Source organism: Equus przewalskii, chromosome 8 (assembly GCF_037783145.1).
Source record: "Equus przewalskii isolate Varuska chromosome 8, EquPr2, whole genome shotgun sequence".
NCBI classification, from domain to species: Eukaryota; Metazoa; Chordata; class Mammalia; order Perissodactyla; family Equidae; genus Equus; species Equus przewalskii.
Window position 1 is genome coordinate 64,790,280 of NC_091838.1, and position 576,716 is coordinate 65,366,995.

Below are 576,716 nucleotides of genomic sequence, written 5' to 3' on the forward strand. Positions count from 1 at the left end.
CAGATAACCCACAGCTGTTCCCTATTAGTTACGGCGTATGATTCCACGTGTAGAAAGCAGGACAGATGAGGAAAGCTTGCAACAAGGTTAGTCAGGATGGCTGACCCAGAATCACCGGAGAAAACTCCTCTTAAGTGACCGGGGTATGTCATTAGTTACTTCATACCTTTATGTCTCAGATTTCTTAGTCTTCTAACAAGTGAGTAGAGAGAAGGATATTCTGTATGTTTTAGTGTTTGGCCCTTGGAAATGCATAATCTAATACCGTGTCACTCAGAAGACTCTCGAAGTTTGTTATAATTGGTGAAGTAGAAACCACTGTGGGTCCTAATCCATTCACATCATTCTTGAGTTGTGCAAATACTCTTGGCTTTGGTTTTACTTGGTGATCTAAATTTGTTTATTAAGCTACAGGAAGGTTTCATTAAGTTCAGAATGTGTCATCACTTGGGCCCAGTACATCAGACTTTTATTGAGTGAAATGTTCAAAATAAAAGGTGTAACAGATTCAGGACTTTTGCGTTTATGATACATTGCCTGGTAATAAAAGCTGATTTTGAATTGCATTTTTCTTGACTTATCTATTTTGGCAGGAATATAGTTGTATCTTAATTTATAGTTTATACTATTTCTGAAAGTAAAAAGCATCATTTCATAAAAAAAGACATTACCCTTCAGAATTTTCATCACTTTTGTTAGAAACTCTCAGTTTCTCTTGGGAATAATCATTTTAGGATAGTGTTTTGTATTGAGAAGGACTGTATGGGACAAATCTCTCTCCCTTTCTTTTCTTCCTCCTCTGCCCTACCCCATCCTTCCATCACTAATCTTGCTGTGTACCAGAAACTGTTTTAGTTCTGAGGATAAAACCGTGAACAAGAGAGATGTGGGCTTGTCCTCATGGAGCTTCCTCTCTAGTGCTGGAGAAAGAAAGGAAATAAATGAACAAAGAAGCAAAATTAATTTCAAATTGTGATGAAGATCGTGAAAGGCACAGGAAAAGTGCTGAGACAGGAGTCTGAAGACGGTGTGCAGGAGCATCTGTGTCAACTGGCTGGATAGAGAAGGCTTCTCTGAGGGGCTGATGTTTAAGTTGAGACATGAAGACGAGAAAAGGCGTGCGAGGAAAATTCAAGCCCAGATCTTGTCAAGTACAAAGGTCATTTATCAGGAAGGTGCTTGTCATGTTCAAGGAACTAAAAGAAGGCCAGTATGGCAGGAGAGTGAAGGGAAGAGTGAACAACAGAAGGATGGAGACCAGAACAAATTAGGCTGTGTGTACCAAGACAGTGATTTAGATTTTATTTTAAACTCCGTGAGAAGCAATTGAGGGGTTGCAGCAGAGGAGTGATATGATCTGGTGTATGCTTTAAGTTAGTGAAGGGAAAATTGCTCTTCCATTGAGCCATGTTGCTGAACTTCTCTTCTGAAGCCGTCACTGAGCAGTTACTCTAGTCCAGGCCTACTCCAAGGCTTTAATGTTGTACCAGTTAGGTAGGGCTAGGCTATGTTGTGACAACAATAATCCCTAATGTCTCAAGCGCTTAACACAATATACATGTATTTCTTGCTCACACAAGAGAGCAGGGCAGTTGTCCTCCACGTCTTCGCTCGATGTTCCACACTGCTTCTCTCTTGGACACTTCCATATCAACGTGTACTTCCGTGATTGTCATGGGAACAGAAGAGAGGATGTGGAGGAATCATCTCCCCCAGCTTCCTTCAGAAGGACTCACATTTCATTGGTGTGAGAATATCCCATGAGACCATTTAACTTCACAGGGGTAGAAAAGTGCAATCTTCCCGTTTGCTAGGAAGCAGAAGAGAACCAGAAGGTTGATGAGAAGGAATAAAAGCTACCATTTATGGTTTAACTCATTTGATCATCACAGCAACCTGAGAGCTATTTCTCTATTATCCTAATTGTCCTCGGGAGGAGACAGAAGCACAGAAAAGTTAAGTTCCTTGCCCAAGGACACAATGCTAGACCTCAAACCTGGTATTTGGCTCAAGGCATCTACTCTTAAACTCTAGGCTAGTCTGCCTCACATATTGGTGATTCTTAAATGTTAATGGCAAAAATGGGTAGAGATAGGCCTTATTAAGTACAGATAAATGGATTCTGAGGAATTCCCCGAAGATTCTCTTTCAGTCGTCTGGGCTGGGAATTCTTTTTTTTTTTTTCCACCAAGTGATCAATGGACTGCAGCTTGAGGAACACTATTTTGAGATCATTCTCATTGCACAGTGGAGAATGAGTTGTAGGGGATCATGGTGAATGAGAAAATATTAGTTACACCATTGTAATAGTCTAGTGGCGGAGGATGGAACTAAGCTAGTGGATTGACAGGACTTGTTAATTAACTAGAAGAGGAGATGAGAAGAGGAACATATCCAGGATAACCCAGGTGTCTGGCGTAAGCAACCACATTTATCTTTCTGAGAATTACAGCTTTGGGGCAGGGAGGTGTAAGAGTTCAGTTGAGGAGATAACTGGGTGTAAGGTGTTAAATAGGTGAGTTGGAGCTTGGGAGAGTCATCAGGGCCAGAGGTATAAATTTAGGAGTTGTCCGCATGTAGGTAGTATTTAAAGGCTAGAGGAATGAATGAGATCATCTGGAGAGCCTCCCACTTTCTTTTATCCCTCTTTCACTTTTGTTTCCACAAATTCTCCAACCTGGTTTTCCCTATTTTATTTTGAAATGTGTCTCTCAGCCAACTATTGCCCAAACTACAGCCACAATGAACGAGTTGCAAAAACCTTGATGCGTGCTCTCTCATGTTTCTCTCTGTTTGATGTACTTTTTCTTCCACTTGGAAAACCCTTCTTCTCTGCTCCACCCCCATTTTAAGGACCCACTTATATTCATACTCAACCTTCAGAACTCAGTTTAGGCTCCTCTTCCTGTGTGAAGCTTCCCCTGAACGTCACCACAACCACCTGGACAACCTTGACAACCATGACACTGTTTTCTAGTTAGTTCTTTAACCTCTGTGCCCCCATATTACTTGTGTACCTTCTTTAAGAAGTCTCAGACTGTCCATAGTGTGCTTATCACTTGACAGCTGCTCAATAAATGTTTGCAGAATCATCTCATCATAGCACAGTTCATTTATAATCTGAGTCAGATCACAAACTCTGTCTACAGTGGGCAGAGTCTCCTCTAGACATAAAAGAGAACATTTGGGAGACGGGAATAATGCGTAGGAACGAATGATCAGCTTCTATAAAAGCTTGCAAATTCAGATCTATTAAGTATTTCAGAATTTGAGGAAGAGGTATTTAAATCTTGTCTTCCTTTAAATTTATTCATTCTTGTGTTCTGTATTCGTCCATCTCTCTATGCATGCATCCATCCATCTATTAAACTTTTACTGACTGTCTGTCTTGGGTTCAGCCATGTCCTGGGGTGCTGGAGAAGAAAAGATGAATTCACTGGCATAGGAGCTTCCTAACTTCCTGCTCTAAATTGAAGCTGCTAAGGTAAATTAGGCCAGATTGTGGAAAATCTATCCAGTGCAAAAATGTTCAGATTTCTGCCTGAAGGCAATAGGAAGTCAGTGAGTGTCTTTAAGCAGATAAGTAACCTGATTGGGCTTATTACTTGGAGGCACAATTTTGATACAATGTACAAGAGAGACTGGTGTGGGGAAAAATCAAGGAAGGAAAAGGACATTTAATGGAGATTTCCCACGTATTAGGTTCTGTTCTGGATACTTCATATTAAGATGATTTTCATAAATTAAGGTAAATGTTCCCTTCTTTATGAATGATCAAACATGGAAGGTAAGTAACATGTCCAAGGCTACACGCATACACAGAAGAGGCAAAGAAGGATTCTCACTCTCACTGGTTTCTGCCCATAGCTCAGGAACACTTCCCTATAAGACTGTGCTGCCTTTTGCAATAGTTCAACATGAGGGCCCGGACCACAGCAGTGCAGTGAGGAAAGAGGAGGAGCCAGCTTTGAGAACTGATGAGGAAGTACAATGGGCAGAACCTGATGACTGATGGGTTTTGAGGTTTTTTGCTTTTTCTAGAGTAAATGTGGTATTAGCAGCAGATAGGGAATTAAGAAGGACAAGACTGGGTGGGATGATTTTGGGTGACTAATTTAAGCTATGACAGCTAGGCAGGACTTATTCTCTTTGGGCTTGGCCCCAAGAAGAAGGGCTCTTGAAATGTAAAATGGAGGTTTTCAAGTTATGAACCAAATATTTGGTTTTAAAAAAATCGTGACTTTTCATTCTGATTTGATGTCGCATTGGAAACAATGATATAAAGGGTTCATTTGTGCTAGGCAAGCTCAGAGTTCAGAGAATTCCTTTGCCGCAAAGTCTAGTTATTGCAGACTCTTTAGAATAACTTTATCAGTAACAAAAATTAGCTACATGAATAACGTGCAATAGTTTTACATTATGTATCATACTGAATGATTGGATAAGAAATTTGGCTGACAAGATATGCACATCTCTTATTACATGCAAAAAGCAAGTTGCAGAACAGTAAGTACCACATTTATCTATTATTCTGTTCATCTATCCATAGTGAAAAATTGGGATGAATAAACTCCAGATAATTAACGCTGGTCGCCTCCTAGGTATTGTGGGCAACTTTTGCTTTTAAAAATAAAGTGTTGGGGGCCGGCCCGGTGGCGCAGCGGTTAAGTTCGCACGTTCCGCTTCTCGCCAGCCCGGAGTTCACCAGTTCAGATCCCTGGTGCGGAGATGGCACCGCTTGGCACACCATGCTGTGGTAGGCGTCCTATGTATAAAGTAGAGGAAGATGGGCACGGATGTTAGCTCAGGGCCAGTCTTCCTCAGCAAAAAGAGGAGGATTGGCAGTTGTTAGCTCAGGGCTAATCTTCCTCAAAAAAAGAAAATAAATAAAAAAATTAAAGTGTTAATTTCTCTTATGTTAATTTTTAACATTTCTATGTTTGAAAAACTATTTTGCAACAAGTATGTGCTCTCAGAAGCTTAGTACTTTACAGGAAAATCACAAAAGACTTCATAGTAAAGTTCTATTTTACAAAATCATCTACAGTTATTACCTTTTTAATATATCATCATAATTAATAACATGGAATGAGTGAAGCAAAATGAGTCACTGATGTTTAGAAAGATGGTAGGCAATGATTATTTTAAAAGCAGAATAACAAGGGCAGTAGGCTAAATGCATTCCCAGGACTGGTGGAATGATTCGCCTGTTTTGGTAGCATTTTTAAATGCATAAATGTTAGTAATGATATTTTTCTTTGTATCTTTCTAAGTAATAAAAAACATAGGCTGGCATGAGTAATCATATTTTGCTGTTTGTATGTTTCTAGACTGTCTAATTGCACTTTATCATATTGATTAAAAAATATCCATGACCAATGTAGTGAAATTCAACTTTATTAATCTAACTTAAGTTTCATAATGAAATCCAGAGAAGTAAAAATTTATTGTACTTGAATAAGGTAAATGAAATTCATTTTAGATCATTCACAAAGAATTTTTCATGGTAACAAAGCAAAACTCAGCGAGACAGAAAAGAGAAACATAATTACTGAAGACATTTACCTCCATTTTTCACTGTCCTGTCCCAAATTCATTGAATCTTGATAAAACTGTATTCCTGTTATGCCCTAACATCATACCACAAAATCGTTAACCAGCTCAGCTTTCACTATGAGAAATCCTTATTGTTTGAATGTGTTATCGAATAGATGTATTGAAGAGAATTTGATTATTAGAAAATTCATGTTTTCACTTTACCTGTTCTTTCTCAAGTATATGCTTATATTATGCCCGTGAACTGGCAAGTTTGGAGGCTGAAAGGATTGAACTTCACAAATAAGAGTTCTTTTTACAAACATTCCAGTTATCAGATTTGGACAACACAAGTAGAAGCCTTGTTAAACTCAATCTCCGTTGTCACTGGCTGCCTGCTCATGTTCTTGGAGTGTTGCCAACAGGTTCTATCTCTGATTCCATTCTCAAGGGTGAGCATGTTTTATCAAACCAGGAAAGAGCCACAACTCTAGCAACTGTGAGCAACAGAAAAGCTAGAAAAATGGATAGAATTCAAAAGCCGATTGTGCGGGCAGCAATGACAGCCTACCTACCTTCTACAGCTTTGGAGAAGTTTACTTTTCTTCTCTTGAACTATCTACCAGTCTGTATCTGGAGTGCTTTCTGAAGGAATTGGATCTATACCTGCCTGGCCAAATAGAGCTGTCAAGGATGGGGTGTGATCCAAGCGACTATTAACCCAGTAGCCTGTTTTCCCAGCATCTTGGCCGTGTGGAAATAGACTAACGGTTTCTGCTGTCATACTTGTAGACAGCTGAACAATGACATTTATGGTTACCAGGAAGATTGTGTCTTGGCCAACATTCTAAAACTTCACATTTACTCATTTTTTGATTTTTTTTTGCCGAGCAAAGCAGAAACTGACTGCAGGAAAATCAGGTGTGTTTAGAAGCAATTGCCTGCTTTGTTACTCATTAGGGACTTACATTAGCTTGGAGTAGATGTCGATGCATTCTTTCCTTAACTGATTAAAGTCTGGATTTCTCATCTCCCTAACTCTGGTATTACCAAAGAGACACTCCTGTCCAGTGCACAGATAATTTCATATTGACTGCTGTGTTAGAGACTGGCTTGTTTCAGCCAAACTATATTCTCTTCTTGAGTGTAAATTAGATTCTCATTTTCAGACTTCCTCAGTATGGCTACATGTCGTGTTCTCAACCAATGAAATATGTATGTGACTTCTGGGTCAAGGGAGTTAAGAAGCATGCGTATTTTGTCTACCTGCTTCTTTCTCATTTGCTACCTGAACGCAGAAGACTCCAAGGTCTTACAGGAGGGACATGAGGTGGAAGGTGTTTGGGTACCAGAATGACTCTGTGGAAGGCCAGAGACTGATCACATTTACATTGTATTGTTATATGAATGAGAAATAAACTTTTATTGAGTAACAGCCCAGAAACGTGTGTGTGTATCATATTATTAGCATTACTGTACCAAATATAGCTGCCGTCACTCATGCAACAGACATTTATTATAGACTATGGCTCTACTATCTGCCAGGCACCTTTTTAGAGGTTTCCAAGAGCCAGACACTGTGCTACATGATGGGGATACACAAGAGAAGAGACACATTTTCTGCTCCCAAGAAGCTCAACTCATCAATGGAGAGATAAGCAATTATAACACAATAAGGGAATGGCTATAATGGACATATGTACAGGGAACAGAAATAGCAAGGGAGAAGAAATACTTAAGAATGTCTCGAAAGAACTGAGATGTGTGAGACACGGTGGAAATAGGGAGATAGAGGGTAACCGGAGAGAGTTATAACTGGAGCCGTTAGGGAATTACCAATGTTTAAGAGGGACTGGAATGTAAAGTGCAACATTAGGAGTGGATGGAGATGAGGGTGGAGAGGTGGGATTACAAAAATCTGAGAGTGTCTTACAGGCCTTGCTGAAGCGTGTGGAGTTTAGGCCGGGTGATGGAGAATTACCAAAGTGTTTTGGTTTGGGTGATATGAAGAGAACTCTATGTTAGAAGTATCTCCTAGCTTCAATGTGATGTTGTTCTAGAGCATATGTTAGCTTGCGTTCTTTTGGAAGTAGAACATGGAACAAGATTTTGGTGCATATATTTTGTTTGGGATGTGATTCAAAGAAACAGCAGTGAGAGAGCAGAGCAAATGAGACAGGGAACAAGGAAAAGTCAATATAAAGATGCATAATTAGGGTTGCTGCTGTAGGCAGTGGGGATTCACTTCCTCCTTGACCTCTGAGAATGCTTCTTAATTGTCCCCTAGAGGATGGGAAACTGAAACTTTTCTCCTCTGACTCCTGTCTCCCACTGGTTAAGCCTTGCCCTTCAGGGTGTTAACTTCTAACCTCCAGGGCTGTCTTTGCATGAGAGTACTCTGAGACAGAGAGTAGAAGTTCCTTGAATATGAAATAGGACACTGCCAGCAGAGTTGAGTCTGAACTCTCAGAATGGTCCACTATAACTCTGGCTAAAGTCATAGGCGAGCAGAAGGGATCTGTAACAAGAAGGTGGAAATGTGAGTCCGAGAGACTAATTAGGAGACTTGGAATGCCCAAGTTATCATGAACATTTGACTTATGGGAATGTGTTTATGGAACAACAGCTGGATATCCCTGGTATGTTTTAGGCACTTGGAATTCATTAGCAAGCACGACACACAAAAATCTCTATCTCACTGAGTTTGTATTCTAGTGGGAATGACAAAATAAACAATAAACCTAAGTAAGTAAAAAAGATGGCACTTACAAAGATGTATTATGGGAAAATAAAGGTAAGAGGATTGGGAGAGCTGGGGGTAAGAAGGAGAGGGCTACCGTTTTAAATAAGGTGGTCAGGGTAGCCTTTAACAGTAATGACATTTGAGCAAAAACTGGAAGGAGCTGAGGGAGTAATTACTGCCCAGGAGGCTATATCTGGATGCACAGACCCTGTGAAAGGAAGGCACTTGGGGTGTTCCAGGAAAGCAAGGAGCTAGCATGGCCAAGCAGAAGGCGAACTGTAGGAGATGAGCTTAGAGAGGTGACTGGGGGCCAGAAAATGTATTAGCCTGTGGATCATTGTATAAATGTTGGCTTTTACTCAGATAAATGAAAAGTGCGGAGGTCATTTGAGACGTTCAAGAAAGCAATTTTGGTGGACTGGTGAGGGCAAAAGCTTGAGAGAATTGAAAAGAAAAAGGGAAGCTGAAAATGGAGATGGCAAATATATCCTACTCTTTGGGTGACTCTTGCTGAAAAGGGACCAAGAAATAGGGAGGTGGCTGATGAGAGAAATGGGGTGAAGAAAAAAAATTTTTCTTACTCCCTTAGGAGGTCTCCATAGGTTTGTTTCCTTTTCTTCTTTATTTCACCCTCTTGGGATGAGATGAGTGCCCAAAGGATTGGTTAAAGGATGAAAGTGGGTCCACCTGGAGTCATCCTTGAGTCCTCTCTTTCTTTCCCACTCTATCAATCTGTCAAAAATCCTACTGGCTCTACCTTAAAAACATAGAATACAATCTCTTCTCTCCATTGCATTTTGGGTAAAGTATATATAAAAAATATCCACTCCACCCTGCCCCTCCATCACCTCCATGGGAGCAGAATACCTCCCAAGCCCTTGACTTGACCTTACATTGGCCTACATGGGATGTTAGTGCGCATATCGCAGGCAGAGGTTTGCAATCTCCTTGCATAGTTAGGCTTGCTCTCTTGTGTTTCTGCCTTTCACCATGAGAACATACCTCAGGTAACCACTGGACAAGGACTGCCAGAGACGTGTGGAACAGACCTGGACCCATAACAAAACACACCTTTATCGTTCTCACCACTTCGGAAATTCCAAGGCTTATGGGAACTCTGAGGCAGAAACAGGGACAAAGACCAAATATACATATATTTCTTCTTATAAATCACAATAGCACACCATGATAGCAGGCCACTTTTATTCACGTATGTATCTCAAGCACCTAGAATTGTTCCTGGAACATAAATATTGGTTGAATGACTGAATGAGAGATAGCAGCTGACCCCTAGTTAATATAGATTGGAGAGTTGGGTGATTAATCACTGCTTCCAAAGCTTAGACTTCTAGATCCAATTTTCTGAAGAATACACATATTCATATTTCTCCATAATTTACTGGCTCTGCATATACATGGTGCTGGTAACAGTGCATAAAAATAAAATAACTGGGCAATACTTTTCTATCGAGTTATAAAAATATTTTATTTGGACTTTGTGAATTTGCCAAAAAGTAAAAGACACATGCTTTATACTCAGAATTTCCTCTAAATATTAAAACAGTTCTTGGTTTTGTGATTGCTAAAGAAGATGCCAGATGGTATCATAATTTCAAAGTGTTGATTCTAAACAATTTAATGCAGGTTGACAAGTTGGAGCTCCATATCATCAACCTATAAAGCACAGGTGTCCACTAGAAAGGGAGCGGTCTTCTAGCTGCCGCTGTTTCCAAGGTTTTAATAGGTATTAACTTTGGAATTGAAAAGTAAGGGCAGTAAGAGCGAAGTTAAGCCTTGAAATAAAGATTTGTTTGAAATCAAAGAGGTTTTCGTGGACCAAGTGGCACTGATACAAATGTGTGTCTCCTTCAGAGGTCCTGTTTATGCCATCTTCATGTGGAAAATGTGTCCTCAACCTTCCTGGCAGCCAGCCTAATAAAAATTGGCCCTCAGGTGGAGTGACCGTCTGTTTTACGGGTAGCCAATCTCAGATTTACATTCTTCTAAGGCAAAGCCCCGAGCAGTAGTGATGCTGCAAAACTACTCAACTCTCTTATTTTAGATTTTTGGGCAGAGAGAGAGAAGTACCGTTTCTCTGCAAGAGCCTTATTTAAGTTGAAATGGAGCCTTAACGTCTGTTTTGGAAAGATCGTACCTTCTTAAATAGGGTCCTTTCCAATTCAAACTCAGCATTGTAGAGCTTGGCAGCAGCGTCCCTCCTGGGGCTTCTAGGCTTTGCAGCCTCAGGACTTGCTACCTGTTCCATGCAGGAATTTTCAGCCAGGAGAGACCCGGACATTTAGTGTTGTTCTTGGCTGAATGTGGAACTAACCCCCTTTTCCAGGAGAAGGTAGGAAAACAAGTTTGTCAACTGCAGCATAGAAACAAGATGGGGCACGGGCACAGTGACAGTGTCTAGATCTGGCTTGGAGGGAATTAGCAATAAAGGAGAGGAAGGAACTACAGTAAGAATCTGATAACTGCAACTTACATGCTTTTAAAAAAAAATTCCTTCATCTAGGTTAAACCTTAAAAGTAAAACAAAATTCTGCTCTTTAATCACTTGTAAAGATGGCAGTATTGATTCATTACCACAACCCTAGCCTCTGGGCCAACGTGTGACTCAGTTTGTCTAAACCAAGAGATATTATTTATCAATCTCACCAATCATAGTTCTTAGTATTCACTTTATAAATTTAGAGTAGGAATTAGGATAAGAAAGGAAAGGATGGCAGCCTGGGCAAAGAATCGTGGTAAAGACCTGCTTTAGAATTATCTTGGCCCGCCTGCTAGGTCCTGATTGAACGCTGGAGATAACCCATGCCTGGAGATGAGGACATGCTTGGCAACAGTATCACATTGACCACTCAGGAGGCCTCACAGCGAGGTGCTCCCTACTGCCACCTAGGCTTGATAAGGGGATGGCACCAGAATTTTTGGTACAATAAATCTCAGGTGGCCACTTCTACTGGGGTTGTGGGAGCGTGACCTCTTAGGACCCTGGAAGAAGAGTCATCTGGCAGGAGGATGTGCTAAACCAGCAACTACAGTGAGGACAGCCGTCCGTCCTATAAAGTGGCAGATGCCTTCCAGCAATCCCCGGGGGATGGAATTTTGTACTCCGAAAGTAACGGGGCTTAGGAGAAAAATGGAGTTGGGGCAGAACACTCAAAACTTGCACAGTCTTGTAAGTGATACAAGAAAACTACCATAATTTTAAACATCCCAATAAAGACATTATAGTAAACATAGAATGTTATTTTGACAAGATATGAAGTTTGCTTGGTGGAGATGTTTATAGTGAAGGGTTGTGGTTTTGAACTCTGGAGAACAGGTGAAAGGATTATAGTTTTCGATAAAATGGGACAGCAGAGGCAGATGGCCGCTTATTGTGCTGTTTGTGTTCCTCTGAACTGGCTTGAAACAGAAATCCCACTTTTCTTGTTTTGTTAATTGCCCCCTCTCATAAAGAGGCTGTTTGTAATGGCCCCAAATGAGATCAGACGACGCGAAGTGCTCTCATGCCTCATGAGGTTTGCAGTTAGCTTCAGGCCCACTGCAAATAAGCACTTTTCAGCCTTCAGTTCCCTAGAAAGCAGGTGATTATTGGGAAGTTAATATTAAGCTCTGTTTCTCTTGTTTTCAGCGTTGTCTCCTATGTTGACCAATGTGATTACTTTGGCCGACTGGCTATTGCAGTGTCACATTTTCTCTTGTTTCGAAACTTCGCAATACTGAAGGCTTTTCCTTTTTCCTACTTATAATCAGGACACTTACTCATGTTTTACTGAGAAAGTCCACAAAGTTGGAATACAGTAGGCAATGCATTGGGTAAAATGGGGTAAGAGAGAGAAGGTGTTTTGTATATTCTTCCATCGGTCATTATGCTCAGCTGGATGGTGTTTTTCACATTTACCTGGTGTTACCTGTTAAAAGATAAATTGAGGCATATTAAAAATTTTAAGAGTTTGAGCAAAAATCGATTCAAATTGGGCAGGATCCAATCTACCAGATAAAAAGGAGCTTCAAGGAGCTGTACGAAATGAAAGACTTATAGGCAGAAGGGAGCAGGAACAAGGAAGCTATGCTAGGTAAAACAAAGAAAGGCTAGTTATTGCAGTTACTTTCCTTTAGGGGAAAGCAGATAATTTATTAGGTAGCTAGGTAATGTATCAGGCAGATTACCTAACTAGTGCTGATCTGGCGATTCCTATTTGACTGGTTGAAGATTCCATTTCTGGGAGAGTTGAAGCCACAGTTAAGTCTTGGTTTGGTGACATGGGACATACCCAATAGTGTAACACAGTCACCTGGTGAAAAATTGCATATGAACAAACAGGATTTTGGTTTTGGTGACTTGATTTATTATTTATCTGCACTAATGTGCACCTTACAGACACAGCAACAGAAGATATTTATTAATCTTTGTCTTCCCATACGATTATTGGAATGATTACAACTCTTTTTCTGTAAGAACTCTTATTTTTTTAAAGTTCTGCTACTTCTATTCATTTTACTTCAGTAGGAGCTGGGATTCTAGCGGTCCAGCTTGTCTTCCTCCTTCAGATTACTGAGTCCCATACAGAGAGCTGTGATTTTTATTTGGCTACTTGTGGTTGTGTTCTTTCAGGATATGGACGGGTCAGGCTGTTACACTCTCAAGCAACAGCAAATGGGTGGGCGGTGCTTCTGAAGGCTGCTTGGCTGGTGCAAAAGCCCCTCTGCTCTGGTTCTGTCTGAATGCAAAATAGAGTGAGCTCCCAGCTGTGAAGAGCACTTCAGTCCCCCAGAATAGCCCCACTGTAGGTCTACACAGCCCATTAAATCTGCAGGATCAGACTGCCCTTCTCCCACCAACCGGGCTCTCACACAGCGAGTCAGAGTGAGGCGGATGGTGATTGGTCTTAACAAATATTTAATATGATGACGACTGGGTTCAACATTCTCATAGAGCATGTTACTCTGATCTCACCTCTTCAAATCCCGCAGTTTTGTTGGTGAAAAGAGCTTTCTTCAGTGAGCCTTTCATCAACAAACAAACGTTGGTTCTAGGTGCTTAGGGTACAGCAGACAAAAATTCCTCCCTCTTAAAGCTGCTGGCTCAGGAGCTCCGGGCTTATTTCATGTTGTCTCACACCTAAGATTATCACATCACAAGTAAGGGGTGGAGCTTCTTTTTGGTCCACGAGTTGAAGATGTTACTGCCACTTCGTTGTGAATGGTAGCTGTTCATCTCTATCAGGTTATGAGCCAACTACCTGGACTCAGATCCTGATTTTACCACTCAGAAGTTCTGTGATCTTGGCCAACTTACTTATTGTTGCCTCAGTGTGCCCAGTTTTCTTTCTTCTTTTTTCACTGAGGAAGATTCACCCTGAGCTAACGTCTGTGCCAATCTTCCTCTGTTTTTTATGTGAGTTGCTGCCATAGCATGGCCACTGATGAGTGCTGTAGGGCTGCACCCAGGATCTGAACCTGGGCTGCCGAAGCAGAGCGTGCTGAACTTAACCACTAGGCCATGCGGCTGGTCCCTCAGTGTGCCCATTTTTCAATGAGGAGGATAACATTATGTACATTTTAGGGTTTATGTATGAATTAAATGAATTAATCTATATAAAGCTGTTGTGTTTGGCACATTAGCAGGTGCTTCCTAGCAATGCTTTCTATTTAATGCTAGTTACTTTTTTCCCTTAAACACACTTACATCCTGGGTCACACATTGTTACATCAGCGCCTCTGACACCCAGGTACACTTATTTACAAGTCTCTCTCAGCTCCCTTCTAGCCTGCAATAGACTGTATGTTTTTTGGTGGGGTCTGTGTTGGGGGAAGACATGTGTGATTTGTTCCCCCGATGCCTGGCACTGTGCCTGGCAGAGAGCAGGCACTCAATACATGTTTGCTGTATGAATGGCAAAAGTGGTTGCAAACTCACTCCTAGGCTGGCTAGGGCAAGAAAAAAAAAACAAACTCCCATAAAAATGTCCAAATACAGTAGCTCAGTATCTTAATCTCTAGAGTAGAGATTTTGCTAGGGATATTATTCCAGCAGGCCAATCTAAGTGGCCAGCACAGAATTAATAGAAGCCAATAAGAGAGATATGGAGAGACAGAGTAGAGGTCTGCAAACAGCATCACAGGCAGGGCAGTGAGATTGCTAAGGTAGTAGATAGGCATTATTTTGTTATTTTTGTGTCATGGAAACCAAAGAGGCTATATGGAAAAAGACGGCAGCAGTAGGTAAATACCTCACGCCAAACCTTACCCTACTCGGCTGGAGGGATGAACTCAGATGAATGGCAGGTTAGATAAAATAGACACTGAAAGGAAAAGTGAAGGTGGGGCTTGTTTTCCCAGGTGGCAAGAAGAGTGATCCAGAACTTGAGGAAATCTGCACGAACTGGCCCTTGTTGGCAACTCTCACTGCAATGCTACCTAGGGTTTGTTTTTTCATTAAATGCAAAATTGAATAGTTAACCAAGTCAGCAATTTTATTCTTATCATCATTTATAATACTCAAATCAGATTATACAATAAAATAATTCTATAAAATAATGTATTTTATTGCAATTTCCTATGGGAGGAATATCCTTTCCTGACCTTTCTCCACAAATGGTCAGCACTCATAACAACTTCCTGGTCAATATGTAACACTTGGTTCATTCTGCCCTGGAGGTTAGGAGAAATTCACCAGGAAAAAGTTTCAATCACCTCACTGTTATTTTCTGCAACTTTCATTCTTCTATAGCCGATAATCTTCAGGTCTGAAAGACAAAAATCAACATTTATTTCTTCATGAATCATTATTTCATTTTTTCCTGTCTGATGAAGGAAGATTATTTTTCCAATTTAATATGAAAGCAACTGTTTATTGAGAAATATCTACAAACACTATATCTAAAATTTTGGTTAAAACCACTAAAGCCAAATCATTACAAAGCAGAATGGCTCAGTGACAATTCCCAAGTTCTTTTGAGAGACTAAATATAGGCCATCTTGTACCTATGCGTGAATGTATTTAGTAACTTAAAAAATTTGAATCCAATTTCTATTTTAGAGCATTTTTTCCTAAAGTCCTTTTCAAAGAAAGGATTACTGTGATCTGTAAAATCGATGAGATGGATTTACCTAATAAAGGCAAATTTTGAATGAGTAATTTCTCTATTTTATCATATGCTAAATTTAATTTTCATTATGATACACATACAAAATAAATGTATAAACATCAGCTTGTTGATATTTTAATTATATACATATTACTGGTCTTTTCCTCATTTATATATTTATAGGATTAATCAGACCTGAAAGTTGCTTCCAGTAGTAAATTAAAACAAAGAACATTTTCAGGGAAATGTTAAATCATAACAAGGGAGAAAAAGAAGAATAGGAAATTACAAAATGCAAACAATTTTAAAGTGTCCTGTCATCTTCTACATGGTCTATTTGTAGGCGTGGAGCTCAAATGGAATTTTCAGAAGGAAGTTAGTAATAAGTAGCTAAATAGTTTTTTTTGAAATAGTTATAAAAATATTCAATAGTTTGAGTTCCTATAAAAAAAAAAAAACTCTGCCCTGAAACAATTCATCTAGTCCCCTTCTACATTTACATCTTGTTTTCTTAGACAAAATGCTCACAAGATATCAGATAGCCCAGCTATGAAGGCCAGCAGTCTAGCGGCTGAGTAAATGAGCTACAGTACAATTTAAAGTTGTTATTTAACTCTGAGGAACAGAGGCGCTCATCTGGGAAAACAGCCAAATATGCTTCACCATATCAGCCATCCTATAAAAACAAGAAGAGAAACTGCAGAATTTTGTCACTGTTTTCGAAATCTCTTTCCAAATGTAAAAACTGCATCCAAAGTCTGGGAGATGAAAGTTTGATGTGATAACTAAAAGCAGCTCCAAAGTGTATTCTTTTAATCTCTGGTATGTGAGAATACAACCAAAGCAGTTCCCCGGCAAGAGACACTAGTACGTTTTAAGAAACAATTTACTCTCCTGTCCAGCTGGTTCATATAATTCCAAAATGGTGGTGGCGATGCCACTGGAAAGAAATCTTCTAAGCCAAAGTCCTAACAAGAAATCTCGGCAAGTCCACTCAATAAATTAAATGTGCTTAGTCACCGTCCACTTGTTTCCACACCAAAGGTTACAAGGAGATGAGAAAAGCACCCTTTAATGGAATTTAGAAATAAAATTGGAAATATGTATGAAGCATGTAATCTGTCATGTAAGCAGAGGCCTGAAGGCCATGCAGGACTAACAGAGCCCAAATTTGTTTGAAGACTTTTCGCAGGAGCTGAGGAGGATGGAGATGAGGGCTCAGTTAGGGCCGTAGCAATGATGAGGGAGAAGAAGGGTCAGGTTCAGGATTTAGGAAGCAGAAAGGGAACATGTTTGGTGGGGAGAGGGGAGGAAGAGAGAAAGAGGGAAGGGCCAGGGAGATGACGGAGCAAGGAGCTACTGGAAAATGACAATCCAAGGACTTGAAGAACTCAGTGTAGGACAGTGCTATTTAATTTTTCAGGATAGGGAATAGAGGCAGAAGAACAGATTCTGAAGGAAAGAATCTTGGTTTTGAATATGATAAAATCTGGACATGGCAGGCAGCTAGTAATTAGGATTTGGAGTTTAGGAGAAATGAGGCAAAGGTGGTCTCTAACATAGATTCTTTCTTTTCCATCCCATTTCCACATATCAAGTGGCCCTGCTTAAAAATCTTCAATAGCCCTCCACTGCTTTGTCAAAATTCAAACACCTTGGAATTCAATATATAACCCTCCATAACATGGCCCCAGCTAACCTTTCTGAGTCATTCTTTCTACACCCTATCCCTCTACATTCTAGCCCCACCACACTACTTGCTATGGCCCAGATAAAAACTTGCACACCTCTGGACTTGGGGACCTGAGATTTTCTTTGCTTGGAATATCTCTGTTCTTTTCTCTGCCCAAGGGACTTGATTCATCCTTCCAAATTCACCTCAAAAATCACATCCCTGGGGAGCCCTCCACAACTCTTTCTTTCTAACGTAGACAGGGCTCCTTTCTCTAAGATTGCCAGAGAACTTCATGCATACTCCTATTACAGTGTTTCTGAAATTATGCTTGCCCTTACTTATGTAAATGGATTGTTACTTATGTAATAACATGTGCTGAGTGCCTATTAGATAGCACGAAGTGTACTAACTACTTCACATGCATTATCTCATTTTATGCTTATTTGTAAGAAAGACACCCTATCAACTCCATTTTACAGTTGACAAAACTGAGGCTCAGAGGAGCTGAGTAACTTGTCTAAGGATACACAGCTAGGAAATTGATAGTAGGGATCTAGGGCGGACTTCTGACTGCAGTGCTTGCAAGCACCCTTTTACTCTACATGACTCCTATTAGGCTGTCAGTTCCTTTGAAGGCAGGGTCCCAATATAATTGATTTCATGCTTCCAGTAATTAGCACTGTGCCCAGCATGTAGTGGATGCTTGTAAGATATCTGTCATTAGAGTACAGTGACTGCCTTGAAAATGACACACTGTTTGCAAACTCATCCCTTCCTTTTGCTATTGACAAGTAATCAGGATCTTTTGCAGATGGTTAATTAGCTTCCAAAGGGAGAAAACAGTACCCTGGCCAACGGCCTAGATACTTTAGATGTTGGCATAGCTAGAAACATCAAATCATACTGGAGACAATTAACCATATTACAGGGCTTCGGAGATACCCTTAAGGGGAAAAGTAAGTTTTTTACACTAAATGTGGTGATATTTCTCTCTCCACATACAAACCAAAGCTGGCACACATACACACATTTGTATTCTTACTTCCTTCTACTAAAAGAACGAAATCCAAGTTAACATAAGAAAGAGGAGGGGAGGACTATTTACCTGAGTGCTTCTCAAACTTCTGTGGGCATACAAATTACCTGGGCTCTTGGGAAAACACAGATTCTGATTCAGTTGGTCTGTGGAGGGGCTCATGATTCTGCATTTCTAACAAGCTCCTGTGTGAAGCAGTGCTGGTCTATGGACCACACGATGACTAGCAAGGGTTCACCTCAGACCTCAGACAGAGTGACTGAGAAGACAGGAGATGACTATTTGAAGATGTTGAAGAAGCCAGAGGCATCTTCAGTAAGAAATTTCTAAAACTACGCTGTGCCTAACAGAAGGTAACATACTTCCTCCTTAGCTAGAAATGATTCCATTTGATCTGCAATATCCTTCCTGGCTCTTTACCCACCAGAGGACTTTATTAACATGCAGTTTTATGCTTTTCTGATAGAATAATAACTAATTTTTAATTAAGATAATGTGTACTGGATACTGATATTCTTTTGGTATCTATTATCAAAGAAAGATTAAGTTGTAGTTCATGTAGCTTTAGCAAGTGAGTAAATGTCACTGTATTTAGGTTCTTTAAAAGTTGCTAATCCACATATGGCAACACTATATTAATCAGAATTGAATTGTCGGATTATGTTGCTTACATATCTATCCTATCCTATATTTAGATCTACCTAATCTCCTTACTAGATTAAAGAATTTTTAAAAGCAAGAAACCTGGCTTCTAGCATATTTTTTATACTACGGATGCTTAATGTTGTTTGAAACCTTAATGACTTTAATGAAACGGCTTAATCTTTTGTCAGAGGAATAATGGGTGAATTTATAGTCTATATTTGCCTTAGTTTTTCACTTTTCATTGCAAATAATCATGAAGTTTTAAAATACAAGATAACATCATATAAAGTTAATATATTTCTAAATAATAACAGCATTCTAGAATAATCTCAGGAAACTTCTGAAGAGACATTTCAAATGCTGTTACAGAAAGCTAATATCTATTTTTTTTTTTCAATAAAGATTGGCCCTGAGCTAACATCTGTTGCTAATCTTCTTTTTTTTTCTTCTCCAAAGCCCCCCAGGACACAGCTGTACATCCTAGGTGTAGGTCCTTCTAGTTCTGCCATGTGGGATGCTGCCCCAGCATAGCTTGATGCGTGGTGTGTAGGTCTGTGCCCAGGATTCGAACCAGCAAACCCTGGGCTGCTGAAGAGGAGCATGTGAACTTACCCACTTGGCCACAGGGCTGGCCCTGAAAGCTAGTATCTATTAATTTTTGTGTTTTTTCCATAGAAATTTACTCTTTGACAGAAACAGAAATATAGTTATAGTTTAACAAAATTACCATGATCTTTTCTTTATATTTGTAACACAAAGTATCCAAAATTGGATATATCAGAGTTATACTAAACCACAGACTGTTAACAAAAATTTGTATTTTAGCTTTGGTTATTAAGCAAGCTTTAAATAAACAGCAAACACCAAAATATGAATTTATCACACTTCATCAATTAAAAGTCAATTCCTCCTTCAGTGGAATAAAATTTCACTCATCCATTCAACAACGATTATTGAGTGTCAGGTTCAACTGTGGGCACAGGGAACACAGCAGTGAGCAAGATAAAGTCCTGTCTTTAGAGAGTGCATTTTCTAATAGGGGGAGACCACACAGACACACATACATTTTGACCTCTGAAGTGGAAGCTAAAAGTTTTAAGCTTTCATATCTGTGCTCAGGGTATACTTGGGAGATTAATGAATCTTCGAAGAATGAACCAACAGAAGACTTTCTCTAATTCATTTTCTAAATTGTCCTAAACTTTCATACCCACTAATTTAGATATTTTATTTTTCCTTCTTCTCTCCAAAGACCCCCAGTACATAGTTGTATATTTTAGTTGTGGGTCCTTCTAGTTGTGGCATGTGGGACGCTGCCTCAGCATAGCTTGATGAGCGGTGCCATGTCCGCGCCCAGGATCCGAACCGGCAAAACCCTGGGCTGCCGAAGCGGAGAGCGCGAACTTAACCACTCAGACACGGGGCGGCCCCCTTTCATAGCTATTAAATGTTCTATAGCAGTAATTCATTTTGCACTTAATACTTGTCAACAGCAGAAAACTGCTTTAAACAATATAACTTTAAAAAATAATATCACTTTTTTGAATTAGGAAACAGAACGTACAAAAAGGCCTATCTGAGCTATAGAATGTATTCTATGGTGCTTGTGATTGCTCAAAAACAGTTAAAATCACACCATATTTTACGTAATTCTCAATTTTCTATGGCAAATCCTTTATCATAGATGCCCCTATGCAAAATGCTGTCTGCCACACATTAAATGAAATAAGTACGTCTCAAAAATGCAGAGGCTCAAATCAGAACACAGAAATGATAGGGGCCAATAGCTTTACATTATCTTGAAAACGGGGACATTTCTATAAAAAAAATTTATCTTTTGACCTCAGGAAAAACCTTTTGGGAGATTTCAGTTTTTATTGTGAAACAGTTGGAAAAATCCATTTGGTCTATGAATAAAATGAAATATAAACCTATAAAACACATGGTTTATGTCACAGTTCAATTAGAGACACTTAATATTATTTGTCCCATTAATATAATTTATTTTCCGAGGGAAAAATGCTTCAAATGTCAGTTGTAAATCCATGAAATTGGGTATAACTTAAGTGCAATAAATCTCAAAAATATTTTATTCTCCCTTAGGTCTTATGTCTTTTTACTCCCAAATAATATTTCTCAGTAGAATGCCTACTCCAACCAAACATTTAAAAGACAAGAATAAAATTTGGATGGTGGAGTAACCTTAAGAACAATAAAATGGTCAGTTTGATTGAGTTTTAAGTCATTTCTATTATATGGGTGGAATTATTTAGAATAAACCATTCCAGGGAATCTGGTGACATCACATATTCCTAGAACTAAAGATGTTAGCTGTACAGGAATAGGGAGGCAGAGTAACAGTGCCTTTATACTCATTTCTCTAGGCACTGTACCGCCAGTTGGATCAGAAAAAGTTCACCAGTGCTTTTTTAAAAAACTAAACTCACAAGATTGTTACAAATTTTTAAAAATCAAATTATTAATTGTTTCTTCACTTAAAATGAACAGGAATGGGGCTGGCCCTGTGGCCAAGTGGTTAAGTTCATGTGCTCTGCTGAGGCAGCCCAGGGTTTCGTCAGTTCGGATCCTGGGTACGGACATGGCACCACGCATCAAGCCACACTGAGGCAGCATCCAACTAGAAGGACCCACAACTAAAAAATATACAACTATGTACCGGGGGGCTTTGGGGAGAAAAAGAAAAAAAAAAATGAACAGGAATATTTTGTTACATTCAATTATCACTTATAAGTCATAAATTCTATCAGCTAGGACTGAAAATGACTTGGTTTTTATTGTTTAAATAGAGATTGCTTTTTATTTTAATAACCAGTCCTAATCTGTTCATACCCAAAAGAATGGTTTAGAACAGTTTAGATGCCTAATTTGAGCAAAATTCAGCCCTGGAAATCCTGAGGTCTATGGTTTAAGCCAATGCTGAGCTGGTTGAAATGATGGGAAAGTTGGAAAGTAACCTTGCTCCCCAAGTCGAGTTAATAACTTCTGACTGTGAAGAGCAGCAAATTAAGTTAAATCTTGTAGGAAAATGCCACATGACTAGATGAGCAGAAAATTATGGAAAATCTTGAAGATGTCCAGATCCCAGCTCCTCATGGGTTTTGAAAAGGTAAAAATCCTTCTCTACTGTCTTTATTTAAGTCTCTGATCTGAAGCACATTTTATAAAGGCATCGGTAAAAAGTTTCTTCTGGGTATTAATTTAACTGTAGATTAAAATCTGTAGCTTTTTAGGATTAGTAGCTTTTGTATCAGAGGGCATGCACTGAACTTAAATCCTTGCTCTCTTCTAGAACTACAGACTGGACAGATGCTCAGCAAGTCCCTTTTCTAGTAGTAACGTTCCCAGCATCTGGAAGCCTGTTTTCTTTTTACAGAGCTGCATGGATTACCTATTAAACTCCCTAAACCTAATCCTACTTTCAGGAAAGACAATTCCAGGGCCAGTCCCGGTTGTCCTCACACCTCTTCCTCGCTTTCATCCTTGCCACCTCTCTCCTGCAGGCATACTCTGTAAAGAGGGTTAAATACCAGGAACATGAGTTTTCATTATCAACATCTGTTTTCAAGCATTTACTGATGGTGAAACTTTCCACACTTAGTTTCTCTACAAAGGTGAGGGTTTTTCTTAAAATAAAGCATTACATATTTAACGAGTGAGGAATAAAAAATACACTTCTTTTTTGGTTTTATTTCATCACTTTGTGGCTAACGTGAAGCAATTCAAGTAGGAAATTTCCACATACCTATTTTCCCTAAAGGTCTCCTACAGAATTTTGTAAAAACGAAAATAAAAAGTTTAAAATGATCCAAGGTTTATTTTTACTCTACAAATTAGAAAATTTCCATTACAGTGACAGCATTATAATTTCCATGATTATTGTGGTTTTGTAATGTGCTGGCAAAACTGCAATGACTACGGAAATAATTATTGATAATATTAAAACAGGATGACCATTTGAAAGCTACAATCTCAGGTAAGTGAATTGTGAAGAAAGCATGTTGTTTTTTCTTTGAGAAATGAATTCTAAGAGCATCCTCTACTATCACCACTTGCACATGGCAAACATGTATCTACTTTGACACGTATGGGCAATATGTTTCATATGAGAAAATTGCTTTTAGTTATAAAAGAAATTTACAGTTTTCTCATAAATATTAGTTTCTTTCCTCGTCTACCACTGTTTTTAAAATGAGTAAACAATGAGCATAAGAAAATCTAAAGTATGCTGAAATTAGACCTGAGAGAATATAACTTTTGTAAGTGATTTAAAATAATTTAAATGAAATCACAACAATGGTAGCTTTTAATTAAGATTAAAACCATCTTGTCAAATCACTACTGGGTTCAAAGCTTAGTCTGACAATTGTTACTGTTGCTCAAAAGCTTTTTGTCTCTAATAGAAAAGCTAATAAACTCACATTTAACCAAAAGCTAATAATAGGTCCAATTACAATATGTACATTTTTATACTATAAAAATATTTTAAGTTTTATTGCTAGGGAAACAAAAACCAAAGCAAGCTATTTTTGTGTCTATTTATTTATGGTGCAATGCAGGTACATCTGTCTCAGTCAAGTCTCTGCAGATTCACCATCAGATCTCTTGAACAAATTCCAATTACTACATTCCAAAGGAAGATTATATTGCTGACTTAGCTATTTTGGGTGGAACAAAAGTATATTCTAAGCAGGTTCCTTCTCCAAAAGGAGAAAAAAAGTTTTTTCTCATGAAAGCAGATTACCAGTAACGAGAAATCCCATTTTAAATGGATTGCATTGCATGGTGTGACAAATATTTTAATTCTAATGCATATAATATTTAATACTAGAACTTTATTAAATGGCAAACAAAAGAAATGGCAGAGTCCATTAAAGTAGTCACTAGCCACATGAGACTACCGAAATTTAAAATCAAAATTACATAAAATTAAAAATTTGGTTCCTCAGTCACACTGGCCAAAGTGTAAGTATTCGAGAGCCACAGGTGGCCAGGAGCTACTATATTAGCACAGATATAGAGCTTTTTCATCATTTTGGAAAGTTCTATTAGCCTTGAACTAAAAGATCATCGATTTCTTAGACAAGTTTTTGGTTAATCCAAAAATGCATATTTTTTCCTGATCACATGCATGCCATGGTAATAAAAAGTAACTGGACTTAATGTCAGTTCTAATCTGCAGAAGAATGAAATGTTGAATGATTAATGTTAAATGACTAGTATACATATACCATGATATACCCTCAAAGGGTAATGTCTAAGTGTATACCCATATTATTATTTTGGGAACACAAGTTAACATATGTTGTGTGGCTACTTTTGAGAAAGATCAAAACTTTAATACAGCATAAAGAAGAGCCCGGTATTTAACGCATATTCTTGCCACAGGGAAATTTGGAAGGAAGAGTATGAGCAGGAAAATCGATTCCCAGAGTAGTAACTCAAAAATGCATCAAGTAGCTCTAAGTTTCTTTAAAAGTCTCCTTAAAAATATTACAGAAAAGCCCTTTCTAATTCCATTAATATAATAAAGGCACTCTGTCACCTTCTAATTTGTTTTAAATGAACCAAGAATCACTTAGTAACATGAGCACTTTGATCAATACTCTTCGACTATAATAACACTAAATATAATCTGTTGTGAATGGTTATTATATTACTATACTACCTGGTTTTACTGATTTAGAACACACTTCAGAATATTCATGATATATAACTCCAAATGCATAATATATGTTTGGTCACATCTCTGATTAAAGAGCACTTTTGGTATTTCTAGTTAAAAAAAGTATCATAACCGTCTTGGTTACGAATATAAATTCATTTATGATGGTGTTTCTATAAGACAATCAGATATAACATACTTAGATTTATAGAACTTCATACAGTACGGTAATCTAACAAAACTGCAAAGACTACTTAAAATACTTTTTTAGGATATAACTTTCTAAAGCAGAACATTTGAGAACTAGATATGACTCAAGTACATTTACTTAAGATGCTACAAGAGGCACTCCAGCAGAGTCGTTAGGGCCACGATGCAGGAGCTAGTCACCTTAGGCCTGAATCCCTAATCCATCACTTACAATTGTCTGATCTTAGGCAACTTACTTTATCTTTCTATGCCTACATTTTATTATTTATAAAAAAATGGGGATAAAAATTGTACTAACTCATCAAAGCAAAGTATTCTGGAATATTGCACCTACTCAGAAAGGAGTGCAGTAAAATGGAAGCCTGCTAAATAAAAGGAGTGGGAGCACTTTTCACACTCATTCTCCTTAAAAAAAAAATTGTACTCACTTACTGGATTGCTGCCAGGATTAAATAGGTTAATACCATAGAAAGCACATAAGAAACCCTTTATTAGTGCTTGCTATTTTTTTTATTGCTAGTAATGTAGGGGGACAATAAACATGCATATAAATAAATGAGATTACTCTGGATAGTGATAAATGGTGTGAAAAAACCGAAAAGGAGTTCCAGTTTTACCAGAATGGTGTAAATCCCTTATAACCCATCTCACCCACTAATTATAACCATAAACTCTGAACTAAATTCAAAAGCCAAACCAAAACAAACAACTATCCAAGGGTTCTGAAAAGTAAAAACACAGATGGATTATGGAAGGGAATTAAAACTTGGAAAAGCAACCAGCATGGGGATGCGTTCTGCATTTTCTTTTTCCTCTTATGGCTTTGCCCTGAGGGTGGAAAATAACATATTACATATGAGGGAACAAAGATACCAGTGTCCACAGATTTCTCATCAGAAATTAAGGAGGCCAGAAGAAAGTAAACAACATCTTTAAAGAGGTGAAAGAAAAGCACTGGCAACCCAGAATTCTATATCCAGTGCAAATATCTTTTAGGAATGAAGGAAAAAATACAGACATTTTCAGATGAAGGAAAACTAACAGAATTTGTCACCAGCAGAACTGTTGTCTATGCTATGTGCAAAGTCTATACTATGTGAATTCCTAGTAAAGATTAGATTCCAGGGTGGTAAATCTAAGCTAATAAATGGTTTCCATTAATTAGGGGTTAACTTCAATTTGTGGCAAATTCCACATCTCTTTTAAGGAACTTTTAAAAATGTTTACATCTTCCTAGAAAAACATTCTGTATTTATATGGGTTCAGATTTAACGAGAAGTTCTATGTAGTTTAAGTAGGAAAAAGCACGTTTGACGTGTCTTGAATAAATGACCATGTAAATCTCTACGAACAAGTTAAATTAAAATTACTTTACTTTTCCTAAAATTTAAAATTTATAAAGTACAGAAGCCTCATCTCTTAGATGCCAAAGGGTAAAAATTGTAACTATCATGCATGTAAAACAAATTTTAAAACATTTTATTTTTACAAACTACTGATTTATCTAAATAAACCACTATATAATCTGGATAAAAAATGAATTTAAATAAAAAGAATTTAAAATAGACTCTGGTTTTGACAAGAAGGCAAGCTATTAAACAGACATCTAAAAAGGAGCCAAAGAAAGGAGACAATCACCTCATGCTTTACTTAGTTGTTAGAATCAAATCAGGTCACATAATATATGGTTTCTGGTCTATGATTTATGTCACTGTCAAGCAATCAACACTGGAACACAAGGGAATGATGGAAATGCACTTCCTTATTTCAGAGGGAAATACTTATCATGAGAATGTGTCCTGGTAACTAGCTGATAAAAATACCAGATACAATAAAATCAATTTTTTAGTCTTTCACATATATTTTATTAATCAGTCATTTGCTATCAAGTGAAAAGCAGCCAGATAATTCAGATGATACACTGAACAGAAACAAAAATAATAAAATGTTTTTAAGGCTAGTCAATTTCATTGATTCTAACATCAAAAATTAGTATTAAATTGGAGCATTTTACTACCTTCACTTCGTATCTTCTAGAGATTCCTCCCTAACTTCATTTGTAAAAGTTGTTAAAAGGATATTCTATTTCTTTATTTGTTCACTCAATGAATATTTGCTGAGTGCCTACTTATACTTAATGAGCCAGGCACTGTGCTCAGCGCTAAACAAGATAATATACAGTTCCCTCAGGGAGTTTAGTTAATGGAAAGACATTAAACAGATAATCACACAAATATTTAATTACATTAGAATAAATACAGTAAATGAAAAGGAAAGTGTACACTGAGACCCTATAATGGAAGCCTAACCAGTTCAAGGAGTACAGGAAGGACTTCTAGAGGAAGTTACATTTAAATGCTTCATCATCTGTATATCCCAGGCATTTATCAAAAGGCGTAGCACATAGTATAAACTCAATAAAAGTGTGTGAAAGTGAATTAAATAATTGCTTTAATGGTAATTTCTCCAAAGTGTGCCTCAGTGCCTATTACAGTATTTTGCATAGTAGAGGTAGCTAATATGTATTTGTTGAATAAACAAATTAATGAAGTAGTTTGCTTCTGTGAAAAGAACTCAGCTTTGGAAGCAGACACAGTTAGGTTCAAATGCAGGCTGTACTACAAACCAGCTGACCCCTGGCACACTCTTAAAGATAGGAATATTTACGTTATAGGCCCATGGAGAGATTTAGATACAATGCACGTAAACCACCTAAGCAGAGTGCAGGACAATTGGAAAGAGCTCACTAAATGATCACTAATAATATTATTTTGCTCATCATTTGTAGAATTAACAAAGGAGAACCTTGACACAAGTCAGCAAAGTCAAAAAGATTTAAACAGACTGCCCTAAAGACTTTTCTTGTGTGGAAAGAGTTTGATGATACACATATACGCATGAGGAGAGAGTCAAGTAATAGATTCCTGCACATAAGCCAGACTTGGGCTTAGATTTTCATGAACCTATCTGGCCAGAGTCAATAAAGAGATAGGATTTTCAAAGTACAGAGGGTAATATCTACGGGAAGATTAGCTGTCTTGTGTAGATCAAGCAATGAGGATGTGTGGGTTCTCTCTAGACTTACTGTGTAAATTCTGCATACACTTCTGAGGCTCTATCATGTGAAATACTGTTCTGTTCACTGGAGATGCAATGATGAGCAAGATGGAGCCCTTGCTTTTCAGGAGCTAAATGTGGAAGTGACAGAATTACACAGCAGGAACTATAGCAGAAGATGGTTGAGCACTTAGTCTGGTCTTGATATTTAGGCAAGACTTCTTAAAGGAGAAGATATCTCAACTAAAGTCTTAAGAATGAGTTACACCATATGATGAGGTGAACACATATTGTTTTATGAATAAGTAATAGCAGAAAAGGCAAGGAAGAGTTAAATTGCATAAAACGGGTACTGATCTTAAACAGCCTGCTATCACTACAACAGTGGAGTGGAGTGGGAAGAATTTACGCTGAAGAGATAGAGAGGAGCCAGGTCACGAAGCCTGGAAACAATTAGATGGGAGATAGTGCGTCAAATCTAAGCAGCCTTCCGGACTGCAGGTAGAGGAAACTGCATAGGGGAGAGCAAAAAGTGTTTTTTACTGTGTTTTTCTTTTTGGATCAAGATTATCTGTAAGTACCCAGAATTAATGACTTTTCATTAGATGATATTCTTTACTGTGTTTTAGGTAATAACAATTCATTTACCATTCCAAGAGACTACAGTCAATCCAAGTCACGTCATCCCAAACACAGTATCTGACAATTACAGGCACCCAGGAACACCCTTGCACTCACCCAGCACACTCTTAGGACTTCGAGACTTTGGGTTCTAACACCTACATCTAGAGTTTATTTGCAGGTAGAAGCTGCAAAGAGTATCAAAGGGAGTAAAGAAAAGTTCACTCTTCCTACCCTCAAGGATCTTGTCATTTGGTTAAGGAAACAGGAGATACTAAACTCAGCTTGAAAAACAGAGAACTAACTACAAAGACAGGAAAGAGAAAAGAAAGACTTACGGAGACCACACTCTTGGGAAAGCCTCTATTTCTTCTTGTGTGTACTCATCGAGACGTCTGGGTACTTTCCGAGGTTGAGGAAGCTCTTCCACTAAATTCTTAAGAATATCTTCTGGTATGTCCTACATTAATAAAAATTTAGGCTTAATTTTATTAAAACGTATTCCATAGTAATACTTAGTAATAAAAGATAACAAAGGAATATTTACAGGATTAGGAAAACAATATAATCTTTAAGTTAAAACTTTGTGAAAATCCCTGAAGAGTACATTAAATCAATGATATAAGTAATCTCATTATAATAATACACTCTATATTTTAATCTTGACAAACATATTTCTCATGATATATTAGACATCTTCAATTTTGACAACTATTGAGTCAGTAAGTTTTATCTATTTTTTCCACATACCGTTCAATTTATTGCCCTCCCTTCAACTATAAAGAAGGTACTGCCTTGGGTCATTCTCATAATTTTTCATCTGATGCGTGTACGTATGCACTGGGTCTATTACTTCCAGTGCCACAACCTTTCAACCCATACTCCATATTGTTGCCAGAAAAAACTCACGAAAATGAAAATCTGCTGGATCTTTGAGTCATTTAGCCAACATTTATTGAACTCCTTCTATGAAGCAGAAATTGTGCTAGGTGCTGAGTATATGTAAAAAAATAAAAATAAAAAGATCATAGCTTCTAAAGGCTTGCAATTTTTAAAACATTACTCCTGAAACCAGGTCCTCACTTCTAGCCCACCTCTCCAACTTCACTTCACTCGCACACCCATGGCTTCTGAGTTATCAGCCTCCTTGCCTTTCATACATTGGTCTACACTCAAATCCTAGTGTCTTTATTAATGGTATTCCCTCTGCCCAGAACAGCTTTCCCCTGGTTATATATCCAAATGTTTAGAAAAATGAAAGAAAAAGTAAAATGCAAAAAAGTCTGAATTTGGGTAATGAAAAGCAAACTAAAGAGTAAAACATATATTTGAGAGATATTTTGAAAGGAGGAGGAACAGGAATTGAACTAAATAAAGGGCATGATAAAATGAAGAGTAAGAGTAACCAAAAGAATTAATATTTATATTGTGCTCATGATACAGAAACAAGGGAAAGGGAATTAACTGTATTGTGAGTCTGGATGATAACTTTAGAGACTCTACTGAACTAATGGTAAGATATCAATACGGAAGTGTCCTATGGGCATTTCTACAGGGACAGTAAATATATTTCCCTCTTTTCATTATAGTGTGTTCCCAGAAACTTAAAAAAAACCCCATTATTATTCAGTAAATTACAGTTCTCTACAGAGAGCATATTATAGTTGAGAATCAAATACCTGGGCAAGGACATGGCATGAAATAAACCATTGTTTTGACTAATCAATGTCTTAAGAATACAACAATTTATTCAAATTTATAAAATTTATAAATTTATTAAAATTTAAAATACAATTTTAAAGTAGCTTTAAAGAATTACAGAGCTCTAATGCGTTATTGTAGGCGTGTTCTAAAACCTATTATGGCAAAATTTTTTTTTTCAGTTTTTTTTTTATTGAGTTATTGATAGGTTACAATCTTGTGAAATTTCAATTGTACATTAATGTTTGTCAGTCATGTTGTAGGTGCACCACTTCACCCTTTGTGCCCATCCCCCACCCCACCTTTTCCCTGGTATCCACTAAACTGTTCTTGGTCCATAGTTTTAAATTCCTCATATGAGTGGAGTCATACACAGATTATCTTTCTCTCGCTGGCTTATTTCACTTAACATAATTCTCTCAAGGTCCATCCATGTTATTGCAAATGGAATGATTTTGTTCTGTTTTGCAGCTGAGTAGTATTCCATTGTATATATGTACCACATCTTCTTTATCCATTCGTCTGTTGATGGGCACTTAGGTTGCTTCCACGTCTTGGCTATTGTAAACAGTGCTGCAATAAACATTGGGGTGCACAGGACTTTTGGGATTGCTGACTTCAGGCTCTTTGGATAAATACCCAGTAGTGGGATGGCTGGATCGTATGGTAGTTCTATTTTTAGTTTTTTGAGGAATCTCCATACTGTTTTCCATAGTGGCTGCACCAGTTTGCATTCCCACCAGCAGTGTATGAGGGTTCCTTTTTCTCCGCAACCTCTCCAACATTTGTTGCTATTAGTTTTAGATATTTTTGTCATTCTAATGGGTGTAAGGTGATATCTTAGTGTAGTTTTGATTTGCATTTCCCTGATGATCAGCGATGATGAGCATCTTTTCATGTGCCTATTGGCCATCAGTATATCTTCTTTGGAGAAATGTCTGTTCATGTCTCCAGCCCATTTTTTGATTGGGTTGTTTGATGTTTTGTGATTGAGTTGCGAGAGTTCTTTATATATTAAGGATATTAAGCCTTTGTCAGATATATGACTTGCAAATATTTTTTCCCAGTTAGTGGGTTGTTTTTTTGTTTCAATTATTATGGCAAAATTTTAATAAAATCTTTTAAAATTTAAGTTCACATTTTAAAATTATGGTTCGGAAAAGCTGAGTCACTATCAACATATACAAAACATAATCAATACTACTGACAATGTGTTTCTTGACTGAAAAGCATTTTAAAAATATTTAGTATCCCTTCCTCAGCATATTCAAATCTGTAAGTATAATTATGCAGAATCAGAACAAGCAGAGGATGCCTGGACATATGAAATATTAAGTGACTTATTTTTCACTTCCTGAAGGAGCCTACCTGCCAGTTTGATATTTATAAAAATTTATAAATACGTCACACTTCTTTGGGAAGCCATTAAAAAATCTCTACCTTATTTGCAAAGACAATTTCCAAAGTTGTCAAGTGCTCACTCAGCATAGAAGGTGTGGAGCATATGGGCTCTTAGTAAATGTTTGCTGAATTGATAGAATTTTGACGGAAATGAGCTTACCAAATTTCCCCAGTATTAGAAGAATTCACTGAAAGAATGAATAAAATCAATGCAAAATGAGGAATGAAAGTTGTTGATTAGGCATTACACATGGAACCAGGAAGGGGGGAGTGCAGCCTTTAATCTGCACGCAGAGAAGATAACCCAGAAACGCTGACTGAATGTGCTCATGGAGATTTAAGAGTCCCTTGCACAGAGGGGGTGGTTAAGCTGAGAGGGGAGCAGGAAAAAGAGTAAGAGGAGAAAAGAGAAACACAGAGGCGAGGTGATCATTTAGTTTATTACTACTTTTTTGTATTTTTTGAAGAAATTTCAAATCTACAGAAAAGTTGTGAAAATACAGCGAACACTCAGCTACCCTTCACCTAAATGCACCAATTGTTAAAATACGACACTTGCTTTCTTTTTATCTATCCACAAACACATGTACACAAACACTTTCATTTTGGCTGAACCATTGGAGAGTAATTTGCAAATATTTCACCCCTAAAAATTTCAGCAAATATCTCCTAAATATAAAGATTGTCTCCTATGTAACCTCATTACAAATTCATGTTCAGGAAAATTAACATTGATGAAATACTTTTTATCTAATATACAGTGTATATTGAAATTTCCAAAACTGGCCTAATAATAATCTTTTATCTATGTTTTTTTTCCAATGCAAGATCCAGTCAAGGATGACAAACTGCATTTAGTTATTATATTGTTTTTATGTTGTTTAACATGCATAATGTTCTTAAGTCAAGTCTCCTTTAATCTGAAGAGCTCCCTTGCTCTTCCTGTCTTTCAGGAAATTAACATTTTTTAAGAGTCCAGCCCAGTTATGTTGCAGAATGTCCTTTTATTTGGATTTACAGTATTGTTTCCTCATGAGTAGATGCAGGTTAAATATTTTTGGCAGGACACTATATAGATTATGTTGGGTCTTCAGTGCTTCACTCATCTCAGGAGAGACACGATGTCAGTTTGTTCTATATTGATGACACATTTGATCTCTTGGTTATCGTTGGTGTCTACCAGATATCTTTAATATAAAAGTATCTTTTCCTTTTTCGAATAGTGAAACTCTGTGAATATCCTGTTCCACATATTCTTTTACATGACTATAGAATATCCTGATAATGGTCACTCTTCTAATTTAGTATTATTTCTATATTTTTTTCAATGACATTTTTCCCTAAAGAAGAGCTTTTCCTTTTCCAGAAAGAAGAAGGGAAATTATAACAAGTTAAAAATCATTTTTAGACTATCACCATGGGCTCAAAGATTTTTGTTTCCTATTCAATGTAATATATTATTAATAACATTCATTTTGTGGCTCACACAATCCCATATTTGGTCAGTGGGCACCAACTCCAGCTGCCTCATATGTTCTCTTGATATTTCTCCATTGGGTTTTGAGCACTGCCTTACCTTCTGTTACTTATTATTTTACTATTTGCATGTGTATACTCTGTAATAACTTTGCTCTTTCTCTGCTCCAGACTTAGAACCAACCATTTCTCCAAGGAGAACTAGGTTCTTTTTAACAGGGAACAGCATTTAGAAAACAAGATCTGGACGCTTATACTTACTTCTACTGGTGCTGTTATTTTATTTTTTAAATATGTAAAATCTTAATGTGAAAAAAAGTTAAAGTAAAAAAACAAATAATCTAAAAGGTATTCTCCAAAAAATTGCATTCTCTTCCGTATTCCTTCCACCTCTTTATGCCCATGCTCCAGTAAGTAGCCAACTTCACTTTCTCATTTATTCTTCCTGTGTTTCTTTATGCAAAAAGCAGATATAGTACATATGTGTGTACAAACATACATATGAATATATGTATACAAAAGGTAGTATGCTATCTATATTCTTTTTCACCTTGCTTCTCTTCACTTCACAATATATCCTGGAAAGAATTACTTGTGAAGTCATAAAAATATTTGTCATTCTTTTTTTATAATTGCATACTACCAAACTGAATGGATATAACATAGTTTATCCGATTTCCTATAAATAAGCATTTATTTATTTATTTTACTATTATAAATAATGTAGAAACAATAATCATGTGTATCTTCAGAGTAAACTGCTACAAACGAGATTGCTGGATCAAGCACAAATCTCCTTATGTATATCTTTTGTTAAATGCTACCTAATTCCCAGATTCCTTATGGGTTGCACCATTTTGTACTCCGACCAGCAATGTGTAAGTGTCTGTTTCCCAAAGGCTTTTACAGTAAAATGTGTTGTCAAGCTTTTGAATATAACAATCTATTTTTGGGGAATGGGCTCATTTTTTTTATAGTCTGAAATTATTTAAGGAATTTACTGTTCAACTGAACTACCATAAATACTTAAACCATCCACATTCAAACCTCACTATCTTATAACTAGGATAAACAATATCATTATTTTTCACATCTTTTAGAAATTACGGTTTCTAAAAAACAGTGACAGTACAATCAGGAACAGGAATTTTAAAACTCTTGAGATTTCATGAAGGTCATTTATTCTTAGATGCTGTACTTCTGTACTTGTTAACTCAGAGGTAAAGTGAACAGTGGAAGTTATTCTACTCATTCATGAAAACCAATGGTAATAAATTAACCATTTTGATAAAAGCATGAATAATTTACTCATGCATTGTTTAAGCTAACAATAGAGCACAGAAGTAGCTTGAATAGTTGGTATAATTTGATATTCTGGAATGAATTTCTACACTATTCCTCTGGTAGGAACTACAAGAACAATCATAACCATGGTAATGACAGCAACTAGCACTTAGTGTGCCAGACCCTGTCTAAGCACTCTACAAATGTTATCTCATTTAACTCTTACAACAATCTTTAAAGGAGGCACTATTATTACACCCATTTCACAGATGAGAAATAGAGATACTAAGTTAACTAGCCACGGCCATGAAGTCAGTATATGGTGGGCCATGGATTCTAATCCAAACAGTGTGATTCCAGAGCCTGCACTCAACTATTTTATTATAGAACCTCTAGTGTTGCAATATATTATACTAAAGAGAAAAGCAAGTACTTAAAACAGTGTAACAGTAATAAAAATGTTTATACTTTTTTCCAAGTACTTTTTAGCTAAATAATTTTAAGTAAGAACAAGCAATCTAAAATTCAATCATGGGAAATAATTACCAACCAAACCTAAGTTAGTAATCCATGATTCATAGAAGTCTTGCTACTGGTCACATACAAAGTAAACTAAATTCATACTTTTGTATAGTTGATGAAATCATCAGTGAGTACCCTCGATTTAACAAAACCTCTGATCACAGTTCCTAGTTCAAAAAAAGCAGTTATTAAAATGAGAAAACAGAATTCATAGACTTTTAATTTTTAATCCAATGATGGCTCACTTTATGATTTAAAATAAGAGCAACTGCTATTAAGATGTGTTCACTATAAAATACAAAAAATATTTCAGAAGTTGACATAAAATTATTGAAAATAAGTCTATGGCAACTATTTTAAAAGGAGAGAAAGATTTTAATTGAAAATCTACGAAGAGCATCATGACCAATGACCGCTGACTTACCTCATCTGGGAAAAGATGCAACCTCTGCATCATAGTTCTTCTGTGAAGGTTTTTTGGCAGCATGCCATAAATAGCCAGTTTTACAATCTGAAAAACATATAAGTTAGATTCAATGAGAAAAATATGACTTGGGATGTAAAGAAGGCAAACATAATTAGAGATGGTGATGAAAACAAGGGGGTTAAAATTCAACATGAATATGAAAGGAAAGAAACAGACCTAAGTAGGTATGTGACAGCAAGAGAAAAGGAACTTTCATTATTTTGTATATTACTATTTTCTTCAGGTTCTATTTGTTTAATTTATTTTTATTTAGAAAAAGGACAAAAGGAAGCAATTAAAAATAATCTATGTATGTACCAATTTTAGCCAGAATAGGAAGAAATTTTCTAAGCTTACACAAGAACTTACATAAGGGGCTCAAATAATCTCTCACATCCTGGGAGCTTAGAGCAGAATGTAGGAAGGCTTTCGTCCTGTTTCCTCCAGGTGGGAGAGCAGGAGGTTTGCAATTCATAAACTAAGCCTGACCATATAGTTATGAGACTGACTCCATAAGTCACGAGCTATAACAATGGTAATGATTAACATTCACTGAAAACTTGCAATGTGTACAGTGGTTAGTGCACCACATTGTTGTCTTGTTTACGATGCTGAGTCTCATTTCACAGACGAGGAAACATTTAGTGAGGTTAAAGAACTCCCCCAGTTTCATGTATCTAATAAGCAGTGGTGCTGGAATTCAAACCAGGCAGTCTTACTCCCAGAAAAGACACATGGTACATGCAGTCACAGCTATAATGTATTTTTCTTCATAACTTAATGAGAAGACAAAGTCCCTTCTCTCTACCGTACCCATTCCCAGGATGGCAAACGAACCTTTCCATGATTTACTTTTCCCCTTTATCGTCATTGTCGATCTGAATGTGATTTTATGTATGTTTTGTCAAGAGAAGGCCACAGAGTGTCACCCTGTGTTTCATAATCTCCTAGGAGCCTCCTGGTATATAGTGTATACAAATATACTGCAAGCTCTTCATAAAACTACTGATGGAGACATCTGGAGTATGACATCGATATTTATCATCTGTACTCACATTTCAAGGATATAATATGACATGTTTTAAAGTTAAACCCACCAAAACAACGCATGTTAGAACAGGGTTGCACTACAAGAGAATTTCCTATTCCTTTTATTTTCTCATCAAATCAGACTAAAAAACCTTACTATTTACAAAAGCTAATGGCATCCCATGTATATTTTCCATCCATTTTCTGGGTTAGTGCTTCTAATATCTGATGTTCTAGAGACTTTATTTCAATATAGATCTATGTTGTAAAATGAAAATCAATTAAAAATTCAGTTCCTCAGTCACACAAGCCACATTTCAAGTGGTCAACTGCCACATGTGGCTAGTGGTTACCATATTTGACAGCACAGACATAGAACATTTTCATCATGGCAGACATTTTCATTTCTGACAGCACTGATATAGATATCAGTCTTTAAAATTTTTAACGTTTTAAAAGTCTTATGTAGAAACTGACAATGTTAAGACTACTCAGCATCTTTTCTGAATAAGCAAGTCATTATATCCTCTGAATATCATCCTAATAACAATTTTACTGGATTAGAAGGGCTGCATGGCATTTGGTTTTCGTGTTCTTCAAAAATTTAGTTGCTGGGGGGCTGGTCCCGTGGCTGAGTGGTTAAGTTTGCGTGCTCCGCTTTGGCGGCCCAGTGTTTAGCTGGTTCGAATCCTGGGCTCGGACATGGCACCACTTGTCAGGACCCGCTGAGGTGGCGTCCCACATGCCACAAATAGAAGGACTCACCACTAAAAATACACAACTATGTTCCTGGGGGGCTTTGGGAGAAAAAGGAAAAATAAAATCTTAAAAAAGAAAAATTTAGTTGCATTTACTTGAATTAAAAAATTGGTATTTTAAAAATTTCCCTATTAAAAAAGGCAAACATAATACAAAATTAGGGGAAGCTGGAAAACGTGGGGCTGGCCCCATGGCCAAGTGGTTAAGTTCGTGAGCTCCTCTTCACCAGCCCAGAGTTTCGCCAGTTCAGATCCTGGGCGCAGAGCTTGCACCACTCATCAGGTGATCCTCAGGTGCCGTCCCACATGCCACAACTAGAAGGACCTGCAACTAGAATATACAACTACGTACTGGGAGGCCTTGGGGAGAAGAAGAAGAAGAAGAAGAAGAAAAAAAGATTGGTAACAGATATTAGCTCAGGTGCTAATCTTTAAAAAAAAAATGTGACAAGGTTACCAGCTGAGGGGAGAGAAAAAGACAGACCTACAAACATATGTACCGTCCCCCAAAAAATGTGACCCCACATACACATGCAATCAAGTAATTCTAGCTGTAAAGACTTAAGTATAAATTCTAAGGATTCAGAAAGAGAAAGACAGAACAAGTTTAGGTTAATAAATATTAAAGACCTTCCTCATATAATCTGTAACCCAGGGAACGCGCCATTTGTTTCACACAAAATAACTTTATTAACTATAGGAAGGGGGAGAAAACATAAGAAAGGAACCACGTTAGAAGAAAATATAAGAACACAGAACCTCTTAAAGAAACTAATATATATGGTAGAGGAATAAAGGATCCAAGGAAAGGGCTGAATCAACATATTTGAGTTTAGAATTAACGATCTTCTATATAATCATAAAATATTTTTAAATACATAACCTACTAATAACTATTTAAATGTATTAATTAATGTATTTTAAAATAATATTCCAAGACTGTGCTAACAATCAGAAGGAAGCATTATGAAACAAATTCTCTTACAAGTCACATACACAAAGTACTGATTAGCAAATTGTCTGCTGTCAGAAGACCTACTGTTCCAGACAGTGTTTGAATTGGAAGTAAAATAACTGACCTCTTCCCCCCCCTTTTTTTTTTCCTTGAGGAAGATTGGCCCTGAGCTAACATCTGTGCCCATCTTCCTCTATTTTATTCATGGGACGCCTGCCACAGCATAGCTTGATAAACAGTGCTAGGTCTGTGCCCAGGATCCAAAAAAGCAAACCCTGGGCAGCCGAAGTGGCCCACGTGTACTTAACTGCTACACCACCAGGCCAGCCCCTGACCTCTTCCCTAGAAAGCCATTCTTTTTCAGAATACAAAGTCAAAATTAAGACTTTAAAAAAAAATTAAGATTTTTTAATGAGGTAATAATTCACATGGATTTAACTCTGAAATATTTTCCAAGCCTTCATCAAACATTTTGTAATGCATCTCAATCTTCATTCATAAAAAATAATTTGAAACAATTTCTACAAATGTTACCCACTGCCAAATGCTTAACATCAAAAAGTTGGACTATACTGCCTCCTGGTGTGTACAGTGAGCATACCTGAATAAAATAGACGGTAATTTTAAAAACATTTAAAAATACTTATAAAATATTAAAACTGTAATTTGTTGTTACAGTTATGGTGTATATTATCAACAGCCCTTAAAACTTTTTAATACCATCTTATACAATCCATATTAATAGTCAAAGTAGGATACTTTATTTGAACTGTAATAGTCTAAAATCACATGAGTTATGAAACGGAACACTAAATATTTCTTAAGAAGCAATCTTTGAGCATGTTTCTGTAAAATAGATATGAATGATAAAGCTTAAAAATAAACAGCAAAGCATGAAACTTCTAAATGTTATGTGAGGCTTTATTACAATGAAATATGCCCCTCTCCCACCCCTTTACCAAGAAAATTTTAGGCAATACTACACCAAATGGTTGCATATTGACAATGGATATTTATTTTTATTCACCATTTTAGGAAAATAAAAAAGAATGTCTTCACAGTCTATCATTTTTCTCACTTATGAACGCATTAAAGTAAAAAGCTAAAATAGTTCCTGATGGGGAAAATGCTATCCATCCTATGAGCTTAGTTCAAAGAGCTAAGGAAGGAAAAGTGTGAAATAGCAAAGGATACTTTGCTTTTACAATACTGAGGACTAATATTTGAACTAGAAACTTCTTCCAGTACATAACTCAAATGATAAAGTAATAAACATTTAGTGAAGTTAATAATATTGTTTTTGACAATCTTTCCTAAAGCATGGAACCAAGTGAAGGCCAGAAACAGGAGAAAGAACTACAAGAAAAGCGAGTCCTAGGGCTGGCATTTGCCCTGATGGCATCAGCTTAGTGTAGGGGTTAAGTTTTAAAGGATACGACTTTGGGGTCAGGAAATAGGACTGAAGACTCCTTCATAAACCTAGATTTTTAACAGAAAGGCAACATCCAGGATATAGAGTGGAGAAATAAAAAAAAATAAAAGTCCTTCCTGACAGGTAACTGCTAACTATGAGCCTGACCTCACATAGCAGTGAGGCCCCAAATCCAGAAGTCTAAAGTATAGCACCTGCTAGAAGCTAGGAGAATCTTTTTGAAGAAATTCATTTTTAACATAGGTCTCAAAGAATTTCCAGAGACGAAGTTCCAAAGTACATGAGCTTACCACGTATCCTGGGCAGAAACAATAAATTGCACTCACGAAGACCACAAATATTAGAGAATTTCCTTGTAGTTCTATATTAAAACATAGTTTTAATTATGTTTAATATGCGTAAAGAATTATGACAGGGAACAGCAATATGACAAAGGAACAGAAAGACTATTAAAACTGATGAGCAAATTTCAAAAAGAAACAAGCAGTAAAACTGTAAGAAAATAAAAAAATATAATAATTGAAATTAGAACTCAATAAAAGGGTTAATCAGATTAGACACAGGTAAAAAGATCGAGAACTAGATCACACATGTAAAGAAATTATCGACAATGCAGTACAGAGACAGGGAAATATAAAATATGAAAGAAAGGTATGGAATCATGTACAATAAAATGAGACACCTTACTTTTAAGTATAATCAGATTTCCAAAGGGAAAGAACAGAGAATAAAGGGAGCCAATATTAGAAGACATAAGAGATGACAAATTTTCAGGACTGAAGATACCAATCCTCAACAAAACAAATAACAAGACTCAAAAAGAAACATATGAAGCCAAAGCCAAAGAAAAGATCTTAAAAGTATCCAGAAAGAAAAGACAGGATGTTTAAAGAAACAAATTGACATATGATCTACGAACAGCAATAATGGAAGCTAAAATGTGTGGGAATAATAGCTTCAAAAAGCTGAGAGAAAAAAATGGTTATCCTAGAATTGCATATAGTATAAGCAAAACTCTTTCAAGGATGAAGGCAAACGGGCTGGCCCTGTGGCCGAGTGGTTAAATTCACACGCTCCGCTTTGGCGGCCCAGGGTTTTGCCAATTCAGATCCCAGGCACGAAGATGGCACCACTCATCAGACCATGCTGAGGCAGCATCTTACAGAGCACAACCAAAAGGACCACAACTACAATATACAACTATGTCCTGGGGGGGCTCTGGGGAGAAGAAGAAGAAGAAAAAAAGAAAGATTGGCAACAGATGTTAGCTCAGGTGCCAATCTTTAAAAAAAAAAAAGAATGAAGGCAAAAATAAAGACAGTTTCAGGCAAAAAAAAGAAGAGTTCACTATTAAAAGAATGTCACTATAAGAATGTCAACAAGAAGTACTTCAAGGAGAAGGAAAGCGATCCCAGAAGGAAGGCTGAGTTACAAGAAAGGATTGTAGGCAAAGAAAATCATAAAAAATCAGTAACTGTATAAAACAATAACAAGAATGTTGAATGGAAGGGTTTTAAAAAATCTTGAACAGAGAAACCATATGGACTGGGAGGGAGAGTGGGTGTTAAAAATCTTCTAAGAGTTTTGATTTGATTTAGAGGAAAGTAAAGACACTGATTATTCTCAGACTTCTGATAAACAAATTCAATCAATCCAAAAGAAGGCAAGAAAGAAGGGGAGAAAAAAGAAAAGAAAATCTAGCTCAGTAACATTTAAACTATAAAATGATATATTAGGCAAACACTATCAAAAGAAGGTTGATATAGCTATAATGATATTAAAAAAAATAGACCTCAAATTAAAAGGCATTATTGGAGATAAAGAGCATGAGTACATACTCTGATCAATTCTTTAGTAAGATTATCATCCCAAACTTAATTCATCTGACACTAAATCTTCAAAACATACAAAGCAACAACAGAAAGAACTACAAGGAAAAATTAATAATCCACAATTGAGATTTTAACATAACTCTTCCAGGTAATCAATAAATCAAGTGGACAAAAAAAGTCAATAAGATTATAAGATTGGAACAACATACTTAGCATATTTGATATAATGGATATATAAAAATACATACATACACATATGCACACCTATATCCATTTCTCTTTCCAACACATTTTCAGCAAATACATCATAGTCTAGGTGATCATGCAGGTGTCAAGAAATTAAAAGGAAAGGCAACAAAATTTTTTGACTAAATGCAAAACATTCTAAATAATAATTAGAAAGTATATAGAATTGAATGATGATAATACTTATCAAAACCTGTGTGATAGTGTTAAAGTGAAGAGTTTATAGCCTTAAATGCTAGCTACATTAGAAGAGAAGATTGAAAAAACAGTGTCTGAACTAGTCTTCCCACAGATGATGATGAATAAAAAATACAACAGACTTACTGCCACTGGATCCTTCTGGTGAAGCTGAGCAGCTGTTACCTGTTTAAATCCACCTGGGTAGCTGTTAACAGAAGCAAAGACATTAAACCTGGGAGTCAGCTATAGCACAGTACTCTTAAAACGAACATTCTTTTATAATACAAAAACTATTTTTATGAGGAAATTATACTTGTTTCTGAAAACTATGCCTTTCATTAGTGTCTTAAAAATTAAGTAGTAACCTATACTGTTGTAAACTATGCTAGTCTCTTAAGTGGTCAACTATCATTTCATAAAAAGGTACACATCTTGGAAAAGTTCTTGGCATAACTATATTTCTATCAGAATTTAAAGTTATTCATCATTCATTTGTTCATTTATTATAGGGTAGGTGATCACTATTTGAATTAAGAAAGAAAAAGAAATGAGCCAAAATGTTTCACATTCCCTGCCAAATGAGACAAAGTGTCTGTATGAGCTGGGGGTCAGGTCCAGGAAAAGTACCGGGAGACCACTTGGTTCTGAAGTCGAGTTCATACTCTAAACAGGTCGTGATGCTGTTTCCTATTAACAGTTGGTAAAAGACCACTGAGAATCACATGTTGGTGCTAAGTAATGAAATATTTCAATTGTGTTCAGATCAAAATTCTATATAAAATGGACAAACTGGAGATTAAAAAAAAACCTGGGGATAGTACCAGAGGCAGCTTAGTAATTTGGACGCACCACATCTAGGTCTGGAATTTGGGTTTTGTGTGTGGCTATCAGTATAATATTAGGCAACTTATCTTAGCTCTTTATATACGAGTTTACTCATACAAGAAATATGACATCTGCCCATCTACCTCTCAAGATTTTTATGAGTCAAATGAGAAAATGTTTGTGAAAGTGCTTAAGAAATTTAAAACAAAAACAATATTTAGATGTAAGGTTTTAAACACACTGAATGGATAAATAAAGCCTAAATGATTTTCGAGGAAGACGAGAAGAAAATGTAGTCAGTAGACTCTGTAAGGAAAGTTTAAGATGACCTAAATGTGATTCCTTTCCTAAGTGTCTTTCAACAAGACTTGAAAACATTTTAAAGATGATTTAAAGAACCATATTTTAGGAATAAAAGTTAAGGAAACAAATTTAGAAGTTTGCTGAGAAAAATGGATAATTTTCAAAATGATATTCTTTTATTTATTTCACGGAATTTCGGCTTCAAAAAAAAAATACCTGTCTAGACTTCTATTCCTGTATCCTTTCTTTCTATGGAAAAAAAAAATCCTTTACACCTTCTGCACTAAAGATTACCTTTCTATTTTTAACACTGGGATGACAAGTTCTAAAGCATAATACCATTCACATTGTATTTAGGAGTCTGCACTTTATCCTGAAGGATTTGGAGAACTACCGTAAATTCTGAGTAGAGGAATGACTTGAGTAACACCATACTCAGCTGATTTTTACTGGCAAAAAAGTTAACTACATTTCTTTGCCAGTATGGGGCAGCCTGAATGGAGTAGAAGAAAATTTGTTTTAAATGTTAGCAAAGATTTTTTCAATTCAAATTAACTTAGTAAACACTTACTGAATGCCTATAATGCTGGGGATATACAGATAAATAAAACAGGATCCTCTGCTCAAGAAAAATGATTAGTTGAATTCTATTGAGACATCTAATAGTAAGCTATATCTCTAACTCATGCCAATACATTTTAGATGACCAAAGAGTTAGATGTCAAAGTTCAAGGTGCACACATATCCATCAACAGGGAATGTTTATGAAATATGTAGACAAGAAAGGATTTCCTGAGACTTGAAAACATAGGATAAATTACAAAGGAAAAGAGAGACTTAATCACATAAAAGTTAAATAACTGTACAGCAAAGGACATCAAAAATAAAATTTATAAAAAGTAAAAAATAGAGTAGTTGATTAATATTCTTAAAAGATAAAATGTTCAGAGAAAGTGATAAGAAAACCATGGAGACCTTCATATAATGTAAACAAATGTAAACAATTAAATGCCCATCAAAATAGCAGAGTGTTATCATTACTGAATTATGTTTAATGATAATACTGTGTCTGCACAATTTTATAATAACAGACATTTTTATGCACTGCTACTGAAACAGTAAACTGATGTTTGGGAAAAACCTATCAAAAGACCTAAAAATGATCATCCCTTTGATCCTGAAAGTCATTACATTTCTAAAGTTTTATTTTAAATAATTCTATATTTCGAAAAAGCTTAACACATAAAGATGTTTATAAAAGCCAATGCTTTGTATAAAAGCCAAAATTTTAATTTCAAAAACTAGAGCAATGATTAAGTATGGTAAATCCTGTCCTGCACCACTACCTTGTGACTAAAAATAAAACATAAAATGGCTGAGAGTCTTAAATAAAACGAAAAAGAATGCAAATTTGTATATATATTATGATGTTGAGTCATAGGACGGAAGGTGAATTTTAGTTCCTTCTTTAAACTTTTCTATATTTTCTAAAATTAGCATGATTTAAAACTTTTACAACTAGAAAGCTAAATTTTAAATACATAATTGTAATAAAGTGTTATGAGCCTAATAAAAGTAGCATGTCCAAGGTGTAAGTGAAGAGTCAACAGAAACAGAGAAACAAAAAGCAATTAACCCTATGGGGGTGCAGGAAATAGGGAAGATATCCCAGAAGAGGTGACATCTGAGCCAGGTTTTAATAAACAAACAGGAGAGTTCTCAAAAACATTCCTGTCAATGAGAACAACACATGCAAATGCAAGAAGGTAAGAAATAGCAATATGTTAGCTAAAATGAAGGATTATGAAGCAGTAGTGGTAACGGGGTACCAATAATTTGCAAAGAAGTTTGGATTTCCCCTATAGGTGAGTGAGCTACTGAGGGGTACACTACCAGCTGGTGGGTACGTTGCACTAGCTGTTCACTACCGGCTGTGCTATTATTTTCCTCCACTTGCAGTAACACTAGAGATATTATTGCTATAGGAATTACCATAGCATTTTGTGTCAATACTTCCCTTTATGCTTTTATCACATTATGTTATCCTGACTTTTCATGTTTCTTTCCCAATTACCTCCACGTTTTACAGAACTCAGTTTATATGTAGAGATTTGCCAATAGTAGAAATTACAAAAGATGGATGTGAATTTACTCTTGTGAAGTCAAATAAGGATTTCATGAATGTGTTTAAGGGGAGGAATGGGCAAAGGCTGGCTGAAGGAAGCAAAAAAGTTATTCCAAGCACTTAAGACCTCCCTGGGCAAGAGATGAAAAGAAACAGATGGGAACATCAAAGTCTGCTTGTCTAAAATGAAGGTGCAATTGGAAATAAAACAATTTTGATCAAGAATGAAAGATCAATATTCTCACCACATCTTGCATGACAGTGTGGAAGGTATGCTTAATTAAATTTGTACCTGACCTGAAGATGAGGGGTTAACTAACGCATTATATGACACAATCAAGATCTCAAAAGATCTTAAAAGGCTGGAGATAAAACTTAACATGAGGTTAACTTAAGATATTGCAGTTGGATGAAAATGCAACTAAAACATACAGGAAGGAGACAGGGTTGAACAGCATATTGTTTGACAAAGACTTAGGAGTTTCAGCTGATAGTGAACTTAGTGTACCACATAGCGATATGGCCTTGAAGAAAAGTTCTGTTGCAATAGAAGCTGCATAATTAAAAGATGGAGGAAGACTCAGCTATACTAGGAAACCATCAGAACACAGTCAGACGACTGTGTTTAGTTAAAAAAGATACTGACAAGCAATGACTTTCTCTAGAGAAGAGTGACCAAGATACAATGGGCATATCTGAAGTGAAGCCACATAAAGAACTCTGAGGGCACTAGAGATGTTTGACCAAGGGAAAAGACAAATCAGGGGGCACTTGCTGATCACTGTCTCTACATTATCCGAAGGATGTCATGTGGAAGAGATATAATCATTTAACACTGTCCCAACAGGGAAAACTAAGACCAACATGACAGCTAGAGAAAAACATTATGACGCAACAGCATAAAGAACTTTCTAAAACTGAGATCATTTCAAAGGTGGTATGAACGTGCTGCACTGTGAGCTATGAGATTGCTATTTTCAGATATAGGCATAGAGGAATATTGTGGAGATTTTAGGTATTTTGCAAACATGGGATTTTGCTCACCACTTGTTAAACATCTCATGTACTTTCAGATGTTCAGGACGGTTCTGGATAGAGAGTAAGATGAGTTATACGAAGCAGAAAGAAAGAAGTGAGAAGATTGACTAAAAAATGAGAACAAGCTTGATCAGAGAGGTTATGTAAAGTTTCCAGGAAAAACAAATATTGTCAGTTAATAACTAGTATTTGGTATAGTTTTTTGGTTTTTTGATTGAGTAAATTGTATACGTAGCATGAGTAAAATTAGTATTTTCTTTGGGCTGTCCCAGTGGCGTAGTGGTTAATTTTGGTGTACTCTGCTTTGGTGGTCTGGGTTTGCAGCCCTGGTTCCTGGGTGCAGACCTACACCACTCATCAAGCCATGCTGTGGCAGTGACCCACATACAAAATAGAGGAAGATAGGCATAGATGTTAGCACAGGGCCACTCTTCCTTGAGTGAAAAAAGGAAGATTGGCAACAGTTGTTAGCTCAGGGCCAACCTTCCTCACCGGAAAAAAAAAAGGAAAGAAAGAACTATTTCCTTAAATGTCAAATTTTGAAAATACCTTTTTCTTTTAAATAAGATGAATAGTATTAAAGTATCAATAAATTAAAGTAATACATTTCAACTGCCTATCTTCCTTGACAATTCATTCTTACCCAGTATGTGAGGAGTACACTTTTTGTTCCCATTTGTTTCCAGAAAATGCAATGTGCCTTGTGTTCATTATGACAACATGATCCCCACAGTCACCTAGATTTAAAAAGAAAAAAAAAGAAAAAAGATTTCATATGAAAAATAATGACTTTAAGACAAAGTGTTCTTGGTTACTTATAAAGCTTATCGAAGTCTAAACAACACATTAAAAAATATAAAGCAAGTCACACTGCAACATCAAAATCCTTGAGCAGGTTTCTGTTACTCTTTTATATAACATCTAAGTATAGCAAGAGTTGGCTGGCCATTTGGAAAATCTCAACACTGACAGGTAAAAGAGAATTTAACAAAGATGCCAATAACAACAATACATCTTTAAAGGCAAACTACTGTTACTTCTATTATCTCTTCCCATTAATAATTACACTTCACTAAAAATGTTTATATTAAGTACCTTTAAATATCTAATACAAATTTTCTCATAAACAGAAGAGAAAATGAAAACAATATGCAATAGATATAAAAAAGTATGTTTTACCAATAGGTAAATTGAAAACAAATGTAAAACATCACGAATTATTATTCTTCTTCTCAAACTTAGAGAACAATGGAGTACTATGATCTTATGCTTAAGTACTAACCCAAGGTTTTTTCCAACCACATTTAACTAGTTAAGTTTAAACTGCCACTCTCAACTATGACTACACATATATAAAACAGGACAAATGACTTGAAAATCAAAATATGTGTACTGGACAAATTTTCCAGTGAACAGTACTCTTAAGTTTGGCTGTTCATCTAAACAAAATTAAAAAGTCAACGTGTAAGTTTTCACGAGTCACTATACATGACAAAATCAAATAATCAGATACATTTATTAAATGCTTACTGTACTAACAGAAAAAGTTCAAAAGACTGTAGAAGTTTATTTATTTGAGAAAAACCACCACTGAAAAAATAAGAAGTATAAGGCCAGTATATGAAAACTAGGATTACATTATAAGATTCTATGCAGAGCTTGGAACCTGAATGACAGAATTTTCAGAGAGAAGTTCATAGTCTCTCCAGGACAAGCAGAAAGGAAAGAGAATAAAGCAGGTGGGTTTTCTTCACTAGAGTGAAAGGAAATCCAGAGGTGTGAAGGAAAGACCTGAGGAGCTTGCTGTTAGTGGGGTGAAAAGGATAGTTTGACAATATTTGGCAAATTAAATGATTAAAGTTCCTAAAAGTGACAGAGGGTTGGATACTAAGGCAGCTGGGCAAATAAACCAGAAGAACAGGTAAAGAGGGTGAGAAGATATCTATACAGTCTCAAAGAATGCTTAAATGACTTAAGTTTTCATCCACACACTTACAGCTGAAGCAGCTAAGACCTCTTAAGACTAAGTGATTTGCCAAAGCTCACACACCAACTTATTTAACACCCTGTTCAGGCTCTTTCCATGACATCTATCTGGAGGAAAAATGGAATCTTTAATTTTCCACTGAAGCTGAATTTATTTTTTAAATGTTATTTAAGCTTTAAATATGCAAAAAGCAGGTTGAGCCACTCAAAACACACTGTAGAGATCAAAAAGGATCTTTCAAGAGACATTAGAAAGGATAGCACAAATCAGGTGAAAATCATGTTCTTTCAGCTCTAAGGTATGCATGAACATCTAATCTGGGAAAAATTATTCCCCCTTAATAATTTATGTCAAATTTCTATTAAACACATTCTTAGAACCACTTCTCTACTAACTCTAAATAAAACAAAGCAGCAATTAAATATTTGTTTTAACTGCATTACATATTAAAACAAATGCCAATATTATTGTTAAAGGCCAAAATCCAGGATATAATGCAATCATTTCTGTCTAAATAGATACATTTCATTAAAAAATTTTAATTAGAAAGTTTTACATTTTATAAAATGCAGCAAAAGTACATAATTGGAGCTCTATTGTCTGATCAAGAGATACTGGAAGAGAAATTAATATCTTTAAAATTAGAAAAAATTAAAGTTCAAGGGCCAGCCCAGTGGCACAGCAGTTAAGTTCACATGTTCTGCTTCAGTGGCCCAGGGTTTGTCGGTTTGGATCCCAGGTGCGGACCTATGCATTGCTTGGCAAGCTATGCTGTCACAGGCATTCCACATATAAAGCAGAGGAAGATAGGCCTGGATGTTAGCTCAGGGCCAGTCTTCCTCAACAAAAAGAGGAGGATTGGCGGCAGATGTTAGCTCAGGGCTAATCTTCCTCAAAAAAATGAAAATAAAAATAAAGTTCAGTAAGCAATTTTTGGAAATAAGAATTGTGAGTTTATTCACGAAAATTCCCACCTTAGATTTCTGAATTTATCTGACTCCTTTTTATAATATTAGGTGCTAAATCAAATGGCCAAATAAAATTCAAACTAATTCAATCAAATATTAGGTGCTAAATCAAATGGCCAAATAAAATTCAAACTAATTCAATCAAAGTGGAAACTCAAAAGTGTTATGTCAGGGAATCTAAGTTCTCATCATGGGTTACACTATCAGGGCCACTTCTCAGTCCTGCGGCCTCAGTGCTCTGGTCCTTCTCTGCTCTGAGCCAGAACTAACTCACATTTTCCCTTGAAAATTGCCTGGGAGGAAGGCAAGTAACATTTATTCAACATCTTCCACACGCAAGGTACTAAGCTAGGCATTTCATATTTACTTTCTAACACTTAAAGCCTCATGGGCATCTTATTAAGTTGGCTTTATCTACCTCTTGCCTCTCACCTCTTTTATTTTTTAATGAGAAAACTGAATCACAAATTAAACAACTCAGCTAAGAGTATGTAACTAATCAGTAGGAAAGTTAAGCTTCAAATCCAATTCTAATGACTTCAAAGACAAATCTTATCCCTTTCCCTACAACCAGGGCGGAAATAAGCGGTGGGTGGAATGTCATATGGAGACAATGATATCACTCACTAATCCATCGTGCACTCTTTTCTGCTAGGTTCTGTGGAAAACTCAGAAATCCTCCTCAAGATATTGTTCCTACATTATATTTGCCACTTTTGTAATTCACCATGTACCAGCTCCTTAGGCAGGTGTTCAAGGAGACTTACAGTATAGGCTCAGATTTTCTAGCCTTATTTACCGGTTCTTTCCCACACCGCTGTATGTACCAGGTAGGCCATACTACTTGCTATACTTGCTATTCCCTGAAGCATTATCCCATTATTCCTATTCCTCTCCTTCTCTCTCCCTCTCTCTCTCTCTCTCTCTCACACACACACACACACACACACACACACACGGCATGCCTACACACGTCCTCCAATCTTTTGTCTTTGTTCCTTCCACTAGAAATGCCCTCCTAATTTATCTCCACTTGTTAAATTTTATCCAAGTTTAACATAAATATCAAGTTCCAACATAAATATCAGTCCTTTTTCCATAGTCTTTCCTAATACCAACTTCCTTTAATTCTGTAAAGATGCCTGAATCTCTCTTATGATCTGATTTAACTCTCTCTGTCCTATCCTTTGCGTGATTTTATTCCCTCCAGCTAGATTATAAGCTACCTGTTGAAGGCTCTTAATTGTAGATCACTTATGTGAGAGAGGTACCAGTCATGATAAATGTTTAAAAAAATCCCTCGTGGTCACTTTGATGTAAATAGGGCTTGTTCTATCATTTCTGCCTCCCACTCAATTCCTTTCTTAGGTTTCACGGGAGAAGCTTCTAGTTCTTATCTTAGAAATCAGACCATTCAAACTTGTCTGAGCTAGCCAGACCTCATGCAAGTGTAGATTCAGATGGAGAGATCTCTTAAGATTGGTAGGAGTCTTGGGTTCTTCCAAAAATCTGCTTTATATAAAATCTCCTATATATAAAATCACCTTTTCCATTAATTAAATAATCCACTCATTACTTACCATGTACATACTAATGCCAGGTACTGTTCTTGATGCTGAGAATATAGCAATGAGTGAAACTGAAGTCCCTGTTTGTAATGAATCTTACTTTCTAGTGGAGGGAACTAGACAATAAACAAATACAAAACTAACAATATGCAAGAAGCTGATAAGATAGGGGGATACAGAGTAATGGGGTGGAGGTATTATTAATTGGTACAGGTTTTTGTGTTAACTTTCATTTCTCTTGATAAATGTCCACGAGTGTAATCGATGTGCTGTATGGTAAGCTCATGTTTGGTTTTTATAAAACTGCCATACTCTTTTCCAGGCTGGCTATACTGTTTTACACTCACACCAGCAATGTATGAGTAACCCAGTTTTGCTGCATCCTTACCAGCGTTTGCTGTTGCCACTATTTTTTTTTTTTAATACTTTGAGATGTATTTTTTTTTTTAAGATTTTATTTTTTTCCTTTTTCTCCCCAAAGCCCCCCAGTACATAGTAGTATATTCTTCGTTGTGGGTTCTTCTAGTTGTGGCATGTGGGACACTGCCTCAGCATGGTTTGATGAGCAGTGCCATGTCCGCACCCAGGATTCGAACCAACGAAACACTGGGCCACCTGCAGCGGAGCGCGCGAACTTAACCACTCGGCCACGGGGCCAGCCCCTGTTGCCACTATTTTTCATTTTAGCTATTCGAATACATGTGTAATGATATTTCCTTGTGGTTTTAATCTGCATTTCCCTAATGGCTAATGATGGTGAACATTATTTTATGTTTCATCTGGTCATGGATTTTGCCCATTTTCTAATTAGATCATTTTTTTTTTTTACTGTTGAGTTTTCAGAGTTTTTATGAGACTGACACACTCCCAACTATGCCGAGAGGGTGGGTTGCTGAGTTTTGAGAGTTTTTAATATATTATAAATATTAGTCCTTTGTTGGCTATGTGGCTTGCAAATATTCTCTTCCAGTCTGTAGCTTGTCTTTTTATCTCCTTCAGAGTCAAATTCCTCCTTATAAGCGCTTTGCTTTAGCTCAGTGGTTTTTAAACTGCATCTGATAGAATCTCAGGGACCTAAGAAGGTAACTCAAAGGGGCAAGGATCTAGGGTCTTCTCCCTCCTCCAACCAGTGCAGCACTGCTTTTATATATTGGGTCTCCATAGGAAATACAGTTTGAGAAATGTTTGAAAAACAGCTATTGCAATATAGTGATACACAACAAAGTTTGGTTTTTGCCTTTATGTTTGTATCTAGCCTTGAAGGACAAATGTTCAAATGCCTACCTCAACATTATTTTTGGCATCCCTGAACTTGTACACAGCCAATATAAGGGATGATCATGTAGGTTACACAAAATCTACTGAGTGTAAAGATGCTGTAATAGGAAAGATGTCGTAAAGACGCTTTGATAGGAACAAGCCATGTTGTTTAAATTTATTGATAATATCTAAATATTCACTTCTAAAGAGGTAAATATTATACATATAACCTAGAGCAAAAATATCCTTCAGTGCTTTGTACAATGATATTCCAGGAATGAGGTGAAGAATAAATGTACAATTAAGATCACAAAATTAAAATGATGCAATTGTTAACATCTGAAATAGACTGACACTTAACTGAAGAGTAAAAAGAGAAAAACACGTTAGCTAGGTAGCTTTAAGAAGAGCATCCTAAACTTTTTTTTCTAAGAAGTCCTTAAAAGATTTAAATAAATAATACAAGGCAGAACACTAGAGATTAGACATAATCTAATATGAACCTTTGAGATCTGTGTGCAACTTTTATTTTATTTCAGTCCATGTAGACCAGGAGCATTTTAAGAAAATTTAATAGTAACTTTAGATAATGCTAAAGAAAGGTTTCCCTCTGCTTCTTTTAAACACTCATATAGTCCTCCTCAACTAACTAATCTGTGGCCAGTTAAACACTCATATAGTCCTCCTCAACTAACTAATCTGTGGCCAGTTAAACACTCATACAGTCCTCCTCAACTAACTAATCTGTGGCCAGTGAAAAGAGTGGAGTCCTCATGAAGAATAAATCATAATCCAAAAATCACCATGTGCCCTTTCTTTTTATTTATCAGTGAAAAAGAAACATGTTCAAAAAGCTCCCAAGTCCCAAACTCAGGAGAGTAGGTCTAATTAGAAGGAGGAGGGGATACCAATGAAGTAGTTCAAATATCATGTATGTTACATATCTGAATAACGTATATGACATTTGAATTACTTTATAGGTCCACTGGATTTTGTGAAGTGTTGTGGGAAACCGACTTTCCATTTATAAGGCTATTTTTTACAGAAAATGTGGTCTAGGTAAAGATGGAAATGATGTGGAACTAGGAAAAGAATTCCCTGTTTCTTCTACAAAATTTGAGGGAAATGGAATTACAAGTAGTCACCTAATTTCTTCTTAAAGTATAGCGCATACCAGTCCATTGAATGAAAGTTCTGCTTCCTTACAAGCAGTCATTACTGCAAAAGTATTCTGTAAGTACTGATGAATGAACATTCTGCTAGAACACCAGAGAGCTTTTGTGGCTGCCTGTCAGGTCATCCTTTTCTAGTAATGAAGAAGAGCTTTTCTATGAAATTAGAAATTTACTTTTTAAAGACCGAATTGCATTGGTTTCACTGTATTATAAAATATAACTTAAATCAGCAAAGCTTCATGTCCACAAGATGTCACTAGAACCAAAACTTAAATTGCAAGCAATTTTCAATTTAAAAATATGTTGTGTTTTAAGTTTTTTCTAACATTTATTGGTTTAATTAGCATTTATTAAGTACGTATGATGTGCTCACAATCACTGTAAACATGTTTATTTCAAAACTGACATACAAGTTCCCAGAAAAATAACATTACAAATCATGGTCATACATCCAGGAATGGCTATAAAAGTTAACATTTAGGTGTGATAATGGCATTTTGGTTATATAGGCAAATATTCTTAGGAGACATATGCTGAAGTATTTAGTGGGAGATATATTTATTAAGATATATTTATTAAGTATTTAGTGGGAGATATTCATAATGATATCTGCAACTTATTTTCAAATGATTTGAGCAAAAAATTATATGGTAAAATGTTAACAACTGTGTAATCTAGGTAGAAGATATAAAGAAATTCACTGTTCTAGTCTTTGAGCTTTTCTAAAAATGTGAAAACTTTCATAACAAAAGTTAGAAAAAAGTATAGGACAAACAACCTCGTGGAAAAATGGGCAAAAGACATGCCCAGACATTTCACAGAATAAGAAATTATAAAAGGCCAATAAAACAAATGAAAAGATACTTAGTTCCATTTGTAATCAGGAAAATGCAAACTAAAACCACAAAGAGAGAGCATTTTATATCTACCAGAGTAGGCAAAATTAAAAAGAATGAAAATATCAATGTTACTAAAGATGAGGAATAATGAAAACTCTTACGTGCTGCTGGCAGGAGAGGACTTTCACATGAAGACTAACTAGCTTCCCACGCACCTTTGAACCCAGTAATTCCTGTCCTATAGACAGACCTCGGAGACACTCTTCCAAATGCTCACCAGGAAAAAGGTACAAGAACATTGACAGCAATGTTGTTTGTAATGGCAAAAAAACTGGAAACAATTCAAATGCTTAGTGTATGGGTATTCATTTCATTATCATCATTATTGTGAATTTACTTTAAAATGTTAGCTGTAGTAATATAGATAGATACATACAGCTCTATCTGTATATCTTTGTATATTTCGTATTTAAAAATAAAAAGTTAAAACTGTGATCAACTGCAATAAATCCTGACAGGTCAAGCAAGATGAAGAGTAAGGACTGACACCTGGATCTTGCAGGGTGGACTGAAGCGCCTAGGTAAGTGACGTCAATCAAAACTACCTATAATAAGCAGAAGTATTTTAGCAATAAAACAACTTTTTTGTTTTGTTTTGGAAAAGGATACCGAAAAGCAAATCTATTAATTCAAAACAGTGAAAAGTAAACTTTCCATGCCTAGCTAGCTCTATATATCTTTCTGAGGGAAAAGGTTTCTAGAAGAGAGGGCAAGCTTATTTGCTCATTTTCAAAAGTTCTCTATTCAAATGTACTTTGCCACATGAAGAGGCATGTATAAGAGTAAACATTTAATTTATAGTCCAAATCAGCATATTTCTCAGAGTGAAAGAAAGGGCCACTGATAATTTTGCTGGGGCAATGGCGTAAAATGGGGTTGTCACAGGCAAACTGGTCTGTATGGTTTCCTTATGAATAAGCCAAATTCACTTTAGCATCCTAGTAGGTTTTTACCATGAATGGAATAAAGAATTCTCAGGAATAAAGAGGTCCTTAAAAACAGCACAAACTTCTTCAAGATTCTATCCTAGCATGAAAACTGTGGTTACTAATGACAGGTCTAAAATGCTACTCACTCAGTTGATGGTACACAGGTTTATGCAATCCTTGAAGTTTAATTGATGCCATAGCAGCAAGTTTCCCAGGAGGCTGCATTTTCCCATCTAAGAGATACCAAACTCGAGCAAAAGTAGCCCATTGCTTGAAAAAAAGAAGAGGAAATAAAGAAAATTCTAATTAAAATGAAAATATTTGAGTTTATTATTATATACCATCACATGCAGTCTACAGTTAATGTCAGTAATCTTTGAAAAAAGATCCTACCACTAAATAATGTTTTTATTTCTATTTCTGAAAAAGGGGGATCTTTTCTCAGTATTCTGCAGATTAACACAGTAGTTTTTCCTGCCTGCTTTTCTACTAACAATATGGATTATGTTTTATTAAAAACAGTCCAAAGACATATATCCCTTTATATTATGATTTATACTTTTCATATCACATAGAATAATATCTGGAGGGGTAATGAGAAGCTCTTATGAAAGCTGAAGTTGTTTATGAAGGTCTTCAAAAATATTTTGAGATTAGTAGAAACACTACATTAAAAGATGTGTGGCCAATTAAGAACTAAAGACTATTCAGTAGTTTAATTCTAATGGAGAGTTAAATATGAGTGCAGCTGGAAGAGCATAAATGGATGATGTTGAAAAAGCTTAACATTTAAAAAACTGCCTCACATGGACATCTTTAGGCTGCCTCAGGCACAGACCACCATCTTTGCAGTGCCCATCAGCGCCTTCAAATTCTAAGAAAATTACAGCCCAGGAAGACCTCAACTAGATGCTTTCCCTTTGCATATACACAAGCAACGAAACAATGCTGGAAAAAAATACAACTAGGCTAGCTGGTTTTTAATTATCACAAACCTCAAATCAGCTTATAAAATTGCTTACCAATTCTGTTTTATTCCTGTTATTTTTCTAGTATCTACCTCGTTCCCCTTGCACACCTTTTGTCAGATTTACCCCTATTCAAATATTTTGATGCCACTGTAAACGGTATTGTATTTTTAATTTCCAATTGTTTGTTGCTACTGCATAGAAATACACTTCATTTTTGTATATTGGTCTTGTATCTTGCAACCTTGCTAAATTTATCAATTCTGGTAGCTCTTTGTAGATTCCTTCTGATTTTTTAGAGATGATCATGTCCTTTGTAAACAAAGACAGCTTCTAGCCCATATCCTTTCCCTACCACTCTCAGCTTATGAACTGGTAAAAAAATTCAAACTGTGGCAACTATACAGGACAACCTTGTTTCTTCAATGAACTGCAAGGAAAAAGCTAGGAATAGGAATTGGAAGCTATTTATTGAGAGAGAATTATAAAACATAGCAACTTACTGCATTTTGGATCCTAATCCAAAGGAACAAACTGTAAAAATATTATGTATTTATATTATATATGAGAAAATTGGAAATTTGAACACATACTGGATACTTGATAATATTAAGGAATTGCAGTTAATTTTTCTTTCAGCTTTGATAAATGGTATTGATATTTTTTTTTTTAAATCCTTACCTTATGGAGATTCCTCAAAAAATTGGAAAAAAACCATACGACCCAGCTATTTCACTACTGGGTATCTATCCAAAGAGCTTGAAGTCAGCAATTCCAAAAGTCCCATGCACCCCAATGTTCACTGCAGCATTATTTACAATAGCCAAGACGTGGAAGCAACCTAAGTGCCCGTCAACAGATGATTGGATAAAGAAGATGTGGTGTATAAACATATATATATACATATGTGTGCGTGTACATATATATACACGCACACACAATGGAATACTACTCAGCCGAAAAAAAGAGCAAAATCGTCCCATTTGCAACAACATGGATGGACCTTGAGGGAATTATGTTAAGTGAAATAAGCCAGATAGAGGACAATCTCTCTATGACTCCACTCATATGAGGAATTTAAAATAGAAGACAATCTCTCTATGACTCCACTCATATGAGGAATTTAAAAATGTAGACAAAAAGAACAGATTAGTGGCTACCAGGGGAAAGGTGGGGTGGGGGGTGGGCACAAAGGGTGAAGGGGTGCACCTACAACAAGACTGACAAACAATAATGTACACCTGAAATTTCACAAGATTGTAACCTATCATTAACTCAATAAAAATTAAAAAAAAAAATCCTTACCTTGCAGAGAACATACTGAAATATCTACTGATGAAATATTAATCTGAGATTTTACCTCAAATTCATAAGGAAAGAAGAGAATGAGGGTACAGATGAAATGATAGTGGCTATGAGCTTTTTGAAACTGGGCAATATCTACTTTTATATGTGATTGAAATTCTCCATAATAAAGTTAAAGAAAAAAGAAACTCTTGACCTCACTTCCCTACCAGGTACTGACTCATTTACTTTTTCTTCTTTGTAGCTAAACTCTTCCAAAGAGTTTGCTCCAATTTGAGTTTACTCAAACTTTTTACTCCAATTTGTCTCCCCTCATTCTCTCTTTTTTTTTTTTAAAGATTTTATTTTTTCCTTTTTCTCCCCAAAGCCCCCCGGTACATAGTTGTATATTCTTCGTTGTGGGTCCTTCTAGCTGTGGCATGTGGGACGCTGCCTCAGCGTGAGCAGTGTCATGTCCGCGCCCAGGATTCGAACCAACGAAACACTGGGCCGCCTGCAGCGGAGCGCGCGAACTTAACCACTCGGCCACGGGGCCAGCCCCTCCCCTCATTCTCTCTTCAACCTACTCCAACCTGGCTTTTGCCTTCCCGCACCCAACATCATCACTCTACTGCCTGTCAAGGTTACCATGACCTTCATGTTACTAAATCCATTGGTCAATTTGAAGTCTTCGACACAGCTGATCGTTCCCCTCTCCTGGGTATTCTTTCTTCACTTGATTTCCAGGACACCACCTTCTGTTGGTTTTTCCCCCACCTTTGCTGGTTCTCCCCTTATCTCTTGCCTCTGAAATGTTGTAATGTCCCAGAACTCGGGATTTGGTCCTGTTCTCTTCTCTTTACTCATTTCCTCAAAGACTTCATCCAGACCCATAACTTTAAATGCCATTTGTATGTTTAAGATTTCCTAATTTACATCTTCAACCTGGACCTCTTTACTAAAACTCTACACTTGTATCCAACTGCCCACTGGGCATCTGCACTACAGTGTTTCTTAAACCATACGTAGCAAAATACTAGTTTTTCTCCAATCAATTGCAGACCGATACTTTGATAGAAAAAAAAGTGGTTAAAAAAATTAAAATACTGCACAATATCAAATTGCTATAGAAGTTTTTAAATGGTTAACTTTACTTCCTTTATTTACCTCATCAGGGACAAGTACTAGTCCAAAGAAGGAATTACACCAGGAGCAGGACTGGGCTAAGAGGCATCTCAGACCAACACATCCAAAACTGAACTCTTGCTCTTTCACCAGAAACCTGCTTCAATCTCAGCCTTGCCTATCTCAGTTGATGGCACACGCTTCAAGTTGTGGAGACAAAAAACCTGGGAGTAATCCTTCTTTCTTCTTTTCCTGTCAGCCCACATTCAATCTTTTAAGAAATCCTATTGGCTCCACCTTCAACAAACCTGACCACGTTCCAACACGACACTGTTACTAGCCTAGTTCGTGCCTCCATCATCTCTAGCCTGGATTACTGCAAGAACTTCCAAATGGATTCTTTGCCTCTATCTTCCACCGATCCCCATCTCTGAGCTAGTCTGTCCTCGATTCAGCAGCCAGAGTGCTCCTTTTAACATCTGAGTGAGATCATGTTGCTCCTTGGCTCAAAAACCTTCAGTAGGTCCTCAATTTACTCAGTAAAAATCAAATTCTTACAATGGTCTACAATGCCGTATGTGACTCATCTTATTACCTTTCTGACCTTCTCTCCTAACACTCCTTCCGGGAAAAAACAAAAAACACATGAAACAAAACACATGAAAAGGGCTGACTGAAAAGAGGAGAGGACGGCTACCAGTGAACGAGAGCAAGCGGTGGCCAGAATCACTATCCTCGTTTGTGCTTTCCCAAGGCACTTCCTGGCCCAAAGACTCGGCTCCTGCCATCTCAGCTTCACTCAACCCGCCGGAGCCATTGAACTCCTTCTGTCAGTGTAATGAATCCCATCAAGTCACAGGAGGCCAAGCTCACCTGGGGCGCCCTGGAGAAACTCGACATGTTTCCCCACTAGCGCGACAGTCTTTGGTCCAGGATCCCAGGCCAGTCCCGCAGCATCACTGGTCCGGCGGGAAACACATAAAGCCAAGCATGACAGTTCCTAGGTCAGCCGGCTGTTCGTCTGCTTCGCCGCTTTTCTTGGGTCCCCTCCAATCTTCCCACTGTAGCAGTTTCGTCATGAAAGGACAGACTAATGCAGTTATTGAGAGAATAATTCCCGAAAATAACCCGCTTGCTGGGATAGCTGCGGGGAACCAACCGAGAACCCACAATTTCCAGCCGACCCAAGTAAAAGGGAACCGGAAGTGCATAAGCAGCGCGCGGCTGTTTCGATGTGGAAGCTGAGACCTGAAACAGAGGCTCGGCTCCGGGGAGATGGATCGGTACCTGCTCCTTGTGATCTGGGGTGAAGGAAAACTCCCGTCGGTAGCGAGTGAGGAGGCGGAGCATGGGCCAGGGGCGTCTTCCATTGAGGGTACCGAGAAGCAGCCGGGTAAGCCCTGGGCTGAGAAAGCGCGGGAACAGCTTGCAGAGAGGGGAGGAAATTTGAGTTTGTGATCAAGTTCTGCTGGGCAGAGACCTACATCGAGTTATCCTAGGAAGCTGGACTGTATCTGGGATCGACTAATAAAGGCTGAAAAATATCATAATTTTCTTGGAAAAATAGAGATAAATTTGTGGATGTAAGATTCCAGCGCTCAGAAGTTCTTGGCAAAGTGAAAATTTAACTGAATAGATTCTCTGTGCCTTATTAATGGAATTTCTTCTCTTTGGAAATATATGCATTCAATGGGCATTTCTGCCTCCTGTGTTCCAAATGCAGATAATACAGAAAGGAGCACTATGGCAAAGGATATTACCCTCCTAGAGTTTACATCCTAATCGGAGGAGACATCCCCTCATAAATTAAGTTAAAAAAACAAGTGACAAATTTAAAACAATTTTAACGGTTTGAGATTACATTGCTTTTTGGTGCTCCTGTCTGTGTTACATTTTGTTTGTTTTGATAGAGCAGGCATTTTGAAGAGGAAGTGTGTGCTTGTGTATAGAGTATTGTGACAGGGTTTCCCTTCTCAGTTTGAAATTATTCTTTTGGGGGAAATTTGGATTTGTGTTAACTGACAGGCATGTGCAAACAGTGAGCTTTTCCTATTTCTCTGCTTGCTTTAAGATTTGTTATTTCAAAACTTGAACAGAGCATAGTTCTTTTATGTACAACATATTCTTGAGAATCTCCTATGGTGAAATTGGAATTTCACTAGATTACGTAACTCTTGAGGGCATTGAGTTAGTCTTTCTTTTTCAGACTTAACTGCAGCAAATGTTTATGACCTCCTGAAAAGAAGCATTAGTGCTTCCATTAATCCGGAAGATAGTACTTTCCCTGGTAAGTATATTATAAACCCCTCTTTTCTCTGGCACGCCATTTGTGTTGGAACTGAACTTAATTTGTTCACTTAGGAATACAAGAAATACTTGTTGACTGTGTGTAAGTCACTGGGCTAGGGAGGTAATTAAGGAAATACAAAACCGGAAAAGACACTGTCCCTCTCTTCCTGATGCTTGAATGTCATAAAATTATGAAAATTATTTTAGGTTCTCTGCTTGAGTTTTGTTCCTGTTATGAGATTTTCTTGCCCATCTTTAGCTCCATATAAAATAGGGTACTGTGGCATTATAAGAAGGATTTCTAATGTTGTCCTGAGTACAGATACATTATTAATGCTCTTACACCCGTTTCCTTACCATTTTTTTTCATCCTTACCTCTTACTGATTCTTTGAAAAGCACTTCATAATTGTTAAATACAGTGGTCTTCTCTCCATTCTTATCTTAACTTTTTCAAAGTATTTGACTTTTTTGACCACCCCTTCCTTTATAAAAATCTTTTTTCCTTGGGTCTCTATTGGCATATACAAATCCATTTACTTACTTCTTTGATAGTTATCTTCTCTTTTACTTCTTGGCTTCTATCTGAGTGCCTTTCACAGGCGCAGAAAATGAAGATACCAAAACAGACCAAGGCCTCAAAGCTGAAGGTTTCTGCACATAGCAGGGAGAGTATGCTTGTTTTCCTAACTTTGTAGTTCTCATGACTGCACAGTCTCTTCCTTTCCCTTTTCTTTCATTAGAGAACCTCTTGTCTCTGGGGTTTCAACTATCACCTTTGGGAAGTGATTTCTAATATGTACATACTGCCCCATCCTGTTTGCCAAGTCCCAGTAGTACTCATTAATTTTTTAAGTTGGTGTAATTTATGTCAGTACTACTATTACTGCAAGAAAGATTTTCCTTCATTTCTGCCTTAAATGTGTATGTAAAAAAGCTGTTGGCAGTATTCTAGAGGTTCTCATGATAACTTTCACTTTACATTTGGGTAGATAGAAGTTTCTTCTTCTTTTTTTTTTTATTGAGAATCTCTCTCTCTCTCTCTGTATGTGTGTGTGTGTGTATATATATATATATATATATATATACACATTTTTTTTTCAGGAAAAGTTTCACCCTAAGCTGACGTCTATTGCCACTCTTCCTCCTTTTTCTTCCTTTTGTCCCACAAAAGCCGCAGTACATAGTTGTGTATAGTTGTAAATTTTTCTAGTTATGTGTGAGCTGCCACTACAACATGGCTACTGACAGACTAGTGGTGTGATTCCATGCTCAGGAACTGAACCCAGGCCACTGAAGTGGAGCACGCAGAACTTTAACCAGTAGGCCACCAGGGCTGGCTTGATAGAAGTTTATAGGCAGTCCTTGTTTGTATGGTAATGGGGGACCCTATAAATGTGCAAGCTGAAGCCATGCAAAGCCATCCTTAATATAACAATCAATGGGGAAAATTACAAATGTTCCATGAGATTTTTTTTGTCGAAACATTAAAAATTCTTACTATTGGTTATAAATGTAGAGGAAAGGAAAAACATAGAACTAATATTTATTTCATATGCTGTAGTTTAAAACTTCAGAAACGTTGAGAATTAGTGTTGCATTTTTTTATGAAAAGCTATCAAGTAGTTTGAACAGTGCTGGCTACCTTCTCATCACCATATAACTTATGATACAGAGTGAGCATCTTTTCTGTGTTTTGGTGAATTGTTATACTCCTAAGTTTGTATTAGCCTCCGATGTTTTATCCTTTCCAATTTTAATGTTGTGAAATGTCTCTGAGTTCCTTTAATGCAAAGGTTTTTGCCAGCATCATTTTCTCTGGGACGTCGTCATCCTTTTTGTCACACTGTTTTTGTTACAGCAGCTATTTCTAGAATCCATTTGTAAGCTTGAGTATCACTTTCAGTGTTATTACTTATTGGTTTTTTTTGCTGTGCTGCGTCTTTTTCTTTTTTCTTTTGCCAATTCCTTCTTCCTATTATTCATTTTGGAATATCACATGGATTTATCACTAGGAGACAAGGAGGCAACAGGATTAAATCTTTTGCCGTCTATATGAACTGAATGACAGATGTGCAGTGACCACTCAGCAACAAACTTTGAAAATAGTAATGTGGTTGGTCATTGATCCTGATACACATCTTCTATTTATGTAGTGATTTGTGATCTGAGAAGCTAGCAGTGAAGTTTTACTTTATGTTCATTAATAAACCACAGTAACTGGGATTTGAACCCTGTTTGGGGGGAACTGGTATTATTTAAACCATGGTAATTGAAATCTGTGCAGATCGGAACCATGCAAAGAAAAAACTGTCTGTATTGAGTTTCCTACCATGCTGGGATTGTTGCTTTCAATAACATGGCAAGTCTGAGGAACTGGAAATGCAATGTGATTGTAAATGAGATAAGGCTGGAGAGGTGTAGGCATAGCTATGTAGAGGACTTTGTAAATCGTCAGAGTGTTTGGATTTTTTCCTAATGGTAATTAGCAGCTATTGAAGGCTTTAGTGAAGGAAGAGACATGATCAGGTCTGTGCTATGGAAGTATTCTGGCTATGGTATGGTAGACAGATTAGAAGAAAGTAAGGGGGCTGCTGCAGAAGACCAGCTAAGCAATGAGAGTGGCAGCCAGGCTGGAGGAAGGTGGATAGATCTGAAGGAAATTATGGAGGTAGCACCCATCTGACTTAGTGTTGGATTGGTATGATTTAGGAGAAGGGAAGAGTGAGGAAGGAATCAAGGATGATGTTTGATTTCTGGCTTGGGTAGTAGTATAGATGGTGGCATTTAGTGAGATAAGAGAATTAGATTTTGAGAGAATATGACATGTTCAATTTATAACTTGTTTAGTTGCCTGTAAGATGTCAAAGTGAAAATGTTTTGTAAAAGTTGGATATATGTGTCTGGAACTCTAAAGACAGGGTAAGGCTGGAGATAAATATTACAGAGTCATCAATATATAGACATCAGTTCAAGCCATGAGAGAGGATGGGAGTGCTTGTGGATAGCAGAAAATCTCGAGCTGAATCCCAGTATGTATTTAAAGGAACTGAACCCCAGTTTTTAAAGGAACGAGAAGGAGCAGCCTGAAAGATAGATTGCACAGAAGCCAAGTGTTTTAAGGAGAAAGTAGTCAACCGTGTCCTCTTTGATTCCTTTCTTACCCTTATGTTGAGAGGTCAGGTAACAACAGAACTAAAAAGAGTCTGTTAGATTCAGTAACATGTTAGTTATGGGTGACTTTGGTGAGTGGAGTTATAGTGGCATATTGGAGACAAAAAACAGATTGAAATAGATTTGGAGGGAAGTACAAGAGGTGACGAAATGGAAACAGTCAAGTGTAGACAGCGCTTTCAGAAAGTTTATCCTTGAAGAATAAAGAAAGAGATATAGTATCTGGAAAAGGGAGGTGAATTTAAAGGAGATCTTCTTTTGTTTTTTTAATGACTTGAGAAATACTTGTGCAAATTTAAATGCCAATAGGAAGGAACTGACAGTGGAGGAGAGATTGAAGATGCAAGAAAGGTAGTATAATGAGTGGCCTGGGGTCCTGGCAGAAGTCTGAGGGATAACCTTGTTGGAAGGGCAGTGCCTCTTATGTGTTAACAGGAAGGAATGAGGAAAGACTTAATGGGAATGCAAGTACGTCATATGTTTGCTGACAGGAAGTTATGGAAGTTATTATCTAATAGTTTCTATTTTCTTAAGAAGTAGGAGATAAAGTCTTTTGCTGAGATTGTTGTCAGATAGTTGTAATAGGCTCTTAGCATCTTACCCAGGTTCCATGAGTTAAGCCTCAATTACCACATTTCTCCTTCCCCCTCCTTTGAATCCAGTTTCTAGCCATAGCTCTAGATTCTTCATGGTTCTTCTGACACACGCCCTGGGGTGACCTTAATTTCATAGCCCCGTAGTATTACTATCTCCAAGAAGAGCATCTTCCTTAACTTTTGGTTATAGTTACTCTTTAACCCCTCTCTGTCTAGCCAGGTTGAACAAGACCTTCCTGATCTTTGAAGAGGGAGTCATTTTCCCAAAAATGACTTGCATGGTTTTGTGTGACTCAGTGGTAATTGAATGGGTGTATTTTTCAATATCTTTAACGTAAGTTTTAGTGTTTGAAATAATGATTAAAATAGATTTTGAATTGTGACTAAAACAAAGTATTCATTGCAAGTGAATAATTTTGCTCTTTGGGCAGAGATTTTAAAAAGATCCATGTAATATATCTGTATGTATATAGATAGATAGATACAGGTGGGCCCCTACTTACACAGTGGGTTGACTTATGATGTGATTTTTCAGCCTAACAATGCTATTCCCTAACCACGATAGCATTCAGTAGAAACCTTACTTGGAATTTTGAATTGTGACCTTTTCCCCGGCGAAGGGCTAACTATATGCAGCAGATACTCTCTTGTGGTGCTGAGCAGCGGCAGTGAGGCTTCCAGTCAGCCCCACAACCAGGAGGGTAAACAACTGATATATTTACAGCCATTCTGTACCCACACAACCATTCCATTTTTCACTTTCAGTACAGTATTCGATAAATTACGTGAGATATTTGATGCTTTATTATAAAATAGCATTTGTGTTAGATGGTTTTCCCAAGCATTTGCTAATAATATGAGTGTTCTGAGCACGTTTAAGGTAGGCTAGGCAAAGCTATGATGGTCAGTCGGTTAACTATATTAAATGCATTTTTAACTCACAATATTTTCAACTGATGATGGGTTTGTTGGGACATATCCCCATAGTAAGTGAAGGAAAATCTGTGTAGGTGTATATAGAAGATACATATATATATCTCTCTCTATATATCACTTGGAGAACTATGTAATATATATCAAAATTATGTAATTGTCTATATATGCTATAACATTTGCTTATTTGTGGTATGCCTTTCTTCTAATAAGCATGATTTTGTTTTCAAGCTTGTTCGGTGGGCGGTATACCTGGTTCCAAGAAGTGGTTCTTTGCAGTGCAGGCAATATATGGATTTTATCAGGTAATGGAAGTAAAAAAAATAGTCATTGGTAAATGTCTTTGTTAATACAAAAAATTTCATGAACCCATTATTTAATGCAATCTTTTGATATGTTAGTTTTGTAGTTCTGACTGGGAAGAGATACATTTTGGTACGGAAAAAGATGAAATTGAAGATGTTCTTCAAACAAATATTGAAGAATGTTTGAGTGCTGTTGACTGTTTTGAGGAAGAAGATAGTAATAGCAGGGAATCATTATCCTTGGCTGAGTATGCTTATATGCTTTTTATGATATCTTTAAAATATGTAACATTAGATAGTATTTTAGCCATGAGTATGAAGATTCGATATTTTAGCAGCTATAGTAAGGGAATTTTAGTTAATTGAAATTTTCAAATCTTCATTTGGGAAGACATTAGGCAATTTGGGCCTTTTATTGAGTAAAATTCTTTAAAATGCAAAAATTTGTATCTGAAAATGAGTAGCCTCTTAAGCTTATGTAATTGCAAGAATCATAAAAAGTGATAATTAATATGTCGCTTTCTTAAAGATAAATTCTGCCTGATATTATACTTGAAGAGCTTGAATAGCAACTTTATTTAAGGTTGGTAACTGGCATTCAAACCAAATCATCATGTTCATTTTGCTATTTGAGGCTGAGATAGATGATTTCTTCACTTTATATGCATCTTCAGCATTTCAGTTACCTTTAAAATCCATAAGGAATTTTTGAGGATGATATAGATGATTGAGTTCACTTTTAGGTTTTTTGAATTGTGGTACAAAATATAAGTTGATCCAAGTGATAGAAGTGATGATAAATTTTTTCCATTCATGAAATATTCCATCTCTGACTCATAATTAATACCCTTCACCTTAGTCTTCCATAATACTTCATTATAAAAAACCACTTTTATTGTAGTATTCACATATTATAATTCACATATTTCTATAAATTGCTGCAGACTTTAAAAATTTCGTATTTCTATTTTCCGATCCTGTTTGTTTGTACTGATTAGTGAAGGGAGGCATTGTAGAACTGTGGGAAGGGCATTGAACCAGGGGTTAGTGAGGGTGGTCTCTGGTCGAATGCCTGGGCCAGTCCCTTGACTTCTCTGGTCCTTTGTTTTCTCATCTGGAAAGTGTTGAGATCCTTTCAGAGGATCTTTAAGGTACCTTTACCATTCCTTCTGTTTTCCCACCACTGTTAAAAGATGATGAGTGTAAAAGTAAATATTTCTAGTAAGTGATCTAATAATTGTTTCCACAAGAGGGAGCTTGAAAACTATACTTTACCATAAGATGCCTTGTCTTTTAGACAATGGTGGGTTTATAATAGGATGTAAGTACCTTTATGCTATATAATAAACTATTTTGAGAAAAAAATTTCATCTTAGGGATAAAATTAATAGGTTTTGAAGAATTGGAGGAGGGCATCATATTTTCCAGTCAGGGCTGTTATATGCCATCCAGAGAAAACCAATATCCTTCTTTATTAAACACTTCGCAACACCTTACTTTTAGGATTCAGAAAAATGTTTGTTCTATTAGTTATAATTTACATTTAATATACTAGATGTAATTTAGGGAGTTTTTTTTCCTTTTTTTCTTATTTGTTTGTTTTTGGGTGTTGTTCAGAACTTGGACTCAGGTTTGAATCCTAGCTTCTACACCTCCTATTTATGTGACTTTAGGCAATTTATTTAAATTAAAGGTAACAGTAGTAGTATAGTAATGCTTCATTGAATTGTCATGAGGATCAAATGAGATAGTGCCTCTAACATACTTAACAGTGTCTGGGACATGGATCCATTTAATTACTGTTACCTGTTATGATTGTATGTAATATGTATATGTGGTTTTTTTTCTAAGTTTCCCTTTTATTTTAGTCTATATGAAGAATCTGCGGAAAATTTGCATCAGTTATCAGACAAACTTCCTGCTCCTGGTAATAATTTATGACTGCTTTCAATAATTAGTATCTTGCTTTACACCTTCTATGAATGAGTAATAAGTTCAGTCTCTGTGCTAGTGTTCTCACTTCTAATTTTGAAATTCAAAATGAAAAATAATTTCTTAATTGAAGTTGAGACAAAACGTACTGCACTAATTTAATAAAGTACATTGCCAAGACATTATGGTTCTCTTAATTGTTTTCATTTAGTGAGACAAAGATTAGAACTTAGAAAATTAAGTACCTATCTCTGTGTCCTTATTTAGTTATTACTGAAGAAGAATCTTCGCACTGTATACCTTTGTTTTATAGAGTATGTTCTATAGAACACTAGTCCCATGAATAACTCCTGGAAAAAGAAGTTCTTTAACCTGCATAATTTGGATAACATTCTTTTATTGGTGTGAAGTCACTATTCTCATTATCAAATAGAAAGTTGTGCGGTAAAAGAAGCACTTAGCAATCTTTTTACTGAACCCACTTTTTTTCCAATAGTGGAAAGCATATTTTATGAAATAGTGCGTTATACTGTTCTTAAAACTGTTTTTTGTCTTAAACTAATCTTTGTGTTACTCAGGCAGCTTGCATCAAAAGCTTGGTACAATTCGACATCCACAAATATTTTTGAAGAACTTTCTTTTCTGAATATTTTTAATATTGATGGTCATTTATTAAGCAGATGTTTATTGTGTTTAGTGTATGTCATGCATTGTAGTAGGAGCTGAGTATACAGTGATGAGTAAAACATATGTGGTTACCATAAAGGACTTCATACCTCACAGTTTAATCCTTATATTCAAGATCATATTTTGGTGTAAAAGGTCCCATGTGGAAAATAACTGAATACGTTGGTAAATAAACATCAATTTTTTAAATGAAATGTGTGAAATTCAAAATATGCATTGAAATACACAGTTGTTGTTTTGGCAAATTAGAGTACTTTCATTATCAAATTTTTATCTGGCTTCTGTTTTATTTTGATTTTTATGGTCCTTCAGTAAATTTATAATTTTATAAAATTAAAAAAGATTTAAAGTTTCATGAAGTTATCTTTCTTTTTCAGGAACCAATGATGTCAGTATAATTGAATTTTCTGAGTTTTATTGTCCTTTAAAAAGAGAAGTAATTTATTTAAATATTACAGTTTTATGCTAATTCACTCCCTTTTGTATAACAAAATTAAATATAGAAAAATGTAATGAAATTGCACAGGTTTTTTTTTTCCTCTGTTCAGTATAACAATAGCATTGATGATCTCAGGAGCAATGTGTATAATTAACCACTGGTGCATAATTGGCAAGTAATTATAATATAGTTCATTGTTTTCTGGCATATGCTAGCTATTTCAAGATAATATGGCTTTAAATCAAATGATGAACATTTAAAATTTTTAAACTTCTAAAGATGTGTATTGTTTTGAAGAATTTCAGTAATTAAAGTTGAAATCCTCCTTGATCTTCTAAATAAACATAAAATTCAATTGTTCCAGGTACTATTTTGAGATAAGTCAGATCTAACATTTTTAAAAAATTACAAAAATTCCTTTTTCTCTTTCTAGGTAGAGCAATAATAGATATACTACTGTTGCCGTCTGACAAAGATCCTCCTAAATTAAAAGACTGTTTACCTACTGTAGGAGCATTAAAACATTTAAAGGAATGGTATTCAGCAAAAATTACTATAGCAGGAAATCGTTGTGAAATGTAAGTTTCTTTATTCATATTTGATTACTGTCTGTGTTGTCTGTTTTTACAACATGCTACCCTGCTTTTAATAGACTTAGCATTTGAATATTTTATTTAATGTGATAAGATAGTTTTATGTCATAATGTGATTGGAGATTTAACTATTGAGAAGAATCTAGATTTTTCTTATTTCATACCTTGTATTTCTGATATGTTTAAGATTTTAGTAGATATTATCAATGCTGTTTTATAACTCTTATTGAGCATTAATTCTCCAAACACACTGTGCTTTTAAACATGCTTGTCTTGTCCATTGAACACCATGAATACCATGGATACATAGATAACACTGGATTTGTAATGTCATATTTGTTTTTTGTTTTATGTACCAATATAGAAATAAATATATACTGTTGTGTTTTATGACACTTTAATAAGGATCAATTTTCTATTATAGTTTGATCCTTAAATAAGTATTCAAATGGGATTTATTAACTTCATGAGTTTTTTCGTTTAACAAGTGTTTAGGGAGCACTAACAGCAATAGATGCTGGTAAGTTAAGAAAGTGAGATTTGAGCCAGCCCTGATAGCCTACTGGTTAAAGGTTAGAACGCCCCGCTTCAGCAGCCCAGGTTTGGTGCCCGGGTTCACTTCCCAGGCATGGAAGCACACCACTTGGCTGTTGGTAGCTGTGCTGTGGTGGCGGCACATAGAAGAACTAGAAGAACCTGCAACTAGAATATACAGCTGTGTACTGCGGCTTTGGGGAGGGATAAAAGAAGGAAGATCGACAACAGATGTTAGCTCAGGGTGAATCTTTCCCAGCAAAAAAAAAAAAAAAAAGACTATATCTATCTTGAAAAACCAAAAAAAAAGAAAGTGAGATTTGATCTTTTTTATTGAAATGAGGAAAAAACGGGAATGCCAAGTCATGATAGTCTGTGATAAGTACTATTATGGAATTCTATGCAAAAGTGTATGGGAACAATTTACGAGAGTTTTCCTTTTTAAGATAAGGAACTTGCATTGAGTCTGTGTGTGTGTGTGTGTGTGTGTAACTGACACATTTAAGCCAATAAATAGTTAAGAGGAAAACCTATTTCTTCATCTGTAGTATTAAAAGCAATTACTCTTAATCCTTGGGAATGTTGGGATGAAATGAACGTGTGATAGCATCTCAGAGGCTGACTTAATGGGTGTTCTGTAATATTTTAAAAAGTAGATAAAAGCAGTGATATAAACTTTGCTTTTTTCCCTGTTTGTCTTGTAGTTAACTGTAATCATTAAATCTAAGTAAAATATAAAACCCTATATTTAGTTATCATAATCTTTTATTTACAGAAATTGTCAGAAAATTGCAGAATACCTTTCTGCTAATGTTGTATCTTTAGAAGATGTCAGAAACGCTATTGACTCAAAAGAATTATGGAGGGGAAAGATTCAGATATGGGAAAGAAAGGTAAGTGGATTTCTCAATTATCATAGCTTGCAAAGCAGGCCTTTCGACTTCATTTACAACACAGATAGTTTATCTTTTTATTTTTTTTATTAAGATTATGATAGTTAACAACCTTGTGAAATTACAGTTGTACATTATTATTAGTCATGTTGTAGGTACACCACTTCACCCTTAGTGCCCTCCCCCCACCCCCCCCTTTCCCCTGGTAACCACCAATCAGTTCTCATTGTCTATATGTTAATTACCACCTATGAGTGGAGTCATACAGAGTTCGTCTTTTTCTGTCTGGCTTATTTCACTCGACATAATACCCTCAAGGTCTATCCATGTTGTTGTGAATGGGACGACTTTGTCCTTTTTTATGGATGAGTAGTATTCCATTGTATATACACACACACCATATCTTCTTTATCCAATCCTCAGTTGCTGGGCACTTAGGTTGGTTCCATGACTTGGCTATTGTGAATAATGCTGCGATGAACATAGGGGTGCATGGGACTTTTGGAATTGCTGATTTCAGGTTCTTAGGATAGATACCCAGTAGTAGGATGGCTGGGTCATAAGGTATTTCTATTTTTAACTTTTTGAGAAATCTCCATACTGTTTTCCATAGTGGCTGCACCAGTTTGCATTCCCACCAACAGTGTATGAGGGTTCCTTTTTCTCCACAACCTCTCCAACATTTGTCACTCTTGGTTTTGGATATTTTTGCCTTTCTAACAGGTGTAAGGTGATATCTTAGTGTAGTTTTGATTTGCATTTCCCTGATGATTAGTGATGATGAGCATCTTTTCATGTGTCTATTTGCCATCTGTATATCTTCTTTGGAGAAATGTCTGTTCATGTCCCCTGCCCATTTTTTGATTGGGTTGTTTGATTTTTTGTTGTTGAGCTGTGTGAGTTCTTTATATAGTATGGAGATTAACCCTTTGTCGGATAAATAACTTTTAAATATTTTTTCCCAATTAGTGGGCTGTTTTTCTGTTTCAATCCTGTTTTCCATTGCCTTGAAGAAGCTCTTTAGTCTGATGAAATCCCATTTGTTTATTCTTTCTATTGTTTCCCTCGTCTGAGGGGTTATGGTGTCCAAAAAGATTCTTTTGAAACTGATGTCAAAGAGTGTACTGCCTATATTCTCTTCTAGAAGACTTATTGTTTCAGGCCTAATCTTTAGGTCTTTGATCCATTTTGAGTTTATTTTAGTGAATGGTGAAAAAGAGTGGTCAATTTTCATTCTTTTACATGTGGATGTCCAGTTTTCCCAGCACCATTTGTTGAAGAGACTTTCTTTTCTCCATTGTATGCCCTCAGCTCCTTTGTCGAAGATTAGCTGTCCACAACACAGATAGTTTAAATGAATCTTAATGAAATGTACCTTCTAAAGGTGTTCTAGAATAGCACTATCTAAAGAGAACTTTCTGTGATAATGGAAATACTCTATCTCTATGTTAATGCAGTAGCCCACTAGCTTCATATTGCTGCTGAGCAGTTTATATGTGACAACTTCAATGCGAGAACTGAATTTTTAACTTTATTTTAATTAATTTAAATTTAAATAGTCACTGTGATTCTGTTTTGCACACTGCAGTTCTAGAATGTAATATTCTTTAAAAACATAGAATTTGACATTAGTTATGTTTGTGTTGTTTATCCAAGCTGCTTTGTTTTATTGCATGTGTAAGCTGCTTAGAATGTATTCTGTTACCTGTAATACCACCTAGGTGATCTCTGCCCTCTACTAACCAGTTCTTTGATTTTAAACAATTTTTTTTACCCTTACTAGACCCCAGATTTCTCAGCTACAAGATGAGAATACTAGCTTAGTTGGACCCTTCTAATTTTAAATTTCTATGGGGTTCCAGGTCTATTTGGCATCTTTTATTATGAATGAATATGTTTGGTGGTTTTTATAAGTTGTGTCCATGTTGAAATAAGTCTTCCTAATATTTTATGTATTTGTGTGTTTACATATTTTTGTACATAGACAAAACTAAGTTTTTTAATATTTGTTCAGGGTGACATGGGAGCATGAGTAGGCCTTTGAGTTCCTATAAATGTTTATTGCACTAATTACTAGATCTTTTTCCCCTTTTTCAAGTCACCCTTAATAGTGGTTTAATTAAACCTATAAGACGACAACAGTAATTCTTGTGGCTGGGTCCTTCTTGTTGGTTTGAATGCTGTCTTTCTTATCTTGGGAAGGTAAAGTCTGCAGGTAAACCCTCTCTATGAGTGGTTTTAATGTACACAAACCATGTAGGCACCTGGAAGAGTGCAGGATACGATTAGCTAGGAGAATAGCTTTTGCATGTATTTTCTGAAACTGCGTATTTACAGACAGATAAATAATGGCAGAGTTCTTTTCATATGATTCTTTTGTTCTTTTATGAATAGGAAATTAAATGTCCATATCGCCATAGGATGCATTTAAAATTTGAAATCACTTCTTTGGGGGGGAATAGCTCTTAGTCTAGAGGCATTGTAGTGATTAAGGACGTAGATTCTAGAGTTCAATTGTCTGCCTTCAAATCCCAACTCTGTTTCTTGCTAGTTTTGTGTGACATGTTGGATGATTAGCCTCCTGTTGCCAAGTTGTCTTCATCTGTAAGACAGGGATAATAATAGTTCCCACCTCATAGATTCTTATGAGGATGAAATTTTTTAAAGCACAGAGTCACTTCTCAATAAGTGTTAGCTATCATTGTCGTTACCATTACGATTATTAGCACCCCTACTATTACTACTTCTGCAGGAATTGATCTTTTTCAGTAACTTATGTTGAAAGCAAACCGTGTGTGAAGCGCTGTCGTAAGGATCTAGTGGTGAATAAGACATACAGGTTCTGTTTTTGCAGAACTTTCAGACTGATAGGAAACCAGATAGAAGTATATGTAAAGGAGGTTGTTTGGTTCTGTGGTTGCATAGAATGTGCTTAATATACTTTTGTGAGCTGGTGAAGGGTCAAGGAGAGCTTTTCATGAAAAATCCATGTGTAAGTTGACATAAGAAGGATGTGTCCATGTATGGAAGAACCACTCTCTGAGCTGAAGAAACGAAAATAAATTTACATATGGTTTTCCTCTCAACTTTTACGTTGCGATAAGATGTGTTAATCTTTGTCACTTTATTCATGATGTCTGTAACTGCGTTCTCTTGGTTTCTTTTCAGTTTGGATGTGAAATTAGTTTTCCTGAGTTTTGTTTAAAGGGAGTCACACCTAAACATTTTAGTACATCTAATTTAAATACTTGCTTTCTTGCCAAAAAGATGATATCATCAAAGGATAAGAATATTTTGCCAAAGGTAATCTATGTTTAATTTATTTTGCAACTATCCATTCATGCATTTTTTTGTTCCTATAAGATATGTTTGAATTCTAAATTAACATTACTAACATATGTGCTTAAGCGTGCTCACTTGCGTAACTTTTATTATAATTATAATTAAGTGCTTAAATTATACTGTAGTAGCACCATTAAATGTTGGCAAAATGATCACTGTTTTAGAATTTTTAAAAAATGGAATGATCCTAACCTTAGATCAGCATAGGCCTGAAACTACCTTTTGTTTGGACTTGCCTGTGTGACCTTTCTAAGACTCAGTTTGGAGAGAGTTTGATACAGTGGAAAGAGAACAGGCTTTGATGTTAGGTCAGCCTGCATTTGAAAGCTGACTTTGTTACCAATGAGATAGCATAACTTTGTGTAGATGATTAACTTATTTGTGAAATGGAGGCAATAATAACAGACTTATCTTACAAAGTTATTATGAGGGTTAAATGAGGTAAGAGATTAGGATCCGACGTAGGCTATAGTACTTGACATGCTTCATTTACAGTTTAAGAAATCTTAGTTCTTGTCCCATATCTCCATAGTTTTCTTCTTAAAATGCAAGTAATTATAAAGTATAATAATTAAAAAGGGGTGATTGCTTTTTTTCCACAATGGAAAAATAACATAAGAAGAGGTATTTACATAGAAGAACTTTAAAAACTCACTTTTAAAGACCCAATTCAAGAATTATGCGAAACATAATGGTCATAAAGTTACAAGGATGTCAGATTGGTGGGTAATATTTTCTGATCAAAGGATAGTACAAAAAATGTCATATTTCTGATGTGAACACATTTCCCAATAGTTGTTCAGAATTGCTTACTTTAAGTAACTTACCGTGGCCATCTTTCACAGGAATATTAAGTTCATTTCTAAAGATTACAATCATAAGATTGATGACCTCAACTTCTCTTCTTTGGTAGCATACCATTCTTTTGGTAGTACACCATGAATAATGTATCTAATTTTTGCTGCTATTGAAGAGAATCTTAGGGTACAACCTCTTCAATAAATGCAAGTCTCTGTGTCTCTATATATACACACACATAATTACATACACATATACATACTATATAAACACACACTGACATACACATATCGTATATGGTGAAATTACTCAGCTTTCTGCAAGTTTAAAACTTTGCATAGTTTCCTCATGATGCATTCGCTTTCCTTTGCCCTTCTTATGAAGCACTCTAGTCCCAACTCGAAATACCTGCCCTTCACTACCTCACTCTCAGTTTAGTTTTAGGCTCTCCCCAAAGAAGTACTGCAATTTTGTTTCCCTAAGTTGGGCTTTCTTTGTTAATTAGCACTCTTGACTTCATTAGTTCTCTCTTTAATTTCTTCAATATTTCCTCCAAGGAGTTTTCTTTTTTTTTAATCTCAGCGTACCACTCAACCTAAGTTCATCCTGGAGTGTCTTTTCTTTCTTTTTCAGTCTTGCAGACCCTCTTAATTCGGTTCTTCAATGTCCTAGCCTCTGGGGTCATCTGTCTGTCTTGCTGCAGATAAATAGGAAAAGTTGAGAACTCTTGTCTTCTGTTGCTTGCTTCCTTCTATACTCATTTTCTCCCTGGTGGCTCTTTCCGCTTACTAAGAAAGCTCCATGTCTGTCCTCTACTCTGACAGATAGAATTGAAACAGAGGAAATTCTTGTCTGCTATAGAACGTTAAATGTTTGCCTTGTATAATGTGTAAATACCTGCTTTTAAAGATCCAGTTTAAAGTTTTGAACCCTAGAAGTTTTGAACTAATTTGTTCACTTTCATTTTATTTATAGTATTTAAAGTATTACCTAATTTTAATTTCTTTTTTAGGTTTTCCATTATTATGGCCCTGCTTTAGAATTTGTGCAGATGATCAAATTATCAGATCTACCCTCCTGCTATATGACAGATATTGAATTTGAGTTGTATCCTTTCGTTTACATGTTCCTTTTAGATTACATTTTCTGTGTCAGGTAGAATATTTCCTGGTACTACTCCACATTTAGGTATTTGACTATGCTGTTTTTAAAAAAGAAAAAATAATATTCTCTGTCCTTTTCATTGCCATTGTTTTAAGAGAAGTTCTACAATTTGCAAAAAAAAAAACCTCTTTCAAGAAGTATTATATTTATGCTTCTAGAAGAAGCAGAAGACTTCTGATATTGCTACTCGTTGAATATGGAGGAGGGAGGGAGAAATGTTAGGAGTCTGTGGAGAACAGGTTACAGTATATAAACTGAGTAATTTATGTGCCTCTGAAATGTTCAGATGTTTCTCTTGTCCTCAGCAGGATGGATACATAAGTGCCAGGCCACTGTATCTTATTATATGTTTTAAGTAAATATGAATGCTATCACATATATCTGCAAATATTCAACATATTTTAAACTCTCTTTTAAGAAAATGTATCTAAGAATTTTTAGAAATACACCTAAGAACAGAACATTTTGTATATAAGGAAATAGTTGTTGGCTGGAAATGGAACACGAGCATAGTGTTGTTGAATTTTTGTTCAGAAGCTATGATTTTATAAATCTCTTGTTCTGATAGTTTATAATAATACTATTCACAGTAGCACTATTGTTGGTATATTTTCAGAATTAGGAAAATAATTATTCTTAAGGAAAGGAGTAATTGTGAATTCCTACGGTTAAAATTTTTCATAAATGGATTTAAGCACCTTGTGAATTGGAGAATCAAACTAATTTTAGGAAGTAGAATTGTTTCACACTTACCATTCTGTCCCTTCTTTAACTCCTTAATACAGAGCGTTGACGAAAAATAACACCAGACAGAATTCCATGTTGCTGTTCGAGCAGATTTCTTCTCTGTGTGGCAAGGTATAGATAGTATTTTTTTTAACTTAACATTAACATTTTTTTTTAACTTAGCATTAATGTTTTTTTAACTTAACATTTAAGGATGTGAGAAAAAAGGGAATGTCGTTTGTTAATCTGTTTTTGCATGATGATTTGGTTTCTTTAATATAATTTTGGCCCTAATTCATTTTAAGATACTTTGGACTTTTCATAATAACTCCAAAGTCCTCTGCAGACATGAAGTGATATTTTGTTTTTAGAAGAGATTTTCAAAAATAAGCTTCATGATCGGTAATTGCTTTAAAGTTTCAAAACTTTAGAACACAGTAGATTTTGTTAACCTACTCCTTCAACATGTGGTTTCAGTTCTGTGAGAAGATTTTTATATGCTTGCATTGTCTTTTTCATGGTAGGACAGGTGGGTGGAAGTGAGAAAAATCTCTAAAGCTTCACTGAATTATCATTTGTAAGTTTTCAGTTTTTCTTTCTTAATTCTGATGATGTTTACGAGAATTGTAGCTATTTCAGTAGTTACGTATATATATACACATACATACATGTATATAATGATGAGATAAAACTGGTATATTTAAAATAGTTTTTTAACTACAACATAGCAAATTTTAAGTGGAATCACCTATCCAAAGTCAAGTACAGTTTTAATAGGAAAAACTAAAAGTGTGCTTTTCTTTCTAGATATTTGTTCAACTGCTATGTTTCTATGAAAACAATTTTTAGTGTACAAGATATTCATTGGCAATATTTACATAACATTTTCTTAGTGTTTAACAACAAATACACTATTATCAAATAATCCTGCAGGGAGAAAAATGATTATTATAATTATAGTTTCCCCATGACACTATAATCAAATCTTGGTTATTCTTCCCTTAGAAACTTAACAAAATAAGGGAAGTACCATTTTGGTGTTAAGATGCTTGGCTATATGGTAGCTTAAGATTTTGACTTTCAAACTTTTTCCCCCATGAAATTAATATTTTGAATATATAAAGAGTATGCTTATTTCTATATGTTAATTAAGAATACATAAGCAAAAAATAATAAATAGCCAAAGTGTTTATTTGATGAAATAGCCTTTGAAGGAATAGCCTGAAGTATATTAGCCTGTGTTTTTATCCTCTAAAGAATACGTAGTATGCTAAATTTTAAAATTTATCTTTTATTATCCAACATGTATCCTACTATGTGCCAGGCACTGTACTAGATAGTAGAGACCCAGTGATGAATTGTACAGATGAAGACTCCATCTTCCTGGAACTTACAGTTTGGTGTGAAAAGTAGAAAATAAATAGTAAGAACTATGAAGAAAATAAGCAGACTAAGATAGAGTAATAGGGTGGAGGACGTGCTTTAAACAGATTGATAAGATCATGCATCTCTACAGAAAGATGCACTGAGAAGTTCTGTGAGGTAGTATAATAATAATTTTTAAGAAGCAGTAACAATAAAAAGTAACTGTTCCAATTTTAACCCAAGTAGCTAAGCAGTTCTCTGTGTAACCCTATCTAGTCACCTAATCTTTTGGGAAATGAGAATATCCTTTGTCATTAATCATCTCACCTATATTATCAAATAAGGGAGGGAAGGGATATGGTAATGGTAGAAAGTCTCATGTCCAAGAGCATGTACTTCAGAGGACTTGAGTTTCAGCCCTAGCCCTGCTACTCGTGGCTTACAGCTTTTTAAATTGTAAACTGGAAATCATAATCCCTGTTTTACTTATTTCAAATTTCAATGAGTTGTAATGAAAATCGAATTGGAGTGTATTTTATAAACTGTAAAGTATGATATAAATGATGGTTTGATGGTTGCTAACTATTTTTATGTCTTTGAAGTTTATGTGGCCCAAACGATAGACACATGTGAAACATTTTCCTGAAATTGATAAAGCTCTAGATATCCTCTAGATATTTTGAAGAGATGATGAACTTTTTAGGAATTGGTTTTATAGATCATGTTTCAAGTCAAAATCAGACATATACCTATAATTTGTTTAGCATAGATATAAAGTAATCCTTAATCCATCCATCTAGTTAGTGAAGACGGGCAACACTAATCCTTGAAGCAAGCTAAACTATTGATTTCTATTGATATCATGTTTTCAATTATTTTGTTTTAAATTTGTTGTATTGTCATTTTTATTGCTTCTTGGACAATGACTGTAAAATACTAAAATATGCTTTATCAGTAAGGGACACACAAATGGAACTATATATATGTTTCCACTTTAATGTGGCAAAAGGATAATTTTTGGAAACAGGCATTATATAATTTAGCTAATATGTCACTAAATGTGAAGCAGTTTATTTTTTTACATTGGATCATAATTAGTCTTTCACACTTAAAAAAATAGTTTTGAATTGCACGCTCATTTCTTGAAATAATTCTAGAGCTTTATAACTTGGTTTTCATTTATTTATTCAACAATTTGTCTTCGGTTTTTTTTTTTTTTCGGACTGCCTGCTGTGTGCCATGTGCTCATTTCAGGTACCGGAGAGAATAAAGTGGACAAGGCCCCTCCTCGAGATGCTTTCATAGTGCTGAAATTCTAGTGATTTATGTGATCCTGAAACTACTTCTGAGCTTAAAAAAAAGTTTGATTAGCTCCAGAATAAAAATAAAAGCCTTTTAGAGTAAAGCTTATTTTATTAGATTAGAAAAAGACAAGTTAGAATTGTTAGGGAATCATGATATCTATTAATCATAGGGCCAGGAAATATTTTTTTTTTGAAGAGGAGAACTTGCAGGGTTAGAAATGTGATTGCCATAGTGCCTGCCTGTTCAGGGCGGGCAGGTTTGCCAACTGAAAAGATGGAGTCAAAGATTTGAAACTCAGTTTTGAAATGTTATTTGGCTTTTAAATTCTGGAGATGGAATGTTAACCTAAAAGGATGGTCCTCAAATCTGTCAGTATGTCTAATGATTAGTGTATGAGTGAGAATGAGTTATCAAATCCAAGTTTGTTAGGAATGCAGTGTAAGCAATTGATGTATATTTATTTTGTAGGCGAATTATAGCTTTTGGGATTTAGAAATATTTATTTTTGTACTTATAGCAAATGTTTAACCAAAAATAGGCTGTTTTGAAAATGTGACCATTTCCTTGGCTGATGGGTCAGGAGACATTTATATCAGGCTGTAAGTTACGCATTGAACTGCGTTTGGCAGTTCTAAATTGTTAAGCTGTAACTATAACTGTAACAAGCGTGTAATTGTTCAGCTATAACTGGGCCCTGATCTGTCATACTCATGTTATAACTTTGTCTACCATTTGGGCCAGATGGTTTTGTCATGCATTTTGGGCTATGAAGTCTTATTTATGCAAGGATGAAAAGCTAGGATTTAGTGTTTAGAAAATTAAACATGTATCTATTATACTTAATGATTATTTACCATTGCTACATGTTTTTATTTTTAATGTCTAAAGCTTGACTATGTAAAATACATCTACCTTAAAATATAAAAGTTATGTCTATAATAATAAAGAAAAATAAGCCTATATAATTTCACCTTCATTTTGCTCCTAATATACTTATTTTTATATCTGATATGAATGCATAAGTAAAAATAATAAATAGCAATTAAACTAGCACATTAAAGTATTAATTAACATACTAAGTTATATCTCTTAAATCACATATCTCTTGTAACCCATCCATCTACATAGGACAGTTAAAAGTGATTTTGCATTAGATTGAGATCTGTGGCAAATGCCCTGCCTAAATTTCCCCCTCATTTTTTTTTAAAAAGGTATTTATTGAGATGTGCTGATTGGTGTAGCTTAAACAACAACATTTCTGAAATAACAGGCAAATTACAGCTATTAGAGTTGCAGTTTGTTTTATTCAGTGCTTAATCAAACTGAGAATTTACCTAAATATATTATGGTGGTGTTTGGGGAACAAACATTTAATAAGCATCTGTATGCCCAGTCGTGGGAATACAAAGAAGAATAAGTTGAGTGTGTTCATAAATCAGTCAGAAGCTGCTGTATGCTTTCTTGTGTATAATTCATGGTTTCTCTGCATTTGATACTTATTAGCATTAAATCTGTGATTTCTAGGAACAAAATGTTTGAAATTGCCTTCAGATGTATTCTAATTTTGAAGCCAGAACAATAATCCACCCAGTCAAAAGGTTATAAAATTATGGCTAAATATGACAAATAATCTTTTGATGATAGAATTCCCGGCCTCTTATTAGGTTGCAGATATACAAAGAAATTATACCCACAACCTGAACTTGAAGCAGATATCGTGAATAACAAGGTTTTCAGAGATATATAACTCAGTGGAAAAGGGATGCCTGTAGTTTTGAATCCCTTTCTCTGTTTTTGTCCGTTTTTTGGTGCTTTTTTTTTTTGTTAGCAGAGGTGGGCCTTTTTTTTTTTTTTTTTTTTATAGTGGAGTTGTTGGGAGAGAGCATTACTAAATACATGTGATATACGTGAAATGAGTGGAAAATTGCCAGATGACACTATTTAAGGATTAATCCCAGTGTGCAGTCACTAAAAATGTGTTGTTTTATCCAGGTTGGTGCTCTTTTTGTATTGCCATGTACCATTAGTAACGTACTTATTCCACCTCCCAACCAACTCAGTTCAAGAAAATGGAAGGAATATATAGCTAAAAAGCCTAAGATGATCAGCGGTAAGTAGTAAATGTTTAAGTTGTTTTAATGGTGTGACGTAGATAATGTATTTATCAAATTTGAAATGGGGACAACATTTCTTTATGAGAAAATAATATTTATTATTACTTATTAAAAAGGACCCACATCATTTTAACATTTTTTTATCATCTCTAACAACCTACTATCACATAAAGTATATACAATCTTATTTATTCAAAAAGTATCAGTGACCTAAAGGCAGAACTTTTGGTTAATTAGATAGCTAATTATATTGAGCATGGGTTTCTTAGAGACATTTGAGGAATAAAATTTGTGAAAATAAAGTGGTTAATTTATTATATGGTACATTAAAAAAACAAACTTATGATTATAATTTTCTAAAGAAATTAATGGAACTTATTTAGCAGCTTCATTGTATGCTATGCAAGTGTTCTAAGTACTTTAGAAATACTGATTCATTTAATTTTTATGATAACCCTATAATCATATTTTTATACCCATTGAATAGATGAAGAAGTTGGGGCTTGCAGAATTTACGGTGCTATTAACTGGCAGAATCTTGGTTCAAATCCTGGCCCTGCCAGTTAATAGCTCTGTAACTTCCTAAGGATGTGAACCCAGGTGCTGTGTTCTTACCCCCTGCAATGTATTGCCTCCCTTATAATCTGTTACATTCAGGATGTTGTTATAGAAATGAAATCCTAATTTCTGTTATAAAATCAGATTATTTAGATCCTGCCCCAGTGGCCTAGTGTTTAAGTTCAGTGTGCTGCTTATTGGCGGCCCAGGTTCGGTCCCTGGGCATGGACCTATACCACTCATCTGTGGGTGGCCATTCTATGGTGGCAGCTCACATACAAAAAGAGGAAGATTGGCAACAGATGTTAGCTCTGGGCGAATCTTCCTCAGGGAAAAAAAAAATCAGATTATTTAGATCCAAACTCTTGGGGCTGGCCTAGTGCCGCAGCATTGAAGTTTGCACGTTCCGCTTCGGTGGCCTGGGGTTTGCCGGTTCAAATCCTGGGTGCGGACATACACACCGCTTGTCAAGCCATGCTGTGGCAGGCGTCCCACATATAACATAAAAAAATAAATCCAAACTCATTTCATGAGGTAATTGTAGCTCAAAATGTTAAAATTACCTGCCCAAAGTTACATAGCCAAAGTGTGCTATTTCATACTTTTTTTTTTTTCAATTGGGCAATTATTTGTTTAATTATTTTTGAGCTTATAGTTAGGTTCTGTGACCTATGATATGATGGGACTAAGAATTGGATCTGAAACATATCTACCCGGATCGTTCTAGAAGAAATCTCTAGAAATACTCCAGGGCAGTAGAATTCTGAAGGAAACAATTTTAAAATTAGCAGTTTACACAGTACTATACAGGAAATAGATGAGAGACTGAAATCTATTTTAGCAAATGTTGAATTCAAAAAGCAGGTGATATGTCCGTGGAAATTTAAATCTAGCGTTTGAAATTTAGATCTGTTCTCTCTAGAGAGTGGTCAGGGCTGGAGGTTTAGATTTAGATTTTACCAGCTGTTTTGTTTATTTTGTAACAAACCACCCTAAAACTAAGTGGCTTTAAAGTGGCACTTTATTTGCTCATAGTTCTGCAATTTGAGCTGGGTTCAGCTGGGTGGTTCTCTGCCAGTCTCCCCTGTGGTCACTGATGTCGCTGCATTGAGCTGGTGGACTCTTGGGAGGTTGGGCTCTGCAGGGATGCAGGGACAGCTGTCTGTCTCTCTCCACTAGTCTCAGAGGCTTCTCCTTGCCACACGGTTTCTTTATATGATCTCTGTAGCAGGTCAGCTGGAATTTTTACACAGTGGCTCATGACTCCAAGACGTACAAAAGTTGAAGCTGCCAGGACCTTTTAAGGCTTAGTCTCAAAACTGGCCCAGTGTCACTTCTACTGTATTCTGTTGTTTAAAGCTACTCACAAGAATGACCCAAATTCAAGAGGGAGGTGACAATACAAGGATGTAAATACCGGAAAGCCACCGAAGTAAATACAGCCGTGGCTGTATACAGGTAATAGTTGAAGGTTTAGGAGTAGTTGGAGAAACCATGTAGACAGTATGACTAGAGAAGAGAGCTAAGGAGAAGGTCTTTAGAAATACCTGAATTTAAGATAAAAGTGGAGGAAAAGTCAGGAAATGAGATCTAATAAATGGTAAATGGTTGGAAGACCCTGGAGGGTTATAATCCTTAACATCAAAATCAGAATGAAAAGATAGAGAGTATTGGTGCAAGGTGTCAGAAATAAAGGGGAATCAAACTGGCTCCTTCCATTTGAGGAAGTAGATGCATGGTCCTTTTCTTTGTGAAATTTATAGTCAAGTGAGGAAGGCAATTTGAAAAATCATTATAAATCTAATCTGTTAAGCTGACAGTGTGAAGATGAAGTGGAGGATACTTCCAGAGTGTATGACCTAACAGCCTTAAGAGTCAGGAGGGCTTCCTGGAGGAAGAGACATTGTTAATATAGCTTATTGCACTGTACTGGTACATGAGGAAGCGCAACTTTAACCCTTTTCATCTCACAGGGGATAAGTGTCTACCTGGTGATTTTGGCAAATGCTAAAACAAAATCAGAAATAGATTTGCTGGGTGGCAATAGAGTCAGTTGCACTTATACTACATGAAATCATGGGATATTATTTATCCATTTCTCAACATGACCTATGTTTAAGACTTGTGAATATGAATTGAATATTAACATTTTCTAACTAAACCTGAGTATATTCTGGACAGCCCATTATTTATTTTTCCTCTTGTAACTTTTTCCAAAGTAATTTTTTGATTTAGAATTTACTCTTAACTTGGGTGGGTTTCTTTTTTTTGGTGATTTTCATTGCAACTTTAAGAAAATACTTCACCGTGTGGCTTGATTAGATTTTTTTAAATTATCACCTCTTGAAATTTGAGGATTAATGTTGGTAACTTCTGAATAATAATAAGACACATATCACATGACAATCTTCGAAGCCAGATTGTTGATTACTGATTAGGCTGTATCATTAAGAGCTGATTAAACTGACACTTTACAGTATTTTTTTTTTATCTTAGAAGTAGAAACAATCAAGTTGGACAGTTGATTATTAAGTTCTCTTCTACCCGTAACCCTTTCTGTAGTGGCAATTCTTTATTTGTCCCGTTGGCAGAACTTTTGTAAAAAAGAGTAGCCAAGTTTTAGTTAGTGTAAAAGTTTTTTTTTTTTTTTTTTAAAGATTGGCACCTTGGCTAACAACTGTTGCCAATCTTCTTTTTTTTTTTTTTTTTCTGCTTTATCTCCCCAAACCCCCCACCCTGTACCTAGTTGTATATCTTAGTTGCAGGTTCTTCTAGTTGTGGGATGTGGGACGCCACTTCAACGTGGACTGACGAGCGGTGCCATGTCCGCTCCCAGGATCTGAACCCTGGGCCGCCGCAGCGGAGCGCGCAAACTTAACCACTCGGCCACGGAGCCGGCCCCAGTGTAAAAGTTTTAATAGCTCTTTTTTTTTTCTGTGTGTGTGTGTGTGTGTGTGTGAGCAAGTAACCAGTTATTTAATAAGAAGTATTTCTAGAGAGACAAAAAAGAAAATAAGGTTAATGGTGGGAGCAAATCATAAACCAGTTTCTGAGCCCAGGCAGCAGCCAGTCAAAAAGATTCTTAGCTGTCAGAGTCAAAGGATTTTTTGCAGTTTCAAGTGTCTCTGATGATGTCATCGGGTGTTTAGGTATCCTTCTGTGTGGCTTACACAGCAGCAGACGTGAGTCTCTCTTACATTTGTGTCTAGTCTTCCGGCTTCAGTTTGCAAGGCTTCAGGAAGAAGGCAGGTTCAGTTCTCAGTGATTCCAGGTAGGATTGCTGGAATCCCTGTAAACAAGGTACCAGACCAATATTTCCAAGTAGCTTTATTCCAGAAAGTCTTATTCCTCAAAAGCTGTCATCATATCTGAGCCTGTATGTTTCTCTCAAATATGACATTCCAGTCAAAGCCTCGGTAATATAACCAACGTTTCTAAATGTGTCAGTTCTGGAGTCTGGGAAGTCCAAGATCAGGATGCCAGAAGAGTCAGATGAGGGCTCCCTTCCGGGTTGCAGGCTTCTCCTTGTTTCCTCACATGGTGGAGGGGCTAATAGCTCTTACATAGGAAGACTTCATATCCCATTCATAACGCCACTACCACTCGCCTCTCTCGCTATGCCAGGTAAGATATCAACTATCAGATCAGCCTCCTAAATCAAAACTCTGTTCCCTATAACCGACTGAATCATGCCCAGCTGTTCTCTGCTGTTGCCCTGCGTGCCCCTGTCCTCCAAACTAACTTTGTACTGGTTCCTAACACTATTCCCTGATTTTATTCCGTTATGATCTTGTTAGTCAGTCAGTCAGTCATACTTTTCATTCATGTTTTTGAAGGTTGAGTAGCTACTGTGTAGTAGTGATGAGCAAGACAGACTTGGCTCCTCCTCTCCTGGAATTTATACCATAACATAGAAAATAGGTATTGAGAAGTAACTCTAAGTCTTATTATGATATTCTATTCAGTAACAAGCAACTGAAAGCAATCCCTAAGAGATGTTATGTGAAAAAAGCAAGGTGTGCAAAGGTGATTATGCTACCATTTCTGGTAAAAACAACACCTCAGGGTGTGTGTAGGTAAGTATTTATACACATTTGTTTGTATATGCATTAAATATTCAGTTTTTCAACAGAGTTTTTGTTGGGCACCTACAATATACTAGGCACTGTTCTACATGCTGGACCAGCAGTAAATGGAACAAAGTCCTCCTTGGGGAACTTCCATGACAGTGGAGCTAACAGGTTTGGTTCTCCCCCAAACAGCCATATAGCTGTGTCTCTCGATTTGAGGGGGAGCTTTTACTCCCAAGTCTTGTTCTCACTCAGGACCTAATTTGCCATCCCACCTAAATTGTGACTAGACACTTCTCATGACGTTATATCCGTCTTCCCAGCTTTATTAGTACTTATCACTATCTAGTATACCAATGTATATCTGTTTCTCACTACAAGTGAGAAGAGACAAGATGAAATTTTTTACTTTTATTCACTGGTTTATTCTCAATGCCTGAAACAGTGCCTGGCGTCTAATAAGTACTCAAAAATATTTGTTAAATAACAAGTTCCAGATAGTAATAACTGCTCTCTGGGAAAGTGAAAAAAGACTGTCCATGCAGTTTGAACCAAAATTCATGCCCTGGTTTTTACCAGTTCCTTAGATTTAGAATATTATCCCTTGATGAAATAAAATACTACACGTGTTAGTTTGAACCATATGGTATTGCTGTATGTGTATATCAAAAATTGTTAAATATTGGCAATTTCATTTAGTTTGACCTAAAATAGAAGAACAATACCCCATTTGAAGTATGCTTAAATTAAGAGTAGCAAGAGAATGATTTTTAAAACTGACTTTCAGTGAAATACCCAGAAAGTATTTTGATACTGGGAAAAACACAAAAGAACTATATGAATGAATGCAATTAACTAAACTCTATTACATTTCTGAAGAAAGGCTTCTATATTTAAAACTTGTATTGGAAAGCCAGTTGTATAATGAAAAGTGCCTGCCTCACCATATGGTCACAGAGAAGTTTTATGAGATTTTCAAAAAACTGGATGTTGATCATTGCCTAACCTTAAGTTACAAATGAAAAAGCTAAGGTACAGAGAAATCAAGAAACTTCTCTAATGATGTCACAGGGTTAAATCAGAATTTTTACTCAAGTCTGAATGCATCTGTCTACAGGCATCCATGATAATTTTACGATCCAGAGTTCTACTGTTGCCTCATTTTTTTTTTAATTGTAATTCTTTTGAAAGGAAAGATTTTAAAGGTACTCTTGGAAAAAAAAAATCTGTCTTATTTTTTTGTTGCCAGATAATTCTTCTAATAATAGTATTTTTAAAAGGACTAGACTAATAAGGACTGATGAAATGTTTTGACTTGATGAAGCATGATCTGCCTTCTTCATACTCAAATCAGTTTAATAAAAGTGTTTTGAAATAGTGAGCTGGAACTAATAAGGTTAAAATGATGCAGCATAACTGATCTATAAATAATTTCCATCTTGAGAAAAGGTAAAGGACTCTGATAAAGATTTTGAAACAGATTTCAGTGGCAGAGACAAAGTATTCTTTCAGTCAGCAAATGTTTATTGTGTGCCTACTGTGTTCAGGGCGTTATTTGGGGTGCTAGGAATTTGGTGGTGAACACTCAACCACTTTTACTGTACTGACTTGTGTTGAGCACATCTCTCAACATACTCGTTCTCTTCAAGCACGTGTGGAACATTCTTCACAATAGACCATGTTAGGCCATTCGGTGAGGCTCAATAAATTTAAAAGGATAGGAATAGTACACAGTATGTTCTCCAATTACAGTGGAATTCAATTAGAAATCAACAACAGAAAGAAATCCAAGAAGTACTTTAAATATAATTAAGTGTCAGACTTCTAAATAACCCATAGGTCGAAGAAGAAATCAAAGGAGAAATTACAAAGTAGTTTTAACTGAATGAAACAAAAACAAAGCATCAAATTTATGGAAAGACCCTACAGCAGTACTAAGAAGATCTTAAATGTTTATCTTAGAATGGAAGAAAGATCTAAAATTGATAGTCTAAACATGAACCTCAAGAAGCTAGAAGAATAAATTCAAGTTGAGTAGAAGGAAGGAAATTAGACTAGAAATCAATGAATAAAATACTGAGGACTATATCTAACAAAAGAAGTGCAAAACATTACTGAGTGTCATTAAAGAAGATATAAGTAAATGGAGAGATACACCATGTTCATAGATTGGAAAACTCAGTATTATTAAGATGGCTTTTGGGGCTGGCCCAGTGGCACAGCTGTTAAGTTCACACATTCTGCTTCTTGGCAGCCGGGGGTTCGCCGATTCAGATCCCGGGCATGGACATGGCACCACTTGGCAAAAGCCATGCTGTGGTAGGCGTCCCACATATAAAGCAGAGGAAGATGGGCACGGATTGTAGTTCAGGGCCAGGCTTCCTCAGCAAAAAGAGGAGGATTGGCAGCAGTTAGTTCAGGGCTAATCTTCCTCAAAAAAAAAAAAAAAGATGGCTCTTCTCTCTAAATTGACCTATAGATTCAATCTGATCTCTAACAAAATTTCAGGAAGACTTTTCATAGAAATTGACAAGCTGATACTGAATTTATATGAAATTGCAAAGGACCCAGGACAGCCAAAACAATTTTTAAATGGAAGAACTTTTGAGAACTTACACTACCTGATTCACAACTTAACTATAAAACCACAGTAATTAAGAGCGTATGTTATAGGACTAAGAATACACATTTGTCAGTGGAACAGAATAGAGACAAAGATGCCAATGGGAAGAGGATAGTCTCTTTAACACAGTTCTGGAAGAGTTGTATATCTGTATGTAAAAATTATGTTTTTTGAACTTTTAAAGATTTTATTTTTTTCTTTTTCTCCCCAAAGCCCTCTGGTACATAGTTGTATATTCTTCGTTGTCGGTCCTTCCAGTAGTGGCATGTGGGATGCCGCCTCAACGTGGCTCAATGAGCGGTGCCATGTCCTCGCCCAGGATTTGAACCGACAAAACATTGGGCAGCCTGCAGTGGAGTGCGAGAACTTAACCACTCGGCTATGGGGCCGGCCCCTGTTTTTTAAACTTTTATATAAAAATTAACTCAAAATGGATCATATGCTTATATGTAAGCACTAAAACTACAAAAACTCTGTAAGAAAACATACACCAAAAGGACAATCTGAAAATTAAAAAAAAAATTCACTAAAATTAAAAATGTCCACTTTTTGAAAAACACTATAAGAAAAATTTTTTATAGGCTCCTGACTAAGAGAAAATAGTTCCAATCATATATCTGACAGATATACAAAAAATTCTTACAACTCAGTAATAAGGAGGCAACGCAATAAGTGGGTAAGAGACTTGAATAGACATTTCACTCAAGATACATAAATAACTAATAAAGCACGTGAAAGATGCTCAACAGCATTAGTCTTTTGGGAAAGGCAAATTAAAACCACAATGCAGTTCTGTAATACACTCACTAGAATGGCTGTTATTTAAAACAGTGACTATCAAATGCTGTTGAGGATGTGGAGAAACTGCAAATTTCGCACATTTTTTTCTTTATTTTTGAGGAAGATTAGTCCTGAGCTAACATCCGCCACCACTCCTCTTCTTTTTGCTGAGGAAGATTGACTCTGAGCTAACACCTGTGCCCATTTTCCTCTACTTTATATGTGGGACACCTGCCTCAGCATGGCTTGATAAGTGGTGCCTAGGTCTGTGCCCGGGATCTGAACCAGTGAACCCTGGGCTGCCAAAGTGGAGCATGCGAACTTAACTGTTACGCCACTGGGCCAGCCCCGGATCTCACACATTGTTGATGGGGCTGTGAAATGGGACAGATACAATGGAAAACAGTTTGTCAGTTAAACTTACACTTAACTATACAACTCAGTATTTCCTTTCCTACGTATTTATCCAGGAGAAATGAGAACATATGTTCACACAAACTCTCGCACACAACTGTTTATAAAAGCAGTATTCATAATAGCTAAGAATTGGAAACTATGTGAATATCCATCAACTGGTGAATAAACTGTTTGTCCATACAGTGTAATACTCCTCCACAGTAAAAAGGCATGAAAATGATGGGTGTACCTAAATATGCTAAGTTGATGAAGTCAGGCTTAAAAGACTATTTACATGGTTTTATTGATACGAAATTTCTATAAAAGGCAAAAGGACCAGAAAGCAGATTAATGGTTGCCTGAGGCATGAGTAGGAGGGGAGATTGACTGCAAAGAGATAATGGAAATTTTCCAAAACTGGATTATAGTGATTGATGCACAATTGTATAATTTCCTTAAAGTAATCAGACTTAGACTTTGATGTATGTTGGTACATGTTACTGCACAAAATTGGGGTTCTCTTGCCAAATGCGCATAAAAAACCAATTATTATGGCATCAGCTTTTGGGAAAAGATATGTAGCTTTATTTTTTGAGATTGGTCTGCAAGGAGACAGGGGGCATGTGCCATCAGAGCTGTCTCCCTGATTCAGGATTTGGGGCCCAATTTATGGGATGGAGGGTGGGTCGATCTGAAGTGTGGAGATAGATGACTGGAGGTAGGGAGGTGTGAGGTAATTGACGACCTGCACAAGCGCAGTCGAGCTTCAGGGCTCTTCATAGGACGCATGTTCACAAGATGGCAGCGTTACCATGATCCGAGGGTGGAGTTTTGAGCTCCGTGATGTCCAAAAGGTCACTTATCAAGCATTTGTACAGGCCCAGTTGATGGGTTGGAGGTCTCAACCAGCCTGAACTGGACAAGGGGTCTCAGTTCCTGAAAGACAACTCTTAATTACTCTATTGATAAAATGGGGTCAGTTGAACTGGTCCTGCAGGGCCTGTGGTTTCATACACATGTAGATAGTTACGTAAGTTATATCTCATTAAAACTTCTTTTGTAAGAATCAGCTGATGGCCCTTGGACCTAAATGCAGAATTTTGTTTCTCCCCCTAGTTCAGTGATTCTTCACACCAGCTCACATTAGAATCCTCTTGATAGTTAAAAAAAGGAAAGAAAGGAAGTCAGTCAAGCTGGGCCCGACCTGAGAACAATTAAATCCAAACCTGTGGGGAGGAAACTGGGGCATCAGTAGTTTGTAAAAGCAGCAAGTGTTTCAAATGTGCATCCGGGACTGAGACCCTCTGCCTTAGGTGTGCTCCCTTCACCCTGAGCTCGAGAGCCACTGGTACTGACAAGAGTCCTTCAGATGCTTTGAGGCAGAAGAAGGATTAAGAAGCACTATTTGAGGCCTTGAATTCCTTGGCTAGAAAACCAGGATGATAATACTTGCCTAGTGTATCTCAAAAACTTGTTTGAATCACAGTTGGTAATGAATGTAAACACTGCAGTAGCTTTTTGTTATTCTGTCCCATCATAAATACTTTGTATGTCTGTGGAACAATAAAGAGATCGTTGTTGTTCGTGATAAGGAGTAAGATCTTGAAATATCTTCTGAGTAGCTTCTCTATTCATGGTAGCTTTCAAATTGTGTGTTTTACTTATGTTCTAACAAGGAAATGTGTACAGTTTATGATCCTAATATTATTTGTTTGATATAGTTATGGTGGAACTTATAAATCCTGCACTTTTGGAATCTTCACAGTACAAGGCTTCATACACATGTTCAACTGTGTAGAGGTGTCATTTCTGAAACAATTTTAGATTCTTTCAAGAGTTGAACCAGGGCATTTTCTTGTACAGTCTTAGTGGCAGCTGAGTTTTCCGCTAAATTGTTCAAAGCTTGTTCTGATGAATAAGATGGGGGATCAAGCTAGGCAATACATTTTTTGGAAATGCTTTATGACTATAAAGCAATGAGATTGATTTTGTTTTTCTTGTGATTCCCCAGCTGACCCTAAGGACCATTTCAAAATTTGAGTCTAGAATTGTTTGAACAATGATTATCGTTGTTGGAAAATGTGTAGTCTTCTAAAAGGACTACGTTGGAGACTGGATTCTATTTTGTTTTTAGCATTTTTAACATGATTATCAAAATAATTGGCTATATTATTTTGTCATTTCTTAAGGAATATATAGAGTGCTTGTCAATAAGTCAGAATATTCACTTACCTAGAATATCCTGTTCCCCTAATCATGCTGGGATATTTTTCATTGTATCATGTGGAATATTGTTTCCCCTTTGTATTAACATGATTTTGTTTTTGTACTGTTGAACTGTTTAAAAAAGGGGGGCATGGTTGTTACAGGGTTTTAAGAACCACTGAGAAGCTTATTGATATAAAATATGACTTGATTTTTACTGTACTAGAATTTTGTTTGCTAATGAAACTAATAATGATAAGTCTCTTCATTATAGTTTATATGTTATTTGTAAAATTTGGTACAACTAAAGGGCGCTTGTAGTTTCTTCTTCTCCCATTTTACCTGTAGAGTAGATCCAAAATAGATGTTTGTTTCTGGTGGAGAGGGGGCATGTAAGCCAATCAATCTCTTATAAGTTGATAGTATAAAAATAACAGGTGAAAACAGAGAGAAATTTTCTGTTGTAATCATTTTCCCTTATTTCTTTAAGAACTATGAGAATTGAATAACTATGCTAATTGTAAATCTGTTATTCTCTGTGGTACTTATGTAAAAGTTATTTAATAAGTCTTCAATGAACACCTGCCACATCTGGAACAAGGTTTTTTTAAATGACTGCGTAGTCCTTATGGTTAGGGAAGTTCTTTAAAATGAATATTTTTCTTTAGAGGACAATAAGGTGGTTGTAATTCCAGGCCTTAGTGATTGAAGTGCTAATAACGGGGATGGCATTTAAAGTCAGTGTGGAGAGGACCTCATGGGTTGAGGACACACACAGAACTTGAATTGCCCAAGTGCTAAATTGGCCAATGAATTAAGGTCACTGTGACTCTTGGCCCACCTGAGTTTCAAATGCAACTGGTAACAACAAATATTTTTCCTTTCTAATAACTTTTATTTAAATTCTTTTTGTAAGACTAATATTTTTGAGCAGGATTAACGTCTCCATTACAAACTAACGGCAAAAATTCTCTTTTGAACTTCATGGTTGTTTTGGGGAATAGGGTTAACCCACAGTATGTTCATATTGGGAAAGTAGACTGTTGTAATGAAATTACAGTAGGGTGTTTTCTTAGCACATATATATATACACACACACCACATATATATACCCAACATGTATACATCTATATTATGTACATATATATCACAAATGCTAAGAACTGTTTTTGTGAGCAGAACCTTACATTCCTAAGATAATTTTAAATTGTGGAAACTCGGCTTTATTGAGATATAATTTATATACCATACAATTCAGCCATTTAAAGTATAAAATTCTATGGTTTTTAGTCTATTTGCGGGATGGATTATGCAGCCACCACCACAGTCAATTTTAGGACATTTTCATCTCCCCCAAAAGCAACTCCATACCCATTAGCAGTAACTTCCCATTCCCATCACCTGCTCCTCTCCCCCAGCCCTTAATCTGTTTCTCTCTGTATAGATTTGCCTGTTCTGGACATTTTATCCAAGTGTAATCATACAATATGAAGACTTTAATGACTGGCTTCTTTCACGTACAGCATACTGTTCTCAAGGCTCATCAGTGTTGTAGTGTGTACCAGTACTTCATCCCTTTTTATTGCTGAATAATATTCCGTCATTTGGATATACCACATTTTATTTATTCTCACATCAGTTGATGGACGTTTGAGCTCTTGACACTTTTCAGCTATTATAAATAATGCTGCTATGAATATTTGTGTATATGTTTTTGTGTGAACATATGTTTAAGATTATTTTGGATATAAACCTAGGAGTGAAATTGCTGGGTCATGTGTTAACTATATGTTTAACTTTTTGAGGAATTACCAAACTATTTTCTAAAGTGGCTGTACCATTTATATTCCCACCAGCCATCTGTGAGAGTTCTAGTTTCTCTGTATCCTCATCAACACTTGTTATTGTCTGTATTTTTGATTATACCCATCCAAGGCGTGTGACGTACTATCTCTTTGTGGTTTCAATTACACAAACCCGTTAGCTAATGATATTGAGCATCTTCCCATGTGCTTATTGCCCATTCGTATTTATCTTTGGAGGAATGTCTATCACCAGATCCTTTATCCAGTTATTAATTGAGTTGTCTTTTTATTAGGAGTTGTAGAAGTTATATATGTATATTATAGATACAAATCCCTTATAAGATAGATGATTTACAAAATTTTCCCCTATTCTATGAGTTGACTTTTTAAAAAAATTGGTAACATTTATTAAGCAATTAGAATACATCAGGTAACGATCTAAGTAATCACTTTCTGTGCAGTGTCTCACCTTTAATCCTCACAGCAGCCTTGTCATATGGATAATTAAAAAAAAAAATAGTTAACTTTATTTTTTAAGTTTTAGGTACACAGCAAAATTGAGTGGAAAGTACAGAGTTTCCATATAGCCCATGTCCCCACACACCTATAACCTCCCCCATTATCAACATCCCACACCAGAATGGTACATTTCTTACAGGTGATGAACCTGCATTGACACATCATTAGCACCCAAAGTCCCTAGGGGGTTGACTTTTCATTATCTTGATGGTGTACTTTGAAGCACAAGTGTTCTTAATTTTGATGAAATCCAATTTTCTATTTTTTTCTTTTGTTGATTGTGTTTTGGGTCTCATATTTAACAAACCATTGTCTAATCCAAGGTCATGAAGATTTATGCCTTTGTTTTCTTGTAAGAGTTTTAAAGTCTTAGCTCTTACATTTACATCTATGATCCATTTTGGATCAATTTTTGTATATACTGTGAGGTAGAGGGGTAAGGGGCCAACTTCATTCTTTTGCGTATGGATATTCAGTTGTTCCAAGACCATTTGTTGAAAAGATTATTCTTTCTCCATCGAATCGTCTTGGCATTTTTGTTGGAAACCATTTGACTGTAAGTGTGAGAGTATATTTCTGGACTCTCCATTCTGTTTTTATTAATCTGTATGTCTGTCCTTATACTGATTGGTTACTGTAGCTCTCTTGGTTACTGTAGCTTTGTGGTAAATTTTCAAACTGGGAAGTATGAATCCTCTTTCACTCCGTTGCCCTCACCACACCCTCACGTTCTTCTCATTTCCCTATCCTCCCAGAATGATCATACAGCAATTTTAGATTAATAGTCATTGTTTTAATTATTATGATTGTGTAATCACCATTCACAGGTGAGCCATGTAACATATCTTATTTTCCTTTCCTGTACAATATTTTGTTTTACCTAGAGTTAATGATTCTTTTTTTTAATATTCAATCATAAAGCCTCCCCCCAGTTGTGAAACTCCTTTTGCTACATTCAAGCACAGTAAGTATTCTATCAATCATATATATGTAGGAAATCCCTTCCAGATCTTTAAGGTCTGTCTAATCCAGATTGGTTGGTTTTATTCTCTGATTTGTTCCATAGGTTTTGAGTCTGAGACTATCTTTTCATCTTTTGCTGTTTTTTATTGGTTCCTTGGATCCTTTAATCTTCCAGTTTCTTCATTTACTCCCCCATTTTGGTGGAGCACATTCTCTAAAATCTTCCTGTGAAAGGGTGCGTAGGAGGAAAATTTTTGTGACTCTCTATACCTACCAATGTTTTTATTCTATCCTCTCACTTTACTATAGCATTCCAGGTTGGGCAACATTTTTCTAGCAGAATTTTGAAGGCCTTGCTCCATGGTCTTTCAGCTTTCAGTGCTGTTTAAAATTCTAGTGCCATTCTCATTCTTGATTTTTATAAGAAACCCAGATTTTCCCTGGAATTTTGCGGAATCCACTTGTTGTTCCTAGTCTTCTGAATTTTCGTTATCATGCACCTTGGTGGGACTATTTTTATTCTTGTATTGTATTCAGCATGCCTGGACGCTTGTCTCTTTTATTGGGGAAAATGTTCTTTTAATTATTTTCTTGGTAATTTCCTTCTTTCTACTTTTTTATGTTCTCTCCTTTGTTTCTTCTGTTTGGGTATTGTTCCTCTTGGTTTGTCTGTCTCTATCCCTCCCTTCCTCTTCTATTGTCCATTTCTTTGTCTTTTTATGCTACTTTCTGACAGATTCACTGAACTTTATCTTCTAACCTTTTAGTTGAAATATGTATCTCTGCTTTATTAATTTTAATTTCCTTGAGTTGTTTCTCATTTAATGTTCTTTTCTTATAATTTCCTGTTCTTATTTAATGCATGCAATATCTTCTCTTCTTGGAGGATTTTAGTGATCTGATTTGTTTCTGTGATTTCTTTTAACTGCATATTCTTTGTTTTTCTACAAGGCCCTTTTCTTGTTTGTTTATTTTGGCATCTAGTTTTCATATCAGAGCCTTTCCTTGAGGTCCCATAATGTTTGTCTGCCTGCTCACATTTAGGAGAGAGTACCAGAAAGCTGATTGGAAGATTTGCGTGCATAGTGGAGCGTGTTGACTGTGATCTTCATTTTAAGGTGATCTCAATGGGACATTAGGTGACCCCAGTGTGAGATCTTTCAGTCTTACCTGCAGGAATGACCACATTTCCAAAAGAAGGCTAATTTCTGCTATCTGGCTTCCAAAATTCTGGAAGTTATGTAGGCGAAGAAGGGTAAAGGGCCTCAATATGCAATATACAAGCATTCCTTTAACCCACTGATAACCAGCTCCAACCCTAAGCTCTGTCTTATATCTCCCAGGACAGAGACACCTTGTTTTGCTTTCTCCAGAGAATGAACTACTAGTCTTCTGGGCTGGGGAAAGGACAATCGTTTGTCTGAAGAGAATAAGGAGGGGTCAGGAAGCCACACTGCTTCTCAAACAGACTTCCAACCTGTTTTCCTATTTCACCTTCATTTTGCTTCCAATGCCTTCTGGGGCCACCATCCCAGTGTCTCTCGTTGGGGGTTGTAGTGTAAATTACATTTCTTCTAAGCTTTCTCTACTGTTTTTCTCAGCTTCTTTAGCAGTTGAGAGACCAAGGTCTGTTACCAATTGTTCATCTACTTTCCTGCTTTCAAAATTTAGTTGTGGTTGTCTCTTCTCTCAGATGTTGGTCCTTGTGCATTTATGCTATTTTTAAAATCTCTTTATTCTCATTTTGTGGAATTTCAGGAGACAGTGAAAATAAATGCTTATGTCCAATTCAACATCTTCAACACAAAGGACTCTGCTTCTGTTTTTAGTTTCAAAGGCTTCACAGTTTTTCTTCAGCCTTCACTATAACCCGCACTTCATTTGTTTTTGAAATATGCTAGAAGCTGTCTTAACTGACCTTCATGTAACTGGCATGCCAGATTAATGAATGCTCTCCATTTCCTCTGTAAAATACATATGGAGGCCCACTGCAAAAAGCTACTCTTAAGTAGATCTCTACGCTTCTGCTCCCAGTAGTTGAGTTGTGTGTGCTTGCTGGGGTCAGTTTATTCCACTTTAAAGAAATAGAAGCTGGAAATTGTAGTTGATACATTATGGGTGCGGTTATATAAGAAAGATATCCTGAAACTCCAGTGAGCAACATCAAAAGTTAATGAATGAATACACATAGTTTTAATTTAAAGGTAAAACTCAACATTAAAGTAAAATGTTTATGCTTTGTAAGTATCATTTTTGTTATGATTCTCTGCTTTAGCAGCTTTCTCAGTTAAATGAACAACTACTAGCCCCAAATGTATTGGGTAACAGCTTGTCTTAAAATAACATAGAAATGTCATTATATCCTATGCGTCAAATGTATGATTCTGCCATGTTGCATGCTGAATTTTCACCTACTTGAGATAATCGTTTTTGTTTAGTTCCAGATGTTGAAGTGAAAGGAGAGCATTCTAGCTATTATCTCTTGTTACAAGGTAATGGCAATAGAAAATGTAAAGCCACACTGATTCACTCAGCCAACCAGATCAATGGCTCATTTGCACTCAATTTAATTCATGGAAAGATGAAATCAAAAACAGAAGAAATCAAATTGAGTAAGTGTTAACTTTACGTAGAAGATATTTTTACGTTTATTTGTATATGTAGTTAACTTTCCAGTTTTTAATGAATTTATTTTCCCCAAACTCCATTTTACTTTCAGTAAATTTACCTTTTATTTTATGTGTTTTGGGTTTTGTTTTTGTTTTTTTCTGCATGCCCTGAGCTAACATCTATTGCAATCTTCCTCTTTTTTGCTGAGGAAGATTCGCCCTGAGCTAGCATCTGTTGCCAATCTTCCTCTTTTTCTATGTGAGCCGCTGCGACAGCATGGCCACTGGCAGGAGTGGTGTAGGTGCACTCCCAGGAACCAATCCTGGGCTGCTAAAGTGGAGCATGCCAAACTTAACCACTAGGCCACTGGGGCTGGCCCTACATTTTATTTTAAACATAACATATTTAAACAATTTAGAGTGTAGAGAATGAATCCCTTTTGCATTATACCTAGTAAAATTTGGTAGGTCAGCCTTCAATTCCAAATAGGAATTTTTAGTATTTTCCAGTTTGAACATATATTATTTTTCTATAATTTATTTCTCACTTTCATTTACTTTCTCTCAAGCATCTTATTCTATTTTATTGCTTATCTTTTCTTTTATCTCCAAGCTCTGTGTTTTAGTTATTTATCATTGTGTGATAAACCACTGCAAATTCAGCTTAAAAACGACTGACTGTTTATTATTATGTCTCATAGTCCTGTGGGTTGCCTGGGCTTAGCTGCATGTTTCTATTTTGAAGTCCCACATACAACTGCAGTCACACAGCTGGGGCTCCAGTCATTTGAAGACTTAACAGGACTTAGTGTTTAGAAGATGGCCTCTTCACCCACATGTTTGGCTCCTGGGTTAGGATAGCTGGAACAGATGAGAGCTGTCTTTCTCTTCACGTGCCCTTTTTTCATGGCCAACTTGGGCTTCTTCACAACATCATAATCTCAGGGTAGTCTGATTTCTTATATGGTCACTAGCATCTCTTAGACCATTTGTTCTAAGAAGCCTCAAGGTTTTCTGTGACCTAGCCTAGAAGTCATTCATATCACTTTCACCGTACCTTATTGATTTCATAGGGTCTGGGTTTATCATGTAAGGACTACATAACGGGTGAATAGCAGGAGGTGTGGTTCACTGGGAGGCCATCTTTAGAGACTAGCTACCGTTCTCCATCTGTATCTTGTGTAGGAGTTTCAATAGCTCAGCCTGAGAAGAAAATGCGATGGAGGGAAGTCTACTCTGCTACCTAAATTCCTTCAATTTTAGAAGCAGGTCAATGTTTAAAATGCAAAATAATTTAGTATGGTTATTTCCTGCAGCTTAATTATTATTTATTTTGAAATATGGAAGATCAAGAAATGAATAATTGACTTTAAAAAAAATTATATAATAACATTTCCTAGGAACTGAATTTTAATTGTTGTCATAAAACATCTTTAATATTGACTTTTTTCTGTTTCTCAGGCTTTCCTTTTGACTTCTCGTCACTTCCACATTTTTCTGGGGAGCAACTTATACAGAGAGAGAAACAGTTAGCTAATGCTCAAGCTTTGGCTTTGAAAGAATGTCTGAGTAAGTAACAATTTGTACATTTCATTCTACTGTAAGAATGTTGACTTGTTCAGACATAATGCATGGTTATTTTCACACTTTTTAAACATGTTGTCTTTTGGGTATGATACTCATTTGTAGAACTATTCTCGATAGAGGTGATAAAGAGTAAAAAAGGTCTGCAACTTTTTTTCCATCAGGGAGAATATTCTTATTTATTTGTGCATTGCTGTTGACCTTTTAGAAAAATACTTCTCCAGGAAAATGTTGTATTTCGTTGTTTTTAATTGTATGCTAGAAAAGATACCTAGGTTTTATTCTGGCTAATATTCTTTATAAAATTTCTCCTTACATACTTTTAGCTGTAACAGGAGGATAGAAACTGCAAATAGAAGAAAATGCAAGTCCAGAGAAATTAATATGTTAACTTGAGCATTGATTCTTAGGTTAAAACATGACCATCAATAATAACTAAGTACATTTCACATACTGCATGAAGTTGGCATTAAGGATTTTTCCTTATTCTAGAAATGAACACTTTTTCAAGGATTGTAATTTAGAATTTTTCCTCTTTTACTATATATTAACTTGGTTATCAGTCTTAAAATTTTTTTAATAAATAGCTATTCATTAGTACCTAATACGAACTTATTTTAAGCTAATTTGTATAGAATTTCTAAGAAATTGATTCAGATTGAGGTCTCATTAGTTGCATAGAGAAAAAATATTAGAATTAAGTAGATACGTTATAAAATAAAAGCTATCATTCTTTAAAAGCATTTTAAAAATATCTTGAATTCAGTACCTGTTTTCTTCAATGGAAAATAATTTTAAAATACTAGGTTTCAATTATTCATGTAAGAAGTACCTACTTTTTCAGTTATGGAAAGGCAGAGTAATTGTGTTGTGTTGAACTCCTCCCACCATTGATTTTTCTTTTCTTTTTTGAGGAAGATTACCCCTGAGTTAACATCTGCTGCCAATCCTCTTTTTGCTGAGGAAGACTGGCCCTGAGCTAACATATGCGCCCATCTTCCTCTACTTTATATGTGGGACGCCTACCACAGCATGGCTTGACAAGCAGTGCATAGGTCTGCACCCAGGATCCAAACTGGTGAACCCTGGGCCGCCAAAGCGGAAAGTGCAAACTTAACTGCTGTGCCACTGGGCTGGCCCCATGATTTCTTTTTTTAACTAGGAAAATGATATTAGCTCAAGAAAAATATAATTAAAAAGGCAAATCATTTTCAACGAAAAATAGTACATGTTAACACCAAGAAAAATAAATACTGAAATACTGGTATTTTTGTGGGTGGAAAACCTGTGTTTCAAACATCAATCAGCAGTATTATTCACTTCTTGACTTTGTTCTGTCCCTGCTAAACCCTTCTGCAGGCCCCGATTCTTTGCCATAAGCTTCCTGCAGCACTTTATAACTCAGTTCTTTCAACACCTCCCCTCTCTTTCATCTTCACCTCTTTCTTACCCTTCCGACCAGAAAAACTGTCAGAGTGGAAGAACAGGCAGCTCTCTGAAGCTGGTGCCTCTCTCCTTTGGGTGAAAAGAGTTGACCCCGGTAGGGCCATCCCTCCTGCTTGGTTAGGCAGGGAAATACTGACAGCTATAACTACGTTGCTGCTTACAGGTGTGACTGGAAGCTCTACTTGGGGATGGGGAGATGGAAGTGCTAAATAAACGCTGAAAAGCAAGAAGCACCAGCAGCTGAGCTGTAACACAGGCAGCAGCTGGAAGGATGCCACAGCACTGGGCAACCAGCAAGGGCAAGCAGCGGGCCGGAGGCTGAAGGAAGCCTTAGGACTAGTAGCTCTAGGCGTCTCCATGAAATGGCCAATTTGCAGTTTGAAGCATTAAATCTTGATTAAAATTAATGTTCCGGTTAATCCATTTATGCTGGAGATACTTGCTGAACCAGTCTCTTCTCTACCCGGAAAGTTAAATCTGGATTAAAAATTGGGGGATAAAGATGCATCTGTTCAGAATCCCTGTATCTCAAAAGACAGAGGAAAAGACAGCAAAATGAAGTTTCCAGTGTAAGAATGTCTGTGTCCAATTCAGTGATTTTTCAAAGAAGTGAAATATGAATATGAAAGTATTTAAATTGATTGTGGTTAATTTATACATGATGAAAATTAAATAATGTAATGGGAACAGCTTTCTTTGGGAAAAAATAAACAATTCAGTATCAATACAAGGATTATAGTTTTTGCTGAAAAACAAAGTTGTTCAAAAAATATTTTTTTCAAAATTACCAACAAGACATGGAGTAAACTTATTTTTATTTCACCACTATTTCTCTGACTAGTACTGAATAAGAGCAACTGGAAGAGTTTGCATGAGAATGTACTCACATTATTGAGGCACTTTGTTTTTAAAAATAACAAAAATCAAGTAAAATTTCTGCTAGGGTTTAATTTTTTTAAATAATTTATTTTCATTAATTTTATTTATTTTTTAAAATTATATCGAATACTATTGTATTAGAATGATGTTTAAATTTTATAATTTATATTTTATTTGATTTTTTTGGAATTTATAACTTTTTGTATTTGGAAATACTAAATATCTTGCTTCACTGATTTTTAAAGAAAATGTTTAAGAATGCTGAACAGGGGGCTGGCCTGGTGGTGCGGCAGTTAAGTTCACACGTTCCACTTTGGTGGCCCCGGGGTTCGCCAGTTTGGATCCTGGGTGCGAACATGGCACTGCTTGGCAAGCCATGCTGTGGCAGCTGTCCCTCATATAAGGTAGAGGAAGATGGGCACGGATGTTAGCTCAGGGCCAGTCTTCCTCAGCAAAAAGAGGAGATTGGTAGCAGATGTTAACTCGGGGCTAATCTTCCTCAAAAAAAAAAGAATGCTGAACAATTTTTAAGTAAAAGACTGTTCAGTATGATGCAAAACAAACACCAAAACAGCAGTATTGTCATTTTGCTCCAGTATTCTGGTCACTACTCTGAGTTCCCTCATCTTTTTTTAAATTTATAGAACCCAGTAGAAAACTGATTGATGCTCAATCTGCTGATACTTTTAGATACCCTACTCTATATTTTTCTTTAAGAAATCCTTAGTTATTACTAGGTTTTTTAGGAATAGTATTCTTTTGCTGATTCATTTTTAGACTTTAGTCCAATGTTTTTCTCTCAAATCTTTAGCTGCCACTTGTGTGCAGATTCATTTGTGTAGATTATTTTTCACCTAAGTGAATTATCTTGCTCATAACCCTAGTAAACTTCCTGTTTTCTCTATTTCTCAGTTATCAAGGTCAATAGGAACTCCTACCCTGCTCTCCAAATTGCCCAATGTTGTAATATAATTGACAGTTTTAATAAGCTTAGGTCAGGTTTATGATTTAAGTATATTTTTAATGTTAATAAAAATGTAGAGCTAATTTCTGAAGCACACTATTTATTGTGCATCTTTCAGATGAAAGCAAACCGTTGATAACTCTTCGTTTTAGAATAGCTCCCAGCAGACTGTACAGCTTCATTGCTTTTTATTTTCTCACCAAGATGTAGTCAAAGCAGCACATATTACAACTCTTACTTTACCATTACGAATGTTCTTGACTGCAAAAACTGTGTGTCACTTATCTTGGATCAGAACTGGAACGACCCTACCAATATCCACACTGGGGAGGTGGGATTTTCCAGAGGCGTGTATCGTAAATCTGGTGTTCTACAGTATACCTCGAGACTGGCTACTTCCTTCTCAGCCTCCTCCCTTGCATTATTTATGTCCCAACCTCAGGTGGTGTCATATAAGGTGCTTTAATCCTCTGTGTCTGAGGGCACAGCACAGTGCTTTGCAGGCAGCACATACTCAGTAAATGTCTGTTGAATTGAATTCTCTGAATTTAGAGTTTACTATTTTATTATGGAAGAAAATGTTATTGGTCAAGAAGTATTTTAAAAATGAAATATTTTTATTCAAGTAATACATGGGTATAATTTAAAAATCCAAATGGTACTAAAAAAGTTAAAATGGAGAACAGCAGTACCCTACTCTCTCCTCCCCATCTTTCAGTCTCTGTCTATAGGCAGCTATCCTCAGCTCTCCCAGCTGATTTTCCTGACATTTTCTCCACTTTTCTAAATAATATGTGTACACTGCTATTTCTTGATTTACCAGTTTCAGACATTATCTTGACATCTAACTACAGAAGATAAAGACTTTGCTTACCTCATCTTTACTTACCCTTTCCACCCTTTAGAGGGAAGTCATGAATTTTGGTTATCAATGGTAGTTTTAACATTATTATAACTATGTAAATAGGTTTACTGCTGAGTCGTAAAGTATATATTGACCAACTCTCCTTTCCTGTGTAAGCTTTGTTTGTCTTATGCTTGATAATCACCTATTTTAAGTTTGCCCACGCTTCTTTACAGGCAAAATATTGTCATGATTTTCCAAAGGCTCCAACATTTCTGCCACACACCTATCGTTAAATTCATCGTGTGTTCAGACACAGCAGTTCCTTTTTATTTCTTTTAATTTTTTTCCAGTGGTTCATAGTTTGCTCTATAATGGACGAGTTGCTTATTAAACCCGCTGACATCTTAGAAACTTTTCTTCCTTCTTCCCTTGCTTTGGAATGTCCTTTTCTGTAGACCCCTCAACCCCCTCTTTCTTGGATTACTCCCGTGTTTGGTTGGAGCGTATTTTTCAGTAGCTTCTTGAGTAAAAGTTCATGGGGCATAAATTTTTTGAGCTCTTGAATATCTGAAAATATCTTTGCTTGATTGATAATTCATACAGAACTCTAGGTTGAAAATCATTTACCCCCAGAATCTTGAAGACATTGTTTCATTGTCTTCTCTATTGCTATACTCCTGTTGAGAAATCGAATACTATTCTTAGTCTTTGCAGTGATCTATTTTTGATTTATTTGTTTTTAGTCTCTCTCTGGAAACTTTATCTCAAGAAGCTTTATCTCTGGAAGCTTTACTCTGAATCAGAGTGTGTGTATATCCTTCCCTTCCCCACCCCACAAAATTTCTTGATCTGTGTACTTGATGGGCCATTGCCATAGAAGATTCACATCCTTAAGTCTGAAAATTTTTCTTATCTCTAATAATTTCCTTTCTCCCATTTTCTCTTTTCTCTCTTTCTAGAGCTCTTATTATGTTATGGCTTTCATGGACAGAATGCCTAATTTTCTTTCCTATTTCTATATTGTTATCTTTTTATTCCAGTTTCTGCAGGCTATCTTGCATTTTACTGTAAGCTCTCATATGGAATTTTAAGTTTGAGCTCTTGTGCTTAGTCTTTTCTTGCTCATTGATTATTCCTTTATCAAAGCATCCTGTTCTTGTTGACGGGTATAGTACCTTCTCTTATTTCTTTGAGAATATTAATTATAGCGAGCTTTCCTTGCAGTGTTTTGTTTCTGCTGAGCTCCTTTTTCTCTTTGTTTACTTTGGTCCCTCTTGTTCATCTTGAACTTTTTTAAAATTGAGCCCTAATAAATAGTACTCCTTTCGCCTCCCGGAGTTGGAACTAATTGAGAAATAAACCTAAGAAACGCACAGATGGAGTTTAAATTACTATGTCCAGGAGAGTTTTCTGAAAATACACCCAGAATTGAATCTACCCCCTGAATGACTATCAGAGCCAGACAACTACAGATCAGCCCTGAGGGTGAAAGGGCCCTTTCCACATTACAGAGGGCATGCATCCTGAGGACGTGCTAACTCAGACGACAGTCGGAGAGCAAGGGTCTGATCAGAGCATGCCTAGCTTCTTCTGCAGATTGGCAGTGAGTAATGGGAGGGAGAGGGGAGCTGGAAGTGTTACTGAGTAACAGTCCTTAGGTGTATAAACATAAGACCATGGAAACGCAGAGTCGCCTTCTCCGCAACACCTTTCCTTAAATGTCTGGTCATTCTTTCTCCCTGTCCTGTTTTAAATTGGAAGTTTTATATGCCTCACTCTGATATAATATCTGGCAGTCTGCTCTGTAGAGTGATGGAGTGACAATTCAACATTTTGGTTGTGAGCTCCTACCCCTACCTCCACTTCAATATCAGTATTGTGCTCTTTTCTCTGGGGAGTTCAGTTTTTCAAAAGGAGAATCCTTGAATCTTTGCAGTCGGGCTTTTGTAGCTGCTAACTTTCTGGCTACAGGGCTGGGAGTCCAGCCTCTCAGTATGTAGATTCTTATTTAATCCCTTAGTTTTAGCCCCCGCATCAATGCTACCTTTCATTGTACCTGCATCCATAGTCGGAGACTCCTCTTCAGTTTCTACCCAAAAGATGAGAGCAGAGTGTGTGAGAGCTGGAGGGAGGGGTGGGGCCCTTTAGTTCTCACTGCTCTCCCCCTAAACATCCACTCATCCCGTCCTGGTTTAGCCCAGGACGCCACCATTTGCCTAAACCTCACGGAGTGCCTCTGAGCGCCCACGTTGACCCTCTGTTCTGCCGGCTCAGTTACCACTCCGCCAGCATCTTCCAAAATTTGTTGAAAACTGTCATTATTTATTGTTTTTTCTTTTGTGGTTCTTTCCTATTCCCATGCTGTGATTCTAGTTTTGGGGAAGGAGAAGAAATAGGTGGAAGTGACCAAGCTACTATATTTAACTGAAAGTCTTAGAGGTTTGATTTTCACATAAACACCAACAGAAGGCCACTCTTCATGCTCTGCAATATATTTCAGAAAACTTTTGTAAACTTGCCTTTACCCTTTATCACTTTTGGTGTTAACAAATGACTCTATTTCTGTTTATCTCGTGTAACTGGAAATTCTACTATTACCTACAAATGGATTGAAAATGAAACCAGGCCTACACAGGCATGATGATTTAATGGAGAAGTTCACTTGTTTTACTTTTGAAAATATTTCCCATAAAAGAGTGGTAGATGTGCTCTAGAGAGGCTTTAAAATAGCAGTCACACGGTTAATCATACTAATTTGTTGTCTTACAGAAAGGAAAAAGTTGGCAACACAGCCCGAAGTAGTTTCTGTTGATGAACTCAAAAGTTTATTACTACTCACAAGGGAACGCTTTTTAGATCATTTTGATGCTATTACTCCTAAAACAGTTCTAATAAAGACAGACAACATTAAAACCTCGAATGTGTTAAATGGTAAGTTTTTTGTTAATTATTACTTATTTGTGTGTGTGTGTGGCATTTATGACAGTTCTTTATTATTAAAACCAATAGAATGTAGTGATCAAATCAAGTTGTATCTTATAAATTTAAATAGTGATGTGTATATATTTGTTTATACAAGTGTGTATGTATATATGATGAGCTGTATTTCTCATCATTTAAACATTAAAAACTTTTTGATAGCTTCATTAAGCATGTTTGGTATAATTGTTTTTGAACAGAGGGAGAAGCATTTTAAGGTGATCCCTCTTAGCTGCTTTTATTAATCTGCTGGAATGGGTGCATTTCCATTAAGTTATGTTTTCATAAGTTGAGAAAAGTAGAACCTACACAATAAATTTAATATAGTTAAAACTACATCTAATGAGATGCTCCACATTTGCTGTTCATTATATAAGAACGGTCACCAAACTTCTCTGAAGAAGCAGGAAATCATTTCTATATTAACTTGCATTTCTTTCTGTTTTTGTGATGAATTTGAATAGTGTGAAGCTTTTCAGGATCTAACGAGAAAGCATTTTATGATTGTCTGGCATTTTAAATGTACAGGATGGTTTTTTGTTTTTATTCTGTGAGAATCATTTTTATTCCATAGGTTAATAAGAAAGTGACCAATGAATGTTTGTTCAGTACCTTTTCTCTGTTTGACACCATAAAGGTACAAAAGAAGTAAAATTTTGGTCCTTGGCTTTCAGTAGGCTTCTAATCTATTTGGAAAGCAAAATACAAGCACAGCATATCGTGCCATGTTCAAAAACCCAGGCTCTGGAGCTAGACTGCCAGGTTCAAATCTCAGTTTTGTCACTTGCTGGCTGAATGTCTTTGGGCAAGTTCCATGCATCTACTTCCTCATGTTTAAAATGGGGGTAATATTACCCACTTACTAGGGTTATTTTGAGGATTAAATGAGTTGATGCATGTAAAACACTTAGAACATAATAAATGCTAAAAGATTGTTAGCTGCCATTTGCATTATCATTATCATCATTGTTTACATATTAGTACCAAAGTTAAATAGCAGTGCAGAATAATCTGAAAGATGTTGGAGAAAGTATAAGGTTACTTGTGAATGGAGGCTGTGTTCGATAAGTGAGAGAGCATAACTTCTTTGTTACAGCATGGGCTCTGGAGCAAGACTAACAAGGGTGAATCCCAGCTCTGCAGCTTGCTTGCTGTGTGACCTTGGGCAAGTTTTCTAACCTCTCTGAGCCTCGGGTTTTTTCATCTTTAAATTAGGGATGGCATAGATTGTTATGAGGATTAAATGAATTATTTGTAAATTGTTTAGAAAGTTGCCTGGTATGAAGTAAGTGCTATATATTTGTTGGTTAAGTAAATAAATATGAATTTAAAGGAGAGGAATCTAATTAAGGTGGAATAATCACAGAATCCTTTCTTTAGGTGCCAAGGGGCTTGATGTAGGTTTTAAGAGATGTATAGGGTCTACGTCGAGAGGAGAAGATAGGATTCTCCAGGTAGAGCAAGCAGCATACCCAGAGTCAAGGAGGTGAAAAAGGGCAAACTGAGATCCAGAGAGAGGTTGGCTGACTGGGAGGATTTGTGTAGGAGGTAACAACTGAAAGGTAGGAAGGGCTGAAATAATTGCAAGGGTTGTTATATCAGTTTATGGAAACGTATCTTACAGTTACCAGCACAAAGTCGAGTTCTAGGACATTGTTAACACACTTAACTACAGGAGTGCTCACCTTAAAATAAATCAGGTTATGTCGCTCCTTGGCTCAAACCTTTTTGATTGCTTCCCATTGTACATAGAATGCCTTGTCCTTAACATGGCTTGTAAAGACCCTAAGTGATATCTGGTCTTGTGCTTATTCTGGCGTCCTCTAGTGTCACCTCACTGTTCCCTTGTTACCTCAGAGTCTTTCCGTTCCTTGAACGTGACACATTCCTTTCCACCTCAGGAACTTTACTCATGCTGTGTCCTCTTTCTGGAATACTTTTCTCCCAGTCTTTACCTGGTTAACTGGTAGTCATTCTTCAGATCTTGATTTAAACAGCACTTTCTCGAAAAGGCTTTCTCAATCCTTCCCAAGTTTAAATTGATTCCTGTTGTACTCGTTCCCTATAGTTTTTCTTCAAGTTATTTCTCACAGTTTAAATTATGTACTGTGTATGTAATTATCTGTTAACTATTTGTCTTCTCTCTCAGCCATGTGTTCTCTGAAGGTAAGGGGTATGCCTGTTTGCTGTATCTGGCTCATAGGAGTAGGTCCCCTCAAAATAATTGTTAAACAAATGAAAGAAACCCTGAAGATTTGCAGAACCTGAACTGAAATCGACAGGTTGTACATTTGAACATGACACCTAAGAATGAAGTTGTGCTTTTTAACATCCTTTGTAGCTTTTGTTTGAGTAAATACATCTACAACTACATGCAAATTACATAGCAGAAGAAGCGGGAAGGTCAATCACGTTTCATATTCTGACCCATTATTTGCAACCATGCACATTAGGAGTTATTAACAATCATTAGAATTATTGATCTAGTTATTTTTTTATAAAACCTCTAGCATATGTAACAGATGAAAGTCAGTATGGAGAAAATGTCTTGATCTAATCATTTTATTTACTCTTTGCCACAAAATTGCTAAAGACTTTCACAATGCCAAGTGTGATACCTGAATTCATAATACAATAACTGTCTCCTTTACCTGGACCATGGGGCACATAAACACACTGCATGAAGGAGTTTTCTAGGTAATTCTGTAAGATCACAATTTTAGTATTTCAAACATTTTAATAAGAATCTTCTAGTGTGTGTTTATAATTCTTGCTTTATTAAACAGAATATACCAATTATAATATAACCTTTTCTTTGTGATTTATTCATATTTAGGTATGTGAGGCTATAATGACCTACATTCATTAATCACATATTGTCATCTGCAATATTTTCCTTTTGTTTGCCCTGATTTATGATTTTTTTGGGCAGTTTTGAGTCCCTACTTCCCTGTTGTATTGCTTCCATTTCTTTGTTTCTCTTATAAAGTAAAATGCTTTCTTCTCTAAAAAAAGCAGTGTTCTTCATTTCTCAGAGGCCCTTTTTGTGCTTTTGGTTGTCAGCATGGCCCAGTGTCTTGACTGCCACATAAATAAAATATTGTGTTTATTTTACTGTAAGAATAATATTATAGGGCCTGCCCCGTGGCCGAGTGGTTAAGCGCGCGTGCTCTGCTTTGGCGGCCCAGGGTTTCACGGATTCGGATCCTAGGCGAGGACATGGCACCACTCATCAGGCCATGCTGAGGCAGCGTACCACATGCCACCACTAGAAGGACCCACAACTACAGTACACAACTATGTACTGGGGGCTTTGGGGAGAAGAAGGAAAAGTAAATAAATAAATAAATATATTAAAGAGAGACATGGTACATATGAGTGTTTGTCCATCCATTCCTTAATGTTTAGCTGATGTCAGTTATATTTATGCGAGTTTCATTGTCAAAGTTAATAATTACATTGTAATATTTAAGAACTATTCATGTTTACTTTTATTTAATGTGGCTTGTATTCTTTGGTGAACTTATGATGCAACTGTTCAGAACTGCTAATGAATTTTTTCTTTATACTTCTCGTGGAAAGCCATGTCAACATTAAAGAGCAGATTATTTCATTATAAAGCTCATTACATTTTGTCAGTGTTTCATCACCCTTATTAAGAAGTGGGGAGTGGTATATTTGGAAGACGTTTGGTGGGGGCAATCCAATGTTGGCATTAAAAATATTTTAAAATATTCAAGGCTAAATATTTTAATAAGTAAAGAGAAAATAACTTGCAGTTGACTTCTATTTTCATTTATGTTTAATTTTTGTTGTTGTTGTTTAAAAATCCCTTTATCAAATCATCATCATTTTGTAAGACCCTAACGTATAAATGGGCATTTTTGTCAGGGCTGATGGTTAGTCAAACAGCTAACTTTTAATAATTTTCATTCAGTTTATTCAACAGTGTGTAATAGTTCAAAACAATTTTAAAAACCAGATAGTTTTGGACTCCAGAAAAGTCGTACTGTTAGTAATTTTGCCTGTACTAAAACAGTTTGGATGTACTCATAATTTATAATGAAAATGGAAGCTATCCCTTCATATTTTTGTTGAGAACCAGCGTTATCAACAATCTCAATGTTAGTTTGTTACAGCATACTAGCTAGAAAGATAGTTAAACCCTTACATATAAGATTTATTAGTAGCAAAATAACACTTAATGTTAGTCATTTACTTGAAGATGTGTATGTTAAGGCATCTTACATTAATAGATAATGTAATTATTTCTAAAGTAACCTTTACCTGAGAACCATCATAAGTTATTTATTGTATTATTATGCTTTTGAGAATGAGGCAATCTCTTTTAAAGACAGGAATTTTTCTGGATGTCGTGGTAATTCCTGTTTGTATTAGGAAAATCACATAGTATAGCCAATATATTCTCCACACAGTTGCCTCCTAACTTCACAAAAAATAGCAGTTATGCTTTTATTCTGCATGAGTCCTCACAGTGCTAATTCATTTTCAAAATTCTAGCTCATAACTTTTATTATGAGGTGATAGTAAAATAAATAAAGGTTAACATGGATTTTTTTTCCTTTTCAAAAAATTTTTCTGTGACATTTTGCACACTTAAGGCCATCAGAGATATTCTTAATAAATGCCTGAGGTAAGTTATTGTACATTTAATCCACCATGCCTTTATCTTTATACATACATGTGCACGTATGCACACACTACATGTGTATATTTGTAATAGTGAAATTCAGTATGTTAATACTTTTTGATACTTATATGTGTTTCTTTCTCTTTAGACGTCAGTCCAGTAGAACCTGTTTCTTCAAGTCTAGTGGAAACCAATCCTCTGGAATGGCCAGAAAGGCATGTTCTTCAAAATTTGGAAACTTTTGAAAAAGCTAAACAAAAAATGAGGTAATATTTAAATAGCTCAGTATTTTTAAATGAACTTTTTTTCTTAATTCTTACATTGCGTTTATGAGATGTTAGTAGTTTATAGTTTTATGTAAAAGAAATGTATGCTGGCTGTAAATAGACAGCTAGATAGAGCGTTATGAAGCAGCACGTTGATGAAACGCTCTTCTTCCCCTTCTTCTTGTACTTTCCAGGTTTGCATAATTACAGTTAATATTTGAGTGGATGGCTTTGGAGACCATCTTCCATAGATATATGCAAGTATATGAATATCTAAGAAAAATTTATAAACCATACAGGAACACACAAAAATGAAGTAATAGTACTCTTCTCCTCCGAGCCACTTTAAACTGTTCCTGCTTTACATTCTTATATGTTTGGATAGTACCTATTAATTAACCTGAGGAGGCAGAGCTTTTTGTTTGTTTTGTTTTTGTTTTTTTGATTCAGTACATAGTAAGCGCTCAGTCCATAATTGTTGAATGATGGAATGAAGGAAGAATTTAGCTCTCTCACATTGCCCTCCTCCCAAACATTGCAAATCATGTTTTTATTTTTAGCTCTTCTATTGATTACATTTATGACTTACTATAATATTTTGTTTATATAGCAGCAGATATTTATTGAGCACCAGCTATGTCTCAGACTCTCCTCTTAAATCTTACCTTTTAAGGGGAGAGACAGTCAACAGAAAACAAGTAACCAGACAAGTAACTATAATAAGTTACTCTATGTGTAAATGAATGAAACAAGCAACCGGACTGAGGGAGGATAATTTTATTTGTTGAGGGGGCAGAAGTGGTGGTAACTTAGATGAGGTAGATGGTCAGGGATGCTTTCTGAGGTTACATTTGAGCTGAGACCTAATGGACAAGTGAGTGAAGTACGTTTAGTTACACAGGGCCTTATAGTTCATCATACAGATTTTGGATTTTATTGTTAGTGCATTGGTAAGCTTTTGAAGGATTATATGCAAAAGAGTGATGTGTGGCCGGCCCCGTGGCCGAGTGGTTAAGTTTGCGCACTCTACTTCAGCTGCCCAGGGTTTTGTCGGTTCGGATCCTGGGCATGGACATGGCATCACTCATCGGGCCATGCTGAGGCGGCGTGCCACGTGGCACAACTAGAAGGATCCACAACTAGAATACACAACTATGTACTGGGGGACTTTGGGGAGAAGAAGGAAAAATAATAAATTAAAAAAAAAGTGATGTGATCTGATTTTTCAAAGTTAGTTTTGCTCTTTTGTGACACACAGATTGCAAGAGGAAGATACTAGGAATAGAGCGATCAGTTAGGTACTCTTTTCTGTAGGCTACGTGAGGGAGAACTTTGATTTCAATGAGAGTAGTAGTAGAGAACAAATTTGGGGTATATTTTTGTGGTAAACTGGAAAAAACTCCCTGTGATGGTTTGGACGTGGAGGACAGGGAAAGAGGCATTCAAGATAATTTAGATTTCTGGCTTGAACAACAGGGTAAGTGGTATTCTCATTTATGGGATGGGGAAGTCTGGTAGGAAGTTGGGGTATGAATAGCTTTGGGGGGAAAATCAAGCGTTCTGCTTTAGGAATTTAAGTTTGATCTATGGATTATGCAAGTGGACATATCAAGTAGACTGGAGGAGAAATCTGAAAGTCAATATGGAGTTATCATCAAAAGGGGTTTTTAAATACATACGAGTGTATGAGATCTCTTGGTTAGACCATGTAGAGAAAAGAAATGGTTTAAGACTACCCGCTGAGGATCTCTAACATTTATAGGTTAGGAGGAACATTTATAGGTCAGGAGGAAGGAGATAATCAAGAAAGAAGGTTGAGAAAAGGACATGTTACCCACCAAAGAACTTCAGTTTCTTGCCCATCAATTTTATTGTATTTTTTTCTCCATTTTATTTATTTATTTTTTTAATTTTTGTTTTTATAGCAGTAAGATTGGATTATAACATTATGTAACTTTCAGACATACATGATAACATATTTCAAATTCTGTGTAGATTACATCATATTCACCATCCAAAGACTGATTATGATCCATCACCACATACATGTGCCTAATCATGTGCCTAATCACCCCTTTTGCCCTCCTTCCTCCCCCTTCCCTTCTGGTAGCCATCAATCCAATCTCTGTTGCTATGCGTTTGTTTGTTGCTTTTATCTTTTACTTATGAATGAGATCATATGGTATTTGCCTTTCTCCCTCTGACTTATTTCACTTAGCATAATTCCCTCAAGGTCTCTCCATGTTATCACAAATGGCTGGATTTCCTCATTTCTTATGGTTGAATAGTGTTCCGTTGTGTACATATACCACATCTTCTTTATATATTTGTCCCTTGATGGGCACCTAGGTTGCTTCCAAGTCTTAGCTATTGTGAATAATGCTGCGATGAACATAGGGGTGCATGTATCTTTGTGCATTTGTGTTTTCAAGTCCTTTGGATAAATACCCAGCAGTGGGGTAGCTGGATCATATGGTAGATCTAGTCTTAATTTTCTGAGGACACTTCATACTGCTTTCCATAGTGGCTGCACCAGTTTGCACTCCCACCAGCAGTGTATGAGAGTTCCCTTCTCCCCACATCCTCTCTAACGCTTGTGGTTTCCTGTCTTGTTAATTTATCGTCATTCTGACTGGAGTGAGGTGATATCTCATTGTAGTTTTGATTTGAATTTCCCTGATAGCTAATGATGTTGAACATGTTTTCATGTACTGTTGACCAGCCGTAGATCTTTGGAGAAATCTCTGTTCAGATCTTTTGCCCATTTTGTAACTGGGTTGTTGGTTTATTTGTTGTTGAGGTGTATGAGTTCTTTGTATATTTTGGATATTAACCCCTTATCTGATATATGGTTTGCAAATATCTTCTCCCAATTGTTAGGTTGTCTTTCCCTTGTGTTGATGGTTTCCTTTGCTGTGCAGAAGCTTTTTAGTTTGATGTAGTCCCATTTGTTTATTTTTTCTTTTGTTTCCCTTCCCCAGTCAGACATGGTACTTGAAAATATGCTGCTAAAACCGATGTCAAAAAGCATGCTGCTTATGTTTTCTTCCAGAAGTTTCGTGGTTTCAGGTCTTCCATTCAAGCCTTTAATCCGTGTTGAGTTGATTTTTGTGCATGGTATAAGATGATGGTCTGCTTTCATTCTTTTACATGTGGCTGTCCAGTTTTTCCAACACCATTTATTGAAGACTCACCTTTCTCCATTGTCTGCTCTTGGATTCCCTGTTGAAAATCAGCTGTCTATATATGTGTGAGTTTATTTCTGGACTCTCGATTCTGTTCCATTGTTCTATTTGTCTTTTTTTGTGCCAGTACCATGCTGTTTTGGTTACTATAGCTTTGTAGCATATTTTGAAATCAGGGAGTGTGATACCTCCAGCTTTGTTCTTTTTCCTCAGGATTCTTTTGGCTATTCAGGGTCTTTTGTTGTTAGATATAAATTTTAAGATTCTTTGTTTAATTTCTGTGAAAAATGTTGGAATTTTGATAGGGATTGCATTGAATCTATCAATTGCTTTAGGAAGTATGAACATTTTAACTAGGTTAATTCTTCCAATCCAAGAGCACAGGATATCTTTCTGTTTCTTTGTGTCTTCTTCAATGTCTCTGAACAACATTGTATAGTTTTCGGTTTACAGATCTTTCACCTGTTTGGTTAAGTTTATTCCTAGATATTTTATTCTTTTTGTTGCAATTATAAATGTGATTGTATTTTTAATTTCTCTTTCTGCTACTTCGTTGCTAGTGTATAGAAATGCACCGATTTTTGCATATTGATTTTGTATCCTGTGACTTGACTGTATTCATTTATTATTTCTAAAATTTTTTAGTGGATTCTGTAGGGTTTTCTGTATATAAAATCATGTTGTCTGCAAATAGTGACAGTTTCACTTCTTTTCCAATTTGACTCCCTTTATTTTTCTTTTTCTTGCCTGATTGCTCTGGCTAGGACTTCCAATACTATGTTAAATAAGAGTAGTAAGAGTGGGCATCCTTGTCTGGTTCCTGTTGTTATAGGGATAGCTCTCAGTTTTTCTCCGTTGAGAATGATATTTGTGGTGGCTTTGTCATATATGGCCTTTATTATGTTGAGGTATTTTCCTTCTATACCCATTTTATTTAGCGTTTTTATCATAAATGGATGCTGTGTCTTGTCAGATACTTTCTCTGCGTCTCTGGAGATGATCATGAGATTTTTATTCCTCATTTTGTTAATAATGTGGTGTATCACATTGATCAATCTGTGGATATTGAACCATCCCTGCATCCCTGGAATAAAACCCACTTGATCATGATGTATGATCTTTTTAATATATTGTTGTATTCGATTTGCTAGTATTTTGTTGAGGATTTTTGCATCAATGTTTATCAGTGATATTGGCCTGTAATTTTCTTTTTTTGTGTTGTCCTCATCTGGTTTTGGTATCAGGATAATGTTGGCTTCGTAAAATGAGTTAGGAAGCCTCCCATCCTCTTAAATTTTTTGGAAGAGTTTGAGGATAGGTATTAAGTCTTCTTTGAATATTTGGTAGAATTCACCAGGGAAGCCATCTGGTCCTGGACTTTCATGTTTTAGGAGGTTTTTTATTACTGTTTCGATCTCCTTGCTGGTGATTTGTCTATTCAGATTCTCTACTTCTTCTTGATCCTGTTTTGGAAGGTTGTATGATCCTAAGAATTTATCCATTTCTTCTAGATTATCCAATTTGTTGGCATATAGCTTTTCATAATATTCTCTTATTATCTTTTGTATTTCTGAGGTGTCTGTTGTAATTTCTCCTCTTTCATTTCTGATTTTATTTGTTTGAGCCTTCTCTCTTTTGTTCTTGGTGAGTCTAGCTAAAGGTTTGTGAATTTTGTTTATCTTTTCGAAGAACCAGCTCTTGGTTTCATTAATTTTTTCTATTTTGTTTTTAGTCTGTATTTCGTTGATTTCTGCTCTGATTTTTATTATTTCCTTCCTTCTGCTGATTTTGGGCTGTGTTTGTTCTTCTTTTTCCAGTACCTTTAGGTGCACTGTTATATTGTTTATTTGGGATTTTTCTTGTTTGTTATGATAGGCCTCAATTGCTATAAACTTTCTTAGAACCACTTTTGCTGTATCCCATAGATTTTGGCATGTTGTATTTTCATTTTCATTTGTCTAGGTATTTTTTGATTTCTCCTTTGATTTCTTCATTGACCCAATCGTTGTTCAGTAGCATTTTGTTTAATCTCCACATTTTTGTGGCTTTTCTGATTTTCTTCCTGTAATTGATTTCTATTTTCATACCTTTATGGTCAGAAAAGATGCTTGGTATTATTTCGATCTTCTTAAATTTACTGAGAGTTGTTTTGTGGCCTAATATGTGATCAGTCCTGGAGGATGTTCCATATGCATTTGAAAAGAATGTGTATTCTGTGGTTTTTGGATGGAATGTTCTATATATGTCTACTAAGTCCATCTGGTTTAATGTGTTGTTTAAGGCCAGTGTTTCCTTATTGATCTTCTGTTTGGATGATCTATCCATTGGTGTAAGTGGAGTGTTGAAGTCCCCTAGTATTGTGTTACTGTCTACCTCTCCTTTTATATCTGATAATAGTTGCTTTATATATTTAGGTCCTCCTATGTTGGGTGCATAGATATTTACAAGTGTTAATCCTCTTGTTGGATTGTTCCCTTTGTCATTATGTGGTTCCCTTCTTTGTCTGTTGTTACAGTTTTTGTTTTAAAGTCTACTTTGTCTGATGTAAGTATTGCTACCCCTGCTTTCTTTTCTTTGCCTTTTGCGTGGAACATCTCTTTCCATCCTTTCACTTTCAGTTTGTCAGTGTCCTTAGTTCTGAAGAGTGTCTCTTGTATGCTGCATATATATGGGTCTTGTTCTTTTATCCAATTGGCCACCCTATGCCTTTTGATTAGAGCATTTAGTCCATTGACATTTAATGTAGCTATTGATAAAAATGTATTTATTGCCGTTTTGTTACTGTTTTTCTCTGGATGTTTTAGTAGTTCTTCCCTGTTCCTTTCTTCTCGTGCTGTCTTCCCTTGTAGTTTGATGGCTTTCTTTAGGAAGATGCTTGATTTCTTTCCTCTGACTTATTTGTTTACTCATTATAGGTTTCTGGTTTGTGATTACCATGAGGTTTCTATATAATAGTCTACATATATAGCAATCTGTATTGAGTTGATATTCTCTTTAGCTTGACCTCTTTCTAATAGCTCTACTCTTTTACTCCCCTCCTTCCACATTTTATGTTTTTGAAATCATATCTAATCTCTTGTTTTGTGTGTGTCTATCCATTATCCTGTTCTCATTGTAATAGGTAATTTTAGTACTTTTGTCTTTTGACCTATATATGATCTTCATAGGTGGTTGATCTGCTGCGTTTACTGTATTTTTGCCTTTGTCAGTGATTTTATTGCCTGGTTTTTTGGGGGGTTTTTTTTGATAATTTTCTTATCCCTATTTGTGGTCTTCTCTTTCCCACTTAAATAAGTCCCTTCAGCATTTCTTGTAGAACTGATTTCTTGTGATAAACTCCTTTATTTTATTTTATTTTATTTTTCTTCTCTGGGAAACTCTTTATCTCTCCTTTCATTCTGAATGATAACTTTGCTGGATAGCGTATTCTTGGATGGAGGTTTTCTCTTTTCAGTACTTTAAACATTTCATGCCACCCTCTTCTAGCCTGTAGAGTTTCGGCTGAGAAGTCCACCGATAGCCTCATGGGCTTACCTTTGCATGTCACTTATTGCCTTTCTCTTGCCACTTTTAGGATTCTCTGTCTTTAATTTTGGACATTTTAATTGCAGTGTGTCTTGGTATGGGCCTTTTTGGGTTCATCTTGTTTAGTGCTCTCTGTGCGTCCTGTATGTTGATGTCTGTTTCCTTCCTTAGGTTAGGAAAATTTTCAGCTATTATTTCTTCAAATAGATTCTCTGCCCCTTTGTCTTTCTCTTCTCTTTCTGGAACACCTATAATACAGATGCTAGTGTCCTTGATATTGTCTCAGAGTTCCCTTAGACTGTTCTCATTCTGTCTACTTCTTTTTTCTTTTATCTGTTCAGCTTGGGTGATTTCCTCTAGTCTTTCTTGTAGCTCACTGATCTGTTCTTCTGTATTGTCTACTCGGCTATTGAGTCCCTCTAGTGAATTTTTCATTTCCAATATTGTATTCTTCATTTCTGATTCGTTCTTTTTTATATTTTCCAATTTTTTGTTGACATTCTCACTGTGTTCATCTAGTCTTCTCCCAATATCAGTGAGCATCCTTAAGAGGTTTTGTTTGAACTCTTTGTCAGGTAGGTTGCTTATTTCTGTTTCATTTAGTTCTCTTTCTGTGGTTTTGTCCTGTTCCCTTACTTGGAATGTATTCCTTTGTCTCCTCATTATGCCTTGTCCTCTGTGCTTAGATCTATGTATTATGTCAGTCAGCTATGTCTCCTGATCTTGGAGAAGTGGCCTTATGTAAGAGATGCCTTTTGAGGCTCAGCAGTGTGCTTCCCTCTCATCACCAGTCCAAATGATCCAGGAGTGACCCCTTTTGTGGGCTACTTGTGTCCTTCTGCTGTGGCACAGTTGCTCTTCCTGCAGGTATCCAGGGAGTCTAGTCTTTTCCTTACTGGCTGGCTGTTTATAAATTGGGTCTGGGGAGCCCCAGCACTATTGGCTACAAGGTCTGATAGCACACTTCTGTTTCAGTTTTGCTGTTAATTGAGTATGTAGCCAGTGTAGCTGGTTGCTAGGCTCAGGGGCTTATAAAGTTGCTGTAGGCCTCAGGCCTGCAAGGCTGTTGTCAGCTCTCTTAGGATTGCTGCTGAGTGACGCTGGCTCTAGGCACCGGAGCACCCAATTGTTTCAAGCTTTAGAAGGTAGTCAGTCCTCTTTGTGGGTGATTGTGAAGCACAGGTTTTCTGCCGCTGATAAGCCCCACCCCCCCACAGGTCCACACACACTGTCAACACAGCCCTGGTCCATGCACACTTCCTGATCGCCTGGAATGTACGCAGTTACCCCACTGCAGAGGACCCCCACCTCTCCACCAATGTGCCCCACAGTTCACCTGGTCCTCACACAGGACCTGCTCCACAGAGCTGGACACACTCGCCTGCCTGTTGAGGATCAAGGCACCCAGTCTATGCAGGCTAACAAGTAGCCTGATTTCCCATCAATTTTAGACGATATCCTTTAACTTCCTGTTGTGAAAGATGAGGAAATTAACACCCCTATTTCTCTTTACTTTTTGTCCCTCTACCTCTGAACCTTATGTTATTTGCACTAGACAATTATTTTTCTTCTTGAAGTCATTTTTCTTGCACCTGTCTTGACTTCCTACTCTAATTTGGACTGACCCTTTCTACCTGCACAACTGTTATCCTGGTATTTCTTTTGATCACATTTCTTGCTTGGGTCTGTATTTTCTTGGATCTTAATCTTAATAAGAAGCCTGTTGCCACTATTTTTGTTCCTTAGTAGATATTTTATTCTGTCTCTGGAACTTTTAGAACTTTCTGTTTTCCTTGATGTTCTGAAATTACATGAGGTCATCATGGTGTGAGATGTTTTGGTCTCAAGACTTATCTTTTTTTCGGCTCTGGGAAATATTCTACTATTGTTTCTCGACAATATTCTTCCTTCCAGTTTCTTTTTTTCTTTCTTCTCTCTGAAATATCTGTTTTAACTAATGTTAAACATCCTGGATTGATTTTTCATTCAAATTTTATTTTTCTCTCAATAATCCATCTTTTCATCTTTTCTGTTCTGGGATATTTCCTTGACATTTGCTCTCATTTTTTCTGTTTAATTTTTTGGTAGTCATATTTTAAATTACTAATAATTCTTTTTCTGTTGTCTACCCTATTATTTCAAAGCAACCTGTTCTTCTTATGTTAATAAGAATTGAGACGATACGATAAGGGTGTTAAATGGAATTTTCTTTTAACTGTTTTTGTCTGTTCTTTGAGTGATCTCATTATCTTTTGAGTCTGTTTTATTTGTTCCTCTGATGTTTTTCTCGTATGTGTAGTTTTTCTCCAGCATCCAGTGGCCCTTGATTGTTCATAGCTAAGAGTTTAGTACTAGGCTTCTTTATACAGGTAGTCAGAATGTTTTCTCTCTATATGTGTAGTCCTGTTCCCCACCTGCTCTCGCCTGAATTAATGTTGGGAGCGGGGAGATACAGGTAGAGCCTGCCTGACTGGCTGCACTTTAGGGCATCTGGGAGTATCAGAAGGCAGGCAGCCTTCACCCAACACTGAAATAAGGAGGCTTTCTTCTGGGGGCATCACCACTGACACTGAGACAGGCACATAGTTTTGGGTCTTCAGAGAGCAGATTCTGTTTTTAACCTGGAGATAAAAGCCGGAGGGTTAGTGGGGTGTGGGAGGGTGGTGCTTGAACAGCTGTTCTGGTAGTGTTCTTAATTCTGATTTCTGCCCATTGCCACTCTCCAGACTCTGTGTAGAGTCTCCCTGGGGCTTTTTAGGGTGCAAAGAAGATGGATTCTACCTCCTTTGTAGGTTTCTCCCTAGTTCTCATTGAGGCACTTGCGTTAGCTTATCCCTTTTTGAAATTCATTGAATTCTTTGATCCACCATTTTCCTTCTTCCTTTTCTCAAACCTGTTATGAATTTAGTGTCCAGTGCTTCAACATTGTGATTTCAGTTTGAGTAGGAAGGTTAATATGTATCTTTAGTTCACCATCTGGAACAAGAAGCTTGTTTGTCATTTAAGTCTGGATCAAATAGCACCTTTCCCTTAAGCCTTGTGTAAATGCTACAGCTCAATTTTACCTTCCTTCTTTAAACACCCAAGGACTATGTTATTACTTCTTTCCTGAAACTTATTTTATTATACCTTTTCTACCTCATTCTAAGTTGATATATTTATCTCCTTTTACTCTTCTCAACTGCTTTCTCTTACTTCAAGTTACACATATGCACCAAATTATGAGCAGTGATTATGAGTCTATAAATTATCATCAGTGAACTGTTTTCAGTGCCTCACATTGATATTTACAGAGTAAATGCTCCATAAATACTTGTGGACACTTTAAGATATAGGGAGATACTATCAAATTGTTGGTTGCGGACAAAAGTTATGTTGCATATTTTCAGAAATTGTTTTGTGTTAAAACAGATTTCACTGGAGAATAAAAGACCGTTGCGTAATGAAATTCAGGAGTCATAGAATTTGGTTTGAGAGAAACCCAGTCACTCGTTGTGTGACTTTGTTGCCTCATCTTTAAGATGGGGATAACAATCCCAGTTCTACTTCAAAGTTGTGAAAATTTAATGAGATAATCCATGAGAAAACACTCTGTAAGTTTGAAAACACTGAAAAAAATAAAGTGGTGTTATTTTAGTTTTTGACCTAAGACATATCTTGGTAGCGTAATTTATCACTAGCTGGGCTTTTAAGTTGCTTTGATATCCTGTGTCCAGGGTTCTGTAAAGATGCAAATGATACATTTCCCCATTGCATCCAGCCTGTAAAATGACTGAGTAATATTAAGAAAGCTTTGTGAGTCACCATTAGAGAACAGCTGTATAGAAATTAAATTAAACTCATCGTGTAGTTCCTGCCCTCCTGAAGTATAAAGTTCAAAGAAAATATTTGAGTATTTTCTTGTTTGCCTTTTTTTATTAGATTTATAACTTCAACTTAAAAATAAAGGGAACAGGAAGGGGAAAGGGGCACTGTCAGTATGTTATTGATCCTTAATGTATAGAAATAAAATAAGTCTAAAACCATAATGTCAACATTTTAATCGTAATTTTCAGTAAAACTGCCTGATTTGAGTAGTAAAATAATCAGGAAATAGTTGAATTAATATAAAGTCAGGGATTTAATTTTCTATGCAGCTATTGAAAGATTTCATTTATACTTGGATGAAAGAGCAATGGCATGATCCGTGACTCAGTGCTCAGTGAAAGCTTTAGCATTCTCTGAAACTCTTTTCCTTTTTCTAGTTTTTAAAACTTTTGGCAAGCTTTTTGAGTTTATAGAATGATATAGAGTAGAAATAGTATCTAATTCAGAGTCAGGCTAGTTATGACTCTGTCGTTTTAAACAGCACGTCGCCCTGGGTCTGTATTGCAAACTATTGTGTGTTAGTATCTCTATCTGAAAAATAGGAATAATGATTGTTTTTTAGGCTTGGTATGCCAATTTTCACTTTACAAAGTACTTACTTTCATATGTTAATGTCATTTTGAGATAAGACCTATTCTGTCCTTTTCAAGGAAATTTGTAAGGATTAAGAATATATTGTATATAAGGTAGTTTGAAAAGTATAAAGTCCTGCATATATTTCAGGTATAATAATGATTCAGTGCTTATTCATAATGTCATAAGCATGCCTAGAAGAGACTTGGGGGGTATTTCTGATTACTGTCTCATTTCATGGTTGTGCTTCAAGTAATCTTTCAAGTTCATAGAAAATTGGAACGTTCAATCTCTGCCCTCAAAATTTACAGTATTGTGGGGTTTCAGAACATACCAGAGAGTTTAGATTTAAATTTTATAGAATTGGTAACTTCACATTACTAAATAATCATGCCATCATTTATAAAGAATGTAATTGGTTTATTTTAGTTAAGTAGTACCGTTCACGTGATAACTGCAAGTTTCACTGTGACTTACAGATTTTTAAAAATATGCTTTTATACTAAATGATTGGCAAAGATTTTACTTTATTTTCTGTCCTAAATGTGTATTTCAATTTTTTGTGTGTATTTTTCTGGTTTCTGCTCATATCAGCTTTTCCAGTATGCTAAATTTGAATCCACTTTTAATAAATCTACATAACATTATTTTCCCAGAACTGGTTCATTACCTCATTCGTCTGAACAGTTGCTGGGCCACAAAGAGGGTCCACGGGATTCGATCACATTGTTGGATGCTAAAGAATTGCTGAAATTCTTTACCTCAGATGGATTACCAATTGGAGATCTTCAACCTTTACAGATTCAAAAGGGGTATGTTATATCCACTTATAATTTCCAATTAATTTTTTTAAAAATCATTGTTTTGTTTGTTTTTGGTTTTCTTTTTTTTTTTTGAGGAAGATTAGCCCTGAGCTAACATCTGCCGCCAATCTCCCTCATTTTTTTTGCTGAGGAAGACTGGCCCTGAGCTAACATCTGTGCCCATCTTCCTCCAGTCTATATACTTGGGACGCCTACCATAGCATGGCTTGACAAGCAGTACCATGTCCACACCTGGAATCCAAACCAGCAAACCCTGGAGCTCCGAAGCAGAATGTGCAAATTTAACCACTGCACCACTGGGCCGGCCCCTAGAAATTATGTTTAAAACACATTGCATCTCGTTTCCCCAGTTAATTGGTGCTCTATGCCACTTATGCAAAATTCACAACTTTAATCCCAATGTTTATCAGTTGGCGTTAGTCCTCACATTTCACCTTGCCAAATGTCCTACTGTTTTGTGGTAGTGAATCTAAGGAAAACAGGAATAATAAAAGCAGCCTTAGCATATTCCCTAGAGAAGTCCATAGCTTCTACCTTGTATACAAAGGTCAAGACTTTTTAAGAAAAAATTGTAATCTGACTTGCAAACTTTTTTTTTAAATACTGTTTTCTGTGTTACTGTCCAGTTTAGATTTTGTCACTACTTGTCGTGACATTGTCAGTCATGCCTAGTAGTAGCAAAAAGCTCAGCCTTTCACCTGCAGAGAATGGGAAAGTGAAATCAAAGTGCTTTTGAAACTGTGACATTACCAAGTGCGAACTCCATGTCTACACAAGTAATTTGCAACTAATTTGACTTGCAAGACAACTTCCATTGAGTTAACTAGTTAATCAATTCTGGGTGTTGCTGAAGTTGACTGACTGACAGGTAAAATTGTAACATCAAATACTTGTGAGATTTGAATAATAACCCACTACCCCAATCTTTTTCATTGTTAATCTATTCTTTTGAAAACCTTCCAGAGGACATTAAAAACTGTAGATCATTTGGATCACTTTTACAGAGCTTGTTTTGGCAAATATTGATTTTAAAGGTCAATTTTGGAAAGGATTTATTTGAGGGTAGTTAAATCTCCAAAATTACGATAGAGCATTTTGCCTTCATGTTCAAGTTCCCTAGAGAGAGAGATAGGGAGCACCTTTGAAAACTTGAGGATCTTAATAACTCTGGGTCTTAATGACTTAATGATCTTAATGACATTAAAAACTGTAATTTGGGGATAATTTTCCTTTTCTCTTAGCTTTGGGAGATTGATACCCTTTTTTGTGGGGATCAAGAAAGTGAAGAAAGTGAAGACGTATGTGCACGTTTTCATCTGTTTAGTTTTGGATTATTATCCTTCCCAGCATGAACTGGCAGAGTCAGATGAATTTGCCGAAACTGAATTATGTAGGTTTTACTCCATTTGACCAGAACATCTTTCTAGATGCAGTGTTGTAGGGGAGACATATTTAGTTCTTTCTGTATTTTGTAGATGTTATATTTGGGAAAGTTTGATATAATTCCTTGAAGTTAGTAAAGAACTGCATCGTTATCAAATATATCTTCTATTAACATTAAAGTTAAAGGATGAACTTTCATGGCAATGAATCAAGAACCTGTGGACTCTTATTAAATATCTACCTATGCAAGGGGCCATCTGAAAGGCTAAATTAAATTAAACACAGCGCAGGGGTGACACTTATGTATCTACCAAAGAAATATGAAACATTGACAAAACACATATTTATTAAAATGTTTCTTTTAGAAAGAACAATGTGTATGTAAATTAAACAAAAATAGATAAGGTTGCTGAGAGGGATTGAAATAAGAAATGGAAGACAAGATGGTAAAGGAAAGAAATGAAGTGCTACGTGCCTGAAGAGTTCTATATTACAAAATTACACACTTTAATAGTCAGTCATCACTATACTGGGGTTATTGCAATTTATTAGTGTTACTTTTTGTGGAACACTTTAAGTGGATGCATTAGAATATAAATTCTGTTTTCTAGGACTCACTATTTAGCATATCTTATATTTTAATGTCATAATTTCAAATGCTGATCATAGTACCCTAGATAATTTCAGTGGCAAATTTCATTACTAATGCCATAGGGGAAAAATGTGATAGGAAATTTATTCTTGGTACTCTACTATCTGCTTGCCTTTCTCTGTATGTTTTCCAAGTCTTCTGAATTCAAGCCTCTGGTATTTCATTCTGCCTGTTAACTATGAGAGACTACTGTTGCGTAATGCTCCCTGTCCCATCTGACCTATTCTGAGCTTCAGGAACATGATCCAGTACATTAGGACAGAGCCTCCCGACTCAGGCAGAGGAGGATGCCTATTGAAATAACCAGGAGAGCTTAATCTAATGGCTGTGACCTTCTTCCTGAAATTTCGCCATAGCCTTGCAGGTCTGGGTGTGGAAGGAGCTGAACATGAATATTTTATGTAAGCTCACTGTATGATTAGTTCTGACATACCTGCTGCTTGAAAACCTGCCTCAGGAGAACCGAAGTCTGCAGTCAGTCTCTAGACCCTCTAATATTCAAAAGGTTGCTGACTCTAACATCGGTGTCAAGGTGACCACATTCCTGGGTAAAGAAAGATCTGGGGCCCCATGTGTTATAGTAGGGAGTAAATACTTCTCTCATTACCAAAGATTTGAGTTGACTTGAATTATTCCCCCACAAAAAAGAATTTAACTAAGTGCATAAACATTAGTTCACTAAAGCAAGAAAAGAAAAATCCTTCAAGAATAATGCTGCTTCTTGAATTTCCATTACAAATAATATTCTGTTCTTGATTTATCCATTCCTAGAATAGTTTTGTGAAATAAGTAGCATCATAACTTCAGAAACTTGAGGCACAGGAAATGTAAGTGATGAAACCCACAGGCCTGACCCTGCTTGATTTCTTCCTTACGCTTTCTGGTGTAACTTAATTTTTATCCCATTAGGATTCAGTTATCAAGGAGGAAGTCAGGTTTCTTTCTTTAGACACTTTCTTGAACTTTCTCTTTGTCACTAAATAAACTTTAAATACAAAGGAAAACCTTTTTCTTTTCAGGGAAAAGACTTTTGTTCTAACACCAGAACTCAGTCCTCGGAAACTTCGGGTGTTACCTTTTGAAAAAGCCTCAGTATGTCATTATCATGGAATTGAGTAAGTTTTCTGTTTACACTATATTCTTCTGCATGTTGTTGACATAGCTTATCTTATGTAAATGTGAAGAGTGACTATATAATAAAATGATGTAAATTGAGATCCTGAGCCAAAGAGAAAGTTTGTCAAAAAACCCTCAAAAAACAAAGCAGCATATAAACAAACAATTTATGTTCTATTGGGACAAAAAAGTTTTTTGATGATTAATCAGTTTTACAGCATTTAAACCTCCTATTATTAATTTCTAGATATTTTAATCAAAATTATTTTGGTCCCTACATTATATGTATTTATACTACTGGTCACATTAATATTCCCTGGTCACTAATTACATTGTAATTGCTCAGAAACTATTTGATGAAATGTGTTCCTATTTGTAACATATTAATTATGTGTACATTTTTACAGAATTTTAATTGACTGGTTTAAATAAAATTTCAAAGAATTCTCTTGCTTAAAGGTATCAGCAGGTTCTAAGGTCACATGCACGTCTACCATTTTTAGGAACACAAGAAATGAAATGCTATGGATGATATACTTTACAGTACATTTTTAGGACATCCATGATTCCTTTGGGAAAACGTTTCCCATTCTTAAAGCAAAACATTATTTTATATTGATTTTCCGTAAATCAAAAGGGGAAAGTACTTGATTTTCCTTAATCTTTAAGGAATAACTTTATCAGTGAAGAACAGACACATTCTACTTTGATTGGCTTGTAAACTGAATCTTTATTGTACACATACTTTAAAAATACTTTACTGACAGTTTTTCACTCAGGCTAAAGATACAAAAGACTGTGAGACAACTCTTTCTGCCCTTAAGGAGCATGCGTATACAGTCAGTCCTCCATATCCACAGGTTCCACATCCGTGGATTCAACCAACTGTGGATGGACAGGCCTGTGGTGGTTGTGTCTGTACTGCATATGTACAGACTTTTTTTTCTTGCCATTATTCCCTAAACAATACAATGTAATAATTATTTACATTGTACTAGGTATTGTGAGTAATCCAGAGAGGATTTAACCTTTAGGGGAGGATGTGTGCGGGTTATATGCAAATACTATGCTGTTTCATGTAAGGGACTTGAGCATCCTCCGGTTTTAGTATCTGCAGGGGTCCTGGGACCAATCCCCTACAAATACCACCAAGGTTCAACTTTACTCTAATAGAGGAGAAAGAAAGAAACACCTGATTTTAGCAGAGAATAAATAGTGTTGGAATGCAGATAATGCTGCTCAGTGAAAGGAGCAAATAAACTCTAGGAACAATTTGAGAGAATTTCAAGGAGGACATCTGAACTAAGTCTGAAAGAATGAATAGGAGTTTTCTTGGCGAAAAAGGGAATATCTGGAGGAGGAATGAGGTACAGAGGTACAGATTCTAAGAACGGGAAATAGCATTTTTGCTTTTGAATAAGACCAATAAGTAGATTGTACTATAATGAGACCAAATCATGAAGTCGTGAAGATCATTGTTGACATGGCAGGGAGATTGATCTTTATTTTTGAGGCAGTAAAATCTTTTATTCTTTAAGCGTGAAATTATATGCTTGGCTTTGCACCATTCAAAACATCTCATTGTCTTTGGATAAATTGAGTGGAAATGTTTCAAGGAAGAGATGTTGAAGGACTGAAATATTTTGAAGATGGTGAAAATAGGAAGGAGAATACAAACTTAACAGCTATCTAAAGAGCTTGAGAAACCAATTAGATGTTGGGGATGAGAAAGAGGAGATAAGAATTTCTTTAGCTTAGGCACATTGGGTGGCTGGTAGTACACTTGAGAAAATACGGAAGGACACCCAACAAGTCATTGTAGGAATGCTTAGGTTCCTTGCTATGTTTAAATAAAATTTATTTCATTTAAAGAATATTTATGTAAAGTTTGACACTAGAGGTAAAATATTCAGTTATTTTATTTTCAAGCATCAAAATTAAACTCCATTAAAGTCAGGTGCAAGAAAATCACTTTTCTTTTAAACCATTGTTCTTATGTTCTAGCCAATGAATTAAAATAAGGAATACTAAAGAGTTTGAAAGAACTATATGTATTGAAAATGAGACCAAAGAAATTTTTGTTTGTTTGTTTTGCAGAAAAGAGACCTGAAAGACTATTAGAAGTAGTAGGAGAATTTGTAAAGTGGTCAGTGATAAAATATCTACAAAAAGCATAGTTTTCCTCTAAACCAGCCATTTCCAATTTTAAACACAAGGAGAGACTAGCATTCAAACTAGCAAATAAAACCATAAATATTAGAAATAATGTTAGCAAGAAATATAGAATGGAAAAACTTGCAAATGTTTATAACATCTGATTAATTTAGCTTAATGAAAAAATGAGTGATGTACAGTGAGAGTTATTATGCAGGGGTATTTTTCACAGTGTTATTTAAAATAAAAAACAGGGAAATAATGTCAACTTTAGGGTCTTGGTTAAATAAATTATAGTACATCCATAAAATAAAATTCTGTGCTGCTACCAGAATGGCTAAAATTAAAGACTAATAAATATTAGCAAGTATATGGAACAGTCAGAACTCTTGTGCCTTGCTAGTGGGAGTATAAAATCATATATCTACTTCAGAAAAAGATCTAGCAGGTTCTTATAAAACTAAACATACTCAGACCCTACGGCTCAGCAATTCCAGTACTAGGTATTGGCCAAGGAGAAATGAAAACCTAATCACAAAAAGACTTGTACGAGAACGTACAGAGCAGTTTTATTCATAAACAGCCCCAAACTGGAAACAACCTAGGTGTGTACATCAATAGGAGAACAATGAATAAGCTGGTCTGTGTATACAAAGCAATACTACTCAGCGATAACAAGGAACAACATACTGATATAACAATTTCTGTCTGTCTGAGTGGGAAATAAACAGTTGAAATAAGAATTTGAGGACTTTAAAATGAGCAGATAGGAACGACAGCATCCAATAAGGAGTCAATTCTGAAAAAAGTCCTGTATGAAATGGTAATTTAAATCTAAGTGGTTCAGAAAAGAATTTTAAATTATTTTGTTAACAACAGGCAACTCAGAGATAACTACTGAATCATAAAAAGATAAATGCCACTTGTTCAAGCTTTTCATTTCTGATATTTGAGGAAAGAATTCCTTTTGAGAGGATTATTGTGTTGACTTTACCATCAAAAAGTTAGATATGTTTCCCAAATAGCTTTGAATTTAGCTAAACCTTTTATTTAAACTATTCGTATTTTTAGCTATATACCCTTTTGTGCAATGATCACAAATTTTATTTTTCATTTGTACTAAATTTTCCTTAATCAAATTTAAGTGGGAGCTTTTTTTTCTAGTATATAAAAATTTGATTAATGGGATGTATTTTTCTGTTTTCTCCCCTCTTTTTGATTTTATTAAAGAGCTAGGGGCTGGCCCGGTGGCACAGTGGTTAAGTGAGCATGTTCTGCTTCTCGGTGGCCCGGGGTTCGCCGGTTCGAATCCCGAGTGCAGACGTGGCACCGCTTGGCATGCCATGCTGTAGTAGACGTCACATGTATCAAGTAGAGGAGGATGGGCATGGATGTTCGCTCAGGGCCAGTCTTCCTCAGCAAAAAGAGGAGGACTGGCAGTAGTTAGCTCAGAGTTAATCTTCCTCAAAAAAAAAAAAAAACCCAAAAAAAACCCCTAGAAATTAAACATTACAGAAAAGGTTATAATAAAAACCAACAATTCGTTTTCTTACTATTTCCTCCCTCCAATTGTGGTTTTTAGAAAAAAGTGTTTTATTTGTGTGATTTTAATTTCTCTGGTGGTCACCCCTCTTGTTCTAAAGGATATCCTTCTATTAATATGTATTAATAAATCTATATAAAATATTATTGAATCTCCTCTATGAAATATGAGAACTTGGTTCCCCTTCTTCACTCTTTGAGTTTCCTACTGTTTATTTGCATGTTTTCAAATCATATATCTACCTTCTATTTCTTATTCCACCAGCTATAAAGCAATATCGCCCTCATTTTGTTTGATAAGAGTTTTAGGGCCCTCCTCATCAGTTAGAATAATGGCATTTTAAGGTATTTTGCATATAACTTAAATCTGAAAAGTGAAACCAGTAGACAGTATTTATATTATTATGATCAACGATAGTGTATTCTACTGAGAAAATGTACTAATATTAACATTTTCTTTGCTACATGGCCAAAATATTGACCCCATGAAACATGTGTTTTTCTCCTCGTCAGCCCTGCAAACTCATTGAAGCACTGATTTGAATGAAATAAGCTATAATTCCTTTTAACTCATGACTGAAGTATCTATCATAGAACCATATTTTTTATTATTTTTCCCAAAATGATGTTGTTTTGGTCATTCTGAGTCTCATCTCCATACTTTTTTGTTCTGTTGCTTTCAGTTTACTTTAGACCAATTTTAGTGTTACATATAAATTTATAGAATTTGTAAAGGATATGTTCTTCATGATCATTTATCAAAACATTAAATTGAGTTATTTGAGCACTATTTCTTGCTGGGCCTAAATCTACACAGAAGTTAATTTATTCTTTTATACCCATACGCTGTTACGAGATTCTGATTCATTATAAAGAAATAGTTCTCTTCTCCTGTACTACCTACCTACCCCTGTAAACAGGTAAACAGATGTGGCGGTGACTCAGTTTTCTTTGCTGTGAATTTATGCTCGTTAACCTGGGGGCACTGAGACTGAACTAAGGAAGTTGTAGGAGGTGCGCACGGTGAACCCAGAAGCATGCTTTTTGTCAAGAAGATTTGGATGCATAGTGTGGGCGCCTCTTTATGTTAAACATAGATTGTGGAGTAGAAACAAAATTCAAGTGAAGTTTTAAGGTAAATATGAAACTGCAAGGAGAGTTCCCTCTTCCTGTGTTGCTGGAAGCCTTTAGAATCCATGAGCAATTCCTCTACTCTGCCATAAGGAATATTTGGAAAAAATAGATAAACTACTCAAGTGCAAATCAATGTTTCTTAAGGCAAAGTGAAATATATTTCACCAGGTTGGTTGTTTTTTCACTTATCTATCATATCCTGGAGTATAAGATACCATTGATCGCAAGATGCACTGTTTCTTTAACAACAAATTGAATTCTGCTGTCAAACTGTGCAAATTGGTCAGTCACACCAGCCTCTTGTTACTTTGAGATTTCTTTCATCTATTCCAAGAGATTTGGCAGTTTCTCCTGCCTTCATTGGCGTTACTTGGTGTGTGATAGGCAATATCTTGCCTATTTTGTATTTACAAAACAGAAATAGCTTCATCTTCTTATAGATATTTCTTTTCTTTGGATGCATAAAGCATTTGATTATCGTTTTGCAAGAAAATATGGCCCTGTAGTCGTTCATCCAACAATGAATATTTACTTCACTAACGTCAAATGTACACCCTGCTGCTCTGTTTCTGTTCCTTTATTTGTAAAGTAACTTCTGGTTTCAATTCCAAATCATAGTATAATCATTTTGAAGACATTTTAAATGGCAGTTAAAGCCAACATGCACAGTGCACATAATTCAGTTGAAGGGATGACATTATGAACAGCTGTGATCAGGAGGTGCTAAAACTAGAAGGAAAAAATCTGCATCTTAGAATCAAAATCTTAGAGTAGAAAAAAATCTTCATTTGGAGTCAAAATATACATCTTTTCTCTCAAAAATTTCCTGTAGGCTAATCAGGCATTACATTGCATCTTGCCTAGGACCTTTCTTAACATTCATAGTTCTGAATTTTACTCTAGGTTCTATCAGTTGCCCGGGGTAGAAATAGGACTCATCAGTAATCCTTAAAGTTGCTGCTAATTTTTAATGAAATGTACTTTATTAAACAACAGACTAGGGAAAGAATATTAGACAGAGAATTGAGAGACGTAGGTTCGAGTCTCTCTTCTGCCACCAGTTAGCATTCTGATTCTGGAACTCAGTTTTCTCCCCTGTTAAATTAAACTGTTAGGTTAGATCAGAGATCTTTTCAGTCCTAGCTATGCTTTAGCATTGCATGGACAGCTTTCAAAAAAGTGTCTGGACTGAGTACCACCCCACACCAATTAAATCAGAAACTCTGGGCATGTAGACCAGGTGTAGTGTTTCATAAAATCTCTTCAGATAATTCTAATGTTCAGGCATGGCTTGCTCCCTGAGTAAGATGATGCTCACACCTTACGTAAGAGATAGTATCTAAACTGGTTAAAGTCAAGCTCTGAAGTCACCAGTCTGGATCTAAATCCTTGCTATGCTACGTATTATCAGCATGCTATAACATTCACTGTGGTAGAAAATAAACCTACTGATGATGATGATGGTGATGATGATGAGGATCATGATGATATTTTACTTGCATGTTGCAGGCGCTGGTTCTAAGTGGTTATATGTACCCGTTCAAGAAATCCTCACAGTAGCTCTTTGACACAACTGCTATAAATCTCATTTTGCAGATGAAGCAACAGAAGCTTAGATAAAGTTAAGTTATTGGGACAAGTTCACACAGCTGATCAGTGATGGAGCAGATTTAAATCCCAGGAGTCTGGCTCCCTGGTCTGTACTGTTAGAAATCAAATGTGTACGTGTCACCCGGGAAGGAGGAAGCTCTTAAAACCTCCGTAGGCAATCAGATGTTAGAGGAATGATACGGCCCCTGGGAGTTGAACTAACAGCTTATGGACCCAAAGGTCTGATTTTAGGGAGCATCTTAGAATTTTACAAGTGAAGAGGACAGATAACAGAGAAGGGGTTTAATTTTTATAGTCCTGCCATCACGTATGTGAAACCATTTGTGTTTCCTTGATGCAGCTGTAGAAGGGGAGAAAGTGAAGAGTTTTTTAAGGTCACACATCTCATAGGTAGTTTTCCTGATATGCTCATTTGTTGTGCTTAACAACATGGGGTTTCCTTAAGTCCAGAAACATTCACTGAGTTAACATCTCATTGACTCCTCAAATCAGATTTACCTAGAAACAGATGCACAGAGCCAGCCGAAGTGTTTGAAGGAAAGCCTGTCAATCAGTCAATAAGATGGGAAGTGAGTTTCAAAGAGAAAATTCAAAATGTTCTAAGCTGTGTTTGGTGAGCCAGTTTAGGACACCCTTATGCCCTTTTAATCTTTGTGTTGAAAATAAACTTGCCCTTTCTAACAGAAATCAGCATTTCATGTTGTTACATATCAACCATGCCGAGGAGTCAGAGGTTGGTAGAGATTTAAAAAGTATTAAAACAGCAACTATATTATTTTGAAAATAAGGCAGAGGATTAACTTAATCTGTTGCCCAGAAACAGTCAAAGAGGAATCAGATTGTACTTTGAATTTTTTAATCTTTGGCCATGTCATCCAGCAAGCTAGAAAAAACTGAACTTGTGAGGGATGTCAGTCATTCACTCAATCTTCCAACAATTATTAGGAAGTTAAGTAAGAACTTTTTAAGTAAATGTTTTGCTCTTTCCTAATTGGCAGGGGAAAGCCCATTGCTGTTGTGGAGGCTTTGATTTTAATGATCTTTCTCTTGTTTAGATATTGCTTGGATGACCGAAAAGCCTTAGAAAGAGATGGGGGATTTTCTGAACTGCAGTCTCGTCTTATTCGTTATGAAACGCAAACTACCTGCACCAGGGAGAGTGTTCCAGTACCTACCGTGCTGAGCCCCCTCCCCTCGCCTGCGGTTTTGTCAGAGCCTGGAAGCGTCCCTGATGGAGAAACTCTACAAAGTGAACTCCGGACCGAAGCATCCCGGTTGAAAAGGAGATCAAAAGATCTGAATTGCCTTTATCCCAAAAAAAGGTGACATATGAGGCGCATAAACATAGTATCTTGACAAAAAGTGCTTTAGTCCCTAGGGTAATTTTTTTTCATATTAGTCTTTCATGTTTTTAAGTTGCTTTCTGCACAGATTTTAGATTAATTCCTTCATACCAGGATTTTGTTTTTATTGTGAACGGTTGATTATGCTTTTAAGTCGTAAAAAGAAATGATTTAGAAAAAACACCCTGTTTCTTGCTTCATATGCTAATATACAGTCCATTAGCACAATGGCTTGTAAATTTTTAAGCCATGGAACACTGGAGACCTTACCCAGTGGATGAAGCAGGTGAGCTGCTGCGGGAGTTTGGGACGGCAGTTCTGTTGGCTCTTCCTTCCCTCTCGCTGCTTTCTACCTGCCTTGGCCCCTTAAACGAGGGGTTCTGCAAGGCACCATTTTGAAACCACTCGTTTCATATAAAATACAGTTTTAAAGCCTACATAATAATAGGCTATATGAAACTTTTCTGGATTCCTTTTTTTTCACTAGCTAAATAAAATGCCCAAATACTTAAATAGAAATTAGAACTTTATGAAATAAACACTCTAATTTCTATTAAATTTATGTATTTTTAGAGCCTTCGTCAAATTTAGGTCTTTGGCGTCTAAAGCAAGCCTTAAATTCTTATGGGATTTAAACCTTTCAAAAAGTATGAAATATGTTAAAGTGAAACTTTCAGATCTCTTTCTAAATAATTAAAAATATTAGAATACTATGTCCCTGATATGGAATGGCCAAATTATTTTCATGAGGACTTTACAAATTCACGATACTTTTTGCACCTGATAAAGCTAAAAAGAAAATCCGTTCACATTTAGGATACTGTATTTTGTAACATTATTTCTTATTTCTGACTTGAGACTGATAAAAAGATATGTGTTCCAGAAAAGAAAGTGCACTGTGGCTTGTGGGCTAGCAGAATAGAAGGATATCAGCCCCTATCTTGTAAAAGGAAATGTAAACATTTTAGAAGGATTGAAACAGGAGCCAACTTTATAGTTTTATTGGTATTTAACACTGTTACTTAGTTTGCACAGGCAGGTGCTTAGGTGCGATAAGTACAGGTTTCTTCATCAAAATTGTCTTGAGTGTAAGTATTTAACAGATGAATATTGACTCTATAAAGAACACCGCCTGGCGTGCCAGAGCTGACTTACGTGAGACATGGTGAATTGAGGGGGCAGGCAACAGTAACACTGCTCGTTGCTTTGCCGATGAGCTGAAATTCTGGTTTGTTGCTCATTGCCTTCTGTGTTTAAGTCACTCGTTTGAAGAATTCAGAGAGCGACTGCATAATACGGTGTCATTTGCTTATTTAAGGCAGTAGTAGCAAGACATTTTGGTTGCTTTTCTTGGGTTTATATGTCAGTGGATAGAGTTGTAACATTTAGGACAGAAAATGGGCCTCACTGTTGATTCACTTACTCTCTGTTTCGGATATTTTTCCCCACAATAGACTTGTGAAATCTGAAAGTTCAGATTCTCTTCTTTCTCAGACGAGTGGCATTTCTAATCATCACCATCGTGCAGTGACATCCAGAAAGCCGCGGGCAGAGAGATCAATATCTATGACTTGTCCATCTGTTCCAGTTCTTGGCAGTGAAACTCCAAAAATCACCACAAAGGCCAGTTCAGGTCAAAAAAAGGTGCATGAATCAAAAACATTAAGACAAACTAAGGAATCAAGATCACAGAAACATACACGGGTAAAGACTTATTTCCTATCTCTCTTAGTTCTACATGGGAAGAAATTCCTTTATTTGATGTATTATAAAATGTGTGTCTAAAAATTTTATAAATGAAACGAAGTGGTATCTGTAATTTACTTTAAAATAACCCAGTACCAGAAGGATAATAGGAAAGCAGGCAGAGGTATAAATGAACCAAAATTAGCCACAAATTGATCCTAGTTGAAGCTGGTTGATAGATATATCAAGATAGGGATTTGTTATAAAATTTCTCTCTAATTTTTGTTGTTTGAAATTTTCCATAACAAAATGAAATATGTATATATCCCTGCTGTGTGTAACTTGTACATTCAGATTTCAATGCAGAACTCATGATTTGAATTCCTCTTAAGATACTCCAGTCATTTCTTGCTAACAGATACTATCCTGTGACACATGTGACCCTGTAAGTGTTACAGATCTCTTCTCAATTGTTTTGTCTTAATGAGCTTATCTGTCTTTAATGTTGCTACATGATTGTGTAATTCACAAAATTGAACTCTAAAGCTGCAATAATATGTTTGTACCTTTTCCAAAAAATATTAGTCATATGTTATGTTCTATTCAAGATATTGAAAGAAGTAGTTACTGAAACCCTGAAGAAGCACAGTATTACTGAGGCTCATGAATGTTTCACCGCCTGCAGCCAGCGTCTCTTTGAGATCTCCAAGTTCTATCTAAAGGTACAGTGTCTTCTCTACGAATGGCAAAAGTGAGGTCATGTGCTAATGCTCCTGTTTGACACAAAATAATGTTTAGTGAGTATTCTTATACTGATAGCTTAGAACTTGTTGCCAGATTTTTTTTAAATAGAGACAAATTGAAGCTAAAATGTTTTATATTTTATTCATTTGATTTTAGTCCTCATATATAGAAAACTATATTTTTACTGGTATCTTCAGTATTTCTCTAACAGGTTTTTGACTTAAGTTGATAATAAACTTCAAAACATGTTTAATTACTAATTTTAGTATAGAGTGAAAAGGATGCTGGACTGCCTATCAAAACACTCAGTTTCTGATTTTGGATCCATTATCAGCTAGTTGTAAAACATTGGACAGAACAGCCTATCATGTGACAGTTTTCTAAAACTTAGATGATGTTAGATTATCTCCAGCCGTAAGAGTTTCTGACTTGAATCACAATTATATGTGGGTTTCTGGTTAAAATTAGAGAATGACCACATGCATTCAGTTCCCCTCCTTTCTAAAATCTCTCAAGAAAGACAGTATTAACGTACAAAAACCAAGAAAAGAGGAAAGAAAAATAATGTAGAAATGTACATTGTTGAACAAGAAAAAGCACATGGAAGTTACAACCTAAATGCCTGCCTAGTGGAATACCGGTGAGAAGCAAACCAATTAAACTCTCTGAGGTGCTCAGGATTGGGAGACACCAGCTGTCATGGAAAGCAGGGGCAAGGTGCCAGGTGGAAAATAAAGACCTACACAGTGAACTGGGGAACCCTCAACTTGCTCTGCATGTCTCTCCTTCTCCCACAATGTTAACTACAAGTATATTACACATAATTCTTTCCTCCCACCTCTCTGACAGTGCAGGAAATAGTCTCTGGAGAAAAAAGAATTGGAAGCCACAGTGAAAAGGCCAACTGGCCCCCTTATCACCCTACCTTGTAATGCCACCAGTGAACAGCCTGTGCACAGACAGAGCTTCGAATAAGATTTTTAGTATCCGATTTTTAAATGTGACTGGACAGCCAACGATTAGCAGACTTTTGAGAAAAGCTTCTAACACAAGAGACACCAAAACATAAGGGAATGAAGGAACTCTGAAGGAGTAGAAGCCTGAAGAAAACTTATAAAAACTAGAATTCTCTCAAGATAATTGCATGCTTAAAACTAGAACAGAACGCTGTTTCCAAAAAATGTGTAGAACATGAAAGCTCCTTGAAATTAGAAATATGATAAAAGTCAATCAAAAATTAAATGCATGATAAGAATATATGGGAGGATTAATCCAGAAGATCCAATATGCTGAAAGTAGGAGTTTGAAAAATGGAGACTAGAGGAGAGAAAATTGTCAGAAACGTTAACAGAAAATTTTCGAGAACTGATGGACACAAGCCTTCTGCTGGAAGGACACACAGCTTGTCCCGCCTGCCGAATGGACAGTTCTATAGCAAGCCACGTCACTGTGGAATTTCACACCGCCTGGGATAGAGAGAATGTTTCCTAAAAGCTTCCCAGGAGCTTTACGTATAAAGAATCAAGAATCAGAGTGGCAGTGGACTTCTCCATGGTAAGTAACAGTGTACACTAGAAGACAGCAGAAAAGTATCTTCAGCTTCTGAGGGAAAGGGATTTACCTAGTGCTTTATACCCAGGCTAGAATTCAATCAGGTGTGAGGATTCCATCAAGATCCTTTCAGGCATGGAAGGGCTAAAGAAATTTGTCATTCATGTACCCTTTTGAAGAATTTGCAAGAAGATGAAGTTCAGCAGGACAAGGGACGAAATCAAGAAATAAAACAAAAGCGAACCTAGACTGGGGAAGACAGGTCCTAACAGGACCAGGCCTGGGGAGCAATTGGACCAAATTGGCGCAGGCAGTGGGAGAAGGATCTCCAGGTTAAAATACAATAAAAAAAAAACCCACAGGGGCCAGCCCGGTGGCGCAGTGGTTAAGTTCGCACGTTCTGCTTCTGCAGCCCAGGGTTTGCCGGTTTGGATCCTAGTGTGGAGCTGCGCACTGCTTGTCACATTGTCGCAGGCGTCCCACATGGAAAGTAGAGGAAGATGGGCAGGAATGTTAGCTCAGGGCCAGTCTTCCTCAGCAAAAAGAGGAGGATTGGTGGCAGATGTTAGCTCAGGGCTAATCTTCCTCAAAAAAACAAAAAACAAAAAAAAACAGAAGTGAGAGTTTATCCAGTATATCTGAGTCTTTGAAAAAACCTTGTTGTGCATTTAATCAATCTTTTACAGCATTTGTGAGGTAGGGGAGACCCAGAATTATATACGTGGAAAACTTAAACCAAACATTAGATGAAAGAGAAATCATAGCTATAAAACCTTAGCTCAGGATTGAACTATATGTACCTAGATATGATAAGACAAACAGTGACTCTTTACTAATCAAAAAATGGAGTGCAACTGTTGTTGAGAGAAGGAAAAGGAGGTGGAAGGATTCAGAGACCTGAATCCACAACGGTTATAACTGATAACACGAGTCAGTCTCAAATTGTCAAATCACAAAGTAACAGTATAAGCATATTATCTAGAAACATGAAGGTATAAATAAGAGAAACAGCTAAAAGCATTGAAAGTGGCTGCCTCAATGGAGTGTAATGTGGAGGTGCAGCAAAGGACTGCTTTTTAAAAAAAAATACATTTAGATTATTTTTTTTTTTTGCTTTGTAGTCTAATTCGATATATTCATTAATTTTTCAAAAGTCAGAAATTTCTGTTTCCTTTCCTGTGTCATTCTCTCTTTGTGGTGGAGTGAAATAGCCAAAAAGAAGACAGGGGAAAAAAGATAGTTTATCTGAAAAATAAATGCAGACTGTACATTCATTTCGTGAGTCATGAAGCGTGAGTAGAGACTCATAGGCAAGGATGGGCTTAGATTTGTCACTGCTCTTGGGAACATGAGATTAGTGTGACATGGATTTATGGATATTCGTATGAATTTTGGTTAGAGTATTTTGATATTTCAGGATGGGGCTAAATTATAATCTGTTACTTTGGGTTTTTGTGGTATTTCCCAAATCACATTGATACTTTTTATAGAATGATCTCAGATAATCTCAAGTTTGTTTAATAATGACTTGTTCTTTGTAATTTCATGCACAGATTTTGAAATGCTGTATTTTATGTTTAGGATCTTAAAACTTCAAGGGGTCTATTTGAAGAAATGAAGAAAACAGCAAACAATAATGTTGTACAGGTAAATAAATTATCCCCAAGAAACTGCATTCCATTACATTGCTATTCTATTTCAGGGTAGGTAAGATGCTGTTAAATATGTAGTAGGAACACTCTTTAAAATACTTCATATTAGACTTATGCAAGCAGAGTATTTAGTGATGTTTAATAGTTTGCTCTGTTAACAAGAGTTTCTAAAATTATTTTACGAAAGAAAAATTAAAAAATAAATAACCCAAAGAGCTAGAAAAATTAGTCCATTTTGATCAGTGGTTTTCAAAGTTTGGTTTAATTTTTTTGTAGCGACCCATTGAATACATTTTCAAATAAAGGTGAGAAAGTAGAAAACAATCTTCTTTTTGTGCAGTGAGAATAATTATTGTACTCTGCAGTGAAAGTCCAGCAAAACAGGCTCTTCAGTTAAAAAATAAAATGCCTTTTTTAAGGTAAAATATGTTTTAAGATTTTGACATGTATTTTTTATTTTAAATTTTCTACCACACTCTGTTGAAGTTTTAACAGTATTTTTTATCACTTGTGTTTTCAATAGAAATGTACCATAATCATATTTTTTCTCCCCTTAGGTAATTGAATGGGAATTAGAAAAGACAAGCAAGAAATAACACAGAATGATTCTCTTTGGACGATTATGAATTGGGCGGAGCTTTTAATCACTACTTCCTTAATTATAAAAAAGTATCAATTTTAATCAAAGAATAGATATTATGTCTCTAAAGAATTTCATATATATCCTATATTTATATACGTAGTTTTGAGGATTCTCAGTTATGGTATTTTTAATTGTATACTTATTTTATTATTTCATTATATTTTAATTTTTAAAGTTAATATTTTTATATATGTGTTTAAAATTTTACTCTTGGTTATTTAATTATTCCAATAAATAGAAAATACATTTCTTTACTTCATGGTAAATCTCTTTATTTTCACTGAGTCCTGAGTAAGACATTGCCAATACTTTTCTCATGTGTTCCAACAGCATAATTCATTGGACAGCTCCTGACTTAGAAAATATTGGCAAAAAAAATTCACACAGGTAGCCATCTTCCCTTACCGCTGCCCTAGATCCACCACTGTTGGAGCTATTAATGTTTATTTGGGATCAAAAATGAAGAAAGGGCAGAATTGTGAGAATAAAGCATAGTGAAGATAACATACAGACTCCCAGAAAAAAATATCTTTTCCCATGGTAGAAAATCTGGAAAATACAGAAAATTCAAGAAAAGTGAAAAAAATTCCAACATTGCCACCACTATTAATATTTTTTAAATATATATGTAATTAGTTTTCAAGTATTTTCAAAATTGAGGTCATATGTGTATATATGTGTGTTTATACATGTGTATTAATTTATAGCCTACTTTTCATTTAACAATGTGTCATGAATTTTATATCATATATCATTACTTATAACTGCTTAATACAAATGAATCACAATTTGTTTAACAATCCCCATTGTTAGACATATAGGTTCAGTTTTTTCCCTATTATAAAAAAAACCTTTAATGAATCTTCCTAGTACATCAATGATTATTTCCTTAGTATAACTTTTTAGGAGTGAAATTTGTGGGTCTTAATCTTTTTGGTGGTATTTCCAAATTGCCTTTCTGAGATATCAGTTTACACACCCCCCAGCAGAGTCTCTCTTTCCTTTTCTAGTAACTGAAAATAATAAGGGTGAACATTTTTTTTTAATATGTTGTCTACTCTTTGTCCATTTTTATTTTGGATAGTTTTACTTTTTCCTACTGGTTTGTAAGGGTTCTTATATATTAAGGATATTAGCCCTTTGTTATTTTGTTTATGGTGTGTTCTGAAACTTTTAGTTTCTTTTTTGGGGAAGATTAGCCCTGAGCTAACATCTGCTGCCAATCCTCCTCTTTTTGCTGAGGAAGACTGGCCCTGAGCGCACAACCATGCCCATCTTCCTCTACTTTATATGTGGGACGCCCACCACAGCATGGCTTGACAAGCAGTGCATCTGGGATCCGAACCGGTGAACCCCAGGCAGCCAAAGCGGAACATGGGAACTTAACCGGTGCACCACCAGGCCAGCCCCTGAAATTTTTAGTTTTTATACAGTCAAATCTAGCATCTTTTTCTTTTTTTGTAAGGAAGATTGGCCCTGTGCTAACATCTGTTGCCAATCTTCTTCTTTTTGCTTGAGGAAGATTGTCTGCTAAGCTAACATCTGTGCCAATCTTCCTCTATTTTATGTGGGTTGCTACCACTGCGTGCCTTGATGAGTAGTGCTGGCTCCACACCCAGGATCTGAACCTGCGAACCCCAGGCCACCAAAGTGGAGGGTGTGAACTTAACCACTGCACCACTGGGCTGGCCCCTAGCGTCTTTTTCTTTATAATTTCTTCCATTTAAAGAAATTTGCTTAATGCATATGCTTGTTTTGCCTATCCAATAAAAGGCTTTCTATACCTTAAAGTCAAAGCTAATGTTTTCAGAGAGTGTTTTTAGGGTTTCATGAGCCGTTGATTTGAAATGGCCCCTTTTTGCCTGAACTTTTCACTATCCGAAGATATTTGGAGGGAGCCAATATTTAAAGACTCCATTAGTCAGCAAACATTGTCTTCTAAAATGCTAGACTAACAGGCTATTTTTAGTGTACAGTCATTCAGTCAGACTAATAAGCATTTGTAAGGCGGATGGGACTAGTTGGTTTTAAAGGACAAAGGGTTAAATCAGATGATTTGAAAACATGTACCTGGGAACGGAGTAATAATCATTGGAAAGAAAAACTCAAAGGCTCCATTTCCTCTTCTAAAAGTGGAGAAAGTAGTGCTGACGTCACAGGGTTCATGTAAGGATGATAATAATAGCTAACATTTGTTGAATGCTAACTACGAGCCAGGCATTACACTAAGCATTTATGAGCTTGCTATCTCCTAACAACTATCTGAGGCAGAGATTTCCCATCTTACAGATAAGAACTTGAAGCCCAGCAGGATTAAGTGTTGTGTTAGATCTGGGGTCACTTAGCTCAGAAGTTACAGAGCCAGAATGGGAATTTGTATTTGCTGAACCACACGGCATGTCTAATCGTAGAAGCTCGGCAAGTGTTGGCTTATTCATCTCTTTTGTTTTTATTCCTTTCTTCCAAGACCCCAGTTTTCTACTATACTTAATAATATTATAGATTAAAATGAGTTTGAAGATAACTTGTAAACCTGATACCATTTATAATATTTCTTTAAGTGGATGTGTTCAGAGTTTCAAGGAGATGGATAAAATTTGTAATGCTGTTTGAAATGTAGCATACATAAATTATATGTCAATTAACCTGACCAAAAGCGAAAGCAAGAGCATAAACAAAAAATGTGAATGGATCACTGATCAAAAGGACATAAAATAACCAAATAATTTTGAAAAAACGAACAAAGTTGGAGGACATTACTTTATTTCAGGATTTACCAAAAAAGGTATAGTAATCAAGACAATTTGATATTGGAATAAGTATATAGATCAATGGAAGAGAATAAAAGCTCAGAGTTATACCCACACACTAAACATTCCATTGAGGAAAGAAAGGTCTTTTCAAGAAATGGAGCTTGAGCAAGTGGGTATCCATCCATACGGAAAAATAAATGAACCTCAACCATGACCTCACACCATGTGCAAATATTAACTTGATATGAATCATAATCCTAGATTTAAAATAAAACTTCTAGAAGAAAACATAGAAAAATCTTCATCATCCTTGGAATAAAACAGCGATTTCTTAGGACCCGAAAGCATAAACGATAAATTTAAAAAATAATAAATTGTACTTCAAAATTAAAACGTACTACTTTTGGAAAGACAAATTAAGAAAATGTAAGCCTTAAGTTGGGAAAAATTATTTGCAGTACATGTATCTGACAAAAGACTTTTATTTAGAAAATATAAAGAACTCTTACAGCTTAATAATAAGGCATAACCCAGATTTTTCTTAATAGGCAAAGGATTTGAAAAACATTTCACAAAAGAAGACATAGGAATGGCAATAAACACATGCAAAGATGCTCAGCATCATCAGTCATCAAGGGAATGCAAATTAAAACTATAAAGAGATGCCACTAAACACCCACTAGAGTGGATAAAATTTTAAAACTGACAATGCCATGTCTTGGTAACTATTTGGAGCATTTGGAAATCTCCTGCATTGCTGGTGGGAATGGAAGATGCTGTAATCACTTTGGAAGACATTTGACTATTTCTTATATAATTAAGTTTATACTTAACTATATGACTCAGCCCTTCCACTATTTACTCAAGATAAATTAAAACATATGTCTATCTAAAGAGTTGAACCTAAATCCTCATACCATCTTAATTCTCCATAGCACCACACTGGAAACAACCCAATGTCCATCAGCAAGCGAATGGATAAACAAATTATAAAATATCCGATGGTGGAATAATACTCATCAAGATAAAGGAACAGATTAAAATATGCAGCAACATGGATGACCCTCAAAACATTATGCCAGAAATATGAAAAGCTAGAAAAGGCAAATACAGAGTCACAGAAAGCAAAAAATGGTTTCCTGGGGCCAGATGTTGGAGTGACTGGGAAGTGGCACAGGAAATTTTTATCGTGATGTAAATGTTCCATATCCTGGTGATGTGGTTACACTGGATATACATTTATCAAAACTCATCAAACTGTATACTTAAAACTATTGCATGCTGTATAACATGGACACTAGAGCCTTCTCTGAGACATTTGGCTCAAGAAAATCACTCTGCCTTGATTTCCTTTTTAAATTTTATTGTCCTATCAAAGTCCCTTTGTTCATATGCCCAGATAATTAGGAGAGAAACCCCAGATCCAATCTACTTGATTGATTTTTTTTTTTTTTTTTTTGGAGGGAGATTAGTGCTGAGCTAACGTCTGCTGCCAATCCTCCTCTTCTTCCTGAGGAAGACTGGCCCTGAGCTAACATCATGCCCATCTTCCTCTACTTTATACGTGGGACGCCTGCCACAGCATGGCTTGCCAAGCTGTGCCATGTCCACACCCAGGATACAAACTGGCCAACCCCGGGCCGCCAAAGTGGATCATGCCCACTTAACCGCTGCGCCACCGGGCCGGCCCCATGATTAAATTTTTGTATTCTCTGTTGTATTAGGTTGAACCATATGAAGCTACCAATAGCCAACCATTTTCACCCTCAAGTCAGTTTCAAAGAAACTTACTTAAAGTTTTCACGTTGTTGTGGACTCTTCATCCCTAGTTCCCAGCCACTTTCATCACCAAGTTTGGCTTCCAGGAGTGTGGTGCATTTACTGCAGCTTTGCTTGCCACGTGAGGCTAGTGAGTCTTAGGAGTGTGAGTGGGTGTCGGGGGTGAGGTGGAGCTGTGTGGAGAGAGGCAAGGGAGCCCAGATATTTACTTGCCAAGGAAACACAGAAACTCCAATTCATTTGTGTTTGGGAGGTTTTGTTTTGTTGTAATTACATCCCCAAAGTGGACCAATAATCATGGCTTGGAAAGCTTTTTCAGTCAATTTGATTGATCAAAGAAATTGCTTCCTAAATTTTTAGATGCCTTAGTGGGATTCCAAAGCTTGTCTCTACATTGTCTACAGCAGAGCCTGCACTCCGTCAGGGTGAGAGGTTTTGGCTGGAGCCTTCCTCAGTAGGGCTGCCTGAGAAGGGAAGTTGCAAGCTTTCCCTATCCCTCCACGCCTTCCATATGCAGATTCTACTTTCACTTGACCTCCATGCTGTGCTCAGACTTCATGCCTTTTGTGAACTATCCATAAAAAGTGTATCAAAGTAAAAAGTGGTTACAGATATTTCAAATAAATCTAAAGCATGGGGCCGGCCCAGTGGCATAGTGGTTAAGTTCATGTGCTCTGCTTCGGCAGCCCAGGGTTTCGAACCCCGGGTGCAGACCTACACACCGATCATCTAGCCATGCTGTGGTGGTGTCCCACATGCAAAATAGCGGAAGACTGGCACAGATGTTAGCTCAGTGACATCAGGCAATCTCCCTCAGGCAAAAAGGAGGAAGATTGGCAACATGTTAGCTCAAGGCCAATCTTCCTCACCAAAAAAATAAATAAGTAAAAATCTGAAAGCAGGCACAAAGGAGAGACCTAAAGGGCCCAAAAATTTGAGGTCAATTTTTGACCCTGTGAGGGCATTGAGCAAGCAACTTCTGGCAAATACCTCTTGGTATAAGATAAAACTTATGAAAGAAGAGGCAGGCTGGGTTGAAATACAGCTGCACAGACTTTGGGGCTATTCCAGGAGAACCCAGCTGACCAGTTGCTCTGCCTTTCTGTAGGGTAAGCACGAGAGGGACCTTAAAGGTATATGAGAGGGAGAATACATCTGAGCTTAGACGTTGGCTATTCTGGGGAGTTATTTACGAGTGCCGGGAATAATTCTGAAAGCTCCCACTCTTTCGAATGAGGCCTTCTTTCTTGGGAAAGAGTGAGCCAGAAGGCCCATAAGCTCAGCTGTGTTACGTCATGATGGTACATTTTGCAAGATTGTTGCCTGCGTAACCTGGAAAGGAGAAGTTGTATCTAATGAGCTGATGAACCTAGTTAAGGTTATTGCCAGGCAGAAAGGTAAAAGTGTCAGGGGGCCACTTATTTGTTTATGTAGCTAAATATGATAAGGTACAAGAAAAGATAGATGAACGAAAGAAGGAATTGTTCAGTTTTCTAGCAGCATTTAGCGGAGATACTGAGATCTTAGGACATTCTGGATCAGAAAATAAAATGGTTTCCCACTTCCAGTCTCTCCAATCAGAAGATTCTCAAAAGTAAGAAATAGCCTCAGGAAAAAGATCAAACCAAAGGTATGGCTATATGATCCGTTATTCAGACCTTAGCCATATTTAAAGTTAATGGTTTAAAAGTAGACCCACTCAGCTAGACAAAGGGCTTTTAAGAATCTTAAGGGTGTTGTCCCACAGCACTCTGACACCCAAAGTAGAGAGAGACCTGTCCTGAAAAGAACTGTGGGTGTGGCTTTCACCTAATGGACTGGACTATAACTTGATACACAGAAAGCCCAGAAAGTATATTTTCAATTAAGATGTAATTCACATACCATAAAATTCACCCTTTAAAGTGTGTAATTCAGTGGGTTTTAGTATATCCACAAAGTTGTGCAATCATAATCACTGTCCACTTCCAGAACATTTTTAACACCCCAAACAGAAATCCCCAATCTACTAGCCGTCATCTCCTCTTCTCCCTTCCCTCAGCCCCTGGCAACCACTAAGCTACTTTCTATCTCTATGGATTTGCCTATTCTGGACATTTTATATAAATGGACTCATACAATATATGGCCTTTTGTGTTTGGCTTCTTTTACTTAGCCTGAGGTTTTCAAGATTCATCCATGTTGTAGCATGTATCGGTATTTCATTCCTTTTTATAGCTGAATGTATGAATCTGCCTCATTTTGTTTATCCATTCATCAGTTGATGGACATTTGGGCTGCTTCCACTTTTTGGCTCTTATGAATAATGCTGCTCTGGACATTGTGTACAAGTTTTCACATAGATGTATGTTTTCGGTTACCTTGGGTATATGCCTAGGAGTGCAATTCCTAGACTATATGGTAATTCCATGTTTAACTTTTTTTTTTTTTAAAGATTTTATTTTTTTCCTTTTTCTCCCCAAAACCCCCCGGTACATAGTTGTGTATTCTTCGTTGTGGGTTCTTCTAGTTGTGGCATGTGGGACGCTGCCTCAGCGTGGTCTGACGAGCAGTGCCATGTCCGCGCCCAGGATTTGAACCAACGAAACACTGGGCCGCCTGCAGCGGAGCGCGCGAACTTAACCACTCGGCCACGGGGCCAGCCCCCCATGTTTAACTTTTTGAGAAAATCATAGACTGTTTTCCAAAGCAACTGCATCATTTGACATTTCTACCAGCAATGTGTTAGGGTTCCAATTTCTCAACATTCTTGCCAACACTTGGTATTATTTATCTTTTTGACAAATGATATGAAGTGTGAAGTGGTATCTTATTGTGGTTTTGATTTGCTTTTCCCTGATAACTAATGATGTTGAGCATCTTTTCACGTGCTTATTGGCCATTACATATCTTCTTTGGAGAAATGTCCACTCAAATCCTTTGACGCTTTTAAAATTTTATTTGTCTTTTTATTGTTGAGTTGTAAGAGTTCTTTATATCTTCTGGATTCTAGTCCCTTATCTGATATGTGATTTGCAAATGTTTTCTCCAAATTGTGTGAGTTGTCTTTTCATTTTGTAGTTTTATGTCTTACATTTAGGTCCATGATCCATTTTGAGTTAATTTTTTTATATGGGGTGAAGAAGAGATCCATCTTCACTCTTTTGCATATAGGTATCCAATTGCCCCAGCCCTCTTTGTTGAAAAGACTATTCTTTCTCCATTGAATTTTCTTGGCAACAGTAAGTCCATAAAATTTTAAGGAATTTGTATCAAAATGAAGAGGCCTCTGAGCCACCAAATTTCAATAGGCAGGAGGCAAGAGGAGACTATTCAGTTGCAAACATGGACTATTTCTTATGGAAAAGAAAGACTATAGGAAGTCAGAACCAAGAGCCCACAGAGCAGATCCAAGCATAATGGAGGAGGGTACCACTCCAAGGTAGCAGAAATGAACCCTGATTCACATTTCCTGCTCTAGAAATGGATAGCTGGTGACATGTGCCCAACTGGATTTCAGAATTACTGTGGACTAATGACTCATCCTTTAATGAAAGGAAGTATCTATTGCAGTTATCTTGTCCCTGCCTCACCATCGTATGTTGGATCTATAGATGGCAGTTAAGTTAGATTTTTTAGGTCACATATTCTAGATTTTAAAATGTCACACCCTAAGTGTCTCAACCATATCTGAATCAGATGAAGATCACGAAATAATGGACTTTAGCCCATATTGGGAAGAAATGAGCACATTCTGCATGTAGAAGGAATGAAAATTACTGTGGCCGGATAGTGGCATGTAGTAGGTTAAATATGGCCTCCAAGGTTTGAGCTCTTCCTGTGAAGAGATAGAGTCTATTTCCTTAGTGCTTGCATCTGGACTGGCAATGTGGCTGCTTTGACCAGTAGAATATGGTATAAATGACATGGTGTGAGATACAGCCTAGGCCTCAAGGACCTTGCAGCTTCTGGTTTGCTTTTGTAGCACTGTGCCCTGAATGGAAGGGAGCCACATAAGGGAACTGGGCTAGCCTACCAGACGACGAGAGGCCATAAGGAAGAGAACTGAGGTGCCCCGTCTAACGCCAGCTGCAAGGCAGTGAGTGAGGCATCTTGGCCTTTCCGGTCCAACAGAAAGCTCCAGCTAAACACAGCCACATGAATGAGCCCCGGCAAAACCAGCAAGGAACTGCCCAGCCAACCCACAGAACAGTGAGAAATAGCACATGGCTTGTTCTAAGCCACTAGGTTGTGAGGTGGTTTGTTTTGCATGAACATTAAGTTCCATTCACATCAAAGAATTCATTGAGAGGGCAAGAGCAAGAAGGAAAGTTGCAAAAAACTTCATTTATTAACGCCTCAGTTTGAAGGCCCTACTTGAAGAAAAACAGAAATAGCTTCCTTTTGGACTGGCTTTGCCTCTCTCGTGAGACCCAGAAAACTTGCAAAGGAAGCAGTTGCTTCACCCCTTGTGCAGGTGAGAATTACAAAACAGAGAAACTGCAATTAGTGAGGCGTTAGTGAGGGTCTTTCCTGGACATTGCCTTTGAGCTCTTGGGAGGAAGTAGGTCTTATTCATCCAAAGAATTACAGTTGAAAGTTACTGAAAATACAACCGGCTTTGTTTCTTGAGAAGAACACTTGAGAAGAACAGAGTTTTCTTTCAACATTCCCAGACCCTGGTCCAAGCCAAGGCAGAATCGCAGCCCTCCGGCCCAGCGCGAGAGCCAGACGGGCTCCTCCTCTGAGACTGGAGTAGAGGCCGTGTCCACGGAGTGCCTTTTCCTCAGTGGGTGGGCTGATTGTGTATCAGTTCGCACTCCTGTCTCTTGTTCCTATTGGGCATTCTTATTTTTCTCCATCCTCCACCTCTGTCCTCCTCGTCTTGCTGGGACACTGTCTGAGCAGTGTTCTCAGTATCAAGTCTTATACTCTTCCAAGAAAAGGCTTTATGTCCAAGGAAAAAGATGAATAGAGGATAAAAGGCCAAGATAGAGGTCCAGCAGCCAAGAGGAGAGGTGCGGGGAGGCAGCATTTCCAGGCAAGCAATTAGTTGGCTTTAAGTGGCAGCAAAAGGTCAAGCAGAGCTGGCTGTGGTGCCTAAGGTTGTGTAAGTGCTCAGAGTCTAGAGACCAGATGATGGCATTGAGGGAAGCTGAGCAGATCCACAGGATGAGCCCAGTACATTAATATAACCTACATGCCCTCAGGACTTTTAACTGATATCCCCTAACTGTAAGATAAAGAAGTAATGATAATGAAATAGTATGCATTTCAATATGGAGATGCTGGGATACAACACACTAAAAGACAAAAGAAGTAGTCAAATATTTGACTTTGACCTCTATTCAGCATGAATGAGGCACATATAAAAGTAGTCAGGTGTTTTCTGTTGGTGACTCAAGTACCATATACACACTTGCTACCAGTGACTTGTTTTTATAAAATATGTTATAAAATGCCCTGAGCAAAACAAAAACACAATCTTTCTTCCATATACATGGTAGTCACCTAGAAAATTGAGAATACATTGAATCAGTCAAAAAAATATTTACATATGTAAAATATAGCCAGGGTCTAGGCTCAAGATAATTACAAATCTTTTTCACCTACATCAATAACTCAGAGGACACAACAATTGTGTGGGCAATGGTTCCATCGGATGTGGGGACTGTCATCACATTGCAGGAAGTCTATCAGCTCTGGCTCTTGTGCAGTAAATACCGATAGCACCCCTCCCACCATCATTGTGACAAGCAAACAACACTAGCACAGATTGCCAAAATGCCCTGCCAGTGCCACTCTTCTTGAGAACCACTTTTTAAAAAACAAATGGAATACATATATGTATCAATATCTATATCTGCATCTTGCATAACTTGCATTTAGAAATTTTGTCCATATTAGCACTTATAAATGAACATTCTTTGTAACAGTTTTAGAATATTCTAATGCATCAGTGTGCCAGGATTCATTTAGCTTTTGATGGTCACATTGATATTTTCAGCTTCTTGTTACAAACAATACTGCAAAGGTGATCCTTACACACCAGTCTTTGTGCACTTGCACAATTATATCTCTAGGATATAATTCTAGGATACAATTGACCTATGAGTTAAAAGGTACATGCATTTTTAAATGTTTTTTTATTTTTTATTTTTATCTATCTATCTATCTATTTTGCTGAGGAAGACTCACCTTGAGCTGACATCTGTGCCAATCTTCCTCTATTTTATACGTGGGTCACTGCCACAGCATGGCTTGTCAAGCGGTGCCATGTCTGCACCCGGGATCAGAACCAGTGAACCCCGGGCTGCTGAAGCAGAATGTGTGCACTTAACCACTGTGCCACCAGGCCGGCCCCCGATGTACATTCATTTTTATATGAATATACTATGTTGCTATATTACTAGCAAATCATATACCCTAAGATACTAAAGTAGTATTGCTAAAATTATAAATAAACTTTGGGCATAATATGCTTGCTGACCTCTAAAGCCTTTTCCAAACTGAGATTCTACAGTTCTAAATGTAATCTCAATACTACTAAATTTTCAAGTAGTAAGAAAGACTTCTCAACCCTGGCCTGTTACATTTTTTACACGCAATTTAAAGAGAAACCAGGTTCTAGTACTACAGAGAATCAGAGTATTCGAAGCTTGGGGTGCAAGTCTAATCCCATGAAAACTTGGTTAAAAATGAGATCCCTAAGCCCCAGGTGAAGACCCATCCTGAAACTATACACAGAAAAAATGCAAAAAAAAATTTGCTAGTGGCATCCACTTTACCCATTAGCACCTTCCGAGGCCAATCTTGGAGGGAGAGAATAGCAGGATGTGTCTGCACACTCCCACAGCCCTCTGCAGCTAACATGAAACCACCAACCAGTCCACCTTATTTGGAGGTGAATATTTATTTAATTCATATATAAATTTTACATGATATCCATGGTGCTATAAACATAGGCACATTTTTTTTTTTAACTCAAGGTACATTCAAAAATTACTCTCTCACCCCAGCCTGCTCCAAGCCCTTCAAGATAGACTATATCTAATATTTGTAAAACAACGGCCCAAAAGGCCATGATCATTAATTTTAGGAGAATCCTTCTGACCGTTAAGACCATTCCTTCTGACTTCAGCCAAGCAGGGTCAACAAGCTTTTGGACAAAGGAGCATATGTTTTTTAGCATTTTAATTCCATCAATTGATAGAATTAATTAAATGCCTCTGCCTTGGCATTTTTTAATAGGTTTATGGTTTCGTTTCTCCTACTTAGTTCAGGTCAGAAAAAACTTGATATCTATATTCCTACTGGCTTTCTTCAAATCCCTATGGGATGGTTTAAAGATAGGTCACCACACCAAAGGGTTCAGCTAACCACATCTACTAACAAATGGGCAGCTTCCCACTAAGTACAAATTAAAACATTATTCATTTGTATTGGTTTGCCCCTAAAGGCACAAACATTGTGAATTTAATAATTCATCCATTCAAATAAGAAGTCAATCGAACACAGAGTGAATTAGACCAAAACAAATTCCCTAAAATGACTGAGTTGATTCATTGGCTGTACCCAGGCATGATCCAGACATATGAGTTTTGTCATTCACAACATTCATAACACACATCAAGACAAGAGTAAAATCTACAGTGTAAAGTCATTGTAACTTGTTGAATTCACAATGAGGAAAAATGAGTATTTGAAATTGATTCATCATAGCCACTCTGATACGATGCACTTTAACTTGGAGGCAAAAAAAAGATTCATATACACGATTCTCTTAGTAAAATTTTCTATTTCTTGCTAATAACACCTTTTAATTCAGAAAATGCATTAATTTTATTCAAATACATTTTTTTCTAAAATATAAATATTTAAATTAAAATTTTATAAATGCAGAGAATGTAGTTTCTGTTGACTCCCCACCCAGATATTAATCAGTCCAAAACTTAAGTGATGAAGAAATAATATTTGTAATTACGATCATTTTAGTTTGTCTATAAATATATATGATCTTTGCAACTTAATTATGAGTAATTAACTCATACTTCATGTAGTACTGAGCACCTTAGATTACATATTGTTGAATTAAACTATTGGCATTAATACATGTATTTTAATATGTTATTTACAATACACAAGTATAATTCTCTTGTATAACAACATTCCAGTGATTTTTGAAAATACATAATGAAAGAGTGCAGTATAATTTACAAATGCATCAAAGCTTTCCTCCAATATTCAGGCTGGGACTCACTCTTGAGCATTTTAAAACAGGAAACAAAACAAAACAAGAAGCCAATATCCTAAAGCTGTGCTTTCCACTGTGTTTAGTCTTGTTTTGTTTTAAAACACTAGCTTCCCAAGATGCTCCAGTAGAAAGGAGTTCTGGAGGTAAGCGCAAGGAATGGCACAGGGGACCCCCCCAGAAGAACCACAATGTGCATTAAAGCGAGGAGACCTGTAATCATGAAATCTGTTGAACATTTCTTAACTCAGTATTTCACAAACATTTTTGATTACCAAACCTCTTATTTTCCCCACCACAAAACACCTCTCAGTCAATGGCCTTTGGAACTAGCATTCCATGATACCTATTATGGGGCAACACTGATCTAAAATAAAACTCTGCAACTCAATAAACGCATACGTCTCAGTGAGCAAAATCACATTCCTTTAAAACAGTTTCACCTTTTAAAGCTCTTTGCATAGGTATTTGCTAAAATATGATTCTGAGAAAACACACAAATCTAACCCAGAACGTTTGTCTATGTAAACTACAGGGGAAAGAAAGATTACAAATGCTTACAGAAATTCTAGAACTAATTTTCAAGGTTTGAGGAAAGTGACTCCAAAATAATAGGTGTATTTTTAGTGAATTCATTTTGAAAGACAAAAACAAAAGCATTAAATCAGTAATACGCTATATGGTGTCTGAAAATATTCTTGTAGAAAAATATCAGGTCATTATATCATTTCCTTGGAATTCCGAAAGAGCATTGGATGCTATCAATACATCTGATTATAATGCTGGGTGTATGCATAAACCCCAGCATCGTTCAGAATTATATGAAGCTGCTCTATTACTGGTTCGAAAATGCATGCATACAAGCACAGGCAGAAATAAGAGTCAATAAATTGCTCAGCACTTCCACTGAAAACCACAAAACAGGGATAATTATTTAACCCCACATGAGTTGTTATATCTATATATATAGCAAATGACAATCTTTTAAAAAATATCCATAATTTGCTTCCTATAAATAAAGCTATCAGTCTTGGTTCTAAGATAGCAGACCTTGGTGTGAATGCAGCCCCAGAATTAATCATCTTCCACGCACAGCACTCTTGAGCAAAGCTTTGCAATTTAAGCAGTCTACTTCGGCTCAGATTCCACCAGCTTACAGCTCAGATCAGTATCTGATGCTTTATTTAATTCTCGCCCAGCATAGGCTAATGAGAACACTTCAGAATCTTCCTACATCGCTGAAAGATAATTCATTAAGAAAAGGTAAAGCTGCTTCATACTTAAATAAAAGGTGGGTTTCCATTTGAAGTACTTTCCTTTCCTTACCAGCTAAAGTCAACTCAATTAGAAGTAGGAAATAAGTCACAATAAAACAAAGGATCATTGTTCCTGGGGGGGGCGGAAAGAGGGGAAAACGCCCATTTCTCATCTCTTCATCCCTTGCTTACCTGGGTGAACCAGTTGCCTAGAACCTGGTATGATTAAGATCTGCACACGCTGTTCTAATTTCATGTCCTTGATTGTCATTATTTAAAAGTTATGCTGTGTATTTCCAATTTCCCTCACTTCTTTACCCTTTGACTGTTCTAAAAAGACAGTTTTATTCCGATGTTCCTTGCGGTGTTTTCTCAGGGTACCCCCTTGTAATTGATGAAATTGACAGAGCAGTCTGGGATAGTTACACGGGACCCTTGGGTTGTAAAGCTGACTGTGGCATGCTGGTGCACTGATGTCTCATGTTACCCTTTCTGGTGGCACTACAGCCTTCCTTTTCTCAAAGGCAAGTCGCCCCTCTGTTCAGGCCACCAAGCCCAGTCTTGTAATCTTAGCTGACAGGAAGGAATGAATGATGAAAACAATTGGCTTGGGGCAGGAATGAAGGTCCAGTTGCTGAAATTGAAAAAGAAGAGAGCATGAGAGATTTTTAAATTAATGCTTGATACAGAATAGCGATTTACACATCAAAAGGATCTGTGTACTTCCTGCTTTTAAGTGTTAACTGGAGCAATTATGTTTTTAAATCCTTGCCCCCCCCCCACCCCACGAGATAAAAAAATCTCTTTGAACTTACTCCTTACATCTCATATATCTCTTTTCTGAAATAGGTTCTGTGAAATTTATATATACCAATAGCATAAATACTGAGGTTGCCTTTCTTGACTGTCTAAACCATTTACTTTTGGTATCACAATAGTGATATTATTTATGTTGGGTTAGGGACAGTGTGAAGCAGTACAGAATTTCACATCTGATGACCAGGTTTGAGTCCTGGTTCTAACAGGTTTTAGATGTGTAATCTTGGACAAGTTACTTAACATTTTTTTCAGTCTTACCTAACTCACGGGGTAATTAGAGTATTAAATGAGATACTGTTTGTGAAAATTCCTTATAAATTCTAAAACGCAGAACCCGTGCTGCTAAGCAGCTGTGTCCTCACTGTCCTACTCTGGACTGTAGTGAGCACGTACATCTCGTGTCTGTTAAGGTCTCTCCTCAAGTCTTCTCCTTGTTGTGTTCCTACAGAGCCAACACGTGGTCAGAGCATAAGAGTCAGGCTGAGTTTTTATCCCCTGACCTAATTCAGGAGAACTGAGGGAGTTGTTCTCAATCTCATCTGCTGTCCCCAGTTCTGCTCTGATGATGCCACCGTTGAGGAGTAACAACCTGAACGCATAATAATAGTATCTAGCGAAGTTAAGATTTTACGTGTCATGCACCAGGCCCTGTGCTAAATATTTTCCACACACTATCTTATTTCATTCTCACAAAATCCTTATGCGATAGCTATTGTTATTATCTCTATGTTTTATACGGGGGACTAAGATGTGGAGAAGTTATAAAGCTTTCTGAGATCATCGATCTTACAGTAAAGACAAAGTGTGGACTCAAATGCATGTCTAATGCCAGAGTCAAGGCTTAACCACAATATTTTGTTTCACTAACACAGAATGCAACTTTTGAGAGTCACCTAAGGATTACCTACTTTGGTCCCTGTATTTTATGGATGAGAAAGACTCAGATCCAAAGAAATAAAAGGACTTGCCCAAGACAATTGGTGCGGTAGTTAAAAGACTCAGAAAGAGAACTTGGGTCTCTTGACCTTCAATTTAATCCATTTCCTACAACTCACCTCTGCTCCCCTCCCCCACACCGGAAAGGCCTGGAACCTGCCTCTTGGGGTTGCTTAGCTACATCCTGGGGGAGCTGGATCTGAACTTGAGCTTATCAGCTTAATGTACTGGCAGCAAGAAGTCAGTTCTTCCTGGATCTTTCAAGTCAGGTCATAACTACAGGCAGAAAGCCTGAAGTTTAAAAGTAAGTGATTTTCCTCATGGGCAAAAATAGCCTTAAATTTTTCAGTCAAGGATAAAACAGGAGACTGCTCCTTGTCCTTTCCCACTTTGCTAGGGTGTAGTCACCTTCAGGAAAAAGTACATGGCTGGGTGATTGATAGAGCAGCCACTGAACTGCAAATATTCTCAGTAAAATGGATTTTCAAATCACTTATTTCCAAACTGGGGCTTCAGGCTAAACTTACTGATTGAAACACACAAATCAACAACAACAACAACAATAACAACAACAACATCCCATAAAATTCTGCAGATCCATTTCTTTTTTGAGGAAGATTAGCCCTGAGCTAACTGCTGCCAATCCTCCTCTTTTTGCTGAGGAAGACTGGCCCTGAGCTAACATCCATGCCCATCTTCCTCTACTTCCTATGTGGGATGCCTACCACAGCATGGCGTGCCAAGCGGTGCCATGTCCATACCCGGGATCCGAACTGGTGAACCCCAGGCTGCTGAAGCAGAACATGCACACTTAACAGCTGCACCACCCGGTCGGCCCCTGCAGATCCATTTTAAAGGTTACAAAAATGACTAGCTGGAAATTGTTTTCAGGAAGTGAGTTCAGATCAACTGTCAGCCACAGGACATGGATGTCGCCATGTCATCAGTCAACTCCTATTAGGTAACTTGAATGGTTTTCAGAGCACTGTCAATATAATCCCACAGGAGAAATGACTGAAATAACTGTGGAGAGATGGGGGTGGGGGGAGCAGGGATTGTGGAAGGCCTGTAGCGGAATTAAAATTACTGGATTTTTAAAACTGAGATCTATCTCTGCATTTTACATATTCCCCATCCCTGTTATCAAGGGGAAGTCAATAAATATTTGCCGATTAACCGGGTGACTAGGGAGGACCTATGTTATTACAAAATCAAGTTCCTCTTGAACGTCTACATTCTTCAGGTTGAATGAGATGCTATGTCTTCCTGAGAAATGCCCAGAACTATGCTTGTTAGAAGGTGGAAGAACATGCTGACAAATAGAAATGGCAAGCAATAGGATATATTGGAGTATATGAGGAAGCCATTTGGTATAAACCTAATTCGGCCTGACTTTGTTTTTTCCAAAAGGGCCTGACTGTGGCCATTGAGCATGCATTGTATATCTGCTTAGACATTTTGAGATAAAGGTGCAACTTCCCTCCGCCTCCCAACATTGGCATCTCCTTAAGGATTAAGCATCTTTCCTTAGGCTGGGAACTGATTGCAGCACTCATCTGTGACCACCCAGCTCAAGGCAACCGACCTGCCACCCTGCTGTGTTCATGAGACAGCAGACCTATCTGCTTTTCCATCAATTGCTGTGCCGACAGAGCAGCCTCGTGACTATTGTAAAAGGGACATTTCAATCATATGTGAAACATCCTCTTTGAGGGTATATAACCACCCTGTATACCCCCACTTCTTTGGAGTGCTCTGTTCTTTTGTGGAAAGACTCTCCCGGGTTATAATCCTCACATTTTAGCTCAGAATAAACTCGCCCAAATTTTCATTTATAGATTGGTTATGGATTATCTTCATTGACAACGCGATTCTTACCCTTCTGTAGAACCGAAGTAATGCACTTTTTCATTACAGAAGGCAGTAACGATCACAGGAAATCATGAATTTAAACACATGGGCTATTTGCATTGACAGAAGATGTTACCTTAAGTGACAAATTTGCTAATTTTTTTTGACGTTAGCCCAAAGCTGCTGGGCCTTTCTCTGGCCTTCTCTCCACTTGGGCAGAGCTGACCAGGTTCTCTTTGTTTCCCCTGCTGTCCTTTCTACTCTGCCATCATCCGGCACCTCCCCTCTTCCTGCTGCCTATGTGCTCTGCTCCTGAGACCTCCCAGGTGGCCTGGAGGGAGAGTTTTACACCCCTGCCTCCCTGACACCTAGCACAACGCCAAGGTTGGATTAGATGCTTGACACTTTTAAAAAAATCAATGGTACATTGTGAAGCCAGTGGGACCCTATTTAAGAAGAATTTAATGCTGGCTTTGTAAAGAAGTATTTCCTTTGACTCAAATATTTATGTGAGACTCCAGTAGAAAATGAGACCAAAGTAAAGAACGGTGAAAGAATTGGATCTTCTCACTGTTTTTTAAGAATCAAATAAGATATGAACCTGCAAATACTTTAACAGTCAAATGCTAAATAAATATAAGGCAGCGTTATGTTTGCAAGCCATACAGGTGTGTCGCATAAGGTAATATATGAGATTACACCATCTGAAGAAAAGCGCACTTACGAACTCTCCATCTTTGCCTCCAAAATCCAAATACAGCATCCTGATTCCATCATCTGAAGACATTTTCAGCTTTTCATAAGGAGACTGTATGATTGTCTTGGGAAAGGCACCCTCCTGTGGCTCAGTGGTAAGAGAAAATCCATTCTCATAATGTATGGTCAAACGGCACTCCTGGTTTTTGTAGGTGCAAGCTGAAAGAGACAGACAGACAGACAGACAGACAGGATGAACAACAGAAGTCAATCCATTGTCCCAGGCACTTAACTTTCAAGTCTCCCCAGTCCCAGAAGCCAGGCACAAATCACCTTCTAAAGTGGAAAATTAGTAATTGTTTATGAAAATATTGTCCATTGACTTTGATATTGTAATTTAACTTGCCCCATGAAACTAAGGGGAATAAATGGAAAGAAGTTCCTTTTGCTGGGATTTACTGAATTTTATATGTGCTCCAGCCCTCATCTGACCATCTGACAACACATTATGTAGTTAGGGTACTTGTCTTCCAATGGCCTTGTGCCACTAAGCTTGGAAAAAAACTGACATTTGATTTAGAGTAAGCTACCTCTGGATCATCATCTCACACACACACACACACACACACACACACACAATCAAGGCCATGTCTACCGCTTGGTAACATTACCAACGTTAACAAATATAACACACCTAAGAAGTCAGGAGGAAGTAGCTCAAAAATTATCTAATTTTTAATTTTAAAAAAGTCGAATAAAGCTCATTTTATAAATAGAAAGGTGTGCTTTTTAAATTTCCCTGATGATCTGATAACCTTGGGTCCTGGAAAGGCTGCTGTTGCAGAGCGACATCAGATGTGGCCCCTCCCATGAAGAATGCTGCTTCCTCCCTCTGCCCAGTGTGGCATCTAGGAATCTCCAGTGGTGTCCCCGTGGTGCCCTCTGATCCAAAGGTACAAATGAAAACCTCTTGATCAGGTCAGGGGCCAGCTTTTATCTACGGTTCCCAGTGCATTTAGGAAAAGAGACCAGAGCTTTAAGCTTATGAGCTGGACAGGGGACTGCTGCCAGAATCCAAGTTCCCATTTAGGAAGACTTGTGAACGTTTAAAACCCTGGATCAAAAAGTTCTGAAAAAGGTTATTCCGTATCAGATTGGATTTTTTGCCTCACAAAACACCACGTTTAACAGACTCTGGCAAGTAAATTGCCTCAGGCCTTCATATGCATCTGAAAACTCTTTAGGGAAACCAGGCCATTTTCTTTGCTGGGGACAGGTTCTGAGGAGAAGAGTAAGGGCACTACTGATTACTCTGTACCATCCTTAGCTCAGCTCAGCTCTATAAACCAAACTTAATTTCACCTTTCCACAAACTTCTGAAGCACGATCATAGCTTAATATTATAGGAGAAAAAAGCAAAGCTCAAAGAGATGCACATGTCACAACCCAGGTGGTTTAGATTTCAAAATTCACGTTCTTTCTACCATGTGCCATGTATCTTTCTCATACTCTGGTACTAAGGATATGGAGGGACGGAGGGAGGGACCTTGGCAAGAGTCTCTCAGAGTCAAACAGTGGGGTGGGGGAGGCCTTTAGAGTTGGGGGAAGAAACAGGGGTCTCTATCTGCTCATAGAATGAGGTTGCTTTTAATTGAAGCTCTGGTTAAAACATACACCCCTTCCTTGAGTCTTTCTGGGCAGAGCCCTTTGTTAAATCTTCAGTTCTCCTCTTAGAAGGGCCCTAGACTTCTACCCTTCCAGTCCAAGGATGACCAAGGACAGTGGCATAGACGTAGTTATGGCTTCCCATCTTAAATCCTTGTTTTTGACACACTTCACCTCTACTGCAGAATAGGTGGGCGAATGGGCTCTAAACATTTTTTTTCCTTCCTCCATATTTGAATTTTAAAGCTATGCCATCAGATATTGTGAATTAACCGATCGCAATTACTTTTAATTCTAGTTGACCTCAAATGGTATTCGTGGCCTTTAATATAATGGAATCGGTTATCTGAAGATGTTCTCAGTCTACACAGGATAAACCGAACACATTATCAAGTTAATTGAAGCTCTGATTAAAACATAAGCCCTTTCCCCAACTCTCTGGAGGCATCTTTTAATTTGTAACTGAGTTGCACCTTTGGTCATCTCCATAATTTCTTTTCTCCCACCACCCATCTAGCTTAGTTCATACAATTCTTTGTTACTCTCCTGTGGCTGGACTATCCAGAGCTTCATTATTTTCCTGTTGAAGTAGAATTCAGTTTATTGAGAGAGAAAGATTTTACAAAATTTGTGGAATGTAAACTAAACCAAATCCTTTTGGCCATCTCCATTCTATCCTAGAACACTCTTGAATTTGCTGTAAAGAGTCTGTTCTTCTCTGATATTACACATATAACTTCATTAAATTTAGGTTTTTGGGTGGCTTGGGCCTTTTCTAACTCAGGCTCGAAACTCCAGTTCTTGTTGTCATACAGAATAGGCATCAAAAATAAAAGCTTCAGTGATACTCCAAAAAGTTTTTCAACAATGATGGAAAATACCTGGGGGCACTGATTAATTTCAGGATAATTTTAAAAAGACATTGGGAATCTTGGAGATACTGCAGCAGAATGCTACAAAACATCTAGTCTTTCATATTTGCCTGAGTAGGGGGAATGCGGAGAAACCCTCACTACACATTGATGTCTGTCCCATCTTTTAGAATATTCCTGGGGGCCTGAGGAAGTTGCAGCCCAGTGTAGTACTGCTTGCAGAGTGGTCCATGGACCAGCAGCATCAGCACCACCTGGTATCTTATTAGGTACAAATTCCCAGCCCCCTCTCCCAGAACTGCTAATCAGTATCTCTGAAGGTGGGGTCAGCAATCTGAGGCTTTTCGGAGTAAAACTAAAAAACAATAGCATTATAGACACGGTTAACTATATATTGTGCTGGCTGATGAAAACCACTGGAATCCACCTTAACAAACGTAAAAGATTTTACAACATGTAGTCTGTTAATTAATGTAGCTTAGATTCATATAACTTTTCCAGTCTCTTATTTTGCCTTTGCCCAATTAAAAAATTAAATTCTCTATATCTCTATATTTACATATGTATGTATTTATATCTATCACCTGTCTATCCTCTATCTGTCTATTTGTATGATTTGGAGAGTGGCATGAGAATTATTTATCACAGCAACCTGGACAGAATTGTTATTTTTTGACCACTGGTTTAACAGTGAGAAGTTCCGTCTCTGAAGACACTATAGTGAATAAAGAATGCACTTTAGAGGTAAGTTCAGCTCTGTCCTTTATTTGTTGTGTGATCTCAGGCAGGTTACTGAACCTTTCTTAGGAATTTGCTTCGTGATTTTTAAAGTCAGGTTGACAAAGGAATGGTGAGGATTAGATGAGAGGAGGCAATGTATTGTGACCCAGGACACGCACACACATTTGAATCAGAAGTTCTACAAAATAATATTTACACTGATATTTCTATTCCAATTAATTTCATTTTTAAAATGTTGCTCTTGCCTCAATTAATTTATTTCAGGACCCTGTAGGGGAGGAAGACATTTCCTCTACCTGCTCTGGGTTCTTCTGGCCAGAGAACAAATTAAATTCACATGAGACAGAATAACAGGAGAAAATTAAACAAAGCTTTATAACATGTATACATGGGAGAGGCTCAGGCCACCTGAGCAACTCGCCAAAATGGCCGAAGTCACCACCTTAAATATCATCTTCAGCTAAAGACAAAGGAGGATGTTGGGGGTGGGAGGAGTCAGTTACAGGAGATTACCAGACAAGTGCAGTAAACAAGGGTCAGGTTATTATGCAGATTTAAGTCCTCGCCTTCTGCATTGATAAGAGTTTCTAGAGATAGGGTCATCCCTCCTTCCTGGTACAGACAGGGAGACACATTTACAGATGGAGATTTCCTTTACAATGTAAATGTCTCTTAACAAAGGGTAAGTAAACTCTGCTTTTCAGAGTTTCTTTCCTGTCTGCAGTTTTTAAAACTAACAAGCCCAAAATAATCCTCATGCCAAAGAGACATATCTCGGGGTGGCCAATTCCAGTCCCCTAAAACCCAAAAAGAATTGTTTTCGCAGTATGAAAAACACTAAGAGACATTATATACAATGCCTGGCACTTCGCAAGTACTCAACAAGCAGTACAGGATGGAAGGGTTCTTCCTTCTACACACATATCCCATTTCTACCATTGACTAGTCCGCTCTCAGAGTGCTACATGAATGTGGATCACACTCTCTGTGCACTCCTTCCATCCTGCCACTGCCACTCCCTTCATACCAGGGACAGGGGTCCCTGCTGACTCTTCCCAAGGCTTTTCCTCTAGATGCCTTTGTTCCTGCTCTTTTTCACAGCCTGGTTCTCCTGTTTTCTGATCAACTCTGTGAGCTACCTAATCCATTTCCAATAATTTTATTCTGTGATAAATTTCTATTGTTTCCAACAAGAACTCTACTAGTTTGTGCCTCAAAGTTCACTCCTCTAGGAAGCCACCCCTGGGTTATTGGTAGGAAAATGACATCTGAGTATCCAAGTTACCAACTTTTCTTGACTGAAGATGGGGTAAGGCTTTTCACAATCAAAACCTTGGGTTCCATTTTAGTAAAAAGTGCTCTAATTTAGAGGAATTTAAATTTACCCCTGGAATTTTTGTTTTTTTTTAAAGAGCTTATTTAACACAGTGTTTAGTACATAGCTAGCACTCTTTTTTTTTTTTTAAAGATTGGCACCTGAGCTAACAACTGTTGCCAATCTTTTTTGTTTTCTTTCTGCTTTATCTCCCCAAATCCCCCTAGGTACGTAGTTGTATATCTTAGTTGCAGGTCCTTCTAGTTGTGGCATGTGGGACGCCACCTCAATGTGGCCTGACGAGCAGTGCCATGTCTGCGCCCAGGATCCGAACCAGCGAAACCCTTGGCCACCGCAGCGGAGTGCACGAACCTAACCACTTGGGCATGGGGCTGGCCCCGTACCCCTGGAATTTTAAGTGCCCCACAAGGACAGTAATGGAAAAGACTTTGAGGCCAGGGTGGAGTTGAGGGTGCTTTCCTCCTGTAAGAGTGTGACATCGGTGGCTCATGGCCAGCAGTGCTCACCTGTGGTGATTTCAGAAATGAGTTCAGCTGAGTTGTGGCAACCCTGTACTATGCTCCGTGTCCAATGGGAGAGGTCTCTGCTGATCTCGGCCCTGAAGAGATGTGTTTCGATCCCCTGCCTGGTACCAGTTCGAGTTGCAAAGGACAGATCCACACCAGCCTGGGGCGATCCTTTCCCTGGACCTGAATGGACCAGCCTATTGAGAGAGAGAGAGGAAAAGAAAGAGACAGAGAGAGAGAGAGAGAGAAAGAGAGGTATCAATCATCAAAATGGAAACTACTTCATTCACCTGACACGTCACTTGGTTAAAGGCTCCAAAGTGGTGATTTGCTCTCATTTTTCTAATCGGGAACCAAAGGATCCACGATGCCCTGATGTTCACCATGGTTTCCTGCCATCTCCTCACCCAGTTCCTCTCTGATAGTAGAATGAGATTAAGACACTGCCCAAGAACTGAGCATCTGGTTGAATATGCAGGGGAGTTGAGTAATATGACTTTAACTATAGTTAGACAAATTCAGCTACACTCATTCAGCCAAAAAGAAAGAGAATTAAGTAAACAAAGGAGAGATCATTTTAAATAGTGTGGGAAAAGTCCCCCAACATTCCATTTGTGGCCATATATATGTCCCAGTGTGAACATGAGCTGGGAAAGGGAATCAATCATTTCCTAGGTTAGATGTAGTTCCCCTGTGTTTGTTGTAGTTTGGAGCATCTGGCTGCATGGAATGTGCTTCTGGGTTTGCATTTTTCATGCATTCAGCCTCCAAAGGCAAGCAAACAACCATGGGATGCAACTGAAGAAGAGCAATCTGTATGACTGTGTTAAAGCTTGAGAAGGAACTCGGGATGCTGGACTTCTTGACAAATGGAAGAGAACTGCACTTTATGGGAGATTTAAGGGATTTTCGAGAGTTATTTTACCACACAGGATTTTCACACTGACTTTAGGACTGACGCTCAGCATAAAATGTGACTCTCATAGTAAATATTTTCTGGAAGACCAGACTTAAACTAGGAGGCATCAAAGTCTCCGAGTGCTACTTACTGAGTAGGCTCCCACTTCTCACTTGCTCCTTTATACACTGGGATCTCTCCTGCTCTCTCCTACTCCTCAGTATCTCAATCTCCTTTTGGGAGAGACCATAACGTCAATAATTTGCAGGGTAGCATGAATATAATTTGGTTAATGTTACTTCTCTCCAGGGTCTTTGCATTTTCAGCCTTATCTTTTAACACAGAAAGAAACTCTACCATGTGCTACAGAAATTCCAGGTGTCTATTTACTTGGTGGATGGGAGAGTTATTTTCTTAGGCAAAGCGCTTATTAGCTCTAGATTAAAAGCCGTATAAAGGAAATCCAAAAGCTTCTTTTCTCTTGTAAGCTTAAATATTATAGAACAAAATGATCAGTGCAATAAAACATATTGTAGCCTGTTGAGTTTCTAGCAACAAGCTTGTTGTATAACTCTGAGGAGCGTTTTTTTTACTGACAAAGTTGGAGTTAGTGGTTTGCAATGCCAAGTTGGAGAAAAAGGTTCACTGAAAAACCTTTTGGTTGTAAAATTCTTTGAAGATAGACAAGTTCCCAGGAAATAACAAATGTTGGCAAGAATGTGGAGAAAAGGGAACCCTTGTGCACTGCTGGTGGGAATGTAAATTGGCACAGCCATTATGGAAAACAGCATGGAGGTTCCTCAAAAAATTAAAATTAGAACTATCATATGATCCAGCAATCCCACTTCTGGGAATACATCCAAAGGAAGCAAAATCAATATCTCCAAGAGATATCTGCATTCCCATCTTCATTGCAGCATCATTCACAAGAGCTAAGATATGGAAAACACCTAAGTATCTGTTGATGGATAAATGGATAAAGACAATGTGATATATATACACAATGGGATATTATTCAGCCTTTAAAATTAAGGAAATCCTGCCATTTGTGAGAACTTGGATGAACCTGGGGGGCACTATGCTAACTGAAATAAACCAGACAGAGAAAGACAAGTGCTGTATGGTATCATTTGTATGTGGAATCTAAAAGAAAAGTTGAACTCATAGAAACAGAGTAGAAGGATGGTAATCAGGGTATGGGGGGTGGGCAAAGTGGGGAGACATTGGTCAAAGGGCACAAACTTTTAGTTATAAGATGGATAAGTTCTGAGGATCTAACACAGAGCATGGTGATGGCAGTTAACAACACTGTTGTGTATACTTGAAATTTGCTAACAGAGTAGATCTTAAGTGTTCTCACCAAAAAAAACCAAAAAGGTAACCATGTGAAGTGAAAAATGTGTTAATTAACTTGATTGTGGTAAGCATTTCACATGTATATCAAATCATCATATTGTATGCTTTAAATATATATAATGTCATTTGGCAATTATGCCTCAAGAAAAGAAATAATAAAACGTAGAGAAGGTCCATGAATCTCATTGAGAGGAGAATCTAGGACAGCATGAAGGGAAGAGTCGGTTGACATGGGCACCCACAGGCAGGGCCGTAACACCTAGAGACGAGTCCCATTCGAGAGGAGGACATTTTGTAATGAGATGCGAACAAGAGTGACTGAGAAGCTGCTGGAGGTTTCAAAATCTACATGACAGTAAAAAAAACAGAAAGTATTTCTCAAAAGCCCAACATAGGTTTTAAAGGGTTTTAAGCTCAGGTAAAAATTCATCAAGAAAAGGTCTGTGTAAATAGCATGAATTTATATGGTGTTTTCTTAAGTGCTCAGAAGTGTTTTTAATTCTCAAAGTTTACCTTTTAGTTGCTTTAAGGAATATAACTTAGTGGTTAAGTTCTCTTGCTCCACTTCTGGAGCCTGGGGTTTAGGGGTTCAGATCCTGGGTGTGGACGTACACACCACTCATCAAGCCTTACTGTGGCAGCATCCCACATACAAAATAGAGGAAGACTGGCACAGATGTTAGCTCAGCAACACTCCTTCCTCAAGTGAAAAAAAACAAGGAAGATCGGTAATGGATGTTAGCTCAGGGCCAATCTTCCTCACACACACACAAAATATACACATATATATCTAGCTCTTTCTTTTTAAAATCTTGAAGTCTCTATCAGTTTGGCACTTCTGGCAGGCTGCATGGTAAACTGAAATGAGATACAGTTTTGGGAGGCATAAAAACCTTCATTAGATCCCCATTCTGCCATCTGTTAAATGTTCTAAAAATTACTACCTCATAAGGTAGCATTGTGAAGATCAAATGAAATAATCTATGTGCTGTATGTAGTACAGAACCTAGCATATTGATTATATTCAATAAGTATTGTTTCCATCCCTTGCCCATACTCTCAGTTTTCTTATTTTGAAAATATAATTCCTGCCTCACATGATTAGGATTAAATATAATAAAATACATAATGCACTTAATCCAGTATTCAGTGCCTCATAGTAAGCATTCAATAAAAATTAGCTCCCTGATGCCTTCTCTGGCCTAATGTGTTCTCACTTTCTATCCCCTAAATTTCCATCCAGGGGATATCAACCCTGTCACAATTCAGGGCCAGTGTAAATGTGGCATAGAGGCACAACTGAAATGAGAAAAAGATATACCACTCTCACGGAAAATGTTTTTCTGTGAATTTCCTATCAATATTTGTTTTTCTCCAGAGAGACTATAAAATTGAAGCCGATAATAACTAGAAAACGCAATTCATTAGAAAATTCACATTTGGTAGAACTGGGTTTGAGGAATGAAATTACCAACAGAATATAACACGGTAAGAGAAAGCCCTGTATCTAGCTGACCAACATCACGCACCGGAAGTCCCTGACGGGGAAACTCAGTGTGTCATAGGAAGTAATGATGAAAAAAGAACCTTTGTAGGGAGGACTACTCATATTCTCTGTTATTTGTCTCATCACCAAATTCTCATTGATTGAAAAGAAAAGGGAAGAGGAAAAATTGACTTTTCAACTAAACAAGTGTGAATTATCTAATATTTATAGTAAAAAACAAGTTGATTTGCCATCTGACAAATAGCAGGCATGCTGAATTATGTGCTTTTTTGAATACACCAGGATTGGTTAATGAAACATACAGAACTGTATGAAAACTCTGAGATAAAGCAAATTGTCTTTTCCGTTACCATGTGTGCACACTAGTAACAAAAGGATGCTTTTTCCGGGTTAAAATCAAGTGAACTTTATCAGATATTCACATGATGCATACGAGTACACATCCGCAGACCTTGAAAATTATTTTATAAATACCCATGTAGGTATGGGGAAATGAATATATATCTTTTGAAAATTTCTAGATACGCAATTCAACTATGCAAAAGAAAAGCTTGGAGACGTATCCATTAAAATGCCAAGCAACTTTATGGGTGATTTCACTTCTTCTTATGTTTTTTTAAATTCTTAAAATTTTCTGTAAGCAACATATACGACACAGTTTAAAGATTAGCTTTAAAAGGCTATGAGGTGAAATGAACCCAAATCTTTCACTTTAATTCTTAGAGTCAGGATTCCCATTGCACTGAAAAATACATGCATTCTGACTCAGTGTGGTATACAGGGATTGTTCGTTGTTTGTTTCACGTTAGTGGCATTTCAGTGTTGGAAGACTAGGTGAGTTCATCTATGTCCTCTTGCATTTGTTTGTGTCTGGGTTATTCTAAATTGTCCATGTCTAGCTCCCAAGACCTAGCACCTGCAGGCTGTGCCTATGGAATAGCCTTTCTCAGAATGAAGTTAACTGATCCACATGGGATGAAACCTACACCTGTGGCCTCATTAATCCCTTACATGAACAAACTGGCCTCCAGCAAATGAGGCAGGAGAGATGCTGAGACCTGCCGGTTGAAACTACAGGATCCTTTTGGATTCAGGGGTGTTCTCAGGGGACTTAGAGGGGCTTTCTGCCCTGTCCGGGTCTCTTCTCCCCTCCTTCCACCTAACTACCAAAAATCACTCACTAAGTCATTTATTCATTCAATCAATCAATAAAGATTTTGCCATTCTCCAACTCATACATCCCATGATATTCATGGAGGACTGTTATAGACTGAGTTGTGTCCTCCTAAAATTTGCACGTTGAAGTCCTAACCCCCAATGTGACTGTACTTGGAAATAGGGCTTATAAGGAGGTGAGAAAGATTAAGCGAGATAATAAGGGTTGGGCCTTAACCAATAATTGGTGTCCTTATAAGATAAAGAAAAGATTTCAGAGATCTCTCTCCCTCCATGCACACAGAGAAAAGGCCATGTGAGAACAGAGCAAGAAGGCAGCTGTCTGTAAGCCAGGAAGAAAATCCTTATCAGAAACCAACTCTCACAGCACCTGATCTTGAACTTTTAGCCTCCAGAACTGTGAGAAGATTAATCTCTGTTGTTTAAGTCACCCAGCCTGTGGTTTTTGTTATGGCAGCCCTAGGAGACTAATAAAAGTACCTACTCTGTGCAGACTCAAGACTAGGAATAGTGTGAGCAGAACAGACATGGCCCAAGCCTTGAGGAGATATAGCTCAAGAGAAGAAATACTCTCTTCCCTCCTAATTCCCACAGCCTCTTAACTCCAGATTCAGCTCCAGTTCTTCAGAGACTTATTCCCAGAATACAGAAGAGAGTCAGAACCAGCCTCTGGTAGATGACAAGCGGAGGATATGAGCCAGGGGTGGGTGGATGCGTGGAGAATCATTCCTCCTCATTGGGGGGACCCAATTAGTAAGAAGATCTTCCTCTAGAGGGTGTCTGAACCTCCAGGAAAAGCAGGTCTGTCACAAGAATGGAGAGCAGTGGATTCTGGTACAAGAACAAAGAAGGACCTCACATTTATCAACATATTTGTTGCTTCATTCCTATTAAGATGTTGAAAATAATAAAGTTCCTTTGTTTTTTATATCACCCCCAACTAACTGCTTTTGATTGTCAATAGCAATAAGCTGGAGATGATACATAGACATGTGGACATTCACCACTATGCCATCTTGAGGAGACCAGAGATTTGGTTGTTCTATAAATTATGACATTGCAAAGATGAGACAAGGCCACTGGACAAGATAAGAGCAAGATCCTTTCTCTTACCTCTTTTTGTTATGTGAGCTGCCACGGTGATAGGCGTGGAACTACTAGGAAGAGATAGAGAAAAACAGTGGAATGGTTACATTCATAAATGCTCTGTGAAATTTTTCTCTTGAGATGAATTTGTATTGGCACATTTCTGACTCCAAGCCAATAAAACAATTTAGGATATTGTATTGTCCAATAGTTTGCTCACTGAGCATCTCCACTCAGAGGGCTCACAGACCCCCTAGACTCAACATAAGCTAAAGCAGAAGGTCCTTAAGATCTTAAGAATCCAAAACCTGGGTTCTCAGCTAAGTAACACCAGGATCCACAAGGGTCATGTCCACTGCAAAGAATAGGAAGTTTGCACTGAGAGTCAAAACACTATTCAAAAGAAATAGTCATTTAAATGTGGGACTGAGGGTCCAAATGAGGAAAGGTTTCCTAACAATGCCAGAGACAACATGAGTTGCTATCTTTAGATGTCTGTGGTGCAAGAAGATAAGGAAGATGTAGCTTTGCATCTTCAGGCTAACAGTGATATTGATGGATGGCTGAGAGAAAATATAACTTGCAGGTTCTTGCTTTATTGCTTTATGAAAAGAATGGTTTTGCAATTTGAGCCTGAGGAAGGTGCAGTGGAAGCCCAGAAGGGAGTGGCCTTTGGAAGTGGGCACCCTGCTGCCTCAAATGAACTCAGGTCCTTGCCGGGAAGATTACATACAAAGGTCCTGGAAAGACTTAAACACTACGAAAGTGAAATGCTGAGGGAATCTTTGGGAAATCAGGGAGAACAAGCAGGATGTTGAAAGACTGGAAAAGTGGAAATTATATCCTGATTTTCAAAACATGGAATAAAGTAGATTCTGTGAACCTGTTTCCAGGCAAGATTCTAGAATGGATTTTTCAAGTACTCATTTTTTTTCTTTGGAAAAAAGGAAACAGTAGTTCATGAGGGTCTATGTGGCTTTCTTACATCCAACTGTTTCAGTCAGAAACAAGATTGCAGGGCCAGCCCCATGGCTGAGTGGTTAAGTTCACACGCTCCACTTCAGCAGCCCAGGGTTTTCACCTGTTTGGATCCTGAGCGTGGACATGGCACCGCTCATCAAGCCATGCTGAGGTGGTGTCCTGCATGCCACAACTAGAAGGACCCACAACTAAAATATACAGCTATGTACTGGGGGGCTTTGGGGAGAAAAAAAAAATAGATTGGCAACAGATGTTATTCCAGGTGCCAAGCTTAAAAAAAAAAGAAACAAGATTGCTAGAAAAGTAATAGATAAAGTGAATATTCAGAAAGAGCATATTGACCAAGTTTCCTTCAATATTCATTTGGACTTAAAAGGAATAAGTATTGGGGACAAAGCTTATCAGTAAGATGAGTGTTTTGCTAAGTGACCATGGCTATGATGGGTCAATTTAAGCAGGGATGAAGGCAGAGCTATGGCCTCAGGCCTGTCCTGTGAAACATTTTTATCAATGACTTATGTGAAGTTGCAAAGAACATGGACATCAAATCAGTGGATGGTCCAAAACTGGGAAGAAGAAGAAACATAGAATCAGATGTAAGATTATTAAGCACTGCAGTTAGGGCCGCAAACTAACAACAACAACAAACCAGAATGGGGGAGACAGGGTATAGAAGCATCACTGGAAATTTAATTGATGGGTGACCCAAGCCAGAGCTACCAACAGCACGAACGTGAACTTAAACTGCATTAATGGAATGGAAGCAAGTCATGGTCCTGTGTTCCCCTGCACTGATCAGATCACACCTGAAATACAGCATTCAGTCCCAGGCATGAAGCTTTAAGAGAGGACTTCTTAATCTTTTCATGCCATGAATCCCTTCGGCAGTCTAAGGAAGCCTCCGGACCCTTACTCTGAATAATGTGTGTAAATTCACAAAGTAAATAAATTACAAAGGAAAGCAGTGATACTGAAATACAGTTCCATACAAATTTGATGTTAGAAGACAATAAACAAAACAGCAAAGCACCTAAAACTATTTCATGAAGAGTACGTTTGGGGATACTTTGTCTGGAAAAGAGAAGACTTTGTGTGAAGAATGGGAAGGAGGAAGGAGGAAAGCATAAATGCCTGCAATATCTGTGGAAGTGTTCAAGCATAGACTGGCCAGTGACTTTCCAGAGATGGCAGGGAGAGTTCTCCCCTTGAGAGTCTATGGTTTGATCAAAGCCATCCCTGCACCTTGGCTTATCCAGGGAGAACCATACTTGGAGCAGATTATTTGCTTCTTGGGATCTAAGGTGAGGTAGGAGCCCTTCCAGCAAAGCCGAGACTGCCTAAGCTGGCAGCCAGCAGGTGTTCTTGGGAGCCCACTCTGTAAGTTTTGTAGCTCATGTGTCAAAGTTGACAGCTCCTGGGCAAGAAGATGTTGGGGGAAACAAACTTGCCATTGACCACGTTGCGATCTCTGGGAGCTTGAGACCAAGATCTCCTTGAGGTAGGCAGCCCTTCTCTGGACTCACACACATCATCACTTTATCCCACTGTTTTAAGATTACCACCTCATCTGACCTTTATGTCCTTCAGGGGAGGAGTCTTGTCCCATGTCTCATTGATTCCATGGTGTCTAGCACTCTCCCTGACATGTGACAGGTGTTTGATATATGTTGGCTGAATAAGTACACGAATGCAAGTTTTGCAAACCATTCTTAAAATGTGAGTTCAATTTTGCAAAGGAAAGTACACACACACACACACACACAATACACACAGATAATTGACATTTTCTGAAATGCTTTGAAATTTGGGGCCAGCGAAAAGGCCTCCAAATTGGCTTCTGATTTACACACATTTGGGAACACATTACCGTAGTCAGATTCTGGACACTAAGTTCCAAGTAAATGTCAGTTGGACATTAAGATTTTAAAAGTCATCATTTGGAGATTTGAAAAGGTAGGGCTAAGCATAGAATATGTCTGCCTGAGATTTTCCCATTCTGCCAGGAACAGCTTTTTACATTCCGCTGAAGATTCTTCCCAAAGATCTTTCCTGACCTGCAGTCTTGGAGGGGGGCGGGGGGACTCTGAAATAGCTATTATTTATCTTTCAATTATTTTACATTTTTAAGCTATTTGTGTACCCTTAAAAATATGACCATCTGTCTCTTCTCTGCGGCAGGGACTAAACTATAGCAATCAAGAAAATGCTGTCTCCCAAGAGAAGACAAGTTTCTTAACCAGCCAGAAAAATATACTGGCACCCTGGGACAGGCTTCCAATCTGCAATTCACAGCCAATTTCTAAGTTTTATCTGAAACTGTTTGAGAAGCCCAAGGACATGCTTTGTTCCCTGGGTTACAAAATTCAGATACACATTCCCATGGTTGGAAGCAAGGCCACAAACCCCAGCAAAATTTTACATTTCCTATCAGCCAGGGGTGTGACGAAGTGAAGAAATGAATAGAACCATATAATATTAGACAGTGGGGCAAGAGAGGGAAGCCATAGATAGGAGGGAATGGAGCAGAGAGCCAGACACCCCAACTTGGCTACTTGTCAACTGTGTGACCTTGGCAAGTTTCTTAAACTCTCCGTGTCTCAGATTGCTCAAATGCAACCTGGAAATAACAATATGCCTACCTCACGGTGTTGCTGTGAGGATGAAATGAGTTATATGAATACTGCATGAAACAGCGCCAAGCACAGAATATATAATAATAGCTATTATTGTCATTAGTTTGATCAGGGTAGGACTTTTTATTTGATTATTCCCTTCTGTACGCCTAGCACCTAGAACAATTCCAGGCATATAGCAGGCACTCAGTAAATGCTTGTTAAATGAACGACTAAATGAATAGCTAGACTAGAAGGAGGACTGTTTTCCAGGAAGTTTGTGATTCATGACTGCTATAAGGTGCTATGATTTCTCTTCCACCCTCAGTCCCTCAACCACACAAAACAGTAGCTAACACGAAATTCAAAGAACTTAGGTTTACATCCACTAAATGCTAATTTCCAGATTAATTCAGCCCTGAGAAATAGTGATCTTGAAGGGTACCTGGGGTGAGAGGTTCTATGAAATTAGCCTAACATCCATTTCCTGTTTCTTCTTTCAAATCCATCTTTAGCAACTAGTGTTTTTAGTAGTGACTTGGTTGGTTTAGAGAGTCAGAGCTACCTTTTTCGTCTGAGAGTAGAAGGTTACCATTTTATCAAAAAAGTGAAAGTCATCAAGATTTCACATTATGGATCCAGTGTACATTTAAGGAATTGTATATAAATGGGTCCCTAACCCAGATAAAAAGAAAGGATGAAATGTGTTAAAATTACTTCAAATGCCCAAAGTGGTGGATTCCATGAGGCTCAGTGTAACGGTGTGATAAGCCCAATTTCAGGTCAAATTCTTTGTCCAAGACTTGGGGGAATTGGCAGTAGAAATACTCATTCCTGCAGGAGGCCAGGCCAAATGTTTCTCTACCCATAACTGAGGTGCTAGGCTGAGTATTGTTCCTAGATCCTCAGATATGCCCCTTTGCTTGATTGGTTAGGAGAAAAACAAAAACAAAAAACCTGTCTCACAAGGGATGCTTATACACTAATTTAATTCTGGATAGATGTTAGAAAATGTTATATAAAATGTTCCATACAAAAACATTATATTAATGTCCTTAATTAAAACAAAAAACAGTTGCAGCACACAGATTCAGCCAAATTAGTAAAATTACACATTAGGTGACTGGGTTGCTAAGAAATATTACATCCTTATTTTACTTAATTGCTGTAATTAGCATCTCCCAGCATATGCCACAATGCAAGCCACAAAAAAGAAGGAAAAAGCAACTGGTCAGATCTCTTGAATGGTTCTGGTGCTCTTGAATACTACCATCCATTGGCCACCCCTAATGAAGACCAGTCAACACACTCCGATAGGAGGGGCTGCCCAGGAACCAGCATGCTCTCTCTTAGCCAAGAAAGCTGAACAATTGCCTCATTTCTATCTTCTAAACTTCTTTTCATCTGGATGTGGTGGTGAAAGAGTTAGGCAAGGTCCCACCTATTGGAAAGCTGACATTATTGAGGGATACTGACTATAAGCAAAGAACAATTTAATATAAGAGAATGAGCAGCAAAACAGATAGGAGCCAATTCTTGACAATTCTGTGGTATTATCTGGGTGGATTTCCAGAGACTAGCGATTGTCCTCCATACCTTCTCCATGCCCTCATGACCTTTCACAGCAGCCGGCAGCAGTAATATGGAGGGAAGAAAGTAGATGCCTACTATGTGAAAGGTTACACTGATACACTATCTAATTTAGTCTCCACAAAGACTCTTTGAAAGTGGTGTTACGAGCTCCACTTTACAAACAAGGAATTCATGGTGCTGTGTGGTAAAGTAGCTGCCCGGGATCACACAGTGAGCATCCAGAATTTGAATCCAGCTCCATATGGATACAGAGTCTATACTCTTTCCATCCTACCAGGAGAAGGGGCAAACTCCAGCTCATCAACTACAGGTAGGAAGGAAATTAAAGTGAGAAAGTATAATGAATGATTCAGGTCACCCATGGGTGTGACGCATCTGTGCACTTTCCTTCTTCAGAGATGAAAAAGACTCACAACCTACATCCGTAGTCTCACCTCATGATAGCTCCATGTATGGGGAAATTTTTCCTGTTGAATTAACTGTCTTTTTCTTGTTTAGCAATCTTAGAACTCTAATTTTTATTTTATGGTTTTTTTTGAAGAAGATTAGCCCTGAGCTAACTGCTGCCAATACTCATCTTTGTGCTGAGGAAGACTGGCCCTGAGCTAATATCCATGCCCATCTTCCTCTACTTTATATGTGGGACGCCTACCACAGCATGGCTTGCCAAGTGGTACCATGTCCACACCCGGGATCTGGACCAGTGAGCCCTGGGTCGCCGAAGCGGAATGTGCGCACTTAACCACTGCGCCACTGGGCCACCCCCAGAACTCTAGTTTTTAAATATATTCTTTGAGTTTTCTGCTTGTCTCTTACATATTCCCTCATCCCATCTATGTTTTAATTAGTTCAATGTGTATCACAACGTGTATAAAATATGTATTATAAAAACTTCTCCATGTAAGGTATTGACAATTAAAATTAGTCAAGAACTTCTCCATGTACTGTAATGACAATTAAAATTACTCCTATTTTCCTGGGGAAATGAAACCATGAGTCAATAACCTGAACAATTAGCTCTGATAACCCTTGGCTTTTATCTCTCACATTGTGCACTTTTTTTCCCCCTACCATTAGCCCCTAGTACGGTGTTGGCCCCTAACAGAAGCCTATTAAAAGTTTCTTAAATTAAACTGAACACTCCTCCCCTAAGGAGGAAGCCATCAGTAGGCCACCTACCTGAGGGGTTGTTACATGTAGCATTCAGAACCAGCTTCGTGGTGTGAGTTGAGGGGTTCCAGTCTCCCCATTTCCATCTCATGCTTCCCTCTCCCCACAAACCAACCAACGACTCTTCATTAGCACACTCCTCATATCTCAATGACTTTGATTTAAGACACTACGAGTCCCTGATAAATGCAGTATTACAGGTAGGATCAAATATGTCCGATAACTTATCAGTTATTCATACATTAATTTCAATTATTTTCTCCAACCTTAACAATTGCCAACATTTATCAACTACTTACTGTGTCTCAGTCATAGGCTAAACATTCACACATACTGTTGCAATTGGTCCTATCAACACTGTATGAAGCAGAAGATACAATTGGTCCCTTCACAGAGGTGAGGAGACCTGGATTCAGAGAGATTGATATTTTGCCCAAGATCACATTGCAAGTAGAGGTCTCAGGATTTAAATTCTAGTTTGTGTGATTCTAAAGTCCATGGATTTCCTTACTCTGCTAATCTCCCACCCACCAATTCGAAGGAGCTCCCAGATTGATAAGAGGGAGGGTAGAGGCAGGCCACTAGTGTGAGCACTATGTATATGGGAACAAATGAGATGGAGGAGTGTGTAGGCAAACCCCACACTTTTCAGTTTGACAGTGTGTAGATCCTTGGGTGTGTAGATCCTTTTACGCTACCCTAGGGAACGCCCTTGGAAGATGCCCACATTCCCTAAGAGTGAGGAGGCCTCCCAGGCTCAGTGTGAAAACCACAGGCTGATTGTAATGTAATGTTTGACACATGCAATTGGCCAAACTTTCCCCGTGGAAAGCATTCCTAAAATTCCTGAGGCTGGCCTGAGGCAGCCACTACTTTTAACACTTAGAAACAGGTTAGTCCTTTAAGCACCAAAGTTGACCCAACATGTTTAGTGGAAACATTCAGTATCTTTGCCTCCCAAGTGGTATCAAAGGAGAGAAGTGCACGTTCGTTAGTTCCTCTTTTTCAGCTACTCCTAACCCTTCTCAGGCCCACAGGTCAGAGAACTGGGCTCAGAGCAGTGTCACTCTTTTTACAAGCTCTGTGCTTCCGAACTTTCGCCAACCACTGGGGCTGGGTATGCAGAATTTCTGGGTTAAACCTCCTCTAGAATTCCAGAAATATTGCGACCTTAATCTTGGCTCTCTGTAGGCCTATCTCATTTGCCAATTATGACGACACTGACAAAAAACCAACACACTTACTCCATATGGGCAAGAGTACCTTTTTTCTTTTTTAATGCTCAGCCACATCAAATAAGCTTTGGCTAAGCAAAAAATGTTTTCCCAAGGACTCATAAAAAGCTGAGGAATGAGAATAGCTGAAGTTACAACATGTTTGCAGACTTCCTGAGCGCACCACTATAAATTGCACCATCGACGCACAGAGGCGCCGTCAAAGTTCGTCAGTGGGAGAGGTGACCGCTCATAAACTTCTCTGCATGGCAGTTGACACCAAGAACATGTTGTGAGCATTTCTGGCGCCACTGCTATGAAACACAATCATATTTACAACTTCCAGAAAAATATAAATTAGATGTGCCTGGGCCTAAAAAAAAAACCTAAATAAATAAACAAATCAACTATGAAATCTCTGAGGGAGCAACTTGATTTTAGAAGAACCCAGTTTCCTACTGGCTATGGTCTCAGCCAGTTCTTCTTGTGCAAGGGGAAAAAAAAAAAGACTGTGTGACATTCTGAACAATGCTTCCCAGCACTGGTAAGGCGAAAGGAAGGAGACTGACAACTGCCCAGTCCTGCTATGTGGCATTATGCTAAATAACGCTGTATTTATATCATTGCTATGGATTCAACGCTGCCCCGCTCCCACTCGGTCAATTCCTATGTGGAAATCCTAACCCACAATTTGACTATATTTAGAGACAGGGCCAATAAGAAAGTCATTAAGGTTAAATGAGGTCATGAGGGTGTGACACTGCTCCGATGGGATTAGTCTCTATAAAAAGAGACATGGAGCTCTCCTTCTCACTCTCTCCTTGCATGCGCACAAAGAAGGCATGTGAGCACAAAGCAAGATGGTGGCCACCTACATACCAAGAAGAGAGCCCTTACCAGAAACTGGCCGTGCTGGCACCCTGGTCTTGGACTTCCAGCCTCCAGAACTGTGAGAGAATAATTCTCTATTGCTTAAGCCACCTAGTTTACGGTATTTTGCTACGGCAGCCCAAGCTGCCAAATATTGTCCTCATATTTGAATTTTCATGATCTGTCGGTAGTAGATGGCATGATCCTAGTTTTCAGATGACGAAACTGAAGATCAGACAGCAGTGGTCTGTTCAAAGTCATACAGCCTGTAAACTGGGGCTTGACTGGGCAAACTGGAGTGTGAATCCCAGTCTGTGAAATCCAACACTGTGATCTTTCCTCTCCACCGCTAAATAAAGTTGTATTTTTTTTTAAGGAGATGCTTTTTGAGACTTTCTGTCTGCTTATTTTTCTATTTTTCTTTTTTACTAACAAGTTGGATTTTAAAAGATTTCTTAGAAGGTGCTATGACTATGATCTATGGAGTTTGGTTGGTCACAGTTCCAGTGTGAGAGAGTTGTTTTAAAAATATGGCCAATGCAGTTACAAATCCAAAAATAAAGAAAGGGTTAAAAACTAAGAGGAATAATAACTAAATGTATTTAGCACTTACCATGCCTCTAGCACTATCCTATGCACTGTACATTGTCTAATGTAATCCTTATGACAAACCTCTCTGGGAGGTACAGGTATTATCCACTGTTACAGATGAGAGACATGAAGCAAAAAGAGATTACAAAGTTTGCCTAAGATTCCAAAGCTGGTGAGTAGCTGGGATTTGGAGCCATGTTATAAGTTTCCAGAACCTGTGCACTGGAGCATCCATGCTACGGAACGCTATGCAGTCATTAAAATGACTTCACATTGACATGACACATGAAGTGAAGAAGCAAGGTAGCCATACAGCACATTTTAGGAGCCGTTGATGACTCTGTGAGCATCTGGATCCACGACTGCCTTTGAACTAATTCATTGGTGTTCACCATAGCTTGAGGCAAAAGTGTTCCGTAGAACCACAGAGAAGAAAGAACCAAGTCCTTGCTGTGGAGTTTCTCTCCTATCACGAACCATGGGAGTGTGGGAGGCAGCAGACGATAGTCTTCCAAACCGGTGGTTCTCGAACTGTAGCCTGCATCAGAAACCCCTGGAGAGATTGTTCACTCATAGAAGGGCTGGCCCCACCTCCAGAGCTCCTGATTCAATTGGCCTGGAGGGGGGCAGAGAATTTGCATGTCTAACAAGTTCCCAGGTGGTGCTCATGCTGCTGGTCTGGGGACCCCACTTTCAGAACCCTTGGTCTAAGCTGTGGGGCGAAACTCTTAAGTCTCTGATAGCAGCCACAGCTCTGTCCTCACTCTGCTGTGTGATCTGGGTGGCCACTTATTGCATGATTAAGTCTTCAGAAGAGCCAAGGAAAGATTTATGTGATACACTGAGCAAATTCAGAGAGCCACTAAAACTCCAGGGAATAAGAACACACCCAGGGAGGCTGCAGAGAACATTGGGTAAGAAGGTGGACGCAGAATCAGAATCTCAGGTCTCTCTCTTACTAGCTGTCCGACTGTGGATAAGTTACTTAACCTCTTAGTTCCTCAGTTTACTTATCTGTGAAATAGGAATAAAACCTAAACTTCACAGGGTTGTGAGGGTTGGATGTGGTAACCCTGAGGACTACATTTGCCTGATGCTTGTTAAAAGCAAATACTCCTGACTCCCAACCCTGGCCTACTGAGCCTGAATCTCCAGAACAGAGTTCTCAGGGCCAGAATCTTTAATAAGTGACCAGGTGATCCTTAAATTGGGCAAGTTGTGCAAACTCGGATAGAACTCATTTAAAACACTTGGCCTTGATCTATGCTCCCTCCACAAAGGTCAGCCACTGCTTTATTACCACCTGGGTCTCTTTGTAAATAGAACTACTATGGCCTTCTTGATAATCTCACCCAGGATGATTACTTAGTAGACACTTTGTAATAAAATTTTAGAAGACATGGCTGTATATCCATACATAAAAATTAAGCTGTAAATTTAAGATCTGTGTGCACTATTGTTTATAAATTATACCTCATATATTATATTGTTTATAAATTATAAAAGGTTTAAAAAAGATATTTAAAAAAGATATGACCGCTTTTCTTTAGAAAAATGCACTCAAAGACAAATAATACTACAAGACAGGCTATGGACCCAAATGCTCATGTACAAAGGACACAGTGCCACAAGCAACTGTATAGAACATGTGAGAAGTAAAGGAAAGAGTTACTCAAACTTAAATATGTGGCTAGGGAAGCAGCCAACGGAAGTAGTGGGCTAACCTCTATAATGGAAGGATCCAGAGTCTTCCTTTGATTTCTACCACTTCTGGTAGAAACAGCCTCAGCCCAGCCTCCCCCTTCAGAGAGCTGGCTTGACCCGCGAGGATAGAATTACTTCAGTCTTCAGCTGGGATGAATTGCCTTCACAGCAACTCATTCACAAGCCCAGCCTGCAGCCACAGAGGGCTACATCTCCCCAGCATCATCACACAGAGAAGGGAGGGGTCATTTTTTGTTGTTGTTTGTTTGCATCCCAAAAGTCTTTTTCTAGGCACATCCACAGAGTCACAGAGTCATGGAGAGAAGCTGACCATGACCACTGCATGCAAACCACACTGGCTGATGCATAAGCCAAAGGGTCAGTTACAAGTCGACTTCACCAAAGTATGGCTCCCCCTGGGCTTTGGACACTCGGGCATCCCACCAAGCGCGTTTAGCAGATGAGCCCTCTGAAAGAGGGAGGTAGAGCGATCAGCCTGGGGTTAAGCACCGTCTCAGTGGGAGAAAATCCAAGATGGAGACTCCAGCTCTTACATTTCCAGGCTGCTGCTCCGGAGCAGGTGGCAAGTTACCTACTAGCTCAAGGGCATGAAGTGAGAACAAGAAGCCAGTGGCATCTTAACATCTCGGACATACTCTGCCTCACAGGCTGCTGGCTGGAGATAAGGGTCATGATTATGGGCCTAATTTTATTCTTGCTCACAGAACTAACATACACATACAATAACACATTTTTATTTTGCAGTTCAGTGGTCAGGCTGGGTCGTTTGGGAAAGGGGCAGTGATTTGGGAGGTCAATTATCACCGCTGCATCTCCTTTATGTTTAGATTGTAGACACTGATTTTTCCACGCTCTATCTTCTGTTCTAAAAGAGCACAGTTTGCAGTGAAGCGGTTTCCATTTTCTATGTCCATATCAGATGCAGGCTTATGGTTTTAGGTTATTGGTGAGCTTTGCTCACAATCCAGACCTGGCATCCCTGGGGCTTGTGAGCCTGTAACAGATCCTTTCGGTGCCCCCCCCAAACCTATTCAGATGCCATTTCCTGAGTCTGCGCACTCATGCCCCTTACTGGGGACTTTGCTTTTAAGGGTTCACATCCATGGCTTTCTCTGGTGAATGCCCTGAGCTGGTGGTGCCCTGCTTATGCCGACACCCTGAAGGGCCTGCAGGATGACACCTGGCCAGGCAGTGTGAGCTTTTTTAAATTTTTTATTGCAGTAACATTGGATATAACGTTATATAGCTTTCAGATGTACATCATAATATATTTCAAATTCTGTGTAGATTACATCATGTTCACCACCCAAAAACTAATTATAGTCCATCACAACACATGTGAGCCTAATTCCCCATTTTGCCCTCCCCCCCATCCCCTATGGTACCCACAAACCCAATCTCTGTGGCTATGTTTTTCTCTTCTCCTTATGAGTGAGATCATATAGTATTTGACTTTCTCCCTCTGACTTATTTCACTTAGCATAACACTCTCAAGGTTATCCCAAAATGTTATCCCAAATGGCCAGATTTCATCATTTCTTATGGCTGAGTCGTATTCCATTGTGTATGTATACCACATCTTCTTTACCCATTTGTCCCTTAATGGGCACCTAGGTTGCTTCCAAGTCTTGGCTATTGTGAATGATGCTGCAATGAACATAGGGGTGCATGTATCTTTGTGCATTTGTATTTTCAAGCTCTTTGGATAAATACCCAGCAGTGGGATAGCTGGATCACATGGTAGATCTAGTCTTAATTTTCTGAGGATACTCCATACTGCTTTCCATAGTGGCTGCACCAGTTTGCACTCCCACCAGCAGTGTATGAGGGTTCCCTTCTCTCCACATCCTCTCCAACACTTGTTGTTTCCTGTCTTGTTAATTATAGCCATTCTGATGGGAGTGAGGTGGTATCTCATTGTATTTTTGATTTGAATTTCCCTGATAGCTAATGATGTTGAGCATCTTTTCATATGCCTGTTGGCCATCCGTATATCTTCTTTGGAGAAATCTCTGTTCAGATATTTTGCCCATTTTTTAATTGGGTTGTTGAGGTGTATGAATTCTTTGTATATTTTGGATATTAACCCCTTATCTAATACATGGTTTGCAAATATATTCTCCCAATTGTTACATTGTCTTTTCATTTTGTTGATGGTTTCCTTGCTGTGCAGAAGCTTTTTAGTTTGATGTAGTCCTATTTGTTCATGTTTTCTTTTGTTTCCCTTGCCAGGTCAGACTTGGTACTTCAAAATATACTGCTAAGACCAATGTCAAAGAACGTATTGCCTATGTTTTCTTCTAGAAGTTTCATGGTTTCGGGTCTTACATTCAAGTCTTTAATCCATTTTGAGTTGTTTTTGTGCATGGTGTAAGATAATGGTCTACTTTCATTCTTTTACATGTGGCTGTCCAGTTTTCCCAATACCATTTATTAAAGAGACTCTCCTTTCTCCATTGCATGCTCTTGGCTCCCTTGTTGAATATCAGCTGTCCATAAATGTGTGGATTTATTTCTTGGCTCTCGATTCTGTTCCATTGATCTGTGTGTCTGTTTTTGTGCCAGTACCATGCTGTTTTGATTACTATAGCTTTGTAGTATATTTTGAAATCAGGGAGTGTGATACCTCCAGCTTTGTTCTTTTTTCTCAGGGAATCCTTTGGCTATTTGGGGTCTTTTCTTGTTCCATATAAATTTTAGGATTCTTTGTTCTATTTCTGTGAAAAATGTTGTTGGAACTTTGATAGGGATTGCATTGAATCTGTAAATTGCTTTAGGAAGTATGGACATTTTAACTAGGTTAATTATTCCAATCCAAGAGCATCAAATATCTTTCCATTTCTTTGTGTCTTCCTCAATTTCTTTCAACAATGTTTTATAGTTTTTGGTGTACAGATCTTTCACCTCTTTGGTTAAGTTTATTCCTAGGTATTTTATTCTTTTTTTGCAATTGTAAATGTGATTGTATTCTTAATTTCTCTTTCTGTTACTTCATTGTTAGTGTATAGAAATGCAACTGATTTTTGCATGTTGATTTTGTATCCTGTGACTTGACTGTATTCATTTATTATTTCTAAAAGTTTTTTTAGTAGATTCTTTAGGGTTTTCTAGATATAAAATCATGTCATCTGCACAGAGTGACAGTTTCACTTCTTCTTTTCCAATTTGGATCCCTTTTATTTCTTTTTCTTGCCTGATTGCTCTGGCTAGGACTTCCAATACTATGTTAAATAAGAGTGGTGAAAGTGGGTATCCTTGCCTGGTCCCTGTTGTTAGAGGGATAGCTTTCAGTTTTTCTCTGTTGAGAATGATATTTGCTGTATTCTGTGGTTTTGGGATGGAATGTTCTGTATATATCTACTAGGTCCATCTGGTCAAATATGTCATTTAAGGCCAGTGTTTCCTTATTGATCTTCTGTTTGGATGATCTATCCATTGGTGTAAGTGGAGTGTTAAAGCCCCCTACTATTATTGTGTTACTGTCTATTTCTCCTTTTATGTCTGTTAATAATTGCTTTATATATTTAGGTTCTCCTATATTGGGTGCATAGATATTTACAAGTGTTTTATCTTCTTGCTGAATTGTTCTCTTTATCATTATGTAGTGCCCTTCTTTGTCTCTTCTTACAGTTTTTGTTTTAAAGTCTATTTTGTCTGATGTAAGTATTGCTATCCTTGCTCTCTTTTCTTTGTCATTTGCATGGAATATCTCTTTCCATCCTTTCACTTTCAGTTTGTGAGTGTCTTTAGGTCTGAAGTGTGTCTCTTGGATGCAGCATATATATAGGTCTTGTTTTTTTATCCAATTGGCCACCCTATGCCTTTTGATTAGAGCATTTAGTCCATTGACATTTAATGTAGCTATTGATAAAAATGTGTTTATTGCCATTTTGTTACTGTTTTTCTCTGGGTGTTTTAGTAGTTCTTCCCTGCTGCTCCTGAAGGGGGCTTTTTTTCTCTCCGGAAGGAATTTCTGCCTCTTCTGCCTTAGTCAGGACTGTCCATTGCTGTGGGGGTTCTTTTTATCTAGTTTTCAGTTTTCTATCCAGGGTAATTTTTCCAAAAATAGTTGTAACCTGGTTGTGTTTGTGGGAGGAGATGAGTTCAGAGTCTGCCTACGCCACCGTCTTAACGAGATCTCCCCAGCATGAGCTTTTGACGGACTGCTGTGGGAGTGTGCACATCCAGTCACTTGCCCAAATCGGGACAAATTCTAAGGTAGTCATTTATGCTCTAGGGCGGTGCTGTCCAACAGAACTTTCTCTGAGGATGCAAGTGTTCTAGATCTGTGCGGTCCAAAATGGTAGCCACTGGCTACAACTGCTGAGTACCTGAAATGTGGCTAGTGCAAGTGAGGAAATGAATTTTTAAAATCCTGAATGAATGAATGCACATACGCATGCATGAAAAAGCAGGCTCCATGAGTCAGAATGCTCAGAAACTGTGAGGGGAAAGCACTGTTCTAGGGTTTTATTTTTACGTTGCCTGAGAGTTACCTAGAAACTCTACCTTATTTAAACTTTTGTTCCTGGAAATCATTCCAAGAGGCATAAATCCAATTTCTCTTCTTAGTAACTGAAATGTGATGTGGTCTAATCTTTCTTTGGTTTCAGTTGTAGGAATGTCTCAGAATCTGAACATCAGTGCCCATGGATGAGGACTCTGCAGGAAGTGATGGAGATGGGGCTGAATTTGAATGGATCCGAAGGCATAGCCTGAATCTTCAGAGGAACATTTTAGGATGTTTGGGTTCTGATTATTGAAGTTTTATTGTAAACATCAATAGTACTTTAATAGCTATCCTGCCAAAGGTTTGAGACGTAGAGACTCCAAATTAAATTTTATTTTATTTATTTTTTAAAGTGACCTAGGCCTGGTTTCTAGCCTCTTAAGCCTGAAGGCTTCTTCTATTCACTTCAGGGGCCAATAATTGCCATCTTCAGGTCACCATTGCTGTTCTCCATAATCCACCATAAGTGGAGGAGGGATTTTCTTTTTTGAGGAAGATTAGCCCTGAGCTAACATCTGCCACCAATCCTCCTCTTTTTTTGCTGAGGAAGATTGGCCCAAAGCTAACATCTGTGCCCATCTTCCTTTACTTTGTATGCGGGATGCCTGCCACAGCATGGCTTAATAAGCGGTGTGTATATCTGCACCCAGGATCCAAACTGGCAAACCCTGGGCCACTGAAGCAGAGAGTGTGAACTTAACCACTGTGCCACCTGGCCGGCCTTGATAAGTGGAGGAGGGATTTTAGTGAGTTTCCATTCTACTCACTGTTACCATTTTAATTTTGTATTGCCTCTTGCACTGCTACTAGGTCTTATTCTCTCTCTTTTTTTTTGGTGAGGAAGATTGGCCCTGAGCTAACATCTGTTGCCACTCTTTCTCTTTTTGCTTGAGTAAGATTTTTGCTGAGCTAACATCTGTACCAATCTTCCTGAATTTTGAATGTAAAATGCTGCCACAGCATGGCTTAATGAGTGGTGTTTAGGTCTGTGCCCAGGATTCAAACCGGCAAACCCTGGGCCACTGAAGTGGGGTGTGCAAACTTAACCACTACGCTACCGGGTGGCCCCTAGGTCTCATTCCTTTCCCTGCACCTGAGCCTTGACTATAAGCTGGTTGGCACCTCAGTCCCTCCAGAATGGAGAACCCATCTTGCTTCTGTCTATCTTTTACTCAGAACAGAAGCCCCAAACCTCGGTCCACTATGCTCTGTCTGTTGAACCAAACTCCTTCCAGAGTTTGTCCCACATTGTTCACTAACTCATTCAACGGACCTTTAAGGACCCAATATTGCCAGGCACTATGCCAGGGAGGCCACAAATATGACACTAGCATGCCTAGCTTCTGGGTAAAGAAACAGAGACACAGAAATAATGAAAACTGTGCCCACTATCATAAAGCACACACAGAAAGAACTGGCAACAGAAGCCAGGTCTGGGAGTTGTCAGCTCCTTGAAGGCAAATTTCAGGTTTGATTCCCTTTTGTGCTCAGGATACAGCTTTACAAAGAAGGGGGTAAGCATATGACACAGTAAGATAATATTTCACATGAACAATAAAGGTGCACCAAAGGTCCTAAGAAACAGACAGACCCTGGTAGCCCCACGTCCACAGGAAGCATCACACAACCGAGGAAGACCTGGTTATGGGGTCTTTTGTGCTGAGCGAGTTTTAAAAAGCACAGTGAGACATTCCCACATGACATTCTTTGTGCCACCAAGTGAAGACCCTTGCTTGAGGATTCTACCTGAACTTCAAGATTGTAAACACATGTGTATAGTTCATCTCAAAGGAAGGGGATGGAGACCGGGGAAGAAGACCAGGCTGGGACTGTCTCATGGATGTCACTTTCCTTCATGAGAAATAAGCAGTTTATTCTTTGTCTCTGTGTTGCCCCATGTTTGGCCATAAATGATAATTAATCTCTCTGGCTAAAAACGTGTGGCTATACTCTTGAGGAGCTCTCAACCACTGTTGTAACAGAAAGTAGTAACAGAATGTGTTAAAATAATTGTAATTGATTACAATAATTTCAAACTGCAAACACATCCTACCCAAATACAAGGCCATGGCTACCTGGTGGCAAGAAGTGGGTAGGAGTGAACTGGGCTGAACCAGGCTTCCTTCCTCCGCGGCATGCTGTCATAGATTAAAAGGTCCTTCTCAGTCAGGACAACCAGAGCTGGCTTCCACTGTTTCTCGCTCTCCCCGGGCACCTGAAACAGAAAGCAGAGGACTGTCAAACAACAGCCTGAGAAGACCGTGACTGGAAAGGAGAAGCTGCTTCCCCTGCAATCGGCAGACCCAACAACAGGAGGGTCTCTTGGTTCAGGTTGCAAAGTCAAAATGGAAACAAACCAATCATAGTCACATGATTCCTGATCCTTGAAAATACGTTTTCTCAAGGGCTCTGGTATGTACAGTGAGCATAGCCAAGAAGCAGCCCAACTGCCAAACATCTGTCACTGTTTCTCATCTGCCAGTCAGCACTGAGATCTTTATTTCACAGTGGGATGCAGACGCTTGGGGGAATAAGCACTCCCGGCTGGTTCCCTCGTGGAGCGTCTTTGTTTCTATTATGAAATGGTAAGGTTTTAAAGCTTTTGAATAAATACCCAAAGGCTCTGAGAACGTATTATGGAGGCAAATGTCTGTCCGGACAGATACGAGACACATCACAGCCTCTTCCGCCAGTCTTTCTCTCTTCGATTATTTCTGTGATTCAGGTACCATCCTGGAATTCTCTTGTTTTATTGAATGTCTAGTTCCAACATTCATGGCAGATAATTCTTTAACTCAAGGGCTGAGATGACCTGGCAGGGATACAAGAGGATTTAAACATGAGTTGGATGATTGGACCAGGTGACCTTTAAGGTCTCTTGCAATCCTGAGCATCTATGTAGCTCAGATCTTTTTTTTTTTTTTTTTTTAAAGATTTTATTTTTTCCTTTTTCTCCCCAAAGCCCTCCGGTACATAGTTGTGTATTCTTCGTTGTGGGTCCTTCTAGTTGTGGCATGTGGGACGCTGCCTCAGCGTGGTTTGATGAGCAGTGCCATGTCCGCGCCCAGGATTCGAACTAACGAAACACTGGGCCGCCTGCAGCGGAGCGCGCGAACTTAACCACTCGGCCACGGGGCCAGCCCCTGTAGCTCAGATCTTATCTCATGAGCCACCCCCCTCTACCCAGGACTGATCCTCCCAAATGCTCTAAATGGTCTTCCATCTATGAAGATGCCCTCTTTCCAATCCAGACTCTGGGCCCTAGGATGAGTCTTTATGCTCAGTTTGGAGCATAAAACTCAATGCTCTAGCCTTGTTCTTCAAAGCACGGATCGTGTTCCAGTAGCGTCACACTACCTGGGAGATTGCTAGAGATGCAAAGTCTCAGGACCATCCTGGACCTATTGAATCAGAATCTGCATTTTAACGAGATCTTCAGGTGATACATATGCTCATTAAAGATTAAGAAGCACTGTTCTAGACGAAGTTAAGATTGCCTTTGACATTGGTAATTAATTCAATGAAGATTCAACCCTCTCATAATGAGCGACTCTCCAAAATCTATTCAGAATTAAAGTAAACTAGACAGTAGCTAAATAAACGATACAGCTAATTTCTTTTCTTTCTATTCTTATCATTACCTTTTCTGAAGTGCCACAGTGAAATCTGTATTGAAGTTAGAAGCAAGTATGTGTGGCGTTAGGAATAAGTGATCAGAGTAGAGAAGATGTACAGGATGGTATAAGGGTGGTGTTTTGTAGGTTACATAGTTTTAGAGACTGCCTGAGTCGGAGTCTCTCCTCCATTATTTATTACCTGTGTGAATTTGGGCAACTTATTATTCTCTGTGCTTCCACGTCCTCCCTGATAAGGACAACATCGTATCCAACAGCAGTTAAGAGTGCTGACTCTGGAGACAGAATGCCTGAGCTCAATCCCAGTTCCACAATTTACTAGCTGTGGGATCCTGGGCAAGTCAGTTAACCTCTTTATATCTCAGTTTTTGTATCTGTAAAATAGGGAAATAACAATACCTATATCAGATAATTTTTGTAAAGATTAATTGAGTTAAAATTCTTAGCATGGGGCACCATAAGCATCATTTAGAGCTTGTTAAGTAGCACGTACCTCATAATGCTACAGTGGAGATTTAACGAGACAGGGCATATAATATGCTTAACATGGTACCCGGCAGATGGTAAGGCCCTCAGTGAAACTTAAGGTGGGAAAATTGCGGCAGACTCACCAATTTTTAAACTTGTCAAAAAAGGTATTCTTTGGAAATGGCAACAATACGACTAGGGGATGATTTTCCCTGGGAAAAATTATAATGCAAGCCAAGAATATATTTGATGCTGACAATTTCAATACATTCTCCTTCCATCCTCTCCAAAGTTTTAACAGGAAGAATTCATTGTATAATGATCAGCTCTATTTTTTAATGCCCCACTTCCAATAATTACAAATAAAAACTCCCTTTCTAGAAGGAAGAAAGTCCCTGTGAAGCCATTTATACTAGAATGTGAATGACTTCCTGCAAATGATTGCATATTTCTTCCTCTATGCATTTTATGTACATAAAAAAATCTAGCTTTAGCCTATCACTTTTTCCAACAGAATAAGAGTATCTTCAAGAGATCAAAATGGATTGTTAGAGAAGGCAATGTACCAGACCCTAGAAGGTGAATAAGCTATGGTCTCAAGGCATAAAGTGTTGGGGGGGGGGGTTGGAATAAATTGTTTTCGGTCTGTACATTAAACCTAGTAAATTACTTTTCCAGCTCATTAACTAGGCCTGGAGAAGCTACAAAATGATCCTCCCAAAGTGCCTATCTTACTTACCTAGTCGGATCTGCTCCATTAACTTTGACTGGAACCAGTCATTTAAATGTGAACACAACTAAGCATCATTCTTCAAAAACAATATTAAGTGTGCAAAAGAAACCTCAACAGTAAATACCAACAGTAAAATGAAACCTTTCTCTGGTGGAATCATACTCCACCCCCAACATGTCAAGTGGTACAGATAAGTATGAAGAATTCCAAAGCCCCGACACATTTTGTGGTTTATTAAAGACTCCTGTGTGGATATGCTAACTCTGCTGTGAGAATACTCAGAGTGGGCACTTCCACCATTCCTGTGTGCAGAGCTTGCTTTTAACACTATATGAATGCTTGAAGGTAGAAGTCTGCTTAGGAAGACAACCAACTTTCCAAGGAGAAAAATTTCATGTTGAAAAACAGTGGGTTTTTTTTTTTGCTGAGTAAGATTTGCCCGTAGCATCCATTGCCAATCTTCCTCTTTTTTGTATGTGAGCCGCCACCAGAGCATGGCCACTGACAGACGAGTGGTGTAGGTCTGCACTCAGGAACTGAACCCAGGCTGCCGAAGTGGAACACACCGAACTTAACCACTAGGCCACTGGGGCTGGCGCAAGAGCAGATTTTTCAAACCATACTTTGTGTTCTGTAGCTTCACGTCACAAAGGCTTTCAAGAACACCTTTCTTCAGGCTCACGTACTGGTGCTGCTGTTCGAGTGACAGCTTCCATTACAAATCCAAATCTCCCAGCCCCCAAAGATTCTCCAATGTTAATGCAACAGCTCTGAGGTCGTATCCACATTTTATTAGAACGTGACGCCTGAAACAGATGACTCAGGATTCGGTCTCGATCCCGGCTTCCTGCCATGGGGCACTGGAGCAGGCAGTTTCTCAAGAACTGATCCTGTTTCTAACGAGGAAGGCGAAGGGAGGAAAACGGGAAAACAGACCTTCAATTCTAAAATTATTCTAAAGCACAACTGTGGCGAGCTGAAGCCTGTCCCCATAGTCGCTTCCGCAGAGCATGAGAGAAAAGGCTTACAAAATGGCAAGAAGAATTTCAGAGAGAGTGGAAAGAAGTCACTGGTAACAATTGAGGGAGGTAGCTATAAAATGTATGAAATCAATACGCTGTACACTTTCAACTTATGCGGCGCCATACGTCAATTATATCTCAATTTAGAAAAAAGGATTGAGGTAAATGGAGTCATTGAATCCTTGATTTGAGACAGGTTTTGTAAGTCATATAGTTTCGTGGCTTTCACACTTTTAAAATTCATAGGACCCTCTGATCAGATTAAATCACAAATCATAGCACACAATGTAAAACAATTGAAAGAGGGTTTGCATGAGGTTACAGGCTGGTTGGGATCCCAGACTTTCTGTCTTTTCCTACCACCACCCACACCTGAGTGGGGTTCCTAGAAACCATTGCATTACAGTTTGAAAACTGCTGACCTCAGTGCCTCTAAGAGACCCAGAATCTGCAGATTCCTTTCAAAGAGACAGTTTTACCAAAACTTTTCGGTGCCTTTTTTTTAAAGTATTTTCCAAAGAAGATAATGATACTGTTGCCTCTTAGGCAGAGTTGCAAGGATTAAAGGAATTAATACACATAGAGAGCTTAGGAATGTGTCTTGCATACGGGAAGCAAGCAAACCTTAAAAATACTAGCTATTCTTACTACTGTATTAAGGTAAGAGTAAGTGAATATCAAATTAAAGATCTGAGTGAACTTGGGCATGAATCACATGCCTTTATGGGTCTAATGTCCTCATCTGTCAAAGGATGGGGTGAAACTAAATTATTGCTAACAGCCTTTCCAACTTCAAAATCGGATCATCTTTTCATTTTAAAACTCACTGCTACTAGGCTGGAGCTGCTTCAGTGACTAGGACTCTTGCTTTAAATCTCCCTGTTTGTTCAGTGGACTCTGTTCATAGAGCATAAAACAACCTGTGGGTCTCTTTTTCTCCCCTCATGCCAACTCACTCTTCGCAACATACTTATTTTTCTCCTTGTACTTGAGCACAAAAGCCAGCCCTGGTGGTCTAGTGGTTAAGATTTGGGGCTCCTCACCAACTCGCCTGGGTTTGTTTCTCTCTCAGGGAGCGACACCATCCATCTATCAGCTGTCATACTGTGTGGTGGCTGCGTGTTGCTGCAAGCTATGCCACTGGTATGTCAAATACCAGCAGGGTCACCCATGGTGGACAGGTTTCAGTGGAGCTTCCAAACCAAGACAGACCAGGAAGAAGGACCTGGCCACCCACTTCTGAAAAAATTGACCATGAAAACCCTATGAATAGCAGTGGGACACGGTCTGACATCCTGCCAGAAGGGGAGAGCTTGGCGCAAAAAGACCTAGGCAGGGTTCCACTCTGCTGTCCACAGGGCTGCTAGGCATCAGAATTGACTAGACGGCACTGATAGAAAAAAACCTGAGCAGAGGGCAGCTGGAAGAGCTCATAGTCTTCAGAGCCAAACAGCAATGTCTTCAAAATCTGGCTGCTTCTTCAAAATCTTGCCACTTGAGGGATGTGAACAGATTACTTAACTGCTACTAGCACTTGTTCACTGATGTGTGACATGCTGATAATGGCCTCCCATGCATATTTTATGAGAATTAAACGAGACACTGTATAAAAAGCACTTCCCATATGGCAGATGCTGGAAATGTTAAACTACCCCCATCCCCCGCCTCAAGTACACTCTGCCAGCTATGCAGCTGAAGAAGGACGGTCTAGCTGTAAGGGGAGCGACTGAGTGCAGAGGGAAAAGTTCCCAAGGATGAAGGTCAATCACAACTTTTGTTTTGGAGATTGTGGTTATCTCAGTAACTTTTTAATTTAAGTCTTTTCACTTCAGGTTGCTAGGTATTTAGAAAAAAGAACAAGATACCAGGGTAATACTAATTGGCAGTTATCAAATTCCACATGCTTTACAAACATATAATTAATCCCTCCACCAGCTCTCGGAGAGGCAGATAAAGATCACCCCCACTTTACTGAGAGAAGAAGAAGCAGGAGTTTAAATGAGGTCACAGGGAACACCGGGATGTGCTAAGCGAGTCCCGCTCAACCCGCAACTCTCTTCTAGCTGGCCCCGAAACACTCAAGAGGCAGCGATGGGGAGCCAGACAGGACATCTACACCTGGATGCAAAGGAGAATAGAAAGAAAGAGAAGGCCAAGGAGAGAGGGAAAGAAGGCTGGAAAATGCAGGTGCAGAACAGGGTTGTGTGGGAGCCTCAGCTCCACAGGACTAATTTCTCTCCTCTCACACAATTCCCACATTGTTTGGCATCTGGATCACAGGTTGAATTGAAGAGTGGCGTAAAGCGGGGAGCAGATTGAGTGATCCATGCTGTTGGACGGATGTCAAGAGGATGTAAAATGTTCGAGAAAGAGTGAAAAACATGGAATGAAAAATACGGTCTGACTGTGGGACACTTCAAGAGGGTACCATTTTTATATGCCGACTCTCCCAGTAACCAGCAGCAGCAGTCCCCAATTTCAAGGCCACTCCCTCCTGCCAAATTCTGAACCTGGCTCTCGACCTCTGTAAGCCATATGTAATAAAGCCCCAGTTCCGGGTTTATAATGGGAACGCTCATCAGAGTTAGCACACGAGTTAGGAGGGTGAGACTTTGGGGCTTGGGTTGTAGATAAAGCCCCTCAGGTGTCGGCAGGACCAGGCTCCCAGTAAAGGCTCTAGGGGAGCATCCTTCCTTGCCTCTTTCTAGCTTCTGGTAGCTACCAGCCTTCCTTGGTTCCACGGCTTAAACCTGCATCACTCCAGTCTCTGCTTCAGTTGTCACACGGACTTCTTTCTGTGTGTCTTCATACGGCCTTGTAAGCGCACCCGTCATTGGATTTAGAGCCCCTTCTATTCTAATATGAACTCAACTAATTACATCTGCAAAAACCCTATTGCCAAATCAGGTCATATTCTGAGGTCCCAAATTTTGAATTTTGGGGGATAGGATGGAGACAAGAAATTAATTGTAAGAAAATGGCCAGAAACCACTACATTTTCAGTCCATTTTCCAGTTTTCTTTTTTCCTTTTGAACCCTTGCAGACATGGAGGAGATTTTTTGAAAGATATCTTATTTACTGAGTATGCAGAAGGCCAAGTGCTAATATACTCTAACAGAGGCCTTTGATGGCTCTATTAAAAGTAAGTCCTTGGTCCCTGAATTGCATAATGAAGCCAACCTCAGGGCCGATCACACATACCCAAGGAGATAAGTGTACAGCCAGGGTTTTAAATCTCCTCTCCTCATATGGCCTCGTGGAAAGAGGAGGCAGAAGGCACGTGAAGGCCTAGTCCACGCTGCCACACAGAGCATTCTGACCTCATGAAACTGGCCTTTCGATTGTTTTGCCTCATTTGCTTACTGCTAATGAGACACTTCTTCAAAATGACAACATTCTAACACACATTCCAGGGAGTGATTCCAAGGTCTCTTCTTGCTTTAAAAAGATTGTTGGATTCTGCTTGGATCACTCCGCATCTCTGTTTTGCTGTGAGTTCAGGCTAAACATAATCAAGTTGGACTAAGAAATTGGAAGAACCAGATCCATCCACCTGAGCCTGCCTTGTTAAGTTTGGAATGGTTTTCCACTTTACGTCCTTCTCTGCCTTTTGAAAAGCAGAATGACAGCCTTGTTGGAGCCCCCTCTATGCCCTACGACAGGAGGGAGCAGGGCCATCCCACCCTCCTTTCTGCCCTTTTGCCCACCTCAATCTAGTTAACTCCCTCTCCAGGGAAAGAGATGCTATTACTCGACTTGTTGAGACCTAGGAACTGTCACTGGGCATCTTTTAGTAGCAGGCATTGTGTCCCTACCCAGTCACTCCGAATTCCTACACCTACATGGTGAGATCACACGTTAGACTGATCCCAGGTTAGACTGGCCATTTTGGTCCACATCATGGGCTCGTTTCCATACCCAAGCATCCTAGCTTCAAGAGAGGCCACAGGAGGCAAGATGCACCACTTCGGCCATGTTCTATATAATTCGACATTTATCAGAGTTTGGCATGAGGGTTTATTGGGCACTTGCTCAGCTATTAATAAACGTGCCTTTTTTCTTGTTTCCCATTAGTATATCATTCCCTCTAGCTCTCTGTTGGGGACCCCAGAAAGGAGAAGGGGTGAGTAGTAACATTACCCAAATGCTACCATGAACCCCCCACCACTCAGCATTCTGGGACAAATCCTGGCCATGAACTTAGACCTCAAACTGGATTCTGCTGTGTGTCCCTCTTGCCATGCCCACTTTGAATAATTCTGCCTTCTTTCTTCTCTGCCTACACTAGTTTTTACTACTGGACAACTTAGTCTCTCCTTCCTTCCAGAGAAGCCCTGGCTCCATGACCATTAACTGTTTTGACCTCCCTCACCCAACTTTCAGGATCTACACCTGCCCACGCTATCGGTCCCTTATCATTAGTTAGTCTCGACTCCTAGAAGGCTCTTTCACCAACCATTCTGTTTAGAGTCAAAAGATTTATTTGTCGCCTCCCTTGGTGCCTTGGCTCAACTAGGAACATCCTGGGTTTCCCCCCAGGACATGGCCACTTCCTTTGGACCACTTCAAAACACCAGCTGTTTGAAATGGAGACCTGCTGTTTGTATGAAAATGAATTCTTAGCGGGCTTCACAGAGAGTGTTTATTCTTTTAAACCTGTAAACATTCCCTTTCATCTTGTTTACTTGTTTGCTCAGCTCAACCTTCTCGGAGAAAAATCCAAAGGAAAATTTCAACTCCATGCCTTGCCTAAATTATGCAATATCAGAATTGAGTAAGGTCAGGATTGTTTGGGATTTACTATATGTTTGGAGCTCTTAAAAATAGTAGTAGGTTAGAAGGGGCAGTTAGGAGAGAAGAGTTTAGAAAGAACATGATATATTAGATTCTGAGTCACTTAAATCTGATAGCTTAAAAATATACATGACAGAAAAGAATTCGCTTTATCAAGGGAGGATAAGGCTGGGGGTGTAAACCTGTAATGAGAGCCTTCCCTGGGATAATTGTTAGGGGTTATATTGTATCTCTTCCTCCCCCAAATTCATATGTGGAAGTCTCAACTTCTAGTACCTCAGAATGTTGTGACCATATTGGAATTATGGTCATTGCAGATGTAATTAGTTAAGATGAGGCCATACTGGAATATGGTGGACTCGAATCCAATATGACAGGTATGCTCATAAAAGGGGAAAGTTGGACACAGACATACGCACAAGGAGAAGGCCATGTGCACATGAAGGCAGAGATCCGGGCAATGCATCTACAAGCCATGGAACGCCTAAGATTGTCAGCAAGCCGCCAGAAGCTAGGAGAGAAGCTTGGAGCAGATTCTCCCTCACAGCCTTCAGAAGGCACCAACCATGCCAATGCCCGAACCTTGGGCTTCTGGCCTCCAGAACTGTGAGGCAATACATTTCTATTGTTTAAGGGAAAGGCCGAAGGGGAGACAGCTGGGAACTCAGCTGCAATGTCTCCCGCCAGCTCAAGTGCATGGGCCCAGCTCTGTGCAACTGTGCAGCAGGCTATGTCTTCCCTGTGGTCCTTCCTTTTTGCCCCTTTTTCCCACCACCTAGCCTATGGAGTTTCACTCAGGCCAGACATCTGTTTAGTCCAGATTTTAGTTCAAATTCCCCCTCCGAATAACCAAAGCTCTTTATTCCCCAAGTCTCACATCTGATTAAAGTAATTCAAGACTAAGGTGTAAATGACTCATAACCCTTAGCGTGTTGTTCCGCTAAGGGATATTTCTATTTATAACGAATAGCTGGGACAAAATTAGTCACTTATGTTTACTCTTCATTGCAGAGTTGAAGGGTGAGTAAATGAAACACAGTTTGTTCTCTAAAGGAGGTGAAGCATTCCATTATACTATAAATTTAATTTGCATGTTTTTATTTTAGCAAACCCTGTTCTTTGCTGGTGGTGTTCATCCCAGTAAATATGTTTGCAAATTCTAAGATAGTGAAATCCAGCTTAACGTGCTGTGCAGTTTTAAATCAATCATATATCAAATGCTTAGCAATGTATAGCAAATGAATACAGGAGATTATGAAATAGCATTTGGATTTTTGTAACTACTTTTCTACAAACTTTTGTACAAACTTTTCTACTTGTAACTACTTTTCTACAAACTTTTGTACAAACTTTTCTAGACATTTGAAACAATAAGAAGTTGGACCCTCCAGCTTGTGGCTTAGAAAACACTGGATACAAAACACATGCTTTCAGCAACTTTATAATTGCTATACTAACCACAGAATCTTCTTGACAAGGAGTCACAAATTCAGAGATTACAGAAGACCAGATATAAGAAAAAGCAACCCACATTCCATGAATTGGGTAGCTTCTTTTAAGGACTAGTCTGCCATTACCAGGAAGGATTGTGGGCACAGCATTGCCAAATCTTCCAAGGAAAATGCACCCGCAAGTAAGACATGGCCCACAGACTGCCAGTTTGCAATTAAATAGTGAGCATTTACCTGTTGAGAAATACACAACACACATAAACACAATCACTGCAAACGCATTCACAGATCTAACATACAGGGTTTCAACGTGTCCCTCACGTTCCTCAAAATTGTGCTGAAATGCAAGTGTGACCTGAATTAACTGAAGGCTGAGGTATGACAGTGGGTATTAGCTATTTAGGGACAGGCTATAAGCAGCCTCCAGCCTCAAAACTCGTGTGTGTGTGTGTATATGTGTGTGTATACGTGTGTGTTTCACTCGCAGTGGCCTAGCTGGTGGCTCTCCTAAAGGAACCCCACTTTTGTCTCTATGTGAAAAGTGGATACCAAAAATGTGGACTTCTAGTGCAGGTGATACAAGTAAAGGGACGGAGAAAGATTTTAGTTAGTGATCTTTCTTGGAAAACTGAAGTTTATTGGAGAAAATTTTTATACAGTGGCTTCAAGATTTAGAGACTTTCAAAGCGCTTGAAGCATACTCTCACCAATGACAAAGGTCTCCATACTGATCCTCTGCCCCTAACATGCTACCCATTCTTACCCCCTTAATTACTCCTTCTAACTTTTCAAAAATAAGCCTCTGGAAATTCTCATCTTGTGTGGGATGCTTGTCCTTCATGTACTCGCGATTCCACATTTTATCTAGGAATGCATGGTACCTACATAATACCTGGGATGTAGGGGGTGTTCAATAGATTCTGGCTGAAATGTGAACAAATGTAGTCATACGTAGGTGTTGTCGGCCCCCAGTAAGCACGGTGAACTGCATCTAACCAACGCTGTTTAAAGAGCTCAGAGGCCTGCGATCTACATCCTCTCCCATGGACATTCTTCACCCACTCATGGCTCCCATTCCCCGTTCCCTTCACTAGGTGTGAGCTGTCCATTCTCAGCTTCTAGAAATGGATGAAAGGCTGCTTCTAATCTGTGACACTCACAGATAATTAAATTAGACTCCTCTCAGTCTGGTGGGGAAAGCTATTTTATACTTTCATTAACTCCAAAGGGCCATTTCAATTACAGTCCCTGTTTGGTAAACAAGCTATCTCTGACTTACAGCCTTCACTTCTCTAACATCCAGCAAACATGCCCTTTAAAGGGATGCTCATAGGCAGCAGAAATTCTAATTTTGTAAAAAAGTTATCTTTTGAAAGGCAGTTGACATTATCACTAAATCCGAAGGGAGCAAGTTCTTAAAAAATAAAAAAGTCTCTGCATCAGTATCCTCTGTTTTGTTTTCACGGCGTATGTCTGTGGGTTTCCTTGTCGATTTCCTCATTTTCTTCATCCTTCAAAGGAGAAAGTCAACTGTTCTTTGAAGGAAGAGACTTTGAAAATACAGGGAGTGTTGGCCTCAATACATCAGCATTTTCTAGAGTCATGTCCTGGTCTAACAGCTATTCAATAATGTCAGACACCATAACACTATTTACTATATGAAAGAAATATCAACATATTTGCTTTCACTTGGAGTTATAAAAGTTTTATAACTAAACAAAAGCAAAAAAGAATTCATTTTAGAGATATCTCAGAATTTGTGCATCCAAGGACCAAATTCCAAAGTCTACTTATCCTACTTTTGTTTACATGCCTTCATTCAACCTACCCCAACTTGGAAGATTCCTTTTTTTTTCTTTTTCCTCTGACCTCCTAGTAGCAAGGAGGCAATCTAGTATTAAGAACATAAATCTTGCTGTCGGACTGTTCTAGTCTGCAGGTCAGCTCAGCTACTTACAGTGTGATCTTGAACGAACTACTTATCTTCTCCACACTTTGGTTTCCTCATCTGTAAAATGGATAATAAAAGTCCCTCTCCCATATAACTATTAGCAGAATGGAATTGGATACTGTGTACAAATGGCTTATAGCACAGTGCGTGGCAAAGGGTAAGTTTCAAAAATCAGTATTTCTCCATATTTGGTCTGCAGATCACCTGCTTCAGAATCAGCTGGGCAGCTAGTTGCGAATTCAGATGTCTACCCCCTCTAGGATCCAATTATTCAAAAGTGCTGGGGATGGCACCAGGAATCTGCACTTATAGCGAGGGCCCTGGGTAAGTCTTGTGCGTGCTATTGTTTGAGAATATCTGCAGTAAGTGTCAATTACCATCACCATGATTAGAATCCACACAGCACTCCTTTCCACCAGCCATCTCCACAGACCGGTCCCCTCGGATTCTCTGCCTCAGGATCACTGGGGTACTCATGAAAAATACAGATTCCTGAAGCCCAAATCCACTGAATCCTGATATCTAGGATTGAGACTACACATTTCTACTTTGGCAACTTCTTCCAGAGACTCTGACGCACAGCCTGCTTTGGGATTCCCCAGCCCACATGACTCATTCTGACACTGGATCATAGCCCTTGATTTTTTAAACCTTTAGTCAGTGTCGATGTCTTTAGTCAGACACTATGATAAATGTTTGTTGAAATGAACTGACCTCAATAAAGGTGTGTCTGCCCAAGTAAACCTCTAAGCTCTGATAGGCTCTGCTGAGGGATTTCCTCCTCATCATCTCTTCCTGATGTTAGATCCCCGAACATTTGATTCCTGAACAGTAGTTTTTCCAAATTCTAGTCATTGATGTACCATTTTCATGATTTTTCTTGTATCCAGTTGTACTATTATAGGAATGACGGCCAACCCAATATCTATTCTCTCCTTCTTTTTACTGAAAGAGCTCCAAAATTATTAGGAGTGACAACATGCCCAGTTAAAAAATTCTACTTCTTGGGGCCGGCCCTATGGCCTAGTGGTATGTTCCATATGCTCTGCTTCAGCAGCCCAGGTTGAGTTTCCAGGTGTGGACCTACAGTACTTGTTGGTGGCCATGCTGTGGCAGCAACCCGCATACAAAATAGAGGAAGACTGGCACAGATGTTAGCTCAGGGCCAATCTTCCTCAAGCAAAAAGAGGAGGACTGGCACAGATGTTAGCTCAGGGCCAATCTTCCTCAAGCAAAAAATAAATAAATAAATTCTATTTTCTAGATCCAACTTACCTTTCATTGCACCCTGCTCCAACAATTCCAACACAGATGGTCTTCTGCTTCCACACCATTAAGCTCCTTTAAATACCCAAGTTCATATGCACTTAGTTGGGTCATATGTACAGGCACCTCCTACACTGAAAAGAGGTCTCGTTCACGTCTGCTGGGCTCTATGTGGTCATTAAACAAGAAATAATAAAAAGGTTCTTTCTAAATAGAAAAGTGTGAAAATATAGGGTGACCTGTGTTTTTCCTCCTTTCTTTAACCTTATGTTTTCTCCCTCAGATTTGCCTTATGCAATGAACAATATATTTGTGGCCAACATGCTCCTTTCTGGAGTAAAAGAATCACGAGGAAACTTCCAAGGGCATTTGAATATTCCATGAATGCTCAGTGGAATTAAACGAGACATAGGAAGACATTGTTTCAAATGTAGTACATGTCTGAATAGAAATCTTTCTGAATATGGACATTTCTTGGATGATCTTGGACCTATGAGGGCTTTTAATAACAGGTTTCATATAAAATTACCCTCATACTAGGTAAATATGAGATCTAGAATGTCAGATTTATAAAACCGATAGTATAGTACACTATTAAGAATGTAAAAAGAACACTGCTTTCTGAAAAAAAAATTCTGTGATTTTTTTCTGTTCTGCTTTCAGAACTCATTCATTTATTCAATAAATATTTATTTAGTACAAATTGTGTTCCAGGCCATATGCTCACTGCCACTTAATGGTGGTAGAAGGCAGACAAGTCAGGAAAGAGAGAGAAAACAAGCATCAAATATAAAAAAGTAAACTTGGTAAGTTGTATAAAGGGACACAATAGGTTAATATGGTTTAAATATGCTACAAAATACAATAAAAATTGTCATTTAGGAATAGTTCAATTGCTGCCCAATGACAGTTCAATGTTCTAACTCTGTGGAGGATTTTTGTGTGTGTGGAGAATTTTCTAAATCTAAATTTTGGCTTCTACAGTATTAATTTTCCCATTAGTGTCGCTTGCAAAAGTACTAAGCATTTCCTTAATGTTTCGAAAATAGTGACAAAAATTTGTCAAAGGACTATGTTTACTTTGATTTGCTAATCTACAGTCTTCGGGAATATTTATTCAGAGAGTCTGGAGTCTACAGAATATTTAAAAACTTGGAGTGTACAAAATAATATGTTAATTATCTTAATGGATGAATGGTCATCCGTTCAGTCATTCAATCGCATAGGAAATTCTTACCAAACTCCTACCACAGGCCAAGAATTGTGTCAGGCTTCAGGGACTAAAAAATGAGCAAGATTTTACCTTATATCTGAGGGGTTAATAATCTCAACAACATAAGCAGTAGAAGACAGCAAGTGCTAGGACAGGGACTGTCCCGTGAGTTCCAAAGAGGAAGACCTTGATAACTTCTTGGTAAAGAGAAGAGATCTCATTTGTCCTTGAGTGACAACTGGGACTCTCCCAGTCACGGAAGAGGAGGACGATACAAGTAAAGCAGCAGCACAGGGCAAAGCTTGAGAAGAAAAATAATTCATCCAGGAAATGGCCATCAGTTCTGTGGGACCCGTACACTGGTTGAAGAAGGAAAGGACAGCAAGAGAAATAAACAGGATACATAGCAGCCATCTCGGGAACATTCTTTAATCACCACACTGAGGTACATGGAAACACTAAAGGGTTTTTTAAGAAAAGTGACTTATCTTCCTGAAACCTACATACTACCTTGATCCAGGCTCTCTCTCCCTTTACGCCAGGCAGTCGTGCTGTAGGTTGGTCCTCAGAAGAGTTCTGATGAGAATTGTCCCCTCTATGCCCAGAGCACAAAGATGAGACCAACAGCTAGACACAAGAACATATGTATCCCCTTCAACCCTGCACAGCAGACCTGTGGCTCATTAGAACTGTTTTTGCATCTTTATTATCTCAGATACTTTAAACTCTGTTGCCTTGTTGTACTGCACATGTGTCTGGGAACCACCCTAAACTTTTTCATAACAAGGCCGTGAATTCATGCATATTACAGAGCTGGATCCCATGACATCATCTGAGCCCTTGATTTTTCTGGCCATTTGGGATGAGTGAAGAAGACAACTGGCAGAGGAAAGGCGGAGAAGGCATCAGGCTGTCCACATAACTGCCTTTGATACTGGAAGAGACGCTGGCCATGTGGCAAGAATCAGATCCACAGGGTGTTCACTTCTTTCTCCTCCCATCTCTCACACCCTACTCTCTCTCTGCTTTGCCTTTCTCAATTTGCAACTAGAATCTCTTACCACCTCTTTCCAAGGCAGGGCTCATGGTGCTGTTAGCCACCCCATCAGCCACTCGCTTCCTTTTCAAGTCACCCTTCCCATGCTTAACCAGTGTTTCCCACTGAGGCAACACCTTGGACTTATGTGCACATTTTGAACTTGCAGCTCATTCGCTTTTGCTTTTCGTGGCATCATAAATAAAGATTATTTTCATAGACTGACCCTACCACTCACCCTCAAAACAAACTCTCATGCCCAATCAACGTCATTCCTACTGGAATGAGCTGCACATGTTTAACTACTCCCTTTTAGTTCCACTTCATTCTATGTAACACCCAAATTTTAATGAAAGAGCATTTCAGCATTGCAATACAGAGAGCTTTCTTCTTTTTAAGAACTTATCTTGGGTTTTAATTTAAACACATGGTAAACCATCTCCAGAGCAGTATCTGAATATGTATTTATGCAACTGAGTCTATGGTTTCTTATAACTTCTGTGTATTTATGTTGCTGCAATAATAATACCCACATTTTTTGAGTATTTACCAAGTGCCAGGCATTACTTTATATTCATTACCTTATCTAATCTTTAAAACAATCTTATGAGGTATGTGATTATTATCTTCATCGTCCAGTTAAGCAAGCTATTGCTCAGAGATCTTAAGCCTCGTGCCCAGTTTATAAAGCTACACGCTCTTGTTTATTACACCACTATCCTTGATTGCTTATTACTGATGGATACACAAAGTGGGCTGGATCCCCAACACCTAACGCAGCGCCTAGCATACCGTAGATGCTCAAGACATGTTTGGTGTATGAAAGACCAAGTATTAATATACTGCAACAGGAAAATCTCTCCCTGGGAAGAGCGCCACAGTTACAGAATGGTCTCCCTCTGTGTTTTCTCTCCATCAGAAGCAGAGGACCAGACTGCTCATATTTCTGTTGGATAATTGGACAAGGCCAAACCACTAGAATCAGGGCTGGCTTCCTAGGCAAGCAGCCCATGCTCAGAAGGGCCTCACACTTCATTTAATACTTTCCATGGCCGTCTTGGAATTCTGAACAATTTTTGAACTAGGGGTCCCACGTTTTTATTTTGTATTAGGTCCCACAAATTACATGGCCAGTCCTGGCCAGAATGTAAGCTCCATGAAGACAGACACTATCTATTTTGTTCACTGCTCATCCTCAGCACATAGGACAGTGGTGCAGAGCTGGTGCTTTGGGTGTGTTTGTGTATACGTGTGTGTGTGTGTGTGATTGGATGAAAGACTAGACTGAAGTAGAAACCAACGAGTTATTCAAGAGACTCCAAATTCTTGGTGGGATTATCAAAGTGGATTGAAGGCTGGAGAGTCTAGTGTGCTCAGGACACCAGACAGGAGCCCGTGGCTATTATCAAGACCACTAGACAGCAGGGAATTGGTCCCCAAAGGGAGTGACCTAAGTTGTAGATACCTGCTGACTTTGCAGACAAGATTAGGATTCTAGCTAGTGGTTGAAACTGCCATCACCACTATGTGCACGTGTGTGCTCACACTGCTTATTTATCCCAGCGTGAGTGTCCTCACCAGACAGTGACCCACTCATTTGTCTGTTCGCCCTCTGTTCCATTTCTTGCCCATCTCCAGTGTGATGGGTAGTTTTATGTGTCAACACGGCTAGGCTATGGTGCCCATTTACTCAATTAAACACTAATCAAGGTGTTGCTGTGAAAGTCTCTGTACATGTTGTTAACATCTATAATGAGTTGACTATATTATATTCCATTGTGCTCTGAGTCACCCTTGATGATCAGTGCATCTCACCCCATCCTCTTTCTTCCCCTCCATCTGGACCTGCACTTACTCCCCCACACACCCAAAGCCACAAAGTGTACCCTGAGGGCTCCAGCTGTGCCCTGCTTCCCTTTCTGGGAAACCCCATACTTCACCCACCTGGAGCAGGCCCCAGTCCACAGGCGTTCCCTATGATGTTAAAAAAAAAAGATTATCCCTGATAATGTGGGTGGGCCTCATCTGATCAGTTGAAAGGGCTTATCAGCAAAACTGAGGTTTCCCTGAGGAAAAAGAAATTCACTAGTGGAATGCAGCTTCAGCTCCTGCCTAAGTTTCCAGCCTGTCTTTCTCGATGGTTTACTCTATGGATTTCAGATTTGCTAGCCCCCACAATCACATAAGCCACTTCCTTGAACTCAATCTCTCTCTCTCTGGTTTCAGGAATATAGGTAAACTCCTGTTCTCCTTGACGCTCCATCCAAAGTCATCTGGAAAGCAGTATCTACCTTGAAAATAACACAAATCCATTTACTACACATCACTAAGGGTCCAATCAAGAAAACAGAGCCTTCCCCGGGGTTCAGAGAGGAATGAATATATGGAGCTAGTTACAAAGCCTTGGGAACAGCTGAAAAGCCAAAGTGGGAATGAGGACTCAACCCTGAGGGTAGCAATGGCTTCAAGCTCTTCCCACTGAACAGCTGAAAGGGCCAAGGGAGGAGGTGATGTTAGCACAGCTCAGCAGTGGGGCCACCTAACAGGAACCAGAACAGTGGTGGGAGCCACAAGTGGGAGCTTGGCGAACAGAAGAAGGGACTGTGAAGTAGGAGCTGGAACCAGATGAGGCACATCCACTCCAGAAGATGGTCCTTCCAAGCAGAAACGGGGAAGAAATACCTTGGTCTTTCCCTGTTCCTGTCCTCCAATCTCCTACCAGCGCCCCCTCCTGGCCTAATTTAAGTAGATAACTGTATCTTCACAGGATAACTGAGAATCAAATGAGGTAACACGTGAAAAGTGAGAAGCATAGTAAAAGCATTAGATGCAGTACTAATAAGAATACGTGTTGTAAAGTGTACACTGTATTAGTAATTTTTCCTGGAATCCCTACTCTCTTTGCTCACCTTCCAGAGCTCATCAAATATGAAATGACACCCACTGTCATATCAGCACATCCTTAACCATGTCCGATCCTTGCTACCCCTGTGTTAATGAGAAGTTTCAGCCTAACACAGTGACACGACCTTTGATTCTCTGGAATGGGTCGTCCGTGAAGCATTATACTCCCCCCATAAAAGCATCTGCAGAAGTGAGTAATACACAAAGCATCCACCAGAACCAGTTTGAAACTCAGCACCATGGATTCTCAGACACTTCTCTCCTGGGTTTCCCCTGGTCCTTGGACCATCAGTAAGTTCTGCAAATGAGCCATTCCAAACCTGTCAAGAAGGTACTTTCTGTTTTTTCATCTTTTGCTCCCAAAAACTTACTTCTTCCTACAGCATCTTTTTATGTGCTTTTCATTTACCAAACTCTGTTTGATTCAGTCCACTTCATCTCTGCCACTTGACCCTGAGAGAATTGGTGACCTTTTTCATTATAGTCCCTTTTTTCCCTCCGTCCATCTTAAGACCTGAGGATCAAAGGCGTACATACTATTCTAGATAGATTTGCCAGAGCTGCATAACAACTCCGGGACCTCCTCACTCTCTGCCAGGAAGGAATGTCTAAGAATAACTCTGGCCTTATCCCATAGCGTGGGGAGTATAAGGTTTTGGATAGAAAACACATTAACCATGACAACATGATGAGTTGTACTGCAGCTGGTATCAACAGCTGCCTTGTTTTATGAGTCTGTAAATGCATTTATTCTGGCCTTTTCTTTTGCCTCATATGAACCTTGCCTCCAACAAATTTGGAGGTCCTTTCCAGCCTCATCCCCTGAGTGTCCTACACAGTCCTCTTGGCACCCTTTTCTCTCCCACCCCCATAAGAACTCAGTTCTTCTTCTGTCTGTCCTCATTTGGGCCAAGGGCTGTGACTTAGGTTAAAAGAAGTGATTTCCTTAATATGCAAGCATCTTGATCACAGTGGCTGCAAAGGTCCGGCCTCATTAAATTACATTTTAAAAGAGATCATTCAGTTGTTGAAGATGATGATGATTATGAAACAAGTAAAAAAAAACCATAGACCACTTAGGTTTAATTTTACTACTTTCTCATAAAGAGAATAGTAGGAGGCAGTCTCTTCCTACTGCTTCTCTTATGATAGTCACTAATTATCTACAGTTGACCCCATTCACAAGAAAACCTAAGTTATCTATGAACATAGAGTTTTTTAAAAATGTGAAATAAAGAGGCTGAAAGCCTTGAAGGAAAGCTACTCAGACAAAAAACACAAGTTAACAGGCCTATGTCAAACTAAGAAGCTGAGTAATTTTTAAAAAATCCATTCACACCATTAGAACAGGCCATCCCAACTAAATGAGGTAGTATGTCTTCATTCATGTGACAAGTATGTTTTGGGCACATGCTACGTGGCAAGCACTCTGCTAGGAGCTGGGCATGTCGTGAGAAGCAGAACCAGACAGCATTCCCCAGAAGGAACTTACAGGCTGGAAGAGGGGACAGATGTTATATAAATCATCAAACAAACAATAAATATACAATTATAAACTGTGGTAATTGCTGCCGCTCATCTTAAGGCTTTTATATGAGACTTGGGATCTTCTGAGTCAAGCCCACCTCCTCCTACTCTGGAGGCTTTGCTATTCTTAATTCTGAAATTCCCTTCGCATTAAATGCTATTCAAGGCAAGTGTTAACATGGTCAGTGAATTTGATGCACACACCTGGAATAACAGGTGCATGGATGTTGCTGGTTTTCTGTAAATATTTCTGCAAACAGCAGATTCCTTTGCAGAGGATCCTTCACCCACACCCTGTTCCCATGGCTTTTTTTGGGCAAATGTTTATACAGCTGTTAAAAAAAAAAGGGGGGGAGGAAAAACAACATTTGAGACTCAAAAAAAAAAAAAAAAACAAAACAAAACCACCCCAAACAGATACTCCTCTCTTGCTTTGATTTTCCATCTTCCCAGACTTTTAAAAAATCTACTCCAGAGAGTTTTGATTCACAGGGTGGACAAATAAGAGAAATGTGAGGTCAGTAAAGTTTAATTGTGGAGCCAGGGGTGATATTCAAAATATTTAACAACCAGCACAGCCACCGCTGAAGCGGGAGGCATCAGGAAGCAAGCCCTTGATCTTAAGCAGTGTGCCCCAGCTGAAGAGCAGGCCTGGGAGCTAGCCTTACCCTCTCACACCACATTTCTTTTAACTTCCATTATGTTCCAGCACCCTTAGGTCTCATGGCTGACTCCATTATTTCAAGGTCTTCCATCTAATCAAATATTTATTGAGCACATCCTGTGTCACTGAACCCCAGGAAGTGGAAAGTGAAGAAGGTACAAGTAGTCCTTGTTGTCATGGAGCTTAGAGTTTACAGTGGTAACAGACAAAAAAACAAGGAAATACACAAATGATTACAAATTGTGATAATAAAGGTGCTGAGGTAAGGGAGCGGGGAGGAGGAATGACTTACTTTAAATAAACTCATTCTTATAAGGCTTGTTAGGGCTTAAAGGGTTAGTCTTGTAAGAGGTATTTGCCTCCTAAGAAGGGACAAACCATTAAGCCAAAGAAATGAATTGTTAATGATGAGATTTCAGCCATAAAATGGCACAATAAGAAAATTATTTGGGGAGATGGCACATTGGACAGAGGTTTTTCCTAATCTCATAAATCACCTCATCTAGGAAGCCATCTGGGGAGGCTATTTTTAAAGCTGGCCCAGATTCACAAACACAAAAAAGTCCTTGTTTGGAAGAGGGCAAATACAGAACTCTTCAAGGGGTTCCTTCTTAAGACAGGATCAGGCAGGGAGTGAGGAAGGACATTCACTGTTTATTTTCCCCAATTCTGTATTATTTGAGTTTTTAATGAGGCTTTACTACTTCTGTCCCTTACGAAGTGTGTGTGGGGGTTTCTCTACTAAAAAGCTCGCATCTTAATGTATACATCTCAAACGATTTCGATACTTCTGAATTATTGCAAACTTTGAATTTGAGGCTTGTGGTAATTTGTTACAACAGCTATAAGAAAGTAGTACAACATCTGGGGTGGGGCATTAATCTGATTCCCACAGGTCCTGTGATGGATTTTTATAGGCCTGTGTGATTTTCACACACCTGTTTCACAGCCAGGGTTCTTGCTCAATTGACATTTCTACAGACTGGCAGTTTTCGGGAGTACCAGTGAAAAAATGAGTATCCTTCTCAACAGAACCACAAAGAAGGATCCTAATTAATGAGTTTGCCAACTGATCATCACTTTGACTGGTAAGCTCTTAATGAGGACATAAGTTATCAGCTAAGAATACAAGGCAAGAGTTTGGGGGCACCACCATCAGAAGAGGCAGCACCTGCTAATTTGCTGATCTCTGCAGTCTGGAAATGGTCCACTTTTGCTGAGCCATGCAGGCAACAGCAGGACACAGCCCCCTGTTAGGGAGGAATGCATGCTCCTGGCCCATCCTGCAGCCCCAAAGGCTTAAAAGCTGCAGAAGCCTAAAGTCCTGAAAAGGTTGTGGTTCTACTTATTTACATATAATTCAAACTAAAAGCAAGGCTTAACTATGAAACAGGTCTATATGTTGTACAGAAGGTAAGAGAGTTTCCTGGTAGATTTTCCAGCAGCAAAATTCCTCACGAATTCTTCAGAGCTAAACCTTTGTCTTCTCTGGAGGGGTGCTACTTTGCTGGTGCTTATAACTGCCCACCGGGTAAACCATGTGCTCACCTGTCCGAAGCCATCCAGCTTTCACTGCATACCTTTCTACTCCTATCAGCCTCTCCTCCTGGGTAGTACCCAACTAGGTACAGTGGATACAGCAGGGTAGGCAAGCAAGGCCCACCCCCAGGAGCTGAGCATCCAGTGAGCGAGATGAGTATAAAAAACAGTAAGCAAATAAATAATTCAAACTGTGACAGGTACTGTATTAGTTTCCTATGTCTGCTGTAACAAATTACCACAAACTTGGTGGCTTCAAACAACAGAAGCTCATTCTCCTACGCTTCTGGAGGTTGGAAGTCTGAAACTAGTGACCGGAGGCTGAAGTGAAGGCATCCACAGATCCCCGCTCACTCCACAGGCTCTAGAGGAGAATCATTTTAACTTTGACTTTCTAGCATCTAGAGCTGCATTCTTTGCATTCCTTGGCTCAGGGGCGCCTCCATCCATCTTCTTTCTCAGACTGTTTCCCTCTGCTTCCACTGCGTGGTTTTTTCTCTTCTTTGTGAAGCTTCCCTCTGCCTCCCTCTTAAAAAGATACTTGTGATTACAGGTAGGGCTGACCTGGCTAATCCAGAATCACCTCATCATCACGTGATCCTTAACTTAATCATATAGTCAAAGACCCTTTTTCCATATAAGATAACATTCACAGGTTCCCGGGCTTAGGACCTGGATATCTTTGGAGGCCACTATTGAGGCTGTCACAGGGTCTCTGTAGATAACAAACAAGGTGGGAAGAAAGGATGCTGCCTCTAAAGAAGGTGGCCAGGGAAGGTGACTGCCAGGAGGGAACTTTAAGTCAAGACTTAAAGAAGGAGAACAAGCCTTGGTCCTTGACTCTTCATCAATGCCCATTCTGAAATATAAATGCACGTTAAAAATTAACCAAATTCTATGTAAATAATTTGTAATAATAGTGAGCTGTATAATTGCGTGATTTCTGTCTCATTGGAATCTAGCTATTATCTCTTGAAATAGTAAGGTGGACAAAATGACACTATGTACACATGCAGATTTTTTTGTATGTTTCTAAAGCTAATTGCTGGTTGATGCTTTTGCTAAAAACTCTGATTTTATACTTATTTATGCCTCATTTCAAAATAGGTTTGAAAAATTAAATACTGTTTTGACAATGATAAAAGCCTAGAGAAGAATATAGGTCATCGGTCAATTCACTAAACATTCAGACCGGCCATTCAACTGTCAGGAAAACCTACTTCTATTCATTTGTTGCCAATTGTTGGATATTAGCCAGTTGAAGCCTGAAATCTATAATCTGAAGAAGAGTTAAGGGTTTGTGGTTATTTTGCAAATGTCAAAGATGTGTTTTACTTGTAAAGAACAGAAGATTGGTGAAAACTGTTGTTGTTTATAATAGATCCTTCTCTTTAAATAATAAATGCTTTTTGTCTTAGCAAAAGTAATAGCTATTGAAAAAGATCTCTGCGGTGCTGCTAATGTTCTCTTCCTTGATCTGGATGCAAGTTACATGGGCATCTCAGTTTATTAAAATTCATCAAGCTGTGCTAACAACATACGCACATTTATGCATGTATTATACTGATTAAAGTTAAAAAATAGCAATTTACTTATTGCCAGAAAAATCAGAAAATGCAGCAAACCAACAAGAAGTACATAAAAAGCACCATTAAGTATCTCCTTAAAATTTTAGCTGGAATGTTTCAATTCACCTATTATTTATCCATCTGTTTATCTGTCTGGATGCCGTAGATTACAGATGGCCACAATTCCATCAGGAGGTGGAGTGTGTTTCCCTTTTCTAGTCTGGCCCTATGACTAGTTTTGACTAATAGGATAAAGCAGGAGTGATGCTGTGTAGCTTCTGAGATTGGGTTTTAAGAGGTCTGCAACTTTTACTTGTTTATGCCTGGAACACTTGGAATCCCAGAGGTCTGAGATCCAGCCACCAGGCTTTGAGAAGTCCAAGCCATACAGAGAAGAGAAGACACAGAGAACCAAGGTGTTCCAGTCGACAATACGAGCTGAGCTCCCAGCTGACAACGAGTACAAATCACCAGCCATAAGTGTGCGCCATCTTGGATGGGGCAGCTCACTTAGGCCCCCTGATGACTGCAGCCCCAGCTGACAGCACACAGAGCAGAAGTACTTCCCAGCTAAATCCAGCCAACCCACAGATTCAAGAGAGATAATAAAATGGTTGTTTTTAACCCACTACCCCTGTCACTGACTAGTTATCCCAAGGAACCCAAGGATGGGTTTGGATGTTTTAACTGTTTTTCCAAATTGTTCTTTTTCCAAATTGTTAAGGAGATGCAATCACTAACCTCCCTGAACCAGACCAACCCTTACCACGAGAGCTAAGCCTAGGACCTTTGCCTCATTTTTAATGCTAAAACCTCTCCAGGAGGAGCTTAGGCCTTATTACCATAACCTGCAGTGTAGTGGAAGCGTGTTTCCAACTGAGCCTGTGCAAGCGAATACTCACCTCTCCCTTTTGAATATTCATTCCCCATGGGAAATAAAAATTCCCTGCTTCCCTTTGTTTGGAGATGCCACAACTCTGGAAATGATTCCTCATGGTCTCCTATTTGCCACAGATATACTTTACTTTGGGGACAACTACTTCTGGTGGAGAGTCTGATTTAACTCGCCAGGAGGGAATGCACTTTGGTTTCAGTAACATCCCAATTAAAAAAACATTAAACTGAGCAATAGATAGCTGAAATTCTCTGCTTGTCTGTTATTCTATTAATTTGGCACCTAGTTTACCTATAAACTGTCTTGCTCAGTATGGTGTAGTGTCTCCACAGCCAGACCACATGGTCTTATAGTTCAGTTTTAGCCCGGCCATGAGATGAGGGATAATGGCTTCGTCATCAGGAAGGGGGATGGGTCAGTGCTGCATGATTGTGGAGTGAAGGAGGTAGACATACAAGCCACAGAGCAGGGCCATCCTGGGAAATCTGACTGGAGAGAGGATAGGATGAGAGCTCAACACAGCCATGCCCAGTCTGGCCCAGCCTGAGAAAAGGGGATTCGTTAGACTGAAGCTGGAAGGAAAAGCAAACAGTTCAGACAGAGGTCAGAACATGCCACCACTTCCCCACACTCAAGTGGTAGAAGAGCTGGGTGCTCCAGAGACCCAGACAAAGGGGGCAGGCATGGCAGCCAGGCTGACTCCTCACGGGGTTAGACCAAGAGGTATCTCATAGTACTGCTGGGAATACAGATGTGTCAGGCACCAGGCATGCTGGGGAGATCCCAAATCTCAGCAAAGAATGGGGCTAGCTCCTGTTGTCATCATTAGACTGGTCTCAAGTGGGGAGGGGGTGGCCAGGCTTGGGGGTGGGGCTCATTACATGCCCGAGGATGGTGAATTTAGATGTTAGAATTTAGAGTTCACTAGTCTCATGAGGATGGAAACATCTGATATTCTGAGACAGCTTACTTGCATGAGACAATTTGAAATTACCTTTAACTGTAAGTGGGTTACCAAAAATACCTCATAGACATCCTTGCCTCATACTGAGCCTGACCCCATCTCTAATACCACCGAGAGCCTCACCATATCCTTCGTGCTAAAAAACCGAGACCCTTGATTTTAAAGCCCTTTACAAAACAAAAAATACAGAGTAATGTGTGTCTCGGACAAGTAGGTGCACTTCCTGTATCTCACTCCATCCATGACTCATACAGTGAGCCCTGCCTGGGAATGCAGTGGGAGGTCAGGACCATCAGCTCTGCACGTAACTAGTTAAGAAATCACAGTGTTTTTATGTTTTGAAGCTGCCACGTCAAAACAGCCTCCTCAAAACGAACTGCTTTGGTCGCATGTTAATGAAACTGGGAGGCCCTGCTTGATCATCCTGATCCGTCTACAAGATGCGCCTGCCAGCCTACACGTGTTTTCCACTTGGTTCAATCATCCCCGGCTTGGCATTACAAGCCCTCAGACAGTCACAAACATATGGCTGTCTAGAGTAATAAAGGTGACAGCCAGATAAGGCTCCCTGGAGTCTGGAGACTGCTTTCTTTCCGCCGGGTCTTAAAGCAGGAGGCAAAAGAGACTTCATTGAATTCCACTTAGCGTGCTTTCACCAAAAGTATTAAAGCAGGTTTTGTGTTTATTTGTTGGTTTTGTTTATTGTATGAAGTTTTCTAAAGCAGAGGCTTTTGTTCTTTTTAATCTGCAACTCAGAGTAATGAAGACATTTTAAGTGACAATCCAGTTCACCCAATGCATGTATGTGTGTCAAAAGGAAATGGTTTCACAAAGTGTTATTTTTACTGTGTGTGATGGTAAATTTCGTGTGTCAATCTGGCTAGGCTATGGGGTGCAACTGTTTGATCAAAAACAGTCTAGGTGTTGCCATGAAAGTATTTTTTAGATGCGATTGACATTTAAATTGGTGGTCTAGTGGTTAAGATTTGGTGCTCTCACTGCCAAGGTCTGGGTTCGTTTCCACATCAGGGAATCACACCACCGCCTGCAGTTGTCACACTGCGGCAGCTGGTGTTGCTGTGATGCTGAAAGCTATGCCACCAGTATTTCAAACACCAGCGGCATCACACATGGCGGACAAGTTTCAGCGGAGTTTCCAGACCAGACAGACTGGGAAGAAGGACCTGGCCACCCACTTCTGAAAAAATTGGCCATGAAAACCCTGTGAACAGCAGGGAGCATAGCCTGCTATAGTGCCAGGTGGATGGTGAAAGGATGACGCAAAAAGACCGGGCAGGGTTCCCCTCTGCTGTCCACAGGGTCATAGGAATCAGAATTGACTGGACAGCACGAACAACAACACCATATTTAAATAGTAGACTTTGAGTAAAGCAGATTCCCCTCCATAAGGTGGGCTGGCTTCATCCTATCAATTAAAGGCCTTAAGAGAAAAGACTGAGGTCCCCCAAAGTGGAAGGAATTCTGTCTCCAGCTTGCCTTTGGACTCAAGACTGAAACCTCAACTATTGCCAGGATTTCCAGCCTGACAGCTGCCCCGCAGATTTTGGACTTATCAACCCCCACAGTCATGTGAGACAATTCCTTAAAATAAAATCAATCAATCTCCCTCTTTCTCTCCCTCTCTATCCTACTGGTTCTGTTTCTCTGGAGAACCCTAACTAATACACTATGTAAAACACATACTGATATTTTCTCTTTCTCTCTAATTAATTAAAAGAAAAATGTTGTTTGCAGCCCACTCTAATAAGTTATGACTTGTTAGAAAGAGTTTTATTTATTTATTTATTTTTAAAGTTACAGACTTTTTTTCTTTTTAAAGATTGGCACCTGAGCTACCATCTGTTACCAATCTTCTTTTCTTCTTCTTCTTCTCCCCAAAGTTCCCCAATATATAGTTGTATATTCCAGTTGTGAGCGCCTCTGGTTGCGCTATGTGGGACGCTGCCCAGCGTGGCCTGATGAGCAGTGCCATGTCCGCGCCCAAGATCCGAACCAGTGAGACCCAGGGCCGCCAAAGCAGATTGTGGGATCTTAACTACTTGGCCACGGGCTGGCCTCTAAAAACAGTTTTATTATCATATGATTTACATACCATAACGTTCTCCCATTTAAAGTGTACAATTCGATGATTCTTATTATGTTTGGAGAGTTGTGTGGCTAGCACCATAATCTAATTTTAGAATGTTTTCAGCATCCTTAAAAGAAGCAAGGGACCCTTTAGCAGTCATTCTCCAGTTACCACTTGTTTTTGGAAAAGCACTGTTATAAAGCAGTGTTTCTCAAAGTGCAATTTGGAACTAGCATCATCAGCATCGTCACTGAATTTGCTGAAAATGGAAATTCTTGGCCCCCAACCCAGACCTACTGAATCAGAAACTCTTGGGGTGGGGCCCAACCATCTGCGTTTCAGCAGACCTTCCAGGTGATTCTGATGCCTGTAAAAGTTTGAGAACCATTGTCCTTTAGGATATGACGTGAAGGCAGGTGGGCTCTGTGCCCACGTGCTCCAGTTTTCTTTGTGCTCTCAGGATGAGAAGGGGCATCTGCTGAATCCAATGTTGCCCAGAGGTCCTGCAGAATTCAAGTTTCATTCAGAAATCAGCTCAAAATGTTCAGACCTAAAATTCACTTCAGTGATCAACTCACTAATCACTTGGGGGAACAGAATTTCTAACAGAATTCAAAAGTGGTTGATGAGGGTCCCTTCTCCTCAGTGGTGGATTTTTGACCATGGATGATGAAGCAGAGGCTGCTGGAGCCCTCCTCAGTGGAGACTAAGACAGCTGTCAGGCTAGGGCTCTGAGTGAAAGGAATCCTGCTCCCATGGAGGTCCCATGTCTAAGTGTCCTCGAGTGGCAGATTGCTTTGGTTCACACATTCTGACAACAAAAAGGAAAAATGACTTCGTATGGGCCCAAATAAAGATAAGCGTGGAGGATGAGGATGCAAAGGTCTTATGGAACCCTAACACCAGGAGAGTAGTCGAGAACCAGAAAGCCATCAGAAGCGGAAGCAGCTAGTATCTTCCTCTTCCAGTAACACATCTGCTTCTCCATCTGCGCATTCACTCGTCTTTGCATATGGGTGTCCTCTGCTTTCTCATGGCTCACATGGAGCTCTTAGTACCTGAGTCTCTGTCAACTGTCAGTCAGGCTTCCACAGTTCAGTGGCGCACTCTCACAGTCTCCCCAAAAATCAATTCTTCTTTTCCCATGCATTCCTATCATAGGCCACTGATTAGCCCAACGATGCGGAGCCTATGACTTTTGTGTCTTATATTCATACAACCAACTATTCCAATAGAAGAATTGGATCTAAAGACTGAACTATAGTAACCATTTCTGGGTAAGGAAGATAGAAATCAGGATTCAAAGCCAGGCAATTGTCTCCAGTAAGACGTGTTTCTTTATTCGAGCCATCGCTGTTCCAGAGACTGTGAAGACATATAATATGTATAGCATAAATTGCTATTGAAGGAATGAAGTGTTTGCAATTTCACAAGGAGTGGCATCTTGAATCCCAAGGTCCACAGTGCATTTTAGTCTTCACTCTCCCATTAGCAAGTGTGTGATCTGGGATTGGTACAGAATATTCCTTCACGTGTGAGGAGTGTAGAGTGGGCGATGTATAAAATTCCTTCACCTCTATGTTCATTTGATTCGTCGATGCTGACTCAGCAGTTGCCTTTCTCTGGGGCTTGGAGGAGCCACAAGAGATGGCCTGAGTCCTCTGCGGTGGACAGACGCACAGGACCTCTATCCTGCTTTCAGGAGTCAGTATGTTCCTCCCACTCTTCACAACTTGCCCTGGAGCGAGTTTTCACTTACTCCCTCCCACAAAGACTGCCAAACTCCCAAGAAATAGCTACAAGGCTAACAGATGGGAATGTGTGGTTTCCAGTCACCCTCCCATGTCGGATTGTGCTTCTTCAGAAATTGCACTTTCAGATAAAAGTAACGTTCATTCACAAGACAATCCATGACACATAACCATGACTAGTGCCTGCTGAGTAGCCATGCTAAGTTATGTGTTCAACTCTTTTTCCAGCTAGTGCTTGTTAGTGATCCCTGCTTAGTAGGTGCCCAGTGCACGTTTGTTGTTGACACTGATGAAGATGCACAGTGTTTCAGAAAGGAGAGTTATAAAAAGGAACTTCTGGCAAAGATTATCTCACATTTGTTAAAACAAAGTCCAGATGAGGCAAAACCTGTACAACACTAGTGTGAGGCTGCACTGCAATTCCTGTGAGCTGTGTGTGGAATTACGCTTTAGGGGACTGAGTTTAATCCTTGGTTTAGGGTTTCGGCCTAATGGACTCTTTAAGCGAACTGGGAAAAGGCGCCCTCTTCTGGGAAGATGCAGCGCTGCAGGCACACCATCTAGCTACAGACTGCCTTTGTGCCGAAGAAAAAGGGACCCCTTCGTCTCATGGGGTCAGGCCTCTGTCACAGCCCAAAGCACACGGGTTGGCAAGTAGAATGTCAGTCGGATTTTGCCCCTACTAGTCCTGACCGCTGGGCATCTTCGTGGAGTGCACCAAGTGAACAACCTTACAGAGTAGCTCTTAGCAAATACCATCCACGGTGTAAACACAGATCAGACCGAGATCCGCCGTGCTTTATATAAGTGCCCTAAAGCAACAGCTATTACCCTAAAAGTGTATACCGAGACATACAGCTATATCAGCCCAAATCATTACACTGCTTTTTGATTTTTCTTACTTGCTTTTTAGTTAAAGACAGGAAGACCAGATTTGGGTTTTCCATAAGAAGTCTGTGAATAAGCAGGTCTTTTCACTACATCTGGTAACCAGAGGTGGATGAAACTTCCACCTGCAGGAACAATTGAAGGTCACTGGCCACTCTGGTAAAATTTTCAATAAGTTGTCTTTAAAAGAAAATTGAACAAATTGGGCATTGTCTGTGTCTCACAAAACCAGGTGGTGGCAAGAATTCCACATGACAACGTACAGGAAAGTGCTTTTAAATTCGGAGGACGTACATAAGTGTCAGTCACTTTAATCTGCAAATTAGCCAGTGTCAAGCTTAACAAGAAACCATGATAGCATCTCTGTTTAAGTTAGGTAAAATATAAGAATAATATCTATCCTTACTATTATATAACATTGTTAAGACAGTACTATCAATCCAGCAAAAGAAATAAAATAGTGGCACAAAAAATTGGAAGACAGAGGTCAAATTATCCTATTTGGGGGTTGAGATGATTATAAACCTGGAAAACCCAAGAGAGGTAACTGGCAAACTGTTATAAACAATGGAAGAATTCAACAAGTTGACTAGGCACAAAATTAATATATATAGAAATATAGCCTTCATATACGCAGTCAGTAAAAGTTAAAATTGAAAAGATCCTATGTATGATAGCTAAAAGTAAATTGAAAAAAAAAGTACAAATTCACATAAAAAAAATTTAATGGAGGGATACAAAAAGAATGTAAATATCCAGTTCTTGGGAGGGAATATTCATCACTATAAAGATGTCATTCCTCCCTAAGTTAATCTATAAGTCTAAAGTGATCTCAATGAACCCACCGTTTAACTTTTAATTCTGGCAATGGAAGACTAGCTACCTTGAAAATGCTGTGCTACAAACACCTAAAAATGCTGGACAGAATCTAATACACATGCTTTTAAATGAATCCCTGGAAGTCTCAGTCCAGGAAAAAAGGAGGGAACTCATGTGAAGCAGTGAGTTGAAGGAATGGTCACTGGTCTCCGTAACCAAAACCAGACTTTGAGCATCACATGGGAATAGCTGGGTGCTGTGCAACTCCAAGGGGCCACGCCCGCAAGGTGGGAAGCTGGACTTGACGTCCATGCATAAATCTGAACCCTTGAAGGGCTTCAGACTTAATGAAAGAGTAGATAGAAAACATTTTCTTGACAACACCTTGTGATCGGGACAGGAAAAAGGGTCTCCTCTGATAGCTTCTATCTTCAGGCTTATGCCCCGCGAGGGTCTGGCAATAGCATTTATACTGCCTACGTGATCCAGGAAACCTCAAGTTGGGTCATTATCATAAATGTTGGCCTGAGCCATTGAAACTCTGGCAGCACCCAGCAGATCCTTCAGGATAAAGCTGCTTTGTAGGGACACACCTTTGACCCAGGCACACAGTATTCCCACAATTAAACACCCAGTGGAGATGAGGTCACAGTCCGAAACTTCAAAACACATGTGATAAAAATGTACCATGAGAACAAATTAACAGACACATCGTATAGGGTTATTAGAACACTAAGAACTTATATTATGGGCTGAGTTGTGTCTCCCTTCACCCCCAAATCTATATGTTGAAGTCCTAACCCCCAGTATCTAAGAATGTGACTATATTTGGAGACAAGGTCTTTAAAGTCAAATGAGGTCACAAGGGTGGGTTTTTATCCAATATGACTGTTATTCTTCTAAGAACAGGAGAGTAGGAGACAGACAGAAACGGAGGGAAGAACATGGGGAGACATCGGGAGAAGACAGCCGTCCACAAGCCAGGCAGAGAGGCCGCGGAAGAATCTGACACTACCAGCACCTTGAACGTGAACTTTCAGCCTCCACAACTGTGAGAAAATAAATTTCTGTTCTCTAAGCCACTGAGTCTGTGGAACTTTGTTATGGTACCCCTAAACCAATACGACTGGCTATAATACAATAAAAGGACAGACACTGTAACAGAAGTCTGTTTAAAATACCAGAAACCATAAACACAGAATAGGACACTGAAAAATAGAAAAGGACTTTTGGTAAAAAAAAAAAAAAATACTGGAGAAGTACTTTGTGAAGAAGGAAACAGTTCTGAAGGGAGGAGTGGGATATAGAAAGCAATGGTGAACAAAGACATCAGTTCACTCGTGCAAATCTAAGCAAGTATCTATTGTTGGATAAAAAGCTGACTAATTTTGAGAGTGTAAAATGAGATGGTAAATAAGACATTGAACAAAATAACATGCAAGAGAGCAAGTCTATAGGATAATGTGCATGTGATAATATGTCTTCATTTAGGAAGCTAAAGCTTCCTATTTGGGGGAGATGGGTTAGAAATATTAATTTTGTTCTCATAAATATATATTAAAAATTAGTGGTTAACTACTAAAAGAACAGAAAAGACTATATAATTTCCAAAATAAGTATAAAGGAAAATTTTTAAAAAGAAAAGAACACAATAAAAATAATAAATCCAGGGGCTGGCCCAGTGGTGCAGTGGTTAAGTTCACGCACACTGCTCCGGCAGCCCAGAGTTCACAGGTTCGGATCCCGGGGGCGGATCTAGCACTGCTCATCGAGCCACACTGTGGCAGCATCTCACACAAAATAGAGGAAGACTGGCACCGATGTTAGCTCAGAGCCAATCTTCCTCACAAAAAATAAATAAATAATAAATCCAGTAGCAGGCAAGGAAGAAAAAATAAAAAAGAAACAGAGAAAGCAAAGATCCTAACATAGGAGAGATCTGTGTAGAATTACCTGCTTCCCTCTCATGTAGCTCATGTTTCGTGTTCCTGACACTGAGGGAAATCGTGGGGCAGGTCACACGTACAGCTCCACAATGGAGCATTTCTCTCACGAGTGACCTATGTGGGTGATCAAATGGTCTACCTACCAGTAAGAGACTTGCCTCCAGGCATCAGAGGCTGGAGCAGGACATCTTATGCCATCAGAAGAGACTGCTGTTAAGGTGAAAAGTTTCAACCCAAGCTGCCTCCCATTATCACGGGAACATCTCTGGGAGAACCACCAGCGCTGCAGAGCCGCCCTTGCAAAACCCATAATCCCATTCAAAAGCGAATGGAAGATAGTTTTTACAATGAGCACATATCAATTTTAAAAAAGAAAAATAATTTTTTAAAAATCACCAAAACGAGTAAAAAACAAACCATGCCAATCCTCTCTTTTATTCTTCCTCCTTTTCTGCTTGATAGGAAGAGAGATGTGTCCCACTTTATCTGATATTACACATCTATGCATACATATTCCAGCAACCCTGGGCCATTGTTCTGCCTGATGTTTAGGAAATACTTGAAAAATTCGCCCGATACGGTCTGGAATCATAACACAGACCTGCTGCCCCATGTGAAAATGTGCAATCCCTAAGGGTCCCAGAGGTCAGACTTACTAGATTGATATTTTCCACACAAATCTTTCCTTTCTGGATCCTCCATGAGGCTGGCCAATGTTCTGAGCCCACTGAATCTCAGACGTATCTAGTTAATCACAGGAAGACTGACAGAGTAATTTCATCTAATAGGATTGTGTTTTGCTTTGCACGTTTTCTCGGTTGATCATTATTTGATTTTGAAACTTCTCACTTTGTTGTTTCCTTCATTAATCAGCTTATAAACTACATAAGGACAGGGACTATGTTCTACATTTGTAGCCCACTAATGCCCTTGAGCAGGGCTGACCCTACAGCAGGCAATTAACCTAAATTTGCTGAGTTTTCTTGATGATGCTAAACAGAGCACTTATGAAATTAATGCTGGTTGTTATTAGTCTTCTCCATCACTAAGCTTGGACTTAATTAGACCTTTGTTCGTGGTCACTTTTAGCCACCTGTTGGCCAGGTATCAAAGAGTGGGGAAAAGACAGAGGCAGCAAAATCAAAAGTTATCAAATAGCGATCAGAAGCTGTAGAGGAAAAAAAAGGCCAAGTAAGTAACTGGAACTATTATTTAAAATTATTTTTGAATATTTGCAGAGTTGTTTTCTTTCTTATGCTCCCTGTGACAGTCTAAAGAAACGTAAATCAGAGAAAGAATAATTACCCCTGGGGCCAGCCCGGTGGCACAGTGGTTAAGTTCGCATCTTCCGATTCTCTACATTTTTACCTAGCACCATCCTCTTTCCAGGCAATTCTGATGGCATTCCATATAACACTCTTGAGAAAACACTACACTACCGCTGCTTGCTCACCGGCTGTTCCATCAGTGATGGTGAACGAACGAATATAATGTTTATTGACATTTATACAAAATAAGTACATGACATTCTTCGTGTCTGTCTTGACAAGGGTAAAGGTGGAAAAAGACCATGGTGACATTGATTTAGGAACCACTCTGTTAAACAAACGCAAATGGGTTTCTTCATGTCATGACTTCTCAGAATCTTTAATATAGTATTTTTTTCAAAGTCATTTGATCATGGATTCCATTCCTTCTTCTTTTTCTCTTATATAACCCCATTTAAACTGTAGTGACAGAGTTTGGAAAGCAGTGTCTCGGAAAATAAATTAATAACCATCACTTACATTTGTATAGGGCTCTCCAGTTTACAAAGGGCTTTCACATGCATTATTATTACCATTTCCAGGGGTAGGTGCAGGAGCTCAGAGAGACTATCAGTGTTTGCCCCAGAAGAAAGAGCTCTCACGTAAGAGCAGAGTAAAGATGAGAACTGGGTCTTTTGGGCTCGGTGTCCACTGTTTATCCATGGTATCACAGCACATAGTCTTCTTGCCCATACAACCTTAGTGCTTAGGGGAAGCAATGCAATAGAGTGCAAAGCCATGTATCCTGTCTTTGCCTCAGTTTCCCCATCTGTAAAATGAGGCAGATGGAACAAATTTAACAGAAGCACCTCATCCAGAGTCAAATAACTATCTTTAGTCGCAAGACTGAGTTTACAACCAATTTTCTGAACTCCTTAAGGAGTTCAACCAGTCTGCCTTGATCTAGGAGCCAGGAACAGTGCTAGGCACTCTAAGTGCAATAAATAATTAGGCAAATTCCTTCTCCGGCAAATTACATCTCCCAGAATGGGCTGGTAGAAATTTTGCACGCAACAGCCTTTCGAAAAATTGCTTCCAAGCCCAGATCAGCATACCCTTCTGTACCCTGGCTCTGGCCTCTGCCATCTCCTGAAAAAAACAAACCAAAAAACCCCAGACAACACAGCACTGCTTTGAAATGTCACCAATGTCCTTGTGGTCAGTGCCACACGGCCATGCCTGAAGGTCTTAAATCTACTGTTACTCAACAGCAGGGCTGGAAGTCGGCTTCCCTTTGGCAATAAAAGCTATTACCTGACTCTTTAAATATTTCAACTTGCCTCCTTATTTCACAGTTCATAAAGCACCTCTCTGATGTGGCGGGATTTTTTTTTTATTTAAGAGGAGCTATAAGACAGCATGGTCTTTCCACCTCTTGATTGCTTATTACTTCCCGCAAGCTACGAAACGGTAATTCTGAGACACAGCTTTTCTAATTGCTCATGTCTGTTAAGATGCCAAAGAACTGGGCATCTTGCTGCCCTCCTCCCAACTCCACCTCATCGTGTGTCTGGCATTAGCACTGTGAGAGCCCGGGTAAATATGTACACCGTGCAACTCACTAGCTGCACATTAGTATCAGAGCCAAGAATCAACGTGATGGATCCAACAATATGCTGGAGCTTGGGTCAGGGCCTCAGCTGAGGACCCGTCAAATGCAGAGGTCAGCAGCTTGGCGTCAGCTCTACAGCACACACTGAGCACATCGTGCTCCAAGTAGCCACTGGGGAAGACGACAAATATGGGGCCTCATTAAAAATGCAGGGGAGGAAACATCCCTTTGCAGGACCCACGGGGCTGCATGGTTATCGATTTGCCTTTCTGCTCACATGAAGAATTTATTGGGCTTATCACCAAAATAAGAGAAAACTGAACATTGAAGCGGCATTATCATATTTCCAGGAATCAAATACCACACATCTGGGATCCAAAGGAGCCGCCCCAAGGCCAAGACTGAAAGTTTGAAAGCATGTCTCTTTAAACCCAAATGTTATTTTTATCATCCAAATAACTAAGCTGATTTAAATCTAATGCAGATAAAATGATTACAGCCTATGTTTCTCCTTATTTCCTTCCTTCCTTCTCTCCTTTTGGTTTTCTTCCTTCCTTTCCACCAATTTCCTCCTTAGCTGGATGTAGTAAGAAATACTCTTTAAAAATTGACTGTTCTTCCCAGAGGGGGGCCTCTCAAATCATCCCCTGGAATGCATCATTTGGCACACAACTACCGCTCACACACCGCCTGTCACCTTTTCTTGAAGGACAACAAACCCTAGGAGGAGTGGAAAAATTATATTAGGAAAGAAAGGCTTCCTCAGATCTCAGGTCTGTTGTGTTTCAAAGTAATTATTTAATAGGACATTTGAGGTAGGACTGTCATGCTATTACCAACAGTGTGCCATTTCTTTAAAGGTGGAACAATGAGGTAGAGACTACCAGCAGTTGGTGACTTTACAGATGACTACCTGACCCAACACTGGTGTTTAAAATTAGCTTGATTTTTGTAGGCCTGGTTTGAAAAAGAAAAAAAAACTCTATGTTTAAAATTACAGAGCATGCAGTGCTCACATTTTCATAAAACCACTTAAAAATGAAAGGTCAAACTAATCACTCCAACACTAGAATCAGCTTTCTTGTCAGCACAATTCAAAGAGTAGCTTTTATTCTCAATGATCACACCTTTTTTGGCAGAATCCCAATAAGCACTTTGCACCATGACAACCATGAGGCATGCACAACATGGCGGACAGTGCTTGCGTTCTTTCTGAAAGGGAATGTGACTCCTGCAGAGCTGGGGGCCCACCCGTCTAAACTGGGCACAGAGCCTTGGGCACAGGCAGGTACACACTCATCCAAAGGACAGACTCCACTTTGCTCTGGTCATTGAATGGCACAGAATCAGTTCTCAGGAGTGTTAGAGGAAATGAATACGAAAGCACGCTATAAAGCACTAAGTCAATATTTAATTGTTGTTATGCTCTGAATATTTGCATTCCCCGAAAATTCATAGTTGAAAACCTAACACCCAAGGTGATGGTAGTAGGAGGTGGGGCCTTTGGGAGGTGATTAGGTCCTGAGGACAGAACCTACCTGAATGGCATTAGTGCTCTTATAAAAGAGATCACACAGGGATCCCTCGCCCCTTCCACCATGTTAGGACACAAGGAGAAGGCTGCAATCCAGAAGAAAGCCCACACCTGACCATGCCAGCACCCTGATCTTGGACTTCCAGCCTCTAGAACCGTGAAAAATACATCTGTTGTTTATAAGCTACCCAATCAATGGCATTTTGTTATAGCAGCCCAAATAGATCAAGACAATTGTTTATTATAACTTGTGTAGTTCCTAGAATTGGGGCACCAAGGAAGAAGAGTTTTGTGGGAGAGACACTGGAATGTTCACTTCTAAATCTATTTTGGTACAATATGTAAAGTCCTGGACGATATTTCATAAAAAGCAATATTTTATGGTTCTCTGACTTTTTAAAAGAAAGATAGTTCCGAGCTTACAGATTTCTATGTACTAGGTGAAGATGGCATTAATATGTAAGACTCACTAGAACTGCTAGCAAAGGAGAACAGAGCACCTGGCCCAGCGGTGGGCACTCAAAAAATGCTGTTGAAATATTGTCCTTAAGAATTTACAGCACTCAACTTCCTCACGCATTTCGGATGTGGCGCCCCTGGTGGTCAGCCCTGGTTGGTACAACAGCATGCCCAACCACATTCCCTGGCCAAAACTCACCTCCAGGTCCTAGCTCTGTGAGGAGGCTGGAGCGTTTGTCTAAAGGGGTGGAGGGTGCTGAGGTGAGCCAAGCAGGATGAGAATGAAAACTAGAGAGAGAGAGAACACATTTGGACCAAGGGGGATGCCCACGTGACTCTAAAGTGGATTTTCATCCATTGCTAGAAAATTGTCTTTGAAGGCAATTCCAAAGAAGAATTCTAAAAATGCAATATAGTAGTATATGAGTGAAGACACAACTGCCTGAGGGTATTGCTAAGAAAGGCAGTACCACCTGAATATGTATATTCAGTGCTCCGGTCACCCAAGATTAATGGCTACGCTTAAACGAGGCCATGCATTTTTCACCTTTAACTCTTTACACGTGTTATTCCTGCTACCTGGAAGTCTTTCTCTACCTGATCTTTAAGATTCAGCTTCGTACCTTTCTTACCCTCCTAGGTCAAGTTAGCTGATTCCTTCCTATGAGCCCCCAAGAGATTTAATACAGAAATTATTGTATGCATGGTTCTGTATTTGAAATTTTTAGTTTTCATGTCTGTCTTTCCCAGTTGTTAGTGAGTTCCTTGAGAATATCTTTGTATCTCCAACCCACTGCCTCACCCATTATAAACAATTATCTAAATCAATTCCCTTAGTCCTGGACATTCACACTATTCATTCCCTTCATAGCACTATCACTATCTGAATTGTTTGTTTTCTTATGTATTACCCATCTCCTCTGCTGAAATGTAAGCTCCAATGTAGCAAGGAACTTGTCTGCCTTGTTCAGCATTATAGTTCCAGTTCTTAAACCGGCATATTGTACGTATCAATAGTTATTTATTGAGTGAATGACTTATAGGTGCTGAATAACATTTATCAAATGGATGAGCAAATAACTAATCATAAATTTGTTTTTAAAAATCACTTGATTATTTATAGTCAAACAGATGTTCAACCCCTAAAAGATGATGGAGAAATAAAAATCAGATTCATGTGACCGTTCTATTCTGGACTTAAGGCTGTTGGATTCTGGATCAAATTGCCTTTCAACCCAGTTATTATTCAAGCTAAAGCCTTAAAGATTGAAATGGAGGAAAAACAATGTGGCCAAGAGTCAAATGGTAGAAAACCAAGTGCCAAGAGAATTTGGCTCCTACAGTTCTAATGTCTACTTTCTCAGAATAATCTACAGGTGCAGGGTGAAGCTACTTTTTTTTTTTTTTTCGGTGAGGAAGATTAGCCCTGAGCTAACATCTGTTGCCATTCTTCCTCTTTTTGCTTGAGGAAGATTGTCCCTGAGCTAACATCTGTGGCAATCTTCCTCTACTTTGTATGTGGAATGCCACCACAGCACGGCTTGACGAGTGGTGTCTAGGTCCATGCCCAGGATCCAAAGCTGTGGACTCAGGGCTGCCAAAGCAGAGTGTGCAAACTTAACCACTATGCCACCGGGCCGGCCCCAGGGTGAAGCTTCCAGAAACCTGAATGACTAGCAATAATTTTTAAGGTCCTTGTTTGCTCCAAGGAAGTTTAAGTACAAAATGGAGAAAACAACAAAATACAAATTGATGGACTAGTTTCTACAAAAGTCATCAAGAACCCTAAACTTCCTATAAATACGTGTTCCTTCAACTTCTGATCTCTTCCAATGAAAAGAAAAACAAGAATATGAGTACATTATTTTATACCTTTGCTTGAAATTAATCTTAATCCCTGTAGTTAAAATTGCTTTAATCAAGTTTATGTAAACTTTAGAAAGGTATTTTATAATTTATAGTTGATTAAATATGGAAGCACTTCTACAAGCTTGATAATAGAGTCTTAGTTAAAATTGTACCCATGAATATGAACTTCACATTCTGTTTACAGAGAAAGTGAAACTGATTTACATAACAGCTTTTCCAGCCATCACATAATATACTCCTTTATTTAAGGACTTTCTCTGTGAAATTAAGCAATGGGCCAAATATGACCCATTCAAATCTTTCTGATTTTTGAAGACCAGCTCAAGTCTGATTTTTCCCCTTTCGTCTTTCCCTGGAAATCCCAATTCACACTGTTCTTTCTCCCTCCCTAATCTGGCAGCACTATTGTTGGGTATACATTTTGATTCAGTTTTTACTCTACCCCATACAGTATATCTTTGGCCTTCATGGATCTATTGTTGTTGTTACTGTGTGTGACCCTGAATGCCAATGACTTGTAGTCATTTGTAATTTTGCTAAGGGGCAGTTGTGTGTGTGGGCTGACACAGTCCCAGAGGAAGCTAGCTGGCTCCCTCCACAGACACGTCAGCCTGCCTCTGCTGTTCAACTCTCGCTTGAAGCCATTACAGACACACACACCACACATGCACACTCCACTCAGTTTCTTCTTGGAAAATGACCTCAAAAGCCAAATGACAGTATTGATGACCGAAGCTCTATGAGAGTGATAGTTCTTTGCCAGAAAATAAAAGTTAGGGATAAATTAAAGAATAGAATATTGATTTGGTAGCTCTGAGCCACACAGTATGTCAATATTTTGGTGAAAGGACCAGTGCAAATCCTTTTTACTCCATTTATTAGAAGAAAATATATACATATATTTTAGTAGCATTCACAAATTTGAGGATTTCAAAAGATCTCTACACAAATTCCACTTCAAAAATATTCCTTACATGGGATTGATACTTCTCCAATTAGATGTGCAAGCTAGAGAGCTGATTGTTTTCATATGCTGTATTAATTTATTAGATGCTATGTGCCAGGCATTAGACATAAAATTTTTCTTTTAAACCATACAAATTCTCTTTTGAGGTAGGTGTTAACATCTCTTTTTTTTACAGACAGAAAAACTGAGACTCAAAGACTTTAAAAAACGTGCCTATGGTCACCCAACCAGTAACAAACTGGAGATTAAAACCCAGGGAGGCCAAAGTCGACTCCTTGTTCTAGATTCTTCTGTAACGCAACCCCCACCACCCGTCCCTGCCTCCTACATAATTCATTCAGTTGGTTCGTATTGGATTTATTTGACTCCACCCTTATTTCTAGGTTTCCCAAATTCTTCTTAGCGAAAATGTTTCATGCTTGAATTCAACAGCTAAGATACATGCAATTAAATTGTGCAGTGTGTTCACGCACACACATACACACACACACACGGGATATTTTTGTGTTTGAGTGTTAACACTATTGATTTCAGGTTTTCTTAATTCCGCTGAAGTTTTTGTGAAACACAGACATGCCCACACGCTCCATCTTCAGTGATCCGCCAACATTTTTTTCCAATGCCTCTGACAAGAATCCAATTGGGTTGATTTGCATTTCTCCCTCTTTCACACAAGTTAGTGGAGGTGCTAATGAGCAGAAAGCAGCCCTGCAGGTTGACAGCTGACTAGGGAAAAGGAGGTGTAGTAGAGTCTAGGAAACCAGCAACTGAGAAGAATCAGACAGATTAGAGGTCACACGAGATTTAGTCCATCTGTATGCAGAGCAGAGAACCACAGAACAAAGAGTGAGGAATGGGGAGGTGGGGATGCAGGAGAGGGAGGTGGAGAGGTAGATGAACTCTACAGCCACGTGTTTTGTGAGCCACAATAAAGTTGTTTGATAAGCAAGTGCAATAATAAGCATCGCTAATGCTATTTTAGAAGTCTTTCAGGACAGGAGGAAGTGGCGATTCTACTTAGGGCAAGAGAGGCCTTGGCCAACGGGTCACTGTGGCCAGAAACCAGCTCTCATCTCATCTTCTTCCTCCTCCTATGCTTCCCAAAGTTCCACTCTTTCATTCTCTTTCTCATTTTCCCAGAGATCTCTTCCACTCTTTGACTCTTCCTGTCTAGAAGGTACTCCCAATCTCTATCCCAACCTCGGATCTCACCCAAGTTCCGGACCAGGAGTTCCCCACTCTCCCCAGTTGCAAAACAGCAGTGAAAGGATCCTATATTAGTATAATTCTGAATTGTTCCTACAATGTTTTACATGGATGCTGAGGTTCATCAGGGAGAGTGAATTATGCCCTGGACTGAAAGTCAGAGAGATGTGAATTTTAGTCTCACACCTAAGGCAAACCAGCCACATGATTATCGTCAAGTAACGTAAAACTGCTCATTCATACTCTATTATTTATTCTGCCCCTCCTATCTCTAAAGATATGTAAGAACCAATGTTTTCAGAGCCCATGGAAAAACTAAGGCGTGTATCTGAGTGGTGATACTTACTGGGGGCAACAGGGCATCCAGCAACTTGAGTCTAGAGTCCTCACTTCTAATCTAGTGCTCTTTTCATTAAGAAGAATGATAAATTCAGAGAAAATAAAGACCAGCTGCTTGAAGACCATCACACCCGCATCTCATTCAAAATCAAGAAGCTTGACATTTTCAAGTAAGGAAATCCCTAAGTTATACTGAGTTTATGGTCTGAGAGTTCTCCTGTGCAAGGATGATGGTTTAGAACACAGAAAAGAGGGTCAGGTTCCTGCGTTACCCCTTTCCTCCCCCAACGAAGCCATTTTGAACATATAATGTTAGAATGTACTTTATTCCCAGAGAAGATATGTTACAGTGTCTACTGGCAACAGGGAATGGGTGTTCCAGCTAGTACCCCTGGTTCACTGACTCATTCATTTGACAAACAGAGATTGACCACCCATTACTTCGCAGACACTGTCTAGGCACTAGAGTAACAGACCTAAATAGAAATCACCTCTTTCCTCTATGAGGTTACAACCTGTGGGGCAAAAACAGATCAAGGAATATTTTAGGGCCTCTCCCTGAATCATTATGAAAGGGAATTGAGTGGGGGCAACTCTGAGAGTCCTGCTTGACCTCTAAGGCCCCATAAAGACCCTCACTTTCATCTTGACACAGGCCATATGGCGATATGGATGTTATTAAATCAGATTCTAGAACTCTAGATACATCTCTATTTCCACCCCTAATTCTAAATAAAATCCATATAAAGAACTTCAAACTTACTCACTTTGATTCAACTTAGAAAACTTGAAAATACCAATGTGAAGGAGGTTCTGGATGGAAAATGAAGTGTGTTAATTTGCATCGCATTTGGAATATTGCAGCATAGTCTTATTAGAAATAATAAAAAGCCCAAGCCAAAAATCTAAGGATGCAAAGAGACTCTGAAAATGACATTTGGGAATTTCAAAGTATTAAAAAATAATTATTCCATGGTGTGAGGGAGGAAGGAGTGAGTAAATGCCAGGGTGAGTTACTGGAATTTGAATAGAGTTGTAAATAAAAGTAAACCTCTAGGTGGTGGCTAGAACCTTCTGCATTTCACAGAACTGGCTACTCTCTTCTCTCTCTGCCACTTAAAGGTCCTGTGGACATCTGCTGGATTCTTTTCTCCCATGTGAACACACCAGTGGTTATGGCAGATATTGTTGGTCCTCTGCCAAAATTCCCTTTACTAGGTTGGACTGCCCACTCAACCCTCACGTGATGTGAATAATGACTGCTCGCGGTTTAACCCTTCTCCTTCTCTAGAGAATTGCCCTTGGCTGACAGGAGTGGCCTCTCTATACCTCTAAAGTAGCCCACAGCCAGCGGCTGACTTCTATGAAGGTAGAAAATCCCAACTCCCTCAGGTTAAGGTTGGAGAGCTCTGTGCAGCCACTCGTGCTCCAGAACTCCCTGTGGGATTATGCTAAGACTAGATTTTAGCTGATACCACATCTTCGCTTAGCTTCCTCCCCTGCCTATGCAGCTTCACTCACTTGCTTACAGGTTTCTCCCAAGAGTTCTCACTCAGTAAATCACTCCCCAAGAATCTCCATCTCAGACGCAGCATCTAAAGAACTCTAAGACGCTGATCATGTGCTGCCTTGACATCTTTGAGCCACACGGGCTCCTGCTCTCATCTGATATGCCCACCACCCAGTGGGAAAGGTTTCCCACTCAGCTAGCTCCCTGTACTCCACCTAGTCCTCAACCTAAGAGTCTTACTTCCCTGACAGCCTGCAAAATTATTCCAACAAGCCAATCACATCCTCTCATGGGAACCAGGAAGCACCTCACCCTCTTGTTACTACAAAACTTGCCTCCCACAGCCCCTCCTGTTTCACTGTGCTCCCTAGTGCAACCCTTAGGTGGTCCTGCATGGTGTGTGGTGTCCTTCCCAGGTGCTGAATATACGTGACTAATGAACTGCTGCCAATCTCATCGGTCCAATGTTGGGTGTCACGGGTTCAGCAACCCGGCATATTTAGGGTAGGGATCCCTCCCCCACCAATAGAGTGAATAGGTAGTGATCAGAATAATCAAATAATGGAAATCAATAGGAAAATCATTTTTTCTTTACTAAGGCAAGAGAGTTTTCTGGAAGAGACCTATTTCATAAAGGAGGGAGATCTGTAATAAGAAGATAAAACAAAGTTTAGCAGAGTCTGCTAGCCATACAACCAGGCACAGGGAGCTTTCTATCTCAAGTCCTATGGTTCTCTCCAAAGAGATCGGATCAGGTCCATATGAATTTATGGGAATCAGGCTATAAGAACAAAATGTACCTGCCACCATCTCTCTGACTGGGGCAGCTCCGACGGCTCCACCTTGGTGAAAATGATTCACATTCCTAAACTGCACAGTGAAATCAGGCAGAAAAGTGGGCATATTTTTGCATTTTCATTCTGGCTGCCTCTGCCACACACACACCCACCCATGCGATCTTTAGATCTCTGATGTTTATTTGAGAGAATAGAAGATGAGGGCAATCTGAATTACCTTCACACTGGCACATTTACTCTAAACATTTGTAGTAAAAGACCAAAAGGAAGAGAATCAAGCTGTTGCCAGGTTCTCCTCAGTCCTGCTCCATCTCGAAGGTGACTCACTTAGGAACTTGATGACTGCCTTTTAAAGCAACACAACAGGCCTATTAGCACTTAATTGCATTAACAGTCTGTGTTTCCTAGCATAACAAACAGTCTTGATTCAGGGATGATGCAAGTCAGGGGTAGCCTGGACAGTAGCTCTATTTCCATTTATCAGATGGGAGTTCCCTCAGGTCAGAGACTATTTTCTCCTTGGAAGAAGTGGTGGGAAATTCCTACTTAGGTGATTTTTAGGCAGATGGCAGAGCTGATATATTTAGAGGCTCCAGAAATATCACCCCACTAATTACACTGTCAAGATCTTGATTACCAGCAGCCTGTTTTACTCAGGCCAGGGCTATTTTACATTTACATTTGAGATTCTTCTCATATGGCTGGGCAAAGTAGCTAGAGGATAAAATTACTGTGTTGGTTACATTCACCTGGAATTTGTGGAAATGAATACATTGCTATTGTTCGAACTGAAAATTAATGATGGTCTAGTGAATCATGTGAGAATATAAGAAAAAGATATGTTGATAGATAAATGGTGATGGATAGAGACAGAGAGATAGAGACAAAGAGATAGATAAGAAACAGACAGAGATAGATCGAGACAGACACAGAGACAGAGATAGGTGACAGAAACAGAGAGACACAGAGACAGATAGAGACAGAGAGACAGATGGAGACAGAGAGACACAGAGAGAGACAGACAAGCAGACAGAGAGAGACAGACAGAGAGGGACAGACAGAGAGCGAGCTAGACAGAGAGCGAGCCAGATAGAGAGTGAGCCAGATGGGGACAGAGATAGACAGGGACAGGGACAGACAGATAGAGAGACAGATAGAGACAGACAGACAGAGACAAAGAGACAGAGACAGACACAGTCAGAGAGATAGAGACAGCTGGATGGATGAGTAGCTGGAGAGATACCTAGAGAGATACTAGACAGAAAGATGGATAAGGACGAATACATAAAGATGTATAAGGGTGGATAGACAGAGATGGATAAGAATGGATAGATAGAGATGGACAAGGATGGATAGATAGAGATGGATAAGGATGGATAGAGATGGATAAGGATGGATAGATAGAGATGGATAAGGATGGATAGATAGAGATGGATAAGGATGGATAGATAGAGATGGATAAGGATGGATAGATAGAGATGGATAAGGATGGATAGATAGAGATGGAGAGAGAGAGAGACAGCTCTGCGTTTGCACAGTAGTGCTGGACAATAAAAATGATTGTGAAACCATACTAAGTGATCTCAATAATCAGTTGGAAAAATTAGCACTGTTCTACGAACTTTCAAAATTTTTATTAAAACATTAAAAGTTGTCTTATTGTCAGTTATAAATGCATAGGGAAATGAAAACAATAGTAAAACTAATATTACTTAGTAATTTGGAAAGTTGTCACACTCCTTTCCAAGTCTGGATCAGCTAGCAACATTTTATACTTTGAACTTTCAATGATGTGAAATATCTCTGAGTTCCTTTAATATGAAGCTTTTTCCCTGGCATCACTTCTGGGGCATCTTCATCCTTTCTTCACAACTACTCTCTTATTTTACGTTTATAAATTTACCTTCACTGAGTTCTCCGGCCTGCATATCACGAGTCGCTTTAACAGCATCAGCATCAATGCTCCCATGGTCAGCCTACGTCTTCTATAATTCCACGTGTGTTTGATTTGAATTTCACTTCCAGAATTATTATTTTTTGTTGTACTGCATTTTCATCTTTTTTGGACAATTCCCTCTGTCTATTATCCATTCTTGTAAAATGTCATATGGATTTATCACGAGGAGACAAGGAGAAACACAGCTACTCACTTTGGTGTCTGCGTGTGAACTAACACACACGCAGTGACCAACCATCGAAACAGACTGTTAAAGAAGTGATGTGACTGGTCACCGTCATGATGCATGTCAGCTACTTACACAGTGATTTGTGGAATGAAAAGCTAGGAGCAAAGTTTGTACTTGATACAACTACTCACAGTTAACATACCATGGTAACTGAAATTTGAACCGTGTTGTTGAGAGACTGGGGTTATTTGATTAAACCATGATAAGTGAAATTCAGAGATACTGGAAAAATGCAAAGCAAGGCCAACTGTGTGTGTGCGTGTGTGTGTGTGTGTGTGTGTGTGTGTATTCCAGTCTTCCTTTAACCTATCCTATCAAAGGCAGTTCCAGTCTTTGTAGAACCTGTTCTTCGGGCTTCTGTAGTATAAAACAGGAAGGAAGAGAGGGGAGGAGGACTATTGTGTGGAATATAAAGGGAGGGATCTAGCCGGAGAGGTTGAATTGACTAACATAGTCAAGAATGGACAGGAAGAACAGAGAGGAGAGGATCTCTTCTCCTCGGTTTTCTTCTTTTAATGCCATAGGAGGAATGAAAGTAGCTGAAGATTAGGATGGATGTGGACAGAAAAAGAAAGATTTGAGTAAGTGTTGCTCTGTCCTGGTATGTGAATTCCCTCTGCTGTGGACTGAATGTTTGTCCCCCTACTCACTCCAGTTCATGTGTTGAAGCCCTAATGTGATGGTATTTGGAGGTAGGGCCTTTGGGAAGTAATTAGGTCATGAGGGTGGAGCCCCCATAATGAGATTAGTGTCCTCATAAGAAGAAGAGAGCTAGGCCTTTCTCTCTCTCTGCCATATGAGGATACACTGAGAAGACGGCTCACCAGAACTCGACCACACTGGCACCCTGATCTCAGACTTCCAGCCTCCAGAGCTATAAGAAATAAATTTCTGTTGTTTATAAGCCACCCAGTCTATGGTATTTTGTTATAGCCACCTGAACCGACCAAGACACCCCCTATTTTCAGAAATGCAAATAAAGCATTTGAGTTATTTTGATATGTCTTTTTAGCTCAGAAACAGTGCTCTTGGCATATGATACTGCTCTAACACTGGATTCTGGGGGGTCCCACTCATATGGACACATGTTCCCTGGGTCCCTTTATTAGCTCAGTTTAGCGGAAAGTTCTGGGCTTTGGAGTTAGAAAGAGGTGCTCAAACTCTGGCTCTGCCACTTACTGGAGGAGTGATCTTAGAAAATCTGTTACCTTCTCCAAGCTTGCCTCACAGGATGGGGCTTACTTAAAGCACATTGCCTGAGACACACTAGACACACGATAAATACTAATTACCAACTTCCTTTTCACCAATAACACGCTGGGGAGGCACAGCTACACCAATGCTCCCATTTGAAAGAATCTGAAGTGGAAACAAGGAAAGCTGAGAACTGAACTTGCATCACAGAGCTCCCAACTGGTTTTTTGTGTTGTGTTGTGTTGTTTTAGTGTTTTTAACATGATAAGAAACAGTTTGCAAGCTGAGATAACAAGGTAAAGGAAAGGTAACACCCGATGAACTGAACAGAAAACAGAATTCAACACTTCTGCCCTGTTCCTGTTTAGTATTGTTTTTCTAAGTAGCAAGAGAGAATTTAGTTTGTTTTTCTCTGGTCTGAAATTGGACCATCGAAAACACCTCAGTGATAACTGTAAAAAGATTAACTAAAGAACAATGATGGAAAAAATGGGTTTGGGGCATGATGTATTTTAGAATTCAGGGTAAGGATTAGCATTTATGGGCCCTTTTGAGACAGACTGGGGCTTGCAAGGAGTTAAAGCTTTTGAGACTAGTATGATCATGGGAAAGACTTTACATTGGGTGCCTGGCCATCCACAGGTGAGGGTGCTCACTGGGGAAAGCAGCACAGGACCTGTCACCGTGGTGTAGTTCACAGGACCAAGAAGTCAAGGAGATGATGAAAATGGCCCAAGGCCAAAGGCTATTGGCCCAGCACTGACCTTCACACTGTAGAGTCCAGAGAATGGCTACTAGAGTTCAAGGACAGAATAAAATTGATTGCAGTGGAAGAGATGCAGTGGATTCTTTTAAAAATTAAATAAAAGAACTAGGGATATCATAGCATTGTCCCACCCTCTAATTATTCTTGCATCTTGATTTAGAGTGTGACATTAGATAAAATACCTCCATTCTCTGAGTCCCAGCTTCCTGACCTGTTGAAGGAAAAAGTTGAATCTAGATCACTGTCTTAGTTCAGGCTCTATAACAGAATACCATAGACTGGGTGCCTTAAAAAACAAACATTTATTTCTCACTATTCTGGAGGCTGGAAGACCAGGATCACGATGTCGACATGGGGTTCTGGTGAGGGCTCTCTTCCTGGCTAGTTGATGGCTGCCTTCTTGCTGTCTCCTCACGTGGTGGAGACAGAGAGAGCTCTGGTCTCTTCAGCCCCTATAAGGGCACCAATCCCATGATGGGCGATCCACCCTCATGAACTCATCTAAACCTAATGACCCCCAAAAGGCCTCACCTCCAAATACCATTACATTAGAGTTTAGGGCTTCAACACATGGATTTTGGGGGACACAAACATTCAGTCCATAGCAATGACCTCTATGTTCCCTTCTCTCTGATTTTGTATCTGGAGCTTCCTTACTGCCCACCAAATCAAATTCAAACCATCTGTCTAGCTTTCAAGATCTTCTGTAGAAGATCTGGTGCCATCCAAGGTACCAGATTTGCTCGTCACCTTCCTCCAGGATGAACCTTCACCTCCCTTTAGACTAGTCTCTGGTGATGCCTCTCTACAAGCTATATTAATCCATTACTTCCACTTTTTTTCTCATGTTCATTCTCCTTTCTTGGAGTGCACTGAACTCTCTCCATTCACTCAAGAATTAGCCATTTTGTGGGAGCCATTCTTCTAGTTCCATCTAGACCATCTCACAGGAAAGAATAATATTAATGTAAAGTTTTCCTCCTGTGTGGCGTAGAGGAGGTTTTGGGATTTTCACTGAGCAGGATTTTAAAAAGGAAGTCGTTATTGTTGTTTCATATTGTTTTAGTTCATGTAAATGTCAGTTCTAAAAATTTGAAATTAAAGATAATATGTATAAACCTTGTCCCAGAGCTACTGTTATTAATCCACAAAATCAAAGATTAACAGTATGGGAAAAGACAAAGGCTATCAATTTAAGGTAAATTACAGCTGAATATATATAGGATCACACTTTATATCTTTACAAATACCAAGCGAATTTGCTGATATTTGTGATGATATAAGAAAGCCACAGTATTAAGGATTTGCTATTCATTGTAACATTTTGCTAAAAACCATTCATATATCTTCACACTAGGATTTGATATTAAATATTTATTCAAAAAAATTCCAGTTTGGATTTGTTTCCTTGGACTTGATCTGTGGTAATCTTTTGAGAAGTTCTGAAGATGAAAGTCATAGAAGACATTCTTGCTTCTGATAATTGTCCGTGATAAGTCATTATTGCTCTTATGGATACAATGCATAATACAATTTAAAGAAGCATCTATAAAGATGATCTGAAATGACATGAAAAGAACAATAATATTCTAAAAACAGGAAGAGCTTTTTAGGTGCCTTTATTACTGCTCCCTGGGAATGCCTAATAATGTGTCTATGATAATTTGAGATAAGCAAAAGCCATAAGCAGACAATTTATAAGTGAGAAAATGGAAGTTTTGGGAAAAATTTCAATATCTCTAATAATGACACAATACCATTTTTCAGCTATCCAAATGATAATGGTTTAAAATGTAGTTTGTGTTAAAAGAGATGAGAGAAGAGAACCTTCGAGAGGTGAGACCATCTCAGTTACTTGGAAGGTGGAGAGATGTGTGTGCTGGATGGCCTCCCTCTGCCCCTCCAGATCCAGGCTCTACCCTTTTCCACCCCCCTCTGTGCCCTGGGAGGCTGACCTTAACAGAGTGCATCAATGGGACTCCCCTGCCTCTAGCTTCCAGTCAGCCTCAGCCAATGAGAGATAATAGCAGGAGACAGGCCGGCAGGGGTTGTGTTTCTCTCCCGAAGACCACAGCTCTTACTGCGTGGCCCTTTTCTACAGCTACAAGTCTTGCTAGTTCCAGGTAACTGCTCCTGTCCCTTGCCATTTCAGTTTAAGGGATGGTAGTAGCCATGCAATGTTGTCAGCTCTGGAGTGCTTCTCCATCTCTAACTGGTTTCCCTGACCTTGGCCACAGCTTATAAATTATTGCTACATTAAATCCTTTCCAATCATCCCTTCTGAGTTTGCCATCTGTCTCCTGCCAGGACTTTGAAATACACACTACATCTCTAAGTCCACTCTGAACCCTAACCAAGTGAGGATATCTTTCATTCCAATGAATTCTTCCCTTTTTCCTTCTACAGCAAGTGTCTGTTACTTTTGCTTCCTAGAATCCATTCAGTCTTCCATTAGAAGCCTTCCATTCAATTTCCCATTAGAGAACCACTTCTCTTTATCTCTCAGGGCACATGGCTTAGATAAGGCTGATTTCAGCCCAAACCCAGGGCTGAATATATGATCTAAGTCAGTCCAACTAGGCTAAGCAAAGAGTCCTCTATTCACTGAGACAGAAGTTGCAAGGAAAACCACAAGCCTGGAACCATCAGGCCAAGAAAGAGAGGACTTGCCTGAGTGTAAACCAACAAAGTAGGTAGGGCACAAAGAGATAGAGATGCAAGCCTAATATCATTATTTGAATCCCCGGATCACACCATGCCTGAAGCTTACCCTTAGACATTGTAGTTATCAGAAGTAGACACCCCTTTGTGCTCAAGCTGAGTTGAGCTTTCTGTCACTTACAACAGACAGATCCCTGACTAATAGGCCTTCTCCTAATAAAAATACATATATTTGGAGAGTTAAAACCTAGAGAGTGTTAGAGACTGTGACTTCTAAAATGATATCATCCATATTTGCAATATTGTTTTCATCTAGAACCCTAACACATAAGGTCACGAGAGGCTACCTGTGGTTTCTGTTGATTATGATCTTGGTAACCACCTGCATTGTCCCTTTAGTCCTTTGAAATCTGTGACAGATGGGACAACACCAAACCAAACAACCCATTTCGTGTTGAACTTGGTGGCTGAGACCCACGCATGAACTGGCACAGACAAAGAACAATGGTGGAAAAGAGCCGAATGCTGTGTTCAAGTGTTATTTTCAAGTGCCATTTGAATGGGCCTTCTCAGGTGACATGGTTCACTGGCAGGAAAGCTGTTATGTGACAATCACTATTCCCATTTACCGCCTATTACAATGTGAGTCACTGGGAGGTCAGACTGTCCCAAAAGTCCAGTGTTCCTGAGCACTCAAGGTCAAGTTCAAGGGACAGCGGGCAGGTGTAAGGACAATGGCTAAGGCACAATCCTTTGAAATGAAGGGAAGAGTTAACTCCCAGGAGAGCACTGCAAAGTGAGTTTTACTGTCGTCAACATATCACGTAACTCGGAAAAGAAATCAGAGTGACAGTGTTAACAGGACCCCAGGTCCTTTCCACAGCAGCTGTCTTCCCTGGGGAAAGAGAGGAAGTTTTACTCATCTTTATATAGCCCTCCTTCTCCTGCCTCAGCCTAGCACAAAATAGGAGCTCTGAAATGATGACCTTCAGGGCCTCCTGGGTTAAGAATACAGATAAGATAGAATATATGAAAAGTGTCAGCACATAGCAGTTGCTGAAGAAATCCTTGCTGTTATTATTACTGCTATCACTTGTAAATGTATCTGTGTTATTAACAAACAGATTCACCAAAAAGTCATACAAACTCTTTCTTCAGCAACAGTTTTAACTTCCTTACCTCCCAAAGCAACAGCTCTGTGGTGAGTTCATTTTCCCTGCCCTGCAAATGTAGACGTGACAATCAAACTATTCACCGAGTCACCCACTCATTCATGCATTCAACAAACATTTGTGAGCACCTGCATTTTGCCACATCTTTGACTATATGTGAGGGAATCAAGGCTGATTAAGACACAGCCTGTGTATAATGCAAAGGCCAAGCTGTTGGAAATGGACAAGAGATCCAACTAGCTCAAGATCCAATGAGATCCAACTCAGACAAGAGAGAATCAGCCTATGGAATGGGAGAACTGGCTTCTGTGGTTGCAAGTAGCACTGGGGAAACCCTGGGGAAGCGACTATTACTGGGGGGACCTCCTCCTTACCTTTTCTGCAAGCCAGCCAAGATGCCTGACCTCTTGGCTCCCAGCAATGCCTGTTTTCCCAAGCTGCTCTCTGACCTCAGCAATCACTCGGGGCAGCAGGTCACTAACGTTGGAATGGATGGCACTAAACCAGGCCTGGGCGGTGGCTGAGTCCTTGCTCCTGAGGATCACCGTGTGCTTAGCATCTGGGGAGTGGATTTCAAGCTGCCTAGAGAAGCAAAGAGAGAAGGGTTAGAATGTTCCCTGGCAGACAGGATTTGTCAAGTCCTTGGCCACTAAGGTGAATAAATTCTTTACGTCTCAATCCACAGAGGATTTTAATAATATACTCACGTCCTTGCTGCTACTGGCGGGTGGGAGGTTGAAATATCTCGCCACATGTTTCATCCTACTGCTCAGCGTTAATTGTGAATATTTTAGAATCAAAGGTGGCCAAACTTTGCACTCTTTAGGAATCTTGTCTGTGGCACATTTACCTACCACTTAATCCTTAGACACGTGTAATGAGGGAGTGAATTGGCCAAGGAAGAGGTAACAGTGGGGAGAGAGATGTACCAAGCGTGTTATAGTTAAAGTCAAACACCAAAGCTTACACCAGAACTCCAAGTGGATCACTTAAGATACAGAGTTTGAGATCTGCATACAGTAATTGTGGTAAAGGGAGGAAATTCTGGATAGATACTTTTTCTTTTTAAGTTATTTTGAACTACTTGTAGATTAACACGGCATTGTAAAAATAGTACAGAGAGGTCTGGTATACCCACCCCCAGTTTCCCCTGTGCTTCTATCTTACGTAATTTTAGTACACTATCAAAACCAGGACACCAACTTTGGTACAATGTAAGTGTATAGTTCTATGCCATTTTAGCACATGTAGGTTTGTGTAACGACCACTGCAATGAAAGAACAGAACTATTCCATCACCACAAAGCTCTCCCTCCAGCTCCCATTAGAGTCACAGTGCTCTGTGCCCACTACACCCCAAATTCCTGGCCACCATTCACCCCTTCGCCACGTCTGTCATTTCTAGACAGACAGTTTTTATTGCAGAGAGAAAAAAACATATTTTCTTTATTCACTCATATCTACATGCAAATAAATACCATTTATTCATTCATGTTTGCATCAGAAAGATATAGGGATTGGGAAATTTGAAACTGAATAAGATGATCCGTTTATTAATTTCCTTTCATCCCTTAATAATTATGCTACCATTCATTGAATATTTCCTACTTATATATGTATTTTTCCTAACGTCCCTATGACTGATATTATTAATCCCATTTAACAGAAGAAAAACACTGAAGTTTGGAGGGAGAGAAAAAGAAGTAATTTACCCAAGGCCACACAGTTGCTGATACTGGGATTCAATCCCATGTTGGTTTGGTTCAGAAGCCCATGAATTTAGATAAGTATTACAATGGCTCTCTCATAGACTGGCGACATCCAACAGGGGAGCAGCCATTGTCTCCTCCAGCTGTCTGAAGTTCCATCGTCATCACCAGCAAAGATGCCTAATAGTGTCCCACTTAGCTCCTGAGGTTCAAAATAACAATTTCGCAGATCACCTGAAAATCGGAAGTCCCAATGCAACCTGGCCTCATTTATATTTGAAAACAACCTTTTAGAGTGAAGAAACCTTTTTAGCGACAGACTTAAATGGTAGAAAAGGAATGATTTAGAAAGTGGAAGGTCTCTAGGAGAGTTTTGTAATAATTAGCATTTTTTGCAAGAAATTTGCAAAACAAGGCTGCTCACTAAGCCACCAAAGGTTTTCTGTGATGAAACAGAGAATTCTTTAAATGACACTTGTCCTCAGCCAAAAGAAAAAAAATCATATGCCTTTTAGGCCCCTTTCAAAGAAATGGGCAGTAAATCTAAGGAGAGTTTTTCTTCCCTCCCAAAGTTCTCACTTCAATAAAGGTGCATATGGGAACACAAACTAGGAGTCTCCAAAAGCATTAATAATGGCTTATCTTGCTTTTCAAATTATTCTATTAATTTCTATTACTCTAGGAATTTAAAACATGCAAATATTTCTTTTACAATATTTTCTTTTGAAGATCTGGATTTGTTTTCAAAGAAATGACAGCTTGGGAGGCAGTCACTCCCCAGGAATCTCACACACACACACACACACACACATGATGCCAGCAAAGAAGAAAGACTATTTTCTTTGTTGGGTTGCCAGCATACCCCCAAAGGAAAGCCAACTTGTAAACACAGATACAGGCTAGTGAAGAGGAGGCTCGTTTCCTCCAGGTTTTGACACCACTTATCATGATTATTAATTTTTAAGTAAGCTTTTTAAGTATAACATATAGACAGAAAAGTGCCCAAATTGTAGTGTAGCGCTCAAAGGCATTTTCGCAAAGAGAACCCATTCATGTAACCACCACTCAGATCAAGAAACAGAATATTGGAAACATTTCATGCTCCCTTTCCAGTTCCTACCCCCCAAAATAACCACTATTAGGATCTCTATCACCATGGATTACTTTTGTCTCAGGCAAAACGGACACAGTTTTGTTTGTTCTCATTGGTTGTCGCTGTTGCCTGCAGTATTGGGAAGACCTTGGATTATTTGTGAGGCAAGTTTGAACACCAGGTCCTATGCTTTTTAGTGGCACCTCTCAAAGTGCGGCCACAGACCAGCAGGAGCAGCAGCCCCAGCAACACCTGGGAACCTATTAGAAATGCAAACTCTCAGTTCCCACCCTGGACCCCCTGAATGAGGAATTCTGGGGGTGGGGCCCCACAGTCACTCTCCAGGTAAATCTGATGCCATCCAAGTTTGAGAAAGGCTGCTTTATGGGTTCAAAAGAAAAAGCCCTGAGTGTGGTTGGTTGCCAGGGGTCCCAACGGCGGCGGTCGACATGCTGGAAGGTGAACTGACCTCCCCCTCAATTAGTCTCAGAGAAAGAAGACGGAGGACCCAGGATAGAGAGGCCTGTGGCTTTTCGTGGGCAAAAAAAGCAGCAGAAGTTCTCAATCAGAAGTCTTCTTCAGAAACCCTTGAATAGTTTTTTTTATTTTTAAATCATTTAATTAAATACAGATGTTTGGACCCCACCCCAGACCTACTGAATAAGAATTTCCAGAGGTTGAGGCCTGGGTATATGCTTTAAATGTCCCAAAAATTATATCGATTAAGGATCATGGCAGGCCTCTACATTCACTGTCCCCTCACCCCAACACGAATGATTAACATCTTGTCTGTACCAGATCAGCCAATTTTGGAGCTACAGCCTAGACAGAAAGAATGGTCTTCTCCCTCCTTACCCACATCTATAAATTCTTTATAGGCTGCTGGTTCACAGCCCTCAAAACTCCCCCTCTACTTTGGAAACAAGCTCTTTCCAGAAGCTTGCTTTATCCACAGACTCTCTGTGGTGGTTTTAAGAAATGTCCCAAATTCTTTGATTTTCTTCCTTTCAAGAAGTGAAGCCTAATTCTCTTCCTTCCCCAAAGGGGAAGACGGAAGAGGGGTACAAACTTTTTCCTTTAATATCAATGAGCTCTACTATCTAAAGCCAAACAATTAAGGACCTGGTAGTGCTAACATCCCCAGAACCTCTGGAAAAGTTCAAGGGGTGATTTATATCTATCTACCTATCTATATCTATATCTATATCTATATCTTACCTAGCACAAACCTCAAATACACACTCTTTGGCCTAATTTATCATTTAATCTCATTTTACCAAAATGTGATCCAGTGCAAAGCATATTTTAGAGTACAAAGAAACAGAGAGAAAGAAATTCCATTCCTGGGCTGGCAAAGGGAGCAATGGAAACTGTGTAGACAGAACCACAGATGTCCATAAGGGAATATAGTTTATAAAGAGCTATGCTATAGGAGATGTCACAGAGGGCTCTTGGAGAGTGTATTAGTTATCCACTGCTGTGTAAGAAATCCCCCCAGAATTAAGCGATTTAAAACTCCAAAGGTTTGTTATCTTGCAGTTTCCATTGCTCCCTTTGCCAGTAACAGGCTTTACCCCCATTCTCAGTGTATGTGGTTTAGGGGCTTGATGGTTTGAGAGTTGTAGGTGTGATGCAATCTGGGCCAAGAAGGTCAAGCCTTAGGATTTTTGCAGGAGTAACTGTTAAGGAGGCATTTTTTTCTCATCATATATACTGAGGGAACAGATATAATCATGGACCTGCTGATGACCATCTAGCCTTCAAGAGGGAAGGCCCACCTGCAAATAAAGCCAACACAGAGGAAACCAGAGCTGAGAGATGAGACCTGGATCCAGCTGTACCTGACACTCATAGATCCTTGGATTTTTCTTCTGTGTTCCCCTTTTTACTTCAACCAGTTTGATTTGGCTTATTCTCAAATACAACTAAAAGTCCTGACTCATACACTGACCACAAATAGGTCACAATTTCCATGAGCCTTGAGTTTCTTTATCTTCTATAAAATAGGGACGACGATGATGAAAGTGATAATGATCATTCTAATGACGGTGATAATAGTAACTTCAACCTGGTTACTAGAGCATCAAATGAGATAATAATAGTGACAGTGCTTTGTGACTGACGTTAGTAGTTGTCACTTATGCTTTTGGCATTTTAAGACCCTTCTGTTGGCTCAGTAACTGGGAAAAGGAACTATAATAGTGAATGCAATGCTTTCATACTATCTGCACATATGGTCACATGTAAGCAAGTTAGCTCTCTCCTGGCTACACTATTAGTAAGAGACAAGGTATGCATATTGAAGCAGAAAATCCTAGTAAATCTCTTGGGTTACAAATGGAGTTGGCAAAATGCAGTGATTTCTTTACACATGCACACAAAGATACACTGTGAGTATTTCTGAGTATTCCAGAACACTCACAGGTGTTTAGCATGCGTTGGGTGCGGTAGAGGCAAGCAGAGTGCATGGTCCCCATGTGCCAGAAGTGCACCAGTATCCCCACAAATTCATGTCTACTCAGAGTCCCAGAATGTGACTGATTTTGAAATAGAACCTTTGAAGAAGTAATTAGATTAAGGATGGTGATGAAATCCTTATCTCATTAATCTACCATGGATTAGGGTGAGTCCTAAATCCAATGAGAGTGACATTATAAGACAAAAGAAACACACAGAGACAAAGAGCAGAAGGCAATGTGAAGATGGAGGTGGAGATTGGAGGGAGGCATCCACAGGCCAAGGAATGTCAAGCATCTGGCAACCACCAGATGCTAGGAGAGAGACCTGGGATGGTTTCTCCCCCAAAGCTTCAGGAAGGAATCAACCCTACCAACTCCTTGATTTCACACTGCTGGCCTTCAAAACAGAGAGAATAAATTTCTGTTGTTTTCAGCTTTCCAGTTTGTGCACACTTTGTTATGGGAGCTCTAGAAAACTAATATGGCATGTAACTATCTTCCTGCGTATAGCTGAATAAGGACTGCACTAATGTTTAAAATATATGGATGCTTAAAGTAACTTGTAAGATACAGATCACTTAGACCTGTGGCAATCACGCATCCCTTTCAACACATGTTGGAGTTTAAAAGGCTTCTCCTTGGATAAAAAAATCTTACTTCCACCAACACACAATTCTATAACCCAGAAAAGAAAAAGGGAAGCCTTCTGAGGTGAGGGACATATATTAAGAACCTGGAAGCAGACCGGCCCACAGTAGGCCTATGCTCAGTCAATCAGAGTGCCTTTCACTTCCTTCTTGGCATAAAAAAAATCTAGACAACTTCCCTGCTAGCTGATGAGTCCTACATTTCTGGAACTGGGAAAGAGGAGGGAGGGAGGGAGTTAAGGAGCAATAAAGTCAGGATGGCTGATTGGAGCTATTTTCAGCAGGCCAGTCTTTTATAACTCCTATTTTGTTCCCCAGTTGAACTGACCACTGCTTGATGAATTGTGTTTATCTGTAGTTCAGCAATAAAGTTCTCTTTTAATTCCCTGCTGAATAGAAATATTTAGGGCAGTGCCACAGCTGTGTTTATTCTCACACTCCACACAGTTATGTAAATACTGCCTATGGAACTATTTCTGATAAAGGCCCATAGCAACCCCCAGGAATTACATGCTCACTCTAGATGGCTGCCAAGATGAGCAGTTTCGATCCAGCTTGGCGCAGCATATGAATGATATCACAGCTTCTCAGAGATCATTTGGCAAACCTCACAATAAAAGAGTAATTTTCTTTCCCTCTCACTCTCTCAAAGGCTCCCACTGAGCCAAATAATATTTCCCAGCATTCTCTACTTCCCCTGTTTAGAAACACGAGGCTGACACATAAAACTTGAAGCCCCCTACCACAAAATTAATAAATAAAACAAAACTTGCAACCTGGCAACAAAGGTTTCCAATGACCTTTCCCCTGTGAGGGGAGGCTGGAGAAACCCAGATGGAGGCAGAAGTCAGGAGGATGGGGCCTGTGGGTTTGCAGCCACCGCTGGGAATCAGGGGGAATTCAAACCACATGGTCATTATGCTTGCTTCCACTTCCACAAATCTGTGATTCCCATGGTTGATAAAAAAATACTTTCCCACAGACGAATAGGTGGCACACCATTAATGGTGGCTATCTCTAGATAGTGGAATTTTGAGGTATTTTTATTTCTACCTTTCTGCTGTTCTATAATTACGAAATTTTTTTTGCAATGCAATCCAAAAAATTTTAGAAGAAAAAGTTTCTTTAGGAAAATGAATGTTTGCACACCTTTTGCAATAATGTCATTAGTAAAACAAGTCACTAGGAGATAACATTCTCATGTGAAAAAGACAACACTAAAGAAAAAAATAGATTCTTTTTAAAATCCTCAAATTGGTTGTATCTAAAAGACTTCAAACGAAAGAGATAAAAAAGACTGGTGGTAACAATATTCATAATGAGGATGAATAACTGTCCTGCGAGGATGTAAACTTCACCTCCAAACGTGTTCATCTTTCTCGTGTTATCTTCACCATCATCTTATGAGGTGAATAGTATTAATGTATCCTTCACAGATGAGAAGATGGCATCTCAGAGGGTGAGCTTGTCCAGTCTTCCACTCAGTAAGAGGCAAAGCTCAAACGGGAACCCAAGTTCATTTGACTACAAAGCCTGTGTCTTAATCATTATGTTCCATTTAGTAGGATGTTTGTATAGTGTGGTTTGTTGCTTAAAAGAGTAGAGAACATTTTTCATGTTGGTTGCTCCTCAGTGCCTTTTGAACACCCCTCCCCTTCCGGTCTACTGGAAAGTCTTCCAAATTATGAACTGAGCTTTCCCAAGGTAGAAGCCAGAATTCAAGTTCCCAGCCTTCCTTGCTGAAAGGGTACAGAGCCACTGACTCAAAATGGCATTTCTGAAGGAGGCAATGTGAGGAAGTAGATGAGTATAGAATCCATCTTCTGGCAGGTATAGTGGTGGAGGCATCTGGCTCCTAATGGCAGCAGTGGCAGAGCTTGGCCAGTCCCAAGTTGTTATTGGTGCAAGCTGAGGCAGTTGTGTGGGCTGTGGGATAGTAATTAAGCAGTGACAACAGCGGTATTTTTCCTAGAAGAGCCCTCACAATGTGGTTGGGTGTTGGGCCTCTCAGTCTGGCTCTCTGAACCCCCTGGAAAATACGTGAGCACCCTCATATCCTTAGCCAGAGTTGATTCTATTCCCCGAAGCTACAATCCCCAGCTAAGAATGCATATTTGGGGATCTGGTTGCCATGATGGGAGCTAACGAGATCATCTAAGGAATCTGTCAAGAGTGAGCTATTTATGGGAAAGAAGCCAGAAAAGGTGTTCTGCTGTTTTCTCAAAATCCTATTTCAAAAACAGGTCATGCATGATATAGTATTCTGCTAAGCGGAGAAGGAAGCTGACAATATCTCTCCCGTTGGCTAGGTTTCCGTTTTTCAGTAACGCACAAATTTACAAAATATGTGAAGAATTTCAGCACTTTGGCCTTTCCTAGGGGAACGATATTGTTATCAAAGTTTTAGAAGAAGAGTCAGCTAATGTTGAACTAGAGAAAACATTTTGTGTTTTCACTACACACTTCACCTGTACCTCACAAAATATTCTGTGGTTTGACCTTGCTCACCCGATTTCTTTTTAAGTCATCTAAATATACATGGTGCTACGCGGGTCAAATAAATATACGTTTGTCTCTAGAATCTTAGGACCATATGCTGACAAAATAAACAATCCACCCCAAAGTCCAATCCAGAACGTAGCATTTAGAGTCTGAAGATTTATTTTTGCTTCTTTTGAACTAGATTATTTTGGGCTAGGGGTGCCGGAATTAGCAAATAAAAATATGATGCCCAATTAAATTTGACTTTCAGATGAACCACGAATAATTTTTTAGTGTAAGTACGCCTTGTGTAATATCTAGTGGTGGAAATGGTATAAAGTACATGGGTTAGAAAAATGCATAGAAAATAAAACTGATAGAACTTCATGATGGATTAGCTATGAGGCTGGGAAGAAGGAAGTGTTAAGGATGTTGCCTAGGTTTCTGGCATAGACAACTAAATGAACGTCAGAACCAATTACTAAGATAAATTGAAAATGGCTCATATTTGGCAAGGAACATTACAAGTTTGGGTAAATATCTCCATCTTCCTTTAGGTCTCTTGTTACAACCTCAGACTTGTAGCGTATACATATACCGGCTACTCCCCAAAAGTCTGCTTATTTTATGGTTATTTTGTCTTAATGGCAGAAACATCCTCCCAACAACCCAGGTTGGATGACCCAATTTCCTCGATGCCTCCTGGCCTGTTCTCCTGGTACCCATTCAGTCTCCAAGTTTTATCAATATTGTCTTGGTAGCATCTCCCTTTCAGAAGAGCTAGCCAGACTGCAAGTTACTACGTTTTCTCAGTCAAGCCGGAGCAATCTCTTATGTAGGATGGGATATAAGTTTTATTTTGTAGGCCAACTTTGATCAAATGGTAGTGGGTGCCTGAAATGATGACTTGAAAAGAAACCTGAGGTCTCATTCTAGGTTCGACTAGGGAAAGTGTCATAATCATTTATTGATGTCTGCCATGGGCAGGAGAGAGGGATGGGCAGCATCATGATGTCTATTTGACATTTCTAGAAAGTATTTTGACTTCTAGCTCTCCAGAAATAGGCCACCTCTACTTCACCTGATTGCTCTACCCTTGGAGAGTCCTGGCTTTTGGTTATCTGCTAATTTCTCCTACAAGACTTATCCTTTTATGGTTTATCTCCCCCACTAGACTGTAAATTCCTTAGGGCATGATATACATCAGAATTATCTTATCACCCCCACTGCCTGACACATGGAGGAGGGTACTCCACAAGTATTTGCTGGGCTTCGTGAATGGATGGCTCTGTCTGCTATTAAAAGCTTGTCCCATTTCTATTGTGGCTCCCTTTCTTGTCAAAGTTCTATAATTGCCTCCCTTTACATTTTTGTTTTTCCCTTACTAGAAGTTAACCCTTTCAGTCTTAAATAATGGAATTTAATTCTATGGTACAAGGTGCTTCAGTTCTAAGTGATAAGCATGGTGTATTAAATAAAGTCACACATGTTTTAACGTCCCACGAGAAGGCTAGTTTCCACAGGCATCGTGCAATAGTGGTCAACTCAGAAATATTTATTTTATTTTATTTCATACTATAATGTTTATCACACAATTTGCCATACATGATTTTCTTGGGCTAAAACAATCAACATGTGATCTTGTGAACCTCACCCAGATTATATGTCAAAGCAGGCAGCCTTGCAAAAGTGCAAAGCAAGGTAAAAAGATGACACAGATTTAAAGGAATTAGGGATATTAATTTGAAGTGCTGATACCTGAGAGGTAAGAACAGCAGTCGATGCCATCGAACTCATTCATGTCACAGATTCGTGTATAATAGTGAGATTTATTTGTCTGACTCATTTACAAAATTGTAAGATGGCTTTTCATTTGTTAACTTACAATTATTTTTCGAGTGCCTAGTACCTATAGACACGGCATTAGGCAAATGAGGGAAAGGAGAGCTGAACACAGATATGGGTCCTGTAGTCACTGACAAGCCCATACTTTCTTAAGTTTTCAAATAACATGAGAAATTCCAAACGTGAGAGAATAATTTGTATCTGTCTTAGGAGCAGAGAATCTTTTATCAAATTCTCAGTAAATTACTTAAGCAATAATTTACCACGTGAAGTTGGCAGCTGCTTACACATAGTAACAGTATTTCACCAGCACCAAAATATTGCTCATCCATTCAGTTTTAATTTCTACTGTCTTTCTTTCCAAGGAGGGAGGAAAAGAAAAGGGAGAAGATAAGATCAAAAGCCTTGTATAATTAAAGACGTGTTACCCCTACATAATTAAAGACGTGTTACCTGTGGAAGGCAGCACATTAAGCCATTAACATCCATGAGTCCTTCAACAAGGATTATTACAGCCACTACCCAGTAAAGAGGTCCCGAGAGATGGCAAAGAGAAGACATGCGGTGGATGGGGCAAGAAGGATTTGAAGAGACTCTACGACATGAAAGGACTAGAATAGCCAGGGAATTTGGGTTCAGGAAGTAGAAAAGACCATAGGCAATTTTAGTTTGCATGAGAAAACTAGACATTGAGGAAAAAAAGAAACGAAAATCATCCTGGTTAAATGCATGAACAAATGAATGGTCAAAGACAGAATTAGCAATCAAGAAGGAACTTAGAGGTCAATTAATTCAACCACTCATTTCAAAGGTGAAAAACCCAACTTCTAGAGAGGAGAAGTGACTTAGCCAAGGTCACACTTGCAGGTAGTAGTCTTTCTGAGTCTAGAATCCACACTTCTTAACAACCATGTCTATCGAAGTTCAGGGAATGGGAACAGAGTGGAGAAATCATGGTGTACTGGAGGCCGAGTTAACTTTCTTTACAATTTTCTAGAGAGCTGGTCCTGAATTTGGGGCCAGTAGCTCTTTCTGTATTTGAAATACTCACTGCAGTACTGCGTAGATATTTCACTGTCAAGGTATTTATGGAAATGACAGCTTCATAATTATTCTCTCTACGAAGTCTCTGCACAAAGACACTTTCACCTCTTTTGTAGATAGCAGTAATCATTTTCATTACTAGGAAGATTTAAACAAGCACAAACAAATAAATCAGCTATGCACAAAACTGCTGTTTTTTTTTAAAAAAAAAAATCCGTATCTGAACTATCTAGACAAGTTTTAAATTGTCATGCAACTCTGTACTGGTTGCAAGAGAGGACGAAAATCAGAATCATGCAAATGATCGCTGAGTTTCAGAAGGTCACACTACATGAAATTCAATCTTCCTCATTCTCACAGGAAATGCTAAGGTGCCAAACAAGTTGGGAAAAGAGTCAGTCTCTCTGCAAAGCAGCAAAGCTGTGCGTTAGATTTGTTTAATTTTATTTTGACTTCACTAGTTTTGTTTTCTTTAAAGAAAATACGTGTTAAAATAGCAGAACAGGAAAACTGTTACAAATGAAGGAAATTAACTCAAAGCTTTCGACTTCTTGCCATGGAGGGGCATGGGAGAGGAGGATGGGGGGGAGAAGGGCGGGCTGTGGAGGGGAGAGGAGAACGTCGTGCTTTCTGTGATGGCTGCCAGGGAGACCTGAGCTCCTGGGCTGCTCATCTGCCTGCCTCTGCCTCATAGTAGTCCAAACATTTGTTCCCTCCAGATGTGCAAGTCAGTTGGTTAAACTTTATATCCAGCTTCGCACCCTTGGGCAATCTGCACAAGGGCTGCTTATCAATTAGACTGGACTGCTTATACCAGGACTTCAATATGCCCCCTCCCAAAAGAGAAACTGAAACAAGCCGGATGTTGGGGTGGGGCAAAGTACAGATAACCTTAAATCACTTTTGAATCATTCATTCAAAAATATTTATTGAATGTCTGCTCTCTACCAGGCAGTCTGTTAGGTGCTAGTAACACTGAGTCTGACAACAGGGCCATGGACTTCAAAGAGCTGGATGTCCACAGGGACTGAGGGGACGTGAGGTTGAGGGGGTGGCAGACAAAGAAACCAATGGCTGCCATCCAGGAGAGGCCACGTAACACAGCGGTTAGAATAACACTAATGGAGTCAATCAACTTGGTCCACGTACTTGCTGGCTATGAGCTGAGCAGCCTTGAGCGAAGAACTCAAGCTCTCTGCATCTCAGTTTCCTCATCTACAAACAGGAATGGGCTGAGTTATAACAATCCAATGTAAAGAACAGTGATGGTCCTAGAGCTTACTTTTGAAGGAAGAAGGTAAGTTGGCTAGACGAAAAAGGAGTAGTAGAAGTCCTGGGCAGAGAGTCCCAAGGAGGGGGGTAGCCCGGGAAAAGCACAGAAGTGGAAGGAAAACCACGCTGCGGGGGATGAAAACTGCCTGTGGTTCTTTAATGGCTTGGATGCAGTGTGGGGGAAAGATGGGCAAGTGAGCGAGAGCGCAAACAGGGGAGAGAGCCTGAAGGAGACCCACTGGCAGAATTCCATGTAAGCAGGTGACACAGTCAAACTTGTATGTTAGTGAGATCATGGTGGGAAGATGGCAGTGGAGGGGAGAGAGGCTGGAGGGAAAGAGACCTGCTACGATGTCCATCTCTGCAGTGATGAGGGTGGCGGCAGCAGAAATGCAAAGGAGAGAACACTTTAGACACTAAAGACTGGACTACAGCAGGGTAAGAAGACCATTCTCTTATGACCATTTGATTTCTGAATTAATACTTGTATCTTTGGGAAATTGTGTCCACTAAACATGGAATTAAAAAAATATCCACACATGGATACAGCAGTTCGCTAGGCAGAGTGGGGAGGGTTGGATACAAAGATAAGGTGGGTGTAGTCCAAGCCATTTACAGCCTCGGGCACCAAAATAATCATAAAACATGGCAGAACAGCTATGCCATTAAAGCAGTGTAACGTATCTAAGGAAGGTATGCTGGAGTGTAAGGAGCAGGAAATACTTCAGGAAGATTAAGGCATTTGAGATGGGATTATGGGATAAGAGGATTTTGACAGGTGGAGAATGGAGGGAGGGCATTCCAGTCTGCGGGGACACCATGACCAGGGATGGACAGGCAAGAAAGTTGAGGGTGTTTAGGAAGAGCAATAGCCCAGTTTATCTGGAAAACATATCTATAAATGCGCTTATTTATAACAGTATTATTGACATACAATAAGCTGTACCTATTTTAAGTGTACAATATGTTGACATACGTATACCCACATGGCTCTGCTTCCCTCCATTTCTCTTATTCTAGCTTAGTTTACATGATCTAGAATTTTAATAAATGGAATCATACAGTATATTTTCCTTTTTTTCTGGCTTCTTCTACATGGTATAATTAGTTCGAGATTCATACATGTTGTAGCATGTGTCAATAGTTCATACCCTTTTATTGCCAAGTAATAACCCATTATATGGATATACCACTGTTTATCCACTCATTTCTTTTTTTTTTTTTTTTTGAGGAAGATTAGCCCTCAGCTAACATCTGCTGCCAATCCTCCTTTTCGCTGAGGAAGACTGGCCCTGAGCTAACATCCATGCCCATCTTCCTCTACTTTATATGTGGGACGCCTACCACAGCATGGCTTGCCAAGCGGTGCCGTGTTCGCACCTGGGATCCAGGCCACCAAAGTGGAATTTGTGCACTTAACCACTGTGCCACCGGGCTGGCCCCTATCCACTCATTTTTTGATGGACATGTGGGTTGTTTCCAGTTCTTGGTTATTACAAATAATGCTGCTATGAACATTTGTGTTTTTTTATGGACACATGCCTTCATTTCTCTTGGGTAAATAGCTAGGAGGGGAATTGCTGGATCACACGGTGGGTGTATATATAACATTTTAAGGAATTGCCAAACTGTATCAAAGTGGTTGTACCATTTTTCATTCCCAGTCAGCAGTGTATGGAGGGTCTAATTCTTCCACATCCTTGTCAACATTTGATATGATCAGTCTTTTTAATTTTAGCCAGATTAATGCGCATAGTGGTATCTCATTGTGGTTTTTATTTGCATGTCTGTAATGACTAATGATGCAGAACATCTTTCCATGTGCTTATTTCCTATCCATCTATCTTCTATGGTGAAGTGTCGGTATAAATGTTTGCCCTTTTAAAAACCTGCATTATTGCTTTTTTATTATTGAATTTAGAGAATTTTTCATATATATTCTGAATACAAATTCTTTACCAGATATATGATTTGCAAATGTTTTTTTCCCAGTCTGTGGCCTGTGTTTTCATTCTCTTAAGAATAAGTTTTAATTTTAAGGAAATCCAATTTATCAACTTTTTCTTTTCTTTATGGATTGTGCTTTTCATGACATATATAGAACGTTTGCTTAACCCAAATTCACAAAAGTTTTCTCTTATGTTTTCTTATAGAAGTTTTAGGTTTTACATTTACATTGATGATACATTTGAACTAATTTTTGTAAATGGTGTAAGGCATGGATTGAAGTTCACTTGTTTTTTGCTTTGGATATCCCACTTTTACAGCACCGCTCACTGAAAATACTGCCTTCTCTCCATTGAATTGTCTTTGCATCTCTTGAAAATCAGTTGTTCATCTATGTATGAGTCTGTTTCTGGATTCCCTATCATGTTCCATTGACCAATTCATCTATCTTGATGTCAGTACCCTACTGTTTGGATTACTGTAACTTTATAAAAAGTGTTGAATGAGGTGGTATTAGTCCTCCAACTTCGTTTTCTTTGAAGCTCTTTGGCTATTCTGGGTCCTTTGCATTTCCATATGAAATTTTTAGTCAGTTTGCCAATTTCTATAGAAAAACCTGCTGACATTTTGATTAGTATGGCACTGCATCTACAGATCATTGAGCGAAGAGTTGCCATCTTAACAATATAGAGCCACTCCTTTCTATATCCATCTGTATATCCATGTTTGTATTTGGTATCATTTTCTTTCTGCCTGAAAAACTTTCCTTAGCATTTCTTGTAGTACGGGCTGTACCACAAGGTGATGAGTTCTTTCAGCCTTTGTACGTCTGAATGAGTCTTTATTTTACCTGACTTTTTGAAAGGTATTTTCACTAGACGTAGAATTTTAATTTGACATTTTTTTTTTTCTTTCAGTAATTGGAAGTTATTGCTTGACAATCTTCTCATTGGCTTTGATTCTAACGAGAAATAAGCTGCTGTCTTAGTCTGTTCAGGCTGCTGTAACAGAATACCATAGGCTGGGTGGCTTATAAACAACAGAAATTTGTTGCTTATGGTTGTAGAGCCCGGGAAGTCCAAGATCAAGGCACTAGCAGATTCAGTGTCTGTGAGGAACTGCTTCCTGGTTCATAAATGGCCATCTTCTTGCTGTGTCCCCACATGGTGGAAGAGGTGAGAAGCTTTTCAGGCTCTCTTTTATAAGGGCACTAATCCCATTCATGAGAGCTCCACCCTCATATCCTAATTACCTCCCAGAGGGGATTCATCATTTTTTCTTTTTTCAAGGAAGATTAGCCCTGAGCTAACATCTGCCAATCCTCCTTTTTTTGTTGAGGAAGACTGGCTCTGAGCTGACATCCATGCCCATCTTCCTCTACTTTACATGTGGGATGCCTGCCACAGCATGGCTTGCCAAGCGGTGCTATGTCGGCACCCGAAGCGGAACATGCGCACTTAACCGCTGCGCCACGGAGCTGGCCCCGGTGATTCATCTTTGATGATCACATTGGGGATTAGGTTTCAACGTATAAATTGGGTAGTACGGGACAAAAACATTTAGTTTATAGCAGCTGCCTTCTCTTTGTTCCTCTGTATGTGATGTATCTTTTTTCTTTGGCAGCTTTTAAGATTTTCTTTTCATCATTGGTGTTGAGCAACTCAATGATAATGTGCCTTCGCATCACTTTCTTCATGTTTCTGTGTACAGGGTTTATTGAGCTTGTGCGGATCCATAGGTTTACCGTTTTTATCAAATTTGGATAATTTCAGCTATTATTTCTTCAAATGTTTTTCTGTCCTTTGCCCACTTTGAGGACCCAACTTTGGTATATTAGGCTGCTCAAATTTCTACCATAGCTCACTGATTCTCTGTCCATTTCATTTTCTAAAATTATCCTTTTTCTCTGTGTTTCATTGTGGATAGTTTCTACTACTGGTCTTCTCTGCTACTAATTCCATCCAGTGTGTTTTTCATTTCATACACTGTAGTTTTTATCTCCTGGAGTTTGATTTGGATCTTTTTTATATCTTCCTTGTCTTTAACTTTTCGAACATATGGAATACAGTTATATTAACTGTTTTAATGTCTTTATTGGCTAATTCTAAAATCTACGTCAGTTCTGGGTCAATTTCCATTGATTAGTTTTCTTCTTTATCATGGATCATGTTTTCCTATTTCTTTGCATGTCTGGTAATTTTTCAGTAGATGACAGACATTGTGAGTTTTCCCTTGTTCAGTGCTAGATATTTTTATATTCCTAAAAATATTCTTCAGCATTTTTTTTCTGGGACAAGTTTCCTTGGAAATCATTTGATCTTTCCAGGTGTTGCATTTATTTGTCAGGCAGGACAGGGGTGGTGTTCCATCTGGGGCAAATTCTGTCCCTCTGCTGAGAGGAGGTCCTCTGTATACTCTACCCAATGTCCTGTGACTCATGATATTTTTCAGTCCCACTAGTAGGATAGGCATTATTCCTGGCCTGATGTGAGTGCTGAGCAAAGTTACCTCTAATCCTTTAGGGTAGTTTTTTCCTTGGCCTTTTGTAGTTTTCTCACACATGTGTGATCAATACTCAGCTGACCTCAAGGAAATCCTCTTCAGATCTCCAGAATTCTCTCTGTGCAGTTCTCTCCTCTCTGCTGTGTGCCTTGTGAACATAAGCTGTCTTGGTCTTCCTGGACTCTCAGCTCTGTCTTCCCAGCTCAGGGTGCCCTTTGGGCTCCACTAGTGTTCCCTCTCCCTGTGCCATGGCCTGAAAACTCTCTCAAGGCAGAAAGCTAGGGCAATCTTAGGGACTGCCTTGCTTGTTTCCCATCTCTCAGGAATCATCGCCTGATATCCAAGATCTTGAGCACATATTTTGCCTGTTTTTGGTTGGTTCAGGTGGGAGGATGAATCTAGCTTCTGTTACTGCATCTTGGTCAGAGTGGAAGTCTTGTCCCTGGCCTCTTAAGATAAGTCTTTAAGATACAGTCTTTTCAGCATGATGGTCTTTATTATGAAGGCATCCCAGCATTTACTATCATTGATGTATTAAGTGACAGATTAGATTGTATTCGCTTCAGGTCAGTTCAAAGGTATTTACTGGGCAGGTACTGCCCAATAAATATGTGCCAGGCACTGTATTTATGAAGATGAACCAACCCCTCTGCCTTCCTGGCATCAGTTTACAGATACAGCAAACAACTTTGGAAGGAATCAATGATAGGACTTGGATATTATCCATTATCCATGCTTTTAATATTCCCTCCTTTTTTTCTGGTGCCTGCCAACAGCATCACAAATTTAGCATCAAGGACAGCTGGAGGAAATCAGAAACTCAAGTCACATGATTTTACTAATTGTAAGCAGCCCTGAGGCTTAGACTTAGTGACAGAAGTTGAAACTCTAGAGGGAAATACTTTATGCTGATGAACTGTTGACGTCTCTGTTCCAAGCTATTACTCTACTCCCATAACCATAACAGGAAGTTGGCTCTACTTCAGAGAGGAGAAAATGAAGCCTCTAATGGCTCCACCTTAGAACCTGAGGGAATGAAGCAGGCTAAGGTAAGCATCTAAGGTTGATGACATCAAGGAGCTGGATTACATATAAGCCATCTCCATGGTGCTCCCACTTCTGAGATGAGTATTTCATAAACGTTGTTAGAAGCAATATGTTGACCTTTTGTGAGTTGGAGCAGCTGACATTTTGCCTGGATCTGAGCCAGGGTGGGTGCTATTCTAAATGAGAAATCAGTTATCCCATCTGTACCGAAAGAACTTTTTCTAATCATTTGTTTAAAGCTTTATTTCCAAGGCACTGAGTGAATTTAATTAAGTTCACCAGCACCATCCCCTCCTTAATAAATTCCTCACACATGTGGATTCACTAGGAAATTGAATTTCACCTCCAGAAAACAAAAAAAGGACATTCAACTAAAGGATGAGAGATGAGTTTACCGAAAGCCCAGTGATCTAGTCAAAATGAAAATGCCTCTCAAACTGTAATGAGATGAATCATATGAAAAAGCGGATTCTGGTTCAACAGGCCTGAGTTGGGCCTGAGATTCAGCATTTCCCACAGACTCCCAGGTGATGCGCTGCTGCTGGTGTCCCCAGAGTATACTTTGAGTAGCAAGGAGATAGAAGACATCAAGACATCATTCACATCTCATTTTGCCATTAAGTCGCTGTTGTAACCTGGAAATCCTTCTCAACTGGGCTTTAGTTTACTCTAGAATAAATTGTTGTCTAAGGTTCCTTCTAGTTCTTAAAAATGCATCATGTTCTCCAAAGTGTAGGTCTAGTTTCCCTGTACTCATGAATTCCCCCACGCTGTTGGCAGACATGTACTGAGCACCTACTATGTGTCAGGCACTGAATAAGGTACTGGCTAATTAAGTATGAACTAGAGCAATCCCCTGCACTAAGAAATCAGTTCAGAGAGAGCATCAGGCAATGACAACATGATGCCAGGTGGGCTATAAAGCCGTGTGAGCAATGGTCATCCAGAGTACACACAGGTCTGAGAATCTGTGTTTTGGATACCAGGTAGGGGGATGTCATCCTATAGTGGTTCTCAGACTTGAGTGTACATCAGAGCCACTGTTAGGGCTTGTTAAAACACAGATTGCTGGATGCCACCCCCAGACCTCCAAGAAGTTGTATTTCTACAAATTTCCAGGACATGTTGATGTTGCTGGTCTGAGACCACACTTCAAATCAGGGATTGTGCTAGACTTCAGAACCCAAAAATGAATGAAACATGGAGTTTTGCTTTGGAATAGATGACTAGAAGGAGTTAAAGTTCAGTGGAGGAAATAAGCTGTCCCTCCTTCACCTCATACAGGATGGTTAGGATAACTTTGGAAGGGGCTTAAAGAGACAGTGTAAAGTGATGGTTCTGTGCCCCATGAGCTTTGGAGGGAGAAAGGGCTGGGCTCCCACGCAGTTTTGTCACTTACCGCCTTGGTCTTAGTACAGCAAGTGCTAGAAAAATATAGCTGGGGTTTCTCAGAATAACGATGACAATGATTCTGTTTTGAGGGAGGAAGACGGAAAAGACTGCCCAGAATGCTATCTGTGTGATGACTGCAGGATGACTAGGGGCTTGTGAAGTAGGTCTGTTAGGGTTAGCAAGGAGGGAGGTAAGTGGATGGTTCTAGGTGGAAGATGTCACCAAGGGGTCAAAAAACACACTGCTCTTTTCACTAAGTACTTTCTGGTAAGTGTGCATGTATTATAGCGTAGTGCATAGAATCCAATTTAAAACTCTTTGAGAGAACGGAGCTCTTTAAAGGACTCCTATGTACAATTTCTCTGTCACATCAAAAGGAAGATAGGTTTCAATGGCAAGTGCATGATGGACATGGACTCAGAAGTTCTGAGTTCAAGTCTCATATCTGCCTCCTAGCAGCTCTGCAACATCTGGAGTTCACGTACATGCATTCTTTCCACTCCTAGCAACTCTACAACGGAGCTACCATTATCATTGCTACCATTCTATAGTTAGGAAGACTGAGGCTCACACGAATTAGATAAAATGCCCAATACTGGCACACCCAGTGTTTGATCTCAAGTCTACTGGATCAAGTTTTATACTTTGGTATTTTTGCTTTTGTTTATTTCACAAGAGGATTTTCCATATTTACCCAATCATTAGACACGTTGAGAGAATTTATTAAAACTACAGATTTCCAGGCCCTCTTTCTCTTCAATGAGGCGGCCGAGCGGACGCAGACATGCAGATCTTTGTGAAGACCCTGACGGGCAAGACCATCACCCTTGAGGTTGAGTCCAGTGACACCATTGAGAATGTTAAAGCTAAAATCCAAGACAAAGAGGGCATCCCACCTGACCAGCAATGTCTGATTTTTGCCGGCAAACAGCTGGAAGATGGCCGCACTCTCTCAGACTACAATATCCAGAGAGACTCCACCCTGCACTTGGTGCTCCGCCCTGCAGGGCAGCATCCTTGAGCCTTCCCTCTGCCAGCTCGCCCAGAAATACAACTGCGACGAGATGATTTGCTGCAAGTGTTACGCTCGCCCGCACCCTCGTGCTGTCAACTGCCGCAAGAAGCAGTGCGGCCACGCCAATAACACGTGCCCCAAGAGGAAGGTCAAATAAGGCCCCTCCTCTGGCTCCTCCTTTGCCCAAAGGGTCACCTCCCGCCTGAGCCTCATGGCCCTGGGGCCTCAATGAAGTTTCCCTTTCATTGACTGGAAAAAACAAAAACAAAAAAACTACAGATTTCCAGGCTCCTTCTCCAGAGGTTCTAATTTTGTGGGTCTGAGATGGGGCCAGGAATCTGCATTTTTAATCATTTAATTTTAACCTCCCTGCCCCACGTAAGTATGATCTTTGGGGAAATTTGAGAGGTACCACTACCTACTGTAGTGGGTTGAATGGTGTCCCCTGAAAATTCGTGTCTATCCAGGACCTTGGTGACCTTACTTTGGAAATAGGATCTTTGCAGATGTAACTGGTTAAAATAAGGTCATTCTGGATCAGAGTGGCCCTAAATCCTATGACTACTGTCTTTATAAAAGAAAAAGAGAGGATTCACAAAGATATACGCATAGAGAAGAAGGCCAGTGAGGATGGAGACAGAGATTGGAGAGATGCAACTAGCTACAAGCCAAGGACACCAAGGATTGCTGGGAGCCACCAGAAACTGTAAAAAGCAAGCAAGGATTCTCCCTAGATCCTTTGGAGGGAGCACGGCCCTCCAGAACTGGGAGAGAATAAATTTCTGCTGTTTAAAGCCACTCAGTTTGTGGTAATTGGTTACTGAAGCCCTACACACTTGTCTTCTGGAAATTTCAGGGAAATAATTATCGCCTTAAATTGACATTTTAACATGGAAAGTTGGCAACAGCAGCCGCTTCTGGGGAGGAGAACCAGCTTGGACATCAGACTTAAAGGGAGACTTATTTTTCTCTGCATGTCTTCCTGTTCATGTTACGCCATGTACATGTATTATCTATTGAAAAAGTAACTGAACAAATGATTCAATAAATCATTAAATATTTTTAAGTGATATTGTAGAGCAATATGTAGGTTATTTGGGACCAGAGCCATCAATCAGAAATGTATTGGAGGCCAGCCTGGTGGCACAGCAGTTAAGTGTGCACGTTCCGCTTTGGCAGCCTGGGGTTCGCCAGTACAGATCCTAGGTGTGGACATGGCACCACTTGGCAAGGCATGCTGTGGCAGGCATCCCACATACAAAGTAGAGGAAGATGGGCACAGACGGGAGCTCAGGGCCAGTCTTCCTCAGCAAAAAGAGGAGGATTGGCAGTAAATGTTAGCTCAGGGTTAATCTTCCTCAAAAAAAAAAAAAAAAAAAAGTATTGGTTTCTCGCACTCCACCAAAGAAATAACAACTCATATTAAAGTCATTTAACATGAAGGTCTCATTCAAAAGAGTGACATCCAGGGTCAGTCTTGGGGGTCAGGGTGATGTATGCTACTGATCAGAGTCTTATACAATGAAAATAGAAGCTTTTTTTTTTTGGAAGATGACACAGAGCTCCTGCAAGACACTAAAGATCAGAATCCTCTGCTCTGTAGGATAAGAATGGGGAACCTATATTATTTCTATTTTATGTCCAGGAATACACTCAGAGAGATGGAATGACTTGCTGTACAAAACACAGAGTTAAGTGTCAGAGCCAGGTACTGATCATTCTTTGCATTCAATGTAATATTTTGGGGGCATCCACTGTGTGCTAAATACTAGAAATAGAGAGGTGAATCAGGTGCCTTCCTGGGCCTGTCCTGAGACTGTTTGCCCTGAGCCTCAGTTCCATTCCTTGCTCTTTCTCTGACTTTGCTCAGTATCATATTGGGGATAATTACTTGAGGCTTCTGTGTCACATGGCTTCTGCCCACACGAGGCACCAGGGGAGACTGGAGCGCAGAAGAAAGGAAAAACCCCTGTTGACTTCTCAGCTCTTCCTTTACCATTATAACCAATTCCCTGCGTTCAATCCCCTCGTTTAAAAGGCCTAGAGTAGTCTGCTTTCCTGGTCGGACACTGACTGGAATGCATCTGCAGGGTGGATTTTGATTTCCTGTGGTTGTAAGCCATCCTGTCTGCTTGGGCTACGTAGTGCAGGGACAGCTGGACAACCTGAAGGAGTACATGGTCTGTCAGATTCGCAGAAGTGCCTGTAGCTGGGGCCCTCTGGCTCCGTTCTGTCTGGTCAGCTCCAGGGCCGCCTAGAAGGGGAAAGACGCTGACCTTGCCAAGGTCACCCCTCCTCCCCAGCTCCTCTAGGCTCGAGTTCACAGCTCTGCAGGACAAACAATTCTAAGCCAAAGGGCTGCAACTACAATCAGAACTCTGGCCACACAGAAGTAAGGAAACTACTTAGAGCTCATCCCAATATTAATACTCTCCAACTCTTACAAATAGGTCTACAGAGGTCACAGTTCTGGTTCCCCTGAAAAAAAAAAGAATACGCTGCACTGTGGTCATAGTTGGAGGGCAATTTTTCCTCTTTAAATGGTGCCTCATGATTTTTGCAACCCAATATACAGACTGAGGCAATCGTGAAGAAGAATTGGGAAGCCCTTCTCTATCTCCTGGGTCTTCTTGTGTTCTCTTTCCCTTATCCACTTATCAGTCCATTTGCCCATATATATATATTCATCCAGTGAGCATTTATTCAATGCCGGTCCTGAGCCAATCAGTGACTGGGCTGGGCACGTGGGATAAAATGCTGAGCAAAAGTAAACAAGGCCACTGTACTCAGGGAGCTAGTGTGAAAGTCAGGTGTTAGTCAAATAAAGACACAAATAAGTGTAAAACCACCACGTGGTAACAGCTACAAAGGCTGATACAGGGGGACTCAAGTTGGGGAAGCTTTGGGTTTCTTGTGGGCTCCAATGAAGTGATAATGATGTGTAGACATCTTCAATGAGGCATGTTGTTTTTCTTATATTCTTAAGGATTCCCAGCTCATGAAATAGTTTAACATATATTACCTCATTTAATTTTCACACCAATGCTGCAATAACAAGATTTTTAAAAGAAGCTTGAGATTACAGTAGTGGAAGCTAATTTGGATGGAAATATGAGAGAACAGGTCAAGGGGCGAGGGTAAATAAAAGAGTGAAGTGTTTTCAAGTCTCTTTTCTTTATCAAAAATTGGTAGTCTTATCTTCAAATGCAAGTAATTATAACCTAGAAAGGGAGAAAAAATGCCACGAATGTACACATAAATTCTAGCATTAGCTGTGGCAGAGTTTGGTTATATTATAGTTACATCTAGTTTTGCTGAGGCAAACAGATGCAAAGCTTCCTTCGAACAAAGGTGTCCTTTAGTCCCAGAGGGAAAGAGCCTTCGCCACAAATAATAACAGTCTCCAAAAGCAACAGCTATAATTGCAATGATAAAGAATGCTTTTCACATGTTCTCACTGTGAAAAGGCCCACTGGTCCTTCATCTGATACCTTTAGGTCATGCTTTATTCACTTGGATGACTTCAACTACAAAGGAAGCAAAATGGTTGTTTTTAGGCTGTATATTAAAAACAATATAAAGTGGGAAACAAGAGAGAAAAAATTTCATTTACTCCCAGCTTCATAATTACTCGTGTCTCCCGGTAAATATTAATCATCTTGACTAAATGATGAGTTCATTTACATGATGCTCGTATTAGTCACGATAGGCTAGGTTTATGCTGTGCTATCAAATCATCCTGAAGTCTCAGTCATCTATGATAACCAAACTTTATGAAAATAACATGCGATATGTCCAAAAAGGGTCTGAGGTAGGTGGAGTGGGGATCTGTTCCAACAGGTCCCAAGGGAGGCCAGGCTTAAGGAAGCTCTGCCATTTTGTAGTTGCACCTCCAAGAACATGGGTGCCCATCACTGCCTTAGCCCAGAAGTGGACGCATCATTTCTGCTCCTATTTCATTAGCCAGAATTAGTCACAAAACCCAACATACCTGCAAGAAGGCCCGGAAATTCAGGAGAACAAATGGCCTATTTGGTCAGCACTACTGTCTCTGTCACTATAACCTATTTCCAGAACTCTACAACACTGATCCAGTAGGGGAGGTACTATCTTTGCCACAATTCTCCAAACTAGATCAAGGCACAGAGTTTCCTTTCAGCTTTTATATTATGAGTCATTACAGGGGAAGGGAGGAGAATTAGCATTTCTTGAGCTTCTACCATGTAGCTAATACTTTGTGTGATGGATACAGTGAATTGGCTTACTCAGCCTCATTGCACTCTCTTTACAATGTAGAATGCTAAAAATGAAAAAAAAAAAAAAAGAAAATCCATCTTTCCAGATTCCCTTGCAGCTAGGGTTCTGGAGACATATTAGGTTCTGCCAGATATATAGTTTATATATTCCTCTGAGAATTGGAAGGTGGAAGTGAAGAGAAGGACACACTCCTGGTGTTTTGACTACTACTACTGGCAAGCAAGGTTTTCAGTGTCAAAAGGAAGAGGCAATGGCAGCTAGCTTGGAGCTCGAGTGTCCAATGACTAGTTTTCTAGGTGTCATGAGGCAGTTGTAAGGTGTCAGGACCCTCACCCCAGTTTCTTGATTTCTAGATCACTGCTCTTATGCTGTATAATTTCAAGAGTTCCAATGGACACCTCCTGGTTCCCCACTTTCCTGATTATTTCAGTACTGTAGAGTTCTGAGGGTCATTTATGGAGACCCAATCTATAGTCTTCTCACTTTTTGGTAAGCAACTAATTCCTCATATTGAATACCTCTCTGCTTAAGTTACCTAGACTAGTTTCTGTTTCTTTCACTGAAACGTGACTGGTAACATTTGCCAAATACTGTTATATACATAAGTTCCTCTAACAACTTTCTATCTGGGAGCTCTTAACTGATGAAGTGGGGGAACTTGTATCTTTAGGGAGCCTAGGTTTGAGCTAAGATAACTACAAGCATAAATTTGTTTGAAGTCTCATGTTTTACCTTTAAAATTCATGGGAATGAACTCTATAATAAATTCTATTCTCCCCAAATTCAGAGCAAAACTCATGTTCCTGGAAGGTACACTTTTCATTCAGAGGCTTTATATATTCCATGATAAAACCCCCCTTTTCCAAGAGGTTATGCAGACCTCATTGAGCGGCACTCAATGTGTAACATTGTAGCAATTCTGTTAACAATTCTGTGTAACAATTCTGAAAAGTAGGTCTTGTCATGCCCATTTTATGGAGGGATTAACTGGGACTTAGAGAGGTAAAATAAGATGACTAAGATCACAAAGAGCTAGGATTTAAACCTATGTCCTTCTGTTTTCAAAGCTATAAGCTCTTTCCACTACAACACACAGACTTCTAAGAGGGTGATATTCACTAGTTCTCAGCCGCCCTGAACGTTGGTTTATAAAGGTTTGGCTAGTTCATTTAGCTCAATGCTGATATGTGCTAGTTAGTTCTTCTCTCCTTCACAGACATCAAAAGCTATCAGCATCTGCCTTGAAATGGTCTACTTCTCACCTTATGAAGGATTCAGAAAGAAAAGATGGATGGAATACAATAGAAAAATCCGCAGAACTAGAAAAAAAAATGACTAAAATATGCATTCTGTATTGCTGGTCGTGCATGAGCAACATTGTTATAACTTCGTACACAGCCATAATGATCATAGATTTGTGAAGCCTGGAAACCTGATGCCAAGTGATGTCAACAGGACCCTGGGATTACTACGGTATCGGCAGAAATACTTCGGTTTGAATTCCTACTCTGGCTCACGCACGCTGTTCTATCTGTCACTCTCCTTCTCCAAGTAGCTGACAGCAGGCTGGAGAATTCTGCCTTCAAGACTTATTAGAATATTTCTATAAAACTGGATGTGGCCTTGGTAGGCGTCAACCGCTTCTTAGTGATTCAAGTCCTGTCTCTGTTTTCCCTGGAGAAATCAATCTAAAGATACTATTTGCAAATTGACCCAGTTCTTCAAACTGTCAGCTACTTCAGATGCAGTATCCGACAGAAACGTATAAAATCACGATGTGGTTTTCATCTACCCAAACAGCTGTTTTATACTTTTCAATGCAATATTTTACCCAGGGCTTTCCCAGCACTTAAAAAAACTATCTAAGAAATTCTTAACACATCTCGGGGCAAGGACAAAAGGGGTAAAAGGGGACACATGTACAGTGATGGGTGGCAAACAGACTTTCGGTGGTGAACACGATGTAGTCTATACAGAAGTCAAATTATTATGATACACACCTGAAATTTATAATTTATATAATGTTATATAAACTTATCTCAATAAACAAAAATTTTCACAACACTGAAAGAATCATTTTTCTGGAAAAAAAGGTAAATGGGAAGAGACTACATTTGCTAAGTGCCTTTTAAGTACCAGGCATTAGACACATATCAACTTATTTAATTCTTAAAAGAGTACATACATAGAGAGACTATCACCCTCATTTTATATAATAAAAAAAAAAAAAACAAAGACCTTAAGTAAATTGACCAAAGTCGCCCAGATAATAAGGAAAAAGCTGATAATGAACCCAGGTTGGCCTGGTCTGAAAGTTAGTCATCTTTTCAAGACTGCACAATGCATCCAGCAAAAAATCTTGCCAGGGAGCTTGAGAAAGAAAATAGCTCCAAGAATTCCAACTTCTGGGTCTAGTGTTTTGTTTCCAGGTAACATGAGGAAACATTTTCTGATTGCCTGAATCTTTAATAATACAGGAAACGAAAACAAATTGCACGACGTGGCCTTTCCTGTGAGTTTCATAACAGAGGCAGAGGAGAGGGTTTTATTCTAGGGGAAAAAAAAAGCACTACATTACAAGCGAAAGTGTGTCTATAAAGGGTAGATGATTCGGCATTTTAGATGAGAGCAAATTAACGTTAAAAAGATTTTGCTGTTTTGATTGCCACTGATCAAAGCTTACTGCTCAGAAGTAGCTCTTCCTCTTTTCACATCTCCATCTATCTTTGCCTTTTTATGGATATTTCACCGTCAAAACCAGCGTGGTACGTTGACGGCAACATTCTTACCTGCACCTTCTCCAGCCCCCAGCTTTGTCATCATGGAAGAGGACACTCCCTCTAGATTTCTGTCACCTTCCAAGGAGAGGACAACAATCCATCATCAAGGCCGTTTCTTAGGTGAGCTGCCCGGTCCACTCTCTGTTGCACTGCCCTCCTGCCACTTCCAACTTGAGTGAAACAGACTGTCGTTTTCTCTGAGCCTCTTGATTGTCACTTCTATATCCAGCTCACATCACCGTGGCCAAAAGAAATCTTGATCAAAACTCTAGATGAGGCATGACACCTTTTCTTAGGCAGGAACTTAGAAATACTGATTTGGGACTGTCCAAGATGTTTTTATCCAACAGGTCAGGAAATGAAGTGTTCGGGTTAACCATATTTTTTCTTATACCTAGTTATCACTTGTCATGTACATGTCGGACCTATTTTCAAGGAAGCAGAATATAAATAGACTTTTGTGATTTTTTTTTTTCTATTTTTGCCTCCAGATTTATTCTCTGCCCTTCTCTGCCTTGCTCTGTGCTCCAAGAAGTCAAACTCTATGTACTAAACAGCATCACTGGGGCCAGCCCAGTGGCACAGTGCTTAAGTTCGCATGTTCCGCTTTGGCAGCCCGGGGTTCACCGATTCAGATCCAGGGTGTGGACATGGCACCGCTTGGCAAGCCATGCTGTGGTAGGCATCCCACATGTAAAGTAGAGGAAAATGGGCATGGATGTTAGCTCAGGGCCAGTCTTCCTCAGCAAAAACAAACGAGGAGGATTGGCAGCAGATGTTAGCTCAGGGCTAACCTTCCTCAAAAAAAATAAAGGAAACAAACAAAAAAACCAGCATCACTCAGGCTCCCTATCGCTTGGCTCTCAGTTGTGTGCAGCCAAGCCAATCAAAAGTGTCAACAGGAGGTTCTAGTGCAGAAGAGGAGAAAGGTGGGGGTATTGACCTACGGCCAACCCTCCCTGGGCCATGTTCATCTCCCAGGGCTCTAGTCCTCACCAGGCTTCAGTGACTTGCTGCCTTTGCCCCTCAGTCCCAGGGGTGGGAGCAGCTTCCTGCTGTTGCTAAGCCCTTATTGGTTCCTTCAACACAGCCTGCTCTTCTGTAAATAGTCTCTTTATTCACCGCTCTCCAGGTAACCCTTCAAGGTGACACCTGCGTCCTGCCAGGACCTTGACCGACATCACCGCAATGGCTGTTCTGTAGTTAGTGAGTGATTTCTCTGTGCTGTTCTAAGAACTACGGCAAATGCAAAAGAGAAACAAGAAATGCTGCTTCCCTCACCACGCACGAAAATCCAGCTGGCAACACACAACTGTCAAAAGGCAGTCATACCCTGAGTCTCAATGGAGGCAGTATCTCTAAAGGCCTAAACTTGTCCTATGACTCTACCTACCCCCAGCCTCCACCAAAACATGCCTGTCCTCAGTCCCATTCACTCGGGCCAGTGTAATATCCGGAAATAGTGGCCAGGGTGTGGCTGCCACGGCTCTATGTCCATGGATGACAGAGCAGTTAGTTTTGGACTCCTTCTTTTGCCTCATTCCTCCAATAAAATGCCAATTCCTGTTGATTCCATCTCTTACAATCTCTCAAATTCATCAAACTTCTCTTTAGTGCTGCTGTCCTACTGTAGTAGAAGTCAGAATCATCTCTCACCTCAATTTCTGCAGTTATCCCCTAACTGCTCCCTCATCCTTCAGTCTCACCTCCTCCCAGTCCTGGCTTTGCTGTGAAGCCAGAGGGATCTTCGTTGTGTCATTCCATGGCTTCCGCCCCTCCTAAGATAAAGTCCAAACCATAAAATGGCTTAGCTCTGATCATGACAACCTCTCCAGACTCTCAACACCTTCTTCTTATAGATGAAGAGACACACTTCAAAGAGACTAAACTTCTTCCAGTTTTTTTTTAAGAAGAACTATGTTTTTTCTTGCCTCAGTGCCTAGACTCATACTATTTCCTTTGCCAAGAACACCCCCTCTGTCTTCCTACCCCAACCTTGGACCTGGCTAACTTCTTCTGTATTATTCAAGTCTCAGCACAGACATCACTTTTTCTGACAATCATTCCCTTTTGCCACCACCCACCCTTCTCCAAAAAACAGAACTTTGGATTAGGTAGTTTTCCTGCCAGGGAGCTTCCATAGTATCTTTCCTTCCCTCATTACCTTTCTATAGCACTATTCTGTAACTGCCGGCTTACTTGTACATATTCCCTACCTGACGGTGAGCTCTGTCAGGGCAAGAACTCTGTCACCTGAACGTGAACGATCAAAACTATCTATTTCAAAGCTGAATTTTAAGAAAAGGAAAGAAATCTCAACCAGGTTTAACGGATGGGAAATGTCAAAATTCCTGTTCTAGTATTATTGTGGAATAAAGGGAGTATCTGTCAACAGACATAAGCCCTGTATGTCCAGGTAGGTGTTGTTATAAATCCACAGCTCTCTGTGCCCCCTAAACTCATCTTCCACTAAGGAAAGTGAAATTCCATGCATGCATCAAAGGAAGGGAGGGCAGGGACTTCTCTCTGAATCCCCCTCCCTTCTCTCCATCCCCATGGTAAGTGACGCCTGCTTGAATAGAGAGTGCCTGCAGGATAGCACTGGGGTTATTTTCGCAGGCTTCATTATCTCAGCTGGAAAATCCTGGGGCAGCTTTTTGCAAACCAAATGGAGTTCAATTAATGCAGCAAGAGCAAAGGATCAAGACCTAAATATTGAGAGTCAACATTATCAAAAGTCTCTCAGCACCCAGATGGTCAAGTTCAACCTCTCAAAGTGCTCTTAGAAGAGGGGAAACTGAGATTTTCCTGGAATGGTGCTTAGAGGCACAGGAATGGACTAAAATAAACTCATTTTATTGTGTACTGATGCATCATGGAACCACGCTTGGCGAGCCTTCTCCTCAACTCTTTTCCTCAAGGCTAACCAAAGATACTTAAATTCTTTTTTTAAACTAGCTTACCTTTGCCAGGGAAACCTTACTAATTCATATCCCACTGATTAAAAATGTATGATAATTAGGATGAATACCTAAGTTTACCTATGGAGAAAACAGATTTCCTGAAAAATAACAAGGCTATGGAAATATTTTTTAAGCTCATTAAAACGAACCTTTCATGCACTCTGTTGTATACAAAGATGTAAATTATGCAAGGGTTCTAATTGGGAGAAACATACTGGCTTGGCCATTTATGTTCATCTCCTCTCCCTTAAAAGATCCCGCAAAAAAACAGTAAGATAAGTAGTAACCCACAAGAGAATAAAAGAGGCAAGAGTTCAATACTTGTATGAAGGACAGACAGCAATGGAGCCAGGTAACTGACTGCAGAGTGGAGGAAGAGCTCAGGAAGTTACAACGCAGAGGGCTGCAGAGAGGATTCCAGCAAAATGTGAGCCCCTTGGCTCTGCACACCTGCAGGGGCTTGGGACCTCCAGAGAGAGGGTTACGGGTGATGAAGGGCTTAAAACAAAGTTCCTACGTAAGTTCTGCAAGTTGAGTGGTGGGACTCTCTGAAAGATGGCAGGCAGTGTTCTCCCACTCTCTCCCCACCACCCATACCCAAGGAGAGAGACTGGATGGTTCTCACCTAAGTAACTCAATGGACCCAGAGAAAACTTCTAAACACTGACATTTTCAGAATCAGAAGGGGTCCCTTAGTAAGGCTGACACACCAAGCAATAACTGTAAATGAATTCTCACCAATTGATAAATCCAACAAAACTAATGAATAGTCCCCAAGAATTATGAGAAAACATGGCATTCACAAAACAAGAACAAAATTCTATTAAAAAGGAACATTCAGAGAACAAAACAGGCTAAAATATAATAGTTGAAACTTAAACAGAATATATTCATGATGGGGCCGGCCCCGAGACCAAGCGGTTAAGTTCGTGCTCTCGGCTGCGGCCGCCCAGGGTTTCCTCGGTGTGGATCCTGGGAGCGGAGATGGTCCCACCCCTCAGGCCATGCTGAGGCGGCATCTCATGTGCCACAACTAGAAGAACCCACAACTAAAATATACAACTATGTACTGGGGGGATTTGGGGAGAAAAGGCAGAGAGAAAAAAAAAAAAAGATTGGCAACAGTTGTTAGCTCAGGTGCCAAACTTAGAAAAAAAGAATATATTCATGAGAAGGTGCAAAAAAAATAAAGCAAAAAAATGTGATGCAAGTAATAGAGAAAGAAACAGACTTAGATAATCAACACAGCAGATCCAACATCCTTCCAATGGGGGATGCAGAGAGAGAAAACAAAGAAAACAGAAGAGGACATTATCAAATAAACAATGTGAGAAAATTACACAGATCTCAGACATGGGTCTCTAGATTGGTCTACAAATGGGCTGCAAAATGTATGATAAACACTCATTGCTTTCTTTAAAAAATAAATCTTTTAGATCTATTTGATTTTTAAACTATCTGCCTTTATTCTTTTGATAACATTTAAACTTTCATTTAAAATAACTTTAAAAAGGGAGTGCCTTACCTATTTTCTTAGGTCTGTTATGAATGCTACAAGGCATGCCTCATTACTTTGTGTCCCTATGTACACTTAAAAATAATACAGCTGTCTAGGATTTCATTTCCTATTTCAGATTTATGACTAATTCAGCCCAACCTCCCTGAACATCTTCTTTCCAACCACCTTTAAACAAACAGTTGAAATGTTACTATATATTTTACTTCCTATATTTGTCAAATGCAGAACGTGAGCAGTGTTGAATCAAACACGCCTTTTTATGTATACCCTTTCTACAGTAACAAAATATTTCAATAGGGGTTGTCTAGGTAAGAAACAAGAGATAGATAGATAGATAGATAGGTCGATGATAGATAGATAGATAATACGATAGATGGAGGTGATAGATGATAGAGATAGAGAGATAATATGATAGATGGAGGTGATAGATAGATAATATGATAGATGGAGGTGACAGATGGATGGTAGATAGATAGATAATATGATAGATGGAGGTGATGGATAGACAGATACAGACAGATGAATAAGCATGACCAAAATGGTCCTCTTGGTGGTAGAGGGATAATACTCATCAATAATACTCGTGGTTTTTTGTTTGTTTATTTGTTTTTAGTTTTAAACATGATGGTAAATTTTAACTTTTTTTAAATTATAATTGAGAAACTAGAACACTGACTTTTGTTCATGATATACACAGCCAATTACAAGAAATTCCATAGCCATGTGAGAAGGCTTCTGGTTCCAGCAAAATGGTGGTCTACACAAATTCAGAAACCCTTCTGCTATCAACACCTGGATATGCTAGATAAGATATAATTTAAAATGCTTGCTTGTTTCTCTTTTAATATAGTCCTGAGCTTGCAAGAAAGAAGAGGAAACTCCCAGGTGTCAAAAAAAGGGTGAGAGGGCGTTGAAAACCAGGGTTGGGAGTATTCAAGTGGACATAAGGCACCCCTGGGAAAGCGGAGTAGGGATGGAGTGATGGCAGGTAGTGGATTGGGTAGTGGCGAGTGGGCTTGAGGACTTGGAGTTTGATACATCGATAATAGTTAAGGCTTTGTGAGCCCATGAGTTGGGAAACTGAAACTGAAGCTCCTGCAGAGAGCCAGAAATCTCAAAAGGCCAAAAACTTCTGTGAAAGAATGTCTTACAAACTAATCTCTGCTCAACAGCTTGGGGAGATGACCCGGAAACCTTTCTCTGCTGAGAAAAAACTTCCCTCCTCCTCTTGCACCCAGGAATGAGGATATTTTGATTGAAAGCTGCCTTTATGCATGGTTATGCTGTCAGGAATGAGAAGATGTCTACATTAAATCATCTAATCACCACATCAATTATACACGGTCAGTATTATTAAGCACATTTTATAGAAAAGAAATCTGGGAATCAGAGGGGATTAGATAATTTATCTAAAGTTAAAGTTTACTTAACATTTCATCTAAAGTTAAAGGGAATAAGTGACAGAATTGGGATTCAAACGCAGACTTTCTAACTTCGACTCGGGAGTTTTATTCACTGAGATCAGCGCATAGTCAATCTGAGTCTCCATTTTAGCTATTTAAACTATGTCCACATACTGCAGCACCATTATAAACGGATTTCCCCTTTGTTGCCAAAACGTCATATCCATCAGGACCTGCTGGCAATGGTTTCAGTTATGAGGCCACCATGATGTATCCAACCAAGAACGAAGAAAACAGAAGCAAGAAAATACAAATTTTGTGAGCCTCTTAGCAGGAGAAGCACTTTTCACAAGCAAGGACTTCCTGCAGAATGAAGACGGACAGGAGTGCCTCACGAATCTTCCTTCCAGATGCACTAAAGGAGGGGAGTTTTCAACAACCTTCCAAGTTTCAAGAGCAGAGTTGAGAACTCTATGTAAGGGATCGCGGGTTGGCGGAGGGGAGACAATAATGTTCCCCAAACACTGGGAAAAGGAGGAAACAAAGCTAAGCTAGTAAAATGATTACTCTGTTGCTCGTGGTCACCAAAAGACCATCTGTTTATAAATGTGTAAGCAAAGTATTAGAGGTCATCTAAAACTTCGAACAAGGTGATACGGGGAGCAACTTCAGGAAGCCAGGAAAACTAAGTCCACTCTTCTGATCCCCATCAGGAACAAGACCATGTGAACCAAAGGGGACAGGAGAGAGCCACTTGGCAGGGGTGGGCGGGGAAGACCCTGGCCCACTTATGTATAGACCAAAGGAGATGGGAGTCTCAGTAAAGCAGAAATTAGCCTAACGGCCACCTTGGCAAGGCCCTCCTAACCTGGGAAGCGAAGGCTTCCAGCTTCCTTGACTAAAATATACTTCTTAAGGTCTATTAGCACATCTCCTGTACTCATAAGCTTGATGACAATTTAATTTCTCACATAGCTGACTCACATGGAGAGAATGCCTTGCTTAGGCTGCCTTGAAAGTCCACACTGCTTTTGTTGCTTGGCGCTCTGGTGTACTTAATACTCTGGTATTCTGCTTATATTCACAGTTATCTTCCAATACAGCCTGCCCATAACAGGAGGACACACAGATCTTCCTATGCAGCATTTCCATCAGGTTGACAATTGCACTGACCATTACAAGTGAATCCCGGCTTGTTTGGTTAATGCCAGTCCATCCCTGAGAGATGGATCCAGTGTCACCATGATACTAATCAGGTTTCCGATCCTCTGTGGCTGAAGCTCGGGTACTAGATTGTGGTGATTTCACTGAGGGCACTTTGTGGGAACATATCCTCGTGTCCTACAGGACTTACCAGATGACATCCCTCTGAATCAGTGTGCTGAGTGACACTTTTCCATCTGAAACCACAACAGCGCCTTCTGTGAATTTTTCACTTGTATACCATAAATAGAGATGTGCACTGTTGAAATATCAAGAAAGGTTGTGAGTATCGCTCCATGATTTAACCGTGAATGTCTACAGTGGGGTCTGTTACTAGTACACAGTCATGACGAAAGCTTCATACACCTCCCATGGTCCCTCTGCTTTCAACCCACTGACAGCCTTAGTTAACAAATAGTCCTGGTTTCTTGAAGTTTGCTGAGCCTGGCAGGATAGAACTGTACTTATGTTTATTCTCTTATTCTCAAGGCTATTTAGTGGGAGATTTTTTTTTAAAGAAATTTCTGAAAAGGTAAAAATACCAAACGTGGAGAGATAAATATGCCACATATCATTTATAATGTACCATATATTTCTGAATGCCTGCTTTGTACTAAGTATAAAGTTCTAGAAAGCTGGGGTACACATGTAAGAAAACAATCACAAGTCATTTGATGAAGGGTGCTATAATGGACGGAGAGCAGGACCTGTGCTACACCTGTGCTGAGGCACCAAGGGTGACCAGGAAGGCAAGAATAGGACATGCACAAATTGTTTAAGGGCTGCTGGAGCAAAAAGGATGAAACGGGAAGGAGCTGGACAGTCAGGGAAGATCCAAAAGTTCATGGGGTTTTCATGCAGTACTGAGGAGTTTCGACATTAGTGAAAGTGACGGGGAGGCATTTTGACCAAATAGGTAAATTTTGAGTGTTTCAGACTCCCTTGCTGGGTGCAGGGTAGATGGCAGGGGAAGGAGCAAACTAGAAACAAAGCTCCTGGTAGTAAATACATCCAAATAGTCTGGAGGACTGAGGATGTGAGCCTGGACTAGGGCAGTGGCTGTGAAGGCAAAGAGCTGACTAACAGAAAACAAGGGTTATTTAGGAGAATTAAAAAAAACGTTGTAATCACTGACAACCACTAGCAGTGACATATTCTTGTGGATTCAGTGCCTGCTGGGTGACCTTTTTCACAGAAAGAGCAGCAATCCTGCCTGCTGTTCCACGGCTGTTTCTCTCCGAGAAACTGAACATTAGAGTTTTTAATGCAAACTCTAAGTAGCTGTGTGTCACCAGTTGAGAGGAGGAGCCCCAAGATGCTGTGGCATTTGTCAACCGTTCTCAGGTTTTAGCATCCCAGAGAGCATTAACTGCTGGCCAGGGTGCTTACAGTTCAGGTGAGCTGTTCTGTCGGGTGCTAAAGCGGGAGGCAATGGGGTGTCATGATTAAGAAACTGGGTTTGGTGTCAGCCAGGCCTGGGTTTGAGTCCTAGATCTACGGTTTGCTTCAACTCTCATTTCTGGACTAAGTTTCATTGTCTATAAAACAAAGATTGGGGTACCTATTACCTAGGGTTTTTATTTGGATTAAATGAGATATTTGCTTAATTTCATGCATAAGTGGTGGAACCAAGATTCCATCGTGGATCTAGCTGACTCTAGAGTTGACACTCTTCCTTTCTCTTTTATATGTAATATATGCAGTATTTTAATTATCATTATTATTATTCTGCAGAGAAAGATTCACCTGAGCTAACATCTGTTGCCAACCTTCCTCCTTTTGTTTTCTCCCCAAAGCCCCAGTACATCATTGGATATCCTAGTTGCACATCCTTCCAGTTCTTCTTTGCGAGCAGCCACCACAGCATGGCAGCTGACAGATGGGTGGCGTGGTTCTGTGACCAGGAAGAGAACTTGGGCTGCTGAAGTGGTGAGTGACGGACTTTAACCACTAGGCAATCAGGGCTGGCTCTCATTATTATTTTTTTAGAAATGCCACAATTTCAGTTTCTATTTCTCCTTTGACCCAAGAGCTATTTCACAGAGAGTTTTTAAAAATCCATGAAGAAAGGCTTTCTGTGGTTTGGTTTTATTATTGATTTTCTAGTTTTATTCCACTATCATCAGAGGATGTTGTTTATATTATTTCCACCTTATCCATATTGCATTTTCCACCTTCTCCTTATTGCATTTTTTATGACCTAATCTATGGTTAATTTTGTGAATATTCTATGCGGATTTGCAAAGAAAGTGTATTCTTTATTATCAGGGCACAAAGTTTGCAATGTATCCAGATCTCCCTTATCAATTACCTTTCAGTCTTTTGTTTCTTGGTTTTTTTTTCATGGCGAGGAAGATTGGTCCCAAGCTAACAACCATTGCCAATCTACTTCTTTTTGCTTGAGGAAGATTGCCACTGAGCTAACATCTGTGCCAATCTTCCTCTATTTTATGTGGGATGCTGCTACAGCATGGCTTGATGAGTAGTGTATAGGTCCTCACCCAAGATCTGAACCTGCGAACCCCAGGCCGCCAAAGCAGAGCACGTGAACTTAACCACTATGCCACTGGACCAGCCCCATGTTTCAGTCTTTTATAACTTTAAGGTCCACTTGCCCTGTCTTGGACTGAGAGTAGTATGTTAAATTACGTAATCTCAGTATGTTTCTATTTCTTGCATCCTCTGCCATTTCTCCTCTACCGGGCACTGCTGTGTTATTTGGTGTGCATTCAAAATCTTCCTTGTGCTGAGTGTTCCTTGTGAACTCTGGCCTTTAGCATAAACCAGTCTTTCTTTGTCTTGTTTCGTGCTTTTCCGCCTGCATTTTACCCCATGATAGATCAAGATCAAAACTGATGCTTTTTGTTGTTGCTCTCAGTTTGTATTCGCCTTGCGTGCTCTGCGCATCCCTGTATTTTTCGCCTTCTGAAGTCACTTTGTGTGTGTTGTGTCTCGTATTCAACACAGAAGTGGGTTTCGCAGAGTCCACATTTCTCATTGGTACGTTATACTCTGCCCAGCACGTCACTGGAGTTCCATAAAATATTTGTTTCCTTTTTCTTTTCGTCTCTTCTTCAACCAAGGTCAAGACTCACCTAAGCCCCTAGCCTTTTTTTTTTTCTTTTCAGCTTTATTGAGGTATAACTGACAAAACTGTAAGATATTCAAAGCGTCCATCATGGTGATTTGATATATGTATACAATGTGAAAGGTTCACCTTACTAACAGCAGTTTGGATCTGCTGGACTGACGTCCCCTCCCGGGCCCTCTGGCATTGCTGGATTCACATTTTCAGTCCTGCTCTGCTGGTTCTCACACCCTGCGGGACAGGCTCTCCCTCCCCCCCGGGAGGCCCTATATACTCATCAATGGTGGACTCGAAGAGCACTGATAGAGAAGTTTAAAAGTGCATTCCCTCTACTGGCTTGACAGAATGAAGTTTCCAATATACGCACTAAAGTCTGATGTCTCCCAAAATATTCTTTAAAATATAATTAAATGCCTTGAAAGAAATGTTATAGCACGTAAGTCCTGAGCTGGAAGGAACCCTCGACATCATCTACTCAAACTCTCTCTCCAATGCATTAATCACTTCTACAATATCCCAAGATTTTTAGTCCCTGTTTGCATTCTTCTGGTCATGGTAAATGATATGGTCACGCACTCTACAGGCATAAGTTTGAAGCCCAGCTAATCATATATTAGCTATATGATGTTTGGAACTTACACAAGCACTGAGCCTCAGTTTTTATCTATAGAATGGGGACAATGATGGAAACTCAGGGCTGTTAGAAGGACTAAGGAGGTTACAGAGTTACAAATTCAAGGACTAGGCAGGAAATGTGAATTACCAGGCAGGTAATTAATTGAATCCCCTAAGTGTAAGGCAATAGAAGAGACCAGGAGAGTTTAACTCACTTGTCAAAGGAGAAGCCTTTCCTGGGCTCCTATAGATTGGAGCCTTGCCTGCAGCAACATGTGCCTAATCATATCCCCAGATCTTGCAATTTTTCTAGAAAAATTGGCTTTTTAATGTAAAATTTCCCAACTATTCAATGTGGCAACTAATTCAAATTTCTTTAAAACACCAGATAGACCATTAAAAAAACATATCTGTGGGCTGAGTACACATATCTGTAGGCTGCCACTTTGCAGTCTCTGGTCTGAAGTAATTAGCTTAATGCCCAGCACAAGATAGGCACTTGATAAATTATGAACACATCAGATCTGAAACCTCAGACATCAGACTCTTGAGAGAAAGGACTTTTCTGATCAGTGAGTAAGAGGCCAGAGAAGAGGAAACTCAGGGTAACCAGGACATCAACTGCAGGCCCAGGAAATTGGGAGAAATCAAGGGGGACAAAACAGAGAACAGGTGGGAGTGGCTCATGGAGGAATTCTGCCACCTTCCCAGTCTGCCTGCCCTGACTCATCTTTCGCTGATACTCCCTGGCTCTCTCATACAACAGCCGGTCTCTGATCCCTGTGCAGATACAACTGACATAGGGGGCAGGCAGGGAGTGGAGTAGATCCTGCAGCTGGCTGGAGTCAGAGGGGCTAGCAGCTTCCTTAGAGGGAGCTTACGGGGAAGAGAAAAAAAGGTCTTGAGCAGAGAGCCAAGGAGGGAACTTTCTCCCTGCCCCTATTCCCTTTGGCTTTTCCCTATCAGCAACTCTGAACCCAGCCAAATACTTCCTACTCGGGTGGGTAGCAGCTGTCCCACACATGTTATAAATGTGGGCCAGAAGAGCTGTTCCTATTTTTAGCCTTTGAATGTGGATGCAAAGGTCACCAAGATTCTCCATTTGCTGGCTCACTTCCTCCCTCTCTTCTTGACATAGCTCTTATTTTCCTCCAAAAGGTATGTTTTCTGTTCCAGAGAGCTAAAGTAAGACATTTGGGGGAAGGGGGGCCCTAAATATCTGCTCATCTTGGCTGGACTCCTTATAATTGCCAGGAGTGATATATCTCTCCCGTGGCATGAGAAGTCATGGAGAGACTCTGGAAACAGCACTCCAGGCTTGGAGCAAAGCCACTCCTTTTTCTCTCTTGAGCATAAACAGAGGTTTAGAGCAGAAAACAGTGCTAAGGATCCTGTCATTGAACCCTTCAAATACACAGTTGAGGGCACTGAGGCTCAGAGAGGCTGATTTGCTTATTACTACCTAACATTAATAATAAATATTATTATAGCTTATAATCATGGGAGGTTTTCCTATGCTAAGCACTTCACATAGATTTCCTCCCCTAATCTTCGCAACCCAATGAGGTATCTTTCTCACTTATTCCCATTTTATAGAGGACAAGACTAAGGTTTACCCGGATGAGAAACTTGCCCAAAGTCACATAAATGAGCAATGATAGACCCAGGGAAGACACTTAGGATGCTGACTCCAATTCTTTAGTTCTTTGCAGAACCAGAGCTCCCTATACAGATTCTTCATGAGGATAAAGGAAGGAAGTGGGAGGATGGAAGAAGAAAGGGAAGGGGGCGTGGCTTGAACACATTCTCTCAGCAGGGCCCTTGCAGCTCTCCTTTGGAAACCACTGAGTGTTTTCAGAACAGAAGCAAAAGCCCTTTTTAACCTCAAAGGCCAAAGAGCTGCTGAGATACGGAAGGAGATCTTGAACCCTCTTTACCTGTTCTCAGGGTCAGCCAAGGCCATACTCCGAGTGACGTAGCACATCTTGAGGGGGATGCTTTTCCGGTCTCTGTGGAACGAGAAGGACTGCGAGGACAGAGGGTCTGAGGAGCCGCCCCCTAACCGCGGGGACTCGGGCGGAGGCGTTTCCCACCCAATCTCGGACACTGGGGAGCCTTTCTTCACGTAGGGCGTGGCTTCTCGCATGTACTTCACTGCAAGCAGAAAGACAAGAAGACCTTTTAAGTACATCGGGGCTGCAGTTCCGGAAAGTCTGATTGCGTTTTTGAAACTTGCATTAGACAAGCTCTTGATACGCAACGTCTTAAATTCTGAACAAGAGTCAGAATTTCTGTTCCTCTCAAAAGAGATGTTTTGTTATTTAAATTGTATACCAAAGTGGTTTCTCAAAGTTGCTATTATGATGACCTGAACTTGAGTATCACTTTCAGCTCTTTTCAACTGACAACTTTTACCTTTTCTGATTATAAGTTGGATTCTCGGAAAAAGGCTGAAAAACAAACGGGCAGAGAATGAGGAAGTATAACTTTGGCTAAAAGAAAGGGTAACTTTGGCTAAAAGACACATAATTATTCAATCTAGAAGTAGCTCCATTCTAGTCCACATTCACTACCCATGTAACCATTTTTCTGTTGAGAAACGAAGGCAGGCTTTTCAATTGAATAGTGCTAAGAACATATATGCAAAGAAATACATAGAATACTTATTTTGTAATGGCAGAAATCTGTAAGAGCAAAAATAATGTATGTTAGGGCTGAAAAGTAGGAATAACCTAAATGTCCACTAAAAAAGAGACAGGTTAAATATATTGTAAAACATCTACATAATCACTTAAAAAAATGAGACAGATATAGATGTATTGATGTAGAAAGACCTGTAAGATCTACTACTAGTTTAAAAAAAAACCAGTAGAGACAAGAACTATACTGTAATCTTTTTACATATAAAATCATAAATATACATACTTGTATATCTACAACTATTTCTGGATAGAAACACAAAAACTGTTAACAGTAGTTAGCTCTCGAGAGTGGAAATCTAAGTCAAGATGATGGAGAAATAGACCTTTACTATTCATTTATTACCCTTTTATACCATTTTTATGTTTAGCCATATGTGTATACTACTTTCATAAATTTTTAAAAAAACAAAAAGTTTTTCGTTTAAGAGCTGAGTGGAGCAGACTGAAATTCTTAGTCTTGCTTAGTCTTAAGAAGTTATTTGCCTATCCTGAATTTAAGCATTTGGTCCTTAGATGGCTTTTGAGTTGACAAGGCAACTGGATTCTTGGAACATGCAACATAAACTTCCAGATCCTTCTCTGTATCACTCACACAGTCTGGTTCTCTGCTGCTTGGGGCAGGGGGGGCGGGGGTTAGTGGAATTTGGCTAAGTCCCCTACAGGTATCTGTTATTGCAAATGGCAGTGGATTGGAATGGGTGCAGACTAGGGGGCATTTTCTCCAGATCTTTCATGAGTGAATTCCACCGGCCAGTGCCTTCATTGTGCAAGACGTGGAGTCTGGTTTATGGAAGCTGCAGAAATAAACAATACATAGTCTCCACACTCAAGAGTTACAAAATCATGGGTGCCTATAGTGGATGCAGTTGGTGTCCCTTTTTACCAGCCAGAACACCTATATCCTAGCTGCTGTGTGTTGGCTGAGAACAACTCTTAGCTGACCCCTGCTGTGGAAAACTGCTCTTAGCCCAACAAGCCACCAAGCCAGGGAGGCTCTAGAGTTGCTGCCTGAGGCCCCAGACAGATGCTCTGCTTCTGGGGAAGCCCATCTACCATAGCGACATAAGACAAGTACGTAAACTATGGCACAAAGCAGAACGAGCTAAGTTTTATAACAGGAATAAATTAAAGTACCTTGGAAGGAGAAAAATGGATCTAGGAGTATGAGTGACAGATTAGGTTCACAGTTTTATAAGCAGACCAAACATATTCAGATGCATGCAATATGGATATAGATACTGGGCAACTCAGTCATAGATATCAAAAACTGCCGTTTTAATTGAAGACCGAGGAGATGTCATTTAGCACCAACACACACTGAAAACCGGATTTCAGGGTTTTAACCGAATATAAATGAAATTAGGAGAAAACAGCTCCATAGCTGCTGCAAACCTGTTAGCACAGGTTGCAGTTACAGAAGAAGAAAGGGCGTTCATGGACTGTGTATTTTAAGGAATATTGCTTATTTCTGGACAATATATTTAAAGAGGAACACAGATATACCTAAGAAGAAATGCAGAAGATTTAGGGGAACAGATTTAAGCTGTCCAAAGCTAGAATAAATAGATCTCTTCTGAAGATGCTGAATTTTTCATCTCTAAAAATGTTTTAGTAGAAACTAGAATACTGCTTAGCTTTTATATAGTAGAGTTATACTTATTGATATACAGGAAATTCAAGCATCTACTGAGATGGTTTGGAGATTCCCCTTTGATGGCGTTATTACCCTCCTGGCTGGAGTGGGGGATGAGTGCTGTGGAAGTGAGAACCCAGGGATGCTTCATGGCGGAGGTGGCATGTGAACTTGGCCTTCAGGGGTAGACAGGACTTTAAGAAGTATACATAAGAATAACAATCCTTCTTTGATATAATGTACTTTGACTTATAATTTTCATCGCAATTCCATGGGAAAGTTGGACCTCCCTTTGAAGGGGGATAAAGAAGGAACATTTATTATACACTTAATGATTTTCCAAGCATGGAACCAGGTGCTTTACATGGCTTCCCATATTTAAGCTTCAAAATGACCACTGAAGGTACCACTTTATATATAGGAAATAAATGGGGAAGGGATTTTTCAAGTATCCATGTACCCACAAGCAATAAAAGAATAAATTGCTACTCCTTTCAGACCCCACCAGAAGGAAATGTCTCATAGCACTGCTTTAATTCTGGTGGACACTGAGAGCTTTCCATAGATTATCCCTTGCAAGACTAGTCTTATTCTACACATCAGCACACCAGTGCTCAGAAGTTTGGCTTATATGGAGTGACATGGCTAGTAAGTGATGGAGCTGGGTTTGATTTCCCAGAGATCATATTCTTTCATGAAGTCTTCATGAAGTCTGGCTACCCCACCTAGATGAAGGATGCAAGATGACAAGCTCATAAGTTTGTACTTTTATTCTATAGGCAGTGGTGACAGCCATGGCGGTCTATGAGTAAGAGAATGGCAGAATCAGAGGTTAGGTTTAGAGAGAACTCCTGGAAAGTAAGATTGGGTGCACCAGAGGGGAAAGATATTAGCAGTAAATCCACCAGTTACAGGGCCATGGGGGTTGCTGCCAGAGATAACCTGAGCAACACTCAAAATATCTATACTAGGGGGGCCGGCCCGGTGGTGCAGCGGTTAAGTGGCCACGTTCCGCTTCGGCGGCCCGGGGTTCACCAGTTAGGATCCCAGGTGCAGGCATGGCACTGCTTGGCATGTCATGCTGTGGTAGGTGTCCCACATATAAAGTAGAGGAAGATGTGCATGGATGTTAGCTCGGGGCCAGTCTTCCTCAGCAAAAAGAGGAGGATTGGCAGCAGTTAGCTCAGGGCTAATCTTCCTCAAAAAAAAAAAAAAATCTATACAAGGTATGAGGAATCCCAGAATTGTGTGGTTTGATCCACTCATGGAGAGGAGCATGGGAAGTACAGCAAATCTTAGCCTGGAAGCAAATATTTACCATGTAACCACTTCCTGCGTGGCATAACTTGGGGAATTTACAAAGGAGAGAAGCCCCAGCAGTGCCTTGAGGAAAGGACACTCCACTGGAAAAGATATTTAATAGAGTTATCCTTTTAACTGACCAACCGTAAATAAAACAGAGAAAATCAGTTAACAAGGTAGGCATGATAATTTAAAGATGCACTCAGTCAGCCAAAATCCATCAGTCAATTTTCATGTGCTGAGGATTGTGCTGTCCACGAGAGATGATAAGAAATGGTCCCTGCTGGAAAGTTTAAGCCTAGAAAAGGAAGAAGGGAAATGAGGAGATAACGTGAGTTCTTGTGGTAAATCTTAAACCTGGTTCAAGGGGGTCCCAAGCTGGACGGATCTCTAGAATCAAATGTGAATCCTTTCTGGAGGAAGGCAATTTCATCCCAAACTGCAAAGAGTCCCTGTAAACCACTTTCAAGGGCAATGAGCAGCATAAAGTCGAAGAAAATGTACACAGGGAAACAAGGTACTGCGAGCAAGAACTGGTAAAAATAACTGATGGCGGTAACAGTCCCACACAGACTACAAAGTGACTAGTATGTTTACTACGTGTAAAGAAACAAATGAAAGCTTGAAAGAATCTTCCCTGGATAAAACGTGACCTAGCAAGTTAGTAAAATAACAAACAGAACATCTAATAATAATAAAAATAATAATACCAGAATTAAAACTTTAATCGGTAGACATGTCAGAAGAAGAAATTAGTGAGTGAATTGTAGATCAGAGGAAATTAGACAGAATGCAGCACCAAGATACAAAAAAATGGAAAATATGAAACAGAGATTAAGAGATGTGAAGGATGAAGTGAGAAGGTCCTAATATGTGTCAAACTGGAGCCCCAGAGGGATAGGATGGAAAGAATGTGGCAGAGGCTAAGAATTTTCCTGATGGAAACACACCAACCCACAAGTTTAAGAAACCTGACTTGATTTTACCGAACAACACATTTGGTCTTCTCCATCAAGACCAATAGAAATGAGGTGTCATCCCGAGGTAGGCTAAATGCCTTAGCTTTTCCTCAAAACCTATGCTTCTTCTGAGAGCTTTAGATGTCACCTCCCTTTTACTAGTTTTGGGAGGAAAGCTCAGCAAAATCTCTAAATGAGTCCAGAGGTCTCTGGTACCACCAAAAGGAAGTTTTCAATTTCAAGGAAGAAAAGGAGACGAAGAGCTCATCATCATTGTTCCTAAGACAGATGCGCTGAGGCCCCTGAACTGTTTCCATATCTGTCCTGAGGAAGAACGAATAACATCAACGCGTCCGTGCCTCACGCCCCTTTGTTCAGGGTTCAGGAGTTCTGCTTCTTTTTGATAAACAGAGAAAATGGAGCAACTTGTTCTTGTGTATAACAAAGAAAGCAAAATTGGATTTCCATTGGAAAAAGCCATTGGATTTCTCTAAGGCACCACAGTTTCTGGTCCAGGGTAAGTAATAAAATTATCAGAATATCCCTTCTTGCTGGAAGAGATGCCAAACAATTTCTACAAGGCTTGGCCATCAGTTATGAGCAGTCCCCTCCCCAGTCACCAATTTAGGCCCCCGGCTAGGTCCCCTCAGGCAGAGCGGAGGAGTAGCGCAGCCATGTGTGGGGGTGGGAAAGCAGTGCCTCTGATAGGAAATAAAGAGTGTGTGAAACCTGTTCATGGTTCTTTGTGAATTTGTGTCCTGAAATTTCTACATGTGGCAATCAAACTAATGAGAGCGTGGTCTAGTTTAAGGAGGGTAAGGTGTTACTTAATATTAGATCTGGCTGCATAGGCACCTCAAATTACAGTGTACTAAATAATATAGAGCTTTGCTTTTCTTTTACCAAAAGTCTAGAGTAAAAGAAAAGGACTGCTGGGGCAGTGCTACTCCCTGAAGTTGTCAGAGGGCTTCAGGCTTCTACTCCGTTCCTGCTCTGCATCCCTAGTCTGCCATCTAATGACCCAAGGTGGCTGCTTGAGTTCCAGTCATCATGACCAAATTCCCATCAGCGAGAAGGCAGAAGAAGTGAAGGACACACCATCCTTCTTCCTTTAGGGCCACTTTTCAGAAGCTGACACATTTTATCTACTTACAATGCAATGGCCAGAATTTAGTCACCTGGTCATCTAGAAAAGAAATTTACTCTTAACTCTGGACAACCCTGTGTCAACCCAGCTAAAAATCAGTGGGGAGAGGAAGCTATTATTGTGAAAGAAGAAGAGAATAGCTATTAGGAGACAACTCTCAGCTTTTGCCATAGGGAGACATCCCTAACTCTGTCAGATAACACAAATGCGAGTAAATATGTTGGAGCAATCAGTAAAAAACGCAATGACTTTGCCAAGTGATTTTTGTGTACTAACTCGTTGGAACCCCACTTCAACCCCATGATACAGACATTGCAATCATCTCCATTTTACCAAAGGCACCACCACAGAGAAGGGTCAAACCCTATGCCCAAGTTACAGCGCCAGAAAGCGGCAGATGTGTGCGTCAAAGCCAGGCAGCCCGACTCCAATGTCATTACTTTTAACCATGAGGCAATACAGTTTCTCACACTTTAAAAGAAAATTAATTGGATATGTGTGTGTGTGCGCGTGTGTATTTAAGCCAACGTTTTTACGTCCTGGGAGAAAACATCCAATTAAGAGGCGATTGCCTGTAACATAAGAGAGCTTGATTTTGTAAGCCTGAACTATTAAACTATGGCATTTCAATAAATGCCTTTTAAGACACTATAATATGTGTTCATAATAGAGGGTTTAACCCGGCGGAACTGAACAGCTAGTGTCTGCATAATTACACCTTCGTGTGCTCACAGACAGTCAGTTCGGGCAAAGAGCTGTTGAAACTGATCACGAAGCAGCCAGTCTCAGGTTGAGGGCGCCTCATAATCAGAACTAATTAATAAACCATGCCCTTTCTGGGCATGATGAATTGAAAACCATGGTTGAGCAATTAAAATTCCAATCTTCACTCACAAAAAAAAAAGGGAAGAGAGCAGAAAGAAGTGGTCTTCAGTAATCCACCAAGTCACTTCCAATATGCTTCTAGTTTTTCATTTGAAGGATGGGCAGTTGTGAAGATTTCAAAAGAACATTCAGTAAACCCTAAGTTTGCAGAGGCCCCAAGTTGCCACAATTAAATCTTTGTTGAGGTGGCCAGATGACATTTGAAAGGAAACCACGCACAGGCTACTAATGAGGAAATGCTTTAGGCAAATCCAATCAGCCTTCCTACCAGGCTGGTTTGTGAGGAGCCAGCAAGTCCCTCTGATATGTGCAAGTTTGCTTCTTAAAAATAACAACAAAAACAACAAAAAAGGGATTTCCAGATTACAGGAAGGGAAGGAAATATTTCATTACACTAGGGGATGTGAACACAAAATGAGCACTTTCTAATGTGATTAAGGGGAAAGGGGATCAGTTGAAGGCAAGAAACCTGGGTATTCAGACCCTCGGTGAAACTTTCAAGTTGGGGCCAGGTTGGTCACAGTGGGATTGCTGACAAAACGCAATATAAGACTTTCCCTGAATGGCATTTTCCTAGGTCATCTTAGAGAGGAAAGATACACAGGGAGATCATCAATATTTCCAAAAAGACCAAGAAATGATGAAAGAGGTAATATAAGCTTCTCAGAAACTATAGCTAATCTCTCAGGAGGCTGAGTGGTGAGGTGGAAAGAGAATTGGCCCTGGGACCTGGGGACCTGGATTACAGTCCCAGCTCTGTCGCTAACTAGCTCTCCATCCCTGGGCAAGTCACTTCACCTCCCAGACATCATTTTCGTCACCTGCCAAGGGAGGGAAATAAAGTCCCTACCCTTCAAACATTCTATGATTCTTTGGGAAGCTGCCTCTTCTGACAACATTAAAAAAAACCAAAAAGGAATATTTCTTACCTCATCTTGCTATTTCTGTCATCACCAACATGTTAAAATGTGTGCCAAATTCTTAGACCTTAGGCAGATGTGTCTTTTGATTTTTACCAAACCCTACGGGCACCTGACAGACATGAAAATAAGTCGACATGAAGATGATGTACTCACGTTACTTTTTCTTTGGTTTGGCAGAGTTGTCTAGAAGAATTATTGTTTTCATTCACTTACTAATATTTATTTCTCTTCCCTTCTGCCAGGTGGGTCCTTGAAGGTAGGATTTTAAGAGACATTTGAATGAAAACCCAAAGGCTCTCATGAGGTCATAAGGACATTCTGAGGGGGGGTGCTCGGTTTTAATATGTGCAGTCAGGAGTAAAATAAACTGGGCATGAGTTTGTTGAATAGTCTTCGGCCTCAATTAAAAAACTCTCTCAAAATTCTATTTTAGATAGTAGAGTCATTTGATATGATCTTCCTTGATTCTTGAACAAAGCAAGATCATTGTCCCCAGAGGGGTCTTGGAGACCCAGGGAGAGTATCCTATCCTATGAGTTCGACAACCACCCAGAAGCACACCGATTGGTTTAAGTATCCATTAAGTTGACAATGAGCTCCTGCTATGGGCAGAACCCTGAGAGTTGGCATTGTCCCAGTGAACAAGACAGACGGGGTGCCTACCCTCGAGGTGCTTACATTCCAGTCTACATGTGCCTGTTGGGGGTGGGGTGGAGACATTAAACCAACAGACAAATATAGGGCACTGCTCTGAAAGAGACACACACTAGAGGACTTGGGTCTGTCCCAATTCACACAGAGCCATTCACCATCTGGCCCCTGTCAACCTCCTGTCTGTCCTCATCTCAGCTGACTACATCTTGGTCCCCATAGTTCACGTGCCAGCCATGGAGAAATACTGTTTACTTCTCCAAACATGCTGTGTTCTCTCCTGCCTCTGTTCTTTGCACACGTGGTTTCTTGTGCATGCAAACCTTTCTGGAAAAGTCCTTTCTACATCATATAGCCTCAATTCAGGTAAGATCTCCTTCTTGAAGCCCTCCAGACATGCCTCCCTTAAGCATCCAACCAGGTTCTATGGCAACCTCCACTGATACCTACAGCATCAGGACATACACAATACGATGATGGCTTATGCCATGAAGGCACTGTGCTGATCATCTCACAAACATTTAAACACTTACACATCACATGTAGTTATTTATTTGCACGTATGTTGGTGCACCATCATTTAAGTCTCTGGTGGAATGATAAAGTTGAGTAACTACAGTGAAAGTAAAACTCTAGACTCTAGAGACACAGCACATAGTTTCGAATCTTGTCTCTGCCACCTGCCAACTGTGGCAGTTAACTGCGAGGTTAAATTTCCCTAACCTTTCGATGCTTCCCTTTCTCCATCTGTAAAATGGGGATAAAGAGTCATGCCTACCTCAGAGAATTGCTATGAGGATTAAATGAGTTAACATACACGAAGGGCTTAGAACCGTGTCTAGCACATGGTCACTGCTCATTAGTGTTAGAAAAAATAAAAAATTGATATTCACATCTATATCCAAGCAAGTAACAAATGTCTGGCTGTAAAATATAGAATTTTTGAGCAAAATGGCAATGTTAATAGGACCTCCGGGATAAAATTTTTCACAGATCTGTTCTTTAGGAGGAGGAGGAGGCTTACAACTGAAACAGCAGACGGCAGAGAGTGTCTGTCACTTGTCCAAGGTTTCAAGAAAATGAAGCCGCAGATGAGGGTCAGAAATTCACTTCCTCTATCCTGTAGAATGGAGGTTGGCAAGCTTTTTCTGTCAAGGGCCAGATAGAAAACTTGGGAGGCTTTGTAGCCCTTAGAGTGTCTGTCACAACTACTCCATTCTGCCATGGTAGCATGAAAGAGCCACACATGATATGAAAACAAATGAGCGTGGCTGCATTCCAACACCATTTTATTTACAAAAACAGGCAGTGGACCTGATTTGACCCCTGGCTTTAGAATAATAACTAGCAATTACTGACTACTTACCATGCATTGGGCCCTGCTCTAATTGTATGAAGTACACTAGCTCATTTAAAAGTAATTCTATGAAGTTGGAATAGTATTATGCCTACTTTACAGTCAAGGGGAATGTGGCATGGAGGGTTGAAGTGACTTGCCCAAGGTCACACAGCAGCATTGGCAGAGCTGGGATTTGAACTGAGGCAGTACGGCTCCAAGCCCCCAGTGCTAATCACTTGCCTGTGCTCTTTCCTTGTACCCTGGATGCTGCCTCTACACGTGGCCAAATACTCATGCCTGCATCCTGTTTGTCCAACCCCCCAAATTTTAGAAATCATGCTTTTAAGAAGACTTTTTCTGTATGAAATGTTTTTCTTATAGTCCTTTTCTTAAACAGAACTGAAATCTTACCCCTATAATTTGTATTCACTGACAGTGGCCCTGCTGTGGAGAGATGCACAAAGCATCTTGAGCATCTTACACAATTGATCAAATATATATGTTTGGCTTTACATGAAGAAAAAGACAAGCCAGATTAAAAGGAGGCTGGAACTACTGGTGCCTTGCTCATTTTGTATCCGGAGGTTATAGGGCTCCTGGTCCACTTCTCTCAGAGCCTAGAGGTGGTAATGGATGAGTCTAATGTTTGGATAGGCAATGAAAGATGTTGCTTTTACTACTTTAGGTCCCTAGACAGCTGCTAGGAGAGACACTCAATGACGTAGATGACAAAATTAAGATTTTAAGAGTTTCACACAGGCCCAAACTAAAAGGATGAAATATAATAAGGCTAAGATGAAAAGTTCTATCTCTGTGTATTCAAAATAAAAATGACTGTAACATGTAAGAGGGTGGAGAACAGTATTATAAGCCGTCCATGTGAAGAAAGGTTCAAGGGGTTTCCATGGCTATAATTGCCAGAAGAAAGTAATAGGATGTTAGGCTCCAGTGACAGAAGTATGGTGTTCATAAAAAAGGAGGCCAGTTCCTCTCTTTCCCACCTTGATCAGGCCATACCTGAAGCCTTGATAGGTTAGACAATGTTTAAATGAGGGTAAGCAAAGTGACCAGGTTGTTGAAAGATTTAAGAAATAATGAAAACAAATTAAGTGAAAGAGATTAGAGCACAGAAGTGAAGAGTGTAAACTCTGGGGTCTGACTGCTGGGGTCCAATTCCTAGCTCTTCTATCGTCTGGCTCTGAGGCCTGGAGCAAATTGCTTAGTTTCTGCATGCTATTTCTTTCACCTATCTCATAGGATTGTTGTGAGGATTCAACGAGTTAATATAAGTAAAACATTTATAAAGAATAGCATAATAAACACCATAAGGATCATAACTGTAATTAGGAGTTAACCTAGAAAAGGGAAGATTTATGGGACCTAAATAACAGAGGGTTGGGCTAAACTTACTTTGTGTAACTCTAATGATCAGTGAATATGAATTATAGGGGTAATATATGAGTTCAATATAAGAAAACACTGTGAGGTAGTGAGTTCCCTGTCGCTAGTGACATTCAAGCAGAAAGTGGATGAGGTATCTCCCAGCCATTTAGCAGAAGACTCTGTGGAAGAACAGATTGTTCCTAAAATCCCTTCCATCTGTCACGTTCTAGGCTCCTTCTGGAATGTGATTGAGTGCGACGCCGAATCCAAAGACCCCAATACGTGAGGGCAGATCACGACTGTATGTAGAATCATGCTGTGCACTGCTTTATTATTATACGCTTATTAGCTACACATTATTAGTTATGTGACAAGGGGACAGTTTGTTAAGCGCGCTGACTCTTAGAATCCTCATCTGTAAAATGAGGAAAACAATGCTTTCCTTGGAGAGGCAACACAATGTAGTAGTTTCATAAATGAACTCCCCTGTCAGAGGATCTGGGTTCGAATCCCAGATCTTCCACGTACAAGCTGGGCTTCTTTGAGCAAGGTATGTAACCTCTCTGTATCTGTTTCCTCACCTGGTAATAACAGGACCTGTCTCATAGAATTGTTGTGAGGATTAAATAAGTTTTAAAAACGTATACAAAGCCCTTAGAACAGTGCCTGACACATACTTGGCACTCAAATTTGACTATCACTATTGTTGTTGCTGTTATCGTTAGATTTAAATGAGACAATGCATCACAATGATACCCATTTCTTTTCTAACTCTAGCAACTATCAAAAGCATAAAGGCTTGAAAGTAGCATTTCATTCATTTGTTGCACATAAGTTAAGCCCTGACTCTGCACTGAAGGGGACCAGACACTGCAAGGTGGATGATCAGTTGGACACACAAGTTCCTGCTTCTAAGAATTTTATAATCTTGCCGGGGGAAAAGGCACACAAACCTAAAACCTGGGAACTGCTATAGAATATAATCCAATATACACACACACAAATAGCCTAACGTGTCTTCACCAGATATTAGCAAGTGCTGAGAGGACACAGATTAATGACGTCCAGAGACTCGAGTCCTCAACAATTTGCTAGCAGACTCCTCACTATTGCAAATAATCGTAATTTCTCTTCCTTAGGAAAATACAATAACTGTTTTAACAGCTCTCCCCTAACATGTGAAGAGAGGAAGTGAGTAATGGGTAGAAAGGATGTCTGAGATCTCAACTCCTAACATCGTTTTTACTCTTCCCTGGGCAGAAGAGCGTACGTGAATGGGACTTTACGTCAAGAGGCAGGAAGTATGGCTCTCACTTCCTCCTTACAGGTATCTCTGGAAAATAAATCTCTATTATTCCAGGTGTAGCTTGGTAATAACATCCGGCAAATCAAACATGGGGATCAGTAAATATGCAGTTACTTTTCAGTAGCAGAAGCCCAGAGTCATAAAGCTTTTCCAAAGGAAACCACATTAAGTAAACAGAATATCATTAGTGAGGGCAGACTCAGGCCAGGTTGGAGAGTTTTTTTCCACTCTGGCCCGGATATGCTGCAGACCCAAAGCAATTGTAGAGGCAACTGAAGGTAAGGGAAGTGGTGAGGGGGGGCTTCAAAACATCAGGGTCCATCATACTAGACAATGTTATGAATGCCCACTATTTTGAAAAATGCTTTACAGTCTAAGACACTTCTCTCTGCACAATCTCATTTCACGCTTACTGTCGTCCCCATCTCAACTATGCACTAACTAAAAGTGCTGTAAGAAACTGACCGTGCATTTATTTGCTTGAGACGTCCACGGCTCCGGAGGTTAAGAACCTAACAAGTTTCCCCATGAATTTCTACCCCCTCCCAAGCACACAGGCACACACAAACACAAACACATCTTACTCAACAGAACTAATGCCTAGAGGGCTCACCTGACACCAGATTTTCTCCTCAAGGCCAAACTTAGCTTGGTCTGGCTCACAATTCTTTTGGGAGAGGAATTGCCAAGAACTACAAGAACTACATGAGGATGACAGAGGAGAGCCCTAAGCAAGCTTCTTGGTTCTGACAGTCAAAGCCGGGAGAACAAAACATTACAAGTTCTTCCTCTAAACTTCCAGAAGCTTCACTTGACTCTGAGTAATCAAGATAGAAGAGCTTATTTTTGTTGTTTGTTTTGTTTTTAAGGAGGTAAGAAGGGGATGATGATGAGTGTCAGCGAACAGTTACAACTTCTTTATAATAAACAGACCCATAGGAAAATTGAACAACTAAAATTTAACAACATAAAAAGGCAAATTGGGGTTCAGAGAGTTTAAATATCTTACCTCAAGTGAGAAGCAGACCTGGAATTTGATCTCTCATGTTCTAAATCTAATATCTAATCTAATAAATCTAATAACCACAGCTGTAACAATACATCTGGTTCAAGTGACAAGAAGACATGGGCTAATTATTGTGGCTAATCAGTAATGAGTTGCTATTGATGCTGGGAAAAATCTATGGATATTGGGAGGGAAATTAAATTAATAAACATACCCTGTAAAGTTATATCAGAATTCGAATTATCAAAATATTCCACATGACTCATAAGGGAAAAATATAAAGGTAGGAGAGGATAGACTAAAACAATAGACAGCCCCTTGGCATGTTTGGTGAAATAAAGAGAGGTAATGGAAAATCAGTATTATAAAGAGAAGAGGAAATAACTACAGATACAAAAGAGATTAAAAAGATAGTAAAATAACACTTTTGACAGATTTATGATAATAAACTTGAAGATTTAGATGAAATGCACAAATTTCTAGAAAAAAATTAACTTACTAAAACTGACCCAAGAAATAGGAAGCATGGCAGTCTTATAACTCTTAAAGGAATGGAAACACTGGTTAATATTCTTCCCACAAAGAAAACACCAGAACCAGAGTTTATTAGTAAATTTTTCCAAATTTTCAAAGAGTAAGCCATTCAAATCTTAATTAACCTATTTCAGAAAATCGATAAAGAAAGAGCCTCCTGAATTTATTCTGTGCAGCTAATACACATTCATAACAAAACCGGACAAAGAAAATTTCAGAAAGGAAAACTGCCAACCCATTTTATTCAAAAATATAAGTGCAAAAATTCTAAACAAAATATTAGCAAAGGAAGCCCAACAATACATACAGAGGACAGTACAGCTTTGCTCTGGGGAAGTCACGGGACCTTGCCTCAGAGGGTTTTCAGTAGACCGCCTTAGAGCAACAAAATTTAAAGTATATAAACATTTTTTAAATGATTTTTAAATTATGCAATATTAAAGGTGTTATTTACACTGACATAGTTCAAGTACTCTTTCAGCCTGTAGAAAACAGTTGAATTTCATATCTAGAGTCAGTAAACGATATCATATTATCACATTAACACTTGTCTATAAGCAACATCATGAATCATAAAATTAATTTGAGATCTTTCTCAGGCTGCTTGCCTCAGGCTTGTTAAAACTCTCATTTTAGTCTCTGCCGATGAATCCCTGGGTTCCAGTGTTCTACCCCAAATAATGACTTGCCTCTTGCACAAGTCAAGAACATTTTTTATTTCGATTCTTCTCTAAGAGCAGGCAGATAAGCCTTAAAATGCGCTCTGGTGATTGTTTTGAGATTCAAACTGGTACCTCAGCAAAGATGCCTTTTAGAACATTTCTGAATATGTGCTAAATATCATCCAATTGAACATTCATAGCGAATATACGAGTTATGTGTTATTAGCCCCATTGAACAGTTGCAGATACTGAGGCTTAGGGAGGTCAGGACATGTTCCATGTAGCTATTTGTGGAGAAATCAGGAACATAAGCCAGATTGGTCTGACTCGAACTCTGTAATCCTTTAGCTAAGCCATACTGGTTTGTGAATAACCCAATAAGCTTCCTGTTTAGTTTGAGCTTTCCCTTCACAACACCCTCAACTTCCTCCCTCTTCTTTCCTGCTCCCAGATTAGATCAAGGAACGTAGATAATGCTTTAGAAGAGGAGAGAGGATTTAAGTCATTCTCCAGCTCCACAGCTACTTCCCTCGTGAGCTTTGATCTTTACCTTTTGCCCTTGGTTTGGCCCTGGGCTGTCTGCAAAGAAGGTGGGAAGATGGTGGAGATATGGATAACTTGGAACATAAGAAAATATCACTAAGGTTGGAACTTCTAAAATCGTTCTAGGGTGTTACACACCTGCCAACTCCCTCTGTCCTTATTCTCTTTGTCTCTTTCTGGGACGTTTGCCTTGGTCGGAAAGGACAAAGGAAGCTATCATTTATGGTACACTTTTTAAAAAAAATCAGACACTATACATATATTATCTGGTTTAATACACACAACAAGCCCATAAGATTGGTATTGCAAAATGGGGAATCCTGGCTGTGAATTACAGCCTGAATACTGGCATTGTCATCGTCCTGCGCCTCCAGCCTTCCCTCCACGTGAAAGCGATGGGAACAGTAGCTGCAGATGTAATCAGGTATCTTGAACCAGAGTTCAAAGTATTTCTGCATGGAAAAATATGAGTGCCTAACTTTCTATGAGGCTCCAAACTTCTCACTCCTTTTTCTTTTTTGTTCAACAGATAATGCTTCTCTAAAATATATTACCATTTAGGATAAGCCTACTAGTCATGCAGGATTTGTGACCTAAGCAGGCTCAAGAGGGCTCTGATATATAAGAATCAAATATTTATAGTCTAATATGCTGTCTACAACAACAGAAGCAGAACCAGAAAAACAAACTTTTATCATCAAAGCAATTTATTCTGTTTGTCAGGTATCCAGAAAATTGAAAAATAAAAAAGACTCTTTCTTTCTTCTTCCTTCTTAGTCCTTCGGTAATGCCCAACACTTTTAAAATGAATTCTGCTTTAAGAAAGTCCACCCACAGTAAACTATATACTACACTAATTACTTCCGAGAAATAGTTCCTGCCAGCTCTACAATCATTTACAAACATTAAGACATATTTCAGTGAATCATACCCAGAGTTCACGGAATTGTAGATTTCTAAGTGAATTACACTTGAGATGAATTTTCTACCAGAACTTAGAAATACGTGACATTATTCATACAGTGAATGAAGTACATACAATTCTAAATTGTTCAACAACTCCTGTTGCCAAAACAGAGTTAGGGAAAGAAGCACTGGAAGTACTGAATCTTAGCTTTATATGCATTTCTCTAATATGCTGATAAATTAATTATATAGCCACTTGGAAATGTACAAAGAATTCACATTGTAAGACATATAACGACACAGTAAACCTGTTAATACCACAGGGCCATTTATTCCTCCTTTAACCAAAATTCTGACTAATGATACCAAACATTCATTGATAATTCATAGCCACTTATAAACTTTCTATGAATGATCACATTTATGCCTCGTAACAACCCATTTTACATACGAAGAAGCCAAAGCTCAGATAGGTTTACTTGCCCAACATCACGTGCATAACAAGTTGCAGAGTGGGAATTTGAACCCACATTGTGATTCCAGCACTAGCCGTTAACCACTATACATGCTGCAGATCTGTGACGCTGGCCCCCTTCTCTTTGCTCTTTCCAGTACCCACTCATGTGCTTTCAGAAATCCATCTCTATTCCCAGGAAGAAAATCCTCTGAAAATGTAAAAAATTCACTGACATCATAGTGAAGTAATATAAATATTATTCTTGGAAATTATTTTAAAGTAGAAAAACCTGGACTTAAGGGTTGGGTTGAGGCATAGCTCTCTCCTTCAGCTACACGACAACAGACAATTCATTCAGCCTCCTCTATGTATCTATGTATACCAAGAAATCATAATTTTTAAAATTTAGGCATAATTTACATAGAATGAAGTGCTCAGATCTTAAGCGTATCATTTAGTCAGTTTAGATGAATGCATATGAAGGCACAGAACATTTCTATTGGCCCAGAAATTTCTCTCATGCTCTTTTTCACCCAACTCTCCCCACCCCCATCCCACAGAAAAGGAATCTGATTTGCTTATTCTCGAACTTTCCATAATGGAATCATGTAGTATGTCGTTTTAGTCTGTGTGTCTCTGGCTTCTTTCAGTCAGTGTAATATTTTTGAGATTCACCTATGTCTTAGTGTGTAATAATAGTTCATCCCCAATAATAACAATTTGACATAAGCATTAAAAGAGATAACGTGCATTATTACCTGTTAAAAGCTCTACCAAAAGATAGTTATTATTATTCAAAAGAGGAAACTCAGGAACAGGAAAGTAGAAGGGCCAAGAGGAGGAATATCTAAATCTATCACAGGCTGCAGCATATCTGGAGAAAGGGGTTCCTAACTAGTGGCTCTCGTATCACATTCTTTACATGTTTAAGGGCATCGAAGCCAGGAACACATATATTTGGCATTTTGGGTGGAATTGGATTGAATTTAGCCTACCAGACAAGAAATTAATTTTTTGCTGTGCAGAGACAATTTGGATAGAGTGCCTTTCTGGTGTATTTCTGAAACATTCCCTTTTGCCCACCACAGAGATGGAGGCCCACCTACATCAGAAGATTACATTTGAGAGTCTAGCCTGGGAAAAGCCATCCAGAATGCCAGGCTTCAGCAGGAGCCAAACCTTACGCTGCCAATTCTGCCCAGCTGTGTAATTCAATTTTTCCAAGGGAACAGGAGCCTGGCCCTCAAGTACAATACCAGGACTGCATTTCACAGAAGGTGATTTGGCTGCAATAAATAAATCTGCACTCTAGAAGGAAACAGAATCATTGAGATGCATATCTTAAGTCCTTTCTTTCTGGCAGAGGCATTCTTCACTTAAAAGCACGGTCTCCAACTCTAAATAGGAAGCAGTTACCATTCCCAAAGAGTTTTCTCAAGAATCAATCTCAGAGGATGAGGCGTAAATACAAATTGCAAACTCTCAAGCAAAAAGTTCAGAAGCTGCTGTTCACTGAACTAACAGACGAGCTTTGGAAATGACCCCTTGTTCAGGTGGTAACTTGAGCAAGAATGATGCCCAACAAGGAAATATCAACAAAACAAAGTTTATTAAAATATCAAGTCACAATTAGAGCAAGGTGGAGATGAAAATCTCGCCAAAGTTACTGCAAGCCTGTGGGTGTCAGTTGCTACCCCGCTTCCTGCAGAAATAACATCTGTTCTTATATTCAACACCAGCCATCTCTGATATTCACTGCATTTGCTGAATGCTGAAAGGATCTGAAATGTTAAACCTCTTGATCTGTCGGCGGTCTTGGATTTCTGTGAAAAGATGAGCTACATAATAGCACAAATTGGAGAAATTTCATGTACCCAAAAGACATAAGTCCCCATCACAATCCAATTCTCTTTCAATACACAAGTGTGAAAGTTGTAAAAAGTATATCCAACCTTTATCTTATAACTTTCTCTTCTTTTCATTTTCCTCTATATACCTAGCTCCCTTTCCTTTAATAAGGTACATTCAAGGTCATTCAGTCTCAACTTAACCCATTCAATTCTCTAAACAAGGCTCAATTAAATGCACAAAAGCCAAGGCATGTGTTTGGTCTCATTAAGCTCACAACATCCTTATAAGAAAAACAGGGAATTTGGTTCATTATCTGGCTAATGAAGGACAAACTGCTTATATTGAAGAGGGGTTGACATTTTATTTTTATCCAATGCTCAAGTTTCTTGATTCTCATCAAAATGTGAGGCTGGCAGTTACTCCACAGAGCCCAGGAAACAACAGAAGATTAGACTGCATCACACGAGTTGTGCATCTGAGGGATAAAAACGGTTAAAAAAGAGAAAAAGACAGACTTGAGTTTTATGATTTAAAGATGTCCCCTTTAAAGGAGTGACAACAAAAGAAGATGCCTAGAAAGTATGATGATCAAAGAAGGTGGAATACGACTTGATTAAATTTCTATGCAAGATTTCACGTGATGTCAAACACTGAGACAGAGTTACTTGGCACAGACCAGAGGGTCCCATCACCAGAGGCTGAAAGGACAGGTACGAGAGATGCATTTTTCTCTTTCTTTCTTCTCCTCCTCCTCGTTTCATATTTAGTAAGCATTCCCTGTATTCATGATACGGTCCTGCTTGCAGAGCAGCGGGGCACATATTTTGAGAAACCAAGCCAAGTCTCTAATTCATCAAGGAACTAGGGTTTCTGGAGAAAGCAATGAGGAGAACCAGCTGATATCAATCTGTGCTGTCCCATTTACCTTGGGAAAGTCCTTCTGATTTAATCCAGGTGCAAGTCCTCAGTCCTGGTAGAACCTTGTGAATTGTCTTCTTGGTGAGTCATAATGAATAGTTTAAATCATCACCTTTCCCACTAGACTCTGGGCTTCTTTGTATGGAAAAATCTCAGGTCTTTCATCCCTGTTGTTTTAGAGCTGAGCTCATAGTTGGTGTCCAGTAAATGTTTGATGACTGTATAAATAATTGAATGAATGAATAAAGGGATACATTTTCCTACCTCAAGCATGTCTGCCACAGACAGGATAAAGAACATACTCTGTGCAGAATTCTACTATTATTATTGACAATTTTTACCTGAAATATGCCTCAAAAACGTTTTCACATATTAGTAACCTTAAGTTTTTATTCCTATTTAAGCTGTTCACATAATATAAAGCTATGTTCTTCACGCATTCACACAGAACAAAACTAATTCGTTAGCCAACATTCTAGACAAAGTATTCTATTTTGTGAAGGTCAAGAGTTAAGCATCTATTCCAGCGGCTGACTTTGCAAATATATGTCCTCCCTCCTTTGGGGAAGATGCTAGAGGTTGAGACCCAAGTCTCTGTTTTTGGACAGTTGATGCTCAGGGTTTTGATAGGTAATAAGAAGAACTTTTAACTGTCAGAAATGCCCACAGCTACAAGCAGCGAGCACCTTCTCATCGGTGGTTTCTCACGGAGGCTGGAAGTCCGCTGGGCAGCACCTTGGAGAGGAACTGAGCATCACATTTCAGTTCAGACGCCTTTGACCTTCTCTTCCATCTGAAATTCTAAAATTTCACAATTTAGCACTGGAAATAGAGGTTTTTGCTAGTACTATGAAGTAGTTTGGGGACTGCTAAATAATTCACAGAAGGGAAAGGGACAAGAGGACCAGAGGCTGGGCTTCTCTGAAGAGCAGTTTCCGTCCTGTTCCCCTCCTAGTAGTTTTCATGGGTTTTGATATCCCAGCCAAGGGAGCCGATCCTCTCTGCAGAAATCCTCAGGTTTCTGAGAAGTGGCCTTTCTGTTCTTAGTGCAAGCCCTTTAACTTGTCAACACTCTCCAGGCGTGCCAGTAGATCCCTTTTTCCCATATAAAAGGTGATTCAGCCTTCCTGTGCAAACTAATCACAGGTCTGTAGGAGGCTGCCCAGGAAAACATTAGGCAGACTGATTAGAAGTCTCCAATTTGATCCTCAGGCCACTAAGAACCTCACTGATAATGGAAAAGCAGTTTAATGTTCCTTTCAGTTCTTCCGAGACGATATGAAATATCACCTGCTATCACAGAGCCTGGGCTGCAGACCACTGAACCCCACTGAAAAGGGCCTGCTCTATATTAAGACTATTCTCCCTCTGCACAAGTTGAGAGCTAAGACACCGAGCCCTCGCAGAAAGGCGGCCCAAGCCAAAGGAATGCTTGGGTAGCTCCAATGGCCCAGGGAATGTGACTAAAACTCCTGCTCTTTTGTTCCAACTTTGCCATAACATACTCTCTCTCTGATTTCAGCTTTGCTGATGGAGATTCTCAGCTAGAAAATAATTCTAAGCCTCCAGAGCTCTAAGGTTCACCTTTTTCCAACAGGGAGAAGTTTCCGGCCTTGCTGCAGAGGCCAGGAAGGTCTACACACTTGGCTGGCATTGCCAGTGGGTCCTTCCACCGGTGCAGATGGTAAATGGCCAGGAATGATGTACAGGGTGGAAGGGAGCCACAGAGGGTCAAGAGGAACTTTCTGTTGTATGCTCTGGACACAGAAAGAGGGCCAGGGTTAGAAGCTGCTCATTCAATCCCCACACTTTTAGAGAGAGGATCTTCAGGGTATTTTTAGAGGAAAAAAATGAAATAGAAAACAGAACCCTTTTTCCTCAAGTGGCTCAAAGAAGAGAGCACTTCACTGTGCCTGAGGACAGGCTTAAGGTGGAAGAAAAGAGGTACTAGATGTGTCCATCCATTAGCCCAGAGCAGTCCTGCCCTTTGAACCAGGCAAGAGAGGCCATTGCCTTGAGATCCACTCTTAGAGGGTTCTGCTCTGGTCCTTCTCCAGCCACACCCCTCCCTATGGGATGAGGAGTCTTCCAAGCCAAGGGGATGTGCCCAACTGGAACCTATGTCCCCCTTCAGGTCCCTGGAATTTCCTGTTTAAATGGCCCCACGCTGGCTCCAAGCCATGTGGGCATTTCTCCTCCCTGTCCGTCCTCCTGAGGATCATTGAGCCACAGTATGCCAACCTCCAGGCTCAAGAGGAGCAAAAGAGACACATATTTGCAGGGGCAGGGCATAGCCAGAGCACGTGGGGCTGCCGTGTCCACTCATGTCAGTACAAAGCGTGTCGTGGTGCCTATGGAGCCAGGGGTGGGAAGAGAAGAGGATGCGGGCCAGAGCCACTTCTCCCTTTGGTCTCCCACAAGCTTCCCCTCCTCTAGTTTCTGGAGTGGAACTCGAAGGTATCTGAGAATTTTAAATATGACCCAGCAAAGGAGCTGGCCAAATAGATTCTATTTAATGTTTACAAGTTTGATATGATAACGTTAAGCTATTTAGACCTATAGTATGTGGCCCTCCATTGGTACTCATGCCCGTGACTCTGAAATTAGTAGGAGTGGGCCTGCTTCTGACACACCCCCTGCCCACTAACTGCATCCTGGGAGAGAAAGGGAAAGAAAGACTAAGCGTTATTTGGGAGGTGCGAAGTGACAGTATTGGGGAGCCGGGGTGGAGGCACTCTGGAGCCACTAGAACCAATGAAGAAGTTAAGGGAAATTAAAACCACAAGGAAGAAATCCAGATATAGCACTTTCCCCTCTGTGGTTCCCTAGAAGCAGGCAAGAGTGTTGATTCCGTACAAGAAAGAAGAAAGAATACTCTCTTCTGCCTTGGCTTTTGTGATTCCAAAACTCCTTTGATACCACGAATAGGAAAGTGCAGTGAAGGGCATCGATCAGCATCAGCTTCAAACCCCAATTGTCTCACTATCTCAGAAGCAAACAGCGGGGTAAACGAAAGACTTGTCCAACTGTGGAGGGGTGGATTAGAGAACCAACTCATTAACCCGGTCATCCAAGTTTTCCGCAGTTGGGTTCCAAGCGACCATCCCCAACACTCCTCACTACACCCAGCACAAGTGCTCTGCTCCGGGCACCACTCCTCCGTTCTTGGATGCACTGATGATTGGCTGGGCCAAATCCCTCTGGTTTGCTCAGGTTGGGATGGCTGATCTGGCTGACGATCCTGCCTTCTGTCCTCACCCCATGCAATGCTCTCCCGAAGCTTTGGTACATCCGGTGGAAGAAGATGGTCTCATTGTTGAACTCACTGTCTTAGTTGGCTTGCCCCCAAAAGCAGAGCCTGAGACAAGGACTTGAGTGCAGGCGGCTTATTTGAGAGGTGATTTCCAAGAAGCTCATATGAACACATGGGGAGAGAGAGACAGGGAATCGAGAAAAGCCAATATGGTGTGCTGCGGTCTAAACGTACTTATCCACCCAGCTTTCACCTTTGCTCACATCACTCCTCCTCCCATGGGATGTGCCTGACCTTTTTCTCTCTCTCATGCAGGAATCCAATTACACGAGTAGTGGCCAAGACTCAGAAAGCCAAAAGCTCTTGTCTTCCTCTTTGTAAAACAATTCCAAACGACCCACATATTTCAATAAAAATTTCATACTCACTACCAGGATGAGAACGTAACTGCAAATTCTCTTAGAAGTGTGGGCTACCACTACGCCATCTGGCTACAGATGATGCAATAAATATATGAGTGAGGGCAAAGGGGTAGGCAGCAAAATAAGGAAGAGGTCACTAAAAACTTTAAATCATCTCCTGGTGTGCCACGTCCAGGACAGCCGCAGCTGTACCACGAGACTGTGGGGACAAAGCCCCACGTGCTCTTTGGGGTAGCCCCTAGCTCTAAGCTAAGCATATTAGACCTTGCCTGGTACCTAAACTCTGCAGCTCTCCTCTCCTCCAGGTCCCCACTTGGTCCCCATCTGAGGGTCCAGCATCCTGGTTCTCACACAAGCCTGGCACGAGCCAGCAGGGAGAGATTTAAGCACTCTCGGCACAACTCAGAGCCAGTGAGTATCAAGTCCCCTTGACTCTCTGACCTTGTGACCCCATTCTGACAACTGCATCTTCTCTTTATGCCTCAGCTCTGCCTACTGTCTTCTGTTCCTTTGTGCTGCAAGTGAATCCAGCTTCCCAAACAACTAGCTGGCTCAGGTGGACAGCTGCTATTATTGGCTTTCCCTTTCCGCCTGACCCACTGCAATCACCTCTAATCCCAGACTGAGTTAAGACAAGATGTATTAGAGACACACACAAGTGCCAGGAAGGGCATTGACCAGGATCTTTTACAAACCCAAACTCTGAAAATACAGCGATTCAAATGTCTTCTGTGTAGAGGTGACTGAAAGAAGCCATTATTGCTTTGCCAGGACATCGGGCTGATCAGAAAATGATGCTGCCTAATCACACATAATCACAATGCCAGGTCACGGGTGGGAGAGACAACGTGTCATATTTATTTGGTGAGAAGGAAGATGATCAATTACCTTACCCCTCCATAGAAGCCTCGACCTATCAGTCATCAAGTATTTTCCAGGAGCTTTCCAGATACTGTGCTAAGCATAGGCAGCCGCTTAAGAGACTTGAGTCAGGCATGAGGAAGAATTTTCCGACCATAATTAGGGGATTTAAATACTTGGGTGTATTCCTAAGGGAGTCTTGGGAAGCCTCCTGTTTTCCAGCTTTTACAAATTTGTTAGACTTTTGGGAGAAGCTAAATCAGCGGTTTCCTAGCTGAATTCCAGAACACCCTGGAGTGTCATGGAATCCCAGATTTCTATAAAGTGTGCTTTAAGGGGTTACACAAATATTTGGTTAAGATTTCATTTTGAATGAAAATTTACTTTCGACTATTTAAAAAATGGCAATAAAAAGTGGTGTTTGTGTATTTAAATGTGGCTTACAGGAAACTTGGACGTGTTGGAGCACACCAAGTTTTGGACGGCTGCTACAAGGTGAATTCATTTTTGTACAGCCTCAAAATCAAGCTTCTCCTGGAGCACGCACTCAGAGAATTGCAGCTATCTGCTAAATAATGATGACCACTCGCAAATACTTACCTGTGCGGGCCATGGGCCTCCCTTTACCACACAATCAAACAAGACACCTCAGCATCTTTAACTTCCAATTAAAAAGTGTTGTCTACCTGAAGCAGCCTTACTACTCGAATCAGCCGGCTTCTTAAGTTAGTGTGTAAAGCTGCACTTACGAAATAAATTCATACACATATAACCCTAATGCCATTTATTGATATTCTATATAGATTTGTTTGGGGAAAAAAAAAGTCATGGTTAAAAATAAGTTTGAGGGGCCTGCCCGGTGGCGCAGTGGTTAAGTGCACACATTCCGCTTCTCGGCGGCCCGGGGTTCGCCGGTTCGGATCCCGGGTGCGGACATGGCACCGTTTGGCATGCCATGCTGTGGTAGGCGTCCCACATATAAAGTAGAGGAAGATGGGCACGATGTTAGCTCAGGGCCAGTCTTCCTCAGCAAAAGAGGAGGATTGGCAGTAGTTAGCTCAGGGCTAATCTTCCTCCAAAAAAAATTAAATAAGTTTCAGACCACTGGTTTGGAGAAAGGTGAGTGGTGACTTCAAAGAGTCCTCTGCAATCTGATTATTTTATCTTGCCACTTGTTTCAATGTCGGAGAAATGAAATTTTAATATGGGAGAACATTCATGGTGTTCTGTTGTTGTTAAATGAACAAAGTAGGTTCAAATGAGCTATATACAGTGTGATATTTTATACATACTACACATTATATATGCTGAGAAAAGACTGAAAGTGTATATGCCAATGTTACAAACTATACAAAAAGCCAATCAGAATGATTTTTAGACAGCAAAGCAAAGAAACATGACATTTCCTCAGTGAAGAAGGATGGGCGTGATTGACATTACTTCCAAATACAGAAAGTAAATAAATGTGTGAGATGAGCCTGGCATTTGCTAAGTACACTCTGTGTCTCCTTCATTCACTCCTAGTTGGTTGCTTGGCAAAGAGACACACGTACATAAGCAGTAAGGCCATAGAGCTCACGGGTCACGTGCACTGGCTTGGACATACAGGCAGCTGGGTCCAAGTTCCATTCTGTCCCTCAAAAGTTTAATATCCTTGGGCACACTTGACCTCTCTCAACCTCAAATTTTCTCATTTACAAAATGAACATAATACTACCTACCCAGCAGGACTACTGTAAAGAAGGTGAAATATGCTTAGAGCCCTAGTGCCAGGCCTGGCTCGCACTAAATGTCCAAGGAATGGCAGCTGTTATTATTACTGGGACATGTTTCCTGCCACAAGGTGCTTCCAGTCCAGTGGGGCAGGCAGCAGACACGTGAACAGACAAATTACACTACAACCTCACCATCACTGCTACAGAAGCAGAAACAATGCGTTTTGGGAACTCAAAGGTGGCGTGCTTGATGAAGTTAGAGCCAGGAAGTCTGAAACTCTTGCTCACGCACCATGAAGGAAAGAGATTACTTCAGGCTCTGCCAAGATCTTTTAGGTCCCTGAAGCTGGAAAGGAAACCCATGGAGGACAGGAGAGTTGAAGGCTTAGGAGATTTGTCAGCCTTTTTTTTTTTTTTTTTGTGGTGAGGCAGATTGGCCCTGAGCTAACATCTGTTGCCAGCTTCCTCTTTTTCCTTGAGGAAGATTGGCCCTGAGTTAACATCTGTGCCAATCTTCTTCTATTTTGTATGTGGGATGCTGCCACAGCATGGCTTGATGAGTAGTGCATAGGTCTGCACCTGGGATACAAACCTGGGAACACTGGGCTGCTGAAGCGTTGCATGCTAACTTAACCACTATGCCACCAGGCCAGCCCCATTGTCAGCCTTTTTGTTGCAGGTTTGGCTCGGGTGCCTTGCAAAGACACCCTGTTTCAGGGAACACTGAACAACATGTGTGTGGGTAATATGGCCAGTCAGAGCTCTTGGACACCCTGACAGCTTAGGGCTTAGAATGATGGCCATGGGCCCAGGCCTGCCCACTTTGATTAGTTCTAGCTGGCATGCATTCCTTCACTGCTGCTGTAGAACATGGAGTCCCATCATCTTGTGTCACCTGCTAAGCAGGGATGTGTGTCCACTATAACTCTCAGAATAAAGTTCTCTCTCCAACAAGCTGAACTCCTCAACCCACACCACATTTCAGCTTTCAAACTCTGAAAGCTATTTTCAGCAGTGCTTCCCTTCTAGGAAACATGGAGTGGGGAAGAGGTTTGGCTAATTTGATGGGAAGGAAGCACTAGATTTTAAAGATGCAGTTGCAAATTAGCTCACAATATCTTGTACCATCTCTAACCCAATGTAAGATTTGAGCTTTGGAAACCACTCTTTTTCTTTTGTTGTCTGGATGAAATGGAAAAGAGATAAAGAAGATAAGGCCCCCAAACAAGGATGCATGTGCTAGAGAGGGAGAAAAGCCGGGGTATTAAATTTGCAGTTGAATTAGGAATACGGCAGGAAGACAGAGATGGGGATGGAGAGAAATGCAAGGAGCCCTGGGGACCACTGAAGTCAGAGGGATGGAAAGGGCAAGGCAGAGGGTGAACACTAGTGTAGCAGGCTAGGCAGCAGAGACAAAGGGCAGCTGAGGAAAAGGAGTGAAAATATTGCAGCAGCTGCTAATGGGATTCCATGGCACATCCTTTTGGCCACTTCTGACTTGAATTACACCTGACTTCAGCTCCAGCTGTGATGGACAGTTCCTTTAGACACTGAGAGCCTCCTATCTAAAGGCTTCTTAGTTCCCCCTGCCTCAGAATTTTCTCCAGAGCAGCAGAACCCATTCGGCCAAGTGTGGAGGAGTTAATGTGAGGCACGGAAGGGAGAGGTCGGAAGAGGGAGCACGGGCAGGGTGAGGAGTTGCTGAATAACGCTCCAGCCCTCAGACCTACGCCGGGCAGGACAACTATTCTAGGTGCAATCTGAACAACTCCTCACAGGGTCACCAATGAGATTCAGCCCCAATTGCCCAAAGTGGTAAGCTGGTTAGCTCAGTATTTCCATATTACACTCTACAGGCTTTCTATTCTTCCCCGTATCAATCTCTCTGCCCTCATTCCAGCTTTTTCAGATCGCCTCCTAAATAAACTACCTGCATCTAAGTTCTTGTCACAGATTCTGCTTTCAGGGGACTCTAAACTAAAAGAAAATTAAAGGAAAGAAGCAGAGGCTGGTGGCAGCAGCAGCCACAGCAAAGAAAGAACAGATGTCCACCCATGAAAAGGTCCCATAACACACGATATTAATCACAGTTACAAAGTACAAAAGGAATCTTAAGACACTATCTAATCTATCTTCTTACCTTAGGCAGCCACTTCATCCTCCCAGACAGGAGAGACTTTCTTAAAAGTTGCTATGTGAAAATTCCTCAACATCATTAACAAAATCTATGAAGTTAATAATTATCATTAACAGTGATAATGAATTAGACTACTAGTACCAAAAGGCTAAAAAAGGATGTTACTGTTGACTTGTTATAAACCAATCTGATCAGTCTGATGGAAGATCATGTGGGAAGTCAGTGTGTGAGTTCCATGCTCATTACGCTAAAACACTGCCTCTCTCCCTTCCCACCTCACTGAGAGCTTCTGTTTTCTCCAGGTACTCAGCCAGAACCAAAGTTTTCCTTGCTCACTGGTGCAGTACAAGCAAAGCAAAACTATTTTGCTCACCCTTGCTTAAGGACTCTATGTTCACTCAGTTTTGAAAATCTATTTTTTAACACTTAATATTTCTTAAAAAATCATAAGCTATCACTTAAAGATCTGAGTATCATTTTAGTCCTCAGATTATCTCTTCTCTAGTTTCTTAGATATTCTCAGAGACATTGCTGACCAGCGAGTATAAATTTTATTGGATAACGATTTGATTTGCTGCTTTGTAAAATAAAAGAGCCACCTATTTCCACAGCAAAGCTGTTTTCTTGATAAAGTTACCCTCCAAGGATGAAACTCCTCTTTCAACAGCAATATCAAATATATAACTCCCAGAATTATTCAAATGGCTAAGTAAACTTACAAATGAATTTCAGATCCCATCTAAGATGAGAGTGGACATTTTGATATAGATGCCTGTTTAAGTAATCGTTACAAGGAAAATCACTTTTCAGCAGAAAGAAACAGTTCCAACAGATTTTCTTCCCATAGTACATAAGGAAAAACATATGAGCCCTATGAGGGAAGATTAGAGCTGTTATCTGGACTATTTGCAACAGTGCTCCGGAATGAAGAAAGCTGTTAAGGATCCACAATGTGGAGAGCACATGTAGCTGGTTGTAATTGACAATGAACTTCCAGTAGTGTCGGGAAGAGGCACATCCTGGCAGTGTGGAATAGAGGTGGTAATTAAACAGTCATAAAAATCTGAAACTGGAATGCTGACAAGAAAGCGTCCCGGCATTACCAGCCCTAATCGTCTAATAGTCAATCTGCAGCGCTCCTTTTCAGCTTAAATAATGTTTGCCAGAATTCTCAGTCAACACTTTTCTCCCTTTCTTTTTGCATTACACTGCAGGAACCGTACGGAGCCTGCTGTGATCAAGAGATGAAAAGGCACAAAGGTTCTTCTGGATAGGGCGCTTGAAGACAGGATTAAGAGAGATCAGAAAACGCACCCCAATACAAGCCCTTACCTGCTGCCCAACCCAGGAAAGAATAATATGGGATCTCTGACATGTGGGGTCAAAGTGTGTCTCATCTTGTTATTTGTATTTGCAGCAAATTAAAAAGCTGCATAGAATTTCAGGGATGTGTGCTGAGAACTGGGCTGAGGTGGTAACGAGTTCATTTCTTTCCTGTGATGTCCAAGGACTGTGTCTACAGAAGGTGGAACCATCTGACGCAGACATGAAGCGGGCGAGTGTGTTAGGAGTATGCGCACTGGTGTCAGGCAGACCAGAGTTCAAGTCCGGTAGCTGCCATTTACCTGAGGGGTGACTGTGAGAAAATTATTTTACTTTTCTGCTCAGATTCTGGTCTGAAAAATAATGGTAATAACCTCACAGAGCTGCTGTGAGCCTGAAATATTACTGCGTATGCAAAGTGCTTCAGACAGCACCTGGCACTTAGTGATACTCAATAAATGCTGGCCAGTGCTTTCAGAGACAAGGAAAACTACTGACAGATTTTTTCACAATATGTAGAATATTGCAACAAAACCCAGGTTGAAGTAGAACCAAAATACTGCAGTGGAGAATCATGACAGCAGAAGTTTCTACCATTCCCGTGTAAATCCACCATGTGCCTGGCACTGGGCTGGGTGGTTTCCTAGGAGAGTTCTCAGTTTGCTGATCACTGGGTAAATAAATGGCTAACAAATTCTGCGTGAATTTGATTCCATGCCCTGTGGTCCTTTAGCTACACCTCATAGCTTCCCACCGTAGCACGGAGGAACCAATCAGAGATTAGAAGCCAGGTTCCTGAGCAAATCATGAGCCTTACTGTGGGATGGTATTACCATGCAAATATTCCTTCTCTCACCCATCTCTTTTGCCTGTTGCCTTTCTGAATTAATTTGTTGAAAAAAATAGTTTTCAATTGACCCCTATGTGCTGGACACATTTTTTTTTTTTAGAAAATTCCATTCTCCAAGCAAGGCACAGAATTGTGTAAAATGTGCCACTTTTTGTGGGAAAAAATACGTAAGTATCTAAGTGCTGGTATATGTCTAGAATATCTCTGGAATATTCTGGAAGAGACTGGTTACTTCTCGGAGAGGAATTGGGTAAATGAGAGTGAGGGCTGGCGGTGGGACTTTGGGTACTTGTTCAATTATGTGCCCTGTGCATTCATTAATTATTCAAAGTTATTTCGAAAAATATTATTTCCCTATGTATATAACCAATAATGATTATAATTATAGCTCCATGCTCTGCCTACATGCTTTATGCTTATCAAAGATCCCAAAAGTGAAAGTCCTGTCACTTTCAGAGAAGGCTGAAGGAACAGGGCAGGGGCCATGCCTAACATCATCAACCTCACAAAACAGCAGTGCTACTGAAAAACATATCGGAAGGGAAATTCGGCTTGTTAGAGCCAGTCTTTCCACTGACATATTTTTAAGCAAAGAGTGTGGATTAACATCCCTGAACTCTGCATCCTATGGCTGCTGCCCCCGTAGCCACAGTGCCAACAACCGTGCCGTCAGGTCAAAGCACAAAAGCAATCATCTCAACTCAACACACAGTAAATGCACTGCCAATTCTATCACCAGCCCCATAGTGATGTTCCATATGTAAGTCCCATTTTTATAAATGCAAGTATCTGTTCAACCAAACTGAGAACCTACCCTACGGACTGTTGTAATGCATTCCAAATATTCAAGTGGTGAGCTTAAAAGGGACCTCAGAATGAGTTCCATTTTGCAACAAACTGTTTTACAAATGGAAACATTACCCTACCTACATCTCTTCGATATGTTTCGTACATACACACATATTTGATATCAATAGCACACTGTGGGTAGGATCGCTGGGATGAATTGGAATCTGAGTTCCATCACAAGTTGAGTGACTCGAGGCAAGTTACTTAATATCTTTGCACTTCAATTTCATCTTCTGTCAAGGGTAGAATGACACCTATCTTTCATGGTGATTTAAAGATTTTAAATAGTACATATCTAGAGAGAGAGCTCAGCACAGTGCCTGCCATGGGGTGGCTTAACAAATAATAGGTAAGAAGAAAAAGCACAGGTGTTTTCAGTTAAATGAATAAATTGCAGTTTTATAAATCCAGGTCAAGTAATACCCTGTTTTAGTTTGCTCAAGGTTAAAAAAAAAAAAAAAAAAAAAAAGGATGCTTAGTTCTCTCTTTTTTTAACTTTCACCAGTTATTAAAGAAATTATACAATCACAATATTACGGAACCAAACTTGTTCCATAAAATGAGATAGCAGCTCCTTATTTTCAGACTCAGAAAGTGAAAGGTGGTTAATGGCAGGGCATTAGAAAAGGACCAATAGGATCACTATCATCTCTCTGGCCAGCTTATGAAACCTGGATGGACCAGGTTTGGAAGAGATGCGTTCTGAGACTTATAATCCTGATTGCTTAATATTTCATTAGAAAACGTTAGCTCCCTTGTCCTGCCAGGAGTCACAGAATGTCAGTGCAGGAAAAGACCTCGGTGAGCATGCAGACATCAGGCCCATGTCACGAGGGAGGAAACTGGGGCCCACTGAGAGGAGACTTGCCCTGAATCACTCGGCGAGAAGTACCAAACCCACAACCAGAAGCCAAACCTGCAGATGCCCATGGCAGAGCTTTCCTCTCGATCATTCAGCACCCCAGCTGTGACTAGATACCATGGGTTTAATTCTGGGTAACGATTATGACTTGCTGAATTTTTAACTCCCCTTAAAATGAACTTCAACAGAAAACAGCACTCCCAAATGCTGTATAATTTCTGCAAAGGCAACTAGTATGGCGATCTTATTTCATGCAAACGAGGGGACTGCATAAACAGCGAGCAGTGTTTCAAAACTGGAGCTTCCTCTGACAGCCGAATGAAGCAATTTGGCTCTTATCAAGACGCTTATCTTTCCGTGGGGTATGAAAATTAAAAGTTGAAACGCTCAAAACCTTTGTAAAGATTTTATTACCGACACTTTTAATAGGTCACGGCGGTTGAGCTCTTTTCTTCAAAGCGCTATGACTTGTTGGTAAATCAGCTACTTTTTTTCCAGTCACCTTTGGCTATCAAACAGCTTCCTACAACTTGTATGTTAACTCTACTCATTTCTGCAACCTTGAACTACCGAGAGGAAGACAGTATTACCGTCTATGACTGAAAAAACAAAATAAACTCATGCTTTAAAGTCGACTTTTCTGGTTACTCCTCACATTTAACCAGAAAAGCAGAAGCCTCCCTCTCAGGATGTGGGTTCTGGGTTCTTGAGCATGAAAATTTTTTCTTCTGCTTTCAGATCATTACGCCTTTTACTTCAGTTCAGAGATGATCGTTTCTATTTTGATAAAAGGAATATTCTACAAATAGGGAGCACACACAACATTTCTTAGAGACACTTGCAGGCTGACAAATAGAAAGGGCACGGCAGCTAACATAGGCATAAGCCAACCAATAAGTCTGCTTCTGCTTTCAGGAGTTTATATTTTGGGGTAAAACACTTCCACTGCAAGGGGCAGTTAGAACCATAGCTATTAGGCAATATCGATAATGTGAGTCTATGCGACAAACATGACAGAAGTAAAGAGAAAACTAATTTTATCCAACAGGCCCTGACTAGGAGTAAAACTATATATATGCAAAGTATGAAGTAGACAGGTATCATCTCTGAGAAGTACTCACAAAGTGGTAAAGGAAAACACAATAATTTATTTCAGAATCCTGGAGTGGCCTGTTCCTTTCTCTTCCTGGACTGAGTCATCATACCTGAGGGATCATTTTGTATGCATAAGAGTTCCTATCCATGTTAAAAATCTGGCTGTGGTTTTTAATTGAGGACTAGGAAAGTTATCTGTGGCTGGCAATTGGTGGTACGTGCACAGGCATCTGTATCATTTTTCTCCCTAAAACATTAGTTCCGTGTTCAGCATACAACTCCATGAAGTTGTGGGGCCCAGTGACTCTGGACCCCCAAGCAATAGATCTCTTCTAAACTCCCATCTGGCCAACCAAGTAACTTTTCTCTTTCATCAACTGCCTTCTGGAAGGATGCTGGCTGGGAATTCCAAGCTCTTGGTCCCTTCTGAAAGAAGGAATGGAACATGGGTCTGTGTCTCTTGTTGACTAGGTAACATCAAATAATCAGCTCTAACCTAACAAATACAAATAAGCATACCCTTTCCATTCTCTTCCATATCTAAGTTTTCAGGGTTTTCATTGATAAGATCCCTAAGGGATGCAAGAGGTTGGTGATATAATTTCACAACATGCAGCACTTAGCAACAGTAAGGCAAACTCTATTCAAACTCCAGGATGCAGTAATCACTATGTAGAAGTAGGCATCGCCTCAAGGAGGAGTAGGCTGGTGTGATTACTTTATTGTAATGACTAGTTTAACATCTGACTTTGCCACTCTATTGGAAGCTCTGGCAGGAGTGTATGATATCTGCCTTGTTCAAGGCAATATCCCCAGGATGTAAAGTTTTGTTAGTAATAATACCCACCTCAAGGCTTAGCATGAGGAACGAAACAAGATCGATGAATGTAAAGACCTTAGCACAGTGCTTCGAGCATACCAGATATTCAATAAATATTTTGTTGAATAAAAATAAGACAAGAGCACAAAGAAGAGGAAGGAAGCTTATAACTTAAGAAGTCCAAAGACTGTCGCTGTTTTATTTGCATAATAGTCATGAAAGCTATTATTTATTGAGTGCTTACCATGTGCTAGGCTTTATGTCTTATTTAATGCCTGACAGCAAAGCTAAGAAATAGGTACTCCCATTATCACCACTTTATAGATGAAGAAGCTGAGACCTTTGGGAAACAATACTCCTTAGGTTATCAAATGAGCAGATGGAAATTCTGGGGTTCAAACGAGGATTTACCCCAGAGCCAGAGGGATGAAACCCTATGCTGCAGGCTCTAATACAAGTTGGTGGAACGTCCAAAGAGAGAGCATGACTGGAGCATTTGGGCATTGTGGCCAGCCCTAGACTGAATGGCTACCTTTCAACTGTCTAGGAAATCTTGGAGGAGAAAAGAGCCCCCTAGCATAGTGATTTTGAGACTTTTCAGATGATTTTAGGCTGACTGGCTGTAAGTTGACAAGGAAGCTCTGGAACTAAACACATCCCAATTATTTTTCAACCCTGCTCATAGAGAACTTGTGAAGTTCTAAGAGGGAGAATATAGAAAATAGAAAGAGTGAGTCAGGAAAAGCAGTCAAAATACTTGAGAATATCTAAGAAAGAAAATGCAAGTCTGCCCATTTCATGTCTTAAGAAAGAATTGTTACTCTGGTGGAAGGGGACCACAGCCCAATCCAGCAGTGGCGGGAGCCATGTTGACCACATGAGGTCAATGGAGCAAAGGTTCCACAGACTCCAGAGTCAGCCTGGAAGTCAGCAAAGCTTTGCAGGAGCCAGAGCATAGGAGAGGGGCTGGAGGACAAGACAGGAGATCTCCACCACACAACCCCTAGGGTGAGGTGAGGCCACAAGACACCAACAGAACAGAAAACTGAGGCAGCAAAGCTTGAAGATTTAATGGCTGAGGTGTTATGGGCTGAATTGTGTCCCCCTCAAAATTTATATGTTGAAGCCCTAACCCATAATACCTCAGAATGAAACTGTATTTGGAGACAGGGCCATTCAAGAGATGATGACATTAAAATGAGGCTGTTAGGGTGGGCCCTAATTCAATCCGACTAGTGTCCCTATAAGAAGAGGATAGCAGGAGGCAGGCCTTGTGGTGTAGTGGTTAATTTCAGCATGCTCCACTTCGGTGGCCTTGGTTCATGGGTTCGGATCCCAGGTGCAGACCTACACTACTTGTCAGCCACGCTGTGACAGTGACCCACAAAGAAATAGAGGAAGATTGGCACAGATGTTAGCTCAGGGACAATCTTCCTGAAGCAAAAAAAGAGGAGGATTGGCAACAGGTGTTAGCTTAGGGCAAATCTTCCTCAACAGGAAAAAAATAAAAAAAGAAGAGGAGATTAGGACACACAAAAAGAGACACCAGGTTGCATGCACACAGCAGAAAGACTATAGGAGGACACAGCGAGAAAGTGGCCATCTGCCATGTCTGAAGCCAAGGAAAGAGGCCTCAGTAGAAACCAAACCTGCTGACATCTTGATCTTAGAATTCTAACCTAGAACCAAGAGAAAACAAATTTCTGTTGTTTAAGCCGTCCAGTCTGTGGTATTTTGTTACGGAAGCTCCTAGCAAACTAATACTCAAGGGAACAATGAGTCTTCCTGGGATTCTCCTAGGATGGACAAAGAACCGGGAGGAGGCAGGAAGAGACTGGTTCAGGCAGTTCTAAAGGTGGTTCATGACATTCCCCAAGGATTTTTATTGTTAACTATGTTCTTACGAAGGCAGCCCTTAGACCGGTGGATCACGGGGAATTGGAAATATGACAGGTGAGGCCCAGGACAAAAGTTGATATTCTGAAGAGACCTTAGATAAGCATAAGGCGCTGCAGCAGGCAGATGGCAGAGAAGATGCTGAAAGTCTGGTAGAGGGCCCATCAAGAAAAGCTGGGAGCCAATGACCACGAATCTGCTTCCCTCAGAGTTCTATCAAGGGCTGGTTCTGCTCGAGACAGAAACTTCTGTGACTGGAAATAACATTTCCATGATGTATTTTGGGAGGTCAGGGAGTGAAGCAGATATAAAAAGGCTTCACAAACACCTTCAGCTGAACCAGCTTGGATTTCATTCCAGGCCCTCTCCCTCACCCTGGGCCCCCCAGGGATTGCCATGCCAACCGCCGATTAATATGCAAGAGCTGATGTGGCAGGGCTAAAACATGGAGGCTCTAGAAGACAGAAGCTGGAGGAAAATTAAATGCACTTCATTCCCATAAGCCCTTCTGATTACATTACCATACCTAAGCCACATACACACATATTTTTTACATGATATCCTAACCACACCTGGGTGAGGTACTCATTATCTCTCACCTGTGTCTTAACAAGTCAACGTGTTTAAATGTCTCTGTCTTCCTTCAGACTGCTATAACAAAATACCACAGACCGGGCAGTTTATAACAACAGAAATTTATTTCTCACGGTTCTGGAGGCTGAAAGTCTGAGATGAGGGTGAGAGCACGGGTAGGTGAGGGCCCTCTTCCAGGGTCACAGACATCTTGTATCCTCACACGATAGAAGGGACTAGGGGGCTTTGGGGGTCTCTTTTATAAGAGTGTTAATCTCACTCATGAGGGCCCCACCCTCATTACCTGAGCATCTCCCGGAGGCCCCACCTCCTAATACAATCACATTGGGCATTAAGGTTTCATGTGAATTTTGGCGGGGGTGACACAAACATTCAGACCACAGCACCCTGTCCTTTCCCCTCCCCTCCCCTTCCCTCCCCTCCCCTGCCCTTCCCTCCCCTCTTCTCCTCTTTCTATCCCTCCCCTCCTCAACCCTCCCCTTCCCTCCCCTTTTCTCTCCCTTCTCTCTTTTCTTCTCTCTGTCTCTCTCTTTCGCAACAGTTTGTAACAAGGAATTCAAACTTAAACGTCAAATGGTTTGACTATCGTTGACGTGTTACCACGGTAGGGTGGCAGTCAGAATGATGGATCCACCTTCGACTTGTCCTGTGACCTTGAACATATCACGTAACCTCTCTGAATTTGTTTCTTCATCCACACACTAGGGGCATTAGAAATAAGTGTTTTCTGTATGTCAGGAGGCTATGCAAAGTTCTTTACAAATGTCTCATTTAATCCTATCAATCTTGTAAGGTATATATATATATAAAATATACCTTCAATCTTTGAAGGTATATATCATTACCTTCATTTTCACAAAAATACTTGGATACTTACTCCACAGAGTACCTACTTCCCGAAATACTTTGTTAACTATGAAGCACCAAAGAAATGTTAGTTAGCTATAAATTTGTTCTCAGTTTAAACAAATCTCATGACTTGTATAGTGTATACACTCCTCTGATGCTTTCTAAAAGGGGAAGGAAAGATAATTTGTGTCCAAACCTGACATTAAATCCTATAAACTAGCAATTTTTTTTTTGAGGAAGATTAGCCCTGAGCTAACATCTGCCTCCAATCCTTCTCTTTTTGCTGAGGAAGACTGGCCCTGAGCTAACATCCGTGCCCATCTTCCTCTAGTTTATATGTGGGATGCCTGCCACAGCATGGCTTGATAAGCCGTACAGAGGTCTGTCCATACCTGGGATCCAAACCGGCGAACCCCGGGCCGCTGAAGCGGAACATGCAAACTTAACCGTTGCGCCACTGGGCCGGTCCTTAAACCAGCAATTTTTGATAGAAGAAATGAAAACCAAAACAAGCTCAGAAAGACCTAACCACAAGCAATATCCAGAGGTTTTGGGCACACTAGAGTTCTGAAGTCGCTTAGGGGAACAGAGCAGCAGCTGACTTTTATGGCTGAGGGCAGATCCAGGGCCAGCTCTGTCAAGGCCTGTCTTCCTGAAGTCTGCTTTAGCATGCTCTCCACCTAGCCTTGCAATGCACTTCTCATTTCCTCCCTGTTATTCTCCAGTTCAGAACTTTTATCAACCCCTTCTCACTTATCATAATGTGTAATTCCATTTTTCGTCCCTACCAGGTCTCCCTAGAAGATAGCGTGTAAGTGGCTAGGCCAATCCATCATCAACAGCTGATGTGCTCATGAGTGCTATGGAGTTACTCTGTTACCCCTGAAAGTGGGAACTTCACAGGGCAGGAGGCCAGTGAAGGAAACGATTTTAGGTGGACCAACTTTTCATGAATCATAACAATCTAAACAACACCACCCACGAGAACTTCTAAAGCCCTTTTCGGATGAAGTAGGACTTTCAATGTAGAGTCTACTGCAGGTAATCTAAGGCCTTATGAGACAAACAGGATAAAGGTTGTTATTATCTTCATGTTTCAGATAAGGTAAGCAAGTCTTAGAGAGGCTAAATGACGGACTTCTCTCATCCCCTCCCTCCATACACTCTTTCCTTCCTTCCTTCTTAAATGTAACAGAAATGTTTCCCCAGACAACTCCCAATCATTCATCCCACCTCTGTCCTCTAAAGCCATCACTGCACATCGTCAACCAAAACCCTCAAAAATAGAACTCGAAAGCTGAGAAGAACAGGTACACCAAAGCCCTACGCAAATTGCAAAGTCAATACAAATATAAGCTATCTAGCTCAGATAACTGCGTGCATCACCATTAAGTTTAAGAGAAAAAGTATAAGGTTTTATTGTTTTTTTCTTTTTTTTTTGCCAAACACGTGGCAGCCTCAAGAATTCCTGAATCTATGCCCCATTCTGTTCCACTAAAAAGTCACCAGAAGACCTCACTCATCAACCATTTCTGCAATTTAGGAATAAACTAAAACTGCAAAACAAATGACTGTTCCTAAGAATTGTTCTTCTGTCTGGCAGCTGAGGTGGGTGTGACATGGGCATAGCAACGAACAATAGAAGCAAAAGCTATCTTCAGAGTGTGGCAGAGAGCCCTTGTGAAACTGTGCCCGGACAAGGGTTGACTGAAAAGCTCTTGGAGATTCAAAAGAAAGACCAGAGTTAATCTGGAAAGATCCGTATGCATTATTAAATGTATTTTAAAAATCATCTCTCTGCCTCCCAGTTCACCAATACCCCTGCTATCCTCAGTGAGTGAAGCTTGCTCCAGCAGTGCGGACAGGACCTCATTAGTTACAAGCACCCAGGAGGGTTATGAGGTGGAAGGGACATTACAGTAGCCTATCGGTGGAAATAAGCTAGCCTAAAAGAAGAGAGGACTTCCAACAGTGGGGGCTGTTCTGGGACAAAGGCATTCAGTCTGGTTCTAATACAAAAGGGTACTGCTGTCAAAAAAGGGAATTTCTCAATGAAGCCTAAGTTTTTCTGCACAAACATTTAGGAAGTCAAGATGGGGAGCAGCACATTGGACTCCTAATAAGCTGAAATCACCTTTTATAGAGGAATTAGAATGAACTGTTATTTGATGTTGGGTGGGAAATATTTGGGCATGGGGAAAGAAGAAATATAAGAAAAGGCGAAAGGGTCGGAAAACTTCAGGGTCCCCGTGTTTGGATTGGAAAATTAAACACATTTAAAGAGCTGTCATAACAAAAAGATTAATGTTGGGTTCCCCACTCTCCTGACATGTACCTCAACTACTAGGTATTAAATATTTACAAAGCACTTGGCTTGTAGAGTATTTTCCAATTCTTCTTCAAATTTTTGCCGTCTGCCCAGATGGGGAAGTGTTGCTATTACTCCTATTTCATTGGTGAGGAAGTGGAGGATCCTAAATTCCGGGTGACTCATTCAAAATTGCAAAGTTAAGGAAGAGCTGGGGCTGCATGAGTGAAAATGATACACTCAGGCATGAACCCATATTCCCGGAGTAACCAAGCCAGACCCAGGGGAAATCAGTCAATGGTCTTGAAAGAAATTTAACAGCAAAGCAGTTGTCTGCTTCCTTTCTACAAAAAAATCTCTATGATCTGTGTTTGCCACAGGCAAGATAATGGATTCTTTCACTTTAGTGACAGGAGGAGAGTGGAAAGGGAAGGGAAGTGCTATAACACTTATCAGTATGGCGGAAGACAAGATGGAGTTCATGGCGGCTGCTGCTCTGATCGCTTTCTCTACCTTCTAAGTCATAAAGCTGTCATGGTCAAGAACTTGGCACATGCCATATTTCACATTTTATATAGAGTAAAGCACCCGAGTCCAGGTCCTCCCATCACCTCCACATCTTTCTTCTACAGAGTGATCTCTCAGGAAGGCATCAACCCCTCCCTTTATTGGATTTTGCAGTCAAACCATAATAATAGTCACAACGACAATAACTAACAGTATGGAGCATTTACCATGTGCCAGACACATTTTAAGCACTTTAAATCTAGGTACTCACTTAATCTTCACAGCAGCGCTATGAAGTGGTTGCAATTATTACCGCTATTTTACAGACGTGGAAACTGAGGTCCAGAGAGTTGAAGACTGGTTATACCACAGTCTTCTAGATAGTGGGGGAGCAAGGATTTGAACCCACAGCTCATGCTCTTAATCACCAGGCACAAGAACATCACATCAGCCTTCTGTCCACACTCTAACATCAAGCACACAAGGACGCCTCTTCTTGGTGTTCAGTGTATCCACCTCCACTTCTCTTAGCTCTTCTCCTTTTGGATAAGGCATTATCCTTGCATGACCATAGTCCAGGCTTATGTCCAAGTCTACGAAGTCTTGGTGGCAACTACTCATTGATTTTATTTCCTTGTATTAAAAATCTCTAGGTACCTTTAATTCATGTTCTATGCCTTGGTACTCAGATAAATATGGTTAGAAGTATGGTATTTTACCCCCTCTGAATTTTTAAAAATATGAATCTGTGCATCTTCTCCACTTTTATTCTTCTATATCAGGGGTCTACAAACTATCGCCCCTGAGCCAGTGTGGCTCTTGGCCTGGATTTGTACGGCCTGGATGCTAAGAAGGAGGAGTATGTGATAAAGACTGTATGTGACCTACAAGCCTATAATATTTACTATTTGGCCCTTTAAAAATTATCTGCCGATCTTCTCTTTTATATAATTTCTAAAGTTTAGCAGAGAAATGTATTTCATATTTTCTCTGGGCATTTTTTTTTAAAGATTTTATTTTTTCCTTTTTCTCCCCAAAGCCCCCCAGTACATAGTTGTATATTCTTTGTTGTGGGTCCTTCTAGTTGTGGCATGTGGGACGCTACCTCAGCGTGGCTCGACGAGCAGTGCCATGTCCACGCCCAGGATTCGAACCAACGAAACACTGGGCCGCCTGAAGCGGAGTGCGCGAACCCAACCACTTGGTCACAGGGCCAGGTCCTTCTCTGGGCATTTTATTCTGTCTATTGCCATATCAGATGTCGTCTTCATCTGATTAGCTCATATCTGAGGAAATAAACCAGAAAGAGATCATACGTGTGATGACGGCAACAATTAGTGGTGTCCTGGGAGCTGGCTTCCCCAACCAATTATCTGCACATCTTCCCAAATCAGTATTGATGATTTTGCCTTGGTAGCCTGGAATCAGCCACGGTGGGAGTATTTACACCATGGAAATTGGCAAACATTATCGCATTTTACTGAACTATATGGGAGAAAAATGCATCATATTAACTCCTCGTTCTCCAAAAATATCCTAGGGTCAGGCCTGAAGTAGGGTATGTATAGGAGATGCAGAGGTGACCATTTAAATCATGTCTTTTATGAAAAGAGTTGAGAAAGTAAGAGTTTAAGTCAAGAGTCACAACCCAAATGTCCACAGGGGCTGCGCAGGTAGAATAGGCAGGTGAATATGAAATGATAGGGCCTGTCAAAACAAGAGAACAGAATCAAAGCTATTTAAATTAAAAAAAATGAAAAACAAAAAACAAGCCCTCTGCAAGCCAAGCCAAACAATGCCTGCCAATTTATGGCCCCTGGCTTACAGGAAAGCATTTTGAGGTAGAAAACTGTGCCTTTAAAAGACATTTTCCTACTTCTCACGGGCATTGTATTGGATTGGTTTGAAAAGCAATAAAAAGGATTTTCATGAGATATAAGGAAAAATGTACCAAACCAGGGTTATTGAGTAAGGGATAAGTTATTGGGGGAGGTGACTGGTTCACCCGTTCTGGAGGATGCTTCCAACTGAAAGTATCAGATTCAGCCCAGGGCATTTATTTTCCAAGAGAAGGCAGAGGAATTGATTGACAGGATGGAACATTCCGTAAGCATCCCTGCCCTAGATGTCTGACTCCTAGACCAAGATTCCTCCTACAGTTGGGGGTAAAAGTTCGCCACCTTTAGGATATTTGTTAACCATTTCAAGCCACAAGGGTGGCATTACATTAAGCTATTCCTTTCAGCAGCTTCAAATGATCCCCTCATAGACTGGAATAATGAATTTGCCTCTCCGAGTAAGAAATTTCCTTCCTCTTTTTGGAAATTATCAGACTGATAGATATTTTTAGATGGGAAATCCTACACAAAAGTCAGAGGAGGCCCCAAACACAGCATGAATTTCTGAAAACCAAGCCAGGGTTCTCGTGGAGCTCTCGCAAAACGGAAAGAGGAGGACAGATCAACTCACCCCTTGGGGGTGGGGGTGGGGGACAAGTAAAGCCACTAGCAATGCCCAGGGATCAGCTCTACGCCAAGTCTCGATTCAGAGTTTTTAACATGATTGGGAAGAGAGAATGTATAGAGATTTCCAAAGCGTGTAAAAATAAGACATTCAAAAGAAATGTAAAGGGAAGTGGGGATAAACTACAGGAGCGCTAGAGGCCCCACAGAGGCCCTGGAGAGGATCAGCAAAGGGGCTGTGTGCAAGCAATGCATTTAGGGAAAAGACGATGACTGCTGAGAGAGGATGCTGAACCCTCCTTCACAGTCACAGGAAGGCACAGAGGAAGCAGGGAGGCTGTATGCCAAAGACACCCCCCAAAGTAGGCACAAAGTTCAGCAGAGCAAATAATCTGTCTTGTTCTTTTAGTCCCTCGTCCCTGACATTACACCTATTACGTGTTTATGATCAGAAGATGCTATAAATAAAGTGGTTTAAAGTGAAATGATTAGAAAGTCTTTTGTTTGTTTTTACAGTTGTTACAGACTGAATGTTTGTGTCCCCTCAAAATTTATGTGTTGAAATTTTAACCCCCAGGGTGATGGTATCAGGACGTGGGGGCTTTGGGGGGTACTCTGTCCTCATGAATGGGATTAGTGCTGTTATCAAAGAGGCCCCGAGAAAGCCCCCATGTCCCTTCTGCCATGTGAGGACACAGTGAAAACACAACCTTCTACGAACCAAGATGTTCATAGACACAGAACGTGCCAGCGCCTTGATCTTGGACTTCCCAGCCTCTAGAAGTGTGAGAAATAAATGTTTGCTGTTTATAAGCCACACAGTTTACAGTATTTTGTTATAGCAGCCCAAACAGAATACGAGAACAATCAATAGTCACTTAGCAGGGTACTAGAGACCCTGAAGTGTACGCACAACCAGGTGACAGAATTACTCTGCTGAACAAGGATGAAAGCTCATCTTATACAAACGGTGGAGGCTGGCATTTTGTTCTAAAATACAAGGCAAAAATCCTGAAAGGTCAAAATTGCTGCTGAGAAATTTCTCAAAGCATCCTACATTGTATTATGTATGAAAACCACTAAAGTAATTCTTAGGCACATTCAAGTCCTTAGGACAACAGAACTCCTAAACAGAAGGTTAGAAAATTCTACAAGCAGATGTCTGGACAATAGAGCTATTCTTCCTTAAGGATAGCCATCAAAATTGCAGCTGTTCTTGGAAGATAGGTAAAGTCTAAAATGTTCTTACTTGCCTGCTGGCTTTCTGGTCATTCCATTAATATAACCCTAACATAAATTAATAGATTTGATTTTCTCTTGTAAGTATTAAAGAAGATAAGGAGTTGGCAATTTGCTCTTTTGGGTTCTAAGTCAGTAACTATACGATAGAAGCAGAAATTGTTCTTTATGGGTCTTTCTGCTCAATTGTACTGCAAGGAAACCTCTGATCAGTAGGGACGAAGTATGTGAGGGCAATCTCAATGAAGCTTAATCTTCAAAGGACACGGATCTTAAAATGACACCAAGTGTCTGACTGTGTTTCATTATCACTTGGAGCCTGGAAATTGCACGTAACACAGAGGTAATTACAAAAACACACTCAACATCCTTTCCTTGGCTTCTTGATCGATGTTCCTGATACCTGGCCAGCATCACTCTTGTTACTGACATCTGTAATGCAAGCAGGTGTAATCAGGCCATATTAACAGAAAGCTGAGTGAAGGCTCATGCAAAGGTCTGTGTTTAAGGGGCTGTGCATCAGCGAAGGAAGTTGAAAATCGAATGGAGTTTGATTTGCAGCAAAGGTACAAGTAGTAATTCCCTATCTCCTGATTAGGTAAGACCCCGTTGTAATGTGTGAATAAAACATTAAAGAGCAAGAAGTCTAGTGACTGAGGTGCTTTTGGAGGGGAGGGGTTTTTGTGGGTGTTATCATAATTATGTTGGCAGGTGGTGCTGGAATAACCTAACTCTGTCCCTAAACTTGTGTGCGTCAGACTAAGGCACAAAACACACAACTGTTACACCACGGGACCCAATACAAGAAAATGTCATGCTTTTTTTTTTTTTTTTTTTTGGTCAGGGCATCCCTCTTGCAAGAAGCTAATGTGCTGGGGAAATTCATGTCTTCATCTCCTTTATTTCCAGTTTCATTAGGAAAAGAAGCTGACTACATCAACCCTTGGAAGAAGGCGCATCACACAAGGCAATTCCCGGCAATAGAAAGATGCGCGGATTCCTTGAGCTCCTCGAGAAGATGACTATGAAATGTCATTTGTCTTGGCCCCTCAACCAGCCCTGGAGGCTGACTCTTCTGGGGAGGATGGGTCATTCCCAGTCCCTCAGAATACAAAGCTAAACTTTTCAGTTACTCTTAATATGTTTGATGTGGCATGAAGTCAATTTTTTACCGGTAAATATAACATATTGCTATAATGGCAGAGGAACTCCATGGGCATAATTTATTCCTTTTATTTTAATATTTTATTATTATTTTTCAGTGTTGATAGAGTTTTTCCTGGACAAAGGAAACTTTGAAAAGTTGCCTCACATAGATTAATTTGGGGCATATTTTAGCCTCCTAAAGCCAAAGCAAGAGCAAGCAGTCAATGCAAATCACGTAAGTATCTGCTATCCCCTCTTCCTACATCCAAAGCACCGAGCATTGTTGCCATGTTAGAAAACAAACAAACATAGAATTAAAGCAATATGGTATCATTTTTCATTAAATAATTTGGCAGATTTTTTTAAACCCAATATCCCCAGCCTTCCATCTTTCCGATGATATCCTTTCTTTTATTATCCAAATAAAATGGCTGGTTATTCTCCATTATAACTGCTTGTCTTCAGACCCACTCTGCCCTTCTTGGTGTCCTGGGAGACTGCATCTGTGGTTTCCTTTGCCCAGTCTCGTTGTCCTCTGACTTAGATTTGGTCCGGCCACTGGGGACACAGGCAGGAAAACAAAGATGGGAAGAAAGAGGTCTGAGTGATTATTTTAACAGCCCATCCACCTAGATGTCCACTCTGATCTTCGCTGTACACAGCTACAAGTGCTAGCAGCGGGGCCTTCTTCCACGGCTCCAGCTGTCATCAGCCCTAGTCACAGGACTCTCTCCCCTACCTTCCCAAGCCTGGGGTGCTGATGGCCCCCCGCAGTTGCTAGTCCCTAAGCCCATCCCCATCTTGGTTGGTTCCCTTAACTCTGCCCACGCCTCTGCTCCAGCATTCCATCTATTTCCTTCCAGCACCCAGCCGGATACAGCTCCATCCCACAGACTGCAAGAAGTCCAGCATTCCTCCAGGACTTCTGAAGATTCTAGAGGAGAAGTGGAATTATGTTCTCCTGTCACAATTGTCTTATTCCTTCTCCCAACTTAATTCTCAAACACCTCATTTACCATGGTGCCCCTTGCCCATGCTCACTTCTTTCCACCTACTCTACCCATGGAACCACCTCTCTCTCTCTCATTCCTCCAAAGCACACTACCATAGTGAAGCAAATGTAGCAAAATCTTACTGAAGCCTCCAGAAAGACGGAGGAGGACTCTTATTTGGAGCAAAACAGGAAACAAGTTAAAATTATCTTAGACATGATGAAATTCCTCAGCCAATTTTATTCAGTCACACACAACATAGATAATTATTCTCTGGGAAGCTTCTCCTTAATGTTTGCTAGCTGCCATGACACTGGACTTCTCTTGCCCCAGAATCCTCTCCCACCTCCCCGAAACCTTTGCTTCCTCCTACCAAGAGTTTCCCAAGTTACTCCATCATGCAGGAAACTATTGCTCTGTCTTTGTCTCAGTCTTACCCTTGAAGACCATGCCCAAGAGTCTAGCTCAAGGGTTGGCAAACCACAGGCCCATGGATGAAATCCACGTGGGTCTGTAAATAACGTTTTGTTGGAACACAGTCACACCCATCATCTATGGCTTCTTTTGGGCTACCATGGAGTTGAGTAGTTGCAACAGAGACCTTATGGCCCACAAAGCCTAAAATTTTTACTATCTGATCCCTTACAGAAAAGTTTGCCAACCCCTAGTCCAGCCTTTCACAACTAGAAAAGTCGAGCAGGTATTTTCCTAAATAAATGTTGCAGGCTTAAGATAAATTTTGCCATTTGTCAGGATATCAAGCAAAATGAATAAATAGCTAGCTTTTAAAAGGATGATTTTCTTTTTATTACTCAGTGTCATGGATGCTCAGTGTTAGTGAAGATTAGAGAAAGGGCATTTCCTAGATTCAGACCATAGACTTTTCTGAGGGCAATGTAATCTTGAATATGTGCACAGCTTTTAGCCCATTAATGTCACTTTTGCTAATTTATCCTAAGGAAATTAGTAAGTATTGAATAAAGACCCAGCTACAAGGATGCCAACCCAAATTATAATAGGTAAGTAGAAAGCATTATATATAGCCAACAACTGTTGTATATTCATTCAAGGAATACTCTGAAGCAATGAAAACTAATCATGCAAAATATTTTTCCTTTTTTTTTAACCAGAGAAAGATGTTCATTGTGTTTTTTCAAGTAAAAAAGGCAGGTGAAAATACAAAATATGAAGTATGGCCCTATTTTGGTTTAAAAATATATATAGGCATACCCATGCCCACATATGTATACATACAAACAGAATGATCCAGAACAGTATACCAATTTTTACACATGGTTGTCTCTGGGTGGAGAGATAAAAAGTGATTATTTTTCCTTTTCCTCCCTCTATGTTTTCCCCACAAGAAACACATTTCACACTTTACTAGGCACTTTCTGTTTGAATGGACTTGTTTGCCAGAGTTTAACTGTTTGAGGCCTGCCAGAGAATAACCGCTGGTTTCTCTAATTAACAGAAACCTTTCACTCCCCTTTCTCCTCTGCAATCAGCCGTTCCCTCAGATAAATTACACTCTGACTATGCTAACAAGCTCTGTTGTGGCAACAGCTGACATCCTGTGCATGCTACTGAACGGGAAGACTCCTGCATTCTCTGTATTAGATCATGGAGTTGTTTGTTTGGGACTGGGTTTTTTTCCCTCTCTCTTTTAACTTGCTCTAAAAATATATCTATCCACACAAATAGAGATGACGGAACACAAAAAATTCAGTCCTCATCCTTCCGTGGGCTGGAAATTCAATACAAAGGATCTGTTTTCTGAAGCATCTGGCCCATGCAGGAATTGTAAAGACCAGAGAGGAAGGGGGATGGTGAAGTCATTTGCCGTCTGGACAAGTAAAATTCCTGCCTCGGGGGCCACAGGACCACTTCAGAGCCACCCAGGGAAGAAGAAACATGTTAGTTTTTGAATTGAAAGGAAAATAAAATATGAAAATTTCTTCCAGTGGTAATGTCATTAATACTTCAGTGCCCAGCAAAAGACTAGAATGGTGCTAAGGACATATCCTTGTTTCATCACACAGGGCAGTGCTCTGGTTTTCTTAAGCCCAGTGTGGTAGAAACAGCTGTCTTGAGAGCCACACAGACTCAAGCATTTAAGTCTCCAGCCATGCAACTTCATAGCTGTGGGACTTTAAGACATTTGCATCTCTCCAGGCCTCAATTTCCTTTTCTAAAAAGAATAGAAATATTACTACCGACCTTGTAGTGATTTTGTTATTGTTAGTAATTATATACGTAATGGGTAGTACAGTGCCTGGCACCCCGCAAGGAAATAATAAAGGCTAGCTATTTTACTAATGATATCAACATAAGTAATACAAAATTTTATTTCAAACACTGATTATAATAATAATCTTCTAGTTTGCCTGATTTTTCAAACTCTGAATCAGAGGAGAGTCCGAAAAAAATTTAGAGGACAGCCTTCCAGGGATTACTGAGGAGGTCTGGGTGAGAGCCTATTTCTAGCAAGTTCTTCCAATGATCTGTTTTCCCCAACTTTTTAAATTAATTGCTAGGGCAAACCTTCAACAGTCCACTGGTTGCAGGAGGAAGTAAAAGAGAAAGGAGAAGCATTCTTCTTCTTCTGTGCATGTTTGCAGAATCTAGTTGTAACCGAGGCTAAGTCTTAAATTATTCCTTTCATTGCATGCTTGCAGTTGACCAGACTGTTTACTGAGAAGCCAAATCTTTTTTTTTACGACTACTGACATTTATTGATTTTTTCAGGTCTAGGAGTTGGATCATCATACCCTACATAAACCACACCAGCCCCTCTATGCGTCCCCTGGCACATTTAATTCTGCTTCTCTGGTAGCATCTTGTGGTTGTCTGTACGCTGTGAAGAAGCCTTCTCTTGTGGTTGACTGTTGAGTTTTTTGGTTATTATGAAAGTCTTGTGAAAAAATGTTGATAAAGGTTTACAAAGAACAAAACTGAAACAGACTTAGGGGAAGTTGGGAGCCAAACATCTTTCTCATCTTTACTTTCCTGCTGAAAGGCAGTGAGGTATGGCTCAGCAGCTGCAACACTTGGGTTGGCCTGACGCATTAGTATGAAAAGGTCTGTGCTGGTGTTGGAATCCCTGTCTGCTCAAGTGCCTGTTTGTCAACTTACCTAACTCCTCATGAGTGTAGATTCTGTTTCTTCTTTGGGTGAACGGACTGTCCAAGTCTTTGTATCAAAGCCATTACATGGATCTTTCTAAGTTTGAGAGTTTTCACTTTATAAATCTCTAGCAATCATGGGATGTACACAGAAATTTCCACTTTCCATTTTTCAATTAAATCAATCATATACATGATTATTTTCATTATTAAGAAGGATTTTAATTAATTAATTTTTTTTAAATTGTGGTAACATTGGTTTATAACATTTAAGAAGCATTAAGAAAGCTCATTTGATCTTTCAAGGCCAGCATTCTCTACTGGAGACAAATTAAAGTTAATAATTCTTTCCTCTTTCTTTCCATCTTTCCTTCCTTGCTTCCTTTTCAGCCTTTCCTGCCTCCTTCACTTGCGAGTTCATCATTGCACACTCCACGAAGGCAGAGACCGCTCTAGTCCTAGCTCCTACAACAATACTGTGCACAAAATGAGCCTCCAACATGTACTGCTTGAATGAATGAATAAATAAGGTCCCTTTGTTCACACAGCCAGTCATTCTGTTATTACTCCTCAGTAATAACATGGCAGTAATTATTACTCCACAGTATTATTACTATGTAAAACATTTTTTCATAGTTATTTTTATAAGTATTACTCTACAGTGATAATGTGACGGCTACAGTATGGCAGTCACTGTGCTACCTGCTTGGGGTTGGGGCAGGTGGTGCAATGGGCAAGACAGACACAACCTACTCCTGGTCTGTTGGAGCTTACAAATTGAATGATGGTGAGAGCCATTGAGCAGATAATTATATATGCAATTAAACTGTTCTATGTTCTATGATGGAGAAGCATAAGAACATTTTGAGAACATATATAGGGAGATTTAATCTTGTGCAAGAAGAAATAGGGAGTAGGGCCAGCTCAGGGAAAGGTAGCTGAGTAGTGACAAGCAAGCTGGGACCTGAAGTGTGGGCAAGAGCTTGCCATAAGGAAATTAAGATCTAGGCAGAGACATAGCATTTGGGAAGCCCTGAGATGAAAAGAAACACATCTAGGAACTGTGGAAGGGCTTGGAAGGAATGCAGTGAACAAGAGAGAGTGGTGTGAGATGACGATGGAAAGGAGTGGAAATGGAGGAATATTTAGAAGGCGGAATTGGCAGGGAGTAAGAATAAATTCACGAAGGGGTAGAGACAGAATCAAGGATGCGCTCAGGGTTCTGGTCTAAGTAACTAAGTGGCTTTGTCTTTAACTGATGTTTAGAATTTCAATTCATTGTACTAAGTGTCTTTGGGTAGAGGGTGTTGCAAAGAGAAAGAGGCTGTGTATGTATACAAATCCTTTAGTTTTCCAAGCAAGGTCCCCTATGATCCGGCCTTCCCCTGTCTCTCCAATCCCTTCTGCAACACTATGTTTCAAGCAAAACCTCACAGTTCCCCTAATCGTTCACGCGTTTGCACGCCTTTCCTTTGCTATCCCCTCTGCATGGACTGCCCATCCACCAATTTCCATCTAACTACCATTTCAGCTTTTAACAACTCTCAAGAGCCACTTCCTCTGACACCTCTCAAAATAGGATTGACACCTCCCTTCTTCATTCCCCACTGCACTCTACAGCACCATTTTCAAACTTAAATGCTCGGAGTGGCAAGGAAGCATATATGCCAAAGAGGGTCACTTGTGTATAAGTGAATGTGTCTGTATTGCGCACGGGGTGGGGGTGCAAAGCTGTGGCTAATTGGAGACACACTGCCCTATCTAAAAGGCTACTCAGCTTCAACTAGTCGTTACAATGGGAATTAGGGGCTACTGTTACCAGATTTGAGCTACTCAAAAGAAGGTTAGAATCTGAGGGGTGTGTATGAGCATGTGTGTGCATGCATGTGCAGGCGTGTGACATCTCCCAAATTTTCAATATTGACACGACAGAAAATTTACTTTTCAAACTCTGAGCGGATTATTATAAACATGCCAGTTGGTAACCTCTCCTATCTATAGATTTCATCTTCACTGTGCTTATTCTCTTGTGTCTCCTACTCATCTTTATTACGATCATTTGGCTCACATGCATTCACACAAGCTTCCTGAAGGCATGCACCATGGTATATTCACTCACCACTGCATCCTACAACAGCATCCCCAAACCTCTGCATCCCCAGGGCTGAGCCCAGTGTCTGGCACATAGCTGGAGTTCAACAAACATTTTGAATTAATACATTTATACAGTTAATCATTCAATAGAGATTTACTAAGTGTCTGCAACGTGAAATGACTTGCTAGGCCCCAACACCAACTGTCTTGCCTGAAATTTCTTCATTAGTGATATATTTGTTGAGCTGGTTTCTCTAGGTGTCGCCTTATGTAGGTAACACACAAAGCACTTATCGTTCATTGATTAAAATCAAATTTGTCATTTCATATTCACTCTCTCCTAAATCACTGTCCTCGGATGCCCGTCACTGTGCTCCAACTTGTGATAATGTTGCCAATACAGTTTGTAAAGTGCTCTCTGACCCTTGGAAGGAAGATGCTGCAGAAAAGGGAATTGATTATAAAATAATTGAATACACTAGGGTGTATCTGGCCTTCTGTTTAAATGGAATTGACTCACTAAGGGTCACGAATGCTCATTTGTTCAGAGAAGAAGGACGCTGAGAGATAAGAACGAGAAGCGGAAGGGACATTTCCATCTGTCATGGGGGGTCGGGTGGAAAATGAAGGGCTGGCTTCCATTTTACAAGCAGAACCAGCTTTACGCATAAGCAAAGGGAATTGTGATTTAAGAATGTGGAAAGGCTCCTGGCAAATTTAAAAGAAGTCTGCTCTCTTCCTTCAGCCATTCCCCCCAATCTAATATCCTAAAATTCAGATGTTGAACACTCACAAAATCAGTCTGCTGCTTAAATATTACAGCACTGTTTCCCAAGAGGAGAGGAATCGTATTATTTATGGCTAAGGGATTCCATCTAATACCTGACCCATTATCACTCACTGTCAGCTTTAGAGAATGAGAGTGAGGGACAGAGTTACAGAACGGAGAAGTTCTGATGGAGGGGACAATGCAGTGAGTCTCAGCATATACGCAAAGGTCAAGTGAGGACACTAGGTTATCTCAGGGTAGGAAATAGAGGGAAGGGATGTGAAAAGACACACTCTGAATTTCGATGAAGTCTGATACGCTATGAATGTATTGCCCACATTATGATGACACCTAGAAAAACTGTGCAAGGCTATTAGTCACGAAGGAAAGAATTTCAGATGTGACCTCTGGGTAAAGGAGATAATTTGGGACAGGAAGGTTTTATGAAGCCCCTCAAGTCACTTCTTATACGTATCTATTTCCAATTCTTTTTTTACAGCCCCTTCAGATATCCATACAAACTAAATCTGAAAAGCTAGATTTTATGCCCAAGAAGTCTGACCCCACAATCGTGTCTCTACCGCAGTGGTGACAATATTGTTGTTGGCACTGGAAGACAATGTCTGGTCTTGTAGCTGGCCCAAGTTTTTCTTTTCCCTTATGCATTTGGCTCATGGTTAAAGCTTTCTTCCCTTGTGGGGCAATGAAATATTTTATTAAAAAAAAGTTCTCAACCCCCCAGATCCATCACTTATTAGTTATATCATCTTGAGCTACCCACTTAACCTGCATGAGCTTCTATTTCTTTTTCTGTAACATGGGGATAACAATAGTGGGAGGAAAATCATAGTCAGAGAATAATTATAGTCATAATAATAATAATCATAACCAATAGGAAGAGAAAAATCATGTAAGGGTTGAGTACAGTGTCTGTATACAATGGGTGCCTGATAAATGTCAGCCATTATGATCAGGTAGCTTTTCCAACCTATTCTCATTTGTTCACCTTGCTCTAGCTTAAAGGAGTTAACCACAAATGTTGCAACTCAGCACACAGCTAACCATGTCATTTAAAATGTTTTAGGGGGGCTGGTCCCATGGTGTCGTGGTTGTTTGCACACTCCACTTTGGCAACCTGGGGTTTGTGGGTTCGGATCCTGGGCACAGACCTACACACTGCTCATCAAGTCATGCTGAGGTGACATCCCACATACAAAAAATAGAGGAAGATTGGCACAGATATTAGCTCAGTGACAATCTTCCTCAAACAAAAAGAGGAAGATTGACAACAGACGTTAGCGCAGGGCCAATCTTCCTCACCAAAAAAAAAAAATGTTTTAGGGAATCTTGACATCATAACCTGTGAGCTATTGTTGGTGATGGTCTTGTTTTTTTCTTGCCTATAAACCTCCCCAAAACACTGTCTCATTAAAAGTGACATACAGAGGGAGAGAAGAACATCAAATTGAAAGAGATAATTAACAAAACCTAAGCCCAATAGAAGAGCAGGTTTACTTGGTTCATTAGACAAAAAGGTAATGAAAGATTCAATTTGATTTCAGATCTGGCAACTTGGCTAAGTTAGAGTTTCCAGAAACACTGGGGTTAGCAAAAAAAAAAAAAATCTATCTCTATATAGACATATCTATATATGCACACACGTACATATGTATACATACATTATATATAATTTTAAATAAATATTAAATATATGTCACTTAAAAATCACATCTCTGAGATGGTAGCAAGTGGTAACAAGTGGTTGAGCTGGAATTCAAATCCAGGTTAATCCAACTCCATGGCCCATGCTCTTAAGAGCAATGATGTATTCTCTCTATGGCTAGTCCTCTTTCAGAGGTGCTATCAAAGACATCCCTAAATTGGGTGGTATTCTGAATTACATGATCTTCCAAATCATTAAGACTCTGAGATCCATAACAAACTTATCTAACATAATCATTCTCTACCCTCTCACCCCCAACATCTTCTATATCCTTGCTTTGCTTTAGTTTTCAACACAATACTTAACACTTCTGGCATTAAAGTATCTATTTATGTGTTTGTCTTCTGTTTCTTTCACTAGAACATAAACTCCATGAGGCCAGGAATTTGGTCTTGTTCACATGTCTATCCCTAGTGCCTGGAGTAGAACAAAGACAGAACAGACAAATATTAATTTGTTCAATGGATGGATGGATGGATGTGGATAGATGGATGGATAAGGTGATAAACATGGATTTAGTTGGTATGGGACACCCACTTTAATGATGGAGGAAAATTTTAGAGGTGCTTATTCACAGGGCAGACTTTGGGGACAGTAAGTGAACCTTATCTGAATGGGTAGAAGGTGAGTATAAGAGAGCAAAGGAAGTTAAAGCTGGAAAAGTAGGCTAAAGACAAAATTTGGAGAGCCTGAAATACCAAGGCATTTAGCCAGAGTAACACTATGAAAACCATCTTTGCCCAATGCAGTTGAGCAAGTTGAACTAGCACTCTGAGTAAAGCCCCAGAGAAGAATCACCTCTACCTTTAGGGTTCTCTAATAGCTGACCTGGATGGAATTCACATTCTGTCCAATTCCCTAGCTTGGAATAATGGGGCTTTTATTTCCCTCAAGACAATCAGCCTAAGACTTTAGGTAAAAAATAAGAGAAAATCAACAGCTACATTCCCAGTGGCCAAGCACTGAGATTGAAATCTAATGCCTGCGGGAAAAAGAAATCGAAGTTCTAAGGTCTACTTTTTGCCTGCCTATGCAGTCAGGCCACACCTTCAAGTTGTCTTTTCCAGGACAAGAGAAATTTTACCTTTTTCTTCATGGGCAATAGGATGGAGTAAAGGTCTCTAAGCACATGTCCCTTTCCTGCGGGATGTCAGAATTGAGATAACACTAATGATGACAACGCCACAGCTATCAGTTATTGAGTGCCTACTCACATGCCAGGCATTGGGCTAGGGCATAGGTGCCAGGTATTAGTCCATAATCCTTACACTAACATTTCAAAAGGCTAAGGCACTTTCTCCAGGTCACACTTTTACTCAGTGGGAGAGATGGTAGCAAAACAGATCTATCAGGTTCCCAAACCTGTTTTCTACTGACAGGACTGCATTCCTACATGATCCTAGGTAACAGGTCCACAGCTGCCAAGGTCAGCATGGGGACCTATTAAGGGGATCTTTGGAGACTGAAGCAGGGTGAGGTGGAACGGCTACGTAATCAAGGAGGCTAAAGAAAAAGAGTCAGCAGGGAGAGATCCAGGAGGGTTCTGTTGGAGGGGGAAGGTAACTCAGAGCCAGGACTCCTAGGCCAGGAGGCTGCCCCGAGTAGGCCAAGTGGCCAGACATGGAAGCTGTATTTAAATATTTGAAAGCTCACAAAGAAGAAAGAACTGATTCATTTTGTGGTTCCAGGGAAGGCAAAACTAGGAAGTCCAAGCATTCAGTTTTAATTTATGAAAGCATTCCTAATCACCCAAGATGTCTCTAGAGTCCATCTCTAGTTTCATCAGCCTAACACTCTTCTCTTCTCCTGTAAAAAGCTTTCCACTATTGCAACCATAACATTCTAGTGGGAGTGTCCTTCCTTCCTGGCCGATCCCTGACTAATACAATCATCAGTGAACCCTAATGCACATGGGCTGAGTTAGGGCACGAGTTCCCCACAGCTGGACATACTCAAGAAGGGCCTGGATGAAGATAATAAGACACAGCTTTCATTAAAATGATCTTTGCATTGAGTTGGAGGGCCTCGTCAAGTCTAAAGTCCATGAAAGCTGCAAGACAGTCAAGAACAGGTTCTTTCTTTGTGTCACTTCTGCATGGGTCATTTGTTTCATTATTTCTCCAACTCCATTAACATGCAATGCAATCTGTTGATGGCCCACTTACAAGACCTCCAGGGTGATTTCACAATCACCTCGAGAAAGAATATAAGAAAGCGGCAAGGGAATATACTCTTGTTTCCATGCCAAACCACAGCACAGTGTGCAATCAGGGTTGCAGTTTGAGGACACAGCCAGAAAGACCCAAAGTCACTAATCAATCATGACCTAAGCCAACCTTAATATTATGATCTCCAAAGGGGCCCCAAGAGGCTAGTGTGGTCACCTCACTTTCCTAAAGACTCTGGGCCTCAGGGAAGTTGACTCTAATGAACAAGGAAATCCAGATTGTATAACTCCTTATTGCCTGCATCCATCATATATAAGCCCAGCACAGACCCTCCTCAGCATCAACTCACCTAAGATAAGGAAGCCTTTCTGAGATCTTACAGCTGTTGCACGTAAGAATAAGGACTGAGTATACAACAGGTCATGGCCAAGAGTTCTAAAGTTCCTCTTCTCCATGGAGATCATAATAGCTCCACTCTTTATGATAGGATATGCATGAGCTCTACAGTTTGTGGTTTAGCTTCTTTTCTACATGAAATCCAAAGCCGACTTCAAAGGACAGAGAGAGTGGCAAACACTATCAACAGAGTTAAGACCAACCCAGAAATGTTCAGGCATTTCTACCTGTTTATGTATGTTTAGGAAATTCTCCCCAATCATTGGCCATTACTTCCTGAGATTAGGTGGGTGGTCTGCTTTGAATACCTTTTGAAAAATGAGCCCACTCCCTTCCCCAAAGCAGTGTACTTTTTAGTAACTTAAGAACTGAAAATCACATTGAACGCAGTTATGCATATTTGAAAGTGGCATTAGAGTACTGAGGTGGCCACAGCAGTCGCTCAGTGTCCATAACAGTTAAGGATTGTTGCTGAGTCAGAAAGCACGGCACACTAATGTCCTCCTGACCTTGACACTCCTAAGAAGATCCAGCCCTTGGCCCATCATCAAATATGTCCTGTTGTACCAAACAGCCTGAGCTCCAAAGACTTTCTCTTGCCCAAGACTAACTCCAACATCTTTCATTCTGAACCAGTCCAGTAAATGCTTATTTGGTTGACCCTCCAAGGATTCCTCACAAGCCTCTAAGCCCCTTGGGGGAAGAACTATGTCTTCACTCATCTCTGAATGTGACGATCCTCATCAGCACTTGACAGGTGCTCAATTTTGATGTTCAACTCAAGTACAGTGTCAACAAAGATCTGAACTTCACCAGGACCTGTGTCCAGAGGGTGCTAATCCAGGGGTCAGCAAACTTTTCCTGTAAAGGGCCAAATGGTGAACATTTTAGGCTTGGCTGGCCATACAGTCTCTGTCACAATCACTCAATTCTGTCAGAGACAATACCTAAATGAATGAGAATGGCTCTGTTCCAAAAGAATTTTATTTCTAGATGCTGAAATTTGATTTTGATATAATTTCGACACGTCACAAAATAGTATTCTTTTTTGATTTTTTTTCAACCATTTAATAACATAAAAACCATTCTTAGCTCATAGGCTGTACAAAAAACTATGGTGAACTTTGGTTTCTGGTTTGACATGTCAAAAGCTTGGAAGTTGTCACTCCCATCCTCACAAAAAGAAAAAAGCTGAACAAATGAAAATCAACAACTCTTTTTAAGTCCATTAGAGAACTGAGGTCACAGAGCAAACTAAAACCACCAAAACCGGAGAAATGGTCAGAGACAGAGAAGCACATCTTACTGGGAGCAGAAACACTGCAGGAGCCAACATGGGGTAGAAATACTTAAAGGGAAATTGGCTAATTATCCTTTAATTTCTAATTAGTAGAGACTGAGCTCAGCCTAGCTTGAGTATTTAAAAACTCCTGGGGGCCTGGCCTTGAGGGGCCCTCACACCTTCCTGAGTTTATCTCCAGGAGCCCCATCAGGTTCTCACTGTGAAGACTGGAGGAAAATCCAGTCATCTTTCTAGCAGGGGGAAGGAAAAGTAACCTTTTTGAAATACACCCAGACTGTTCTGTTCTTCCTACCAAGACCTGCCCTCAAAGGAAACTGTTTTACCAGAGCCTAACTCCTGGGGTTTTATCAGAGCCTGACTGACCTGGGGGAAGGGAAATACTCAACTCTAGCCCATTCTAGCTTCCTGTCTTACCTAAGGGGTGAAAAAACTTATGAAAAGCACTTGTGAAGAGTTTTATATAGCCAAATTTATTCTTTTTTTTTCATTTTCTGCATGGAAAAAAAGACCATAAACAAAGTCAGAAGACAAATGGGAAACATATTTGTAACTAATGGGAAGCTAATTTCCCTAAATTTATAAAGAACAACTGCAAAAGTTAATCAACCCGACAGAAAAATGAGCAAAGAATGTAAACGGAAAAAGAAATTATTATTTATTTATTTATTTATTTTGAGGAAGATTAGCCCTGAGCTAACATCTGCTGCCAATCCTCCTCTTTTTTTTTAAGGAAGATTCGCCCCAAGCTAACATCTGTGCCCATCTTCCTCTACTTTATATGTGGGACACCTACCACAGCATGGCTTGCCAAGCAGTGCATAGGTCCGCACCCAGGATCGGAAGAGGCGAACCCTGGGCCGCTGGAGTGGAATGTGCAAACTTAACCGCTGTACCACCGGGCCAGCCCCAGAAAAAGAAATTAAAAGGCTCTTAAATCTACAATGATAGGGACTCACCAAGGACTCAGACCTAACCATAGGACAAAAGGGTGCTTAGCCTCCCCCCACATCTTGCCACCACATCAATAGGGCTCCTGCACAATAACAGGGGATTACAGCTCAAAAGACCTGCAAGGCTCAGATGCTACTTATAAAGGAGTCTCTAGGGAAATCCAAGACAACAGGGAAGACAAAAACAAGATCATCAGAGGAAATTTAGCCTCTGACACCGGCAGCTATAGCAAACAATGAACACAGCCTAACTCCTAGGCAGATAAACAAACAAAGAGGTGGTGGACCAGACTTGAATCACAGGCCATGGTTAACCCACCCCTATGCCAAACTCTAAGTTGGTTTCAGCACCTTTACCGTCACTGTACCAGCTCTTAGCAGCTTGCAGCATTCCACACCACTCTCTATGGTAGCAAATGGGAAGCTCAGGCCCACCTGGGAAAACTGGCCTAGACCCTGACAACAAGAATGATGGGTGGCCAGTAGACATACCCAACCACAGTTCTTTTATTTTTAAACATTTTATTATTTTTTACAGCACACAAAATTTAAAAAGAAAAAGAGAAAACTGAACACCATTCATTACCCAAACTTAGCAAATATTTTTAGTTGAAGAGATCCCTTCCACATCTTGTCCATATACATACGGTGGTGATTATAAGGCAGAAGCAGCTGGAGTTGGCCTTTTCTAATCACGAATTCCCAGATATTTTTCCACGCTGCTGTACAATCTTTATAATTAAAATTTTGAGTAGGTGTAGAATTTCCATGGATCAACCAGGGACTTTTAGTAGAAGTGTTTCTTTTTATCAAAATCATAACTCAGATCATGATGCCGGATTCACATAAAGGCTGGGTTCCAGCTATCCATGTGGCAATGGTCTGACTGTGTCCCCCCAAATTCATATGTTGAAATCCTAATGCCCAAGGTGATGATATTAGGAGGTGAGGCCTTTGGGAGGTGCTTAGCTCACGAGGGTGGAGCCCTCATGAATTGGATCAGTGCCCTTATAAAAGAGACCCCCGAGAGATCCTCGCCCCTCGTCCACTATGTGAGGATACAGTGAGAGGTCTGCAACCCGAAAGGGGCCTCACCCAGACAGGCTGGCACCCTGAACTTAGACTTCCAGCCTCCAGAACTGTGAGAAATAAATTTCTGTGGTTTATAAGTCACCCAGTCTGTGCTATTTTGTTACAGCAGCTGGAATAGACTCAGACACCTGTCCTTCAGCTCACAGATAGTTGTTCTTCATAAAAATAAAACTACTGGAAAAGAACCCAAATGATTCTTTGCAAAAGTATCTCTAATACATTTTCAAGAACAACCTGTTTTTCTCAGCTTCTCAGAAGTTTTCTACTTTCAGGGGGGCAAACACCCACGTTTAAGAGCCACGACTACTAAGCATTCCAAAGAACTGAATTTGATTACTCTTTATGCCCAGGCTTTACTTTAAGGATTGATTATAGTGAATTTCAAGAGTCACATAAAAGAGCACTAACAGCACCAGCTGGCACGGGGCATGAGGCCCACCAGCATTTTTATAAATGTCCGCCCCCGCGACTACAGCTCTATTCACGGACAAAGGACCTGCTGTTTTCAACCAACTGCAGGTCCAGCAAATTGAACTTAACTAGGGTGGCGGTTCTGCAAAGCAGGCAGAATGTTTACGAGGATGAGACCAGCCAGGAAACCCATTTCCTTTATCCCCTAATCAGGATGAAAAGAGGGACTGGGTTCATGAAAGGCTGTGCATGAGGACCTGATCCTGTGCTGTCATCTCTCGTTACCTGCATGAAAGAAGGGGATTGTTTGGGTTTGGGGGGGTGAGAGGAAAGCTTCCCCTTGATTTTCCAATCCAGCTACTACGCATTCATAGGCTCGTTGCCAACATAAATTACTTTGCCATATGTGCCATTCATTCTCTCGTTTAGATCAGAATCCAGAGTTTGTATAGTGCTTTTGGCCTTATTGATCTAAGAGTGGATTTTATTAGTATTTTGTCCCCATATCTCTGTACAACCTAAGGCTGTGGTCTTTGGGAACAAGTTCCCTGTTAATCTTGTTTATGCCCCAGAATTCAGTAACAGTATTTAGCATACAGTCAGTGCTCCATAAATGCTTGCTAGAAGAAAAAAATACTAGGCAATGGAAATTTACCTAAAGAGGATAATAATAAAACTAGCTAATATTTATGAGCACTTAAACTTTCAAGAGTGCCTGATAACGATCCCTGCTAGTAGATAGTGTTAATATCCCCATTGCATAGATGGGGAAACTGAGGCTCAGAGGCCCACTTCAGAGAGTGAACCAGCCCCTCGGACTCGGAAGCCCAGTCTCTTACCACTACACCGAATTATCTCAGAAATGTCTAACTCTAACGCAAAGGACATGATTCCCACGAAATTTCTTTTGATATTTAGACATTATGAGTCCGACATATCCCGTTACCATATGTGCTTATTTTCCAAGAGCTGCTTGGTAATGACGCCCATAGTGAAATGTGAAGCTCTTCTTAAAAAACAGACACAGAACTGCAGAACGAAGGAATGGAGGCTTCCTGGAATACTCAGAAAAATGGTTCGCTTACTAAGCCATAAAAAAAACTGCAATAAGGAGCCAATTCCGCTCCTGGGCTCTCTAATTGTTAAAATTTTCTTTCTTCCTAGAGGAGCTGAAATGGGCTCTCTTGTTTCTCGTAGTTATGCTTCTCTTTGCCCTACCCTCTGGAGAAATAGAGCTGACACACTCCTTTTTGACAACCTCCTGGCTGATACCTGGAACTAGTTGCCTGGTCTCCCTGTATTTGCTTTAGACACCAAAAAGCATGGTATTAATAGTCCAACATGTTTTTAGTACATAAAATTTACAGGCCATTTTTAAACTATGCACCTTCAACAAAATAAAACAGATTACAGATGGATCGAGATATGGATAACAGAACCATAAAATATTAGAAGACAAGTGACCTTTTAAAATAATCTTAAAGTGAGGTAGGCCTTTCTACATACAACATAAAACCTGACTGCCATTTTAAAAAATATTAACCAATTTGGCTATACAAACATTTTTTAAAATTCCTGCATTAAAAAAATGGCATTAGACAAAGTCAAAAGACAAATGGGAAACATATTTGCAACTATTAAGAGGCTAATTTCCTTAAGCAATAAAGAACAGCTACAGGAGTTCACCAATCCCCCCCTACAAAAAAATGGACAAAGAATACAAACAGGAAAAGATAATATAAGGCTCTTAAATCTACAATATGACACTCAATCTCACTCAAAATAAGTGAACTGTAAATCAAAGCTACAATGCTGGGGTTTTTTTATTTTCAGCAATTAGATGAGCAAAGATCACAAAAGTTGGCAACACAAGGTAAGGGGCAAGGAATGTACGAAGACGCATACATTCTCAGTACTTCTCTAGTGGTGTACAGACGAGCACAACACTTACAGAGAGTAATTTGGAAGTAATCTCAAAACCGTAAGTACACATATCTTTTACTCAGGATAAATTCTAACTCTTGGAATACTTTTACACATAAGTAAAGTAGCATATTTCTAAGACTATTCCTTACAGTCTTGATTGCGACAACAAAATGTTTGAAATTACCTCAGGTCCTATTTAAGGTGTGGTTAAACAAATCATGGTATACACAGACTCATTGAGAGAATAAATAATGATACATCCAGGCAGTGACAAAAAGCTACATAAGTATAATCTGGAAAGACATCCAAGAAATATTAGGTGAAAGAATCAATGTGAAGGACAGTGTGTTTGGTATGCTCTCATTTAAAAAAAAATAAATAAATAACCCAGAATGCATACTCTTATGTGTATGTAAATGGAGAGACAATATCCAGAAATCTATACAAAATCCTAATAGTGGTTAGCAATCATGGTTGCTTCCTGGAAAGCGGCTCAATGCCTGGGAGCCAAGGGTGGGAGGAAAACTTACTCCTCACTTGTACTTCTTTTGTACCTGTTGACTTGTTTACATATGTTTCACACAGTCAAATAAATTAACAAATACCCTTCAATAACCCCCAGCCCCCTTAATTGCCCTGTGACCTCTAAAGTCAATCTCTCAGAGAATATATATCAGGTAGAACCCACAAAAGCAAGCACCATGGTCACCTCTGAACTTCACCCCAGGCCCTGCCCAGTTGGAATAAACCCACCTGGAGGCAGCCCAATAAATACATACGTGTAGAGTTTCATATGTGAAGCATGAAGTTCCCATCCAAGAAAACCATCAATCCTTTGACAGACAGTTTGTTGCCTCCCCAGCATCAGTTCTCCCTTTCTTCGCTAACATCAGAACTTCTGTTTTATTCGGGGTCACCAAGTACCCCCCTTAAAAAAAACACATTTCCCTGCCTTCCTTAGAGGGAGTGGTGGATGGGATGAGCTATAAGCAGAATTTGTGGGGGAGGATTCCAGGAGAGCTTTTAAAGAGAGACAACTTGGGTGGGAGAAGTGTCTTTTAATGTTGTTCTTCCTCCTCTGACTTGGATCGTGGATATAACGGCTAGAACGTCACTAGCCATTCTGGGACCTTGAGCACGGAAGGAAAGCGTTAATGTTGATAAACTAAAGCTTGAGTCCTGATAACTTCGTGGAGCCACCCCTGGACCACCTATGTCTGGACTTTATGTAAGAAAATAAAACCCTAATTTTTAAAGCGACTATAGTCAGATCTCTGTATAGAGATCTCTCTAAGCAGGCAGACTGTGAAAATAAGGACATGGTGCTCGCCCCAGGATATTTATTGACCACTGAAAAGAGGGCTCCCTCTCCCCTCCCTCCCTCCCTTCTTCCTTCCCTCCTTCTTTCTTTCCTTTTTCCAAAGTTAAAGGACCTGGTGAGGAAGGAAGGCTGAGTACTGAGAACTGTGGGCCAGTATTTTACCTACATTCCCTCACTTCATCCTCACAACAAGGAGGTTATTCCCATTTTTGCAGATGATGAAAAAGAGGCTCAGAAAGCATAAATAATTGACCCAAGCTAACAAACAGCAGAGTCACGATTCAAATCCAGGTATGACTGATTAAAAAACCCATAATCTTACCACCAATTTATCTTTGTATTTCTAACAGTTTTTGCTCCACATATTTTATAGCGATGCTTTTTGGCACATAAAGTTTCTAATCTATTCTGTCTTCACCATTGATTATACCATTCATCAATGCGAAACCAGCCACTCTCTCATGTATAATACTTTTTGATTAAATACTATTTTCCTCATCTTGTTATCCACTTATCTTTTTACTATTAAATCATTTAACACATATTTGAGCACCAACCACATACCAACTGTATACTGGGAATACCAAAGTGAATAAGACACAAAGTCTGCCTTCAAGGTCGTTAGAGAAGATATTAACTAATAAAATACTGTACAATGTGATAATTGACTAGATGATTTTTATTCATTGGGTAATGAATGTAAATTACTGAATATTGCTTTTTAATCCACTTTGAAATATTTTACGTTTTAATAGAAGAACTTAAGCCTATGCATTTGCCATAATGTATACACCTTGGGGTTTACTCTTGGTGTTCTTCTGCTACCTTGCTTTTTCTTTTCCACTATTTTTTTTTCCTATGTAGACTATGTTTTATATCCTACATCCACTGAGAAGACAGGCATGCTATTTTTAAGTATATGAATGGTTATCAAGAGTTTTTTCACCAACGCAAAAAAAATCTTATTTATCTAATCAAAACAAATATGCAAACAAAAAAATTGTTTGATGACATTTCATAGACGATCAGAAATTTAGTGCTTATCTCTCATCCCCCACTGTCCATTATCCAGCCTTTATTAATTTACCTGAGTTCCCAACCGTAGTCATTTCCTTGTGTATGCGTTTTTAATTCTCTTTCAAGAACCTGTTTTGTCCTTTGTATGCCAGTTTGTTTCCATAGTTACGGCAATTATTAGCATCAGTTCTTTTGCTGGCCATTAGTATTTTTGTTCACCTGACCTTAAAGTTCAAGCAAAGGCGGATGATGATTCTCTGGGGACCCCTGCACTGGATGGGAAGCTGGAATAAACTGCTTCTAAAATCCCTTCCCACTCCAATGTACTTTATAACTGTACATGATGTCTATAAGTTGTTCGTACACACCATGCTTACATATTTCACCAATACAAACAGCTTGCATATTGAATGTATTAACTGGCTTGCTTACACACTCTTTAGACCTTGAAAACGCTGACCACAGTAAAAACTAAAAAGGCAGGAGAAGGACCTAGTGCTACAGTTGTTTAGAACATAGGCTCTACAGCTAGACTATCTTGGTTCAAATCTGGGCTCTGACATTTATTACTGTGTGATCTTGGGCAAATCACTTAGCATCTCTGTGCCTCAGCCTTCTCATCTGTGAAAGAGGGATAACAGATACTCAGAGGGTTACTCTGAGCCTTCAGTGTGATGAAACACATAAAACCCTTACAAGAAGCCTCAATAAAAAGTCTCTTCTGGGGCTGGCCCCATGGCCGAGTGGTTAAGTTCGTGCACTCTGCTTCGGCGGCCCAGGGTTTCGCTGGTTGGGATGCTGGCCGCAGACATGGCACGGCTCATCAGGCCACGCTGAGGCAGCATCCCACATAGAACAGCCAGAACGATCCACAACTAGAATACACAACTACGTACTGGGGGGATTTGGGGAGAAAAAGCAATAAAAATAAAAAGTCTCTTCTGTTACTAGGCTTTTATCAGGCTTTGTGGTTTCACGAGCACAGGGGCGTTATAATTAATATAGTAGTAATTGCAATTTATATCTTTCTGCACTTTCCGACACTAACCTCTCTCAATCTGGATAAATTATAAACAATGACTCTGATGAGAAGAGAGATGCTACTTCTCTACTCCCCTCAAAAGTCGTGCAGGGGTCACTCAGGAAGACGGTCGCAACCCAGCCAGGCAGTGACACCTTTCTGGGGCCTGGATTATTTAACTGCAACTGCATTCAATTAGTTTGTGATCTGCCCAAGAGCCACACAATCGTTTCGAGGTTCTAAGCGCTGTGCTGGAAAGAAAGGCAGTTGTTCCTGCCTGTGACAACTCGCCACAGACAACAGCAGCAAAGCCAGGAACAATTAACCTGAGACCAACACGACCCCACCTATACATGATCCCACCACAGTTTCCCATGGAACACAGTGTCCTCAAGCTGCTCAAGTTCCAGCAAAACAGCACCAATCATGAGCCCCTTGGCCATGTGCTGGTACCCTAAAGCCAGGAGCACGGCCGCTCACATCCTCAACTTTACCACGGGGCTATTCCAAAGGCAGAGGTACTCACTGAGTACTATCCCGTACACGGTGGTATAGCTTGTGTGCAAATAACATTAGCTATATTTGTACCTCTTCTATACTCCTACAACATGTTTATATTTGATCACATTATAGCAAGAGGGGGCTGACAACACATACATAAACAAGCACACAGAGACTACGTACAATGGTACTAAAAAAGATGGAGAAAAACAAGTAGGGGAGAGGTTTAGGGAGTAGTGTGTGTTGGGGAGGGTGGTAAGGTTTGCCACACATATATTTGCTCCATTTCAGAGATGCTGAAGGAGAGAGGATGATGCCCAGAGAGCACGGCTCTACTCCTCATCAGCTTGTGACCCTGGGAAGTTGGTGAATCTATTCTGAGCCTCTACTTTCTTAGATCTGTACAAAACATATGACTTGGTGGGTCTGCCAGTTTAGACCCCTAGGCCCCCCTGCTTTCAATTCAGGGAAAAAGAGGTGGAAAGCCCTCATTTCAGCTGGAACAAGTTGTGGCTTTTGACATAGTTTTCACAACAATACTGCAGCTGATATTTTGATCATCATTTAACAATAGTTCCTTATAGCTCTTTTTTCAACAGATTTCAGGAGAAGAGGACATCAGTCGGACCTTTAACAGGAGCATTAAATAATGCAGTGAAGTAAAGATGGCCCCACATTCTTTGACATTCCTCCCATTGAGAGTTGGGGTCAATTTCTCTTGCCCAGAAGAAGGGGGAGGGGAGCTCTGGAACTGCTTTGACCTATAAACCACGTGCCAGTTTCTGGGCCTACACTGTGAAAATTAATAGAGGAAAGCTTAACTAAAATTAGAGTTGGGAAGACCTGTCGAGGGAGCTTTCATGCCCTGTTACTTGTCATCAATTATCCCAAACAGGAAGAGACACACCTTGCATCTCCAACAGGAAGTTGCCTACTACTTTGCTACTCCAGAGGAGGAAGGAAGATTTTCTTCTTGCCCAGCAACAAGCCCAGCCAATGGAAAATGGCACAGCTCAGCCAATAAGGAGCTGTCGCCACCCTGAACTCTTACTCCCCTCCAATGAACTTTCATTTGGAACAGCCCTTCCCTTTCACTTTATAAAAGCAAGCACTGCTTCTTTGCTCTTTTTTGGACTTTGGACTTGCCTGTGGTTTGCCATAGTTTGCATGTCCTGAATTGCATTTAGTGGGTTTTTTTTTTTTTTTTGCTATTCTCAAAGAAACTCATTTTGTTGGTAAAATAACTGGCTATTTTATTTTAAAGTTGACAAGACCTAAGAGACTGGCAGCTTCTACTTCCTGTATCTTGGAGTGCTCCCTCTAGGGGATGCCAGCAGCCACGAAAGAAGTCTGACTATCTCAGCCTACCATGTTGTGAGGAAGCCCAAGCTAGCCACATGGAGAGGCTGCATAGAGAGAGCTGCTCGAAGAATCCTCAGCTGGTCTAGCCATCTCAGCCCAGATTGCAGACATGTGATTAAAGCCTTCAGATGCTTTACAGTTGGACTGCAACTGTATGGAGTGACACAAAGAAAGAACTGCTCAGCTAAGCACATCAACCCCCAGGATTGTAAGAAAGAGTAATACATATTTTTTAAGTTACTAAGCTTTGGATGGTTTGTTAACATGGCAACAGATAACCAGCACATATAAAATGCCTAACAGAAGGCTCACCATATTCCTAATATATCATGTTATTATTATTATGTAATTTATCCAAACTCACATAGCAAATTTGCTATTGGGCAGAGCCTAGAACATAGGCAGGTCTGCACTCGTAGCCCAGTGCTCTCTCTACTACACAAAGTTGTTCTCACCGATCAGTGGTCAGTTGGTTATAATCAGCCACTGTATTTTGTGGGAAACATTTCCATGTACCCTCGCTGTCTTTTCTACCATGAAATGCATCTCTTCCTACCAGTTCATGTCTATAACTCTTTCAGTATCTGACACTACAGTAATCACTCTTGTGATGTCTTCTCCTATGAATCCTTGGTGGCTTTTCCTCCAATAAACATTGATCCTGGTGGAGGGACTGACACAAAGAGACAAGAAAACAGCCACCCTTCACTTTGCAGAAAGTCAGGTCAGTGTGGATCCTTTCCTCAACTTCCCTCTTCTCGCTTCCTGGATCCATCCCTGCCTTCAAGATATGAGCCATGGCTAGTAATAGGGCATTTCTTTGCCTGATTTCAAGTGCTTACTGAAAATTTGGACCTTAAAACAATTTAGCCTTCAGTATTAAAAGGGAGAGTATAAATCCCGTGTGTAAGATGTACCTCTTAAAATACAGACTTTTAATGATGGTAGGTATCCTATCATTTAAATGGACATGCTTATTTTCTTAAGCAGTTTATTCCTGGTACCAATCTTTGCCTATATTTAAATTTAGCTGGGGAATGGGAAAGACAGGCAGAGGTATGGAGGAGCGATCTTGGAATTCTAACAGGAAGAGTCACCGCGGATCAGCTATTTCCAGATTGTTCACTCAACGGAAGGGGGAGAGAAGTCATTGTGTGGGGAGGTCAGGCAGATTTGACAGCCGCAGTGACACTGGATTTGTGGCAGGACTAGAATGGAGCCAGCAGCCCAAAATCCCCAATAAAGGAAACTGCTGTGTCCCAGAGGGAGGTGAACAGGTTTTGGGAAAGGAGAAAGGTCCAGGAACCCAGTCAAAAATTAGACTCTCAGAATCCAGAGAATGAGATAAAAGAAGAGCAGAATTTATGGAACAGGAGGAAAGCCTGGGTGCTGTTCTCTTTTAGTCTCTAGTATTTCTGTTATCTGAAGAGTGAAGAAACAATTATTCTTCAGGAAAATGCACCTAAAAAAATTGTTTCTGTACAAAAATAAAGAAAAGGACAGAGTTGGGGAAAATGTATAAGTAGTTTCTGTTCCATTAGATCACCAGTGTTTAAATTTCTTTGCTAAGAAAGTGAATACAATTAAGATTAGATAAATGCAAGTGGAGTATGCTTATATTTCTCTCTAGTAGTCAATCAGTTTGGACTGGAGAAGCCCTTAATTGGTTTCTGTCTTCTTCCCAGTCAAGAATCATTTTCAGCTCAAGGTTCTGACTTGAAAGCAATGGAAAAACATGCCTAAAACAGAAGAAAACCAAGGCCCAGCCCAGAGGTGTAGTGGTTAAGTTCATGCGCTCTACTTCAGCAGCCCGGGGTTTGCAGGTTCGGATCCCAGGTGCAGACCTACACACTGCTCATCAAGCCCTGCTGTGGTGGGGTCTCACATACAAAATAGAGGAAGATTGGCACGGATGTTAGCTCAGTAACAATCTTCCTCCAGCCAAAAGAGGAGGATTGGCAAAAGATGTTAGCTCAGGGCCAATCTTCCTCACCAAAAAAACACAAAAAACCAAAAAAAAAAAACAGAACAAAACCGTGCCTTCTTTTCTTTGAACTTAACCCCAAACAGAGCTTTAATCAACCTCTCTAAGCATCTCTATAACCGAATTTAACCCCACTAACCGAAATCTTCCAAAATATGCTACTTTCAGGAGTTCTGTTGGGTAATAATGGTATACATGTTTTATCTCTCTCCTATATCTATCCTGTCAAGAACCCTCTGGATTACCTCATGGACATGAGCTTAGGGACAGTAAAGTATAACAAAGGAGATAGATAAATGGATCCTGGCATCTAATACCAGTGGAGTCAACTAAACTGAAATGAGGCAGGTGGGGCATACCCCAAACTGTGTGTGCCTGCCTCAGACAGGACAGAGGAGAAATCAGGCCTTATACTGAGAGACTCTGGGGTCCAGAGCAGGAATGGAAGTTCTCTAGTCTAAAGCAGGGATCAAAAACATTCATTCAAGGCTGGCGGGGCCCTTGGAGGAAATGGGAAGAGAAGAAAGGGAAAGAGGACTAGAAAGGAAGATGCTGCCACAAGAGGCAGCCTGACAGGTAACAGCTTTCATTAAAAGCGCCCACAAATATGCCACTGCCGGTTGGTAACACCACCACTCAGACCAGGGAAGAAGGCATCCCCGTCATTTATGCGTCTACACTTCCACAGAGGATACACATGCAAAATAATAATTTCTTGTAACAGGACGTGAGATCTAAAGGAGAGATCTGAATGCGCTTGGGGTAAGATGGAAGAAAGCCTCTCAGGGAAGCCTATTTTGAATGGCTCTTAAAGGGTGATTGCGTGGATATGAGAAGGGGGCAGTATCCCGGAGGAAGCCCAGACTGTGTTGTTAACCACAGAAGGAAAACCAGAGGACATGCTTCTGGCTTTATCCATTTGAAGAAACAACTCCTGAATGCTTATGCTGTGTTTCACGGTAGTAGCTGAAGATACAAGCATAACCAAAGTACAGTCCGGACTCCTCAATTGACAGGGGAAGAACCACGTACACAAATAATTATGATACAGTATGGCGTGTGGGGAAAAAATGATTACAGACAACATCCACTGTGTGATTACTGTGTGCCAAACACGATAACTTTACATCTATTTCATTTAATAGTTCCAAGCACCCTACAAAGTGGGGACTATGATCATCCAAATGAGGACACTGAAAGGAGAGTAATTTGCTCAAGAATATATAATTGCTCAAGGTTACTGATATCGGTGAGCGGTGGGGCTCAGGTTTAAAGCCACGTGTTCTAGATTCAAGGCCATATTCTCTCACGATTTTGCTATCTCTGCACAATCTGCCGTGGGAAGGAAACGAATATTTATTGGAAACTTAGTGCTATTTTGTTCAATTGTCCCAATGATTCTATGAAGTTGGCACCGTGTCTATGTTACAGACGAGGCAACTGAGATTCAGAGTGGAACAGGTTCTCGAGGTCAGTTTGGTCTAACTCTGAAGGTCACCTTCTTCCTAGTGAGCCATACTCTCGGTAAAAGGATGAAGCCACCAACTAAATGGGAGGTCTCGGAAGACTTGATAAAAGTGGAGAGAGTCGAGCTGAATCTGAAAGAAAGGGCAGGATGTGATCAGTTGTAAAAGAGTATTCTAGGCAGTGTGACTAACTGGAACAAAGATGGAAAGAGCTACGAGCACGCTCCATGAAGGCATGGTCAGATACTCTCTGTGGCTGCAGAGGGGGCTGTAAGAGAGCTGCACTGGTAAGCTGAGCCAGGGAGCGCTGGACCCTGTGGCTACAGCATGCTTAGGGGTGTGGGTGTGATCCTCTGAGTCCGGGGGTCTTCAGAGCTTTTTAAGAAGGAGAATGGCACAATCAGATCTGCATTTTAGATCTCTCTGGCAGTTGAGTGGAGTATGGGGTGGAGGGGAGGCAGTAATTGGATTCACAGACGTGTAGGTGGTAGAATTGACAGAATGCAGTGAATGAGAAGGAAGTGTAGGATGATTCGAAGGTTTCTAGCTTGTGAACCTCATGGCAGATGATGAAAACTGCAGAGGAAGAGTAGGTTTCTAGGAAAAGATGGTACATTTAGTCTTGGCACGTTGAGTTTGACAAGCCTTTGGCACATTGAGTGGTGCTATTCATAAGGCAGCTCAAAGATAATTCTGGAACTCCAGGGAAAATACAGAGTTAAACTTTTGTCACATTGCACTTGCCTAAAACCCAAAGATATAGAACAATAAGAACAGGATGAAGCCGGTAAATGTCACTCTGGCCTAGTTTGTCTTCTGTGTGTTTAGAGGGGAGAAAGGAGTTGCTTATTTGTATGGGTTTTTTTCCTCCATCTCTTCCTCATAGAGCTGGGATTTACTGAGAAAACCCGGTTGCAGGGTTTTAATCCAAGTAATACTCGTTCTGCAGCAGGCTAACCGTATCCTGACCATCCCAGATCCAGAGAGGAGAACACGAGGCCTTAAGTTCACTGTTGTGGTGAGGTCCTGCTCTGGCCCCCGGCAGGAGAGTCACGATCAAAGCTCACAACACAAATATTGTTCTGATTAAAACCAAACTTTGTGCTTTTGATGTGGGTCAACCTCTATTGTTGGTAGGAACAAATGGAGTAGTTTGACAAGAAGCCACTAACAATTAAGTATAAACCAGGATGTAGTCAATTAAAAAAGAAAGAGAGAGAGATAGAGAGAGAATGAGAGAGGAAGGAAAGAAGGAAGGAAGGGAAATAAACTGAAGTCAGCTTATGTCCCAAGGCCGGATGCAGGGGGCCATGCAACAAGGTAAGGCACAATATCTTTTGTTGAAAGTCCCCTTCTACAGAGGAAAGAGCAGAGCATACTGGGTTAGAAAACTGTCACTCTAGCCTCACTGTGCCATAAACGGTAGAGCGTTAGGATGTCCCAACCTTTTTCAGGTCTATCCCCTCGAGGCTGCGTCTGGCCCCTCTCTAACATTTGTATTCCGTGGTTGCTCCCAGGAGATGCTCTTTTAACCCAGCATTCCACCTTCTTTCTTTCCTGAAAGGAGGATGCCTGATCTCCCGTGAGGTAGTGAAACACAGGGCAAGCAAACGTCTGAGCCATTTCTAAAAATTCTCAGAGGTGGTAAGGGGCCTGGGTCACTGCCACTTTTGAAACTTCCAATATGCTAACGAATTAAGAAATGCCAAAGCAGCATTACTAAAATTCTTGCATATTCTAAAACGCTTATATGTCACAAATGACCCTTATTTACAATCAACATAAAACTTCCTTTGGGGACAATGTCAAGAGTTCTCAATTTGAGGGCTTTTATGAATATGAGACCTAGGATGAAATGGCCCACTCGCTCTTCCCTCATAAGCCTGGTCATTTCAGTACCCCCAGGAGCTTAGCACATCATTGTCACATGGTGGATAATAAAATACTTGCTTGGGGCCGGCGTGGCCAAGCGGTTAAGTTTGCGCTGTTTCGCCAGTTCAGATCCTGGGTGCGGTCATCACACTGCTCATAGGGCCATGCTGAGGTGGCATCCCACACGCCACAACTAGAAGGACACACAACTAAAAATAATATGCAACTGTGTACTGGTGGGATTTGGGGAGAAAAAGCAGAAAAAAAAAAGAAGATTGGCAACAGTTGTTAGCTCAGGGGCCAATCTTTAAAAAAATAACAATAATAAAGTTATTTAAAAAACAAGTAAGTACTTGCTCAATGAATAAATGCACACATGGATGAATAAGCAGTCTGTATGCCCTTGGGTTCTGCATACTTCATTAGGAAAATAATACGATGGCAATATGGTTATTTGAGAAGCATGTCAATTAAAGTCAGGCCCCATAAGGGGACAAATCCTCAGGAATCACCCTTATCTATAGATCTAAGGAGCAGGAATGAGACTCTTACCTAAAAGTAGGAATAATATCCCAGTTTCACCTATAAGCATCCAGTACTGATCTTCAAGCAGGATACATTTCTACCATTCAGATTTACATTGAGGAAGGACAGAAATTTCTAGAAGCCAAAGACTGGGTCCCTTGAAAGAGCACCTTCCCTGGTTTTATTCATAAATGTTTTTGAGGGGATTAGGAGAAAGCAGTTGGTTAAGCAAAGCTTTACCCAATGGATAAACAGGAGACTCAAAAAAATGACAAACGTCGAATTTGGAAAAACCCCAAGATCACGCTTCATGGTCTTAGGTTGCAAGTATCCATTCTCCACCCAACTAAGCAGTTGCTATTGCTCTCAAAGTTTTATTTTTCAGCCACTGTCCCCTGCTAGACTGACCCAATGAGGACTTCTGATTAGTGGCCATAGAGGTGAGTGTCATCTTGCAGTTACAGAAAACAAAAAATAGAATCAGCTGCTAGATGTTGGTTTCAGACACTTCAAAATGGAGGGTCACTTCCCAGGATTTGCCACAGATTGCCCAAACAGCCTGTGCCAATCTGTGGTTCAAATTTACAGCCCTTGGAAGGAAGGAAACATGACTTGACATCTACCTTCCTCATAGGGTTCATGAAGAGGATTAATGAGTTAATATGCATTAAGTACTTTGCAAGCCACAGGTGACAGGCAAACATTATGAGGACCACATTTTTCTACCCAAGTGGTGCACGCTTTGAACAAAAGGTTAAATCGCAGGAGAAAAGTCTGCTTCTCATACAGAAAACTAGACGCTATTCTTAGGTAACAGGCCACCTATGAAAATGCCCTAGGTTGTCCAGTCACTGGTGGCCGGGACAGATTTAGACAATACAAAGGCAACAGTATTCCCCAAAGCACTATAGAAAGTAAGTGAAGTCATAAGCAATTCCAATTAACAGTGGTGTCTGCAGCAGCAGCAGCAGCAATTTAGTTACACTGATATTTCTCTGAACTTTCTCCTTTTCTCCAGTCTAAAACTTATAGAGATGTTTTGCAAACTACAGCTCTGTTAACCACGTCCGGTCATTTGCTTCAGCCACATCCAGATGTTATGTATACATAAACACAACTTAGTCAAACTGCAATAACTGTTGTTATCTCATACAACTCAGGTGGTTTCCAAGACTCCTGTTAGCAGGGAAATTACAGAGTTACTAACTTCACTTTGGGCTTAGATATGTCTCCTTTCTGTTCCTGGAACATTTCTTTCCCTGGCTCTGTATTTATTCTCAAAGTGTGAATACTGTGAAATGGTTAGGTTGCTAAAATTGATCAAAAGATCTCCCCTACCCCACAAAATGACATTCTATTTCTTTTTCAACCTAGGCTGCCTAAAACTCTAAAACGATCAGTCACAATAAAGGGAAAACTTCAGATGCTTTGAAGAAGGCAATGACCTCTCAGTCAGGAGTCCTGACCCCTAATTTCATCTGTGTTTAGCATTTTTGCAAGCGTTTCATTTGTAGGACATAAGGATTAATCTAGCAGGGCTGTGAAGAGTAGGCTTTAGGATGAGAGAATGGAGGTGGGGAAAACACTTAGGAAGCTATTGTAAAACTTCAGGAGAAATATAATGAGACTTGGAAGGAAATTAGTGGTTGTGGGAATTCAAACCTGGACTGATTTCCTATGGATGCCAGGCTTTGCGTTAGACACTAAGCTTCATTGCTATAAAGGGCCCCATTCTCTAAGAACACCCAACGCACATATAAATAACCATGACATATGTTAACTGCCATGACTACGGCATGAATAAAATGTCCCAGAATCACAAATTGGGAGGAAATTGATTGAGACTGGGATAGTCATGAAAAACTTCAGAAAAATGATATTTTGAATAGGATTTCACCCATGCTAGAAGGAGGGAAATAGCTTTCCTGGCAGTGTAAGACATGCAGATTTTGGCAGGTTCAATACCTGTTGAGCCATTCATTCATTTATTAACTCAATCATTTCTTTACTCATTATTTACTTATTCATCAGGCCTCTACCATGTGCCAGGCCCCACGTGGGGCCCTGGAGATATTAAATTGAGTAAAGTCTGGTGGGACAACTGGATGAAAAAGTGGCAAATGTCAGGCAATGAAGTTTTGGTTGTATTCTGATAGTCACTAGGGATCTAACCAAGAAGTTCTGAGCAGGCAAATGATATGATCACAACTTCTACTAAGTAAAATAGCTCTGGCCAAAAATAAAATTGAAAAATGGAGGAGTAGGGAATATGATGACTGACAGCCCAACTATGAAGACATTGCTGCAGTCTAGAAACAGGATGATAAGACCTGACAAGGACAAGAGCAGTGGGCAGTGAGAGAAGCACGAGGATTTGCAAGCTGTGTGGGCAGCATGACCAGAAGTCTGAGAGATGGGCAGGGACGAGCCTTGGTTTCCTAGCTTGGGTAAGTTACTCAATTTAGGGGCGATGAGAGGAGGGAAGTTTGAGCAGGAGAGTTTGGGTTTGAGGCATGTCAAATTTGAGAAATTTCTGGGCCATTCATACAGGAGTGTCCAGTGGGCAAGCCTGAAGTTCAGGACAGACATAAAGCTAGATAAAGGGATCTGAGAGTTGTCTGCAGATAAGTGACAGTTGAAACTGTGAAAGTAGGAAGGAAGTAGATTACAGATGAAAGCTTACCGAAGCCTATTAGAGACATACGGTGGATGATGGGGACGACGATCCAGTGAAAAAAGATCCGTGCAGAACAGGAGAACTAGGGAAGAGTGCTGTTAAGAAGTCAACAAGGCAAGAGGGAATTTCTAGAAAGAGGGCTGGTAAGCAGCAAAAAGCGCTGAAAACACAACCTCTTTTACATTTCTTTGCACCCCAAATTTGTCCCATTTTCAGACACATCTTATAATATCTCCTTTTAAGTTATGCCTTTAATATTTATCTACAGCTATGGTACATATAACAGTTAAATCTGAAATTCCATTAACATCAGTGTTTCCTGTCTCCACTTCGGTGAGACCTCCAATATGATCAAGAGCTAGAAATGAGCAGTGGATATGTGTCCGGTTATTTGAGAAGTGGTTAACATGAAAACCTTTGTAAAATACATTCCATTGCCATTATGGATGACAAAGAGGTTCTAAATTTTAAGTCAAAGTCATTTACTTAACAGCATTCCCAGAAAAATCTGAATTGCAGAAATGCTGTGTTTCTAAGAAACAGCAATGGTTTCTTCAACTCTTTTCCTTTTTGTGTCTTATTCTTTGAATAGCCAATTGCAATGTTCTGGAAGGGGCAAGCTGCAAAACCAAATCAAGCTACTGCCACAAATAAACATCAACTGCCACTCCTCTCATAGCAGTTTGGTTAGTACTTAAGATCAAAGAACAAAGCAACTTACCTATTCAGCATCTCTTAATTTGTTTTTTAAGTTATTAGCTAGCAGGGCAGATATTTTTCCTTCTTATAAAAGTAACATACTCCACTTTAGGTTCAGTTTTTGTTTGATTTTATTTCATTTAAAATAAATACACACAGACAGAAAAGTATAAAAGAGTAAAAACATAACAACTCAGGCCCAATTTGAGCTTGAGTAATTAAACCAAACTCCCTCTCATCTTGTGTTATGCCCCGTGGAAATCAGCTAATCCTTGGTTTCCCTTTGACTGAAGCTAAAGCTCTTTTCTCAAATTAGATCCACAGAGAGTGAGACTCCTAAAGAGGCCCTTGACCTACAGGCTATCGGGAACCTCTGCTGATTCAGCGACTCTTCGCTTGAAAACTAGTAAGTGATGGGGAGTGAAGAGATAACGTCTAGAGTTGATCATCAAGGAAACGTAGCATAAGCATATTATTAAAGTTAGGGTGGTAACCACTAAAAGAGCTAAATATGGAAACTGTCAAAAGTGGTTTCCTCTGAGAAGTGAGCTGGGAGTTAAGGAGGGTGGAGATGGCTGAGGCAGGAGACTGTGCTTTTCATTATAAGATGCTCTGTACTTCACAATTTTTTTAACCAACAACGTTTTTATTTGGATACTCTGAAAGTAGAAAAAAGCAATTAAGTGTTATTACTTCATGTACACTTACTTGTCTCATGTAATACAGATTTTTGGATTTACATTCACAAAAAGCACAAAAAGATAGAGATGATCCTCTGTTTTTTAAATAACAAGACTGAGACCCAGATAAGTTAAGTGAGCAAACAGCCCAAGCAAGAATCCAGCCTCTCTACGGGCTGGATCCACGTACTTCATCCACGTACTCCCAAGCTGTGTCTTTTTTAGGAATTTCACGAAACAGAGAATGGATTCATTTCTATGCAGGAATTTTCAGACTATACTCTAGGCCTCCTGTAAAATTATTACATCACAGCTCAGTCGCATTAGACGTTAGGAATGTCTGATGTTCAAGAGAAGAAGGAAAGTACCAGGAACTGAGGTATGGAATTGGAATTCCCAAAATGAAAGTCAGCTTCTAGGGATGGCGAAAGCATGGCACCCTGTATGGCCACCACTGCTGTGTGATTACATAGCCAGCTGTATTAGTTTGCTAGGGCGGCCACAACAAAGTATCAGAAACTGGTGGCTTAAGCAACAGAAATTTATTGTCTCCCAGTTCTGGAGACCAGAAGTCCAAAGTCAAGATGTCGGCAGGGTTGGTGCCCTTTGAGGGCTATGAGGGAAGGGTCTGTTCTGGGCCTGTCTGTCTGACATGTAGAAAGCCGTCTTCTCCTTGTGTCTCTTTCATGGTCTTCCTTCTATGCATGGCTGTTTCCCCAGATTTCCCCTTTCTGTAAGGATACCAGTCATACTGGGTTACAGGCTCACCCTACTCCAGTATGATCTCATCTTAACTAATTACATCTGTAACAACTCTAGTTTCCAAATGAGGTCACCTTTGAGGTCCTGAGAGTTAGGACTTCAACATACGAATTTGGGGGCAGGGAGCAATCTGACCCATAACATGAGGAGATAACCAAATCCTTGAAGACTTCTCCCAGGTACCGAGTTTACCGGAGATTTTCTTTTTCTGGGAATACATCCCACTAAAAGTTCAAGTCAATTGGAAAACAAGATTGGTTGGTTAGAAATTCACTTCACATTTACCTATTTTAAAATCCTCTACTAAATAAAATGTTAACCATAACATTATGTCTTCTAAATGAATATACACTCTAGGATGCTTTAGGACCAAAGAAAGTAATCATTTAAATTATAAATAAATACGAATACATTTATATACATATATATATAATGTTAGGTTATAAAGAGACTGAATGTTATACAACAAAGTCATCACCCAATAATGTAAAAAGCATTCAGCTAAGAGCTACATTAAAAGGGTCAATTCTCAAGTGGATATGCCACATTTTCAGGGGTCTTGTCAATTACAGCTGTACAGCTGAATGAAGTCTGACCACCTCAAACTGGGAAAACACACACAAAAATTTAAAATCCAATTTACTTTTCCATTCAACCGTGATATTTACCTTTTGCTTTTCATTCAGAAAGAAAAACAAGGATAACAGGTTTCCCTTTGATTTCTAATCAAATCCCCTTATACAGGTCTTGACAGCAAGGGTACGTCACAGGAAGTTTAAAAGGGGAGAAGTTTCCACATTCTTATTAGGTCTGGCTAATCAATGGTTCTCCTATAATACACAATCATACATTAGCCTAAAAAGCTTTTGCAAATGTCTCGATCTAACTTGGGACAACTATTCTGGGTTAATTTTGAAAACAAGTTCTGGTAGCAAACTGATAGAGAGTAGCAAATATTTCTCACTGGAGTAAATTATATAAAGCTGACAGTTTTGCCAATACACTGACTTCCCACTTACCCGTTTTCACTAACTCAGTCATTCACTCACTCACTTTTCACTGAATCATTCAACAATCATGGGTAAATCCCACCCTAAAAGTGGGTTGCTTTCCTTACATTTAATATTACTGTTTGGAATTGGATGCATTGTTTAAAATAAGAGCAGTGTTACACATGTAGACTTGGTCATGTGTATTCAATAGTAAATGCATATCTAATCATAATGAGACAACGAGAAAATTAAGGATATCAATACTCGTCACTAAAGCATAAAATAAAATGATTATGTTTTCTTATGAATAGAAATTCTTTCTCCTTATCTTTTTTTTAAAGATTGGCACCTGAGCTAACAACTGCTGCCAATCTTTTTTATTTTCCTGCTTTTTCTCCTCAAATCCCCCCAGTATAAAGTTGTATGTTTTAGTTATGGGTCCTTTCAGTTGTGGCATGTGGGACATGGCCTCAGCGTGGCTTGATGAGCAGTGCCATCTTGTCCGCGCCCAGGATCCGAACAGGCGAAACCCTGGGCCGCCAAAGTAGAGCGCAGGAATTTACCCACTCGGCCACAGGGCCGGCCCCTCTTTCTCCTTATCTTTAATCTTGCTCAAACACTCCCTACTGCTCCTACTTGCCCTAATGGAAACCTGGCTTTCCCCTGAAAATACCACTTCCTTTGTAACCTTCTCTAATTCTAGCCACTCTTTCAACATCTGTCCAACTTTAAGGGTAAAGAAAAATCAGCAAACTCCTTGTTCCCCCCTGCCCCTTCCAGATCCGTGATCCTTGACAATCTCATGAACTCTGCTCCTTAGGCTATTCAGAGGTGTGGCAGGTCACACTCATGACACACTTCCCAGAGAGTGTGCTCAGAATCCCTGCTGAGTGAGCAACTGGCCACACGGCCTGATTTCTTGGACACAGATGTCTAGACAAAGGAGAGACAGCTGACTCAGGTAACACCAATCAGATTCCCTCTCTCTCAGGAACTTGCAATTGGAATATTCTTGGTGCAGAATGCTGTGAAAAATCGTGTTAAAAAATAACATGGAAGAGGAAATACATACATTCATTCTTCATTCATTCACTCATTATTCGTTCTCAAAATATCTACGAATTGCTGCTGCTAGCTAAGTATTGTGGCAGGTCCTACATTGTACAGTGTTTTCAGGACATAAGAAGTGGAATAATTTAGCTAAAGTGTAGCGCTCACGTGGGAAGTTAGAAAAGTGAGTTGAGGCTAAAGTTGTAGCAGGTTCTGATGGCAGACCAAAGATTTGGGGTTTATCCTGCAGAAAATAAAAAGGAAGCTGCTACTATGAAATGTTTCTTAACTGATTCCCATCAAGAAGTCCTTCGTTTCTCCATCGCTTGCCTCTCAAGGCTCATACTTTGAATGTAACCAAAATTGACTGAAATACAATGCCAACCCACTCTTTTTATTGCTAGGACTGAACTGTTACACCATGGTTCTCTCTGACTTGATGCAAGGCAAACTCTAACGGAAGGAAAGAGCAGAATGTGGCCTCTCTATAGGTCTTTTCCCCCAGTGGCTTGTAAACACCTTGAGGACTGCTGCTTCGTTAATACGCTTCTACCTCTGAAACCTGCTATGATGCTCACTACAGAGGAGATTCTCAGTCAATACGCGCAACCTGAACAGAATAAGAAACACGCATTGTGAGTCTGGAGATGCAACCGGGATGGAATGAGTTAAAAAAAAAAAAAATCACTCAGGATTTCTGAAAGAATACTTGGCTGGGTGTGGAGAGTAAGTTGGGAAATATGCCTTCTTTGGCATAAAAACGGGGGGGGGGGGAAGGAGGGGGGAGGAGAGCCAAATACTTCCAAAGAACAACATTATGTCCTAAGGATAGAGTGATTTAACGGTATGCAACACACCTGTGCTTGCCCAGCGGCACAGTGATTAAGAAATACTGTTATCACCTTCAAAAGGAAGTTTCTGGAAACATTAAATATGATAACCTCCTGGTGGATTTTTCCACAGAATTGCAGCAACCACTTCTAATCATGCTGCTAAAAAGATAAGACAAGTGGACATCGAAGAGAGGGGACACAGGCTGCCCATGAAGAAATGCTGTTCCCAAATGTAATCGGTCAGCATACAATCTCTCAAGTGTCCCACTGAAAGGACCAACTCCTGTTCAAAAACTTTTTCTTCTCCCAGAGTCCTGGGCTTCTAAGAACTGGAATCATGAAGATTTGGGTGGTTAGGGTCCAAGGAGTTGTGCAACTGCAAATCAGCCTATTTAGTTTCCAAACCTACATTGTTTTACCTACTCAAATGCAGATTTTTCTAAGGTGATTAAAAAAAATCCTATTTACAAGATTCTAGAACACATTAACAATCAGAGGTTTAATCTGAATTTTAATGCTGCTGCCAAAGAACAAAAAATTATTAGAGTTTATCTTCATATATTTGTTATTTGAAGCACATGAAAGACCTTTTATGTGTGACTAGCTCACAGTGTCTTTCTCAATGATAAATATGTGCTTCAACTTATTTTTATTTTAGGTCAGGCGTGATAAATTTTTTTTATGCCGTGGAAAGGAAAAAAAAAAATTGCAACTGGTTTAGATAAGAAAATAATAGGGTAAGATCCAGGAAATGAAGCTTAATTCCCATGTGTCTCTGTTCCCCGTCATCAATCAAACTGGAGGAACGTGCAAACAGCTGGTGAATTCACTATTAAGAAGGTTAACTTCACTACCAGTTAACAAGAAACTGGAGAGACTTTGAGAAGTTCTTTAGACTGTACAATGTCCTAAAGCGTGACTCACTCAATAACTTAGAACGGAATGCTAGAAATGTTTGAAAAATGGATCTTTCCCTTTCTAAACTCCTCCCACCACCACTGTCGGCCCGTCCTAGCCCAAGTTAATTCACAACGGTAGAAATTTCTCAGACTTTCATATGGAAAGCTTTCTTTCAAAATGACTAACTAGACAGTGGTCTATAAAGCCTTAGGTTACTTACAGAAAGCTATCCATTTACTCATTCATTCAACTAGTATTTATCGAGTGACCACTAAGTTCCAGGTAACCCTCTAGGCATTGGGAATATAGCTGTGAACAGCAGGAGACAGACAAGAAACCAATAAACAAAATGTAGTACATGGACTATATATGTGTGTATATATATATATATATATATATATATACACACACACTAGAGTATATAAAAATATGTACTGGGACGTGCTAGAAAGAAAGCAGGGTAAAGATACAAAGGCGGGCTGTTATTAATAACAATCTTGTTAATTAGTTTTGCAGCTACATCATCAAGATGCTAATTCTTCAATTTTCAGATGATAACTACTTCAGGTCACGTCAGTAACATCAGTCTTCACCAGTAATTCACTCAGTGCTCATTCTAGATTTACCGCCATCTTATTCCTGGCCCCTTTCCCCCATTTCTTAGCTGCTGCTCCCAATTCTGGTCCCTCTAAAATTGGGATGAGGAGCAAAGACTTCAGAGAAGGAATCCCACCCTCCATCTGTGCCTCTTGTCTTCTCCTGACAAGCCACACCTCTGAGCAGCTTCTGGGTTTCCTCTTCTCTCTACAAAACCATTTTCGGATGACCCACCCTCTGATTAGTCTATCTCCAGTGACTCATGGTTTTGTCATTGCCTGCCTGCAAGACTGCAGTTTTGAAAGCCATGTAAATAGGGTTGTCAGCATTAGTAAATCAAAACACGTGATTCCCAGTTAAATTTTACTTTCAAACAAACAACAAACATTTTTTAACATAAGTATGCCCCATGCAATATTTGCATACTTATACCTAGAAACACCTATACTTAGAAAAGTATACTTATACTTGACATAAGTATTTTACAATGTGAGGGTAACAGTACTTAGAAAAATTATTTGTGTCAAGTAACTGTATTCTATCTAGCAACCCTAGATGGAAAGATTCTGGGAACACTATTAATGATTGTAACTGCATGGAGATCAGATTTTGACTCATCCAGAAGTATTTCTCCCAAGTAACAGTATTCATGGTAAGGGTAACATGCATGAGAGCAAAATTTAGCAGCGCTGTGTGCACCATAACAGAGAGGTGGTCCCCACCCAGTCTACGAACACAGATCAACCTGTAACAAGCTTCCCCACTGCCCACCCCTCTCGGTGCTGACTCACATGCCTACAGGTGATGAGAAATTTATTTGAAAACTTAGTAAAGACAGATGGCCCCATTAGACATTTGACAAAGAGGAAAAAAATATGCTTGAATTCAATTACTATTCACTGACTCCTTAAACTCCTTGCCAAATTTTTATGAAATTTATTCTAAAGTCTCCCATAGGAGGTGTGATTTTTTTTTGCCAGGGCTGCCAGAACGAAGTACCACACACGGGGTGGCTGAAACCACAGAAACTTACTCCCTCACAGTTCTGGAGGCCGGAAGTCTGAAATCAAGATGTCGGCAGGGTGGCTCCTTCTGGGAGGGAGCTCTGGGGGAGAACCAGCTCCAGGCCTTCTCCAACATCTGATGCTTTTCTGGTAATCTTTGGAGTCTCTCGGATTATAGATGCATCACCTCAGTCTCTGCCTTCATGTTCACTTGGGATTCTGTGTGTATGTGTGTCTGCATCCAAATTTCCCCTTTTTATAAGGATATAAATCATAGCAGATTAGGAGCTCACTCTAGTACGACCTCATCTTAACTAATTACGTTTGCAATGACCCTATTTCCAAACGTCCCATTCTGAGACACCAGGGGTTAGAACTTCAACACACGAATTTGGAGGCGACACATTCAACCTGTAACAGGAGACAAAATCTGTAGAAGTGTTAGAAAGGCCAGAGAAGAGAGCCGAAAATCAATAAAACAGATCTGGATATGAAAATTGACAGGAGGAACGTGTGAAGTGGAAGTTTCCCGGGGCCTGGGACCTGCCCCCAGTAGTCTAAGTATTCCACCCTGGTGGGAAAGGGCTGGCGAGCAGACTTGAATTAAAGCTGCTCTGCATTTCAAGCATGCCGTTTTTACACAGCGTGGAAGTAGGCAGCGGCAGACAGGAATGAATTATGCCATGTCTAGTGCAGGCCCGAGCTCTGCAAAAGCTTTCCTTACTGTCCTCAACTTTCAGGATTCCTCCTTAATTATATGTGTAGCATTTACTATCTGTAACCCTCATTTAGTAAAGCTGTCACATAGTGTTATGTGCATTTTCTACGTGTGATCTGTCTCTACAACTATATCTGGGGAACTTTCAATTTTCCCAAAGGATATTTTGTACACACATATATAAATACGAACACATCTAAAAAAAGTAAGTAGCTGAGAATGGAATTTTAGAAATCAGTGCCTGAGATTCACTCTTTAAAAAGTTTCTTCTTTCAGAGAATTCTTCCAGGTCTTGTGGGCATTTTCAAAGGATATACAACTTAATTCCGTACCTGGAACACTTATAAACTTTGTTCACGTTTTCCCCTGATAAACACAGATTGATGAATGTATCATCCTGGGAACACGGTCTCCTGTCATTCCAAGATTATTGCAGCAAAAGGTAAATTTGTGGAGAGTACATTTTCCAGCAAAATGAGAAATAATGATTCTGGGACACGAGCTATAATTTATGCACCCACATAAAAATCTTAAAGTGTTTAAAATATTTGAAAACCAGTAAATCCACTTCAAATCCATTTTCCAAGTGTTAGAAGTAAGGATTGGGATAGCACATCTGGCTTTGTTAATTTAGGCCCTCTTTCAACCAGAGATTGATATAATGAAGGCCTATGGGCCTGGAGATGTTCTTGAGTAGTTATTGACCCAACGCCATGTACTTTATTTTATAGTTAGTAAATCTCACCAACCAAAGATGCTTGCTTCTTACTTTTGCCCAAATCCTGCTGTGTTAGGGCCATGGCTAATGATCAACAGACAACTGCGAAGTTTTTAAGATAGATAAGACCTGACCCCTTCTCTTAGGATCATACAGTCTAATGGAGAAAGACAGACATATCATCATAATAACCAACGCACTCTGAACTCTTCGTGCTGGATACTGTACTAAGTTCTATATTAACACTTTTTAATTCTCACATCAGCCCTATAAAGAACTATTGTAATCCCCAGATTCTAGACAGGTACGGCTATTGCCCAAGGTCACAAAGCTAGTTTGTCCACTTTGCTCATGCCGAGTCCAAGCTTTTGACTGTCACTCTGTGACTCAGTAGTTTCTTTGTTGCCAGAATAGGAAGAGAATTATCAAAAGAGAGGTGTGCTGTTAACGTCTTTTGTGTGCTCCAAAGCGCAAATAAAGGGAAATCAATCTACAAGAGCCAAAGACTCGAGGCAAAACAGAAAAGAGATCTCTTCTACGAGGCAACAGGAGCTTACATTGCCCACCTTAGATGAGATCTAATCACTACAGTTCACCATGGGCCCCACCACGCCTGATTGTCTTAGACCCTGTCTGCTTCACTCCTTTACAGTTAATGACCAGATATTTTCGCCCAGTGGTTCTCAGCCCTCATTGCATATTGGAATCACCTGCAGAGCTTGTAAGCCGACTAACATGCAGAGCAAATCCCTGACTAATTAAAATCAGGATCTCTTGGGGAGGGATCCAGTGAGGAGGGTTAAAGCTTCCCAGAAGTCTCTAATGGATGGCCAACTTTGAGAACCAGTGCTACAGGCTGTACATGAGCGCCTCTCCACTGGGGGCTATGTTGCCCTCCAGGGACCATTTGGCAATGCCTGGAGATATTTTTAGTTATTATAACTAGGGGGAGAGGATGCTGCTTGAATCTAGTGGGTAGAGACCAGAGATGCTGCTAAACATCCTACATTACAAAAGACAGCTCCCCCTCCCCCAACAAAGAATTATCTAGTCCACAATATCAATAGCACTGAGGTTGAGAAACACAATACTCTCCTCCGGTTCAATTAATCGAACTTGTGCATAACCTAGTCACAGGAACTGTGCAATCAACTAACTGGATCTACAAGGCTCTCTGCAAAGCACAAATCCAAAAAAATTAAAAATCAGGTATAGGTGGCCAAAATCTTGCCTTGAAAGGCTTCCTGAGGATAATATACCCCAACTTGATCATGTCTCAACCAGCCTTTACAAAAGATTTGGGATGGAAACGTGTTTGGGCCCGTGCACAGTATATTTTCCAACGTGATTTCTTCTAAACACTTTAAATTAAGAAATGTGATTCTGATGAAGCCTAAGTCAGTGCCTTATGTCTCCTCTGCAGTCAACTCTACACGCAGAAGGCTGCTTACAGTGAACACCTGCAGTTCTCGACCTAAGGGCATCTTTTCGGCAGAGGAGTACGCATGACCCTCACAGAGATGCCAGCCTGAAGTACCTGAGAATTAATGCCCTAGCAGTAGCCTTTAAAGAAAAGATGGATGCAAAGCTGGTGAATAAGGTTCACTTGCTTTCTCACCCCTCAGCTGGGATATGCCGGACTTCAGAGTTGACTGAGTGGCTCATAGTGGGGCCCGTATGGGTTCATTCCCTTCACCACCTCATATTCCCACTCAACTACCAGTGTTTCCTGGGATTCCATCCCCATAACCTTCTTACACTGAGATCCTCCTTTCAGGTTTTGCCTCTGTGGGAACACAAAAATGGAACAAATCTCAAAATATATAAGCTATCAGATATGCATAATACACCGAAAAATGAAGTAGAGAGAAAGGAACTTGGAGACATCAAAGTCAATACTGGTGCAAAAAATATCTTCAAAAAACTATTATTAATAAGTTCGGAGAGATCAGCAAAGACATTGCATCCACAAAACAAGAGGGTGCTATAAAAAAAGGAAGAATGAGAACAAGAAAATGTTCTTGGAACTTAAAGATATGACAGGTGGAATAAAAACAAATACAAGAGTTGAAGAGAAAAATCTAGCAATTCTCTAGGAAAAAGAACAAAACTAAAAAGAGAAGGACAATTGGAGAAAAAACAAGGCAGCCACAAAAATCAGTTTATGAGCATGTCAATAAAGAGACTCCAACATTCAACTAAAAGGATTTCTATACACTGAGAGCAAAGGAAACAGAGGAGAGGAATTGTCAAAGAAATAACACAAGAAAACATTCCAGAACCGCAGTGTAAGTGTCTTCGACCACAGGTCCCAACCTATTCAGTAAATGGCACCATTAATGTCTCAATTATTTTTTTTACGACACTCTTAGGCCCAAAGAAATACCTATCAATTCAGTTTATTAAGTGAAGTCCAAACAATGTAGCACATCTTTATGTCCCAAAAACTTAGCACCTGTTGGGCACCATACAACTTCTCAAACCTTGGAATCATATTGGATATTGCACCTTCATTCCTTGTTCCGTGATACTTTTCATGTGGTGCCTTTTTTTTAACCACAGCCACTGCAGAAAACCCAGCTTTGCAAAGATGTTGACATCATTGAAGTAACATAGCAATCTAATATTGAAACTCAAGTTAATGGTTTCCCTGGTGTCCAACAGATATTGCTACGTTTTCTGAGAAATTTTAAAATATTCCACGGCCCCTTTGTGAGTTCACTGGGGCACTCTAGAGCACCTTGGCACACAGTTTGGGAACTATGCCTTTAGCCTATTAGTGCCCAGCAAGTGCCTAGAAAATTAACTAACAAAAGCCCCACACCAAGGCCAATCACTATATACAACTGAGAATATCTGTGATAAAAAGAAGTTATTAAAAGTTTCCAGAAAGAGGAAACAATCACACAGAAGAGAAAGAGAATGAGAATGGCATAAGACTTCTCACCAGCACCTCTGAAAACTGCTGAGGGAAAATGACAGCTAACTTAGACTGTCATACTCAAAGTATCAATCCAGTAAGAGAATAGATTAAAGACGTTTTCACACATTTACCTCTCAAATGTTCTTTCTCAGGAAGTTACTGAAGAACGTGCTCCAGCAAAATGAGAGAGTAAACCAAAAGTGAAGGTGACACCAGATCTAGGAAAACAGAAACAGGAGAAAGCCAAGGACAGCCTGAGGAAGATGGCCATGCACCAGGCCAAGACAGAACCAGTCCAGAGTGGCAGGGCTCCAGGAGAAAAATAAACAGAATGGGTGGATTATCTGATACCTATGAGCATTTGAAAAAAAACTATTGCTAGAAATTTGATAAATCTAAAGCTGCATTTGGAAAAAAAATTGAGACAGGTATAAGAAAACTAAGCAAATGAGAAAAAAAAGAGAAGCTGTTAGTAACTGCAAGAAACCTGATCATAGAATATGACTTGGCTGGAAAGTGGAACAACATTGGACATGGCCATAATTTTATAAACACAGACTGATTGAGTCAATAACGGCTAAAACTGATAGATCAAGAAACAGCAATAAAGGCATATGATTTAGAACATTAGAACATATATATTCGATATACCTATAGAATGTATATCTAAATATGTAATAAATAGAAAATATATATCTAAATATATATTACACTTCTATGAGAATTGATATTTTAATATGAATATATTATATTAATATCAATAAATATTAAATATAATAAAATACATATTCTAATATTCTGGGGAACAGGAGAGAAGACATGGGGACGGGTAGGCACAGGAATGCTATAAGCATATATTATTTTGATTGAGACAAATTCTAAGAATGAAGGAGAGAACAGAGGACAAAAAAGAAAAATCATTAACCTTGATTTTCTTTGCAGATGAAAGGACGCTTCAGATGAAAGTATTTGAAATATGCAGGGCCCCAAATAGTCAAGTAATTACCTATATTTTAAATTTCACTTTGCTTATGTAACCCTACTGTAGAAGTCATCTCGTCTGTGAAACATTCCTTCCCACTTCTGATATCCTTAGTGCCCTCAGCCAGTCCATAAGTTCTGTTACAGCATTTACTCCTTTAAATTTATTATTATTATTATTACAGACTTTGTAATTTCTATAGGTGCAACTGATTACTTACACCTGTATCCCCTCTGGACTGTTCTATTTTATTTATTTATTTATTTTTTAAAGATTTTATTTTTTCCCTTTTTCTCCCCAAAGCCCCCCGGTACATAGTTGCATATTCTTCGTTGTGGGTCCTTCTAGTTGTGGCATGTGGGACGCTGCCTCAGCGTGGTCTGATGAGCAGTGCCATGTCCGCACCCAGGATTCGAACCAACGAAACACTGGGCCGCCTGCAGTGGAGCGTGCGAACTTAACCACTCGGCCATGGGGCCAGCCCCTGGACTGTTCTATTTTAGAAGAACAGGAATTTCATCTCATTCTTCTATAGCTTTTTGCTTCAATCTACCAGAAAGTTCCCACCTTACAAGCATTAAAGAAAATTATTTTAATATCCAATTGTATAACTATTATACACCATACCTTATCAATTCAAACTGCCCATTTTTTTCATATTGTAGCATCTCTGATTTGGGCTGGAGGCCTGAATGGAAGCTGAGGTCTTGCAGAGAATATTTATAACTGCTTCTGTCATTCATGGGGGCCCTCCCAATCTGAGAACACTTTACATTAAATTATCTGCCTAACTTTTTTTTTAAACTCAGACTGACATTGTAAATTCAGACCTGAATAGTTTTTAGAACCGACTTGCAATTCAAAATTTCAGGGGATGTATCTTTTCTTCCTTCTACCGGTACAAATCTGAGACGTGTGAAGTCCTTTACTGTCCTTTGCTGTGTGATGGGTTTCTCATTTATCCCTGCGTGGAAGGGAGAGCCCTTTGGTGTCCCGACTTGAAGCAGATATCCTATTCGCCTCCCCATCTTAGACATGTTTTTCTCTCTTAAGGTACATAAACAAGACAGATCTTCCACTGCGTGGCCTCTTAGATTCCAGGAAATACAGTACTAAACAATAGAATAAAAAACTAAAGTATAATGTCAGTTTAGTAATAGTTATGTAAATATTTTACATTTTTAATACAAGAAATATTTGGGCTTCTTTTGACTAATAAGATCTCCACATTCCTATAAACACTAGAAAATTTTTGAAAGAATTTTGAATTTTGCTGTGTAGGTTAAATCCTTACTTGCCTGCTTTCCCTTTACAAAACACTTTTCTGTTTGTTCCTGCATAATCAGCATTTTAAAACAGTTCACATTTGCCCACCCAAAACCACAGCAGCCTACACTGCGGTTCGGTTGATGGAAAATATCTGATGCTACTAAAAATCATCAATGAAATACACCCTCGTAGGATCGTAATTCACCCCTACAAGGCAAATGAACTTTCCTAGACCATCGGTTACATTGTTTGGTTCCCTAACATGGCAAATCCCACACTGTCCCTTTGCCCCTAAATGATTTTATATATGACTGAACCTTTCATTTCACATATATGATTGAACCTTCTATCTGAAAATAACGCTTAGCCAAGCTTGAGATATGACATATTATATAGTTAGTAATTATTTAGTGCCTCCTAGGTTCCAGGCCATGAGCTAACCACTTTACATACATAATCACCTTTACTCCTCACAATGAACCTACTGATTAAGAAATTGAGGCTTGTAGTTAAGTAACTTGCACAAGATCACACAGCTAGAAAGCGGTAGAATAAGAACTTAAGCCCAGAGTAAACCCAAGGCCCACCCTCTAAACTACTGCACTACAGTGCTTTGAGAAAAAAAATTGCCATGGGAAGAAACAATGGGGGTTTTCACAGCAATGCAAATAAATTGGATATGCCAATTGCCGCAATACTCAGCAACCAGCCAACTTTTAGATAGAGCTTCCCACATTTATCAACATGCTAAGTATGATGCTTCAAACCACAGGGAGGAGAAGTAGTTTTAAAAAGTACTAACTAAAGTACAGGTCATCAAGTTAATTTCCATTATAATCACCATTAATCATGAACTTTTCCATCTTGTCTAAACCACTTCAGGAGGGGGACTCATTTGCATGTGTCCGTTAGGACATTTGCTTCGTGGTGTGTATTACATATTTTCTCTTAAGTCTCACTCTGCAGGCCAGAGCTGAAGGCAAGGCTTATTATAGATCAAAGCCAGTGAAGTGGGTAATGAGGTTGGGTATATAAAACACTTGGTATAAATGCAGGGGAAATTCTGGCTTTTCTTTAACATTAACTGCTTTGAAATGCATCATCTGAAATAGAATTCTTAGTAGGCCACTAGCTGCCAGAGAATAATTTCCCTTCACCAAACAGACCACTGGTAGCTTCGGCTAGATGCCTCTCACAAATGTGGAGCCGGGTGCAATGAGTTATTTTTATTACATCCTCCGTGGGGTGACTGCTAAAACGCACCGCTGAACACGAAGAGCATTCCCCACCACAGCAGAAATAAGCAAGTGAAGGACCGGTCCGGTCAGCTTCACTGAAGGAAGTATGGTCCGGATTCTCAGGCTGAAACATAGGCTTAAAAAAGAAACAATTAAAATATCTAAGCAGACAGTTTTCATTTCCTTAGGTAGAAAGCGTTCTTACGTATTCAGACTTGTAGGTCCCTGAGTCACGAGGGGGCAAAGGAAAGGTGGTTATAAATATAACATTAAAAGGATAATTACATTTTTCGATAATTTTTAAAATCATGTCTGGCCCCTCTTCGGTTAACTGTCTTTCAAGATGAGTCTATGGTAAGTGCGTGCTTCCGAGATCTATAAAGTCACGTCTTTATTCCTCTTCTCTACTGAGCAAGGCATAATTTTTATTACCAGATGCCAAATGTTTATCATCACAGGGCAACAGCATGAGTGGTGGTGGCGGACAGGAGTCATAAACAAGGAGTCACTAAATTCCCAAATTCTTTCCCTTCCTCCCTCCCTCCTTCCTTCCTTCCTGCTTTCCTTCCTTCCTTCTTTCCTTCTTTTCCTTCTTACCTTCTTCCTTCCTTCCCTCTGTCCTTCCATTTTTTCCCGTTTCTAACACATTTTAACAGCCTAACGTGTGCCAGGTACTATGCTACATATCCTGGGGTCAAAATCACACTAATTTCTATTACTCATCTCAAGTACTTCACAATCAGCCTCAAATGCCCCACCTCTTTAATTACCGTAAACTCCCTGAAATCGGAGGCCACGCCTGATTCCTCTCAGACTCTTTGTCCACTGCACCACGTCTCGAGTTAGTGTGGTATGCAGCAGGAAGCCCTCAATGGGGTGTTAGATAATCTGAAGTCAGCTCCCTCATTTACAAGGTAACCTCAGACCAGTCACCTGATCTCTGGTACTTCTGCTTCCTCCTGCACAAAAGGGGGATCATTGCACCAGTCCAACCATCCACGGAAGGTTGACCTGGTGACAAAATCACAGTGTGAGTGAAGCCACTTCACAAACCTAAGGCTTGCTCGGGAAGGTGCTCCTAAGTATAATTCAGGGTCAAGCGGCTGAATACCAGCGCTGCCGGGTGGGCACAGGGAGCCGGATCATTTCACTAGAACCTTGCCAACCTCATGATGGGAGCACAGCCCTAGACAGTTATCTTTTTGAAATGTGAAACTGAGCATGACATTTCCCTGCTTCAAACACCTCACCCTGAGAATGAAATTCAACTCTGTAACAAGGTCTGCAAGCCTTGGTCCCTGCTCAGTTCTCTGGTCTTTTTTCACTCTCCTCCCTCAGCCAGGTCTGAAGGTCACATTCTGCCCTCTTAGCCACACAAAGCCACAACTGATGCCCAAGCTCTTTTTTGGGCTGCCTTGAGGCACTTGCCTTCCATAGCCCTGTCCAAGAATGGACCAGAAGTCCTTCCCATGGGCTACCCCCAACATGACATATTGCCCTTGAGGTAGCACTTTTTACTCTGTCCTGTATTTGCTGCACAGTGCTTATCTGTGTCTGTCACTAGAATGTTCCTTCCTGAGGGCAATGCCCTCGTGGTGTGTGGCACACGTAAGATACCAAATAAATAATTTATTAGATAGGTAAATGAATGAATGAGGAACTCCTTTGCAATGAGACAGGAAGTGATTATTTACTGAGGTTCAGTGTATCCTTGAAGTGCTACCTGGGAACTCTGTACCATTACAACTTCAGCAAACCAGATGTGCTAGGCAGAATAATGGGCCCCCAAAGATTCCCACATCCTAGTCTCCAGATCCTGTGATTAGGTTACCTGACACGGCAAAGAGGGACTGTGGTTGCAAAGTGAATTAAGGTTGCTAATCAGTTTAAAATAGGGAGATTATTCGGGATTATCTGGGTGCGACCAATGTAATCCCAAGGGTCCTTAAAAATGCAAGAGGGAGGCAGAATAGAGGTTGAGTGATTCAACGTGAAAATGATTCAAGCTACCATCGCAGGCTGAAAAATCGAAAGGAGCCATGAGGAAAGGCATACGAGCAGCCTCTAGAAGCTTCTGGAAAAGGCTCTCTTACAGCCTCCAGAAAGGAAAGCAGCTCTGCAGACACTTTAATTTTAGCTCAGTGATATCTGCATCACACTTCTGAATTTAAAAAACTATAAGATAGTAAATGTGTGTTCCAATTTACTAAGGTTTCTGGTAATCTGTTACAGTAGCAGTAGAAACTAATATACTGGACAAGAAAGCAGAAGACCTAACTAGGACAAATCTTTCCACCTTTGGAGCCTCACTTGCCTAATCAACAAACTGAGGCTGAGCATCCCTACCCTGCTTATCTCATGAGGCTGTTTATGAGGATCAAAAGCCATAAGGCCTGTGCTTGAATGTCAGCCTCAGCATTTATTCACTGTGTTTCTCTGGCAACCGACTTAAATGCTCTGTGTCTCAGTTTTCTCATCGGTAAAACAGACATACTAATAGCATGGGGTTATTAAGAAAAATCCAATGATGTAGTCTATGTAAAGTGCTTAGAACAGCATCCGGCACAATTTAGGTACCACGTAAGTATTAGCTATTATTACATATGTAAAATGAGTTTGCAAAAGGTTAGGCATGGTAGGGTAGTAAGTAGAATCAGCATTCTTATAGAACATTGGTTCTTGAAAAGGTGGACGGTCAATACGCCCCTCTCCAATAGCAGTTCATAAATTTATGGAGGCATTTTAGAGGTCAAGGGAGGGTCCTGGTAGCATACTACCAGCATTTAGTGATAGGAGCCAGGGATCCGAGACATCTTGCAAGATTTGAGGGAGTCCTTCACCGTGCAAGACTCTTCTAGATCCCAAATGACATGGCACCCCCCTACCCATCTTTATCTGTAGCTATGCATTGATGTTAAGTTTACATACAGATACTAGCATCTACCTCCTTCATTATGACCTCTGGTGTAGCTATACCAGGCATTTATCTATTGAACATTTTTTCTAATTTACATCATGTCTCCATTTTATTAATGTTAATAATATAATAATAATAGGGCATTATATTGATTTTTAAGTTTAAATTACAGTTAGGTTATATTATCTACGAAATTCATTTCATAAAAACAAAAGGAGTGTCAGGAAAATTTGCTATTCAAAATATTCCGGGTCTGAATTTATAGGATTTAAGGTGAAATAAGGTTTAGAGATGGCTTAATCCAGCTCCCTAGCTTTCCAATGAAGAAAACCAAGGCCAAAAGAAATAAAGTATCTTGTAAAAAGTGTAACGATTAGTTAAATGGTAAGAACTCAAGTTTTAAGACCCTCATTCCAGGGTTCTTGGGTATTCTTTAAGAATCTGTACAGCCTAAACAAAGTAAGATTCCTTAAAGTTCAAATTCTCCTCCAATCCTGAGATTTTACGCCAGCAAAATCACTGCCCCTCCCTGGGCATCCCATCGCCCTGCCCCCATCTTCACTGCCACCACTGGAGAAATTGATTGTGAAAGTGACATTTTTGATGATCTCAACAGCCGTGCATTTCCGGGAGCAGTACTGGGGGGAAAGCTTTGATAGACAAGGCTATTTCAACAACAGTCTCTGATTTTCTCCTTCAAGTTTCCACCTTTCCTGGTCTAGTTCTATAGGGGACCTTTTGGATTCAAAGATGATTCTGTCCACACCCCACCTCCCTGCCCCAGTGTGAGTCTTCCAGAACATTCTGCACTCCTTGATCTCGACGAAGTCATGGAGAAACTAATTTTATTGTAGTTTGAGTCACAAAAAGGTTGATATATTTCAAATTACTATTTTACTATTAATAGGAGAGCAAAAATCTCATCCCTCCCCCCACCCCGAGCTGCCAGGGATGTCTATGTAGGTGTGTCCTGCCCAACTCCAGAGGGTGCCCTTCACATTGTAGTCTGTGTGAATGGTGCCTCCTGGAGTTACGGGTTCAATATCTGCATGGCTGAATGCAGGGTCCCTACTCCCACTTGCTGTAATGGGAAATGGGTTCATAGTGTGAAGATCTCTGATCTTAACCTTGAAGTATATTTGGTTAAACACTGACTTAACCGGCATAGTTTATACACATTTATTTTAGGTTTGAATTGCAATTTAGGTTCCTTGCTGGCCATGTGTTCAACCATGGAGGCCCTGTTACATTGCAAACTTGGGCCATATCGCAGCAGCCCCCTCGTGATAGCCAGACCCTGGGTGCATTAAGGTTTTAAGCCTCTGTCCTCTTTCCTGGACCTCCTTTTGAGTAGCCCACACAATTGCTGTTTCTTGCTCAGGTGAGGAGTGGGGAAGAACATCTTGAGTCCAGTAACTGATGAATTATTATTATTCTCAGAGTGCTCTTCCAGACAGCAGCCCTGTGAGTAAGTATGTCCAGCCAGTTTCTTTCTTTTTGTTTTTACTTTTTTTTTTCCTGAGGAAGATGAGCCCTGAGCTAACTGCTGCCAATCCTCCTCTTTTGGCTGAGGAAGACTGGCCCTGAGCTAACATCCCGTGCCCATCTTCCTCTACTTTTATATGTGGGACGCCTACCACAGCATGGCTTTGCCAAGCGGTGCCGTGTCCGCACCCGGGATCCGAACCGCTGAACCCCGGGCTGCCAAAGCGGAAGGTGCGCACTTAACCGCTGCGCCAACGGGCCAGCCCCAAGCCAGTTTCTTTATTCGCAATTTTCAGAAGAAGACATTGAGGCTGGGAGGTTAAGATCGTTCTGTGACAGAATCTATGGCAGAATCCATGCCTAGAATGCAGGCAGAAACTTGCTCCTCAAGGTTTCATTTCACAGGACGTTCCACCAGGAGAGGTGGTGACTCTCCACTAGGGGGCGCTTGTCACGTAACTGGGTGCGTATTGGCCGCGGTTGAGGACTAAACTAACCACCATCTGGCTCCCTCAAAAGACAAACCAACCAAAAAAAAAGCAATCTAAGTAAGAAACAGTGCATTTTCCGCATAAATTTATTTTTAAAATATCTCCCTTTGGGGCCGGCCACGTGGCCGAGTGGGCAAGTTCGCGCGCTCCACTGCAGCGGCCCAGGGTTCAGGTCCTGGGCGTGGACATGGCACTGCTAGTCAGGTCACGTTGAGGCAGCGTCCCACATGCCACAACTAGAAGGACCCACAACTAAGATATACAACTATGGGGGGGGGGGAGTTTGGGGACACAAAGCAGAAAACAAATAAAAGATTGGCAACAGTTGTTAGCTCAGGTGCCAATCTTTAAAAAAAAAAAAATCTCCCTGAGCCCTCTGGTCCAGCTAAATTACGTCTGCAAAGCCTGTCCTATGTAGAAATTCTGGAATCAAGACTGCATTTCAGAATATGGGCAAGTGGGTATGTGATTTTAAAAAGCCCTTTGGGTGGTTCTGACAAGTCCTTTCAGCTGGGAATCCATGCACTAGGCCAAGCTACAAAAGAGACAATGTGCGATATTTGACTGGATGGTATATGATTACTCCCGCCACGTTTAGGACCAACACTTCACCTCAGAATATGAGACACTGCTGGGTGCTTCCGGTACTTGCTTCTCGTAGTAGCAGCGGATTTCTGACAACTCAGGTTGGGGATAAGATAAGGCCCGATGGTTCATATCCAGGAGGCCCACAGGTCTTTCCCAGATGTCCTACCTGCAGCACATGACAACGTGTTGTAAGACTGTCCTATGAGAGGTTTTTACAAAACTCGCTTTTCAGTTGCGGCGTCAATAAAGCCACATAACTGCTTGATTTTTTTTTTCTTTGTTTAAGTTTCTTTTCAACTGCAGAGAGTCATCTTTTCTTCCTCTTTTTTGGGTGAGAGATATTTTTTACTTCTTTGCTAAGTCATTATTCATTAAATTGAAACCAAGGGGAAGAACAGGAAAAAAAGAGCATAATGCAGGGCAGTGCCTGAAATAAAAATGACCTGCCTTTTGTCCCCCCGATATTTTACAGTAAATATTGAAACTGAGCAGCTGCCCAGCAGTTTATAGTCCAAACTCTACTTGCTCCAGATCCCACCTGCCCCTTGTCACACAATCCAACACACACTCGAATCAAGAAAACTTTTTTCTGTTTACTTATGTTAATCATAAGCCAAAGCAAACAACTTTCCACTTTCTGGATCCAGGATAGCAATTAAATATGAAGACATCACAAATCCTCTAGACAAATAAGGGGGAGGGAAATTCTCTGTATTCTAGGCCAGGAGGTGGGCCATCACGTACCAGAGAGTTGCATCAGCTGTCACCCACAACAAAGTTGGTTTCCCAACTTTGAATTTTCTCAGTTTCACAGGCCAGCACCACAACTGGTGAGCAGGAAATGGACTTGAGCCCTTAATTTAGGATTTAAACCATCCACCAGTTTACAAGGTCTCAGTTGAAACATTCTGTTTCAATGGCTATGGGGTCATTTACTCACTCACTCAGCATGCTTGTCACTGAGCATCTAAGCTCAAGGGAGACGACCCATAACTAAATAAAAGACCCGGGACGACTCAGTCTACAGTTGAGGGGAAGCTGAGTAGATAGACGAAATAATTACACAATATCAGTGCTGACAGAGATATGTACAAAGCCAGCTAAGGGGCAGGGAGGCAGATATCAAGTGAGAAATACAGCTGTGGTGGAAAGGAGAACGCATTATCCCCAACTTCCCTACTCTCTTTCTCCCCCATGTAACACCAAAGAACCACAAAAACGTACAAAATGATGCTACCTATGCTATTCACATTCAATAATTAGGGGATTGTGGACATCAGATCCCAAGAGAGAAGTCTTTAAGATGCCGCACACGCAAGGGAAACTGTTTATAAATGCCGAGTTGTTTCCACACCACTCCAGAAAAACTCCCAGAAATGGAGGCAGAAAAACCACTTCAGCAACCCTCCACCCAGAGCAACCTGGAATCCAGACCGACCGGCCAAACCCCTGGCAGCACAACTGAACTTCTGCATCAACTTCCCAGCCCGTGGCACAGCTCCCCAGTCATCACCCCAGTTTCCTGTCGGAAAGGAGGGAAGTCTAGAAGAGTGGTCGGAGTTTCAGCATTCAAACATTGTCACCCCTCTCTGGTCCCTTTAGGATTCAACCCTTTTAGCTGAGTTGCCCAGGCTTCAGAGGAGAAAATGGTGCCAAAGCAGAAAACTATCAGAGTTGCGATTACTCAGTGAGCTCACTTGGTAACGTGGACATCTACCTTAATTTCCAGTTCCACTTCCCAGCCCCTACACTGCACTTGGATTATCCGCAGATCAAAATGAGGGAACGTGCACTTAGCAAGAGACCGCGGCGCTCGGCACAGAGGAGCTCGAGACACCCTGCTCGCCTAGCCTTTTCATACACCCTGCTGGATCAAAGCCTGTAACGACTGTAGGTGGGGTCAAGTTGCCCCCAGGTGGGTAAAAGTTGTCAAAACTCCATGCCACCTCCCACCCCCAGCCCCCTGGGGTGTGAGGACACTTGGGTGAGGGTGAGGGTGCGGCGGGAGGGCGAGTGGGTGTGTGCGCGCCCAGCGCAGCCCGCGCGGCGTTAACCCCTTACCTTCCAGCAGCACTTCCTTGCCCGCGCGCTTTAACGCCTGCACCGCCTCGTCGTGGGTGGCGTCCCGCAGGTCGGCCCCGTTCACCGACAGGATGGCGTCCCCCACGTACAGGGCTTGGGTCTGATCCGCCGCCAGCCCCTTGAAGATCTTGCTGATGAGGATGGGCATCTTGTTCTCCTTGCCCCCCTTGATGCTGATGCCCAGCCCGCCCAGCTCCTGCTTCAGCACCTTCACGCCACGCTTCTGGTTCGAGATGGCCTCGGGCACCTGCTCGGGCAGGTCGGTAAAGGCGGTGCGGACCCCGGCGGGCGAGTCCGGGGGCTGCGCGCCGCCCGCGCCCGGGTGCCCGCTGCCGGCGCCCCTGCAGAACGAGCCATTGGTGGCGGTCCCGATGCCGTTGTACGCCGCAGAGCCCTCCTCGCAGCTCAGAACCAGGGCGTCCTCGCTCAAGTTCACCAGAACTTTGTGCCAGCGATCCCGCACCAAAACTTCCAGCAGCCCGCTCCGCTGCGCTCGGCCGCCTCCCGCGCCGGCCGGCCCCGCCGCCGCCGCCGCCGCCGCTACCGCCATCTTTCCGGCATTCTTAAAATGCCATGTGATTGCAAAAGCGGGGAAAAGTGGGGAAGGGTTGCGGGGGGAGGACGCGGGGCCTGGGGGAGCGAGGAGCGCGCGCCCCGCGGGGACGAGGCAGGACGCGAGACTCCACTCCGGGAGTTGCAGACGCACTCGGCGCGAGTTGGCAGCCGCAGCCAAGCTGGTTCCCCCTCGCCTGATCCTGGGCGGGGTGGAGCAACCTAAAAGAAGAAGGAGAGACAGAAACAGGGGAGGGAAGAAAAAAAAAGCCAGCTGCCCGTTGCAAAACCCCAAACCAAGGGGAGCCGCGGAACAGCTAACCGCCGGAGAGAGTCGGTAGGAGGAGGCACGCTCGCGGGGAAGGGCGGGGACCCACCACCCGGCGGCCGCTCACCTGTTCCAGCCGCCGCAGCCTCGGCGGTCGCACGCTCACGCCGCCTCCCTCCTCGGAGCGCGCGGCGCCTTAGGGACAGCTTCCCAGAGCCTTCTCGCCACTCCGCCCCAGCCTTCTCTTCTCGACTCTCCCTTTCCCGCGGACGCTCACCCCGCACCTTTGCCTGGTCTATGTGTGCTGCCTTGGCCCCCTCGCTGGATGCTCCTAAGCCCCCATCCCTTTCATACCATCCATTGAATTGTCCCTCAGTCTTAACCCCCCGTTGTATCTGGATCCAGATCTCCTTACTCTGGCTTCCTCACCAAGGCTTGGCTTCTCCTGCTGAGTTCTTACTTGTCTCTCCTTTCCGCAAGGACTCAGGTAAACTCAAACGGAGGCTCTGGGTTCTCTGAGAGTCAAGAGGCAAGGCTGTCCCAAGAACCCGAAATGAAACGTCAGGCTAATCCCAGCCCCCGACACTTCCTTTCTTTAAATGCAGGACATCTTTCTGTGGGGTCTCTGGAGAGGTGTCTCTGCCGGCTGGGCTTTTCAGCAGGTCACTGCCTGCCCCAGAGCCCAGGGGTAAATCTGCTTCCAGCTCTAACACTTTGTATGCTCCTTGTGCCGCCCCAAATGCTTCTTGGGACTTTCTCTTTCTTCCTAAGATCCAGTGTAGGAAGTCCACCATTTAAGAGCTCACTTGCAATGCATTGTACCTCCGAAGTCCCTTTACAGGTTACTTATTGGGAGCTCAAGCTGCATTTTTCCAGAGGAAAGATATTATAATTATTGGTTACCTTCCCAGGCCAATCTGGAAATGCCCACATAACCTATGTCATAGCTGAACCTCCCAGGGTCCTCCTGGTCCTTGAACCTCTCAAGTTCTCTTCCAGCGCTGAGCAGGTCTCATGGATCTCTTGAAGTGTTTCGCCCTTCTCCTTCACCTCCCCTTTCCAGCTCTCTCCAACAACGAAACAAAACGAGACTCACAACTCTCGCAACTGCTAAAGGCAAACTCAGTCCAGCAAGGTGTCAGGAGGAAAGAAATCTCCTTGAACATATTCCCACTGATGTGTGTCTTCACTGAAGTTTCTCTAACCCTTCCAGAATGACTCACACTTTTAATTGAGAATGTTTAAAACTCAGACAAATCCCTAAAGGGTGGCTGCTGTTCCCAGGAGGTCACAGAATAAAATGAAAACACTTGGACATATTTTTTTTGAGGAGGGGAAGTCAATGCAGCCAGGCCAGTGGGAACCCTTGGATTAAAGCTTGGAGTGCCTCCTTTCCTATATTTTTAGACCACCAGTCTTACAAAAGCTCTTTATTCTTTCATGTAAAGCTGGCACCCGTGGCAGGGACAGCAGCCACTGTGGGCAAGATCAGACCAGGAGCTGATACACTGTTGGGTGGGTAAACCCTCTGCCCTCTGCTTTAGAGACTGAGGACTCAGGCGCGTTGCTCTTCAGGAGAATCAGAGCCTGCGTGTCTGCATTCTAACCCAAGGACAGTAAGGCGGAGAGAGGCACCAGAATGCCAGTGAGATGATTTGAAAATCAAAACAGTTCTGCCCCTGGACCGAAATCCTCCATTTGCACTATGCCTGTATCTTGCTTCTGTGGTCCAGCAAAGTGGGAGGCCCAGGCATAACTAGAAGTAGTTTATCGATTTGCCATAAAACATTGCAGGCTCTGGGATGGGAATTTCTCAGAATCTCTATGATAAGCACATTTTTTCTGTGTAAGCAAACCCACATAAGAAGGAGTAGGTTGCTTGTTGAAAATGACATTGGAAGGGGGGGAGACAAATATTTAAGATCATTAGGCCTCAGGCATGCACACTGGCCAGAGATGGCTTTGCCAATGGAATTATAGTAAAGCCCCTATTCCAAGTGTTTTATATATATTGACTTAATTCTTCCAGCAATTCTTGGGGATACTTACTTTTATCATCAGTCCCATTTCACAGGTGAAATAATAGAGATACAGGTTTAATAACTTGCACAGGTCATGTAGCTAGTAAATGGCAGAGTCAGGATTTGAAGCCAGTTTTGATGAGTTTGGACTCTTAACGATCGTCCTGCACTCTCCTGAGAATGCTCGGAGCCTGTAAGCTATCACGTTCATCTTGCACTGAGGCCAGTCTTTCCATTGGGAGGGAAGCTCTGGCGGTTAAGACCCTTCCTCCAGGCTGCATATGGAAAAGCAGAGCCAGCCCTGGTCTCTGGCCTCTCCTTTCCAAGGTTAGAGAACTCCCCCTCCCCTAATGGACATTTTTTTTCTTTAGACACGTTAATATGTTAAAACTGCTGACTGTGCGGTCTTGCTGGCCTGGAAGTCCTACCTTATCCCTCTGACAGCTCTGCATATCTGGCCTCCGATGAGTAATACTGACTCTCAAAGGTAAACCTTACCTACCTCATTTCTTAGTTCTCAGTGGGACTGAGACTACTGCAGTGTAGCTGCAGAACCCTTACAATTAGGACAGATCATAGGCTCCTAGGTCTCCCCTTTTAAAGAACTGTCACTGGAAAGGACCAAAGAGACTTCCAGCTTCCTCATTTTATTAGTGTGGCACCTAAAGCTCAGCATAGAGCAGTGATGGACCCAATGGCACACAGTAAGTTTGGGACAAAGCCTCAACTGGGTCATTATGACTACCAGTCCAATTTCAGTATTCTAACCACTGCACTCGAAGGTCCCGTCTTTTTTTAATTTTTATTTTTTAAGCAGATTTCTTTTGCTTAGCTGTGTCTCCTGTTGTGCTTCCTCTTTCTGTCCTAAACTTTTGACTTCCGTTTCCTATCCAGCCAAAGCTGGAATCCTCCGTGTGTTCCCCTTTCCTGTGGGAGGTGCATTTCCTACAGAGGTTTGGGTGGACTTAGAATTGCAAGAGCTGATCACACAATTCTCCGCTCCACAGAGCTGAGCATATGTGAGTGAGCAGCAGCCTGTGGCAGAAGGGGCAGTGTCCATCCATTCATTCCGCAGTTTTGTTGTGCCCCTACCATGTCCCAGGGCACTGTTCTAGGTGCTAGGATACGGGAGCAGACAGACTGGCAAAGATGTGCTCTGTGAGGCTTCCATTGTAGTGGATGGTAGGGTGGAGAAAGACTGCAAACATAAGATACTTGCGTGGAGAAGTAAATTCTAGGAAGAAAATAAAGCAGAGTTATAGGGTCAAGAGTGACTTAGGGCAAGGGACATCTGGAGGCAGTGGCTGTTAAGGAAAGTCTTTGGGAGAAGGTGACATTTGGGCTGGGACATGGATGATAAGAAGATGAGAGTCTTGCAAAGATCTAGGGAAGAGGGTTCCAGGGAGAAGGGAGAGCCCTTGCAAAGCACCTGAGACAGAACTAACCTGTCTGGTTCAAGGGACCAAAAGGAGGTCAGCATGGCCCATGGCAGGAAGAGAGAGTTGGGAGGGGAGATCAGAGAGATAGGCTGGACCAAAACGCAAGATAGGGCCGTGGAGGATTACAACACAGGCCATTCTCCTTGTCCCCTTTGGGCTTCAACAACCACACATTTTGGATTGTCAGGGACAGTCTTGTTTCAAATATTACTTCCTATTACCTACTGATTAAACTTCTACTGGTTTGAACCCATGCTCCAATATTCAGATTTGGAAAATGTGATGATTGTACTTTTGGTACTGTTTCCTAAAGAGTAGGTTGAACATCTTTAGGGGGATTATTCAATATACAGGATGGAGAGCAGATACAAGGGGAATAGTGAAGAAGAGAAAAGTGGAGAGCTCTTTGATATCTGGGGGAAAATGGGAGAACAGAAGGAGAGAGGAGCAGGAGAGGTGCTTGAAATTCACAACCCCTAAGATAAGGAATACCCACGTAAATATCTATTGACTAAACACTTACTAAGTACCTTCTCTTCTAAGGAACTGAGGAAGGTACTGGAGGTAGGCTGACCCAAAGATGCAAAGATAATTAAGACAGGAAGACAGATTGTACACAAAGAGTACATGGGGGGAATGCCATGGCTGCAGTGCTGAGTGTGAATGGGTGGAAGCAGCCAGCCTCTGATTCCAAATCATAATACTGGGTTAGTGATTCTTATTGGAAAGATGAAGCCCTAAGACAGAGGGATGGCACAGGAAGAGAGGCTGAGCAAGTTCTGTCTTCTCTGGTGTGCCCCAGTTGGCTAACAGGTGCATTATCAATTTTAAATGTGTTTGCAGACACCACCTGGCATTTGCCTGGGTGGATCCTTGATAAACTAGATAGACCACCATCCAGACTGTCAGCCAGCCAGTGATTCAGGTGAGAGTTATTTGATTGCTCACTGAGTTTAGAATGTTGTAGTGGGGACTTTTCCCAGGAGCAGGAGTAGCCCAGGGCAGAATTTAAAGTGCTTAGATGGTTATCTTCCACCTTCTCTTATGGAGTTCCTCTTCTTTTACTTCCCTTTCATAACTGCTGTTGCTGAAACAAGGCTTATACCAGTCATTTGGGATCTATAATATAAATTTAAGTCACTTTTCTTAAGGGATTTTACATTTGATCCTTTTTTGCAATGGCAGTTTAGAGCCCATATTAAAGACATGTTGAACAAAATGGCTCTTTGAAATCCTAGTAGGCAAGATATCCCACTCCACACTAGTAACTTCAGCAAGTTGGCTTACGTAGGCATAGATGTCCTGGTGTGATGGTGAAGAAGAATAGGAAATCAATTTCTTCCATACGCATCTTCAAAATATGGCCGAAAGAAAATGAAAAGTCAAGGATGATACTTGAAAAATGTTGAAAGCAGAATCGACGGGGTCTGGCACTCGATTTGGATGTGGGAAGCAAAGGAAAAGATTGATTACAGGGAGAGAAATTCGTAACTATTTGCTCACTTTTGAATGGCTTCTATGCATGGTTAAACTAGAACTATACAAAAATAGCCCCAATTAATTGCAAAACTTGGAAGCCCAGAGGCAGAAGACACATTTACAGGCAAATGGTTCCTGCCCTACTTCTAGAATAAAAATTTAAGCCCTCTGAGGCATCGCAAGACACTGTATTTACATGCAGTGTCCACTGGCCTGGCATTGATGCCTGCAAGCTGTGGTTTGCCTGGTGAAGAGGTGAAGAAAACAAGAATAAGCAAAAGGCAGAGCCTGGAGACAATCCCAGGCAGCTGCCTCCTTTTCGCTTTTCCGTGGGTGTCAATATTTTGCACTTCGGGGGCAGAGGACTGTGGTGGAAGTAAGAGGGCAGGAGTTCTCCCAGGACCACGCTGGAATGGAACAGCCAGCTTCAGGAGCAGCCAGAATGACCGGTGGAGAAAATAGCAGGGAAAATACTAGCAGAAGTACTTCCAGGAGAAAACAAATCGTCGCAGGCTGGCTAGAATTTCATTTTTCATATATTTCTGTTCAGTATCAGTTTTCTCAGGGCAGGGGCTATGTTTCAGATTTCATAGCTATTATAGCCTTAAAGTGCTTCAAGGTAATGCCTAGCAGTTGTTCTCAAACTTAGGAGGGAATTAGAACCACCTGGGGAGCATGTTAAAAAAGCATCGAATTCAATAATCCCTTCAACATTTATTCGCAGACTTCTGAAATGTAGTTTCTTCCATATATACTTCCTTCTGTTGCTGTTGATTTTAATTTCACTATGATATAAATTCCTATTTACTGTGCTATGACCCATTACTATTATTATTCTCTTTTCTGCTCAGATATGCCAAATGTGAGCCTCTTCAAGCTGACTCCTGTGTTCTTTTGACAAGTCTCCATTATCATTAAGCATTTTTTTCTTTCTGACATAACAAGTTATTCCAGGATCAACTTATATTTTATCTACCTAACCCCATAATCAGTCATTCCTTAAGGAGCGCTGGTTCCTTTTAGTGTGAAATGTTATTTAAAAACCAAGATCTGACGACTAGATGTGCTTATTTCTACTATGGTAGTAGATAGAGTTCATACTCATACCCCCAATTCAAATCTGACATCATAGATTCTTTCTTATTTTTCCTTATTCCATATTTGTTTGTTTGTTTTTTGAGGAAGATTGGCCCTGAGCTAACATCTGTGCCAGTCTTTCTCTATTTTATATGTGGGACGCCTGCCACAGCATGGCTCAATAAGCGGTACAGAGGTCTGTGCCCGGAATCTGAACTGGCGAACCCCAGGCTGTCCAAATGGAGCGTGTGAACTTAACTGCTATGCCACCAGGCTGGCTCCTCCTTATTCCATATTTTATCACCCAATGTATGAGAAATCTGGTTTTCAAAAATGTCAAGGTATTTATTTATTTTGCCATGTCCTACAATATAGAAAGAGATTGTTTCAGAATTACTATTACTATTCCAGTAGCAATACCAACAGCAAACCTACTTAGTAAGTTCAAAATTTTTTGCAGTTCGTTTTGTCCTTAGAATGTGTTCCAATAAAGGTACACAGAGTATAATATAAATGCTCGATCTAATCTACCACCTAGAAATCTAGGTATGGGAAAGCAGGCAGATCCAGATGGAGGGGCATTCTAGAAAACATGTGGCCTGAACTCCCTGAAAATATCAAGTCATGAGAGACAAAAAACAATTTTCTAAACAAAAGGAAGTGAAAGAGACATGAAAATCAAATAAAATGCAAGATTTTGGATTAGATCGTCAAAGAAAAACTACAAGGACTTTTTTTGGTAGTAATTAAAGACATTTAAATATAGACTGTGTATTTGATAACATAATAGCATCAATATTAATTAAATTCCTTGGGTGCAATAATGGTGTTATGGTTGTAGACATCTTTGTTCCTAAAAGATATGCGTTGATATGTTCAGGGGTGAAATGATGCCCATAACTGACTTTCAAATGGAGAGAGAGAGGAATTATCAAGCAAACGTGGCAACCTATGAACTGACTTTCAAATGGAGTCTGACTTTTCAAATATTTTTTCTCAAGCAAGAGAAAAAAAGATCTATGAAGCAAATTAACAATAAGTGCATCTAGTGAAAGGTAGATAGGGTTCATTGTATGATTTTTTTCAACTTTTTTGTAGGTTTAATACTTATTTTGAAACTATAGTTGGGGATAATAATGCTGAAACCTAAGCCCCACTCCAAAAGATCCTGATGAGTCTGGTCTTGGGTAGGGTCTGGAAGTGCACATTTTATCAAGTGGGTTCTGGTGTAAATAAGACAGCATTGTCAGAAAGGCTGAGCAGAAACCTGTCATTTTCCAGAGTGGAAACCCAACACCAAAGGCTCCCTAAGGTCACACATCCTTGGAGGCAAAGTCAGGACTAAAATGTCTTTCTCCTAAGAAACAGTGGCTCTAGATCGGTTAAACCCGACAAGATAGTGGGTAATCAATAAATATTTAATAATTGCTGGATAATCCCAAATGCTATGGTAGAGAAAGAAAAGGGAACTGATTAAGTGCTCCCTGATTCTGACCCAGGCACTTTCAGATACCTTCACTGTTGTAATCGTTCCGAGAAACTAAGGTTTAGATGGATAATCCATTTTTTATGTGTGAAGAAACTGAGGCTGAGAAGTTGAGCAACTGTGAAGTCCAGCTGCTTAGACTTACATCCCAGCTCCCTAACTTACGAGCTCTGTGACACCAGGGAAATCATTCAACTCTTTTAAGCTTCAATTTGCTCACTAAAATATGTGTTTAACAATTACTTTCGTTTCATAGGATTATTGTATGGATTAAATAGAATAGTCCGTGTTAGGCACTTGACACAAAGCCCACACTGAGTGAAAAAAAGTGATCAAGAAATGTTAACTAGTCTTACTAGGTTTGAGATGACAGAAGTGGTAAGCGGTAAACATTTTAGTTGAGGTATATAGATTTAAGATGAGCAGAAAAAGAATCTTCTCTATATGTAGTTGAATATAATGGTATACAGCTTATAAATTCATTTTAAGTTCTCTTGCTATTTCTTTCCTCTCTTCCTCTTTGCCTTCCACCCTCCCTCCTAAAACCAACTGAAATTTTAACTATGCCTTAGGACAGCAAGAACTATGTATAGGATACTGAAGATTCATAGTCAAGTGGAAGGGTTGGAAAACTCTGGCCCCTGGTCTAGCTCTTTGTTTTTCTAAATAAGTTTTATTGGAACACAGCAACATACATTTGTCTACATCTTGTCTATGGCTGCTCTCATACTGCAATGGCAGGCAAAGCGGGCAATCTAACAGAGACTGTAGAACCCTCTGATCCTTGAGCCCTTTGCCTGTAGAGATGGTCAAAAATATAAAAATATTTCTAACCTGGCTCTTTACAGAAAAAGAATGATTCCTGGTCTAGTGTATTGAAATGCTGGGAAAAGGACTGGAGCAACTATAAAACCAGGGGAAAACTAGAAGTCAAGTTACGAGGCACTAGTCTGGCTAATAGTAAGCATTTCAGTTCACGGTAGCTATCATTATTATATATAAAGGAAACAAGAAAGAGAAATCGAACCAACATTTGAAAGTGCTCACAAAGGGCCAGTTTATATTTTCTCATGCAATATTCACATCAACTCTGTGAAGCAGAATTCATCCCAGTTTTATAAATGGAGACTTGGAACACAGAGAAATAAAGAAACCCACTCAGGATCACATCAATTTGGAGTGGAAGGATTGGAATTCAGACTTAAGTTTGACAAACTCCACATCATGTCCCCTTTCCTCTGGGTCACCCTGCCACCTTCGCCACATTTTAGGCCCCATTTGATTGAAAGTCAGATTTTACATCTGTGGTCCTCTGAGTGAGGGCCTTTAAAATCATTTTTAAAGAGAAGCCCCCAAGAGGATCAACCTCTCTTCCAATGAGTGAGTCTTTGGCAGCCCTAACATTGCTATGTTTTAAACTCTGTCCCACAGGCTATCTGAAAGATTAAAACACTGTGACTGCTCCTCTCAATGCCACCAACACCAATACCCCCACATAAAAAACAGCTTTAGATTACAGTCAGAGCGAAGAAGCCCAATTTTTGCACGAATGCAAAACCAATTTATTAGCATTTATTTTCTTTCCAGAAAGTCAAGCAACTGAAAAATTTGTTTTGGGATTGTTGGGGATTTCTTTCTTTTTTTTTTTTTTGTTAAGAGAGAATTTTGTTTTGCCCGATAGAATCTACTTAGAGTGAACTTAGATTCTTTCGCAAAAAGCCCATTATAATCAATGAGTCCTGAAATTCTCTCAAGGCTAAAATTTTTGTGGAAGAGAGAAGCTTGCGACAGTAGGAGAATGATGATGGTGATGATGATTATCCATTTTCTTGAAATATTCTGCCCTCTAGTTTTCTGTTTTCCAAATTTCGATAGAGACATAAGTATAGAAGAAAGATTTCTCTATTATGAGAAGAACAATACACGTACTATGATAAATGGCTCCAGTGTTGGGTAATAATCAGTGGTGAGAAATATGAAAACCTGAAGAACACTAACTTCCTGTAAGAGGCCAGCAGTGTCCCTCAATGGCCAGTGATTGTTGCCTTCTCGGAAAGCATAGGGACCAGATCTTCTGATTTTCCAAGACAATTGAGAAATCTACTTTTCAATGATTTTTTAAATTTGGCTCAACCTGTTAGAACCGCTACTATCAAAAAGACAAGAGCTAACAAGAGCTGGCGCGGATGTGGAGAAAAGGCAACTCTTGTGCACTGTTGATGGGAATGTAAATTGGTATAGCCACTCTGGAACACAGAATGGAGGTTCCTCTAAACCTTAAAATAGAACAATCGTATGATCCAGAAATCCTACTTCTGAGTATATGTCTAAAGGAAATGAAATCACTATCCTGAAAAGATATCAGCACTCCCACGTTCATTGTAGTATTATTCACAATAGCTAAGACATGGAAACAACTGAAGTGTAGATGGGTGAATGGATAAAGAGATGTTGTATATATATACCGGAGTATTATTCAGCCATAAAAAAGGAGGAAATCTTGCCATTTGTGACAACATAGATGGACCTCAAGAGCATTGTGCTAAGTGAAATAAGTCAGACAGAGAAAGACAAACACTATTATCTCACTCATATGTGGAATCTAAAAACACTGAACTCATAGAAACAGAGAGTAGATTGGTGGTCCTGGGGTGAGGGGAATAGGTGAAGGTGGTCAAAGATGGACAAACTTTCAGATATAAGATGAATAAATTCTGGGGATCTAATGCACAGCATGGTGACTATAGTTAACAATATTGTATTGTGTACTTGAAAGTTGCTAAGAGAGTAGATCTTAAAAGTTCTCACCATAAAAAAAAGATAAGTACATAAAGTAATGGATGTGTTAACTAATCATATTGTGGTAATCATTTCGCAATATATACACATATCAAATGATCGTGTTGAACACAAACTTATACAATGTTATATGTCAATTATGTCACAATAAGGCTGGAAAGAAACTTTGGCTCTAATTTGTGTAAAATATCATTTGGCCCCACAAATAAAATAAAAGGCAAGCAAACCAAAGACTCATTTAGGCTGAATTTGGACTTTGGGTCATGACGTCATACTTCCCACTGTAAGTAACTGAACTGAAGGTCTGGATTTCTCTCTCAGTCTCTGGGAAGTTTGTATATGGTAAGTCTGTTCTTAGCGCTCTGATACAATCTCGTGTTCTCATAGAATGAAACCTCTGATCTCCAAGGACTACCCAGCCCTGCTCAATAAATGTAATGCTACAGGGGAGGTTTTTTGGCAGCCAGCCAACTGGCCTTCCTTTGGCTTCATGTATGCTCCTTCAACCTATACCCGTTCCCAAACTGGTGACAGAAATAAGATGGTAGATATTTTGCTTTCTACTATATGGTTCAACAAGAGACTAGATGCCTTTATATTAGGTTCTTGCAAAAAAGACACAGAACAGCTATCAGAGAGTAATTTTCCATCTCTTTCCAAACTTCCAGTTGTCAAGAGAAAAACACTTCCACAAACTTGGTGCAAAAACAAACGAAAAGAAACCCAACCAACATGATCCAAAAAGCACTGAAAATGGGACTTGTATAGAGAGAGGAAATTTGGGTTTATTTGAACCTATAGGAGTTCTGGAATTTTCTGCACTTTATATTCTCTGTGAACGTGGTCAACCCAGAGAACATTTCTGGGTAAGTACCCGGACTCTGCTCCCTGTAAATGCCCCTAACATTTTAGAAATTAGCTTTAGCCACTACAGGCTTAACTCAGGTACAGAGTTTATGGAGCAAGCAGATCTAGTCCTGAGCAGCCTTGGGAAGTACAGTCTGACCCTCTGTCATCCAGGGACGGATCAGATTATGAAGACATTTCAAGGCTACAAACTAACAATGCTCAGAGACTGGGTAGTTTCCAGGAGAAACCGTTCGCCTCTTTCTTCCTTTCCTAAGTAATCACAAGAAGTCTAATTTACCCAACCATTCTCAGGGGTCTTTCATTTTTATATTATATTACCGTCTGAAAATGTTTTCATATGGATGATGGCAATTGAGTCTCAAAACGTCCTAGAAAGGTAGGCAGGTCAGATATTGTTAAGCATCATTTTCTGAGGAGGGCACAAAAGCTTAGCAAGGTTATATGACTTTACCAAGGTTACTATAATTCAGGGTTTCTGAGTCAAGCTTAAGCATTTTTTCTTCAGTATCCAGAGAATCATCACTCTATACAATACCGTGCCAATTCTGTTGAGGCCATCAGCTTTTACACCTGATGCATGTGTCCCTCTCACCTTTGATCTCAATGTTATGTAAATATTCCAATAATTTCAGAAACAATTCTTGACTAATCCGTAAACAGACTGTGCTAGATGCTTTTATGGGATTAAAAAACACAGGATTTGGTTTCTGATCTGAAGGGATGGACAATTTGGATTTTAAAGAAAAGAATTACATGAAACTATACCCAAAAATAGAGGTAAAATTAAGAATAATAGGTCTCATAGCATGAGTCAAGAACAGAGCTAAGTACTTTGCATATATTATCTGATTTAATCCTTGGAGCAACTCTCCAAGGCAATTGTGATTATCCATCTGACAGTAGAGGAAACTATTAAGTAACCTGCCCAAGGTCATAGCTGGCTAACGCCAGAGCTAGGATTCAACTGCACTTCTGCCAGACGCCCAAGTCCTGGAGAGTTTCACTATGCCATTCTGACTCCCTAAACATACACAGGAGCCCATTGTGGTAGGGGCTGAACACTTCAACGCCCAGGAAAATGTGGACGGTGGGCATCCCCAGAGAAAGGGAGGGCCAGGGAAGGGTGTGTGAGTTGGGACTTGAAAAAAATGGTGAGCGTGGACTGGTGCAGAGCCAGTGGTGGTGAGGAGGACACAGGTGGGTTGGAAAAGCACGAGTAATAGATGGGTGATTGGTTAGAGCTGTGTGATGCAAAGTCAATCTCAGAGATCAGATGGCTTACCTGGCTGGAGAGCTGTAGGTTAGCACGGCGTGTTCTTGGAGCTGGATTTATAACTGTGCTTCTTTGTTCTGAAGGGGAATTTGTTGCTTTCACCAATTGCCCTAGCTTCCTGGGTTCAGGTACTCTCTGGAGTGAATGAAAAGCAAGATTTTGCAACATCCGTAGGAGAAGAAGGAAGGGGCTCTCCTGAATAAGAAAGAGTGGGTTGAATTCACCTTTTCTTAGGGCATCATAAAGGAGAGTTTGAAAGGCCGGTGGAGGGTGTTATGCACACTTGTTTCACAACACAGGGCTTTTTGCACAAGTTCTTGAAAGAGTGATTCAAATTTTGTACCTATCAAAACCGTGGCCTACAGATGTGTTTTACTTGATCTGCATATTTTGGTTAGCTGGAATGTGATTTTCTGGACTCTGCTTTCTCTATTATTTCCTCTGTCTTCCAAAGCTTCCATTGGTGCTGGGATGTGATGCCAGGAGCAGCAGAAAATGTACTAGCCAGAGCCAACCTTTTGAGTTATAGATGAATCCAGACTGGGGAGGCTTTATTTCCTAGAGGACTCTGCCCCTCTCAGCCATTCCCAAAGGGATTCAATTCTGATATAGGATGACAGTAGGATGGTAGAATTGTTGGGCTTTCTGCATACTCCTCACTAAAGAGTAACGGTTTCTCACGAGGAAAGGTGATACTGTTGGAGACCTTGGACCTCTGGGTGAGGACTCACGCCAACTTAGAGAGGCCTAGGGTTAGATAACCTTCCCTCTGTCTCATGGAAGATACGTGACCTAAGAAGAGCTAGAGTTTTGCATTCTGTCACCTCGCTCTCCTGGATGGGTGTGTCCAAATCTGCCTGCCGGATCCCCTCTCCAGTCTACTTAGCACAGGGCGTTAGGAGCCAAGACACTCAGGCCAAGATGCCAACTGAATGGCTGACATCAGAAATCAGGACTGAATTACAACAAGGGTCCTTATGTGAGGTAGCCCAAGGCACAGAAAGCCGGAGTCCTCAAGGAAATGGCAAGATTCAAATACTGGGAGGACATAAACAAAAAACATCCCATAAAAAAACAAATAAAACATGATAAATTTCCAAAAAGCTTCTCAGCCTCATTCACAGTAAAAATTAAAATAATAAAGCACCGTTTTTCGTCTCTCAGGTTGGCAAAGATCTAAGAAGTTTGATAATATCCAATCTCAAAGATAGTGTGGGGAGATAGAACTCGAATTCCCTATAAATGGACTGCACATTAAAACAAACCTCTTGGAGAACTTTTCAGCACTATCTATGATGCATATACACTTTGGTCCAGCTCTTCTATTTTTGGGAAATTTTCTGACAGATATACTCACACAGGTGCAGAAAGGTACCAGGCAAGGAACTCCATTGCAGCATTTTTTATAATAGTGAAAAACCGGAAACCATTTAGATGTCCATGAATAGGGAACATCATGCAGACATTTTTAAAGATGTCAAAATAATATTAACTCAAAAGGGACAAACTTCCAGTTATAAGACAAATAAGTCCTGGGGATGTAATGTACAGCCTCGTGACCATAGTTAACAATGCTATGTTGTGTATTTGAAAATTGGTAAAAGAGGAGATCTTGAAAGTCCTCATCACATGCAAACACACAAATTGTGACCATGTGAGATGATGGACGTTAACTAAACTTATTGTGCCAATCATTTCACAATATATACGTATATCAAATCATTATGTTGCATACCTAAAACTAATGCGATGTTATATGGGAATTATATCTCAGTTAAAAAAAACTAAGTCAAAAGAAGCAAATAATAGATTAGTAGGTACAGTATGAGCTTTTTTGTATGAAACAACAAAAAGCAAAATGATGTATGTATCCATATACGTCTCTCTTTCTCTCTGCATGTATCTATGTATACTTCTCCAGGCATGGACATGTCTGAAAGGATGCGCGCAACAGCTAATAATGATTGCCACTGGGAATGTGAGTGAGAAGACCAATGAGATAAGGGGGCTTTTTGTTTTACTTTGTTGACTTATGTACAACTTGAATGTTTTCAGTAGTGAACAATTTATTTCTCTTATAATTAAAACAATATTTTAAATGAACTTATAAATGAGAAAAGCAGTAATTCTTTACTAGGAAGATCAAGTGCTATCGACATCAAGTTCAAAGCATCAAAGATACTAATGATAATAATAATAATAACACATACTTAGCACTTCTTTGTGCTCGCCACTGTTTATGCACGTTGCATACATTAACTCATTTAAGCCTTATAATGATCCTATGAAGTAACTACAGTGGTCCCCCCTTATCCACGGTTTTACTTTGCGAGGTTTCAGTTATCCGTGGTCAACTATGGTCTGAAAATATTAAATGGAAAATTCCAGAAACAAACAATTCTTAAGTTTTAAATTTTGTGCCCTTCTGAGTAGGTTCATGAAATCTCACTCTGTCCTGCTCCATCTGCCGGGTCGTTGTTTACGCCTTTGTCAAGCGTATCCACCCTGTATACGTTAACGGATCATTAGTCGCATAGTAGCCATCTTGGTTGTCAAACAGACTGTCATGGTATCACAGTGCTCATGTTCATGTAACCCTTATTTTATTTAATAATGGCCCTGAAGCACAAGAATTGCTATGTTGGCAATTTGGATATGCCAAAAAGAAGCTGTAAAGTGCTTTCCCTTAAGTGAAAAGGTGAAATTTCTCCACTTAATAGGGAAAGAGAAAAATCTTATGCTGGGATCCCTAAGAACTTTTATTCCAGTGTATTGTTAAAATTGCTCTATTTTATTGTAGTTATTGTTAATTTCTTCCTGTGCCTAATTTATAAATTAAACTTTATCATAGGTATAACATATAGGAAAAATCATAGTATATATTGGGTTCCACATTATCCATGGTTTCAGGCATCCACTGGGGGTCTTGGAACATACCTTTGTGGATAAGGGGGCACTACTATACTATTCGTACCACAATTTCAGTGATGAGGAACCGAGGCATAAGGAGGTCAACTTACTCTAGGACACACAGCTGGTAGGTGGTTGAGCAGGTATGGGTGAGGGAAGTCTTGAGTTTTTACCCTTGACCTCTGTCTTACCCTGTGTACCTAGCTAAGATGGGAGACCCTTGAGTTCAGAACTGAGCTGAGGACTGATCTGAAACTGACAAGTAGGAGGCAGGAAATTGTTGTAACAGTCTTGGATGTGCCCCCGATCTCCTTTACCGGCCACTGGGTACCTGGTGGTATACAAGTTGAACAGCTTCAAAAAGCCAGAGAGACAATATTTCTGCTCATGCAAGTTTGGCTAACTTGATTGTTGTATCAATTAGAGTTAGGGGGAGCTGTGTATAATAGGAACCCAACAAAGTGATTGCTTTAATAAGATAAAGATTTATTTTTTGCCTTTGTACAAGAATTTCAGAAATAGTCCAGGGCTAATTTGGTGGCTGTATGAAATTAGGGACCAAAGATCCTTCCAGCTCTCCAACCACCATCCCTTGTGTGTGGCCTTCATAGTCACAGTCAAGACGGCTGTTGGAGCTTCAGCCATAGCATCTTTATTTCAAGGAGAAAGAAACAATAAGAACAGACAACAGGGGTGCATACCTAAGTATGCTTCTTGAAAGATGCTAAACGGCAATTCTCCTCGTATATCATTGTTCAGAACATAGTCATTTATTCACACCTGGCTGTAAGAAAGCTGGGAAAATTAGTCTTTATTCTAGACAGTCGTTTGCCTGTATAACAATTTTGGGTTCTATTACTAAGGAAAAAAGGGAGAAAGGATATTAGGGTAGGCAAGCAGCAGTTCTGCCCCAAATGGTCCATTTCTGGGTGTCTGGAAAGGCAGAGTTCTCATCTTATAGTTTCAAAATACCAAAGGCCGTTCTGCCAATAACTTTGATCTGAGTAACTGAACAAGGAGCATTTTGGGGACACGGGGCACCTAAGGATGCAAGTAGGTAAGTGGATACTAAGCAGGCATAAAGGACTCTAAGAAGGCATGGAAGGGCTCGGAAAATAAGTTCTACCCTTTCACAATTATTACAAAAGTCAGACTTGAACTTGGATCAATTTTCTTTATTTGGGCCTTTCCTGTAAGAAGGCTTTCACACCACGCTGTCTATGAGAGAATCTTTAACTTCTCATCTTTGGAAAACAGAAGGAATGTCCTAGGTCTCATGCAACATCTCTGTGTAGTAAGAACTCAAGGGGCATTTTCTTTACTTATCAGTCTCCCCACCTGGACTTAGAAAGAAATGAATCTCTTAACTCAGAAGGATGTGCGGAGGAATAGCAAGGAAGAAATGAAATGGGCTGAAAGAACAAGGAGTAGAGTTCTGCCAAATATTTTGGAGTCACAGCAGGGCAGACAGACTGTAATGGGTTCTAATTGGCACCTGCATAAGCCATAACATTCTTACTTTCCGCTAAGTGGCACTCTGGAAAGGTGAGAAATTACTTTCTACCTTAGAAAACATGAAAGAAAATCCAGTAACTCACGCTTTAGTAAAAGCAAAATAAAACCAACAAAGCTCCCAGCCATCACAAAGGAGGAGAAAACTGCAAGCAAGAATCAGAGAGGAATTTAGGCATAAAAGGATTCAAAGCAGGAATTGGCAATCAATGGCCTGCAGGCCAAATCTGGCCCACCACCTGTTTGAATATGGCCTGTTTTTACATAGCTAAGAATTGCTTTTACATTTTTAAATGGTTGAAAAAAATAAGAAGAAGAATGTTTAGTGACACAGGAAAATTATATGAAATTCAAATTTCAGTGTCTGTAAATAAAATTTAATTGGAACACAGCCATGCCCATTGATTTATGCACGCTCTATGGCTGTTTTTGTGCTGTAACAGCTGAGCAGAGAGTAGTTGCAAAGTCCAAAATATTTCTTTATCCTTTTTTTTTTTTTGAGGAAGATTAGCCCTGAGCTAACATCTGCTGCCAATCCTCCTCTTTTTGCTGAGGAAGACTGGCCCTGAGCTAACATCTGTGCCCATCTGCCTCTACTTTATACGTGGGACGCCTGCCACAGAATGGCTTGCCAAGTGGTGCCATGTCCGCACCTGGGATCCGAACCAGCAAACCCCAGGCCACCCAAGCGGAACGTGTGAACCTAACCGCTGTGCCACGGGCCTGGCCCTGCAAAATATTTCTTATTTGGCCCTTTCCAGAAAAAATTGCTGAATCCTGATTTAAAGTACCAAAAAATGCATGCCTCCATGCTCATCACTTACAACATGCATGAGCTCAAAAAAACTTACTTTTAAGTCTCAATTTCTTCTTGTTCAGATGGGAGTAATAATAACCCACTTCACAGATTGCCATGAGGATTAAATGAGATAATTCATGTAAAGTACTTACCTGGAACATGGCACATTGTCAATAATGGTAGTTGTTTTTATTATTTATTGTTTTAATGGCTAGATTTTAATTCTCATTTAAGACTCAGCTTGCTTCTTGAGCTTTCCTTGAGCCCCTCAAGGTAGATTAGGTGTCTTTATTCTGTGTTCTCATAATACCCAGTGCTTGTCTCAGTCACTACTTATCACATTTTACTGTAATGATGTTTATATGTCTGGCCCCTCCTATGAGCCATGAGTTTCTTCACTTATTGGTCTTTGTGTTCTCAATGGCCATCACAGTGAACATAGTACTGTTGGAGTTTTAGGGGCAGCTAGGTTGGCCGATGTTACTTCCTAATACTGAACTCCAGGATTAGACAAACCTACCCACTCGATCACGGGTCAGTTGGGCCAAGACAGGCCCCCTCCCACAGAAGCAGAGCTGGCTCAATAGCTCTTGTGGAATGCGGTTGTCCATGCCTTCTCCCAGACTCCTTAGATAGACAAATCCCCTCTCTCATGGGGAAGAGTGAGTAAGAGGGTGGGGAAGGAGGCCCGGAGTGTATCTCTAGGGGGCTACCTCTCTGGAAACATAAAGTGGAAGTGTACAATTTTCCCTTGTAGCAAGTGGCTGCTGCTTATACGAAAGCCAAATGAATGACTCCCACGTGATGGTGCTTTTGACACTTGTCACACTTGCCATGTGAAAACCAATAACGCCATTTAGGCAGTCACCTAAGCTATACAGTTGTATAGAAAATATTGAGAAGGGCTTCTTGTCCTCTAATATTTTCACAACATTTGTCGGCTCAAATGCCAGAGCTTTACCTAACAAATGAATATATGCATATGTGTGTGAACATACACACACACATATAAGTAAAAAAACTTTGATCCACACCGTGTGTACATATATATATATATATATATATATATATATATATATATATATATACCTAATTTTCTTTCTTTTTTTTTTTTTTTTGAGGAAGATTAGCCCTGAGCTAACATCTGCCAATCCTCCTCTTTTTGCTGAAGCAGACTGGCCCTGAGCTAACATCGATGCCCATCTTCCCCACTTTATATGTGGGATGCCTACCACAGCATGGCTTGCCAAGCAGTGCCATGTCCACACCCGGGATCCAAACCAGCAAACCCCGGGCCACGGAAGCAGAACATGCGCACTTAACCGCTGCACCACCGGGCCGACCCCCCTAGTTTTCTTTTACTTTTTACATTAAAATTTTTTGCTTTCATGATATCTTTCAAAAAACAAATACAGGGAACCCTCTGGATTCTTGTGTTTAGTTCTCTTTAGTTTGATTCAACAAATTCGTATTGAAAACCCTACTGCTCTTTAAGTGCTGGGCTCTGACCAGGGCAAGTAGAATTAAGAGCAGAATGTGCCTTTTCTGAGTATGGCTCCTATCTACAGAGGGAGTTATTGTAGGGCAATAAGAGAAGCAAGGAAAGGAATAGAAGTGTTATATTAGAAGGAATGGCTAAATTCAGAAAAGATTTCACATACCAAGTGATATCTGAAAGGAGTTTTGAAGGAAGAATTAGGAGTGATAACATGGGGCAATGTGGGGAAGGACATTCCTTTAAAGAAACAGATTGTCAGCGACAAGAAAGAAGAAACAGCCAGGGCATTTCAATTCACTCACGCTGGGATGGCAGTAAACTCTAAGGGTGGTGGAGCTAGAGGAAGCAGGAGAGGTAGGCAGGGGTCTGTATGCCATTTCCATTCAACCCGTGTTTCTCCAGGTCTCATTCAGGACAGGGGTAAAACAGTTCAATTAAAATTAAAACTGAAATTCTCTACTCATGACACCCTCTTTCATTTCTGCAGGACCTCAGGTCTGTAAGCCAAACTCCTTCAAATTTTCTCAGAAGGTCTCACGAGAGATGGACCTGCTGTCATGTTCTGTCTCTCCGTCTTTCACGCTATGTCTTACGCACACTCAGGAGAATGTTACTTCCTTATTCACTGACCGTCTTGTGGCACTCGCAAGGCTGCAAAGCCATGAGGTACCCATTGATAAAGTGCTCCTCATTTTCCGCAGGCCACTCCAAGTCCCTTGAAGAAATGGGAAGACCGCCTAGTTCCCTGATCCAAGACCATACTTTCTCTTATGGTCTTATAGCCAAACTGCTTGTTCCTGAGGTTTAACAAAGATCCTATGAAACCGCTCCTTTACCTTTTACCTAGAGCCCCTTTTCTCGGGGCTCAGGCCAAGTGCATGGTGTTGGGTTGGATTTGAGACAGTTCCCTGTCCCTTCCGTTGCCTTTTTTCCCATAAGCACCTTCTCACACTCTTCCTCCTTAAACATGCTTGACCCCCAAAGAGAATCAATTCACATGGTTAGAATTACCAGTGTCCAGGTGACAGTTGAAACCAGGTGAGCACATTAAATCCTGCAAAGAATGTGTAGAGCTGACTGAGGCGAGGGTGGAGGATGAACCCTTGGGGAATACTGATGTTAAAGAGATGGGGGCTGTTAGGGAAAGAGGGTGGGCTGCGGAGGGAGCCTCCGTCCTCCTGGCTCCTAGTTCTACATTGAGGGACTTCAATTAGAGTTACAGGCCTGACCTCTCGCTGCTTTGTCAATTAGAGGGTAGAGGAGTGACTTAGCTGATTGGTGCATTTAGAAGGAAGAACTGAGCAAGGGAGGTTCAGTCATTCTTTCCTCTTCTGCTTTCACATCTGCCTCCTTACAGAGAGCATTCTGAAAATTGATAAAAAATGTCTGCCACAGGGTGTAGGCCTGTAAGTTTTCACCACTGCCTGTCACTGAGTGAGTGAATCTATATGATACCTACTCTGATATCAGTTTCCCTACATTAAACCCAGCATATATGGGGTTAAAACCAAAACACTCTTTCCCTGCTTACTCTCTGGCTTGCTGACTCCAGAATCCACTATCCTCCATGGAGACAGACACAGCCAAGGAGAAGCACCTGGATCATCTCCTCCCTGCAAAGAGATGCAGACTGGTGGGAAAGCTGCTGACCAGCAAGGTCAGGGCTCCCTCCTCTCTGCAAGTAGTCTCAAGGCCAAAGAGGCTGGTGGGAAAGCTCCGACCAGCAAGGCCATATGCTCCCCCTCCCCTACCTAAAATCCCAAATAAAAACCCTTCCTTTTAGCTTTTCGGGGAGTTTGGGATTTCAGCGTTAGCTGCCCTCTCTCCTTGTTCAGCGCTGTGCAATAAAAAAATTCCTACTTTCTTCCACTACACCCAGTGTCAGAGATTGGCTTGCTGTGCAACGGGTGAGTGAACTCACTTCAGGTTCGATATCAGATATACCCCTGAGTTTCAGTTTTAGAAAGTTCATTATTGCTGCACATATAAACTGCATTTCCAATGTAGCTTTTATCAATAAGTGAAGCTTGCATTTTTATCTCCATCTGCCTGACTTCCCTGCCTGTCTCCCAGTTGGTTCCAAAAGGGTATAGGAAAAGGGGGTATTATTTTTTGAGCTTTCACAAACATACTACAAGAGGAGGTGGAGTTCTCAGAAGATACTTAGAGTGAATGGCCAGAAGGATAGGAAGAAAAGCAGGAGAAGTTGTATGAGGTTTTCTAAATGGGATGAGAGCCTCAATAGCGGTCAACACCGCTCTACTCTTGGCCAAGAGTTCAAGTAAGATGAAGACTGAGAAAGTGCCCATTGGAATTAGCAAGTAGGAGAGTACTGGCAACCTTGGAAACAACCACTTCAAGGTTTGGTGCATTGGGTGGAAAACACCATAATGCAGTGGGTTAAAGAGGGAATAGAGGCAGCAGACTTTAATTCCTCTTATAAGAATCTTGGGGAAAAGAGGAGTGATTGGATAGTAGACAGAGGGAACTCAGATTTGCAAGATGATCTCTTGTTTATTTTAATGGAAAGGACATAAGCTTGCTTACACACAGAGGAAACAGAGTGAGGAGAGAGGTTGAAGATATGAGAGAAAGAGAGGGGATCATTGATGGAAGAAGCTTCACGAGGAAGCAAGAGGGATCCAATGCTAAATTGTATTATTATTCAAAATTGTTCACTCCTCTTCTCTGTAAGACAATTATATATCCCCATCCCACTAACTCTGGTCTTGGGCACCTGACATGCTTTGATCGGTAGAATGTGAGTGAACTTGACATACATCATCAGCTCTCTTGTTCTTCCCTTTACCTCAAAAAGCAATGTGTTCTATGGGGTCTGCTCTCTCAGTCTGCTTCCTGGAGTGAGAAGACTTGTGGAGTAAGAGCTGTAATCTCAGGTGAGCCGTAGTTGGTCAACTGATAACAAATAATGGAACTGAGAAGTACACCTTTGATATTGTAAGTCGCTGAGATTTTGGAGTTTGTTATTACAGCAAAGCTGACTAATATCCATCCCAAGTATAGTCAGAGGGACTTGTTTTTAAAAAGAAGGGAAAAAATCATTTCTTATACTGAAGAGGATCAAAGGAGGGAAGGGTGGTAATGGATACAGACCATTTTTTAGTGGATGAAGCAAAATTGAGTTCTATCAACCTGGGGACACGTTGAGGGCACCAGAGTCTCATCCACACTCTGTCTTATCTTTGCATTTATTTTTCTTTAAATGGAAGCTGATTTTGCAGGGCTTGTTGGCCTAGCAGTAATTTGCAGACTCTTTCCACACCAGAATTGGTAGGGGACTTCGCAATCTTGCCATCAAAGTTTCTCATCCAGAAGGAAATAAGTCCATGAAATTGTTACTTGATTAAAAGATGTTTGAAATGTTCCGGGTTTCATTCTGCTTGTCTGTTGCCTACACCATTGAAGGTTCAGACCATCACTACAAACTGTTTCTTTGCTATTGAGATAGTCGCCATATTGATGTACCAATTCATGTGGGCAGCCTGAGAAGGTGATGGAGATAGCTTAAATTTGGCAGACTTTAGGAAAAGTGGGGTCAAGGTAAACCTTATTGAACACTCTTCATTTATTCACTCATTCATTCATAGTTACTAGAGACAAATTAAAAATAAAGAAGCCATTATCTAAATCTGCAATTTTTGCAATGTTTGTCCCAGGTTAATTGGTTAAAATATTCATTTATGGTTTTTTCTGCTTGTATTTCCCACTCTTCCCTGTTGTACCACATCTCACTTCCTATACCAGGTAAGAGCCAGAGTCTTAGTTAAAGCAACCTGAAGTCACTAACTCTTTCTGTCCCTTATAAAATCCTTTGGGTATTTGAAAAGATCGTGTCCCAGAGGAAGAGGTGAAAGGGTGAAGGCTTTTGAGGGTGAGGAAATAAGAAAGATATCCTTGAATGGGGAAAAGGGAAGAAATTTGTGTGTATATATGCTACTCTGTGGCCGCCCCTGAAGAGGAGACAAGAACTTAGAAGTTAAGACTGTGATGAATGGCTCAGGAGGTGCGATCTATATTGTGAAGGTTCTCAGCTTTAGAAGGAGTTCCCAGACCCCATGAGTGGCCATTAGAGGCCTGGGTGCTGCTGTGGGCTTGAAATCTGAGTTGTCAGTGGTCCTCGTGTGGACTGGAGACTAGAGGACCTTCCCCGCATTATTTACATTTTACTTACCTATCCCATACTCCGGTGCAAACCTGGGACAGAGAAGGCACCCTGATAATGCCTGAGACTGAATTGTCTGCCAGCCTGGTAGGATGGGGTAGAGAATCAGAATTAAGTTGAATTAAAGAAACAGGGGGAGTGATATTTGTTGTAGTTCTAAGTTTATGCACTCTGCATCATGTAAATCTTCTTTCTCAGCATCCCACTCTCCTGACAAGTAATATGAAGAACAGGTAACGAGGAAGATTGACCCTGAGCTAACATCTGTGCCAATCTTTCTCTGTTTTGTATGTGGGACACTGCCACAGAATGGCTTGATGAGCGGTGTGTAGGTCTGTGCCCGAGATCTGGGCCTGTGAACCCCGGGCTGCCGGAGCAGAGTGCACGAACTTAACCACTGTGCCACCAGGCCAGCCCCTTGTTTCCCTCTTCTAGGCAATGTGACAATACCATCTGTGGTATCAAGTGGACTATGAGAGCTGATGCTCTTTTGTTAGGAATGATTCGTACCACCACAGGCCAGGAGCTCAAAGCAATATTCTCTCCTCAGTCTAATACCTTGTTTTTGTGGGTACAATTTAGAATTAGCTGGAAGGCTAAGAGGCCAAAACTGTGATAGGATTCCGCCTACACAAGGCCAGAGGAGGAAGATAGAACCAACATCTATAGTGGCATCAAAGATCAAAGCTGGCAAAGTCAAATATTGACTTCTGACCAAAGGGCAGAAGAGAACTCAAAACAAGACATGAAACTAAAGATCAGAAGCCAAGAGTAAATGGACTGAGACGGAAGAATTGGAAATAAGTTGCAGAGGAATCTGGAAAACTATTTTCTGGGGAAGCTCTCACTGTATGGTGAATGGGGGCTATTTTCCAATTTTTCCATTGATCACACTAACGTCTTATTTATTTATTTTATGGCACAAAAACAACAGCTGCTAACAAAGGTTTAAGAAAAATTCATAAACCAAAAATACTAGCGTAAGAAATTGTTTTCACTTGACTTTCCCCCTCTGAAAACTGAGAAGAGACCATTATTATATTTTAGTGATGAATCACCACCAAATAGTTCCAAGAACATTAATGATTAGAGAGAAATTTTGGCAAAAACTGTCCTTTACTGTGTTACACTGTCCTAGGCGGCCCTTCTGTCTCCTTTTGCTGTTTCCCGATGGGTGTGGTGTTAACTATGTGACAGGCACCATTTTAGGCACAAAAGATACAGAAATGAGAAGCCCGTAGGCTAGAGCACTGCCCAATAAAAATATGATGCAAGCCACAAATGTGAGCCACAGAAAGAAACAGGTGAAATTAATTTTAATAATAATATATTGTATATATACATATATTTAACTCAATGCGTCATATTTTAACTTGTTATTGATATAAAATTACTAATGATATAGTTCATATATTTTTATAGTAAATTTGTGAAATCTAGTGCATATCTTACACTTATAGTACATCTCAATTCTGATTAGCCACATTTCACATTTAAGTATTCACATGTGGTCAGTGACTACCATACCAGACAGGGCAAGTCTAGAGGAGCTCACTTTATACCTGCACATTACAAGGTCAAGAACTCTTTGAGAACATGGACTGAGTCTGTCTTGATTGCCATCATGTTCCCAGTGCCTTTTACAGTGCCTGGCATGTGAGAGGTGTCAATATTTGTTGAGTGAGTGAACAGAATTTTCAAATTTCTCTTCTCTCTAGTTTTGTAAATGTCATTGCATTTAATCACTTGTTGCATTTGGAATTGCCACGTCTCTTGTTTTATTTCATACCTCACTCGCTTGTGATCATTCCCAGGAACGAAATAGTTTCCACAAAGTGCTGGATCGTTCTCAGCATCTGTTACTCCGCTGTGGACCATGGGAGGAGGGGTTGTGATGATGGAATCTAATGCGGTACTGTCATTTTTGCTTTCCTTTGGATATTTCATTTGTTACATAAGACTCAGAATTAATACTATTTCTAGTGTGGGAATTTTTGTGGCTTATTTTAAGCACTATTAGTTCAAGTCTTTATTTTCTCTATATTATTTTCATTTGGGAATGTTTGCTGTGTTTCTGTGTAATCTCAAGGCCAATAATTTTCCAAAGGAATTTACTTCCAATTTTATAATATGAGTCATTGGAAAATTAGGAATTGAAATTGATAATCAAAACAGTTTGGATACTCCTTTCTATTTGAGTCCACTGAAAGAGTCCTTCAGGTTCTCCAAGGTGGACACGCCCTACAGTAACCCCTCACTGAGTCACACTCTTATGTAATTACCTCCCCTTGAGTGTAGGAAGAACTAGTGGTATTCTTATAACCAGTAGAATATGATAATGGTGGTGGAATATTACTCCTTTGATTAGGCCATATTATATAAGACTCTGTCTTAGCAGACTGGACAGAGAGACTCCCTTGCTGACCTTGGAAAAGCAAACTGCCATCCTGTGAACTGCCTAAGGAGAGAGCCACGTGATGGGGAAGTGTGAGCCTCCGGGATGTGAGGGTGACCTCTAGCTACCAGCCGGCAGAGTGGGGACCTTTACTCATATAACCACTAGGAAATTAGTTCTACCAACAACCTAAATGAGCTTGGAAGGGAATTCTTCCCCAGTTAAACCTCCAGGTGAGAATACAGCCAACAGACATCTTGACCATATCCTTGTGAGACTTTGAGCAGAGGACTCAGCTAAGCCATGGTCAGACTCTTGACCCATGCAAACTGTAAGACAACACATGTGTGTTGTTTTAAGCCACTAAGGTTGTAGTAGTTACATAAAACAACCTCCTTAACATAATCTGATCCTTGGGCACCTTTTTAAAATGGCTGAAATATTAAAGTATAAATATGTGCGTGCATATATCTTTGGAAGCTTCAATTCCCACTGTTCCTCTGAATATACTTAGTTCTCCAATCATACTGAACTGATACAATTTTCCAAATCTGCCATTATATTTCATACCTCTACTGGGATGCTCCTTGTTTCCCCTTTCTACCTAGAGTACTCCTACTCAGATTTCAATCTTAGTCCAAATACCTCCTTTAGAAGTCTTCTGTGAACTTCCCAAGTGGAATAGATCACTCGTTCCTTTCTGCCATCATTGTTTTATAACTGCAGATTTGTGTCTCTGCCTCCCCTCTGGATTTGGGACTATTGACAGCAGAGGCTGTGTTACATTCACCTCTTACATACCCAACACCTAGTACAATATGTAAACATCCAAATTTTAAATTACAGACACACCTGCAGCACTCTAAATGCATCTAATTAACTTCCTTGATGGTAGAGAGTTTCTTTGTCCAGCTATTTAAATTCCTTATTTAGACACAGTGCAGCCGATGTGGTACAAAAACTCATAAACCAACCTGGTCAATTTTTGAAATTGAGAAATAAAACTTTGTTTAGAAATCAGATTTTCAACTTTATATATCATCAGATTTTCAAAAATTTCAGTTGGATTCATTTTATATATGAACTAGATAGATTATCCTGGGATAAAATCTGGTTGCTGACAATAATTTAGGTGCTTTTCGTTGTTTCATTAGCTCTTCTGACCTTGGGATGCCCTTTTAATAAATGGGTACTAAGCACAATCAAGGGCACCTGGATCCACAAAAGAGTTAACCCAACATCCCCAAATACCTACTTTAAGACTAGTGAATTGCTCATGTACTACGCTGTCTTATTATGGAACAAAAGCTTAAAAACTAAATTTTTGAAAAAGAGACATTTGGATTAAATTTATTTCTAGAATATTCTCTTAGAACAACTCTTTTTTTTCCAACAAGTGTCACGAAAAGGTTTATTTTTAGATTTAAGGTTTATAAGAGCTGTAGTGTACTTGGCTCTCTATGCTAGATTTTTATAGCCCTCTCACTTTTCTCAGATGAGAGGGCTATTAATGTTGCCTTCCAAATAGTTTTGATTCTGTAGGGAAGATTTCTAAAAAATCATTTTAGCCATTGGGAAAAAATTAAGTCAGTCCAAATGTCATATCAAACATTTGATATACAATAAAATACAGTGCGGATAAAAATATAACTTTGAAAAAAAATGCCAAAGAACATTTGGGTAACATTATAGAGCGCATTATGTTCTCTCTTTGCACGTTGGAAAAGAACCTGAGAGAAATCTTCTTGTTACTGCCTGGTTACTCGTTACCGTTATTTTCATTTAAATGCTGAAAATATCTTTTAATAATTCTTCCCCCTCTACAGAAACAGGATAGAAATAGCATAAAACAATATTCATAAGACAGGTGTTGAGGATGGACTACTTCAATAAGATCCAGTCTGCTGAGAAATATTTCTCATATATGCAGAAACAATGATATGGAAACAATGAGAATAATGGGTTTTCTCTTGTGGCTCCCACACAACCAACTTTCTATTTTCAGAGGTGCACAGCATTGCCAGAATGTTCACTTTTGTTGCAGGGAATTTTCATTGCTACAGTAAAAGTATATATTTCTCGCCTATGAAGCCTTTGCTTATGAATTCATAAATAGAATGCCTAGATATGTTGTTTCTAGTCATTAATGCAAAGGTAAAAATTGTTCTTTCATGGCAGGTGGGCCAATTAGCATCTTTAAGAGGAGCTATCATTATGATAACAGAAAACTTGGGTTTTCTGATGAATAATGGTTTCATCTCACAAAGCACTTTGCAAACATTGACTAATTAATGTGACTCAGAAGACTCAAAAATATATTCTCTGCCCCTTAGACTTTTAGTTCAATATAAACACTCTGAGAAACAAAGAATGATCAATAGGAAAATTACATTTCTTCTTTGCCACTTGTAATGCCAGTTGCAATACAGTTGTTTTTTTTTTTTAATAACTGCTTGTGTCAGAATGAGGGCAACCTACATTTTACTATGGAAGATATATTTTAAGATAATAGTCACACTTTTATATCTGGAAACATGGTGGAATAGATAACCTAAACTCTCCTGACAAAAACACCTCAAAATGCCAGTTAAAATAAAGACAATATCCTTTTGAATGCATAGCTTAGGTTATCAATAATAAGGGAAGATGTGGAATGCCAAGAGAACTATTAAAAGTGAGTTAATATTGTGGAACTGTGGAAGTCTGGGAGTGAGTGTTAGGTGTGCACACTGGGACAAGAGAGAACGGGCCCACATGAGACACAGGATTGTAATTGAGACCATTGTGTTAAGGCTGATCCTCCAAGGGTACCATTTTAGTGAAAGGGTATATTTGACACAAACGACATATTGGCACAGTGAGATAACAAGGACCTTATCTGTCAGCCTGGCCTCTGAGTGGGAATAAAATTTCTTCTGATAAATTTAACCATTGGCATGTTCTCACTTGGATAAGAGATTGTGCTTTCTACTATCTGTGTGGTTTGAGAATTCCATGGTGAAAAATTCACAAAAAAATGGTACTGGAATTTTTCAAAAGGCCCAAATTTTCTCCTGAAGGATGCATTCTCAACTATGACACATAGGGTATTTACAGATAAATCCTAACTGAGGAAAAACTCACAGTGGAAAGTTACAAAACAATTGAGGAAAAAATTCACCATGGGAATCATTAGACATGATAAATAGCAGGAACTTCAAAGGATAGACTTGCTGTATAGAAAATACAGATTAAGTACATTTAAAATGATTAAAGAACTAGAAAAGGACTTTAGTAAAAGATAAAAGAACAAGACTCTACAAAAAAAGAAGAGGAAAATTTGGAAATGAATCAAATAGAAGTTATGGAAATGTAAACTGGAGTCATTTGTATTAGGAACTCAATGGATGAATGAAATTGCAGATTAGATACATTGGAAGAGAGAATGGGGAGAGTAGAAGGTAGAGCTGAGGAAATTATCAGCACAAAGGGGTAAATAGATAACATGAGAGAAAGATTATAGAGATGCAGGTTAGAGTGAAGAGGCTTAGCATATGTCTAATAGGAGTACAGGAGGAAAAGATAGGGAGAATAAGAAAGAGGGAATGTTTGAAGAGAAAATGGTGAGAATATTCCAGAATTGATGAAAGGCATGGATTCTCATATTTGTAAGTGCAAGAAGAACCTAACAGGAATGGAGAGGGGCTAGAAACATCACTGTCAAACTGCAGGATAGCATAGACAAACAGATCTTCAAAGCAGCTAGAGTGAAAATGACAAAGCACTTTCTAAACACTCCAGGGTGCAGAGGCAAGCTGCAGGTAGACTGCAGGTGGTGCCAGGCACACAGGTGTGCTGGGCAGGTGGGGCTACTTAATGGGTTAGAGGTCACTGTGTGCTGCACACTCTGTGTTGCTTCTGTTGGGACGGCTGTAGCATCAAGAGGGCTGTAAGAGACAAACCTCTCACAGCAGGGGCAAGCAGTGGAAGTGAGGATGCCACAGTGCATGGCAAGCCTGGAGCAAAGGCCTGTGTCATGGGAGACAAATCTCCAGGGAGGGGTGGGTGTGCTGAGGGAGTTAGGGTGCCGGTGTGGGAGGAACTCACAGTGTCCCTAATCAGAGGAACTTGAAAGGTGATCACCAGGCTGGGCTGCAGCTATGAGATTGCCAAACTATCATATGATCTGGGTGTGTGGCTGGAGCAAAGCACCATGGAATGTCCTCACACCCACACCTATGACTGACATCGCATCCAGAAACAGCAGCAGAACTCCTGCCTACTGCAATGCCCCTCCACGCCCTCTACCAAGAAAGCTGAACATCACACCCACTGTGAAGAAGAAATGCTTAAAAGAATTTATTTCATTGTCACTGAGCAAATATTGAAGGGTGAATTTGGATCTGAAAAGCAATAAATTGATAGCTTACATAATAAACTTTAGATAAAATAATGTTGAATACAGAAGGAAGCAGTGTGATACAAGAAGCTGGCAAGTTAAAAAAAAACAGATAATGAGGGCAAATCTAAATGGCTATGTCTGTATACAAAACAATAAAGATAATAATGATTCATTTTGGAGAGTGTAAAGCAAGATGGAAGTAAATTACTAGAAACTAACACACAAAAAGAAGAGACATGATAAGAGCAAAAGTTTTCAAAATCTCTTTAGTCTTGTGGAAGGAGGGAAGAGATTTACTTCCCTTGGAGTCATTTTTTACTCCTTTGTTTTTCTTCTACTCTAAGTCTGATCTGTTAGCAAATTTTTCCAGGTACATCTTCAAGCTGTATTCAGAATACATTCATCAGACTATCTCCACTGATACCATCCTGGCTCAGGTCACAATGTTTTTTTGCATATACATTTCAATTACCTTCTTTTTAAAAATTATTTCTTTTTATTTGTGAAGAAGATTGGCCCTGAGCTCACATCTGTTGCCAATCTTCCTCTTTTTCTTTTCCCCTCAAAGCCGCAGTACATAGCTGTATATCCTAGCTGTAAGTCATTCTAGTTCTTCTATGTGGGACGCTGCCTCAGCATGGCTTGATGAGCAATGTGTAGGTCTGCACCCAGGATTGGAACCAGCGAACCCTGGGCCACGGGAGCAGAACACATGAACTTAACCACTTCGCCACGGGGCCAGCTCCTCAATTACCATCTAATTGTTCTCCCCGGCTCTGCCTTTTGCTTACCAGAGCTGGTTCCCCACCCTTTCCAAAAAATGATATCCATGTGACCTGGTTATGATAATATTCACATTTATCACGCTGCATCCCCCTAATGACTTTCCACCTCATTTAGAATAAAGACCAAAGTCCTGAAAACAGCTAAAAGGCCCCACATGATCTCCCTCCCCACCCCAAACCAGGGCCTTTTCTTGCCGAACTATTATCCCCTACCTTCTCCCTCACTTATTCCAGTGTAGCTTCACTGGCTCCCTCATGCTCATTGATCATACCAAGCCTGCTCCCCTTTATGACCTATGCCTGGCTCATTTCTCTGACTTCAGATGTGCGCAAGGCTCACACCCTCACTTTCTTGAGTCTTTAACCAAGTGTGGTTTTCTCAGTGAGTCCTTTCTTGTCAGTTCTACCTAAAATCCAACGCTCTTCCCTTTCCCACCCTTACACTCCTTATCTTTTTTCTTCTTTATTTTTTCTAATGTACTTATCACCATCTGAAATGCTACATACCTCTTCATTCTTTTCTTCCTTCCCTCCCTCTTAAATTGTCAAGGTATTAACTATCTTACTTCTCCCCCAGAGGAAAGTAAGCTTCACGATGACAGCAACTTTTGTTTTTATTGTTGTTGTCACTGTATCTCAAGGTTCTAAAATAAAGCCTGAGATATAGCAGTCACTCAATAAACTTTGTTGAGTAAATAAATGAGTGCATGAAAAAATGAAGCCGAAATAAAAATGAGGAGAAATAAAGGAAAAATAAAGAAAACAACTAGCAATCTTGATCTAATGGACTTATATAGAATTATGCATTTAACAATCACAAAATGTACATTATTCTTCATGAAAATATACTAGACATTTGCTAAAACCAATTATGAATCTACCTCTAAAGGACGTCTTAGTGAAAACCACAGTTTCAGTTGTAATATATATAATATATATATAAAATATATATATAAGTGACTCCCTTTATATCCACAATGCAGATAGAAAACAATAACAAAAAGAAAACTGAAAAATTATCAGATGTGATTGGAAAGCAAAACAAACAAATCAAAAAATTAAACTTTGTTATTACCTACTGATTAAATAGCAGTCATTATGAAGTTCAGAAAATATGTAAAACTGGAATACATGAACTTTCACATATCAAAAATCTAAAATAGTACTACAGGGTAATTTGTAGCCTTAGGAAAAAAACCCCAGCAGTTTAAGCACAAAACAAGTAAAAGGAAATAAATCACAAATTTAAAAGCAGAAATAAATGGAGTCGAAAACAAAAAAATAGAGAGGATGAATAACCCCTAAATTGATTCAATGCAAAGAGCAGTAACATAGACAAACTTATGAACCAACTGGTAAAAAAAGAGAGAATACACATGATTGGGTTACATAAATACACAAAACAGGGATTTTTGTTTTGTTTTGTTTTTGAGGAAGATTAGCCCTGAGCTAACATCTGCTGCTAGTCCTCCTCTTTTTGCTGAGGAAGACTGGCCCTGAGCTAGCATCTGTACCCATCTTCCTCTACTTTATATGTGGGACGCCTACCACAGCATGGCTTGCCAAGCGGTGCCATGTCCAAACCCAGGATCCGAACCAGTGAACCCTGGGCTGACAAAGCAGAATGTGCGAACTTAACCGCTGTACCACCGGGCCAGCCCCATAACAGAGATTTTCTGAAAAGAAATTATAATGAATATTTTTATGCCAATACATTTTAAAAACTGGAGAAGATGGACAATTTCTAAAATAACAGTCAAATTATTTTTCCAAGTTAACAATTTCATTAAAAATTTAAAATATCTCTCTACATTAAGTTTTTAAAGTAAGCAAACATTTAGTTTCTCCTTCCAATCAACTTTGGCAAAATGGTAAAAGGGTATACACTTCAGTTTCTTCATAGAGGTTTGGAATTCTAAAGTGCATTAATCAAAATCCATTTAGTTGAAATTTCATATTGAACTTCTCCTGGTGAAAGGGGATTTATTGGCTCATAAAACTAGAATTTCAGAAGTTTTTTCTACTTTTAGGAGGGCTGGATCCTGGAGCTCAAATAACGCCGTCAGTCAATTGGCTTGTTCCCGCTCTGTCTTGACCCTGACTTCCTAGTTTGGGATTCATTCTCATGCAACTACTCTAATATGGTGGTTAACATGGTCACCAGAAGTTCTAGGCTTACATCATTCTCATAGCTAGTGATCACAGAGAACAAAGAACTTCTCTTTCCTGGGAGTTTCAGCAGAAGTCCTGAGGGTTAACACTGATTGACCTGCTGACGTCATGTGCTATCCCTCAATTGATCCTTTTGACCAAAGAAGGGAATTTTCCAGCCATGTGTCTTCCTCTGAATCAGGGGAATGGAATTCCTCCTTTCCACACCATATGGACCAAGATTTAGGAGAAGGCATGATTCTCCAAAAGAAAGAGATGCTGTGAGAGGCCAAAAAAAAAAGAGTACCAACTGTCTTCTACAGATGCCACACTAGTGAAAATGACACAGAGGTTACCAGATAATTATTTTGATGTGTTTTATCCTTAATCGGGGAAACGAGGGGCCGGCACTGTCTACAACATAAAGTGGCAGAAGACAATTACTCTTTTGTCTCCTTCTCTTGTCCAATGGCAGCAGCAAATTTACCTTTATACATATATCATCCTGATTTGTTGTTTTTCTTCGCCAGCATTTCAGAGTGTTGGGAGCCGGGTGCATTCTCAACACCAACTAATAGCTAATAACATGGTGCCTACTCAACATGAGTTGAACTAATAACTAGCTGTGCTCCTAGACGCCCCGCTTCTCTTTAGCATCCCATGGGAGACGAAGAAAATGCTGGACCTGGGGTCCAGGAGGAAGGAGGTGACTTTCCCTTGGCCCTGTATCCAGTCTTTGGAGAAAAAGGAGAAAACATAAGAATGAAAAAAATGGGAGAAATTAGAGAGAGACTGGGACAGAATTCTGCTGTTGTTTCCATGGGGCATGGGCTGCTTTAATTGAGGGCCATCTGGAACTAGGTAAAATTCAGGGGGGCAGTGAGCCCACAACATCATATATAGAGATTATGTCAGTTAAGTATTATATAAACTGTAAGTTACTGTGTGAATGTGAGAAATGCAAGCATATTTTATCTAGACTTCTTGTCTCTTTCAGTTTTTACAAATGTAACTGAGCAAATTGTATTCCACAGAAAATTCTGTGACATAGACTGTGAGAGAATGTTTCCACAATCACATAAATTTGGGAAATCCAACATACTCTGTACTCATCTTGTCTTACAATTCCCATTCACATATTAAAGTTTATAAATATAGAAAACTTCAAATTTTACTTAGCCCGGTGTTGAATATAAGACCACATATCTTCTCCCCATTCCTTTGTGTGTGTGTGTTTGTGTGGTAAAGCCTGTTAACATCGTATCTTTTACACATACTCTGGGAAAAACTAATTTTTCTTACTTCAAGGTAGAAATAAATGTGGAAATCGGTAATTGACTTACAGGAAGATTCTCGTAGTTTCCCATGCTACTGCTTCCCCTTTCTCTTTCTCTTTTTCCTCCCCATCTCCCATTTCCACAGCCTGCTGACCCCTGCTAATGATAGTAATCATAAAAGTGCTGATTGCCTTTAGACATTCTCATTCAGGCTTTACAATGAAGCAATTGATATGTATCTTCGCTTCGTGAATGAAGGATGGAGACTCAGAAGGTTGCCTGAGGTCAAGTGGTTAAGGACAATAGTAATGACTGCGTTATTGCTGAAAACAAAAAATAGTAGCTGCATTGTGAGGGTGTTTAAAAGAATGGTGGGCTTACTGGACACAAGGGGGTGAAAGCTCTATCTCCTCCATCCTCAAGACTCCAGTGAGTTGTTCTCAAATATGCAAGTACGCTCAGTTTTTTATTACCCCAAATTTTGTTGCCTTAAATCATTGTTCTCAAGGATACTTGGAGACAAAAGAATACTTATATGATCACAACACAGTTGTGGTGCAAATGTTGGGCACCATTAAACAGTATCCATGTTTATCTATATTAGCCAACAAAAATACCTATAATAGAAAAGATGCAATGTAAGGTCAGGTTTTGGAAGATGTGATGAGGCTAAAATTTGAAGTTTGGCACAGATGAGGTTTGGGATTATTGCTTTTGGATTGTTGGAATGGGCGTATGGCCACAAATTTGCCCATCAGTGGCTGAACTAAATGTCTGCCTGGCCGCATTGAAGGAATTTGACAGTTACTGACTACTAGGAGAAAGGAGAGAAAGGAGGGTTGGAGGGAGAGCAAAAGGAAAAGCAGGTGGTAAGAACAAGTGGTGGGTCTGCTCAGCTCCCGAGTCCATGTTCTTCCTACAACATGACATTGAATCCAATAGCCTTTATCACGCAAATCATTTGACCTCTTGTCATCTTTGTTTTTTTCATCTGTAGAATGGGGGTGATGACACCTTTTTCAGTTACTTTGCAGGATTGTTTTAAGCCTAAACAGAAAGAGACAGGATATGTAAGGGATTTGCTATGAGTGAAAAGGGATATACATCTTTACACATTTCACAACACAGCAATGAACACATTTATGTCCAACTTTGGACTATGTGGCGTGAGAAATATGACACACACGTGGCATGTGTACAGGCCAGGTGTGAACTTGTGCCTAAGTGTGCACTCTCTCTGCAGTTTGGCAGATCGACTACACAAAGCAAAGAAAAAAATCTTAAAAATAGTACAATTGAATTATTTTAATGAATTAAATAAAAGCTGCTTTCAGAGTTGAGAAGGAGTGACGTTAATACTGGTCTGGACTGCTGTTTGGAACCGAGTTTAACTATTGCTCTGTGGCTTTGGCCCAGAGCTTCGGTCTTTGCTATTTTTCTTTTCTTTTGGTGTGTTCCTAACTTGACTGACAAGTTTCAGCCTCTCAGAGGAAGCCAATTGCTAGATAATCACATTTGCTGAGTTGATTTCTCTCCCCTAACATACTTCTGCCTGAGACACACTGGAACTAACATTTCAAGGTTGCCATGGGTTAGGACTTGGATTCTGCCTTGGGAGCAGGAGTGTGGCTGCAAATTTGCCAGGCAGGGATGGAACGAATCGTCTCCCTGAGTTAAGTCAAGGCTGCCCACGAGGTTGATTTCAGTCTGCTTTTGCAGATGACCACTGGTGATCATAAAGGAAAGATGAGAGCAAACTCACAGAAAGTCTTGGTTCCTAATAATTCTTTCTGAATGTCTAATGTTCTAAAGAAGAATTATTCAATTAAAAATTCTTGTTAGTTTTTCAGAATTGTTTGTTTTGTTTTTGATTTTTTGCTTGTGGTTAAAAAAATATAAGTGTCTAGGCCTGCAAATGTCAGTTCCTGAAATTCTTTGTATGAGCTCCAGGTAAACTTGATTTATCTGAATTTATCATGCTGAAATTGCCTGGGCCCAGATATAAAAAAATTTTTTTGACAATGGTGACCACACATCAAATTTGTAGACTGATTGACCTGGAGATATGATTTCAATTATTGCTTTTGATGGTTCTGGAATTTGTATCAGGAAATAAGACTCTTGGTTCTACGAGACAATTTCTATTGCTGGGGGCGGGGGATGTATGTCATTGTGAAGTGCATGAAATTTTACAAACCAGTTCGGTTAGTTGACTCCGAGTGTTTTACAGACATTTATGTTTTTTCTTGCCAAGCTGAAGTTCAGTTTGCTTTGTAGAAATCACATATGCATGGCCTTCACTTCCAAACCTTCTGAGTGGCAGACATGTTTGAATCTCACACCCTCCACCTCCTGGCCTTGGGAACTTGGGCACACACTTCACCTCGCTGTGCCTCAGTTACTGCTGGTTGTAAGGAAATAATGCTGCCTACTTGACAGGATGTGGACACGATTAAATGTTTCTAGTACAATGCTCGGAACGTTATTGTTAATAACTAGCGTTCCCCAAGAGGACTGTATTTAAAATCTTTGCACTTGAAACGTGATTCAGTTTATAAAATATTGATATTTTGTGTGTGAAGATCTCAAGGCAAGTATTAAAACTTCCCCTTTTAGGGTCTAGCCCTGTGGTATAGTGGTTAAGTTTGGCGCACTCTGCTTGGGCTGCCTGGGTTCGCAGGTTCGGACCCTGGGCGTGGACCTATACCACTCATCAGCCACGCTCTGGAGGTGAATACGAAGACTGGCAGCAAATGTTAGCTCAGGGCTAATCTTCCTTAGCAAAAAAACCAAAAAGCGAAACACAAAACTTTTGCTTTTAAAGATGAGAAAACTGAGGCTGAAAGATATAAAATGTATTTTTCAAAGGTTACACTGTAAATCATGGCAGAGCAGCAAACCTGTCTTAGCTCAACATTATCCCTTACTACCTGTAACAAAGATTGTCTTCTTTTTTTTTTTTTTAAAGATTTTATTTTTTCCTTTTTCTCCCCAAAGCCCCCCAGTACATAGTTGTGTATTCTTCGTTGTGAGTTCTTCTAGTTGTGGCATGTGGGACGCTGCCTCAGCGTGGTTTGATGAGCAGTGCCATGTCCGCACCCAGGATTCGAACTAATGAAACACTGGGCTGCCTGCAGCAGAGCGCGCGAACTTAACCACTCGGCCACGGGGCCAGCCCCCAAAGATTGTCTTCTTGACCAAACTCTAGTCAAGCTCTCCTGAACTCTTTTTCAACTGGGCGTCAAGTTTTGAATTTACATGTTTGTTTTTGCTTTGTTCAATTTTAGCAAGAATCCTGCTGCACCAATTTAGGCAGAATTCGCCGTCCTTAATATCTGATCACTCTTGATATCTAAATGGGTTCCTCATCCTCCACCAGCCCCCAACTGATGTCTGATCACTGTGACCTGCCTTCAGCAAGAATCCTGTTGGGTTGGTTTAGCAAGAATCCATGCCAGCCCTTTTGTTTCCTCTTAGTAATTTTCTATCTACTGACTGCCCCCATCCTTTAGCAATAAATTCCCACTTGCCCATGCTGTGTCCAGAGTGCAGCCCAATCTCTCTCCCCAGCTCCAAGACCCTATTACAGTGGTCCCTGTACCTCAATATTCCCCCTTTGAATGAAGTCTACCTTCTGTCTTTAACAAGTGTCATGAATAATTTTTTCCTTGACATCTAATATAGGGCTTGGCTTTCAGTAGGTATTAATACCATTTTTGTTGAATAAATGATTGAATGAAGTACCTGAAACAAAGATTCTCTGAACTCCAAGTTCACTGCTATTTTTATTGTGCTAAAACTTCATATCTAAACCAGGGTTGTATTTTCTACTAATGACAGCAGAATTAGGGATATGCAGATAGAGTAGAGCTTAATGTTAAGTGTGAACTGAGTCACACTAGCATTTTCCAGAATGTTAGAGGGATCCCCTTTTCAAACGAAGCTCATTGAGTATGCAGACTTGAGGGCACTGCATTGAGATGGCAGAAGCACTCTAGCGATTTGAAAAGATTGATTTACCAACAACAAACAGCCAATCAGGTCACCTGAAAGGGACAAGCTGTTGATCTCTAAAGTCCACACAAACCACAGAATGTGCTGCTTTGGGAAACACGCCTGTATCTGAAAGAACACAACATTCTTTTCTTTGATTGCCCCAGGCTGTGCAATGTACAAGGACTTCCTTTCCTTGTGGAAAAGGTAGCATTGATTCAACAAGAAGGCCAGAAGAAATCTAAGTAGACTTCATATTTGAGTACTAAGAAAAACATGGCTGGGAGAAGATTCTTGCTTGGCACTTATTCATGGCAAAGAAAATTTAATGGTGAATTAGAGAACTCTTTAACAAAAGTATTTCTGATGGCACAGCCTGTGATAGTAAGAAGAATGCTGGGTGGAGAATGGAGAGATTGTTCCAAGTTCCTAGTTCCAAGTCCATGGTTAAATAAGGATTCTGCTTTCACCAAGTTACTCAGCCTCTCTGGGCTGCATTCTCCTCGATGAACTAGTTGGTTAAATAAATAATATCAAAAGTTCCTAGATGTTTTAAAATTCTGAATCTGTATTTTTTGAGAAATGTTTTTGATCCACTATGTTTAAAAAAAACCCCCTCCGTGTTTAAAAAAAAAAAACAAAACAGCTGGGTGACAATCAGCATTGAAAGAGAAATTAATTCATTAGCATTTAAAAAAAACTCAGTGGCAATATTTCCCGAACAATAACTCCTATTGATGGCGTGAGTGGGCCATTGTGCCTTCTGCCAGTTAAACAGACACGACTTTATTCTTAGCAGCTGTGATCCCTAATTGGAAAGGGGACTGGTCCAAAAATGATAAAAGGCAATCACATCACAGTGCTGAAAATCAGCATGGAACTTAGCAGCTTCCGCCACCCTGGTCGCTGTTCTCCCCTTGAGCTCTTGTCAAGGAATTTGCCCTTTGGAGATGGAAGCCTCAAAATGGTGCAACTTTTGCTTTGGGGGTATTTGCCTGAAAAGGCTCCTTTTGTTCTCTTTATTGCTAAAAAGCGTAAAGAAGGATCTTATTGATAGAATCAATTCTTCACCAATGCAGTATCCCCTACATTCAAGCTTTACTTGGAGTTAAACAGATTCTCATATTTTCTATTTTCAAATAATTTTGAAATAGGGCAAAGAAGAGAATACATTGATTCTTTTCTTTTCTTTTTGCTGAGGAAGATTAGCCCTGAGCTAACATCTGTGCCAATCTTTCTCCACTTATATGTGGGTTGCCGCCACAGTATGGCTGATGAGTGGTGCAAGTCCAGGCCCAGGACCTGAACCCATGAACCCAGGCCACTGAAGCAGAGCACACTGAATTAACCACTACACCATGGGGCCAGTGCAACATATTGATTCTTTAATCAAGTAATAGAGTTCTGAGAAGACATGATTCTCTACATTATTGAGAAAAGTCACCGTTGGTTCTTGCTGTTCCCTTTGTCAAGGAGGCTCTTTAAGTAGATGTCCAAGACTCTTGTCATCACCCACTTTGGGGATTTGCTCAAATATGTCTTCAGTGACCTTTTCCTGTGCAAACATGTGTACTACCTTCCGCCCCATTCCCTGTTCCCCACCCCAGATTTATTTTTCACTACAGCACATTTTTTTCAGCACCTCATCAAGGATAGGATCTTTCTGGATTTTGTCTGAATCTCAACTACCTAGAATAGTGCCTTATACACAGTGTGTATCTTGTACATATTTGTTGAATTACTGAATGTTGAATAGCATACAAGAAAGCACTATAATAAATATTTCATATATATGTAAATGACTCATTAAGAAAGAGAATACTTTGAATTCCTTCTGGTCCTTTGGTTTTTATTCTGGGAGGGCACAAAAGTAAATTGGTCTGCCATTTGATGGAGACGTTCTGAAAGTCATTGACGTCTACAGTGTTTCCTCACTGCTAGGGGTGACTTCATCCTCCCCAGGAAAGGAGGCTGTTGACACCAAAGGGAGCTGCTAAAATTTGCTGTGAGGTCCCTCTGGCTCTCCTTCAACCAACTCAGTCTTGTCTTAGTGGTTCCTGGATGCGTTCTTTCCTCCTGTCCTCCCCAGGATCCCTTATCTCACATTCACACAGTTAATTGTATTAAAGTACAAAGACATAGACCAAAGCATGTTAAATGTGGGAAGAGCCATCTAGTCTGGTGGCTCCTAAGCCTTTGGGCACCTTACAACCATTTGGAGAGCTTTGATAAACGTTGATACTCAGACTTTACCTCAGATTATTAAATCAGAATCTCTGAAGCCAGACCCACATCAGAATAACTAGTTAACTACTAATTTATTCTGCCTCCCTTTCCCAATTCAACAGACGAGAAACATGGACTCTGATGTATTGTATTAGTTTCCTACGGCTGCTGTAACAAATTACCACCAACTTTATGGCTTAAAACCATAGAAATATATTTTATTTATATTCTATATAAAAGTTATAAAATTATATATGTAGTTATATAGAAATATAAATTCTGTATGAATATGTATTTCATATAAAATATCTATTTATATTCTATAAAATATATTCTATATAAAAGAGAATTCTTTTCCTTGCCTTTCTCAGTTTCTGGTAGCTGTGAACATTCCTTCCATCATTGGCTCATGATCACCTCTTCCTCCACCTTCAAGGCCTGCAGTGTAGCATCTTCAAATCTCTCTCTGCTCCATCTTCACATTACCTTCTCCTTTCTGCGTATCTGAAATCTCCCTCTGCCTATTTCTTACAAAGATACTTGCAAACTTACACAGTGATGTATGTCAATTATTTCTCAATAAAACTGGGAAAAAAATCATAGGAAGTAAAAACAAAAACAAAAACAAACCCCCTTGTGATTGCATTGGGAACTCACTCAGATAACCCAGGAGAATCTCTTTCTCTCAAGATCTTTAGTTTAATTACATTTGCAGCGATTCTTTTTCCATATAAGGTAACATTCACAGGTTCATGAGATTAGGACCTTGTATCTTTGGGAAACATTATTCAGACAGGTGTTCAGTTACCAGCCCCAGATACACAGCTAATACTAGCAGAGCAAGATAGTCCCTGGGTTCTTGCTCCCCACTGGAAGGCTTTTCAACTACTTGCGTTACCAAAACAAAAGTGGGTTCCCCTCCTGGCGAGTGAAATCAGACTCTCCACCAGAAGTAGTTGTCGCACAAGGTAGGGTATATTTGCAGCAAATAGGAACCCATGAGGAATCATTTCCAAAGTTTTGGCATCCCCAAACAAAGGGAAGCAGGGACATTTATTTCGGATGGGGAATGAGTATTCAAAAGGGAGAGGCGAGTATTTGCTTGCACGCGTTCAGTTGGAAAACATGCTTCCACATACACTGCAGGTCACGGTAATATGGCCTAAGCTCCTCCCAGAGTGGAGATCTTACCATTAAAAATGAGGCAAAGGTCATAGGCCTTGCTCTTGTGGTGGGGCTTGGTCTGGATCAGGGTGGTTGGTGATTGCATCTCTTAAACAGTTAAATGCTTCTGAACCAACCCTTGAGTTCCTCAGGGCAATTAGTCAGTGACACTTTTACATTAAATGACCTTCCTAGAGTGAATTTGACGCTGTGATTTTCCCTTAATGAGGCAGAGGAGTCTCAACTATGGATTATGTGTTGACCAGATCTTTGAATAATAATCGTATTTTTAAGAAGTTGATATATATGTTTCACCCAGTCCACTCTCCTTCTGAGGCCTGAAGCCCTTGCTATTACCACACAGCTAAACATGCATTGTCTGTTAACTTGGGGCAAGTCAACAGAGAGGATCAGAGAAGAGAGCAGTCAAACTCTTGACTCTTTAGCTTTGAAAATTTCAGGAAGAACTGGAAGATTATTTGATCCAGTATAGCTTCCCCAGGCCATATTGAAACTTTCTCTACTTTAGATTAGATGGAGATTCTATTATGTGAAGGAGAGAGAGAAGACTGCGTGGATAAGATAGAGTTTAATGCCAGGCCTGAGCAAAGAACATCTAGAGCCAGTGCCAGAAAGCAGCATGGGGCCCACTCATTGTTCTCAGACCACCTACTTGGGACAGGTCCTCCCACCCACAGCTTCCTCATCACATGCTGGTCATCAGCAGGAGAGGTACCCAGCTGTGTCTGGGACTTACTTAATCCTGCTCTGAGCTACCCAATGTGGACAACACACTTTCCATGGTCAGGATGCTCAGGAACAGAGAGGTGTGTTCTAAACACCAAGATGGTTGGAGATGCTGGTAGGGCCAGAACAACTAGCTCAGATGCTCCCTGGGACAATACTGAAATGTACCTACTATTACACGAAGAACTCACATTTGCATAGTGCTTTATGATTTTTAAAATGCTTTATTTGCATTTTAATGAGTCTGATTATATTACTGAGATTGTATTAAGTCTGACATATTATAGCTAGGATGTGGCCCTAGTGGAACTTCAGCCAGGTCCTGCCCGACTTTCAATTGTTGGCTTTTTCCACCATCTCTATGGTTTGCCCCTGGGGAATTGCAGACATTCCATCAGCCAGATGCCCAGGGACACTCCCATAATACTGAAGAACCAAGGCTTGCCTTGAGTTCAGGGTCATGAACCATCTGATTTGCCTCCTGGAAGACTCATAACCCAGTGTCAATCTCTGTGAAAAGTTTATCTTGTTCTTCAGACCAAACACATAACAAAGGATCAAGTTAGAATTTTTACGGGCACAGAAAGCAGGCAAGACTAGGTGACTTTTAAAAATTTAGTTTGGATGAGAATTAGAACAATAATAATAAAGGCAGCTTTAGAAAAATAAATCATATATGGAGAAGAGGCACTATAATCTAATCTTGAAGTGAAATCACTGGCCTAGAACTCAGGATACTCGGAAACTAAGTGTTGGAAACAATCGTGTGAATTTAGGAATGTCACTTACCTTCTTCATGCGCCTCCTGCCTCATATCTATAAAATGGAAATGATACATGATCTACCTGGAAAATACATGAAGTTTTTAGAAAAGGAAAAAGGTACTATGTGAATGCACCATAGCAATATGTTTAAAAATAGATGAATCTGGTATGTGTGTGTTGTGGGTTGAATTGTGTCCCTCCCAAACCCATATTTTGAAGTCCTAATCCTCAGAACTTCAGAATATGACTTTATTTGGAAATGGAGTTGTTGCAGTTGTAATTAGTTATGATGAAGTTGTAATGGAGTAGAGTGGGCCCTGTAATCCAATATGACTGATGTCTTCACAAAAAGGGGAAATTTGGACACAAACACACACACATGGAGAACGCCACATGAAGACTGGAGTTATGCTGCAACAAGCCAAGGGTCTACCAGAAGCTAGAAGAGAGGCCTGCAGCAGAGTCTTCCCCAGTGCTTTCAGCAGGAGCATGGGCCTATCCACAGCTTGATTTTGGACTTCCAGCTTCTAGAGCTGGGAGACAACAAATTTCAAAGCCACGAGTAAAAGAATGAAGGTAGACCATCATCTTAGACCATGCACAAAAATCAGCTCAAAATGGATTAAAGACTTGAATGTAAGACCTGAAACCATGAAACTTCTGGAAGAAAATATAGGCATCACGCTCTTAGCAGCATATTTTCAAGTACCATGTCTGACCAGGGAAAGGAAACAGAAGAAAAAATAAACAAATGGAACTACATCAAACTAAAAAGTTTCTGTACAGCAAAGGAAACCATCAACAAAACGAAAAGACAACCTAACAATTGGGAGAAGATATTTGTAACCATATATCAGATAAGGGGTTAATATAAAAAATATGCGAAGAACTCATACATCTCAACAACAAAGAAACCAACAACTTAATTAAAAAACGGGCAAAAGATCTGAACAGAGATTTCTCCAAAGAAGATATACAGATGGCCAACAGGTACATGAAAATATGTTTAAAATCATTAACTATCAGGGAAATGCAACTCAAAACTACAATGAGATGTCACCTCACTCCAGTTAGAATGGCTATAATTAACAAGACAGGAAGCAACAAGTGTTGTAAAGGATGTGCGGAGAAGGGAACCCTCATACACTGCTACGGGGAGTGTAAACTGGTACACTCACTATGAAAAACAGTATGGAGTTCCCTCAGAAAATTAAGGCTAGATCTACCAGATGATCCAGCTATTCCACTGCTGGGTGTTTATCCAAAGAACTTGAAAACACAAATGCATAAAGATACATGCATCCCCGTGTTCACTGCAGCATTATTCAGAATAACTAAGACTTGGAAGCAACCTAGGTGCCCATCAAGGATGAATGGATAAAGAAGGTGTGGTATATATACACAATGGAATACTACTCAGCCATGAGAAATGATGAAATCCAGCCATTTGTGACAACATGGATAAACCTTGAGGGAATTATGCTAAGTGAAACAAGTCAGAGGGAGAAAGTCAAATATCATATGATCTCACTCATAAGTAGAAGATAAAAACAATGACAAACAAAGACACAGCAACAGAGGTTGGATTGATGGTTACCAGAGGGGAAGGAGGGAGGGAGGAGGGCGAAAGGAGTGACTGGGCACATGTGTGTGGTGATGGACTATAATTAGTTTTTGGGTGGTGAACATGATGTAATCTACACAGAATTCGAAATATATTATGATGTACATCTGAAAGTTATATGAAGTTATAATCCAATGTTACTGCTATAAAAACAAAAATTAAAATTAAAAAGAATAAATAAAAAAACAACAGCAGCTTGATTTTGGACTTCCAGCTTCTAGATCTGGGAGACAATAAATTCCTGTTGCCTAAACCACTCAGTTTGTGGTACTTCGTTATGGCGGCACTAGCAAACAAACATAGAGTCCCTGAAATGGTGTTCCTGTAATGAAGAATGCCCGGATGGACCATTTTTCTTGTCGTCTCACGAGAGATTGAACAATTCCATTAGAAGCCCAGACAGTGACCATAACAAGACCTTAGTGTAGATCAAGAAGAAGGGTTCTTTTCTCCAATATGAAAACGTCTTAATTTACAGATAAAACTGAATCCCAGGAAGGTGGTAAAATTTGCCAAGATCCTCTCAGGACGATAGCTAAATGTGTCAATTATTAGACCCTCAAAAGCAGCTGATTGCAAAGCCCCTCCTGGTGTTAGTGGGAACGCTGCATATGGATGTGGGCTTTGTTCATTCACTTAATCAAGTTTTACGTATTGAACATTGATTATACAAGGTCCTGGCCTCCTCCCTCAGAATAGTGAACATTTTCATGGAAATGAAGTTGTGGTCAGAAGCTGCCAACTACCATTGCTCTCCACATTTGGGCATCCTAAGCAGAGAAAGCAAGGGAGATGACAGGATAAGCCAATCTCTGTGTCCTACTGTCTTTCCTCTTCTCCCACCTCCTTTTTCAACTCAGGATCTTCCTTTTCATCTGCATGCCTCACCCTAGATTTGAGCACCAGGAGCCCTTCACCTCTGACTCCATTTTTGAAGATCTCACGTAGCACAAAACCAGTTTAGGCCCCAGCGAAACACTTATTCACATCTTTGTCCTGGGAGGGACAATATAGTGGAGACAGACACCATATCAGAGCACGGAAATAATTTGAGTGGTAAAAATTTTAAGTAAGGCAAAGATAAATTAATTAATAAATCCTCTCAGAGAGTGTGAAGTCAATAGATGTTTACATAATGAAATAGAATTTCCCAGCAGGAAAAAGGAGGTGTTCATTAATTAGTACAATATTGGCAACTGAGAAATATTTTGCAATATGAAAAATTCATTGTACCAATAATACATTACATTTATTTATATGTACATCAGTCTGTGCTGTCCAATATGGTCGCCAGTCTCATGTGACTGTTTAAATTTAAATAACCTGAAATTAAACAAAACTAAAAATCCAGGTCCTCAGTTGCAATCACCATATTTCAAGTGCTCAATACTCTCACATGGAGCATGGCTACCATTTTGGACAGTTTGGATGTAGAACATTTCTACCACTGCAGCATATTCTATTGGACAGCACTGTTTTACATATAACAAATGTGGAGCATGATACTGATTCTTTACATTGGCAATTAGATTGATACTGAAGCTAGCATTGCAAATGGTTTTATTTTTATAAAAATGTTTAGTACAATTTAACAAGTTCTCAAAAAGAATTCAGCTTATTTAAATAATTAAAAGATCACTGAGGGGTGCTGGCCTAGTGGCTCAGTGGTTAAGTTTGCACGTTCCACTTTGGCGGCCTGGGGTTCGCCAGTTCAGATCCTGGGTGCGAACATGGCACCGCTTGGCAAGCCATGCTGTGGTAGGTGTCCCACATTTAAAGTAGAGGAAGATGGGCATGGATGTTAGCTCAGGGCAAGTCTTCCTCAGCAAAAAGAGGAGGATTGGAGGCAGATGTTAGCTCAGGGCTAATCTTCCTCAAAAAAAAAAAAAAATCACTGAGGAATGGCCTAGGGTAATGATGCAAACTTGGTGGGTAAGGAAAAAGTGTGCAAAGTAGAATGTTGGCTGAAATACAGAAACATTTTGTGTGCCATGTAAGTTACATGATTTGAATTTGTTACTAGGAGAATGGTCTTAATGATGGTCTCATAGCAATAACATTGGGAAGAATTCAGAGATTATATACAATGTTTTCTGGATCTAGTCAAAGGGGGGACGTCTTTTTTTTTTTTTTTAAAGATTGGCACCTGAGCTAACAATTGTTGCCAATCTTCTTTTTTTTTCCCCTGCTTTTTCACCCCAAATCCCCCCAGTACATAGTTGTATGTTTTTTAGTCGTGGGTCTTTCTAGTTGTGGCATGTGGGATGCTGCCTCAACATGGCCTAATGAGCAGTGCCACATCCACGCCCAGGATCCAAACCTGCAAAGGGTACGAACTTAACCATTCCGTCACGGAGCCAGCACTAGGAGAGGCGTCCTGATAAAACATATACCAAGTCTGACTTCATAACTGCTCTCAGACACATGCTGAGAATGATGATTAAATCTGTTAAAGCAACTATATTAAATTTAGATAACCTGAGATTCCCTAGAAGAGAGAAATGAAACACAGATCTTATGAATTTAGATATTTCATAAAGAGATGATAAAATTACAATGGGATTATGCCTTATGTGATAAAATTAAGAAATTTTATGACATTTTTGTGATAACTGATTATATGTGACTACATTAAAATGTTTTAACATGGTATGTAAAATTATGGTTAATTTCTGAATCTAAGTATTGCTTACAGAACTTGTTGACAATTCCAACTGCTATTGCCTCAGAAGAGGAAAATTTCTCTAAATTGAAATTAACTTAAAAAGCTAAGAACTACAGTGACTCAAGAAAGTTTGTCTAATTTGGCTTTGCTGTCAGTAGAAGCCCAATTATGTGAAAAATCTCTAACAATGTAATTAGCGATGTGTGGAAATAAAGGAAAGAAAATATTTTTATGAAAAAATGCAATAATTTATGAATTGTATGTCTTTAAACTCATTCTAACATTGGCAGCTTACCAATAGAACACCCTAACTTGAATTAAATTCAGTTATCTTTGATATTATCCTGACTTTCAATCATTTAAAATCAACAGAGTTAGAAATATTTTCCAATTCTGTCATTATGAAGGTATATCTTTCAAGAAAGGAGGATAGGACATATTTTAATGAACAGTTTGTTAGCTTCATTTATATCTTTAAAATATATTCATGTATGGTATGTAGGCCTCCATTTGTCTCCTGGCCTTTGGTCTAGGAATAATGAGCGGACCTGGCCCTGTCAGTCCTTCTGGAGGAAGTAAAAACGTGTTTTCCCACAGGTGAGTTAGAGCCTCTGTTTCAGACCCCGAGGGAACTCACTGAGACAAGTGCACTGGATTCTAGTTCAACTTTATGGCTCACCTATAACAGCCACATAATTCCGGACATTTAGGGGTTGAGGATATTTAGAGAAGAGAAGATTGTGTTGAAGTGTTTGCAATAGGTTATACTTCAGTGGCTACTGATCAGTCTCATGCCATCTCCACAAATACAGAGCAAGAGGAAGGAGAAACTATTAAGCTGTGGTTTCAGGGATTTCACTCATGCTCCAGGGAAATGCTCCACGCAGTGGAGTATCCTTAAGCCTTGGACTAGTCGATTGAGTGAAAAGCTGGGCATCTCCACTGGCTCTTCCCTTGGGCTATGACTGGATTTCTCTGATGGGAATGTTAGGGTTCTGGTATAGTCCTCTCTGAAAGTAGAGGAATGGGGTATATGAATTTTTTCCCAGCTCTATTGAGGTATAATTGACAAGTAATAATTGTAAATATTTAAGGTGTAGAACTTGATGTTTTGATATATGTGTACGTCATGAAATAATCAATACAATCAAGCTAATTAACATAGCCATCACCTCAATAGTTAGCATTTTCTTTTCTTTTCTTTTTTTGTATAGTCTTTACAGGTCTAAAAGGTTAGAATTCCATGGCCTGCTGCTTAATCATCGCACAATCACATCACTGCAGCTCACAGGCAGGAAAGGAGTTTCATCACAATTTCCGAGGAAATAGTCTGCAGGAGTTGTAAAGGTATTTAGCTCTTGTTTTGCGTTCTTGCTTAATGCCAAAGGCAGCCATTCCACACCTGGACCACTGGGGGGCCTTTGGATTCTGTTTTACCAGTGACACAATCCATGGTGAATGACCACCCAGAAGGCGTCTGAATTATGCTCATGCTGGACACATAGCTATGACATTTTGTAATAAGGAACATCTTCCTCAGACATGTGTCCTGAGTGAAAGTTGAGCTCTAGCCTGGGCTGACTTTCTGTCCATCTCAGGCACAGCATGCCCGCTCACCCGAGGGGAGGGGCACTCATGGGATCACTGCTTGAAAGGGCTCCTGGCTCAGGTTTCCTGACAGCAGCTGCTCATCACTTCGGCATCTGCAACCTTTGAACAGAGCCTGTGAGATGTCTGTCTGATTTACAAGGAAAGCTCTACAGCTCTGAACTCAGGGAATGGAATGGCTTTGGAAAGGAAAGATGAAAGGGAGCAAGAAATGGCAGAAGCTGCTGGCCAGAAGGGGCAGGCATGTGTGGGCTGAGATGGGGGAAAGAAGAACACGCTTCTAAAAAGAAAAAGGAACCACTTTAAATTAGTGGGCCTTTTTTTTTTTTTTAAAATATGTCAGAAGGAAATGCTTGTGGTGACAACTGGCTAAACTGAAGGTCTGGGGCCCCTTAGAATGTGAGCTGAGTGAGGCCGAGACTAAACGAAGACAGAACCTGTTTAGTTTCCTGCTGCAGGACCAGGGCGTGAAAGGATGCTGAGTGTGTAGGAGGCGATCAGTAAATATTGTCAGATTAACCGATGAGTGAATGGCTCAACAAATCTGTGAATTTCATGAGTGGCTATGTGGGCTAGTGGAAAGACCTTGAAGATTTGAACAGACGTGTAGATTTGAGACCAGCGGCTCCTCTTATGGTGTGATCTCAATGCTTTCAGCCTCAATTTTTCATCTTTAAAATTTAATAACAACCACCTTACTCAGTTGGGAGAAAATTAAATGAAACTGTCATATGTAAGTTCGGTGTATATATTTACACTGAGACTTAATTCTCCTTAATCCTTGTTTTTCCCTTCCTGAAGTTGGGGAAGTATAGTTGTAACAGACCAGCCCACAGAATCTGCTTGTTGTTCTCAAAATTATCCAATACTTAGAAACAAGGCAAAGAGGACTGCATGTCCTTTCAGTGTCATTCTGTAGCATTATCTAATAGGCCTATCCAAGGACTACTTAATAATCGAGGAGAAAATGCCTGTTTGATATGCTATTTTTTTATGGATCAGAGCCCTGACTCTGTGATATTACATTTTAACTTGTAGGTTTTTGTCCAATACAAATACAAATTTCTATCTAGTAGAAAATATAACTGCAAAGAACAGTTTATTTGTTTTATATCTAACCTAGCAATTTTACTCAAATATTGTTTCTTTAACCCTATAAATTCTCAGTTCCCCAATGATCTTCGTTGTATATGATTTAATGTTTTAAATGATTCTGCTGATTTCCTCTTAAATTAGTTAGATAAATGGATCATTCTATATTAGTTAAATAAATTGATCATTCTCTTTAAATTAGTTAAATAAATTGATCATGTGGATTATGTTTTTAACTTTTTGAAAATCATACTTAGACCGTATTTAGAGATCTCCATCTCTTTCTAGCAATGCCTAGAACATACTAGCACTCAGCATAGGTTTGTTGAATAAATGAATGAAGAATAAACTAAAGGATGAACTACAAAGGGAGACTGAAGGAGCTCTGCCAGCTTTTGATCCCATCCACTGTCTAATATCTTTATTGGTAACTTCAGGCCCAATCTTTGCATTTCTCACAAGCTGCCAAACACTTAAACTTTGCATCAGTGCAAGAGGAAGTTGGGAGTATTACCCACAGTTGAGTACTAGCAGTTGAGCTCAAGCTCAAACCATTCGGTTTAGCTTGGATGGGAAGCCTCCATCTGCCCTTGGATTCAGAAGTCCATGTTAATTCAGTCTAGACATTGATGGCCGAGGGTCTGTGTTTTCAGCTTTTAAAATCTACCATCTGGTCCATCTTTTGACCTTTTCTCCACTCGAATTCGCCGTTTCCTTTTCTCTCTCCCTTGCTCCATGTTTCCACCTTGGAAGGCATCCTACTTAGATCTCTTGGCAATTCCCAGTGCCTACCTTTGAGCATCCAAATTCTTTGCTTGATACCCTAATAATTCCTTAATGTAAAGCCACATTTTCAATCCCTTTATTATGTTTTAAAAAAGGCATGTCTGTATCATCGATCAGTTAGAGATTGAGTTCTGCTACATGTAATAAGAATCCAAAAAAAAATGGTTCTTTAACAATGAGAGGACCCATTTTTTTCACCTAACAATAAGTCCTGGTGTGGGCAGTCCACACCTAATTTGGTAGCCAAATGGCACTGCCAGCAGCACAGGTTTCTTCTGTGTTTCCATGGATACTTCCTTGGCACGTGGTTTTCATTTTGAAAAACGTTGTTTTGTGGTTTCGAGATGAATGCTCCTTTTCCAGCACCAAGTTCACGATCTAGGTAGAACAAATGAGAAAGGTGGAGGGCAAAGAGCACATTTTAGTTGAGTGAGTTTTCTTTTAAAGAGCTTTCCCAGAATCCTTTCCTCGTGACTTCCAAATACATCTCCTCAGTCACTGCTGTATTGCATAGCTACCGTTAGCTGCACAGGAAGCTTAAAAATACCCAGCTACCCTAAACCAAATCATGGCACTTTTACTAAGGAAAAAGGGGGAAACTAAATATCATTTGGGTATCTAGTGGTGTCTGCCATATTTTCCTTCTTTTCATTTTAACTTATTTGATTTTATTTGAGCACAGAGCTATACCACGTATGTCTGGGGTATGTCTCAAAATTCACAATTACTAGACAAAGAAATAAATATTTGTAAGCCATTGTTTTAAGTTAAATGACTCTATATTATAAGAACAAATAAGTTGGGGCATTGAGAAATAGCATAATGATCAGACATAATAGGCAAATTGGAGTTGAATCTTAATTATGCAGTTTACTGGCTATGTATCCCTGGGCAGACTTGTTTAAGTCTCATTTGTCTTAATCTCTAAAATGCAGATAAAAGAATAGCACTCTAAGCATGGGTTTCTTAGAAAACAGCATCTATGACAAAGCTCACATATTAAGGCCTTACTGAAAGGTCTAGTGTCAGGGCAGCTCGAGTGGGAGTGAAAGGAGAAAAATAATATCTAATGTTTTCCATAAAGTTAAGTTAATAGAATTTAAGAATTCTGAGATAATTTCTTTTCTACTGGGGTTAAAATATTCTTTATAATATGAAATTATACTAATAGTAGTTTGAGTTTACTTTTGAATGCTTTCGTGGGGAAAAAAATTGGAAATTAGGCATCTCTGTGTTGGTTCTCAGTTTTTAGAAATGTCCCTGGTCCTTGTAATCCGCTTGATCTCCAAGATTTCTTCTTCTCTTGATATTGTCATTATGGGAAGATGAGATCTTGCTTACTTTAAAAGAGTCACGTAGCTTCCAGCAAGACTTCCAAGACTTGTCATTGTTAAGAGAAATGGCTGTTTTTGAAAGACATGGTACATGCAAGCCCTTTTATTTTATTCCTGTTACCTCTAGTTTTTAAGTGGCTTCCAGGATAAAGGAAGAAAAAATCTTTCTTTTCACCGTAAAAAGAGGCAAGACTATATGGCTTATGTCAAATGTCCATGTAATATCACGAAGCAGGTAGAACGCCTGGAATATTACGTGCTCACCATATGTTTGTGGAATGAATTTAGACAGGGTTCCTTCTTGTCGCCTGTCTTTTATTGATGACAGCTCACCCTCTAGGGCTTTAACTCCCCAGGATTTCACATGTTTGTAGAATGAATGAAAAATACAGGCCTGGTTTGGGCATCTGTAATATCTCTACGTCATAAAACACACCCAGTAATAATCCTATGGATATTACATGAGAAAATAATGGGAAAGGTATAAAATCTTTTTATATCACTGTCGTTCTTAAAGAATGATGGGAGTGAACTGTAGCAATACCAAGCAAAACAAACCTTCTAAAAGAGGAATCACACATGCTTCGCATTCCCTTAGGAGGCTGAAGCAAAAATAAAAGTGCCAATGGATTAGCCTTAATTCTCTTTACCACAACAGATGAAGGGGTTTGTTCAAAACAGTGGCTGAGAAAAGATATTCCGTCAGGAAGAACACAACAGAGTCAGAGGGAAAGTAATAAACCAGTTGCCAAATAGAAAAAAAGACAAGTGAATATAAAACCTCTTTATGTCTCATAAAGTAATGATGAGATGACACTGAATTCCCAGTTGAAAGGTGAATTGTCTACAAATATGGCGGTGTCACTGATGCATGTTCCCAGTCACCTGTGACTATCCATCTTTTAGGTTTATTTTATTTAGGGCTACTGCAGTGTCCATAACATTTGACGATTAGGTTTAAATCCAGGTACGTCTGTCTTTTTTTTTCTGGAAAAATGGCTTAAGCTGGAAGGTAGTAGCTGAACGAACAGTTGAAGTTGATGAAGGCGTGGTGAGTAGATGAAGAACCTGAGCTAGCCTTTGACAAGATGGGGCATCAATTGATGTTGAGTATTTAAAGCAATGGTGTGTGTGTTGTGGGGGGAGGTACACTTTGAACTTGATCCACGTTATTGGATTGTAGATACTTTCCTGTATTCCAAGAAAATGGAGTATATACATGGAGCTTTCAGACATGTGTTCTTCCAACTTGATATTGCCCAGCTCCATGAACGCCCATAAGAAAACCCAGGCTACAGTAGATATTCAGATGTTTCCACTGAGTAGCTCATAGCTTGTACTGATTATGGGTTATTCTGTACCATGGCCACAATTCTGTGTGGGTAATAGTTTGAGACATTTTACAGTGTTGAAGCATCCTGTGGAGAGGTCTCTGCCTTTACATTCAAGGATCGATACCACCCCCAGATTATATTGTTTTCAGAAATATGGCCATGGTTATAAAAATTATGGCTACATTTTGCAGAATAATCTTTTCCCTTTTAGTTTTGATTTATCTCTAAGTAGATAACACGTTTATAAATAAGAACTTTTTGAGACACTCTTTACTTGTTCAATTACTTCATTGCTATTTGTTTCAAGGTATACATTTGGGTGAGTACTAACAGGACTTAAAATGAGCAGGTATTATTTTTTCACTCAGAAAATAGTATGTAGTCATTATGAAAAGAACACTCCTATGAAAAGAAAAAAATAAGCTATATTCTCATTACTCAGTGAAAATCAATGTTAGCATTTGAATGTATTTCCTTCCAGTTTCTTTTTGTAAATGAATCATTTATTTTTTAACATAGTTGTGATCATACCGAATATACAAGTTTGTGCAAAACTTTGAACTGGACCTGAATGAGTCATATTAATGAGTGCCAGGGGAAAAAAAGGCCAGGGTAAATGAAAACCAAAGGGAAATGAAAACGCACTGTAATCAATGATCTAAAATTCTTCTTCCGTTAAACCATTCCCTAAAAGGCTAAAGAGCACCTTCTTTAAACTCCTACATTTACTTCTTTCTTTTTTTAAATAAAAGCATTAATTATGTGGTTACTGTGATTTGTTCTACATTATCTAATGTGAGCTTCCCAACCAATAGAGTAAGTAGTAGTTGTACTACCACTTAACGTTAATTGATACAGTTGGCTCTAAGACCCAGATGTCTGAACTCCTCAGACAGTATTCTTTCCATTACATCAAGCTTCTGCCCTTGGGATTTGATGGGTTGCAAATACTCTTGTAAGCTCTGCCCTGGCCACAACTGTCCTGGTCGCCTTGTTTGGCATCTGGACTAGAAACACCTTCAGATAGCAGTGACTCATCGTATTTGTCTTTGAACCTCAATTATCCCACTAAATGCCAGGGATGCCCTAGTGAAAAATAGAAGACTTCTAACAATTGTTTTTCAAATGAATCCGTGGATGGTGGGGATGACTTTTATGTGTTGTAAAGGCATGTTTTGAAACAGTTTTTCTTCTTTTCTTCTTTTCTTCCTCATCCTGCCTTTCAGTTTGGACCAACCTGCAGATAATCATCTTCAGACTTAAATGATATTATTTACTTCTGGGCTTTGAATTCAAGTTTGCCCAATTCCATATCTGTTTCTTCTTCTGCTATGAAGACCTATGGAAGCCTCAAAATGGACCCAATAAACGTAAATCTTTGATCTCTATACTCAAAGAGCAGAGAAGACAAGGCCAAATATAACAAATGTAGTGACCAATATAAGACAGTGTATTAATTCCTTAGTTATCTCCCCTTACTAGAAGGAGGCCTGCCACAGGAGAGAATTTTCGAGATAAATGAGGTAATGCTTCTTCAAGTTTCAATGCAATTTTGATTTTCATGATTTTTTTGAGAGAAACCATATGCTGGGACATTATCCTATTTTCTGCATTCTTAATCAGACAACTTTGAACATGACTATACCTTTGTTCAAGGATTTTTATGTCATTATTTTGCCCATGAATGCCCTTGGGACTTCTATTTGGTTCGTCTGTCTCGCTCTCGTCTCTTAGTCTGAATCTCAATCTTCACTTCTGCCATATTTATGGATCTCTTCTTTCTCTTTTTCTTTCTTGGTTTCTTCTTCTCTGCTTGCTGGTGCTAGTCTCTCTGGCCTAAAAATCAGATGACTGAAAAAGTTAAAACTGTGGCCAAGGTCTTGTGTCCATAGAGTAAAGTACAATTATTAATAAGGGTGCTATTTACTCTATTTTGCCTGAATTCACCCCTTTCTCATTTACTTCAATTATGGGTGTTTTTAGGGGAGGACAGGAGGGGGATTTAGCCAGAGACAGATTGACCTCCTGGTAATGAATGTGATTCTACACTTCTTCAAGAAAGGCAAGTACGTCAAGAATGGATGGAGTTAGTAAAGGCTGGATGGTCAGGGCTGGAGCCAGGCCTCTGGGGAGAATTAGACTCGGGGGAGATTTGGAAGAGGAGAAGAATGCCAAGAGACAAGGTCTGAGAGGAAGGGGAGTAAGTGCCGGAAGGGAAAGGGACATGAGCTGCCGCATATTGTACATCCACTACAGCCTGGCTATTCCATTTAATCCTCAGAGCACGCCTTATAGGCGCTGTGCTGTTTACATGCCTCCCTGCTCCCAGTGCCAAGTCCTGCTCTCTGCTCTTCTCTCCTCTTCTCCTTTGTCCTCTAGCTTCCTTTTGTGTTTGGTCAATGGGAAGCACTGACATGCTACTGGAAGTTGAGGAGAGAGTGAAGTCAGGGTATTTCTTTCCCTGGGTCACTGTGAGTTGGCTGCATCCCACTCCTGAAACATTCAGCTTCTGTCAGGCAGTCTTCTCTGCACTGTGAGGTCCCAGGAACTCCCCTGCCCCTTCAGGCCTAGTGTCATAATTGCTCCATGATGCCGATTCCCCTAAACCCTGCCCATACCTTTGGGAGTAGTCCTTGTATTAAATTCTTATGAATTACCAAATTTATGATATCATCAGTATCCTGCTGTTATCTTGACTGACCCAAGCCCTGTGTTTTTCTTCTCCTTTAGTAGAATGGGATAAGTGAATTTTGGAGATTAATTTTAAAGATTCTTGTGTAATATGCCCACACTCGCACAGTTAAAAATAGTTGCTTCTGGGATTTGAAGCCAGGTCTGTCCAGTGTCTATGTCCTTCACATAATGCCAGCCTGGAACGAATATTCATGGGGGAAATTAGGGGACTAGTATCTTTAGCTGGGAGGGATCCCACCATGAGATAAAGGGAAAAAAAGTTATATTCTATAAATGTTAATTGACTCCCTAACCTGGGCAAGATGCTGTAACTATAGGGTCATAGGTCAATACAATTGGAATGCTCCTTATCTGTAGAGAGTTTCACGCTGTGCCCACTGGAGCCCTAGCACTTCTACATAGAAGCGTCTGGAATTCCATGAGGAGCAAAGGGTTATTGGGCTGCCCTTAGACCTCCTCATCTGCTTCACTGAGAGCAGATACACCTTAATCAGTTTTATTGGTTTCTTTTCCCCTCTGTGGTTACTGAATAAGATCATGAGAGAGAAGTTTCTAAAGATTTCCTTCGTTTCTTCTGTAAAATGAGGCTATCCTATCCCATAAGATCATTGGTGCTATTGTTGACATTGCATGTATAAAATATCTGGCTCTCAGTAAATGTATATTTCCTTCACACTTTCATTCTTTTTGAGTATATCCAGAGAAGAAAATCCAGTGTAGGCTGTGAAGTCTTTTAATTCAATCCCTGGTTCAGTAGAGGTGGATTACCACCAATAATTCCCCAAGTGTGGCTTTGGTCTGAAAAACAGCAGCAACTGGAGAGTGGAGGAGAAAGATATGGGCTCTCCTCTAAGCCCTGGCATGCCAGACGTATACCTTGTCTGGTAGGATTCAATTGTGGCCACAGTGACTCATACTAATGAGCAGATGACCAAGTGGTTAATTCATGAATGATAGGCCCCTACCCATTTACAAACAGCTGCTCCTAAAGCCTTCCATCACTTGAACAGCATTTTCTACTCTTAGGGCTGGCTAGGCACTTCCTGAGCTGGAAAAATAGCCTTTGCTGGAATTTATCTTGAGCAGTGTTTCATTAACAATAATGTTTAAGAACTACTGATCTAGGGGGCCGGCCCACTGACATAGTGGTTAAGTTCATGCATTCTGCTTTGGCAGGCTAGGGTTCACAGTTTCGGATCTTGGGCACAGACCTACACATTGCTCATCAGGCCATGCTGTGGTGGCATCCCACATACAAAATAGAGGAAGACTGGCATAGACATTTGCTCAGTTATAATCTTCCTGCCAAAAAAAAAATTGAAAAAAGAACTACTGATCTAGAGAGCTAGGTGGAGGGTGTACTCTGTGTATATACGTATACTCGGTTGTGTGTGCACACAAACACCCATACACACACAAACACACTACATCCACTCCTTTGTAGTACAATGTTAGTCACTAAATACTTCAGTATACCAAATCAGTGGTTCTCAAACTTGGCTGCATAGTAGAATCACCAAGGGGGCTTTAAAAATTTCTGATGCCTAGGAGCCCATCCCGTGGCCGAGTGGCTAAGTTCGCATGCCCTGCTTTGGTGTCCCAGGATTTTGCCTGTTCGAAACCTGGGTGCAGACATGGCACCGCTCATCAAGCCCTGCTGAGTCGGCATCCCACATGACACAACTAGAAGGACTCACAACTAAAAATATACAACTATGTACCAGGGGGCTTTGGGGAGAAAAAGGAAAAATAAAATCTTAAAAAAAAAAAAATTTCTGATGCCTAAGTGACATCCCAGACCATTTAAATCAGAAACTCTGGGAGTGAAATTCCAGGTTATTCCATGTGCAACCAAGTTTGAAAATCAGTGTACTATATTAGATGTTTCTTATGATGAGATGCCCTTGGAATCCATTTACTTTTTAAAAATAAAACATTTTTATTTATGTAAATTGCCAAATTTCATATAAGCTTACTTCTGCTTCTAGCTACGATGGGGTAACTGTGATGGGACATACTCTCTCACAATAAACAATGAGAAAACTGAGTGAAATATATGAGGCAACTGTTTCTGGACGTTAGACAATAGGCAGTGCAGGACTGCAATCCACAAGAGAAGGGAAGTAAACAGTGTAAACATTGTGTTCATCTGGCTTTCTGTCTGGAGGCACCTCTCAGATCGCAGTAAAGGCAGGGGAATCTCATGCAGAGCATGGGAGGAGATAGAGGCTGGAATTTTGGAAGAGTGAAGTGTCTGGAATTTGAAGGTCAGAGTATTGGAGAGGAGGGACCTGCCTGGAGAAAGAGCTCCAAAATCTGCATGAAGATCCCCTTGAGTATTGCATTGACTGCTAAACCACCGATGTGAAGGGTAAGACTCCATGAGGCTGGGCAAAAACAACCTAGAAACTGTAAACTGAAGAGCTCCTAGGATACACATGGGGCTGAGAGATGTTAGAGTTTTGTTCAACTACAGAAAAGAGTCCTCGTGGAAGCCCTGAGGTATTCAGTGGGGACGCTCTAGGGTCATGACTTACGAGACAGAATAAACTAGCTCTAGAGTCAAGAACACTCAAAACCTGCCCTAAAAATCTTAGAAGAAAACTTTGAAAAGCTCAAGCTGAATAACAATTAATTTAAGTGCCTGCTGGAATAAAGTCCAATACCTTTTAAAGGAATGTCTACTTCTTAGAAAAATCCAGAACTCAACATTGTAAAATGCACGATGTCCAGGATCTGGTAAAAAAAAAATATACCAGTCATGTGAAGAAGTAGAAGAAATACAACCTACTACAGAGAAGCATTAATCATTATAAACAAAATAAAAACTGACAAAGGTAATGGAATTAGAAGAAGGATCTTAAAACAGCTAACATAAATACCTTCAAGGATTTGAAGGGAAGCATAAGCTTAATGAGGAGAAGAGTGAAGGCTTTAAAAGAACGGAATTTCTAGACATGAAACAATATCTGAAATGGAAAATTTCATAGGAAAGGATTAACAACCAATCAGAGACTAAGAAAGAAAAAAAATCACTGAATTTGAAAGCACAGCAATGGAAACTATGCAAACCGAAGCATGGAGGGAAAAAAAGACAAAATGAACAGAGGCTTAGTGGCCAGGGGACAATACAAGTGTCAACATATGTGTAATTAGAGTTTTGAAAAAGGAAAGAGAAAAAACTAGAGAAAATTATTTGAAGAAACACTGGCAAAAATTACTGCAAATTTGATGAAAACTCTTGAATCCACATATTCAAGTTACTCAACAGAACCCCAAGAAAGATAAGCAAAGAAAACTTTGCATATTGTAATAACATTTTTGAAAAACGACGATAAAGAGGAAATCTTAAAAGCAGCCAGAGAAAGGAAATATACGAGACGTACAGAGTAAAAGATAAGAATCTGCGGACTTCTAATCAGAAACCATGTAGATCAGAAGACAATAGAATGACATCTTTACAGTGCTGAAAGGACAAAAGCTATTGATCTAGAATTCTCTATTCAGTGAAAATACCTTTAAAAAGAAAAGAAAGACTTTTTCAGATGAACAAAATCTGACAGAATTCATCACCAGCAGCCCTATACTATAAAAAAAATATTAAAAGAATTTTTTTTGACGTGGAAGGAAAATGATAACAAACAAAAACTTGAAACTTGAAAAACATGAAGAACACTGGAAATGGTAAATATTTTGTTTTATACGTAAAAAACTTTTTTCCTTACCAACATGTAATAAATATATAAAAACTATTAATGAGATATTTTACACACTTTTTTTAGTCCTAAGTCTTTAAAATCCGTATGTGTTTTACGTTCATACCACATTTCAATCTGTAATTGGACTAACAATCTGAACAAGCACATTTTACACACTCAGTAGCTACATGTGGCTACTGTATCGGGCAACACAGCTCTGACTCAGCAGTCTAATTTATTTCTGCAGTCACTTATTGTCATCTGAAAATAATATGTTTGTGTTTCTTATTTTTTTTCCATCTCACCCTACTAGGATGTAAACTCTGAGAGAGGAACGACATTGTCTTGTCTCTATGCCCACTGCCTATAACATAACCCCGGCCATGGGAGGTACCACTATTTACATGCCCTCGTTGTCTGCACCTGGGGCGCAGCACCCTAACTTTCATGGCCCCACCCTTGGTATGCTATTGTCCCCGTGAGGTTGCGTCTTCTCATCTTCAAAATGATTTTCATCATTTTATTTAGTAAATACATTTATAGCCCTTGGAATGTGCCAGGCATATTCTCAATGCTTTAATATTAATCTATTTAATCCTAGCACTAAATCCTGAGAGAAGGGCAATTTTCTTATTCCCATTTTACAGATGAAGAGACCAAGGCCTAAGTTTACACATTTGAGAAGAAGCAGAATCAGATTTTTAACTCAGGGAATCTCCTATATTGCCTCTTGATGATAAGACCTATCATATAAAGTTGGAGATACTGTGTGCAAGTGGCCAGCACAGTGTCCAGCTCATAACAAATATTCAGTAGACAAGAGCTATTCTCATTATGGCTGGTAATAATATTGGTATCGATTGAGAATCTGAAATCACAGGGAGGGTAACTGACTCCTCCAAGTGCAGAAGCAGAGGAGCTCAAAGTAGGTAACCTGCCGATCCCCACTCAGGCCAGGTCAACCTTTATGGGAAACTAAAATAAATAACCAGTGGGGAGTAAGAAATGTGCTGACACCTTAGTTAAATAAACTGAGAGCTTGTTTTTTTTCTTCTGTGGATTGAAGGCTCTTCTTATCTGATCCTGAGAATGCCTTAATATCCTCCAGGGAGAGTTTTTACAAAGAGAATGTTCTAAAAGCATCCTCCCTCAGCACCTTATCCACATAACGAGAATAGTGTATAGGATTCTAAGTCTATGGTTATCACAATAATTTTTTTGAGTTTTTTGCAAAATTTTAAAGCATGCTTTAAACTTTGAAAAACTCTTAAATTATGGTATAATTTATGTACAATAAAGTGCACTGATTTTAAGTGTGCAATTCAATGGATTTTTACATGTGTATACCGCCCATGTTACCACCACCCAGATCAAGAGAGAATATTTTCAGCACTCCAGAAGGCTCCCACATATCCCCTCCCAGATGACCCCTCTACCAAAAATAGCACCATTTTGACTTCTACCAGCTTAGATTTATTTTGCCTATTCTTAACTTAATTGGAATGCAAGTTGGGGTCTGGCATTTTTTTGTCCAACATTGTCTATGAGATTCATCTGTACTGTTTTGGGTAGCAGTAGTTCATTTTTTATTGCTGAATAGCAGTATTGCATTTTGTGAATATACTACAATTTATTTCTCCTTTTATTTTTGGACATTTCATGAGTTTTCCATGCAATTTCCAGTTGCGTAGATGAATAAAGCATCTATGAATTCTCGCATATTTTATTTGATGGTCATAAAACTTATTTTTATCAGATACATGTCCATACATGGAATTGCTAGGTCATAGACTATGCATATGTTTAGGGATAATAGATAATGCAAAAAGAGTTTTCAAAAGCAGTTGTACCAACTCCCATTCCCACAACATTGTATGAGAGTTCTAGTTGCTCCATATCGTTAACAATAGTTGATACTGTTACTTTGGCTCTTTAGAATAATCTGTATTTTGAACCCTCTGTTTCATTATCATACCGTGTGTCAGATTACATGTAACTTATTAATTAGCAAAAGATTACATTCACATAGTTAAGACGATTCCATTAATAATTAAAAAACAAAAAATTTTCATTGGCAATTAAATGACCAAGGTCATGGGCATTTTTTTCTACACTCTATTTTTAAAAATTGGCATTACTGAAGCGTAATTCACACACAGTAAAATTCACTAATTTTAAGCATGAAATTTGAGTTTCAGTAACTGTATAAAGTTGTGAAACATTTATAGTAATCATGATATTTTCACACCCTAGAAATTTTGTTTATGTCAATTTAAAGTCAATCCCTTCTTCCAGACTCCTGGTTCTTGGCAACTCTTGATCTGCTTTCTTTTGCTATAGTTTTGGCCTTTCTAGAATTTTACATGAATGAAATCAACCGTATGTAGTCTTTTGTGTCTGGATTCTTTTACTTGGAAAAATGTCCTTGAGATTTATTCATGTTGCTGCTTTTATCAGTAATCCCTTCCTTTTATTGTTGAGTTGTATTTCATTGTATGTATGCACCACAATTTATTAATCCTTCAGATGTTGTTGGAAATTTGGATTCTTTCCAATTTGGGGCTATTATGAATAAATCTGATTTTTGAGTATAGTGTGAACTAGTATTTCCATATCTCTTGGATAAGTACCTGGGAATGGAATTTCTGGGTACAGTAGTCCCCTGTTATCTATAGGGGATCATTCCAAGACCCCCAGGGGATGCCTGAAACCGTAGACAGTACTGAGCCCTTATATATATTATGTGTTTTCCTATACATACATACCTATGGTAAAGTTTAATTTATAAATTAGGCACAGTAAGAGATTCGCAACAATAACTAATAATAAACTAGAACAGGTATAACAATATACTGTAATAAAATCTATGCGAATGTGGTCTCTTTCAGTCCAAACCTATTTCTGAGTCTGTGTACCTATACCTCACTTGCAGCAAATGGCTGTGTCACTTGTTTAAGGGGATCCCCTGCTGAAGTTTCATACAGGCTAATGCTTTCTGACACCATCAATAGGACCATGTTTTCTGTTCATGTCTTCCACTCACAAATTTAATGCCTTTTCCATCTCAACAAAGCACTTAACATACACTGTGGCCCTAACTTTTGCAATTTGAGGTGTGACAGCAAACCTAGCATGAATTACTTTTTCCTTCTTAACAATTTCATGGATAGGTGATTCTTACTGTAGATTTTAGTAACCTCAGCATATGATTCTTTTTCCTGCTAAGTCAAGAACTTTCAACTTTTCACTTAAAGGAAGGACGTTATGGCTTCTCTTTGGCATATCCAAATTGCCAGCATCACTAGTCTGGCACTTTGAGGCCATTATTAAGTAAAACAAGGGTGACTTGAAAAGAAGCATTGAGATACAGAGAGAGTTGATCTGATAACCAAGTCAGCTACTGAGTGACTAGCATATACAGTGTGGATACACTGGGCAAAGGGATGAATCACGTCCTGGGTGGGAGAGCAGATAGGCGCGAGATTTCATCCCGCTGTTCACGGTGGTATAGAATTTAAAACCTAAGAAGTGTTTATTGCTAGAATTTCTCATTTAATATTTTCAAACTGAGGTTGACCGCAGGTAACTGAAACCACGGAAAGTGAAACTGCAGATAAATGGGACTACTGTCTATAGTAAGAGTATGTATAACTTTTTAAGAAATCGCCATTGTTTTCCAGTGTGCATTCTCGCAAACAATGTAGGAGAGCTCCAGCTGTTCCATACAGTTGTCAATAATTGGTATTGTCAATCTTTTTAATTCTGGTCATTCTAAAGGGTATGTAATAGTATCTCATTGTGATTTTAGTTCGCATTTCTGTAATGATGAATAATAACATATTTTCAGGGCCTTATTTGCCATCTGTAAACCCTATTTGGCAAAGTATAATCTTTTGCCTATATATATGTATTAATCAGGTTATTTGTCTTCTCCTTGTTGTGCTGTAAGGATTCTTTATGCATTCTGGATGCAAATACTTTGTCCAATACACACATTGTGAATATTTTCTTCCAGTCTGTGATTGCCTTTTCATTTTGTTGACAGTGTCTTGTGAAGAGAAAAATTTAAATTTCAATGAAATCAAATTTGTCAATTTTTTTATTTTATAATCCATGCTTTTGGGGTCCTATTTATTTAATCTATTTAATCTTTGCTGAATTCAGAATTGCTGATATCTTTATGCTTTTCTTCTTGAAGCTTCAGAGTTTTAGCTCTGACATTTAGGTCTATGATTCATTTGGAGTTAATTTTTACATATGGTAAGATGCAAGGGTCAAGGTTCTTTTTTTTGTCTTTTGCATTTGGATATTCAATTGTTCAAACATTACTTCTTGAAAACCTATCTTTCTCTATTGAATTGCCTTGGCATCTTTGTTAAAAATCAATTTACCATTCATATGTCTGCGTCTATTTCTGGGATCTCTATTCAATTTTATTGATCTATATGTCTATCTTTACACCAGTACCGTACTGCTTTAATTTCACCTTGGATGTAAGCTTTAAGATTGGGCAGCGTATGTCCTCTGATTTTGTTCTTTGTCAATATTGTGTGTTATACTATTTCCTTTGTCATTTTACACAGAATTTAGAATAAGCTCGCCTCTTTCTACAGAAGTGTCTACTGGAATTTTGGATGAGCTTGCATGGGATTTATAGATCAGCTAGGGGAGAATTGACATCTTCATGATAACTAGTCTTCTATCTATGTTGTGTATCACCATTTATTTACGTCTTCTTTAATTTCTCTCAGTAATATTTTGTTATTTTTAGCTTACAAGTCTTGCATTTTTTTTCTTAAATTTATTTCTAATTATTTCATATTTTTTTGCTTTTGTAAATGACCAATTCTAAAATTTTCCATTTCAATAGGATATGGGATATACAATTGATTTTTCTATATTGACCTTGTTATCTACAACCTTGCTAAACTCACTTATTAGTTTTAATATTTTCTTTTGGTGTATTCTGCATAGACAGATGTGTGTTCTGCAAATAAGGACAGTCTTACTTCTTCTTTCCCAGTCTGTAAGTATTTGGTTTTTGTTTCTTGCTTTATTGTATGAGTTAGCATCTGCAGTACAATGTTGAATAGATGTGGTGAGAGAGGGTATTTTTGACTTGTTCCTATCTTAAGGGGAAAGTGTGAAAAATGGTGTTTATTGTAGGTTTTTTGTAGATACTTTTTATCAGTTTGAGGAAGTTTCCCTCTATTCTTAGTTTGCTGAGAGCTAATTTTAATTTTTTTTTTAAGATTTTATTTTTTTCCTTTTTCTCCCCAAAGCCCCCCGGTACATAGTTGTATATTCCTCGTTGTGGGTCCTTCTAGTTGTGACACGTGGGACGCTGCCTCAGCGTGGTTTGATGAGCAGTGCCATGTCCGTGCCCAGGATTCGAACCAACGAAACACTGGGCCGCCTGCAGCGGAGCGCGAGAACTTAACCACTCGGCCACGGGGCCAGCCCCATAATTTTAATTTTTTAAATCATCAGTGGGTGTTGAATTTTGTCAAATGCTTTTTTCCCCATGTGTTGAGATGATGATATGTTTTTCTTTTTTAGTCTATTGATAGGGTGAATGACATTGATTTTCAAATGTTAAATCAACTTTGCATTCCTGGAATAAATAATTGATGAGGATGTACTATCTTTTTCACTTATTGATTAATTCAATTTGCTAAAAAGTTTTTAAGAATATTTGCATCAATATTCTTAAGGGATATTGGTCTAAAGTTTTCTTATAAATTTGTGTCTGATTTTACTATCAGGGTAATGCCTGCCTCATAGAACAGGCTGGGAGCTGTTTCCTTCCCTTCTTGGAAGAGATTGCATAGAATTAGCATTATTTCTTCTTTAAGCACGTGGTAGAATTTTCAGTAAGCCATTGGGAACTGAATATTTCTGTATGTGAAGTTTTTTAATGAAAAATCCAATTTTTTGAATATAAGGTATTCAGTTTATCTGCTTCTTTTGGAGTAGTGAGTGTATTTTAAGTAATTTGTTTATTTCACCTAAGTTGTTCAATTTTTTAACATAAAGATGTTCATAATGTTTACTTATTATTATTTAATACTTGTAGGGTCTTAAATGACATTCTTATCTTTATTACTGATATTGGCAAATTATGTCTTCTCTCTTTTTTCTTGATCAATATAGCTAGAGGTTTATTGATTTCATTGATCCTACCAAGAACCAGTTTTTGGTTCATTGATGGTTTCTATTGTTTTTATCTTTCCTGTTTCATTGATTTAAAAATATCCATTATTATTTCCTTTTCTGCTAAATTTAGGATGAATTTGGGTTTTTTTTTTCTATTTTATTAAGGTGGAAGCTTAGATCATTGATTAGTGACCTTTCATCTTTTCTAATATGAGCATTTAAAGCTACAAATTTCCCTCTATTCACTACCTTACCCACATCCACATATTTTGATATGTTATATTTTTATTTTTACTCAGTTCAAAATATTTTCTAATTTTCCTTTTGAATTCTTCTTTGCCTCATGGGTTGTTTAGAAGTGTGTTGTTTGATTTCCAAATACTTGGGAGTTTTCCAGATATCTTTCTATTATTGATTTTCAGTTTAATTTGTTGTGGTCAGAGAATATAATTTATATGATTTCAACACTTATAAATCCATCAAACCTTCTTTCTGGTCCAGCATATGGTTGATATTGACCAATGTTCCATGTATGCTTGCAAAGAATCTGTACTATGCTTTTGTTGGGTGAAGTGAAATAAATTCCATTTATGATCAATATACTTTTAGATTTTCTATATCCCTTTGATTGTCTGTGTATTTCTTCTATCAAACATTGAAAGAGATGTTAAAATCTCCAACTATGATTATGGATTTCACTATTTACCCTTTCAGTCTGACAGTTTTTCTTTTATGTATATTGAATCTCTGATATGACGTTCATATACATTTGGAATTGTTATGCCCTCTTGATGAATTTGTTCATTTATCATTAGATAATGCCCTTTTATATTCCTAGTAATATTCCTTGTTATGAAATATTAATATAGCTATTCCAGCTTTCTTGTTTAGTGTTTATATGACATATTTTTTTCTGTCCTTTTATTCTCTTTACCTATCTGTGTCTTTTTTTTTCTTTTTTTGATGAAGATTAACCCTGAGCTAACTACTGCCAGTCCTCCTCTTTTTGCTGAGGAAGCCTGGCCCTGAGCTAACATCGTGCCCATCTTCCTCTACTTTATATGTGGGATGCCTACCACAGCATGGCGTGCCAAGCAGTGCCATGTCCGCACCCAGGATCTGAACCGGCCAACCCTGGGCCGCTGAGAAGCGGAAGGTGCGAACTTAACCGCTGCACCACCAGGCCGGCCCATACCTATCTGTGTCTTTATGTTTAAGGAAGTTTTCTTATAGACAACACAGAGTTTTTGTTTGTTTATTTGTTACACAGTCTGGCAGTCTCTTCCTTTTTTTGAGAGTGTTTACATTTCATTTGATTATTGAGATGGCTGGATTTAAATCTACCAAGTTACTGGGGCTGGCCGCATGGCCGAGTGGTTAGGTTTGCGCACTCCGCTGCGGGTGGCCCCATGCTTCATCAGTTCAGATCCTGGGCACGAACATGGCACTGCTCATCAAACCACGCTGAGGCAGCATCCCACATGCCACAACTAGAAGGACCCACAATGAAGAATATACAACTATGTACCGGGGGGCTTTGGGGAGAAAAAGGAAAAAAATAAAATCTTTTAAATCTACCAAGTTACTATTTGTTTGCTCTTTGTCTCATCTATTCTCTATTGTTTTTTTACCTCTTTTCTTGCCTAAAATCATTTTGTCCATGATTTTATCATATTTCTACCATTGGTTTATTGGGTATATCTCTTTGTTTTGTATTTTTATTAGTAGTTTATGTTTCTGGTAGTTTTGAACGCAGGTGAAGGCAACATGTAAAGGCTGCAGGTTTATGGATCAACTTCTTATTCATTATAATATCTGTGTTTGGAGACAATTAAAACAATCCTGAATAGTGGTGTGATATTACCTAAGCAATGGAAAAATGACACTAAGAAGTAATGACAGCATGGTTTAATGGGAAGGCTAGTGGACTGGTGGTACCCAGCCCTCTTATAGCTATGTTTTGGTCCTAGTTATTCACTATTGATGAATGTGTATTTAGCTTTGCTTTAGAATTGCTTCTCCAGGCCTTAATTATTTACTCATTCATAAAATAACGGATTATAGAAGGATATTTCAGTTCAGAAAAAGTTCCAGTTCAGTATCTCTTGGGTTTTGTTCCTGTTCCCTTAACATCTTTGGATGATCCAGTCTCTGGCACATTTCTGCTTCACAATTATTCCCAAACACAAGTAGATTGTACCTGCATCCCACTTTCCCAATACCCATTTGGAGTTAACGGTAGATACCATCTTTCCTTGATCAAATCACTATCATACCAGTTCCCACCAAAATCCAGGAGGACATCCTTGAAATTTCTGCTTTAAATCTGGTGTTCTTTTTGGAGTAGGTCCCAATTCATTCCCTTTCGGAAGATGTCTCTAGGCCTCCAAACATTTGCAGTGAAGGTATGGCTAATGTGTTGATTATGTTCCATTACCTCACACCCATTACCTGCTCTTGACAGGCTGTTTTTTGGGATGCCACTCAAGGCTGAGGTGCTGCTAGTTCTGGGGTCCTTACCTTAACTTGTTGGTTTCCTTTCACCTTGCCCTCACTTCTGGAAATAGCTTCTTCATTAAATTCTCATCAGTTAAACTCTTTGAGCCTGTCCGTCCTTTGACTGATACAACCAACGTGTTCAAATATCAGTGAGGGTTCAAGCTTTATCAAGCTAGAATTATTATCTAAATTTTTTACTTAAAAAAAAAGTCATACAAAAGTCATCTGGGCTTTAGAGATAAATGGATACTTCTAAATGCCATTTTATAATTCTGCCTTTACACTCAAGCATAGGTTTTCTAAAATGAAATCTGAAATTTGGTTCCTCTGCCCCAACCCCTACACCATGGGAGCAAAGAGAAAGTTCAAGGAGTTGGACTAATTCACATGCCATTTAGCCTTTCGTTGTCTCTGAATTCTTCTATAGTGAAATGGAAAGGGTTGTTTGTGAGGACTGAGTGAGATGCCATTTTATTTATTTATTTATTTATTGAGGTAGATTAGCCCTGAGCTAACTGCTGCCAATCCTCCTCTTTTTGCTGGAGAAGACTGGCCCTGAGCTAACATCCATGCCCATCTTCTTCTGCTTTACATGTGGGATGCCTACCACAGCATGGCTTTCCAAGCAGTGCCATGTCTGCACCCTGGATCCGAATCCACAAACCCCGGGCCGCCAAAGCCAAACGTGCACACTTAACTGCTGCACCACTGGGCCGGCCCCTGAGATGCCATTTTAATACACTTAGTACAGTATTTAGAATTCTGTTGTTATTTAAACAATCTTTTAGCTCAAAACCCTGATGATTTTATTCTATTCTATCTTGACCTTCACTTAGTTTAGGTTATAGCCTCAGTTTTATTTCTTCCAAATAGTTTCTGTACTCCGATTGTTTGCTCGCACTCAGAATCTTTAGATATGCCTTCATGAACCTAAGACTTCTCTGCTTCGGGAAGTGACAGAAGGTGTTCAATATTGTATGTTTCCTAATTTTCTCCTCCCTCTGCTTGTCCATTTAATTGCGTAATGCGGTATTAAAGCAAGCCTCCACTGTATTTTGGGAAGTTTTGTTTGGGTTCTTTTGATTAAAAAAGAGCGGTAATTATTGCAGGCTATTTTATTTTAATGTAATTGCATAAATCAGCTTTGGGGGCTATTATTTGCCATTGACTCTGAGTTCACGTTGCTTAGATACAAAGGTCTTTCCTGTTTTGCTAATTTCCTCAGCCATCAGCTTAAGTAGTATTTGCTCCTTTCATTATGGTTGGACACATGTACGTATCTGAGGTTCTTTTGCGTTTCCACTCTTGAATGTTTAAAGCAGAATTACAAGCCAAAATACAGGGAAAATTTAATGCCCTCAAATCTAGGGAAATTACGTATGAGTTACAAGATGACACCAATAACTGAATTAGGCTTTAAGAGAATAAAATTTCAGAATCACTGAAGACAAAAATAGACACTTCAGGGCTTTTTATACTTGCAGAGGGTGTAACAGAAATGTAATTTTAAAATTGATTTTTTTATTATAAGCAACATATTTATTCATTGCAGAAAAGATTAAAAATATGCATACATAAAGGAGATAAACTTATAAGTAAGACATTTCTTTTTATTGAAAATATGCAAAATTTGTCTTAAAATGTATACATAGACACACAATTTTACAATTCATAATGTGGTCCTCTTGTGTCTGTTTTCCTGGTGTAGTTTTGTCTTGTTTTTGTCTTTTTCCCCCTCTTCTTCATTTACTCACCAAAATAGCTCCCTTTTTAAACTTGATCTATACCCTTAATGCACTTTGTCCATGTTTATGTAATAATAATATATAACAGTAATATTTGTATTTTTAAAGTTCACATATATGAACATTTACTAAAATATTAAATATTGTGCTAAGTGCTTTATGTGAATTTTCACATTTCATTCTCATGAAAATGTCTATTAGGGTTTTACTGTATTTTTTTCCCTCACTTTATGGATGAAGAAATTTAGTTACATAGAAGTTAAATGATTTGATCAAAGTTACTCAGTAAGTTAAAGAACTGGAATTTGTACTTTGTTCATATGTATATATTTTCAAAAATAAAGAATATCCTACAGTAGATAATACTTGAGCTTTATTTTTCATTTAAAAATATGTTGTACATATTTATTGCATATATATTTGTTCTAATGCTACTTTATGTCAGATACTGCTCTAGCAAATTTCTTCTCCTTAACGTGTATCTAATCCATCACCAGGTACCGTTAATTTGACCTCCAAATATCTCTCAAATCTTCCCTTTCTTTCCTTGTACAATGCCACTAATGTAATCCACACCACCATCATATGCCATCTAGATTATGGGAACGGCCAGAATCCTAATAGGGATACCAACATCCGTTCCTGACTCCATCCCATTCATTCTCTCCTCTACAGTCAGACTGATCTTTTCAAACCAAAAATCTGATGGTATCACATCTCTGTGTGAAATCCTTCAATGACTGCAGGATAAGTGTGCAAATCTGAATATTTGGACCTTTGACTACTTTCCAGTCTTCAACTAATCTCCTGAACTTTTCCCCTTAGTGCTCCAATTGCACTGAACCTCTTTCAGTTCCTTGAATCTGACCCTAGGGTCACATGCTGTTCCCTAAATTAGAACATTTCCTCTCTGTCCATTAATTACTTTTCAGTTTCAGATCTTCCCTTAGTCATCACATCCTCCAGAAGCAAGCAGGCCTTCCTTGCCCTGGCATTCTTGACTAGTTCAATCTCCCCATTATAGGCTTCTTAAAACCTAACTTTCCTTTGCAACATTTGCCAGAGTTCAGTTTTGTATGTGACCATTTGATATTGATCTGTTTCCCCCAACAGGCTGTAAGAGACGTGAAGGAACTCTTATCTCTGGTTTTCCTTACCATTGTAATACTAAAACTAGGACTACAGTACTATTTGTTGAATCAATGAATGGTGAACACAGATATGACATCTGTCTTCAGAAATTTTATAATAAAGTGTGTAGACAGGTAACATAAATTATCGTCTTGGGTTAGGTGTTTTGATAGGGTTTCTAGATGCTGTGGGAGCAAAGAAGAGGCACCCAGACTTCTAGGCATGGGAAGGATCCTTGAAAGAAGCAGCGTCTAGTTTGAGATCTGAAGTGTGAGTGTGAGTTAGCCAGGTGCGGTTGGCAGGTATGGGAGAGTGGTCTTGGAGGAAAGGAGAATGTTACAGGCAAAGTGAACAGAATGAGCAAAGGTCCCTCTGTGTGAGATAGAACGGATCACCTGATGAACTCAAAGACTTTCAGGATGTCAGGAGCATAGAGAGAGAAGAAAGGTAGCATTTGACAGACAAAAATCATAAAGGTAAGCAGGTATCATATTAATATGGAGTCCAGAGAACATAATAAGGGTTTTATAGCTTATTCTGAGGGCAATGGGATGGCACTCAAAGGGTGTTCAATAGGACATAATATACATTTTAGAAATGCCCTGGGCCAGCCTGGTGGTGCAGCAGTTAAGTTTGCATGTTCCACTTCGGCCGCCCAGGGTTTGCTGGTTCAGGCCCCGGGTGCAGACATGGCACCACTTGGCAAGCCATGCTGTGGCAGGTGTACCACATACAAAGTAGAGGAAGATGGGCACGGATGCTAGCTCAGGGCCAGTCTTCCTCAGCAAAAAGAGGTGGATTGGTGGTAGATGTTAGCTCAGGGCTAATCTTCCTCAAAAAAAAAAAAAAAAGAAAAGAAATGCCCTGGTTGCTGTAATATAGGGAACAGACTGGAGTGTGGCATGTCAAAGACAGGAAAATTAGCTGAGAGGCAGGAATCCTGGCAAGAGATGATAGTAACCCAGAATTTGGTAGTGTCAGTGGGGCTGGGGAGAGGTTGATGGATTTGAGAAATATTGAGAAGGTGGATTCTGTATGTCATGGTGAGTCAGTGGATGTTGAAAGTAAGGAGAGGGAAGAACTAAGAATTGTCTGGGTTTCTTACTTGGATGGTGGTGAGGCTACCCATTGAGAAAGAAAGCAAAGGGGGAGTATGCTGTTGAGTGTGGTGGAGTGGGGCATTATGGCTTCAGTTTGGAAAATGTTGAGAGATGGTACTCATAGGACAGTCTAGCAGAGATGTCTATGAGATAGTTGGATGTGTGAGACTGGAGTTGAGGAGAGGAATCTGGGCAAAAACTATAAACTCTACCTCTGTAAGTCATCAGCACAAAGATGGAAATGCCTACAGGTAATGTATAGAGTAGGAAGAGAAGAGATCTAGATTAAGACTCTGAGAGATATGTAGATTTAAGGGATGTCAGAGGAAGGGGACTCCACAAAGGGGAATCAAGAAAGGCAGAAGCAAAACCATATAAAGTGTAGTTAGACAACAACCAGAGAAAAGTATACTACAGGGAGGAGCTGTCCAAATCATCATGTAACTCTTAGTTTGGAGTAACAAGAATTTCTAGTGATGAGGAAGTAAGTGAGGATTTTGATGAGGTGTTTTTTTTTGTTTTTTGTTTTTCTTTTTAGTGGAGGAGAAGAGAGCTAGATTTCAGTGTGAGAAGAAGTGCACAGTAGATGAGATTCAGGAAACAAGGAGGGAACTGACTCCATCAAGAAGTTTTTCTATAAACAGGATGCAGGGTAACATGAGGCAATTATTTTCTTAAGTACAAATATATGAGCATTTTAAAATGCCATTGGGAAGAAGCTGAGAGAGAGAGCTGGAGGGAGAGAGAGAGATTGAGGGAGACACTGAGAGACAGAGAGACAGGGAGAGAGGTTGAAGACAAAGAAATTTGAAGGGATACTCAAAACGGTGAAGGATGAAAGAAGACAGTGGGGGATGACACCGAGCACATGTGGGGAATTTAGTCTTAAAGAAAGAATGAAATCTCTTTCAGTGTAACCGCATGGAAGGGGGACAGGATGGATACACATGCAGGTTAGTTTGTATGTTTGGTGACAAAAATTTGAAAAAACCTAATCTGATTGTCTTCTGTGTGAGTCAGTAGGTAAAAAGTCATCTTGCTGAAAGTGAAGAGAAAGGTGATGAGTTTGGGAGCTTGAGGTGAGGTAAGTAATTTTGAAAAAGCTACTAAGGAGAAAAGAAAAGAATGATAGCCTGGAAATCTCTTCTAATTCATCATTTTCAATGACTGCATAGTATTCCACTTTGTGGATACAAGATAATTATTTGAGCAATACTTTGTTGTTGGATAATTAGGTTGAGTTTGCTCAGACGTTATTAGCAATTGTCATGGCTGGTATTGCTAAATGTATTAAAAAATGCTTATTAACATTGTCTTCTATACAGCATAGAGTATTCAGTGATAACTAAGACATTATTACATATTGAGCTTCTAATTTAATAGAAGAGATGACACCATTGGCTCTGAATAAAGGGAGAATGCGATAAATTCCAAAATGGAAAATTGAGACAACAGGGGTATAGGAGCATAGGAGAAGAAAAGAGTGATTCTGGTTCTGGAGGTGCTCTAGAGGTTTCATAGACAAGATATCATCTGAGAAAGACACCAAAGGATGGATGTAACATTAAAGGAAAGAGTTTGCAGAAGGGCATCCATGTGGAAGGATCAGCCTGAGCCAGTACATTCCAACAGGGGTGTACAGAATTCACTTAACAGGACATAACCTGGATTGTTTAGCATACAGGGTACATGAAAGGGGAAGGTGGATAATGCTAGGAAGACAGGTTGTTGCCACTTCACGGAGGGATAAGTTAGGCCTTTATTCTTTAGGCAAAGATGTGCTGGGATTCCAACACTCAAGAAACACAGACCTTTGCTGAGAGAGAGAAGACATACTAGATGTCCAATTATATGAGAGGGCAGAAGATGTCACCAGTCAGTAAACAAGTACCAGAGTTTAGCTTTGAGCCATCACAATTGCATAATGAATTCTTGTTGAATGAATGAAAATGAGGAATAGAAAATGTAAATGCTACTGGAATTTGGAAGATGAAAGATTTGGCCACAGTGACTATAAAAAAACTCCCCAAATCACTTTTTCAAGTCTTTAAAGGTACAGCTTGACATATCAAACCTTTCCTCTCTTTCTTTCTTTCCCTTAAGTGCAAACTGGCCACGAAGGATGCCTCCATCCTTTTCAGAGACTTCTTACCCTTGATATATTCATCACTATTGATGGATTTATATGGGGGCTAACAAAAGGTATTTTATTTGGAAGTTGATAGCTGGAACCTTGATGATAGACCCCCAAAGATCTTTCCATAGATTAAATTGCAGGAGAAAAGCCGTTCTTGGTCCAAACACCTCCTTCCTGAGAGGTTGTGTATCATGGTGATAAGAAGAGTTGATAAATATTGGGTTAAGATAAAAAGAGCAGGCGTAAGGTAATAATGAGTAGTTAGTGTGATCAGGACTTGACTCAGACAAACCTGTCACGGGCGTGTTCACCAGAAAGTTCTAGGTGGAACTCGGCCTGTCTTGAAGTGCCCCCTCTCTCACCCGTGTCTAGTCGAGCATCTCCCATCATGTTTTAGAAATTTCCCTGGAATTAGTGGGTGAGCGCAAGGTCTGCTCCATTGACCAAAAGAATTACTTCGGAGTCTACATTCCCTACTCATTATGGTTCAAGCCGCCCCTAGCGTTCTAAGGCGGTTGCCTGGAGGGAGAATGGAGTTTCCCGCTGGAAGACGTATTTACAACAACGAGTTAACTACTAGTTCAGGTTATTGTGTGTTTTGAGATTTTGTTTATTTCACAGTGAAGGAACACCTTGATGTCCCATTCAGTTTGGCTTTTATTTCCATTACATCAGATTTATAGGATGATGTCTGAAAGTCCTTTCTCCTTTTGTGTTCAATAGCCTGAAAAGATACCATCCACCCTTTCTTTGAACAAAAGGAAAAGCAGACTAAAGGCGGTCAGGGAACAGTTTGCCAGGTAGCAATTCGGAGGGGCCAAAAATTGTGTCACACTTCTGTGACACTTTCACTGCTCTGGCCTTAAAATGCCATATCATATCAGGCCCTGCCATTCCTCTGTTATGGCCAAATATATGCCCACAGTTATACCCAATCAGCTCCCAAAGGAGACATTTTGTCTCTCTTACCCATTCACATGGCTCCCTAACCCCGAGACGGTAGAGCTGACCCTCAGACATTTGTTCCCATGGAAACCCAACAGGCACCTGAAAGGAGAGTCCAAAATTATACCTCTTTCAGGGGCAGAATCCATTAGGTTTGGAGATGTGGCTACAGGTTCCTTCACGTGGTTATTTTAAAGTAATGAACCTAAGCCTTTCCAGCGTCTGACTCATGCTTTTAGGCAATAATAAGAGAACCCTTTCTGGAAAAGAGGTTATCCTTAGTCTGTGTTCATCAGTGAGGCAGACTGTAAGATCACGCGTTGGGAGATGAAGCCCCGTCATCCTGCCATCATTTGAAAACTGACATTGGCTTAAAGCCTTGGCCTGACAGGATATGTGAAGACACTGCAGAGACTTCCAAAGTCTTCTTAGTTTTCTGCCTGGTTTATTCCCCTTTCTAAGACACATCTCTATCTCTGATTGTGTCCTTGGAGCCGAATCCTGTTAGATGTAGAATAGTGTGAGTGGGTGTCACGTAAGGAAACTATCGTAAAGGCAAGAGCTGACTAGCATTCTTTGAGGGTCTGCTATTTCCCAGGCCTCTACAGGGATATTTTAGAGAGAGATATATATTATTTCCATATATTATATATGGAAGGTTTCATTATATGTTATAAATAAAATATATATGTTAAAAATATATTTTATTATACATATCAATTATACATGTATAATTGAATCTTGACAGAAACATTTTGAAATAGATATTATCTCCAGCCAGAGCTAACCTCTACAGATATTTTTGGTGTGTATACTTCCAAAGTAGTCATAGTTCTCTATTGTGGCTGGAGGGGTGAACAGCTACATATGCATATGTTATACGAAGTTTACAAGAATCAGATTGTACTATTGTAACGTGTCCTCCTTTTAAAAAATGGCAACCTAGTATTTTACCGTAATGATAGACCAAAGTTTATTTGCCAATCTTTTATTCTTGGTCATTTAGGTAGGAAAATATTCCATCACGCGTGCCGTCACTGATTTATTTAACCACACCTTATTTTTTGATATTTAGTGGTATCCTTTTTTTCCACGATACATAATATTGTGATGAATGTTTTTGTATACGTTTGATAATTTCCTTAGGACAAGTTACTGAAAGTTGAATTACTGAATTAAAGGGCATGAGTATTTCTTAATGGTTCTAAATTCACATTTCCAAGTTGGCCTGCAGAAGGGTTATGGTGCCTACACTTGCCCTAACGTGTATTGATTATAGTGGTCCTAGAAGTATATGAGATTGTCTCTTTCCCCATGTCGTTGCTGAACTACATACTTTCACTCTCTTTGTTTTTTTCTGGGGAAGATTAACCCTGAGCTAACATCTGTTGCCAATCTTCCTCTTTTGTTTTTTCTTTGTTCCTCTCCAAAGCCCCAGTACATAGTTGTACATTCAAGTTGTAAGTCCTTCTATTTCTTCTATGTGAGCTGCCACCACAGTATGGCAGCTGACAGACGGTGATGTGGTTCCATGACTGGGAACCGAACCCAAGCCACTGAAGTGGTGAGAGCGCCATACTCTAACCACTAGGCCATCAGGGCTGGCCATACTTTCATTTTTAATCATTACCAACCTGATAGGCAACAGATAATATTTCATTTTAATTTGAATTTTCTGATTAGGGTTTTAGGGATCTTAATATTTTATCTTGAGCAGAGTTTATTGGTTAAGAAAAACAGAACTTAATTTCTACTAAAATAAGAAAAGTTAAGGATGATCGTGTTAGTAGTACTCAGGATATATTTTGAAACAATTTAAAATCAAGTGAATTGATTAGAACTTTATTTTAGCTCTTCATGGTATTTAGGGAATCTGTTTTCCATCTAATCACGCTGTGTATAATTGCATAAAGACACAGCAGGAGATAGACTCTTTTGAAGTAAATTCTGAAGCCAAGTTGGAAGGGTGTCCCTCACGATGCATGTCACTCTGATTTCATGTGGTGATTATTTTTGCAAGCATTTAGTACACAGTTTGAATCTTGGTGTTCATAGAAGCCACCTTTTTTTCCAGATATGATAGAATTGTTTGTTTGAAAATATGGATAGAGGAGAATTGCTATTAAGACTTGTTGCATAAAAATTCTTTAAAAAATTGAATGATTGACAGATTCAATAAATTCTCTTTTCAGTTGGCAATTGTCTATTTGCTTCTTGATCTTTATTTTAAAAAATATTATAATGTGAGAAGCATGCACAAAATTTGAGCAATGGTGTTGTGGGGGACTGGTCTTGGCCACACCAAGATATGTCTTTTTGGCATGAGGATTATTTGGGACAGGGAAGGAGGCTCTGAGGAGTGGAACTTGCTTACCCTTTGTTAAGAAACATTTACATTTGTAAAGGAAATCTCTATCTGTAAAGGTCCCTCTCTCTCCGTACCAGGAAGAAGAGGGGGATGACTTCATCTCTAGAAACTCTTAATCAACGCCAAAGGCAAGGACTTAAATCTGCATAATAATCTTATTCCTGTTTCTGGTAACCTCCTGTAACTGACTCCCCCCACCCCCAACATCCTCCTTTGTCTTTAGCTGCATATGATATTTAAGGTGGGGGCATCAGCCATTTTGGTGAGTTGCTCAGCTTGCCTGACCTCTCCCATGTATACATGTTATAAAGCTTTGTTTAATTTTCTCCTGTTATTCTGTCTCATGTGAATTTAATTCGTTCTCTGGCCAGATGAACCCAGAGAGGGTAGAGGAAATGTCTTCCTCCCCTACAGTGTACAATAGAAAAAGTACTATGCCCCCTGGAAGGAAACGAGTTTTAACCCAGGATTCATCCAATAAAAAGCTGCATAACCTTTGCCTGGTAACCTCACTTCTCTGGTTTTCAATTCTGTAATCTACAAACTGAGAAAGATTGCTTAAAGCCCTTTTACACACCCAACATTTAGCTCTAATGTTTTTTCAGGTGGGAGGCAATCTTAATGATTACTTTTTGCATAAGTAACAAAATTAACCAGAAAGCTGATATTTTCATTGAATACCTGTAAATAACAAGAGATATTTGATAGAGAGACTGTAGCTAGTGCTATCTGTTGACTGGTTTGAATTTTTAACTTGATAGAGAGGAAGAAGAATGTCCTGAATTTGCATGTTGGCTCTTTGTCAGGTTAGAGGAATATACTTAGGATATCCCATGTCTAGTTGTAGATGAGAAATGCATTCTGTTTTTTCTATGTTTAATATCCTTTTCCTAACCCCCAAGCAGAATGGACTACGAGAGATACTCCTTTTTCTCTGCTCAGCATATTTTGTAGCCTCTTTTCTGATTTCTGGGGGAAAGGCTTCCTTACTCCTTGTGCTTCTGGTAAGGATGTCAATTATAGTATCTGCTCCCTCTCCCTGAACTGCCACCCCAATCCACTCGTTGACAGGCAGGGGACTGAAGGGAGGTCAGAGACAGTCTACTCTGGGACTTTTCTGTTGGTGCTGTAGGGGAAGACTCTCCCTTCTGTCTGGAGCTCAAGTTCCAACTTGTAGGGCTGGTGTTGCCAGTGTCCATCATTCCCAATGTGCACACAGCCTCCAAGAAGAGGGAATCAGGAATTAAAAATGAGTAGACATGAGTGATTGACTAACAGAGCTCTGATGATATTGGTTGTATCCCTGAATCCTACAGGATCTGCATGATTCAATAGATTCCTTTTTTAAAAATTAGGCTAGTTTGAGTTGATTTCCATTGTTAGTAATTGAAAGAATTCTAATATAGCAAGTAGAAGGGAAATTAAAACAACACAAAACTGTCTCCAAATACTCCTTTTTTGGAAGACTTTTTAAGGCATACATGCATCGTAGTAAATATTCAGTGAAAAATATTTTAAACAGTAGTAGTTCAGATGAAGGACTCTGGGTTCTTAGTTTGGACTTCAGGAATGCTCATCAAATACGTACGTTCTGAGTCAAAACTACCAACAAAATATTAGGCATTATTATATAGCCTCAGACGACCAAAAACTGCATGGAAATATTATCACATCTTTGTACCAAATTTTGGCATACATGTATTTGAAATAATAGTGTATTGATAAGAATCTTGGACAGAAATTCTTTTTTTTAACCTTTTTTTTTGGAGGAAGATTAGCCCTGAACTAACATCCACCACCAGTCCTCCTCTTTTTGCTGAGGAAGACTGGCCCTGAGCTAACATCCATGCCCATCTTCCTCTACTTTATATGTGGGATGCCTGCCACAGCATGGCTTGATAAGTGGTTCATAGGTCTGTGCCTGAGATCTGAACTCACAAACACCAGGCTGCCGAAGTGGAGTGTGTGAACTTAACTGCTGTGTCACTAGGCCAGCCCCTTGTACAGAAAATTAAGAGAGAAGGGTTGAAGTTCCCATTTTATATTTAAAGACATGTGACCTTGGGCAAGTCACTTCTGTCTGGGATTCAGTGTCCTTTTCTGAGAAATGAAGTGTTTGAGATGCATTCCTCCTCAGGTCTTTTCAGTTTAGAAGCTCTCTGCTCTCCTTTCATCTCCTCCGCTCTCATCTCTGCTAGTCAAATGTGTAGTTCTGATGTTTTATGTCAGGACTAGCATAATTAAGCTAGAGAATTTATCAGGAAGAGTGGTCATGCAATCAGGAGAATAAAAGCCCAAAAGTAAAGCATTCTTCAAATTGGAAAATAGTGTGAGAAGAACCAGATCAACATAGTGGAACATACTTAGCTGCTCACCAAAATATTCCCTTTTGCTTCTGGGCACATATCTAGATAATATTCCTGGTTTTCCCAGAAGTGAGGTGTGGCCGGATGAGTGAGTTCTTGCCAATAAGATGTGAGAACATATTATGTACATCATCTGTGGGCCTGGCCCATAAACTTCACACTCAGTCCATGACATTCATCCTCTTCCTTCATTTACTGGTGGGATGCAGAGGATCCAGCAGAGAACTCCAAAGGCCATCAGGATAGATTGAAAGAGCCTGGGTCCCTGAGTGGCTGCATGGAGTAGAGCCATCACCACCAGTCGTGTTGGAGAATGACATGGAAAGAAAGAAACTTCTAATATCTTAAGCCACTGAGATTGTGAGGTTAATATTACAATAGTTAGGCTATTCTAAACAATAGAGATCAATATAAAATTACCAGAATGTGAACATGATGGATACAGATATGCTCACTAAATCTTGGAACTAAGGATGCAAACTTGGAAATTGATCTAGATGGCTTAGTTTAGATTAAAATGAGATATAGCAAGATTTCATTGTCCTTCGGATTTAGGTGTTCTGATAAGAATGTTCTAGTTAAGACCAACAAGAAAACTCTTTCAGCTTGAGTATCTTAGACTCACCTGCCTTAGTAATAATAATAAACTCAATATTATTTAACGTTTCTAGATGTAGACACTTACAATGCCCCCAGGTTATGATTCCATCATTTTCCCTGGCTCCTGTCCATGGCTTAACTTGTTCCCTATATATTGGACAATTCCTAAATATAGTTTTCCAAACCTGATCATCTCTCTGAGCTCTACCCTTTTTCATGCAGTTTCCACAGAGACTGCTGTTAATTCAGACTCAGCTTAGAAGCTGTGATAGCTAACTTTATGTGTCAACTTGACTGGGCCATGGGGTGCCCCCAAATTTTGTCAGACATTGTTCTGAATGTTTATGTAGGGATGTTTTTGGATGAGATTAACATTTTAATCAATAGAGTGAGTAAAGCAAATTGCCCTCCCTAACTTGGGTGAGCCTCATCCAATCAGTTGAAGGCCTGAAGAGAACAAAAGGGCTGACCTTCCCCTGAGTAATTATGTTTCTGAATTCCTCCTGTCTGACTGTCTTTGAACTAGACATCAGCTTTTTTCTGCCATCAGACTGAAGCTGAAATATTGGCTCTTCCTGGTTCTTGAGCCTGCTGGCCTTTGGACTAGAGCTACAATATCGGTTTTCCTGAGTCTCTAGCTTGCCAGCTCACACTGCAGATCTTGGGATTTGTCATCCTCTGTTAACACATGAACTAATTCCTTATGATCTCTCTCTCTCTTGCTCTCTGTATACAAACACACACACACACACACCCCTCACATATATTCTATTGGTTCTGTTTCTCTGGAGAACTCTGACCAATGCAGATGTTTTTCCTTGTACATCTTTCTTCCTGATTTTTTTTTTTTTTCTGCTGGGAAAGATTCACCCTGAGCTAACATCTGTTGCCAATCTTCTTCTCTCTTTTTTCTTCATCAAACCCCCAGTACATAATTGTATACTATAGTTGTAAGCTCTAGTTTTTCCATGTGAGCTGCCACCACAGCATGACTACTGACAGACAAGTGATGTGGTTCCATGCCTGGGAACCAAACCCAGGCTGCCAAAGTGGAGCATGCTGAACTGTAATGGCTAGGCCATCAGGGCTGGCCTTCTCCTGATTTCTTTATTTTTTTCCCAATGATGTGATTGAAGCATATACCTGGACAATTTTTTTTCTTTACCTTTTATAGCCTACTAGTCATAAAGTCCCAGCTTCTCTTCTCTTCTCTTTAACCGATGTGCTGGTTTTTCACCTGTTACCTCTCAGATCCATTTCCCAACCTCCTTTTCTGCTTTTACTTGCAGGGAACTATGTTTTTCAAGATACCTTGCCAGCTGCCTTCTGTCTATGTTCAGCCAAAGGAACCACTAGAAGGAGATGAGGAAGGGCGAGGCCGTGGTATTTTCCTCCTGTTGCTTTATTTCCTTGGACAACATCTCCAGCAGCAGATAGAGCTGCCCCATGGCTCCAGGTCTGACAAACAGCCTTTACATCCTGGCAGGCTTTCTTTGTTTCCAGTTTCTAGGAGGCAGCCCCAGATCCTAGACTTCAGTTACACCCTTCTTCCCATTGTTGCACCAACTCTAAGAATGATAACAACTTCCCAATGTTGTTAATTCCTGGTTTGCCTCACCGTCCCCTATTTTATTTCTCAGCTCTCCTATCATCTGTGTAGCTAATTCTCCACATTAAATTCCATCTGTTTAAAATACTTGGAGTGGTTTCTGATTTTCCTGAATGGACGTTGATTGAGACAATTGAGACAATTTTTCACTTCCACTGCCAAGCACCTGGGTAAGTACATGAGCTCTGCAAAAATCCACCCTTTTCCGGCACCTCTTATGACAGTTCACCTATTCGCAAACAAATTAATTTTCCTCAAATGTAATTTTCTTTTCTTTTTTTTAGTAACTTTCTTTTTTCAGATTGGCATCTGAGCTAACAACTGTTGCCAATCTTTTTTTTTTCTGCTTTTTCTCCCCAAATCCCCCCAGTACATAGTTGTATATTTTAGTTGTGGGTCCTTCTAGCTGTGGGGGATGTGGGACGCTGCTTCAGAGTGGCCTGAGAGTGGTGCCATGTCCGCGCCCAGGATCCGAACTGGCGAAACCGTGGGCTGCCGAAGCAGAGCGCACGAGCTTAATCACTCGGCCACAGGGCTGGCCCCTCAAATGTAATTTTCATCGTAACCAAACTTTTCGTGGTTTGTTCTTGTGCGAAGTATACAATAAAGTCTCCTTAGCCTAGAATTTAACGAATTCCAGGATGCAGACAGAATCAATGTTTCTCACTTCTTCTTTACATGCCCCACCCACCATTTTGGTCTCTCCACTGTTTTTCCCGATGCTCTGTGCTGACTGCTTTGCCTTAGTACTTTGTGCTCTACTATCTGCACGGACTGACCATCCTTCTCCTCTCTACCTTCAGAATGTCCCCCGTTCCTCAAGACTCAGTTTAAGCTTCGAATCTCCTATGAAGTCACTTCTGACTGTTCTAATCTATGCTGATCCCAGTTTTTCCTGAAGGATGAAACCTGCACAAGCTATTTCTTATTGTTATTTAAATGTCTTACATCTGCAAATGAGGAAAGACAATGAAGTACTATGATTTGTTTTTCTAATTATATCTATCCCAGAGTTATTGGAGGAATTACAAGAAATGACATAAATCCTGTAAGATCTGAAAGATAAAATAAATGTTAGTTCCCTTGCTGTCTTTCAAGATTTTCTTGTTGAATGAGCTATTCTTGTTTAGTGTTTGGTTATAAATGTAAAAGATGTAATACACTGAATATTTATTGCCCACAGGATAAATCCTAGAAATTTTTGTTTTGAATGTCTCTGTTAATATAAACTTGTTCCCTTTTGTTTTCCTCATTTACTTACATTTGTAATAGGAGGAGTGGGAATACGTTTGTTTATTTATTCAACATTTATTTGTTTATCTCATGTCATGTGATAGATACTCTGCTAGCCCTGAGGATAAAATAAAGAGTCAGGTAGACCATGCATCAGCTTTCATGGGGCTTGAATTGTAGTGAGAAGAAAAGAAGAAACAAGGGGCTGACCCTGTGGCGTAGTGGTTAAGTTTGGCGTCCTCCACTTTGGCTAGCTGGGTTTGGATCCTGGGTGTGGACCTACACCAGCCATCAGCCATGCTTTGGCAGTGACCCACATATAAAGTGGAGGAAGATTAGCTCAGGGAGAATCTTCCTCAGCAAAAAAAAAAAAAAAAAAAAAAGAGAGAGAGAGAAAGAAATAGCAAGAGCATACACAAATAAATAAAGATACTGTAAGGGAAGAAAAAGGCATCCTTTTATCCTTGTAGGTTCTGTGGCTGTTTATTAGAATAGCTGTTATTCATCTTATATGGGGCAATTGATAAGTAGGCTATTGTAGGGGAGGAAGACATTTCCTCTACCCTCTCTGGGTTCATCTGGCCGGAGAACAAATTATATTTACATGAGACAGAATAGCAGGAGAAAATTAAACAAAGCTTTATAACATGTATACATGGGAGAGGCTCAGGCAAGCTGAGCAACTTGCCAAAATGGCTGAAGCCCCCACCTTAAGTATCATCTCAGCTAACGACAAAGGAGGATGTTGGGGTTGGGGGGAGTCAGTTACAGGAGGTTACCAGAAACAGGAATGAGATTATTACGTAGATTTAAGTCCTTGCCTTTGGCATTGATTAAGAGTTTCTAGAGAGAAGGTCATCCCCTTTCTTCTTCCTGGTACAGAGAGGGAGGTACCTTTACAGATAGAGATTTCCTTTACAATGTAAATGTCTCCTAACAAAGGGCAAGCAAGTTCCACCCCTCAGAGCCTCCTTCTCTGTCCCAGTTTATCAAAAGCAATCGGCCTCAAATAATCCTCATGCCAAAAAGACATATCTTGGTGTGGCCAAGACCAGTCCCCCACACTCATTTCTCGTAGTTGGGTTAAGAATTAAATTGACATAAGATAGATTAATAGGAGATAAAAAAATTTAATCATATACCTACACATGGGAGTTTCACAAAAATGTGAAACTCAAGGAGGTAGGCAGATGATTGAAGCTTGTATACCATTCTGAGCTACGTAAAGGAATAGGGGTTTATGGGGCCGGCCCCCTGGCCAAGTGGTTAAGTTTATGTGCTCTGCTTTGGCAGCCCGGGGTTTCACCTGTTTGGATCCTGGGTGTGGACATGGCACTGCTCATCAAGCCATGCTGAGGTGGTGTCCTACATGCCACAACTAGAAGGACCCGCAACTAAGAATATACAACTATGTACTGCGGGGCTTTGGGGAGAAAAAGGAAAAATAAAATCTTTAAAAAAAAAAGAATAGAGTTTCATACTCAGCAGGGGGTGGGGGGGAGAAAATTAGGGGATGTGGAGGGAGGAAATATATGGTAAATAATGGTTGCCTTGTTACGCAGACAAGCGTCTCTCAGGTGAAAAAATGTGTCTTTGGGAGTAGCCTGCTTCCTAATACAGATACCTTTCCTAATGGAAATTTCCTTCACGAATGTAAATTTCCACTTTATTTTAGGCAGTTAAGGGGGAGGTAAAGGACTTTTCTTGTATCTGCTGATTCTGATTACCTTCAGCTCAAAATAACCCATATGCCAAAGTGGCATACTTTGGGGTGGCATATTCTGAACCCCTTCCATACGAATGATCAAAAGAGCTATGAAGAAGACAAACAAAGATCTAGCTAAAGGGGAAGCTCTCCCATACCCACACTGATCAGAGGGGGTCTTGTCAGTGGTGGTAATACTTATGATGAGACCAGAGTTGGTCTTCTCGTTGGTGAGGGACTGAGAGGCTGAGAAGTGGTAGATTGGGGCACAGCGAGAGGAAGCAGGATGTTCCAAGTGCCTAAGGCAGACAAGAGCTGGATCTATTTCAGGAAGAGAGAAAAGCTCCAATGTGGTCAGAGCATAATGAACATGGGGGAGCACGGAACAAGAAGATGGTGAAAGTGATGCAGGCTCGGTGAGCCAAGGAGTCGAAAGGAAGATTTCTTGGACTCTCAAGGTCTGATAGAAGTGCTCTTTTATTCAGAGAATAGCATCAAGTAGCATGGGGACAGGACCCATGGGCAGTGAAGAGCTACCGAATAGGGACAGGACCAATGAGCAGTGAAGAGTTGCAATGAGTTGATGGTAGGGCTAAATTTATAAGGCATAGGTATGAGAGTTATTTCTTTACAAGACAAAGGAAAGATCATATAAAAAAGTCGTTAAAATGGGATCAATGCAGGTGGGGTCTGGTTATAACTTTGGATAAGAATCAGATCAGATCAGGTCAGGCCGTCCTATGCTTCCTGGAGGATGATAGAGATTGGTATGTAGGGCAGGACGCCTTGGGCTTCTCGCCCTGGGGAAGCCTTGATCCTCATCAAAAGGATTGGTATAGATCGTAATACCGAAGGTTCTGATAAACTGTACTCCATTGATCATTGGTCTTCCGCTCTTTTAGAAGAATTTAAAATGAATTCCCTGGAAGATTCCTGGAGACGGGTGGCAGGCAAAGAAGGTCAGTGAAGCTGGCTGTTGAGTCTTATATTTATTTATTTTCCTTCCTTCCTTCTTTTGTTTATTCATTTACATAACATGGGCCAACATTGCCCTTCACCAAAATACCTTTAAATACTCTTTCAGGCACAGGATCTTTGTAGAATGGATTGTGACTGCTTTATTTTTATTATTTATTTTATTTATATTCTATAAATTATTTATATTTTATTATTTATTATTATTTATTTTAATTTTATTTTTTAACTATTTTTTTTTAAAAAAGCTACACAAAGCAGTAGACTACAGTTTTGGGGAACAGTAACTGAATTTTTCATTTTGTACCTGGCTATTTGGCATTATGTGTATTCTGCAGCCATCACAAGTCCCGGCAACTAAGAACTCTTTTTTAATGTATTGCATCCATCATTGCAGTTCTGAAGCCTGTTGTGACTTTGTGAATCTTCCTGAAGAGAGCTCCCAGAGTCTGTGAAACTTCAGTGACTCTTTGTTTTCCCTCTGCAACACTGGGCTAAATGTTCTCTTGAATGGCAGGGATTATTTATGACAAAGGTTCCCTCAATGTCAATTTGTCCACAGAGGGAAGCACGGCTCCAAGGGCGTGTTCTTCTCTGGATGCCAGACCCAGCTTCCATTAGCAGTAACGAGCATTAGGAGCATTACGTGTGTGACTCTTGCCTTTTCTGGGCCATTGCAGTATGGAGAGAAGCCTTTTGTCATCCATCACAACACCATAAACCCTTGCTCACTCACTTCCCTCTTCTCTAAATAGCTTTCCAAACAAGAAAGTGGAAACATTCCATTTTTCATCTCTGACCAAAATGTTCCTTTCAATAACAGTAATGAGGTCCTCTGAAACCAAAAGGCAGAGTTTGATTTCCTGGACACTGGACAGTGCTAAAGGGATTGACTTCATGGGAAGGTCAAATATTGACCATTTCAGGGGTTGATTGTAATTTCTTGGAGCTCAGGAACTCTGACTTCTTTAGACTCAACACAGGGCTTAGCAACCTGCTAGGGAAGCAGTGGATGCTCCGTAGTTATAGCCAGGTACTTGCTAGGCCTTTAACATTCATCATTTGGCTTGTTTAGTGGATATTGTCATTCTTTTGGTTTACCCAGCTTTAGAAATCCATCTTATGTGTGAATTCCCACTCATGAGACTCAGAAGGATTCTAGATAATTATTTCCCCAGCCTCTTCAGCAGCTAAGAGGTGAGTGGGCATAAACTCAGTCTTCTCTGATCATATGCATTTTTTGCAGACTTGCAATGGGAGTTAGTGACCTAAAAAAATGGGAACTATAAGAAAGTTATTTTTTCAGCAGCAGTGGTGGAAGCAGATTACTCCTGAACAGCAGCGGTAGTGAAACTACTGGCAGAGGGGGTGGTTCCAACGTCAAGGCTCAGTGATGTTGGCAGTGCAGACTACCGTGGCAGAGCTTAGAAGCAGAACAGTAATTTTCTCTCTAGACTGGTTCTGTAGCACAGTTTTGGGCATTGATTCTTGCTTTCTAGACTCAAACGGGGTTATCTATTGTTCCAGCAAGTCTGGGAGATATTCAACCTCTTTTTATAATGAATTTCTGTTAAAAAAATCTTCAATGGTACTTGTTAAATCACGGTAAGGAAGGTTTTACTCAAGGAGGTGGGGCTACCACGGTAGGTTTAAGCACCACTGTGATGGAATTTTGCAGTGGGTGAGAGTGGGCTTACCTCTCAATACAGCGTGGGCAAGTGGGAACTTATAACCAAGGACCAGGGTTGGGGTCAGTGTATGGAAAATTACTAAGAGGAAACATCAAGGGTAAAGGAGATTCTAGTTAAACTGACCCAACAGGCCTCTTACTAAAGACAGGCCAGAGTGATCAGACATCACCTCGGGGATGGTGGAGGGTGAGGAACCCAACTAGATGTGGAGGGTGATCAGATATACAGGATCGGGAATTTGGGCTAAACTGACTTAGCAGAGTTCTTACTAAAACTAGATTTTATAAGGAGGTGTACCTATGGGCCTAGGACAAGGTTCAGGAGCTTGACTAAAATTTAGTTAAGCAAAGAATCTTTGTCATTCACTTTCTGCCTAAATCCACTAGAGCAGTGATTCTCAACTGGAGGTGATTTTGCCCCCCTCTGCTGCCCACCACCACTAGGGGATGTTTAGTAAGGTCTGAAGATATTGTTGGTTTCCACATTTTGGGGAAGTGCCTGACATATGGTGGGTGGAGCCTGGGCTTGATGCTAAATATTCTACAGTGCTCAGGATAGTCCCACATCACAAAGAATTATCTGATCCAAAATGTCAATAGTGCTAAGCTTGAGAAATCCTGGATTCGAGTTAGTTTCTGCAACATAACTAAGAAATTTGTCTATCACAGGTGATATTATTAACCTCGTTTTTTAATGGAGGAAGAGCTTGAATGAGGCTCAATAAAATGCTACTGAAAAAAATGCCAAAGATAGCCCGGAAAAAGAGACATTCATTTTAGCTCAGATTTTCATAATCTTTTCTTATGAAAACTACTGGTGTTCTTGACAAAAACACAATATGACTTTGTCATATTTCAATGTGGCCAGAGTGACCTACATTTCCCCAAATTCCCATTTCTTGTATGTTTGAGGTTAGGCTTGAACAAGAGAGATATTCTTGGGTGAGATACAGAGGGCAATGTGACACAGCCACCATTGTGTAGCTCACACGTGGTGTTGTCACTGGTCTGTTGGCTCAGCTGTTTGGCGTGAGGCAGGAGCAAACCTGCAACTACTTCACCTTTTGGATCTTTCTTCAATTTCTCCAACTCTTGGGTCAGCTGTACATGTTTAACTGTGAGGAAAGGCCCTGGCTCCTACACAACACCCACGCTGACAAGAATGAACACGGATTCCATCCAGTCTGTCCTCCCGGACTCCAGTTCGTGCTTATGGGTTCCAGCTTGATCTTGCTCACCCCGACTTTACATTCATCTTCTCTTCCTGACGTCTGTCCTGTGGGCTTCAAGCTTCAGCATGAGACACAAAGATGGCAGCCTTGCAGCAGCTGCTTAACCAGCTCCCACAATCAGGTAAGTTAAATTCCTGTAACAAATGTGTATGTACATATCTATGTGTATATGTATGTGTACACACACCCATACACTTGTGTATACCCTGGTGGTTCTGCTTCTCTGATTGTGTCCTGATACAAGTGGTAACATTATAGACAAAAGTATTGTTATGAGAAAGTCATAAATTAATAACTACATAAAAATTTTTAGATAAAGGGAAAAAGACACTTATAATCCCCTCGCCTTAAAACAATAGCTTTTCACCTTTGTGTCACCTTCTGGTCCTTTGCTACAGGTATTCATTAAAACAAAAACACAAGTGCAAACTTGTGCATTTCTAGGTATCAATTTTTTTTGTCCTGACTCCCCCAGCTCTATCATAACTTCGTAACTGATGTTCTTTCTCATTATTTTCCACTCTGGGTGAGGTGGCCGTCAGTATCTCTATTTTGTGCCCCAATATTCATCACTGAAATGGGAAAAATATCGCTTCCATGCTCTTGTACTATGCTCTGTTACACCTAAAACATATCTTTTCTTGTGAAATTTATTTAGAGACAATTTTTTTATTTGTTAGAGACAAATTTATTAGAGACAAATTTTAATCTTCAATTTTTGATTTAATTTGTTTGTGTAACATCCTCAGCAGTTTGGGGGATAGAGTGAGGTATAGGACCAAAAGACAATTTGAGAAATCTACCTCCTCTTGTGCCCAAAATTACCATTTCCCTGTTCTGATGACCCATAATCATTTTCAAGTCTAATGGGCCTCCATCCTCTTTCGTTAGGGTAAAGATCTTCCGATGAGGAGGGTGACCATGTAATTTCATGTGCATTCTGGAATCTTTTTGAGAATGGAAGGGGGAGTGAGATGAATAATTATTCACATTAATAAGTAGGCTCAGGGGCTGGCCTGGTGGCACAGCAGTTAAGTTCGCACATTCCGCTTTCGTGGCCCAGGGTTCGCTGGTTCGGATCCCGGGTGCGGACATGGCACCGCTTGGCAAGCCATGCAGTGGTAGGTGTCCCACAGATAAAATAGAGCAAAAAGAGGAGGATTGGCAGCAATGTTAGCTCAGGGCTAATCTTCCTCAAAAAAAAAAAAAAAAAAGTAGGCACAGCCTTACTCACTTACTTACATTTACTGCTTTATATATTCTCAATCAGATGCATGACTATTATAGATTATACATGACATATGATATATGACTTGCAAATATTGTCTCCCATTATCTGGATATCTTGTACTTTTTTGATAGTGCCCTTTAATGTACATAAGTTTTTAATTTTGATGAAGTTAAATTGATCGGTTTTTTCTTTTGTTGCTTGTGCTTTGATGTCCTATTTAAGAAACGTTGTTTAATCTAAGGTCACAAATATTTAACTTTATGTTTTCTTCTAAGAGTTTTAGCTCTTAGATTTAGGTCTTTCACACATTTTGAGTTAATTTTTGTATATGGTGTGTGGTAGAGGTCCAACTTCATTTTTTTGCATATGGCTATCCAGTTGTCTCAGGACCATTTGTTGAAAAGACTATTCTTTCCACTGAAGGTATTGGTGCCTCTGTCAAAAGTCAAGTGACTATAGATGTGTGTGTCTATTCTTATGCCAGTAACACACTGTTTTGACTACTATAGCTTTGAAGTAAGGTTTGAAATTGAGAAGTGTGAGTCCTTCAACTTTGCTCTTTTTTCAAGATTGTTTTTGCTATTCAGGGTCCCTTGCAATTCCATGGGAATTTTAGGTTCAGCTTGTCAATTTCTGCAAGAAGGCAGTTGGAGTTTTGGTAGGAATTTCGTTGACTCTGTACATCACTTTTGATTGTATTGACGTCTTAACAACATTAAGTCCTCCGTAAACACAGGGTGTCTTTGCATTCATTTAGTCATTCTTTAATTTCTTTCAACAATGCTTTGTAGTTTCTAATGTATAAGTCTTGCACTTCCTTGATTAAATTTATTCCTAAGTATCCTATTGATTTTGATGCTATTGTAAATAGAACTCTTTTCTTAATTTTATTTTCAGGTTGTTCTTTTTCTAGTGTATAGATATACAACTGATTTTGTATGTTGATATTTCTCAACTTTTCTGAACTGGTTTATGAGCAATAATAGCTTCTTTGTGTATTCTTTAGGTTTTCTATATATAAGATCATGTAGTGATCTTAAACTAAAGATAGTTTTAATTCTTTTTCAATTTGGACACTTCATTTTCTTCCTACCTTGCTCCCTTACCTCAGTCCCTCCCCACTCCTTCTCTTCTTCCGTCCTTCCTACCTTCCTCCTTCTTTCCCACTAATTGTCCTGGCTTGAACTTCCAGTAAAATGTTGACTAGAAATGGAGAGAGTGGACATTCTTATCTTGTTCCTGATTTTAGGTGTAAAGGTTTTAACATTCAGTATGATAGCTGTGGATTTTTCATAGATGCCATGGATTAGGTTGATGAAATTCTCTCCTATTCCTAGTTAGTTGAATGTTTTTATCATGAAATGATGTTGGGTTTTGTCAAATGCTCTTTCTTCACCTTTTGAGATGATCGTGTGGTTTTTGTTTTTATTATATTGACATGATATATTAAATTAATTGATTTTGGATGTTAAATCAAACTTACATTCCCACTTGGTTGTGGTATACAATCCTTTTAATTTGCTGCTGGATTTGGTTTGCTAGTATTTTGTTGAGGACTTTTACATCTATATTCATAGGGGATATTAATCTGTATCTTTCTTTTCTTTTAATATTTTTATCTGGCTTTGGTATCAGGTTAATAGTAACTTCATATAAAGAGTAAGGAAGTGTTTCTTCCAATTCTATTTTTTGGAAGGCTTTGAGAAGGATAAATATTATTTCTTCTTTAAATGTTTGGTAAAACTCACCATTGGAACCATCTGGTCCTGGGATTTTCTTAGTTGAAAGATTTTTGATTACTGATTCAATCTCTTTATTTGTTGTAGACCTATTCAGATTTTCTATTTCTTTCTATGTCTGCTTTGGCAGTTTGTATATTTCTGGGATTTGTATGTATCATTTAGGTTATCCAATTTGCTACTGTGTTTTTATTTCTGTTAAATCAGTTGCAATGTCCCATTTTTATTTCTGATATTAGGAATTTGAGTATTATCTCTTTTTTCTTGGTTAATCTAGGTTAAGTTTTGTCAATTTTGCTGATTTTTGAAAGAATCAAATTTTGGTTTTGTTTATCCCCCGATTTTGTGTATCTCTCCTCTAATCTTTATTATTTACTTCATCCTGCTTGCTTTGGCTTTGCTTTGCTCTTCTTTTTCTAGTTCCTTAAGTTAGAAGTCTAGGTGGTCGATTTGAGGTCTCCCTTCTTTTTTAATGCAGTCATTTATAGTTATAAATTTTTCTTTGAGTGCTGCTTTCACTGTGGTATATTGTGTTTTCATTTTCTTATATCTCAAAGAATTTTCTAATCTACCTTTCATTTCTTCTTTGACTCTTTGGCTACTCAATAATGTGTCATGCAATTTCTACATATTTGTGAATTTTCCAGATTTCCTTCAGTTATTAATTTCCAACTTTATTATATATTGTCCTTGAGAAGATAATTCATATTATTTCAATCTTTAAAGCTCACTGAGACTTGTTTTGTTACTTAACATGTGGTTTATCCTGTGCACTATGTGTGTGGTTCACATGCACTTGAGAAGAATGAGTGGATTAAGAAAGAGCAAGTTAAAAGTCTCAATGACTTTTGTGACTTATCCTCAGAAGTTAAGTTCCATCATTTTTGGAATATTCACAATACACAAGCCAGCCTTATTCATTTTGGAAAGGATTACATAAATGCATGACTACCAGAAGGTGAGAATCATTTGTTGAAGCCTGACACTATGGTCTTCTCTCTGCTTCCCAGTGATTCACAACCCTCACATGTGCAAAATGCACTCACTTGCTTCTGAGGCCCCCCAAAAATCTCATCCTATTACAGCATCAGCTCAAATTCCAGAACCTTCTTATCATGTAGATGGTGCAGGTGTGAAAGGGCCTTCTAAGATGTTCCTTCAGGACATTTGCTTGAGTACTGTTCCTCTCAAGCTGAAGATCTGTGAAGTAAAAAAAACAAGTCACCTTCTCCATATACACCCAACATTCAATGGTGGCACTCTCATTGGATAGTTGCTATAGATGTGCCTGTTCAAAGAAGGGACAAATGGGAGGCATATAGGAGTCATAAGTTCATAGAAATTCTGAAATTCAGCAGGACACAGGTTGGTAGTTCCTTGAGTTGGACTAAAGACTTGGAAATGATTCCTTGTGATTCTTGGCTCCACTTTCTGGGCTCTTGCTTCCATCCTCTGAGTTGTCCTTTCTTTCATGAAGTGTAGCCATGTTTTCAGGTTTGTAGCTTTCTCGGGGATTCTAAAGATGTCTTTCATTTTGTCTGTATCTGTTCCTTTCAATCTAAGCTGGTGCTATTTCTGCCAATTCATTTTTCGTAAAAACTTTGTGAATCTCTTGGGAATCTTATTGGAGTTCACATTACTAGACCAAAGCTACCTCTGCAAATATCTCTACAATAAGATCTTCTTTCTGTGGGGGACTGGAATTGGCCACCCCAAGGTACCTCTCTTTGGCATAAGGATTATTTTGGGCTGGTTACTTTTATAAACTGCAGACATGAGATAAACTCTGAAAAGCAGAAATTACCCTTTGTAAGAGACACTTACATTTGTAAAGGAAATCTCCATCTGTAAAAGTGTCTCCCTCTGTTTTTCTGGAAGAAGGGGGGATGACTTTATCTCTAGAAACTCTTAATCAATGCAGAAGACAAGGACTTAAATCTGCATAACAACCCTATCCTTGTTTACTGTGCTTTTCTGGTAATCCCATAACTGACTCCCCCACCCCCAACATCCTCCTTTGCCTTTAGCTGAGGATGGTATTTAAGATGAGAACCTCCGCCATTTTGGTGAGTTGCTCAGTTTGCCTGAGCCTCTCCCATGTATACATGTTATAAAGATTTGTTTAATTTTCTCCTGTTATTCTGTCTCATGTGAATTTAATTTGTTGTCTGGCCAGAAGGGCCCAGAGTGGGTAGAGGAAATGTCTTCCTCCCCTGCATTTCCTTTAGGCTTCTACTGAGACTGCTGTGGGACAACACTCAAATTCCTTTCAAGTCCTATTGTTTCACAAAATGGAGTCACCTTAGATCTCTCTGAGGTTTTAGTCAATTTAAAGGAGCATGCCCAAAATCAGCATCTTAGAGACCAGTCAGAGGTTGGAATTCAGGGAGGTTAAAGCATCCTTAGAATAAATCAGAATTATGGTATCTCAGGCTTCTGCCACACATAACTTGTGAGGCTTAATTAGTCCTGCTCCTGCCAAAATAGAGAGCTTCCTCAAGTGGAAAAGAGAAAAGCCTCTCATTGTTATCACCCACAGTCTCTGTTGAGTGTTGTGATTCACGTGTCCAGGCATAGCTGAAAGTCTGTTGAAATTCTAAAAATGAATAATGCATGATATAGTGCTGTGTCTCAGAATTTGTTTTATTATATATTTTGCACACATTAATATGCCTCCCAATAAGGTATCTTGTTTATTAAGTATCACAAGAAAATGAGACAGAAACAAGAACTGCAGAGAAAAGGAAATGTTTTTGCCAAATTATTTCACTGCCTTGGTAAGTGAATTTAAATTACTAAGTGAATCTATTTCAGTGTAAATTTTATTTAGAGAAAAACTTGTTTCTCCTTGCCTGACTAAATAAGTATTGAACATTTGTTTGAAACAACACCAGATTATTAGCTACTGAGAGTGCCTGCACGTCTTGGTGGAAACCTTCATAAGAATCAAGAAGTAAGCAGTAAAATGATGGAACGAGGTATGGTAGACTTGGTCCCGTACATTGTGTGAGTTATCAATCATGCCTAGGGTACTTAGGAAGAAAGACACCACTCAAGACTTGATCTTAGAACACTGTTTGCTGTGGACTGAATGTCTGTGTCCACCCTAAATCGATATGCTAAAAACCTAGCCCCCAATATGATGATATTAGGAGGTGGGGACTTTGGGAAGTAATTAGGTCATGAGATTGGAGGCCTCATGAATTGGATTAGTGCCCTTATAAGAAGAGACATGAGAGAGTTTGCATCCTCTCTCTCTCTGCTTTCTGCCCTGTGAGGACAATGAGAAGATGTCTGTCTTCAAACCCTAAAGAGTGCCTTCGCCAGACACTGGATCTGTTGGTCCCGTTATCTTGATCTTGGACTTTCCAGCCTCCAGAACTGTGAGAGATAAATGTTTGTTGTTTAAGCCCCCCCGTCTATGTATTCTGTTATGGCGTTAAGAACCGACTATAAGACACTGTTTCTCTTCATGTAAATACATGGAGGAATTTTGCTCTTTTTTTCCAAGAAAAATATCAAAGATGGTTTCAAATAAAATTATTCACCCACCTGTTTTGTCTTTTTATTAAAGTAAATTAAGAATAGTTCTTTATATATTTCTGACGTAAGTGATTTTCCCAACTAATTATGAATTTTATATTGAGAGGAAAATGAGCTTATATATTCATATATAAAAAAGTGAATTGAGAATCTATTATACACCAGGCTTTGTCTTAACTGCTGAGCATACACAGATGAATAAGAAACATTCTCAGACCCTAGAAACATATAATGTAGTGTGGGAGACTATTTAAATGCAATACAAAATTTGCTACTAAAGGAGATGAGTTCAGGGGCACAGGAAGTCATGAATTTGGTGCCTGGTTCAAGTGGTTTATTCAGAAAAGTGCTAAGGGAAATTGGTCACCAGTTCATGCCCCATGACCATTAATATCTCCAAAAGTTCAATTCGTACACATTAGGTTACTTTAAAGACCATGTTGAATAAACAGTTGGATAACCCAGCAGATGACTAATAGCTTTCTGCTTACTTTGGGATAAGCCCTATGTGATTCTCAGAAAATCTCTCAATCGTCTGATTATTCCTTGCCCGTGAAGACTTCAAAACCTTTTAAAGTCATAGTAAGAATTGGCTTTTCGTGATCTCTGTCATAGTGGGCTCATTTTCCTCTTGTTCTGGGAAGGGTGAGAAGATAGGTGTGTTTTCAAGGTAGGTCTCAATCAGGGAGATGCTGTCTCATTCAACTGGGCTCTCACTCTAAAGCAGGCCACTGTCTCTCTTAGTCTGTGATCAAGTTATTCCTAGTAGGGTCACAGTGATTAGCTCAGAAGGTAATCAATAAAGGTTTGTGGAATGAGTGAATGAATCATTTACTGAGGGCCAATTTCCAAAGCTGATTCTCAATCTATCCCTCACCTTCCCAGCCCTCTAGGCTGCACAGCTTATTCTATATGCCATGCATTTTAGTTTCTGTTTTCAAGGACACAAATGTTATGCTTTTATCCACGGCTCACCCTGTGTTGTGATGCGGAGACTTCTGAAGGTGGGTATTATCTTCAAGTGATGCATCTCTATATTCCATGAAGTCCAGTCCTAACCATTAGGCAGCACACTGTGAAGATAAGCCTTTCATCTAAAGAACCAGGAATTGGAGTGAGCAGAAGCCCGTGTCTTCTGAATGACATGCAAACTCTTGCGCTTGTGGTTTATTTTTGATCTCACGTTCTGCTCCTCGCACTCTTTGTGCCCCCATTTACTCACAGTTTACAGTATCAGGAAACCAGCTCAAATCCTCTAGCCCCACCCAATCACTAATCTCTTTAGAAACCGCAGTTGGTAAATGCCTTGTTGATTACCTTTTTGTAGAAGTTCTGAGAACCTTATCTTTTTGCTTTTTACTTTTTTGAGGAAGTGATTTAAACATCCTTCTCCTTACAGCTTAAAAGAAAATGACCATAAAAGGTATATTAGCTTGTCAACTTAAACCATTACACCAGATGGAGGCAATTACTGGTATTTAAGTCAAGTTGGACACCTGATTGTTGGCTACAACATAGACGTATTTTTTGCCTGCTGTATTGAGAGAGCAGTAGCTGCAATGGCCTGGTAATGTTTGCAAGCCTCTACCTTGAATAATCAACTAAATTGTGAACCCCACTGTGTCCTAACATCAGTAAAGGAGGTCTCTTGCCAACTGCAGACATGATTGTTACTTCTACGTCGTGATAGAGAACATTACTCTGGCCCAAGCTGCTTAAAGGGAAACTAGATTCTTGTCCAAAGCAAATAAACTTCTTCTTAAGAGCAAAAATTTGGAGAAAGAATGACTTGGGCTTGAATCCTACCTCTACATTTTCGGCAATTATTGTAACCTCCCTGAACCCTAGTTCCTCATCCTAACGTGGAAATAAAAATAACCTAAATAATTAGCTCACTAAATAACTGACGTCTTCTTCCCCCATCCCTGCCTTGGTCAAGAATTGACTCACTCAAAACTGATTCTCAAATACCTTCTCCTTTGCTTTCCCCTAACATAGAGGCTAGAGAGCTAAATTTTCAATTTTTCTAGCTGCAATCTGGCCACCAGTGGTGATGTGACACAGTTCTGAGCAATGGTATATGAGTTTATGTCTGATGGGAAGAGTTTCCATTAGGTAGAAGGCCTTTAGCTCTCCTATTTCTTCTTGCTTCAAAGTAGGCGCGATGGCTGGAGGTACAGCAGATAACCAGCTACCATGAGGATTGTGGGGCAAGAGGACAGAAAGAGCTTGGTCCCTGACAACATAATAGAATAGATGTTCAAAAGTACTAGGCAGGCAAAAACTTTCATTCAGAAAAACTTTTGTCCTCCTTGATGAGAAATTAGTTTTCCTCCTATTAGCATAACATTGAACCCATTTCTTATAAACTAATAATCTGATTGGCTTTGCTGAGAGAAATGTCCTTGCTCACTGCCTTGAGTTACATTTTAGAATGATTGAATCCTGGAAATACTTTAACTACTTGACAGTTAGTACTCAGACCCAAGTCTTCCTGATTCTGATGTCCATGTTACTAATCACTGACTCATACGCTGCCCCATGCCAGGTACCCAGCAAAATCTTAAGGAAAATAAAAGTTGTTGATGGACTGATGAATTAAATAGGTTCTCTCTATTTTTGCATTAAAAGGTCTCGTCTTTCGACACAATCTCATGCTGACACTGAAATCAAAGGTTTCCATTAGCTGATTCTTCTCTCTGTAGAAGTGAGAACTGAGCTGCGAGACAGCTGAAATAAATTTTGTGCAGCGTTGGCCTTGAAGGGACTGATGAAAGGCACGTACTGAAGTTCCCCGGCTGGGCCCCACGGGATGCACACTTGTGGCCTTAGAGGCATGGCACAGGGGAACCACTGAGAGAAAACTGCCAACTGCGCTGCAGCAAGAATGTGCTTCCACCTCAGATGGCCTTGCCTGGCTCTATAATCGTAGCCCTTTTAAGGGATCATCGCAGAGACAGCAAATTCCACATTAATCCACTTTTTAAGAACAGAAGAGATGTTGTTTGATATTAGCCAATAAGCTGTGGTGACTCAAAAGTGGGTCACAGATATTGTCTTTTGCCCAGGTTGAAGGCCAAAAACATACTGGGCATTGTGTCCAAAATGGGATTAAACGAGTCCAGCTCCAGGCGGCTTACAACCTCGATTATGTGGCTTAGTGAAGCAGTGTGGTTATTGGAAACAGAATCTAGATTTCCTCCTACTTAGACAAATCCTGAAGTGTTTGTTTCAACACAAGATGCTTGGGAGAGCCATATATTTCCTTTTAAATGCTCTTCCAATAACATAATGAAGAAAACCGCAATTAGGCATTAATGATAGTAAATTTTAATCAGGAAAAGAGTATATGCTCATGGTTAAAATTTTCAAATAGTGTTGAAAGGTGGAAAACAAAAAGTAAAAATCCCCTAGTCTCAGGGTCCAACCCCTTAGAGGTTATTGTTGTTAACATTTTCTTGAGTATTTTTGCAGAAATCTTCTATAAATGACATATTACTGTGGGCTGGATTGTACCCACCGAAAAAGATACCTTGAAGTACCCCAAAGCCTTAGAATGTGACCTTATTTGAAAATAGGGTCTTTGCAGAGATAATCAAGTTAAAATGAAGTCAATAGGGTGGGCCCTAATCCAATATGACGGATGTCCTTATAAAAAGGGGAAATTTGAACCCAGAGACAGACACACTCAGGGAGAATACCATGTGACAATGTAAGGCAGAGATTGGGGTGATGCTTCTACAAGCCAAGGAACATCAAAGGTTGCCAGCAAACCACCAGAAACTAGGAGAGAGGCATGGAGCAGTTTTTCCCTCACAGCCCTCAGGATGAACCAATCCCGTAAAAACTTTGATTTTGTGTTTCTAGCTTCCGGAACTATGAGACAATAAATTTCTGTTATGTAAGTCACCCAGTTTGTAGTATGTTATTCGAGCAGCCCTAGCAAACTATACAACTATAGAAATTAATATCGATATAGATATGGGTATATACATAATATTGACTTACTTGTGATTTCATTTCCTTGTGAATCACAACTCATTCTGGTCCCTCTTTTCATCTGTCTGGTTTCAAGAACTCTATGTCTGATTTTTTTTCTTGTGTAATGACAGTTGAGATTTCAATACTGTTATTCTAACTTCTTTCCTACGTATGAGCATATGAATCTCTGGCTCTGAATATACGGCCACTATTTTGTAGTTTTTCATAAAATGCTGGATGTCCAGAAGATGCCAAGTACTATACAATATTTTGGAGGATGCAGAAATAAGTAAAATAAGGAGATAATGTGCAGCTCTAATTGAAGTTAAAGAGACCCCAGGAAAAGAACACACCCAGGATGAAATACTATATTCATGATCTAAAGTACCTGATGCCTCTTCTTAAGGCAACATACTAGATGAAGAAGAGTAAGAAGACGTAAATATCAATCCATTAGAGTTAGGTGAAATTATCCATTGAGATCTTCAGTTTCTCTTTTCTCTGATTCTGTATGCAACAACCTTTTGAAGTTTCTCATTTAGACTTTCCCATTGGAGAGGCTTGCCCAATGACACCATATGATAGATTTGCTTACCACTGTACCCCCCATGCTACGTTCAGTGTCTGGCTCTCCCAGTGTGTACTCATTAAATATTTGTTGAATTGACTAAATATTATACATAGTTAATAAATAATGTTGTGTGCCTACTGTGAGTCAGAAATTGGGCTAAGCACTTTTGTATGCTAAAAGTTAAGATTTCTCATAGTAAATTAACGATTTGACACCCTGATTAATAAGTTACTGATTTAACCCAAGTTAAATGCGTTAAAACCCTGAGAATCTCATCATCTTATCACTCTAGATAAAATCTAGTTCCTAAATTTGTAAACCCAAGGCCTAGACACTTCTCTAAGTCTTTACGCACTTTGAAAAGCCCTATCGAGCAGTTTTTCAAACTCTCTGTATATTCATCATTCATTTGTACAGTCAGCTAGTCATCCAGTTAGTTCCTCAAGTGTTCCTTCATTTGATTTTCCTTTCATCCTTTTATCAGACAATGACCACCTATACCTGTGATGTATCAAGAACTATGCTTGGTACTGAGTGAGAATTCAAAGATATTAAGATGATCTGGTCCTGCAGGAGTAATGCACAATATCCTCTTTAAGAGGATTGCTAGGAGTTCCACCCCTGGGCTGTTTTGAAGGTGACTTACAATTCTGAGGGCCTCTTCCTCCCCACCCAGCTGGTTTCCAGACCAAGGGAAGCCAATGCAGGAACCTCGGTGTCTGATCCCTACCTGTATTCTTCCCTCTTTCCAAGCCAAATTCCAGGCCTTGGAATCCAAGACTCAGGGTAATGGGAGAGATTCGGGAACTCATTCAATTACGGAGAATTTTAATGAGGAATTCAGGGCCGGAAGTTAATTAATTTTTTTCAGTCATGAAAGGGAAACTGTTTTGGTAGCTATTTTGAGGCAAACTGTCATCCTCTGTTGTGCTGCAGTATTTTCAGAAGCTGTTTAAGCCTATATGTCTCCTATCATAATTATCAAGATTTCAGATAAGAACTGAGCTGCTCTATGACAAAAATGACCTTGTGGTTGTGACCCCCATCCACACAAATGACCTCACTGACTTGAAGAGAGATTGGAGCCAGCCTACACTCATATATTTGATATGATTTTTTTAGGAAAAGCCCAAGTAAAATACCTCTGACTGAAATGGACCTAACCCATGCAGCTTAGTTAATTTCAGGGTTTTCAGGACTGAGGTGAAGCCCAATGGAGCCTTTAAAAAATTCAGCAGTTGGCAGAACATTGATCTTTTAAAATGCATACCTTACACTTACATTAAACTAACATTTATTGATTGCTTATTACATGTACTAGATGCTTTCATAGCCGTTAGCTCAGTTACTTCTCAAACCACTTCACAAACCAACGCGTTGAAATAATTTTTCTTTTTGGCTGAGGAAGATTAGCCCTGAGCTAATATCTGTGCCAATCTTCCTCCACTTTATACGTGGTTCGCTGCCACAGCATGGCTGACGAGTTGTGTAGATCCAGCCCCGGGATCTGAACCTGTGAGCCTGGGCCGTCAAAATGGAGCACACCAAACCCAACCAACACGTCATGGGGCCAACTCCACCATGTTTATAAATGAGAAACTAGCAGTTCAGAAAGCTTAAGGAACTGGCTCAAGTTCAGAAAGCTATTACATATTGGAACTGTAGGGGAGGAAGACATTTCCTCTACCCTCTTTGGGTTCGTCTGGCCGGAGAACGAATTAAATTCACATGAGACAGAATAGCAGGAGAAAATTAAACAAAGCTTTATAACATGTATACATGGGAGAGGCTTGGGCAAGCTGAGCAACTCACCAAAATGGCTGAAGCCCCCACTTAAATATCATATCCAGCTAAAGACAAAGGAGGATGTTGCGGGTGGGGGGAGTCAGTTACAGGAGGTTACCAGAAACAGGAATAAGATTATTATGCAGATTTAAGTCCTTGCCTTTGGTATTGATTAAGAGTTTCTAGAGAGAAGGTCATCCCCTTTCTTCTTCCTGGTACAGAGATGGAGGTACCTTTACAGATAGAGATTTCTTTTACATTGTAAATGTCTCTTAAGAAAGGGCAAGCAAGTTCCACCCCTCAGAGCCTCCTTCCCTGTCCCAGTTTATCAAAAGCAACCAGCCCAATAATTCTCATGTCAAAGAGACATCTTGGCGTGGCCAAGACCAGTTCCCCACAGAACCATGTCTAAATATCATAAATATGGTTTCTGCTTTTTATTACCAGTGAAGACAATGCTCTTCAAGTTTCTTTGCTCCTCTTCCAGTCTCTCATTCCTTCTTCCCTCTCTGCATTCTTCCTTCCTTTCACCTTTCTTGTGTCCTTTCTCTCAATGACCTTCTTCCATTCTTTCTTTCTTGAGTGTCTACCGTGTGTCAGGCCCTGTCTTGGGACTTGGAGATGCAGAGGTGAGCAGGGGATATAGCCCCTGGTGAGAAGCAGAGAGGAGACCCAAGGAAAGATAGTTACTAAGAAATAGGCTATATGAGCCTGCCACCCAGCAGAAAGGAAATTTGGAGCAAGAAATAAAATTGCTCGGTGAAATCACTCATGCTTTTAAGGCTACTTACAGAGTCTACCTAGAGTTAGATGAGGGCTGAGAACAGGGGCCTGGGAAACACTGGCTTTCCCTAGGATTTGTGGAAATTGAGGGGCCTCTGACCAATTCAGAGGAAGAAATAGCCTCAGAAACAAGAAGCAAACTGGAAGCTGTTTGTATCATTGAAAGCATCATGAAATTCAGCAAGGTTAAATAACGTGACTGAACTTCCGTGACTGGAGAGTGGAAGAGTCATATGTAAATATCATTATTAGGAAAAACATTATTCCCCATTCATGTTCCCAACGGAGGACAGCATTAGTGTCTTTCTTTCTGTCTCTTAGACACTCCACTCAGGGACAGAGGGGTGACATTTTATTGTTGGTTATGGAAGAGAAACTGGACATTGGATAGCTCTCTTGTCTTTGGGATCTGCCTGCCTGAAAAAAAAAATCACAATTTCCTATCTCCTTTGGGCTGTGATGTAATTTTAGCAGGAAAGGCCCTGTCCTGGAGGGAGGAGGTCTGCGGTAGACCAGAGCTGCCTGTGACTGGGTCTGCCCAATTCCAAGGTTTAGTATAAGGAACCCAAAGTAGCTGCACACCTAAGCTGCATTTCTCTATTAGCTTTATCAGTATTAAATCTGACAATGGCCCTTCATTTACCTGACTCTTCTCTGACTCTTTCTCAGTGGATTCTCACTTTGCATGAGACAGAAGGGTGATACTATTTGGGGTCCCTTCAACTTCAACAGTCGTAAAAAGTTCCCTCCTATCAACAAGCAACAAGGAACATCTTTCAAACATAGACAGATATCAAAATGGAAAACAACTTATTTGTCTTTGGTGGAAAGTAAAAATGATGACTGCATAAATATAATTTGAGAAGCCACGGCTTCTCAGCTGGTGGCAAGGTCTGAAGTTCCCTCCTTCTATATTTCAAAGGTACTATGTTAGTACTTCTCTTTTCGTCATGGACAATTTTATATTCATATGGGAGCAAATGCTTGGAGAAATGGGATGGCAATAGCCTTCAAAATAACCCAAAAAGCTTATTTAGACTTTTCACATGTGAGGGACTGTTCGCTTTACATATACTAACTCATGCAATCCTCATGACAGTTCCATTTCATAGATGAGAGAACTGTGACATAGGGAGATTGTGACTCACCTGAGGTCACGGGGTTCTGGGACTGGCACAACCTTAGCTGCTCTACCATCGACATCCACGCTGTTAACAACTATACTTTCTGTCCCTTCTCTGCTGTTCCCATTTTACCTTCTTCACCATCTTCCTTAAGGTAGGACACCGTAGCAATGCTTCTCCTAAATAATTGCCATGAAACAGAAACTTGAGCAGCCAAACGGCCTCTGTTTTAACCTATCTCTAAGTCACTTGGCTTAAGATATATGTGGCACTTAAGAAAGGTACAGGGGTGCCTGTGATCATGAGGAGAAGAGGTGAAGAAGAGCATCCATTCTGTGCCAGGTACTGGTCCAGGGCCTTTCTATGTTTGTGCGGGTTTCCCATGGATGAAGCAACTCATCCAGGTGTAGGAGACAGTGATGGGCTTGCAAGAGTGAGAAGGATGGTCTTTCTCTATGTTCAGGGACCCAGGGGACTTAAAAAGTCGTGAGAGAGAATGCTCTGTCATGGTGTGCTATTCAGTTTGGAAACACTCTCCAACTCAGCCATGCTAGATTGGGGGTGTGCTTTGGGAAAGTGGCTGACAGTGCGTGTCAGCGAAAGCAGCTGGGTAACCTAAAAGTCTGTACTGTGGGAACTGACCCAAGAGGTGGGATAAGCAGATGAAACTTGTATCATATACTAGTCCTCCAGGGGAGAGAGACTTCTGTATTCACAGAGGTTCTTTCTGCACCCCTGGCACGTGCCTGCTGACCACAGCAGCTGCATTAAGCTGAGCCCCTCCTTGGCCTCATGGTTTGGTGGTTGAAGACATGTGGCAGCACAGTGGGATGCTTGGGTAGTGAATCTGACAAGGAGGCCAGATGGCTTTCACCCTGAGACAGTGACAGCTGCAGCCACATTGAAAGTATGCAGCCACCAGTGGGACTGAGCAGCTCTTCTCTCTGCAAATCCAGGGCTAAATATCTGGATTGAGGAAGGGCCACACAGGAGTGGAAACCTGGAGGACCAAGAACTTCTTATGAAGAAAAGATGAGGGCTGGGGCTGGAGTGATTAATTTAATTTAAATATTCCAATAGCTGGGTTTGAAGCTATTTTATACCCTAAAAGGGTGAAGAAGGAAGTGTACATCTATCATTGCATGAGTCCTTAGAATATTCACCAAAGTGCATATTATTATCTACATTTTGTGGATGAAGCAATTGAAGCTGAAACAGATTAAGTGACTTGCCCAAGGTCGTATGATTGGCAGGTAGGTGGACGCCAGTTTGGCCTGTAAAATGTGTTTGGGTGCTGTAGCACCAAAGCACAAACATACTAGTTTAAAGAGTGAGAGTGCCCAATTTTACCAGCATGAGATATCCACTCCTCTGGGCCAGCCGATAACCAGAAGGAGCAGGTAGCTTGCCAAGGAGATCCTATTATGACTGTGTTTTGTAATAGGCATTATTAGGGCAGAGAAGGATGACCTAAGATGTGGGATGGGATTGGTCCAACGTCTAGAAGCCATTGTTCTCTCCTTATCCTTTTTTTTTTTTAAAGATTTTACTTTTCCTTTTTCTCCCCCAAAGCCCATTGGTACATAGTTGTACATTTTTAGTTGTGAGTCCTTCTAGTTGTGGCATGTGGGACACAACCTCAGCATGGCTCAATGAGTGGTGCCATGTCTGCACCTGGGATCTGAACTGGCGAAACCCTGGACCACCGAAGCAGAGTGTGTGAGCTTAATCACTTGGCCCTCGGCCCGCCCTCTTTATCCTTTTTTAAATGATCACGTCAAGCCCAGTCAGGCCATCATGATAGAGTAAACGATCTCTTGCCTTTTAGGCAGCAGCTAGCAGGGACGCTGGCTAGCTGTGTTCCGAGGCTATCTTAAGGTTGTTCCAGGGGCTGCCAGCAGCAGTGGAATTATAGTAGGCACAGTTTCTGAACTCAAAATTGTGACATCCTATAGTCAGTGACTTTTTAAGTGCCTGCCACATCATAAACTCCCTTTTGAGAAAAGTGCACATTACTTATTTTAGTGTTTGCCAACTCATGTGCCTGCAAAAGTCAGGCACGTAAATAAATGAGTGAAGCTAGTTGACATTAGGGAGATTCAGGGACTATGGTGAACTGGAGAGCTCAGGCGCCTTTTAAAGGGGTCAGCCACTACTCAGTCCCTGTTGACTGTAGCTGGTGTTTTCTAATATTCTGGTTTTTCAAGAGAAGCTGGAAATCTGGATTTTTACATGAAATCTCCCTATGTAAAACTGTTGATTGAGCATTATAAAAATAATAATAATGTATGAGCCGATATTGTGCTAATCAAAACAAACATGTCTGTGGCGGCTTCCAGCCTCTTGGTTGCAGTCATCACTGTGCACAGAGGTTTAGGATTAGCACTTCACCCTCAGCACCTCTGTGCCGCCGTCAGCTGATTGGAGAGGAAATGGCCCAGAGCAATGGCAGCCCTCTTTGGGTTCTTCCTGGAAAAGACCTGTGGGAAGCATCCTCTTCAGTGGGAAAGCTGTATTTTGGACGGTGAACGTTCACCTCAATCAGGTCCTCCCTCCTGGGGAATAGGAACAGAAGACAGAGAGTTAAGTCATAACAACAGGAGTAGAAGAAGTAGAGCCCAAGACTCACCAAGGAACCTTAATGGCAAAGCCTTGACCTTGGATGCCTGCTGCTAAGAGGCTGATCACGTGATGGAATGGCTAGAGCTGTTGTGGCATACAGTGGGTTGCTGGAGCTAATGCTGTTTTCTGAATGAACGTCAGGTTTTTCTTTTTCCTTTTATTTTTGAGGAAGATTAGCCCTGAGCTAACATCCGCTACCAATCCTCCTCTTTTTGCTGAGGAAGACTGGCCCTGAGCTAACATCCGTGCCCATTTTCCTCTACTTTATGTGTGGGATGCCTGCCACAGCATGGCTTGACAAGCAGTGTGTAGGTCCGCCCCCGGGATCTGAACTGGCAAACCCCAGCCCTTGAAGCAGAACATGCAAACTTAACTGCTGCACCACCAGGCTGGCCTCTCAGATTTTTCTTCATGTCCTGTTTTATCTCTACAATGTAACCCATTAACCTACGTAAACCTGAATATACCTGGGAATCCTGTAATTTCAGAGATGCTGGGCAATGCAGGAATCTGTGCTCTGATATACACATTTGTTCATGGTAGAGCATCCCTTCCTCCTCACACTGATGGGATCTGGAGTCCACGTGATCCTGCCCCTCCTGCTGATTGGATAAGCGGGCATACCTTGACAAAGTGGAACCAATCAGATTCTGCACCTGAGACTCTTCTTGTGGGCTGGACATTTCCGGTGAAATTCATTAACATAGTTTACAAGATGGGGATTCTGCTTCCTTTTCTAGCCTCATCACTCACCAATCTCCCTGACACTGTCTCCACTTCAGGCATTCAGGCCTTCTTTCAGGTCCACAAAAGGCTGTGATCTGTACTGCCTCAGGGCCTTTGCATGTGCAATTCTTGTTTCCTGGTGACTAGTTAGCTTATATACAGACTTTCAGATCTCAGTCCAAATGTCACCTCTTCAGGGAGATCTATTCTTATGCTTCAGATTGTATCAGAGCTTCATTCTCCCTCCCTCCTCATTATGCACTCTTCTGGCACTATACGCTTTCTGGGTCTTCATAACGTTAGTTTAATATGGCCCTTTATTATGGCTTTTCTTCCTGCATCCTTCATCATCACAGAAGTGGTTAAGAGCATTACCTGGGGGTCAGATTTCTTGGGCCCAAATCCTGGTTTTACTATTTAGTAGGTAGGTGATGTTGGACATGTTACTACCTCTCTCAGTCTTAGTTTGGTCACCTATTAAATGAGGATAGTAATATCAACCAGAAGGCTTCCTCCATTCTCTCTTGGGGCAGCCATTGAGTTTGAGTGATCTTCCCATCTTTCTGTGTGCCCTCAATCTATACTTGCAGAAGACTGATGCTTTTCAGAACATCAACTTAGATGTTTTTATTCCTAGTGTTTCTTTCTGGTATTTAGGTAACAAGAAGAAGTTCTGAGCTCATTGTCTCAAGAAAATGATGGCATATCAGAAGGAGAAGTAAAGAATATTTCCTTGATTTTTGTTTTTTAAAAGTCTAGGCATTCAGAGGGAATCTGAGAGGATGTGTGTGAACAGACTATCCTAGAGATTTGGGAGAATGCAAATGAGAAAAGAAAGATAAACAGCCCTACTGAGTTCCTGTAGTTCTGTGTGGCATGGGAACAAAGAATGATCTCAAGAGCTTAGGAACTTAGCCAGGAGAAAGCTTACAGTCAAGAATTGAGATGACATATCCCAAACCTGAGTGGATGAATGATTGACGACCAGGAGGAGGACCTAAGGAGAGAGACAACCTAATCCATGCCTGTGAGGGTAAATAGCAGCCCCCATAAAATGCCCTCATCCTAACAATGCATTAGCACTCTGTAGATGCCCCACAAATTAGAAGTAACCTTGGTTGCTTAAGATTAAACCTCCACTAATATGGGAACTTGCACTCGAAATAAAGTTCAGAAATTACAACAGACATATTTCTCTCACATTTGAGCTTGGAGACTAACATTCTTACATATTTTCTAAAAAGAATATATAACGAAGTTGTTTCAGTACCATTTGATAAGGAACACATCTTTTTTGCTATAGTTCTCAATAGCTGCTCCAGAGGTAACCAGACCATATCCAGCTACTTGAGCTCCAGCACCCCTCCTGGGATGGTCTCATCAGCAATGGCAAGGGTGACAGGTGACTGTACCTTATTAACAGTAATGACAATTCTGGCAAGGAAAGCCACTTGGGACCACTTTCCTGGAAGAGTGACTTGGTCTGTGGCAGGCACTTAAGGATTTATGAACTCTTTAGAGATGGGGTATCCTTGGTCCATGAGGCTTTGGGGAGAGAGGAAGGACATTTAAGTGGATTAAATTTCATAATATAGAGTCCCATTGGGTGATCTGATTAATTTCATATAGGATTTGCTGAGCATTTTTAGGAGAGCATTATTAGAGATTTGGCACTGTATATGAGGGTTGGGGGACTTTGGGGGTGCCTACAAGATGTAGATTTAAAAACACAGGATTGGTGCAGAGTGGAAAAATTTTAATTTGATCTTTGCTGCATTAATAGATTGAGGATGGTGAGATTTCCGGTCTTCTTGGTGAGGCCGGATGACAGCTGAAATCTTTTGGTTCACATTTTAAGAGGAACAGATAGAAAATAGAAAGCAATCAAGAAAGTGAAACCACGTTATATGAAAGATGGCTGAAGTATTTGGGAATATTTACCTACCAGAAAGAAGGCTCCAGGTGACACTACTGCCAGCTTTAAATATTCAAAAGCCTGTCACTCGAAAGAAGGATTACACTTATTCAGTAAGGCCCCAGGCTAGATCTAGGATCAGTAGGTACGAGTTATAGAAAGATAACTTTTAATTTACTACATACAGCAGGCAACTCAAATAGAGATGTCTGAGGATAGAATGGGCTGAGTTCATGGTCAAACAAGGAATTCAAGCATAGGTTATCAAGAATATTACAGAGACAAGGAGGTGCAGTGTAGTAGTCAAGGCTCAGAGACGGAATTGAGTTCCACTTTTGGCACTTACCAAATATAGGACATATAGCAAATTGCTTCATTTTTTTGCTTTAGTTTCATAATCTTTAAAATGGATATAATAATGTCTACTGCATAATTGTTGGCAAGGGTTAAATGACATAATTAACTTTAGTCTTTAGTTGTCTAGAGAGGGAACGTGTGTGTAGGTGCATGTGTGTATATGTGTGTGTGTGTGGGTGTGTGGCATTTCTGGCCTTCCTAACCTGAAGTTCTCTGATTCCAAAGTCTTTGGCAGAGAAAAGTTGTAAGAATGAGCTATTCTTCTGCATTGCATAGGTACTCCCCAGTATTTTGAAATGGGCTTAAAAGTCTTTGAAAGTGCTCCAGTTTGTTATGAAATTCTTTGTTTTGATGTGGTTTTCCCCAATCAAAATTTCAGTTTATAAGAGGTAGAAAATATTTGACACTTACTCTAGTGCCACCCAAGACTGAAAAATACCCCTCACTTTGCTTGTGCAGAATGAGGTATGAGGATATTTTACCTAGGAGTTGAAAAAGACAGAGAAGGATGAGCAATCACGATTCGGGCCCCTGGTTAATAGCATGATTTGATTGTGTTTACATATCAGACTTGTGTTTGGGGACCTCTGAGCCTCTGTGCACGTTTATCAAATTGCAAACAGCACCATTTATGCACAGCTGGTGATAAAGCACTACCACACAGCTGAATTGCTCTCCCAGTGGAAGATGATTATTTCCCAAGATAAAAGCTGGCTACCTGATGCCAGAGCAATTCATCAATTCAATGACAAAAAAAAAAAGGAAGGAAAAATCAGACAAATCCCTCTTTTGGTGTAGCGTAGGGTGAACAATTGGTTGATTGACTGGGTTTTTGGCTGCAAACACAGCCAAAGCAAACCTAAAACAGCATGAGGTATTCACGGGAATTGTCATTTATAATATAATTGTTTCTGCTAAGCTTTCTTTTTGGTTTCCAATTTGCTCCCAAGTTAACTGTGGAGGCCGAAGTGAAGTGGTTACATCATCATTAAGGGGAATGGGTTTGTCTGCTAACAGGAATTGTGGTTTTCCAATTTGATGGCACTGTGTGGTTTTTAATGATAACTTCTATGGATGGCAGAGGTTTGGTTTGTAAAAAGGGAGAAACTCTATCCTGAAATCAATACTCTTCAGAGGAGACATCTCAAAATCTAAGAGCAACTGCCCTTTGAATTTTGTTTTTCTAGCCACAAGTAAGGTGGAGTGGAATATCCCTCAGCTTTGAAGTCAGAAAGAACTCATTCATTTGTTCATTTACTCAGCGTGCTTTCATGGAACTCTTTGTTTATTGCCAAGTACCATGGTAGGCTCTGGGAATTCAGCAACAGACTGACAAGCTATTTCCCCCATAGACATTACAACTTAGTAGGACGGTGGAGGTGGAGGGACTAGACAATCAATATTTAAATATTCTTCAAGTCCTGGCCTCTGTATTTTCTATTTTTGTGACCTACAGTAACTTATTAACTTACCCAATGGTGCCTCATGCATAGCAGGGCTCAGCGAGTGATAGTTTTCTTAACTTTACTTCCTACCCTATAGGGCCCTAGAAAAAGACCAAACTGGCTGCGTCTCAGTTTTGGTTGATGCCCTGCTTGGGGCCAGAAAAATGAAGATCCTTGTTATCCCTCGGAAGTGTAGGTAGATCGTGGATGAATTGGCTTATTGTCTAAGGTTCCCGTGAAGGTCTTTCTTTTAGGGCCCAGAACTAATCAATCTCCATCTTGCCTTACCAAAGAAAATACTTCCAGATGAACTACTTTCAACCCGTTAATGTTATTTTTTAAAATCCTACTGCACATAGCTTGTCTTGACTGTGGACTTATTCTACCTTTTCCTGAATTTCCACCAATTAAGGTGTTTAAGAAAAGCTGTGAAGGGTAGTGGTCCTTGTAATCACCCTCCAGGAGGTGGAGCTTGTTTTGGGGTGCTGTTAGGACGACTGTGTGGTTGCCTTGTTAGAGATTGGGACATGGAAGAACAGATGGTGAATCTATTGACAGAGAAATAAATATCATTATTAATCAATAATTATAATTTTAAGTGTAAACACAGTTTATGAAGGATAAAAAATGTAGTCCACAATGCTGTTTCTCAAATAAAATATGTTTGGAGTTCCAAACAATTGAATTGAAAAAATTTTTGTCCTACATACAGCCCATTGGGAAGTTGAGGGCATGAATAAAATATGAATGGAACGTTCCCTTCATCCTCTCCTATTACCCTTCCCTTGCTCCAGGTACTTCTAATTTATATTTCATTCTTAGTATAGATTTCTTGTGTGGTACCCAAATCTTTTCTCCTTGAAAACTTAGTAAATCTATATTATCCAGCAGAAAAAAATATTAAGAAATGTTTTAAAATATTGACAAAACTCCCACTCTCCCCAGAAGATGCTTGTTTTGCTCTGGCAGCTATCAATCTAGTTCTTTAGTTGTGCTTATAGGACAAGATGCCAAAAGGAAATCTCAAGAAGCTTGGAAGAGACAAGAAGGATTTTCATTGAAAAAGGCAGAGTTATTGGCAGGAGGGAAAAAAAAATCCAGAAAGGATAACTAGGAGGCAAAGATTCTATTGGGAGGGACCTTGAGAGCTTGGAGGTGGGTAGGAAAAAGATTTTGTGGGCAGCTGCCATGTATGCGATACACAGAGAGAATGATAAAGGAAAGAAAGAGGATTTTACAAAGTTTGGCTCTCCATTATAAATGTAATTTACTCCTGGCCTTCTTTTAGCAGAATAAAGTAAAGATGTAAATTACATTCCAATTATTCTGGCTTCTGGGTAGATCTTTTTTCTTTTGGGCATGCAATTGTAAGGAGAGTTGGGGGCTCAGAATGGCTTTATGAAATTTAACTTTGAATAAAGCATTGAATCCATTCTATCATTTTTGTTCTTTAAAACTCCCTGTTTTTCCAGGTATCCTTTAAGACATTTCTTCAGTGTTGGGAAGAAATAGCAGAAAATCCAAGGGCTTTCAAGTTAGATAAATCAGAGTTGGAATCCTAACTCCTCACTTGCTAGCTGTGTCTCCTAGGACAAGTCATGTCACCTCAACAAGCTTCGGCTTCCTCATCTATAATATGGGGTTAAGAGTACTACTCTGTAACACTGTTGTTATCACGGAAACAAAGGGACAGTTAGCAAAATGTCTTGAAAGGACTGGGCTTCACCAGTCTGAGTCCCTTTAGGAAACAGATGGCCCATTCAAATTAGGAAAATTTGAAGAAAGTGTACTAGCAGGACTATTTTTAAAAAATGAAGTATAGGAAGGGTATAGGAAATTGCAAAGGACAGTGCAATACTCTGGGGCTACCAGCTTCACGCCTGAAGGACTGAGTAGAAAGAGTGGACCCAGGAGACGGAGAAGCCTGTGTAGAGAAACCTACCAGAGAGCTGCTGAGACCTTCTGTGGAGAGATGTGGTCAGCCCTTGGCAACCTCTGAGGTATCGGGAAATGAATAGGGCAGCTTCCATCCTTTTCTCCTTGTCTCCTTCCAATTCCTCCAGGGTCCTCTATTGGCCAAACCCAGCTTGAAGCCATTTGGTAAGAAAGTCCACTAAGGTCACAGGAGGTGAGCCATGGAGCAGGGTGGAGAAGGATGGAAAGTGGGGCTGAGGGCAGATTGAACACATCCATCAAGCTCAGTAAGTGTTATTTTCCTTCTCCTTTTTTCTTTCCCTATAGCATGGACAAGAGGGTATCTTACCCATGGAAGAATAAGCACATTGTAGAGCTGTTACTAGTCTCTGAAGGACTGTGCTGTACATGTGAGTTCTATAGATTGTGACACAACACAGACATGGCTCTAGAGCTGGAAATGAACACACACCAATCTTTATTTAAAGGACAGCAGGAGAAGCACAGCTGGTCTAATGCCTGACTCCCCATGAGAATGATGATACAGAGAACTTGCTATGCGGGTCAGAGATAAACAGGAGCTCTTGTTTCAACAGTGGCTTTTCAAGTTTGCCTCTTGGCACGAAACTGACTCTGGCAGAGGGTGTCATATAAACAGGGCACAAGCCCAAGCATGTAAGCCAGTCACAACTTAGATACATTCTCACCCTCTAGCCCACAACCCACAGCTAGATGACATAGCTGATGGTAGGGTATCCTTTCAGAGAACATGCTATGGACCACTTGGAGCTTTTCAAAATTCGTAAATGAGTTGAAGAACCTTTGGGAAAGAATGCTTTGTCATCACTGGTGGTACAGATCTTTGATTGACAACATTTGTAAAGCCCCTGACCTTTGGATACATAACTATTCTCCTAAAACAAAACAAAACAAAACAAAATGAAAAACTCCTTTGCTGCCATAGTGGGCTGAGTGGTGGCCCCCCAAAACATATATCCATGTCCTAATCCCCAGAACCTGTGAATGTTACCTTATTTGGAAAAAAACCCTTTGTAGATATAATTAAGTTAAGGATATCAAGATGAAGAGATAGTCCTGGATTATTTGGGTGGGTCCTAAATCCAATACCAAGAGTCCTTATAAGAGACATACAGAGAACAGACACAATGAGGAGAAGTCTATATGAAGATGGAGACAGAGATTGATGTGGCCACAAGCCAAGGAAGCCAATGCCACCAGAACCTGGAAGAGGCACGGAATGGATTCTCCCTTAGAGCCTGTGTATGGAGTATGACCCTGGTTGTTGACTTCTGGCCTCCAGAACTGTGAGAGAATAAATTTCCATTGTTGCAAGTCAACAAGTTTGTGGTAATTTCTTATAGCAGTCCTGGAAACTAATACACCTCCTATGAAACCATCTGTGTTCTCACCTTGACTACAAAGCAGTTCGAGTCTTAGCAGCTTGAAGAATTATGGAAATAGTACAGAGATCAAACATCTTGGAATAAGTTTCTCTGAAGTTTACGAGAAATCGTCTTAAATCCTGGAAAGCTGTCTATCTAATTTACACCTTAAGTGCTGGCAAAAACATCATTAAGTTGAAAGAGGCAGAAGGAAGAGCATGGGAGGGAGGAATGACATGTCCTAGATTCTGGTACTGGCGTTACTCCTCGCTGGCTGTCTGACGTTGGAAAAGTCATTCAGGCACTCCAAGCCTCGATTTTCTTATCTCAAAAATATCTGTCCCACTTACTTTACAGACTTGGCAAGAAGATTACATTATATATGTTACTACCCATCAAACTGCAAAATGTTATATTATACATCGTGTTATGCAGAATATAAGCACAACATATATATTTCTTGAATTAAATTGGATCCTACTAACTCAGAATTTGCAATGATTCGGAAGAGGGATACATAGGAGTCAGGAAATCAGAATTTTAGTCCACGCTCTGTCATGAAGAAACTTGGACAAATTGTTGAACCTTTTAGGGACACAGTTTTCACAATTGTTAAGTGAAGGAGTTGGGTTGGATAATCTCTAATGTTGCTCCCATATCTCTGATTCTATAACATTTTAAGAAAATGGTGATTAGTAGGATGAGACCCTTGGTGAGCTTGTTCCTTCTGATGGATTAAATTTTCATGATGGATTAAATTGCACATGGTTGGCCCCAGTCTAGGACTTCACATGGTGCAGTCGTGCTGTTGCTTCATCTCTTAATTACATTTATCAAGGAGAAGTAAGCCTTTTCCCAGGATGCATAGCAAAAGTCTCGTAGCATCTCTTTGGCTCTGATTGGCTGAAATATCCATCTCTGAACCAATCACCGTGACCAGAAGGAATTCAGGGTGCTGGCTGAGTTAGGTCTGTGTCATGTGATTCATTGCTAAGGCAAGAATACAGCCCCAGTGTGCTGGAGCCAATCGATTGTAACATTTCAGTAATTTTCTGAGCTAGTTGCTAAACTCTTGGTAGCATTAAACTGGAAAGGTGGGAGTATTCACACCACAAATTAGGGCTTTATTTGTTTATTTTGGAGAGCTGGTTTACCAGCACTCAACTGGGTATAGTCCTGTCCAAGCAGAGTAGGAGAGGGTAGGATCACCCTCAAAAAAGGAGGTTGTTATCAAAATAAGGCAAGAATAAATGCTGCAGTTGGCAAAAAGCTATTCATTAAACCTGGAAACTCAAGATCAAAATATCCAACGTTGAGCTCTCTTGTTCTTCAACCTGCCTGGTCTCATGGATTTTCTGTCTTAATTGGTAGCCATCACTCCAATCACACACTTAAGTCTAAAATGCGATATTTAATTTTTGGATGCTTTTCTTTCTCTCATGACACAATTAAGCCTCTTTACTATTTTTCCATCTCTTCCTTTATTGTCACTGCCCAGTATGCAGATTTAAGCTTGTTTGATCTCTCCCTGGGCTATTTCAGGATTCTCCTAGTTCGTCTGCCTGCTTCAGTCTTATCTTTCTCAGATCCATCGGCACATCACCACCAGAGTGAGCCATCTAAAGCACATCTGACCAGGTCATTACTTCTTCCTAAATCACCTTCCATTGAGTAATGGATAAGGTCTGTGGTGGTTTCAAAATACGTTCACAAATTCTTCAATATCCCTCCCTTTAAGAGGTGGAACTTAGTTCTCTCTCCTTGAGTATGGGCTCAATGAATAGAATATAATGAAAATGATGATGTGTAACTTCCATGACTAGTTCATAAAAGGTATTACAGCTTCCTCCTGTTCTCTCTCTTGGTTCATTCACTCTAGCGGAAGCCAGTTGTCATTTTGTGGGAGCACTCAAGCATCACCATGGAGGGGTCCACAGAGCAAAAACCTGCGGCCTCCTGCCAACAACCATTTTGGAAGCAGATTCTGCAGCCCCAGTGAAAACTTTAAATGACTATAGTCCAGGCTGATGTCTTGACTGCAACCTCATGAGAAGTTCTGAACCAGAACCACCTAAGTGACTACTGAATTCTTAACTCATTAAAATTATGAGATAGCAACTGATTATTGTTTTACACTGCTAAATTCTGGGTGCAGCAATAGATAATCTGGTTTCAGCCTACCATTTTTTCTCCATCATTGAACTTACCACTTTTCAAAAACATATAAGTCTGTCTTCTCCATTATAGTCTGAGATTCCTGAAGCAGGTATAGTAACTCCCCAGTACACTGCTATGTCCCTCTGTAGCAGACTGTATTTCACAAAGATGGCTGCAATGATAGCTCCCATCCTAAGAGCTCTTCTAGAACCTTGCCACTTCCCCATCAAGAGGTGGATTCTATGTGTCCTCCCCTGGAAACTGGATGGAACTTTGTGACTGTCTCGAACAATAGAGTAGAGCTAAAGTGATGCCATGTTACTTCCAAAGGTAAGTCATATAAATGCCATGCGTTTCTGCTTCTCTCTCTTTAGACTCTTACTCTTGGAATTCAGCCACTATGTTGTGAGGAAACCCAAGCAGTCTGTAGACATGCCCACATGGAGAGGAAGCATCTGGAGAGAAAGCAAGGGCCCCAGGTCCCAGCCAGAGCTGAGCTCCTAGGCAAAAGCTAAGGCTAACAAACCGTGTGAGTGAACCATCCTGGAAATGGATCTGCCAGCCCTTAGTTGAGCCTCCCAAATCAATGCAATGAGGATCACAAATGAGCTGTTCCTCCTGAGCCCTTCTCAAATTACAGATTTGTGAGGAATATGAATGGTTGTGCTTGTTTTAAGCCGCAAGATTTTGGGTTAATCTGTTATGTAGCAATACATAACTGGAACATCTAGCCCTGTGTCTGTAATATCACAGGCATTTGACAAGTATTTGTAAACTGGCTGATAATCCTGATTTCCCCATAGAGCTTCTTTCAGAGCACATTGATACACTTGTTCTTCTTTAAACAAACCTTGAGTTTATCTGTTTCGAGACTTGTATTCAAACTGCCCCTTGTGGGGTGTATTACCTCCTTACTTTCTGTGTACATTTGCCTGCTCCAGTCTTACGCTTCCGAAAAGATCCAGATGAATTCTCCTTCCTTTTCTCTCTCCCTTTCTTTTTTCTTTCCTTCCTTTTAATGAATACGTCATGAGCATCTGCTGCAAGCTCAGGATATCATGTAGAGCGATGTAGACAAAATCCCCATCCTCTTGGAGCTTTACATTCCAATGGGGGATCCAGTCAATAAACAAATACATAATTTAAACAATTACAGAGTGTGATTAGCGCCTTAAAGGAATTAAACAGTGTATAGTAATAGAGAATAGAGTTGGGGGTGGGAGGGAGCGGGCAGGAAGGGGGCCCTATTTTAGATGGAGTATTTAGGGAAGATCTCTCTAAGGAGGTGACATTTGAGATCTGATCTGAACAATAAGAAAAATAATGGCATCCTGGGCAGAGAAAACAGCAAGTCCAAAGCCGTGAGGAGGGATAAAAGTGTCTTCTGTTGGATGAAATAAAGGAGGTGTTTATGGCTGCAGCATAATGAGTGGGGTGAAGTTGATAGATGAAGTCCGAAAGATAAGCAGGCACCAGATGAAGCATCCTCAGAGCTACAGTAAGGAATTTAGATTTGGTTTGATTCTAAATTTGGAAAGTCTTTAAAGTAGGGTGGTGCCATGTTCTGATGGGCATGTTAAGCTTACTCTTGCTGCTGTGCAGAGAATGGAGCACAGGTTGGCAGGAAGAGGTGCAGGGAGATCAGTAGGAAGAACCAAGCACGAGATGACAGTGCCTTGGCTTAGGATGGTGGCAGTAGGTATATAGAGAAATGTGCATATTGGGGAAAAAATTGTAGTTATAGCTAATAAGATCTGCTAGTGACTTAGATGTGGAGGCTGAAGGGAAAGGAGGATTTCTGGCTTTGGTAAGGGGTTTGCATTTTTATTGTAAAGCAATGGGAAGCCATAGAAGGTTTAGCAGGAGACTATACCCTCCAATTTCCTCCTCCAAGAAGTCTCTCTAGATACCTCTTGTTGGAATTCATCTCTCCCTCCTCTGTGTATTTATGGCCTGATGGTTTTGACTCTTACAGAGAAGGTAGCATAAGGTAAAGGGTAAAAGCGTGAGGAATTTTGGGACCAAACTGATGTGAATTGATCTGGGTCCCTTTTCTACTTCATGTGGAATGTATGCATGGACAAATCCATTGAACTCTGTGGCCTCAACTTCTTCAAATGCAGGTAGCATCTACATTACAGGTTCATTGGGTTCATTAAATGAAACACTGGAGGAGGAAGATACAATTTAGGGAGGCTGGAGAGAAGGTCTAGCTTTAAATTCAGAGGAGTCGCAGTTAAAAATTAATTATATCTAATATTTATGGAGTGCCTACCATGTGCCGGATACATTCTAGGGGTTTCACTCTTCATAACAAGCTTGTGACTTGGTTACTTTTGTTATCTTCCTTTACAAGTGAATAAATAGAGGCACAAAGAATTTAGAGGTATATCCCAGGTCATACTGCAACACCCAACATGTTTTTCCAGATCCGTTTTTCTCCCTGTTGCTCTCAGACAGCGGGCAGTGGTGTGTCTTGCTCACAATTCTCTCCCTCACCTCTGGCACATTGCAGAAACCAAATTCATACACGCTGGGTGAGCGAATCTTCAGGTGTTGACTCACATGACAAAGTTTGTGTTGGAGTGATGGTGTACTGGCTTTATTTGAGTGGGTCGATATGGCTGAACTTGGAGCGTCCTGAGCCAGGCTAGCTTGGGAACCTGGTTGGTTCCATGGTGAGGTCAGATCCCCACGTGGTCCACCACTTCTGCCCAGTCCATAGGATGATGATATTGTGCCAAATTTGCTTGTGCTGTCTAGTTTCAGAAGCTTAGCAATAGCACAATAAAACTTTTATATTAGCACGACTACTCAGGGAATGGTATATTCCGACTACTGAGGCAGAAAAGAAAGATCCTTTGTTTAAGTCCTTTTGGAAAATCTCTGTAAAATGTAGTAGCCATCTGCTCTGCTTTGGTAAGGACTGTGAATGAATATGCTTTTTGTCTTGAAATTGAAAAGCTGATGATCCTTATATCTTACAGTTATTTCTCGTCTTTATTCTAAACACGATTATTTTGGAGGGGAGAACGTGGGAGGAGATGGGGCTAAAAGTATTCGGAAATGAGGCACTACCTCGAGATGCTCATTTTAAAATGACATAATGATCTGGACTTATTTTCCCTCAGAATTAACCTTTTTCCTTTAAAAAATGGAGTGATGGAAAAAGGGGAAATTAATGAAAGATTCTGGTCAAAATCTTAAAGCTTCCTTCAAATCTCTGATTAATTTCTCCTCTAAAAAGACTAAAATAATTTTACTTAATCAGAACCGTACTTGATCTGTGTGGTTTAGTCTATGTAACTTTCCACTGGGCTGCAAAGTCCAAAGGAAGAAGGAGGTTGTCACTGATGAGGGAAGGGTGGAGAACGGATTGTTCTATATCCCTCAACGCGAGTCTTGAGTGGATTTACCACAAGAGCAAAGTGCACTGTGCTGGTAGGGGACGTGATGTGATTTTAGCAGGCCCTAAGAAGGTCCTTCTGCCAAAAATAGACCCACCTGCTTGTGGATGTCTGGCATTCCTTTGACTGGGGACAATGCCAGAAAGGCCAGCTGTTCCCTCAGATACTCTTCCCACAGGCTGGCTGAGACCTGACATTCCAGCCTTGAACTTAAGGCTAAATTTTCCTCCACAATCTACCCCAAAGCACGTGCTTCCCTCTCCCTCCCCAACTCTAAAATGAAGGTGTTAGCAGATATTTACACTGCAGTATGAATTAGAGAGACTTGTGCAAAGAAGAGAAATTATGCAAGTGGGAGAATCCTCCCTACTTGACCCTGCAGCTTTGGTCAAGTCCTTAACTGCTTGTGCTGCAGTTTCCTCTTCTATAAAATAAGAATAAGCCAAATGGACTGGACACTTAGGAGGCTATATAAGACAAATATGGACTAATTAACCAGCCCTGGTGATCTAGTGATTAAAATTCGGCGCTCTCACCACCACAGCCAGGGTTCATTTCCCATCAGGGAACCACATGCTCATCTGTTGGTCGTCACCCTGCAGCAGCTGCGTCTGCTGTGATGCTGAAAGCTATGCCACCGGTATTTCAAATACCGGCAGAGTCGCCCATGGTGGACAGGTTTCAGCAGAGCTTCTGGACTAGACAGACTAGGAGCAAGGACCTGGCCGCCCAGTTCTGAAAAAATTGACCATGAAAACCCTGTGAATAGTGGTGGAGCATTGTGTGATATAGTGTTGGAAGGTGATAGGATGGCACAAAACAGACACGCAGGGTTTCACTCTGCTCTACACAGGGTCACTAGGGGTCAGAATTGACTCCATGGCGCTAACAACAAAGAGCACCAATTAAGAAACAACTCAAATGTCCATCAAAGGAGTCTAGTTAGATAAACTTGGAGCATTCACACAATGCCGTATTATGTAGCTGTGAGAAGGAATGAGGAAGAACTCTATGTACTGATATAGAGCGATGGCCGGGACAGACTTGTTGAGTAACAAAAGCAAAAGTGCTTATAGTATGCTACAGTTAAGAAAGGGGGAAAACAGGAAATACATATTTGTTTATAATTTCAATAGCAGGATAAACCAAAAATCCATTAAAAATTGGATGGAGGGAACCAGAAGAAGGGGAGATAGACTTTCCTACAAACCTTATTTTATTTTTTGACTTTGGAATCATGGAAATGTCTTACCCAATTAAAAACAAAGTTAAATCAAAGAGAAAAACATGCCAAAACATAACAGGTCCTAAAAAGTTTAAAATAAACTGGAAAAAATTTAAATCTTAATTTATATCAATTCTGTGGCATAACCATCTCAAGAATTATTTCAAATGATTTTAAAATACATGTTTGGATTGTACATCCCTACGAGGATATATCCTAAGGACAAAAAGAAGTGCTAAGACATCTTGGACTGAATTCTATTGACCAACTGTTATTTGCATCATTATTTTGATATGTACATTATTATTTTGAATAATAATATATAGAGAGTAGGATAAAGCAAATAAGTAGTTGAGTTAATAGTCTTAGGAGATAACGTTTTCAGAGTAAGAAAAAGATAAATTTAAAACAAAAGAATTAAAGTAAAAATTCTGTAATCTTTGATTTGAGTTAGAAATATCAGTATGAATTTATGATTTATTTTTCTCTTTCCAAAAACTACAAATTTCCTGGGTCTGTCCACTAGAAGCATGAGGAACTCAGTTTTAATGATCACTCCAGGTACCCAGAATGTAATATCTAAGTACCATTTCCATCTTAAAGGAACCAGGGCTCCTTGGAGAAATGGCCAATTCTAGATCTCGGGCAGGAAGTGTTTGACATAAGCCTGAGACACATTGTTATGCCCAAAGGCCAGAATATACGAGCTCACTTGAAGGAGCTCCCATTGACCAAATGTGGGGAGAATATAAAAACAAATAATGACTGCACCATATTGAAACCCATCAGATGTATAACATCCGCAAGTTCATTTGGAGGTTGCTGGGGCACCAGCTCTCTGTTCTGGAAATAGATAAATAAAAGGAAAAAGTCAAGACTGCATTCTGCCATTTTTGTTTGTTTCAGGTAATCAAACAATTGATGAGGAGAAATTCTTCTTTATTGGACTGTTCTAGCTAATAAATGCAGGAGGAATAATAGGATTAAAAAATCTCCATTCTTGGTGGTAAATCATTTTACAATATATAAATATATCAAATCAGGGGCCAGCCCCATGGCTGAGTGGTTAAGTTCATGCACTCTGCTTCGGTGGCCTGGGGTTTGCTGGTTCAGATCCTGGGCTTGGACCTATGCACTACTCATCAAGCCATGCTGTGGAGGTGTTCCACATGGAAGAACTAGAATGGCTTACAACTAGGATATACAACTATGTACTGGGGCTTTGTGGGGAGGGGGAAGGAAGATTGGCAACAGATGTTAGCTCAGGGCCAATCTTCCTCACCAAAAATAGCATAAAAATAATACATATATGTGTATATATATATATACATATATATATGTATATATATATACACACAGTGTAAATTACAGTTCTGGTGACAGAATTGTTTAAAAAATAAAATAAATATATCAAATCAACACGTTGTACACCTTAAACTCACACAATGTTATATGTCAATGATATCTCAATAAAGCTGGAAAAGAAAATCTTCCATTCTGCTAATTCTAATGAAATAACGGATCTAGGCAACTGTCACTGATGTCTGCCAAAACCATTATGTGAAGACTGATGAGAAACTTTACGACGGAAGTAGCCATGTGATGCTCAAAACAACACAAACAGCAGGCAGTTTAAATCCTACAAGAGACAAGGTAGAAAGACCAGAATGGATTTCCTCACTGAGGACACAGACACGAGCCTGCGCAGTCGCTGTGCTTGGAGGTAGGGAGTAGTTGCAGGCTCGTGGTCTGAGTTTGGCAGTGGGTAGAACCCACATTTCTCCACCTCCCACTCTTCTTACTCTTTCCATCAGCTGAACAGGGTGGGGAACCACCCACAGGAGGGCAGGGGCAGGGGCCTGGACCGAATTCAGAGCCTTCAGCCTGCAGCCCTGAGTTTCTTTCCACTTTGCCATATTTGCAGCCACAGAGGAGAAAAGAATCTTTGCTTGGGAGGCTGTAGTCCTTCACCCCTTAGTAGCTGTGGGGCGCTGAGCATGCTATTTAATCTCTCTGAGCCTCAGTTTCCCCTCTATGGAATGAGGATGATAACCTAGGGTCCTTGGGAGTACCAGGCGAGATGATGTAATTCAAAAACTTTGCGCATCAACTGGAGAACTTTTCCCCAAAGGCCAGAAACAACTCGTGGATGTCTTCCTTCATTCAGAGAGAAAATAGGGGCCAGGGGCTGTGTAGTTGCTTCTACGGAGGTTTTATTTACCTGCTCCTTTCTCTCTCTGAGGGACAACTGCGATGAGTCAATCAGAGCAGAATGTTGGCTAAGAGAACTCAGTCCAGCTCAGCAGAAGTGCATTATGCTTCTTATCAATTGCGCTCATTCAGATAAATCACTTTTTTTATACATTGCTCATTTTCCTTCACCTAGGATACCTTAAAATATTTTATTTAGTTCAAGTTTTACCCTTGAAAATGCCTCCCTCCCTTTATTATGACATTGTCCTTGACTCCATGCACGGAGAGCAAACTTGAGTCCTGTCTGGTCAAAGTTTTACTACAGAAATATTTTGTTTAGTTCAAGTCTAATGTCACTGTTTTACTTAGGTGAAATGCTTTCAACACAAGAATCGATGATTGACCTAAAATCCTTGCTTGCCTCATCTTAATCAGGTCTGCGTGTGGAAGATCTTCATCTTAATCAGTTCGCTTACATTTAAGAACTTAATCTTAAATCGCATCTGCATGATCCAACTGCAAGATCATATTTGCTATAGTATTTTTTCATACACCCAACATTATTTGAATAGTCAAAAGTCTGCCATATATCAATGGAAAAACACTTCTACAGCATTCTCTTCTCCGGGGTACACTTCCAAATTCTTGGAATCCTCACACACTGAAAAGCCAGAGGTGTTTTTTTTCCAAGCAGGGAACAATGAAGGAAAATGAAAATTTAAGCTTATTGAAAGACTATTGCAAGATACTTACTTACCTCTCACCACACAAACTGCTTTGCTTTCCCACGTGTGGCTCTGCTCCCCTAAAAAAAAAAAAAAAAAGCAAAACCCCAGCTTGGACTACACCGTTATTTGTCACTGCTGCCATCTAGTGGTGTCAGGTGGTAACAGGACAAAATGAAGACCTTGGGAGGTTTGCTGTTTTTTGTAATACAGGTAGACTAGAATTACTTTAAGAGGAAGAGGTGACTAGTTATATGATATGATTTCAAGAGTGATAGGAAAGCTGGACCTTCCTTTAGGTACCATTTGTACCCACTGATTGGTGCCTGAAAGATCAGCCATGGCTTTCATTTCTTAGCTCTTCATGGTGAGCTTGTTATCTTTGAGAGGGATAACCCCAGGTCAATGCGATTCCAATGTAACCACTAGGTGCTCATATGGGCTGAAGAGAGTATGTTTCTTTAATGGCGGGCGCTAGGGCAGAATCAATACACACCACTTCCTGAGGAGACAACCTCAACAGTCCTGCACGTCACCAAATATTTTTCCTTTCTCTTTACTTGTTTACTGCAAACATTTAATTTCCTCTTTTATTACCTACAGCCGTCCTTAGGAATGCTTGGTCAGGCAGTATTTGCACAATTTACTCACTAGAGAGATACAATATAGCAAGTTAGGGGATGGTTTCTGTGTGTCTGTGTGTGCATGTGTTTATTACTTACTAATGACCATAGACACTGGACTGAACCTGTGACTGAACCAATTGGTGTAAATAGAATGCATTTTACCTGAAATGCTTCCAGAGCTGACTGGTTTGGTTGTTGAGACAATACGGCCACATTTTCAAACTGGTTGACACTCCCTTGAACTTTGATAGATAAACTTTAGGCCAAAAGGTCAGCTGGAGACCATGGATCATGTGTGTGTGTCACCCAGGAAGTTAGTGCCTGGTACCGTTCCTGATATTGTCAAGACTAGTTTCAGATCTCAGTTCTTGACACATAGCCTTGGATTAGTAAGAAAGGGGAATAGCTATATATTTCCCAAATAAAGGAGGTGGAGAGTAAAAAAAGAAATAGAACCAATAAAAGAAGGGAATTAGAGAAATACGTCTTGTGGAAACAGTCAGAGCTGGGAGGAAAGTTACTCCTTGATGATGCTCACACACTGCTCTTCCAGCAGATAGTGACCAAATTTTGTTCTTCCATTCTGACTGACAACTCTGCCCCAATTCCCAAGAGCCCTGTGCATAGATAATCTGGGATCCATTGCTTTCCCAGTTATCAGCTCCTACCCTGTTCTTCTTCTGTTTCTTCTCTGTCCCCTCTCCACCATCATCAGAATTTATCCAGTAGAGCAACAAAGTACACTCCCATTCTTGAAAATCACAGGTGAGCACTTAACTATGATGATTGTTATGGCAAGTAACAATAAAGCCTCCAGAACTCAAGACTTCTCTTGTGCTTCTCTTGGTCTTTCTGTTCTTGGAGGTACTTGTTGGGGCAACTTGAATTACAGGAGATTAAAAGTGACATGACCATTATTATCTTATTCCTTGCAGGAGGCTCTATAGGGAGAAAACCTCTGGACACAATTACAGGGGGGAGAGGGGATGTGAGGGACAGGTGTAAAGGGAAAAAGTCACGTCTGGTTGATGCATTTATAACTCTGTTTTCCAGAATTGTTACTGTGAGTATGACTAGTATTACTTTGAGATAAGTGTGGTGGATGTGAATGCATGCATAAACTCATTTTGTCAGGGAGTGGACCCATCATCTTTTTGTTTTCCAGAGTTATTGAGATACTTGACATATAACATGTAAATTTAAGGTGCACAAAGTGATGATTTGATACATGTATTTGTTGCAAAATGATGACTGCAATAAGGTTACTTAACACCTCCATCACTTCACATAATTATATATTGTTTTATGGTGATAACATTTAAGATCAACTCTCCTAATAACTTTCAAGTATGTAATACAGTATTAATAATTATAGTCACCATGCTATACATTAGCTCCCCAGAATTTATTTATCTTACAGTTGAAGGTTTGCACCCTTTGACCAGCATCTCCTCACTTCCCTCATCCCCCAGCCCCTGGTAACCACCATTCTACTCTCTGTTTCTATGAGTTTGGCTTTTTTAGATTCCACATATAAGTGAGAATGTACTATATTTGTCTTTTTCTGACTATCCTGCCAGCAATGAATTAATTCCCTCATCTTCATATATCTGGCATCCAGCCCCAAACTTGGGTCCTTATTTTCACTCAAATACTGTTTCTGGAATAAATAAGTGGACAAATAAAAGATGTCTAAATAAAGCAAGAGCATCTAGTTAAAATGGGAGAAATTCTCCATAAAAAAAGTATTAGCAATAAAAATAAAATAATGTAGAAGAAAGAATTGGAATTTGTGAAGTAATTATAAACAAAGAAATTCATTGTTTACTGCAAAAAAATAGTAGTTACTAAGTTTTTATGTTTAATTACAAAGTGGAACTACAAATTCTAGACAGTAACAAGGATAATGGAGGGGGAGACTTCAAGGAAACATTAAGTATTTAGTTCCTGGTCAATTTCTGGATAAGGATAGAGATACTGATGAGATCTACACATTCTAACTAAAATATAAAAGCTTGTACATGTGTTAAAAGATTACAGATAACCACTAAAACAGCTGTAATCCTCCAAATTATAAAGTAAAATTAAGCTGATTTGTTAAAAAATAGTCTCAGATTAGAGAAAAAACATCCAGGAAGGTGCATTTTAGAAAAGATATACCCAAATTACAAAGCCACACTAAGTTTAGTAAAAAAAAGTTTTGAGTAAAGATGTACCAGGGAAATTGACAACTAAAATAAAAAAGATTTAGCACTATTAATATCAGACAAAATATAGTTCAAATAATGAACTAGACAAACAGATATTTCATATTGATAAAAACTAACTTATCAAGATGATACAATATTCAAGAATATTTATGCATTTAACAAGTAGCCTTGAAATAATGAAAGCAAAAATCTGATATAATATCAAGGACAAAATGATAAATCTACAGTCATAGTGGGTGATTTTTACACATTTTTCTCAAAAACTTACAGATAAAGCAGAGTAATAATTAAAAAGACGGTGAGAGATTTGAACAAAAATTAACACCCTTGACTTAATACTTTTCAAGCACATATGAAAAGTTTACAAAAATTGATCATGTGAGTTATAAGACATTCCATAAATCCCAAAGGACTGATATCATACAGATTACACTCTCTGACCATAATACAAGAAAATTAGAACAAAAAATCAAAAGATAGTCCCTATGCCTTATATATTTGGATGTTAAGAATATGTATTTCTAAAGAATTGATTAAAAATTTGAAATTAAAATGCAAATTACTGGGAACATTAGAACTTAATTATCATTACATCATTACACACCAAATTCTGTGGAATGCAAGCTAAAAGAGAAGTGAAAAAGAGGATCTAAGTGCCGTTACAGTAGACCTTAAAAAATTCTGAGAATACCACAATGTTGTAAAAATGACTATGTAAACAGATAAAGTGGATAACTTTCTCAAAAAGTATAAATAACCATATATTGCCAAAAAGTAATGAAAAATCTGAAATATCCAGTTAAGAAGTAGAATTTGCAGTCAAAAATCTCAAAGCCACTGGTTCCAGTAGTACTGCAGGTGACTTCTAATATATTTTCAAGGACAGAGAACTCTTATCTTACATAAATTTTACTCAACATCTTTTATAAATTTGTTACAAATTCGTTGCAAACATAGGACAAGGGCAGTTGAAAAAGGAAGGTTAAATTCAAATTCATTTATACATAGAGATGCAAAATACCTAAGTAAAATATTAATCATTAAATCTAATGGTATTTAAAAATGTTTTGTGACAAGGTAGGATTTATTTTAGGAATTCAAAGATGGCTTAGCATATATAAATCTACCGTTATAATTTACCAATTGACAGATTAAAGGGAAAAAAAGCTGCATGATAATGTGAAAAGATACAGAAAAAAAGCACATGATACAATTTAACCTTCATTCACCAAGAAAAAGAATTCCCAGCCAACTAAGAAGAGGAGGGAACTTCTTTAAACTGATAAAAAGGACCCACCCTACTCTCACCTTGAGTTCAACCCATTCTCTATCCTAATCCACCTTGTTCTGTGTGTGTGGACCTTGATGGGACCTGAATGGACTTCATCAATGGACTCACCCTCTGCCTTCTGGTTTCCTTTGGATAATGGGGGATGTTAGCAGGACATCAAAGGCAAAACCACATAAACATATTGACAAAGTACATTTCTCGGTGGTGAGCAGTGGGTGTTATATTATTCTTTGAAATCCGAACTTTCAAAATTCCATTCCTCACTCCATCTGCACATTTAAATGAATCGAGAGTAAAATATGTAAATGGCAACGATTTGTCATTTAGAGCTGCTAGTGATGCTGTATATAGATAACATTCTTCTGAGTATTGCTTTTATTCTCAGAGCTCTTTAATATGCATCATTTCATCAATTTGACCATTAGATAGAAATGAGGATTTCCCGGTAGGAGTGAGAGACTTTGAGAATCCTAAGCTGCAAATAAGCAGAGCAACAGGAATTAGATTAAAGACTACTTATTACCATGGTTAGTTACAATGAATAACCAATTCTGTGCTCCAGAAAGAAATGATAAATTTTGCATTCTTTCCTTATGGATTATTGTTAAATCGCTACATAGCATTTTTTATTTGAGACTATTTTAGCATGATGTTGAAATGACTGAATTATTCCACAAACTTAATTAGACCACATGATTTAGTTTTTCTATTTGGAAGCCACCTTAATAATAGCACTTAATAAATTTGTTCTACCCGCTATTTTAATATCTATAGTAAATACTTATTAAATGAACAGTATGTTTCTAGGTAATATTCTAGGAACTTTAGAGATCTTTTAAATATAAAAAGGTATACAGTTGTGGTTACTCTAAGAAATTGTTAGCTGACATTGTGTGTTCCTTTGTGAATCCAGAGAATGGTTTCTATCAAAAGCATGGTATCTATCGCCTTAACTCTTACCCAGCTACTAAGTAATTAGATCCTGGATTTAGTATTTGAGTCATTCTCTCCATGCCAAGCCATGTGCACTTGCTGACAACAGTAGTATCATGGGGAGAGTTATTACTTTTACCTTAAAGGATACTTGTGATAGCAGGATTGCTACCTGCAACGGGTAAGACAACAGTAGCTGATAATAGTCTCAAAGGCTCTCTGGGCAGGTACTCCTCTGATGCCATGGCACAGTTGATACAAAGCTGGCATCTGAACTCTGGCCAATGACAAAGTAGTCAGTGGTGGGTGCTGGGCTGGTTGGGGGACATATGGATGATGCATTTCTTTGAAAGCTCAGTTGTAGAATTAGGAATTGCCATCTGAAATGAACGTTGCCTTTTTTTACTCATTGGTCAGGGAAAGTTCTGTAGTCATTTCCCTAAAAACATTAGTAAGGAGGAGGTGATTAAGCAGCTTTTGGTGGGACGTTACTGATGTTGCAGTCTTGGTTGGCAAGAGACAGCTAAAATAGCAGGTGATGATCAGGGGTTTGAAGAAGAAAGTATTCATGCTCCTTAACTCTTCTCTTGAGATATTTCCTCACTACGTTTAATGCTGAGAGCCAGGACCTTGGTGACAAGGTCCTTTACTAGGGGAAAGGGTAAGGTAGATGTGCCATCCTCAGAATTTAGAAGAGTGAAGTCCATTATTCTGGGATTGTGTACCTATGACTGTGATAAGGTTTGGAAAAAGATCTTTCAGTATGGTCTGTATCAATTCCCCAATATTCCTCTCTGAGCATCGAAGACATTCTGAGAAGTTCCAAGAAGTGCAGTGGGAGGAGGAAAGTTTTCTTTTCTCTTGTCCCATGTGTGTTCACCCACGAATAGAAGAGCCCGTATGGAGTAGTCAACGATGGTTTACTAAGCTGCCGTTTCATGTGCACCTGCTATGTGCTAGCGACTTTGTGTAATCAGCTCTAATCCTCAGAACAACTTTTGTCTCATTTTAATACAAAGACACTAAAACTCAGGTTAAATACATTAGCCAAGAACACACAACACAGTGTGTAAGTTGTAGAGCTGTTATTTAACTCAAGTATGTTTATTCTACTAGGGGGTCATGTCAGTTTCCTGCATTTAGTGTCATTAATTGGGGAAAATTCAATTACCTCCTTCCCCCACCCCCCAAAAAACCCTAACCACAACATGTATTCTTTAAATTAAAACTATCCCTTCTTCTGAAAGAAACTCAAATAATATTCTCTTTCAGCATAATGCTGATGTTGGAGCAGAGCAGATATTTTCTTCAGAAGGTGTTCTGTACTTTTTGTGGGGATTGTGAGCAAGATTACAAATAGCAGGACCATTAATCATGCAAGTTGTTCCCATCTGTAAAAACGTCAATGAATTACACTCTTCAGAGCACAAGTGAGAATGGCCGTCTCTGGCATTATATATTGTGAACAGTTCTAAATTACTGTGAAACCACCTACTCTCGGTAATTCATGACAGTGGAAGGAAGTAATGGGGCATTTAATTGAAAATAGAGGACAATATCCAGATCTTTGATAATTGCTTTTGGAATCTATTATATGATTTGGATAGAGGAAATTTTCCATTTCCTAATTATTTTCTTTGGTTTTTTTAAAAATGATTTTTCATTCCCTTGGCTTTCCTAGGAGAAAAAAAGAAGTAAGCAGCCCAGATGTGCTGGTTAGCAAAAAAAAAAAAAAAAAAAAAAAAACCCAAGGTTAAAATGCTGGGATGTATATTCAAACATAAATAATAGCCAATCTCTTGTATCTTACGGTCACTTTCCCCCAGGTATTTCATTGTTTATATATGGCATGTGCCAAGTATTTATGAATGCTTTAGAACCATTAACCATTTTTTTGATGTTATTTTGCTGAACACCTTAATCAGTACTTTTATTCCATATGTGCAAATGAAAATATCCTGTGTTCAAACAAATTCTAATAAATCTGAAAAAGTTTGCTGTCAAATAGAGTAATTAAAGCATTCTTCCATTTTTCCCTCTTCTAAATCTTGCTAAGAGAATTTGCATAGTAGACATTTTCTTGCTTATGACACAAAGCTAATTGTCTACTCCAAGCCTTGGAGATTTACGAATTCCAAGTCAGTGTAGAAAAAGTTGAAGTTTTACTTTATTAATTACTGTATTTTTAACAGCAAGTGCCAGATGTGTGGTTATGTGTATATGTGTAAATTACATATTTATGGGTGTGAGTGTAAAATATATATGCATTATATATATTACATTATATACAATATATATATGTGTAGGCACAAGTTGTTATGTGTGGGCTCAGTTCAACTTTGAATTTATTGTTTGTCTTTTACTGGTAGAAGTAAAATTGAATTTATTATTTCTTTATCTTTTACTAGTAGAACTTTTTTTCTACTCAAATATTGTATTTTACAAACATAAAGATTTTTAAAAATCTCTTGAGAGATATATCATGAAGATAAAATTCAGAAATTCATTTTGAATTTTAGATTCTACCAAGTAGGCATGATGGTACCAGCTTCTACTATCTGGGGATGTGTGAATAATAGATTACAATTTTCAGTTTTTACCTAGATGTTTGCTAGAGTTCAATTACACCCATTATGGTGAATGTCATACACACATGCATTTAGTAGAACCTTCTTTCAAGCTTTTTTGGGAATGGGCAAGAATTTGGCAAAAAAAAAAGAAAAGAGTACAAATTGAGCAAATTGAAAGGCTAAAAGGATATTTATTGCTATGGCAACAATAATCGACATTTTGAATTGTATGTTCAGATTAGCTAAGTACACATTGTGTGTCCTATCTTATTTGATGCTCAGAATAATAAAGAAAGAAGCAGGCCAACTCTGTATTCATCAAACTTTTATTTTTGAGCTTACCGTGGGCAGGCTTTATTGCCTCCATTTTAGTGAGCCTATGCTCCGGACTGTGAACTTCACAAGCGTTTCTCAGTTTTTTCTCTGCCCCCAATTCAGGTGAGAGAGGATAGCTGGAGTGTGCTGGTGCTGGCCATGTCCCTTTCTCAGGTCATTTAGACTCTCATGATATACCAGCACATTAGGCTCTGGTTAGCTACTTTCCCCTGAGGGCAGGTCTTGTGAAGAAGAACAGAGTAGTCTGGCGTATTTCAAAATAGTTTCTTTTCCACTCCCCCGCCAGAAGCTCACGGAGATTTTTCTCTGATATTTACTGTGAGAACCTCCTGGAGATAATTCTCACAAAATTGTTGGGGTCTCCCTATGATTGGGTCCCCCTGGAGCTTGCAGCTCTCAGGGTTGTCCACACTGAGCCTCCAGCAATTCCTCTATTGGAGTTCAGGTCTCCTCCCCTCGCTCTAGTTTCACTGCGATTCCGTTGGTGAATTTCTGCTGTAAGCTTTGAGTCCCTGTGTTCGACTGTCTGTCTCTCCAGTCTTGGAGGCAGTCGTTTGTCTTGTGTCCTTCCCTCTCTTATACATCCAAGAAGAGTTGTTGATTTTTCAGTCTGTTTAGCTTTTTACCTGTTGTTAGGACTGAGTGGTGACTTCTAAGATAACTTCCATGTGGAACAGGAAACGAGAAGTGATTACCCCCATTTTACAAACAAGAGAACTTAGTCTTAAAGATAGTAAGTGATGCTCAAGTCACAGAACTAACGAACCAGAGACAGCACTAGTATTCCAGCTGTCTGACTCTAAATCAAGTCTCCTTTATAGGCAGTGGGATTCCTTCTCCCTATAGAAGAAGCTTTAGAATTGGCTGAATCTCTGCCCTTAACTAGAGCTAAGAGAGAGTCAACTTTCGATCTTGCAATTGACCGAGAAATAAACTGAAGTGGGATGTATGTGTGATGGTGTGTTGGACGCTGACTCTTTCAGAACAATCTCGGTAACCTTAGGCAACTTACTCAGCCTCTCTTTGTCTCCTTTTCTTCATCTATAAAAGGGGAATAATCACATTTCTTATAGGATTGGTGTGAGGATTAAATACAGGCAGAGTCTGTGGAACAGTGCATAGCACATATTCAGTGCTCAAGTAATGCTCTTCTTAGTAACAGGAGAAGAAGTAGGAGTGATTTGAACCTTGACCCTGTCCGGGTACCCAGCTGGCCCCCACTTTACCTTCTCTCACATCTCTCTGTGTCTTTTATTTTTGCTTAGCGCTATGGCTTTTCTTTTTCCTGTTCACTTTCATCTTCTAACACTCTTCTCCTGAGAAGCTCTTCAGGATCATCTGTTGAACAAATCTCCTGAACCAATGGAGAATTCTCACATGTTGTGGGTTGAACCACAATTACCAATGATCTATGATAGGTCTAAATGGTTTATTTCTGAAACATAGCCCCTGGTTGCTGAGGCCATGTTGGTTTCTTCCCAGAATAAACTTGGGCCAGGTATGTCATTAATACTCGATATCCGTAAAGGCAACGAGACAAGCTGCCTGCACAATTCTGACTAGAGTCAGTAGGAATTACCATGAACGGTGACTAAAATCTGGCCAATAACAAGCACAAAGGCATTTTCTTGGCATTTTCTGATAATCTCGGCTTAACTCTTGCTTATATATTGAGCCTGGCTTCAAATAATTGGAACTAGCTTTACAATCCCACGTGAATAGCTTGAGCCTCATCACAGGAATTCCTTTATCATATCCCCATGGAGTGTGGTTTTACCTCTTATATTAAATGGCAATAAAAAAATTATTGCTAGGATATAACAGTCCTATTTTGACCTAGAGAGAATTACTGGGGCCTCTTTTCCATAGAATAATGTTGGGGGAAGTGAATGGGCCATGAATACTTTGCATTAAATTATGGTTCTTGGCATCAAGAGATGGTTATGGGAGAACAGAAGATTAAAGAAGAAAATGTCAAGGGAAAATTAAGAACAGAAAGATGCAAAGATTAGAGTTGTGCTTGGAACAGGTCATTAAATAACGTGAAGTGATGAAAATATAGGCCATGGACTTAGAAATAAAAATCATCTTGGCTGTCCAGCTGAAAAGCAATGTAAAGTACTCTAATAGCAGAGTCATGAATTCTAGACTTCTTAGGTGGAGGGGAGGTGGGCTGGGAAGGGTGGGGGTGGGAAGGAAGTATTTCATATTGCAACAAAGGAACTAATAAAAGAGCATTATTTGGTTGGCATTAAAGGGAAAGACACTCTCAGAGTGCACCTGGAAGTTGTTCTCTTTTGACCATTGTGCAGGGTCTACAAACCCCCATACATCCTGCAAAGGGAGACAGAGAGCAATTCTAGGGTATTGGCAGAGAATTTCAGCAGGCCATTTTGTTGGAGCATACAGAAAACTTATCAAAAGTTATAGAACCGTAGACTTTGATGTCTCTGACATCTCAAATTTAAGCAATTGTAAACAGAAAGGTTCAGAATAACTTGTGGTTATATTTGAATTCTTTGGGAGGCAGAAATAGTAAAATACATTTCTGCCAGATTGAGATTGCTGATTCATTCCTTTATTCACTCACCAAATATTTATTGGGACCTTCAATATGCCAGCCACTCCGCTAGAATCTAGGTATGCAATGGTGAGTAATACAGACATAATCCTTATATTTCTGGCTCTAGAAAAATAAGAAAGCATTAATTTATCAGTTCAAACTGGTATAAGGGCCATGAAGGAAATAATCAAAGTCTGGTAAGAGAGAACTATGGGTGGGATGAGGCATCTAATTGGATAGCACAGCTGGTAGGTGGGGTGATGGGGAAGTGTCAATTAAGAAGAAACCTGAAGTATGAGTAGATATCCATTCAATCATAAGTGGGAGGGAAAGAAAGGGTTTGATGTGGGAATGAGCATGATGTTTTCAATAAACTGAAAGGAAGCATGCATGAAAGAAGTTTCTTCCATTAACACAACTGAGCTCCCACACCTCAGTTTTGTGTCTCTTACTTAAATTTCTCGAGAGAGAGAATCTGATTGGTCCAGCTTGAGTCATGTGGTGACCCAAGGTGACCATCTCACCTGCCCAATCGTCTATGGCCATTAGGGCAAGATCAGGCAACCAAACACTATTGCCAGGGGGTTTTCTCTGGGTATAGGGTTGGCAGTTGCAAGCAGTAGGGCTGCCATCTCCTGGAGTGTGGGGTCTACACTGGATACAGCTCATTGCTCTTTGGAAGTGTGTTGAATGAATGCATATGTGGGCAGCACTAGTGTACAGAGGAAAACTAGGCTATATGGTGAGAATTCAGGAACTCAGATTTGGTCTCTAGACCTCACATAATGGTATAGATTTTATTCCTCAACACTCAAGGGTAAGAAATGACACTTGTATTTATTTCTCTAAGTCAAATACAATCAGTTCATGCAATCCCACCTCTGTGCCCCAGCCTGGCCAGCAGGAAACCAAATCTTAGCTGGGACTTTTGGGAGTCTTTCCCTCTCTAAGGGTGGGAAAATACTCTAGAGGCTCTAATAAGTGCAGAAGACTTGGAAAGTTCTCCCTTGTATTTCTTCCTGTCTAAGCTCATGACATCTCTTGAGGGTGGGTACTTCCACTCTTTCCACTCAACCCCTGGACATGGCTCTTTGAAGTCTGTGCTCTATCATCCTTGAGCTGCCCAAGCAGAGGGCATGCCATTTCGGGGCTGAGAGTGTCGGGAGGGAGGGGTTCTGCCATTCATAGAATCAATGCTCAAACTGCTTTCTCCATCTTTTATCTCAGGGAAAACCACCTGCACCTCCCCAATTCTGAATGTCTGACTCTGGGGCTGTGTATTCTGAGAAAATAATAGCTCTGTGTGCCAGACAGCAGAATATCACATACAGCAACGCAGGTGAAACTGTGTGACTCCAGGCCACCCACCTGGATCAGGATGTGAATAGAGCCCCCTGGAGCTGTTCAGTGCCGCAGACTTAATGAAACACTTTTTGGCTTGCAACAACAAAAAACTATGACTGTTTTACTAAGCTGCCATTTCATGAGCACCTACTGTGTGCTAAGAGCTTTGTGTATATCATCTCTAATCCTCAAAACAACTTTTGTTCCATTTTAACATGAAGACACTAAAACTCAGATAGGTTAAATGCATTGACTAAGAACACACAGCATGTAAGTTGCAGAGCTGTTATTTAACTCAGGTACCTTTACTCGACTAGAGGGTCATGTCAGTTTCCTGAATTTAGTGTCATTAATTGGTGGAGGGGGATCTAATTATTTCCCGTCAACTAACTCAACATACATTCTTTAAATTAAACTTATCTGAAAAAAACTTCTGAAAAAACTCAAATAGTGTTCTCTCTTGGTGTAATGCTGATGTGGCATAGAGCAGATATTTTTTTCAGATGGTTCTTTGTCTTTTGTGGGGCTCTTCCCCACTTTCCATGGGATAAAACAAGAAAGCTTGGCTCCTTTTTGAGTATAGAGTGAAATAAACACCTTAGTTTAGCCTAATATAGAACATAAATTAATATAGTACATACATTATCTTGCCTTAACCAAAAATTTGTTTTCTCTTAGCTGAAATTCTTTAGAGTCAGATCCTTTGGTTCCCCTTTGAGACATGGCTTAGGCTATAAATGTCCTTGAGAGGGGAATACAGGGACATAGCTGTAGTGTCAATCTTGTTTAGATCTACAAATTAGGATCAATTGATTTGACAAAAGGTTGGATTTTGGGTTGATGAATGGGACTAAACACTCTTAATGGGGACTAACTGGATTTCCCGTTGTTTGATCATATTAATCATGACCATTTTGTGCCAGGGAAACTACTGGTTCCCTTGTTACGCAGTGTGTTGTGACCCTCTCGTCCAAACCTTAAAATCAAACACACTGTCTGACATTGATTTTTGTTCCCCTTTCAGATGCCAGAGACAGTCTGAGATATAGAGTTTGAACCCCAAGTTATTGGTTTTAGACCTGATGATGGTTCATGATACGAAGGGCAGATACATCGAATCTCAAGTCAGCTCTATTCAGCTGGTGGTGGTTACCCAGCCTGCAGTGTTGAGGAGGATTCTGAAGCTGTGTCTGGGACAGCAGGAAAGATTGATCAGTGACACCTGTCACAGAGCTGCACAGTGGAGGTGTAGCACAATTTTAACCCTGTTTCTGAAGATTCGAAGGGAAAGTATTGGAAATTACAAATGGTCAGGAAAATCAGGGCCATAAAGAAAGTCAGTCTTTTCTTGGACTTATGTACATCATCTTTAATCCTCGAAACAACTTTTGTTCCGTTTTTATATGAAGACGCTAAAACTCGGACAGGCTAAATGCATTTGACTAAGATTTTTTGCGGTTTGTGAACAGAATTGTGGAGACACAAAGGGAAGAAGGGAAGCAAGTGATACAGAAATGACGGCCGATGGCAAGACTCAGAGACCTCATTGCTTTACCCACAGAAAGTCTTTACACTGGAGGAATGGAAATGGTAGACGTGGTACAATTAAAGATGGTGGTGGGATGGAAGGAGTGGGTGGAGGGGCTCTCATCATCTTTGTTCTTTTCTGTAAATTCCTCTAACACTGATTGAAGGACACCAACGAAGGCCAACCATGGGACTAAAATATCAAGCACATTTAAGCTGTTCTGGTTTTTTGTTTGTTTTTTTGTCTGATTAATATTTTTGATTATTGACTATTTTTGAGTATTGATATTTTTGGCTCCAAATCATATTTTGTACAGAAAACTCTAAAGTTATCAAAATGTCTTTTGCTCTATGTCATGTCTCTGAAAGTGTGAGCTAAGATTAAACTTTTGTTTTAAGAGAGGAAGCTATTTTTTTAAAAAAAATTTAATAGGTGTTTCTAAATTATGTAAGTGCAAAAACAGTAATAAAATTTTATTTGATGTCACGTGATATTTTTGCACCCTTAAATTTCAACCACTTGAATTGCTTAAATAAATTACTTTAGCAAATAATCAGACCATAATGTTCCAATTATTGTTAGTGCTTTACAAATAAACCATATAAATGCCTGACATTTCCAACTTTGAAAAATGCCTGAGGACGGCCGAACATATGGTCTATAAACTCACCTCCAGGTTGAAAACCCAGCCTGTCTCTTTAAGGCTTGTAATTTGGGGTTTTTTTTGGTGTGTAACACAAATTTCATAATTAGCAAAATGAGGCGGTGTGCGTTTGATGCTAAAATGACTTGTCTCCTCAACGAAAGAAAAGAAAGTCAACAAGTTTTTGGGGAGAACGAGAACCACTAAAAGAGTAAAAGTTTTACTCTTGTTTCTGATCTGCTGACAACATATAGGGAAGGGCTTGGGCTGTCTGTGACAGTGTGTCTGAACAAAGAAGGGAAATGTCATTTTGGTGATTTATCTTGCAACGGGCATACCTGATTTCAACAAAGTAGATTGGAAAGCAAAAAAGCATCATTGGACAACCTATCATCATTTTTTCTTTTGAGAGAATCGAAGAGCATCACCTAGATTAGTGTTTTACAAGATATTTCGATGGAAATCCACTGTAAGAAATGCATTTAACATCATGACACGGAGAGTACTGAGTACTTACGTATGCTCACACACATACACACACGCAGCTGAAGCAAACGTTTATGTAAAAATACTTATCCTTACTGAGCGTGACTACGTGTGGAGTTTACATTTTATCAATTCCATTTTTTTAAAATAAAGCTGGCTATAATCGACTAAATTTATTTCACAACTCTCTAATGGGTTGCTATCTATTTTCCCTAGTTGGAAAAACGACCGGACTAGGTGACCTGAAATTTTATTTTTCACTGACTGTTTTGGCATCATATATGTGCAGTTTGGGTGTAACTGTCAAATTTGAATCACAGTATAATTACGTCATGTAATTCTGACTGAGAATTACACAGAAAAGGAAGAAATGAGGAATCTGGGTTCGGATTTTGGCTTCAGACACTTGCCTTACGTGCACAGCTTGCTGAGGGCTAGTTTCCTGTCGTGGCTAAGAGCGCAGATTCTGTTGTCAGACGGCCTGGGTCTGAATTCGGGCTCACACTGGCTGTGTGAATGAACATGGGTGAGCTGCTAAACTTCTTTTGGCCTCAGTTTTCTTATCTGTAAAATGGAAATAATATTATCCCTTTTTGACATATTGTGAGGATTTACTGTAAGGCTCACAGAGTAAGCACTCAAGTAAATATTAACTATTATGGAAAAGTTCCATGAAAAATGTCAGAATCAAGAAGGTATTTTCAAATGTCTGTGTCTATGAATCCACGAGGTCAAAACTGACCCAGGCGTTCGCTGACGTTTATTGTATACTTGCCATGCATCTGGCATTGGGCAAAGCACTTTATATGCATTTCACCTTGTCAATATTTAATCCCCATTTGGTTTCCAACAGGGCAACTAAGAAAGCAGTATTATTTCCATTTTGTAGATGAAGAAATTGAAGCTTAGAGAGCTCAAGTAACAGAGTTGGCAAACGGTAAGCTGGGCTTCTAGCTGGGGTGTGACTGACTCCGGAGCTCAAGCATCTCTGTTTATTAGTTCCCTGTGGCTCTGTTTTCCCCCAGTAGTCACACGATGTTCTCTCTCACTATTTCATGTCTCTGTCAGTTTTCACTTTATCCACCTCATGTAAAATAGCCCCCCTCTCACCCCCGAACCTCCTGTCTACCACCCCCGCTTTAGTTAGCATCATAGCACCTAATATCATCTGGCACTTTGATCTACTTGCTTATTTCTTGATTATTTATCCCCCTCGGTACTGTTCACTGCTGTACCCCTAGCACTCAAGAGTGGTATCTGGGGACATAATGTATACTCAATAAATATTCATGGTTGAATGAATAAATGAATTAACTGAGAAAAAAGAAGCAGAAGCAAGCCATGGGAAACTTAAGAATATTTTACTTACAGATTTCCTTCTTTTTAGATTTCTTTTGAATGTCTTCATGTGTATCTCATCTTTTTCATATTTAATGTTTGGAATGTTCTATGAGCCATTGTTTCTCCTAAGGAGAATTTAAGTCCATACATTGGGCCTTCTCTCTGTTTCATCCCACTTGGCTCACTGCAAATAAACCAAGAAAGTGATGTTACTGTTTGCAATTACTGTAGTTGAGAAAAAGGAATAAGGCGTCGGAAGCCCTCAGTTGCACTATCCTTGTATTCCACAAGATGGCGCTCCTATCCTATAAAAGTTAGCTTTTTGCGCCTCACCAGCCTGTTGCTGTGACGCTGTCGTGTTTTTCTTGGATTGTCTTTTTAATTTGATTGTGCTTGTCTCTGCCTCTGCCTTTTTCTTGGGATTTTTGTTTTCTGCTTCCATTTCTCTTTCTAGCTCCCTTTCTTTGTTTTCTATTTATAGCTTTACCGGAGCAGTTTATTAACTAGAACGTCTTTATTGTCTAACAAAGTAAGATGAATTTGTGTTCCTTGATTTAATCTCTAAAATCCAATGGATGCACAATAATATAGATTATTTGTTTAGTCCTCTAAGGAAAACCAAATGCCTGATTAAGTTGCTATTGAAGTCACTCATGTGGCCGTTTGGTTTTTTCCCTTGTTAGATTAGTTTTGTAAGATTTTTAAGAGTTGTGAGGGTTAGAGTTGTTAAATTGTTTTTGAGGTCTCTCATGTGGCTGATGGCTAACTGTTTTTTTTTCCCCTTATTGGGTTAATGTTGTGATAGTTTTTAGGAGTTTGGAGGCTCAGAGATATGAAGTGATTTGCCCCAAGTCTTAGCGATTCAGGAAGGAACCAGGAATTGGATTTTGGCCAGCTGGCCTTACGTCTTCCTCACTTTCACTCTGCTTCAAAGATGTCTTGCACCTTGATTCCTTTAATCAATCTTAATATTCAAGGAAGACTTTATTTTTTATTTATTTTTTTGTCAGGAAGGTTGGCCCTGAGCTAACACCTGTTGCCTATCTTCCTCTTTTTGCTTCAGGAAGATTGTCTCTGAGCTAACATCTGTGCCAGTTTTCCTGTTTTATGTGGGATACTGCCGCAGCGTGGCTTGAGGAGCGATGCTAGGTCTGGTCCGGGATCCAAACCTGGGAACCCTGGGTGCCGAAGTGGAGCACAGGAACTTAACCACTATACCACTAGGTCAGCCCCAAGGAAGACTTTAAAAAGTAGATTATTAAAAAGACAGAAGGAGATGATGACTGACAAGCGAGACAAAACCAGAAAACATGAGTCAGCAAATGTGATACATCCCACATGGGTACTGTGATGTCCATCTACTGTTTTTCTTTTCCAGCATCCCTTCCTTTTGGCAAATGTTCTTTCCCACCTCTACTTGCTTATAGTAGGACCAGCAGGACCGTCAATCTTGAGGTGGATTTTCTTCAGTTCCTGAGTGTGCATGTGACTCAGACTGACCAACTAGAGGAACTTTTCTCCCTGGGCAAAGGGATTGGCCCAGGCAGGGCTGGTAGCCATAGGGAGCCTCTTAAAGTTGCTTTGTAGGTGGGGGGAGTACATTGACATTGATGTTGGATGTTGGCATTGTAAACCCATGTGTTACATGCCATGTGTTAATACCACGTGTTAGTACCATGTGCAACCATTTTCCTGATTGGATTAACTAGACATAAAGAGGAGAGGATAATGTTACTTTTTGCTTACTGCTGCCTTTTCTTATCTGTTGGCTCGCTCTTCCCTGTCCCTTGATGATAACTTGGAAAAATCTCATGGCTGCCAAGTCGTTTTAACAGAAAGAAGCAGTCTTTTTTCAGGTATTGAAAAGTATAGCCTGGTCCAAGTCAAAACTTCAATTTCATATCCTAATCAGTTTCCCTCCATCCAGCTCAAGGTTGCTCGGTAGTTCACGGTCACGTAATGGTGAAGAGCTAGGTGCCTCTGCTCTGCTATGCTGCCTATGGGTCTCCCTTCTTTCTTCCCCAGTTGTTGGGTCAAGGAGAAGAGGATGGGGAAGAGAAGGAGGGTCTCTCATGTTTGGTGCTATTTTAATCTGACCGTCCTCAGTGAGTTTATCAGAGACATCCCGTAGGTCTTCACTTCCGGGACATGAGCAATGTACGAGCTGATCCTCTCTCAAGTTGGTTCTTCCATCTTGCCTTTGTTCTTTTGATTCCAACACCTGTCTCCGGACTTTTCAGCAGATTAATAATTGTTTTTTCTTCTTGCCTTTGTTCTTTTGGTTCCAATATCTGTCTCAGGACTTCCCAGAGAGTCAATACTTTTTGAATAGCTTTGATTAACGTAAACTCTATACTTTTGGCTTAAAGCTTCTTCCTGCCATTTTCAAATATCCACCTCATTTTACGCTATTTGAGCCTATTTAAAATCACTTCTCTGTTGGAATGACTAGACTAGGTGGGTTTTAGCGAATGATGTAATATGTTTTTGAATTTTTATATTATACAACTGATCACACCATCGTGCTGTTTTACAGTTGACTGTATAAAACACCAATTCTTGGGGGGTTTTGTGGGGTTTTTGTCCTATGAGTACAGCCTTAGAAAACCTTGACATCAGATAGGTGCTTTTTCAGCCAATATATAACCAACGTAATCCCATTATAGCATGATTTAATTACACTGAATATTTTAACTGTGGGTGAAATCATTATTATGATTTTCATTATTACACTAAAAGTCTGTCGAGGGTAGTTCTCCGAAGCAGATAGTTTGGGTTCTATTCCCAATACTGGAGTCATAAAAGACCCTCGATTCCAACCGTTTGCATTGTGTTCAATTTAACTACTGGGTTTAAATGGTATTTTTCTTAAGATTGGGCCTGTGCTAAAATAACATGACTGGGGAAGCAGCGGACGATCCAATCACCTGGTTGTTACTTGAAATGAAACGTTTGGCAATTTTTTCCACTGAAATGACTGATTTTTGGACAAGTTATTTTAGAGTCAGCCTGACTCGGTCTGAGTGACTCTTCTAACTCCAGGCCTCTGTTAACTGCCCTCCTAATGGGACGCCAGTAACTGGCCTTTGGCACGCCTCCTGCCCCAGCGTTAGCTGCCGTTCCAACGGCTCTGTGCTCTGGGAGGCTGCGCTGGGTAAATTACCAGCTGCGTGTTCACAAGAGGCTGCTGTGTGCAAGCCAATACCGGCACCTGGAGGCCCGGACAGATGCTGCTACAAAATGTTGGAAATCCCATGTAGAAGTTGCACTTTTTTTTTTTTAAATACATGTATATAAACTTTTAACAATTTACTACCTCTTAGTGCTTGAAACTGCAAATAGAAACTACATTTCTTTGCCCAAATTATTATGCCTTACACACTTAGTGGGGAGGGAGACCCAGTTTGTAATTAGAGAGAAAACATCAAGTCATATAAAATGTCAGGTAGCAGTGGACTACAGGTTTCATTGAAATTTCTTGGAACAGGGGATATTGCGAATTACAAATTCTGCTAAGTCAGGAGGCTTAGGGTGAGCATACTGGAATTCAGGGGTGCAATAGCCATGATCATAACTTGAAGATGAGGCAACTCCTGACTTGGAAACTACTTGGCAATCTGGTGGGTTCCATCCAGTTCAAAGCAATTCTGTTCAACTCTGTCTCATTCCATTTAATTCCATTTAGTTGATCCATTTTCATAGATACTTGTGTCCTGCTGTCTATGTGCTGGGCACAAGGGAGATGCAAAGAAATGTAGAGCTGAGACCTGCCTCTGCTGGTGCTGGTCCCCCTCCAAATGGGCTCTCCATTCTTCTCCACCCTGCCCTGAGCGCTAAGCCTCATTTAGATGGACCACATCGTGGTGCTCCCTTGCCCTCTGGCTTTGGATTGGTTCAAGCAATCTCCTGTTGAGGAGATGGGAGTTGGCAGGAGAGGGAGGTGGGGGTACTATTTCCTGACTCCTTCCTGAACTGCGGGCTCTTGTCAGCTTTGATTCTGCTCAGACATCCTTCTCCCTACAGCTCTGTCTCTGAGTCAATCCTGATCAAGGCTCCCTCCTTTCTCCTTTGTGCCTTGGTGTGCTAAGTGGCCCCCCGATCTTCATGTCCCCAGGAGGCTGCACTACCCTTGCTTTTCTCTTTAAGCTGTGCCCACTGTTTCAAAAATACTCCTTTTATTAAATTCTTTTCGATTATTCAGCTTGTATGCTGCAGAGAACTCCAACAGACACCCTTAATCTGATAGCCTTCAATCTGAGTTTATGAATTCACTTATATATATATATATTTTTTTTATTTTTAAAGATGTCATTTTTTTCCTTTTTCTCCCCAAAGCCTCCTGGTACATAGTTGTATATTCTTTGTTGTGGGTCCTTTTAGTTGTGGCATGTGGGACACTGCCTCAGCGTGGCTTGATGAGCAGTGCCATGTCCGCGCCCAGGATTCAAACCAACGAAACACTGGGCCGCCTGCAGCGGAGCGTGCGAACTTAACCACTCGGCCACGGGGTCAGCCCCTGAATTCACTTATATTTAAGGGCTTTTCATGGGTGAAGTGACTAGGTGCTAGGTCCCGGGGCTATAAACCCCTAGAAATATGGCAGATGTGATTCCAACTCTCAGTAAAATCATTGCTTATTAGAGAGCACAGAAATGAAATCAATGGTTGCGAAATAGTGTAATGAGTGTAGGACAGGTGACGAAAGGGTACATGGGGACATTGCCTTTTCTCAGGTGTCGGGAGGCTCCTTGGGGGAGTATAGTTTAAACTGAAATCTGAGGAATGAGTAGGCACTGATTAGGTGAAGGGTGGAGGCAGATGCGATGGCCCTGGGGCTGGTGGAGACAGTGCTGGAAAGAGGAAGCGTGTGTGTGAAGGTCTGTGGTTTGGAAGGAGTGTGACTCATTGGAGACGGGTGAGCATTCAGTACAGCTAGGATGGGAGAGGAAGTGAAGGAGGTGAAGGCAGAAGGTGAGATGCCAGATGCCAACCTTGTATCCCCTGTTAATAGGTTCGTAGCTTGTCCTAAAGGTGTGGGGAATCATTGAACGTTTTTAAGCAATTGGATGTGAGTTTTAGAAGAAGTCCTCTGGCTTCAGGGTAGAGAATGAATTGGAGGAGAGTGGGAGTCAGGGAGCTAGGGGGAGGAGAGAATGGTGGCCAGAGCTCATGGTGACAGGAATGAAGAGAAGCCAATGTGCCAAGAGGTGTTTCATTGCTTTCTCTTTATTTTACCTCTTTCAGCTCCCCATAACAGGCAAGGCCCAGAAGCTTTTTTCCAGAGTGACTTAGTTGCTCGGTTGGAAGCCCAGCAGCAAAAGGTTTTGTGGGAACATCAGCCTGGTGGGAGAGAAGTAGGCGAGTGGAAGAAGTGGGGACACAGCCAAATCTTGCAAATCGTGGAGCCGCGTGAAGGGTCCCCAGGCAGCTTCCTGGGCTATCGTCTCTTGCCCTCCAGAGAAGAGCCAGGTCCAAAAGGAGGAGAGCAGGCGCTTTCTGGGAAGCTGACCATGCTCCATCCCCACCCCAACTAGAGAAAGTGCAGACCATGGCCCCCTCTCCACCTTAGAGCCCCCAGCCAGGACACGACCTGATGTTGGAGCAAGACAGAACACTGAATCAGAGAGGTAATTCTGTTTTAAAACGAAAAAGACTGAGTTTTCAAATAACTGAAAGTGTCCAGAAATTGTGGAGTGTGTCCAGGGTGTCAACATGGAAGGGAAAAGGGAGATTTCACAGAACAGGATGAGAATGAAAGGATTTCTTGTTTATACCCCCTTGAGTTTAAACTTCTCAAGAAACACACACACATTGACTTAAATAATGTAAAAAATGTGCATAAATTCTTAAAATTTTATTTATTTGTGTATATGTATATATGCATTCATGTATATATAGCAATGTGTATCTATATACTCGTGCATGCACACATTTTTCTGTAGCTTTTCATCATAAAAACTTAAAAAATATAGACCTGTAGAAAAGAAGATGAAAATCATCCTGTCCTCCAATAACTGTGTGGCATTTTATCATATAAATGCAACATTTTAAAACCCTTCCCCATTGAGACACACAGTAGTGACATCATTGAAGGCATTTGGCGCATATTATCCGTCTTCTCTGAGGTCGTATCCATTGACAATGCCTGTTGCCTTGACTGCGTTGAGTGTGATAATGGTATTGATAGCCTTATAAAAACTCTTTTCAATGTGGTAAGTGAAAAACAGAAGCTTATAATTTTTTAAATTTTATTTCTTTTGCTATTAGAGAACATACATTTCTTATTAGAAGTGTTCTGCCCATGTATACTACTTCTGTGATTTGACTGTTTATGCCTGTGGCGTATTTTTAAAAATTGAAGTGTTTATTCATTTATTTTGTTTTAGAAGAAATATTTATATGCTGAGACTATTCATCTTGCTTAATGTATTTTAGAAATATTTTTTCCTGTTTGTGTTTGAATTCAATTCCTAGTACTTTTTGGAGCTACAGATGTTTTTAATTGGTATGCAGTCAACTATATCTATAATTTCTTTTAGGATACTTTCTTCATTTTTTTGCTTAGGAAGGCTTTCCCTCACCTTGAGATCAGAAAAATCTTGCCTATATTTTATCCTACCTGGTTTATTGTTTCATTTTTAAGCATCGAACCCTCGAATCTACCCTGAATTAACATTGATTTATGCTCTGTGGTAGGGATCTGCTCCCCCCACAGCTAAACCAATTATCAAGTAACATTTATTGAAAATATATTCGGATTCAAATCCATTAAGGGTTTATTTTTCCCCTGTTGTAGAGTGGATATGATGCAGGGGGAAGGACAAACTTCACAGCTGGCATCGCCTCATCTTTCTAATTTGCTAGCTGAGCACTAGGAGGGTTTACTTAAAATGCTCAGTGACTTCATAGTGTTAAATTAGCCTAAGGGTATCTTAGAGGATTATGAAGAGAATTAAATGAGATAAGGCATAGTGATACCTCATTAGTAAGTGTTACAACATTTCGTTTTATCCTTTTGTGTATTGCTCACTTGAGAGCATTCTGGGCTGGAGTTAGAAAATCTGAGAACCTTTAAAATCTTTCTGGTTTTCTGAGTAGCTCATTTTACTTTTTTCTGTGTTTCAGTTAATAATTTCTATAGACAATAGCTACTTATGTCATGCAGTTGTTTGATTTTTTTAGTCTCAATTGAGAATGAATCTCTCATTTCTCTCTTTCTGTTTCTCTCTCTCTCTCTCTATATATATATAACTGAATGTGGACTTATATGTGTGTGTGGAGAGAAAATGCTTTCAAGTTTGTAACATGCTACACAAGTATGAAGTACATTTATTAAGATTTCCTTGAAGGATTGGAAGCATAGACCGTCTTTAGAGACCACGTTCTTAGTTATATCCTTAAGTTGGCTTTATTAAAATGAGAAAAATTGAACCTATTATGCAGCTGCTTGGTTTCAAGTAACAGAAACTGACTCTGGTTAAATTATGCAAAGAGGGAATTTATTGGAAGGATATGGAGTTGCTCATGGAACAGAAGGGAGGGGGAATAACAAGGGACCTTCAACAGCTGTCTGTGTGTGTTGGGGCCAATGTGAGGTGGAGGAGTGGATTCTTTATATCAGGCGCTGATGAAACATCTTCTCCTAAACACTCCTGTTCCCCAAGAAAAAAATCTAACTGTATTCAATTTGTTTGTTTTTTTATCATTCTGCTGAAGATTGCAATTTTGAGGAGAGAACACATGTGGCCCCATCGTATGCCCTGTGCTCACTTGTTGGTTACAGTTGGACAGTATGATTCACTGCCAGTTGCCAGCCTGTGTCTAGAGAAGGTAGAGGAACTCCCAAAAAGGAAATTGGGGTGACATTCATTTAAAAAGAGAGATATGATTATTGGGTGGCCTACATACAACAAATGTCACACAGCAGTGTCAGGCCTATTTTCCTGCTCCAGCATCAGGGGACCCCAACAGAGAGAAGTAATCAGAAGAGGACTCCTAGGATAAAAGCCAAAAAGCTCTTAACGTTGCTTGTCTAACAAAGCTCCATAGGATGTAGCCAGCATTGACCCTGACTCAACAACAATCTACCTCTTCAAGATGGATGGGAATGGGTGGGGGGATCCATGCTGCTGATGCTGATGCTGTGAGTGCCCAAGAGCTTAAGGAAGACAGAGTTGAGATGCTGTAGCCCAGGACCATGGCTACAAGCAGGCGCCAAATTCCCCACAGCTGAGAAATGGCAGAGGAGGGTTACAACTGATTGCTCTCTTAGTCTTAAGACTCAAGACTTTTCTGCCTCAGCATAATTAAATCTCCTTAAGTCCCTTTCTAAAGAGAAGAAAGAAATGGAAACATGAATTCATAAGGCTGCACCTTTCTCTCTGTGCATATTCCCGGGGGAAGGTGATCCATTAGAAACAGAGGCAAACATGCCAAGAGCAATAAAGGGGCAGGCTCTGTGGGCTAAGCAGGCTGTAGTTAAAGGCTTTCCCTGAGAATCTTTCTCATTCATTAATTCTAGACTTGGAAGGGGGCCAAGCCGTGTGGTTTCACCACAGCAAGGGGCAAGATCCTGATGATTAAATGCTCTTTGTTGCCTTGCATTTCACTTTTTCTAGTAATGCACTTTGAAGAATGGAAAATTGAGTTTTCAATACTTTGTTGTTTGCTGAAGCTAAAGCTAGAGGTAATTGAAGCCAGTTGAAAGCTGAAGGGAATAGCCAAGGTAAAGCTTAGCTCACAGAGGAGGCTAAAGGACTCCAGTTTGGTGCCTCGGTGCATCATGCTGTCTTCTTCTGTTCCATTTCTCCGTTTTTATTGTGTTGGAAACTGTAGTTGAAATTCCTGTTTGGAGAATCAGGTTATTCATTGGAAAATACATTCCTTTCAACATTCTCTAGGGATCAATAATCCTTTAGTGGGTATAGAAGACATACGACTAGAATGATAAGAAATGGTTTCCCAATGGACAGTAAAGTGTCACTATTCTTTGCTTAAAAATCTTAAGCTTCTAAAGCATCCTTTCTACTTTGTCTGGATGGCTGACTAGACCTTAATTTAATTAAATTTACATTCCCATTTGATCTCAATGAACACACCTGAGTCATCTTGAGGAAATTTACTCCTTCCGTTTGGTGATGCCCAAAATAGATCAATGATTTGAACATATCTCACACCTGGACTAGTTCTTTGCACAGAGTAGGTGATCTATAAATCGTAATGAAATGAATGAATAAATGAGTTTACTTTCCTTAAACAATCCTTAAATGCAGAGGAAAAATTCATTCAAACAATGGACTGACTGAGTAGGTAAGTAAAATCTTTTACTCTGGTGGCCTTATTAAAACAAAATTCTGATCTTAAAACTGTTTGATTGTGTATGAAAGAGAATGTATTTGTAGGTGAGAAATTATCGCCCTTCCCTACACCAATACCGACCAAGAGAAAAATTTCAACTTCTTTAGGTTTGCTCCCAGACTTAATTCAACTTGATTTCTGGCTAGGAAGAGAGTAAAGACTCTCTGGTAATGGCCAGAATTTCAGAGGAAAAGTTGGGTTTCTCTATTTTGCTTTTCATTCAGTAGCTACATTTTGAATCTGTGTAACATACTAAGCAATATGTTGGACATTCCAGGTGAGAACCCATAGTAGACGTAGTTAGCATTACACATGTCCTTTTTAAACAGCTTTATTGAGACATAATTTGCATACCATAAAATTCACCTGTTTTAAGTGTATAATTCAATGGTTTTTAGTATGTTTACAGAGTTACGCAGCCATGATCACAATTGAATTTTAGAATATTTTCATCACCCCCAAAAGAAGCCCCACACCAATTAGCTCCTCATCTCCCTCCTCCCAGCTCTTGGCAACGACTGATCTCTTTCAGTCTCTGTAGATTTGCCTATTCTGGGAGTTCCATACAAATGGAATCACACAACGTGTGGTCTTTGCGTCTGGCTTGTTTCACTTGGCATAAAGTTTTTGAGGTCCATGCATGTAGTAGAATGTATTAGTACTTCGGTTCTTTGTGTTGCTGAATAGTATTTGATAGTGTTTATCCATTCATCCATTGATGGATGTTTGGGTTGTTTTCACATTTTGGATATTATGACTCAAGCTACTATAAACATTTGTGTGTATGTCTTTGTGTGGACATATGTTTTCATTTTTTGAGTCTATACCTAGGAGAAGAATTGCTGGATCACATAGTAATCCTATATTTAACTTTTTTGAGGAACTGCCAAACTGTTCTCCACTGCCACTGCACCATTTTACATTTTCATTTTCCACGTCTTTATTTAAAGAAAAAATGAGAATCCATTGCAGGGTTGAAAGGATTTCTGTCCTCTTTGAAGACTTACAATGTTTTTAAAGTGTTTAGCATAGTGTCTGTCACATCAGACTTAATCCTCATAGTAAGCCTGTGAAGACGGTATTATTTATAACACCCATTTAAAGATAAGAAAGAGCCCGCCGCTGTTGCACAGCAGTTAAGTTTGCGCGCTCTGCTTTGGCCCAGGGTTCGCAGGTTCAGATCCCAGACATGGACCTATGCACCGCTTGTCAAGCCATGCTGCGGCAGGTGTCCCACATATAGAATAGAGGAAGATGGGCACAGATGTTAGCTCAGGGCCAGTCTTCCTCAGCAAAAAGAGGAGGATTGGCGGTGGATGTTAGCTCAGGGCTAATTATCCTCAAAATAAATAAATAAATAAAGATAAGAAAGCTGAGGAGTGGAGACATCCAGTGACTTGCCCAAGGTTGCACAGAATGTGGGACTCTTAATATGTTTATCTGACTCCAAAACTGAGCTTTCAATAGATGTGCTATAAAGCCCTTTTTCCCCTTCTAGTTCTGAATGTGCAAGTTAGCATTACACTGATCACGTGCTGGGTAAGCAGTGTAAATGTGGTTGAGGAAATATACATCCTAGAGCCATGGGCCACTCTTCTGATATAGGACAAGAGGCAGGCTCCACCCACAGGTTGGGCATCAGGACTTTATGACTGATGGGCTCATGGTATTAGAAAGAGGAAATTTCTGTCTGATCCCTTCTAAGGGGTTCTAAATTTAAGAAAATAAATGAGAAAATTAAAACCTTATTCCCTTACCCAATCTGGTGAACGCTTACCATGGACCAAGCTTTATGCTGCACGATTGTCAGACACCTTAAGTCTTTTAATCTTCACAACACTCTAAAATAGGCACTGGATTTGTCCCCATTTTGCAGACAGGGAAACACTGGCTTACAGAAATTAAGCATCTTTTCCCTGGTCACACAGCTAGGAGAAGTGACAGAGCTAGGACTGAAACATACACAACCTGGCTCCAAAGCCTGGCTCACAAGCACAACGTCATGAAATCCTTTTAGAAGGAGCAACCGCTATGAAATTTGCTCTGATACAAGACTCCACTGTAAAAACTTGGTCTGTGGTTACTTTGAAAACAGAGGTCTTAAAATCTATATCTAGTAAATGCAGTTTTAGTTTTCAACTTCAAAGTAGTATATGAATACAATTATAGCTTTCTAGTCTTGACAAATGTCACCATTTTATGGTAAACTTTTTGAGATGAATGTTCTGTTCCAAAAGCTGCCAGTACATTAAATCTTTGTGTCAAAAGCCAAATCTCAGTGGGGTGTTTTATTGTGGAATTCCTGGATAACCCACAGCAAGGATTATCTAGAAAGTGAGATAATGTAGTGATGGTACCCTACAGGCCAAAATAATAGCCCATAGGATGTCTTGGGGCCTTTGGTGGCATCCTGGGGGAGACAGCTCAATTCTACTCCTGGGATAACTGGGAGAAGACATTCTTTGAGGCTTATCTCAGAACCTGGCTTTAGGGTTGCACACAGAGCTCAAGAGTACCGGGAAGCTGTCAAGATCAGGGATCGGGGTGGTGTGGGCCCAAACACGTACTCTATCACCCAACTGTCATGAACGAATTGTGCAAGCTGTTTAGTCCTTCTGGGTCATGCTTTCTTTGTCTATCAAATAAGAACTCACTTCATAGAGTTGTATGAGGATGAAATTATTTGAAACACGTTCAGCACTTAGAGGTAATGATGGGCCCGTGGGTGGCTCTTATAATTACTAGTGTTTAGAAGCCTGGACTTTGGAGACAGACACACAGACCTGGGTTGGAATCATAACTTTGTACTTACTTTTTTATCTAGAGAAGGCTGAAGATACACAAATAGTTATGCTACCCATTCCATACAGTTATGGCCATATACTCTATAGAGTATAGAGTTATGGCCAGTTACCCCTCCAGCCAAGGTATCCATTCCCATTTCTCCCTGGAGTTGAGTGGCCATGTGACCGAATCCTAGACTACAGAAACTTAGCAAAAGTGATGTGCACCACTTCCAGGCCTGCCCTCTATACCTCCATGTCCTCTCTCCATCCTCTTTCTCCTCCCTATTTTATTAGAATATACACATTGCCAGATCTTCTGGTAGCCTGGATCTCTGCCTTCCTGTATGCCAACCCTATTGCTACTTAGGCAAGAAATAAACTTCTATTATGTTTGTGCCATTACACATTTTTGGGTTTATTTGTTAGAGCACTTGCACTTGATATGTGACTTGGTTACACTTGATGTTGGAGGAGGTCATCGAGAGGACGTGACCACTGGTTAACCCTCAAGTGGGACCCACGCAATCAGAGGGTCCGCACTCCTCCCCTGTTCTTGGATTGTATGCTCCGCCCACCACTCCCATAGCTGGCGCCATTTCAAGGACGTAGTCTTGAGAGAGTAAAGTGTTGTTGAGACCATCTGGGCTGAATATGTGACTGAATCCAGTTTAAGGCCTCTATATACACTTTTCAGGTTCTGGCAGTGGGCGTGCAGGTCTACTTGTCCTGCAGACACCAAGACAAGCCTTGCATGTAAGTTCCCCTGGTTGTTAAAACTTACCACCTACTAATCTGGAGTGGCCTGCCTCTTTCTGCAGTCTCTCCCTGTCCTCCATGTAGGGAGGGTAGTTTCAGATTTCACCCGGGAAATTGTGGAGACTGGGGACCAACAAGTGACAAACTAGCCAGGAGACCCAAGAATTGGGCCTTGGGAAAGAGGCATCTGTGAAGGGAATCCTGGGTGGGCCATCGACCTCTATGTGGGAAGGAGTGGCCTGTATGTTAGGCGCTTGAGGACTGCCATGTGAGTATGAGGATGCCCCCAAACACTGGCTGGTTTGCTGTGTTTGTTTCAGGGACTGCAGAGGGCACTGTGGCAGAGAAGGGAAATGCATGGTTGGCGCAGTGGGCCGGGCTTACTGTGGGCAGTTTCCCTGGCCACCGATCCCCAAGTAGAGGCTGAAGCTCAGTTAGGGGGTTGGCAGAAGAGCTGAGGTTAGAGAAGGATGTGCGGCGTCCACTACTCCGCTAGCTTGGGGGCTGGCAGACAGGTTGGAGAGCGAGATAAACAGCTGGAGACCCCAGCGTACCATTGTGCAAAGCTAGGAGGGCGCAGAATGCCTTGGATTAAGGTCTGAGCACTTGCGACAAAGCCTGATTGGGACATTAAGATGTGGAATCCCTGGGGATGTGAGGAGAGCAAAGAGAGGATGTGGTGGTGATGGCCCTGTGCCATCTGACCCCTAATACAGCGAAAAGCAAAAGCACCGCAACCACCCCAGCCGGTAGGGCAGTCCCCAATTCGGGAACTGTTCATGGTGAGAGAATATATTCCCAGCGAGCTCACTAACATCGCTGCGAAATGCCAGCAAAAGGCCAGCAAAAGCATCCAGACATGGTTAGTGTGGCTATGGGATACACTTGATATGTAACCTCGGGCAATTATTTATCTTCTCTAATCTATAAAATGAGGGTAACTATACTTATTTTGCAATTTTGCTGTAAGGATTAAATGAGATGAAATATAAAATTTTCAGCACAGTCAGGTTCTTCTTCTTCTTATTACTGCTGCTATTATTATTTATATCCAGCTTACATTCAAGACCTGAAGTGAGGCATTTAACAGTTCATTTACATGGCTGCTATAAAAATCCTTTCTCTCTCAATTACGTGCTGGTCCAGACCTCTGGGAGATTAGAGGGAAAGTCCAACCATCCCTGTTGTCAATTATTCCCTGGATTGAGATGGTTTCTGCCTAGAATCTAAATCCTAGCGTTAGCTCTGAGTCTTGTCTCTCTTTCCCTCATAGCAACTAGCTGAGTTTCTTGTATCTAGCAGGTGATTAACAAATATTTCTTGGGTTTTCTTTATGTTCTTGTATTTATCGATTACTTACTGTGTTCCCATCACCATGTATGTGTTCCATTTTCTTGCATTATCTTCAAATAGAATGTCTCATGTGAGCCCCTCAGCATGCTATGAAGTGAGCAGTATTATTTCCCCATTATAGAGCTAAAGTTGATATACGTGCCTGGGGTCGCATAAAAATAGTGGCAGAATTGGCATACGGCTCCAGGTAATCTGGCTTCAGAGACACTATTCTGCTTCTCATAAACAAATGAATAATGTAATCTTCAGCTTACTGAGGACGTGTCACGTAAATGCTGAACTGTTTACATGTATAAACCCATTTAGCACTTGCTACAACTGGATAAAAATTGAGATTGTACATTAGATGGAATTGTGTTATTAAAAAAAAACACAAAAGGATGCCTTAGTCTTTGTTCTCTTATTAAAAATACCCATAGCAGGGGAAAAATATGCCCATGAAAATTTGATAATCATGTGGGGAAGAGAATCTGGCCCTGCACGCTGTTAAGAGAAGTCTTTAGTCTGCATTCATTCCTTTGCTGTTGACTGTGTTGCAGGCACTGAACTAGGAGCTGAGGATACAGCAAAGAAGTCAGTCCCTGGTCTGAAGGCCTTTTCTTTCCAGTGGGATGAGGAGACATATAAACTTAGCGAACCTAAGACATATCAGGGCAAGAGCTGGCTGAATTCTTTATGCCAGGAACAGTTGGACTTAACACGGCCAGTTTGCACAGTCAGAAGCAGCCAAGTAGGAGGTAACAACTGTGCTTATACATAAAATGGATGATTTATGAGTGTTTTTTGTTGGGGGGCAGGGAAGCGAGAGAAATGTGATTTACAAGTATTTGTTGGGTTCACTTATTTTAACGTTTCCCATATGCTCAGAAGACAACATACATGGAATAGATTTTCTTGGTTACACACTGAAGGGTCTGGCCGGGCTTGCTATTTACTCCTCATCTTCTGTTGTCTCTTGTCATGATGTCTGCTAATATTGTTATACGTTTGTCCAAACGACAACAACAAAACACATACACAAAGCAACAACTATTCCACTTTTTCTTGGGAGTATGTTTGCTACAAAGAAGTAGATTAAAACAGTACAGTAAAAAATTACAGACCACTAATAAGATCTTAGATTTCTAGAACACTTTGAAGCCCCTCAAGTTTTGTGTACCTGTTCATCTTTTGCCCTATATAATAACCTTGGGAAGTTTGCAAAGCAAATAATAATATGTTTATTTTTCAAACGAGGAAACAAAGTCTCAGAGAAGCTAAATTACTTGTCCCATATCAGATCAACAGTGAGTTGCAGAACATGATTTGAACGAAGTTCTTTCTGTATAACCATTCCAACTCGAATACGCTGCAGTTATTTTTGATTTGAGCTATGGCCAGAAACCAATATTTAATGTTTGCCATCTATTTTTGTTTCAAAAATGTTACATTTTGTTAAAAATTCCTCCTAGACAAAGTGTTGCTTTGGGTATTTAAACAGATCCTGCAATTTAAAAAAATTATTTTTCGGGTTCCTACCAATCTATCCATTTAAACATTGATGCTTTCCTGAGTCTTTTATGGAACATATGTACAAACATTTTCTGGGTAAGCTTACCTGAGCTTGCCCAGCTCTCCTGAACACAAGCTTTTTGGCAAAGATTGGATGTTTCAGACCCATCTACACTTCAACAGCCACACGGTTTGACAGGAGCAAACGTCACAGTGATGTGGGCAGCTCAGGGTAGGTCTTTCCGTCCTCCGCCATGACATCCATGAGTTTACCTTGCTGACAGCTCCCCCACCTAGGATGTGTTAGTGGGGGTCTGTGCTTGTTCGTTGCGTGGCAAGGCACAAGAACAATCTTCCTAAGCTTGGCATTGAGTTCTCTAGGAGCTCTGCATGAATATTTATAACCCCTCACCCATAGGTGGAATCTAAGATAGTCAGACTCGTGGAAGCAGAGGGTAGAATGGTGATTGCCAAGGGCTGTGGGGAGGGAAAGTGGGGGAGGTGATGGTCAAAGGGTACAAAGTTTCATTTATGAAAGATAAATAAATCCTGGAGACCTACTATACACATATAGTGCCTATAGCTAACAATACTATATTGTATACTTAAAATTTCCTAAGAGGGTAAATCTTATGTTAAGTGTTCTTAACACACACATACACACACACACGCACACACACACACTAATAATAATACTAAAGAGGGGTGAGAGGGAACTTTGGGAGATGATGAATGTTTATGGCCTTGCTGGTGGTGATGGTTTCATGGCTGTATACTTATTCCCAAACTCATCAAGTTGTATAACTATGTCAGCCCTTTACATGTCAATCATAACTCAAAGTCGTTTAAAAAACATTTAAAACAAAGAAATACATAAATTTCTGGCAATTTCCTTTGTCTTCTTCAGAGGAGGAGGGGCCAGCGCAGTGTGTCTTCTATCTGTCTCCTTTCTATGTGTAGCGTGGGGTCTCATCTCGCCCTTGGTGCTACCAACTATTTCCTGATAGTTTTCCCTGTCTCTAGTCCCTTTCTTCTCTGATCCATTACAACTGGAGTTATTTGTTTTTCTAGAATTCTAGAAGTGATTATGTCATTCTCCAACTTTAAAACCTTGGAAGGCTGAGTATATCCAATTCAAATTCCAAATTCCAAGTTTAAATGTAAGGACCTCAAGGCCCCAGGAACACCCGGTAATTAGCCTCAAGCGACCGTTCTAGGTTCATGACTACTGCATCACCTACTGCGCTCTGCCTTCCAGCCCCTGTGGCCTTCCTGCGTCTTCTCTATCAAAGCCAACATTCTCACACCACAGAATTTTGCTTGTGCTGTTTCCCAGCCAAGAAAGCATTCAGTCACACTCTCTACCTGTAAAAGTGTCTTCACAGGGCCAGCCTGTTGGTGTAGAGGTTAAGTTCATGCCCTCCGCTTGGGTGGCCCGGGGTTCACCAGTTTGGATCCTGGGTGAGGACCTACACGCTGCTCATCAAGCCATGCTGAGGCAGTGTCCCACGTAGAAGACCTAGAAGGATGTTCAACTAGGATATACAACTATGTACTGGGGCTTTGGGAGGGGGGAAAAATAGAGGAAGATTGGCAAGAGGCATTAGCTCAGGGCCAATCTTCCTCATCAAAAAAAGAAAAAAAAAGTGTCTTCACTCATTTAAAGTCCAGTTTAAATACTTCCTACTGTAGGCTGCCTACCTTGATTATCCTTTAGAATTACATGCCTATAACATGTTGCTTATACAGATATTTAACGTAACTGTCATTCTTTCTTGCTTTATACAGTAGCTACTTTCTTGTCTATCTCATGTACTAGATTATGAGGACTGGCTTCACTGGCACGTGTGACAGAGTACCCCACGTTTGGAAGGACCTCACTCTTGGTTTAATGCTGTTCTGTCATCTGCTGCTATCTTGAAAATCTTAAGAATTTTCAAACAAGTGGCCCTGCATTTTCATTTTGCACGGAGTCTTGCAAATATTGTAGGTGGTTCTGCACTTATGGGTAGGGGCCAATTCAGATTCATCTTTCCCTATACCAGCTCTATGACTTTCGTCTAGTTGCTGCCTGTTTTAAAATGCTTGTTGAAAAACACTGCAAATGAGTAGCCAAGTGACTTGCTTAGTTAAAACATGTCAGAGCAGAAAACAGTCTTGGAACCTATCTGAGAAGTCTGGATATCAAGGGATATAAGATTTCCCATGGTGTAGTCTCTGTGGCATTAAGTTCCAAGGATTTCCTGTAAACCACACTTACTACTTATTGGGGAGCACCATATTGTTACCAGAAGCAAATAACAGGCTTCAAGACGAAGCTACCTCAGGGAATGCCAGTAAAACCTGACACGTGGGATTGGAACCTCTTGTAAAGATGGGAGGCAACAAATTCCCTTCCAAAAGCTCACACGATGTGAGATTCTTGGCATTCATCTTGTGGTGGCCACACATTTGGCCTCACTGGCCCACATATTTGGTTTCTTTCATTTTTGCTGAGGAAGAGTCTCCCTGAGCTAACATCTGTGGCAATCTTCCTCTATTTTGTAAGTGGGTTGCCACCATAGCATGGCCACCGATATGAGATGTAAGTCTGCTCCTGGGAACTGAACCCGGGCCACTGAAGCAGAGTGTGCTGGACTTAACCACTAGACCATGGGGCTGGCCCCAACCGTTTGGTTTCTTAAGGAGTCATCTTTGGTTGTTTCTTACCAAGTTGCTCCCGGGAGAGGGAACAAGATTCTTCCTGGGAAGGATTACCTCTAAGTGAGAACAAGAATGAAGCATAGGAAGCAGGAGGCAGAAAGCTGTGAAAAGAACAACTCTTTTATTTCCAAACAGCATCCTTTTTTTTTTTAATTTAATATATGCCCCTCTCCATTAATGTGTTACATACCTGCAACACAAACTGGTTTTAACTTTTTTTTTTAAAGATTGGCACCTGAGCCAACATTTGTTGCAATCTTCTTCTTCTTCTTCTGCCCAAACCCCCTAGTACATGGTTGTATATTCTAGTTGTAGATCCTTCTGGTTGTGCCATGTGGGACGCAGCCTCAGCATGGCTTCACGAGCAGTGCCATGTCTGCGCCCAGGATCTGAAGGATCGAAACCCCGGGCCACTGAAACAAAGGGCCGGGGGCGGGCCCTTCCAAACAGCATTCTTTACTCTCTTTCCTGTCAGTCACACCCAAACTGCTATCCCCAGGATGAATACAATGATTCTCCTTTACCTTCCAGAGTGTTTGAAATGTAATGTTTCCACCTTCGAGAAAAGGAAATTATTTTTAAAAAGCAGTTGCTAATAATTTAGGACGTTTCTTTAAAGGACTAGAAAGATTATGATGTTTTTTCGAAGCAAAAGAGAGGAAGGGGGGGATAGAGGATTTTTATGTTGACGACTGAGGAAAAGAAGAGCCATTCAGGACAGCAGGTGGAATCTTGTGTTGCAGTAGTGGGAATGCAGCTGTAGCCAGTATGTAAGTGAACGGATGTGGCTATTTTCCAACAAAACTTTATTTACAGAAACTGATGGCTGGCCAGATTTAGCCCTTGGGCTGTAGTTTTCCGATTCCTGCTCTAGAGAAATGGACAATTGTACATGGGGAGAAATTTTCCAGAAATGCTTCTTTTGTTCATAATATTGTTCATAATACCAAGCATCTAAATGGCCATCACCGGTAGAATGATTGCACACGTGGTTTTATGTTCAATCAGTGGAATGCTATATTGTAGTGAAAATAAATGATCTTTAGCCACGTACATCAATGTGAACTTATACTAGACACGTGGCACAAATGAAGTAAGTCACAAAAGACACACATGTAACATGATTCTAAAGTTCAGAACAGGTAAGCAGAATATAAGTCTGTGTAGGGATCCATATACAGATGGGGAAACTATAGAGGAAAAGAAGGGAATGATTGAGAGAGGCTTGGAATTACCTCTGGGGAAAAAGGTGGGAGGTGTAAGATTGGGTAAAGCTCTGGGAGCTTGGAGAGTACTGGTCAATTCTATTTTCTTAAGCTGGTGGGTTGAACACAAAGATGTTCACTTTATTATTTTTTTTAGGAAGCACACACTTTCTTTTTTGGTGTGGTTTTTTTTTTACTTTTTATTGAGATTATGATAGTTTACAACCCTGTGAAATTTCAGTTGTACATTATTGTTTCTCAGTCATGTTGTAGGTGCACCACTTTACCCTTTGTGCCCACCCCCACCCCACCCCTTTACCCTGGTAACCACTAATCTGTTCTCTTTGTCTACATGTTTAACTTCCACATATGAGCGGAGTCATGCAGAGATTGTCTTTCTCTTGGCTTATTTCACTTAACATAATACCCTCAAGGTCAATCCATGTTGTTGTGAATGGGATGATTTTATCATTTTTTACGGCTGAGTAGTATTCCATTGTATATATATATATACCATATCTTCTTTATCCAATCATCAATTGGTGGGCAATTATGTTGCTTCCACATCTTGGCTATTGTGAATAATGCTGCAATGAACATAGGAGTGCATGGGACTTTTGGAATTGCTGGTTTCAAGTTCTTTGGATTGATACCCAGTAGTGGGATGGCTGGGTCATATGGTATTTCTATTTTTAATTTTTTGAGAAATCTCCATACTGTTTTCCATAGTGGCTGTACCAGTTTGCATTCCCAACAACAGTATATGAGGGTTCCTTTTTCTCCACAACCTCTCCAGAAGCAAATACATTTTTAAGTTCATTCTCTTGGTGTATATATATATATATGTGTGTGTGTGTGTGTGTGTATATATATATATATATATACAGTTAAAAATAACAGTAAAGCTAAGTAACTTGAGCGAGGTCATTCAACTGGTAAGTGGCAGAATTGGGATTTGAACTTTGGTCTCTTTGTCTCCAAAGCTCCAAATCTTTCTGTCCACTCCTCATGTGCCTAGGTATAAGCCAGTATTATTTTCTTATAGTCCTTGCACTTACTCACTTCTCTATTTCTACTGAGATACCACAAAACAGATTTGTACAGCCTCCATTTCTACCCCATCGGCGGAGCCTGTCAAGTTAATTGGTTCTGACACTCGGCTTCCAGAATGTGTAATTATCAGCTGCTTTGAGTGGGAAGCTCAGATGACAGTTAATAGTACATGTAGACAGAAATCTGTGTGTTGCTGCAACTGCAGGACTAGCCAAAAATGTAACATTAATCAAAATGCCAACGTAGTGTACTAGAAAATAGTTCTATGTGGAAATGCAGGCCAGAACAACCTATAAACATTCCTATTTATAATTCACTATTAGCCTCTGTGCATCATATTCTCCTTTTAACCCCAGCTATGGAAGACCAGTCTACCCTTCTGGGCACAGCTGGAAGAATGTCCCTACCACAGCTGCACAGTGAAATCAAAGTTTCAGTCCCCGACACCTGCAGCAGCTGGTAGGTGAATGTGGCTGATTAGTCAGCCAACAAGCTTTTAAAGATGAGCAGCAAAAGCTCTGGAAATAGCATCAGACAGCTGATAATGTACCAGGAGCTCTTGTACCACATACAGTGGAAGGAGTTTTGCAGCTAGACAACCAGAGTGTATGTCGTAGTTTTGCCACTTGAAAGCTATGTGATCTTGACTAAATGACTTCACCTGAGTCTGTATCCTCATTGGCAAACATTTGTAAAATGGCTCCTAGTTTTCAATCCTGACTGCTCATTGGAATCTCTTGGAGAGGTTTAAAAAAAAATGCCAATACAATGGCCTCACCTGCCCTGGACCACTTCACCAACTTGGGGTCGGGGGAAGAAGGGAGTTCTGGGTCCTGGTGTTTTGGGGAAGCTTAATCCATTTTAAAAAGTCGGTTAAACTTCTGCGTTTGGGTGGTTGTGTGACTCCTGCCCTGGAAGGGAGGGCCTTACAAAAGCATTGGTTTTGATCCTTTCCTGTACTACGGGAAGGTAATATTCAGGGAGGTAAAGTGACCCAACCAATGTCCAATGGCCAGTTACATAGCAGAATCAGTTCTAGACAAAAGGTCTCTTAACCTCTAGCCTTGTACTCATTAGAGAGACGCTGAGTCTTCGAACTAAGAACACCAAAGACTCTTTGGGAGAAATAGTATAGAAATATATATCATCCAAGCATCTAGCTTGGATGGTAAATAATATGTTACCTTGCATTTAAAAATGCATTACAGACAGACGAATGAAACAAACCAGATGCTTGTGTATGTGTTTAGGAAGGGCTAGCAGTGATAAATAGGACTGTGGAGTTTTGAAGAGAAATGGTATATATTAGTCAGCTCGGGCTGTGTAACAAAATACCATTGATTGGGGGGCTTAAACAATAGACAGTTATTTCTCACAGTTCTGGAGGCTGGGAAGTCCAGGATCAAGGCAGTTTTGTTCTGAGGCCTCTTCTCTTGGCTCTTGGTCACCGTCTTGGTCTGTGCTCACGTAACTTCTTCTTTGTGTTAGTAGAGAGAGAGAGAAAGCAAACACTCTGATGACTCTTTATAGGAGTAGTAATCCCATCTTGCAGGCCCCACCCTCACGAGCTCATCTAAGCCTAATTACCGCCAAAGGCTCCAACTGCAAGTACCATCATGTTGGGAGTTAGGGCTTCAACATATGAATTTTGAGGGGACACAAACATTCAGTCCATAACAAATACTATGTGAATCTCCTTATTGGACCAGTAATCAAGTCTATTACCCTGGTCCATGGGATATCGTAAAGAATTCTACATTAGTGGTTCTCAATTTACAGCCTGGATGTAAATTAGAGTAACCTGGGAGCTTTTACATAGCACTAATTCTCAGCACCTCTTCTCCCAGCCACAGAATCAGAATCTTTGGGGAGGGATAAGGACCAGATATGAGGGTTGCAGCCAAGGTTGAGAACCACTGATCTCCACGCAGCTGGGCCCCAAAGCAGAAGGAGGTAGTCAGTTCACCTAGTGACAAGAAGGTGCTGAGACTCAGGGCCCATAAATGTCTAAATATAAGGTGAGAACTTTCTCCAAAATTATCCCTCATAAAAGAGAAGCTTTGTGTTCAAGTCCTTACAAAGTTTCTCATGTTATTGGGTGCTCTCATTTGCTATGTTTTGTGCCATATTGATCTTACATCTGTCTTAATCCTATGTAAATTGAGTGGCTTGGGATTGCTTTTTATTTAGACATATGGTTTATATTGTCATCTAACTTCTTTTCCTTCCAGCATTCTCCTAAACTCCCACACTAGCAGGTCATGGACTGGTTCACAGACTTCTAGGACCTTGGGCAAGTTGTATTCCCTCCTGGGGCTTCCGTTTTTTCATCTCATAAAGCGAGCTTTGGACAAGACTAGGACATTGATAAAATTGGGGAAGCCCCAAATTGCAATGACTCTAACTCCACTTTTTTGCCCTTCCACACATACGACTTGGGCAAACCATTTGTATCATTTTATTTGTCTCAATGTTTGTCATTGTTCATTGTGGTAGATTGTATTTTGTTCAAAATATTTGCTGCCCTTCCTTGGGGGCAATTATACTTTCTCATCCTGTTGAACTTAGGAGTGGATATGTGACTTTATTTAGCTGATGAAATGTGGGCAGAAGTGACTTGAGTCATTTCTGAGCAGAAACTTTTAAGACCCAGCTTGTGTTTTTGCCACATTTCTTTTTTCTTTGCCAGGAAGTCATCAATGACCCAGATAGGACAGGTGCCATATAATTTATTGTCAAACCAGGCATTTTAGAAAGTGAGAGAGTATGCTATTGAGAGTGAAAAGATATATTATTAATAGTTACTCTGGGACAATAGGCATAAGCTATGACTGTGTTGGATAAACTGAAATATATGGTCCAGATAGAGGTTTCTTTGTTAGCTTGGGTCCTGGGGAGAAGAGGAAATGGAGCAGAACCAGAGCCAACCCATAATGGACACACATGAGAGAGAAGTCATCCTTCGTAAGCCATTAAGATTTGGGGGTCCATCATTATTACAGTAGAATTTAGTCAACAGATACAGAAGTTTAACTAATACAGCTGATGCAGAAAACTCATTGAAAAAGTGGCGTTATGTTGGCATAAGTTACTGGGTCATTCAAGTGACTGCTGAACACTGAAGCTATATTCAGAGGTACCTGGAGTTGCTGGCAGCTCCTTCCAGTTTAAAACAAGGAAAGCTATTGTCTGATGTCCTAGTGGGCCCTGTGATTACGTCCGGGAGGGGCTAAATCTCAGAGTGCTTCCCTCACCCAAAATCTCCTTCCAAGGGCTTTTTTTTTGTAAATATCAATGTTGACTCATTTGACCATTCTGCTCTCGCTGAAGCTGATAGAACCAGGCTGGAGACCCAAGTGTGAGTAATCTGCAGGCTGGCCAGCAACCTACTTAGTGGCATGTGGAAATGCTCTGACAATCAGAGAGGATGTTAACACCGGAGTGTTCAAATCCTCTTTCTGGAAAATATCTAATCTAGGGATAGAAGGAGACAAAATTTGAGTTTGCAGAATTGGAAGTCACCCAGAAAAAGGGACAATGGATATAACTGAGTCATGCTAACAGTGGATAATAGAGTATAGGTTAACGAATTTGGGCAGCCAAAGATACAAACAGTTTACTTGTCTACTAGAGATGTTTATTTGGCTACTAGAGATATTGAAATTTGTGTTCCCAAATTACACTCTGGTCTTGGTAAGGCCATCACAGCGATCGTTCCTTGGTTCCCATGAAACGTGACTTTCACAGTTCCTTGTTCTCCCTAATGCTGATGGCGCAGACAAGATCCTCATCAGCTTTTTCATGCTTCCTTTCAATCCCATCTCTCCCTTTTTCCAAAATATCAACTGGTGAATGCTTGTTCTTGAAACCAAAAAATATTCTAACACAGGCCAGAAAACACAACCAAGGCAAATTGCAAATATCAGTAATTGGCGATAGCAAAACCATGCATGCAGAGTTAAAATTCCTGTCTGTTTTGAGTGTGGAACTTCTGGGCCCATCTCAGCAAGAGCTTTGCACCATTGACTTCCTCTAAATGAAACTGCTTTGTGTTGGGATAGACTTTTAATTTCTTCAGATTGTTTTGTTTTATTTTGTTTTTGAGGAGCTGGCTTGAATCTTCTCATAAAAAATTATTTCGCATGACTTCATGTGGTTTGTCCCACATCCAGACAGTGTCCTTTGTATTTTGCTTCTGAGTCAATATTCCTTTTTCTTGTGTCTTTAAAACTGTTGCTTAGAAATACTGTGGCTCTTTCCTCCTGGCCTTGGTTAGGAAAGTTAGGCCTTAGTTTGTGCATGATAGAACTTCGTTAGCATGTGAGTTAACTCTTAACAGCAGTCAGAGAAAGACTTAGGTCATTGGTTAGCTGCTTCTTCTCTTTCAAGCTTTATGGCATCTTAGAGTAGGAAGGGATGTCAGAGATGACTGAGTCTAAGAGTCCTGAGGGGTAAAATGACACCATTATGGCCACATGGCTAGTGAGTAGAATAGCTGGAATGTCCCAGATGTATGGATACTTAGTCCAGTGCTCTGTCTCCAAATCAGATTCTCATTCTCCTTTGCAGCTTTTATATTAGTATATTATGATTTATCTCCTCAAGTTGGATACTTTGGCTTTGATTTGCAAAAACTTCATTCATTCATGCTGTATATAATTTGCTTCAGATATCTTTTCTAATCCTCATGACAGCTGTATATGCTGGTATAGTGCTAAGCACTGGGGGTACAAAGAGAAAGATGACACAATTTTTATTCCTGAGGAAGGGCAGGAATCAGAAAATAGATATCACAATTCAATATACTAAGTGCTGTGGGAACTCACAGTAGAAATCAACCAGTTGGGCTGCTGGGAGTGGGGAAAAAGCCTTTGCAGAGGAAGGTACGTTTAGCAGCATTTTGAAGGATGTGTAAGAGATTGCCAGATGGGACAGAGTTGGGAGGAGGAGAAAAGAACATCGTGCACAAAGGGTCTTGAAGCAATGGCGATGATGTTAGGATGGCAGAAGTGTAGAGGGTAATCAGAGAAGGGAGCTAGATGCCCTTGGAAGGGGAGGGCTAGTGTGCCAAGGCTTACTTGCCATTTAGGGAGTTTGGAGCTTATTCTACAGGGAGTTTGGATGAGAAGTCTCTAAACAAGGAGAGAGGGGAGGCAGAAGCAGGGGGACCAGATGGGGAGGCGTTATATGTAATCCAGTGGGGAAGGTGTTACATACAGTTAAAGGTTGAAAAGATCCAGCTGTCTGAAACTCCTCGTGCTAGGAAAGATTCGAGGCAGTGGGCTAAACTCAGAATCTACCTTGTAACGATGGTTTTATGCATTGAAGAGAATGGGAGGTGACTCTGAGGATACTAATTTTGGGGAACTGGGTAGATAACAGCAGCAAATTGTGAAAACAGGGAATGGAAAGACCAACAAAATTTTGGACAAAAATGATCAAAGATTTAGACGTGTCACAAAGAAGGTGCTGCTGAATAGTAGCTATAAGTATTTGATTCTCAATTGCTGAAAGGCATCAGGATAAGATCTAGAAGGGAGGAAGTAGAAATTTAGCATCTTAGTATTGGTTCTAAGTTTAAAAGGAGAGAAATAAAGATACTTGAGGGTTCTTCCAAATTGTCCAGTTAGGTCACCTAAGAAGGAATGAGAAAAAGAGTTTAGGGCAGTTTGTGCAGTGGCTTAGGGTAGGAAAGACTTTAACTTAAATACTCCTTTTAACGTAACTTAAAAACGGAAAAATCTTAACTTAAAACTGGTCTTGAAGTTAATCACCTCTGTGGAACACACTCCAGGACTCTTGTGAGGATTAGAGAGAAGAGACACCAAAAGGAAAGTATATTAGACAACAGAGGCTACGCTCTACTGTGATAAAACAATGACAACAACACGCAACCAAACAAAACTCCCCAAATTGTAGTGGTTTAAGACAACTGATGTTTTCATTTACTCAATAGCTTTATGAAAAAGATTGATCATCATCATCTTGATTTTGTAAAGAAACAGACTTGTTCAAGGGCATACAAAAGGGAGAGCTGTGAGATCTCTCGGACCCCAAAGCTTGTGTGTTCGCTTTCCATTCCATCATGTGGAAATGCCTCTCACATGGAGGACAGCCCGTCACTGACTACATGCTCCCTGCCAGAATGGAGCTCTGGATATGTCTATACTATTTTGTACCTGCCTCCTAGCTGTGAAGTTCTTCCCCAGGCAGAGAGGGAGGAGAGAATATATCTCCCACTTCCTCTGTCTAATTGCCTCCCAAGGAGGAGAGCAGAGTAGGCTAGCATCCGTGGAATTGATGGTAAATTGCCGTATTTGGGTTTAAATCCTGATTCCAGCCACTTGACAGCTGTGTGGACCTAGACATGATATTTAACACGTCTGGATCTCAGTTTCCTTAACCTCTAAAATAGGAATACTAATGGCACTTATTTCAAACTTTTATTGTGAGGATTAATTGAAACAGTACACCTAAAGTCCTTAGCACCTTCCTCCACATGCAGTAAGTAATCTGTACACATTTACTACCATTTTGATAGCTGTTTTAGGAACTCTTGACCTTTTGATTCCCATTTCTGTACATGATTCCCACAAACCATTGCCCAGAGCAAGCTGAACTCCAGCCAATAAAATATATATATATATTTTTGGAAAAGGGTGGTCTTGTGGGTATGGAGTGTGAGAATGTTCTGTGTGGATGGATGAATTCCAATCATATTTATAAGTTTATTCTAAAGTCACAAAATTGGTTGGATGGTATTCAAAGAGTCTTAATTAGAGGTATGAAGAAGGATGTGGTCTTTTGTGTACTCTTTATAGATGTATAAACTGTATTTGGTAAACTGAACAAATCTTAAGTTACAACTTGGTGAACTTTTACAAAGTGAGCACACTGGCATAACACCCAAGTGATGCTGCAGATAAAAATAAAGAACATCACCAGCACCACATGATCCCCCCATGCCTCTCCTAGTCAACCCCTTCTCTCACCAGAGGTAACCGCTATACTGGCTTCCATTACCCTCCCTGGATTAGTTTTTCCTCTGTTTTGACTTTGTATAAAAGGAATAATGCAACGTTTATTTTGCTCAATATTATGGTTTTGAAATTCATTCATTTCATTGTGTATAGCAGTACTGTATTCTTTTTTAATAGTATTTGATATTCTATTATGTGAATCTACCACCACAATTTTATTTTCCACTGTTTGTGAACTTTCGCGTTGTTTCTTACGTTTGGCTACTACAATAATGCTGCTTTGAAGATTCTTAAATATACCCTTTGGTCTTATATGGACACATCTGCCTTTCTGCTGGGAATGCACTCAGGAGAGGAACTGCTGGGTGAAAGGACATGTATCTATTCAGGTTTAGTAGTTATCATCAAATAGTTTCTAAAGTAGTCACACCAATTTTCAGTCTCACGAGCAAGATCTGAGAGTTCCAGTGCTGCACACTCTTTAACACTGATCCATTCAGTTGTTATTGTTAAATTTTAGCCACTTTAGTGGATGTGTAGAATGTTTTCACTGTGGTTGGAGTCAGGAGTTCTCTGATGCCTTCCGAGGTTGATGTTGAGCACCTGTTCATGTGCTTCTTGCCGTTTAAATTTCCTCTTCTGTGAACTATCTATCGAAGTCTTTCACCTGTCTTGAAAAGTTGGGTTGTCTTTTCTGATTAATGCAAAGTAGACTTAAAGACATTTTGAATACAAGTTCTTTGTCAGATTCATGTATTGCAAATAGCGTCTCACAGCTTTTTCACTCTCTTAGTGATATCTTTTAATGAACCAAAGTTCTTAATTTTACTGAAATTCAGTTTATCAATATTTGCCTTTATAATAGTGTTCATTTGTCCTTTTTTTTTATGCTGGATAGTAGGTACTTCTGAGACAGCTGTGGCCGTTGATGGGCGATAGGAGTAAAGGGAAGCAATGAAAGTGTTTGATTAAACTGAAGTGGGTGAGGACATCCTTTTGTGACCGTGGAACATAGACGCTAGAGGAGTCACGATTTGGGGTCATGGAGTTTATATTAGAACAGGAAAACACTGGAAGAACTGTAGAGGTCTGACACGGGCAAGGATATGATTACTCCTTTATTCTGCAGTAGAAAGACATTTTAACTTCAAGACAAGACCCTGGATGGAGTCCAGAGTTATGGTTTGATTTTTCTTTTTATTTTTATACTTGTGCCCAATCTATGGCAAGGTGGTGCAGAGCTGATTCAAAGCTTCTGAAGCCTGAGAGGTTGCAGATGGTGTAAAACCAAACCTAAATTGCTTTCAGGATTCAATGAGTTAGCTGAGGCCATGTTTTTATGCATTATATGCTTAGTAAATGCCTCTTCCTCCTTGTACGTAATTATATTAACTCGAGTAACAGCATGGGGATGATTTAGAATTGTGATGGGGTGAAAGCCAAAATAAGGTTTTTTTTTATTTTGGTGTTCTTTTATTTTAAAGTGTGGACCATGGTTTTTATTTTATTTTAAGAACGAATTGCATGTTCATTTAATTAGTGTTACATAATTTACTGATTTAATTTTGCATATGTTACCTAGGTGCTTTTATGTAGGTTATCTCATTTAATCTCCCCAATAGTGTGTTATTATTACTATTGTACAGATGGGAAAACAGAGAGTAAGAGAGATGAAATAATTTGCTCAAGGACCCTTGGCTAGTGGAAGATAGAGTTCAGATTGAAGCTCTATTTTTATTAGGAAAATCTGTCACACTTTTGAATTTTCAGATTAAGAATTGATCACAGCAATAAACCTCTATTTTAAGGCACCCCATTTTTAAAGCTTGTAGGAATGGTGACCCAGAGGTTGAGACTTCAGCTTAAATTCTCTCGCTTGCTGACTTATGGGAATTTGACTAAGCTATTCAACCTCGGAAACTCGTTTTCTTTAATTATTAAATGGAATAAATAATACCTACCTTAAAAAGTTGTTCTGCATTTGTTTATTCTTTCATTCGTTCTTTTATGCACGTGTGCATTCATTCAATCACCTACAACAAATGAATGAAGGAATGATGCCCTTTCACAGTATTGTCATCCAGTTACAACTTGGTCAAACTTCTGCCTTAACAGAATGCTTAGTGACTGCTATGCGGTGTAACAGATTCAGTGTCCCTTTTTCCTTTCTAATTCTGCATCCCCAAATCAATTTGATCAGGAATCAGTCCTGGTCAGGCCATATTCAACATGCTTTTCTGTATTTTCAGCTTCTGCTGTTCATGTTTTTTCTATTATTGTTTTTTTATTTTCTTTTTACCCAGTATCCCATGTTTTGGTAAAAGAAATCTCAAATTTTATTTTGATGAATCAGTTCTCTTCCACTCTCAGTTGATGTCATCTGGGCAGAGGTTACCCCATCCTTGGACTCCAGCCCTAGGTATTGTGTCTCAGTCCTCTCACTCAAAGAGCTGGCTGTAGGATCTTGGTCACAGTGATTGTTTCAGGATGGTCAAGTGATACAAGCTGGGCCAGTCAATCAACTGTTGGGCATCATGCTCTATCTGTTGTGCAATCTGTCCTCCAATGGTACTTTCCACCTTTCAATTTTTAATGGGATATTTAAAATACAGTCAGAGTCTCAGTTCATCTGTTTATTTACTCAGCTTCCACAATTTGCCAAGTGTGCTGCACTGGGGACACAATGGTGACAAGACATAGTGCCTGCCCATATGGGGCTCATGTTCTGTTTATTGTCTCTTAATTCCTTAGTCTCATGCAGCATCTGTATCTGTGTGTGTATATGTCTTTGCAATGTCAAAAATTTATGTGTAGGGGGCTGGTACCATAGTGTAGTGGTTAAGTTGTGTACTCTGCTTTGGTGGCCTGGGTTCATGGGTTCAGATCCCAGGCGTGGACCTACCCTACTCATCAAGCCTTGCTGTGACAGTGAACCACATACAAAATAGAGGGAGATTGGCACAGATGTTAGCTCAGGACCAATCTTCCTCAAGCAAAAAGAGGAAGATTGGCAACAGACGTTAACTTAGAGCCAATCTTCCTCACCAAAAAAAAAAAAAAAAAATTGTGTTGAGGCAGGGATTTGCAGGACACTCACTTAAATAATCACAGCTACCTTAAAGTTCTAGGATGCCAGCCAGTGAAAGACCTGCAGAATAGATACTGAGAATCCCTTTGCTATTGGAGTAGCTTTGTCACCAGGATCTCTGTCTTTGCCTTTCATAGAGAGAGTATTGCCTAGTTTTTAAAATTGCAGTCTTTCATGACAAGCTGGCTTCAGCTCTCAGACCCATTGCTGACTAAATGTGTCTCCCTTAGCAAATTACCTAACCTCTGTAACTCTCAGTTTCTGCCCCTGCAAAATGGGATAACGTATCTACCTATTTGGCTGGTTGTAAGGATTAAGTGAGTTCATGCATTTAAGCACTTAGCACTGTGTCTGGAAGATAGTCAATCCTCAGTAAATGGCAGCTATTTCATTGTTCCTAGTATTCCTCTTATTCAATTGGAAGGACGAAAGAAGATGCCAATCTACTTGTCTTTCAAGAACCGGCTTAGATGTGCTCTCATTTTTAAGGGAGTTGGTTGTATCATTCCTCATCATCCATTCTGCTCTTACCTTCAGTAGAGTGAACATAAAGATTTTTAAATAAGCTTTTCTGTTTTCTTCACCAAACTGGTACAATGTCTTTGTTATCACTTTATCATCAATATTTGGAATCACGTATGACTTCTAGTGAACACCATTAATTTTTTAATTTAATGGATGTATATTTAAGTGGCTTACTTTGCAAGGATTCCTCTGACTCTGTTGTGCATGGACTGTAATGAGTCCAAGGCAGAAGCACGGGACTACTTAGATTATGGCATTGATCCAGGGAGAAGTGACTGTGGCACAAGCTGATGGTGGAGGTAATAAAACTGGTCATATTCTGGATATGCTTTGGAACTGGAGCTGTATATTTGGAAGAAGAATGAGAATAACAAGATACAAACATAAATAACAAGAAAGAAAAGATTTCTTGTTCTATGATGATGAATTCAAGGAATAAGTCTTGTTTGATGGTAAATTGATTTGGCCTATAGATGGCTCCATTTTCCTAGAGAAGCATAAGGATTCTTTGTGTGTATGTGTTTTAGAAAATTTCAGTGCTGCTGTATGTTTGGTTTTCCCAGACTGACATTATGGCTTCACTGTAAATTAATAAGCAGTTTTGATTTTCTTTGTTCAGATAGAATTATGTATGTTGGCTCACAATTCTAACATAAATTCCTCATTTTTGAGCCACTGCTTAAGAACCACTAAGAAACTTGAGAAGCCAGGGAACCCTTGTGTATGTTGGTTACTTTAATAGGTTTCAAAATGTTTTCATTTACTCACTTATTCATTTATTTATTGAATGACTTCCGTGTTTCGTGCACAATGTTAGAGGCAGTAAAAAATAATACTATGAATAAAAATATATTTTCTGTCATTTATTGATTACAATTTAAATAAGAACACCACGATATTTGTTTTTAGGTAACATTATTAAACATTTGCCATGTGCAAGGCACAGTGCATTAGCAATTTATGTGCATCCTTTCATTGAAATCTTCAAAATAACCCTATAAGGTTAATGTTGTCCACATCTTATAGATTAGGAAACTGAGGAGCAGAGAGGGTAAGTAACTAGTTTAAGTTCAACCTGGGATTTGTATTGTGGATACCAGTCCTTCTAATCCACCTAGCTCTGAGCCATTCTCTCTGAGGTTGTGCAGGCCTGCGATGTCAGAGTAGCAGCAACAACTCCTCTGAAGAATCCTCACAGAAGCCTGACTCCATTTGTCTGCTCTTCTTCTCTGTTCCTTTTGCAGTCACCTGAAGTCCTACCTCTTTTGTAAAACTATTGCAGATTGTGTTAGTTATTTCTCCCTTCTCTGAGCTCTTCTGAGCTACTATTGCACACACTCAGAAAAGCCTCCTTATTTGCCGTGAATATGTCTAACAAAACAATGGAGAACAAGACTAATCTTTGAAACCTTCAAGTGGCAGAGGTGCTTCTCTATAATTTGGAGAAGTATCCTCCTAGAAGACAAAAGGGAAGACTTAGTTTAGAGGTAACTCTTCCTAAGGAACTGACAGCTTCAGTGTGTCACACTTAAAATCAGCTCAGGATAAGGTCCCTACCTAATCATTTACACTGCTTTTCTCTTTGAGTTCTTCACTCTCTCTTTTTCCCCCAGCTCCTATTCTGACCTGATGGGTAATTGTAGCAGAGACTGTCGATTATCCATCACTTTACATTCCCTCTTCTTCTTTAGTTTTAGCTATACACATGGCTGCACAGCTAGGGACTACCGTTTCCAGCTATCCTTGCAGCCTGATGTGGCCATGTGAATAAGTCTTGTCCAATTGGATGGAAACAAAAAGTGTGTGCTGTTTTCATGTTTTATCATTAAAATGAATGAGTTGTGGCTCTCTTGCCCTTTTCCTTCTTTCTGTCATTTGGGAGAGGATGAGAGGTACAGTAGCCACTTCTAGATCTAGAGTCGAAAGTTGTACATTGAAAATGTCAAAGCTACCTTTTAGACCTTGGACTGCTACATAAGAGAGAAATGAACTTGACTCTCGCTTAAGAATGGCATTTTAGTGTCTCACATCATTGAGTTTGTTTTCTATAGCTAATATAGAAATTGATACTTAGTATTGGGCCATTGTCCTAACAGATATGTAAAACATGCCATTAGGTTAGCATTTGTTCTTAAGGGATAAAGCATACATTATTGTAGAATGGAGATGTGTTGATCTGTGTTACGCTTTAGTAAAACGATTGATGAAACTCTCTTCTGCAATACCTTGGAAAGCAGACCATATGCCAACAGAATCTGTATCTAGCCAAACTGGTTGAAAAAAAGTTACACTGTTGACATGTGCTGGCTTCTTTTCGCTACATTTAACAAAATTCTACCAGAGAGTTGAAGTCAAGCTAGTTATTAAGGGTAGTGCTGATGAAACCATTTTTACAAGGGTGGGCATCAAATCTTTAATGCCTCCCTCCCATTACCTGTTATTCAGAAATTGGGAGACAACTCACTGCTAAAGATCAGATAAAAAGTGTTGTCTACCCCCCTAAACCCATTGTTTCAAATTATCTTAAGGTGGATACATTTAAATTGAGAGAAAGAAGGATGAGAAGGAAACTTTTGGCTGTGGTTATTTATATAGGAAGTAACTGGAAACAAATAGGTCAAATGCCTACGAGGATTATGAGGGAATATTACTACAAAGAAACCCCAAGCCTGGCCTGTAAAAGCCTGTGACTCTCTGATCACTAGGCTCCTAAATATACACAGTTTGTGTGTGGGATTGGGGCTGGTGTAGAAACAGAAGAGCTTATAATGCATGTCTTTTAAAAATTATAAATCTAGCTAACAAAATATTAAATAATATTTTTTTCTATCCTCCTACTTTGAAAAATATATCTTCATAATGACCTGGACATCCAAGTTTAGAATTTAGCATCTTGAAACTCATTTGGAGTTACACTGCAGTAGTGCCTGGATAGCCAACCTGTGGCCACAGGATGTCCCCATCTTCTTTCTAGCCTTATTGCTAACCTGCATCAAAGGACCTTGTAAGCACGTGTAGATGTTCTACCCCTTATGCCCACATCGAAGATCCAGTCAACTTTTGTCTCTTCTACCACCACAAGTAGCTTAAGTGATCAGCAAGTTACCATTAATGGTACTGGTGTGGCACAAATTTGTGGGTAATACATCTCAGGGCAACCTATTATACTTGCGTTCTTCCTCTCCTTTATTCTACGTCTTCCTTGTTACCACTTCAGCCATCAGCAGCAAAAAAATGCATTTGTTCTCCAAAGAGCTATACATTTATCATACTGTATCATAAAAACTTGTTTACACATCTCTAAAATCTGAGAGTTTCTTGAAGACAGGGCTGATGGGTGTATTCATGTCTGAATTGTGCAGCATCAATTATCCTGTCTTCCACAAAATAAGTGTTCAGTGAGTAATAGTTGAGAATACACTAGTGAATGAATGAATGCATGCATGAATGAATGTGTCTTCGTATTGCTAGGCTCTATGCAATAAATTGGAAATGTGCCAAGACTTCTAGGGTTTCCCAGCTAAGAGAGACTACCTTAAAATTTGGATAACTGGATTAGAGTAGAAGGTTCAGAAATGTGTCATCCTTGCAAAGATCTGAAAAATGGTCAGCCCTGTTTATATTTCAAATTGCCCAGAAATATTTGGTTTTGCTTCAGTTCTGGAGAGGGCTCAGGTTTGGAGTGAGGTCACATTTTTATCAGCAACAGTTCACTTAATATTGCTTATACAAGCTTTCTAAAGCAATGACTAGAGCATATGTTTAGACTTTTCCAAGTGTTTGGGCTAAAGAAACCATCTATATGTTAGTACAGTGATTCTCAGTAGTTGTTCCAGAGGCTTCTAAGGTAAGAGGATCACATTGTATGGTTTAGTAACTCCGAAACCTTTCCATGCCCCCTTGTCATTTTATCTTTGTTCTCTTAGAAAAACTCAGAATGGTACAAAACATTTCTTTATTTTCACAATTCCAGCATTACTTTCTTTATGCACATATACTGAAACCATCTGTCTAAATTGTGGCAAAATCTGCCAGTTCCAGATTGGCCTCATTAGTCATTTGAGAACACATAAACAGAGGGATTATGGAAAAATAAATAGATCTTGGATAGATCATCCTGGTCTGGGAAGGTTTTTCTCATCATCAGTATCATTGCCAGACATGAAAAGGCACAGGTTTACATGTTCAAAACTCTTGGAGGAGTTTTTGCTCCAGAAAGTGGGTAAAAATTTCCCAGTGACCCACTTGATCCTTTATCACATGACTGAGTCACCTCAGCTATGAACCAAAGGAAAAACCAACATCCTAAAGAGCTGATGAAGTCTTTCAGAGTGAAATCTACAAATGTTATTCCAATAGAGAGGAATATATCCAAGGAGTGAGATGAGAGCTAAGGAGAGTGCAAGAGAGGAAATAAAGAGGTTTTTTTTTTTTTAAACACTGTCATCCAAGGTAGTGTCTTTCTAAGCTAGTCATGAGCTCACCTTCCAGATGTTTGCATGTGCTCCCAGCAGCCATCTCTTTCCCTATGAATGACAGTAGTTTAGTTGTGAGATTGAATTGTAAGAAATATATGGTGTGCAAGTGAATCTCTGCCACAGTAGGAAGTCCATTCATCTGTATTTTCCTTGAAACTAACAGAAGCCAAGGGACTGATAGATATCAGAGAAGATGTTGTTGTAAGTAGAGGGAAGACTGCTAGCATGGTATAAAACGAGGGGGAATTTTCTCCTCAGTCCCCAAGGAAAACAGCAACAAAAAAATGTCTATCAGACTTCTTCCATGTCCTACACTCCATTATTTGAGATTCATTTTTTTAGTTCTCAAAGGTTTTGTCACTTAAGAGTGTGTTAGATTGTAGTGTGTTTAAATCTCAGTGACTTAGTACAATACAAGTTTATTTCTCATTCACGTCAAAATTCAACGATCAGGTGGCTTTCCTTCACAAAAACCTGAAGTCCATGCTCCTTCCATTTTGGGATGTTGCCATGTCCAGCACATGTTATTGTAGGGTGAGGGGAAGACAGATCATAGAGTATATGCTGCTCCTGCAAGTGCCATGAATCCAAGCACTTAGACTCAACCTACCTACAGGGAGGCTGGGAAATGTAGTCCCGTTTCATATCCAGAGAGTGGAAGTAGGGTTGGTGAGCATCTAGCTGATTTTTGCCATAAGGACAGTTGGGCTGATGGTGGATTGAAAACATAGCAATAATATTTTCCAGCTCTTTCCGTTAAGAGATGAGGGTTGTAGCCCACTCCTTCAACCCAGGCTAGGCTGGTGTCTTGCTTTTACCAATGGAATGTGGTTGAAGTGGTGTTTGCTGGTTCTAGAGCCTAGCTTTTTAGAGGCCTTGTAGCTTCTGTCTTTGTCCTCTTGGAATGCTGTCTTGGAACTTCCAAGTAAGCAAGCTAGCTCTGGTCTCTCAGATGATGAAAGGCCACATGCAAGAAAATCGCATTACTCTAGACAACAGCAAGCATCAGTTGTCATATATGAGTGAGAGAAATTTGGACCTTCAAGCCTACCTGACTCTTCTCCTGGAGGTAACTGCATGAGTGAGCCAGGTGAAATGAGCAGAAGAACTGCGCAGCCAATGAATAGAATTGTGATAAATAAGAAATTATTGTCATTTTAAGTCACTGAGTTTGGGGTCATTTGTTATGCAGCAACAAACACCTGACAGGTTTTAGATTTTCAACCTAAAACAAGTTTCAAAATATTCAGATTGAAAGAGAGGAGTCCACCTTTGTACACCTGAAGCTAGTGGCTTATAAAGGATCCCACCTCAGTGTCATTTCCGGCATTCCTGATGTGTGTGCCATCTCGTGATTGGGTATGTCTTAGGTTGGGTTCCCCCAGAATACGACCCTGAGAAAAAAGATGTGAGTGTGAGTTGTTTATTTAGGAGGTGAGTCCATAAAGCACTAGTAGGTGAGTGGGAAATGATACAGGGAAGGGAAGGAAACTAATAAACGTATATTATGGAACTTGTTATTACTGGACAGCCAGGTCTCAGTTCTGCTGCAGAACTCTGGTGGATAGAGTAGAAGCTCAGAGTTATTGCAGCTGAGAGGTGGGTAGCTGAGGTGTTTAGCACCAACTCCCATCAATTATTGACTGAGGGCTTCTGGGGGTGAAAAGGGTGTCTTAACACCTCAGTACTTCCGGTTTCCCTTGTGTGCAGGCTGGGTGGGCTCCTGTGATTAGAAAAAGCCTTCAGGGGAAGCGTCCCAGGGCTCCTACTGGAAAGGTTCCAGTTGACCTTCCTGGGAGTATGAATCTTTATGGCATTTGGGTGGGGTACCAACACTGACATTTGAATTTACCGTCAATATCTGAATATTCTGAATATTGGTGTCTAAATATATTGTGTTTCACTGTCAAATAATAAATTATCAAGCTAAATATAACTTGTAGTGAAAAATCTCCTTGAGTGTGCTGCTTGTTGGAGTTTTAAAAGTCCACTGAAATATAAATATATATTCATTATTGCAAAATTAAAATGCTACAAATAAATTGTGATGATTTTGAAGTATGGTAATCTTATGTTAAAAATTATTAAGAACTTCAAGATAATTAAAAAATATTAGCATTTAATATGAATATTGAGAATATTTTTGCTAAATAACTTGGAAAAACGTATTATTTTTGAGTCAAAAATGTATGTAAAATTTAAATAATACTATATCTTAATCCAACTTTTGTAAAATTATGAGGTGTATTAGTGCTTTTAATCTTAAACAATTAATTGCTGAGAACTTCATTTGATTTTTAGTTAATTAATTTTGTGTATGGGTTTTTTTCATGAAAAAGAATATCTGGGAATTATTCAGCAATAAAAATAGAATATCAACTTAGCTATCTCAAAATTTTAAGAGTTGGAAAGACCTCAAACTCATTCTGAAGACATCCGGGACATCCATCTTTGATCCAGACATCATAAATTTTCAAAGGAAGGAAGAAAAAAGTTCCTTATTTCCTGAAATTCTAACAGTCCATTGAAATATAAATGAATATTCATTATATAAAAGTAAAACCTGCAAGTGTTAGAGGAAAAAGGTTGGAAGAAAACACATACCAAAGCTTATTTTGTTCACTCAACTCAAACTTCAAAACGACAGGCTTTACAAGAATGCCTTTAGAAGGAAATTCTTCATTGTCTTGAGTCTATGGAGGCTTTGTTTTGGTTATGATGGAGAGGAAGAAAGACTTAATAACTTTGTGATATCTTAGTGTTCGTAGCGCTCTGTACCGCAGAGCCAGCCAAATTGCTCCCCTAACCAAGGCAATGAGAGTAAGCTTCTATGTTGTATTGTTGAAGTGCAGTTCAGCAACCGTGGGCTCAGTCAGGCAGTCTGACAGGGCTGAGAAATCATTGTTCCTGTAGTATAATGTCAAACCTGTAAAAGTTGACCACCACTACAATTTTAATAATCAAATAATAATAATGACAATAATAAATTTCAATAAAATTTTAGATTCATTTCTGTATTCCAGAGGTTCCTTCCGTGACGGTGATTCAGTTCTAGTTAGGCTATGGTCCGATACTGATTTTTACTCTTGGCTCTTTGGCACTCAGACAAAAAGTTTATTGCACACATCTCTACTTTGCGTGTGTGTCTTGCAATAACTAGCATTTTTTCTCTTGGTATATGTTGGCAACTACAAGTTAACTGCTGTGGCACACCTAGCTTTCAGTTCTGGGACACAGTTTAAGCAGTAGCTCTGATGGGGGACATGCAGGTTCTTGTCCTCATAGTTCTGAAGGCTACATAGTTCTGAAGTTCAACGTCAAGGCATTGGCAGGCTTAGTTTCTTCTGAGGCTTCTCTTCTTGGCTTGTTGATTAGATGGCCACCTCCTCACCATGTCCTCACATGGCATCTTCTCTGTGAGTGCACATCCACAAATAGTGTCTCTTTGTATGTCCAAATGTCCCCTTCCTATAAGGATACCAATCAGATTAGATTAGAGCCCACCTCTATGACCTCATTTTAACTTAATTATCTCTTTAAAGGCTCTATCTCCAAATACAGTCACATTTGCAGGTACTGGGTGTTATGGCTTCAACATATGAATCTTTAGAGGACACAGTTCAGCCCACAACATTCTTATAGTTTCCCCTTAGACATGGTGTATGTCACATGTGTTCATGTCGTTGGTCAGAACAAGTTACATGATAATGGGTGGGGATGTAATCCTCCGAGAATTATTGTAATTTCCAAAATCACCTTGGGACTTTCAGGGATGGGGTCTGCAGAGTCAATGCAAAGGATCTCTGACCACATGTTTGCACAAATATTTTCTGTATACCACATAAGTGACGTGTTTCACACAAATATATTAGTAATTATAAAATAATTCAAGCACACAGAAAAATACATGCATATAAAAATAACACAAGACACCATCTGGTGCCTACCATCCAGGCTTAACACTGTGTCATATTTGCTCTAAATCTTCCTTCATATCTTAACCTGTTGCTATATTTGCTTTGTGGTGTATCAATTCACCTGTCCATCCCTCTATACATCCACCAAGCCCACGTTTTTAAAAATGCATTTCAAAATAAGTTTAAGACATCAGTATATGCAATGCTAAACACTTCAGCATATAAATTATTACTAGACTTAGATATTTATGATTATTTTTCTGATGTAGGATTTAAATACAGCAAAATACACACATTATAAGTGTACTAACCAGTGAATTTTGACCAACATATAAAACACTGTACCCAAAACTCTCTCAAAATATAACCATTACTCCAGAAAGTGCATCTACACCCTTTCACAGCCGATCTTCACCTCATCCACCCTAGAGACAACAGCTGTTCTGAATTGTTTTTTCATAAATTTTTGTCTGTTTTAGAACTTCGTTAAAATGGGATCATACAGTATTGACTCTTGTTTCAAACTTCCTTTACTCAGCATAATGTTTCTGAGGTTCAGCTATGTTGTTGCTTGTACTGTAGTTCTTTTCCTTTCTTTTTTTTCCTTTTTCTTTTTTTTTTTTTGAGGAAGATTAGCCCTGAGCTAACTACTGCCAATCCTCCTCTTTTTTTTGCTGAGGAAGACTGGCCCTGAGCTAACATCCACGCCCATCTTCCTCTACTTTATATGTGGGACGCCTACCACAGCATGGCTTTTGCCAAGCGGTGCCATCTCCGCACCCGGGATCCGAACTGGTGAACCCTGGGCCGCTGAGGAGTGGAACGTGCGAACTTAACTGCTGCACCATTGGGCCAGCCCCAGTTCTTTTCTTTTCTTGTTGTTGCTGAGTAGCATTCCATTGTTTGAATGTCCTACAATTTATTTATCCATTTTCTTGTTAATGGACACATGGCTATTTCCAGTTCTTGGGCATTTTAAATAAATATTAAGATTTTGGTAGACATATATTTTCTTTTCACTTGGGTAAAGATCTAGAAAATGATACACAGAGTCACAGGGGAAGCGTACGTTAAGTTTTCAAAGAAACTGCCAGATACTTTTCGACAGCGACTGTACCATTTGATCCTGCTGCCAACAATGTTGGAGAGTTCAGGTTGTTCCACATCCTTGCTAACATTAGTGTGGCGGGTCTTTTTAATTTGGGCCATTCTGGTGGATATATTGTGAGATCTATTTTCCCTTAAATTTTTACTTCCCTGATAACTAATCATGTTGAACAGTTTTTTCCTGAGCTTATTGTCCATTCATAATCTCCCTCTGTGAAGGAACTGTTCAAACCTTGTGCCCATTTGCGCATCTTCTTTTAATAGAGGAGTTGGCTCTCTTGGACACTAAAGAGGTGATTGAGATTTGAGTTTTTTTCTTCCTCAGTTTCTATTCTCCATGGTTTGGAAGTTATATATCCTATTTTTAAATCACTAGGGCTGATGATATTACAATATGGTCACAATGTTATTTCAGACTACTGTTATAACAGGCTATTTTAGAATAACTAAATACTGGAATTTTTGGTGTCATCACACTATTATTTTTATACATAAAATGTATATGCTGAATCATGTGTATCTTGAGATGCAACTAGAGAGTTGTATATTGAATTAAAATTTTGAATTGTCTATCTATCTATCTACACTTCTTTCAAAATCACTCTGACTCACACCCCTCTCCTGTTTAAATCTTTTCAAGGTATATTATTAATGTTCTAATTACCATTTCCATAAATACCCTTGAGGTTTGTGTTGGTCTGCTTAGGCTCCCATAGCAAAATACCATCAATTCAATGGCTTAAACAACAGAGATTTATATTCTCACAGTTCTGGAGGCAAGAAGTCCAAGATGTAGGTTTGGCTGATTCAGTTTCTAGTGAGATCTCTCTTCTGGCCTGCTGGCTGTGTCCTCACATGAACTTTGCTTGGTGTGTGCATGTAGGGAGAGGAGAGCTAGCTAGCTCTCTGGTGTCTCCTCTTTACTGACACCAATCCTATAGGATGGAGGCCCCATTCTTATGATGTCATTTAACCTTAATTACTTCCTTAGAGGCTCCCATCTTCAAATACAGCCGTCCTGAGGGCTAGAGCTTCAACATAAGAATTGGATTGGGGGGCACAAACGTTCAGTCTATAATAAGGTTTAACATCTTTTCTTTGGTTTATTAGTCATGTGTATTTACCTCAGGGGACCCTGACGAAGTCATCGTGGTGTGGGAATATATGCAAGGAAATAGAAGGAGGATGTGATGGGGGATCAGGGGATGAAAGAGCAGGAAGGGTGGAGATTCTCTGGCCCGGTTCTTAGTCTTTCTCCTAGAACTTGATCACTTCCATCCATTAAGAGGTGGATTTCCTCTATTCAACTCTCTTTTTTCTTCTAAGACCAAATCCATTCCTTTAAGGGCTGATTCTTTCTTCCCCTTGGATAATTTATTTTACTTTGGAACTTCTTCCCCAATCATCCCACCTGGAAAGACTCAAGGAGGAACGAAAGGGTATCCTTATGTAGATGCTGGTCGTATTTCAGGTGGAGCAGTATCTGAAGGCTGGGTGTGATTGACGACCATATCTTATATATTTTTAGAATATGTAAAGTATCAGTCTGTCAGCATTCAATAAATTGCAAAGCAACAACAATTGTAGTGCATTTAATGTCTATCACCTTTTGTATGTTTCTTCTTCTTCTTCTTCTCCTCCTTCCCCCTCCTACCTCTTCCTCCTCCTCCTCCTCTTCCTCCTCCTCTCCCCCGACCCCAGCCCAGGGATATGAAGATCCATCCATTGGATGGTGACTTTCCCACATTATATCTATGTATTCTCCCAGTGACAGACAACCTGACAGCCTTCAGCTTCCTGCCACGACCACAATTCCGCAATGATCATCCTCATCCACAGTCCCATTTAGGTGATGATATCTTTGGGAGGTAGATCTGAGAGTGGAAATTCTGAGTCATAGGGGAAGTATCTATGTAATTCAACTAATCTGTTTCAGGTTTCACCCAGAATGGCTGCACCAGTCTTTCACTTACACGCACAGGGCTCAAGGACTCCTGTGTCCCACCATCCCTTGGCATTAGCCAGCTTTCTAATTTTTGTTAGTCTACTATGTATCTGGCTATTGTCAAAAATTCATTGTCTTTTAAGGAGAATTTCATGAGTTGAAAGCAAAAAGAAAGTCATTAAAAAGGAAGAACGTGGCAAAGAGCCATGGTTTGTCTATGTATTTATCTTAAAAATATAATTTAGAAATTAGCTGATGGTCATAAGGACTCAGATTAATCAGTCTATTTGAATTGGTAACTAAAACAAAAAATTTTCTTACAGAAAGTAAGTCTGAGGTCAATAAATTGGTTAGACAATGTGGACTGACTTTGCCAGTTAGGTTTTGTGGTGAATAGTTTCCATAAACTGAATGGGTTCAATTGTGGGGCCAAGATTTTGAGGAAAATATATTTAAGCCACATGATAAGACAAAATTGTTTTATTAAATACTAGTGTTGCCAAAAGTGTATTGAAAATAGCACTATTTTGATTTTCTCAAATCTTTCTGAGGATATTGGGTTAAACAAGGTGCTGCTGTGTGAAAGACCAAGAGTCATCTAATAAGACTTGGTGAAACCTTTTTGGTATATTTCCAAGAAACTGAGAAAGTGAATGTCTTTCGTGACAGGATAACAAATCATTTCACAGGTCAGGTACTTTCCAATTCTTGGCTTTCAATAAAATTGAGGGAGGAAATAACTAAGTTGTCAATTGAAAGACTATTAAAATTAATTTTAGATGATAGATCACTATATGAATTCTGGCATAGAACTTGGAGGAAAGTTAAAGAAATAGACGATATTGCTGTAGAAAAATTCTTGCATCTCATTCAACTGATTGTAAGAACAAATTTCCTCAAAATTTACATCTGTAAAAATGAAAATAGAAATAGACACAATACTGAAAACTGTCTCATTCTAGTGACAAGTAATACTTGTCCATGGATATGTGAGCTAATTGCCAAAAGCAACTAAGCTCTCTCTCTCTCTCTTTTTTTTTAATGAGGAAGATTAACCCTGAGTGAACAACTGTGCCAGTCTTCCTCTATTTTGTATGTGGGACACTGCCACAGCATGGCTTGATGAGTGGTGTGTAGGTCTGTGCCTGAGACCCAACCAGTGAACTCTGGGCCACCGAAGCAGAGTGTGTGAACTTAACCACTACACCAGTGGGCCAGGCCCAACAAATAATCCTTTAAGAGATAAGCTCTCAAAAATTAATTTTTGTTTCATGGGTTTCAAAATTTTAGTATATTCTTTTGTTTAATTGTGGGCTAATGATTATTATTATGACAGAATTCAGACAAAATTTCTTAATACTTAAAGCCTAAAATCTTTGTTTAAAATTTAGATAAATATTTTTGTTGTAGAGTTTGATAAGTATGATAAGTATGTAAGGTGACCTTTTAAATATAAAAGTACATTGTGCTACTTTGTGTGTGTGTGTGTGAAGTGGAATGGGAAATACATTCAAGAAGAAAAGAAATGAGATAAAATTCCTAACTGTTAAGGAAGATCTTGTTCATACATGTTTTTCAATGTGTGATGGTAAGTATCTATCATCATGATATTTAGATTTACAGGACACACTTAAAAGAATGATATAACCATACTATTTCAAAATAATAATAATATTTACGATATACCAAAAATCACACACATTGTACCAAGTCACAATTTTGATTTCAGAAAATGGAGACATCAACCTAAATATCATATATTTTAGGGAGAACATAAGTAAAACATTTAGAAAACAAGCACCCTAATTCACACAGGTGGTAGGAAGCAAAAAAGGCATTTAAAACTAGATTTTTGGCTCCAGGTTGCAGCATTTGGTATTTGTTATAACTCAATGACAGGAAGGTCACATGGTAGTAGGAAGCATCTTTGTTTTAGTGATTTTATTTTATTTTTTTCACCAATCAACTCAAGACTTGAGGGCGGGCAAGAATGGAATCAAGATGCCCAGAGAACTGGGCAAAAACTGTCAGAGTCACAAATTATGTGCATGCTTCAGCCTGGCACAGTGCCTGCCATATATGACTAAGTATTAGTAAAACTTTGTTGAATGAATGGCTAAATAGTCAAGAGCTTTACTACAAAATTTGTTGTAGTGTAAGTTGCAATGATGATAAAAAAAAAAAAAGACCCCAAACAAATTACAGTAAAGAAAATATCCCTAACAGCTTTTTGCCAGGCTGATACCTATTTTTAAACCCAATCTTGTGTTAGAATTAAAGGTAGTAACTTTACTGAATAATACTAAATTACTAAATTTAAGCTATGTTCGTACGATATTCAGAACAGAGTCAACTCGGTCCTTAAATAATACAAGACAGATTATACCATTATCTAGTTCAATCGACAAGAGGACTTTACAAGCAACTCTTGTTTGTTTGTAGTAAGTGGGAATGAGCTAGAAGTGATTGAAATTAATGCATAATCTCAGAATAATTTAAACCATATGCCTGTGCATTTACCAATCTTTCTCCTTCACTTCTTTTTCTTTTTCCTCTTTTTCTTTTTAGCCATATTTGATTGAGTTTTAGCTATTTTAGTTTCTCAGAACCATTTTTGGAATTAGGAAACTCTTAGAAATGGATTTACCGTGAAGATACCAAAGCTTAAACGTTAGGGTTCCTCACTTACATGGGATCTTTCCAAGATCCTGGGAACATCCCTGGCAATGTCCTCACATGGTTATATATTTCTTATAAAATTTGAAAAAGTAAGATATATTTAACTGCAGTTTGAGTTTAATGGGCTATATTTATGTGATTTGCGGTTTCTTCCTCGTATTATTAAATTATTGCTAGCCATCTCATTATAGGAATGGCTTTCAGGATTATTTCCACCAACCATTTTATGACTCATTCAGGGTCATGTCTCAAAGATGCCAGAAATAATGTTGCATTACAAATGTGTGTATAGCATCTGGCTTGGGAGTATGTGGATGGTGGAGAAGATACAAACTTTCAAATACATAGAGCCAGAAGGTGGTCTGTGGAAGATTCTTCTGAATCTTATAGCTTGTATACAAAGACATCGGATAGACAGTTCCCTATTTTTGACAGCATATTAAATGTTTACATGAGATTACTAATAATGGATTGTGAAACCAAAAGAAACTTTTCTAAACAATAAACTGTAAACAATACAAATTTTTTTTTTTTTAGATTTTTTTTTTATTTTTTCCTTTTTCTCCCCAAAGCCCCCCCGGTACATAGTTGTGTGTTTTTCGTTGTGGGTTCCTCTAGTTGTGGCATGTGGGACGCTGCCTCAGCATGGTTTGATGACCAGTGCCATGTCCGTGCCCAGGATTCGAACCGATGAAACACTGGGCCGCCTGCAGTGGAGCGCACGAACTTAACCACTCAGCCACGGGGCCAGCCCCTAAACAATACAAATTTTGACCAACCCTACTAGAGGAAAGACTGAATTGTCTTTCTCTTCTCTCTGTAGACAATAATGTTACAAAATTATTGTCAAAGGAAGAGCCAACCTAGACTGTGCAGCCAAAATATGTTGGGAAATAAGTATTATAGAGATGTGCCAGGCAGATAATTAATAAAAGTTGTTAAATTAATAAAAATATTATTTAATTTTTATTTATTTTATGATGTCTGTGATATTTGTCATTCTTTTAAAATTAGTAATTTGTTATTTCTTACTATAAATACATGTTTTCTTTTATATCTCACATTGTGTTCATAATTTTGAATTCGTTTTTCTTATAAAGGGACCCCAAATTTTATTCACTTCGTGCCTCATAAAACCTGGATTTGTCCCTAGCTTTAGATATTATTTGGTACAACATTCTTATTATGTAGATGAAAAAACAGGCCTAGAGATAATTTCTTACTTCTTGGAATCACCCATTAAGGACAGATTGTAACAAAAATCCAGGCCCTTGGGCAGTGAATCAAATCTCTCACCATTAATCTATGGATAGAATAAATTTTCTCTCTCTATGACTCTACACCTAGCATTTTAGCTGAGAAAACGGTATTGTAGAGCTGAATTCTAAGACTCAAAGTCTGCTATAGATAGAGAGATTGTGCAGAAAAATATAAGACATTTTGCCCAAATTTCTTCAAGAAAAAAGCATTTGTCAAAGGGGCTAGAAATGATGAGTGAACCATGTTAGGGTTCCGCAAATTCTTACCAGCCAGAAAGCCCCAGAAATCTTGGCCGTGGCACTCTGAAATTTAGAGACGGAAATTCAAATGACTTTCAACAGTATTGTTGAATAAAGCAGGACAGAACTGGATAATGTGAGACTCATTTGTTACTGATTAAAATGACATCCCTGTGTTCAGATTCCCTAAGGCTAAATTCCCTCTGAATAATACACAAGGGAAGCCAGAGGATGTTTCAGAGCTTGGAGAGTGAGAGAGAATTTCATTAACTCAGGGCTGTCATTACAATCTCACCACAAATGTGGTCTAGAAATCCATTTTAGTTATATTTTGTAACTCCCTCTGCACAACTAAAATGAGAGTGTATTTGGGACCCTCCAATTACTAAAATTGTGCAGAGGGCAAATAAAATATTGATTTTGTCTTCTAACAAGACAGAATTTGAAAACCAAGTAAATCAGACTTTCTCATACTGATGAAGACTAACTGGACCATCATAGAATTTAGACCCATAAGCAATAGCGATTTACAGAGAAGGCTTACAGTAGCTGTCCCAAGGATATTAGCCTATCATTAAAGACATGCTTTCCAGGCTAACCAAAGACTGTACAGCAAGGGTACTATCTGGCCTTCTCGAATTTCAAAGGCTGTTTGAAATCACACTTAAATGCTAGGGCTGAGGGGCCCCAGATGGGGGCAGGGCAGTCTAAGTGTTGTCTTTGAACTCAGGGAAAGAAATGGGTGTTCACTCTGTTTTGTTGCTTTAAAGGCAACTGGTCCCTCTAAGCATCTCCATGTCTCAAGTGCTGTCTAAGAACTGAGAGGTCTCCTCTCCCATCCTCAGCTCGAGGTTTGGTAAGAACTCCTGCCTTTGTTTGAACTCTTGGAATCCTCTGTCCTCGGTGGGGAAATTAGAACAGTGAGAAGGAAAGTAAAGCAAACCCTAGCAGCGGTGGTTAAAAAATTCCATTGATAGAGAATTATGCTATGGAGTCGAAGCTACAAACTGGCTGGCTGTGGGTGAATCTAGATGTATTGTTTGGCTTGCATGTGATTTTTGAGAAAAATTTGAACCAATATTTAAAAAGCCTGAATTGGATATAAAAAAAATGTGGATTTTCAGTTTCTCCAGAAATATTTTGCAACACTGGGTCTTGTTCTTACAGGGATACCATGAGATCTGCTGGACAGCCGGGCAGGAGACTGGGCACACATTCTCTCGTGTGACTCCGCCTCTTCAGAGCTGCCATTGCTAATTCAGATCAGACTGGCAAGAGCCAGTGAGGGGGTGAGGGGAAAAGGAGAGGGAGCTGCAGGAAGCTGAGAGAGTGGCAGGTGACAACACTGATCTGACCCTTGGAAGGAAAGAAGGAGGGAAGAGTTTGTTTGGGAGGAAGAGAGTAAGATAGCAATGCAGTTCTAGGAAAGTTCAGCAAGGCCCATGGGAGGTCTCAGAAATTCACCTGCCCTGAAGTCCATTACGCCCGGTAAAGGGACTTCTCTGGTATCCTTGCGGCTCAGACAAAGCTGGGAGCAGTCCACAGGAGGCCTCTGATTGATGGCAGAGCTTGCTGCTGGCGTGGTTTTAGCTCACTCACCTGCCTCTGTCAGGGATCTGAGAGGGGTATTCTCATAGCCCCCATGCCTTCGTTGACTCCAGTCTCCCCACTGCTTGTTGTTTGTAAAGAAAGTTTGATAGGATCCTGGTAGTTTAATTTTCCCCTGTCCAACTGTTTCCTTATTTCCCAGGCATGGTTGACCTTACATTTGCTCTTTTGCCTCAAGCCGGAGGATTTTAAGGCCCTTTTAAGAGTGTTCTTTTGTCCTTTAAGCTATGAAAAACAAGAATAGGATCAATACAGCAACAACGAAATCAACAAACACTCAAACAAAAACCCAGAGGGTGTATTTATCTTGTGATGAAAAGTAATATGATTGTGATCATGGACAGATTTAGGCTCATATTCATTCATTCATTCTTTCAACAAGAAATGAATATTTACCCTGTATCAGACACATCGAAGACACATGAGGGCTCTCTAGTTACCGCTTGGTATACGTCTAGCCTGCTGATTTGGAGAAATACCAAAGTAACAGACATCACCAAGGTCGTAGAATAAGGCCATAGTATTTCTTTTTGAAATATGTCAATACCTAAGCAATTTTCTACCACAACATTTTCCATGCATGTGGACACCTCACAGCTTTTTCTCCTCTCAGCTGAGAGGCATCCCAGGCCTGACACCAGCAGGAGGCATCTTTGTGCTGGGCACTTCTTGACTGCCGATGACAAGCAATTTTCTTTCCTCTCCTTTATTCTCAGGGAGCAGTTCCCTCCTTATCGTACCACCGTAGCTTGCGTCACCTGTCTTCTTCCTTTAGGCACTGGCTTTGCTTTTAGCCTTTCCACATTTTTCCAGGTTATATCAAATAATTGGCAGTCGATGGGAGCCAGGTTATATTAAGCTTTGTTTAGGTGGTCCCTGGGGAAAGTTTCTGGAACATCCTGGTGTTTGCGGCTGTGGCATCGATCAATCCACACGGCACCAGCATTGTGAGAAACAGAGAAGAAAGGAGGCATGACTCTGCTCCTGAATTCAGAGGGGAAAAAGAAAATACGCATCTTGCAAGTCACCTGAATGTCCTAATACCACCTCAATTTGTAAACTCAGTTTAATTTTTAAACATAAATTTTTAAATCCAGAAGATGATTGAAATATGGAGCTTCATTTAATGTCTATTTTTTCCATCCTCCCGGCTGGAGTCCACTTATGTCTGGAAGCTTGTGTTGGCAGTGAAGGTGTGGTCACTCATTTTCCACCTTCACTCCAGTACCCACTAATCCTGCCCATGGAAATAAGGACTACAGGGAAGGACAGGAGGAAAAAGGAAGCAGAATCAATTCTTGAATTGGTGCTGTCCGAAGATGACTTTGCCTCCCTGGCCTTGCAGATGTGTGACGCTCTCTCTCTCTCTTTGCTTTTGTGGGATCATACATGTCATGCCTCCCGAAGGTTTCTGGCCACAGCTTCTCCATTCTGAGGGTAATGCCCATTCGTTGGTTGCTTCCTTATAGTCCGTGGGTCTTCAGGGGACCTCTCCACAGGTTCTTTTACATTTGGAAACCCAATATTCTTTCTAGAAGACCCTCTTGGACAGAACTTAAAAAAAAGCCTCCAAGCTAGTTTTCTCTACCTCAAGACCACAGAACCGGTCCATGGGATGTGTGCAACACTTTTATACCGCCTCTTCAACGAAAGTGCAGTTTCTTTGTAGATGCGCTTGACCAAAGCTTAGCTGGCAGTGTGGCTTGCCCACCCACCTATCCAGCCCTCCAGCCTCCCAGGCAGGAGCCAGATCTTAGCCTATCACATCTACCAAACTCATCTGAAGCTCTGCCAGGAGGTCCAGTGAGGGTTCTCTTGCTGGGCCTCCAAATGATTCAGAACGGGTGGCAACTCTGTTTAAATCCTCTCTCTACTCTTCCGACTGCTTGTATACTCAATTTGGGAAAAGTATCATTGATCCAGGGGCTGAGGTTTGAGAATCCAGTCCAAAATACTTACATTGACACTTTCCCTTTTGGGATCTGGCACTTTGAAATTCTGTATTTGTTTATCTTGGCTCCTCTAATGAAACTTCAGTGATAGTCTAAGACGTGACCTACAAAGCATTTGATATGTGAGTAATCTCTTCTTCTCAGTTTCCTCATCTATAATTTTGAGATAGTAATAGCTTCCTTGTGAGGAATAGATAAATCATATATGTGAAACCCCAAGCACAATATCTGGCATACAGGAAGAATTAACAAAAGTTAATTTCCTTCTTCCCATTCCTCTGCCCTCCCCAATTTAAATAGAAAAGCATTGTATTTTGTGAGACCAGAGAGATTTGGGGTCAAAGTTATTTACAGAAATAGCCAGAATTGGTCTTTTACTCATGATTCAGATTCATCTTTTTCTTCTTCTTTTTTATTGCTGAGGAAGATTAGCCGTGAGCTAACATCTGTTGCCAATCTCCCTCCTGTTTTGCTTGAGAAAGATTGGCTCTGAGCTAATGTCTGTGCCAATCTTCCCCTACTTTATATGTGGGTTGCCACCATAGCATGGCTCATGAGTGGTGTAGGTCTATGCTCGGGATCCAAACCTGAAGACCTGGGCCCCCAAAGCAGAGTGCACTGAACTCAACCACTACACTACAGGCCAGCCTCCAGATTCATCTTTGAAAAAATATTCAGTATGTAACCATAGGACGTCATGCATAGTGATGGATGCTTTTCTAAACGCATTGTTGCTTAGTAGTTATCAACAAAATGCAATGAAGCAAAGACATGAGGATTTGAGCACAATAAACCTAGTTTTTTTTCGATTTGTTCATTGTTGTTTCTACTGAATTACAATTTTTTTTTTGTCACTGCTCAGTTAATGGTCAGCCAAAGTAGAATTCTATTTTATGCAGACTGGAAAAATTAATATTCATAAATATTTATGAAGAGTAGTTGGAGATTTTTCTATTTCTGTTATGTTGGGTCTATTTTTTATAGTACTACTAAGGGATGAATGTGTTCATCACAATTAATCTCTTTCACAATCTAAAAATGAACAATAGCACGTGAATTGCTACTTCTTATTTTTGTATAACTACAAACATAGAAAGATGCTGTTTTACTCTAGGGAAAGCAAGAATTATTCTGTTTTGTAGGAGTGTTCATTTTCATATTTATATCCAGAATATGAAAAAAAGATGGAAAAACTCTTCCCTTGAGTTACTTCCTTCTCAATCATTTACTGTATCAATCATGGCTCTTTCAATATCCCCTTTTATTTTCCAAAAGCATATAACCTCCTTATTTGACTGTTCCCTTATGTTACATTTTTATTTGGCTAAGCTGATGAATTACAAATGAAGTTCACAAAAGAATTTTATTGGGCTCAAAGAATATTACTTTATTTCAGATTGAGGCAAACCAATTAATTTCCCTTTTCCCCTCCTTGTGGGTGTCTGGAAACTCATTGCTTCTTCTCCATTGCATTTAATTTTAGTATAAAGAATAACAGCTTGCGTTATAAGACCCTGAAGTCTTCTCCAACTTGTTCTTGGTTCTAGACAGTTTTAAAGCTTAATTTAAGGGTAGTTAAATTCTCATATATTCAGCACTACAGAAATCAGAAACTTGTAAGCTGATTGGTTTGGAAAGGATAGAGTTCAAAATATATTAAGGTCATATATCCTCACCAGACTAGGAAGCCCAAATTTGAAGAAATTAAAAGAAAGAGAGAGGGCCAGCCCTGTTTGCCCAGTGGTTAACTTCGGTGTGCTCCACTTCGGTGGCCCGGGTTCTTTACCCTGCTGTGGACCTACACCACTCACCTGTCAGTGGCCACGCTGTGGTGGTGGCTCACATACAAAAAGAGGAAGATTGGCTGCAGATGTTAGCTCAGGGAAAATCTTCCTCAGCAAAAAAAAAAAAGAGAGAAGGTTAACAAAAGGACACAGGGACCATGTCTATATGTCAATAAAATTTAGTCAATTTAGTTAATACTTGAGTCAAGCCAGATGACAGACTATTGACTAAATAAATAGATATTTTTGGCATCATAAAAACATAAAGTTTAACTTGGGATATAAGGAGAGAGTTCAAGATCTTTATATTTATAGAATAACCAATGCTGCATGTTAATTTTTTTCTTTCATGGTAGGATGGGAGGAAGGAGACGAGGCATTAATTCATTTGCAATTCAATATAATTCAACAAATTTTTATTGAACATCTGTTGTGTTCTGCCCCCTTTGCTAATCACCAGAATTGAGTAATGTTTAAATCAAATAAACAATTTATAACTGAATTTTTAGTTTCAAACAAATTGATTTGTTTGAAGAGGGCAGGAGAATTCTGTTGCCTGGGACAAAGATGTCAAGTATGGACTCAAACTATGACCCCTTATACTCCATTTGGACTCATATGGCTGTCCTCACATGATCCATACTCAGTGAGCACCTAGAATTCGTTATGTCAACTTTTCCGAAAGAAATGCTGGCCCGAGAATATTTGTGCTGGATAGCGAATGTGAGGTGACATTGTGCAGGAAAGTCTATTATTTTAGGATGATGCCAATAGTTAAATCCATAATCAAACATTGATGGAACCACATTTAAGGGAGAAGCTGGACTTCATTCCTTTCCTGTTTCCAAACATTCAAGGCCATTTAATGGTCTATAATCTAAACATGCACATCATAATTGAGTCTCTTCTCCTCTAAAGGCATCACAGTAATCTGATCTTTCCTGAAAACATCTTTCATTCATCACTTTCTATAGACTCCCCTGCTGCGTTGGAACAAAATTTGTTTCTGCTATTGTGGCTTAGGCAGAGAAATTTAAACTGTGAGGAAATGCGTATCCTGTTGGGTATCATCTGTTCTACTCTATACAGAGCTATTTTCTTTTCTTCTATCTGTATACATTCTTAGAGTATTTATTAGAGACAAAGATATCACTGCTGCTCTGGATGTATGGAGATGACTTAATTGTGATCCCTGCTCTGTAAGAGCTTACAATGTAATGTGTGCGTGGAGACCTGCAAAGAAATAAAAAAATACAAGCAAATAGAAATAGACACTCTAAGAGAGGTACACAGTCCTTTGAGAGTGATGAATACCCCCAGAGGGATCAGGAAAGCTTCCTACACAGGTAGTATTTGAGTTCTTATGAAAGTTGATAGAGTTTCTTTTCTATTCTCTCCAATTTTCTGTACATGCAGGTGTGGGAGGCATTGACCAGATGGAAGATATTTGTGGTGGTGGGCCGAACAGAGGTGTTCAGGTGTCAGATGCCACTGAGGATGCTTTTCAGGAGTCTCATGTGGCTGAAATGCAGGAAGCATGAGAGGATTTAGTTGGGGATGAGGCTAGAAAGATAGACTGGGACCACATTGTGATGGATTTTTCCTATAGTCAGTCAACAGTTCTTGAGTGGTGAAGAAAAAGTATCTATCTCTGGCAGCAACCTGAGAGTTGGATTAGATCAATGAGGAATTAGTGGCAGGAAAACCATGACGTTTGTCCTTGGAAGAAGTGCTAAGGGCTTTTAATTACGGGAGAATGAATGAAAGCAAGAAGAGGAATGTATGAGCCAATGGAGTATTTGTTAGAAAGCAGTGTCTTCCAGGAATAGTCAAGAAATTTAGACTACCCAATTCTGTGATGAACTTCCTCTCCTTCAATCTCCACCTATGAAAGTGGTGGAGGGTGTCATGTTCCAGTAGATTTGGTTTAAACTGGGAATATGAATCATTCTCTTCTCATGTACTGATTATAGCAAAATACTGTATTTTTCTGTTCACATATGTATTGGTTTGGATACCTATTTGCAAACAACAGAGTTCTCTCTGGCTAACTTAATTTTAAAAATAATTTGTTAATGACAATTTAGAAGGTACAGAGATTCTGAAGCTATGAAACCAGGCACAATGTAGAGCAGTATGTCGGGGTCTTCTCAGGGTCAGGGCTGTCCAGCTCCTTTCACTGAGGGCAGAATGCAGGAAATTTCATCAAATGCCATTTCTGAGGAACTAAACGTTTCTGTTCCAAGTTTGCTGAAGATCTGTTTCTCTGAATGAAGCTTCCGTAGATCACTGCTTCATTCCAAATATAAGTCTCATATGGTTGCATCAGATTGGAAGGGCGTAAGTTATTTGCATTTACATTGAAAGAATATTTTTTGAATTCTACTCCAGAAGAACAGGATGCATAATGTGGGAAGTGATAAAAACATAGGGATTCTGTTCAAAATATATAATCCTATTTTGTATTAGTAATCCTCAAATGAAACATTATTACATATTAGTAGTTCACAAGCAAAATATCTCTACTACACATACCAGAATTGATCATTGTTAGGCAATACTCTTTTCCACTCCTGGAAAAATTAGAGTGGCATTTCTATGCCTATCTTGTTAAATGCAATACCTCTATGCCTATCTTGTTAAATGCAATACCTCTCCTATATATTAGTAATCAATTTTTATTAGGTTAGGCTGAGATAAAAATGATCCCCAAATCTCAGTATCTTATAACACTGAGGCCATGGGGCCGGCCCCTAGAGTTTCTTTTTTCTTCTCACATTACGTAATCTTTTGTAATTATCTGTAATTCTGTCACTGTTCTAAAGGTTAATTCTAAAGGTTATCTGTAATTCTATTGCTGTTTACTCTGAGATGGCTGTAATTCTGCCTTCTCCATTGTTTGATCCCGGCTAAGGAGCTGCAGTATCTTGGACATGCTGTTTCCATGGAAGAGGGAAAAGAGAAAAACAAAACAAAAGAAAAACAGAACCACATAATCACTAAAAGCTTCTGCTTGGATATGGCATACATCACTGCTAATTTCATTGTTCAAAAAAACCCCATGAAATTGTTAAATCTCATATCATCTGGGTAGGAAAATAAAATGTTCGTATAGAAAGGACAATGAATAATTGGCAGCAGTAATAACTATTTCGATCCTTCTTCATCATCTCAAATAGTTGTTTCCCAGGCTTACTGAAAAAACACTGACCCTGTCTATGAGGAATACTCATCGAATTTGCATTCAATCATAGCAGCTGGCCTAATCTAGGATATTGTAATAATCTGTATCTTAGATTTTGATGCAAATCTCTTTGACACCCGTGAACAGAAAATATTTATCCGGCCCCACCTTTGTGGGCTACATATAAAGACAGACATGACACTTCCATTTGGGAAGGAAACAAACAGGAGGTATGCAGGAGTCTCTGTTCCAGAGCAATTCTGAAACCACCCCAGGCAGAAAAATTTATTTTTCCACATACAAAATTCTTTCTGAAACATATCTCTATACCACTGTTGATTTACTTATAGGTAACTCAAGCTTCTTCTGTTTCCATGGGAGAGCCATAGCTTTTCTCTCTTTTCTGTGAACCATCTTATCTATCTGAAAATTCTCAATAGGCACTCCTTTAATGACCTGAGAGGGTACAAATGTGAGCATGTTTCTCTCACCCTTGGATTGATCATTGCCTTGAGGTTGAGTCTTCGTTGGCCTTTATTTCAAAGTATTTCTCAAATTGATCTTATGCTAGTAGATGAAAAACAGTTTCATATTACAACTCTTCTTGCTGACCAGCCAGTTGTTTCTGATTGAAAAAAATTTTTTGGTGGTACCTTGTCAAATGCAACTTGTAGCAATTAAGTAAATCTAGCAGCATTCTTTTTCTAGTCTCTCTTTCTTTGTTTTGGTAAGGAAGATTGGCCCTGAGCTAACATCTGTTGCCAATCTTCCTCTTTTTGCTTTTTAGCTTGAGATTGTTGCTGAGCTAACATCTATGCCAGTCTTCCTCTATTTTGTATGTGGGACACCACCACAGCATGGCTTGATGAGCCTTGTATAGGTCTGTGCCAGGCATCTGAACCTGCAAACCCTGGGCTTCTGAAGCAGAGCACACAAACTTTACCACTACACCACTGGGTCTGCCCCATCTGTCTCTTTTCTTAAAGCCAGAGTTCATTTGATATATTATCTTCCAAATTATTGCAGATGACAGTTTATCACTGCATAATATGGGCCACGATTTAGTAAGTTTCTTTTTCATTTATCCCTTAAAACAGTGCCCTCTATTTTAGCTTTCCTATCTTGGCAGTACCTTACTGTAGACTATTTTTGTATCAGTCAGCTTTTTCTAGGTTATGCTGTTCCGACAAACAATACCCAAATATCAGTGGCTTGACACCACAAAGATTAATTTCCCACATGTATCAAAAGTACTTTGGGTGGCTTGTATCTCTGCTATTGTCAATTGTGAATTGATTACAGTTATGCTTTTCAACTCTTTCCTTCAGAGTTCCAGAAGTGAAGGGGAAATTCCATACTAATCTTGATGAGGTGGAAAAAAGCAATGATGAGATCAGCTGATAATTCTTAAAGTTTCTGCTTAGGTGTAGCTTATGTTACTTTCACATTTTTTTGCCAAAGTGAGTAAAATGACCAAGTCTGGTGCTCTTGAGGCAGAAGCATATAATCCCTTTATAGAGAGGGCAGTGAATAAATGAAAAAAATATAACCTACCACATTTTTCAACTTTCTAATACTGACTTTTCATTTCTCTATTTCCTTGGGCATGTTAATTTTTTCATGCTAAAAAATCAGTTGAGATAGTAGAGTTAATTTATGTAAGCAAAGATGTATCAGGATGTCTCTGAAGAGTGCCTATGTGCAAGACCAATGCGAATATAACAAAAAAACACATTAATCTGATTCTCACAAGCCTTAGAAAATTATTCAGAAGGGACTGATCAAGAAGTAATGTCAAACGTTGAGAAATATGGTGTCATTTGAAAAATGAATTATCTCCCTGTGGAACAATATAGAAGAATTAATGATAAAAGTAATGTAATTAGAATAGCTAATATCTCTTGAATGTTTACTGGTCCAGATGCTGTCTTTAATTTCATCTCAACTTTATTTTTTAACAGACCTTTAATATCATAACTTTATAATATGTTACGAATCTTCATGATGCCCAGCACCTACTGCAAGTTTACATTCCATGAG

At 39.6% G+C, this 576,716-nt stretch overlaps 3 protein-coding genes, 3 long non-coding RNA genes and 1 pseudogene across 14 annotated transcripts; 4 read left to right on the forward strand and 3 right to left on the reverse strand.

Annotated features, from left to right (window-relative positions):
- Nucleotides 1-9,739: 9,739 nt before the first annotated feature.
- Nucleotides 9,740-13,192, reverse strand: LOC139085117 (uncharacterized). Its single transcript, XR_011543168.1, has 2 exons — nucleotides 12,464-13,192; nucleotides 9,740-12,204 (listed from the first exon to the last, which is right to left on the reverse strand). It is a non-coding gene; the product is annotated as an uncharacterized lncRNA (long non-coding RNA).
- Nucleotides 13,193-14,748: 1,556 nt separating this feature from the next.
- On the reverse strand, nucleotides 14,749-59,082 carry MRPL13 (mitochondrial ribosomal protein L13). 2 transcript variants are annotated; one of them, XM_008533410.2, is made up of 7 exons: nucleotides 58,921-59,082; nucleotides 54,817-54,940; nucleotides 46,528-46,621; nucleotides 41,738-41,798; nucleotides 35,120-35,206; nucleotides 28,650-28,771; nucleotides 14,749-15,042 (listed from the first exon to the last, which is right to left on the reverse strand). In XM_008533410.2, the coding sequence occupies exons 1-7, from the start codon at nucleotides 58,945-58,947 to the stop codon at nucleotides 15,021-15,023; spliced, it is 537 nt and encodes a 178-aa protein (XP_008531632.1). In that variant the 5' UTR covers nucleotides 58,948-59,082; the 3' UTR covers nucleotides 14,749-15,020. The 2 variants fall into 2 exon arrangements, with proteins under 2 accessions (XP_008531632.1, XP_070487028.1); XM_070630927.1 differs by having other exon boundaries at nucleotides 58,745-59,005.
- Nucleotides 59,083-59,234: 152 nt separating this feature from the next.
- MTBP (MDM2 binding protein) lies at nucleotides 59,235-140,818 on the forward strand. Of its 5 annotated transcripts, none has more exons than XR_011543166.1 (23): nucleotides 59,242-59,440; nucleotides 60,254-60,334; nucleotides 65,270-65,343; nucleotides 65,440-65,591; nucleotides 67,212-67,270; nucleotides 68,835-68,979; nucleotides 70,304-70,421; nucleotides 73,590-73,724; nucleotides 75,574-75,668; nucleotides 76,511-76,583; nucleotides 81,114-81,231; nucleotides 85,241-85,417; nucleotides 97,593-97,766; nucleotides 99,225-99,332; nucleotides 106,253-106,414; nucleotides 111,262-111,379; nucleotides 123,186-123,341; nucleotides 126,408-126,503; nucleotides 134,001-134,267; nucleotides 135,743-135,992; nucleotides 136,583-136,696; nucleotides 139,823-139,916; nucleotides 140,479-140,562. XR_011543166.1 is itself a non-coding variant. In XM_008533414.2 (23 exons), exons 1-23 carry the CDS (start codon nucleotides 59,323-59,325, stop codon nucleotides 140,515-140,517), a joined length of 2,895 nt encoding a protein of 964 aa, XP_008531636.2. In that variant the 5' UTR covers nucleotides 59,243-59,322; the 3' UTR covers nucleotides 140,518-140,818. The 5 variants fall into 5 exon arrangements, 4 of the variants coding, with proteins under 4 accessions (XP_008531635.2, XP_070487024.1, XP_070487023.1 ...); XM_008533414.2 differs by having other exon boundaries at nucleotides 59,243-59,440; nucleotides 139,851-139,916; nucleotides 140,479-140,818; XM_008533413.2 differs by lacking the exon at nucleotides 85,241-85,417 and having other exon boundaries at nucleotides 59,235-59,440; nucleotides 139,851-139,916; nucleotides 140,479-140,818.
- Nucleotides 140,819-151,969: 11,151 nt separating this feature from the next.
- SNTB1 (syntrophin beta 1) lies at nucleotides 151,970-380,156 on the reverse strand. 3 transcript variants are annotated; one of them, XM_070630924.1, is made up of 9 exons: nucleotides 379,082-379,343; nucleotides 378,114-378,908; nucleotides 280,154-280,370; nucleotides 274,665-274,772; nucleotides 240,311-240,518; nucleotides 187,369-187,508; nucleotides 164,005-164,201; nucleotides 158,913-159,103; nucleotides 151,970-155,216 (listed from the first exon to the last, which is right to left on the reverse strand). In XM_070630924.1, the coding sequence occupies exons 2-9, from the start codon at nucleotides 378,682-378,684 to the stop codon at nucleotides 155,124-155,126; spliced, it is 1,725 nt and encodes a 574-aa protein (XP_070487025.1). In that variant the 5' UTR covers nucleotides 378,685-378,908; nucleotides 379,082-379,343; the 3' UTR covers nucleotides 151,970-155,123. The 3 variants fall into 3 exon arrangements, with proteins under 3 accessions (XP_070487025.1, XP_070487026.1, XP_070487027.1); XM_070630925.1 differs by lacking the exon at nucleotides 274,665-274,772 and having other exon boundaries at nucleotides 379,082-380,156; XM_070630926.1 differs by lacking the exons at nucleotides 151,970-155,216; nucleotides 158,913-159,103; nucleotides 164,005-164,201; nucleotides 187,369-187,508; nucleotides 379,082-379,343 and adding an exon at nucleotides 237,396-237,662 and having other exon boundaries at nucleotides 378,114-378,830.
- Nucleotides 260,114-260,649, forward strand: LOC103541101 (ubiquitin-ribosomal protein eL40 fusion protein-like; annotated as a pseudogene).
- Nucleotides 378,819-393,498, forward strand: LOC139085116 (uncharacterized). Its single transcript, XR_011543167.1, has 4 exons — nucleotides 378,819-379,023; nucleotides 381,347-381,462; nucleotides 389,924-390,121; nucleotides 393,320-393,498. It is a non-coding gene; the product is annotated as an uncharacterized lncRNA (long non-coding RNA).
- An 89,794-nt stretch (nucleotides 393,499-483,292) lies between these two features.
- LOC139085118 (uncharacterized) lies at nucleotides 483,293-495,770 on the forward strand. 2 transcript variants are annotated; one of them, XR_011543169.1, is made up of 3 exons: nucleotides 483,293-483,420; nucleotides 492,395-492,532; nucleotides 495,528-495,770. It is a non-coding gene; the product is annotated as an uncharacterized lncRNA (long non-coding RNA). The 2 variants fall into 2 exon arrangements; XR_011543170.1 differs by lacking the exon at nucleotides 492,395-492,532 and having other exon boundaries at nucleotides 483,301-483,420.
- Nucleotides 495,771-576,716: the final 80,946 nt, after the last annotated feature.

Bases quoted from the DNA above. Each gene is read 5' to 3' on its own strand.
- MRPL13 (XM_008533410.2), bottom strand. From the start codon at position 58,947: ATGTCGAGTTTCTCCAGGGCGCCCCAG. The intron at 41,799-46,527 runs GTAAGAATGAAT...TTCTGTTAACAG, and splicing joins GTGTACTCCTCACATACTGG to CTACCCAGGTGGATTTAAAC. The intron at 28,772-35,119 runs GTAAGTCAGCGG...TTATTAATGTAG, and splicing joins TGCATCTTTTCCCAGATGAG to GACATACCAGAAGATATTCT.
- SNTB1 (XM_070630924.1), bottom strand. From the start codon at position 378,684: ATGGCGGTAGCGGCGGCGGCGGCGGCGGCGGGGCCGGCCGGCGCGGGA. The intron at 280,371-378,113 runs GTAAGGGGTTAA...TTCTGCTTGCAG, and splicing joins CAAGGAAGTGCTGCTGGAAG to TGAAGTACATGCGAGAAGCC. The intron at 164,202-187,368 runs GTAGCCATGGCC...CTCTCTCAATAG, and splicing joins TACCCACTTCTTGCCACCAG to GCTGGTCCATTCAGGTCCAG.
- MTBP (XM_008533414.2), top strand. From the start codon at position 59,323: ATGGATCGGTACCTGCTCCTTGTGATCTGGGGTGAAGGAAAACTCCCG. The intron at 67,271-68,834 runs GTAATAATTTAT...TTCTCTTTCTAG, and splicing joins AGACAAACTTCCTGCTCCTG to GTAGAGCAATAATAGATATA. The intron at 70,422-73,589 runs GTAAGTGGATTT...GTTTCTTTTCAG, and splicing joins TTCAGATATGGGAAAGAAAG to TTTGGATGTGAAATTAGTTT.